General features: G+C 42.7%; 1 protein-coding gene, 1 non-coding gene and 1 pseudogene across 3 annotated transcripts; 2 read left to right on the plus strand and 1 right to left on the minus strand.

Moving 5' to 3' along the window:
• Nucleotides 1–132,281: 132,281 nt before the first annotated feature.
• LOC124563196 (ras-related protein Rab-37-like) lies at nt 132,282–466,630 on the plus strand. 2 transcript variants are annotated; one of them, XM_047130964.1, is made up of 7 exons: nt 132,282–132,342; nt 377,050–377,196; nt 394,654–394,764; nt 417,648–417,756; nt 436,782–436,892; nt 454,261–454,402; nt 466,293–466,630. In XM_047130964.1, the coding sequence occupies exons 2-7, from the start codon at nt 377,074–377,076 to the stop codon at nt 466,399–466,401; spliced, it is 705 nt and encodes a 234-aa protein (XP_046986920.1). In that variant the 5' UTR covers nt 132,282–132,342; nt 377,050–377,073; the 3' UTR covers nt 466,402–466,630. The 2 variants fall into 2 exon arrangements, with proteins under 2 accessions (XP_046986920.1, XP_046986921.1); XM_047130965.1 differs by lacking the exon at nt 394,654–394,764.
• On the minus strand, nt 347,241–347,358 carry LOC124555124 (annotated as a pseudogene).
• On the plus strand, nt 391,828–391,902 carry Trnat-ugu. The gene has a single exon. It is a non-coding gene; the product is annotated as a tRNA-Thr (tRNA).
• Nucleotides 466,631–509,584: the final 42,954 nt, after the last annotated feature.

Below are 509,584 nucleotides of genomic sequence, written 5' to 3' on the forward strand. Positions count from 1 at the left end.
TGATGTTTTGGTGGTGTTTTTTGTACCATGAATCGGGCCCACTCATTCATGTTACCATGAACATGAACCAGAACATTTATTTCAACATTCTCGGTGACACAGTGTTGGCCTTTCTTGTACATCTTCATGATGAGTTTGCTGAGGACTCCCGAGTCTTCCAAGACGACAACAACGGTGTTCAGAGGGCTGCATGCAGGCGTTCCTCGTTTGACAAACTCGGGCGCCTTTTCGCACTTCGTCTGGCCCGTTAAATTATCCGTACTTAATCCTCTGGAAAATGTCTGTTACTACGAGAAACAGCGGATGAAGCATAGCAATCAGCATCCGCGCAATTCAGTAGCTGTACAGGCTCTAGTCATCAGTGAGCGGCTTCAGCTGGAAACAGAACGTCCTCAGTTTAACATATGAATTGTGTGCTTATAAGGCAGGGAAGACTAATATCTTTCTTATAGAGCGGTTTCACTGTTGACGGTGTTCTACAAAGAACGCCGCATCTTTGATACACAAAATCTGTTGAAGATAACGAAACGGTTAAAATGTCAAACTGAAGAAAAAAGAGTTTTTTTCATACCTTAATAAGTTTCGATGGGAGCTTCATTTGTTACCGTGCAGTCACCAAAACGATACTCTATTTCACGCCATGCTTTGCCCAGCGTCTCTGGTGCTACAGTTGTGATGGCTGTCGAAATTCGTTTCCGCTGATGCCCCAGATTTCGAATACTCTTCTTGAGAGACAGCGTTCTTTACATAGCCCCACAAAAATCAGTTCGGTAAGATCAGGACTTCTGGGACGTCAGGGAATAGGCGCCTCCCTGGATATCCAGACACTGGAATTCTGGTGTTTAGTGTGTTCGCATTTCGAAGTGATAATGAGACAAGGCGCCATCTTGCGTGAAAAAGACACGTTGACCAGATTGTTGTTTAGTTTCTGCTGTCCATAAATCAGTAAGAGTACGAGAGGGTGGAGGTCTCTTCTGAACAGCACGTTGCAAGACATCCCAGATATGATCAATAATATTGGTGTCTAGGGAGTTCGGCGGCCAACGGAAGCATTTAAACTCAAAAGAGTGTTCCTGGAGCCACTCTGTAGTAATTGTAGACCTGTGGGTTGTTGCATTGTCCTGCTGCAATTGTCCAAGTCCGTTGGAATGCACAATGGAAATAAATGGATGCAGGTGATCAGACAGGATGCCAACGTACGTGTCACCTGTCAGAGTCGTATCTAGACGTGTCAGGCGTCCAATATCACTCCAACCACACCATTACAGAGCGTCCACCAGCTTGAACAGTCCCCTGATGGCATGCAGGGACCATGGATTCATGAGGTTGTCTTCATACCCGTACACATTCATCCACTCGATACAATTTGAAACGAGACTCATCCGAACAAGTAACATGCTTCCAGTCATCAACAGTCCAATGTCGGTGTTGACGGGCACAGGTGAAGCGGAACGCTATGTGTCGTGCAGTCATCAATGGCATACGACTGGGCCTTCGTTGAATGGTTCACACGCTGACACTTGTTGATGGCCCAGCATTGAAATCTGCGGCAGTCTGCGGAACGGTTGCACTTCCGCCATGCTGAACAATTATCTTCAGTCGTCGTTGGTTCCGTCCTTGCAGAATCTCTTTCCAGCCGCAGCGATGTCTGAGATTTGATGTTTTACCAGATTCCTGGTTTTCACGATAGAATCGTGGAATGGTCATACGGGAAATTCCCCGCTTCATCGCTACCTCGGAGATTCTGTGTCCAATCGCTCGTGCGCCTACAATAACATCACGTTCAAACTCCCTAAATCTTGATAACATGACATTGTAGAGCAGTAACCGATCTAACAACTGCAGCAAACACTTGTTGTCTTATATAGGCGTTACCAACTGCAGCGCCATATTGTGCCTGTTTACATATCTCTTTGTTTGAATACGCTTGCCTATACCAGTTTTTTTGGCGCTTCAGTGTATATGGAATGGTACTTTGTCTGAAAATAGCATTTAATTAAGGAAATTTGGAATATCATTAATTTCATTTAGCGCTTAACTGACAAATTTTGTGCGCTTGTGCGCTCGGGCGATTTTATCTCTTGTCTAATCATCATTTTGTAGGCATGAAGTCGTAATCTTTTATGCAAGTCATTGCAGAGTGTTGTCTTAAGCATCTTTAGCTAACGACTTTATCGAACAAGAGATTTTTTCGGGCTTGTGATGCAAGATTGCTGGATTTCTGCGACTTCGCTTAGTCTTAACTGGCCTGGTCAATGTCTTTCAGCACGCTTCCTGTATCTCTAATCTGGTTGAACCAGTGACGAATAGGTCTGTCCAGAATAAGTGTTTTCTCACGGATAAGTTTTTCGAAAGCGACGCTGCACACTAACTACTGATTTAAACGCAGCGTATCAAAGAATGCAATGTGCCTTCTGTTGCACCGTCAACACACTACTGACATGTGAGTCAAAGTGGCGGCACGTCAGGGTTCAGGTTTTTGCGCGTCTCAGGGTTTGGCTCCATAAGACAAGATATAGAAAACCTTGTTACTTTATTGTCAGTTGGATAGTATTTCAGTATGGCTTGTTCCAAATCCTGGCTTACTTTTTTGGAATACCGTGTATATGATTATCATGAAAATGAAAAGAGAATTTGAAACGTGACGTAAGCACATTGGCGCCTCCTCTCTAACAGAACAGAGGGGGCAACGATAGTAACGTCCGACAGATGATGTATCTTCGACAACTGTGTCGCATATTGCCATTCCACGAGACACTGATAGCGAGTGTGGAATTTAACCCATGATGTTTATCGCACACTGTTGTGATTAAAAAGTGTATATCATTTCTCCTGTATCACTCGCCTCCCAAATTCGGTGGATATTAATTTCTTCCTTTACCAGGAATAAAATCAGTTATTATTCTATGTGCAACCACTTTTGAGTGCCCTAACGACCTTCACTTCTGTAGCGAGGTCGGCGATAAATGAGAGATGGAGATTAGATTAGTTCTGATTAGTACTTGTTCCATAGGTCATGAATACGACACTTCGTAATGATGTGGCACGTGTCAGGTTAATAAAAGGTGTCTATAGAAGATATTACATTACACAAAATATTACATGACACTTAATATTTTTAATCTTTTTTTTCGGGGGGTTGGGGAAATTACCCACTAGCTATATCCAAAAATTCATCTAATGACTAGAAGGAGTTGCCATTAAGAAATTCTTTTAATTTCCTTTTAAGTGCTATATAGCTATCTGTCAGACTTTTGATGCTATTAGGTAAGTGACCAAAGACTTTTGTGTCAGCATAATTTACCCCCTTCTGAGCCAAAGTTAGATTTAACCTTGAGTAGTGAAGAGCATCCTTTCTCCTAGTGTTGTAGACATGTACACCGCTATTACTTTTGAATTTGTTCGGATTGTTAATAACAAACTTCATAAGTGAATATATACCGGGTGATCAAAATGTCAGTATAAATTTGAAAACTGAATAAATCATGGAATAATGTAGATAGAGAGGTACAAATTGACACACATGCTTGGAATGACATGGGGTTTTATTAGAACCAAAAAAATACAAAAGTTCAAAAAATGTCTGACAGATGGCGCTTCATCTGATCAGAATAGCAATAATTAGCATAACAAAGTAAGACAAAGCAAAGATGATGTTCTTTACAGGAAATGCTCAATATGTCCACCATCATTCCTCAACAATAGCTGTAGTCGAGGGATAATGTTGTGAACAGCACTGTAAAGCATGTCCGGAGTTATGGTGAGGCATTGGAGTCGGATGTTGTCTTTCAGCATCCCTGGAGATGTCGGTCGATCACGATACACTTGCGACTTCCGGTAACCCCAAAGCCAATAATCGCACGGACTGAGGTCTGGGGACCTGGGAGGCCAAGCATGACAAAAGTGACGGCTGAGCACACGATCATCACCAAACGACGCGCGCAAGAGATCTTTCACGCATCTAGTAATACCTTTTTTGGTTCTAATAAACTCCATCTCATTCCAAGCATATGTGTCAATTTTTACCTCTCTATCTACATTATTCCGTGGTTTATTAAGTTTTCAAATTTATGCTGACTTTTTGATCACCCGGTATATTGTGAGGCTACAGTGAAGATCTCTAGCTCTTTAAGTAAGTGTCTGCAGGATAATCTTGGATGAGCTCCAGCAATTATTCTGATTACACGCTTTTGTGCAATGAACACTCTTTTGTTCAATGATGAGTTACCACAGAATATGATGCCATATGAAAGCAGAGAATGAAAATAGGCGTGGTAAGCTAATTTACTGAGATGTATATCGCCAAAATTTGCAAGGACCCTAACAGTATAAGTAGCTGAACTCAACCGTTTCAGCAGATCTTCAGTGTGTTTTTTCCAGTTCAACCCCTCATCAATGCATACACCAAGAAATTTTGAATATTGTACCTTAGCTACCGATTTCTGATCGAAGTCTATATTTGTTCATGGTGTCATTCCATTTACTGTGTGGAACTGTATGTACTGTGTTTTGTCAAAGTTTAATGAGAGCCCATTTGCAGAGAACCACTTAATGATTTTCTGAAAAACATCGTTTACAATTTCACCAGTTAATTCTTGTCTGTTAGGTGTGATAGCTATACTTGTATCATCGGCATCGGAGAACATGTACTGAGTTGTGTCTGGCATCACGAGAGATATAACAGAGTTACTGAAAGCGCCGTCGTTGCGGCTGCCTCCCAGTAACTGACTGTTGTGTTCTGCCACAGACGATCCTGCTGGGTGACAGCGGCGTGGGCAAGACGTCGCTGCTGGTGCAGTTCGACACGGGCCGCTTCCAGAGCGGGTCCTTCTCGGCCACCGTCGGTATCGGCTTCACGGTGAGTCTATGCGCTCTGCACCACCAGTGCAGCCACGCTGCGTTGTCTGGCAGCTCACACGTAAGTACTCAGAGGAGGGGAGCTTCACACACTGGGGGACTCAAGGTAGGTATAGGAAGCCAAGGCAACGCAACAGCTTTCAGGCCTCGTATCTTCGGCAGCTGTAAGCTTTGCCAACGGACTGAGATGTTTTTGCTCTCCAGAAACTCTCTTCCATTTTTGTGTGGTTTCTGACTTGTGTGTCGACTTTGCATGAACTCTCACAAGCAGGCAGTAACTACCAACGTTTTTTCAACTGGAACATCTGAACGGCAGGACATAGCTTTGCTAGATACAGCAAGTAGTCTACTTTTGAAGCGTTTTTTTATTTGTTGTTTATGTGCGCAGTGTTGTAACTTAGTTTTAAAGGCGTCTGAAGGAACGTCAAGGTTTTGAAAGAATGCAGGTCTATTGGTGTTCACTCCCGAGGGGTAGTGACTCCGAATTGCTGAGCAGCGGCGTCTGCGCCTCTGTTGCCGTCTCGCAGTCTGCACACTCCAACACGTCTGGTCTCTGCTGACAACACAGCAGACTTTCCTGTCCAACGGTCCAGTGTGGAGCTTCAGTGTTCTTACTCGAAAACAGGTATGTAAATAACTTCCCCATTGGTAACACGTACATAGATGCTCTTTCATAACATGACCAACGTGATTACCTGACTGTGAAAATTAACCACTACTGAGTATTGTATCAACATGATGTTGTGCCAGAATTACACTACTGGACTACTGGCCATTAAAATTGCTACACCAAGAAGAAATGCAGATGATAAACGGGTATTCATTGGACAAATATATTATACTAGAACTGACATGTGATTACATTTTCACGCAATTTGGGTGCGTAGATCCTGACAAATCAGTACCCAGAACAACCACCTATAGCCGTAATAACGGCCTTGATACGCATGGGCATTGAGTCAAACAGAGCGTGGATGGCGTGTACAGGTACAGCTGCCTATGCAGCTTCGCACGATGCCACAATTCGTCAAGAGTAGTGACTGGCGTATTGTGACTAGCCAGCTGATCGGCCACCATTGACCAGACGTTTTCAACTGGTGAAAAATCTGGAGAATGTGCTGACCAGGGCAGCAGTCGAACATTTTCTGTATCCAGAAAGGCCCGTACAAGGACCTGCAACATACGGTCGTGCATTATCCTGCTGAAATGTAGGGCCCGCATCTCGTGGTCGTGCGGAAGCGTTCTCGCTTCCCACGCCCGGGTTCTCGGGTTCGATTCCCGGCGGGGTCAGGGATTTTCTCTGCCTCGTGATGGCTGGGTGTTGTGTGATGTGCTTAGGTTAGTTAGGTTTAAGTAGTTCTAAGTTCTAGGGGACTGATGACCATAGATGTTAAGTCCCGTAGTGCTCAGGGCCATTTGAACCATTTTTGAAATGTAGGGTTTCGCAGGAATCGAATGAAGGGTTGAGCCACCGGTCGTAACACATCTGAAATGTAACGTCCACTGTTCAAAGTGCCGTCAATGCCAACAAGAGGTCACAGAGACGTGTAACCAATGGCACCCCATGCCTTCACGCCGGGTGATACGCCAGTATGGCGATGACCAATACACGCTTCCAATGTGCGTTTACCGCGATGTCGCCAAACACGGATGCGACCATCATGATGTTGAGTACACCATCACAGGCACTCCTGTCTGTGATGCAGCGTCAAGAGTAACCGCAGCCATGGTCTCCGAGCTGATAGTTCATGCTGCTGCAAACGACGTTGAACTGTTCGTGCAGATGATTGTTGTCTTGCAAACGTCTCCATCTGTTGATTCAGGGATCGAGACGTGGCTGCACGATCCGTTACAGCCATGCGGATAAGATGCCTATCATCTCGACTGCTAGTGATACGAGTCCCTTGGGATCCATAACGGCGTTCCGTATTACCCTTCTGCTGCTAACAGTCATTGGATCTCGAACAACGCGAGCAGCAATGTCGCGATACGATAAACCGCAATCGCGATAGGCAACACTCCGACCTTTATCAAAGTCGGAAACATGATGGTACGCATTTCTCCTCCTTATACGAGGCATTACAACAATGTTTCACCCGGCAACGCCGGTAAACTGCTGTTTTTGTATGAGAAATCGGTTGGAAACTTTCCTCATGTCAGCACGATATAGGTGTCGCCACTAGCGCCAACCTTGTGTGAATGCTCTGAAAAGCTAATCATTTGCATATCACAGCATCTTCTTCCTGTCGGTTAAATTTCGGGTCTGTAGCACGTCATCTTCGTGGTGTAGCAATTTTAATGTCCCGTAGTGTATTACTTACCATTAATCGCAAATGTATTTTTAATATACGCCGTTCGCCCACGAAGCTCTGAGACGAGTTTGTTCTCGGCCTGTAGTCGATGTCACCGCAGTAACTACGGTCTGAGGTTGTACTAACAACTGTTAATACTAGGTGGGCTTACACCTTTCAGTTGTGAGCAGGGAGTTTTAAGCAGTAGGCATGCGGTGGTACTGTGTAATGAATGATGTTGCATCATAAATAGCAAAGGAGCAACATCTATGAATCTTTAGTGTAGCTAATAACGTTACCTTCAACAACTTTACATCTTTGGCGCCAAAGTTATCTGTACTCACGGGTACAACTTTCCCTCCGTCCCTTTCCTGTATGGGTACAATACTGCACTTCAGCAAACGACACGTTTATCTAAACCTTCACGACCGTACAATGTTTCTATTACACATATCACACCTGCTGGTAAGTTCGGTTCCACATTCACCCATAGTGATTTTCCGGTGCTTTTCAACACACAATCATGCAATCAAGCCTTAAAGCTAATGATCGTGGTTTAAGTAGACGTCTTGTATGCTAGACACTCCTCATGGCAGATCAAAATTGACACCATTTCGTCTAGTAGGACTGTCTTCCCGCTCAGTTCCACTATACGTTGTCGAAGGTCAGTCATAGAATGATGTTGATGCGGAAAATCTAACCCCAAAATCATGCTGTACCTCTCGCTTACATGAGATACCACTCCAACGGATTGCCTAAACTTCGTTGTACAACTGCAAAATTCATCACTATTGGCTCCAATGGTCGCACGTCATTATCCCCTACCCAAAGTTAATAATATCATGTTGGGTTCCACTGCCTTCTACGCACCAATTTTCTTGAGGCTAGGCCCTTCAGTCCGGAACCGCGCTGCTGCTACGGTCACAGGTTCGAATCCTTCCTCGGGCATTGATGAGTGTGATGTTCTTAGGTTAGTTAGGTTTAAGTAGTTATAAGTCTAGGCGACTGATGACCTCAGATGTTAAGTCCCATAGTGCTTGGAGCCATTTGAACCATCTTGAGGCTGCTGACATATATGCTCCTCTGTCCAACAATACTTAATACTCTCCTCCATCCAAAACACTCAATATGGCACATTCCACCTCTGCATTCGTTCTCACTTAACTTAATACTACCGGAAACTCCTGTCGGTGACCGTGTGGCTCCTCTTGTAAGTTTAACGGACGCTTCCTATTCCATGGACTACCTCTACCATAATCCCTGTAACCTTGCCGTTGACCAAAACCTCCTCTGGTGCCATTTCCACCAAATTGTTGGCGACCCCGGTTACTCCAGTTATTCTGTGGGTTCCATAATTGGTAACGTTCTCTTTGTACCCGTCCCGTTCGACCGCAACGAAAACACTTAATATTCGATGTAAATACCTGTTTCCCATCTCTTACTCTTGTCGATCTATCGCTTTCTTCATGTTCAAACGCTAAACTAACCCCTACATGAAAATACTTAGGCGCGTCCCTGTGTACTCCCCTAGACATTTTCGGTGTCAAACCCCTTAAACTATCGAACTCTCTTTGCTCAGTCTCTTGCAGCACCACTTTATTTACCTCCTCGTTTAATGAGAGATACTACCTGTTAACACACCATGCTCTACAGAGGTGGTCCATACAGAGCTGTGTCAAGAGGGCCGAAATTGCAGCAGTCAACAGCAGAGACTGTGTGTCTGGAGACAACTGTTCCAGTGGCTACGGTAAGATCCCGAGCAAGAGTACCTGCAGTACTCCGTGGACGTCTGCGGGCACTGATGGTGAGATATCGGTCTTCTTGTGGTGTTGTACACTGTGGACGTCGCGTACTGTACCGCCTGGACACGTTTCCTGTCTGATGGAATCGTTACCATAATCTTGAGATCACACTTTGTGGCACACGGAGGGCCCGTGCTGACCTGCTGTTTTTGACCAGCCTCCAGTCGCTCTAGTATTCTACCCCTCATATCGTCATCAATATGTATTCTTTGAGCCATTTTCAACACACAGTCACCATTAGCACGTCTGAAAACGTCTTCACAGTTCCTCGCTGCACCGTACTCTGACATGCACCAACACACCTTTGCGTATGTGGACTGCTGCCAGCGCCACGGTGCGACGACCGCAGGTCAAATGCACCACATGGTCGTACCCCGAGGTGATTTAAACCCGCAAACCGCTCACCAGAGCGTTGCTTCACCATGTATCAGCATTATCCTTAATTAATGAGCATGAGTGCACATCGTTCTTTGCTGCACATTACGGTTTACCACTGCGCCCAGTTATCCTTGCCTCACTAATGCATCTGTTATTGTGTCCGACACATCGACATAGCATCGCTGACGGCCACCACTGTTACTAAAATACACTGCGGCGTGCTACATGCTACGTTCAGTCACTTTCGCTAAAGATTTAATACTTTTGCCTAAAACTATGTGAGTGCCACTGCAATATACTGTTGGTGATTAATTTCTCTTTGAAGTTTACTGTTGTTTTCAATTCAATAACGGACAACGCTATTAACATATGCACTGTACTAATTCAAAAAATTTATATAATCATGATATGCTTGAAACGAAAGTCTGTTTTAATGAAACATAAGGCATCTGTAGCAGCAGCAGCAGCGTGGCTGTATCAGCACAGATCTGGAAGATATTACTAATTCTGGGCTTGAAACGGACTGTATTTACTTGTTGTCTTGTGCCACAATGAAGTACTATAGAAATTGATAAATAAATTCTCCATATTTATTTCGATCTGACTGCTCGTAACTCTGTCACGAAACGGTTAAAAATCTATGCATCCGGTAGATTGGAACCGGAAACAAAGCAGCCCTGACTTCACAGGCAAACATTTTACCTCACAGCTATAGGAATACTGCAACGTTGTGCTCTCCCTTATTATGCGCGTTGTCGTGTAGTTGAGTCTTACACAATGGAAGAGTGCTATGAGTGTTGAGGTCGAGTATCTGATTATCTATCCAATGCATACTATAGTGCATAGCATTTTCCGTTGAAAATGAGACCGTATTTGGTGGTAGTTGTTAATGCGAACTTTGTAGATCTTTTGTTAGATGCGCTATTAACCCAGAGTTACTATAGATATATCGTGGGGTCATTAGTGGCCCCAAAATTTATTAGTATCTCTATTTACTTTGGTTCAATTTTATGGTAATTGTTTTATACACTTTCATTTCAACTTGTTTACAACTGCTTTGGTTCAAATGGTTCAAATGGCTCTGAACACTATGGGACTTAACTTCTGACCGAGCGAGGTGGCGCAGTGGTTAGCACACTGGACTCGCATTCGGGAGGACGACGGTTCAATCCCGTCTCCGGCCACCCTGTTTTAGGTTTTCCGTGATTTCCCTAAATCGTTTCAGGCAAATGCCGGGATGGTTCCTTTGAAAGGGCACGGTCGATTTCCTTCCCCATCCTTCCCTAACCCGAGCTTGCGCTCCGTCTCTAATGACCTCGTTGTCGACGGGACGTTAAACACCACTAACCTAACCTAACTTAACTTCTGAGGTCATCAGTCCCCTAGAACTTAGAACTACTTAAACCTAACTGACCTAAGGACATCACACACATCCATGCCCGAGGCAGGATTCGAACCTGCGACCGTAGCGGTCGCGCGGCTCTAGACATTAGCACCTAGAACCGCTCGGCCACCCCGACCGGCTTCTTCCTACAGTTAACATAACCTGCTGCTTGTCCAACCCCGACTTCAGCTACTTCTACGTTTCTTGTGTCATTAATGCTTTAAATTATTATTTTTTGATTCATGTTGTTCTTTGCTACGATTAATGTTGTATAACGTTGGTACATAACAACATTTGTACGTAATAAACAGATTATTTTCCTTCTTCATTGCAAAAATTCTCTAATACCTACTTCTCCTGCATATTTAGATTTCAATCAGCGACTTTTCTGCCGTTTAATAGTTTCCGTGCATATTCAAAGAGGTTTTTAGTTTACAACACAGAATTGCGTTGAATAGAATTTTATTATAATTTCACGAGTATACTTCTGTTGAGGACGATGCCATTGTAAAGAGGCGGAGATGAAGGGACTGATACTAGAGAAAACAGTAGAAAGACTGATATATGTAAAATAAGGGGGCGTCAGATGCCTCGTCAGGCACCTACCAACTAAGTTATCCGCATCTTGAAGCGATGACAATGTTTCTGTCATTATATTCCGTTATTAACTCAAAAGTACTTCTGTCGATGCAGAGTAAACGTTAAAAAAGAGTGCACAGCAAGGAACAGAGAACTTCACCGACATATACGTGACATAGTCAGCATTGTTAGGACAACAAACGTTTGCTCCGCATTAATGACACTACTATTACAGTGTGTTGACATAACCTACGGTGCGCACGCAGTGTTGTTTTTTCGGTTTTAATGAGACACACCAAGCGAATAGCTTAATACCGTTTTCGTGACATGCTGACAATGATATAATGAGTCTGTGATGTTTTAACATGAAAACGCACGAGTATGAAGCTTGTGATATTTACTCTGTAAACTGAGACGCGGAATAATGCGCGACTACATTTAATGAAGCTGTGAGCAGCATGTGTCATTTAATAGTTTCTGCGCATATTCAGAGAGCTTTGTAGTTTAACACACAGAACTGCGTTGAATCGATATTTGCTGTGATTTTATTAACGAGTATTAAAGATCCAAAAAGTGTTCAGTGCTTGTATTACCTAGGTATGTGATGGTGAGCCAGCAAGTATTTATTTAATTCGTACATTGTCAGATCAGATAACCCGAGCTTTCGGATACATTCGTGGTGCAGCTAAAATGCCGCGAATTGGAGCTCCCCCTGCAATAAAAGTGTTGTTACAGCCGTTATTTCTGGGATTTCCTGTTCCGCCTGGGCGCAGGCCAAGAAAAACTGTTAGTTACACCCATGGAACTATTGTATTTCTTAAGATTTACTAAGCATGGAGTACACACAAAATTCTATGCACACATGAATAAGTAATACTCAAAATAATAATAATAACGGTAATAAATTAGCAGAGTTGGTGATGGACAGCCAGCCGCAGTGGCCGTGCGGTTCTGGCCGGGCGACCGCTACGGTCGCAGGTTTGAATCCTGCCTCGGGCATGGATGTGTGTGATGTCCTTAGGTTAGTTAGGTTTAAGTAGTTCTAAGTTCTAGGCGACTGATGACCTCAGAAGTTAAGTCGCATAGTGCTCAAAGCCATTTGGTGACGGACACACCGTTAAAGGTGGTTATCTGAATTTGTGGGCTCAGTGGGCGGTGCACGGAAATGATGTTCATTGAAGGTGCTGCAGTATTCTATTCCTGAAAAGCTGTCTTCATTAAGGACGTCGGTTTGAACAGCACTGTGCTTAACTAGGTCGTATTTGATGTGCCCTTGCCTTGCTCCAATCTTTGAACTTACTTACACAGGCACGAACAAACAGTTCAACGTGGTCTCTAAATGAAGATGCAGCTTCCATTTTCTTTTCACATCTACAAGTCAACGTCAGAGGTGGACGAAGCGAAAAATGACAGCAAAATACTAGGACCGATCAAGGATTGAATACCAGAAATTTGTAATCTAACCATTGGCCAATGAGGCACTCATTCAGTAAAAATATTGTCTGTACAACGAATGAAGACTAATAATCCTGTACACTACAAACATTACATACCGATGTCAGAATTTATAGATGGTGGAAATTAATAACCAGCTGGTGAGGTAGCATTAACACTGTCCACCTGGTTCCTTTTCTTTTCTTTTTTTTTTTTTTAACTTGATAGAGAGCAGGATTCCGCGCAAAATTTAGACAAATTTCTCCATTTCTCTTTAAAAGTTTACTTATTAATTTAATTTCAACTGCTTTTTTAATAACACTCTGGTAGCAGCTGGTAGCGCATGCCAGCATGTCGTTAAATTCCATAGGATGACCGGTCCAAGACAATGTTCTGCAATAGCAGATTTGCTGGGCTGTTATAAGCGTGTGTGACGCTTATGCTCAAAACGACCATGCTCCACACTCCTGACAGTCTGACCAACGTATGACTTGCCACAACTGCAAGGAGAAGCATGGACACCCGCCTTGCGCGAAACTAGATCCTCTACGGAATCTGAAAGCAGCTTAACCTTAGATGGATTTTGAAAAACGTAACTCTGATAACTATCGTATTCCTTGGAGCTGTGACATGTCATGTATTGGTCAGATTTTCAGGGCTATGGAGGACCGGTGTACTGAGCATAAGCACCACACACGATTACAATAGCCGAGCAAATCTGCTACTGCAGAACACTATGTTGGCACCAATAATGCTATGGAATATAACAATATGGAGATTCTGGGATGCACTTCCAGCTATTTGGATAGTGTAATTATGGAAGCGGCTGAAATTTAATTAACAAAATGGTTCAAATGGCTCTGGGCATTATGGGACTTAACATCTGAGATCATCAGTCTCCTAGAACTTAGAACTACTTTAACCTAACTAACCTAGGGACATCACACACACCCATGCCCGAGGCAGGATTCGAACCTGCTACCGTAGCGGTAGCGCGGTTCCAGACTAAAGCGCCTAGAACAACCGCTAGGCCACTCCGGCCGGCTTTTAATTAAGAAGAAACTTATAAGCAAGATGGTGGTTTTGCTTAAATTCTGCCCGGAATCCTGCTCCCTCCCTTGTCAAAAAGCAGAGGGACAGAGTTAATGCTACCTCACTCGTTGGTTATTAATTTTCACGGTCGATAAATTCTGACGTCAGTCATGTTTTGTTGTGTGATGGTCTCAGAGGTGACAGTATGAGTTTGTGTGTTTTTATCTCTCCTAAATTGCTCAGAAAATCGATGTTTTTAACTCCCTAGCAAAACACTTACCTGCTGCGGTTTTGCCTTAAATATGACAGAATGTGAACCTGTCGAAATATCGGCCGCTGTCAACGATGTCACCCGGCTGCATTCCCGTAAGTGATTTAAAATATTGTGCTTCACAAAATGAAAAAAAAAAAAAAAACGTAGTAACCTATGACTCAAATATTACAGTTGGAATCGAAGAACTAATACAAAAAAAAAAAAAAATGTTCAAATGTGTGTGAAATCTTATGGGACTTAACTGCTAAGATCATCAGTCCCTAAGCTTACACACTACTTAACCTAAATTATCCTAAGGACAAAGACACACACCCATGCCCGAAGGAGGACTCGAACCTCCGCCGGGACCAGCCGCACAGGCAATGGCTGCAGCGCCTAAGACCGCTTGGCTAATCCCCGGGCGGCGAACTATACAAATACGTGGGTATAACAGTTTTTAGGGTTATGAAATTGAACGATCACATAGGTTCACTAGTAAGTAAAGTCAGTGCCAGACTGCGGTTCATTGCTAGAATACTAGGGAAAAACTATCTGTCAGCAAATGAGATCACCTGCAAAACACTCGTCCTGGAATACTGCTCAAGTGTTTGGGACCTGTACCGAACAGGGCCAGCACGTAATATTTTACATATACAAAGAAGGCCAGCAAGAATGGTCACTGATTTGTTCGATCCATGAAAGAGTGTCACAGAGCATGTGAAGAAACGGCAGACTTTGAAGGAAGACGCGAACTCTCCCGTGGAAGACGACAGGGAAAATTCCTAGAAATGTAGGTGATGAATTTAGAAATATAGTAAAACTCCCTACGTACCGTGCCATAGGTAGCGCGAAAAAAGATTATACTAATTACAGCGCACACAGAGGTGTTTAAGCACTTATTCCTCCCGCGGACCATACGTGAACGGAACGGGATAAGCACTAATAACAGTTACAGTGAGAAGTACTCTCTGCCATGCACTTCACAGTGGTTTGCAGAGTAGTGGCTGGCGAATGGCGTGCCCGTCTCATGGCATACCAGTCTTTTAGCACTGATGACCAGATGTTTTCTTTGGGTGAGAGAACCGTATTGGCTAAGGCAACAGCAGAGGAAGATCACGACAGCACGGGTGACATGCAATCTTGTGTTGCCCTGTTGAAAGCTAACGTAGCGACACATCAAACATAGCATTAACGTATCAGAAATGGATTACATGCAGTTCAGATTAACCGCTATGAGAACGAGGAGTAATCACGTTGTGTACACAGTGACACCCCATACCATCACACCAAATGCTACGAGTATGTGGCTAAGACGAATGCCATACGGCAACATTCGATCTTCTCGGAACCTCCACACAGGGATACGTCCATCGTCATGGTGTGCACAGAGCCCAGAACTCGTTTAAGAAGTTGACACTGACGTGATACCATTTCTGTCCCCATTGTTGTTGGTTGCACCATTGTCAGCGAACTTCTTTCTCTCCAGCAATGCACCAATGGTCCCCGTGATGACAGTCTGTAGGTCTACACACGTTTTCACTCTGCTCAAGTGGATACTTGCGTTGCAACAAACGCACCTATTTCCAGACACAAGTTCTATAATTCTCGACGACGTAGATAATCACATGTCTGTCCTCTCTGGCGCTAGTCACGTGGGGCTGTTGAGATACAGCTTGGCGCGCACCTCAACCCGTCGATTCCACATGCGCTTGACAGTCGTGGGATCTTGACCAAAGCGATCAGTAACATCGTGGAGCGATAAACTCTAATCTCGAATGGCCTCGTTCCTACGATTAGTGAATTATGACACTTGCTATTATACATTTCTCCTTATTACCCGAAGCAGAACGCGAATTTTTCGCAAACGAAAAATATTCAAAGCGATTTCTGAATAAGAAGCCCGCTGCGTAATTTTTCCTTGTATAGAGAATTTGAAAGGCGTTATTCTCGCCTACTTATGACGTTACGCTGAAGTGTTAGTCATTTGGATATCCAAGCATGTGGTACACTTCACGCTAATTGCATCTTTGTTGCACTCAGTCTACATGATGTTACAATTTTAATGGCTAGAAGCGTACTAGTGATCATTGTCTGTCGTACTATAGAAATGACTCATACATATAATGGCATACTTAAGGAGGTGACGTTTTGTTCTCAGAGTCTCATAGTTTCTTTAAAACCATACATTTCCTACAAACAATGTGGCTTCGTTACGAAGTAATCCACGCATCCGTACATATGTATGTAGTATGTGTGAATGTACGAGTATGTATCTTCCATATCTCCTCCTAAACCACTGGACCGATTTGTACAAAACTTGGTATACATATCACTTACTTACTGGAAAGAATCGCTGTGGGGATAAGAACCACCTACCTTTCGGAACGATGGGGGTGGGAAATATTATTTCCGTTACATTACCAATCTTATCATCATCTTTCTGCAGTATTTTATGGTGGATGTTTCAGAAATGATAACTTTCAGAAAATGATAATTGTAGTTTCCAAGAACGTCAGGATATAAGGACCTGGAGGTTTCGTCTGACCAATAGATTTGTTTTACGGCAAATATAAACGTATGAGTGTTGCAGTGTATTTCATTTGATTATTAGATTTTGTACGTGAAAATTTACAATAATTACTTACTTTATGCTGAGGTGGTATGTAGGTGAGAATAACGAATTTTCTTGTATTTTCTTGCGACATTTCACTATCAGACTGTCTATACCTGAGGAAGAGAAGACAACAATAATCGTTATACTCGTACAATCTATAATATTTATACTTGAGAGTAACGATAAAATAATTTTAAAATTATAGGTAAGTATGCATGCGGTAAGCGGTGACGTAAGACATCTTTTGCGTTGTCAGCGTAAGTAAAGGGTCAGTAAATGAAACTGGCCCAGAAAATATTTCATGCCCTTCATGACAGGCGATCCTAACTTACTTCGTCTGCAGCCTCCTATCGGGAGGTGCATGAAGTATCTTCCGGACCAATTTTATTTGCCCACCCTGAACAGCCGACAGTAGCTAGTAGTCAAGGTTTAATAGGCCGAGAGCGCTGTTCTCTTTCTCTATTCGTACTTACACCACAGGGACAGCCACTTCGGGTAGATTTTATAATTAATTTACCTGATGTGTTGCCTATGTAGACAAGCATGAATAGGCCAAGAAAGGATTGCACTCCGATTATAAAAACAAAACGAGACCTCTCTTTGTGTTCTGTATTCAGTTAGATGATGCTCACTTGTTTGTCGAAACCGCATTTTGAAAGTTTCTGTTTGCGCTGCCTCCACAAAATTAAAGAAGATAATTATTCATTGCTTATTCTCCCGTGAAAATACGTCATTTTCTCAAAATCTACATCTACATCTACATCTATACTCCGCGAGCCACCTTACGGTGTGTGGCGGAGGGTACTTATTGTACCACTATCTGATCTCCCCTTCCCTGTAAAGCATATCTTTGCAAAGGCTCGCCACGAGCTGTGTGTGTGTGTGTGTGTGTGTGTGTGTGTGTGTGTGTGTGTGTGTGTGTAACAACATACAAATAATTAAGAGCTATTTTGCTATCGGAGTTCAGCAAAATATATCTAGGTATCGTGTTCGCCTCTCGGTGTGTAAGGAAACGGTCCGATGTGACGTCACGATTATCGTATTTTGCGTGAGAAGTCGAAGACTGAGATCTACAACCATGCAATAAATTTTATTATCCGCATAATGATTCCATGCTTTCGGTTCTGTGAACAGTAATTTTATCCCGCATCTGTGAAAATTAATTTGGAATGGACCCTAAGCTAACTATTAAGAGGGTCGACATTCCACAACGAGAATTCTGTGGAATCAACCAAAGTATGAGCCCCCCCGCTAAAACACAAAATAGGGAAAAAACAATTGATTAATTTTTGCCCGTGGAACTCATTAATCGCGATAGCTATAGCGGACTTATTTATTAGCTTTGTGAATATTTTCCTTCCCGAATGCTTTGTTAATATCGCTGTCGTTTCGTGTATTTCTAAGAGAGATTGTGGCAGTGAGCTGAACGTCTTATTGGAAATAGTCAAGCGGAAATGTTGGAACACTTCTTTCGAACTATGAAAACGTATTAAGATGTCATACCGCTACGGTCGCAGGTTCGAATCCTGCCTCGGGCATGGATGTGTGTGATGTCCTTAGGTTAGTTAGGTTTAAGTAGTTCTAAGTTCTAGGGGACTGATGACCACAGATGTTAAGTCCCATAGTGCTCAGAGCCATTTGAACCATAAGATGTCATAGCATTCGTTTACTTTTTAGCCAGTGGATTATGGTGCTCCACCCACTTGGAAATATGCTGATGAGCGTGACGAACCGTAAAAGAACGCTACTGCTACGTTCCAGATGGACCAGAACCGCTACACTTCGAGATCGTAAAACGGAAGATAAATGTAATAAGATGGTAACGTCCCAGCGAGATTCTGAGCTACTACTGTATTACACGGCTGGAATATTATAATTTTTTCTTTTCTTTCTTGTTTCTTCTTTTCAGATTCGCCAGGCAGTTTCATCGTGAATATATAAGACAGGTTTCTATCTCTAGCGTTAATGACATAGAGATCAAATACGTAGTTCACTGTCTCGTGATCACAGAGCAACAAAAACTGTTGTAACGCGACTTGCCGTTCCAAAAATCAAATGGCTCTGAGCACTATGGGACTTAACTTCTGTGCTCATGAGTCCCCTAGAACTTAGAACTACTTAAACCTAACTAACCTAAGGACATCACACACATGCATGCCCGAGGCAGGATTCGAACCTGCGACCGTAGCGGTCGCGCGGTTCCAGACTGTAGCGCCTAGAACCGCTCGGCCACTTCGGCCGGCTTTGCCGTTCCACTGTGGCACAGAACTACATTAAACTCCGATGAAGATATTTTGACAGGAATCAATGAGAAAACGATGCTCACAGTGACTATTAAAAACAAGTGGCCATGTGCGACAAGGACTAGCGCAATGAGGGTTCCGTACAAACTAAATGTATACAAGCAGTTCATCCACTCCACGAACTAAGGATATTGACGACTTTTGCCTGTTACCGACATTGATACTGGTAAGATATCAATTCCAGTCGTTAAAAGACTTTCAAGAACATTTTATTCTCGGATTTTTACTTTTACTTGAGCAGTGAAACCTTGTTTCTTGTCTCTACACCAATGGGAAGTACCGCTTAGGTTTTGATGAGAGTTCGTGAGTATCAATATATATGACATAAATGGCCATATCATTTGATTGCATTGACTTAGAAGCTTCACTTTTTTATATCGCCAAGGGAGCGCAGACCCTAAGATGTGACATAAATTTCAAGTAGATACGTTTACTCGTTTCTTCCAACGGTTCCTGAGAAAAAGGGTTTTCAATAGTCGGACAGACAGAGAGAGAGAGAGAGAGAGAGAGAGAGAGAGAGAGAGAGAGAGAGACAGACAGACAGACAGACAGACAACAAAGAGATCGTATGAGTTTCGTTTTTATCGGTTCAGTTATAGAACCCCAAAAAAGACTAAAAATTTTAGATAGCACAAAATAGGGAAGGGTAGTTGCAGCAACAAGCTGTAGAATGTCGACCAGTGATGAGAATGGAACATGGCTTGTCTTACACTTCTGCAACCGGAAACGTAATAGATGCTTTTGCGAATAGGTACTACAGCAAAACAGTAATCACCCCTCCTAGCAGTAATTTATCATACGTACTGGAGCAACAAAGGGTTATCTCCCGATTGTAGAAAAGCGCAGATCATTCCAGTTTACAAGAAAGGTCGTCGGAAAGACGCGCATAATGATAGGCCTATGTAGCTGATTCCATCTGTTGTAGAAAATTGTGGAAGATGTTTTATGTTCACGCATTATGACGTTCTTAGAGTGGAAATCGCCTCTATAAAAATCAGCATAGATTTCGCAAACAGAGCTCCTGTAAAACTCAGCTTGCTCTGTTCCTTCACGAGATCCATAACCCCGTAGACAAAGTCGCTCTGGCTGATGCTGTGTTCCTTGTGTTCCAGAAGGCATTCGACACGTTTCCACCATGTTGCTTATTGGACAGAATACGAGTTTACCGACTATCAGACCGTATTTGTCGAACAGAGTCGAAAAATCTATGAGTAATTTCGGAAGTATCCCAAGCAAGTGTTACATAGCTGTTACTATCCACAATTTACGTTAAGGATTTAGTGGGTAATGTTGGATGCTCTGTTAGTCTATTCGCGGAAGATTCCGTTCTCTTCGCAGGTTCGAATCCTGCCTCGGGCATGGGTGTGTGTGGTGTCCTTAGGTTAGTTAGGTTTAAGTAGTTCTAAGTTCTAGGGGACTTATGACCACAGACGTTGAGTCCTATAGTGCTCAGAGCCAGTCATTCCGTTCTATGTTGGAAGACAGAAGGCTGTAGCGATGTGCAGGAAGACGCTCAGAGGACTGACAGATGGTGCAGGGCTCGGCAGTTGACACTGATCGCAAACATACGAAAAGTATTACTCATAAATAGGCGAAGAGATCGACCACTGTGCGATTACGCTATTGGCGTCTAATCGCTGGAAACAGTAACTGCCGTAAAATATCTAGGGGCAACCATCCACGACTATCTAAAGTTGAATGATCACACAAAACAAATAGTACGAGAAGTAGATTCGAGATTGAGATTCATTGGGAGTATCTTAAGGAAGTGTAACTCATCCACGAAACCAGTGCCTTACAAAACACTCGTTCGACCGATTCTTAAAAACTATTCATTGATATGAGACCCTTAACAAGTAGGGTTAAAAGAAGGAACAGCGAAATTCCGTCCAAGAGCGGGACGGGATTGTTTAGTCGGCTCGACGACGTTGTAGAGATACTCAAGAAACTCCAGTGACAGACTCTATAATAAACAAACTGTGCACAAAGGTGAGATTTACTGTTGAAATTCCGAGAGCGTACGTTCCAAGAACAGTTACGTCGTCGCACATATGCCTCGCGAAATAATCCCAGGTGAGATGGCTGGAAGAGTATACATTTAAATGTAGGTGTAAAACATGTATCGGTTCACATTCATCGACTCTTGTGCACCATCCTTGTAAAACAAATCGTATGCGGATATGCAAATGACTGTTTTATGTGGCTTGAACGATGGAGTTCTCGCACTGCTAACTAAATTAGATATCAAACAGTTAAAGGAAAGTTCACTACAAACTTATTTAGATCCTATAGAAAAGGGAAGGAAATGTGTACGCAGTCGAAAGAAAGACGTTCGCTCTGGCCGTTTAATTTTATAGCTTACAACAGAAACTAGTTTATAAGATTGTTGACGGCGTATAATGTCACACGTCTAACGAGCGTTACTCGCTGTTCACAGAAAGACGATCGAAAACTGTAACGTACGCTTTATTTAAAAAAGTATCTTATTGTACGAAGACGTAATTCATTGTCGTCATATAGTGCTTATGCTTGACAGTTGACTATAATCGCCCATACTGATGATAATGGTATTCAGTGACGTTATAAGTGAAATCAGATCACACCTACTTTGACTTAAAAATACTATTACCACCAGTATTGGTGTTTATACAGTACTCTCGACTTGCATGTTTTCGCCTAATTTTTTCCCCTTCGGTCTGGAATCTCACTGATTCGAAGAGACTTCTCTTCAGTGATGAGACCCGCTTCGAATTGTGCCCCTATACCTCCAAAGACGTTTCTGGAGACGCGCTGGACCACGCTGGAATACCACCATACGGCCTGACAACCAGGAGTAGCACGGTCTCTATGGTTGTCATCCGCGGTGCCCTTACATCACGGCATTACACCTACGATATTCTATGGCTCATTTTGGTTCCCTTCATGGCAAGCCATGCTGGGCTTACATTTTCTCTAGATATTGCTCGCACGTACACGGCGAGAATTTCTACTCCTTGTCTTGGTGCTTGCTAAATCCTACCTTGGTCAAGATGATCGCCGGATCTCTCGCCAACAGAGAACTTTTGGTGCATTATGGGTAGGGCCTTAAACCATCTCGGGATTTTTAAGATTAATTGGACAGAATTTTGCACGATATCCCTTAAGAGGACATCCAATAGCTCTATAAATGAATGGTAAGCCAAATGAGCGCTTGCATAAGGACCAGAGTTGAACCAACGCGTTTAGGGGAGTTGGAATGCCCTATCCCGACAATGTTAAATTTAGTGAATTGGATTCCCTGTATTTCAGGAAGCACTGTAGCCATTGACATGAAACTTTTGCAGGACATTTAACTGTATGTTCTGAGTCTGCTGAACTACAATAACTGCATTTCAGCCACTGCTTTCGGAAATACAATTTTTTAACTACGCGTTTAAATTATGTGTACCTTTTTGTACATTATCCTAAATAATTTTAATTGTACGTAATATTACGTTCTTCTTTTAGTTAGTAGACTCGGGATGTGTATGTTTTTACTCCCTGAAAATTTGAATACTCTACTCGAAGTGGTTTCTGAGATTTAGGAAAAGATGTAAGCGAAAATGTAAATTTTCACGAACGGCTTCTAAGCTTTCTAAACACTGTAACTCACTTAATATATGCTTATTTTTTTATTTTTACTCACATAGAAGCACCCTGCACTATACTGTATATCATCTTCTTGATCTTTTTCTAATTTTTTTCTTCTTTTCTTCTTCCTGGACTCCTCAGTGGGCAACCGTGCTGCGTACTCAGCTTTATCAATGCGAACCTTATCCATCCGTTCAGGTTCTCTGATACAGTTTGCTCCAGGATTAATTCCCATATGCTGTAGTACTTTCACGCTATCAATGCTGCCATCATAAAAGCAATTACAGCGTCACTGACCCCCACTTTAGTGTCTTAATTCCAACAAAAACATTTTATGGTAACCCATATAAGATTATTGAACGACTCATTGGGATTTTGAGTCTGACCATGCAGACACTTCATCAGTAATTCGGGATTTGCCAGTTCTTTGTAAAAAGGTTTTATGATGTCAATGGCTGCTGCTGGGATGGAATGTTTGTGGCTGTATGAACTGTTTGAGTACTGGACATTGCGGTAATTGCACTATGAATCAGGTTCAGGAGGGCAAAGATGGTGTACTGGTTTTTCAGCAGTTGACAGTCTGTGGAAGAAGGTAGCCCATACTGCCTACTTCATTTTCAACAGATCCTCAGTATTATTTCTAATGGCCATTCCATAATACTGCTTTAGTTCATCAATCATTTTGTCTGTCAGCCTGCCTCTTATGTTTTTACCATCAGAAAGTTTCTTGTCTCTCAAACTTTGTTTCAACTTCCTCAACTTGCTGCCCATCCTCTTCTGGACATGAACTTTATGACACACCAAACCTCAGCCTTCTATATAAAAAATGCCGATTTTATTAGATGTTGAAGTAATGCACATAAAATTTTAACATTTTCTACCGGTGTAGATTATATTTAAAAAATCAAATAAAATACTTCCCATGTGAGTTTCGGAAAATTGCAAATTTTATGAGAAAAATCCGAAAATGTGAAAACAAATTTTTACCGTTCTAACTCCCCTTAATGATTTGCTCAGATTGTGAAGCTCTTTCACTTGAATACATCATCCAGTTTTTCTGGAACTGTAATCATTTGCTTGTCTTTACATGCACATTAAATCTACCGATTTTCGTCTCGTTCGGATAATTCCTTGTTGATGCGTCTTTTTTTGTCTTGGAGTGTATTTAAGAACGAAATTCTATCCCATCAAATAGAACTTTAACTCCCTTTGTGCCTCTTTGTTATGGAGACGACTGGAGTGGAAGAGACTTTCAGGCTGTATTTTGTAGATCACATTTGGTTATCCAATATGGCAGGACTGGCGAAGGAATCAAAGGGCAAACATGATGGACTTAACGTCCTGGAGGCTTATTCTGAAGGCCTCAGAACAGGAACATGCTGCGTGATTTCCCTGCCAGGACACCCCGTGGGCACTATGAAGACAACCTGTGCCCCGCAATATTGCCATCTATTTATCACAGTACGATAGCATGGAAGGTTACATTTTTCTTTGCTGCTAAACATAGTCTCCCGCTAGTAAAAAGCCTTGAACACTATATTAGAGGTCAAACAATACACACAAAAAAAATGTGAGCGTGACAAAGGAGCAGGGCGGCTACGTAAGCTCCCACCCAGACAGAGGGTAGAGAACGATTCTGAGGGTCGTCGAAAAGATGGCCAGTGTCACGTCCCCAATAACCGCCATCTCAGGCACTCCTGCTGCAGATTGGGCGAGCACTGCAAACAATCGGAACTAGTCCCGGATATGAGTTTCTCAACGAAAGGAGAAAAACTGCAGTTTGCGTTCGCCCTCCGTAACGATTACTGTGTCACTGATATCCGAGTGTTGTGTGACTGAGCACTCCAAGCGAGCTTACATTTTCTACGTTTCCTGATGAAATTAATAGAGTCCACATGGTAACAAATACAAGCAACGATTTATGTCCTAACAATGGTGCCACGAGCTTTCATTTCGTTAACGTGTGTATCGGGATTTGACAGCCCACAACCCACTGTGGTGGTAGCCACTAGAAGAACATACTTAAAATGTAAAAGTACTTTATAGTGACTTCTCTATTTGTTGTTGTTGTGGTCTTCAGTCCAGAGACTGGTTTGATGCAGCTCTCCATGCTACTCTGTCCTGTGCAAGCTTCTTCATCTCCCAGTACCTACTGCAACCTACATCCTTCTGAATCTGCTTAGTGTATTCATCTCTTGGTCTCCCTCTACGATTTTTACCGTCCACGGTGCCTTCCAATGCTAAATTTGTGATCCCTTGATGCCTCAAAACATGTCCTACAAACTGATCCCTTCTTCTAGTCAAGTTGTGCCACAAACTTCTCTTCTCCCCAATCCTATTCAATACCTCCTCATTAGTTACGTGATCTACCCACCTTATCTTCAGCATTCTTCTGTAGCACCACATTTCGAAAGCTTCTATTCTCTTCTTGTCCAAACAAGTTATCGTCCATGTTTCACTTCCATACATGGCTACACTCCATACAAATACTTTCAGAAACGACTTCCTGACACTTAAACCTATACTCGATGTTAACAAATTTCTCTTCTTTAGAAACGCTTTCCTTGCCATTGCCAGTCTACGTTTTATATCTTCTCTACTTCGACCATCATCAGTTATTTTGCTCCCCAAATAGCAAAACTCCTTTACTACTTTAAGTGTCTCATTTCCTAATCTAATTCCCTCAGCATCACCCGACTTAATTTGACTACATTCCATTATCCTCGTTTTGCTTTTGTTGATGTTCATCTTATATCCTCCTTTCAAGACACTGTCCATTCCGTTCAACTGCTCTTCCAAGTCCTTTGCTGTCTCTGACAGAATTACAATGTCATCGGCGAACCTCAAAGTTTTTACTTCTTCTCCATGAATTTTAATACCTACTCCGAATTTTTCTTTTGTTTCCTTTACTGCTTGCTCAATATACAGATTGAATAACATCGGGGAGAGGCTACAACCCTGTCTCACTCCTTTCCCAACCACTACTTCCCTTTCATGCCCCTCGACTCTTATAACTGCCGTCTGGTTTCTGTACAAATTGTAAATAGCCTTTCGCTCCCTGTATTTTACCCCTGCCACCTTCAGAATTTGAAACAGAGTATTCCACTTAACATTGTCAAAAGCTTTCTCTAAATCTACAAATGTTAGAAACGTAGGTTTGCCTTTTCTTAATCTCTCTTCTAAGATAAGTCGTAGGGTTAGTATTGCCTCACGTGTTCCAACATTTCTACGGAATCCAAACTGATCTTCCCCGAGGTCAGCTTCTACCAGTTTCTCCATTCGTCTGTAAAGAATTCGCGTTAGTATTTTGCAGCTGTGACTTATTAAACTGATGGTTCGGTAATTTTCACATCTGTCAACACCTGCTTTCTTTGGAATTGGAATTATTATATTCTTCTTGAAGTCTGAGGGTATTTCGCCTGTCTCATACATCTTGCTCACCAGATGGTAGAGTTTTGTCAGGACTGGCTCTCCCAAGGCCGTCAGTAGTTCCAATGGAATGTTGTCTACTCCCGGGGCCTTGTTTCGACTCAGGTGTTTCAGTGCTCTGTGAAACTCTTCACGCAGTATCTTATCTCCAATTTCGGCTTCGTCTACATCCGCTTCCATTTCCATAATATAGTCCTCAAGTACATCGCCCTTGTATAAACCCTCTATATACTCCGTCCACCTTTCTGCCTTCCCTTCTTTGCTTAGAACTGGGTTGCCATCTGAGCTCTTGATACTCATAAAATTGGTTCTCTTCTCTCCAAAGGTCTCTTTAATTTTCCTGTAGGCAGTATCTATCTTACCCCTAGTGAGACAAGCCCCTACATCCTTACATTTGTCCTCTAGCCATCCCTGCTTAGCCATTTTGCACTTCCTGTCGATATCATTTTTGAGACGTTTGTATTCCTTTTTGCCTACTTCATTTACTGCATTTTTATATTTTCTCCTTTCATCAATTAAATTCAATATTTCTTCTGTTACCCAAGGATTTCTATTAGCCCTCGTCTTTTTACCTACTTTATCGTCTGCTTCCTTCACTACTTCATCCCACAGAGCTACCCATTCTTCTTCTACTGTATTTCTTTCCCCCATTCCTGTCAATTGTTCCCATACGATCTCCCTAAAACTCTCTACAACCTATGGTTCTTTCAGTTTATCCAGGTCCCATCTCCTTAAATTCCCACCTTTTTGCAGTTTCTTCAGTTTCAATCTGCAGTTCATAACCGATAGATTGTGGTCAGAATCCACATCTGCCCCAGGAAATGTCTTACAATTTAAAACCTGGTTCCTAAATCTCTGTCTTACCATCATATTATCTATCTGATACCTTTTAGTATCTCCAGGATTCTTCCAGGTATACAACCTTCTTTTATGATTCTTGAACCAAGTGTCAGCTATGATTAAGTTTTGCTCTGTGCAAAATTCTACAAGGTGGCTTCCTCTTTCATTCCTTCCCCCCAATCCATATTCACCTACTATGTTTCCTTCCCTCCCTTTTCCTACAGACGAATTCCAGTCACCCATGACTATTAAATTTTCGTCTCCCTTCACTACCTGAATAATTTCTTTTATCTCGTCATACATTTCATTTATTTCTTCATCATTTGCAGAGCTAGTTGGCATATAAACTTCTACTACTGTAGTAGGGCTGGGCTTTGTGTCTATCTTGGCCACAATAATGCGTTCACTATGCTGTTTGTAGTAGCTAACCCGCACTCCTATTTTTTTTTATTCATTATTAAACCTACTCCTGCATTACCCCTATTTGATTTTGTATTTATAGCCCTGTAATCACCTGACCAAAAGTCTTGTTCCTCCTGCCACCGAACTTCACTAATTCCCACTGTATCTAACTTTAACCTATCCATTTCCCTTTTTAAATTTTCTAACCTACCTGCCCGATTAAGGGATCTGATATTCAACGCTCCGATCCGTAGAGCACCAGTTTTCTTTCTCCTGATAACGACGTCCTCCTGAGTAGCCCCGCCCGGAGATCCGAATGGGGGACTATTTTACCTCCGGAATATTTTACCCAAGAGGACGCCATCATCATTTAATCATACAGTAAAGCTGCATGTCCTCGGTAAAAATTACAGCTGTAGTTTCCCCTTGCTTTCAGCCGTTCGCAGTACCAGCACAGCAAGGCCGTTTTGGTTAATGTTACAAGGCCAGATCAGTCAATCATCCAGACTGTTGCCCCTGCAACTACTGAAAAGGCTTCAGGAACCACATGTTTGTCTGGTCTCTCAACAGATACCCCTCCGTTGTGGTTGCACCTACGGTACGGCCACCTGTATCGCTGAGGCACGCGAGCCTCCCCACCAACGGCAAGGTCCATGGTTCATGGGGGGGACTTCTCTATTTAATGTACTCAAATAAACGAATATTCACCTGGTACTGCTAGAACGCTTCTTTTCTCATTGAACTGTCTCCGTTGAACAGTATGAAGTATTAGCAGTCTATTGTAAATATTCAACTGTTTCAACGGAAAATTATGCTACATTTCAAAAAACGTAAATTATGATATCATTAAGATTATGCTTTCATTAAGCTGGTGATTTTATTGGTACATCATCTCAAGAAGAATTACCATATACCATCAGTTAATCGTACATCGTAGAACAAAAGTAACTCGAATACTTATTTTCTTCGAACTTAAAGAGATACAATGTTCTTGTTCGTAAAATAATAACTTAAAAGTATTTGTGCATATATTCCAGTTTCATTCAGAAGTTTTCGCCATACTCGATTTTATTTCGCTGATAAATTTAAATCCAGCCTTCGTTATTACTATTCGGTGTGGAAAACAACAAGTATCTGAGTCATAGCTGTAGTGAGACTGCGCTCCCTCCTGACAGTCGCAACCTTGGTCACTGGCATAACTTCTCGGCAATGCAAGTTACAGTATTACTACAAACAATACTTTCTATATTTTACATTGGAGAAAAACTTGTACAAAGTTATTTATGCGTGGCAGCACGTTCGGCGAAAAACAAACGTATTCTTCGTGTATACAGAATGAGATTTTCACTCTGCAGCGGAGTGGGCGCTGATATGGAACTTCCTGGCAGATTAAAACTGTGTGCCCGACCGAGACTCGAACTCGGGACCTTTGCCTTTCGCGGGCAAGTGCCCTACCATCTGAGCTACCGAAGCACGACTCACGCCCGGTACTCACAGCTTTACTTCTGCCAGTATCTCGTCTCCTTTCTTCCAAACTTTACAGACGCTCTCCTGCGAACCTTGCAGAACTAGCACTCCTGAAAGAAAGGATATAGCGGAGATATGGCTTAGCCACAGCCTGGTGGATGTTTCCAGAATGAGATTTTCACTCTGCAGTGGAGTGTGCGCTGATATGAAACTTCCTGGCAGATTAAAACTGTGTGCCCGACCGAGACTCGAACTCGGGACCTTTGCCTTTCGCGGGCAAGTGCTCTACCATCTGAGCCACCGAAGCACGACTCACGCCCGGTACTCGCAGCTTTACTTCTGCCAGTATCTCGTCTCCTACCTTCCAAACTTTACAGAAGCTCTCCTGCGAACCTTGCAGAACTAGCACTTGCCCGCGAAAGGCAAAGGTGCCGAGTTCGAGTCTCGGTCGGGCACACAGTTTTAATCTGCCAGGAAGTTTCATATCAGCGCACACTCCGCTGCAGAGTGAAAATCTCATTCTGGAAACATCCGCCAGGCTGTGGCTAAGCCATGTCTCCCATTTCTTCGTGTATAATTTGGTAAAATAAAGAGTTCTCCAAACTTAAATTCCTTAAAATGTGAACTGTAAACAATGATTTCCAACGAAATCTGATTTACTGCTAAATAACATAATTATTTCGATTACAAAGATTTACACATGTTATCGCTCAAAGATAACTTTTTTAGTTCAACAGGAAACTTTGTACGTTATCTTATACATTACTATACACTCTTGATACTTCCGTGCCTATCTTCTGGAACTTTAAAAACAATAATGCTATGTGAAAATAACTGCACTACAAGATCGAGCTTTCTTTCCTTTCAATTTGACAGGTTCTTTTTTATCCAGTTACAGACTTATAACTATGTTATTACAAATTATTCATCAGTTGGGATAGCATCTACAGTTCTACCAAACAAATTAGAAAAAGGAATAATAATTGTGAATATGTTCAGTGATGGTAAAATAATTGATATGTTGCGTAGAATAATACTTTAAAGGCTGTGTGTCGTATGCTTCAATATGAGATTCAGGGCAGTTGCATTACAGGAGGTGCTACCACCGAAAAATTTTGTTCCTGTGATTGATAAGCCCGAAAAAGTAAACAGAGAACAGCGTCGTTGAGTGGGTGGGGAGAGCGTTAAGTAAGTATTGCATTTCTTCTAGCACGTGACAGTCTTACAGGAACAAGATGACGAGTACGTCACATATGCGTAATTGGAGAGTTTGACGAACTGATTCAGCTACTTTTCTTCCTACCTGTGAAAAGTGCGTTACAGAAGGAAAGAATAACTTACCACCATCGAGGCGCCATGTTGCAGGTAATTCCATCGTGATCAGCAGTAACCTCAAAAATTCAGCTGAAGCATTCATGTCGGTCGCTGCGGCTGATGGCAATTTTATTGCACACACACACACACACACACACACACAGATGTATGTCCAGCATTTGATCTGCCGTTATTGCGGTGTTGCTTATTGTTTTTACTAGCCTTTTACCCGCAGTTTCGCACGCGTACGGCACGTATATAGAACACGTCACCTCCACCCCCTCTCTCTGTCCATCTTATTCTCCTCTCTCTCTGTCTTTACCTTCCCTGCCCTCCATCTCTCTGTCCACCTCCTGTTCCACTACCACTGTCCATTTCATCCTCCTAATGCCTCTATCCATCTCTACCTCATTTCCCTCTCTCTGACCATATCCTTCTAAGCTCTCCTCCTTTCCCTCTCTCTGTCCACGTCCTCCCCTGCCCTCGCTACTAAATTCTCTCCTCCTCGTCCCTTTTCCTCTCCATCTCCTCTTCCTTCATTTCTGTTTCATTTCTATTTCTATCCTCTGTCTCACAAGCTGCGACGTGGTAGCGAATTGAACAGTGATCCGAACACAGAATAAATTTCCTTTACTTCACGTCTATGGTCACAAATTTTTAGTCGTCAGGCTACCGGTTTCAGTCTATAATGACCATCTTCAGATCTGTTTTACGAAGACATGTCATAATATACTGGAGCCATAGTAGCGTCCTCTGTCTATCCATCTTTTTCTCCCCCCCTCATCTCCTTCTGCCCCTCTCTCTCTCTCTCTCTCTCTCTGTCTACCTCTTACTCCCACCTCTATCTGCGTATATCCTCTTCACCCCTTTCTGTGTCCATCTCATCCTCCCCCTCCCACTAGCCATCTCCTTCTCCCACTTTGTGCTCAGCATGCCCATCTGCACATATAACTCCTGGGATGCATTCGAAGCGAATTAATTTAACTCGCTACAGTAATAAAGTGAAAAATAATGTCACTTGATAGAGGTAGGACACAAAAACAGTACGTAAAATTTGATCTTACGTGCAAGTCTTTTGCTGTCTCAGTTTTAGGCCTACAACCTTGTGTTCACGTGCTCTTAAGAAAATACACAAACGAAATGTAGTAGGAACATAATTTTGCTGTGGCAGAATTTTAGATACTGCATTATATTAGGGGCTGCACTTATCTAGAAACGACGTAAAAAATTTGGCTGTTTCCAGTAAAAAAATTTGGCTGCTTCAACTTTCACGTCATCAGATCGGTACACATCAGAGTGACCATGCCACTTAGTGTCTTGTCACTTTTAAAACACCTTCATCTCCTTTCCGCGATTAATTGATTTTTTTTTCAGTTTGAATCCCGTGTATAGTAGAAAAAGAAGCAAAATGGCGAAACGACAATCTCTAGCGTCAGACGTCATCGTATCATGAAACTCATTGAAGGTGTGTTACGTGAATGGTAAAAAGCGAATGGAACAACCGAGAGTCGGATATACGGCGAGGGTTACGATTGCGGATTGCGCAAGTGCCGTGTGTCTTAGAGGGTCAGCTTCATGAAGGGAAGAGCCAAGACAGTAAGGTGGGGGTGGGCGGGGAGCATGGCTGATTGTGACGATGTGAGAGGGCGTGAGGGATGCGTGCGTGAGGGTGGGGTGTCTTCTGTATGAGACAACGACATTGTATAGCGCCGGAATTCGAAGCAAATTAATTTAAGCACTCTTTTTATATTAAAAAATTCGTGATCAAACAGAACGGAGCGAAGTGCTAGAACAGTCGTTATTTATTCACCAAGCGGGAACGAAGTTTGCAGGCAGGTCCAATTTAATATCACCAGATTCTTCTTTCGTAATATGATTATTACGTTTGACGACTAAAATTGCTGCGAAATCCTGCGAAGACAAAGCTGCTGCGCTTCTGTCTGCCTGGAGTTATGAAGCACAGCAGCAGCAGCAGCAGCATTTGGCGCTCGCATTGTGTGCTGAATTGAAATTGCTCAAAATACAGGGACTCCGCCGTTCCTACTGAACGGCTGTCAAATAGCTTCTCCCATAGTACAAAATGAGAAATATAGCTTAAACAGTAGCAATGAAGTACATCAAACTGCGAGTACTAGCAATTGCTAAGTGTTTTAAACGAATGCTGAGGCGCTGAACAGGGGTATGCGGACACTGTTTCACAGGTCCTTCTGAAACCAATCAACAGCGATTGTTACATGAACGCATGTCCGACGAAACTTTGAATTGTACTTCTGAATAACACAGGCACTGCAGTATTTTCTGTATCCCGCCGACATTAGGCAAGAGAGTTTTAATTAAAATGTCTCCCCTGTACCAGAATATACATAATAAATGTACGGGTCCTGGTTGTACACACAGGGTGACGACATTTGGAAATTTGCGCATGTGCATTAGTCTAGCTCGCACAGCCTAATAGTAAGACTACCACTCGCGATACGCGGTGAATCCATATTCGAGTCCCGGTCGGGCACAAATTTTCGTTGTCGTCATTCCTTTATACAGTTGATGGTTGCCCGTATTCTCAACAGCGAATATATTTCATGCACTAGTGATGGCTCTGAAGCTATCCAGATAAGACACAGCCTTCTTCTGCAAACTGCTGTCCATTAAAATTACAAGGAATGTCAAATTGGCGTTGAAGGCTGCATGTCTGGATATAAAAATAGTTAGTGCTTTAGTGCAGCCACAGAAAGTCGATAGGAAAGATAACACAACAGATTTCTCATTCCAAAATCGCTTTTGAATGTTTTTTTTTTTTTTTATGAGAAAGTCCTGTTACGCTTCGGATAAGAAAAGAGAAACATGTACCAGGATGACTTGGAAATCGTTTGTGGCTGGATTAAGACTGTCTTTATCGTTTCACAGTATCACCGCTCACGTTGCCAGTGTTCCCACGACTGTTAACGCAAATATAGAATCTATGGGTTGAGGGCGGCCTTACTCAGCGCCATGCAGAATCACAGCGGTCCCATGAGACTAGCGCCCGAGATGGTAGATAAGAGGGCAAGCTGAAAAGTAATGCCTTCGTATATTTTATGTGAAAACTCTTGAAGCTTTTAAATAAAACAAACATTATTAACATTGTAAATCTTTTTTCTCCGTGTCTACATATTTATTCATCAACATAGTCAGCCTGGCGACAAACACGTTTCACTCAACGAGAGAACAGTCTGTTGATATCGTCACTGTAGAATGTTTAACTTCGATGACAGAGCTACAACTTCACCTCGGCTTACACCAAGTCATCGCTATCAAAGTGAAGTCCTCGAAGGTGTCCTTTAAGTGCTGGAGCTTAAAGACTAAAAAACTGCTGGGAGTCGGGACTGTACCGAAGATGCCCCCAGCTATAAGTCCCAAGTGACTGGAAGAAAGCACGGGTGACTACTGTCAATAAGAAGGGTAAAGGAATTGACTTTCGAAATTGCAAACAAATATCCTTAACATCGGTTTCCTCCAGAATTCTTGAACATGTTCTCAGTTTGCATATAATAAATTTCCTTGAGAGCGAAAAACTTATGTCCACGAATCACCACGGTTTTACAAAGCATCACTCGAGCCAATCTCTGCTTGCCCTTTCCTCACATGATATACTGCAAACTGTGGATGAAGGGCACCAGGCAGATTCCATATTCCTAGATATCGACTGGTGCCTCGCTACGACAGTTAAGGAATGTAAGGGCCTACGGAATAGGTTCCCAGACACGTGAGTGTCTCGAGGATTTCTTAATTAGAATTCAGTATGTTGTCCTCGACGGCCAGTGTTCATCACAGTTTGCTGATGATGCTGCGGTGTACGGGAAGATTTCGAAGTTGAGTAACTGTAGGAGGATACAAGATGACTTAGACAAAATTTGTAGTTGGTGCGATAAATGACAGCTAACTCTAAATGGAAAAAAATTAATACAAATGAGTAGCAAAAACACACGTACTGTTCGGAAATATCATTAGCAGTGTACGGATTGACACAGTCATCTCTCTTAAATATCTGGGATTTATGTTGGAAAGCGGTAAGAAGTGGCACGAGCATACTAGGGTTGTGGTAAGGAAGGCGAATGGCCGACTTCGTTTATTGGGAAATTTGGATTAGGGTGGTTCATCTAAAAAACGAGACAGCATATGGGACGCTCCTGTGACTTATTCTTGAGTACTACTCGAATGTTTGGGATCCACACCCTGTCGGATTGGAGGAAAACGTCGAAGCAATTCAGATGCGGTCTGCTAGGTTTGTTGCCAATAGGTTCGAAGAACACGCAAGTGTTGCGGTGATGCTTCGGGAACTCAAATGGGAAACCCTGGAGGGGACGCGACGTTCTTTTCCTGGAACACTGTTGAAAAAATTTAAAGATTCAGCACCTGAATCTGACTGCAGACCGATTTCTACCGTTTACTGTCACCAACAAATATTTCTCTTAAGAACTACGAAGATAAGAAACGAGGAATTGGCGCTCGTACGTAGGCGTATAGTCGTTTCCCCTCGCTCTATTTGCGAGTGGAACAGAAAAGGAAATAATGAGTAGTGGTACAACTAATGCTCCGCCACGCACAGTACGGTGGATTGCCGAGTATGTACGTAGATGTAGACTTAGATGCAGATGTAGATGATTAATGACAATGAAGCCAAGGCGTCGGATTGTTCCAGTTGTCGCAGCGCTCGTGTGTGGTCTGGTATTGTCATGCTGAAGGAGAGAGTGCTCCATGTGTGGGCAAACTCTTTGGATTCGAAACTCGGTTACAGCACGCTGTTTCTCAGGCAGCGACGTAGTTACGTTTCACACCGCAACGTTACACATTACAATTTGTAACCCTCTAGCGGTAGAGGGCTGCACATATGGTAGACGTGAGGAATGAAGACGTAGAATATTGAGAATATTTTATTTAAAAAGCTTTAAGAGTTTTCACATACAAAATTCAGGGGCATTAGTTTTAGCAAACCTTCGTACATTGTTCGCACGACCGTAAGAATGGTATGGAAATGGGATTGTTTGTAGGAATACAAGCACCACACAGGTCGTGCGACCATGTCTGGATCTTCACGAACTGTCAGCACAGCGATCACTGCTACAGAGAGACAGTCCTGTGTACAGCATCACGATGAACGAATCCATGTGTCGACGTCCCGAGGAGAACGAATGTTACAAAACTGCACACGTCATCACCATATTGCCGACTTGCGGATCAATCACACCAACGCACCTGGTGTGTTGGTATGGGGTACTATTGGCTACACAACACGATTACCTCTGGTTCGCAAAGCCGCTAATTTTCACAGCTGTCATGACATTTTTGACACGTGATGCCCAGAGGTTGTGTCCAATCTTTGATGTCTCCGTGACAGTATCTAGTCGTAGACAGCATCTACCGAATTCTGGCCAGCATGTTCTCCAGATTTCTTCTCCGTTGGAAACATTTGAATGCCGTGAGAATGCTACGCAACCACTCACTAGCCAGTGCTAATGAAACAACAAGGTATGACGTTTCTATCATCGAAGCTCAATTGTCCAGCCGGCCTAGACCCATGGTTGCAGCCAGATGTGGTTTCCCTGTGCACTGAATTTCGCAGCCTGTGCGTCCATAAGTCAGCGCCGGCCGGAGTGGCCAAGCGGCTCTAGGCGCTACAGTCTGGAACCGCGCGACCGCTACGGTCGCAGGTTCGAATCCTGCCTCGGGCATGGATGTGTGTGATGTCCTTAGGTTAGTTAGGTTTAAGTAGTTCTAAGTTCTAGGGGACTGATGACCACAGCAGTTAAGTCCCATAGTGCTCAGAGCCATTTGAGCCATAAATCAGCCTCAGATTTAATTATGTATTCTTCCTCGTTTATTGTACATGTACATTAACTAAAATTTCGTTATCAGCTATTATTTCCGACGTTGGGTTTTTATTAGTCAGCAGTGTATAGATTAACAATCTATGAAAAATGATAGTAAATAGCAGGAAACTTGATAACGGCAAGATGATAGGTGGCTGTACTCTCTCGTGTTGATGACAGAGAATTTACGTCTTTCGGCATTGGTTCCTTTTGAAGACCAATGTAATATAAGGTATCCATCCTCAAGTACAGCGTTCTCGTCGCAATACATAATACTGAGTGCGTTTGTGCCTTTCCCTCCCACGTAGTTTCGCTTCCCTCGAGATCAGACACTAGTCATGTCAAAACCTCTCACAGGAATCTGACATGGTAAATAAGCTGAAATTTCCCTTACGAGGATATACTATCCAGTTTAATCGATCACATAAACGCTACACAGAGGGAAATTACAAAGCTAAGTGTGAAATGAGATGCGTCTTTTTTGTCAACAATGAGGCGTGCCGTATCGTTTCCTGTCGTTCCACACAGCTCTGTCGACCAATAAGGGCCTTCGATTCCTTCACAAGCCATCTCTGTCACTAGCTTTCTATCTCCAGCCAACCACATTCATTACTTCGAGACTTTTTGTAACATAATCTAAACTTATGTTTTTCAGAAAATTTTCTGCGTAGTATATTTTTAGGAAACTGTTATACGTTCTCTTTTTGTATATAAGTAGTTCGTGGTCTTGAGATTGGCGTTGCTGACTCTCTACCACGCGTCTGCGGATTCGATTCCTGGCTGGTGCGGGGGTCTTCCTCCACTCACAAGGGAACCTCCCCATCGCACCCCCCTCAGATTGAGTTATAAGTTGGCACAGTGGATAGGCCTTGAAAAACTGAACACAGATCATTCAAGAAAACAGGAAGAAGTTGTGTGGAACTACGAAAAAAATAAGCAAAATATACAAACTGAGTAGTCCATGGGCAAGATAGGCAACATCAAGGACAGTGTGAGCTCCGGAGCACCGTGGTCCCGTGGTTAGCGTGAGCAGCTTCAAAACGGAAGGTCCTTGGTTCAAGTCTTCCCTCAAGTGAAAAGTTTACGTTCTTTATTTTCGCAAAGTTATCATGTGTCCGTTCGTTCATTGACGTCTCTGTTAACTGTAATAAGTTTAGTGTCTGTGTTTTGCGACCGCACCGCAAAACCATGCGTGCCTCTCCAATGGGAACCGAAAACATTTGATCGCAAGGTCATAAGTCAACCGATTACTCCACAGGAAAACACGTCTGATATATTCTATACGACACTGTGACGGCATGTGCGACACATGACAGGAATATGTTGTCGACCCACCTAACTTGTACACTTGGCGAATGGATAAAAAGACTCTTCTACCTTGCCCGATTAAGGTTTTCTTGTGGATGTGCTAATCACGTCTTGTGTTTCGATTTTTGTTTAGATGTAGCGTCCCCATACTACGGCGCAGTTACCTCGTATCGAACGGACGGACGGACGGACAGATAACAATTGTCTGAAAATAAAGAAAGTAAACTTTTCACTCGAGGGAAGACGTGAACCAAGGACCTCTTGTTCCGCAGCTGCTCACACTAACCACGGCACCACGGCGCTCCGCAGCTGACACTATCCTTGATGTTACCTATCATGCGCATGGACTACTCAGTTTGCATATTTTGCTTATTTTTTTCCTAGTTCCACACAACTTCTTCCTGTTTTCTCGAATGATCTGTGTTCAGTTTTTCAAGGCCTATCCACTGTGCCAACTTATAACTAAATCTAAGGGGGGTGCGATGGGGAGGTTCCCTTGTCAGACTTTGTGTGTGTTTTGTTCTAATCATCATTTCCTCCTCATTCACCAACAAGTTTCCAAAGTAGCATCAAATAAAAATACTTGCATCAGGCGATGGAGCTCCCCAGAATGGGACACCCAGCTAAAATGCCAGACGTACATTTCGTTTCTGTCTTTCTATAAATTTACTGTTGTCTCCATTTTCTGAAATGTTATTTACATCACCATTTCCGTCATGACAGTACTTATTGTGTATATATTGTACTTTAGAACACTCGAAAACTGAATTCATTAGCTTTTGTTAGTGGAGAAACTGCTGCCCATAATACAACATGTCTAATTAGAGTTTAGCAGATACTTAATCTCGCTGTTATATTAATAATTTTGCTCATGTAAAGTTGAAAACTTTGGTGGTATACTCTGTTTCCATCTTTGATTATTTCTGTAATTATATTAGCCATTGTTATTCTCATTGTCTATTACTTTCACTTGATGTTTAAATGTTTTGCACGTTAAAGTGCTTTGCTGTCAGTTAATTGGGTAGTTGTATTCCTATTTCGAGATCTTAGAGTAATTTTATTGACTGCTCGTCCACAATGGTAAGGTGAGGTGGGCTACAGGTTTCTTCGTACGGAATCTGACCAGAAGCAGAAATGATTTGCGAACACACAAGTACGGTAACCAGAGTTTTACTTAACTTGTAGCTGTGAAGAAACTTTACAAAAGAACAAGCGGCAATAATGTCTGGCTACATACCATCTGACTTTCGGAAAAGCATCATCCACACAATTCCGAAGACGGCAAGAGCTGACAAGTGCGAGAATTATCGCACAATCAGCTTAACAGCTCATGCATCGAAGCTGCTTACAAGAATAATATACAGAAGAATGGAAAAGTAAATTGAGAATGCGCTAGGTGACGATCAGTTTGGCTTTAGGAAAAGTAAAGGGACGAGAGAGGCAATTCTGACGTTACGGCTAATAATGGAAGCAAGGCTAAAGAAAAATCAAGACACTTTCATAGGATTTGTCGACCTGGAAAAAGCGTTCGGCAATATAAAATGGTGCAAGCTGTTCGAGATTCTGAAAAAAGTAGGGGTAAGCTATAAGGAGAGACGGGTCATATACAATATGTACTACAACCAAGAGGGAATAATAAGAGTGGACGATCAAGAACGAAGTGCTCGTATTAAGAAGGGTGTAAGACAAGGCTGTAGCCTTTCGCCCCTACTCTTCAATCTGTACATCGAGGAAGCAATGATGGAAATAAAAGAAAGGTTCAGGAGTGGAATTAAGATACAAGGTGAAAGGATATCAATGATACGATTCGCTGATGACATTGCTATCCTGAGTGAAAGTGAAGAAGAATTAAATGATCTGCTGAACGGAATGAACAGTCTAATGAGTACACAGTATGGTTTGAGAGTAAATCGGAGAAAGACGAAGGTAATGAGAAGTAGTAGAAATGAGAACAGCGAGAAACTTAACATCAGGATTGATGGTCACGAAGTGAATGAAGTTAAGGAATTCTGCTACCTAGGCAGTAAAATAACCAATGACGGACGGAGCAAGGAGGACATCAAAAGCAGACTCGCTATGGCAAAAATACATTTCTGGCCAAGAGAAGTCTACTAATATCAAATACCGGCCTTAATTTGAGGAAGAAATTTGTGAGGATGTACGTCTGGAGTACAGCATTGTATGGTAGTGAAACATGGACTGTGGGAAAACCGGAACAGAAGAGAATCGAAGCATTTGAGATGTGGTGCTATATACGAATGTTGAAAATTAGGTGGACTGATAAGGTAAGGAATGAGGAGGTTCTACGCAGAATCGGAGAGGAAAGGAATATGTGGAAAACACTGATAAGGAGAAGGGACAGGATGGTAGGACATCTGCTAAGACATGAAGGAATGACTTCCATGGTACTAGAGGGAGCTGTAGAGGGCAAAAACTGTAGAGGAAGACATAGATTGGAATACGTCAAGCAAATAATTGAGGACGTAGGTTGCAAGTGCTACTCTGAGATGAAGAGGTTAGCACAGGAAAGGAATTCGGGACGGGCCGCATCAAACCAGTCAGTAGACTGATGACAAAAAATTACCAGATGCAGACTAAAGAGCGTCGCGCAGTGTGAGATTCCCCCTACTAACGCACGACTGACAACGCCTGCGATTGAGACTCAGCCGTGCAGCCGCCGCTGGCCATCCCGTGTCGCGGCAGTAGAGGGCGCTCCAAGACGGAACCGCTTAGAGAGCCTGTATAGGGAGAGAGTGGCCAGCCGGACGATACGGCGGCCATTTTTCTGCCAAACTGCGGGCGGGACTTTTGAATGGCCAGTAGTGGAGTACACACCCACCGAATCAAAAGCACAAGACAGTATGGCGAAATCATTCGTTAAATGCCTTTCTTTACAGCTATAATATACTCATAGTAGCCTACTACGTACAGCACAGGAAAATTTGATACAGTGGCCGTAAAAATTATTCGTTACTTGCATTTATCTCCTTTAAAGTTCGTTTACTAGACGTATTGCAATGAAAGTAACGTAAATAAAAAAATATAGTGTATAGCATTTGTTTTGTATCGGAAGTGCGTAACGCTAAAGGTTTAACGTACCTGTATTACGTCAGATGAATGAAAGTCGTAAGCAATTGTATACTTGTGACATGCAAAAAGTGTGAGATGTATTATTACTTCTTGTCACGTCTTCAAACTTTTTGCATCTCAGAAGTAAACAACTGCTTACGACTTTCTTATATACTAAACTAGCTGACCCGGCGAACTCTGTTCAGCCTTAAAGCCAATAAATAATCAGATTTAGGATGTTAAGTTCAATTTTTTATTAGGACAAATAAAAATTAAGTATTTTAATGATTCTTTATGTTTTTTGGTGCATAGCTTCCACTCTTCAATTCAGTACCTTGTGATACACGACATTTTTTGTTTTATTATCAGGTGCAAGAACAAACAACGCATATGGTCTTCCGACCCGTGAACATGCCACATATAATTGACCATTTGAAAAATATGGATATTCCAGATATAAACCACAAACTTTCAAGGATTGGCTTTGTGATTTGTTAATGGTCATGGCGAATGCAAGACGGATCGGAAATTGAAGTCTTTTAAACTCAAACGGCACATCGGTTGGGACCATCGGGATCCTCTGAATGAGAACTTCCTCACCCTCGAATTTTCCTTTGAGTATCGTCGCGTAAATAACATTGGTCATCAATTTACTTACCTCAAAACGTTTACCGTTGCACAGTTTTGGTTGGTTTATGTTTCGAAGCATGATTACTACCGAGCCAACTTTTAGGCGTAAATTGTGCGGTGGTATGTCAGGCACATCCTAAGATTTTAAAAATTCAATTGGATAGTTGGTGGCTTCATCTTCATTTGTTACACAGTCAATAGATTTGAATGAATGCATTTTACCAATGATCTCACTCTGAATTATGTAGTTTAGGTCATCTACATCTTTATTCTTAGCTGCTAAAATTGCTCGCTCACTCAACCATTCATTACTTTTGTAGTTAGTAATGATGTTTGGGAATACTTTGTTGATAAGTTCGTCTTTCGATGAGACAAAGTTACAGAAATTATGAGGAAATGAAATCAATCCGCTCGATTCTTCGACAGGTACTCGACCATTACCGATAGTCAGCAATTGCTCAAAGAAATCTTCAGCAGATGTATCATTAAGCAATGCAACTCTCATGTTTGTTGTCAGTTAAAGTTTCTTCACAAAGCGCCATAGATTCGATGATTTGAGGCAAGCATTTATTTCATCTGCAGCCATTGATCTTGGAACTACTGGCAGTGTTTGGCGGAATTCGCCAGACAGTAAAATCATTGCTCCTCCAAAACATCTCGAGTCATTGCGTAGATCTTTCAGTGTTCGGTTAAGTGCCTCTAATGCACGTTTATGAGCCGTTGTGCATTCGTCCGAGATCTTGGATGCTGATAAAACTTCGGCCACTGCTGAGTTTTTTGTAATATTACATGTTGGTTATTCAATAGCTTGAAGATTTAACGGTAATTTTAATGCTGACTGAGCCGTACGGCATCTTTCTAACAATGTGTCTGCTATTCCGGAAGAACCAACTGCAACCGCAATGTTGGATCTCGCACGAACAGTGGCTAAAACTACTGACATGAGGAATGTCTTGCCAGTTCCACCAGGGGCATCCAGGAAATATAAACCACTATTTCCATCATCAATTGCCTTCATTAATGTATCATAAACTTCCTTTTGTTGGGGGTTCAACAGGGGTACATTCGTTTGAACTACTAAATCTAATTTGCGTTTTGTTATTCCACGCCAGATGCGTTTCTGTTATACTACGTTTTATAGCGGTCGAACGGGATAAAAAGTATCCTATGCCCGTCTCTAAGCTACCTCTCCACCAATTTTCAGCCAAATCGGTCCAGCCGTTCTTCAATTATAAATAGTGTAACTAACACGACTTTCTTTTATATATATAGATTAAGTATTCATTACACATTTCTGAACGCACGCGTAATATTTTTCAATCTTTTTTTAAAAAAAAATACACATAATAGTTTATTCATCCATTTTAAATAGTTTATGAACGCATGCATAAATGTCAATCATTACTTACAGATTTTGACAAAAAAATTTGACAGCTCCGAAACTAAAGAACTTTTAGGGAAAATAACGCATTTTTCAAGTATTCGTCAATTTTTCATTATTTTTAAGATGTATTCTGCTATTCGGGGCGGAGACAAATCTAACAAATCAAAAACCATGAAAATTGGTCCAGCAGATCTCGAGTTATAAGTGTTGTAACAATCCCGACTTTGTTTTATATATATAGATACCTCTCGTAGATAACAAACGAAAATGATTACAAAAATCAGGTAATGTTAAATGTAGGCTACTGTAATGACGACCTAATATAACAAGAAAACTACGGATCCCTTCTATCCCACAGTAAGAGGGCCTATTAAAAACTGTCTTCAAGACTACCTACATTTATTTACTACGAATAATGTTTCAGCAACCACGACAACTGCGCAAAATGTGCTTGCAACTTGCCTGCGTCAACAGTCAGGCAATAATACTGAAACCAAAATAATGCCTAGTGTTCTGATTCGGAACGAAATAAACTTTGACACTATAAAGTCGAATGAGCATGGCGCAACAACTACAGGAACTTTCCGTTTCCAGCAAGGACTGTCAGATATTGGCTTCAGAAAAGCTTGTGATGCTACCAGTATGCACTAACTGTTAAAGAAGTAAGAGCTTAAAAATGCCCACTGCTTTCGTATTTCATCATTGCGTGGAAATGCTAACATGTGAAATCCACCTTCGCCTTTATTGGAATAACCAAATGCAGCACAACCTGGCATCGTTTACGAACGTGTGCAGAACGAATCACAGATGTCAAAAACAATACTGTACAATTACTAACGTGTTTACTTCAAGCTTGTAGCCCTACCGACTTCATCACAAAACGCTTCACTGTTTCAACTCGTATTTAAGATCGCAAACGCTAATTACGTCTAAAAACGATATACAACTAAATCGAACATGCATGCACAACACATAACAAGTCTCTGAATAATTCAAATATCTTTTAATCGTTTCCAAAAGTCCTCTGAACTTCAATTCAACTCAAAAGTACGGCGAACATAGGAAGCGCGAGAGAGGTTTGGCACAAAAATGGCGCCAGAGCTAATCAACGAACCACGGGCAACTTCACCTGTGACCACTTTCTCTGTATACAAGCTCTCTAAAAACCGCTGACGATGTGGCCCAGTAGGCACGTATCATCGGATCCACCGGGTCCCTGCGCGGTCGCTATCGACGTCTGTCAGAAACGTATATTTCCTTTGCCAACTGTAGGTCGCCACTCAGGGTAGTATCGATCTATAATACCACAAATTATTGGCATTTTCTCTATACGTTTTATTTTTCTTTGAGAGAACGAGTTTTTAGTACACTGGAGTCGCATTCAAGGGGACGACAGTTCAAATCCATGGCCGCGCACCCAGATTAAGGTTTTTCGTGATTTTCATAAATCGCTTAAGGGAAATGTGGGAAGAGTTCATTTGAAAAGGTCACGGCCGATTTCCATCTCCATCCCTCACTCTTCCGAGCTGGTGCTCCATCTGTAATGATCTCTTTGTCTAGTGGATGTTGAATACTGATCTGTTGATTTTCTTTCTTTCTTCTTTCTCTTGCTGTGGCTGTGTTGGGGCATGCTCAGATATTCCGGAGAACATATTAAATATGGTACTCCTTCTACATATCTCTTGAATAGCCACATGTAATGAAACTTCCTGGCAGATTAAAACTGTGTGCCGAACCGAGACTCGAACTCGGGACCTCTGTCTTTCGCGGGTAAAGGTAGAGCACTTGCCCACGGGCAAAGGTAGAGCTCATGCCCGCGAAAGGCAAAGGTCCCGAGATCGAGTCTCGGTCCGGAACACAGGAAGTTTCATATCAGCGCACACTCCGCTGCAGAGTGAAAATCTGATTCTAGCCACATGTAATGCTAAAATGGTTCTATCAGTATTTTGTCCTCCTGCTTTACTTTTTTGCCGAAGTGGAACTCATCCACTATCTGTTCGTCTTGCTACAACGCCAGGGAAGAATTTTAACTATGAATTGCACACTATCAGGCTGACAGTATTCAACATTGGTTACTACTACGCCTGCATTGGCTTCATCCTCTGAGGGAAAACAACAAAAGGAAGGAAGCAAGCTACATCGAGTAAAATCGTCCGGGAAGTTCCGTAGGAATGATCTATTCTGCTACTGTTGGAAAATTGTTTTCGCGCTTGCCACACAACGAAGACAGTTTTAAAAAGCTGTCCCGGTAAACACAAACAGTCCTCCATGAAACAGGAAGTACCTGGTTGTTCAAGAACTATTTCTTTAAATATTTTATTGCATGTCAGTTTAAAGTGAAAGAATAGGCATTCGGTATACAACACAAACATAAATATTTTCTTAACATTCCGTCTAGTAAAGATGGTTCAAATGGCTCTGAGCACCATGGAACTTAACTGCTGAGGTCATCAGTCCTCTAGAACTTAGAACTACTTAAACCTGACTAACCTAAGGACATCACACACATCCATGCCCGAGGCAGGATTCGAACCCGCAACCGTAGCGGTCGCATGGTTCCAGACTGTAACGCCTAGAACCGCTCGGCCACTCCGGCCGGCGTCTAGTAAAGCCCTGAATTTTAAGCACGTGATTGTTGGGTTATGTCCCGAAAATTTAGCATCACCTCTTGCAGCATTCTGACAGGTATTACGTCAACTCTTCCATAATAAGTTGTCTTAGGTCTCAGACTGTTGTGGGTACATCTTCTTAAAAATTTTTGCTTTTAGGCCGCCCCATAACGAGAACATCAGGTAGTTAAATCGGACGAGCAAGCAGACCGACAAATGACACGACCTAGGAAAAACAGTTCTCTGCCTTTATTGAGATCCCTGCAGCTTCATAATGCCACGCTGTTGTAAACGTGTGTGATAATTCACTAGAAATAGGAGAAGTTTTGATGTGAGAGAGTTACGAATATTTCAGGTATAGCTCAGAATTTTACCGTTCCTGCATCATTAGTCTCATTCCGAGAAAAAATTCCAGTTTGACATTCACCGAAATAGCGCACTGATTGTGACTTTCGAGGCGTTAAGAGGCTTCTTATGAAGAAGAAGAGTAGAACCTGAAGTTTTGTTTATTGGCGAGACGTAAAGAGATAGAAGAGCGCCTCGTCACTCATCCATATGTTGTTCACTTGGGCGTCGTCCTCTCCGCGAATTCCGACAGTATTCCCACAGTTCGTTGATAACGCTCGGCCAGATTAACAAATAACAAAATCTGAAGTCCTTACATGTGACAACTAACGTCGTCATGGGAAACACTTCTCACCGATGACTAACGTATTCCAGACGTAGGAACATTGTCTGTCAGACCAGCATGCATTTCAACCCATCGGCTGTTAAAGAGGTGCGACGTTTTCAGCGGTCAGAACAACTCTTACACTCCAGGCACTTACGTTAGATGTCGATCCAGTTCGCTCGATCTGTTTATCCATGTTCGAATCGTATTATTTGATGGAACAGGCTGGTTCCAAGGTACCGGAACGTTAAAATGACGACGGAAGCCCGCTTGTATTTTCACTAAATTCTAAACATGCTGTCTTTCTATGTCCATCCTTGAAATCAGTGATTAGAAAACTTTGCATTTAATTTTCTTACACACTCAGTTTCGGTACACCATCTTCAGGCCCCTTGACCAACGTCAATTGGGAGGAATCCAATGAACGGACAGTTGTCAGGATAAAATTGTCCTGAGTGTCACACCTCTGTAAACAAGACATCTCTGCTGTATTATACACAAATTATCCAAAACATTATGACCACTGCTCATGGTGACAATGAATGCCGCCTGATGTTGGACGTCGATGTAGTGCTGTTGCATGGCCAAGTGTTTCGGAGCACACCGTTCTGCGCATATTGCTCAACAAGGGCTCTGTAGCAGGGCGCAGCCCCTAATCCCCCCCCCCCCCCCCCCCCCCCTAAACCAGGTAGGTAAGCAGGTAACAGGACCGATTCCTCCCAAACTGACACATTGTATGTTGTATTATAGACAATAATATAATTATCTCTGTCATGTTCCTTATCTCCTTCCCCTACCCCTCCAATGTTTTAAACAAAAAATATTGATTCACTTATGCACGCTTTGCGCGTGACCTTGAGCGGGACTTGGTCGCTGACGCTGTGCTGGCCGGACTTTATCTCAATAAGATAAAAGATGAAACTTTTAAACATACTCACAATACACGCGAAATTTTTTTAAATCTTCTACTGTATCTACATATGCTTTCCTTTGCCTACTTGGAATATTCATAACGTTTAGAACTGCTACCTGATTCAAGCGGGAGGATTCGGTCTCGTCGTTTTGCAGACCATTGCGGGCTTGGGAGGATTCGGTACCACTTTCTGACAGCGGGAGGATTCGGGGCTGCGACCCTACAGCAGACGACGCCTGCTTGTTACTATGTCGACCCAATCACATCGTCAATTATGATTGCGGTGAGCACGGATTGTTGAGGTTGGAGAGTATATCAATGTAAAGGTTTTACATGAGCGGATAAATCAAGTTTCTTGTTTCCCCAGGTCCATGGTCGTGCCCAGGTATGCCGTCATCTAGGCGAGCAATGCTCTAGGCGTGTCCCGCCTTTCTTTAGGGCGCCAAGAATGTGGAAGTCACATGGGGAGAGATAGGCGCTGTATGGATACTGTGTAAGGGATTTCCAGCAAACCGTCTGTAGCGTGTCGAAACAACCTTGACACATCCTTTGAAATCTTGGAATGCCTCATATTACTAATCTCCGCAAATTTCAACATCATTCTGTAATACCTAATATCATTTGGTTCGATTTTCATCAAGTATATTCCAAATCGTGCATTGGCAATGGTTCTTCACTGGAACACCTTACTGTAGGCTATAGAAACCTCGAAAAGAACGAATAAGACAGAGTCTTTTTACCATACATGATTATGGTAGAGAGACCTAATGTGACGTATTCATAAGGAAATACAGTCTTCTGATGCCGTCCTCGTCAAACTAGAAAATGTAATTTTCTAACTGAAAGGGCTTTCTGTTTACTCTTCTGCGATGGTGCAAGGACTAAGGGCTAAGGAAGAGATTCGGTATGCACGAGAGACTGGTGTAATTAGGGCGGCTGGGGGGTCTCGAGCAAACAGCCTCTGTCAGAGAAGAGCGAAAGCTCAACCGCTATTTGAATAGCGGGCGCTGCCGTTTATCCAGCTGCTGGAGGGATCACCCGCTCCTGACGAATCACACCGGAAGCTCCATTGTTCACAGCTTCATCAACAGAAGCGCCTCATAGGATTTTGCGACAACATTGCGGAGGATGAGTCTGCAGCCTGAGAGCTACTGAATATTGGAGCAGGTCAAGAGTGGTCCTACTCCGAAAAATATTTCTCTGTCATCAGACGGAATATATAACTTCGCTACTAGGTTGCTCGCTATAGAAAATTACAAAGCTATGTTATTGAGATTTCGCTGTAGAAACATAGGAAAGGAGACCGGCTGTGTCCCTTGCAAGGGTAAGACAAGATATTTTGCCCAAAGAAGTACAGGAAAACCACCGAAAATCTAAACTAGATGGTCGAATAATGATCTGAAGACTGGTCCTTTCGAATGCTATTTCAGTGTCTCAAATACAGCGCCATCTCGCTCAGTTTCACAAACTCGACAGCATTCTGTTTTCAAAAGCCATAAGTACTTTAATCTATAAAACACAGATAAGTTGGAAGCGATTTGTGCGTGCCATAAAATGGAGTTGAATCACTGCCGGATTTGCCATGTAGCTAGAGTTAGCAAATGCTACGGAGCTCGCTCATTAGGGGGCCTTGCGCCTGCGAGTAAAGATATCTGTCAAGTTAGAAGTGAATCGTATTCTACCTACAGTCCAATGGAAAGACAGTAATGTCCAAATATACAATAAGCATATATTAAGTGTTTAAAGTTGACAGCACCACAAAGTTTACAGAGGAATTCCCTAATGTTGTCCGAGGTAGTGGTAATAAACCGATCAAATCGAATAGGGTTCTATTGATTACCAATAAGAAAGAAATTCTTGGACACCGCCTTTATTTTTGCAAGTTTCCTATTACAGTAGTGCATTCCTTCTACAATGTATTTACTTTTCTTGTAGAACTTTTATAGGAGCCGTCTACAGTGAAGGTTACCTTATTGTTGAACTATCGTTGTGTAAAATGTTTTAAATTTGTGCCGGCCGGGATGGCCGAGCGGTTCTAGGCGCTACAGTCTGGAACCACGCGACCGCTACGGTCGCAGGTTCGAATCCTGCCTCGGTTATGGGTGTGTGTGATGTCCTTAGGTTAGTTAGGTTTAAGTAGTTCTAAGTTCCAGGGGACTGATGACCTCAGAAGTTAAGTCCCATAGTACTCAGAGCCATTTGAAACATTTTTTGTTGTTGTAAATTTGCGATTTCTATATTTCTTTTGTGTCATTTCTTTTATGGTCGCTGTGGACTAATAGGATACAATTGTGGTATTCAACAACAGTAGAAGATAATAAGAGAGTGAAATATAATTTTATCTAGTGACTGCGAAATTTTGCGACAGTAAAACAAGAAGCACTGAAGAATAGCGTAAGCATTCTTTTTTGTTTTTATACTCTACGAAGTTTTAAAAAACCAGGTAGGTTTTATATGCTACGTATACAAAAATGTACGTATCAGTTACCGAAATTTCGGCTGACAGTAAAATATTATCGCGTTAATTCCTTTAATTCCGAATGAAGTAAAGATTTATTTGCCACAGAGACACTAATGGTGGGATTGACTTCTTGAAACCATCCATACAGTGGTGAAGACTCGGGTGCCAGGATTCGCTCCGTGCAGCCATCCACCAAGGTGGACCCTCATTTCTGAAAATATGAGAAAATAATTTATTGTGAGACATTAAACTATTAAAAATAAAATTAGTTTACTCAGTAGGTCCATAGCATTATAGCTAGGCTCTATGCTCATAAGCTAAATGTCACGTGTTGAATACTTACAGAGCGGTAACTTTTTTTAAATACTTATGAAAATGATTGTAGTGTTTTGGAGATACGTCGATGATACTTTCATAGTGTGGCCCCACGGAGAAGAAAAGTTAATGGAGTTTTTCCATCACCTTAGCTCCACCCATGAGAATATTCCATTTACTATGGAACTAGAGAAAGATGGTTGCTTTCCATTCCTGGATGTTTTGGTTAAACGGAAGAATGACAGATCGGTGGGACAATCTGTTTATCGTAAGCCCACTCACACTGATTTTTACTTGCATTCTTCAAGTTGCCATCACTATCCCAACTATGAGTGTACTTAAAACCATTGTGCACAGGGCAGATAGGGTGTCGGATGCAGAGAATTTGTCTAAGGAACTTGCACATTTAAGAACGGTGTTCAGAGACAATGGATACTCGACCCGGCAAATTAACAGGGCCTTCTCAACTAGACCCGGGAACCGGGAAGTGGATAAAGAGGAGAACGCGCCAGCCAAGTCCCTAGCTTTTCTTCCCTTCGTTGGGGATATCTCCTTCAAAATACCGAGGATTCTTAATAATTTTCATGTGAAAGTGGTTTTTCGTCCACCTTATAAGATTTCGGATTTGCTGGGATCGGTCAAGGATGATTTGTTACCGCGGAAGCCGGGAATTTACAAAATACCGTGTCAATGTGGTATGGTCTATATAGGACAGACAACGCGTATAGTGCAAGAGCGATGTAAGGAACATCAACGTTGCACTCGTCTACTGGAACCCAGTAAGTCTGCAGTTGCGGAACATTGTATTTCCAACGGACATTCAGTGGAGTACGACAAAACTTCGATTTCGACCACAGCAACAACTTTTTGGGACTCCATTATCAAAGAATCCGTTGAAATACGCATCGCGGGAAATCTGATGAACCGTGACAGTGGTTACCAACTGATCAACGTGTGGAATCCCGTCATCTCCGAAATTTGCTCGAGACGAAGACGCCAGAAGACTTCGATAGCTGCGGCCAGCTACAATACCGACGGCAGCTGAGTCTTGCAGTTCCACCAGCGAGGGCGCTGCCACTGGGCGGTGTGGTCCTTCTGTCTCCGCGACTGCAACGCACGCACGGCAGTACCATCAGCGGACTGTATAAGACGGAGCGGAGAACGTCTTCGTCAGTCCTCGTTCGGCTTACCTCAAGATGGCTGGCAGCTGTCCAGCAGAAATATCGTGCAATGAAGTTTACGACGACCGGCTGCAAGTCTGAAATCTTTTTGAACCATTGCAGAAATCTATTTGCATAAAAAAAGGTGATTGCAGTAAGGCAGCGTTTATATTTTGTCATGGTAAGAAAAAAATGGTTCAAATGGCTCTGAGCACTATGGGACTCAACTTCTGAGGTCATCAGTCCCCTAGAACTTAGAACTAGTTAAACCTAATTAACCTAAGGACATCACAAATATCCATGCCCGAGGCAGGATTCGAACCTGCGACCGTAGCGGTCGCGCGGCTCTAGACATTAGCGCCTAGAACCGCTCGGCCACCCCGACCTGCTTCTTCCTACAGTTAACATAACCTGCTGCTTGACGTCCGAAGAAATTTCTGACTTTGGAATGTTGCTGAAAATTTCACCTTATCGCGGCTGTATTATCGAAGAGACCGTCCCGTCTTCTACTTCATGGGGAGTAGGAAGATGATGATGATGTTTGCTTTGTGGGGCGCCCAACTGCGCGGTTTTCAGCTCCCGTACAAATTCCCAACCTTTGCTCAGTTCAATCTTGCCACTTTCATGAATGATGATGACATGATGAGGACAAGACAAACACCCAGTCATCTCGAGGTAGGTGAAATTCCCTGACCCCGCCGGGAATCGAAGACGGGGGACCCCGTGCTAGGGGAGCGAGAACGCGACCGCGAGACCACAAGCTGCGAACTGGGGGTAGGAAGAGTGGAACGGTGAGAGTGTACGACCAGGAGAGATGGTGCACAACCAAGCTCCCACATTACTGGTTTTCTTACTTGTTATAGATAGACGTACCTCATCGTGTCGACGATGTACATGGTACAGTCGTCGAAGATGCACAAGTTGAGATGATCCTACCATCCATCGAGCTTCCCTGGTGTCTCACTTGTAGCCACAATCCACGCACTCTTTGAGTTTGCGGCGTATTGCTCCGTAGATTTACTTGGAAACGTTAGATTCTCTGCTCTCCTAGTCTATTAAATCAATTCATTTAAGCTTCGATGACCTCGCTTCGACTCAAGAGTCAGGGGTAACACTGCAACTACTCACACACTAATAATAAATTCTTTGCAGTAACCTAACCACCCTCAGAAAGACTGCCAGATACGGTCACTAGATTGGTTTTGCATCTCACACCGCTCAATGAGCCGCAGCACTCGCTTAGAAAACTGAAATATTACGCTGAATTCCACAACCGTAAGCAGGAACAGGATTACGGATTCATTCAAAGCCTTCCGTACTGGCAGAACAATATCATTCCTTCCGAATCCTCGGGTGCCCACGTAAGTCAAGTCGTAAGTTCCTCACTCTGCTTCTGTCGCTATTCCCTGCAGCCACCGTGGTGGTGGGGGTGACGACCCCTGCCGCGAACTGTGGTCTCTAGAGTCCACGTTACCGCTGTCGGGTGCCGACCTCACTGCGCGTACGCGTTTTGATTTTTATCAACTCCGTACAGGACTGCCTGACTCAGTCTTTGTTAACTACAACTTCTTGGCCTCTTTCATTACCCAATCGCCAAAGAAGGAAAATTGCTAAAGTAAGGTATTGTTGTAATCTATAGTGTCGCCAGTTTTTATACTGCGATCATCCACTGGTTGTCTGGCGTAATTCATTGTGACGGCTATATTCACCGCGTCTCGGCACCACTCTACTACTACTCGTACAGTATCCTCAGTGTATAACTTGCCACACTTGCAGGGACTTTGTCATTTCGGTACAGAATGACCTGGGCCTTCACAAACAAGGGTTCTACCCAATCCTCTGCCAATACAGTGAGTCATACGTTGAGGAAACTGAACACATGGTAGAAGACAGGTGGCGTGCCCGATCATAGAATAAAAACTGGCCATACTATAGATTACGATAAAACCAAGGTCCTTAGACAATCTCCCGCCTTATGGGATTGGGTAATGAACGAGTCCATTGAAATTAGCATCCAAGACGGTCTAATTAACAAACGCAGTGATCTACGACTGAGTCAGGCGTGGAACCTTTCACTGAACTGAGAGAAAACAAAACGTCTCTTTACGGTGAGGTCCACACACGACGGCGACAAGCGGATACTGGAGACACCAGTTTGTAGCTGGGCGTCACCATCCCCACCACTGTAACTACCCACCATGGTGGCTGCACGGACAGCAACAGGATCGCAGGGATTGAGGGAGGTGCGGTTAACATACACCCTAAGAGAAAAAGAAAAAATAACGACGCACCATGAAGGAATTATCCGAATGGGACGGAAATCTGTATATGCTATGTACGTGCACAGAGAAACAGATATTACAATTTCCAGTTCCAGAAAAATTCGACGATTTATTCAAGAGAATAAGCTCCTTAAATTGCGAAAGTCAATAACCCGTTGCTCAATACTCCTCCACTTACGCAAGCAGTTATTCGACTGGGCATACATTGATAGAGCTATTGGATATCGTACCAAATTCTGTCCAACTGGTGCGTTAGATCGACAAAATCCCGAGATAGTCCGACGTCCCTGCCCGTAATGCTCCAAACGTTGTATACTGGCGAACCTTCTGGCCGGGATAGGGTTTGGCAAGCATGAAGACAAGCTGTAGAAACTCTCGCGATGTGCAAGCGGATATTTCCTTGCGAAATGTAAGCCCAGGATGGCTTGCCACGACGGGGAACAAAACAGGACGTAGAATATCGGCGATGTACTACTGTGCTGTAAGGATGCTACGGATGGCAACCGTAGGGGTCCTGCTATCAAACGAGACGGCGCCCCACACTGTCTGGGGCATGTTCAGACAGGTTTCCGGCCTGGAATCTGTATGTCTGGAGTAGAATTGTCTTCAGTGCTGAGTCCGGCTTCCAACTGAGCCTCAATGGCTATCGAAGACGTGGCTGGATATATCCCGAAGAGCTGTGGCAGACCAACCTGACTGTACCTCGCCACACGGTTCGACAACCAGAAGTGATGTTCTGGCGCTCCATTTCATTTCATAGAAGGACCCCTTTGCTTGTTATCTGAGGCAACCTTACAGCACAGCAATATGTCGACGACATTTTACATCCTGCCTGCCTTGGCAAGCCATTCTGGTTTTACATTTCAGCAAGATAATACCCGCACCACAAGGCGAAATTTACTACTGCTTGTCTTCGAGCTTGCCAAGCCCTTCCTTGGCCAGTAAGGTCGCCGGATCTCTCCCCGACTGAGAACGTTTGGAGTATTAGGGGCAAGGCCTTCCAACCAGCTCAGGATTTTGGCAATCAAACGCACCAATTGTATAGAATTTGGCACGATGGCACTCAGGAGGACATACAACAACTCTGTCAATCAACGACAATCCGAATAACTGGTTGCATAACGGCCAGAGATGGGCCAACGCATTATTGATTTACTCAGTACAGGACGCCGAACCGAACAGAGCAACAGTCATCAGGAATCACCTGAAGACGATAAGTTTGTTTGTCGAAATATCGTGGAGAACTTACGACGTAAAACAGACAGACGCTCGAAGACTCTACAAGTTAGAAGTGTATCAGAAAAAACAAGATCAGATAATACTATCGATCGCTCGGATCTCTTACTCCCAACTTGATAGACTCAACACACTTTACATCATCATCTCCACACTACGGTGCCCATCACTCACCACCCTGCGAGCTTCCAGCCGTGCGACAGAGTTGTTCGAACCTTTCAGGTGTTTCAGCCAGTCAACATCAGGAGCAAAATTGAGGCACTTCCGTTGAAAGTATGCTGTTCCCACTAATAAACCTTCTCAACAAAGTGCTGTTTCCTGTCAAGGTTTTCCAAGAATTTATTTACAACAAGTACTGGCAGACACCTGCAACTACGGGAAACTCACTACTTTTCAGGCATAACAGTACGCCACAGACGCCACCTCTAACATTCTGCGTAGTCTCTGTTTGTTCTAAGTCGTGTCTCCCTACCACTTTCGCGCAACGACGCTCTGAGCGTGTTTTTTAGGGAATTGACTAGTTTGAGCCTGGGACCTGTTGCTAGTAAGGAGACGCCAGACCACACATGACGTGTATAGTTCAGAAGAGTTCAGTGAGACTAGCGATGATATAATCAAATACTTAATGATTTCAGCGTCAGCTCCACTGCACTCCCTGTAAAAGAATCTTAATACTAACTAAATTTAGTGGAAGGGGTTCAAGGCTTTCCTATTTTTAGTCGTTATTTTTAACGTCGAAAAAGCAGTTAAGTTTACCACTGGAATTTTTATTCTATTCACAAAACATTATTTATAAATTGTGCTTTGAGGAAAGGAAATATTTTAATACAGGATGATAAAAACCAACTACGTTCAACAAAAATGTGAACGAATATTCCCTGAATGGGTTTCCAAGTTCTATAATGGATCGAAGGATGACCTATGCTTCTGTTCTCGTTTCTCCCCTCGGAACTGCGTCTGTTTCACGGTGGGAAGGTATGACATGCATTTAGGAGTTCTTGTGTGAGTCTGTGGTATTCCATTTGCTCACTCGTTGATCGTATTACTTTGGTTAATTTAATGTCAGGATTTATTCGGAGCTATGCCGGATTTGCTATCATGTCATGGTTTTCATGGAAGATGTTGGATTTGCCTGACACCTTACACACCCATCATTTGCCTGACACCTTACACACCCATCATCTTCAGACTGGTCAAGAATACACGTATCTCAGATACTGGAATTCGGCACTGGCGGCCGCAGTAGCCAAGAGTACGAAACAGTAGGCCAGCAGTAAATTACAGCCTCAGCTATTAGCTATAAATGTAACATGTTGTGGTCATACTCAAAGTCGTAATACTTGCACTCGATGTTTATATTTCACGCCTTAAAAAATGTCATGTAAACGAACTTTTTTACATGGTGTTGTCATGTTATCTTAGAAGACAGGTTGAAAATAGTCAAACCTTCGCAGCGGTTGTAAATTTATAGAAAGCCTTTGACAATGTTGACTGGACTAGATTCTTTCAAACTTTGAAAGTAGCAGAGATAAAATGCAGGGAGAGAAAGGTCTTTTGTAACATGTGCATAACCAGAGTTCAATTACAGAAGTCGAACGACATGAAACAGAAAGAATAATTGAGAAGGAACTGAGACAGCGTTGTGGCCTATCCCCAACAGTATACAGTCTGTACATTGAGAAAGCAGTAAGGAAATCAAAGAAAAATTTGGAAAGCGGATTAAACCTAAGGAAGAAGGAATAAAAACTTTGAGATTTGGCGATGACACTGTGATTCTACCAGAGGCAATAAAGGACTAAGAATAGCAGTTGAAAGGAATGGCTAGTATCCTGAAAGGAGATAACAAGACGGATATCAACAAAAATAAAACAAGAGTTATGGCAGTTAGTAGAATAACTCAGCCGATTCTGAAGGAATTAAATTAGGAAATGAGACACTAAAAGTGGGAAATGAGTTTTGCTACTTGGGCAACAAAATAACTGATGATGGGTGTAGTAGGGAGGATATATAAAGCGAACTGCTAATAATAACAAGGAAAGAATGTCTGAAAAATAGGAATTTGTAACCATTTTATAAAAATTCAAGTGTTAGAAAGATATGTCTATTGTGTAGTCTTGTGCGTAAGAAGAGAATAGAAGCGTTCGAAATGTGCTACTACAGAAGAATGCTGAAGTTTATATGGGAGAGTATGATAACTAATGATGAGGTAGTGAATAAAATTGGGGAGAAAAGAAATTTACGCCACAACTTGAAGAAGAAAATAAGTGTAGAACACATCCCGGGTCATCTAGGAATAGTCTATTAGGTAATGGAGGAAGTTATGGGAGGTAAAAATTGTAGAAGAAGACCTATAATGAAAACAATAAGCAGATTCGGAGGTATGCAGGTTGCAGTAGTTACTCAGAGATCAAAAGGCTTGCACAGAATAGACTAGCGCAGAGAGACACATCAAAACAGTCTTTGGACTGAAGACTACAACTGCAGTAACCCGGTTTTGCCAAGTCCCAATTAGTCGTTCATTTTCTAAATGCATCTTTTTAAATGCAATAGCAGTAATGTTTGTCAGAAATAGCTGATCTTGTTTATGAGCTACCTCAAGACGAGACAGCACTGACATTTAAATCATCACTTACAGATTTTTTGTGGTTTTCCTTTACAGCGAAAATACCTGTACACAAAAATTTAAAAAAATTGTCCATGCAACATAAATCTCGCACTTGTCTGATCATAGTTCATTTTAGTTAATACTAAGATTGGATAATATGGACCATTTTGGAATGAAGGTATGAGTTGTTCCTCATGAAAGGAATGAAAGAATCGTCACACTTGGATCGGGATTTTATAGAGAAATCCTCTTGATTACAAGACTATTAGCTGAACCTACGCATTCTTTCCTCAGAACACTGATGTTGTTCCCTATACAGATAAATAAACATAACGTACACTTGTAGCACGCCAGAAAGCGCTAGGGAATTACAGCTCCTCATACCACGGGGGAGGGAAAGAATGAGGAACTTCAGGTATTTTTGAGAACTAACCTCATGTTTTGTAATTTCGATAGACAGGTCTCAGTATAGAGGTTGTAGATAGAGGTGTTTGTATTATGGCTCTGACCTGGCAAACTGTTGTGTACATAGTTCCGCGTAGTTAGCGCGTACACAACTTTCCCAATAGAGCGCGCCCCGCTAAGCACAACAGCGCAGGTGCAGTGCTCGACCATCTCCGCACTACGAGATGGCGCTGTCTTGGAGACGGACCAAATTCTGCTTCCGCCGATCAGCGTTTAATATGTCACGCAGCCAATGAGATTGCTGCTAACGTAGAACCTTTTCTCATCACGGATCACACTCGCGCAGTGATACCTGAACGCTCGAGGTATTTTAACGAGTGTACAGACCTCTGATGAGTCAGTCTGCTTTTGTCTGCACCAGTCCGTACCAGTCTGCATTAGTCTGCATCAGTCTATAGTCAAGTTTCAGCCTGCGCCTAATAAGATTATCATATTCCTATACATAGCCATGAAGAGAAATGTATAGACACTTTGTCAAGTATCAGAGATATGTGAGAATAAGATTAACGTACCAAGACCAAAAGAACGTCGGAATGTCAATTGTAAACAGCATCCAGAATCAAGTTAAGTAATTTCTATGATTTTTACTATTTTAATAAATGTGTGTGAAAATTAATCAAGTTCTGTTTAAAGTTGGTCACCGTCAATCTGCTACTCTAAGCGTGCAAGTGGCATTTCTATCGTCTGACCTAACGGCAGAAGATCAGAAGATAAACACGCCACGATAAGACCACGAGACATATTGCTGACGCTCGCCTACTTCGCTAGAGCGACAAGTCAAATATTCTGACGGTGTGTGTACCGAAGGTCTTACAGTATGCACCCCACACAAACGTAATTTGGGATTTTCATGGTCCATATACACTTTAAAGAGAAGAAAGAAAACAACGCACCACTAGGGAATTATACGAATTGGACGGAAGTGATGTACATGTACAGACAAACAAATGATTACAATTTCAGGAAAAAATGGATTGTTTATTCAAGAGACAGAGCTTCAAAAATTGAACAAGCCAATCAAATTCTGTCCAATTGGCGCTTTTGATTGTCGAAATCCCGAGCTAGTTCTCATTTGGGGAGAGACGCGGCTACCTTGCTGGCTGAAGTAGGGTTTGGCAAGCACGGAAAGAAGAAGTAGAAAGTCTCGTCGATTGCAGGTGGGCATTATCTTGCTGAAATGTAAGCGCAGGATGGCTTGGCATGAAGCGCAAAAAAAAAAAAAAAAAAAAAAAAAAAAAAAAAAAAAAAAAAAAAAAAAAAAAAAAAAAAAAAAAACGGGGCGTAGAATATCGTCTGAGTACCGCTGTGCTGTAAGGAAGCCGCTGATGACAACCAGAAAGGTTTTGCTATGAATTGAAATGGTACCCCAATCCTGGTTGCGGCAGTTAGGATGGTACTCAACCGCTCTCTAGGGTTTCTCCGGACGCTTCTTCGCTGACTGTCAGGGTTCAGTTCGAAGCGGGACTTATGACTGGAGACAGTTATACTCCAATTCATGAGATTGCAGGCCAAACAATTGTCTAGAGGTGCTCCGGACGGAGGTGAGATACCAACTTGACTGTCACCCGGCGTACTGCCTGACATTCAGCAGTAATGGTCTTGGGTGGCATTTCCTTTCGCAGCACAATCCCTCTGTCTAAGTCTGCAGGCTTTCGTGGCCGTTGTCACTGAAGTTAAAATCTTGTGTGTTATTAGGCCGCGTCATTCTTCCTCTAAAATGATCGATGTTTCGACCCCTCTGCTGGGATCTTCCTTAGGATCTTCTTGTGTCCACTACTGCTAGTAGTTCTAGCAGTAGTGGGCACAGAAGATCCTGAGGAAGATCCTAGCAGAGGGGTCGAAACGTCGATCATTTTAGAAGACACATGACGAGGCCTAATAACCCAAAAGATTTTAACTTCAGAACCCCTTTGGTTGGTCATCCGCGGAATCTTCACAGCACAACGGTACGTCAACGATATTCTGCCCCCGATTTTTTTGCCCCTCATGCCAAGCCATCCTGAGCTTACATTTAAGCAAGATAATGCCCTTCCTTACAAGGCGAGCGTTTCTACTGATTGTCTTCATACTTCTCAAACCCTACCCTGGCCAGCAAAGTCGCCGGATCTCTTCCCAATTGAGAACGTTTGGAGCATTATGGACAGAGCCGTCCAACCATCTCGGAATTTTGACGATTAACGCGCCAGCCGGACAATATTTGGCACGATATCCAACAGAACTATCAGTCAGTGCCAAGTCGAATAACTGACTGCATAAGGACCGAAGGTGGACCGACGTGTTATTGACCTTTTCAATTTGTGAAGCTCTTTCTCTAGAAAAAAATCATCCAATTTTTGTGAAACTGTAATCATTTGTTTATCTGCACATATACATCACATCTGCCGATTTCCACCCCATTCGCATAATTCCATCGTAGTGCGTAGTTTTTTTAATAATATGTCTAATTATATTGGTTACCTATGTGAAGTGACCGGTAATAACAAGAAATCCGACAGCATACGCGATCTTTTGCATGCTCGACTTTCTGCAGCGTCTCACAGCTGAAAACTGGAAATCTGTTTTAGAGAAGCTACGAAACACATTGTTGTTCGACTTTATGGCCATTGCTAGAGGTCTCAGAAAATTGCACGAGACTTAAAGAAGGCATGCACTGGGCCAAAAGGCTCCAATTTTTGGCTGCGTGTTTTGCTGGAAATTCACGACAATTCGAGAAAGTGGTAATATAATATTACACAAAGTCGACTGCATGGTAAAACAATGTTAACGCCTGAAGCTATCAGAGTATCTATACAGGTTAGCCAGCACCTGCTTGTGAAATCTCTGAATAGGTTCTGTGGCTCTCACAGAAGACACGCCGCCGGTGGAACTGGCAGGTAATTAGCGATGACTAAGCGGTTTCTCGGCATACGGCAAGAGGCCTCGCAGAGAGTGGTTGGCGCAGCTGCAGGCTGTTAGGGGCCCACAGGCCACCTACGATCAAAAGAGGCACGCTGCAGGCCGCGAAAGGATCCTGTATTGCAAAACTTAGTTTAATTTTGTATTCTTACGTGTTCTTTGGATTATATTCTCGACAACTCGCCGTGATGTGGAGCGTATTAGTCGGTCTACAAATAAGATACATTATTTCTATGATGAAATTGCTACATGCTGGCAATTTACATACAAGAGACTGACAAACATATGGAAACACGAGAACACGATACATTACCATGTCTAATATGGTGTAGAAAACCCGTTGGCATTCAGAACAGTTTCTAGTCGTCTCGGAATGGATAAATACAGGTCCTGTGCAGTCTTCAAGAATATGATGAGAATGAATAGCAATCAGGCACATTTCTCTTTAAAGTAGACCGCAGTGGGTCAATAATATTGAGAACTGGTGAGTGTGGTGGGTAGGGGAGGTGCGACAATTCACCGCCGTACTCACTAAACCAGTCCTGGATGATGCGAGTTGTGTTAACAGGGCCCTGCCATCTTGGAACACGGCATCACCATTGGGGAACAAACACTGTATCATTGGATGGACCTGATGAGACAAATGGTAACATAATCTTTGGCAGTAACGCGATCGTACAATGTAACCATGGGATGGCTGCCCAAATCGTCACCGAACCCCCATCTTGTTTGACTCTTGGGATATTAACACGGCCAAAACTTGGAATTGGTGTGAAACAAGACTAATCCGACAAAATAACATTCTTCCATTGGTCCACAGTCCAGGTCTTATGGCTTCGGGATCAAATTTTTATGTTACGGGCATTTGAATAGCTGATGTGTGGTTTTGGAATTTCATCTCGTCCTGCAATCCCAGCTTCTCATGGTACCTTTGTATAGTTTCGGTGCTGACAGGACTTGCGAGAGAGACATTGAGTTGCAATGACTTTTGGAGCTGTTGGAAATTTGTGGTAAAGTCTTATGGGACCAAACTGCTGAGGTGATCGGTCCCTACGCTTACGCACTACTTAATCTAACTTAAACTAACTTACGCTAAGGACAACACACACACGCGCATGCCCGAAGGAGGACTCGAATCTTCGACGGAGGGAGTTTCGCGGACCTCGACAAGACGCCCTAGACCGCACGGATACCCCGCGCGGCTTTGCAACTGATGTTCTCTTATTTGTCGTTAAAATGGTCTTCAATGACCGGTTGTCACGATCACACTTTCGTCCACGTTGTGAGTTAGCGGATGATGATTTTCCGCTTTCCCTGTATCCGGTATGAATCTTCGATACGGTGCCTCTTGAATCAGCGAACACTTCTGCTACCCTGGATAGAGAAGCGCCCACTTGCGAATACCAACAATTTTCCCTCAGACGAATTCACCTAGCTCCGACATAATGCGCTCACAGCCACATAGAACACTGTTCTGACCACGAATGACACAAAGAACAAATGGAGGACATTGCGTATATGCCATTCACGGTCAAACACAGCAGCGCCATCGGCAGGCTTGGCTGCCATCTGCATTCATGTTCAAGCATGAATTTCTAGCGCTGTTTATATATTTTTGTCCAACCCCTGTATTTGTACTTTCATTTTAATGTTAATTTACAAGCAAAAATATTTATAAATGTAACCTACCTACATACACACTACCTACTCAGAATTCATGTATGTATTAGAAGAAGATGTCAAATATGAATCATTTCAATTTGTTTTTAATCTTTGATTACCTACCAGCACTATTAATTCACAAGATAAGTGGTCAAACATTTTTATGTCCGCGTACTTTGCTGCTTTCTGTGCAAGATTAAGGTTACGTCTTGTTACATCACACTGGATCAGGAATGGAACTCAGATATTGTGTGTGCTAAATTAAAGTGTGATATTCTTATAGGAGATAATGTTGGTTAAAATGGGAAGTGAGTACTGGAATGTCCAAAAATAAGTCCACATATCTGAATCGAGAATGTTCAGTAAAGAAAGAAAGAGAAGCATAGGATTGGTGATTGGGGTACCTTCTCTCGCCTTTTCAAAAAGAGTTTTCTTGATTCTTGGACAATGCTCACTTTCGTCACGGTGTGCGAGACATACACCTTAAGTCTATCTGTTGTGTGTGGGTGACTGTACTGGACGTGTGGGCAGTGTGGTGTCATGTTTGTGTTCTGTCATGACAAGAGAGGGGAGAAGGTGAAATCCGGTGCCACCATATGGCCTACTCCTGTCGAGTAACACGCAGGGGCCCGCCGATCTCGATGTTCGCCGTAAACATACGAAGCACAATCGACAGTCTCGCAAGCTCTCACTCCATGGGACCCCATGGAAAGGACTGGAATTTAAAGAGCGGCATCGGCTTAGTCTTGTGATTAGGATCATTACGCCCCCTCCTTATCCAATAACACACTTTCCAGTCACTTTAATGTGATCACCCGTCAAAAGCCTGAATATCTGCCTTCTTCAGCTCGGACCGCTGTAAGACGTGCAGGTAGAGTATCACTGAGCTTTCTACATGGACGCGGAGCCACTGCTATTGCTGCACTAAGTTTCTAGGTTGAGGATCCGTGGTGCAAACAGGCCAATCGAGATGGTACGACAGATTCTCCCCTGTGTTTAAATCCGGAGAGTTTGGTCGGCCGCGCGGGGTAGCCGTGAGGTCCGAGGCGCCTTGCCATGGGTTCGCGCGGCTCCCTCGTCGGAGGTTCGAGTCCTTCCTTGGGCACGGGTGTGTGTTTTGTCGTTAGCGTAAGTTAATTTAAGTTACATTAAGTAGTGTGTAAGCATTGCGGCCGATGACCTCAGCAGTTTGGTCCTAAAGGAACTTACCACAAATTTCGATTTCAAGTTTGGTGGCAAGGGAGTATGTGAGTATGGTAAACTCATCTTGGTGCCCTTGGAATCACGCACATGCACTGCAAGCTGTGTGACATGTTACATTATACGGCTAGTAGGTGCCATCGTGGTGAGAAAACAAAGTGTATGTATGGATGGTCATGGTCCCCAAGGAGAAAGACATACTTGTGTTGATCCACTTTGCTTTCCAGGATGACGGGATGCCCGCTGACCTTTCGATGATTGTTCCAGGGTTTTTGCTTTCAGACGTTTCATGCCGTATACGCCAACCGACATCTATCAAGGGCCATATGTCGCCAGTCAGTGGACGTTCGTTTGCAGTTCTGGTGTGCAAATTGCAGCCTTCGTTGTCTATGAACAACAATCACCATTGGTGGATGAACCAGGCCCATATGCAGCAAAGTTTCGCTGAAGTGTCGTTAAGGAGACACTGTTGCTAGCCCCTTGGTTTACGTGGGTGGACAGCTGTTTAACAGCTGAACGTCTATTCGCCCGTACACAACATATCTATAGCCGTCTTTCACTTCTATCATCTATGACCCGTGGCGCACCACAGTTGCCGCGGTGCAGGTTTCGGATAGCGCCATCTTGCCATCCACGATATACTTTGACCACGGCGCCACACGAACAATTCACAAACGTAGCCGTTTCTTCGGAAATGCTTCCACACTTGGCGCGAAAGCCAGTGTAATACCCTTTTGGACGTCAGATAAATCGCTTCGTTTCCGCATTACGTCAGCAACTGCAGTGCGCTCCGAGTCCCCTAACAAGCTTCATATGCCCTGTTAGTGCTGTCATCTGGCGCCAGTGAGTCGAACACTGGCAGTGGCAGCATTTACAGGGTGTTTCAAAAATGACCGGTATATTTGAAACGGCAATAAAAACTAAACGAGCAGCGATAGAAATACACCGTTTGTTGCAATATCCTTGGGACAACAGTACATTTTCAGGCAGACAAACTTTCGAAATTACAGTAGTTACAATTTTCAACAACAGATGCCGCTGCGGTCTGGGAAACTCTATAGTACGATATTTTCCACATATCCACCATGCGTAGTAATAATATGGCGTAGTCTCTGAATGAAATTAACCGAAACCTTTGACAACGTGTCTCTCGGAATGGCTTCACATGCAGATGAGATGTACTGCTTCAGCTGTTCAATTGTTTCTGGATTCTGGCGGTACACCTGGTCTTTCAAGTGTCCCCACAGAAAGAAGTCACAGGGGTTCATGTGTGGCGAATAGGGAGGCCAATCCACGCCGCCTCCTTTATGTTTCGGATAGCCCAAAGCAATCACACGATCATCGAAATATTCATTCAGGAAATTAAAGACGTCGGCCGTGCGATGTGGCCGGGCACCATCTTGCATAAACCACGAGGTGTTCGCAGTGTCTAAGGCAGTTTGTACCGCCACAAATTCACGAAGAATGTCCAGATAGCGTGATGCAGTAATCGTTTCGGATCTGAAAAATGGGCCAATGATTCCTTTGGAAGAAATGGCGGCCCAGACCAGTACTTTTTGAGGATGCAGGGGCGTTGGGACTGCAACATGGGGCTTTTCGGTTCCCCATATGCGCCAGTTCTGTTTATTGACGAAGCCGTCCAGGTAAAAATAAGCTTCGTCAGTAAACCAAATGCTGCCCACATGCATATCGCCGTCATCAATCCTGTGCACTATATCGTTAGCGAATGTCTCTCGTGCAGCAATGATAGCGGCGCTGAGCGGTTGCCGCGTTTGAATTTTGTATGGATAGAGGTGTAAACTCTGGCGCATGAGACGATACGTGGACGTTGGCGTCATTTGGACCGCAGCTGCAACACGGCGAACGGAAACCCGAGGCCGCTGTTGGATCACTTCACTAGCTGCGCGTTGCCCTCTGTGGTTGCCGTACGCGGTCGCCCTACCTTTCCAGCACGTTCATCCGTCACGTTACCAGTCCGTTGAAATTTTTCAAACAGATCCTTTATTGTATCGCTTTTCGGTCCTTTGGTTACATTAAACCTCTGTTGAAAACTTCGTCTTGTTGCAACAACACTGTGTTCTAGGCGGTGGAATTCCAACACCAGAAAAATCCTCTGTTCTAAGGAATAAACCATGTTGTCTACAGCACACTTGCACGTTGTGAACAGCACACGCTTACAGCAGAAAGACGACGTACAGAATGGCGCACCCACAGACTGCGTTGTCTTCTATATCTTTCACATCACTTGCAGCGCCATCTGTTGTTGAAAATTGTAACTACTGTAATTTCGAAAGTTTGTCGCCTGAAAATGTACTGTTGTCCCAAGCATATTGCAACAAACGGTGTATTTCTATCGCTGCTCGTTTAGTTTTTATTGCCGTTTCAAATATACCGGTCATTTTTGAAACATCCTGTACGTGACTGGGGCCGAGCGGAGTAGCCGCGCGGTTAGAGGCGCTATGTCACTTCGCGGCCTCTCCCGCCGGAGATTCGAATCCTCCCTCGGGCATGGGTATGTGTCAGTGTTGTTCTTCATAAGTTGATTTAAGTAGTGTGTATGTCTAGGGACCGATGTCAGCATTTTTGTCCCTGAGGAATTCATACACGTTTGAACATATGCACAAAGTGACTGGGCCGTGCAATATATACCAACGCACCAAAACATTATGACCATCTGCTTGACAGCGTATTGTAAACGTGGCGATGGGGTTGGTAGAAATAAAACTGCTGCCTGACTTCCGATTCCCAGTTAACAGTTACATTTGACCTCACCTGCTAATCTTGTGTTGTCTTGACCTTAGCCAACATCGGAGCTCATCTCGTCTAGCATGGGTTGTAACAGGCAACAGACCGGAAGTCGGACAGATCTGTTGAAATCTTGCATATATTTCCGTAGACAAACATATGGAAATGGGGGGTAGACTGTTACAATTAAAATGTCGGATACTACACATACAGGAACAGCACAAACCTGACACAGAAAACGTCTTGCTGCAGGATAAGAAAAAGGGAACAATTTGTTACACAATCGAGCGCTGCGTTAACTTGCTCAGCTCTTAATCAGAGCCGGCCGCGGTGGCTGAGCGGTTCTAGGCGCTTCAGTCCGGAACCGCGCGACTGCTACTGTCGCAGGTTCGAATCCTGCCTCGGGCATGGGTGTGTGTGATGTCCTTAGGTTAGTTAGGTCTAAGTAGTCCTAAGTTCTAGGGGACTGATGACCTTAGATATTAAGTCCCATAGTGTTCAGAGCCGAGCCTTAATCAGAGAGAAAAAACGGAAATGCCGTGTGGCTGAGGCCTCACGGTGGGTAGTTGTTCTATATCAGTTGTTCTATATCAGCACTGTCTGTGACGCGGCAAATGCGTGAAGTTCATTGAAGTCACTGCTGCTACTGGCTGGGAAAGGCGTGGCGACAGCAGCACGCTTTTGAAATCTGTTCATTCGTTTGGAAGTCTGTAGACACGAACTAATTCGACGTGAAAATACAGAGTGGACGATCTGCGTATTCGTTGTGATATGCCTGCCTCCTGCTGGCCTGGTCTGCAGCTATGGCACGGTACGTGTTACGAATCATAACTTGGAGAGGTGCTGTATCCGTTGATATGTGTCATTTTTTTCTATGTCTTGTAGCTTTCTCGCAGTCGTCTTCTGAAACTGCAGAAGTGTTATGCATAACCCTATAAGTAATAACCCTGCAATGCCAGGCAGTATTGAGCGGATTGCCTTTAAAAGGTGGAAATATCCATCAAAATTTCGAAGACAGCACGTCCTTATCAAATCCTTGAACACAGAAACATTTCCATACCATAGACCCATGATAAAAAAGGATAAGGAAGTGAGCAAGTTCTTTCGCAGAATCTTTGTAGAATCCCATGGGTATCTTATACGCTCTTGACGCCCTTCCAGAACTAAGCGATTCTAGTTGCTTTTCTATACCGCTATGGACACTGAGTGAATCTTGACCCGTTTCTAAAAGGTGGAAATATGCACCTAAAATTTCGAAGACCGCAGGTCCTTATCAGAAGCCATGAGTACAGAAACATTTCCCTTCCATAGACCAGTTGTAATGTCTCTTTCTGACATAAGTTATATGAGGATTCTATTAAGTTCGTGAAGTTAAATTTCGTAAAGGTATCTTTCATAAAACCTCGTAAGAAACAATTACAAATAAGCAATATAATATTTGCGGGTTGCCAAATTAAACTTCAACTCTGATTGAAAACGACCGCCAGGCTCCCTGCAAATAATATCACATGCGTTAGCGTAATAAAATTTGTGCAAAGAGGCACCTGACCTATAATAAATTTTATCACTGAAAATAGTCATTTTGTGATAAAAATAAATCTTGTGATTTGATGCTAATTAATTTTGATAGTATTTTTAAATAAGTTCTTCTGCTCCGGCTTCGTCGTATTTCTTGTGGAAATAAAAAGTTTAAATGCGCCGCGTAATGGCGGCCAACTTTCTCAGTCAAAGATGATCGCAGCAAGCTCCACAGCAGCTGCAAAAAATGCAACACGTACTCTTGCGTTAAAACAAATGTGGCGTGGGTTCCTTAAATGATTACTCTGCACTCCAGATTAGCTAATATGTTTTCGTAGCTCTCTTACACATCAATTATGTTCCAGTAATTGAACGAGAGCAAGACAAAAGCTATCTCAATATAGTCGTACCTTCTGCACTCAAACAATAGCTAAGACACAAGAAAACACCAAAAGACGACTAAGTTCATTGTCTTCCAGTCCTTTTATAATACAACAAAGATTATAGTGTTCACTTCTTTAGTTTACACGTATGATCTTATATCACGGAGAAAAATGTCTTTTTCTATTAGCAGAATCGATAAATTGTCTTTAAAGTTATTTCGTCACTTTGTCCGTATCACAGTTAGGCATTAAAGTTCACATAACATTACGCATGTGTAGTTCCTTTGCCATTATTTATATTGTTCATGTCAAATAAATGGAAAGGGACACTACACCGTGATAAAAAAGGATAAGGAAGTTAAAATGAAGAAACTTATCTAAAGGTAATAGTCTTACCAGACGTATATGTTTACGTTCTTCCTTCACAGATTATGTCAGCACTTCTTTAGATCGCGCAAAAAACTTCTACAGATAGCTCAATATCCTACCAATTCTACGTCCCCTTGGTCGTAAGCTAACAATAAAATCCCATATCAGTACCTCCTCATACTCGGTGCGAGCTAATTTAAAAAAAAGAAAATTGAACGATAGCAGTTCCGGAGATACAATAGGCCCTCTTTGATTTGCGCTTTTTACTCTATCAGCGGATAAACATACACACTCACTAAGCCAAACAGATGATTAATATAAATATATATTATAAGGTCACACAGCTTAAACTTATCACTTACAACCACAGCAGCAAATACTCAGCATCGAGTAAAGGGAATGAATTTCCCTTCTCTTTACAGTGCTGCCATATTCACCAAGAGGGGTTTCAGTTAAAAGAAAGTAAAAAATCGTAAACATCGCGCCCTTTTCCTTGGATCTGTGAAGAGGTGTTCAAACGGAAGAAAGGACGAAAGCTCTACTCCCCACGCAGCCTAATTCTGGTGAGCGGTGTTGCGCTGCGATAGAAGTGATATCAATCTCTGTCAGGTAGTATAGCCGCCAGATGTTCCCACAACTTTTCTGCTCGCGCTGCGGATTGTGTGCCAAGACCGAGATGGAGTCGTAAGTGCTGCAGGTGGAGGATCCATTACTCTATCCAGTGCAAACAACTCGGACACAGCACAATGAAACGAAAAGAATTTCAGCGTCTTCGATATGTACTGCTGCACTCCAGTGTTGTTTGATCGCAAATGTTGGCAGTGACCGAGAGAAAAAAATCTCCTCGAGTTCGTCTGAATTTCGCAGACTGTGTGTCAGCGAGACAAAGGCGCCAATAAAAGTGCGCGCACTCTACATTTACCCACGCAGAAGTTGCCATAATATAGAATGCAGTAGCATTAACAGTGCTACCGTTCATAAACGAAAATTTTTCTCTCTTATTTAATCTCGCAGTACCTACTTCGCTCGATGTTCTTGAAGGGGTGATGACGTATTCAATTTCAGTGTTTGGTTCTGCATCAGTTTATGAAATAGTACTGTATTTTTTTTAAGGGGTTAGGACGTGCTTTCTAATGTTGTAGCTGTTTCCAAACAGGAAGCAAAAGAATAGAGTTAACCAACACTTCTCGTTTGGTGTACGTTATAAATTAATCGGCAGGCGTGTTTCTAAACAAAAAGGTGTGTGTATAACGCCATTATTGTGGCATTAAAGAGTGGTTCTTTTAATATGTCAAACTTTACACTCACTTTTGTGAAAGATGTGCACGACTCTAGAGCTGACTTTCACTCTTTGCCGTTAAAGACGATAATTCAAACACACTAACTCCTCAGCAGCAGTCTGACGTTGCACAGCCCTTTTACAGTGGATGATTCCCTTGATGTGCTAATCAGAACTTTCAGCTTCAGCCACTGGACACGTGAAACGTAAATTAGGAAGTACCCTCATAGATATCTGCAAAGTTGCGAAACGAGTAACGTTCAACGATGCGCCACCAGTACAAAGCGACTTCTCGAAGTGAAATGAAGTCGCACCCAGCCTCCTCGAAAATGTATTTGTACCGATGCAGCATCCACGTACTTAGTGATAGTGTTGGTACCATTCAGACTCTTTTACATACACACGTCAAAAAAGTTTTGCATCACTCCGGTTCCCAGAACTCCTGAAGATAGTCGTTGATTGTGGGTATTGTATCACAGGCATAGTCCCTTTGACTGCTCAGAGATGTCACTAAACCCGCCCAAAGATTAAACCAACCGTGCATGAGTAGCGCCTATTAGGCGGAGGGGGTACGACAACCGATCAGTTCTAGTCATTCCACCAGGAAGGGGGTACAAGGTTCGTGTTGTCTGTTCTTCAACCACGCGTAGACGGTCAATACCGAGGTTCAAACGCGTCCGCATTGTTACTTCGTACCAGGCAGGGCTCTCAACAAGGGAAGTGTCTACGCGTCTCTGAGTGAACCAAAGCGATGTTTTTCAGACATGGAGGAGATACAGAGAGACAGAAACTGTCGATGACATGCCTCTCTCAGGCCGCCCAAGGGCTACTACTGCAGTGGATGACCGCTACCTACGGATTATGGCTCGGAGGAATCCTAACAGCAACGCCACCATGTTGAATAATGTATGAATGCATAGTCTCGCGGCGATAACATTGAATAAAATGTTCTCGGGTTTCCAATCGCGTCAATTGCTTAAAACTACAAGTGTAGTTTTAAGCAATTGACGCGGTTGGAAACCCGATAACATTTCATTCAGTGTTGAATAATGCTTTTCGTGCAGCCACAGAACGTCGTATTACGACTCAAACTGTGCGCAGTAGGCTGCATGATGCGCAGCTTCACTCCCGACGTCCGTGGCGACGTCCATCTTTGTAACCACGACGCCATGCAGCGCGGTACAGATGGACCCAACAACATGCCGAATGGACTGCTCAGGCTTGGCACCACGTTCTCTTCACCGATGAGTGTGGCATATGCCTTCAACCAGACAATCGTCAGAGACATGTCTGGCGGCAACCCGGTCAGGCTGAAGGCCTTAGACACACTATCCAGCGAGCGCGGGAAAGTGGAGGTTCCCTGCTGTTTTGGGGTGCCATTATGTGGGGTCGAGGTCGCCGCTGGTGATCATGGAAGGCGCCCTAATTACTATACGATACGTGAATGCCATCCTCTGACCGATAGTGCGACCATATCGGCAGCATATTGGTGAGACTATTGTTTTCATGGACGACAATTCGCGCCCCCTCGTGCACGTATTCTGAACGACTTCCTTCAAGACGACGACATCGGTCGACTAGAATGGCCAGAATGATCTCCAGACATGAACCCTATTGAACATGCCTCGGATACATTGAAAAGGGCTGCCGGCCGAAGTGGCCGTGCGGTTAAGGGCGCTGCAGTCTGGAACCGCAAGACCGCTACGGTCGTAGGTTCGAATCCTGCCTCGAGCATGGATGTTTGTGATGTCTTTAGGTTAGTTAGGTTTAACTAGTTCTAAGTTCTAGGGGACTAATGACCTCAGAAGTTGAGTCCCATAGTGCTCAGAGCCATTTGAACCATTTTTTTGAAAAGGGCTGTTTATGGACGACGTGACCCACCAACCACTCTGAGGGACCTAGGCCGAATCGCCGTTGAGGAGTGGGGCTAACAGTGGCTTGATGAACTTGTGGATAGTATGCCACGACGAATACAGGCTTGAATCATTGCAACAGGACGTGCTAGAGGTACCGGTGTATACAGCAATCTGGACCACCACCTCTGAATGTCTTGCTGGATGGTGGTACAACAGGCAATGTGTGGTTTTCGTGGGCAATAAAAAGGGCGGAAATGATGGTTATGATGATCTCTAATCCAATTTTCTGTACAGGTTCCGGAACCCTCTGAATTGAGGTGTTGCAAAACTGTTTTTGATGTGTGTATTAGGTCTGAGGAACAATTTTCATTAGCATGTAAGTTTGCTCGAGCTGCCTATTTAAGGTAAAGCTGTCCTATAAAGTCAGTGTTCCTTTTTTTCAATTGATTGGCTACTTTCTAACCTAAAAACTTGGAAACGTATATAATACTGCACAAATTGAGCTTTGTTTTGTATGAAGGAGCTAAAATATTAATCATGTTTGGTTTACTAATATATTTTAGGGTCGAAAATAAATACATCTGGAACATTTCACACAATCTTTCTTGAAGAACGCGAACAAGATGAGCTAGTAATCTCTCAAATACAGGGTTTGTAAACGAATTTTGACACGCTTCGTCGTTGAATAGCACTGGAAGTAACACTGACACATGGCGCAATTTAAAAAAGTACCCTCCGCTGTGATCTTTATATCAATTTAAAGACAAATGTAGATTCGGAAAGCGTCAGTTTAAAAAGTTTCTTTGCCGGTAGTGTCTTGAAATACTAGAATTCTCATTATTCTTACGACTTTTTCTACACTTCATTTGAGTCATCTATCTGCTCCAATAAATCTTCCTTTCAACTGTCTCGACAAAATAACTACTATTTCTTCCCTTTTTTCATAAATTATTTTATCTCGAGATTGACTAACGTCTCATACAACCCACATCTGGCAGATGGTTAATAATTGGCAGAGTATAGACCCTGAATTGCACTTAAATTTGCGAGTCGATTTGAAGTAAAACGTTTGAAAAATACAGAAGATAAAGCTGGAAGAGCTTAAGGTACGATACCACAGAAGAACTTAGAGAGTACAAAGGCAGGAGAAAGTACGAAAAAATTGATGAATGAAATGTATTAAAAACGCATTTTGCTACCAGAATTTAGTTCTTTGGCCCAAGAATGCTTGTGCATTAATACATGCCGCAACGCATACTGTGGTACGTACCAAATAGCAACCCCATTGAAACAAGCCCTACACACAAAGTGTATCAGTCGTCGATACATGTTTTCCTTGTTATCTGGGCTCATAGGATGCAAGTCTACGGTGTTCTCCATGTGCCTCTAAGAACGGTCGCCTATTAATATCGCCCCATCTGGGAGACAGTGCGCAGAAGCTTTTGGATGGTAGCACCATACAGCAGAGGGAAAAAGGTGGCACGACTAGCCATGGGGTAAAAAATCTGAGTTTCGGTGTGGACGAATCGTAGGGCTACTGGTGGATTGTGCTGTCACTAGCGTCGGTTCATGCAAGGCTGCAAGGACTCGTCATTGGTGCGGACGTTACCGTTGTTAATGAACGCCGGCGTATTCTCGTACGCCAACTGCAGTAGTTTCAATTCTATAACATGCTACAGTCAAAACCAGAGAGGAAAATTTTATTACAAAATCGATCATTTAGTGTATGTTATTGCGTAGGTTTTGTTGGTAATTTATGCGTTGTCTCATACCCTGTGGCAGCGTAATTTTAAACTCCTTAAGTGTAAGATATGAAACGTCCTGGTATAATAAAACTGTGTGCCGGACTGAGACTCGAACTCGGGACCAATGGCGGTACAGTGCTTGTCCGCGATAGGTGAAGCTTCCGAGTGCGAATGTCGGTCCGCCGCACAGTTTTAATCTGTCAAGGAATTTTTATATTAGCGCACTCTGCGCTGCAGGGTGAAAATTTCATTCTATTTGAGTGTTTTTTTATGAAGTGCAGGGGTTATCCGACCTTTTATGTCTGAGGTTTTATCAGTATTTCTGAACTTTCGTAAGGCTCTCGGTTTTCCTTAAGAAAGAGTGTTTTGGTCTGTTACGTTTCCACATATGGTTGGGAGCGTAGTTCCCCCGACTCACGATGAAGGGTTATTCGAGTTCGCGTAGAGACGTGTGGCGAGTATCTTGAATACCTCTAAGTCAGTCTGGAGACGGAATTCATCGTGTTATGTCCATGGCGTAAGTGTGTCATTGAGCGTTGCGTACGATTTGTGGTACCTTGACATATATGACCTGTAGGCGACGCTGATTGAAGTAGCAATCCTGTGTTAGTCACCAACCGAGATCAATCAGTTAGTCGTAGCATCGACTGTACCTGTATCGATGGCTGAAATATCTAAAAGAAACACAGTGGCCAGATTAATGATACTCAGTGATTCCTCTCAAAAACTAACCGCGTGCATTAAGCGAAACAGAAATGCGCTGGATCAAAGGTCGTCGGTTCGAACCTACCTTCAGCGCTGGATAGCAGTACTGCAACTGCGAATTGATTCTAGAGTAGCAAGCCGAATGGGGATTCCTTATAAAAATGCAAGAGCTATATTGAAAAGAACGTACTGAGGTATAACGAGCGTGGGAGAAATCAGAGGAAGATTTTGCAGCGCACAGAGAGTACAGCTGCGTAACGCAACGTAGTTTACTGTGGCATCGGGGTCTCAGAGACGCGCGGACTCGGGATCGGAGCAGATACTCACCCATCACTTTCTCAGCGTCCGGTGCCAGAAATTTTCCTGTACCGGCTCCTCCTAGGTTAACTCAGACGTTCTTGTAAGTACGTTTCCTCTCATGGAAATAACAGAATACCTTTTGTCTGTTAAGTTTTCTAGTAAGGAGAACTAAGACTGACATCTTTGTCTTCTTCATCTAGTTCGAATTCCCTGCTTCGGTCTTACTTCCAGTCCCAATAATCGGTCAGTGTACTAAGTTCCTTCACCAAATGTGCGTCACGCTCACCCTCCGTCATATTCCCCACTCAAGTCAGTGATAGTTTAAAGTTATATATAGGATGTTCGTTTAACTTGAGACAACTAAAATCTCAAACACGAAGCATCGTACTAAAAAAATGTTATAGGTGAAAAGCTAATATTAGTAATTGTGATATCTGTCTGTGCTGCAGCTGGCCACATCTTAACCGCCCCTCCTGCGTGGGCGGTGTCAACTTTGTAATTTCAAGCAGGAAACCCCATTTTATTGCATATTCTGATTCTGCACCAAATAAATACATATGGTTTTCTAAAATCATGGTTTTCCATTCGTAATAGATGGCGTTGTAATCGGCATATGTGAAGTGTGTTGTTTTTTCAATTAAGAACCGACGCCTTTGATTCTACATTTCATTTACGATGTATATGTAAATCTTTGTGTTCTAATGGGTGATATATGTGTTCGAAATTTATTTTTTAGCATGATCCAGGAACAATGACGTTGGCATAATAGTTTTCTGTTACCATCGGGATGCTTGATATCAGCGAGTCCCCTTTCCTCGCACCATTGGGCACTTGATTTCAGCACGTGCCCTTTCCTCTCACCATTGGGGTGCTTGATTTTGGTGAGTCCCCTTTCCTCTCACCATTGGGGTGCTTGATTTCGGTGAGTCCCCTTTCCCCTCACCATTGGGGTGCTTGATTTTGGTGAGTCTCCTCTCACCATTGGGGTGCTTGATTTTGGTGAGTCTCCTCTCACCATTGGGGTGCTTGATTTTGGTGAGTCCCCTTTCCCCTCACCATTGGGGTGCTTGATTTTGGTTAGTCTCCTCTCACCATTGGGGTGCTTGATTTTGGTGAGTCCCCTTTCCCCTCACCATTGGGGTGCTTGATTTTGGTGAGTCTCCTCTCACCATTGGGGTGCTTGATTTTGGTGAGTCCCCTTTCCCTTCACCATTGGGGTGCTTGATTTTGGTGAGTCCCCTTCCCTCTCACCATTGGGTTGCTTGATTTCGGTGAGATCCTTTTCTTGTCATCATTGGGGTACTTGATTTTGGTGAGTCTCCTTGTCTTTCACCATAATTGCAATACATAATAAATTCTCAAACATAAAGTTTACATTTACTTCGTGAACGAAATGTAGCAGCAAATGCGTCTGTTCTTAATTGCCAAAACAGGCACACTTTGTGTTATAATAAAAAAAGGCATTTCGTTATGACAGAATTGGCTGATGGATTCTAATCTCTGGTAAATCATTTGAAACCACAGGGAATTGTAAAATCTATTCTAAGGACTTAAGTTAACGTCGAAATGAGAAATTTTGCTGTTAAATATTTCATAAAAGAAAGCCAGTCCCCGAAATGTATAACTACGATATTGGTATCTGTTAGTGGAGAGTGATTAGGTGTTTCCTAGGCTGTAGCTTCACTTATAATCTGCGTGTACATCTACATCTATACCCTGCAAACCACCGTGAGGTGCATGGCAGAGGGTACGTCCCATTGTACGAGTTATTAGTGTTTCTTCTTGTTCCATGCTGAATGGATTGTGGGAAGAATGATTGTTTGAATGCCTCAGTGCATGCTGTAATGATTCTAATCTTATCCTCACGATTCCGATGTGAGCGATGTGTAGCAGGTTGAAGTAAATCTCTAGAGTAATCATTTGAAACCGGTTCTTGAAACTTTGTTGATAGACTTTCTCGGAATTGTTTATGTCTGTCTTCAAGAGTCTACCATTTCAGTTCCTTCAGTATCTCTGTGACAGTCGCCCATCGATTAAACAAACCTGTGCCCATTCACGCTGCCCTTCTCTGTATAGTTCAATATCCCCTGTTAGTCCAGTCTGGTACATGTCCAACACACTTGAGAAATATTCTAAAGTTGGTCGGACGAGTGATTTGTAAGCAATCTCTTTAGTAGACTCACTGCACTTCCGCAGTATTAACCCAATAAACCAAAGCCTACCATCTGATTTACCCACGACTGAATCTATGTTACCATTCCATTTAATATCCCTAAAAAACTTTTACACTCAGGCATTTGTATGAGTTGGCCTATTCCAACAACGACTCATTGATATTATAGTCAGAGGATACTACGCTTTTGGCAGTGTGGTTTCAGTTGCCTGAGACTGCAGTCGTGTGTGTGAGTTGCGTTTGCGTGAGTGTCTGTATGTGTGTGTATGTGTTTCTATTGTTGGCAGAGGCCATTTGCAGAAAGGTTAAGGTGTGAAAATCTTTTTGTTGTGCCTATCTACGACCCAGCATCTCCGTTATGTGGTGAGTAGCAACTTTCCTTCTCATATTATTGATACTACGTTTTTACGTTGTGTGAAGTGTACAATTTTACATTTCTGAACATTTAGAGCAAGTTGTCAATCCCTGCACAATGTTGAAATCTTATCAAGATCTGACTGAATATTTATACAGCTTCTCTCACACAGTATTTCATTACAGATAACAGCACCATCTACAAAAAGCCTAATTTTGCTACTAATATTGTCTGAAAGGTCCTTAATATGCAACATGTAAAGCAAGGGTCCCAACACATTTCGCTGGGGCACACCCGAAGCTTCTTCTACATCTCACGATTACTCTCCATCCACGATAACATGCTGAGTCCTCCCTACCGAAAAGTCCTCAATCCACTCACATATTTCACTTGGTACTTCTGACAATAAGCATAGGTGCGGTACTGTGTCAAATGCTTTTCGGAAATCAAGAAGCACTGCATCTACTTGGTTGCCTTGATCCAAAGCTTTCAGTATGTCATGTGAGAAAAGTGCGAATTTGATTTCACATGATCGATGTTTTTGAAAACATGTTGGCTGGCATTGAGGAGGTCATTCTGTCCAAGATATCTCATTATGTTTAAGCTCAGAATATGTTCTAAGATTCTATAACAAATCGGTGTCAAGGATATTGACCGGTATTTTGTGGATCACTTCTACTACCCTTCTTGTAGACGGGTGTGACCTGCGCCTTTTTCCAAGAACTGGTCACGGTTACAGCATTCTCCGTCTATAGCCCCACGCTTTGTTTTACACCTGTTAGCACTAATCTCTGTTTCTTTGCAAGTCTCTTTATAGTGACTGTATATAATGGAGGTTCCCTCCCATTATGAACTGTTGTACTGGGTACATATCTATTCAGTGCGTGCTCAACTATTGTTCTAAACTTAAGTCATAGTTCCTCTACATGCCCCTGACCCGTGCTGAAAGCTAAACGTCCTTCACTCTGATGTGACACCACTGATTTTCTGTCTAGTTTACTGAACACTTGTATCTTTCTGATTGTTTTAGTTATCCTTTGTACTTTGGTTATCATTGTTAAAACAGCCGCATCATGGTCACGGATACCAGTTTCGAACAGGACATCGTCAAAGGGGTCAGCTCTATTTATTGCCATTAGATCCAATATACTTCCATCATGAATAGGGTTCCTAACTATCTGATGTAGGTAGTTTTCAGTGGAGGCCTTTTGTAGAGTTTCACAGGATATCTTATCACCCCCCCCCCCCCCGCCCCCCCAATAACGAAACTGTAACTGTCTCAGTTAATTGTTGCATGATTACAACATGATTGGGGAACTTATGTACGAGTGAACTGAGGTGTTTTCTCAAGTTTTGCGTTACGTTAGGAGATAAGTCAGGTGGGCGATAGAAGGACCCAATTATCACTTTACGTCCACCCCTGATACTGAGTCTTGCCCAAACAATCTCACATGCAGCTCCAATTTCTATCTCGGTAGATGTGAGTTTTATTTCTACGACGACAAATACACCACCTCCATTTCCCATCTGCCTATTCTTTCGTTATACATTTAAATTTTCCCGAAAAGCTTCACTGCTATCAATTTCAGGTTTCAACCAGATTTCTGTAATCAGTATTCGTGAGATTCACTGCTTTTCTTGAGCACTTCAAACTCTGGCAATTTGTTACAAATGCTTCGGCATTTTACAATTAGGATTTTAATTCAGATGCGGGAGGCATTTCTCTCGATCCGACTCTGAAACTTCCGGGTTTCCTACAGCCATCGTTACCTGGATTGGATGGAGAGTCACCAAATCTAAAAACCCCTTGTATGCAGCTCTCAGATAATCAGCTACCTGAGTAGCAGCCTCTGATGTCTAGTGCACACCTGACATATTTAGGGACACCCTACTATTCTAAACCCTATGGAGCAACTCCCGGAAGTCGCAGCCTAGCTTGTCACAGAACTTTCGAAGTCTCTGGTTCAGTCCTTCCACTCGACTCAGAACCTAAGAGCTACGATCAGTTCTCACGACAATGCTGCAAGCGGTCAACTTCGTTGAAACTCCACGCGCAAGCCTGGTCTTCTCAGCCTTCTCTACCAGTCGCTAGAATGACCCAAGAATGACTTCCAAGCCTAGAAGGCAGGCATCATTTGTGTGGTGAATAACAATCAGGTGAGAGTGGGGTCAAACGCGGCTTTAGCATTTCGAATGAAGATAGGAAATTAAAATAATTCCTTTAAGTATTCGGTTTGAACTGTATAGGTAAATGATGACTCAGAAAAGAATGAATAATAGCACGTTGTACATCAAAGTTGTAACAAACTTTGTCTATGATGAAAGCAATGTAAGTTCTAATGGGGAAAAGATATTTCTTGTGTGATATAATTACTATTTTCCCATTTTAGGATTTTTTCTATTTTTACTGTGAAACGTTACTTCTTCCAAAACTTCATGATTCTATGTCAACGGGAAGTACCCTGTAGGCTCTAATGAGTGAGTTTGCGAGTGTCGAAATATGTGACGCAATCGGCCGTATCTTTTAACTGCATTAACTTACATTGTTTTCAACTGCCAAGGGATCAGAGATCTTAGTATGTGACATCCATTGCAACTTGATACGTTCACCTGTTTCTGAGAAAAAGGAGTCTTAATGGTCGGACAACAAAGTGATCCTATAAGGGTTCTGTATTTACCAATTAAGATACGAAACCTTAAAAACAATGCGTATGATGCTGTAAGATCTGAAGTTGATTCCAGACCGTGACACGTGCATGGGAATGGCGTAGTATTTATTTTCATACAGCCATGATACAAAAGTCACAATCATCATCAGGATTTTATTCCAGCGAACCGATTAAAATCCAGTATGCCTCCATTGATTGCCATCCTGGTACAGCTTTTATTTATGTTACGCCTCTCTTCGTGAGATCTTCATAACCTAGTCTACCCATATCTTCCTAGACGGCCCGATAGCTCTCTTTTCTGGTACCACCATCTGAAAATGCTTACATGGAGTTCGAGTTGGGTGCATTCGCTACACACGACATCTCGCAGCACTCATTCTTCCTTCCGTGATCAAGGTTACCTGCGGGTATCTCCTTATATATTCTCTTTTGTTTATAACACTAGTATCCAGACCATACATCATGATTGGCAGAAGATAGATTTTATACATGATCTATTTATGTCTTAAAGGGTGTCTCAGCAGCACTCTGCCTGCAGGCCACAAGTGGCCCATCGGGACCGTCCGACCGCCGTGTCGTCCTCAGATGAGGATGCGGATAGGAGGGGCGTGTGGTCAGTACACCGCTTTCCTGGTCGTTATGATGGTTTTCTGTGACCGGAGCCGCTACTAAATGGTCGAGTAGCTCCTCAATTGGCATCACGAGGCTAAGTGCACCCCGAATAACGGCAGCAGCGCATGTCGGCCCGGATGGTCACCCATTCAAGTGCTGGCCACACCCGACAGTGCTTAACTTCAGTGATCTGACGGGAACCGATGTATCCAATGCGGCAAGGCCATTTTCCCTTAAAGGGACTCCTTTCCCTCATATTAGTTTCGTACTTGGTGGTAGAACCTGAATCCCTTTGCTACTCTGTTTAAATCTCCTAGTTTGGCGCTTCCATCATTTGATATGACACTACCCAAATAACTGAAACTTTTCACACATTCACCTCAAAACTCACACTATATCTTGCAAATGATATTTCCAGCTGACTAAACACTCAATAATGAGCAAATCTGTACAGCCACATGCTAAATCTCTTGTTGGTCCGTCTTTAAAATGCAATACAGCTGCAATTCTGTGTGACATGGATTCCACAAGACTTAAGTAGATTTACGAAGGTATATGGATTCAGATATCTACGCAATTCCTACAAAACGCGGGCCTGTGGTTTGTGAAGGCGAGGCTGGCGCCCGATAGCGTTCCACATGTGGTCCACCAGGTTCGAATCAAGCTAATTTGTGGCGAAGGCCTCAACGTGATTTCACTATCATGCTCGTCAAACCATTGTAGCGCTCGCCAAGTGACACGTATACGTATACTGCTGGGAAAGACCCATTTCCGCTGGGGGTGACATCAAGTATGAAGGGTGAAGGTGGTCCACAATAATTCTCACGTAGTCCACAGCTGTCATGCTGTCTTCAATTACTAGAAAGCCTGAGTGAATGTCACCCGTATCACGGTACTTTCCCGCCATCCTGCGTCCATGGCGCGGTGTATGTTTCGAGTAGTCATTGGCCCAGATGACAGTATCTGGACCTGACAGTCGGCTTGGAGTCATAAGAACCACGATACATCTGACCGTGCTACACGTTTGCATTGATGCACGGTCCAATGTCGAAGATCCCGTGCCCACGGCAATCGCAGTTGACGATCTCGTTGGGCCAATGGGGAACACATTTGGTGTGTAGCCCCATGTTCAACAATGGGTGGTGAACGATATGCCCCAAAGGACTGAGGTCTGCCCCAGACATTGTGTTCTGCCATCAGATCTGACACAGATCGCCACCTATCCTGGAGCGGACAAGTTTCCGGCTTCCTCGTTCTATAATGAGCATATGCATCCAGCGCCATGTTGACTTCTCGTGGTTTCACATTCCTTCAGTCTATTTCCTTAGATGCTCTAGACAACAGCACACCAAAAGCTAATCAGTTTCGCTTTTTCCAGGATGTAAGTTCCCCATCACCCCGTCATCTGCCCTTTCCAGTGTCGCTTATGTCGTTTGATTTCCCCATTTTCGAACATTATCGTGGCTACAATGATTTCTCATGCGTGTCTGCTCAGCTTAAACTCAAATAATTTCCTTACTGCTCCATATTCCTGTAACACCGCCAGGTAGTACACAGTCTCACGACGAGCAGGCGTCATAATGTTTTTGCCCTTGAAGGTACTCTGTTTTCTTGGGTAAATTAACTTTAAAGCAGTAGCACACAATTGGAAGTAGTACCACATAAAACCAAAAATCAGTAGAACTGAAGATTGTAGTTGGCTTCTGAAAACTTCTGGGCGCACACAAATGATACACTCCCTTCAACCACTGGAATCTAAAAAACAATGTTAATCTATTCAGTCTGTTTAATATGACAGTATTTATTATAGTCTACCACGCCTAGAAGAAAACATTTCTTAGTAACACGCGTGCATGGTCGCTTACAAGCAGATATTGTAGTTCAGAACCCAGATTTTCTTGTGAATATTCCGATTAATAATAGTCGCTCCAAAGATGGAAACTTACCTGCTCGTTCTCAAAGTTAGTGCCAGGCTTAACTTTAGTTGAGCTGCAGTTTTCAGTTGTGGATTGCAACACTAATTGAACTGCAAATAAATAAATGACAATAAACTGCACATTTATTTTCGGTATCTGAGTAATACATAACACATCCTTTCTGTGTCGATCCAGTTCTCTGTGATCCTACCAGCGACGCGGATAATGACGAAAGAAAACTTTTTGATACAGCTCTTTTCAACATAGATTATTCACTGACTTCACAGGCTGTATGATATTAGTTAGCTACCACCGTATCTTACTTTGATCTGACTCTCATTAAAAATGCTTATTCACCAAATTACATAATAATTTACTACCACCAAAACACGTATCTTTATTAAACAGTCAAAATAGTTCCCCTCTCAGCTTTTTCATTAATGAATACACCGGCAAAAGCTTTGGTATTACAAATTACGTGGAGAAGCTCTTAATTATTTAACCATCGCTTGCTTTTTAAAATTCATTGATTTAATACGTTGTTAATTATATAAAAAGTAATAATCCTGACACGTAACGATAGTAACAAGTAAAAGGGAGCAGCTGTATTTTTATGTCCTTTTTATTTAGCAAAAATCAAAGATTAACTTCAATTGACATGGCCCTCTTTAGCGCAAAGGTAGTGCAGTGAGACTGTGCTGAGGCTGAATTTCGCGTAATTTTGCATGAAAGTGGGCGTATCAGTAGCTTGATCTCAAAATTTAATTAAGAATTTAAAAAATAAAAATCAGTAATTCACACTACTAATATTCATTTACGATGAATGCATCTGCAGGTAAGACTGCAGACAAAGGCAAAAGGAGAAAGGGAGGTCTATAGTGACTCACCGAGTCCAATATAGAAAAATGCTTCACAAGCAGCAACTTCTAGAAAACGGAGATGCAGTGTGAGGCGGAAATAGCAAGGAAGCCTTCTGCTAATTTTCAAACTTGTTTGTTAGAACTGAGCGTACCGTTCAATACGTTTTTCTATGCCAGGCAATCTGGACAAAACACTGGAGACAACTTCCAGAAGACAGTTTGCGTCTGTTTTCCAAAGAGACGAGAAGACTCAGTTAATTGTTTTTCTTCTCAGTGGACCGGTTAGACTTTATTATTGACATGTACGAGGTGTAAGACAGAGACTGAGAGACGGACTTTGATAGGGACCGTTCGCAGCAATTTAATTACACTAATAACGCGCGCGCGCACGTGTGTGTGTATGTGTGTTGTGTGTGTGTGAGGGCGCTCGCGAGTGAATTACTTTGCGTATAAACTCTTTTCAGTACTTTTGTTCTTTGGAGCCCGCAGTGCAAAATATGTCTTTTAATGACTTGATTATTTATGAATAATAGCCAGATACACTGCTGTGTAAGATGTTTTTCTATCTCATGCCACTCTGTCCAACTGTCAGAGAAGTGACAGATATGGAAAACAAGTAACATGCTATATACATCTCCGCTCTAAACCTAGAAGAAAGTAATAATTCCAAAACAGACAGGACATGACAGCAACGATGCTACGTGTAAGAGCACCTGATGATGGCAGTTTGCAAAATGGGCTCATTGTGAATGCGATAAAATATAAATACCTTACACAGCAGTAAAGCTGGCTATTATTCATAAATAATCTTTCCACTACCTGTCTGCATTGAATTCATTGAGTTGTCACAGCGCTAGTTAAGTATAAAGCTTTTTGTAGCAACGTTGCAAAACTTCCAACTCAGCGTAGAATTTGAAATTTTCTGGACAAAGGCTTTACACCGCCATATGCCCTCATACGCAGGTAATAGCGAGACTAAGAACCCATAATTAAGTAGTTTCAGAACTACGTCGCCGTCTGGTAAAAGAGGTGAAGCGTGTGTAAAGTTATTAGCAAAGAAATGTCTTTACGAGAGGAAAATTCCACGCTTTTGAAGCGCAGCTGTTAGCTTTCGGTTAAGCAGAAGCCTCGAAATTTCCTTCTCTCGGGTATATTCATAAGATTAATAACTATGCTGAGTAAGATACAAATACTTTTGATGAGGACGAGAAAGGTGTTATGAAACGGTTCAGAAAGATTATTCATTCATCTTACTACACCAACTTACTGTAGAGGCACGTGCATGTATCACTGAAAACAGGAATTACAATTAATACTGCAGTACTGTGTTTTTTTACTGCGTAAATTCTATCAAGCAGTCACAAAATCTCTCTACAAGAATTTAGTCGATTCTGTGGATGGATACGATCAGCATGTTTCAGTTGTGAGAATCAATCTACCGCGCCCCCCCCCCCCCCCCCAAAAAAAAGGATGTAGAGGAGTTTGTAGTGGTTGGTTGCCTCAAGGAATCAGCTCCAGATAAGACTTCATCATATGCTCGGTGGTTGCCAGATTCAAAACTACGCTCCCTATTTTCTTCTTCTTCTCTCTCTTTTTTTTTTTTTTTTTTTTTTTTTTTTTTTTTGAGGTAACTAATCGCTTGAAAGCGGATATTACTGTATAAGGCATCAGCCTACTCTCTACGTCATCGTGTTCACTTTGAGTTCCGTTTCCACACTTGGACGTATATTTGATTTTTCGTCATCATTAATGAAATTTACGGGGTTCATTTCATCAATAATGCTCAGGTTTGGCAATACTGAGTACCTTACAATGAAACAACACTCAAAAAGACGCAAATCTTGTAGTACACGCTATGACAATATACATCATAAAGAGTTAGATCTATATCCCACTGCCGTGGGGGGTCACACAAAATTACTTCTGAACTTTCGGATGACACTCTATCCACGATATCGTACTGTTTTCTCCACTGGAGTAGGGTGTGACTTAGGGTACTTACATACTTAAATATGTCCCGAGATGACAGTGAAGTGTAATGCCAGAAAACTATTCTAGTGGCAACCGTGCATCGATGCCGGAATACTGTAATAACTGTTGCGAAACTCAACGTCTACATTAACATTTAAACCCATACTCCACAAAGCAATTTACGGTATCTGGCGAAGGGTACTTCTGGCAGCACTATCTTTGTCGCCTTCTGTGTTCCATTCTAAAATGGCGCTTCGGAAGAATGACTGTCGGCAAAGACTCGTGTAATATCTAATTTTTCTGATTTTTTCCTCGTGATCGTTCCGCGAGACGTACTTGGGAGGAAGAATATGCTGCCCGACACTTCTCGGAATGCCCGAAACCAAAATTTTCAGCCATCATCTTCAATCAAAAAGCTTTAAAACCTGTGCAGTCTTGTCTTAGTTGGAAAAGTATGGGAAGGTTATGAATACAGCCCTTTCATCAATTGTACTGCGTAAGTTTTCAGTTCTCTCGTATATTATAATATAATAGCAATTAAAGTAATAACAACTTTTGTTCTTTGGGGCCCACAGTGCAAAATATGTTCTGTAATGACGTCATTTTTATGAATATCAGCCAGGTACACTGCTCATTAAACGTTTTTCTTTTATAAATCACTCACGATGAGTCAATTTCGGCAATTGCCATCACCAGCTGCTCTATAAATAAATATTTACGTGTTGGTCTTAATATAATAGTTTGTAACCACGATCAGAGAAGTTACAATACATTCACCGGATGTGTTTTTACATTTCATGTAATAACGTTGCTGCCATGTCCTGCATTTTTTTAGAGTTATTAGTTTCTCCTTATATGTACTTTAGAGACGTATATATGACTTCAGACGTTTGTCTGCATGCTGTTTTTCTCTTGACAACTTGGATGATAGAGAATTAGCAATATTACATGTTTACATAGCTACCATTATAAGTGAGTGATGTGTGGAAATTGTTTTTTTTAATTTTTTATATGTTTGATTCTAATTATTTTTTGCCTGGAATTTGTTTCAGTTGAGATTTTTATGTTATATTTTTCTTTTTCATAATAATTTTGTTACTATCTACGATTTGTCATATCTTTGTTGTATACTCTTCATGTTTTTATCGCTCTTACTATGGATATCTATTATCCAGTGTCTCTGATTTATTACTTTACCCGTTTTCTTGCCTTATAATGAGAATAAAGTTTTCTAAGTAGTTTTTGTGCCTTAGGTCGGTTTGTTCATTCAGTAAATTTGTAGGGCTGCTGTATGCAGGTGAATATATCTCTATTTCCTCAAATATAGAACATATGTCTATTTTCTCAAACAAAATTAATAAATTATTCAACAAAACCCACAACTCCTTTGTATATACAAACTCAAACAACTTCAAACACAAAATCCACAATGGCAGCTCGAAAATTCCTAATAGAACAACCCCGGCATGTAACACGCCTCACAAATTCTACATAGGACAAACCGTTAGAAATTTCAAAATTAGATATAAAGAGCATACCAGACAAAGTGAAAACAACCCATCCACATTTTTCAACATTTAAAAACAGATAAACCAGACGTAAAACCTATAAACGAGGCGCTAGAAATCCTCCACATTACCCAAAAGGGAGCAATCATGAACATTCTCAGGAAACAGAGGCATACAGAAAGCCTATAAATTTACTGAATGAAGAACTCGACCTAAAGCACAAGAACTACTCAGAAAACTTTATTCACATTGTAAAGCAAGAAAACGGGTAAAGTAATAAATCAGATCCACTAGAAAATACATACCCACACTAACAGAGATTACCACATGAAGAGTATAAAACAAGCACATAACATCAAGAAAACATCACAAATCGTAGACATAAAATAATTATTACGAAAAAAGAAATAAAGAAAAAATAAAAATATAACACGAAAATGTCAAGTAAAACAAATTCCAGGCAAAATAATTAGAACCAAACATACAAAAACTTAAAAAAAAAACCGAATTTCCACACATCACTTATTTATGATGGTAACCATAGTCCACAGATAACATAGACTGCGCATGACGTCATTTTACTGAAACCAACATCTGTCATGTGACTCGGACCACGAAGCCGCGCATGCCATTACGCATTTATGGTGCACAATCTATGACATTTTTGTTACAGATCAAATATTGTGCTTTTTCTCAACGCAGAAATAAAAACCTACACATACCCTCAGATTAGTCTTGTTTTGTATACTACAGATTAGGTAAAGTGATGAAAATCTTAGTTGTGTAAGTGAATTATTTTTAAAATATTTCCATAAGTTGAAAGTTAGGACGGATGTTGGTCTTTGGATGTAAAACTTGGTGAATGACTAAGATTCCGAGACGACATATCGTTAATACCCGGCTCACTACACCAGTATAACCAACGTCCTGTAATATTTTACGCTTCCTATCTTGATATTGTTTCGATATCTGTGCTGGATTAAGCAAAAGTTAGAAAACCTTCGTACTTGTTTCGTGTAACTACCTGACATTATATACATAAATGAATTTCCTTTCTTACTAAAGCATTTCACACATATTCTTTTGGAATCGTTAGAAAACTAATGTTGCAGTCAAAATTTTTGTTATTGTGTCTTCCACTCCTGTGGAAGTGGCGAACTACAAGAATTCACAATGCAAAAAGAAAAAAAGAAAAGAAAAAGAAAAAAAGTACTTAATAAAGAACAGTCATGTCGCATGTTAAAAGAACTGTCAATACATTTCAACTTGACCACATGTAAAAACGATAACCATTACTTTATTATCAGGAATTTCAAAGAAACTAGGTTAACTGCACTACTACATGTGTAAGAGTTGTACTACATTTCATTGAATTCGCAAAATCAACGTTTGATTTCAACTATGAATGAGAGAAACTGTAGCTATCATCTCCACACAGCACGTAATGACTGGAACTCGACATTCTTTATAAGTTTATAAATTATAGAGCACAGCAATCAGTCGTCCTTTTTTTGTAGTTTCTTTTTGGCAAATCCAGGTTTCGACTAGTGCCAAGCCATTATCAATGTACTATTTTCTAGTCTCGATACATGTCAGCTCCCTGTTGTTCGGGCGTCAGTCACAGTTTTTTCAATACTGTTTAAAGAACTGTGACAGGCGCCCGATCAACAGTTAGCTGACATGTATCGAGAGTAGAAAATAGTGCATTGATAATGGCTTGGCGCTAGTCGAAACCTGGATTTGCCAAATAAAACCTGCAAATTAAGGACGACTGATTGCTGCGCTCTATAATTTATAAATAATGTCACTGTCACTGTTACTGAGTGCACCAACTTTACTAATGGAATGTAACCTGAACTCGATTTTCTGCCCCGAGTCACGTGACTTAGATGTTGGTTTCAAGCCTTAACACGGCAGAGATAGGGACATGCGCGGTCAGTGTTGGTTGGTTTGGGGGAAGAGACCAAACAGTGAGGTCATCTGTCTCATCGGATTAGGGATGGAGGGGGAAGGAAGTTCGCCGTGCCCTGTCAAAAGAACCATCCCGGTGTTTGCCTGTAGCGATTTAAGGGAAATCACGGAAAACCTAAATCAGGATGGCCGGACACTGTATTGAACCATCGTCCTCCAGAATGCGAGTCCAGTGTGCTAACCATTGCACCACCTCGCTCGGTGCGCGGTCTATGTTATACAGGGTGTTTCAAAAATGAAAACGGTAATAAAAATTAAACGAGCAACGATAGAAATACACCGTTTGTTGCAATATGCTTGGGACAACAGTACATTTTCAGGCAGACAAACTTTCGAAATTACAGTAGTTACAATTGTCAACAACAGATGGCGCTGCGGTCTGGGAAACTCTATAGTACAATATTTTCCACATATCCACCATGCGTAGCAATAATATGGCGTAGTCTCTGAATGAAATTACCCGAATACTTTGACAACGTGTCTGGCGGAATGGCTTCACATGCAGATGAGATGTACTGTTTCAGCTGTTCAATTGTTTCTGGATTCTGGCGGTACACCTGGTCTTTCAAGTGTCCCTACAGAAAGAAGTCACAGGGGTTCATGTCTGGCGAATAGGGACGCCAATCCACGCCGCCTCCTGTATGTTTCGGATAGCCCAAAGCAATCACACGATCATCGAAATATTCATTCAGGAAATTAAAGACGTCGGCCGTGCGATGTGACCGGGCACCATCTTGCATAAACCACGAGGTGTTCGCAGTGTCGTCTAAGGCAGTTTGTACCGCCACAAATTCACGAAGAATGTCCAGATGATGATGCAGTAATCGTTTCGGATCTGAAAAATGGGCCAATGATTCCTTTGGAAGAAATGGCGGCCCAGACCAGTACTTTTTGAGGATGCAGGGACGATGGGACTGCAACATGGGGCTTTTCGGTTCCCCATATGCGCCAGTTCTGTTTATTGACGAAGCCGTCCAGGTAAAAATAAGCTTCGTCAGTAAACCAAATGCTGCCCACATGCATATCGCCGTCATCAATCCTGTGCACTATATCGTTAGCGAATGTCTCTCGTGCAGCAATGGTAGCGGCGCTGAGGGGTTGCCGCGTTTGAATTTTGTATGGATAGAGGTGTAAACTCTGGCGCATGAGACGATACGTGGACGTTGTCGTCATTTGGACCGCAGCTGCAACACGGCGAACGGAAACCCGAGGCCGCTGTTGGATCACCTGCTGCACTAGCTGCGCGTTGCCCTCTGTGGTTGCCGTACGTGGTCGCCCTACCTTTCCAGCACGTTCATCCGTCACGTTCCCAGTCCGTTGAAATTTTTCAAACAGATCCTTTATTGTATCGCTTTTCGGTCCTTTGGTTACATTAAACCTCCGTTGAAAACTTCGTCTTGTTGCAACAACACTGTGTTCTAGGCGGTGGAATTCCAACACCAGAAAAATCCTTTGTTCTAAGGAATAAACCATGTTGTCCACAGCACACTTGCACGTTGTGAACAGCACACGCTTACAGCAGAAAGACGACGTACAGAATGGCGCACCCACAGACTGCGTTGTCTTCTATATCTTTCACATCACTTGCAGCGCCATCTGTTGTTGAAAATTGTAACTACTGTAATTTCGAAAGTTTTGTCCGCCTGAAAATGTACTGTTGTCCCAAGCATATTGCAACAAACGGTGTATTTCTATCGCTGCTCGTTTAGTTTTTATTGCCGTTTCAAATATACCGGTCATTTTTGAAACACCCTGTATATGGACAATGTAAGCATGTAACATCGCTGATCCTTTGACATCCAAGAGAAAAATAGCATACGTGAAAACCAACTTAAGTCAGATGTACGTCTTCAACGTACATCTAAGGAGGAGAGAAAAAAGGTGGACATGGCAACAAGGATATTACATGCAAGGCAAAAATACCAAACGAATGTATTATAGGTTTTCTGATCACGGTTACAAACCATTATATTAAGACCACCACATGCTTATTTATTTACAGAGCACCTGATGCCGGCATTATGCCAGAATGATCTCATCTTGAGTGATTTATAAAATGAAAACCACTTAAACAGCAGTGTAGCTGGCTGATATTCACAATAACAATACAACGGCCTGCTGCCAGTCTTCCAATTGCACGCCACTACATCTACCTCTGCATCTTCATGACTGCTCTGCAATTTACAGTTAAACGCATGGAAGGTGGTTCCTCGAAAACACCTTCAGACTATTTCTCTATGATTCCACTGGCAAACAGCGCGAGGGAAAATCGAACAGTTAAATCTTTCAGAGGGTGCTCTGCTTTCTCTTATTTTATCACCACGATCTTTTCTCCCTATGTAGTTGGCGCCAACAAAATATCTTAGATTCGTACGAGAAAGTTGGTGATTGAAATTTCGTGAATAGATATCGCCGAAACCAAAAATTCCTTTGTTTAAACGGTTGCCATGCCAGCTCGCGTGTCACATCCGTTGCACTCTCTCCCCTACTTAGCGATAATAGAAAACGAGCTGCTCTTCTTTGGACTTTTTCGATGTCCTCCATCAGTCGTGTCTGATACAGTTCCAATATCACGCTGCAGTACTCCAGAAGAGGACGGACAACCTTAGGGTAGGCAGTCTAGTAAGGTTGTTGCATTTTTTAAGTGTTCTGCCTATAAATCGCAGCCTTTGCTTCACTTTGTACACAACGTTATCGATGTGATTGTTCCAGTTTAAGTTATTCGTAATTGTACTCCTAAGTATTTAGTTCAAGTGACACTCATTAGAACCGTGTGATATATGGTGCAACTAAACAACTCCTGTTGTTAACCTCACACTTCTCATTATTTAGAGACATTTGACACGTTGCACTTCATACGGATACCTCGTCTAAATCATATTCCAACTGGTTTTGATCTTCTGATGACTTTACGTCGAATTATGTATCCCTAGCCTAAACGAGTAATCTTACCGGGGAAATGGGACAGACAGTTTAAGGGGGAATGCGAACCACGTGTCGTTCCTGGAGAGGCTTCACATCACTGAGTGTTGAAGCTAAGGTTAAAGGCAGTCTGAAATTTTCCGGGGTTCAACAAGGACACGAAACCACTACCTTTCAAATCACAGGGACGCTCTTTACCACTAGATCACCAGATCCAACGTCCTATATATTAACGTCGTTATTTATTTTGAAAGAGTATGTTGTTACTGATAATTACTTCTTCGCAAAGTTGTCGCTACACGCCTTGTGGTTCCAGTGCAGCAGGCTGTGCTTCCCTCCCTGCAGTGGGATCGTAGATACGCTTAATGCGCCTTCAGAATTAGCTAGGGAGATCTACACTCGACACAGTGTCCCGTGTAAAGCATAGGCCTATAAATTTCCTGCTTGCAACGAAATATAATTTCTGGTACATTAGCTTCAGCAAATAAACATAGTTTATTCGTAATCTTGGCAGAACGAAAAACACGAATCGTTTCTGGGCTAACTCTTGTCTCTCGCTGTAGCAGTGCAAGGCCACGAATGGCAAAGTTGTTCTCCATTTGCTCACCAGCAACGCCCTGTCCATTACAACATGCAGCGTTCACTCAGTTTTTGAGAAATAAGTACACCAAATTTTGTGGAACTGAAGTATACCTAGTTTAAAATAATGTGCTTGAGCTCCACAACTAGGTAGCCTATAACAACTTCCAAAATTTTCATGTCAATATGTGCGTCGTACTAAACTATATGAGGATAATCACAGCATGCTACTGTTGCCGTGCTATGAGAAAACGTTCACTAAGTCAGTTACCTAAATGTAAAATGAGATCTGAATTCTACAATAAAATAATTTAATTTCACTCTCACAACGACGAGTGGAATATATAAATATTTTATGTAATATTGTACAGCCTGAACGACACAGTATCCATTCAACTCCAAGTAACAGTGAGTAAAAAAATACAGTATATTGAGGCATATAGAAGGTGAATATACCGGGTGTTTCCGTCAGAGAGTGCAAACATGTAGCACGATATAGAAAATGCTCCACTGAACAATTTGAACATGGGGTCTGGGAAGCCAGCTTAAGGAGATGTGGAAGTTAGCTTGTCTACCGCTTTGTCTAGCATCCCTGTTTTCCAGCTTATTTGCAACTAACAAGCGTACAAGTTTATACGTACTGCGCAGTTTATTTACATGTACGTTCTTTATTTCCTGCAAGAAAACAAGGAGGACGAGCCTCATTACTTGGAAGTCATGACGCAGGTTTTATTTACTTTACTTGTCCTTAAGTTGGCTCTGCTGTATCATATTTACAATGTGTGCAAATGGTACTTTCATTGTATCAGTGATGGTATACGCAGTTAACAGTAAATAATGTAAATAAAAAAGTACACGGCAATATGATTTTATTCCTGTTATATCATTAAACTGGCTTCTCCGACGCGAGGTTCCCTACATCAAATTGTTCAGTGGAGCATCCACTATGCCCTGTTACATTTTTGCACGCTCTTATGGAGACACATTGCAGGACAGGTTAAAACTTTCGATGTGGTATAAATTGACTAATGAAAATTCATGCGATGGAATGTTTCATTTGAAGATGTATAATGAACAAATAATGCTGCTACATGACGCTTGTGGCGTGAGAGTAGACACGATATATGAGCAGTCTACACAGTTGTAATTCTCGCTGAGGCGATGCGATACGTAGTGCGACTTGCAATACGACGAAGAAGCAAGCCGTACTGGTGAATCGCGTAGAAACGTACAGTAGTAGAAGCGAGTTAACTGTTTCGATCCGGGACGACAGCGATACAACACCGATACGTTTCTCTGCCGTATCGCCAGGCGCAACAAGGAGTGCTGGTTGTTCTACACAACTGGTCGTACCATACACGGGGAGGGAAATTTCATGTCATCTGATATGCCTAAAAAGGTTGTTTTATGCAGACTAAGATACGCTACATCCCATTCTGTAGTTTCTCAGTAAACCTTTTACTTTTGGCGTAAAAAAATTAAAAACCACTGTTTTAGTATTCGTATGTATTCTTCGCTACGTAACCTTTGTCGTTTGGGTCTGTGGACACTACTCGGTTAAAAAAGAGATTTTTTTGCAACTGATAGCCTCATATCGGAGCTTGATAATGAACTGGTTTTCTTTTTGCTATTGCACATACACGTATTTTAACGACCTGCAGTAAAAAATGAAGTAGCTTGTCAGTTTACTTATGGTGGATTTTAGGCCATACTATGCGGTGTACCAACTGCAGCGATCACATCGCACAGTGACGCAACACAGGCACTTTACACCTAGGGTCAGTATCGGAGCAGCATGCGTGGGTCTTAGCATAAAGGAGATTAGACAAAATTTTGATTTTTCTAGGCCGGCAATGTTCACGGCGGATCTTTAATATCGCAGAGTCAATGTTTCCACAAGCCTAGATCACCACATTAGACGACTATACGTGTTTGATGAATGGACGTGACGTCGCCTCCGCAGAGCCAAATGGGATGATCGACGGTCTAGTGTGAGTCATAATGCGGCCGATTTGAATGTGGGGCGTCAGGGATATGCTCCCACCAGGTCTGTACATAGAGAAATGCATCACGTAGGATTCAGCGGCTGACGACTGACTCGTCTCCCTTTTCTGAGACTTGGACACAGACCTCTACGACCTGCATGAACCCTCGAATATCGAAAGTAGACCACGGAACAGTGGTAGCGTGTAGCAGGGTCGAGTTCTTGGGTGCGTGCAAGTGAAGCTGTCCTTCTTAGCTACTAACAGGCAGGAGATGGCTCAGTTCTGATAAGGGCTGTATTCACATAGTCACAATGTGGGCCCCGTTATTCGCTTACTAATGACAGCTGTACATAATGTGGACATTCTTGCAGGCCATATGCATCCTTAATGGGAGTGTGCGCTGATATGTAACTTCCTGGCAGATTAAAACTGTGTGCCGGACCGAGACTCGTACTCGGGACCTTTGCCTTTCGCGGGAAAGTGCTCTACCACTGAGCTACCCAAGCACGACTCACGACCCATCCCCACAGCTTCAATTCTGCCAGTACCTTGTCTCCTACTTTCCAGACTTCACAGAAGCTCTTTTGCGAACCTTGCAGAACTAGCACTCCTGGAAGAAAAGATATTGCGGAGATATGGTTTGTAGTGTGGGCAAGCCTACAATCTCCACGTTTTGCGGCGCGCGGAGTAGCCGCGGGGTTTTAGGGGACATGTCACGAATTGCGCGGCCCCTCCCGCTGAAGGTTCGAGTATTCCCTCGGGGATGGGGGTATGTATTGTTCTTAGCATAAGTTAGTTTAGTAGTGTGTAAGTACTGGGACCGGTGACTTCGGCAGTTTGGTCCCTTGGAAACGGACACACATTTGAACATTTTCCACGTTCTGCGACGAAGTGTTGACGTCCAACACCTAATCGTCTATTCGTTGTATCACCGTCGTTCAACTACTTCTAGTAGATGCTCGCGGTATTACGCTACTGGCCATTAAAATTGCTACACCACGAAGAAATGCAGATGAGAAACGGGTATTCATTGGACAAATATATTATACTAGAACTGACATGTGATAACATTTTCACGCAGTTTGGGTGCATAAATCTTGAGAAATCAATACCCAGAACATCCACCTCTGGCCGTAATAACGGCCTAGATACGCCTGGGCATTGAGTCGAACAGAGCTTGGATGGTGTGTACAGGTACAGCTGCCCATGCAGCTTCAATACGATACCACAGTTCATCAAGAGTAGTGACTGGCGTATTGTGACGAGCCATTTGCTCGGCAACCATTGACCAGACGTTTTGATTGGTGAGAGATCTGGAGAATGTGCTGGCCAGGCCAGCAGTCGAACATTTTCTGTATCCACAAAGGCCCGTACAGGACCTGCAACATGCGGTCGTGCATCATCCTGCTGAAATGTAGGGTTTCGCAGGGATCGAATGAGGGGTAGAGCCACGGGTCATAACACATCTGAAATGTAACGTCCACTGTCCGAAGGGCTCTCAATGCGAACAAGAGGTGACCGAGATGTGAAACCAATGGCACCCCATACCACCATGCCGGGTGATAGCCAGTATGGCGATGACGAATACACGCTTCCAATATGCGTTCACCGCGATGTCGCCATGCACGGATGCGACCATCATGATGCTGTAAACAGAACCTGGATTCATCCGAAAAAATGACGTTTTGCCATTCGTGCACCCAGGTTCGTCGTTGAGTACACCATCGCAGGCGCTCCTGTCTGTGGTGCAGCGTCAAGGGTAACCGCAGCCATGGTCTCCGAGCTGATAGTCCATGCTGCTGCAAACGTCGTGGAACTGTTCGTGCAGATGGTTGTAGTCTTGCAAACGTCCCCATCTGTTGACTCAGGGATCGAGATGTGGCTGCACGATCCGTTACACCCATGCTAATAAGATGCCTGTCATCTCGACTGCTAGTGATACGAGGCTGTTGGGATCCAGCACGGCGTTCCGTATTACCCTCTTGAACCCACCGATTCCATATTCTGTTAACAGTCATTGGATCTCGATCAACGCGAGCAGCAATGTCGCGATACGATAAACCGCAATCGCGATAGGCTACAATCCGACCTTTATCAAAGTGGGAAACGGGATGGTACGCATTTCTCCTTCTTACACGAGGCGTCGCAACAACGTTTCACCAGGCAACGGCGTCCAACTGCTGTTTGTGTATGAGAAATCGGTTGGAAGTTTCCTCATGTCAGCACGTTGTAGGTGTCACCACCGGTGCCAACTTTGTGTGAATGCTCTGAAAAGCATCTTCTTCCTGTCGGTTAAATTTCGCGTCTGTAGCACGTCATCTTCATGGGGTAGCAATTTTAACGGCGAGTAGTGTAGAAGGGGAACAGTCTAACAGCTTCGTCGTTTCCGTGATGCTCGAACTCAGGACAAGGGGCATAACAACTATCATCAAAGTCGCCTATCTCAGTGGATTTCCCCCGTTGTGTGTGTAGAGGCGTATTGCGTAATTCCCCATTCCTCTCTGCTGCTCTTATAGAGGGTGCTTCACAATTCCTATTATCAGATTCCAGGGGTTATACAGAGGACTCGTAGATAATATTCTCATAAGGAACCCATATCCAGAAATGTACAGACTCTATGTAAAATAAGTTTGAAGATCGAGTGAGTTCTAATTTTCCCGTTTCACCGTACGCACGGATCGGAGACTTTGAGCTCTGACTTGTGTGCCCTATAAGAGCCTATGGCAAGGGCAATGTTTATAGTAGTCGTCGTCGGGTTACCTTCTGTGACGAAGGACGACCTCTTCAAAGCTGAGAGGGCGGCACGTCCGTGGAGCAGCGCGTTCAATCCATCTAGTTGCGGACGTACCAATATGAGTAGCAGTTGTTGTAGTCGGACGAAAATGGTGTGTGACGTCTCTTCAAGTAGGTATTAAGTGACTGGCGGATGAATATGACGCGCAGCGCATCGTAAACTGCAATAAAATTTGCGTGTTGATCCCCAAAGATAGCTCCTCAGGGATTACTTATCAGACTGCATAGTTTCCCCGTAATATACTCATACGTTATGTGAGCCAACGTTTAGAAAGAAGAGTTTTTTAATTAATCGTGTAAAGTTGATGGTTTTGTCCACAGTTATAAACACTCGTTGAAACGCAAAATTGAAAAAGGAAGAGCTTCTGACAATATTTGATTTCTGCTTGCATTATTTAAGGTTCACAGCTACTCTGTAAAGTCAAGCAATATTTGCTGTAATCCTATGGCATTATAAAAATTAAAATTTGTAGAAAAATATACATGACACTGAGTTCACCTCTACGACCTTTTTGTCGGTTGTACAGATATGTTGCCAGTCTCTGAACAAACGCGGAAACATTTTGACACGAATTCATGCTATAGCAGTGAAAATCATCACACAGAATACATAACTTTCAAATTTTTAAATTTTGCCTAATACTGGTGCTTGTGAGTCAGAATAATCAAATTTCAAATTATTTGAAGCTATAAATATTACAGATTTCGCAGTAGGTGCCGTGCGTGCGTTGCCTGGAGAGCGGGATCCGAGGCCGGAAAATAATCTCACGGTGAACGTTCGATAAGCTTTCACAAGCGCCGGAAGTGACACATGTCAGATCTACGTTCGGCTGAGCAGCACAAGGCGCTGCTTCTGTAATTGGCCCTTTAAAAAGTTGCCCTTTTGACGGCAGTCCACGTGCGTTGATTTGTTTATTTAACTGGTGGATACGTGCGGCATTCGGCCCAGCGCTCGACACGGTCTGGTCTCGTATTTCGGCCTGTCACTGGTGGCGCGGGTCACCACTGTGCCACTTCAAAGTACGGTGTTTCGTTTCCAGTCGCCCTCTGTAATTTTCATGCCGACATCGCCCTGTGTGCGTGACCCCGCTGTACTGCTGTCTTTCCGAGGTGGCCCGCGTTGCCTCTATGCAGCCACTTGGTACGAAATTCGTTCCGTTACGGTACCACCCGTAAATGAATTTTCGCTTGCGTGACTCACGGTGGACTTGAACAAAAATAAAGAGCAACTAGATTGGAGAAGTCTGTGCCGTACACAGTAACATATCACTGATTACAGTTGCGCAACATAATGTGAAAACCACGATCTACATAAGAAAAAGTCGAAATATCTCACTACTTGGCACTTCGAGGAATAACATTCGCTTGACAGGAGAAAAAATATCTTTTCTTAATAAAAGGTCTGAAGTAAAGAAGATAAATCTGTTGCCCGTATTGCTAAGCAAATACAGCGGGTAAGAAATTAGTCATTCCCAGGACTCATTCGCGACCGCTACGGTCACAGGTTCGAATCCTGCCTCGGGCGTGGATGTGTGTGATGTCCTTAGGTTAGTTAGGTTTAAGTAGTTCTAAGTTCTAGGGGACTTATGACCTCAGCAGTTGAGTCCCATAGTGCTCAGAGCCATTTGAATCATTTGAACCAATTCAACACTGTGAAAGAAGTTGCCCGTTTTGTTGGTGTACCAACGGGGACCGTGGAACGTGTCAACAAGAATTCTGTACGACTTGCAGCCAGATAACAGTAGTCATGAACAGAGACAGTGAAATGGAAACGATTGTCGTATCTTATCACTGTCTATCCGTTTCAAATTTGACAGAAATTACTGCTGTCAGTGAATTCAAGCCCCTCTCATCAAGTTTCTAAGGGAATATTGCGAATGCAACTGCATGAAATGGAGATTTGGAGTTGGGCACTTGGCAAAACACCGTTGCTCACAGCCATCTGGAATGGACCACGTTACTGGCTCCACTACTTCACCTCTTTGCGGATGATGAAAGGCAACGAATGCACCGACGGCTAAATGAGGCGTATAAAGCATTAATTGCGGAACAGGCTTGGCGACGACATGCCAGACTAGCGCCTAGAGCCGCTCGGCCACTCCGGCCGGCTGTGTTGAATTGGGTACACCCAGACACGCTAACTACTTTCTGTCATTCTTCCACGTCTCCACATCTGACTCCACCGATCCTTCACTTCCATGAATTGCATGCATCAACGGCGAAGGGGCACGTGGTTGCCTGTTACCAGTTCTGTACCACCTTCAGCATAGCAATAACGCTGTATTAAATGGGCATCTAATACTTTGTCTGGTGAGCTTATCTGACGGGCTGTATCAGTGCGTCTTAACTGTATCTTATTCGTGACAAATATCGTTCCAGCAAGTAGCAGTGGACGAGCAGCTTACGACTCCTAGCGCTCTGCCAGTAAATCTTTGTGCGATGTCTGAAGCAAGAGAAGCGCGAGCTATGATCAAAGTTTGTGTATTTATCATATTCTTTCAATTAATGGTGGCCGCTAAGAAATTAGGACACGTTTCACTCCCCAAAATTATGCAATAAACCATTCGGTCTCTTCAGTTATGTCTGTATCTCGCTTTCCGTGAAGCTACGTATGAGTGTCTCCGATTTTGCCTTCAGGCGGAGTATGAGAAAAGTATGTATTATTTTACACACATGCATGTTTGGTACGCTCTTCCGTGAATGTTTGTTTAAAAAGTAAATAAAACCGCAAGGCGACCACTAAAAAAACAGTATGTTTTATCAAATAAAACTAAAAGTTTACTGTATGAAGTGAATTTACGTCAATAAATAAGACATGTATATGTTTTACGTACTACATTTTGGTAACTTGTGTACGCAATTCAGTGTGTGTGAAGTGTATGTGATGTAAACCCGACAGGAAAATTACGAGTAGCCTGCGGTCACTGGAAACATGTTATCCCATGTCGTATTAATTAAAATAAATCCACCTGATGATGGAGGTTTAAACCCCACAAACGCGTGATGGTAATAAATAAATAAATAAATAAATTGTGACTCGTTACAGTAAAGATGTGGTTTTCTATTGACATTCACAAAAGTCACAGTACAGCCTAACTTTAAACGTTCACATTTAAATTTCGTTGAAGAAAGATTAGGATGCTTTTCGTAAGCTTAGTTGCATCATCAGGTGACAAATCAAGTGTATAGTTCAGATGAATTGCTCCCAAAAAACCAATGATATCGAAATATTTTCAGTCTTGTCTACTTTCCCAAACTGCACTGCATTTGAACTCAAGACATGTACCGTTTTTCAAAAATATTGATTTGACGCAATAACTGTATGTCTATTAAAACTACCAGTTGTGGTCAAGCAGCTACCATACTCCGATGTGAAAAACCGTAATTAATTACAACACATGCGTCCAGTCATGAATATTTCTATCTCGATCAACCTGCTAAATTAACTGCATTAAATTCTGAGAAAGCAGCTGGAAGTCCATTTGAGTCTATTCCCGTGATTTTATGCCCTGAAGCGTGATCCCTTTCAGTAATAAATGTGATTCGCTTCTAAATAAGTGTAGTCTGACTGAAATCATTTAAGTTTCGTTCTGGGAAGGACTTACGGAATGTGAAACAGAATAAAAACGAAGGGAGTTAAATAGAGTTAACCATGGCAAAACTGAAATGAGAATCCTCACTGCAGGTCCCATGCTTGTACAATTTCTGCATTGTAAATGCTTTTGTCATACCTATCCTACATCACCTAATCATTTAAAAATCCTCAGTTGGTGTCAGGAATTATTTCCGTATCTATGTCTCTGCTGGCACGTGTCTCGAAGTTCAACAGCCACACACATTTTTCCTGCATAGCTGACATTTTTATGTAATGAAAGTGCAATTTCTGCTTAGGTCTGGCTACTGCAGCCCAGCTTTGAATACAATTAAAATGAGCGTGGGATGTTTCGCGAACGTGGTTCTTAAGTCAACAGATGTGGAGGTATAGAACACGTGGAAAAATAAATTAAATATAGATTACAGGGAGTAAATACTAAGTTCGCAAATATCCCAACCACGTTCAAACATTACGCAGTGATCAATATTCATTCCTGTCAGATACTGTAGACAAAATAGAATCTCAGGACATCACTATTAATTACTGGAACATTGCTTTACGGGTGGTCGAGTACGGAGACAGTTCATTTGAATGACCGGATGACTAACTAAAAATTAGATATTGTTTCCTACAGGTTTTAAGGAAGTTGAATGTGCGCACAAAGACCTAACATTCCCCAAGTTAAATAAGACTGGACAATGTATCACACATTCGGATGATTGTGCTATCACAAGACAAAGCGTCTATACTACGAGGTAAATCAGTAGGTCCAGCCTGCACAGAAATAGGAAGATCAGAGTCTTGTGTGTGAACATGAGGCCTCCTGTAACGGAATTCTGCCGCCTCCCATTCGTATTGGGCGGCTCAAGTCAGACTTTGCACGACCCGTCAACACAAACCATACTGTTTCTACTCAGAGATGCACTGCTCTAGGAGACAGACAGATGACTACAGAGCTCTGAGGCAGGCAGCTGAATATCACCGTGTGCAGAAATACGCCGCCTGAAAAGTGTTTCCCGCCAAAGCAGACGCCTTTCATGGTAAAGTGCCCAATTTATCCATAAGGCAATACGTTAACAGGGCGAAGCCTACTGAAAAGGCATTTTCAGTCACTGTTTGCAAATGTGACAAACTGCCTTACGTATTTGTCACTAAGCTGATCGAGGAGACTGAAACGTAATATAGAATGACCAATAATAATAATTTTTTTAATAGGCATGTCTAAAGCCCTGTTTTTCTGAACTGTTAGCAAACTGAGGGACAGGGCTGTTGAATAACCCGTGAGGTGTGCTGATAACTCGTGTTGCTGATGAGTAATCAGTTCCAGTCCTTACAACAGTTTAACTGTGTCAGTGCCCATCAAACCTTTTGTTGTCACAGCGGTTACTGAATCACTCTGAAGTACTAATTACTATACGTAATTGACACAGAATTAAAATGTAGACGGGACGTACGAGGTTTACGAGGAATACAGCCAAATACATGGTGAGTCACCTTAGTCTTCAGTTCCAAATAACTTTTGACTTGTTGACGATATCTGCAGCGCCTTTCCACTTCGACGGATAGTGACTGGGTATTCATGAAACAATATATATTTGATCAAAACGGAATGGCATGGGACTAAAATAAATTCAAAACTGAACAAGTTTCTGGATTACACAAAGCTCACTAGGCTACATAAAATTTGTCACGTATCATGGGAGTATTTACGTATTTTCACTCCTGCATAGTAGATGTTCATTTACTGTATGTTGTAGAATAGGTCACTAAACTATTACACTGGCTGATAAATAATATGTTATTTCTGTATTTTTAGTCTCACTTTAATTTCGTTTATTGTTGTATGTACATACATATTATTACCGTATTTATTTGCTTTACACTGAACTTTTTTTTCACATTTTAAGGAGGGAAACTTGTTTGAATATCTTGTTCAAAATCGTGTTTTCTGCTCAATTTTTGCACTACACAATAGTTCCAACTGCTTGGCAGAGTTTGCGATGCTGAAAATTGTATAACATGGTTTATGTATGCATTAGCTTCTTAAGCGGTGTTAATTTTTCTAGAGGCATTATTTTGCTTCTCTTCTTCTTCCTTTTTTTCCTTGCTGATCATCTCCTTTCTTGCAGATTTCTATTACATCTATTGCTAGACTAAAAGTGGAGTGAGTTGACAGAAAGTCATCGCTTCAAATGTAGTCACCTGCACTAAATGAAATGTTTCGCATTTTAATTAATTTAGCAACTGCTGCTGCATTCTGTTGAGCATCGATGGCCATAGAAGGGTCTTGTACCTGACCTCCTAGCACTTCGTAACAGATTCGCGCTTTATTTCCCTTACTGCCATGCCAATCGAGAAAATCGAGGAGAGAAGCTGTCTGTGCAAGAGCAAATACGCCCTCCACTTCCTCAACACTAAGAATAAGAGACTGCGTCGGTAATTCACTTCCGCTTGCGCAACATTGAAACGGTCACAATACTAGCACAAAAATTGTCGTCGTCGACTAAGTGCTTAAATGCGGAGCACAAGCTCTGATTGAGAAGATAAGAAATAAAATAGGCCGTGCCCTGACAAAAGAACTGATGCGTCGCTCACAATGACACAGAGAACACGGTGATCAAAGTAAAAAAGTTTATTGACCAAGAAAAGAAATGTCGGCTTCACCAATAACAAGAAAATCACAATTACACTGTCTCACAGGCATGAGGGCTTAGCAGCATGCTGATTCCAGAGCCTGACAAAGTAACAACTAGGATCTTGATAGACAAATACACTTATATGGAAAATAATCTATGTCCGATGAAACTGTTGCGATTATCACCGGAAAAGGAACAGAAAAGTCTATCCTGGATACAGTCTGATTGGACCCAGGAAATGACGACGAATGCTGAATACAGCGGTGTCGGTCCCTACGTGGACATCCAGAGCGTCGTAAGACGATGGCGTGAGTCGCGCCCGGCCGAAGCTAGGAGAGGCTCTCGAAGCCGGAAGAACTGATTTTGCAGCTCTGGCGTCGACCTTTATAGCGGCCGTCGGCGGAATAGTCTCGGCACTCTTTTATGGTCACTTGAGCGCCGGACGCGAATAGATCCCTTGGAAGTGGCTGCCTGTGCTAGCGTTTATACCGCCGCCTGGTGTCCATTCGTTACTGCGACAGGGCGAGCTTGCGACGCCGAGGCGTGCAGGGGCAAAGCAGGCTACACGCGTGTCCGAGGTGCACGAAGGGTTGCCAATCGCTTTTGTGAAGATCTCCGATATAATGGGAACTATACCGCCTTCGCATTAAGGCATTTAGGCAAATCACGGAAAACCTAAATCCCGATGATGCTCCAAGGATATTTACTCCCATCTCACCCAATGCCAGTCTGGTGTCTTACCACGGCACAGCCTCGCTCGGTATTCAACCTGCTTTTACGCCATCATTTCTTGTCAGACCTACAAAAGAGTTATATCACCGAATTTGTCTCTTTCATATCTGTTAGCGTAACGCTGAAACTTTCCCAATGAAGCGTTATAGACCCTTTAATGTGCTGAAACGATGTAGGAGACAAACTGAGCGTACCTATTAGACTATTTTTAGACTATGCCATCGATAACAGTGATCAGAATATAAAAATTAACTACGAAATACGTGTTACCTTTTAGGCCTCTCTTCGACAGTCGCAGAGTTCCCAGCACACTGTCTGCTCAAAAGTATCTGGACATCTGTTAGTGGATATTAATATGAGATGAGTCAAACCGTAGCCTTTATGATGGCTTTAACTTTGCTGGGAACATTTTCAGTAAGATGTCTGAATGTCTTTTTCGAGAGCCGAAAACAAAGAAGGTAGTGATGTTGGGCACTGGAGTCGGAGTCTGGAGTGAAGTCGACGTTCTAGCTCGTCCCAAACGTGTTCCATTCTGTTCAGGTCGGGACTCGGTGTAGGCGAATCTATTTTAGGAATCTTACTATCGACAAACCATCGCCTCGCAGGTACTGCATTGTGACAGAGTGCATTACCATGTGGATACAAGCAGTCATCGTCTCTGAACTGCTCCTATAGTGTACACAGTACACAATGCTGTAAAATATGTTCATATTCTTGGGCGTTTAGCGTTTTCTGAAACTGATCACACCCTGCCCAAGGAAACCTTCCCAATACCGCAACACTGGGACTTGCTCAGTACTTCACTGTTTGCACTACCCACGATGGCAGGTAATTCTCCAGGAATTCGCCAAACCAAGGCTTATCCATCGGATTGCCACAGGATATAGCATAATTCACTCGTTTCCAGTCATCCACTGCCCAGGCGTTACTCTGTACACCACCTCAGTCGTCACTTAACCTCCTTTTGTACTGACGGAACCGACTCTCGTGAAATCTAGCGGCGATTTCCGCATTACACAGAACTGTCCACATACTTTAAATCAGTGTAATATTTTACACAGACTATCTTTTATTGCTGTCATAAAAGCACGGTTTATTCCATGTTCTTGATTAGACTTATCAGCCTTCTATATCCCATATTATCTCAACTAAAAAATCGGTTGAACGTAATACCTGCATGGCATTTGGCCCTGACCAATAAAAGCTGGAGTCCTCCAAATTTTTCTTTAATTTCGATAGGTGCTAAATCAAACAAATTTAGTGGTCGTCGATTCCAGTGAATACCTAGGAAGTACGATTACGAATAATTTGAACCATCACATAGAAAATTTTGTGGGGAAGTTGAAGAAAGAGCTTTTAGACAGAATACTTAGAATGTGCAGCGACTTTCCTCTTCTGGAACGCTGCTACGCCGAATAGGGAGGATATTGAAGAAGTTCAAGGAAGGACGATGTCGCTAGTTTGATAAGTGATTTGCAACTGCGATCATTGAGAAGCGTTTTTCGTTGTAGTGCGATCTTTATATCAAATTTCAATCACTAACTTTATCCTCCGAATCCCGAAATATTACGTTGACTACTAGCCCCACCACGAAAAGAAAAGGATAAATCAGGGTTCGAAAGGAAAGATTCAGTTTGAAGTGTCTTCGAGACTAGAACGATAGAGAGTCTGAAAGTGGTTCTACGCACCACCAAACACGGTAGTTCCAATTGTAGAGTAATCGTGTAGATGTAGAAAATGAACTCCTCGGCAGGCTGCGAAAGTCCAAGGCATGTCTACCGTTTTCCCTGTCGTCCTCTGCTTTGCGGTGTGATGTGTGTGCGATATAGAGGGGCGTGGTCAGCACACCGCTGTCCCGCCGTTTTGCAGACTTCGCAGACGGTCTGGAGCCGTAGATCAGCTCCTCGATTGGAATCGTCTCGAGGCTGAATGAACCCCGTGCCAGTCCTCTCAACAAGGAAAAAATCCTTCGTAGTACCGGGAATCGAATGTGGATCCTACGCATGGCAACCTTCTACGCTTACCACTTAGCTACGGAGGCGAACATGCAGATGTAGAGGCAGACTTAAAAAAGAGGGAGAAAGGAAAAGAAATTGATAGTGAGAAGGAGAATGGCAATGTTAGAATGAGAAAAGCAGTTGATGAGAAAGACTTAGCTTATAAATATCAAGTTATTGCAGAATTTCGTCTGATAATAATTTTCAGGGAATGCTAATTAATTCTATGATGAGCGTTAAAATCGAGAAAAAGAATCAATATAACTTTAGGCCGTCAAAGACAATTGTATTTTGAAACATACGTGTCGGTAACAGATAGAGTACATATACTTCTTGACAGATAACCTAAACAGACAAACGAAGCAAATGGTTGAGGAAGAACAGAACTGCTCTCCAGTGGGCCTATCATACCGTGTGGTGCAACAAACGCGGAGTGATAATTTATGCATGTCATTAGTTCCAAGGACGACGCGAAAGGAACTTCTGCAGTATAACTTAGCCTGTTTCGTATGTTTCAGTTATGCATGACTCGTAGTGTACGAATTTATTAGAATTTGAATTCGCTTTAATCTCTGTAAGCGGCTATTGTTCGCTAGGGACGGGAGCCGCTGTTAGCAAGGGATTATTAGCCATTATCGGCTTTGTGACCCGTTGCTCACTGAAGCGGCACGAGTGCTTTTGCAGCGTATCCGTACCCTGGGCCCCTATAATCCTCCCTTCACTCTTACATGTGCTAATTGACCTGCAATTCTCATTTAATAACATCTTCCTGCTTGTTTCTTATTCAGATGCGAAGCTTACTGTTTGTCGAAATTTTGCGTTTACGAATTGTTGAATATCGTTCTCATTAATCTTTTTCTGCTACAGTTATTTCTAACGTGCCTCAAACGTTTCATTGAGCTGCTTGTTGAAATAATTAATGTACAGCCTTTCTCTAACCAGTCATCACTGTTGCTCACCCATCCCTAGACCCAGTCTTAGTTCTGTAACTCTTATCCATTCTGCAGGTGAGTAGCGGAAAGTCGGATAATATCAGACACGTAAGTTTTTTTGAAATGACGATATTTCTGAAGGTTGTATTTTTCGAACTGGATAATACCATGATACGATATTTGATAGAATGATGTAACTGAACGATTGTTGACTTTTTTCTATTTTTTCCACACTTTGCATCTTGGTCGTTTACATTTTTGAAGTGTTGAAACGGATATGAAGCTGTAAGGTGTAAAAAAAGTTATTTCTGTCTCAAATGTTTTAATTAAACCAAAATTGGCTATAAACATTAAACTGAAGCAATTACAAGTACAAATGAGTAGAAACTCATAGTGCAGCTACTAACTTAAAATCCTAAAAAGACTAGGCCTAAATCAAAATGTTGGTTTAATCTCATGTCAGACATTTAGCACACACATATTACAGAACGTTCAGTTCCATATGGACACAATTATCGTGGCGCCACCCATCACAAATGTGATATTGATTCCAGGCATCTTCGAACACTGATCGTACAATATTATTTCCTTAGTCATGTTTCATAGACACCTCTTTGTTTTCCCGTAAATTCTTTGTTTTTCCATTAAATTTTTAAGGGGGGATGTAGCAGAAAATGTAAACACTTATTCAAAAAATCATTACCGCCATATTTCTTAATGTAGAAATGTGTAAAGGAAAAGAGCTGTGTTTTAACGGAAAAATATAATAAAATATACAGGATTAATATTTTGCCAGAAATTTGAATTTTTAATTTTTTACTGTCTTTTTTTTTTAAAGCCATAACTCAAATTCTAACCATGCAATTAATCTGAAAATTTTATTGTAGTGTCCTGATAAGTTTATAAGACCATAGAACTACAGTTATTAAATTATGGTACAAATTTCTATCATTAACAGAGTTTTTAATTTAGCACATCCAAAACTAACTTTTTTCTACAGACAGTCATCTAAAAATCAGAATTTAATTGCAGGATCTCGTATTTTTTAGTTCCAGGGAGACAGCAAGACGTTGCGAAAAGTCCCTGAAAATTTCATAGCATTTGCGTAAATACTGTTTGAGAAAATGCTTCTAATAACAAAAAAATATAAAACAGAGAAAATGAGGTTCAAAGATTTTCTACTCATAATTCTACATGTAATAAGCTTACCTCAATTTTAAAGTCCTCAATACCGATACTCCGTATCTTCCAGGTTTCTCATCTCTTCGAATCTGCCTGGACTGTATTTGCAGGTAAGACACTGATCTCTTAGCTTTCTTGACACTGCCCTTGTCGATGATGTAAAATACTTTTGTTGTAAACACTCCAGGATCTATGACGACTCACTTCAATTCTGCCATTATTATTTCCGTTATTGTAACATAAAACTGCATCATAGACACCTATTTTGAGTTCTTCAAGTCCACAGAATGTCCTTTTTGAGCATCTAATCCAAATTAAATTATTGGGACTTTCATTTGCATTTTCTGTCTTTCCTTGGAGACACTTCCTCAGTAAATCAGGGTTTGCAAGAAACCTGCATGTGGGCTTAATTGCATTCATAACAGGTTCTGGCAATGAGTGTTTACGTGTATACGTCACTTTTCTGTTGTTGAACTTACACCAATCGTCTTTCGGACACAGATTGTGCATTGGTGTTCGGTCAATGGATAGTTTGTGGAAAAAAATTGTCCACACAGCACGCCTCATTGCCTCTAAATTAAGTGTGTTTTTCCTGATAGCTCTCCCATAAAGTAACTGAAGAGGATCAATTTCTTTCAGAGTTATCCTGCCTTTTCCTCGTAGTGGTTTTCCATCCTCAAGTACTTCACCTTTCTTCTCTTTTAGCAAGCGACAAAGCGTACCACCAAGCCTCGTCTGGATGTGGTCAACACATACAAACTTTTGTATTGTTGTATTGTACGGATTTTTATCTGTTACAGCTTTTAACGAAGAGGAGTCCCCATCACCAACGTATTTAGTATATCTAACACAATACTGGTTCTCATATCTCTCATATCTGGAGAACATCCTCACAACTGAAACAGCTTCTATGCTCCCACTTGAGCCACTATAATTTTAGAGCATACTACTGCATGCTTTTATTGCCACAGCTTCTCATTGTCTTCATTGTTGGACATTTTCCTTGTTGCCAACTAGTGGCAGTATTTAGACATAATTTCTACACCTGAGTCAATACCAATAACAGATGCAACTCCATACAAAGATGTGTGACCCCTTTTCATCCAGGTCCCATCTACAGACACACACAGGTAAGCACCTTTTCTAGGAGATTCACTGTCATGAATATCTACCCCAGGATCAATTTGTTTTCGGTTTATTTCCACCAATTCCTTCACTGTTTTCTCCATAGAAACTTTGGCAGTATCGCATACAGCATCAGTCACTTCTTATTTTTTCGAACCTTGCAGAAGGTGGAGACATCATGCATTCGGTATTTTTACAGCCAGCACATGAACATGAATACTTTTTAGCCTGGCAAAGCAGCTCTAAATGAATAAATCTGAATCCAGTGGACCCCATATCAACATCATTCGGGCACCTGTAGAATTCTCCTATCCCAAATTTCAATGCTGAAGCTGAGAGCTTATGTTCATTTCCAGCTGCTTCCTCTTTTTTGTTGATATTCCGGTTTCCATGAAACCTCCGTTTCCTAAACACAGTCTTTTCACCACCCATTATACGTAAATCTTCGCTTCCACGTAAAGGTTTGCGAATTCAACCTTCCACCTACTAATATGTGTCTGTATTGTCAAAACATAAATAAACCAAATGCAAGAACGTTTTCAGGCAAAGATATAAATCCTCAGCCGGAGATATTGATGTCAGCCAAAGATATCGAAAGAAAATAGCGTTCACATTGACAAAAATTTCGCTGAAGCAAGCAGTTTTCCAAGGTGGGAGTGGCCGCCAGTTGAGAGTTAATCAGTTTAACAATTTAAAGGCATTTCTAAAGCTGCTATCACGATAAAATTCACACACAATGCAAATTACACTGTGTAGATCAAGAAAATACTATTTTTGAAAAATCGATTTTTTGGACCAAAATCGATTACACCCCCGTTAAGTCTGTCAGCAGTTTTACTCCGTGGCACTAAATGTTGCTCAGTTACTTACCTTACTTTATTTCAAGAAGTCTGATTTTCTCTAGGGCTCCCTTCAGGTTATTTTAGTGATGTCGTTTTTGACTTATGCATATTTTCTGTTAAAGAAAAAAACTGAAGAAATTTAGGTTTCACAGTATCTGCTTTGGTTGCTCTTGGTGTATGGAAGAACTTTGTAGAGTTTTTATACGCCCTCACATGCCGTTTGGTTAAATAACAATAATTGGGGAGTAAGGCAATTCATCTCTAAACACAGCCGACACGACAAGGGGAAATATATATCTACTGTGGAAAATGACTTTATCCTCTCCTACCAAAGTAAGACGATGTGTACTATTTGTCTGAATCGGTAGAATGCTCATAATTTCCCAAAAACGAAAAAAGGGCTATCTGTTACAAACCAATGTGATCGACAGTCCATTGTGGACGATTCCACTGCATACGGTTCAAATGGTTCTAAGCACTATGGGACTTAACATCTGAGGTCATCAGTCCCCTACACTTAGAACTACTTCGTCTAACTAACCTAAGGACATCACACACATCCATGCCCGAAGCAGGATTCGAACCTGCGACCGTAGCAGGAGCGCGGTTCCGGACTGAACTGCCAAGAACCGCCCGGTCACAGCGGCCGGCGATTCCGCTGCACAATTAATTAGTTACCCCTTAGCGCTTCTCTTAACTTAGATTGTTGCATAAATGTGTCATGAATACAAGGGAAAAATTGCTCTGTCTGACTCAAAAATAAGGTAGATTTATTCAAAGAAACATCAGTCCTGCCGGATTTTGGAAAAAAATCTGGTGTTCTGCCGCGCGGAGTGGCCGCGCGGTTAGAGGCGCCATGTCACTGACTATGCGGCCACTCCTGCCGGAGGTTCGAGTCCTCCCTCGGGTATGGGTGTGTGTGTGTTGCTCTTAGCATATGTTAGTTTAAGTTAATTTACGTAGTGTGTAAGTCTAGGGACCGATGACCTCTGCAGTTTGGTCCATTAAGATCTCAAACACATTTTAACATTATGGTGTTCTAATTTGTTCTGCAATTACTGTGGTTCAGATAACACATACACAACAACGCTAATGTGTTGCGACACAATATTGTTTACCGATATGGGTCTACATTTTTTAATTTGGTCAAAACTGTTAACATAACTTTGCTGAATAACAGTTGAATTGACTTTGGACACAAAAGAATAATTCACTTGACGAATAATGAATTCCAATAAAAGCAAAGACACATGAAATACGAAGTCCCTTCAATAAAAAATCCGTTAAGTTGTGCATTTTTGGTATTTTTCTTTGATGTCCTACAATTATTATCAGATGCGTCTGGAACACCTGCCCCGTGACAGGATGCTGGGCATCAGTGAAACGAGATGGCGGCATCCTCGCAGATTTGCACCAACGTGAAGCGGCGAAATGTCGTTAGATTTTTTTAGCCAAAAGGTTGAAACCAATCGAAATTCGCCACCAGCTGGCAGCTGAAAGAGTTGACAGTTATTTGAGTCGAACACAAGTGTACGACTGAGGCGATATGTTGGAACAGTGTATTGAAGATCCGCCACATCTAAAAAGCTCGGCCTGTGCAGTCAAAAAGAATAACATTGCCAGAATTGATACGGGAAAAAGGCATCTTACACTTACTGGTACTGCAGCAACGATGAACGTGTGTGTTGGATCAGCCCACCATGTTTTTAATATCGTACTTATATTCAAAATGTGTATTCAAGGTGGGTTCCAAAACATTTGACATCAGAAATGAAAGAAAAGGCTTCGGCATATGCAGGCAGCTTTTGCGACATTATGAGGCTGGAAGGGAGGCATTCCTTCACCGTATTACCGTATTATACGGGAGATGAAAGCTGGGTGCATTTTAACCCACTGAAAGGAACTCTTTGTGGCTCAAAATTCGCTGATGATGGGGAAGTCCAGGCAGCAGTGCATAACTGGTTACGCACGTTCCCACTGTAATTGATTGCACGTGGAGTAGAGAAGCTTGCCCACCGTTGTCGTAAGTGCACGGAACTTGAGGGGGGTAGTGCTGAAAAATACACAGAAGCGCCAGAGAAACTGGTTTAGGCATGCGTATTACAATTTCGATATCGGTATTCTAAAGGTGCCAGGGGTAAAATACAGGGAGCGAAAGGCTATTTACAATTTCTACAGAAACCAGATGGCAGTTATAAGAGTCGAGGGGCATGAAAGGGAAGCAGTGGTTGGGAAAGGAGTGAGACAGGGTTGTAGCCTCTCCCCGATGTTATTCAATCTGTATATTGAGCAAGCAGTAAAGGAAACAAAAGAAAAATTCGGAGTAGGTATTAAAATCCATGGAGAAGAAATAAAAACTTTGAGATTCGCCGATGACATTGTAATTCTATCAGAGACAGCAAAGGATTTGGAAGAGCAGTTGAACGGAATGGACAGTGTCTTGAAAGGAGGATATAAAATGAACATCAACAAAAGCACAACGAGGATAATGGAATGTGGTCGAATTAAGTCGGGTAATGCTGAGGGAATTAGATTTGGAAATGAGACACTTACAGTAGTAAAGGAGTTTTGCTATTTGGGGAGCAAAATAACTGGTGATGGTCGAAGTAGAGAAGATATAAAATGTAGACTGGCAATGGCAAGGAAAGCGTTTCTGAAGAAGAGAAATTTGTTAACATCGAGTATAGATTTAAGTGTCAGGAAGTCGTTTCTGAAAGTATTTGTATGGAGTGTAGCCATGTATGGAAGTGAAACAGGGACGATAAATAGTTTGGACAAGAAGAGAATAGAAGCTTTCGAAATGTGGTGCTTCAGAAGAATGCTGAAGGTTAGATGGGTAGATCACATAACTAATGATGAAGTATGGTATAGAAGTGGGGAGAAGAGGAGTATGTGGCACAACTTGACAAAAAGAAGGATCTGGTTAGTAGGACATGTTCTGAGGCATCAAGGGATCACATATTTAGCATTGGAGGGCAGCGTGGAGAGTAAAAATCGTAGAGGGAGACCAAGAGATGAATACACTAAGCAGATTCAGAAGGATGTGGATTGCAGTAACTACTGGGAGATGAAGAAGCTTGCACAGAGTAGGGTAGCATGAGAGAGCTGCATCAAACCAGTCTCAGGACTGAAGACAACAACAACATATCGGTGAAAATAGTATCGCCTGTATACATCGATATACATAATACTAAAAAGTGTCGGTTTATCGATATTTGCGAAGGCTATTCGGAAAGTAAGGAACGATAGGTCGCGAAATGGGAATCACAGTGAAAATTTAAACTGTTTTATTTGCAACAGTTTGCTACAACTTCCAGCTATTTATCTCCATAGTCGCCGATCCGACTTAGACGTTTGTCGTAGCGTTGTACCAACTTTCCAATACCCTCGTTACAGAAGGCAGCCGCCAGTGCTTTCCGCGAATTCTCTGCGCTGGCCTACAGCTCGTTGTCTGTGCCAAAATGTTGTCTTCATAGCAAGCAGTTCATGTGAGCAGAGATGAAACTCAGAGGGAGACAATTACGGGCTGTACTGTGGGTGATCAAACATTTCCAATTGAAAATGATGCAGGAGCATCTTCATTGCCCCTGCAGAATACGGCTGAGAATTGTCTTGAAGAAAACGCACGACAGTTATGTAATGCTGGCTGCATAGTTTCAGGCGAAATTGCTTACCAGGCCCTCTTACTTGGCGGGAGAAGCTATTGTTCCAGGTATCTTTATGTGCTCCATGTGTGCTCAGAACTAAAAAGAACGACGTAACGCGATCGTCGGGCTTACTGGAGACACTGCCCAACACACCTGTGCAAAGTTCATCAGATTTTCACCATGGTTTTCATTTCACGACCGATCGTTCCTACCTTTCCGAATAGCCCTTGTATTTTATCAATAGCCCTGTAATAGTGCGTAATACGACCACACGTATTGCTCTGGTCTGCAGGGTGGAACCACTAGGGACCGTTCAAAACGATTCGACGAAATTTGAACGTGGCCCGAAGCAGCAAACGGTATTGATTCTTTCTCATCCCTCCTATTTCCCGCCCTCATGATGCGTGATCGCGGTGGGATGCGTCATTGATACGTGAATAAAACATCGACGGGTTCCTATAAGACCCCACCCTCTACCCCGTCCTAGTTCGGCAAGACATTCGGCGCCACCTGTGCACTTTCGTTGAGCATTTTAGAAATGGTCCTGTACAGGAACAGCCATTCATTGATTCCTAGGCGCTGACGTGACACGCGACCATTTAGATACAGCTCAGCTGAATGGCGCTACTTCGGTGATCTAACGTCTGCTGACCGCTTGCGAAATCCAGGGAGCGTCAAATGGTATGCCTAGGGTCTTTGGGAGGGAATATTTTTGTTATTAACTTCATCTATATTAGAAGATAGGTTAAGGAAAGGCAAATCTACGTTTACAGCGCTTGTAGACTTAGAGAAAGCTTTCGACAATGTTGACTGCAACACCCTCTTTCAAATTCTGAAGATGGCACAGTTAAAATACAGGGAGCGAAAACTATTTACAATTTGCACAGAAACCAGATGACAGTTATAAGGGTCGAGAGACACGAAAGGAAAGCAGTGATTGAGAAGGGAGTGAGGCGGGGCTGTAGCCAACCCCCGATTTTATTCAGCATGAGTATTGAGCAAGCAGTAAAGGAAACAAAATAAAAATTTGGAGTAGGAACTGAATTCGAAGGAGAAGAAATTAAAACATCGAGGTTTGCCGGAAACATTGTAAACAGAACTTGAAACAGCAGTTGAATGGAATCGACAGTGTGTTGAAAGGAGGATACAAGATCAACATCAACAAGCAAAACGAGAATAATGGAATTTAGGCAAATTTCAAGTAGTAGATGAGTTTTGCTATCTAGGCAGCAAAATAAATGACGATGGTTGAAGTAGAGAGGATATAAAATGTAGACTGGGGATGGCAAGGAAAGCGTTTCTGAAGAAGAGAAATTTTTTAACATCGAGTATAGATTTGAGTGTTAGGAAGTCTTTTGTGAAAGTATTTGCATGGAGTGTAGCCATGTATGGAAGTGAAACATGGACGATAAACAGTTTAGACAAGAAGAGAATAAAAGCTTTCGAAATGTGGTCTACAGAAGAATGCTGAAGGTTAGATGGGTAGATAAAGTAGCTAATGAGGAGGTACTGAACAGAATTGGGGAGGAGAAGAATTTGTGACACACTCAATTGGAAGAAGTAATCGGTTGGTAGGACACTTTCTAAGGCACCGGTTTAGTATTGGAGTGAAGCGCAGAGCGTAAAAATCATACAGAGAGACGAAGAGATGAATACACTAAGCAGATTCAGAAGGATGTAGGTTGCAGTAGTTACTCGGAGATAAGAGGCTTTCAAAGGATATAGCAGCATGGAGAGTTGCATCAAAAAAGTCTTTGGACTGAAGACCACGACAGCAACAACAACTTCTTCAAACACATTAAAAACTGGAAAATATCAGATTACAGAGTTGCTTACATTGGGGATTCGAATGTAACTGTTGATGCGCAATGTATTAAAAACCTTCTTACCTAGACCTCGAACTACACTAGTGATGAGTCTGTGAGCACAACCTCCATCAAAACATACAAAAAAGTACCGCAGACGCCTGAATGCAATGTATATGGCAATGTCCTACTTCAACGAACATACCTGTGCCTACGTTGCTCACTAGGCCGAAGAAAGGACATATATTTACAGTAAGGAAAGTTGGAGATGTTTCCATCTAATTCTACTCAACGTTGCAAATGTTACGCAATAAAGATACTGTTGTGGCTGAAGAAGGCAGTGTAAATAGCAACCATCTCCCGGACAACGAGACACTGTAAAATTATCACAAAAGAATCGAAGAAGGCATTCGAGCGTCGCGTACACGGTGCGTTGCCAACCACAGCACACCTCCGAAGTCTAGGTCGTTAACACCTCCTGATGCGATGGTGCTCGTCTCTGTGGGTGGAAGGAAAAGTAGTGTTTAATACCCACCGACAACGAATTCACTAGAGACGGAACACAAACATGGACTAGGGAAGAACAGGGAAGGCAATTGACCGTGCCCTTTTAAGGTAAACATCCCAGCAGTTGTCTTAAGCCATTCACGAAAAATCATGGAAACCCGAAATGTGGATGTCAGGACTATTCGTTTCATAAATATTGTTTTCTTTACTAGTAATCAGGAACTCTTTGCAGTGCGCTCTGTACTGTAGAGTTAATATCATCCTGAATGATCCCTCGAAATTAGACTAGTATATCAGATCGTCTCCGAATACTGATTTTGTAAGATTGGCCATGGATCACCAATAATGACCAAAATCGATTAAAGGCGATGTACAGATGCTTAAAATAAAGCTCGGATGACTGAGATCACCTTTAACTGTCTCACTCGGTACGAGATAAACGTATTTATTATTTTTGATTCTGTCACTCATCAGTTATGAACTCGGACAACAAGTAAAAGAAAAGATTGAATCCCTGATCAAGTAACGCACAAGATTGTTACTGCATTGATTATGTACTTTCTGGCGTGTGAAAGTTCCAGAACTTATTTCACGACATACTTTAAGACCAACAGCTGCTCCTCAGCGCCTCCAGTTTGTGTGTGGCTCTTCACTCAGATAACAATGGATGGTTTGGACATGGATCTATTCTTTATATCAGATGAGGCCTGGTTTCACCTGTGTGGTTATGTCAACTCACAGAATCACACGTTCCAGCGGCGGGGAATCCGTGTATCTTCCACGAAACGCCATAGCATTATCGGAACATTGAGGTTTGTTCTGCACGCCGCATGATTGGTCCCATCTTCTCTCGTCAGATGCTGTCTTTGGTACGTTACATTGACAACATTTTGAAACCTGTTGTGGCAGCATTAACGGAGGATGAGAAGACCTATAGCTACATCCAATGCGATGGTTCAACTTCCCACACAACCGGCCGAACCTTGGAGAACATTTACACAGTCTTCACGTCTGACAGCGTTGTTAGCAGTTGTCAGTCTGGTCGCGGCTCTAGCTGGCCACACAGGACACCTGACCTGCCAGTGTGCGATTATTTTGTGTACGGATCCCTCAAGTCCAAGGTGTATCGCAGCAACCTTCATAGTCTTCAAGAATTGCAGCAAAACGTTGCGGCTGGGACTGCAGCAATGCAAGCGGTCCGGCCTCGATGCGCAGTTAGCATCTTGCTGACCAGGGACCAAAAGTACCAAGAGATGAAAGATAGTGACTTCCAACATCTACTGTAGCCAGTTTAGTACTGTATTTCCTTTCCTCTGCTGCGTTTCTTTGTACCCTGGAACTCTGTTCTCCGGGCTACTTTTATTTGAACACAACATGTCATTCTTAACGGTTCAAAATCTGCAGATGTAGAGGTAATTTCGGGAGTACCGCAGGGAAGCGTGATAGGACCTTTATTGTTTACAATATACATAAATGACTTAGTTGACAACATCGGTAGCTCCGTGAGGCTATTTGCAGATGACACGGTTGTCTACAAGAAAGTAGCAACATCAGAAGACTCGTACGTACTCCAGGAGGACCTGCAGAGGATTAATGCATGGTGCGACAGCTGGCAGCTTTCCCTAAACGTAGATAAATGCAATATAATGCGCATACATAGGGGCAGAAATCCATTCCAGTACGATTATGCCATAGGTGGTAAATCATTGGAAGCGGTAACGACCGTAAAATACTTAGGAGTTACTATCCGGAGCGATCTGAAGTGGAATGATCACATAAAACAAATAGTGGGAAAAGCAGGCGCCAGGTTGAGATTCATAGGAAGAATTCTAAGAAAATGTGACTCATCGACGAAAGAAGTAGCTTACAAAACGCTTGTTCGTCCGATTCTTGAGTATTGCTCATCAGTATGGGACCCTTACCAGGTTGGATTAATAGAAGAGATAGACATGATCCAGCGAAAAGCAGCGCGATTCGTCATGGGGACATTTAGTCAGCGCGAGAGCGTTACGGAGATGCTGAACAAGCTCCAGTGGCGGACACTTCAAGAAAGGCGTTACGCAATACGGAGAGGTTTATTATCGAAATTACGAGAGAGCACATTCCGGGAAGAGATGGGCAACATATTACTACCGCCCACATATATCTCGCGTAATGATCACAACGAAAAGATCCAAGAAATTAGAGCAAATACGGAGACTTACAAGCAGTCGTTCTTCCCACGCACAATTCGTGAATGGAACAGGGAAGGGGGGATCAGATAGTGGTACAATAAGTACCCTCCGCCACACACCGTAAGGTGGCTCGCGGAGTATAGATGTAGACGTAGACCCTATATACATTTCTGTGCTCATTTCATCTAACAATAACAGGCGTTCCAATTCTGACACTGCTGATACGTAGACTTTTATTTTACTGTAAACTATCAGCGAAGGAACAAAGAATGGGTCTGAAAGAGTATGATATCAATCTTTTCAATAATATCATTGACAGAAGCTAGAAGCCAACCTTATTTCTTTAAAAAATAATAATAATTTTCTTAATACAAGTTGGTGTTCAGCGCTACGCAGATGTTTTCTCTTTGTCACTTTCATCGTTTGCTTCCACAGAAGAAGCAGTTTATCTGGTTATTGTAAACAGATTTCTAAAATGTCACTTCTTCTCGACTTGCCAAATTTTTCCTTCAAATGACACGAACAATTCAACCACTCAAGCAAATTTTCTTACCTGCAACCTGCGTGTTCTGTCCTGACTCACAGTAGCTACGCTGGAGTGCCATCACCTGCCCTTCTCCTATTAATCACACTGGAAATACTCCGTGCTACATTTTACACTCGGGACCGCACCTTACTTAGGGATTTTTCTTCCAGGTAGGTCTGCTTGCATACCGCGAACGTAGTAACGGAGCGTGAAATGTAACGAACACATGATGGGTGTTGAAACACTGAAGCAAACTTTTTAGTGAAATTTTATAATCCAGACTTTCCGCAGCTGAATATTCTCGGCAATGAACGCAGAATTATACCCCTCATCTGTACTTCTCCTAATGAACTAAAGACAACGCATACTGGCACAGTCATGCATTTTGCTTCAAAACGTTAACAGAACAGAAGAATTACAAAACAACCTTCTCATACACCTCCATTCAACTGGTGATGTTACGAGCATCACGACAAATTGTTGAGCAACCTGCCCTACCCTTTGTAGTCCTGGTTTTCTAATAATTCCGAACATCATTTCTCAATTCTGCGATGAGCAACCATTAGTTTCTGAGTGGTCTTTGTATGGAAACCCCACGTTCAATTGCCATAAGCCAGAATGCAATGGGAAACTTTCCATTTCAGAATGTTCTATTTAGATTACCAGAAGCAATTTACGCCACCTATAGTCTTCAGTTTATATTTCTTCTCCTGTCTATCCAGTTACTATCATCAACTGCTGTAAATACAGAAAAATTATCGACTGGTTTTGGCTACATAGTTAATTTGCGCTAATTTATTTTTGATTGTTCTTGATAAGATTAGTTAACACAAAGACTAATTAATACCACCATTTTGCTGTATTTCTGTCATATCTTACCATACCTCTCTATGAATGGCATGCTCGTTGCGTATACCGTGTTGCTCTATTAGTTCAAATAAATGGTTCAAATGGCTCTGAGCACTATGGGACTTAACATCTATGGTCATCAGTCCCCTACAACTTAGAACTACTTAAACCCAACTAACATAAGGACATCACACACATCCATGCCCGAGGCAGGATTCGAACCTGCTACCGTAGCGGTAGCGCGGTTCCAGACTGAAGCGCCTAGAACCGCTCGGCCACGCCGGCCGGAGAAAAGCTGTGAAGACGGGGCGTGGGTTGTGTTTGTGTAGCTCCGATGGTCGCCGGCACAGTAGCTCAGCGTGTTCGGTCAGAGAGGCGGTGGCCCTCTATAACAAAAAAACTTAGTAAAGGACTCAAAGATCAACTTGAACGTATGTCATGTGACGACCGCCCATAGCAAACGCAACGAACAACACCGAAAAAAAAGGAGATGGTAGAGAACTTGCCCACGAAAGGCAAAGGTCCGCAGTTCGAGTCTCGGTCCGGCACACAGTTTTAACCTGTCAGGAAGTTTAAGGTCCGTACCACTTCAATGACTTTCTTTCAGTCTTATCTATGATTATTTCATTTGTCCATATTCTATTTTTTCTTCATCATTAGTGTTTTTCTCGACCTATGATATTCTGCCACTCCTTCGTAAATAATGAGTTTCCACGGTTATTAGTCTTCTTTTGAGATTAGCGTTTAAAAGTCCGTAGTTCTGATCCATACATAGGGCGGAGTCAAATATTTTCTTACTCATTCTTTTTCTATTGTTGTTGGAAATGATCTTGCCACATCAAAAGAATTCATAAATGCTATTACTTTTCTGCATTCTTGTATTCCGCATTTTTCTTCTGTATTACCCGATCCAATTTTGTCGATATATGCCCCTAGACATTTAAATTTTTCTACCTGTTTCGTAACTGCTCCGTCAGTGATGTGTCTTCAAATCTAGTGACACTACAGATAATAGATTTTGGTTAGACTCATCTGTAGTCCTCACTTCTCATATACTTGAAATAAACGTCGTATGATAAACACAGGATCTTATTCATCTTGTGCTAGTATGGCTTGTTTATCATGAAAATTTAATGAAAACACCTGTACATCATTAAAAATGATTTCCATTCCTCCACAGCTATTCTTCCGTCTTCGGAAAACCATTTCCAAATATCAATTTAAGAAAATGGATGACATACTGCAATCTCGATTCAAGTTTTTTGTGACATCAATAGGTTCAGGTAACGTTGAATCTCTTTTAATCTACACGTTATTATTTGTGTACGTTTCAGTAATAATCTGGAAAAGATCGTAATCCGTATCTGTATCTTTCAGAGCCTCCCACATTTTTGTTCAAAGAACCGTGTGATAGGCTTTTTCTGAATCTACAGAAACAGTGTGTAACTCCTCCCCTACCAGTATAAATTTTTCCACTATATATTGTAAAATAAATTCCGCGGGGTTGAGCCGTGCGGTCTTAGGCGTCCTGTGTTTCGCGGCTCCTCCCGTCGGAGGTTCGAGTCCTCCCTCGGGCATGGGTGTGAGTTGTCCTTAGCGTAAATTAGTTAAAGTTAGATTAAGTAGCGCGTAAGCCTAGGGACGATGACCACAGCAGTTTGATCCCATAAGACTATACCACAAATTTCCAATTGTAAAATAAAGAGGTTATCAGTACATAATGTGTTCTGCCTAAACCCGCTCTAAACTTCCCCAATATGGTGGCCAACATTCTACCTTATTTTCTCACTCATAATTTTGTCAAATAAGTGGATTATCCTGCAGTTCACACTAAAGCCTCTGCAGAAGTTAGTGTGTCTTCTATTCGCGCTCCTGAAAATAGAAAACACCCTGATGCAATTTCAGTTCTTTGACAACAATTGTTCGATTGTAGCATTGCTATTTTCTTTAAAAGGTGTCCTCCAGCTTTCAATAATTCCACATAATTATTCCGAGGGTCAGGTGACCGGCCACTCTCCATTCTTCATTACCCACTTCCTCTATCGAAAAGGCGAGATTTCGAACAGATTCTTGAATCTTACCTCCTTCCTCTTTTGGCTACTGGGGATCCGTCGTCAATTGGAAGACATGTGGCTTCACCCTGGGTCTTCATTTCGTCGGTTGGTCGAATGGTCCAAAATAAAAATTTATGGAGCGTTCAGATGTAACAATGGTCCGATGTTGGACTGCGTGGGGAACGTGAAGGAGCCATACTCGTTCTCGTCAAGGTTCCAGTCGATCACGTCTGACCGGGACAAGGAAGGAACGCCGTATTGGGCAACAAGCATATCGTAACCCATTCACGTCTGCGCCTGCCATCCGAGAACAAGTAATGGACTCCGTGCAACTTTCACTGTCATTGTTCGGAGACTAGCAGCGGCCGGACTGGGGAATTACTGTCCCATTCTTAGGCTGCTGTTAACACCACAATCAAACGGCTGCGTCTATTGTGATGGCATGACAGGGAATTTCGGACTACGAGATGAATGAGTTGCGTTTTGTTCTACGGTGAATCGCTGTTCTACTCTACCTAGGATGACCATCGCCAGCGAATATTGCGGCAACCTCAGGGTGGGGAGGGGGAGGGGGGCTGGGGAATTGGTGGTTGGGGGGCGGAGGGTGGAGGGGGGGGGGGGGGGAAGGACAGGGAGAGATCCTATTTATCCAACTTTTTGAAGCGGCATAGCGATGTTACTCTTGGTGTCATGGTGTAGGGAGCCATCAGGGATGACAAGAAGTTACGGCTATGGTGTCTCTAAGAGAAGTGTGACGGCACCCATGCGACCTCTCATGCGACGGTGTCCTGGTAGCACTCTTTAAGACCATGATTCTCATCTACTCATGGCGAGTGTTCTGTGAATTTTCACCGAGATACTGAGGTAGTCCCGTGGACAGCAGCGTTATAAGATCCGACCCCAGCAGAACATGTGTGGGATCAGCTCGGATGTCTACTCTGACCTAGAGCCAGTATCCAGAATATCAAAGAATAATTACAGCAGTTGTGTGCCAGCTTGCCTCCGGATGGGATACAATTGCTCTGACACCCTAACCCGCCGAAGTCAGTGCATGCATCCAGATAGGAGCTGGTGCAGCATATTACTGATAAATGGACTCATGCTGCCAAGTTATTTGCACATTTGACTAGATTTTGTAATCACCGAAATAGCATGACATACCCACTCAAAACTTGAAGTTTCATTTCGTGGCCTCATTCCCTTCTGGGTACTTCAGTTTTTGTCAAGCAGTGTAGTGTTACAAGTTACTCTTGATTAACTGTGCCTCCAAATGTAATTTGCTATTGAAGTTCAATCCTCTTCAGGCTTCTTGCATTTTCTCACATCTCGAATGATGCTACAGTGACGCTCCAAAGAAACTGGTATAGGCATGGTATTCAAATACGATGATACGTAAACAGGCAGAATACGGCGGTGCTGTTTGCAACACCTGTATAAGGAGCAGTTGTTAGATCGGTTACTGCTGATGCAATAGCAGGTTATCAAATTTTAAATGAGTTTGAACGTGATGTTATGGTCAGCGCACGAATGATGGGACACAGCATCTCCGAAGTAGCGATGAAGTGGGGATTTTCCCATACGACCATTTCATGAGTCTACCGTCAATATCAGGAATCCAGCACAACATCAAATTTCTGACATCGCTGCAGCTGGGAAAAAATGCTGCTATAGTAGGACCAACGACGACTGAAAAGAATCGTTCAACGGGACAGAAGTGCAACCCTTCCAGAAATTGCTGGGAGATTTCAATGCTGGGCATCAAAAAGTGTCAGCGTGCGAACCATTCAACGAAACTTCATTGATATAGGCTTTAGGAGCCGAAGGTCCACTCATGTAGCCTTGATGACTGCACGACACAAAGCTTTACGCCTCGCCTGCGCCCGTCAACACCGACACTAGACTGCTGATGACTGGAAACATGTTGCCTGGTCGGACGAGTCTAGTTTCAAAGTGTATCGAGAGGATGGACGTGTACGGGTATGGAGACAACCCTAGAATCCATAGAACCAGCACGTTAGCAGGGGACTGTTCAAGCTGGTGGAGTCTCTGCCCTGATGTGGGGCGTGTGGAGCTGGAGTGATATGGATCCCCTGATACGTCTAGATACGACTCTGACAGGTGAATCGTACGAAAGCATCCCGTCTGATAACCTTCATCCATCCATCTCCATTGTGCATTCCGACGGACTTCAGCAATTCCAGCAGGACAATGCGACTCTCCAGAAATTCAGAATTGCTACAGAATGGCTCCAGAAACAGTCTTCTGAGTTTAAACACTTCCGCTGGCTACCAAACTTCCCAGACATGAATAGTATTGCGGATACCTGGAATGCCTTTCAACATACTGTTCACCCCGTCGTACTCTGACCAATTCATGATGTCAATTCCCTCCAGCATTACGTGAGACTTTAGTCCGATGCCACGTCGTGTTGCGGCACTTCTGCGTGCTTGCGGGGGCCCTACCAACTTCTTTGGCTCTTCAGTGGGTTACCGGAATGGGTTTTCTTCATTCTTACTTACTTGTGACTGTAATTCATCTCTTGTATTACAAGTTCAACGTTTTCTTCGAGTCTATGTAAAACTTTCTCTCCATTGTTAGTTCCTGTGCCATTGATCACTATAAGTGATATAAATAATAAGAGCAATAATACTAGTAATTCCCTGTGGGTCATCGGCCTACAGCAAAATCGTCGGCGACTTGCATCTTCCTATGTTACCTTAGTAACACTACCTGGGAAAAGCGTCCTACACTTTAACGTTGACTCCGTACCACGTGTCGTTCCTACCGAATCTTCGCATCATTGAGGAGTGGAGATTAGTGATCAAATACATTATATGGTTTCTTGAATAAACGTCTGTATAATTTAATCTGGCGCACTTTCGTATTCTTAATGAAATTCTCACAATCTACACTCACGATTTTCTGTATAATGAGTATTCTTTTTTTTCAGGCTTGCATCCATTTTATTGTGCGCCGTACTAGTCTGTTGTCATTTGCAATTCTTGCGTGGCTTACGACTGTCACATCCTGTACAGTTTACTTATTGTTTGCAAAAATAAACCAAGAGTCACTTTCATTTTAGTTTTAGTGGAATTTGGTAAGCCATTTGCTGTTGCCGGCCGCGGTGGTCTCGTGGTTCTAGGCGCGCAGTCCGGAACCGCGCGACTGCTACGATCGCAGGTTCGAACCCTGCCTCGGGCATGGATGTGTGTGATGTCCTTAGGTTAGTTAGGTTTAAGTAGTTCTAAGTTCCAGGGCACTGATGACCACAGCTGTTAAGTCCCATAGTGCTCAGAGCCATTTGAACCATTTGCTGTTCTGTTTATCCCAAAAGATTGTGTTGCCGATCAAACATGTTCTTCTTTGCCATCAGTTCCAATTTATAAGCCCTATAGTTTTCGGTATTGTACCAAACGTTTGCCACTGAAAAATAGTCCTTTGATTTCTAGGTTGTTTTTAGATCGAAATCTCCTATTGTTAATTTCTTTCATATGCCGTGTTTAAGAATCTTTCTCTTGAAGGGATCATGATGCTGTATGGTGCATAGACTTAAATGATTCCCATGGATTTTTTTCTTTCTTTTTTATTTAAGGCGCTTCTGTCTGGAACCGCGCTGCTGCTACGGTCGCAGGTTCGAATCCTGCCTCGGGCATGGATGTGTGTGGTGTCTTTAGTTTAGTTAGGTTTAAGTAGTTCTAAGTCTAGGGGACTGATGACCACAGATGTTAAGTCCCATAGTGCTTAGAGCCATTTGAACCATTTTTTTTTATTTAAGTAAGGCGTGTTATTTTATCTGAGATTCCTACAACATCTGGTAATACTGTTTTTAATGACCTTCGTACCACTATATCACTGTCGAAAAACATATGTCCTGATTTTAATTTGTGTTTGTTTGTCGTCGAGCATCTGATAAGCCTACCATATTTCATTTGATGTTATGCGACTGTTCCCGCAACCCCATAACCTACCTTCTGATTGTAAAGTTCTGCTGTTTGTTGTCGCTAAACCAAAGTAACAGAGGCAACTGGAATTTAGAGGCCCATGTTTCTCAATCAATCTTCGTGTAACGAATTGCACGCTCAGAAGCATCTGGGTGTGCCTCTTGGCCTGAGGCTGTTGCCCACGTTCTTTCAGCCCACTGCTCCTCAATGCTCTTCCACTCGAGCAGCAACACTCCGACGTACGAGGAACCCGCACGTTGCAATATTGCCTCCGCAAATCCAATCCATGGAGCAGAAGTGCACCATGACTAAAGAGTTTTAGTAAGATACCAGAACAGGACTGAACCTCTGCAACGCTATATCACAGCATTCTTCACCCAGGCGTAAGTACCTGTGAGAACCTGAGATCAGCAATGTTGATTAATGGCCTATTTCGTTGCAAAACGATCTGTGGACGAAGAAACAACTAACTTATTAATTAATTAAATTTTTGCTTATAACTGACCCCACAAAATGTATTTGCAAGTAAGTGGTCAAACTTCAAGCCAAAGCCAATGATACTAACTTCCGTTGGAGGAAAATATGGCCCGTTGATTACCAAACTAGGCTGCAGTCATCTATTTCCAAGAATAGACATTTTATCGATTTGTATGATGCAATAAAAATTTTGTAGACACATATTGCTCTAGGTGGTCTTTGGTTCGACGTTTACCCACAGCCACTTATGTTTTCTGCTGTTTCGCAAATTTACTGTAGACAAAGACTGGGCTGGTCAGCCAGCAACAAGGCATGCGAAGTCCCTTTCCTACGCCGCAGAGCCCATACATCGTATCTAATTAACTCCTAATCGACGAGATGTTGACGGGATTCCTCGTACCCTTGCAGTGAAGAAGCCCAGTTTTGTGCTGCATTCACGGCAGTGCACTTTGTCTTCTGGAAGATTCTTGTCTCTAAGTATTGCGATTAGCATCGAAACTAGATTCTTGTTTCCTGTAGAGTCGAAAAATACGTTACATACACATACATCTTTTAAGTGTCTGCTGGCGTCTTGATCATCGTATATGGGCTTCACTTTTTCGTCCTAAATGTAGGAAGAGGTTTCTTTTAACGACCAATATTACCCCATTGGAAGGTAATATGCAGTGCTGTTAAATGTTTATATATTCCATCCTACTGTATCAGTCATGACATGCGTATAACAAATGACAGGTTATATAACACGTCTATTGCGTGATAATAGTGCTAGGGGAATTGATGAAATAAGTAAAATATCAATGTAATAAAGTTTTCGTTTCAAACAGACATTCAGCTGAGTACAGGAAAAATGACTTCATACGAGAAATTTAATGCATCTGAAGGCGTGAGCATAAAACAGACAACAGTTTGTTGTTAGCCGTACATATCGCTACTCTCATACTGTTCACGATTTTCCTTGCACGTTGCTAGTAAAATACGCCGTAATAGGAAGCTTTAACAATGTATCGTTCGAGAGACTACGGTCACTGTAAATAATGTTATCAAAAGTACCCGGATACGCCTATGTAACGCGGTATCAGCCACCAGAGGTCACGAGAGGCGGTCCCCCTGCATAGAAGCAGGTGGGGATTTTTGTGTGGTCGGTAGAGAAGCAGAAACAGCAGACGGGTTTGTCAGGAGAGTTCAGTGACCTCGAACGTGGACTAGTCACTGGGTGTGACCTCAGGTAACAAATCCATCAAGGACATTTCAATCCTTCTGAAGCTATCCAAGTCGACTGCTGTGATGTGACCGCCAAGTGAAAACGCAAAGAGGCAACCATAGCTAAACTGAGTTGAGGCAGAGCTCATATATTGACGGACAGACACCCTTAAGCGTTACGGAGGGTCGTTATAAAACACCGTATTACACCTCGTGGCAAACCGATGGCAGGACTTGGTTTTGGCGAAGGCCTGTCGAACTTGACCTGCCATTATGTGTTGTACCGACAGTGAAGTACGCAGGAGATGGTATTTCTCGTAGTTGGTGTTTCTCGTAGTTAGGGTGTAGTCATCTTACTGAAATTAAGAACAGCTAAAAGGTGAAGGTTATAAACAAATTTTACAGCACTGTGTACTGCGTACAGCAGAGTAACAGATCAGAGACGATAACTGTATAAGCAAGAGAATAATAGACGCTACCATAAAGCACGTCTGTGAAGCGATGTTTTGTTGGCAACATTATTCCTGAAATGTATCGTCTGCCCAGAGTCTCGACCACAACGGAATGGAACACGTTTGGAATGAGTTACAACGTCGACTTCCCTCCAGATTCTAATGTCCAACGTCGCTATGTGATCTGGTCACGGCGCCGGAGGAATAATGGACTGCCATTCCTCCACACGCATTCACACACCTCATTTAAAGTGTCCCCAGCGGAGTTCAAGCCTTTATAAAGGCGAAAGATGGAAATACCACATATTAATGTTCACCAATCAGTGCCGGTATACTTTCGATCAGATAGTTTCGTCAAAGGCGTTGATGTCGTTGTCTTCAGTCCCAAAAGGTGTATAGTGTGTCGTGTGCCAGTCTATTCATCTCTGAATAACTACTGAAACACCAATTAGAACCGTCTTACTGTGCCAACCCTTGGCTCCCTTCTACAATTTTTACCCACCGCACTTACTTCTATTGTAAAATATAGCCATTATTTACATCATATTCTACAACCTTCGCCTTGACGCTCTAAACGTAGTGAAGTCGGGAATACAGCATACTCACAAAAAAATAGTACAGAGCCTATTAACTTATTATCAACATATTTAACTGGCTGACGCGAATAGCAATGCTGAGAAGTGTAACACCTTGAAAACTCCAAAACCTGATGTGGTAGTCTATGGTATGTTGACACACAGTTTACTGTCTCGTTGAATCGGATATTTAGAAAGATTTTTAGAGTAAAATTGTAGTGGATTAGATGGCGTTATCGTAAAAAATGGATTCTTAATTCGGTTCAAAGAGGATGGGGAACGCAATCGACACGGACGTTTTCAAAAACCAAACTGCCAAGATATTCGTTTCAAGTGACGTAGGGAAACTACAGAAATCCTAAATGTGGTTGTGTGGATCGTTCTGAGAGTTTCAAGGAATCTAAAAGCTATTGTGAAGAAAGTGTGACTTTTATGCGAGGGAACACAGAAAAATTCACGATAACAAGAAGGCAGAGCAACTAAAAAAAAAAAAAAAAAAAAAAAGAAAAGGAGAAAAGAAAAGAAAAAAAAGAAAAGGAAAAACTTAGAAGAACTGATACATGATGATAAAATCGCGACACTAAACGTTGCCAGACTTAACTCACAGAAAAGTGGTCACCAAGAGCACGCTATATACATACAATCAGACATTCGGAAACATCAGTAGTATTCGACGTCTAAATGTTGCGGGAAGTTTTCCACTACTATTTTGAGACTGGATTTCAATCATGGATGCTGTAAGAAACAATTGTTCCGAATAGGCATAGTGGACCCAGTAACTCGCTCCTGCTGTGAGGAAGAAACTGTAAATCACTTTCGTTCTTGGTATAAAAATTGTCAAATGGTCATAAGTACGCTCGTTAGCTCTAATTATGAAACAAAAACTTGCCTGAGGACAATATTCATTTGCAAAAATTTTACAGAGCAATAAGTAGCATTGAAATTGACGTATGTTGCAGAACATTCTGTGCTACATGTTATACGGACGAAAGAAACTTCGTAACGTGGCAGAAAACCCACAACAATATAATATGTAGTGGAATTTAAGGTACAAATGAACATCAGAACATCAGAAAGAGTGCGAGAAGTTTTAAGAAGTAATAATTGTGAAAAGTATAAACAATCTGAGTTGCTTTCTGAACTTGGTGTCTAATGATAAACTAATACGTAAAAAAAAAAAAAAGCGACTGTGCCATCCCACTCAATAACAATTTTTCAAAAAGGTCTATCATTTGAACCATAGAGCAAAAGCAATTTCGAATTTTGTATTAAGACTATTTAACCCTTATATCTAATGCATAGCGTTTGTAATTTCTATGAACTGAGATCCACAGCCTGTATAAAATTGTCAAGTGACGTAATTTTTCCTTTTTGTAGACTTTTTGTCAGACAAAAGTTTACACGTCTAGCACTATGATTTGATTTAAGCTGTTAGGGTAATTATCAGATGATTCACACACACACACACACACACACACACACACACACACACACACACACACACACACACCACAGATGAACCGTTAAGACAAACTGTTTCATACAGTGTTAGTCCAGTTTTGGAACGCGATGCGGCAGGGATCCTACATGGAATGGATACGACAAGTCCTTGATAAGTTTCCGGAAGTGTGTGGCAGCTCCCACAAATCACAGGCCGGCGGTCCGTGGGGGCGGAACGGATGCTCCAGATGTATTCCAACGTGTTCATATTAGGCAAATTTGATGGCGTAGAAATCAAAATGACTGCACTAAAATGATCCTAAAACTGCTGGCCTTGAACACGGAGTCTTATCCTGCTGGAAGATGCCATTGTCATCGGAGAAGACCTAATGCATGGTGGCCGAGCGGTTCTAGGCACTACAGTCTGGAGCCGCGCGACCGCTACGGTCGCATGTTCGATTCCTGCCTCGGGCATGGATTTGTGTGATATCCTTAGATTAGTTAGATTTAAGTAGTTCTAAGTTCTAGGGGACTGATGACCTCAGATGTTAAGTCCCATAGTGCTCAGAGCCATTTGAACCACAATGCATGAAGGGGTCCGCAACGATGTGTTTGTAGCCCACAGGAGTCATTGTGCCTTCGATTAGTACCACAGGTGCCATGGAAAGCCAGGTACAGCATAATACCGTACCGACCCTGCGTACATGGGGCAGTGCTTGTTTCGAGCAACTGTTCGACCGGTTGACGCCGTATACCGACGCGAACGTTTACAAAAGCACGCTAATCTGATAATAAATGAAATAATATGTCACTTACTACTTGCCATTTGTCAGAGTCGCTTATTCCAGTGAATTTCCCCGTTTGTAGCCAGAATCACGATCCTCTCGTCTCGTCTCTGCCCTGCTAATATGCTTTCCTTGCCGAGTCTCGTATCCGCGGGGTCACCAGCCTGCTTCCAATCTCGGGATGGGCAATGGTCACACTTTATAGAGTCATTAGTGTATATATTAACCACTTGATATATTTTATTTGTAATCTGACGTCCGCGTATGTAGATTAATACAACAACGAAGTGAGGCCTGGGTTCAAAGAGCATATGCGATTTTGGCCTTCATTTCCATGGTAAGTATAATGGTAAGACACTGGACTGATATTCACTAGGACACCTGTTAAAATTCTCATCCGGTTATTCAAAATTAAGTTTTCCATATTTTCCCTAAATCATTTGAGACAAATGCCAGAATCGTCCCCTTGAGAGGACAGTGCCGCTTTCCTTCCCCTTTATTTCCCTCTCCAAGAGTATAGTTCGTCCCTATGGTATAGCTATCTAGAGGAGGTTAAACATAAACTCCACTCTTCTTTACTTTTTTTACTGGCTTTCGAGACTTGTCCATACCATCTAAGTCGTCTCATGTCAATACGGATGTGAGGACAACGCAACACCCAGTCCCCGAGAGGGGAAAATCTCGAATCTGGTCCTGAATCGAACCCGGCCCCCTTTGGTTAACAATCCGCCTCCCTGTCAGAACAGCTGCCGAGGCGGACAATCTTCCGTCCTTCTTCATTACATTTTGCGGCTTCTTGACAATTCCTATGGTTGTACGGTGAGGAGTATTTGATAATGAGGCTTCGGCTTCGAAATAGGATACAATTGAATATGCAAGTAGAGTGTTCAGATATAACTGCGAAATATTTATCCTTTGGACGACAGGGTGTTTCAAAAAGACTGTACGCATTACAAAGTATTATGTTGTCTAAACTATAGATCCCTGTGCCACGGCTCTGTTATTGGAGCAACGAATACATTGTCTAGTTAATATTTATTGCCACTAGATGTCGGTTGTCTACAGCTTGCTTGGTTACTGTCACATGTTCTAGAATGGCTACGCTGTAGCAGTAATCATTTTGTGTTGTTGAGCTTGCAACGTGTAATTTCGCGATTACAGTGCAAAAATGTTTTAGTTGAGGAACCAAATTGATCCTTCAAATGGATGAAATATTCGCAGATGGTATCGACAGTTCATAGGCACAAAATGTACACGCAAAGGAAAGAGTCTTGGGTGCCCTCGTATTTCCGACAAAAATTTAGCACGAAATGAAACCGCTTTCCGTCTTAGTCGTACAAAATCAACATATCGTGGCAGCCGGGCTGTCATAAACAGAAATTTGGCGTATTTTGAGACGCCTGTTGGTAATGATGTTCTGCAAGTTACAGCTGTTACTGGCTCTACATCGTGACGACAAACTTAAATGTGCGGCATTTTCTGACGAACATCTGAAGCTGCTGAGAATGATAATACTTTTAAACAACTCATCATTTTCACTTATGAAGCGATTTTACACCTTAGTGGGAGAGCAAACAAACACATTGTTTGAATTTGGGTCAGACAGAACCCACATGCACACACTGAACATGTACGGGATTCACCTAAAGTCAATGTATTATGTACGATATCCCACTCATCTGTTTACGGCCCATTCTTCTTTGCCAGAAACACGGTTAACGGTGTAGCAGCATCTTGTTATGTTACAAAACTGGTTGTTTCCGATACTGTATGAGCACTTCTTCATTTTTCAACAAGACGAGGCACCCCCTCGCTGGAGGCCCCAAATGCGTAAACATCTGAATGAAACTCTACCGAGTCGTTGGCCTGATCGTCAAACTGCCGGATAATTAACACTTCTCAGCTGTCATCCACAATCACTGTATTTGACGCCTTGTGACTTCTTCCTGTGGGATTTCATGCACCTATACTATCACAGAACCTTCAAGAGTTGAAGAACAGGTTCATAGTGGAACATCAATGACAAAGGACATGCTTACCCCAGTATGGGAGAAACTAGAGTATCGATGTGATATTGTTCGTGTCGCTGGTGGAAGATATATTGAACATCTATAAACTAAAATCGACGTTCGTAAATATGTGTCCCAACTTTCAAAGTTGTATGTTTTACGGTTTAATAAATACGTGAGTTTGAAATACGTATATTATTTTTGAAACACACTATACCAACATCTGCTGCGGGCTCATAATGTTTTAATCTGAGAAATTGGAGTAGATCATGAATATTTCGCACCAGCTTCAGGCTACTGTTTTATTATAGACTATACTAGTATCTCAGTATGTGCTGAGGGAGATAGTATTTGATTTCTTTGTATTCTGTTTAACTGCACAAGCTACGACTCAAGTGACGTAAGAGACAGTAACGAAAAGGTACTTGGTAACAGGATATCGTACAAAGCGATTCATTAAGCCGAGAAATTTTGTTCACATCCTCGAAAGATTTTTAACAGTAGTTAGTTTCCATTTCTGTAGTCTAAGCAGCTGCCGCTCGCAGTGATTGTGGCTTGCATTATGAAAATCTTAATCAACTTACGTCGCTTCTGCCTCCTAATGACGAGCAGTAACCCGATGCATATATCAGGTGCTTACGGTATCCAGAAGCGAAAAAGAATCCTGAGGTACGGCCGCTTAAATGAGCCGGCTCACACGTTAATTGAACGAGGCGTGGCGCCGCTCCCGCTGCTTAGGGATGCCGTCTACCAAACGCGAAATGCGGTGCACGGCAGGGGCGAGCCGTTTCCACGGCGACGGATGGCGGATGGCGGCGTGGTGCGGGCTGCGGCCGCACGGCGCGCTGGCGTCTGTGGCGGCGCTCTGCCCACCCCAGAGACCGTGGCAGCGGCACAGTCGCAGTCTCGTCCGCTGGCGTCGCGCTGCTTGTCCGGAAGCACCAGCAGGTGAGTCCGAGGCTGCCACGCCGACACGTACGCCGTATGACCAAATGTGAGAGAGAGTTCTTTGCTGATGCATTTAACTCCACATCCACATCTATATTCCCCCAGCCACATTATCAAGCGTGGAGCAGAATGTTTTTGGTATCAGTTCCACTTGCCCGCTTTCCTGCACCATTCACCAACGTGCAGGAGAAGAACAACCGCAGATAAACCCCCGTACGAACGCAAATTTGTCTGATTTTCTCGTCTTGGTTAATTCGTGATACATAATTGGGGGTGGGAGAGGGCTAATATGTTAGCAGAATGCCCTCAGGCGTACTCATTCGTAATTTCAACAGTAAATCTTTCCGTGTTGCGTAACACCCTAAAATACTTCCTGTATACAGGCTGTACAGCCTCTGTCTACTTAAGGAACAACTAATGTGACTTGTATTTCTTCAAAGTGATCAAGTGACCAAGGATTAGCATTACATAGCGTATTTGGCGCTAAGGAAGCTTCCTTTACTTAAATCTGTCAGTTGCTGCCTGCGTTGTTGCCTTGATTGTGCTACTTTCGTAAAAGGGAAAACGAACTGCCTTCAGTTACAAATCGTGACTTATATTTCAATATATGATACATTTCGAGCCATGGCTGCTCATCTTCAGATGCTTGACCAATTCGTCAGCGTCTGCTTCTACATGATTACTCTTCAATTCACAATTAAGTGCCTGAGAGAGGGTTCATCAAACGACATTCAATCTCTTTCTCTAGTGTTCCAACCTCCGATGGTGTGCGGGAAAAAAGAACGTCAATCTTTCCTTGCAAACTCTTATTTCTCCTGTTTTATTATGCTACCTTCTCCCTAAGTACGTGGGCTGTCAACGAAATATTCTCTCCCTCTAAGGAGAAAGTTGGTGACTGAAAGTTAATGATAAAATCCTGCGCAACGAAAAACGTCTTTGTTTTAGTGATTGCCACCTCTGTTCGCGTATATTACCCGTAGCATTATCTCCCCTGTTTCACGTCAATATAAAACGAGCTGCTCTTTTTGAATTTTCTCCATTTCCTCCGTCAATCCTGCCTGATGCGGATCCCACACCCCACAACAATACTGCAGAAGAGGGCGGACAAGCGTTGCGTTGCGCTATCTTCAGCGAATTTCTTACATCTTCTAAGTGTTCTGCCAGTAAAACTCAGTCTTCAATTTGATTCTCTCACGACATTATCTACGTAATCGTTACAAGTTATTCTTAGTTGTAATCTCTAAGTATTTAGTTGAATTTATAGCCTTTAGATTGGTATGATTTATCGTGTAACCGAAATTTAGGGTATCCCCTTAAGTACTCATGTGGATGAATTCACACTTTTAATTATTTATAGTCAATTTCCACTTTTCGTACCATATAGGTTTACAAATTTTTTGAGAATTTAGATTACTAGCAGTCTGTTTCCAGCAGTGGTTATATAGTTTTTAAGTACAGTATGAGTGGACATATTTACATACATACACAGTCTCAATGCATATTTGTAAACGCTTGCCTGAAATTTAAGAATTTCAGACAAGCGTTTAAAAATCCGCTGTGGCACGAAATGAGTGTATATTTACGTAAATGTCTACTCATATCGTGCTTAAAAACTATCCAACTGCTGAAAACAGACCACTAGTAATGTAATTTTTTTTAGAAAGTTCTGTAGACACATATAGCTGCCTGAGGGAGTGCTAGTTCTGCAAGGCCTGCAGGAGAGTTTCTGTGAAGTTTGGAAGATAGGAGACGAGGTACTGACTGAAATGGAGCTGTGAGGACGGGTCGTGAGTCTTGTTTGGGTAGCTCAGGTGGTAGAGCACTTACTCGCGAAAGGCAAAGGTCCCGAGTTCGAATCTCGGTCCGGCACACAGTTTTAATCTGCCAGGAAGTTTCATTTCAGCGCACACTCCGATCTTGAATGAAAAATTGAGTGAATCCATTCTGATAAAATATGAATTACACACATGAAGTCTGAATCACATTTCAGCGAGTTCATAGCACACAAGAAGGCAAATTAGATTTGTAGCCTTTAACAGAATCACTTACTGCGTAGCCTTTAACAGACACACTTACTGCGACTGAATATCAACAAAATTTCTAAGCAGCCATAGTTCTGTGAAAATTTATAACTCCGTAACAGCAAAACTAATGACTTTAACTGAACTGAACTGAACAGGTAGCAAATCTATATAGAAAGAAGACTAACACGAGTTCTTTCGCCTTTAAACTGAAGGAATTCATGCTAATATATTTATGTTGATGTATCTTTAGTGGTTGTACAGAATCGAAGCAAAGGGTTGTATCAGGGGCGATTGAAAGATTTCCGTTTGAGGGCACTGCAGCAGCGTATGTGCAATGTAACGCGATTCCGATGCTGATGTATAAGCATCGACATGTAGGCGAGAGATTAGTTTAGCATTCATGTCTTTCCGAAGTGCATACGGTAACCGCACAAACGTTAGCTATAGCGACCGTCCAATCAGGACCAAAGTGCTGTTACTCTGTTCTCGGCTACCGAAGGACAAACACTGGTAGACATCAATCGCAGAATGAATAATGTGTAGGGGGCAGCATGTCTGTCGAAAACCGCCATTGTAGGAAGGTGCACGACAAGAGGTGCTGCCCATATTGCAAATCTTGGAACGCAGGAGTCACACCCATTCAAGTGGGAGACACTCGATCACCCGACCTATAGTTCTGATTTCTCCCCATGCGATTGTGACGCCTTCGGACCCTTAAAAAGGCCTTGATGGGTCGACGATTCTTGTCGACGAGGTTGTGCACCAGAAGTTACGCACTCCTTCACATAGCAGGAAGCGGTGTTTTACCAAAGGAGTATCTTCAGCAAGGTGCGTCGGTGAAATGATTGCCTAAATGCTCACGGCGATTTTACATGATTGGTATACCAATTCTGGACTGTGCGGTCTTCGAACGAAAACTTCCTGATCGACCCCTTGTATGTTCGGACACTGTGTTGATATCGCTTTAAAATCCGTAACAGCATAGAATAAAGGGATATTTTATCGATGCTTTTCCGAGAATCTCTTTTAAGCAGAATTAATACAAATGTCATCGAAGACACTTTTAATGCTGTGAGCTGTAGTTCGTAAAGGAATATGTTTTCTGACGTGTATACATATCTCAAACCTGTTACGAAAATTATGGTTCAAATGGTTCAAATGGCTCTGAGCACTATGGGACTTAACAGCTGTGGTCATCAGTCCCCTAGAACTTAGAACTACTTAAACCTAACTAACCTAAGGACATCACACACATACATGCCCGAGGCAGGTTTCGAACATGCGACCGTAGCAGTCGCACGGTTCCGGACTGCGCGCCTAGAACCGCGAGACCACCGCTGCCGGCCGAAAATTATGGTTTGAACACTTATCTACAACGAAAACCAAACACACTGTAACTGTTTGAGGCCAGTATTAAATCACTAACAGGTGCACAGTGAAAGGCAGAAGTGGACAACGTGTGTGTCCATGGTGTAATATGTAGAGTACAGATCAAAATGTAGGATTGTCTCAGAAAAAATTATATCTTGCATATAAGTATCGTACAACGTGTACAGACTGTACCCTTATTTTCGGAAGAGTTATAAGTTCTTGGGTATGCTGAACCCTTTGCGTATCACACGCTCAGAATCAATTTACGTTACAAGTTCGTGGCTTGATAAATTCCAGCTACCATTATTCCTTGGATTTTTATGTCATAAAACCTGCTTGCCGTGTAATAGTTCGCGACCTCGAAGACTGCCAAGTAATACTGTGCTTTCGATGCAGAGTTTAGTGACTAATCTCCCATTGCTGGCAAGGGTGTTGGTTGGGAAGAATGCAACGTCAGTAAATGTGTTGGCTACTACGACGGGGATATCTAGATATACTAGAATTTATTCATTTGGGTCAACGCTGAAGACACTAAAGCGATCATAGTGAATGCGTTTAAAGTGCGACTCGACGTACAGATGTGCGATCAGAAATTTGTGCCTTTGAAAATTGTTCCAGAAACGGGGGTTCAAAAAATGGCCCTAAACACTATGGGACTTAACATCTGATGCCATCAGTCCTATAGACTTAGAACTACTTAAACCTAACTAATCTAAGGACATCACACACATCCATGCCCGAGGCAGGATTCGAACCTGCGACCGTAGCAGCAGCGCGGTTCCGGACTGAAACGCCTAGAACTGATCGGCCACAGCGGCCGGCACGCGGGGTTCGATGATCATATATCTGTGCCTTTGAAAATTGTTTCAGAAACGCGGGGTTCGCTGTGAGTGCGGCTCCGAAGCCAAACTACAATACGAAAATTAAGAGCTCCGAAATTTCTTTATACTTTCGCAGCCGAGCGAGGTGACGTAATGTTTAAGACACTGAACTGGCGTTCGAGATAAAGGCGGTACACATTTCAAGCCCGCCACACTAAATTAGTCTTTCCTTGATTGTCACAAGTCACTTAAAAATGCCAGAATGGTTTTATGTCAAAGGACTAGATGCTTTCCTTCCCCATCTCCGCCCAATCCGGACTTTTGTTTCGTCTCTAATGGTTTTGTTATCGGAATCTTGGAATCTTGCTTTTTTTTTGGTATTTCTATTTTGATTTAGACACAACCATACCCAGCCAGCCTCTTTCGAATGGCTACTTTATCCGTCACGTTCTAAATTCCTTCTGATGATAACACTGACATGGCATATTTCGTGCACAGAATGCTGTACACTGCTAACAAAACGGAAATAGCTCCATTGCTGTGCTATACGGGAGCGTCTGCTGACATTCTCATCAGAATAACAGAATTTAAACAGGTACATTACTGCCGTAGAAGATGCGGTTCTAAATCGTTTTGCATTTTGCGCTAGTGTGATACATTTTACGACTCTCTAGCAGCGCTCTCCAGGGAGGCAGTCTTAGTCCGTACCAACACAGCGGGGTCGAAATATCGTCCATGAGAGCATCATTTCTTGTTTTAAATTTTCGTTTAATGCACATTTGAAATATATCTAAGCATAAGGAAAACCAGTGGCAATCTGTTCTATTATTTCTTGTTTATGTATAACGCGATTTCAAAAAGTTACATATTATTATGGCAGGCCAAGTAACTTATTCAGTGCTGCACTGCACTTGAAAGTGACACAGCTAGACTACTTTCCAACAGCCACCAAATCTCTATAAGCCCCACTCCACTACAGCTGGAGGTGACATAGCGTTTGATCCGTATAGCGCCAGAACTTCACGGTGAGTCTGTGTGTGATGTAGACGTTTAGCCCATAGAAATCGTACTTTCCCGCGTATTTCAGCATCGGAGTAAGTTTCCAGCTGTCGTGTCTCTATATTCCCACATTGTAATGCACCTGTTAACTGCACCATAGCAGAACTGTTTCTGCAGAATACGCGGAACATGTACTCTCTTTTTACAAAGCGCCACTTTTTTTGATGAATGGTATTAGCTTGGGACGACATGTGGGACGTTGATTTTGAAGTATCTTTTTTGCTTCAGATTCTCAGATGGGATGACTCGACGTTAGAGGAGGAGACTATATCCTAAGTACCGTGAATATCTTGTGAAGAGAGCTGCACCGTTTTCGAAAAAAAGACTCGAACACGAGACTGATTCCACCATTTAAAACGTTTATCATTTCAAAGATTACAGAGCAAATTATGATTCGTTGCTTTCTCTCCCTCTTTTAATTTTTTACGTGACAGTAACAGTGTTAAACGTTATCTACGCCTGACAAGATAAAATAAAATACAGTTGCCTAATTCAGTCTAAAATATGCAGTAGAGAGTAATATAACTACTGCGGAACTGCCTCCTGGCAAAACTTGACGCTGTAGTGCTTGACAGAAGCCTGAAGTTATTTACACTCACGGGCAAAAGTGTTACGAAAATTTCATGCTTCTTAACAGAACTGATAATAGGTACACCATCTGAGCTCCGAGTTCAGAGATAACTTTAGTTTGATATTTGAAAACGTGTACACTACTGCCCATTAAAATTGCTGCACCAAGAAGAAATGCAGATGATAGACGGGTATTCATTGGACAAATATATTATGCTGGAACTGACATGTGATTACATTTTCACACAATTTGGGAGCATAGATCCTGAGAAATTAGTATCCAGAACAACCCCCTCTGGCCGTAATAACGGCATTGATACGCCTGGGCATTGAGTCATACAGAGCTGCCCATGCAGCTTCAACGCGATACCGCAGTTCATCAGGAGTAGTGACTGGCGTATTGTGACGAGCCAGTTGCTCGGCCACCATTGACCAGAAGTTTCCAATTGGTGAGAGATCTGGAGATTGTGCTGGCCAGGGCAGCAGTCGAACATTTTCTGTATCCAGAAAGGCCCATACAGGACCTGCAACATGCGGTCGTGCATTATCCTGCTGAAATGTAGGGTTTCGCAGGGATCGAGTGAAGGGTAGAAGAGCCACGGGTCGTAACACATCTGAAATGTAACGTCCACTGTTCAAAGTGCCGTCAGTGCGAACACGAGGTGACAGAGACGTGTAACCAATGGTACCCCATACCATCAAGCCGGGTGAAACGCCAGTATGGCGGAAATTCGGACATAAGCACTCTTATGAACGTAGTGTTAATTAAACCTAAGAGGCACAATTTTGAAGAAATAGTCGCCTGCAGGATGCCGTAAAGCAAGGAACGGAAGCACACGATCGGACATTGGGCACCCGTATGGACAAAATCGATCTGTGAATATCCGCCGTACGACGATACCTCCTCCGACTGCTTGAACAATGCTCTGTGAACCAAATGCGTCGCCTCGAGTCGCTTCAGAGGACCCGTAGCCTTACTTTGACGTATACCAATCGAATCGTCAATACAAATCTTTTTTCAAAGTGCGGATGTGGCCAAACAAAAACGATACAGAAATGAAAAGCTACTATACTTCACTTAATTTAATCCTATAATTTCATTCGGGACCATTTTTTAACTTAAGTCATAAAATCCGGTAGCGTGTAACACGAATTACGTCCGGAAGTATATTTATTTGTTACTGAAATTTGTCATAAACAATATTTCAAACCAACTGCTCGGTTCAACGAATCAGAAATAAGAACACTCTCATAAAGAAGTAAAGTCATTCGCTTCAGAAAGGTGTCTAATGTTCAAAAACACACATCTTTAGCTACTTGCTAGCAGCCACAAACAGTGCCAAAACTCGACAGCGGTGCGCTTCTGACATCGCGAATGTGGTTCATCGTTCGTAAGTACACGATCTGATTAAAATTATCCGGACACCTATTACTGGATATTATTTTGGAGTACGTTCACCCTTCGCCTTTATGACGGCTTAAATCTGCTGCAGATACTGTCAGTGAGGCGCTTGAATGTTTGCGGAGGAATGGTAACACGTTATTCCTCAAGAGCCAAAACCACAGAAGGTAATGATACTGGACTCTGGGGTCTGGAGTGAAGTCGTAGTTCTAATTCACCGCAAAGGTGTTCCATTGTTGAATCGGATTCAAGTTGGGACTCCGAGCATGTCAGTCCATTTCAAGGATATTGTTGTCCACAAAGCATTGCCTCATAGATGCTCAATTAAAAGAGGTCGCATTATCATGCTGGCCGGCCGCTGTGGCCGAGCGGTTCCAGGCGCTCCAGTCCGGAACCGCGCTGCTCCTATGGTCGCAGGTTCGAATCCTGCCTCGGGCATGGATGTGTGTGATATCCTTAGGTTAGTTAGGTTTAAGTAGTTCTAAGTCTAGGGGACTCATGACCTCAGACATTACGTCCCATAGTGCTTAGAGCCATTTGAACCATTTATCATGCTGATACAGTCAGTCACTCTCCGAATTGTTCTTGTAGTGCACACATTGCACGATGATGTTAAAAGTCTTCATATTATCCGCATTTATGGTTTTCTTAATCGCAGTAACATGACCACACCCTAACCACGAAGAACATCCCCATAGCGAAACACCACCTGCTCTGTACTTCACTGCTTGCATCATACATTATGGCGCGCAACATTGTCCATGCATTTGCTAAACCCAAATACGTCATCGGAATGCCTCTGGGTATAGCGTGATTCGGCACCCAAAATCATCCTTTCCAGCCATCCATTGTACCACCTCAGGCGTCGCTTAGCATTGATTTCATAAATGTGTCGCTTATGACGAACTGCTCGACCGTTGTAGCCCATTCTTTTAATTTCCTGCCCAGTCATTGTGTTAGTCGGACAGCTGGTAGCACTTTGGACCTGTCTGATGGTTCCTTCCGCTGATTTCCTGCTATTTCTTACAACCACCCTCAGCAATGCTGGATTGTCCCTGTCCGTCAGTATACGAGGCGTTTCTAATCTTGGTACAGCTGTGCTTGTTCCTTCGTGTTTCTACTTGAGAATCACATCACCAACAGTCGACTTCGGCGGCTTTAGGAGGGCCGAAATGTCTCTCATGGATTGCGACAGCCAGTGGCTAATCCACTGGGCTCTCCAGACACCTATTCTGCCGTTACTGCTTGTCAGCTGACAACACAACATCATCTAGGCTTCTTTATGTCTAACTTGGGCTCTCACCACACGGTCATCCAGTGTAATTGCAACAGATACTATAGTGACCTACCGGTAATGCAACACCTTGTCTCTTATTGTGAGTTCTGTCTTGTTCTTTAAGAAACGCATTTCGTGGTTATCAGCCGTTCTGTCAGAATCATGCCAGCCCCAGGATAGTATCTGTTGTGGTCTCCACTTTAGTTCGCTCCTATGTCAATAGTTACTGGATCACCTTACGTACCAACTTGGAAGCGATAGTGTTTCGAGTGCAAGCGACTCTGGCAATCACTATTTTCAATGTCTACCTCCCTCTGGGTAGGCCACTTCCTTACGCTGAACTGTCTACCTTAATCTAGCAACTCCTACCCCCGTTGCTCGTCCTTTGGGACATTAATGCCCACCACCCACTGTGGGGGAGTGTCACTTCAACAGATAGGAATCTCTTAATTGACCAACTTACCACGGGCCTTGATTTGTCTCTCCTCAATGATGGTTCCCCTACCCACTTCGGTGCCACTCATGGCACCTTCTCTGCTATCGATCTCACGATCTCCTCCCCTGCCCTTGTGGCTTCCCTACATTCGTCATCCCATGACCTTTGTGGCAGTAACCACTTTCCTGTGGTTCTATCGTTCCCCTGCTGGCGCCAGGCAGACAGGCCCCTACGTTGGACATTCTGCAGGGCCAATTGGCCTTTATATACATCTACCATGCACTTCGACAACTCCCTCTCGAATTCCATTCATGTAGTCGTACAAGGCGTCTCTGCCACTATTCTTCATGCTGCTGGCACTGCTGTCTCCCTACCCACAGGTCCCCTCGTCGTCGACCAGTACTGTGGTGACCAAGGATGTCGCCATTGCTGTCCAGAAGTGCTGATGGGCGCTGCAGCAATGCAACTACACCCTTCACAGACCAACCTCCTCGTTTTTTAAGCATCTCTGCGCTAAGGCTCGTTTCCTTACTGAGCGGAGTAAAAAGGGGAATGCTGGGAGCACTATGTTTCCTCCCTGTCGACATATGCCTCTTCATCACAGGTTTGGTCCAAGCTCTGTAGCCTCGTGGGCCACCAGCGACAGTTACTGCCCAGGGTCTTAACCTCCGAGGTGCACAGATCCATTCGTCCTAGTGGAACACCTCAAGACACACTTTATGGTGGCATCAGCGTCCTTTTCCTATCCTACTACCTTTCTCTGGCAGAGACGCAGAGTTGAACGGACCCACATCTGTTTCATCTCGCACCACACTGAGCCCTATAATGCATCCTTCACCGAATGGGAATTGTTGCACGCTCTTACCTCTTCCCCAGACACCGCCCCAGCCCCAGATTCCATCGACCGGATGATCCAGCAATTGGAAGTTCCCCAGAGGCAACCTCTCCTCAGGGTCTTCAACTGCATTTGGCTAGTGGGTGCTTTTCTGTCACAATGGCGAGACAATATAGTTATCCCTATCCTTAAGCCCAGGAGGAACCCAAGTCTCTCGTCAGCTCCTGCTTAGTTAGCCTGATCAATGTACTTTATAAACTACTCAAGAGGTTGGTAAGCTTCAGATTATGTTGGGTACTCGAATGTCGGGGTCTTTTGTCACTGTATCAGTGTGACTTCGGGGCAAGATGTTTTCTAACTGACCATTTACTAAGAGTGGAATCAGCCATCCGACAGGCCTTTAGTCACTGCTGGCACCCTGTTGCGGCCTTCTTTGACGTATATAAGGCGTGTGACATGGCTTGCCGCCATCACATTTGTTACCTTCGATGACTGGGGTTTCTGTGGTGGCTTTCAGATTTTTATCTGCATGTTTTCGTCACTGGGTTTTCTGGGTTCGAGGTGGCACTTCACTCAGCTCCTCTTGGATTCTGGAGAATGGTATCCCACAGGGTTCTGTGATACGTGTCACACTCTCCCTCATTGCCATCAACGGGCTTCTTACCTCTGTTGGGTTGTACATCGACGATTTTTGCATCTGGTGCAACTTCTACTCGGTAGCATCTCCTGAGCGTCGGCTCCAAGGTGGTGCCATCGGAAGGGCCTCTGTATGGACCACTTCCTATGACTTCCAGTTTTCTCCTTCCAAAACACGGTTTATGCAATTTTGTCGTCGACCTACAGTACACCATGATCCAGAACTTTATTTAGGCGACCATCTCCTCGATGTTGTAGCACAGTCCCGTTTCTTGAGCTTTACGTTTGATAACCAGCTGACATGACTGCCCCACATTCTTCACCTTAAGACTACGTGTATGCAGAAGCTTGATGCTCTCCATCTGCTGGCCCACACTTCTCGGGGTGCTGACCATTCCACTCTTCATCTTCACCGTGCTCTGGTCTTGTCCAGGCTTCATTATGGTGGTCAGGTTTATGGTTCAGCAGCTCCTTCCACTTTTAAACTGCTTGACTCTGTTCATCATTGTGGAGTGCGTCTGGCTGTTGGTACCTTTCGCTCTAGTCCCATTGATAGTCTCCTCACAGAAGCGGGGACTCCCCTCTAAGATACATTGCAGCCAACTTCTTGTTACTTACGCAATCGCCATTAGCGAGTTCCCTGACCATCCTGTGTACCCTGTGCCCTTTGCCAACGAGGGATGTCTCCCACCTAACACCTGCCCATTAGTAGGATTGCGGGTTGGCATGCGTCTCATTCCCTCCATAGGGATATCCATCTGCACTCAATGGATTGCTGCATCCTGTATCTTTCCTCTCATAAACCCCCCCCCCCCCCCTTAGATGGTGCCTCGACCACGGATTAGGACCGATCTATTCCAATGTCCTGAAATTTCTGTCGCGCCTGTGGTTTTCTGACGTCTTGTATGTGCTATCCTTGCCGAGTTCCAGGGTGCCACCATGTGTTGCACTGATGACAATCGACAAGGTGGGATATGCTTTCACGTCAGCTGCTGGCTTCGCACACCATTTATTGCAGGGATCTTGTAGTGAGTTTACAGTACAGCTTCTAACCATTCACAGATCCCTCCTTTTTGTGTCTCACACCTCCCTCCACAGCGTTTCAATTTGTTCAGATTCTATGAGCAGCCTGCCCATGACCTTCCGTGCCCTTGAGCGTGCCGCCTGCTCAGTCGTCTTCCTCTGCGTCCGAAGTCATGTGGGCATCTCATGGAATGAACTGGCTGACCGTCTGGCTAGAGAAGCAAATACTTCCTCTCCCTCCGCCCACTTCCTTTTATGATTCCAGCTGTGGATGTGCGGATCTACGTCAAATCTCTTTTTGCCCAAAAAATGGAATGACATCCGGTGCACTACTCCTCACAGTAATAAACTCCGCACAATCAAGGAGTCTACTGCAGTTTGGCGCTCTTCCTTCCACTCCTCTCGGAAGGAGTGCCCCATTTAATGCCGTTTACGCATTGGTCATACCGGCTCACCCATTAACCTCCTACGTAACGACCCACGCCCACAATGTGGTTGTGAAGCCAGACTGTCGATATCTTACATATTGGTGGATGGTCCCCTTCTTTCGGCCCTTTGTGTTAAGTAAGGTCTTCCCAATTGCTTACATTTATTAGTAGCGGACGATCCAAATATGGTTGAAGGGGTCCTCAGTTTCCTCCGTGGAAGTCGTTTATATTTCCAAATATAAGGTTTTACTTTAGTCTTGGAGTAGGGCCAAGTTAGTTAGGGTTGGGACTTCTTGTACAGTGTTCTCGGTCTGTGACCCCATGACCGCCCCTTTTTTCCAGTTTTTAGATTTGGTCTCACCTTTTATGGCTTTAGTTTGTGTGTTTAATGTTCATTATTTTATAACTTGACTCCCCTGACTTGATCTGTCCACTTTTAGCGGATCCTCTTTCTTCTGTGACCGACTTAGGAATCGGGAATCGCGGGACTGATGACCTCGCCGTTTGTTCCCTTCAGTCCCCCCCCCCCCCCCCCCCCCTCCCCACGGCCCACCATTAAGCAATCAATAATCCGAGCCCCAGAAGACTGTCACCATGAATTTACAGGCTGAGAGCACAGCTTTGAACTTTTTCTTCGGAGGAGAGATGGTGTGGAGCCGTTTTGTTTCCCGTTCGAAGTGATGAAGTCATGTTTCATCGCTTGTGACTATGTTCGACAAAAAATTGCCGCGATTATCCTCGTAACGCTCAAGCAAATCCTTCGTTGCCCTTTACGGTTTTTGTTAGGTCCCCACCGGAGACACAGCTTTGAATACTCCAACTGATGGACGATTGTCAGCGGTACACGGGAGATGTGAGATACCTCGCCCAATGACTGACAGCGCGTTTGTTCACTACTGGGTCTCTGTAGATATCGTACAAGCGTCTATGACGCTCTGGTTTCCCGCCCAAAGAAAGTCAATGACATTTCTCTACTTGGAACGCACCTCCTTTTGAGACGTCACTGACCATGCTACCGTATAATAGCGTCATCTATCGGAACGTCATACACTACAGGGACTTAAGCGGGAATATTGCACGAAGTCTCTCAATAAATTACACATATTTTCAACCGAAATTTGCCGAGAAAAACCTGTTACATTACTTACTGAAAGCTCCTTGTATTTATTCCACTGTGAGACAAGATTGGCAAAGCCTTTATGGAAAAATGTTTGCAACGCCCTACTGAGACAGGGTTGTACCCAAGCACGCACCTCTCCGTCCGAAGTAAATCAATGGCCCCTAACGTATTTCTTCAGGGCTGAAAAATATGGGCGGGCCCACATTTGCCGAGGTTTTACCAACTAAGCTGCAGGATTTTCGCTGGAAGCATTTATAGAGCCACACTATAGTCCCAATCTCTTCCTGTGCGTTTCCATACTTTTGGAACCCTGACGAAAGGTATACACCGCTATCGGTTTGCTTCGGACGAAGAGTTGCGCCCCTGGGTTTAATCATGATACCGTAAGCGACCGCAAACACTTTTACGCGAGAGCATCGACCGTCTTTCCTCACAGTGGGTTAAATGGATTAAGTTATGACTATTACTTTTGAAATAGTAAACAGTTTACTCTGTTTCCCCCGGTCTCGTTAACATTTGACTGCCAGCAATATACGCTATAGAAACAACACTATAGCGTCTTTTTTATCGCCCATGTTATGGCAATTCCTGTGCTGCTTCATAATCTTCCACTGGTTATTGCTAACCTGCAATGAAGAACTTGAATTTGTCTATCGGTTTTTCTTCGTATCAAGACTACATTTACATCAGGTACGTTATAAATTCTCGTTGCTATTCAGCTATTTCCGCAGATAATCAGTAATTGGGAACAAAGAGGTCAAATATTACAAAAACGGACGTATTTTTACTACTCATCGACGACAGGCTGTGCGCTACCAGGAATATCCAGATAAACGAAGTAATGGAAAATTATATAACGCTGAACTTCATTTTCCTCTGATTGTGCGTCCGCCTGTTAACTCTGTTACATAACCGCTGGACTTTTATGCAGTATCTCTCTTGCTGCTACGAATCAGATTGTGGGTTCAGAGCTTATTTTGAAACAAAATATTCTATTCATTTTAGTTGCGACAGATACACGAATCGGAGCAGCTTTGTCATCAGGCCCGTCGGTATTTAAGCACCGATGAGCAACTGTAAAATGAAAGCGGTATCCAGCAGAGGTATGCTAATTCGTTTTGTCATGACGGAGTCGTCTCTCTCATATTTATTTTTGAATCTACACGTAAACTGCATCGCGAATTGATTCTCATATCTAGGAAAAAACTAACATAGATTAGATGCACACGTAATACCGCTCACCCCGCATTTACGTCTTGCGCAGCACATTTAAAATACACTGCCTGTCGAAAAAGTGAAGCACTCAGGAGACATAGTCAATGAAGGTTCGTAAATGTATACACTATCGGTGGGTATGTAAATGATAAGAGCTGCAATTATCTATGGCAGGTAGAACGCCTGCTAGAGAATATTAGTGTTCTTCATGTTTGCAGTTGTAGCTTGCATAAATGGTCGTGAACGTCATAACTTGAATGATGACTGCAAAGGACAGAGTTTGAAGAGGGCCTCATTGTGGGTTTCCATTTGACCGGGGGGACGAATGGTTCAGCAACCACTTTGGTAGGGCATTCTGATGCGGCAGTCACTCGACGGACTGGATGGGAACATGAGGGCAGGCAAACCCGATACCAAGATTCCAGCTGACCACGTCTGACCACCACAAGCGAGAATCGCTGTACTGTGCACTAAACACATGGTGACCTCTTCACATCTGCGTCTGCCGTCCGAGGACAAGTGGCGGACCCCCACCAACATTCTGTGTCATTTCGTACTACTGGTCGGAGACGAGCAGCAGCCGAGCTATGGCACCAGCGTCTAATGCATACGCTGCCGCTAATACCACAGCACAGATGGCTGCGTTTGGATTGTTGGAATGACCAAGAAGCGTAGTGACGTATCGCACTCCTGCAGTAATCCGGACGGACATCGTCGGTTAACTATGGCGACGACCTGGAGAGAGGTCTGTTTCATCCAATGTTTTGGAGAGGCACACCGGTGTTACTCCTGACCTCATGGTATGGGGAGCCATAGTGTATGGAAGTGACTGAGGGAACTCTTGATGGCTCAGCAAAATGTCACGGACATTCTACGCCCTCATGTGTTACCTCTCGTGGCACATTATCGTGCAACATTTTTTCTATAGGAGAGTACTCATCCACAAATGTAAGATCTCTGTATGAACTGTCTACGACCTACGTGATGTTGAAGTACTCCAGCGGCCAACAAGATCCTCACACTGTCCGTGATAGAACATGTGTGGGACCAGCCCGGACAATTCGATCTGTGCAAGTATCCGGGATATCGAGGAGCAGTTGCGAGAGTTGTGGGCCAGCTTGCCTCAGGGGAAGACAGTAAGGTTGTCAAAGATTTTTGTAACTGGATCAGTACAGGAATGCAGGCCACAGGGATGCAACGCCATACTGAAAAGTAGGTTCACACTGCTTAGTTCTTTCTAAATTTCACATAACATCACTTGGCCTCTTAGGCAGTGTAGTTCCTTTTTCCTCTCCCCTTCAGAGTGCACCACTTTTACTGTCGGGCAGTGCACGTTTTACCGTCATTCAGCGAAGCTAATGTCACAGTATCATCAGATCTCATTAGGCCCAGAGGTCTTTTCTTCATTTAATTGTCTCCACTCCTATCTTGGCTAATATCTTCTTCTTGCCTTCATTCTCATCAGCTGTCTCGTACCACTGATATCAGAACAAAAGTCATGATGTATGCTAGCAAAAAGAAAAGAAATAAGATTACCGTCCCGTCGCTGACGTACCGATTAAAGATGGACTCTCAAGTTCGTACTGTACAAGGAAAGCACCTTTGATTCCCCTTAATCCATCTAGGCCGAAAAACCCAAAACGGCAGGACATTTCTGATGACGACAATGCCGACATCGATTAACCAGAAATTTAGTCACTTAGTCCACTATCTTAGACACTATAGTACTTCCTTCAGTAATATACAATTTGATCAAAAGTATTCGGACACCCCCAAAAACATACGTGCGAGAGCATAATTGGGTGCTCCGCGGAACTCACGGTACTTCAAACACGGTCAAGTGATTGGGTGTTAATTGTGTCATATGTCTGTACGGGATATTTCCACACTTCTAAACATCCCTAGGTCCACTGTTTTCAATGTGATAGTGAAGCGGAAACTTGAAGGGGCACGCACAGCACAAAAGAGTACAGGCCGACCTCGTCTGTTGAGTGACAGAGACCTCCGACAGTTGAAGAGGGTCGTAATGTGTAATAGGCAGACATCTATCGAGACCGTCACACAAGGATTCCAAACTGCATCAGGATCCACTACAAGTGTTATGACAGTTAGGCGCGAGGTGAGAGAACTTGGATTTCATGGTCGAGCGGCTGCTCATAAGCCACACATCACGCCGGTAAATGCCAAATGACGCCTCGCTTGGCATAAGGAGCGTAAACATTGGACGATTGAACCGTGGCAAAACGTTGTGTGGAGTGACGAATTACGGTACAGAATGTGGCTATCCGATGGCAGGGTGTGGGTATGGCGAATGCCCAATGAACGTCTTCTGCCAGCGTGTGTAGTGCCAACAGTAAAATTCGGAGGCGGTTGTTTTATGGTGAGGTCGTGTTTTTCGTGGAGGGTGCTTGCACCCCTTGTTGCTATTCGTGACACTATCACAGCACAGGCGTACATCGATGTTTTAAGCAGCTTCTTGCTTCCCACTGGTGAAGAGCAATTCGGTATGGCGGTTGTATCTTTCAACACGATCAAGTACCTGTTCGTAATGCACAGCCTGTGGCGGAGTGGTTACACGACAATAATATGCCTGCAATGGACTGGTCCGCACGGTCCTGACCTGTATCTTTTAGAACACCTTCGTGCCAGGCCTCACCGAGCGACATCAATACCTCTCCTCAGTGCAGCACTCCGTGAAGTGCCATTCCCCAAGAAACATTCCAGCACCTGATTGAACGTTTGCCCGCGTGAGTGGAAGCGGTCATCAGTGCTAAGGATGGGCCAAAACGATGTTGAATTACAGCATTACCGATGGAGGGCGCCACGAACTTTTCATTTTCAGACAGGTGTCCGGATACTTTTGATCACATAGTGTATATAAAAGCACGATGGCTCCTTCAGGTTTGCTTCAGTGTGGATGCACTAATATCATCCAAACTCCAATGGGAATCAAAAAATTTACAAGTACTGGGTTAATGGACGATGTTTGCTGTATTGCAGCGTGCGATAAGTTGGAAATTTGAGTAGGTCAGGGACCGCGTCCTGATGGCCGAAGCAGTCAGCCGGCACGGTAGCTCAGCGTGGTTGCCCTCCATAATTTAAAAAAATGAAGTTTAATCTCTGAACTTCCAGGGGTGTCATGTGACGTCCGCTCAGACCATACGATGAAAACAATGATGAACAAAATTAAGGGAAAGAAAGTGGTTAAGGAAACTGCTCATGGGGTTAAGTCCTCGTTCGCCACAAATTTTCAACTTTTCGCTATTGCATTACCGCAATGCTCTGTGCGACTAGAAGTCACGAGTTTCCCATCCATCCTTTCCCTTTCTTTCCCATCCTGTATTTCATATAAACCTCGTTCGGTATCATTCAGCGGGTTTTTCGGAATATTCCTAACTTAAGCTCTGGCGTTGGTGTTGACTTAGTACTCATGTACCGCATTTTTAAAATGTGACTACGCCTATTCAGGCTGTTTTAGTTTTATTTCTAGACCATACTCTCTTAGACAAATTATAGATTCGTGTATATCTTCTGAACAAGACTCAATTATTTGGGCTGAAACCTAGGTAAAGGTTGGTTTCATTACAGCAGTCGAGGCTGATAGTTCCTTATATATTAGATTATCACGATTGCTGACTGTGCTGCAATGTTGAAAGTACAAAAATGCAATGTCGTTCCTGAACTGTGCTTGGTGTACGGCAGCGAATAAAACAAACTTAAAATGGCATTGTGTTAACATGTCCTTCTGTTTAAAGACAACATAAACGATCACAAGGAAAATAAATTTTCTTTTAAGGCCTAAAAATTCAGCAGAGCGTGTAGGAGACAACAGATTTTTGTTATGCATTCACTTTTAATATGTTCTTTTACATGAAACCGTTGACAATGAAAATAAAAAAGTTGTGTTAAGATCTAGAAATTGAAGCGAACGTGCCATACATTAGAAATAATTACGTACTTTTACAGAAATGCGTTCAAAATTAAGATTAAGCTGTCGTTGTACGATCTAATAACTTGAATGTGTATAGATTAAAAAAACACGTTCGGTATTAATACGTGAAACTATAGGAAAGCTTAAGAAATGAAAATGAAACAGAGATTTCGGATTCCGGTGCACGAACTAATAACAAAATACAGACGAACACACACAGAACTGCATTTGCTGTTAAATAATTTTACAGACTAGTGTGGAAAAATCAAATTTGTTTTATAATCTAATTGTTAGCGTGTAAAGCATTAGGGTCTGTGTAGCTAGATGCTGCATAATTAGTGGACACGGTACCTTTAATCCACGTAAGGGCTGAAGAGTTTTGTACTGCAGCTACTGCTCTCACCATAGCTCTTTCTAACGGTATTAGCACGTAACGGTCTGCACGTAAACGAGGTTTAGTTCTGTGTTCTGCCATTGGCAATTGTAAAATAAGCAGGTAATGCGGAGTTCGTAAATCCAAAGATGTGCTCAAAGTTAGAATAAAAATCACATTACAATATTAAATTTTTTAAAAAATAATATGAATAAATAAACAAGCTACCAGTCAGCAAAATTCGTGTCTTGCTTTGAAGGCAGAAAACTCGTTGATCATATCTTCATAGTTCAGACCGTTATCAGTTAGGAGGTCGGCTTCGATGTGAAGAATGGACAAGGCGTTCAATCTCTCCTCAGACAACGTAGAACGTAGGTACGTTTTCAGTCTTTTAAGAGCCGAAAACGAGCGTTCTGCTGAACAATTTGTAAGTGACAGACATAGAATATTCTAAGACCAATGTCAACGTTCGGGGACACGGACTGTAACCTCCCTTTTCGAAAAAATTTACTCATTTCGACTGGTATATCACTGATCTCAAAAGATTTCAAAAGTTCCGCGAAATGTAAACATTCACTGGGGAAGGAAGTGTTTAAATTTGTCATATGACGATTGGGGTTTTGCTACACGTTCAGCAGTATCATCAGGTGACCTGCTCTTAAGGTTACTGAGAACTGTGAAGGAGTCCAACAGTGTTCTATAGCTTTCCTTCCTCCTCACTGATTCGGCGTACAAGTTGTCGATTACTGAGAGAAATGTTTCGACTCTAAATTTTTGCCTCCCCGTCAGAAAGACTTCTTCAGAGTCCGCTTCTTCGTCATCGTGAAGTTTGTGTTTTCGTGATCTTTTATAGGTGCATTCATAGCCTATTTCAGTCACAATCTCCATGGATTTATTTTCATAATAGTCGAACATGCCACGAATGGATGCAATAAATTCTACAAGTGATTCATATAATTTATGCACTTCTTTATTATCAATGTTTACACTTTGCAACTTCAAATTTACACTATTAAATCTCTGGAGTTTGTCCTTCCAAACTGTCATCATGAATACTGTTTCTAGTCTGCTGAGTTGATTCAATAAAGCTAAAGCATCATTTCGCATAAGTGGTTTTTCAAACGTATTATCGGCAATATGTGCGGAGGCATTGATAACGCCCTCCCAGTTTTCATATAGAATTACACATGCTTCCTATCTTGCTGACCAACGTGTTTTTGATAAACATCTTACCGTTTTGCTTCATGGTTACATGAAAGACAGAAACTTATCCTAGCACTGTGTACAAGCAGAGAAAAAATTATAAAGGTTTTGCACTACATTGAAAAATGAGCATGTTTCCGACAACAGCTTGCAGCACTAGTGCCGACTAAATTCAAAGAATATGCTACACAAGGCAAATAATGCGCTTTCGGATTTTGTTCTTTAATGCGTGCTTGCAGATCAGTGTAGGTTCCTGACATATTGGTTGGGTTGTCATATTACTGGCCTCTACAGTCAGTAATATCAATGGAATTTGTAGACAGGACTTTTAGTACGGCCTCAGCTCAGTTTTCGGACTTGTGTCCCGGATTTGGTAAAAACAAAAGGAAACGTTTAACAGGTTCACCATTGTCGTTCAAATGTCGTAATATGAAAGATAACTGATCAATACGTGAAATTTTCACAGTAGAATCTACTGTTATAGAGAAATATTTGGCCTGTTTTACTTCACTTACGATAATTCTTTTTATTCGTTCAGAAAGAAGCTCTATTATTTCATCACAGATTGTTCAAGAAAGATAACTTGTATGTTCCTGCCCTGGATTTCCATATCGTTCGATGTGGTCTGCGAGAAAAGGATCAGACTCGGCTATAAGTGTAAGAGACATCATAAATTGACTATTATGTAATCATTGGAATCTTTCAACGTGTCCACTTAGGGGAAGTTAACGACTTGTTAGCTTCTTGACTACTGCAAACGCCATTTTCAACATACTGCGCCAGTACATTTTTTCTGTCACAACATACAGGAGTATACTAGAAAATCACGCAAAGTTGTTTCGCCATTTAAATGTTTACACTAAAATACATTTTTGTTCAAATATATGGTTTTATCACCTATAGATCTTCATAAATTAGAAAAATCAACAGTCGCAGGTTCGAATCCTGCCTCGGGCATGGATGTGTGTGATGTCCTTAGGTTAGTTAGGTTTAATTAGTTCTAAGTTCTAGGCGACTGATGACCTCAGAAGTTAAGTCGCATAGTGCTCAGAGCCATTTGAGCCATTTGAACCATTTTTTAGAAAAATCACAGTTACAATTTTCATTAATGCCACGTTGTAAGAGAATGTCGATTGTTGATTCATTGACACAACATTCTGCAGGATCATCACTAGCGAATTTATTTCTTTTTGTAATATCTGACTCGACACTTAGTTTTTCGTGAAACTCGAAATCAGGAACGATTTGCTTTTCTTCATTTTTAAGTTTTGTTTCGTCTGAATTTACTTCTTTTGCAACAGCTGCAGTGCCAGAAATATCATCCGTACTACTTGGACTCTTAAGTCGAACAAGAAACATTTTTGCGAACAATTTATCTACGCTTTCAAGCGTTTTTAGAACATTAGCTTCTCGTTCTCGCCTTTCCTTCGCTAACTTTCGAAATGCTGCCCCACTTAATTTTGCACGTTTGCTCTTTTTCACTGTTATTCATGTTACGGCAGTTACAAAATTGTCAACCAACAGTCAAAACAAAAGAAAAAAAATTCGAAAGGAAAGAAAGAAAGACTGTATCCAGTTACAATCGTACTACACCACACATGAACACAAAGCTTTCTACTTTAAACATGGCACACGAGCACGGAGATTTTTCCTTTAAACACGGAGTGATGAACTGATCAACTTAGATTACTCGATGTAACTGTGCTATGAAAGAACGACAATGCAGAATAATTTAATTTAATTGTCGTCTGTTTCTCTGTTGTCAGTGAACAGTAGAAGCATACCTGCCTGGTGGAATTCATCTCGTAAAGGAAACGGATCATTCCCTTTTTGGGCTTCTGTTTCCCGCATCGCCGGAATTTTAGCTCGGACGCAAACATGTTCTGAATGCTCTTGACACTGTCTTTCTAATTTAAAAAGCAAATAATTTTTGCAATTTCTTGCAGTCTGGTGAGCTGGCTCGACTCTTGTCGCATTTATTCTTATAACGTTTTAGCGGTTTCTGTGGGCAGAGACCACAGACTACAAAGTTTAAGTAGTCTTGTTGACAGCTCATGTGGTGTGTTGTCATTTGTGTGAACACTGCTGTTATGTCTTCACACAAATGCACCTTTTGTTCCAACGTAAAATAAAAATACCCTTTCCTCGAAGAAGAAAAGCGTAGTTACGAAGTATAACATAAAATTTGCAATGCCACCTACTACTCGATTGCACAGATAGCGTGCAGGCTAAATGAGCCAAACTAAACTCGGTTTCTTCTTCTTTTGTCGCCAAAAAAAGTAACTAAGTAAATAAATAAAATTTTTAAACTGTTGTAAAGTGTATTTCATACATTGTTAGATATTCTGCTTATGGTCTTTTCGTATAAACACGTGTTTAAAAATGTAAGACATTCCCAGTATGAACATGTTTTGTTGAACGGGTGTCATGAAATCAACGCTCAGATATTGAAGACCACAGAGCTTTCACATTAGTTATCATAATGGAGGGTTCCCCGTAATTTCTACACGAAATTTAAGTAGAGTCGGGTTTTACATACTGAGACCCACACATGTTACAGTATTTAAGAAACTACTGATTAGTTTATCACAGCTCTTCAGGTGTCCGGTATTTTCACGGAGAAAAGACGGCAGGGTTAAGTAGAAGCCGACAACATTCTTGGAATAATAACATTTCAAACATTGTAGTGTAGGTGGCCGTCCTCACAGCTTTCTTCAGAATATTTTGAACAATCATGAAGATGATACCAGATAGAAACCCAATGTCAAATTTCCATTCAGTCACCATGTAAACTAGATATATTTCTATGCTTGTACTGTCGAATTTCGTTCTTAATGCTTATTTAAACTAGCGAGCTATTTAACGAATTAAAAACTTCGTCGTTTGTAAGTGCAGTTATTTTGAAATATAAAATGTTAAAATGAGCACAGAGCAAAAAATTCCGCCCCCCCCCCCCCTTAAGGTGCCGTCCATAGGCCTGTGCCTACACTGCCAGTGTAGAACTCCCCTGTTATTGTTATCCACATCCAGAATGAACTTACCAGCGTTAGACTGCTCTCTGCTGTCATCACCATATTTTCGTCTGTTTTAACTATAAGCAGGACATTTCTCACAATTCCACAACCAAGAAATTTCTCATTTATTCTACTAATCGGTAGTAACATACGGGGTAGTAGGTCTGCTTCTAATACAGATAATGTCAAGGAATTCATAGTCAGATAATTAATTTCGAAAATACAGTGGAACCTCCCTTAATGAGCACCTCCCATAACGCGCAATTCGTACAACGAGGAAAACACCTGAGAAAGAAGACTCGCTTAACTAGCGATGTTTCGAATAACGAGTGACGACGATTAAGTGTGGCGTCAGCTGCCGTTCACGCACGACGGGGGGAAACGTTCAACAATATGAACACTTTTCACTGTCGGCAGCGGCATATGAACAATGTCCTTAGTACGTACTGCAGACTGGATTTAGCGCTCTATCTGCTACCATATTGGCGCAGGTTGTGATCAAGCATTCTTCTAAACTTGTGTTCACATAGTGTTTTTTTCTGTGTGTGCAAATGTTAATAACCTTCACAAAAATGTACCCGAAACTAAAACCACAGGAAGATGACCATAAGAGAGAGTAAATGACCTGAGAAATCAAAAGTAAAATAATTGAAAAACGCGAACGTGATGTGAGTGTTCCTGACAATCTGTCAGCTTCAACCAATTGAAGTATCCTCAAGGAGGACAAGATTAAGAGATAGATTTTTCAAACGGAGTGACAAGAGTATCTAAACAACTGTTTCATATTCTGTACAATGTCGACAGGTTGCTCCTTATATGGGCACATGAAAAGAAATTACAAGGCGGCATTGTTAATGAGAACTTCACTTGTGAGAAGGCGAAAATAATTTCCGCCGACCTCGTTAAGAAGATGCCAGGATCATCAGCGGCCGAAGGAGTGTTTAAGGGAAGCCGTGGGCGGTTCGAGAAATGTAAGAGAAGAACCGGCATCCACAGCTTCATGAGACACGGCACAGCAGTCAGCTCAGACACAAAGGCAGAGGAAAACTTCATCAGCAACTTTAAGATTCTCGTAGACTCCGAGTGTCATCTGCCACAAAAGGTTTATAATTGTAAGGAGACGGGTCTAATCTCGAAAAAGATGCCGAAGCGTACCTATATAACAGCAGAGGAGAATGCATTGCTCAGTCATAACGCAATGAAAGACCTTCTCATGCTGCTATTCTGTGTCAATGCAAGCGGCGATATAAACAGCTGCTGGTTTACCATTCAGAAACTCCACGAGCGATCAAGAAGTATAAAGTACAGAAGAGCAGGTTAAAAGTGATGTGGAGGTCCAACAACAAGGCTTGGCTGAAATATGATCTTTTTTGTGGCTGGATGAATGAAGTGTTTGGTCCTTCAATAAAAAAAATATTTACTTGAAATGAATCTGCCGCGCCAAGTCTTGCCTGTTATGGACAACGCTCCTGCCCATTCTCCAGGCCTTACTCCTTGAAGAATTCTAATTCATCAAGATCCAACTTCTTCCTCGTAGCACAACTCCGTTTCTTCAGCTTATGGATTAGCAGATTATTTCTAACTTTAAGAATCGCTATACTAAAGCACTCTTCGAGCATTGCTTTTAGTTGATTTTGATTAAAGCTACCAATCTCACTCTGAGTTTCGAAGATATCACCCCAGCTCGCTACAGTAGAGAGCCAGGGTGTGAATCGGACATTCAACAAAGCTACGATCCCCCTTGAAAATGTCCTCCGCAGATGGGGACGAAATGTCGGATTTTAAGGTGAAATCCATTCGACGACGGTATGATAGCCCGAAATACTTTATTAATTGTGACATTTGCGGCCGTCAAAGTTTACGTTTTACAAATACTCTGCATAGCACCCTGAACGGCATGTCGGAGGGTACTTAGCATAGTAACACATGTTAGACTTTCTTCCCGTTCTAAACACGTACTGAGTGCGAGAAGTACGACTGCTTAAATGCCCTTGTACGTGTTGTAGTTAGTCTAATCCTATCTTCACGGTTCCTACTGGAGCGATTTGCTCACAAGGGAACCTCCCCATCGCACCCCCCTCAGATTTAGTCACAAGTTGGCACAGTGGATAGGCTTTGAAGAACTGAACACAGATCAATCGAGAAAACAGGAAGAAGTTGTGTGGAACTATGAAAAAATAAGCAAAATATACAAACTGAGTAGTCCACGTGCAAGACAGGTAACACCTAGGACAGTGTGAGCTCATGAGTGCCGTGGTCCTGTGGTTAGCGTGAGCAGCTGCGAAACGAGAGGTCCTTGGTTCAAGTCTTCCCTCGAGTGAAAAGTTTACTTTATTTATTTTCGCAAATTTATGATCTGTCCGGTCGTTCATTGATGTCTCTGCTCACTGCAATAAGTTTAGTGTCTGTGTTTTGCGACCGCACCGCAAAACCGTGTGATTAGTAGACGAAAGGACGTGCCTCTCCAATGGGAACCGAAAACATTTGATCGCAAGGTCATAGGTCAACCGATTCCTCCACAGGAAAACACGTCTGATATATTCTATACGACACTGGTGACGGAATGTGCGTCACATGACAGGAATATGTTGTCGACCCACCTAACTTGTACACTTGGCGAATGGGTAAAAAGATTCTTCTACCTTGCCCGATTTAGTTTTTCTTGTGGATGTGATAATCACTCCCAGAAAAGTGATCGCATCGGACTGACGGACGGACAGATAAAAATTGTCTGAAAAGAAAAAATTAAACTTTTCACTCGAGGGAAGACTTGAATCAAGGACCTCTCGTTCCGTAGCTACTCACGCTAACCACGGGACCACGGCGCTCCTGAGCTCACACTCTCCTTAATGTTGCCTATATTGGACTACTCAGTTTGTATATTTTGCTTATTTTTTCCGTAGTTCCACACAACTTCTTCCTGTTTCCTCGATTGGTCTGTGTTCAGTTTTTCAAGGCCTATCCACTGTGCCAACTTATAACTAAGTCTGAAGGGGGTGCGATGGGGAGGTTCCCTTGTCAGCAGAACATGTTGGGTTAGAACAACGGTATGTGGGCGAGCGTTATCCTTTTGGAACACACTCCCTGGAACACTGTTCTTGAATGGCAGCACAACAGGTCCAACCAACAGATCGACGTAGAAATTTGCAGTCAGGTTGCGAGGGATAACTAAGAGGGCGCTCCTTCCGTCATAGGAAATCGCACCCCAGACCTTAATTTCAGGTGTAGGTCCAGAGTGTCCAGCACAGAGACAGGATGGTTCCAGGCCCTCAACCGGCCTCCTTCTAACAAACACACAGCTATCACTAGCTCCGAGGCAGAACCAGCTTTCATCGGAAATCACAACAGACCTCCACCCTGCCCTCCAATCAACTCTCGCTTGACAGCACTGAAATAGCAAATGGCCGTGGTTTGGGGTTACTGGAATGCACGCAACAGGGTGTCTGGCTTGAAGCCGTCCTTGACGTAACCGGTTTGTAATAGTTCATTGCGTCACCGTGGTGACAACTGCTGCTCAAATTGTTGTGCAGACGCAGCACAATCCAGCAGAGACATACGCCGGACACGATGGTCTTTCCTCTTGATATCGCCACGTGGCCGTCCAGAACCCGGTCTTCTTACGACCGTACATTCTCTTGACTACTGGTGCCAGCAGCGATGTACATTATTTGATCAAAAATATCCGGACACCCCCAAAACATACGCTTTTCGTATCAGGAGCGTTGTGCTGTTACCTACTGCCAGGTACTCCATATCAGCGACCTCAGTAGTCATTAGACAACGTGAGAGAGCAGAATGGGGCGCTCCGCAAAACTCACGGACTTCAAACGTGGTCAGATGATTGGGTGTCACTTGTGTCATACGGCTGTACGTGAGATTTCCACACCCACACTCCTAAACATCCCTAGGTCCACTGTTTCATGTGATAGTAAGTGGAGATGTACAGCGCAAAAGCGTACAGGCCGACCTCGTATGTGTAATAGGTAGACATCTATACCATCACACTGGAATTCCAAACTGCATCAGGATCCACTGCAAGTATTATCACAGTTACACGGGAGGAGAGAAAACTTGGATTTCATGGTCGAGGTGCTGCTCATGAGCCACACATCACACTGGTAAATGCCAAACGACGCCTCTCTTGGTGTAAGGAGCGTAAACAATGGACGATTGAACAGTGGCAAAACGTTGTGTGGAGCGACGAATGACTGTACACAATGTGGCGATCCGATGCCAGGGTGTGGGCATGGTAAATGCCCAGTGAACGTCATCTGCCAGCGTGTGTAGTGCCAACAGTAAAATTCGGAGACGTTGGTGTTGTGGTACGGTCGTGTTTTTCGTGGAGGGGCTTGCACCCTTGTTGTTTTGCGTGGTACTATCACAGCACACGCCTACATTGATATTTTAAGCACCTTCTCGCTCGCCACTATTGAAGAACAATTCGGGCTGGCGATTGCATCTTTCAACACGATCGAGCACCTGTTCATAATGCATGCCCTATGGCGGTGTGGTTACACGACAATAAGATCCCTATAATGGACTGGCCTCAACAAAGTCCTGACCTGAGTGCTACAGGAAAGCTTTCGGATGTTTTGGAACGCAGACTTCGTGTCAGGGCTTACCGACCGACAATCAGTACCTCTCCTCAGTGCAGCACTCCGTGAAGAATGGGCTGCCATTCCCCAAGAAACCTTCCAGCACCTGATTGAACGTATACCTGCGAGAGTGGAAGCTGTCATCAATTCTAAGGGTGGGTCAACACCATACTGAAGTCCAGCATTACCGATGGAGGGCACCACGAACTTGAAAGTCATTTTTAGCCAGGTGTCCGGGTACTTTTGATCACATATTGTATAGCCATCCTGCTATATCGCAGAAGGAAAATGCAGCCCTGATAGACGACCTCGTACAAACTGTTACTCAGCGAGGTGCTGATAATGGAATCTTTGGCGCCTTAAAGGCGTTTTTGACTAACGTAAACCACCATGTCCAATCTCGAAGGTAACTAAAGCTCACGAACGTTACAACGTATATTTAAGGCAAATCTGATTTGCATCCTCATGGTGGCGCTACCGGGGATAGCGACTGATTAACAAGCGGTGCCAGGCAACATGGTATATGCGTCCAGTTTTATCTCCATGGCAAGCTCTTCCAGAAAAGGCCTTCAGACTTCTTAATCACGGATTATGATGAATCTTAGGTAGATTGCAGAGGGACGTGTCCTGAGTACCTGGTTAGCGGCTTTTCATGCGACGGTTCCTACTTGCCGAGGAAATCGAAGTTTAATTTTTACGAACATCTCCTGTTCCCGTCTTTAGATCAAGCCAGCTTAGGACAATGGCTAAGGTTCACCGCTATCACAGTGGCAGTGCGAGTTTAGATCCACTGGTGTTGTTTCTTTTTCTTATGCGGGACAAGGACCAAAAACTATCCCCGTGCAGGTAAAAACATAGGAACAATATTAGTTATTCCTTCACAGACAAGTATAGTATAACTGCTTCATGAAAGCTATTCCTTTAAGTTTTCTTATGTATGAAACATTCACGAAATTTGGTAGGATTCTACAAAAAAAGTTGACAAACTGCCTCATTAAAAACGAAATTGTGACATGCACGAAATCAGTGAAGCTAACGAAAAGCTGTACGAAGAGTTTTTAGAATTTGTAGTTCTTCTCAAAGTGGAACAAAAAAAATTTCTTTAAAGATTCGTGGGGAGGGCAGACTGATCAGATACTCTACGATCGAATCCTTGTGGATGAAAGAAAACCATATACCTGGAGCGTAAAAATTATCCCACCTGAATGTACTCTATTTTTCCAACCATATGGTGTTTATTTTTACATGCAAATTAAAATTTTCACCAAAGAATTGAAAATGCCACCGACCTGCCAAGGACCAGAGATAGCTTCGAAGGACGATTCCACAAAAATTCATTCTTTATTTCTGCATCAATTTAATGCACCTGTTTTCACAGAAATAATCAAGTACGCGTGGTTCGCATCGAATTTGATCGAAGAAAGAACAATATTTTTTAATAAGGAATTGTTTTTTCTGGTATCACTTCTCAAAACTCTCTAGTAACTTTCGTTATACGGGAGTGATGCTCTACGAATTTCCGTTTCGGTTGCTTCTACGACGAATACTACGCGGAATTTTGTTCGAACACAGGAATCGATGCAAGTGACAGTGAATAAGAAGAGTCTGTAATCTATTTTGTGACAAACGGAATACACAATTGAAGAACGTTTGCTGTAACGATAGGTTTATTGATGAAATAACTGTGACTAAAATGACTATTTTTGGATAGTTTAGCATGACGTGTGGCATATGACAGTGGCAGATATGAGTATATATGCGAGAAAGGCAAACAGTGGTTGAGAAGGAAGTGAGACGGGAATGTAGCCAATCCCCGTTGTCCTTCAACCTGTAAATTGAACAAGCAGTAAAACAAATAAATAAATAAATAAAAGAAATTTGGATTAGAAATTAAAGTCCAGAGAGAAGAAATAAAAGCTTTGAGCTTTGATGATGACATTGTAGTTCTGTCAGAGACAGCAAAGGACTTGGAAGGACAGTTGAACGGAATGGACAACGTCTTGGAAAGAGGATATAAGATGAGCATCAAGATAATCAAAACAAGGATGATGGAATGTAATCGAATGAAATCAGGCGTTGCTGAGGGAATTAGATTAGGAAATGAGAAACTAAAACTAGTGAACGAGATTTGCTATTTGAGCAGCGAAATAACTAATGATTGCGGAAGTAGAAAGGATATAAATTGTAGACTGTTAATGGTAAGAAAAACATTTGTTAACATCGAATGTAGATTTAAGTGTTAGAAAGTCTTTACTGGAGATATTTGCCTGGAGGGTGGCCAAATATGAAAGTGAAATATGGACGTTAAGCAGTTTAAATAAAAAGAGAATAGAAGCTTTTGAAATGTGGTCTACGGAAGCGTGCTGAAGATTAGCTGGGTAAATCACGTAGCTACTGGAGAGGTACTGAATAGAACTGGGAAGAAAAGAAATTTATGACGCAACCTGACAAGAAGGAGTAGAAAACATTGAAATATCAAGTGATAATAAAGTTAGTACTGGAGATAGGTGTGGGGGGTAAAAATAGTGGATGGAGTCAGAGATGAATACAGTAAGCAGATTCAAAGCATGTAGGTTGTAGTATTTACACGGAGTCTCGTAAGGATAGATTAGCGTGAAGAACTGCATCTAACCAGTCTTCGGACTGAAGACCAGAACAATATTCTATTTAATGATATTCTGTACGACGAAAGTGAAAAAAAAAGTATACGAGCAGATGTGAACTGCTACCGCCAGTGTGGTAGACATGCCTTAGTCGCTGCACTACGCTTGCTCTGTCGAAACATGATTAGCATTACGCGCATGGTAGGTAAAAAGCATGAAACTTCAGTATAGATTTTTTCAGAAGCTGGAGTTCGTCACATGAAAAGCCACTAGCCAGGTACTGATGACACGCCCCTGTGCAACTGCCTGAAACTCATCGAAATACGTGATTAATATGTCTGGTGGTCCGCTTGCCAGTATCTCGCCGGCTGCTTTGCCTTGCCACAAGCGACAGTCACAATGCCACTGCGCTAAATAGCCGTGTCGCACGCCGGGGCTGCTTCGTGCGTGGATTACGGAGAGAATCGCCAACCGCTAGCGAGGCTGCGCCTGGAACACCTGGCACGTCATCCAGACAGGGAACCATGAGCGCCAATACACCCCAGCAAAGGCGATGACACGATCCTGAACCACTCCGAGAACATCTCAAAGGCCGGGACGACCTTTTGCGTCTGCTGTCCAGAGCTTCTGGGGAGAGGGACGTGAAGCTTGATGCGCCCTGGTACACATGTAGGTGCCCACTCACCGGTAGTAGCTCGCAGCAAATACTTTATTCATAACAGTCACAGCACGAACACTTAACCACTATGGCCACAGTCGATTATTCTGAGCCATTCGCAGTGCACGCAACACCTAAATGGCCTGGAATTGGCGCTGCAAGACCTTCACAGGTATCTACAACCAGTTTCACAGCGGAAGTGGAATCGTATGGAGAACTTCAGGATAATGGTACTTGCACAGATGATGAACTGCGACGCGGCTCTGAGAATCTGCGACGCAGGTAAATCATGTGAGATCTAGATCGTGCAGTCCCTGTGAATAATGAGTCCATACGCGTGCACGAGCGTAACAAATTGCTGAAGATCTCATTCTCACGTGCGTGATCTGTAGTACCTTTACTACTGCTGTTGCTGATATTGCTACTACTAATACTGTCCGTCGCTGTGGCCGAGCGGTTCTAGGCGCTTCAGTCTGGAACCGCCCGACCACTACGGTCGCAGGTTCGTATCCTGCCTCGGGCATGGATGTGTGTGACGTCCTTAGGTTAGTTAGGTTTAAGTAGTTCTAAGTTCTATGGGACTGATGACCTCCGATGTTGAGTCCCATAGTGCTCAGAGCCATTTGAACCATTTTTACTACTAATACTAATAATAATAATAGTGGGAAATATAAAAAGAATTTATAGGTATACAAAATAGATGTTTCTGTTACAATGGGTTCTGGGGAAAGTAAATTTAAGAACACCGCACAAGCTAAAAATACAAGGAAATTAGGAATATCTGGTTGTAAACAAGGATGTATAGGAATAAAGAGTACCTAGAGACATTTTTTCTTCATTATGTATGTCACGAACTGTCTTCTGAACTTGTGAATGTTATTCAGTTCTCTAACGTAATGCTGGACGCTGTTCAAGTCTGGTTCTTGCTGCAGAGGAGGACTTGCAGTAAGTGCCTGAACGCTGATAAGACAGTAGGGAAGATAGAGGGATGGAAACTTCTGCGCTTGTCTGCACACACTGAGGAAAGCTGTGCGTACGATGACTAAATTGGATAAAAGAGGTGAACTTCAGATAACGAACACAGGCATTCATAATCAGTTGTAGGCACCGTGAGCTTTTCTGAGCAAGAACTTGCAGGATAACATCGTCAGAATCAATAATTGGAAGCATAAGTGTTTTGTATAAGTTTCTTTTTCAGATCAAGAGGGAAGAGATTTTTATATTTTTGTAGGACATGGAGAGAGGCTGTTGCATTCTTACACACTGCATTTACGTGCTCAGTACAGTTCAAAAGTAAGATTCCATCTATTATTACTGTTAGTCTTTGTTGGGGAGCAAAGTTTATAACCGTTCAATTTAAGATCAAAGATGGTAGAGATTAGCGATACTTGGGGCTAATGAGCCAAGTATTACTAAGCAGTAACGTTTGGGTTTTGGATAAATTGAAATTCTGATAGTGCACACAGGCCATCGTCTTAAAGTTTATTGGTTTTAGATTTACACTGCTGGTCATTAAAATTGTTACACCACGAAGATGACGTGCTACAGACGCGAAATTTAACCGACAGGAAGAAGATGCTGTGATATGCAAATGATTAGCTTTTCAGAGCATTCACACAAGGTCGGCGCAGTGGCGACACCTATAACGTGCTGACATCAGGAAAGTTTCCAACCGATTTCTCATACACAAACAGCAAAAAAATGGCTCTGAGCACTATGTGACTTAACAGCTATGGTCATCAGTCCCCTAGAACTTAGAACTACTTAAACCGAACTAACCTAAGGACATCACACAACACCCAGCCATCACGAGGCAGAGAAAATCCCTGACCCCGCCGGGAATCGAACCCGGGAACCCGGGCGTGGGAAGCGCGAACGCTACCGCACGACCGCTCTGTTTGACTCAGTGCCCAGGCGTATCGAGGCCGTTATTACCGACAGAGGTGGCTGTTATGGGTACTGATTTCTCAGGATCTATGCACCCAAACTGCGTGAAAATGTAATCACATGTCAGTTCTAGTGTAACATAGTTTTCCAATGAATACCCATTTGTCATCTGCATTTCTTCTTGGTGTAGCAATTTTAATGGCCAGTAGCGTAGATACACCTCGAGGTCATCAGCGCACGTGTGGTACTTGCAGTAGGACAAAATTTATGGCACACCTCTAACATAGAATTAAAATAATGTAGGACTTCATACTTAACCCTGCGGGAAGTCTGATACTCTATGGCTCCATTCGGACTTTGTGGTGCCAGATATGATGCATTGCAAGCGAGACGTCAGGAGTGGACGAAACCATTACATAGCACTTGTTAAGTTTGGCAAGTAAAATGGCGAAGTCGACTGTGCCAGAGGTTTTGCTGCAGTCAAAGAAGCACGTGATATACGTCTTTTGTGCATCCATGGCAAGGCTACGACCATATTTTACCTTTATTAACGCACTTGTTGTACTGCGGTGTGTACGGAAACCTGACTGGTATTGGTCTAGTATGTACACTCCTGGAAATTGAAATAAGAACACCGTGAATTCATTGTCCCAGGAAGGGGAAACTTTATTGACACATTCCTGGGGTCAGATACATCACATGATCACACTGACAGAACCACAGGCACATAGACACAGGCAACAGAGCATGCACAATGTCGGCATTAGTACAGTGTATATCCACTTTTCGCAGCAATGCAGGCTGCTATTCTCCCATGGAGACGATCGTAGAGATGCTGGATGTAGTCCTGTGGAACGGCTTGCCATGCCATTGCCACCTGGCGCCTCAGTTGGACCAGCGTTCGTGCTGGACGTGCAGACCGCGTGAGACGACGCTTCATCCAGTCCCAAACATGCTCAATGGGGGACAGATCCGGAGATCTTGCTGGCCAGGGTAGTTGACTTACACCTTCTAGAGCACGTTGGGTGGCACGGGATACATGCGGACGTGCATTGTCCTGTTGGAACAGCAAGTTCCCTTGCCGGTCTAGGAATGGTAGAACGATGGGTTCGATGACGGTTTGGATGTACCGTGCACTACTCAGTGTCCCCTCGACGATCACCAGTGGTGTACTGCCAGTGTAGGAGATCGCTCCCCACACCATGATGCCGGGTGTTGGCCCTGTGTGCCTCGGTCGTATGCAGTCCTGATTGTGGCGCTCACCTGCACGGCGCCAAACACGCATACGACCATCATTGGCACCAAGGCAGAAGCGACTCTCATCGCTGAAGACGACACGTCTCCATTCGTCCCTCCATTCACGCCTGTCGCGACACCACTGGAGGCGGGCTGCACGATGTTGGGGCGTGAGCGGAAGACGGCCTAACGGTGTGCGGGACCGTTGCCCAGCTTCATGGAGACGGTTGTGAATGGTCCTCGCCGATACCCCAGGAGCAACAGTGTCCCTAATTTGCTGGGAAGTGGCGGTGCGGTCCCCTACGGCACTGCGTAGGATCCTACGGTCTTGGCGTGCATCCGTGCGTCGCTGCGGTCCGGTCCCAGGTCGACGGGCACGTGCACCTTCCGCCGACCACTGGCGACAACATCGATGTACTGTGGAGACCTCACGCCCCACGTGTTGAGCAATTCGGCGGTACGTCCACCCGGCCTCCCGCATGCCCACTATACGCCCTCGCTCAAAGTCCGTCAACTGCACATACGGTTCACGTCCACGCTGTCGCGGCATGCTACCAGTGTTAAAGACTGCGATGGAGCTCCGTATGCCACGGCAAAGTGGCTGACACTGACGGCGGCGGTGCACAAATGCTGCGCAGCTAGCGCCATTCGACGGCCAACACCGCGGTTCCTGGTGTGTCCGCTGTGCCGTGCGTGTGATCATTGCTTGTACAGCCCTCTCGCAGTGTCCGGAGCAAGTATGGTGGGTCTGACACACCGGTGTCAATGTGTTCTTTTTTCCATTTCCAGGAGTGTAATTTGTATTTAGGTACTACGCTAGCTGGTCGTGATTTACATATTCTAAGGCTTTGGACAGTGCAGGAAGAATGCAAAAAAGTGATTTTGCAAGATTATTTAGATACACATTGTTACCGTAACGTAATCTTGTGGTGTGGTGTTCACCTTGAACGTAGATCTCCTATAGACGATTTGATAAGTCAGTTCAAACGGCAGAGGAAATTAAGGGCATACCAACTCCAATAGAACCATACATAATAAAGCTGTGCGGTGTTCAAACCAACTTCCGGGTTGACAGTTTTACCTTTCTTTACCTAATGTCACGTAAAACTGTCGTGCAGATTCCCTTTTCGAGATGTTTTTATGTGACATTCCAAAGTGTGGGGAGGGAGGGAGGAGGGGAGCCGCAGCACCCTCCAGGAGGTGGCTAAGTTCTTTCAGAAGCCTTGTTTCGTTTGGAGTGCCAGATAGTGATAACAATTGCTCTGTAATGGGTTCTACAGGCTGAAAAAACTTTGTAGGTCTGTTTTCAAACAAGCGTTGTAGGTCGATGGAAACAACGTTATTCACGAGAAGCTATCGTCAAAAGCGATGTCTGTCTTGTTATTGAGAGATGTATTTTGAAACATCAGCTGTGCCAGGTTTGGACACGAAACATAAAGACGTCAAAGATCCGGGTTGGAGAACTGGTCTGGCACGTAGCTTTAATCAACCAGCATTTTTTATCCTCCTTATGTTTTTGAATGATATTTTAGTACTCAGTTGTCGTCTGTCGAAAGGCAACGATGAGGTCAACAAATCTCACGGTGATTTCACGTTGCATTATGCTGTTTTTGCACCTGTTCTCCGACTTGTTTTATCTGCCACACACCAAAACACAAATGCAATACACGTTACTTTCCAGGATCACTTCCTTATTACAGCATACACTACCCCCAGGTCGGCGGAATGAACTGCTAACAAGCCCTTATTACGATCTTACCCGGCAAGTAACGACAGCATATCTCATTGGTACCAAGTCTCATTAGTGGCTCCGGAGCTTTACTTTCGATATTTTATGTGAGAGGTACGCCCCTGACAGTCCTCATCTCAGGGGCTGTTCCCTGAAGGGTCTTGGTGAATGGCTTCGTTAAGGGGCACCTTCTATTACGCCTCCTGTGTAGGATCCCGGATAACGTTTACGAGACGGGGTCATATTAGTCATTCAACGCAGGAGAAATCACAAATTCGAGATTTGTGTTAAATGAAGATGTAGTCAGTTACGACAGAACTAGGATTTGTTTTATTTCCTAAATACATTTTGATTTTTTGTTAAGCCTCTCCCTGTTACAGAATAACAAACAGAAAAAAAAATCAAGCGATCAGAAATATTTAATTGATACGTGATGCGTTAGAGGTTTTACCCCAACCTCCACCCCTCACCACACCCTTTATATTCGCTGGACAGTCACTTTACACCATTGTCATCTGGATGGTGTGCGTTACATGGCGCTTTTGTGACCGTGCAGAGAACGATTCTCATATATCAAACCAGTCGAATAAACAACAGCAAACTAAAGTTTCTGAATAACTGAAGCACTGTTTCTCAACTTGGTGCTAATCGTCCCACTGAGGTGCACAATGGAATTCTCTGAGAGGTAAAAACAAAAGTGTACGATTGCGCTTCGGTTACGAAAGTAAAATGCTTTTAAAAGGTCACCGCTCTTAACACTATTTTCTAAGATTGTCATATTGATTGCATGGGTTACCAATAATATTTTTTCTTTCCTTAAATGCTGACATTTACACGTGACAATGAGGTGCAGGACAGAAACGAATATAAGGATAACGTCTTCCTTGTTCCTCACATAATCCACCCAGGACGCACGTACTTCACAATCTGCACCATGCATCTATGACAGTAAGCTTAAATGAAAATTCCTTTTCCAAGTTGTAGATACTCCGGTAACGGACTAGAAACTGCTCAATCATTCACTTTGCGGCAGGTGAACGAACTAGTGGGCAACACATCAGAACAGGAACTATGTAATGACTGCTAGATTGCTGTAGAGGCTACATTGCACTACTGTTATTAGTAGTAGTAGAGCAGTAGTAGTAGTAGTAGTAGTAGTAGTAGCAGCAGTAGCAGTAGCAGTAGTCATACACTAAATATTGGCAGCATGCAGCGTTGAAATTTCTGCCAGTTCTGAAGTAACGAGTTCTGCAGTCGCGTGATTTACAAAGTGTGGTGTACGTGTATTAGGCTGCTCGATTTTAAATCGGTAATGCAGGGTAAGGGTGAAGGAAGTGTCAGTACCGAGAAGATTGCTGCAGTGGAAGTATGTGTTCGCAAGAAGTGTCTACCCTCTACGTGGACTGTTAGCTTTCACCTCTGAGAAAGAGTTGTAAGTAGTACTTACGATAAACAATACCAGTCGTCTCATTGCTCTTTAGTTCGTGATTTAATAGAACACCAACATAAACTTAGCATCATTTCTTTTCTTATTTTTAAAAAAAAAACACAAGAGTTCAAAGATAATTCTTTGTAATTCTCAAGCTTAGTTAGACGCTAATGTTGATGATGGTGGTGGAAAGGAGGGGTTTGTGGGGGAGAAAGTACGAGGTAATGTCTTATTGCGCTCATCAGTATTGGTCTCAGAAAGGTTGGGAACGGTCGAGCTAGACACTCAAGTAAAAAATTAAAAAAAAAAAAAAATCTCAAACGACTAGAAATGGTACGTTCCCATTCACAGGACATGTACATTGGTATGGTCTGCTGTAATGGTTAGCATCTGAAACACATCGGCTCGCGGATTCAAGGTCAACATGGATATCGCAATGCAACACCACCTACTGGTAAATTGCCCCTGCGGCTCTCGTTGTCGCTATAAACCGAACGTAATGGATCAGTGTGACTTGAGCATACGTGCAGGACACCTCTCAGACGTATTCGCGAACCGTACCATCATACCAGAGAGTCTGAAAGAGGGCGCATTATTGGCATGAGAAAATGTGATGTATCCATTTGGGAAATGGCTGCTCTTTTGGGACAAAGTGTTTCGGCATTGTAACGGGTGTGTGCAGTTCCGTTCACGAAAGGACATAGAACGCGACGAGATCGGTCAGGTCGCACCACCAAGACCACCCTCCCGAGAAGATCGACACCTCATCCGAACGGCACTGCAGGACAGATCTGCGTCCTTCTCGCCTCTGGCGTAACTCTGCAACACATCTTACACTATCAGGGGTGATAGTCCATCACCGTTTATTACGGCATTTGTTACGTGCGTGTAATCCACTTCTCCGCCTTTCTTCGACGAATGTGCAGAAGCATGCTAGACGGAATGGTGCATGGATCGTCGTCACTGGGGACAGGAATGCCATCAGATAGTGTTTTCGGACGAATGCAGGTCCTGTTTTGTTTGAAAATAGCCGAATTTTGGTTCGCCGTAGACAGGGGGAGCGACATCACAGTGGCTGCCTTCGCACAAGACATACAGTGCCACCTTAAGGCCTTACAGTGTGAGGTGCTGTTGGGTGCAACCACAAATAACAGTTGGTGGGTGTCTAGGGACTTGGGACCAGTGTGACCTACGTGAATGACACCCTGCGACCCGTAGCCACATCCTTTCTGCACAACACCCTAATGTCATTTATCAGCACTTTTCAGCAAGAGAATGCACGACCACATGTTGCTGCACGAATATGTGCCTTCTTGGTGTCACAGAATGTCATCCTTTCTTTCCTGGCCCGCCAGATCACCAGAGTTGTCGCCAGTCTGAAATGTGTGGCGCGTTGTGAAACGGCAGGGGCAGCGCCATGACCCAGTACCAGCCACCAGACTGACTTTGGAATCAGGTGAATGCAGCATGGATGGCTATACCGCGGGACACCATTAGCGCTTTACACGCGTTGATGCCGTCACGCGCGGAACAAGTCGTCAGGATCCATGGCAAACCCTCTGCCTACTGGACAACAGGACACACGCTGAACCGAGGTGACTGAAATGCTAATCATTTCTGCAGAACATACTAATAAACCGGGTGATCAAAAAGTCAGTATAAATTTGAAAACTGATTAAATCACGGAATAATGTAGATAGAGAAGTACAAATTGACACACGTGCTTGGAATGACATGAGGTTTTATTAGAACCAAAAAAATACAAACGTTCCAAAAATGTCCGACAGATGGCTCTTCATCTGATCAGAATAGCAATAATTAGCATAACAAAGTAAGACAAAGCAAAGATGATTTTCTTTACAGGAAATGCTTAATATGTCCACCATCATTCCTCAACAATAGCTGTAGTCGAGGAATAATGTTGTGAACAGCACTGTAAAGCATGTCGGGAGTTATGGTGAGGCATTGGCGTCGGATGTTGTCTTTCAGCAACCCTAGAGATGTCGTTCGATCATGATACACTTGAGACTTCAGGTAACCCCAAAGCCAATAATCGCACGGACTGAGGTTTGGGGACCTGGGAGGCCAAGCACGAGATGCTTCACGCGTCTAACAATATGGGGTGGAGCGCATCCTGGATAAACATCGTACGTTCCAGCAGGTGTTTATCAGCCAGGCTGGGGATGATGCGATTCTGTAACACGATTGCCATGCGTAGTCACTGACGTTTTCCTGTCCAGCGCCATCTGTCGGACATTTTGTGAACTTTTTTTTTTGTTCTAATAAAACCTCATGTCATTCCAAGCATGTGTGTCAATTTTTACCTCTCTATCTACATTATTCAGTGGTTTATTAAGTTTTCGAATTTATACTGACTTTTTGATCACCCGGTATGTGTATGAACGTCCTATCTGTAGTCATTCAGGGTGTACTGTTTTTTTGTGAATATATGTGCAGAATAGGCCAACCAACCCAAACGCTGGCAATGTGTTGAGCAGTATGCCAGCAATGAGCTATTGAAACCGAAGAAAGGGGGCGGAATTTCTGCGTTATCACGAAGTCAAAAAATTAATTCATCGAACGAAGTGGAAGTGAGATAGTTAGCACCATTGTATAGCAGACGTCTTAGACGCTTTTCTCTTGATGGTACGATAGTTACAGTATTTACAGCATTTCGATTCGTGAAGTACACCTAACAGTTACCTAAGGATGTAAATCTTGTCTCTAAATCGCTGGTCGGAGTGGCCGAGCGGTTCTAGGCGCTACAGTCTGGAACTGCGCGAGAGCTACGGTCGCATGTTCGAATCCTACCTCGGGAATGGATGTGTGTGATGTTCTTAGGTTAGTTAGGTTTAGGTAGTTCTAAGTTCTAGGGGACTGATGACCGCAGAAGTTAAGTCCCATAGTGCTCAGAGCCATTTGAACCATTTTTTCCCCCTCGAAATCGAGTATACGAGGGGCGTTCGTTAGTTTTTTCTCGGCCAATTTCGGTCGAAAAAATGCGGAATTTTCTGTTGGACCTCGATGGAATATTTCCGCTTCAGGCCCTATAATTTCATCAAGTTCCGGTAGGTGCGCTATACGTTGCCTTGAAAATGGACTCTGTTACGGAGGTGCGTTCCTAGCAGCGGGCTGTCATTGAATTTATTTTGGCGGAAACCCATAGCACTACAGATATTCATAAGCGCTTGGAGAATGTCTATAGAGAGCTGTTAATGAACAAAAGCGCGGTGAGTCTTTCGGGCGAGGCGACTGTCATGATCGCAACAAGATCGCACGAATCTGTCAGATCGCCCACTTGCCGGCCGGCTGTCTTCAGGAAATTGGAGAAACGAGTTCAGTGTGTTCGTAGCAATAAAAAGGCGAATGAACTTGTTCTTCTTCATGACACTGCAAAGCCTGACACAAGTCTACGCCTCCGAGAAGAGCTCACAAAACTGAACTGTACTGTTCTTGCTCATCCACCCTACACCCCTGGTCCTGCATCTTCCGACTACCACCTGTTTGGCCCAATGAAGGATGCAGTATGTGGACGACGGGGAGGTTACTGATGCAGCAAACCGTGGGCTCCGTCGTCGGCTACTGGCGTGGTACCATGCGACCATACAGGCCCTCTCATGAAGGTGGCGTAAGGCCGTAGCACTGAACGGAGATTGTGTTGAAAAATAGAATTGTGTAGCCAAAAGAACGGGAAATGATATGGTGTTGGAATCACGAAAAAAACCAATCTCCTGTCAGAAAAAATGTTTCATTAATTATTGAACGTCTCTCGTATAGACAAAAGGTAAATATCAAAGCAAAGTAAGAAATGTAGCTCTAAGGAAAATGACTTTTATTGAAGTACATGAAGTATAATGAATTAAATAACAGATTTTTTATGTAATGTAAGTCCAGTTTCATTGTTGTCAGTAATAGCTCCAATAATAGAGATGTACTTCATAGAGAAGCTGCAGTGGAGCAACGAATAAATGTGTGAAAAATATACATATTTCTTCATTAAATTTGAGACCACCACCATGCATCAGCACAGGTGAAAGGCATCTGCTGGTGCGCGGAACTCCTGTTATTTAGCGTATTCGTGTGCACAACCACAGTCACCTGTCTCCTTCAAAGATCGAGTCACTTGCCTCTCAGCTTGGATAGTGCAACTCTGGATGAAAACTCTGAGTTTCGTTTTGATGCGTCGTACGAGCTTTGATGGCAGTCTTTCAGTAGGAACTCTTCGCGGCAGAACTGGACCGCGAGGCCTTACTTAAATAAAAAGATGGTTCAAATGGCTCTGAGCACTATGGGACGTAACTGCTGAGGTCATCAGTCCCCTAGAACTTAGAACTACTTAAACCTAACTAACGTAAGGACATCGCACACATCCATGCCCGAGGCAGGATTCGAACCTGCGACCGTAGCGGTCGCGCGATTCCAGATGCCGGCAGGTAATATGACTCACTTACCTTCTGCCTGCTGCCATGGTGACTGATCTGCACACTCACCTGCCTTCATTCTCGATTATGGTGACACTGTTGATGGCTTACATATTTGCGCTGCAATTGCGTGATTCTTTGTGACTTTTCAGATTATGTAGCATGAGATATCTTTCCATCATAAATTTTGCGGTCGTGTTTAACGTAGGAAATGTTAGGGCTTTGCGCTTCTTTAGAATAAGTGCGATCAGTATCCATTTTTTCCAGGAATCCCGAGTTTGAACTGATTTGTCTCGCACATCATCCATCCGTGTAATAACATTTGAGGTTTAATGACATGTGATTTACCTTTGCCTATTGTACCCTGTGGTAATGTGAAGACACATGCTCCGCTAAATAACATTTACACGTGTCTCATATTCAAAAACTGGACATTTTAGTACGATTGAGCATAATTTGTGCTTCTACAAGTTTACTATCGCACTCCTGGTTTTTCTTCAGTTTAACCTTCCACTTGTTCTATACCTCCAGATGAGTTCACCGAAGGACCATGTTTTCCAAACGCACAACATTCATTTTAATTGCATTTAAAATCGGCGAATAAGTACCTTGCCTCAAGCAGAGATAGAAGATTCAGTAAATAATTTTGTGAGCTACGCTTTGTGTTGGTATAGAACTTTGAAGTGCAGGACACAAGAGACGGAGGCATAGAGATAAATTCTGCTCTAACACCAGCTCAGGATTTTCATATAACTATTGGCTCATATACGACGCGAAATGCAAATTGCAGAAAAGCTTCGTTAGGTCTACAGGAGAGATTCTACTTTCAGTTCTGTCTTGGTTAGCTCTAGTTATTATTCCGTCGCATTTTGTTAAATATCTTGCCTCGCCGAAACTTAAAATAATTTCAGTCAGATTGCCTTTATGCAGTAAGGGCCATATTTAATATGAAGTGGTAATATTTCGGGACATAATAAACTGGTGTCATATTCTCTTACGAATTTCCAGGCGAAAGTAAGCAAAAGGCATTCAAAGTTTCACACGTTCCTTTAATTTCTTATAGTGAAAATTATACAGTGTAAGCTATGGCTCCATCTTACGCGTTCTCGATGTACAGTTATTCGACTTGACATCCCTCACACTTTCCACTAAGACCTTTCCCAGAACCTCTTTCTTCCATACATAATTTAGGAAGAGGAAAAGCACTGAAGGTAGAGATTTGCTGTAAGCCACGAACTAGGGATCGTCCTCAAAATACAAATTCTATTCTGAGACTTTTAATTTGTAAGAAGCATTCAGTATGGACTAGGTTAGAGGAAAAGCGGTTAAAGTGCACTTTCAGTGCCAAGTTTCTGTGAAATACTTTATTCTTGACATGGAGAGAGAGGAGAGGAGAGCCGCCAGAGGCTTAGCGGGGCAGCTGGGAGTGAGGGAGGGAGGGAGGTTCTGGGAGCCGGCCTGGGAGTACGGTGCCCGTCCAGGCCAAGCAGAGCGCGGCTAACAGGATCGGCCGCGTGGGCAGCAGACCACCGGTGGTAGGGGGCCGGGGCGGAGTTAAGAGCGCCCAGGGCAGCCAAGAACACAAGGCCGGGCATTAAGTATCCATAGAGGAGAGGGGGGGCCGCTGTGGCGTACCACAAAGAGCTCCCGAAGGAAAAAGCGGCGTGCGCCTTCACCTGCAGGGCACGAGGCTTCAGTTAGGAAGAGCTCACTGTTTATGCAACGCAATGAAGATACTGGTTTAGCAAGATTAGCGTCCCAGAAAAAATTGTCTGTCACATATCATTGGATAGACATCTAAGAAGAAAAAAAATACAGCATCCCTAACACAAAACCACTAAGTATACAGGATGGTTTTAATTAAGCTTTCCATACTTGTGGGACACCACGGAAAAAGAGTGATTGTAGGATAATGAAACCCTGTGAAACATTTTTAAGGACATGCTGAAGAGAGATCCTGTAATATATATGTACCCAAGTCTGTGTGTACACTACTGGCCATTAAAATTGCTACACCAAGAAGAAATGCAGATGATAAACGGGTATTCATTAGACAAATATATTATACTGGAACTGACATGTGATTACATTTTCACTCAGTTTTGGTGCATAGATCCTGAGAAAACAGTACCCAGAACAACCACCACTGGCTGTAATAGCCGGCCGCGGTAGCCGAGCGGTCGTAGGCGCTTCGGTCTGGAACCGCGCGGCTGCTCCGGTCGCAGATTCGAATCCTGCCTCGGGCATGGATGTGTGAGATGTCCTTAGGTTTAAGTAGTTCTATGTCTAGGGGACTGATGACCTCCGATGTTAAGTCCCAAAGTGCCTAGGGCCATTTGAAACATTTGCCGTAATAACGGCCTTGACACGCCTGGGCATTGAGTCAAACAGAGCTTGGATGGCGTGTACAGTTACAGCTGCTCATTCACCTTCAGCAAGATACCACAGTTCATCAAGAGTAGTGACTGACGTATTGTGACGAGCCAGTTGCTCGGCCACTATTCACCAGACGTTTTCAGTTGGTGAGAGATGTGGAGCATGTGCTGAACAGGGCAGCAGGCGGACATTTTCTGTATCGAGAAAGGCCCGTAAAGGACCTGCAACATGTGATCGTACATTATCCTCCTGAAATGTAGGGTTTAGCAGGGATCGAATGAAGGGTACAGCCACGGGTCGTAAAACATCTGAAATGTAACGTCTACCGTTCAAAGTCGTGTAACCAATGGCACCCCATGTCATCAAGCCGGGTGATACGCCAGTATGACGATGACGAATACACGCTTCCGATCTGCGTTCACTGCGATGTCGCCAAACACGAATGCGACCATCATGATGCTGTAAACAGAACCTGGATTGATCCGAAAATATGACGTTTTGCCATTCGTGCACCCAGGTTGGTCGTTGAGTACACCATCGCAGGCGCTCCTATCTGTGATGATGCAGCGTCAAGGGTAACCGCAGCCATGGTCTCGGAGCTGATTGTCCACGCTGCTGCAAACGTCGTCGAACAGTTCGTGCAGATGGTTGTTGTCTTGCAAACGTCCCCATCTGTTGACTTTGGGATCGAGACGTGGCTGCACGATCCGTTACAGCCATGCGGATAACATACCTGACATTTCGACCGCTAGTGATACGAGGCCGTTGGGATCCAGCACGCCGTTTCGTATTACCCTCCCGAATCCACCGATTCCATATTCTGCTAACAGTCATTGGATCTCGACCGACGCGAGCAGCAATGTCGCGATACGATAAACCACAATCGCGATGGGCTACAATCCGACCATCATCAAAGTCGGAAACGTGATGGTACGCTTTTCTCCTCCTTACAAGAGGCATCACAACGACGTTTCACCAGGCAACGCCGGTCAACTGCTGTTTGTGTATTAGAAATCGGTTGGAAACTTTGCTCATGTCAGCAATTTGTACGTGTCACCACCAGCGTCAACCTTGTGTGAATGATCTGAAAATCTAATCATTTGCATATCATAGCATCTTCATCCTGTCGGTTGAATTTCGCGTCTGTAGCACGTCATCTTCGTGGTGTAGCAATTTTAATGGCCAGTAGTGTATATTTCACCTCTCCTCCTAAACCTCTTGACCGATTTCATACTAACTTCGTACACACATCACTTACTGTCTGGAAATCATCGTTGTGGGGTAAGGACCACTTACCCATCAAAGGGGTGGAGGTAGGCGCGAAAAAGCAGTGTAGCCCACAATGCCTGAATAGCCATACTCAAGTCATCCAGCATTTGACAATCAAGTCACTTGTAAGAAATTTCACATATAATTTCAAACCTCTTCTAGCTGAAACCCCCACAAAATGACGAAAGGAAATAATTTGATTGGTTGCTACATTTTCGCTTTCCATGCAGTAAAACTGCTGCGTGAAGCCTGACGTTTTATTTTATCACTTCCTTACTACTAACTCTATTCACAACAGATTTCGTAGAGCGTAATCACATATACCGCTGGATGCACCTGCAAAATTATAGCGCTGTATAGCACACCGCTCAGGAGACACTACATTATAAACATTGAGCTGGCTGGAAATAAAACTGCAAGACGAAATTCGATAGAGATGCAGATGAAATATGTTTATAAATACGTGTGAAATGTGTCAAACATACTTCACATGTCCGTTCACAGGGAAAGCTAAGGATAAAGCTCTTGTTAAACCGCTACAAGGATTTCAACCAAATTTGGTAGACGTATCAACTATAACCTGCAAAGAAATACTGCAGAGATGAATACCGCCAGCTTTCTATTGAGGTGAGCGTGATAATGCGGTGGTGTAAGGGGTGAGGAGGAGATGGACCGACAGTGAGACGAAAGAAGGATATGGACTCAGTTTGGGGAGGGGCGAGGAGGAGGAGGAGGAGGAGGAGGAGGAGGAGTTGAGCAGATAGCGGGGAAGGGCAAATAGACTGAGAGAGGAGGAGACAGACTGAGAAAGGAAAGAGGATGCGATGAACAGGGGAAGGGCAAGGTTTACAGTGAGAAGGGAGTGAAGATGAGATGGACAGATGGTCCAAATGGCTCTAAGCACTATGGGACTTAACATATGAGGACATCAGTCCCCTAGACTTAGAACTACTTAAACCTAACTAATTTAAGGACATCATACATATCCATGCCCGAAGCAGGATTCAATCCTTCGACGATAGCAGCAGCGGCTGGCTGAGATGGACAGAGAGAGAGGGTGAAGGGTGAGATGGACAGAGAGAGAGAGGGTGAAGTGTGAGATGGACAGAGAGAGAGAGGGTGAAGAGAGAGAGAGAGAGAGAGAGAGGGTGAAGGGTGAGATGGACAGAGAGAGAGGGCGAAGGGTGAGATGGACAGAGAGGGGATGAAGGATGAGATGGACAGAGAGAGAGGACGATGGGTGAGATGGACAGAGTGGGGATGAAGGATGAAATGGACAGAGAGAGGGGGAATGAAGAGATGGACAGAGAGAGGGGGAATGAAGAGATGGACAGAGAGAGGGGGAATGAAGAGATGGACGGAGAGAGGGGGAATGAAGAGATGGACGGAGAGAGGGGGAATGAAGAGATGGACAGAGAGAGGGAGAATCAAGAGATGGACAGAGAGAGGGGGAATGAAGAGATGGACAGAGAGAGGGGGAACGAAGAGATGGACTAATAGAAGGTTGGAATGAATATATACTCCAACAACGCTGGGTACTCAACTAGTAATGAATAATCCGTTCAAAGAAATACGTTTTAATATCCACATGACACGTTCAAATCTGTTTGTTTGGTGGTTACCCCGTTTGGAATGATCGGCCAGTGATTCGGTTTTCTCTAAACGAGTTAAGGAGTTACCGAATGACCTCACTACCAATGTGAGGTGGATCTTCATTGTACATCAAAATAATTGAGTCTAAATGATCTCTCTCCCTTAGAGCGGGGATCATATATTGGCAAAGCAGATCAGATGTCGGCAAAGCGGATCACAGTTCACACTGGGTTTCATTGCTCCTTGGGATCCAAGTTACTCAAAGACAAATGGACCAATCATGGACTGTGCATGAAACCACACCGCACATTACGCGTTCACTGTGCAGAGGAACTTCATGAACGCTCGTTGGCGGTGACGTTCCCCAAGTACTGCAATTGTGTGTTCACTGCCCCAGTGAGCGTAAGGTGTGATTCACTACTCCACAAAATGTTCCATGGCCATATGTCGTCAACCTGAACCTCTGCAAGAAACGTAAAAGCAAAGTCTACCCGAATATATGCCTCACGCATCAAAAGTTGATGAGAAATGTGAAGTTCGTACGAATAGCAATTCATAATTGTTCTCAATACTTGTCGAAAGATGAACCGTAAAATGTTCAGTTGTAACATACCTCGTGCACTGCTTGAAGATCGTAGATTGTTTCCAGCATTCTCAGCAGTGATAACTGTATTTCTTCAAGAGTGGCGCAATTGGCCGTCGGCCTCTCCCAGAGCAAACGGAATCATTGACGATCTTACCAAACTGCGTAACCACTAATATCACAAGACTTGAACCCCCTCATGTGAAAATTAAAATGTGTTTGTATCAATGGTTCATTCGTTATTGGTCTTCCGCGTGTCCTTACAAATGTTTCCACCAAGTTTTATTACCCTAAGATCACTTGTTTTTCGTGGGAGTCCTCTCAAGTAGCGAAAGTTTAAACCATCTCGTAATTTAGTCCATAACGTCTGTTGTTGTAACCGTGACAAACATTTCGTAAAATTTAAAAAGAAAAAAGTTCAGTGTTCAGTCGCAAACATGGATGTTATTTCAAATAAAGAACATACTAAGCTCTGAGCACCGTACTGGTGGTCTTCAGTGTGTAGACTGATTTGATGAACCTCCTCACGCTAGTCTCATCTTTGCAAGCCTCTTCTCTGCACGATTACATCCATCTGAGCTGCTTGCTGTATTCGATCCTTGGCTCCATTTAAAATTTTTGCCCGCCCCCCTCCTATAAAACCATTGCCCTCCATCATTTGATCCCTTGATTTATTGAACTTATGTCATAAATTTCTTCTTCCCTCGATTTGATGCTGTAACTCCTCATTAGTCATTATATCTACCCATCTAATCTTTACGATTCTTAGGGTGCTTAGTGCGTTGAGTCGTTATTATTTGTACATGGCAGCAGCCGTTGCCCATATTAAATGCAGCTCATTTAGATGGAGCTCGCAGTCGTAATTTTGATACAAATAATATGGGATCATGCCGTTTTTTGGAACGCCTATAAAATTTATCTAGTCGAGCAGGTGGCATAAACTCCATATTATGTGTACCAAAATTACTTACAGCTTCTATTATTTTAACTGTAGTGACATCTTGGAATAGACAAGTCCACTACATTTATACATGGTTTCTATCTGACATGTTTGTTTCCTGTGTGCCTCTAAAGTGCTTAAGACGAATTGCAGATTCGTCCCATTTAAAAAGTAGACGGTCCGCAAATTTCCCTATCTATATTACTCGGTTAACAGCGCGCACAGGGCTCGCTACCAGTTGCAGATCGCCTATCTAACGGCTTCCAGGGGTAACAGATATTTGATTTTCAATCTTTCAGCTGATTTTTGATGGAATGTAAAATTTTAAAGGGTGCCTCAATTTAATAATTAAGAGGTTAAATCTTACAGTAAAGATTTAACATAGCATGTCACTTACTACAGTTACAAACTGTGTATAGTAAGTTTTTAGACAGCACAAATCAGGGCGCTCAGATTACCCGTACCATGTTCATCCAGTATCTGAGAAATAGAGCGTTTAGCGACTTCCAATAACCTTTACACGTTACCTGAAACCTTTTCGAAACTTTCTCTCGCTGACACTCTTTATGAAACAATAAAAGTAAACAGTTTGTCGGTTACTGTATTTTCACCGTTCATGCAGAAAAACTGCAGCATTTACCAAGACGTTTTCATTTATTGCATTTTTACTACTAACTGTATTTGTAGCACATTTTGCAGACAGTATCAACATATACCACTGAAAGTACCTGAAAAATTATTGTATGTCACATAGTTTAGAAGATATTACGTCGTAACCACTGTGATGCATGAGAAACTATCTTTTGATTAAATACAGCTTAATAGTCTGAGTGCTTAGCGACTTCCAATTTTAAACACAATTTAATCTCTTAATTTTATCACTTACACGGTAAAGGAAACGTAACGTTCCGCATACTGGCCCTAGACGGGCCAACCCGGCCAGATCGACTGCCGTGTCCTCCTCTGCCAATGGCATCATTGGATATGATATGGAGGGGCATGTCGTCAGCATACCGCTCTCCCGGCCGTTGTCGGCTTTCTCGACCTCCCAACTGCTGCTAATCGGCCGAGCAGCTTCTCAGTCGGTTTCAAAAAGGTGAGTGCACCCCTACCAGCCCTTCTAGCAAGGAAAGCTCCCTGACAGTACCGGCCGGGAATCGAACACGGGTTCCCCGCACTACAGTCAGCCATTCAGTTTCAGAGGCAGACAGTCGCTTACTGCTTAACGTCAATTATTTAACATACTGAATCGTTAGTAAAGTAATAGGACGCGTGAAGTTGCGTTATAAATGGGTTTTCGATTCTTCCAAAAATTTTAAGACTGTGGGGCGTGCGGTGTGGAGGAGTTAGTGACTGTTGCCTAACCCAAGTTTGTGTTCTCTCTCTAATGACCATCATCGTCAACTGGACATCAAACCCCAATCTTCCTACCTTCTTTCAAATACTTACATCTTCAGCTGTTTTATCTGTATGTCCATTCCTTCGAAACTGCATGTCCTGTGGCATCCAGAGATGAGAAACACAAGGAGAGATGGAACATTATTTAGGCAAGCCAACGAAACTCATCATTCATAGAACAGGAATATTTTGGCACTTGTAGATGTATGTTTTATAATTGACTTTAGACTTGAATGGATAAAACTAACACGGAATCATTTAAATCTTCTGATAAAATGTACGCGTCTTGCGGCCACAGTACATCCTCCTTGTAGGTGGATGTCTACTGCTCGTCTCTCGTTTTCAGGTTTTATCAGTGTGGTCCATTTCTCACGCCACCAGTTATCATCTTTTTCAGCCACTTTAACAGTTAATTGTAGCAGAGCGGCTTTCTTTCCATGACACAAGTTGTAAAACGTAGAACATTTCCCGTGTTCCATTCAGCAAGGCACCATCATACTGATGACAGTGCCACGATAGCAAAACTACAGTCTGAGTTGTCTCAGTGGTAATACATTGGACTCGTTGGTTCAAATCTCAGACCAGACTTCCAGATTTTAGGTGAGGCAATTTGGAGGTGACTGTCGGACTTGACTTCTTTTCGATCAACAACATTAAAATACGTCAATGTTGGGGTTATGGAACTATGTCTACACTGCGGAGGGGCTAAGTTCGAATAGTGGAGCGTCCATTACAACTTGTGATTACCGTAGTTCCCTTGAATCACTACACGGTCGAATAGTTTCAGAAACAGGCCGTTCTATCTTTCTTCGTCTGTAAGAGATAGAGATGAAAATTTACCGGCGTTCGGAGCAAGTCTACGTTTTACCAAAAAATCTATTCAATTTTCCAAGTAGACCTGTTCTACGATATGGCAATATGTCAAAGGCTTTTCCGATGAATAAATTCTGTTAATGAGGTGCGACTCTAGATGGATCCGTAAAATACCCAACAATGATTGCCATAATTTCTGCACGGAAAGAGGTGGAAGCGAGATAGTGCCAAATATGGAGAACAATACAGTAAGTGATTCATAAATTCGTACTTAAAATCATTTAATGTGGCTAAGTGCAACATCCTAATGAAAGATAACTGTTTTAAATCCAGGACTCTTCTTATTTTGATTTATATATGCAGATTAAAGTGGCTTTTCACAGCTGCACGGACCACCGTAGCACGCCTTCCTTCTTCAGTCTAATTTCCCGTTCACGCCTCGGCTCACATGGCATTCTCCATAAAGTCGAAGAGCATTGTAGAGTCTCTCCAACTGTGTTGAATAGCACTTTAGCCTCGAACGAAACGGGGAGACCTGGGTTCGAATCCTGGACTTGGTACAAATTCTTGTTAGTCGCTTTAGTCTGCATATATACACTCCTGGAAATTGAAATAAGAACACCGTGAATTCATTGTCCCAGGAAGGGGAAACTTTATTGACACATTTCTGGGGTCAGATACATCACATGATCACACTGACAGAACCACAGGCACATAGACACAGGCAACAGAGCATGCACAATGTCGGCACTAGTACAGTGTATATCCACCTTTCGCAGCAATGCAGGCTGCTATTCTCCCATGGAGACGATCGTAGAGATGCTGGATGTAGTCCTGTGGAACGGCTTGCCATGCCATTTCCACCTGGCACCTCAGTTGGACCAGCGTTCGTGCTGGACGTGCAGACCGCGTGAGACGACGCTTCATCCAGTCCCAAAAATGCTCAATGGGGGACAGATCCGGAGATCTTGCTGGCCAGGGTAGTTGACTTACACCTTCTAGAGCACGTTGGGTGGCACGGGATACATGCGGACGTGCATTGTCCTGTTGGAACAGCAAGTTCCCTTGCCGGTCTAGGAATGGTAGAACGATGGGTTCGATGACGGTTTGGATGTACCGTGCACTATTCAGTGTCCCCTCGAGGATCACCAGTGGTGTACGGCCAGTGTAGGAGATCGCTCCCCACACCATGATGCCGGGTGTTGGCCCTGTGTGCCTCGGTCGTATGCAGTCCTGATTGTGGCGCTCACCTGCACGGCGCCAAACACGCATACGACCATCATTGACACCAAGGCAGAAGCGACTCTCATCGCTGAAGACGACACGTCTCCATTCGTCCCTCCATTCACGCCTGTCGCGACACCACTGGAGGCGGGCTGCACGATGTTGGGGCGTGAGCGGAAGACGGCCTAACGGTGTGCGGGACCGTAGCCCAGCTTCATGGAGACGGTTGCGAATGGTCCTCGCCGATACCCCAAGAGCAACAGTGTCCCTAATTTGCTGGGAAGTGGCGGTGCGGTCCCCTACGGCACTGCGTAGGATCCTACGGTCTTGGCGTGCATCCGTGCGTCGCTGCGGTCCGGTCCCAGGTCGACGGGCACGTGCACCTTCCGCCGACCACTGGCGACAACATCGATGTACTGTGGAGACCTCACGCCCCACGTGTTGAGCAATTCGGCGGTACGTCCACCCAGCCTCTCTCGTGCCCACTATACGCCCTCGCTCAAAGTCCGTCAACTGCACTTACGGTTCACGTCTACGCTGTCGCGGCATGCTACTAGTGTTAAAGACTGCGATGGAGCTCCGTATGCCACGGCAAACTGGCTGACACTGACGGCGACGGTGCACAAATGCTGCGCAGCTAGCGCCATTCGACGGCCAGCACCGCGGTTCCTGGTGTGTCCGCTGTGCCGTGCATGTGATCATTGCTTGTACAGCCCTCTCGCAGTGTCCGGAGCAAGTATGGTGGGTCTGACACACAGGTGTCAATGTGTTCTTTTTTCCATTTCCAGGAGTGTACATCACAGATATTTGACACTGGATAAAGGCTCTGGAGCCATATAGTTTCATTTGATTAAAGCACCTATGCCAGAATTTCAGGGAAGACACCCCCCCCCCCCTCTCCGTTCGATGCTGGGGTGCTATTGCAAGTGGCCGTGCGGTTAAAGGCGCTGCAGTCTGGAACCGCAAGACCGCTACGGTCGCAGGTTCGAATCCTGCCTCGGGCATGGATGTTTGTGATGTCCTTAGGTTAGTTAGGTTTAACTAGTTCTAAGTTCTAGGGGACTAATGACCTCAGCAGTTGAGTCCCATAGTGCTCAGAGCCATTTGAACCATTTTTTTGCTATTGCAATGCTGTTGGAAGTCTCTGCAATGCTGTTCCAGCTGAGGGGGAGCACCAAGTGGGCTGAGAGGTGAATGGGAATTTGGACTGAGGAGGGAGGCGGGAGGCGGGCTAGGGTAGTCCGTGCCTTGTGCAAAACTACAGTGCGAGGGTGGGGTAGGAGTCAACGCGTCTCCCTATTGAGCGGGAGAGCCAGGTTCGAATCCCAGCCTTGGTATAAATTCATTTGTTGCTTCAGTGGGCAGATATACATTGTAGTTATTTGAAACATGGAAAGGTATCTGGAACCATATAGCTCCATTAACTCTCCTTACTTTGGTTTCATGCATCCGGTGCAAAAGACTTGGGTTGGTTGGGCTGGGTTGTTTGTGGGAAGAGACCAAACTGCGAGGTCATCGGTCTCGTCGGATCAGGAAAGGACGGCGAAGGAAGTCGGCCGTGCCCTTTCAGAGGAACCATCCCGGCATTTGTCCGGAGCGATTTAGGGAAATCACAGAAAAACTAAATCAGGATGGTCGGACGCGGGACTGAACCGTCGTCCTCCCGAAAAAGACTTGGGTAGTTGCTGGTTTGCACCTTTTAAGGTAAACAATAAACGAATTGATTCTGCATCGGTGAAAATAATGGGCATAACCTTTTCGGCAGATAACTGGACTTTACATCTTTTAGTGTTGAGCCACCAGACACATTCCGACACTGAGCGCTGTTTCATTATGCTGCACAAATTATTTTGATTCTTTTTAAAACTATCCAAAATTGTTGTGTAATCCGTTCCTCATTTAGAGTTAGCCAGCATTTAACAAGTGCACCTGATAGCGTGCACAAAAACTTTTTGAAATTAATTTATCATCTAATATTTTATCTACTCATTCCTCTGAAAAGGCAAGAGTATCTTACACAATTATTTCAGAATTTCCAGTACCTTAGTATACACTCGATGAGTCTCTTCACCTGTTGTTTCAGTTCTGAGACGTCCTTCAGATGAATCATGTACAAGGTATTGCACTGTTTTGTATGGAACTGGGGACCTAGAAACGACAGAGAGGCTTCGCCTCCGCCGTAGCCCTCAGTGGTTCACAACCCCACAACAGGCTACAGCAGTCCACTCACCCCACCACCGCCCCACATCGAACCCAGGGTTATTGTGCGGTTCGGCTCCCAGTGGATCCCCCCAGGAACGTCTTACACCAGAAGAGTGTAACCCCAAATTTTTGCGTGGTAGAGTGTAACTGAGGCGGAATAAGGGTAACCAGCCCGTATTCGCCGAGGCAGATGGAAAACCGTCTTAAAAACCATCCACAGACTGGCCGGAACACCGGACCTTGACACTAATCCGCCGGGCGGGTTCGTGCCTGGGATCGGCGCGCCTTCCTGCCCGGAATGCAGTGCGTAGACCGAACGGTTAACCGGGCGAGCATCTACGAGGTAAGTCTACGTTAGAATAATTCAGCTGTCAACTTATCAACTGTTGAAAATGACAGAGGGCTCCTTTCCAACCCCACCAGCTTTTTATGAGCTGCGCTCGGAAATAAACGGTGCGAAAGAAAATATTTTATGACGGCATGGTGTTACAGCTCATCCATTCAAATAAAACACACACAGTCCAAGTAATTTAAAAGCCGAATAAATGAAACTGTAGTGCAGCTTGAGTGGAAACTAGACTTCGGTTATAGCGCACTATATACAAACGTAAAAAATGGGTTTTCATGGATATTAACGCCATCCGTTTGCCAGGGCGACAACTTTTCACGTTTCCTCCATAGTTCTCTAACTATTCTTTGCCTTCGCACGTACTGTGAACTAAGAGTGTGTCACTACAGAAAAATATCCTTATTTTGATTCGATCGTTGAAGTAATCAGATGAAAGACAGCTATACTTAATGTAGTGAGCTTAATGCCGGCAGGATATCATAAATACTTTTTTTTTTGAAAACAATACCGTAAACTGCAAGGGAACTTTTACATTGTATCACGACGATTGCGGATTTTGGATTGCAGTGGGAAAAACAGAACGGTAGAAATTGACCATAAAGGGTATCTCAGGAGGAATGGTCATTATTCAGGGATATGATAGGCACAATCATCCGAAGCTTTTTTCAATACATGTTCCACAGCAGCGTAGATGAACAAGTGCTCATAGCTCGCACATCAGAGACCGTGTTTACTGGTCATTTTTATTCTTTTGCAGTAGAAGAAATTTTTCCCATAGCACCAGTGATGAATTAGCGGTTATATTAGTAGCTTCTAAGGTGTCAACTTTAGAGCCCATGTTTACAAGACCTTTTTGCCTCGAATGATCGTTCCTGTCATATCCCTGAATAATAACGATTCTTTCTGAGACAACCTGTACATGGAACTTGTTCTGCCATTATCGTCAGGCAGGGCTACACGGGTGGAAAATAAATGGGTACCGCAGCCATGAAGTGGGGTGCGGCTTCAATGTCGGCTGATTGGCCAGGGGATGCCGGCCCCCTGGATGAGTGACAGCTGTCAGCGTGTCAGATAACGGTGGTGTGGCGCGCCGCCAAGCTGACGTAGCTGACAGCCGGCGTGGAGTGACGGCGCCGCAGAGAGCTGCTAGACCAAAGAAACCACCCGCGCACGTCCGTAATCAGTACCCTACATACGTCTTTTAACGTCCACTTCTGCAGTTTCGGCAACACGGTATGTGACCAGTACGGTATTTTGTAATTAGCAGTGCGGCCGCTAATACAGGGTGATTCAAAAAGAATACCACAACTTTAGGAATTTAAAATTCTGCAACGACAAAAGGCAGAGCTAAGCACTATCTGTCGGCGAATTAAGGGAGCTATAAAGTTTTATTTAGTTGTACATTTGTTCGCTTGAGGCGCTGTTGACTAGGCGTCAGCGTCAGTTGATGCTAAGATGGCGACCGCTCAACAGAAAGCTTTTTGTGTTATTGAGTACGGCAGAAGTGAATCGACGACAGTTGTTCGGCGTGCATTTCGAACGAAGTATGGTGTTAAACCTCCTGATAGGCGGTTTATTAAACGTTGGTATAAACAGTTTACAGAGAATGGGTGTTTGTGCAAAGGGAAAAGTTCTGGATGGCCGAGAACGACTGATGAAAATGTAGCACGCATCCAGCAAGCATTTGTTCGCAGCCCAGGAAAATCGACTCGCAGAGCTAGCAGAGAACTGCAAATTCCACAATCAACTGTATGGAGAGTCCTACGAAAAAGGCAGCCCGTGACAGAGCACTTCATCACTGGCCTCCAAGAAGCCCTGATCTTACCCCCTGCGATTTTTTCTTATGGGGGTATGTTAAGGATATGGTGTTTCGGCCACCTCTCCCAGCCACCATTGATGATTTGAAGCGAGAAATAACAGCAGCTATCCAAACTGTTACGCCTGATATGCTACAGAGAGTGTGGAACGAGTTGGAGTATCGGGTTGATATTGCTCGAGTGTCTGGAGGGGGCCATATTGAACATCTCTGAACTTGTTTTTGAGTGAAAAAAAAACCTTTTTAAATACTCTCTGTAATGATGTATAACAGAAGGTTATATTATGTTTCTTTCATGAAATACACATTTTTAAAGTTGTGGTATTCTTTTTGAATCACCCTGTATTTCAATCACAGTGTGACAAAACAGTAACACCAGCGCACTCACTGGTTTGACTAAACAGACTGTGATAAACACAACGAGTCGGAGATCACAGAACTATGAAGGAGCACAACCGAAACAAAATAAGTCACCGCCGTGCGAAGTGGCTGTAACTACCCAAGACGACAGAGAACAAAATGGACACAGACAATGTAGTGTTTGCATGTACCGAATTTTGTAAATGAATTTAAATTTCCTGTTCTTATGTAAAGAGGGTGCTATGTAAAGAGGATAACGCTGTTATTAGCGTGTGTATAATCACTGTAGACAAATAATGCAAGAAACTGATTATTGTTAACGTATTTTAGAACTCTTATGCTGTTTTTTTTTGTCATCAGTCTACTGACTGGTTTGATGCGGCTCGCCACGAATTCCTCTCCTGTGCTAACCTCTTCATCTCAGAGTAGCACTTGCAACCTAAGTCCTCAATTATTTGCTAGCTGTATTCCAATCTCTGCCTTCCTCTACAGTTTTGCCCTCTACAGCTCTCTAGTACCATGGAAGTCATTCCCTCATGTCTTGACGGATGTCCTGTCATCCTGTCCCTTCTCCTTGTCAGTGTTTTCCACTTATTCCTTTCCTCTCCGATTCTGCGCAGGACTCCTCATTCCTTCCCTTACCAGTCCAGCTAATTTTCAACATTCCTCTGTAGCACCACATCTCAAATGCTTCGATTCTCTCCTGTTCAGGTTTTCCCACATACAATGGAGTACTCCAGACGTACATTCTCAGAAATTTCTTCCTCAATTTAAGGCCGATATTTGATATTGGTAGACTTCTCTTGCCCAGGAATGCCATTTTTTCCAGTGCTAGTCTGCTTTTGATGTCCTCCGTGCCCCATCCGTCGTCGGTCATTTTACTGCCTAGGTTGCAGAATTCCTTAATCTCATCTACTTCGTGACCATCAATCCTGATAAGTTTCTCACTGTTCTCATTTCTGTTACTTCTCATTACCTTCGTCTTTCTTCGATTTACTCTCAACCCATACTCTGCTCTCATTAGACTGTTCATTCTGTTCAGCAGATCATGTAATTCTTCTTCACTTTCACTCAGGATAGGAATGTCATCAGCGAATCGTATCGTTGATATCCTTTCGCCTTGAATTTTAATTCCACTCCTGAACCTTTCTTTTATTTCCATCATTGCTTCCTCGATGTACAGATTGAACAGTAGGGGCGAAAGGCTACATCCTTGTCTTACACCCATTTTATAACGAGCACTTCGTTCTTGGTCCTCCACATTTATCATTCCCTCTTGGCTCTTGTATGTATTTCATATGACCCGTCTCTCCCTAGAGCTTATCTCTACTTTTTCTGAATTTCTAACATCTTGCACCATTTTACAATGTCGAACGCTTGTTCCAGGTCGACAAATACTATGAATGTGTCTTGATTTTTCTTTAGTCTTGCTTCCATTACTAACCGCAGCGTCAGAATTGCTTCTCTAGTGCCTTTACCTTTCCTAACGCCAGACTGATCATCATCTAGTGCATCCTCAATTTTCTTTTCTGTTCCTTTGTATATTATTCTTCTAAGCAGCTTGGATGCATGAACTGTTATGCTGATTGTGCTATAATTCTCGCACTTGTCAGCTCTTGCCGTCTTCGGAATTGTGTGGATGACGCTTTTCCGAAAGTCAGATGGTATGTCGCCAGACTCATACATTCTACACACCAACGTGAATAGTCGTTTTGTTGCCACTTCCCCCAATGATTTTAGAAATTCTGACGGAATGCTATCCATCCCCTCTGCCATATTCGGGTTCTAATACTGGATCCCCTATCTCTTCTAAATCGACTCCTGTTTCTTTTTCTATCACATTAAATTTTCCCCCTCATGGAGGCTTTGAATGTATTCTTTCCACCTATCCACACTGTCGTCTGCATTTAACAGTGGAATTCCCGTTGCACTCTTAATGTCGTCACCCTTGCTTTTAATGTCACCGAAGGTTGTTTTGACTTTCCTGTATGCCAAGTCTGTCCTTCCGACAATCATTTCTTTTTCAATGTTTTCACATTTTTCCTGCAGCCATTTCGTCTTGCCGACTGGGGTGGCCGAGTGGTTCTAGGCGCTACACTCTGGAACCGCGCGACCGCTACGGTCGCAGGTTTGAGTTCTGCCTCGGGCATGGAAGTGTGTGATGTCCTTAGGTTAGTTAGGTTTAAGTAGTTCTAAGTTCTAGGGGCCTGATGACCTCTGAAGTTAAGTCCCATAGTGCTCAGAGCCATTTGAACTATTTCGTCTTAGCTTCCCTGCACTTCCTATTTATTTCATTCACCGGTGACTTGTATTACTGTATTCCTGAGTTTCCCGTAACACTTTTGTACTTCCTCATTTATATGCAGTACCTCGAACAAAACCATCTATTGACATTTAGGCAGCCCGGATTCAGAAAATGACGGTTTCGTGAAACACAATCGGCTCTTTATTCACACGACGTATAGAGTGCTGTCGACAGGGGCTGACACGTTGATTCCATATTTCTGGACTTCAAGAAGCATTTGACACAGTTTGTCACAAGCGGCTTGAGATCAGATTGGTTGGTTGCCCATGGAATATCATCTAAGCCGCGCGACTGTATTCTGATTTGCTATTAGAAAGTTTAGGGTTTGTAGAAACTGACGGGACGTCATATAATGAAACTGATGTGATATATAGATTTCCTCAACGAAGTGTCATACGCCGTCAGCTGTTCTTGAACTACATAAACGATTTAGGAGACACTCTGAGAAATCCTCCCAGACTGTTTAGAGTTTCCCGTCTAGTTAAGTCATTAGAGGATGGAAAGTGGTCTGTATAGCCGATGTCGCTAACGAACGCCTGTGCAGTGTCTCTCGACTCGGAGTGAAGTCGGTTCGAATCCTGGTGCCGGATTTTACTACCAGTACTTAGCGGTCAAGGAGAGCAGAGGTGCTAGCGAAAAGTTCCTGGCCACCAGTTTTACCACTCTCATGGATTAAATTTCTAACCTCTCCGTGGTGTCTCTTTAAAGTGACACTGTTGTGGTTGTCCGTCCGCAAGTATTTCTGGAAGCGTTTAAAATACAGTAATTCCCTCTTCACGTAAATGGTTTGTGAGAAAGTCACTACTAAATGAAGTATAAAATTGTTCTATAGCTATATTAATTACAGAGTAATCACTGTAACTCTTTTTTTTTCAAATGGAACTGTAGTCTTTTCTGTTGCTAGTTTCGTAATTATAAAAGAGTCAAATTTATCGGTGTTTCAGTCTTCAAAATCAGAATACTAGTTTTGGAGAAATTATAAACACTTTAATTTAGGAATTACCTGTTTTGAACGTGATACCGATTGTTGGCTTATGTGGAAGTTCGTGATTTCACACCCAAATATTGAAATTGGCGCTATGACTCCTCATATAAGGAGGAAAATCAGTGTTTCATCGCCGCATTACCGGATAAATGAGGCACAGAGGAAATGTAGCTTTCATGCTATCTGTGGCGTTTACGTGAGTCGACTGCTGGTTAGTATTAAAAAATAAGTGTCTTTCATAAACCAAGTGAAACCAGATAAGCTCTTTCTTTACGGAGAATGCAGAATGAACGTGAAGAGAACCGTTGAGTTTTACGCACAAAAGTACAACAGACGATGTCCAGTAGGAATAACAAATCAGCGAGTGTTAAAAAAATTGTTACTGGAAGGGCGCTGGGGTACCACGCAGACGCTAAGGACCAAACCTGCCACGAGTAGAGCGAACGAAACAGATGTTTCGGCAGCCGTTGCACATAACCCACATGTTAGCTCCAGAGAAATTGCGAGTGCCTCTGGATTAATTTAGCTCAGCACTGTTCGCATTTTGCGCGAAATACCTTCCAGCCGTATTATATGTCACTCAAGCAGTAGATTAACCAGAGGGATAGGAGAAGATGCATGGAATTCTGTCGATCGATTCTGATGCGACATCAGGATAATAGGTTCCTTCTTCAAAGAATTCTCTTTATCAGTGAAGCTATCTTCACAAATAATGGGATGATAAACGTTAGAAATATGCAGAGTTGTGCCGCAGGTAATCTGAACTAGCTGAGGCACGTTGAACTTCGGGGCAGTGGAGTGCACAGGTAGGGTGCGGAACTATAGTAGACCACTGATAGGCCCCTACTTTATTGAAAAACATTAACAGGTGAAAGATACCCACATTTTTTAACCGAATAGCTACTGGCTGTCCTAGCTGAAGTACCACTTGAACTACGTATCTTCTGACACCAGCTGCCGATTGTAGCTAGGAAGCACTCACCCAGCTCTTTCCTGATCGCTGTGTAGGACGTAAAGGCGTTATCAGTTACCTTGCATGTTCACCTGTTTTGACGCCGCTGGACTCCTTTCTCTGGGGGTCTATTGTCAGAGATGAGGTCTGTGCACACGTTACAACAGCCCGAAAGGGCTTGAAAGATCGCACTGTTGAAGCACGTAAAGTGATACCTAACTACTGACTTCAGTCTATTCAGAAGATCATGCGTCAGCAACTACAAACACCTACTGCAGTAGGTGGTGGGCATTTAAGACACTTCACGGTTTAAATTAGATTTTAGGAAGTGTTTGTGACCATACTCTTCCAAGACTTCATGAAAAATTTACATTTCAAATATTGTGGAAATCGAGAGCTATAGATATACGGTTTTCTGAGAATGGATTCGTAGTCAGGGGCTTGTATTGTAAGTCAATAAACAGATTGTAATAATCCTTATAAAGTGTATTGTTTGTATAATCATACCATTTTTTAAATGAAACAATGCCTATTGACTTTAACAAATTACACTGATCAGCCAGAACATTATGACCACCGACCTACTATCGATATAATGGCTTCGAAAAAGACGATCGTGTGAAACCCAGCTCGCGCTATTCGTCCACGAGACTCAGAGGGCCATCGACACGGGTTCCCAGGTATATGACGCGTTTCTTGATTTCCGCAAGGCGTTTAATACAGTTCCCCACAGTCGTTTACTGAACAAAGTAAGAGCATATGGACTATCAGATCAATTGTGTGATTGGATTGAAGAGTTCCTAGATAACAGAACGCAGTATGTCATTCTAAATGGAGAGAAGTTTTCCGAAGTAAGAGTGATTTCAGATGTGCCGCAGGGGAGTGTCGTAGGACCGTTGCTATTCACAATATACATAAATGACCTTGTGAATAACATCGGAAGTTCACTGAGGCTTTTTGCGGATGATGCTATAGTATATCGAGAGGTTGTAACAATGGAAAATTGTGCTGAAATGGAAGAGGATCTACAACGAATTGACTCATAGTGCAGGGAATGGCAATTGAATCTCAATGTAGACAAGTGAAATGTGCTGCGAATACTTAGAAAGAAAGATCCTTTATCATTTAGCTACAATATAGCAGGTCAGCAACTGGACGCAGCTAATTCCATAAATTATCTGCGAGTAGGCATTAGGAGTGATTTAAAATGGAATGATCATATAAAGTTGATCGTCGGTAAAGCAGATGCCAAACTGAGATTCATTGGAAGAATCCTAAGGAAATGCAATCCGAAAACAAATGAAGTAAGTTACAGTAGACTTGTTCGCCCACTGCTTGAATATTGCTCACCGGTGTGGGATCCGTAGCAGATAGTTTTGACAGAAGAGATAGAGAAGATCCAATGGAGACCAGTGCGCTTCGTTACAGGATCATTTAGTAATCGCTAAAGCGTTACGGAGATGGTAGATAAACTCCAGTGGAAGACCCTGCAGGAGAGACGCTCAGTAGCTCGGTAGCGGCTTTTGTTGAAGTTTCGAGAACATACCTTCACCGAGGAGTCAAGTAGTATATTGCACCCTCCTACGTATATCTCGCGAAGAGTCCAAGCAGAGGCATACCGACAATCTTTCTTTCCACGAACACTAAGAGCCTGGAATAGAAGGGAGAACCGATAGAGGTACTCAAAGTACCCTCCGCCACATACCGTCAGGTGGCTTGCGGAGTATGGATGTAGATGTAGATGTAGATGTGGATGTAGATAAATCCGTCCAGGCGATAGTAGCGTCACCCGGCGAGGAACGACTGCTAGTCAGACACACGCACGGTGCATGTAGTATCAGTGAGCCTACTGTACGTGTGTAGAATGGTGAAGGGGTGCACGATCTGCGTTTTATTGAGGGAAGATTGTGATGGCCCAGAGGCAGGAACATTTCGAGAACTGCACGACTTACCGGGTGTTCAAAGTGTGCTGCGGTGAGTGTCTTCAACATGTGGCAAAACCAAGCTCAAACCATGTCCACACGTCGTGGGGTTGGATGGTCACCCCCTCATTACAGAAGTCGGCCATCGTAGGCCGGGCAGACTGGCAAAACGGTGCATCCAACACTCCTAATAATGGGCCTCCGCAGCCGACGATCCATGCATGTGCCAATGTTAACACTACATCGGCAACTACGGTTGAAATGGGCACGTGACTATCGGCACTGGACGTTGGCGCAATGGCAGAGCGTTGCGTGGTCCGATGAACCCCCGATACCTTCCTTATCATCCCGATGTGAGGGCGCGGGTTTTTCGTCTTCCAGGGCAAAAGCTCCTTGATACCTGTACGGTGGGGCACAGACAAGCTGGCGGTGCCTCCATTATGCTCCGAGGAACATTCGCGTGGGCATCCACGGATCCAGTGGAGCTCGTACAAGGCACCTCGACGGCCGAGGAGTGTAGTACACTGATTGTAGATAACGTACAGCTCTTCACGACGATCACGAATCCCGACGGCAGTGGCATTTCTCGACAAGATAATGAGCCATGTCACAAGGCCAGGAGTGTGATGGAGTGCTGGCCTCCAAACTAGCCACATCTGAGCCCTATCGAACACATCTGGGATGTGATAAAATGTACCATCAGAACTTGTCACACCCCTCTCCGGAATTCACTGGAACTAGATGACTTGTGTGTGTGTGTGTGTGTGTGTGTGTGTGCGCAGATATGGTGCCATCTCCCTCCAGCGACCTACCAAGGTCTCTTTGTCTCCATGTCACGACGCGTCACTGCTGTTATCCGTGCCAAAAGTGGGCATACCAGCTATTAGGTAGGTGGTCATAATGTTCTGCTTGACCATTGTAAAAGTTTATCAAATGTCGTATTTTGAAGAGTTTCCAACCGACATTTGTTTGTGCCATTCAACCTGCGTAGTTGCTAGGTACAATATTATTAAGGTTCCTACAGTGTGCTTGTGTGTTCCTTCAGTGATAAACGACTTGGTAGTCAATGTGTGACAGAGCAACCAGTAGGTAGTCAGTGGACTATGGTATTCACCAATGCAGAAAAAGCCGACATTCTCGTCGTGTGTGGAGAGAATACGAAGAATGCACTTTGTTCTTGTACGGTCTATAGGCAAGATGTCCCAATAGACGTCATCCAACTAGGCAGTTACTTGTCAACCTCTTCAACCACTTTCGTGAAAGCGGTAGTGGAAGCCAGTGACGAAAGAAGAGGGGGAAATTAATGTTCTTGCTGCTGTTGCAGTGGATCCGTACGTTAGCTCCCGTGCAATCGCCCGAGGAAGTGCCGTGAGGCAGGCAAGTGTCCTCCGCATTCTCCATCGATGTATGTTCCATCAGTATCAAATGTCTTTCCATCATGAGCTGCGTAGAAACGATTATGAGTATCGAGTTAACATCTGTACATAGGCACTAAGACAGGGTACTCCAGATGTATCACGTATCTTGTTTAAGGATGAAGTCAAATTTACCAATCATGGTCAGCTAAGCCGGCGAGACATGCACTGTTGAACTGTTGACACTCCCTGTTGGCTTCGTCAGCTGAAGCGGCAGCGTCCATGGAGTGTAAACGTGTGGTGTGGGATATTGAACCATCAGCTCATAGACCCGTTTTTCATAGACGGATCACTGAATGCACACAAGTATTGCAGCTTCCTAACAGACCATATTGCGCGGATGCTAGCAGACGTTCCTTTGCAGACTAGGAGGAACCTGTGGTAACAACACCATGGCTGTCCAACCCATAGTGCACGAAGCACTACAGCACGTCTTCGCTAAATGTTTCCTATTCGTTAGGTTGGACGCAGAGGACCTGTGTCTTGGCCGACCCGTTTCCCGAATTTGACGCCTGTAGACTTTTATCTGCGGGGGAAGCTGAAAGACACTGTCTACAAGGACATACTGACTGCACCCGATGACATACAAAGACGCAATACTCCAGGCTCCTCGGACATCTCCTCTGAAATTATAGTACGTGTACAGCAGTCATTCCACACCAAACAACGTGCCCGAATTGCCACTGCCGGTGGTCTTTTTGAACAAAACCCTAAGTCTATTGTCTCGTTACTGGTCAGAATCCACATAACTGGTATATGCACTTGTGTTGTTCTTTAGTGTGTGCTACCACAAATATTTACAAGTGTCTATGTGGAAATTTTCCAAAATACGATATCTCGTAAACGACTCGCACTAGAATTCCGCAACAATCACCACTGACATTCTCATTTACCCTACGTTTAGTTTGTTAGTACCAATAGGCATTGTTCTATTTAAAACTTGTTTGCCAAAAAAAAAAAAAGCTTTCAAAGTAACATTTCGAGCCCCTTGATTGCAAATCCATTCTGCGAAAACCGCATATTATGAGCACTTCAAAGCGTGTCTGAAAAATGATCATAAGCACTTCCTTAAAATTTTATTGTTGGCGTGAAGTGCTCGAAAAGCGATAGGCGTTTGTAGTCGCTGGCGCTTATAGTGGGTTGTGTGTGTGTGTGTCTTAACATTAAAGTACTGACACAAAGTTATTATTCAACATTCTTTACACCTAAATTCTGTAGTTCTGTAGTTCCGTCAGAAGCAAGAGCAGAACAGTGACTGTAGTTAGGTGATGGGCATCTTCCTCTTTAATTCCGCTTTTGTTAGAAGACACTTACTGTCTTAAAGCTGGATCGCCGCATGAGACGGACGCGAGAATGCCATTTAATGACTTCCGCACGATACACCAGTCGGCTTCATGTTAAAAAAAGATAAATTCTAAGTTTTAAAATCTTAATTACCCCAGAACTAGTAATCTGATTTTGAAGAGTGTAACGTCGTTGAATTTATCTCGTGCAGAACGAAGATACTGACAACAGAAACGGGTGATAACACCGTTGCAGAAACAAAAAAACAAACAAGCCAAATTTAAACAGACGCAAAATCCCCCAGAAGCTCGAAATTTAGAGCGGACTTCGAAGCCAGGTGTTTATAACAGTTTCCACAACGAAACTTTGTCTCGAAACCTAGCAGAAAATCCACAGAGATTCTAGTCGTATGTGTGTATGTTAGCGGCAAGAAACCATCAATGCCTTCTCAGAGCGATAACAATGGAGATACTATCGAAGACAGTGCTGCCAAAGCAGAGTTACTAAACACAGCCTTCTAAATGCATTCACAAAAGGAGACGAAGTTAATATTCCAGAATTCGCATCAAGAACAGCTGCCAACATGAGTAACGTGGAAGTAAATATCCTCCGAGTAGTGAAGACACTTAAATCACTTAATAAACGCAAGTCTTCTGGTCCACACTGTATACCCATTAGGTTCCTTGCAGAGTATGTTGATGCATTAGCTCCATACTTAAATCATATACAACCGTTCGCCTAACGAAAGATCTCACAGACTGGAAAGTTGCACAGATCACGCCAATATTCAAGGAAGGCAGTAGGAGTAATTTACTTAATTACAGGCCTTTATCACTAACATCGATATGCAGCAGGATTTTGGAACATATATTGAGTTCAAACGTTATGAATTACCTCGAAGAAAACGGTCTATTGACACACAGTCAACATCCTTTTGGAAAACATCGTTCTCGTGAGACACAACTGGCTCTTTATTCGCCTGAAGTGTTGAGTGCTATTGACAAGGGATTTCAGATCTATTCCGTATTTCTGAATTTATGGAAGGCTTTTGACACTGTACCACACAGGCGGCTTGCAGTGAAATTGCGTGTTTGTGAAATATCGTTTGAGTTATGTGACTGGATTTGTGATTTCCTGTCAGAGAGGTTCGTAGTAATTGACGGAAAGTCATTGAGTAAAACCAATGTGACTTCTGGCGTTCCCCAAGGTAGTTTTATAGGCCCTTTGCTGTTCCTTATCTATATAAACGATTTTGGAGACAATCTGAGCAACCGTCTTAGGTCGTTTGCAGATGATGCTGTCGTTTATCGACTAATAAAGTCATCAGAAGATCAAAACAAATGGCAAAACGATTTGGAAAAGATGTCTGTAGGATGCGAAACCTAGCAGTTGACCCTAAATAATGAAAAGTGTGAGGTCATCCACATGATTGCTAAAAGGAATTCGTTAAACTTCTGTTACACTTTAAATCAGTCAAACCTAAAGGCCGTAAATTCAACTAAATACCTAGGAATTACAGTTACGAAAATTTTAAATTGGAAGGAACACACAGAAAATGTGGGGAAGGCTAACAAAAGACTGCTATTTATTGGCAGGACACTTAGAAAATGTAACAGACCTACTAAGGAGACTGCGTACACTACGCTTGCCCGTCCTCTTTAGAATACTGCTGTGTGGTGTGGGATCCTTACCAGATAGGACTGACGGAGTACATCGAAAAAGTTTAAAGAAGGGCGGAATGTTTTGTATTATCGCAAAATATGGGAGAGAGTGTCACAGAAACGATACAGCACTTGGACTGGATATCATTAAATCAAAGGCGGTTTTCGTTGCGACGGAATCTTCTCACGAAATTCCAATCACGAACTTTCTCCTCCGGATGCGAAAATATTTTGTTGACACCGACCTAGATAGGGAGAAACGATCACCACGATAAAATAAGGGAAATCAGACTCTACGGAAAGACATAGGTGTTCGTTCTTTCCTCGCTGTACGAGATTGGAATAATAGAGAATTGTGAAGATGGTTCGATGAACTCTCTGCCAGGCACTTAAATGTGATTTGCAGAGTATCGATGTAGATGTATAGTTCCATCTGAAAAAGCAAAGTGCTTACCGATCTCTCTAATTAACATAGCCGTGAAAGGAGACACTGCATAATTCAGTTAGGCCTTTTCCATAATTCATGTGGGAGGAAACGGGTGTACAATATGTTATACGGTTCAGACAATGTGTGCGCTGAACCGATTGACCGTATACTGACAGCACGCAAGTTATAATTTAAAGAAAAACACGAAATGTAGGCGTCACCTGCAAGCGACGTAATCCAATATGTCATCTTGTAAATTCTGTTTGTGACATACAAAACGATCTTGTATCTCATTTCGACGTTTATCTCCACGCTGCAAATATCTGACGCGTCTGATTCTCCCTTTCACGGTTGGGAATGCTCCGCAGCGTGAAATTCCGCTTTCCGACGTCACAGAAATCTTCTGGCTCCACGTCAACAAACTCTTTCACGCCCCGCATGAGCGTAGTTTAAAGATTAGCGTCTCTCATGCACCGACGATGCATTAAAATCTAGATTAATTTTCTATCTTATGGGCCTTTAGGTTTGAGACAGAAGTTCTATGTAATTACATTACACTGGTTTTAATTTGTGACAATTTACGGCATACGAAGATAAATTGTATAACATAAACATCTATGAGAACTATTTGCTAATGTAAGACATAATTGAAAGTAATACTCTAATGAAATACCTCAGGGACAGTTATGTAAATAAAAATAAAAGGTAGCTGTTCCGATGTAAGTGCTGTACTCTATAACGTTGCTACGCTAATGGAACTTGAGCGATCACAACCATTTTTTCGTAAAGAGGCAGATGAATTTTGGCTAGAAACCACAGTAAGGAGAATCTGTAAGTCACTTGCATGAGCTACTACTACTACTACTTTCCTTATTTGCAACATCCTTAAAGAAATAAATTGTGTTTCAAAACGCTGCGAACTGAAGTACTGTCTGTTTGGAAACTCAGTAGCCTATACGATGGTGCCTTATTTAAGTTTAATATAGTTGTGCGACCAAACTTCTCCTGCTAGTCTCGGCTGCGGAAAGCGAGCGACCTTTCGCCGAAGTGTCGCTCGCAACTTCAGCGAAACGGCGTCCGCCCCACGATTCCTGCAGGGCTTCCCGTTGTGTAACTTTCTTGTTCTCTTTTTTTTATTGTGTTCTCTTCTGGAGAGGAAGGAAGGGGGGAAGCTGTCTTAACCGCTTTTCAACTGCAGAAATTAGGACATTGTCACTGAGTTGCGAGTAGGCCAGCAGAATCGAACTACCACTTAATCAAATACGTCCTTGTTTGAGACACCCTGAGGAACCAGTTTATTCTTCCCATTCCCGTAATATTCAACACCACTCTTCTCAACATCACAGTTCGTGTGACGTTCCATACAAAGGCAGTCGCGAATGAAAAATATTGTGTGCTGGGTGTTTCCTGGCTTGTGTTTATTTGATGGTGAACTTCCTGTTGTAGCCCATGAGCTGTACTTGTTTTCCAGGCCTGTATTCGGACCTACAGTTCATCATTAGTGGTGTCTGACACGCAACAGAAAACTGATGTATGTATTCGTATGTCGATACTACAAGAACATTTCGTTTATACTAAAATTGAAAAGACTAACATTACATACTCTGCTCTCTTACAAAATGCTGAAAGTTACAGTAGGGTAGTAGAGGAATACAAAAGAGGACGTCAGTTCACTGCGTGGGGAGAAATTACAACGGCAGCCTCACGGGATTCAATCGCTGGCCCATTACTGTCCGTGCCTTATGTTAGTGATCTGCCATGTTGTTCAGCCGTTGTGCGCACCAGCGTTCGTAACTATTTTCGATAAGTGGACCCCTCATTAATTTCCACTTCTGTCGTGGAACCCATGATCTCTTTCTACAGTATCTATAGTTTGGACCAAGAAATCGCAACGGACCAACTACTCTAAGGTTTGAGAGAGAAATTACAACGGTTCTGTAAATAAACACTTTGCAAGAACAAAACAGTTATTTTAAATAATATTTATTTTCCTCGAAAAGATAGTTCAAAATTGGCTTTAAACTTCTCATAAGAACATAAATTTAAAATAACATAATCAAATAGGACTTTCAAAATTTAATCTGATGAGTGGTGAGGTTTGTATGTTCCAAACTTATTTAATTTTATGGTTTATGCGTGAAAGTTGAATCTCAAGACGTGTTCGGGATCAAGTCTGCTGCGGTACTTAGTTTTTGTCAATACGTAAGCGTAGAAGCCTGTTTCCCGCATATATGAAGTTATAAATGCAGAAGTACCAACACGGACTTTTTCAACAGCTGAGAACGGTCATTTTTTAAACTGCACCAGAAATCTACTGCCGGCGTTAGTTTTTATTGTGGCAGTAGTTTTTGTTGTAGAGATCTATCACGTGTCAGATCAATTACAGTTTCGTACTCTTCCGCTGCCATGATTGAAGGTCGTGCATTGCCAATATAAATGTATACACCGAGGTGACAAAAGTTATGGCATAGTTATACGCATATACGCAGATGACGATAGTATCGCTTACATTGAATATAAAAGGGCAGTGCATTGGCTTAACTGTCATTTGCACTCAGGTCATTCATGTGGAAAGATTTTCGACGTTATTACGGCCGCACAACGGGAATTAAGACTTTGAACGGGGAATGTTAGTTGGGACTAGGCGCATGGGACATTCCAATTCGGAAATCATTAGGTAATTCAAATTTCCCAGATCCATAGCGTTAAGAGTGTGCCGGAAATGCCAAATTTCAGGCATTATCTCTCACCACTGAGAACGCAGTTGCAGACAGCCTCCACTTAATGACAGAGAGCAGCGGAGTTTGCATAGAGTGGTCAGTACTAAGAACCAAGCAACACTGCTTGAATCGATGAGGGACGTACGACGAACGTATCCTTTAGGACAGTGCGGCGAAATTAAGCGTTAACGTGTTATAGCGTCAGACGACAGATGCGAATGCCTTCGTTAGCAGCACGACATCGCCTGCAGCACCTCTCTAGGGCTCGTGACCATATCGGTTGGAAAACCGTGGCCTCAGATGAGACCCGGCTTCAGCTGGTAACAGCTGTTGGCGAGGATAGTGTATGGCACAGACCCCACGAGGCCATGGACCTAAGGCCTCAACAAGGCACTTTGCAAGCTGGTAGTTGCTCCATAATGGTGTGGCTGTGTTTACATGGAATGGACTGGGTCCTCTGGTCCAACTGAAGCGATCATTAACTGCAAATGGTTATGTTCGGCTACTTGGCGACCATTTGCAGCCATTCATGGACTTCATGTTCCCATACTACGTTGGATGACAGTACGCCATGTAATCAGGCCACAGTTGTTCGCGATTGATTTGAAGAACATTCTGGACAGTTTCAGCGAATGGTCTGGTCACACAGATCGTTTGACATGAATGACATCGAACATTTATGGGACATAATGGAGAGATCAGTTCGTGCACAAAATCCTACACCATCCACACTATCGCATTTGTGGACGGCTAAGGAGGCAGCCGTGGCTTAGTGTTTCTGCAAAGGACTTCCAGCGACTTGTTGAGTCCATGCCACGTCGAATTGCTGCACTACGTACTGGAGGTCAGAGACGGTATTAGGAGGTATCCCATGACTTTTTTCACCTCAGTGCAAGTCTCAAATCGACAGTTCATTGTGTTATTTAATGATCCGTTCATTTGCAAAAAAAAAGTTTAAAGGCTTCATTTAAGCTTTCAAGTTTTAGTAGATGCGTTAATTTCTATTGTTTAAGTTTTCTTCTTGAATATTATGAAATAAAGGCACACAAGTTGTTGTGTCCACGGTTGTTCGGAATCCAGCTTAAGTAATGCTGACCGAGAATGATGAGTTCCCCAACTTTTTGTCTAGTTAGGAAACTTCCTCTCGTAGGAGCTTTTAAGTTAACTATCTCATAATCAAGAAGCTCCAATGGTTGTTCGTAATGATAGCTTTGAAAGCGGTAAAGATATGATATGTGCAACCGGCTGTTGACAGATGTCCAGCTCGTGCGCACTTGTTTGGCTCCCAAATGGAAAGGCCAGTGGATGTGACCGGTTTACTACAGCCATCCTCTTTACGCCCAGTTGCAGATTTTCGCTCTCATTTATGTTATTCAGGATACGCTGCGTGCAGAAGAGCCAATTTTGCGATTCACTGGTCCGCTTCGTATTACATTTTCATCTGAAATTTAATTAATTACTGGACCCGCGTTGTTACAGCAGAGTTCGTCGACCGGAGGCGGGGTGCACTCTATCCGGCGCGACAGTGTCCGCGCTATTCTGAGCTCACTGTAGCCGCACCGCCACTCAGTAGCGTAAAAGCCAATCAGTCTGGCCGCCTGTCCACGCGGTTCCAACGGCAGCTGCCAGGGGCTTGTTGAGAGCAGGACCAAGGTGCCCCTTTCTCTAAAGCTTTTCGTGTAGAACTATAGTGACCGTAGAAATAGGCCTACAGTTCGTACCTCACTGCATACTGCCGGGGCTTCGTGTAACTGACTACATACCGAGCACTCATTTCTGAACATCGACGAAAGTGCTGGTGACCAGGAGCGAAAATAATGTGCAAGGTGCCAGTGGAAATGTTTTACCATTACCTTTTTTTCTTCCAAACAGTGCACAGGTTACAGGGTGTAATGTGTACCGGGTGAAATTGAACTCCAGCAACAAAACTTCGGAGACTGTTCAGGAATGTATTCAGAGACTTTCGGCACAAGGGATCCATGGTCTTCGGAGACTCGTTACAGAGCAATGTAATTACGATGTTTCTTTTCCTTCAATATCCGTCATAGATGCGATAATAACCATTTCTTTGTGGTGGCCAGTTTCGGACAATTACATCCCTTTTCAATGCATGATCTTAAACTTATGTGTAATCGTACAATTCCCACCAGTGTAAATCTCAGAATATCATTAACAATGACACAGATAAAACAAGATAAACCGTGTATGAGCATACAATGCGAATTCTTTCCAATCGAAGGAAAATACAGATTTGAATAACCCAAGTCGCTGGCCCTATCCTCCATCAGTAGACTGGACTTTCATAGATGTATGCCCCTGTCAGGCATTTCAGGACGCTCCTGTCCAAATGATAAAAAAGAACGCCCATATCCAAATGAGTCAACATCTACATCTCGCAAAAATCTGTACTCGCTCATGTCTACATGAGCAAACATCTACATCTCGCAAGAAGCTGTGCTAAAATCAAATTCAGCTGTAAGTGTTTACAATACGAAGCGAAAACAGTGTATACAGGCTAATATTCGGAACAAGTCCAAGAGTGCAGTTGACGTAAAAAATTGTGGCTGAAGGGCAGTAGCTGCGTTACATTGAAAAGAATTCATCATGGATGTTCATACGAGGTTTACTATGTTGCAACTATGTAATACTCAATAGTGAGAAGTGATGTATATTTGGTTTCTGACATGTACGTTAAGGTGAAGTGTATAATTACACTTACGTCCAAGGTTGTTCTTTGAAACTAGTCACCACAAAAAATCACTCTTAGCACAACTGTGACGGATTTTGAAGTAAAATAAAGATCTTAATAACCCAAGTTTGGTCCTGTGTTCCATCAGTATGTGGAGGTTCATAAATAACAGTTGTTTTGTTTGGTGTCACAGTTATCTTTTCTTGTAAAAGTACCTCCACAACAGTGCAATAGTTTTTAATATGCTTTTGCCAAAACACTCAAGGATTTTTGTATAAATTCGATTTCATACTTATATTGGCATGTGATTTGTACTCGTAAGTGATTTGTAATGGTTTAACGTGAGCTTGTCGATTGGATAACCAATTTTAAGGGATTAACCTTCAACGGTTGGCATTTGAAATGCTATATGTGCAAAGGGTGGGTGTGGTGAAGATGTGGAAGACAGGATGCGGTTGTGATCTTATTTTTTAGCAAAGACAGCTTATAAAACATATAAATTCAGTCAAAACAAAATTTTTTAGCACGTTACAAATTTAATAGAGGGGAAAAACACGTTGTCATAGGATGAACCTGAAATCCACCGACAAAATTTGGCAAGTTGTTCAGAAATATTTTTTGAATATTTGGTGTAGAAGACCAGTGAATTTCTAGCATACAGAGCACAGCATGTCATGGTAAATATAGAGAAGTCGTCAGACAGGAAAGGAAATGCATGCATATCGCAAGGCAGTAAATGACGCAGTAGACAAAATAGGAAGTTCTATGAGGCTTTTCGCGAACAAAGCTGATCTATAAAGAGAAGTTACAACGCTGTGAAACGAACTGCAGGAAGACTTGCGCAGGATCGGCGCTTGGTACAGGAAGTGGCGATTGACCCATCATAAATAAATGCAACGTAATGCGAATACACAGACAGGAAAACTCTTTACTGTATGATTACAGTTTCTTCCATAAAATGTCTAGGAGTATGCGTACGGAGCTATTTTAAGTGGAACGACTGCCTAAACGTAATCGCAGGAAAGGCAGAAGCCAGAGTTAGATTTACTGGAATAATTCTCAGGAAGTGTAGTCTGTCAACAAAAGAAATAACTTACAAAACCGTCGTTCGACCAATACTTAAATATTGCTAGTCAGTCTGCGACCCGTACAAGATAGAACTGATAGAGGAAACAGAGAAGCTACAAAGAAGAGCGCTGCCTTTCGTTACTGGTTCATTTAATAAGCAAGAAAGCGTCAGAGGCAGATGATCAAGGAAAACTCCAGTTGCAGACACCGCAAGAGAGGCGTTTTGCACCGCTTGGTGGTTTACTGTTTAAATTTCGAGAGCAAACTTTCCTAGAAGAAAGAACAAACATACTGCTTCCTCCTGGATACATCTCGCGAAAAGGACGTGGACGTAAAATTAGAGAGAAACGAGCGCACACAGAGACTTACCGGCAGTCGTTCTTCCCGCAAACGATTCGCGACTGGAACGGGAAACGGTGGAAGTGAGAATGGTACATAAAATATCCTACGCCACACACCGCAACGTGCCTTGCGGAGTTTATAAATAGGTGTAGATGTCTTCTATGGTTCGTTATAGAGCAATAATTTATGTTACTGTCGGTACTTTTGTGAAAACACTTACCTTCAAAACAGTGAAACAGCTAGTAATGTGCAATAACCGTAACACCGAAGGCTCAGTTTCTCTTAGGCGCCTACGTACAGACGCAGAAGTACTGTGATAGGGTTGCCGCCGCTGCGGGAACGACAGTCATACTGTCTTCTATGGCATTCAGTTAACCCACATGCGAGGTGCATATCGACCAACTTTTTATCATCAAACCTATTCATAGTGCTGTCTATCGCCGTTAACGGACAACCAACACTGTGCGAAAAAAAAAAGACATGACACAGAACCAAGTAGTTCAAATGGTTCAAATGGCTCTGAGCACTATGGGACTTAACATCTGTGGTCATCAGTCCCCTAGAACCTAGAACTACTTAAACCTAACTAACCTAAGGACTTCACACACACCCGTGCCCGAGGCAGGATTCGAACCTGCGACCGTAGCGATCGCGCGGTTCCAAACTTTTTTAATCTCATTTTGTTCTATATTGTTCGTTGAATTTTTGCATTTGTTCGTGGCGGACGTCCGATGACACTCGTTCAGGTTGTTCGTTGATCCGTTCACTCAGTTTTTTTTTTTTTATTTTTTTATTTTTTTTTATTACAGAGGGTAGCTAAACCCTCTGACCGAACACGCTGAGTTACCGTACCGGCGTAGACTGAAATGCCTAGAACCGCTCGGCCACAACGGCCGGCGTCCGAGTAGTACTGAACGCATGCTTGAGGGCCGGAAAGCCGGCCGCTGTCGCCGAGCGGATCTAGGCGCTACTGTCTGGAACCGCGCGACCGCTACGGTCGCAGGTTCGAATCCTGCTTCGGGCATCGATGTGTGTGACGTCCTTAGGTTTGTTAGGGTTAAGTAGTTCTACTTTCAAGGGGACTGATGACCTCAGATGTTAAGTCCCATAGTGCTCAGAGCTATTTAAACCATTTTTTTTTTTTTTTAGGGCCGGAAACAAACGGGGCATTGCCGTTGTCAACGGAAAGTGGCGTGAGAGAACGACACGTTCCTTTCCAAACAAGATACACCGCGTATACATCTCATACATTTGTATTGTTGTCCATATATTTTCAGTGATATACGGGTACAAAAACAAAATACCCTGAGAAAGCAAACTAAACGCAATTACTCTGTAACGACCCACGAGAGACCATGGGTCCCTTGCACCAAAATACTCATAAAATATCTGAAAACCTCCAAAACCTTGTCGGTGTTCAGGTTAAAGCTGTAAAATTTTACCATGTCTGTAGCTTTCATGAGTGCTGGTGCACTACGTTTTGTAATACTGTGAATGATTGTGGAAAACACAGGAAATAATGAAACCCATTATCGAGACATAACCCTATAACACCAATAGGGTTGAGTCTCCTCATTTGACATGTAGAAGTTTGGACTTTAAACGAGGATATGACAAACAGTTTGATGTGCCCAGCTAGTAGGTAATTATTACTGGGAACCTACAGTTCACCAACGCCTATTTCGGGTGTTTCATAGTTCGGCCGATCCTAGTTGACCGTGATGTTACCTGGTAACATTGTGCAATAATAGGTTGTAATCGAGAGAATGTATTTTATCAAGGTGCTTGTAATCTGCATGAAGACTGATGACTCAGAGAAAGGTCACATAAATCATATAACAACGGGTGTAGTTCGTTATTAGTTATGCTGCTTCGTATATAAGATACCAGAGAAATATTAATAACAGAAATCTGCAGGCACCCTTTCAGACATTCTGAAAGGGCCAGACTAAACAATGAAAAGGGAAAAACTTGCTGGTTGAAGGCGTGCAGACCGGCAGATGTGCAGCGGTCGAGAGGAGCTAGCTGCTGACCGAGAGTGGTGCAGATCCGTGATAGAACAGCTTCGAGCTGCTTCCCATGGTCCAAGCGAAATCCGCCGACGGTGGGCTCGTAACCACACCCAAGGACAAAAATCCTCTCAGTGCTGCTCACTCGTTTCCATTCGTGCAGCTATAGTTAATTGACTCCATCGAATGAAGAAACAGAAGCTTTTGTCTGTAAAGACTATTGATTATTGGAAATTAACAAACTAGAAGTTAGGGGTTTGAAATACACTTTGTCCATTGAAGGTCAATTATTAGAAAATAACTGTCTTGTGGAGCTGTAATAGACAGGAGTGTTAGAAACAGCCTGAAAAGCGTGTAAGGATGTAGAAGGGTAGGTCGTGCTGAGAAATGATTCTTAAGAAAAAAATTCGTTGCGTTGCGCCGTTTGAGTAGTTAGCGTTAAAGTTAGCCACTCATGCCGCTGCTCGAACTAATTGAAGCGGCCCTGCAGAGACAGTGCCGCCAAACGTGTTTTTCGTTTTCGTTTTAGTTTCTGAAAACCAAACAAGAGAGCGATATAAAAATTGGAGATGGGCTGGTAGTAAGGATCGAACCCGAGCCAAAGGCTGAGCAATCTCGTGCTCTACCATTTAGGCTGTGAGAACAACTGACACTGATTTTATTTGGCCGGTCGCTTGAATTTCAGCCCGCAACGGCCTGGTTGGCTAACTTCAATGGTAATTAACACTGAAACGGCGCGACGCATCGAATTTTTTGCTTGACAATTATTTCTCAGCACGGTCTAGCCTGAAACATTCTTACAAGCTTTTCAGACTGCTTCTGTTCACACTGCTTAACTTATGGTGTGATAAAGATGACAGAAAAGAGTTGCAGCTGAAAGTGATTTGCACTCGTAGAGGCTGTTAGCATCTGCTACCCGTGTAGAAAAAATATTAGGATGTGTAAAGTGCGTAAAACACAATTTTTCTAAACAACGTGCGCAGGTTACCTTCAGTCACGTGTTTTTCAGATACGTTCGTTGTTTCATGTACCTGCAGGGATTGTATTTTGCACTGGATCAAGAAAACAGTGTGTAGCGTCAGAATCCAGGCACCTGTCTTAGTATTCCTGAAGGTTCCTGTATGGTGAAATCTTGAGTATGGTGAAATTTTGAAGTATCTATCACGTGATGAAAGACAGGACAGACACGTCCTACAACGGATCAAGCAGGAAGGATAGCTATCCAAAACATAAACCCTGTACTTCGGTTCTCAAAAATGAGTTTAAAGCTAAAAATGCGATCGTGCAAGTCCATCATGGAACCAATAACAAGTCATGGGAGTGTTCTGAACTCAAAGAAAGAAATGGAGAGAGACTTAGAGCTTTACAAATGGACCATTTGAGAAGAGCGCGTAAAATTTCCCTTCATGACCGCGTATGAAATGAGCAAGACAGGGAAAGGAGGCACATCCATTGTTGTATTCCGGATATAATAGAAGAAAAATAACTTGACTGGAAAAAGACAGATGGCTAAAGAGAGCACATCCATGGCAACCTCGTGGAAGGACAAGAAGAGGATGACAACAAAAGGGTATTCAAGAAACAATGGAGAGAAGAGGAATAGAACAGGATTAAGAACAATGGCGAGATAGTGTGTTTGGTGACAGGGATGCGGAATCAAGCCACAACTACAGACCCCCCCCTCCCCCCCCCCCCCCCACGACAAGAAGAAAAATCTTCAGTGCGCTGAATTAATACTTAATTCTTTTAATTCTTTATTCGAACGTTGTTGCTTGTTTTGATTCGTCATGCTATAAGTTCCATCAGTCCCATTGCAGCTTTTTCTGTCACTTCTTCCTACAAGCTATTTTTCTCATTTTGGTAAGGATCTACGAGGCAGCGTCGGTTAATGGTGAGACTCCTCATTTCCTTCTACAGTCGATTACCGTGCACGGTACATTAACCGGCATCCCGTCCGACGTACAACCCTTTGTGTGCCTCATCTACTTACAGCCACATACATACTCTGGAAAAACACTGTCAAGTGCACGGTAGAGGGTATCTAGCATGGTACCACATGTTAGAGTTTCCGTCCTCTCCAGTCGTATATGGAGCGCGGGAAGAATGATTGTTTAAATGAGTGAGTGCGCTCTCTGCTTAGTCTAATCTTCTCTTTTCGGTTCTTACGGGAACGACACTTCGGGCACTAAAATATATTCCTATGATTCTTCACTTAGAACTGGTTCCTCAAATTTGTCAACAGGCTTTAGTGGGGTAGTTGACATCTGTTTCCAAGCGTCTTCCAGTTCAGGATTCCGTGACGCTCTTCACTGAATCAAACCAACCAGCGACCTTCCCTGACACCCGTCTTTGTATACGTACGCTATCTCCTATTAGTGCTGTCTGCTATGGATCCCACACAGTTGAGCAGTATTTTGAAATGTGTCACACATACGTGACCAATAATGTAGGATGCGTCCCACGACTGTTTCGTAAATAGTCTTCTTTATAAGCGGACTGCATTATCTTGGCGTCCTATCAATACATCGAAGTCTGCTCTCTGACTTACCTGTGACAGAGCCTCTGTGATGTTTCGCTCTTATATCGATACAGTGTGCTACACCCGGGTGTTTGTGAGTGAAATGTTTTCAGTTGACACTCAGTGATATCGCAGTTACAAACTGCCACTTTTCTACGTTTTTTAAAGTGCACGGTTTTACGTTTCTGTACATTTAAACCAAGTTGTCTGTCTTTCACCTTCTTTGAAATATTATCAACATGTGATTGTGTATTTGTGCAGCTTTTCTTTAGACAATACTACATTATAGGTAACTACATCATCTGCAAAAACCTTTCGGGTCATTCATACAGAACTTGAAAGCAATGGTCACAATACATTTTTATAGAGAACAATTGTTGGGGCGAAGTGTAAATTGCGATACTAGCTTTGAACACCATCATAATGAATAGTACAGACATGGTAAACAGTATGGTGACTAGAATATTACATCCTTAGCCATATTTTGAGACGTAATTAAATGTTTTGAATTACAAGTAATTTAGGGGAAAATATTTTTAGAGTTACAACTGCGATATCAAACACACCTTAATGAGAGAAATAATTATAGGAAATAAAATGGAGTATCATCAAAGAACCGTTACTGGTGTAATGAATAACATGAAATATAGTACGGGCTTATCACAAGAGCCTTATCCATTTTACGGTAACGACATGATTAGAGTACTGTAAAAATGCTATGCAGTAATAGAGAAACCCACGAAACACAATATGAAAAAAATGTAAAGTAGTCCAAGCTCAAGATGAGATTTTGACACGCGGTTACGAATATGTGTATGAAATAGTAGTAATCTGAAACAACTCCTACAAGTAGAACTTGAACTATTAACAGAAAAGCTTTACAGGCTTATTGGAGATCACGAGACGCATGTCGTTTGATGCTGTTTTTCAGTACTTAGGCCGCTGATTGACTGAGACAGAAATGAAAGACCAGTCAGGAGGTGAAAAAGCGATTTCACAGCACACAGCTTGTTCGGTATGGTAGTCACTGGTCACCAATGCGGGGAGACTCGGGAGGGGGGAGGGGGATTCAATAAGTAAAAAATGCAATAAGAGGGCAGAATACGATGCTGCGGGTCCGTTGCGCCTTTTTATGAGCTTGCCTCTGGATACATTGAAATAGGGACTCGAGAAGAGATACAAAGCTGAACGGTGAAGATGTATTAAAAAAGTTGTCTGCAGTGAATGCATCGAAGTCGATAGTACTAGCGGAATTAATTTTGCATGTGTTTCTAAAGAAATTTCCAGATTTATGACTGATGCTGATCAATAGGGAGCGGTGGAGAACAGAGCCAATAAGAAATTCCAAGTCGAATTTCGACTAATGTATAACTGTATTATCCACAACAGAATTTACTGACGAATGACAGCAGCTACACGCGTACTAAATGAATAGCAGTGAAATAGCGGTAAAAAGTTCACACGTAGCTGGAAGCATCTTAAACGTAATAAATAGACATAACATCGATAGTTGCATTGTATACAATCTCTACAAGTCACACAACTACCTACTCGTTTGTCTAAAATTAATTATTTATGAAGAAAAGTTGCTTCGCCGTGCGTTGCTGGCATTGAAATTGCAACATCGTGAAGGTGACATGCAACAAGCGTCAATTGGTATCGATATGCAAATGATAATTATTTCAGCGGAACAAAAATATGTTGGCAAAAGGAACGTCATCTACGTTATGTATATAAGGAAAAATTACACAGCGGGTTTCTCATCGAGGAATCGCCGTTGAACGTTAGTTGTTCGTGAGAAAATCCTGTTGCACCTCGTGTAAGGAGGAGAAATGACTTACAGCACCTCTTGTAATTCCGACAACAAACGTGATAGTGGCTCATCTAGACTGTGGTTTGTCTTTCCGAGATATTACTGGTCTAGTTGGTCATGATCCCACTGCTGTTGTATGAATATGCAATCAATGGGTTCAGGAGTGTCATACTCAACACGATCCATGACCACATCGGCCACACGCGACTAGCGCGAGAGGGGGACACACATTGTTCTCTGGCATGCCGCCACTCGCTAGCCACTGCAACTGAAGAGATCTGGCACGGAATGACGTACACGTATGTCATCCATGTTCAGTTTGACTCGATGCCCAAATCGGTTAGTCATTGTTGTTTCCAGAAGTGGTAGCTCAGAATACTAAATTTCGCAATTAGATCACCCACAGATTTAATCATGTATGCTTCCTACTACTTTATTAACACACAATAAGTCTCTTGGTATCCTTTATAGTATTATAGTTTTAATGTCTAACAGTGTAAAAAAATAGATTTATAATCGGACAGGGAGGGAGAATAATATTTATAAAAGAGGCAAAGGTCTACAACAGTCAGCAAGTTTCGTTCCAGAACATTTTATGTTCTCGTTGTGTCGGCAGTCTGTTCATTATGATAATTCTCCGGTTGCCGTGATTGAGATATTTACAGCGACTTTGAAATACAACTCTGCCTGACAGAAAAACTGAAGCTCACAGAAGACATGGTCGGAGTCAGTGTAGCTTTGTATACGTACACACTATTAGCTAATATGTAAATCATTGGAGTTGTAGTTCTCTGTAACACGATGATTGACCACCAGAGTGCATTAGCGGTGGTGGTTTTTAGTGTTGTTTCTATAAGAGTATTGGACTGCGTGAGATGACTAGAGGACACGGAGAAGCCACATACTCGTGTTGGATAATATCATCAGGACCTAACTGAGTTAAAAAGAGGCCTCATTGTGGGTCACCATTTGGCCGTTTGGTCAAATCGTTCGGTATCCAAATTTGCGGGGCATTCGAAAGTAAAAGCAATTAGCTTATTATACTGATGAAGAAATGAGTGCTATCGACAGGGGATGTCTAGTGGATTCCATATTTTTAGATTTCCAGAAGGCTTCCGACACCGTTCCTCACAAGCGTCTTCTAACCATACTGCTTGCCTACGAATATCGCCTCAGTCTTGTGACTGGATTCGTGATTTCCTGTCAGAAAGGACACAGTTCGTAGTAATAGACGGATAGTCATCAAGTAAAACAGAAGTAATATCCGACGTTCCCCAAGGAAGTGTTATAGTCCCTATATTGTTCCTGATCTATATTAACAACATAGGAGACAATCTGAGAAGCCGTCTTAGATTGTTTGCAGATGATGCTGTCATTTACCGTCTTTTAAAGTCATCAGATGACCAAAACGACTTGCAAAATGATTTAGATAAGATATCTGTATGGTGCGAAAAGTGGCAATTGTCCCTGAATAAAGGAAAGTGTGAAATTATTCACGTGAGTACTAAAAGACATCCGCTAAATTACGATTACGCGATAAGTCACACAAATCTGAAGGCTGTAAAGTCAACTAAATACTCAAGGATTACAATTACAAATAACCTAAATTGGAACGATCACATAGATAATGTTGTGTGTAGAGCAAACCAAAGACTGCGATTCATTGGCAGGACACTTTGATGGTGCAACAGATGTACTAAAGATACTGCTTACACTACACTAGTCCACCCTATTCTGGAGTATTGCTGTGCGGTGTGGGGTCCGTATCAGGTGGGACTGACGGATGACATCGAAAAAGTTCAAAGGAGGACGGCTCGTTCTGTCTTATCGCGAAATAGGGAGATAGTGTCACAGACATGATACGTGGATTGAAGTGGCAATCGTTAAAACAAAGGCCTTTTTCGTTGGACGCGATCTTCTCACGAAATTTCAATCACCAGTTTTCTCCTCCGATTGCGAAAACATTGTGTTGGCCCTCACCTGCATAGGGAGAAATGATCATCAGGACAAAATAAGAGAAATCAGGGCTCGCACAGGAAAAATTAATTGTTCGTTTTGCTCGCGCGCCGTTCGAGAGTGGAGCGGTAGACACAGCTTGAAGGTGGTGGATTGAACCCTTTGCCAGGCAATTAATTGTGAATAACGGAGTAATCAATTAGATGTAGACAGTGGCCTGATGTTTGGCTGCATGGGAACGTGATGGCAGGCATAGACCTACTCGTCGTCAGCGTTCTGCTCGGCCACATCTGACCGTCACTGTGTCTGGAGTCATGGCGTGACCGAGAAGCATAGACTACTCACGAATAGTGGCACTTTGTAATCATCAATGAATCAAGGTTATGCAGTACCCGGATGACTATCGTCGGCGAATTAGTGGCGGCCTAAGGAGAGGTCCCGCTTTTCCAATGTTTGGGAGAGACACGGTGGTATTACTCCTGACGTCATGGTGTGCGTAGTCATCAGGTATGACTTCAGGTCATGGCTTGTAGTGGCTGAGGGAACTATGAAGGCACAACCTGACGTATCGGGTAACGTTCGTCCTCATGGTGAGGGGACTTCGGCTAGTGCGTACTTCTCAATTCAATAAACTTTACCAACAGCCGTACACTTTAGGTTATTTTATTTCGAACGCAACCAGTTTCGGCAAGTCATTTTGCTGTCTCAGTCCCCATAAGCTGTTTTCGAATCAACGAGCTTATCGTATAGCGCCACAAAACTGGATATCGTGAATCCCTTCGTACGAATGAGTCGCACTTGGGAGGGCGACGGTTCAATCCCGCGTCCGGCCATCCTGATTTAGGTTTTCCGTGATTTCCCTAAATCGCTCCAGGCAAATGCCGGGATGGTTCCTTCGAAAGGGCACGGCCGACTTCCATCCCCGTCCTTCCCTAATCCGATGTGACCGATGACCTCGCTGTCTAGTCTCCTCCTCCAAAACAACCCAACCCAACCTTCGTACCAATCAGTTGCACAACGATTGGGATTCACGATATACAGTTTTATGGCGCTATATGATGAGTTCGTTGATTCGAAAAAAAGCGTATGGGGCCTGGAGATAGCAAAATGAATTGCCTAAACTGGATGCGTTCGAAATAAAATAAAATATAGTACATAGCTGTTGGTGTAGTTTATTGAATTGAGAAGTTCGTACCCATGTGTTGTTTCTCCTGCAACGGTATCATAATGCCGTTTTTCAACAGGACAGTGCTCGCCCACACATGACGTGTGTATCTACAAAGTGCCTTCGTGATGTTGAGCTATTTCCGTGGCCAGCATGGTCGCCAGATCTGTCTCCGATAGAGCAAGTGTGGGACCAGACCGAACGTCAACTCTATCCCAGTGGAGGTATCAAGGACCATATACAGTAGTGGCCCAGATTTACTGAGGAGAGAATACAACGGTTTCATAACACCCTGCCCAACCGAATCATTGCATGGATCCAGGCCAGGTGGAGTGAAATGTCATACTGTTAACCGAGCTGATACTATCACGCTCTGGGTAAATTTGACTCAGTTTTTGGAATCACTGAAACAACACCACATACCTCCTCATCCCCAGCACACAGTATATATTTGATGGTATTTAAGTCATATAAATGGTTCAAATGGCTCTGAGCTCTATGGGACTTAACATCTATGGTCATCAGTCCCCTAGAACGTAGAACTACTTAAACCTAACTAACTAAGGACAGCACACAACACCCAGCCATCACAAGGCAGAGAAAATCCCTGACCCCGCCGGGAATCGAACCCGGGAGCCCGGGCGTGGGAAGCGAGAACGCTACCGCACGACCACGAGATGCGGGCAAGTTAGACAAACTGATTGATTTAGATTAGTCAATGTCTGGATCACTCATTTTTGTTGTAATCGCCGGCTTTGGCCGCATTTTGCCACATTAAGATAAGAAGTACCCTCCGACAGATACAGTATAGTTGCTTGTAGAGTATAAATGTATATGTAGAGAAACAAAGCTGCCACTGGCATCATCTGGTGTGCCTCGTCAAAACAATGATGCCAGTCGTAACAAGAAAAAAATGTGTGTGAAATCTTATGGGACTTAACTGCTAAGGTCATCAGTCCCAAAGATTACACACCACGTAACCTAAATTATCCTGAGGACAAACACACACACCCATCCCCGAGGGAGGACTCGAACCTCCGCCGGAACCAGCCGCACAGTCCATGACTGCAGCGCCCTAGACCGCTCGGCTAATCCCACGCGTCTCCAGTTTTTAGATTTGAAAGTTGGCCGAAACGGGTTATAATAAACGTTGTCCTGCCCGCGCGTCGTCAGGGTGCCTAGGAGACCTGCTTTCTCGGATTTATAGACAACAGTTCGAGCAAACCGTATGAATGAAGTTTATTACAAAAGGAAATGAATTATAATACTTAACCTCGTGAGATACAGACGTGTCGCGAGCAAAGAGCAACAGACAAACATATGCAAGCTCCTCGGTATCGAGGTGCGACAATAAAGTAGTGAAACTGATGTGAAAAAGAATGTTGGTTACCGTTTTAGTGAAGTTTAGTGTTGTCTCCTTCAAAGTAGTTCCCTTCTGACTGCACACACTTTTTCCAGCGCTTCTGCCATTGATGGTAACATTTGTGGAATCACCTTCTGTGATATCCTCAAAGACCCTCGTCACAGACTTTTTGGACATCTTCTGTTGTTTGAAAATGGTGTCCCTTGACCGCCGTTTTGACTCTTGGAGATAGAAAAAAGTCGCACGGAGCGATATCTGGTGAATAAGGTGACTGTGGTAGTACTGAAATTTGTTTTGAGGTTAAAAATTGCTGTGCTGACAGAGCAGTATGGGATGGAGCATTATCGTGATGCAGAATCCAATTATCAGCAATGTTGGCACGGACTCAAAGAACTCTTTCACGAAGTCTTTCTAAAATTTCTTTGTAGTAATACTGGTTAACTGTTTGTGCAGGAGGCACCCACTCTTTATGAACAATTCCCTTGGAATCAAAGAAGCACACAAGCATGCGTTTCACTTTCGACTTTGACATGCGAGTTTTTTTTTGGTCTGGGTGATCCCTCTAAGCACCATGGCGAACTTTGGCGATTTGTCTCTGGGTCGTACTGAAAAAACCAACTTTCATCACGGCTCAACAATTCTGGATTGATTTCCGTTTTCCCTAACAGATCGGCTGCCACATTTTTCCGTGTTTCACGCTGTTGTGGTGTGAGATTTTTGGGGACCATTTTTGCACAAATCTTTCTCATACCAAGATCTTCAGTTATTATTAGACGAACAGTTTCTCGATTGGTGTTCAGTTCTTCTGCAATCATTTTCACGGATAATCTTGGATCAGATCGTACGAGTTCACGCACCATGACCACGTTGACATCCGTCGGTGAGGTTGATGATCGTCCACTGCGGTCTTCATCTTCAACATTCGTTCTGCCTTCACTAAACATTTTATGCCAACGGAAAACTTGAGCTCTTGACATAACCTCCTCTCCAAAAGACTTCTGAAACTTACCGTAGGTTGTCGTCTCGTTTTCACCCAATTTAACGCAAAAAGAAATGGCATACCGTTGCTCAATATTACGCGGCTCCATTTCCGTGACGAGAGACACAAACATGTGTTAACTTATTACAGCACAACTCACGACTGAGCAGTTGCATCGATGTGACGCTTGGACTACAAGCAGCTCATAGACCAAAGTCAAAGATATTGTGCCACATCTTGCAAAGAAAATCAGTCTCATTACTTTATTGTCGCACCTCGCACATAATTCGCAATACAAGTGAAATAAAACAGTTCCTAAGTCGTTACCGTAGAGCTCTTAAAACGGCGGGTCTTCAACTCTGTGTGTCCAGGCAGAGCGGCGCTTATGTTCTCTACGCCTAGAGACGGCTGCTGTCTCGGTGTCGTCCTAGAGACGGGTAGGCCAGCGTACTATTGACTGACGTCTCACAGCCCTCTCTACTCAAACGTTCTTGACCGTCGTGCCGTCGCTTGGCTTTACGCCCGAACAATAAAAACGCTTGATCTACGCTGTGCATTAATCATAAAATTATTATTAAACGAGGTTACTCCTCTCTCCTGGCGACATCGTGCCGTCTTCCAGTGAGTTGTTTCCTCTTAACTGTCTGAGAGTTCAAGCTGATGACTGAAATCTGCGTATGGCAATGCTGATTTAAATTTTACCTGATTGCCGCAAATCTATTTAGGCAAATGCTGTAGAGGTGCCTTTGAGTGGAGTACCCCAGACATGAAGAATTCGATTAAAATGCGGTCTAGTAAGCAAGAAATTTTGGAGTCCCATCTTCGCTCATAATCTGTAGAAAATTTAGCGTGTCCGAATTCTTTTCTGTTTGATGATTGATCGAAGTGGTGCAGTAGATAAGAGACTGTGTAATACCTATTTTCGGCTTATTTTGTAGCTATATCGATATGTCTATGTCAGGTCGTAGTGCTGCTTATGTAGAATGCTGTATCTGTCATGGAAATTTTTTGACTATGTGTACATGTTTCAGTTATGTGAACTTTCGAACGATTTTGTTTAAATTGTGCTTGTGGATTTAAGTAACTACTGAAATGATTGTTACATAATGTACTGTAAATGACTTGGTCCATAGTTAGGGAACGTAGAGATGAATGTAAAAGATGTGGGGGAAGCCCCGCATCCACTGAAGTAGCCTGGCGGAGTGGGAAAAGTGTAGCTGGCGCGCAATTGGCTACTCTTCCTTTGTGGCGGGTAAGGAGTCTGGGCTGAGCAGTGCAGTGGTTAACATCTCGTTAGCGGTAGCGAAGCATTGTGGCTCATATTCTCGGAGTTTTGAGGCCAGAAGAGCTTAATAGCAGTATTTAAGGGCCTCGGATGCTGCATTTGGTGATTCTATTATCGTGTCGGTTTTTGGGCGCTACAAACATATAATTCCGACGCCAAGGTGATCTGTAACAGGGAGAGGCCAACAGTACTGTCATGACTGCATCGCCGCCATGTTAACAGCCACTGCAAATTACGCCACCAGTACCACAAGCCATCCACTAAACTTTTTTGTATTTGTCACCCTATAAATCGAACAGTATTTGTGAAATCTGGCTGATTTTTAATAATAATCGTGGTGTTGCTGAAAAGTCTTCCATTTGTGATTACCCGAAATCGCAAACCTGGATAGGAATCCTATCCTAGTGAACTTAATTCCGACTGTCCTAATTTATCAGTGCATTTATGCACTTATGTACCAATTACGAAGTTTTATCAGTTTTCGTTTCGTGAGAAAGTGCTTGAACTTGAATTTAATGTTTTATTGGTATCTGAACAGCCAACTATTTTTTGAGTAGGTTAAAAGACTGCTTATCAAAGCTAATTTGTTATTTAAACAGTTATAGTTTGTTGTACTTAATTAATAATTACTGATAAGAATAATTACCATTTCTCATGCATACTGGTGTAATTTTGTTAATGAGCATGGTTATTCCAACCACGAAAGTTTAAAGGCCCTCATGTACTAGGATAGTTAGTTAATGAAGCAATGCAAAAGGTCCTTCAGAGCCAATGTAGCTAGATTTGCATTATGTTTAATTGCTTCAAACCGAGTTTAAGAAAGAATTATTCATTGTGGTAGCTATTCTAATGCAAACTGGTTAATGCACAGGCAGAGAGACCATGCACTAAGGAATGAAGTCATAGAGTATGATCATTAAGAGACCACCTGATTTAAATCACAATCATTTCATGTTCTTCCCTGTTTAGTATTGCTACTAGTTTAATGTGTGTTGGTGATTGGTTCTATAAACTGCTGCATCTAGTTCAATTAAAGTTCGTGTTGTTGAGAGGCATATGTTACTGTTATTACAATGAAATGAACACCCGTAGCTGCTTACAGGCGTTGACATACGTCAACGGGGACAGATGAAAATGTGTGCGCCGACCGGGACCCGAACTCGGGATCTCCTGCTTACATGGCAGACGCTCTATCCATCTGAGCCACCGAGGACACAGAGGATAGCGCGACTGAAGGGATTTATCTCTGGCACGCCTCCCACGAAGCAGGAGATCCCGGGTTCGGGTCCCGGTCGGGGCACACATTTTCATCTGTCCCCGTTGACGTATGTCAACGCCTGTAAGCAGCTACGGGTGTTCATTTCATTGTAATTTCATTCTACGATGGTATCTGTTCTTTCGGACATGTCCGAAAGAACAGATACCATCTTAGTATATATATATATATATATATATATATATATATATATATATATATATATATATATATATATAGTACTGTTTCCTATATGTCAAGAAAGGTTAGGTTAGCCTTAGCACTACCTTCTGCTTTATTATGTTGCTTGACACAAGAATGCCTCATTAGGCTGGTGACCGAAATTAATATGTAATGTTATAACTTACGTTTGTGCTGGGAGAACATCTGTTCTCTGACCCATTTGTCTACTCTCCAGGAGTGTTTCGGAAACGAATCACAGTTTGAGTGTTCTGTTTCCATAAGGTTATATCACGGTCACAACTTTTAAAAAATTCTCGCAGAGGATTAACCAGACCATCGATTGTCGTTCAACTAGATTCACTTCAGTAGAAACAGGATTAAAATCTTCGGCAGTTCGTTCTGAATTAAGTTCGGTAAAGCCTCTTTAAGTCACTTCATGCGAATCTGTGGATGGCTCCTGTGAATAGTTCTGCAGCAATTTCTTTCTGCATTCTTTGTACTTAACCGCTCCGTCTATAATAATATCGAACTGTAGCCGCATTTTCCTCCTTTTCTTCCTTTTTCTCTAAGTGTCAGTTACGCAGCTGCATCATTCGAGGCATATATTGCGTGCAGCTGTCGTGGACATGTTTGTTGCTGCCAGTTAGAATGGAAAAAAAGGAGCGGTGAGCGTGAAAGATGCGATACAGCCACATAATCTTCTTCCAAGAAACAGTCATTTGCGCATGATTTAGACATGGCTACCACCACGTTAGAGTGCTCCTGCGTCAGGACGATATACAGTGACGGCTCTGAAAGCAGTTAGCGCGGATGGCAGCGGCTTAAGCAAACGAAACCACAACATTGTTGAGTTCAAGTCTTCTAAACATCAAACTGTTAGTTTGGCAGGGGTCTTCCTGAAGAGTACTATTGAGTAAAAATGTGGAATACCTATGATAGTCAGGACTCTTGTGCAGCGCGCTAGCTTTTTGGGCAGGGAAGTGAGCCAGACCTCGATCAACTGCGTGCAGTGGATTGACAACTGCTGGTCTGGTACACCGGCAGGCCTCATTCTTTTATTTAGTCGGTTTTCCACGCTCGTTTAGGCGAATACTGGGCTGGTACCCAATCTCTAGCCGGCCGAAGTGGCCGCGCTGTTCTGGCGCTGCAGTCTGGAACCGCGAGACCGCTACGGTCGCAGGTTCGAATCCTGCCTCGGGCATGGATGTGTGTGATGTCCTTAGGTTAGTTAGGTTTAACTAGTTCTAAGTTCTAGGGGACTAATGACCTTAGCGGTTGAGTCCAATAGTGCTCAGAGCCCAATCTCTATCTCAGAAAATACGATACGGGAACAATCAAAATACGATCACACACAGAACAAAGTTTACACTACTCAAAGCCAGATGACGTAGCTGACTTCCATCTCTTAGCCTAACTTTAGACTTTTGCGACAGGAAATGTATCCCATCATTACGTTAAAATGAAACAAATCTGACATATCATGAGTATAGCGGACCACAGCCTGCCAGATACGAGCTAGGAAAGAGAGAGTGTTAGCTGTCAGACCTTATTCTTTACGTTAATCTCCAAACTGGACAGTCTTCTTCCCTCTCTCACTACGGCTACCATATCTCACAAGGTATAACTGCTGCATTTTTGGTAAATGTGTTTGATGCTGGTAACAATTGTTACGTGGCAGTTTATGCCAAAATAACCTCTTTTGTAATTTAATTCGTCGATCCCAACAGTCATTAAAGTCAAATTAATAACGCTGCATCAAAACTGCAAGCAATGTTCATTACTGCCGATGATTGCATTGCTAATTATTTCGTGTGTGTGTGTGGGGGGGGGGGGGGGGGGGGGGAGCTTTTAGCTGGCTCGCAGAAGGAAAGTGACCAGAAGAGTCATCCAGTTGTTTGATGCTGAAAGCTATTCTTCGTGGAAGTTTAGAACAGGAAAAAACAGCCTGCTGTGTCCATGCGGCTGGAGCATCCAGAAGGCCCCGGGTCGCTTGCTATAAAAATTGCATTGTGCAAGGAGTGAAAACGAGTCCTTTTTGGCTTAATAAGAATCTGAAGGCTAGGTGAAAACACGAGACTTCATAGTGTGGTATCAACCGTTGATCTCTAACACCCTTCTGGAATGTTTGTTGAAATCGTAGTAAAGGATTTTCTAATTGCTTGATAGTAATTATTTCGGCAGAAGGAATGAGTTCCCACGCATGCGGGTGTGCAGGGCATTTGCTTGGCCATCACTGAAAATTTGTCGTATATTGGGAGAGATTTTCTTTCTTCTTCTTCTCCATACCATACGTTCTTGGTTAACCGCGACAAAATTCCGAAGATTAGGACACTGTTAAACTTGTTTATAAAATTAACATAGGATGGAATTCGCAAGGCCTACTGCAATTGGCCAGCGAGATTGCGACACTGGTAGAACCAGCTAAGTTTCGGAGAGTCCTCTGAGGGCTTTGCGGAAGAGACACTTCGTTCAGGGATACCACTTGTTTCAAGCCCTAAGGCAGAACTGTAGAGAGAGGTATCTCCAACTTAGACGAGAGCGCAGAGGTCGAGCTGAACTTAGGATTTTCAGCCACTACTGCAGCTGTCATGCGTAATTGCACAACTTAAGCCTGGTAAGCACGCGCCATCGATGTAGCCAACGAGACAAGGGGAACACGAAGTTAGTTAATTTGCATCATGGTTTCATTACGCATATCTAAGTGTCACAGCTAGCTACTTGGACACGTCCTGCGGTTCAGCGAGCTCACGCAGCTGTGCCAAGGTTATAGTTCGTATTTGCGGTCCCTAATCCACTTATTAAATGTTCATATACTTGATTCAGTGAGTAAATAATCCTGTTTGATGTCTTATGGTAATAAACCAAACTGTTATAGTGACAACTAGTTTCCTTTCGTGGTTTGATGGCTGTCTTCAATAACGTCAGTGTGAGGTGTGGTACCCATAATTCCGTGCTTAATTTGGCCATCCCCTTGTAAACCCTACTACTTCTTTTCCCTGTAAAGCACGTGGGATCGAATCCCTAGCACCTTAGCGGTGTGTTAAACAGGTCAACCGCCATCTCACAAACTGATATCTTCTGTTTGTGTTGTTGATGACGACGACGACGACGACGACGACGACGACGACGATGATGATGATGATTATGAAGATGATGATTGACAAATCAGGAATGTGGTGACATCGGCGCTTATTCCTCCTGTGTAACTTCAAGAGGCTAGCCGAGCTTAACATGAATACTTCTGTGAGGCTGGGGGTTTCATCTAGGACACCGTTGCACAATGCAGGTGTCACGAACAGTACACCACCATACCCTTAAGTACACGAGTGCAGTTCTGCGGATGAAAATGTACTTTATCTTTCGGCAGATGAACGTGTCACATCTAGGGTTAAGCGCCACCGCACTAAAGAACATCAGAGCTGAGACATAAACTTGAACGGGACAAGAATAGCAAAGGAAATGTTGTTGTTCTTCATTCTCCTCAGTCAGCCTATAACATAAGTGAATTTTACTGTTTTGCTTTCAGAACACTGATGAAGCAATCAATGTCAATCTTTGACATTCTTGATTCTTGGATAACATTTTATGATTCTTAAGAAAGTAATTCATCATTAAGCACCCTGTACGAGGAGTTATAGTTGCTCTGTGCAAAACGAGGAGTGCCCGTGCAGAACTCCTGTAGTCTTCAAACCTTACGTAAAAAAAAAAAAAGCAATTTTCTTAATCCATAGGATATTGTACACGAAGCAATATAGTTTTTTGGAATTTGGCAAAATAATAAAATTGTGAACGTTTTAAACAAATATGTAATTTTCTCGTGTGTTTTTCGTCACGTTTTTTGCAGTAACTAATGAGTAAATTAAAACAAAGAAGTTAGGTTATGGGCTCTTGCGGACATACCCGAGGAGTAATTTAGCCAAATTTCAAGAAGATATCTTTATTAGGGAGCCCACAATCCATTCCGTCAGTCTGAAATGTACTGTATATTACATTTCAGTAGCCCTCTGGGGCGGACGCAAGTTGCAGCTAGAAGGCTCCGAATTTTAGCATATAACGTGGCGGTGTGTCAAGTTACTAGGTCGGTACATGAGAAACAGCGCGTGTAGTAGAGCTCCAAGAGTTCCTCGACAGGTGGAGCACCTTGTGCTTCAGCATGACAATGCCAAACGACACACGACCGCTGCGACATGTGAAACAATCCGATGTCTTGGGTTCTCTGTGATCGATCGTTCTCCGTAGAGTCCCGATTTCGCCCCATCCGATTTTCATCTCTTTCCAAACCTTAAAGAAGACCTTCGAGGACATAGCCTTGATAGTGACGAAGAGGTGCAAACAAAGCTGAGGTAGTGGCTCCACCACGAAAGTCAAACACAGTACAGTGACGGTGTCAACGAACTGGTCTGTCGTTGGGTGGAATGTGTTCTTCGCCAGGATGACTGTATCGAGAAAAACTATGTAGACATGAAAAATAAAGGGGTCGAATGTTAATAACGTTTATTTTATTAAAATAGCTTAAGAATTTCCACATAAAATATTCGGAGGCATTACTTTTTAGTACTGTTGTCTTCTAACGCGAGAACTGCTTTACCGTCTTTTTCTCCAGATTTATGTTATGTACAATAAGTCGTCTACTCATACGAGGCAGCATTCCGTGTTTCGTTTTGAGAGATTCCTGCCTTCTAAATAGTTGAATACATTCGTAGTCCTGAATTACTTAAGCATTTTAAAAATCTGAAATCAGTGCACGTGAAACAACGTCAACTTTTCTTACCTTCCAGTTAATGTTTACGTCTAATATTTACGAGAATTAGTTTTTTCATTACGATAAAACGTTTTAATCTCGTTTTTTATGATTTAGCTTCTAAAAAAGTCCTAGATAATGACATCCCCACAAAGTGATTTCCGAGCGAGGTGGCGCGGTGGTTGGCACACTGGACTCGCATTCGGGAGGACAACGGTTCAATCCCGCGTCCGGCCATCCTGATTTAGGTTTTCCGTGATTTCCCTAAATCGCTCCAGGCAAATGATGGGATGCTTCCTTTGAAAGGGCACGGCCGACTTCCTTCCTCGTCCTTCCCTAATCCTATGAGACCGATGACCTCGCTGTTTGTTCTCTTCCCCCAAACAACCCAATCCAACAAACTGATTAAGAACGTGAAGCATACTGGAATCTTAGACATTACGTATTAATTCCCTTTTCGAACTACTTTTGCACAAATAGATAAATTATCGCTTTTACAAGAATTACCAAACGTGCCAATAGTTTGTGGTTGGTCTTTTTCTGTGTTTTGCCTTTCAAAATTCATATCCTCTTTATTATGTAAACTTTAAGCTTGGACATGAACCATAACAGTTCGCTTTCTTCGCTGCCTACTGCATCTAACGTGAATTCTATCTAATGGCTGTGGAATAATCGAGAAAACAAACCGCACTACAACATTTTTTAAAATATTAGTTTCACCTTCGAACCCAGTCTCTGAGTCAGCAAAATTATTCTGGGTTTATGTCCGCATTAGAGTATAAACTAAATATATAAGGCTGATACATCACTTTTAAGTTATGGAAATTTGTATGCTCATAATCAACTGCAGTTAAATGACAGAACGAAAATGTAGAAAATGCAAGAGAGCTTACTTTATACAACATTGACCTTTCTTTTATATCATCAATGATTTTTTTATAATTGATTAATTGTATGTGCTTTCTGAAAATTTTCTTGAATAGAGTTAGAAATTAAATAGTTTGATAAACATTCTATTCATTATAATAATAGTTGAGTCACTTCCAATAGCTGTTCCTATTTTAGATCTATGTTTTGAAAGACTGTAAAACCTGTATCACCACTTGCTTTCATCATCAACGTGTAAAAGTATCAACTTTTCGTTGAGGGAACAGAATACATACCGAGCTCTCACTGAGGCTATCCGCTATTGAGAGTTCTCTCCAATTAAGAAGTCGGGGTCTCACGCTTTGTGCGCCGAGGGTGGAAGAAAATACTTGACAGCGTAAGCAGTTCGCTCTCTGCCTCTACCCTACAGCAAATACCCCACTCGTTGCACGCTCCTGCTATCTGGCAACGCTGTGGCATTCTCCATCTGGCGGCTCCGTTTCTGGTCTGACAACATTACGAGGAACGCTAAAGCTCTCGACTGTTTCTGTCATTTCGTTACGTTTCCATTATGTCACTCAAAATAAAAGCTATAATGCCAAAATAACCGTCACTATACAAGCACTAATGAGAAAATAAACATGTATCATCCAACGCACTCGCTGTGACAGACAGAATTGGCAGCGAGTCGCTACTGGCTGCTGCGTCACGTGATACGCTGTATCTTGCTACTCTGCATCTATTCTCCAGTCGCTTTAGTGTTAGCTGCAGTTTACTCAAATCACATATGTTTCACAACAACGGCACGCGGTGTTTAGATTAACCATAAGTTTATGCTTTTCGTAGAATACGATTGGTCTCTTGTTACAAATAAAGTGCAAGATTTAAGCATTTGGCTCGAGTCAAGAATGAGTCGGGATTAATTTATGCTCTCTGAGAATTTCACCAACTATAAGAGGATTGCAAAATGTACGATAATTAATCATCTGTTGGAGTGGGTTAATTCGGCAAGCCGAAGAGGTACACAAATTTACTAAGTCACTGGCATACAAGGTTAATCAGAAGTACCTCCGGGATTTCACAAGATTACTGCGTGATAACTGAAGGACACCAAGAAAATGTCACAGATAAGTAGGAAGATAATCTCTACAAGTTTCAATCCATAAACTTCTGCTTACTGTTGTCGCATTCAATTAGTTCGAGTGTACAGATACGCAACCCTGTGAACAGATGTTCTCATGGGGATGCGTTGTGCCTTCCTGCAGCATTGATTTCTATTCATGGCATGCACATTTTGACGTTTTGGAAGCTCGTAAACGGTCTCCCGTTGAGCATCTGTAATATGAGTTAAAATTTGGAGAGGTGCTCTACCAGGTAATATGCATGTGTTTCCTGTCATCTGAAAGCCTTATGGTACTACGTGGTTACAATTAAAGTTCAGCTATCACTGAAGCGAAATGTGAGCTGTAATTATCGTACGGCGGCGAAACTTGGTAGATATTCTAATGCGTTAATGCGGAAGCGATTTACGCTGGAAAAAATTTGTTTCAATTAGGTCCACCAGGTGCAATTCTGGCGCTGCGAATGCAAGAAAGACATACAGAAATATTTTCATGTGTAATGTATTAGGAACGGAACGTGGACAGAACAGGTCAAACAAGTGAGAAAGTAATAATGCTGTTTCTATTATTAACCGCCTCTTCCACAGTTTGTTAAATATGAGCACCGGAGACGTTCACGAGATGCTTCATCTGTTAAACGATGTGATAAAAACTTGCTCGCAGCAGTTCCGGTGGAGTCTGAGCAACGTTTCCCATTATACTCGCCTACAGATCAGGTAGAGACGGAACGTGTCCTTGGTAAATACGTTCATTTGGTTATCCCCAGAACCTAAAATCACGCGGATTAAGACAGGTGGTCCTGCAGGTCATGCGTCTGAAAAATCTCTGAAGGTAAAACTTCCGTGGAAGGTTTCATTAAGCATATCTTTCACTGGGTGAGTGACTTGAGGTGCTGTGAACAGTGGATTCAACACAGTTCTGTTCTTCCAAAGCAGGAATCACATGCTGTACAAGGAGATCTTGATAGTGTGCAGAGGCCTGAAGATGGCGTACTAGAGCACCGAAACTGGTAGCCATATAATAAATATACGGGTGTATTCACCTCAAAGAAGAAAGGACGCACAATAAAGGCGCTTCTGTACCCTCATCTCACAGTGATTATACGGCAAGTGAAATGGCTCTTTGTGCACAACACGCTGTTAAACATTACGCCAAATTCTGTAGTTCTGTGTATTCGTTGCACCCTGTAGTGTAAAATGTGCTTCGTCACTCCATAGAATATTGCCCGGCCACATGTCATCAACTTCGATCCGTGCCAGAAACCGAAGAGTAAATTCGGTACGTAGCTACAAATCATGAGGATACAGTTCCTTCACCTTCTGGATCTTGCACTGGTACCAGTGCAAAACTTTCGGCGCTGTTGGTCATGGGAAGGAAAATTCTTGTAATCTGCACGAGACCTAGTCCTACCCGGTGTGGTGTCAACGTTAGACACCACGCTAGAGGTTGCGATAATCGATAGCAGTCCAGCACTTGCAACCTCTCTGGACTCGCTGGCGCTTGCAGCGCCGCCGTATGGCACGGACAGAGACTTGCAAATCGCACCGGAGAGTCAGCTACAGGTCGTGAGCGAAGTCAGATCAGAATAGCCATCAGCTCGCTAGGTTCGCAGCCACTAGTTTGCGCGTGTATTACGCACGTAATACCAGAATTGTGTTATCTTGCTTGTTGTATAATCCAGTTAATGTTTGTTAATGAGTCATTTGTATTCAAGAAAGATAATTGTTATTAGTTATGTTCCCGGAGTGCAGTAGCAGGACAAAGTTAAGTAAAAGTTATTTACTAAACTAATTGTTATAGAATGTTTCAGATTCCTACAACCACCCCACTCGTGCTAGCCTCAATCATCTCACTGCAAATTCCAGGGGTACCGATCGACAAGCATCCTGCATTTGTGTGAGGTCATCACATGCTGCCATCGAACTTCACATCACCCGGGACTTGTGCTTTTCGGTCACTTACAGCAACAGCAACCTCGCGAGTAACTTCCACCAGGATATATAAACGTAGGCTTCCGCGCCCATTGTCACAGTCAATAGAATTTTTCTGGGTTTGCGGCCGCATTGTCAATGTGTAAAACTCCCACGTTTCGGTCACTGTTGCAAGTTACCCATAAGCACTCGGAGATCTGAACGCGAAAGATATATCCGACTAAGACACAACACCAAATCAGCGGTGGCAGAACACCAGGATGAGTGCGGCAAACAGATTGATTTTGGTTTAGCTCGTACACTCGCGAAACAACGTCTTACTTTAAGGGAGGGAGATTAGAGAGGCAACAGAAATATCAAGCGACCCGGCAACGTGAACAGGGAAGACGGGTACCGACTTCCGACGTCTTGGTTGCCAGCGACATCAGCGTTACGGGACGACAGCTCACGTGAAGCAACAGACACAGACAGGCGCGCGGGAGACCACAGCGGCCAGAGGTACGTAGAGTAGCCGGCCGGGGTGGCCGAGCGGTTCTAGGCGCTGCAGTCTGGAACCACGCGACCGCTACGGTCGCAGGTTCGAATCCTGCCTCCGGCATGGATGTGTGTGATGTCCTTAGGTTAGTTAGGTTTAAGTAGTTCTAAGTTCTGGGGGACTGATGACCTCAGCAGTTAAGTCCCGTAGTGCTCAGAGCCATTTGAACCATTTGAACCACGTAGAGTATTGGCGCGCCTCAGCCGGCGCTCGAAAGCAGGAAAACGCCACGTCACAACTGCCGCCTGCTTTTCCATTCGCCGATTTCCACCTATCACAAGCAGGAAACCTACGGCGTAGTTCCCCTTGGCCTTGTATCGTGAAAACTGGCAAGAAGCAAGGTTTCACAGTGCAAGTAAAGGAAAAAAATACGAAAACTGCTAATTCGTAATTATCACACTAAAATTTTTCCGTCATTTGTTACCAGACTTTCCGTCATTCTGTTAACACACATTTTTGTAAGGAACAGGTAAGTGATGCATTAACTTAGTTCATGAGTCCACGAGAATAGTAAACGGTTGTGAACACTCACTTGAAAACTTAGCAAAAAATAATCCTGAGTTAATAAAGAGCATCAAAACGGACACAGGGATTAGTGACCACAGGGTTGTCTTAGTGAGACTGAATATTGCAACTCCCAAATCCTACAAAAGTAGACGACATTTATACCAATTCAAAAACACAGATAAAAAATCGCTTTACGCCAACCTGGGAGACAATCTCCGCTCCTTCCAAATTAATAATGTAAGTGTAGACCAGATGTCACTTGAATTCAAAGAAATAGTAACGGTAGCAATTGAGAAATTTATACCAAATAAATTAACAAACGATGGAGCTGATCCTTCTTGGTTCACAAAAAGGTCAGAACACTGTTGCAGAAGCAAAGAAAAAAAACATGACGAATTTAAGTAGACGCAAAATTTCCAGGATTGGCGATCATTTACAGAAGCTTAAAATTTAGCGCGGACCACAATGAGAGATGCTTATAATAGTTTCCACAACGAAACTTCGTCCCAAAACCTTGCATAAAATCCAAAGAAATTCTGGTCATATGTGAAGTACGCTAGTGGCTAGACGCATTCAATGCCTTCATGCCGGATAGCAAAGGAGAAACTATCAAAGACAGTGCTGCAAAAGCAGAGTTACTAAACACGGCCTTTCGAAATACCTTCACAAAAGAAGACAAAGTAAATATTCCAGAATTCGAATCAAGAACAGCTGCCAACATGAGTAACGAAGAAGCAGATGTCCTCCGAGAAGTGCAGATTCTTAAATCACTTAATAAAAGTAAGTCTTCTGGTCCAGACTGTATACCAGATAGGTTCCTTTCAGAGTATGCAGATGCAATAGCTCCATACTTAACAATCATATACAACCGTTCGCTCGATGAAATATCCGAACCCAAAGACTGGAAAGCTGCATAGGTCACATCAATATTCAAGGAAGGTAGTAGGAGTAAGCCACTAAATTACAGGCCCACATCATTAACTTCGATATGCATCAGTATTTTGGAACATATATTGTGTTCGAACATTATTAATTACCTCGAAGAAAACGTCCTATTGACGCACAGTCAACACGGATTTAGAAAACATCGTTCTTGTGAAACATAACTAGCTCTTTGCTCGCACGAAGTATTGGAGGCAATCCTTAGGTTGTTTGCAGATGACGTCGTCGTTATTGATTAGTAAAGTCATCACAAGCTCAAAATATTTAGAAAACGTATCTATGGTGCTAAAATTGGTAATTCGTCATAAATAAAGAAGTGAAGTCATTCATATGAGTGCTAAATGGAATCTGTTAAACCTCGGTTACACGAGAAATCAGTCAAATCTAAAGGCCGGAAATTCAACTAAATACCTAGGAATTACAATTACGAAAAATTTAATTTGGAAGGAATACGCAGAAAATGTTGTGTGGAAGGCTAACCAAAAACTGCGTTTTATTGGCAGGACACTTATAAAATGTAACATGTACTGAGGAGACTGCCTACACTACAATTGTCCGTCCTCTTTTGGAATACTGCTGCGCGGTGTGGGATCCTTACCAGATGGGACTGACTAGGTACATCGAAAAAGTTCAAAGAAGGGCAGCATGTTTTGTATTATCACAAAGTAGGTGAGATAGTATCACTGAAATGATACAGGATTTGGGATGGACATCGTTAAAGCAAAGGCGTTGTTCGTTGCGGAGGAATCTTCTCACGAAATTGCAATAACCAAAGTTCTTCTCCCTACATAGGGAGAAACGATCACTATGATAAAACAAGGGAAATCAGAGCTCGTACGGAAAGATACAGGTCTTCGTTCTTTGCGGGCGCTATACGAGACTGGAATAATAGAAAATTGTGAAGGTGGTTCGATGAACCCTCCGCCAGGCACTTAAATGTGATTTTAAGAGTATCGATGTATATGTAGCAGTTGATTTGTCACATACTAAGGTGTACGGTCTCTTGACTAATCTACGAATGTTTCACACACAGCTTGAAATACCATATCTACGCGCAGTAATCGCTCCTGGATATCTGATTCCGAAACGCGTCATATGAACAATTAAGTCATTCCTTGGCTGATGTTTGACTTTTACCATTGCGACCCAGTCAACATGAATGGAGAACTTATTATTATTATTATTATAGTCGCATGCATCCTGCATGACTTTACCCCTCATTTATATTACTGAAATTAAAACATTTCAGAGAATTTTTGAATCACTGGATTCGATTTATTGCCAGTATCAAAGTCGGTGATAGGCAAAATGTTCAAAATTGTCGATTTCAGGAATAGATGAACTATCTACATACACAATTAAACTTGTACTAAATCCTCAGTGAACGAGTCCGACTCACAACTTGCCAATATAAAATATTTTTCATCTTATCGACTTTTATTTGTCTTACCCTTGCAGATATTGATAGAGCGACGGCGCCTCAATTCTCCCTCTCGCAATTGCCTTACATCCACTAAGTGACATGTCTTTAACACTGCCAGAAAGAAAACCATTTCTGTTCCAGTAAATCACTGTTGCTTTAACGATATGGAGCCTTGTCAGAGTAGCAATACCAATAAAATAATTACTTATTTTTCGTACCAAGAGTAATGCGTGTATACAGCGATCGAGATGTCATGGTCGCTATATACACTGAAGCACCAAAGAAACTGGTATAGGCATGTGTATTCAATCATGGAGATATGCAAACAGGCAGAATACGGCGCTGCGGTCGGTAACGCCTATACAGGGTGGTCCATTGATCGTGACCGGGCCAAATATCTCACGAAATAAGCAACAAACGAAAAAACTACAAAGAACGAAACTTGTCTAGCTTGAAGTGGGAAACCAGATGGCGCTATAGTTGGCCCACTAGATGGCGCTGCCATAGGTCAGACGGATATCAACTGCGGTTTTTTTTTTTAAATAGGAACCCCCATTTTTTATTCCATATTCTTGTCGTACGTAAAGAAATATGAATATTTTAGTTGGACCACTTTTTTCGCTTTGTGATAGATGACGCTGTAATAGTCACAAACGTATAAGTACGTAACATTCCGGCAGTGCGGACGGTATTTGCTTCGTGATACATTACCCGTGTTAAAACGGACCGTTTACCAATTGCGGAAAAGGTCGTTATCGTGTTGATGTATGGCTATTGTGATCAGAATGCCCAACGGACGTGTGCTATGTATGCTGCTCGGTATCCTGGACGACATCATCCAAGTGTCCGGACCGTTCGCCTGATAGTTACGTTATTTAAGGAAACAGGAAGTGTTCAGCCACATGTGAAACGTCAACCACAACCTGCACCAAACGATGATGCTCAAGTAGGTGTTTTAGCTGCTGTCACGGCTAATCCGCACATCAGTAGCAGACAAATTGCGCCAGAATCCGGAGTCTCAAAAACGTCGGTGTTGAGAATGCTACATCAACATCGATTGCACGCGTACCATATTTCTATGCACCAGGAATTGCATGGCGACGACTTTGAACGCCGTGCACAGTTCTGCCACTGGGCACAAGAGGAATTACGGGACGATGACAGATTTTTTACACGCGTTGTATTTAGCGACGAAGCGTCATTCACCAACAGCGGTAACGTAAACCGGCATAATATGCACTATTGGGCAACGGAAAATCCACGATGGCTACGACAAGTGGAACATCAGCGACCTTGGCGGGTTAACGTATGGTGCGGCATTATGGGAGCAAGGGTAATTGGCCCCCATTTTATCGAAGGCAATCGAAATGGTGTAATGTATGCTGATTTCCTACGTAATGATGTTACTACAAGATGTTTCACTGCATCACAGAATGGCGAAGTACTTCCAACATGATGTATGTCCGGCACATAGCTCGTGTGCGGTTGAAGCGGTACTGAATGACAAATTTCATGACAGGTGGATTGGTCGTCGAAGCACGTTCACCGGATCTGACGTCCCCGGATTTCTTTCTGTGGGGAAAGTTGAAGAATATTTGCTATCGTGATCCACCGACAACGCCTGACAACATGCGTCAGAGCATTGTCAATGCATGTGCGAACGTTACGGTAGGCGAACTACTCGCTGTTGAGAGGAATGTCGTTACACGTACTGCCAAATGCATTGAGGTTGACGGACATCATTTTGAGCATTTATTGCATTAATGTGGTATTTACAGGTAATCACGCTGTAACAGCATGCGTTCTCAGAAATGATAAGTTCACAATGGTACATGTATCACATTGGAACAACCGAAATAAAATGTTCAAACGTACCTATGTTCTGTATTTTAATTTAAAAAACCTACCTTACCAACTGTTCGTCTAAAATTATGAGCCATGCGTTTGTGACTATTACAGCGCCATCTATCACAAAGCGAAAAAAGTGGTCCAACTAAAACATTCATATTTCTTTACGTACTACACGAATATGTAATAAAAATGGGGATTCCTATTTTTAAAAAAAACGCAGTTGATATCCGTTTGACCTATGGCAGCGCCATCTAGCGGGCAAACGATAGCGTCTTCTGGTTTCCCCCTTCAAGCTGGACGAGTTTCCTTCTTTGTAGTTTTTCCGTTTGACGCGTATTTCGTGAGAGATTTGGCCCGGTCACGATCAATGGACCAACCTGTATAAGACAAGCGTCTGGCGCAGATCTTAAATCGGGTACTACTGCTACAGTGGCAGGTTATCAGGATTGAAGTGAATTTGAACGTGGTGTTGTCGGCGCACGAGCGATGGGACACAGCAACTGAGTTAGAGAGGAAGTGGGAATTTCCTCGTACAACCATTTGACAAGTGTACCGTGAGTATCAGGAATCCGGTAAAGCATCAGATCTCAGACATCTCTGCAGCCGGAGAAAGGTCCTTCGAGAACGGAGCCAACGACAACTGAAGAGAATCGTTCAGAGTGAGAGAAGTGCCGCAATTTGCTGCAGATTTCAATGCTGGGTGACCAGTAAGTGTCATCGTGGGAACTATTCAACGAAACATCATTGATATGGGCTTTCGGAGCTGTAGGTCCACTCGTGTACCCCTGATCACTGCACGACACAAACCTTTACGTCTCGCCTGAGTCCGCCAACATCGACATTGGACTGTTGATGACTGGAAACGTGTTGCCTGGTTGGGCGTGTCTCCTTTCAAACTGTATCAAGCTGATGGAAGTGTACGGGTATGGAGACAACCTCATGAGTCCATGGCAGGTTATCAGGATTGAAGTGAATTTGAACGTGGTGTTGTCGGCGCACGAGCGATGGGACACAGCAACTGAGTTAGAGAGGAAGTGGGAATTTCCTCGTACAACCATTTGACAAGTGTGCCGTGAGTATCAGGAATCCGGTAAAGCATCAGATCTCAGACATCTCTGCAGCCGGAGAAAGGTCCTTCGAGAGCGGAGCCAACGACGACTGAAGAGAATCGTTCAGAGTGAGAGAAGTGCCGCAATTTGCTGTTGGAGTGATATAGGACCCTTGTACGTCTAGATACGACTGACAGGTGACACGTCCGTAAGCCTCCTGTCTGATCCCCTGCGTCTATTCATATACATTGAGCATTCCTACGTACTTAGGCACTTCCAGCAGGACAATGCGATATCCCACACAGTCAGAATTGCTACAGAGTGGCTCCAGGAACTCTCTTCTGATTTTAAACACTTCCGCTGGCCACCGAACCCCCTAGACATGAACAGTATTGAGCATATCTTGGATTCCTTGCAACGTGGTGTTCAGAAGAGGTCTTTAACCTCTCGTACTCTTACGGATTTATGGACAGCCCCGCAGAATTTATGGAGTCAGTATCCTCCAGCACTACCAGAGACGTTAGTCGATTCTATACCACGTCGTGTTGCAGCACTTCTGCGTGCTCGCGGGGCCCTACACTATATTTGGCAGGTGTACCAGTTTCTTTGGCTCTTCAATGTAAAAGAGCGGCTGTCAATCAGGGATTTATGTTCCGTTCAGTAGTGAGAAGACATTGCTCAGTAAATATCCATCGGCATAAGTGGAAGGAGTCAGCGCCTCTCCTAGTGCTAGTTTGTTGTTCAGTCGAGTAAAGCCTGGGCCTCACGACAACCACAGGTGTTTCCCACTGACTGAGAACCTTGGACATGAAGCCTACGAATTTATCTGTACCAGTCTTTTACGTGATAGTTTTTAAAGGTTACTGTAATATTTTGTATATTTAATATACGATAAACGTTTAAAAAATGTTATATCCATAATTCGTTTGTTTTCTACTGTATCTGTATACGTTGGAGTATCTGGTTGTTGCTTATAACTTCCTCTTTACTAGACGTTATCACACCTTTAGTCTTTTTCTCTCACGAGTTTCAGCTACCATCGAATAAACGTCTCCAGCCTGCTTAAGTCTTCTTGAATACTCCTTTGTTTCAGTTCAGGCAGCACATTCGTTTATTACCACAAGTAGATTTTTCTCTCGAAAGTTAATTTCTGTTAAGACACTTCGTTTCATATCGTTCGTCGTTCATTCTACATGCAAATTAAGCAGTAGTGGAGATAATTTATATCCTTGATTTACACCCTTCATATTACTCTCCTGCTGTACTTTATTCGCAGACACTGTTAACCACGCTTTGCAGTCTGTGTATAATTCATAATCAAAGAGGCGAACACACTGACCCAGTTTAGATGACGATATGAACATAAAAGTACAAACCCGTATCACAGGGTGAACACACTTGCTACGGTTTGCAGACAAACTTTTCTTTCTACTTGCCGGCTGACGCAACTTTCCTCAGTGTGCTCTCATGTACCACCTCATTGTGTCTTATGGTAAGAACAATGGTGTTATCATGAAGAGAAGACATCTGCAAGTTGACCTCGCGGCATACGACGCTGGAGGCGAAGAGGATGACAACCGAACTTTTCCCATCACGAGTTTGCTTAGAGAAATGAGTGATATTTCCTTTCTTCGCTCGCTGTGTGGCGAGAGTGATGAGATGGAAAAAGTTCAGGTGCTATGGAAACCTTTCCCGCATGCTGCGTACGAGTGAAACGCGCGCATTAAAACGTGCGTGCTTTCCGAGCTCCCGAAGCAAAGTGCAGAAGGGATTACTCGCACAAGCGAATTCCCCTGCCATCCGTTCTGTGCGTCCATTGTCGTAGTCTGCTTAGCATCGACGCGATGCTTCGATGTTTTACGTCGGTAAGGTGTTAGAAATTTATTTTTGTAGATATGAGTGAGAAGTAATTAGAAAATCATGGTAAAGCACGAGGCTTGTCCACAAAATAATGCACCGCATTTTTGTCTCAGCTGTAAACAATGCTACTCATGCGAAACGTTACGTATGTATTATTTGAAGTCTCCTGAGTGAGCGCGCGAAGTTTTTGTCACTTCCGACAGGTAACGTAGCTGCAAGACAGTTTCAAAATGGCGTCGGTGCGTGATGTACGTTACAACCAACGTGCCGTCATTGAATTTCTCACTGCAGAGAAAGAAACTGTGGGGAATGTTCACAAAGGCTTGTGCAAAGTCTACTGTCGACAGAAGTACAGTTAGTCGATGAGCACGGAGGATGAGACCATCAGAAGACGATACGGCGGAGCTCAGGTGCTATGGAAACCTTTCCCGCATGCAGCGTACGAGTGAAACGCGCGTATTAAAACGTGCGTGCTTTCCGAGCTCCCGAAGCAAAGTGCAGATGAGTCCGGGAGACCATCCACGGCTGTCACACCTGACATGTTGCAGCGAGATGATGACGTCACTCATGAGGACGAACGCATTACGACCCGGCAGTTGGCGCTGCATCTGTCAATCAGCAAAGGAAGTGTGGATGCAATTATCCGCGCTCTTGGATATTCCTAGTTGTGTGCAAGACGGATCCCGCGGTGTTTAACGGTGGATCACAAATCGCACAGAAAAGAAGAATTGTCTTTATTTGTTGCAACGTTTTGAAGCTGATGGGGAGGCCTTCTTAGCCCGGATTGTGATAGGTGATGAAACCTGGGTTCACCATTTTGAGTCCGAAACAAAACGACGGTCAGTGGAATGGCGCCGTTCGCACTCCCCACAGAAGAAAAAATTCGAAGCAGTTCTGGGGCAGTGAAGGTGTGATTCTTATTGATACGATGCCGAGAAATGGTACCATTAATTCAGAAGTAGTGTAAACCCATTAAAAAACTCTAGACGTGTTTCCGGCGACTTCGGTGCCAGAGCAACCCACAAGATGTATTGCTGCAACATGATATCACTCAGCTCTACGCAAGTCTGAGGGCTCCTGAGCACCTTGCAGAACAGTTTTGGACAGTGTTACCCCATCCTCCCTACAGCCATGACCTAGCCCCCTCGGTCTTCCACCTGTATGGGCTATTAAAGGATACCATTCATGGAAGATATTTTTAGGACGATGAGGTGATTCACGGAACAAAGCACTGGCTCCGCCACCAGGAGAAAGATTGGTACCGACAGGGCATACACGCCCGTGTTTCGCATTGGTGGAAAACCATAGAACGGGATGGATATTACATGGAAAAATTGGGTGTGTCGATAAACCACCATTTTTTCGTGAGTGTAATTCTCATTGTGTTCAATAAAGAATTGTTGAAGAAAACTGCGTTGCATACTTTCTGGGCAACCCTCGTTGTCTTCAGTCCTAAAACTGGTTTTATGTAGATCCCCACGCTAGTTCATCCTTTGCATACTTTTCTTCATTCCTGTTAATCTACTGCAGCTTACACGTTTTTGAACCTCTTTCCTGTTCTCAAATCTTGCTACTTCTACAATTGTTACAACTCTCTCTCCCACTTTCCACTTCACCTAATTAACTGTTCTTTTGTGCCTCGGGATGTATCCAATTAATCTACCCCGTCATTTAGTATTTAGAAAAAATTTTGCTATAAAGCTTTCTTCTCGCCGATTTGATCCAGCGCTTCTTCATTAGATATTTATTCTTCACATATGGAAAGCTTCTGTTCTCTTCTTGTCTGTATTTTTTTACAACCACCTCTCACTTCCATTCAACGCCACAGCTGAGTCATATGCTCTCAGAAAGTAGCACCTAGCACTTAAATTTATTTTGAAGATAACACATTTCCATTTTTCAGGAGACATTTTCCTGCTGCTGCCAACGGCTTACCTCAGTAGTAACACCAGTTACCGTCAGATTACCGAAGATAAGTGCTGCCGTGCTTGGCTAACACTTGGATGGGTGACCGTCCGGGACTTCCGAGCACTGTTGGCAAGTGGTGTGCACTCAGCCATTGTGATGCCAATTGAGAAGCTATTTCATGGAGAAGTAGTTGCTCCGGTCATGAAAGTAGAGAGTGATCGGGAGAGCGATGTGCTGACCACATGCCCTCCATATCCGCAACCATTGACACCTATCCGCTGAGGATGACACGGCGGTCCGTTGGTACCGTTGGGCCTTTCGAGACCTGTTCGGACGAAGTTTAGTTTCTTAATTTCTTGCAACTGCCAATCTACCTTTTATATCCTCTTTATTTGTGGTGCGGTCAGTTCCACTACTAGCCATTAACATTGATACACCAAGAAGAAATGCAGATGATAAAAGGGTATTCATTGGACAAATATATTATACTAGAACTGCCATGTGAGTATATCTTCACGCAATTTGAGTGCATAGATCCTGAGAAATCAGTACCCAGAACAACCACCTCTGGCCGTAATAACGGCCTTGATACGCCTGGGCATTGAGTCAGAACTTGGATGGCGTGTGCAGGTACAGCTGCCCATGCAGCTTCAGCACGATACCACAGTTCATCAAGAGTAGTGACTGACGTATTGTGACGAGCCAGTTGCTCGGCCACCATTGACCAGACGTTTTCAATTGGTGAGAGATCTGGAGAATGCGCTGGCCAGGGCAGCAGTCGAACATTTTCTGTATCCAGAAAGGCCCGTACAGGACCTGCAACATGCGGTCGTGCATTATTCTGCTGAAATGTAGGGTTTCGAAAGGATCGAATGAAGAGTAGAGCCACGGGTCGTAACACATCTGAAATGTAACGTCCACTGTTCAAAGTGCCGTCAATGCGAACAAGAGGTGACCGAGACGTGTAACCAATGGCACCCCATACCATCACGCCGGGTGATACGCCAGTATGATGATGACGAATACAAGCTTCCAATGCGCGTTCACCGCGATGTCGCCAAACACGGATGCGACCATCATGATACTGTAAACAGAACCTGGATTCATCCGAAAAAATGACGTTTTGCCATTCGTGCACCCAGGTTCGTCGTTGAGTGCACCATCGCAGGCACTCCTGTCTGTGATGCAGCGTCACGGGTAACCGCAGCCATGGTCTCCGAGCTGATAGTCCATGCTGCTGCAAACGTTGTCGAACTGTTCGTGCAATTGGTTGTTGTCCTGCAAACGTCCCCATCTGTTGACTCAGGGATCGAGATGTGGCTGTACGATCCGTTACAGCCATGCGTGTAAGATGCCTGTCATGTCGACTGCTAGTGATACGAGGCTGTTGGGATCCAGCACGGCGTTCCGTATTACCCTCCTGAACCTACCGATTCCATATTCTGCCAACAGTCATTGGATCTCGACCAACGCGAGCAGCAGTGTCGCGATATGATAAACCGCAATGGCGATAGGCTACAATCCGACCTTTTTCAAAGTCGGAAACGTGATGGTACCCATTTCTCCTCCTTACACGAGGCATCACAACAACGTTTCACCAAGCAACGCCGTTCAACTGCTGTTTGTGTAAGAGAAATCGGTTGGAAACTTTCCTCATGTCAGCACGTTGTAGGTGTCACGACCGGCGCCAACCTTGTGTGAATGCTCTGAATAGCTAATCATTTGCATATTACAGCATCTTCTTCCTGTCGGTTAAATTTCGCGTCTGTAGCACATCATCTTAATGGTGTAGCAATTTTAATGGCCAGTAGTGTACTTTGCTATCCAAATAGAAAAACCTGTCAACTACGGTACTTTTACTCTTTGATTCCTTAAACTAATGCCACTAGCGTGGCGTGTTTAAGCCACCTTCGCTCCATTACAGTTGATTTTTTTTTTTTTAGTCACCTTCCAATTCCTTTGCAAGACATTAGTTGCTCTGTTGAACTGGTGTTCCAAGTCACCTGTTGTCTGACAGTCTTACAGTGTCATCGACGAAGTTTTTATCCTACCTCCCTGAACATTAATTGGTTTTTTAATTTCGTTTACTACATATATAGTAACATGGGGAACATTTTGAAAGCCAGTCTAACTTCCCAATGAGATTGTTTCCTTCTCATGTCCTTCGACGCTTTACACAACATTTTCAATTACCTTCGAAACAACACAAAAATCGTGTAGCGAGGAGTAATGAAAGTTCATTTATTGGATTGATTAACGAGGTTATGGCTGGGAAGAAAGGAAGAATGCTTTTTGAATGAATCAGTACCACAGGTGTTCCGAAATGAGAAATTTTTCCCTATAATTAACCGAAAAGGTAAATAAAAAACTTCATGTGCGTGCGAACTTTATGCCCCAAACTGCGCCTTCTGTCTATCCAGATTTCCGAAATATACTAGATCAAAGTTGTAAATATCACTTTGGAACACCCTGCATAAAAAGTGAGACAAATATACGAAGCATAAAACAAGTGTTTGGAGTTATCGTCGTATCATCGTTAAATCCTCGTTGTAAAAGAACATGAAAATGTAGTGTTCCGAATGAATGAACGAAGAAAAGGCTTAGTTGATCCTCGATGACATGTTCTGTTCAGAGTTAGTTTGCTATTTTTTGTTTTTAAGGATCACAACATTCGCCTGAAGTTACGTATAGAAACCGCTGGAGAGCTAAATCGAAATGGACAGACAGGAATCTGAGGCCACCTGCTGTAAATATGAGTCCAATATCGTAAGCACTTTGCCGAGCAGCAGTGTTACAGGGACACACACCTGTCTTCCGGTCGTTAATATCGGCTTTCAACACTGCAGCGTCTACTTCTTCTTCAGTTAACTTATACCTCTTACGTTAAGTGGATCCGTAATACCATCTAAAATTCTATCGTATTGGAGATCGAAACTGGGACTTCCGTGTGACAAATAAGACACTAATCCATCTGATATGGAGTCGAAATATATGGAGATTACGCAACCGATGATTGTAGATATAGCTGAAACTTCATTCTTTTAAATAATGTTAATTTTCTGAAAACAGTTTACAAAAGGTAAATGTGTCGAAATACAAAGATTTCAGAAAAAGTCTCTTGTGAGCTTCCCACTATGCAGCTTCAGAACTCCTGGCGCTTAGGCATCCTGCCTCGTCGTCTGCTGGAGAACCGACGCAGGAGAAAAGCTTTTTCTACGCCTTACATTTTTAATGGAAAGGCTGGGTTACACGACGCCACGAGGTTAACAAACCAAGTTTCGAAACTGCGCCACCAGCTACTATCAATGCGCGTCATGCGTCTGCGCAAGTCGCTATGGAAACTATAGAGTTGACTTGTCCTGACATCGACGACACGAATCTACGAATAGTCTGTAGTGAGAGGTTAGTTGTATCGATGGCGTGTCAACAAAGCTAACCATGAAGTAGGAAACGGTGCAAATTGTTAGCTTCTTGGTTATCCACTGCTATGTGTAAGTGTTCATGGGAATAGCGTTGACTGCAAAAATAAAGCAGCGACGTATTGACTTATTGCTCCATTGGAGCCGGTTATGCCACTTGAACATGGATTGACTGACGACGTCTGAGCAGTAGACCAGAATTCATTCCACTAGGAACACGTACGAATTACGAAAAACACAAGCAAGTAAAACACCTGGCTACGGAACAGACCACATCTGCAAGACAAAGATCACGTGGTTTGAGTTTTCGGAGTGCACAGGACGAAAACTACACGTATTTGGTAATATGAGTTCTTTATTAATATTCGCTTATCTGACGCCACAGCAGTGCATAACAGTTATAAATTGTAGCAGTGGCATCACAAACAGTAGGAGCAAACTTGGCTGTCGTTGATTTGGGTACACTGAATAGAAATTGTTGAGCCGCGTATGAATCGCTACTTACCCAAAAACTCAATGCGATATCTAGTTTCAGTTCGTTCGAAAGTGTTTCACGCAGTATAGTATATCTGTTCCTTATCATATAATAAACTCCATTTTCTGGTGATATTCTGAGATGGTTGAAATAACTTCTCAGCTCTTCCTCAATAAATTCCTTCAGCAACGTCGTTGAGCAAGCAAATTGCCCTTTTATTTCCTCAAACAGCGATTTAATGCAGACGAGCATTACCTCCGTCAGTAACCTTCAATTGCCAAAACTTTCATTTCAGGCACTCGTCCAAAGAACACAAAACAACGAAACTTAAGTGTAAACTGGTATAGTGCCTACAGTCGTAATTATTTCGTGAAAATGATTCCACAGAAAGTATTTCGCAGCTCAAAGTCGACGGATAACTACCCTTTAGTTTCGAATGGTGTGTAAGTAATTGAGCCTAATCTAAAAGGGAAAACTGGGCTCCTTTACTTTCAGAAAAATTATCGAGATTGTCGATAACTGCTAAACTTCCACTGGAAAACGCGCGATTACATAAAAAGGGCCAACTATTTTCGTTTAGATATGTTAATGATATTAAAAGGGTTTAAATCAAAACATACAATAAATAACAACAATTAATAGTGAACCCCTAATTAAACGAAACAGCTATTCATCCTAGAGCCAGCTTTCTTATAGTTGAAGTATTTAACATCTACATATACATCGGCATCTGTAATCTATACTCCACTAGGCACCTTACGGTGTGTGTCGAAGAGTGCATGCTGTACCACTTTCACCCCTCGGTATGTGGGAACTGTCGATCAATCAACAACATAAAATAAAATTAGACGTCTCCCTCTGCGGTTGGAGTTTTAGGACGTCTTCCATGTTGTCTTTCTTGAGGATGTGGCGCCGCGTTTAAAATCATTTTTTTTTTATGTTTCAGAACGAATGACTGGCATATTAACGACCCAGAACATTGATGTTTATGATGCACTTCTTCATCGTAGCCACACATTTGTTAAATGACGGTGACTTTTGCTACTTGGGCTATGTATTTATTGAGACCTCTTCGTAGCTACATGACTAATGTCGGCTTAAAAATCCATTTTAAAGCGTTTACCCAGATGACAGTGCCACAGATACGAAAATGTCAGCGAACTCACACAAGGGACCACTGATAGTGATGGTTTATGGTTCACAAATTACAGAAGCAATACTTCTGGTAGTGATGGTCTAACACTCAATGCACTCAAGGCGGGAAATAACTGTGAAAAAAAGAACGCTGACGAAATAGTTGGCATATCGTATGAGCTCGCTGCCATTCTGACTTCTATTGCACATTGCTCTGGATAAACACTCGGGAATGGCTTTCTGAACCGAAACCATCCATGTAACTAAGGAGAAATCTCATTAAAGATTGCTACCTAAATTTTATAACAAACAGCATTGCATTTTACCCATTTCATCAAAAAACTACTGATTTAAACTGTACTGACAAATCTGTTCCGCAAACCAGCGCTCAACATTTACCAACATAACAAAAATAAACTTCATTGGGATCAGTGCCACCTCTGTGCCACGCCACTCAGTTTTCTGTTGGTATTACCATAACCCGAGACATACTCTGTTAAATAATGTAACACGCTCATCTCAAAACAAGGGGAACTTTAAAAGTTATTGAAGATTCAAACAGTGATTCGTTTGCCCTTCTAGGACGTACTGCCACAATATAGAAGACAGAATACTGATAGAGTCTAGATCAGGAAGAATGCCACGTATGATACATCTGTACTACGGCCCATATATCGGCAACCTATTGGTTTCACTTATCCAGTTAGGACATTTTTAGATCACCACTGAGACGCAGGAGAAAGGTGATGATTCCATAAGTACACAACTGAAATTATTCGATGCTTTACGTAGATTATTCGTGGGTCTCTTAAATTTTCGGTTCCACATTTACGAAATTTCTTACAACTGGATTGCAATTAAGATTGTGGCGGAAAGATTGGTTTGTGGAATAGTCCAAGTTATAGGTTGGGGTGGAATCTGATACATTACTTGAGTTATCGAGGCCAACGAATGCGATATAACAAGAAGCTACTCATTCGAACGAAGTCGTGTTAGCTTTTTTGATACTCCGGACCAGATTAAAACCGTGTGCTGGGGCGCGACTCGAACCCGTTTCCTTTGTGATTCGCAGTCAATGCTCTTACTGACTGAGATATACAGCTACGACTCAATATCTGCCTTCGCAGCTTTAAAGCTGCCGGTAAGTGTATCCTATTTTCCAAAATTCACAGAGTTTACCTTATGAAGCTAGTACCCAGGGAAGAAATGATATAGCGAAAAAGGCTTGCCGAGAACTTTGGAGGTTAGTAGAGCTTTGAGTGCGGATTGTGAATCGTGACTGATCTCTCAGTCGGTAAGAGTATTGTCAGGAAAAAGCAAGGTTTCGGGTTCGAGTCCCGGTGTGGCGCACAGTTCTACTCTTCCAGAATATTTCACTTAAAGTAGTTATTCGGAAGGCAGTTTACATGCCTCTCACGCTGCTTAAAATTGTCATGTCCTCTATATCGTTTACCACAAATTTGTTATTACGGCAGCTACTATTCTATTATCTACTGTGTTCACACTTCATTTTAATGCATGCCTATAGAATTCAACTTAATCGCTTCTATTCGTGACTGGCTAAATGGCTCTTAGCACTATGGGACTTAACTTCTGAGGTCATCAGTCCCCTAGAACTTAGTACTACTTAAACCAAACTAACCTAAGGACATCACACACATCCATGCCCGAGGCAGGATTCGAACCTGCGAACGTAGCGGTCGCGCGGTTCCAGACTGTAGCGCCTAGAACCGCTCGGCCACCTTGGCCGGCTATTCGTGGCTGCGAGGAAGTCGCCTACGGGGGCTCCTGGAGTTTAATAACTTCCATTAAAGTAACTTCGTGATTGACGTTTTCAGCGAGTCGCGCGGTTGGGACCAGCCGCAAGCCAATCTTTGTTCCTTCTCAGTTGCCACGTGCTCGCTGCGTTCCTTGTTTTGTAGGAACACGCAGAGGCTTGCCAGGAGAAGTAGATTACACGAGACGGCGGCGGAAGAACCGAAAACAGAGTGATTTATTCTGATCGCATGAGCAAGAGGCGTGCTGCGTACTAGCTGGCTACGACCCTCCCCAACCTGGCTCTGTCAATCGTGATGTCATGTTATTCGACACTTCCTATCACCAGGTGACATTCCCCCCACCCCTTGAGTTTCCTTCGCACCTCACGCTGGCGCTGCCAACATAGCTTTGTTAAAAATTGAACTAGTGGCATTGCCCTTAATGTAGAATCTTACCGAGAGAATGAACGCAAAGACGACGTCACAATGGGAAGATGGTTCTACGCATTCTCTGTCGCCAAAACGCTCGGTGTTTCTCGCTGCACGTTAGGGCGGGAGGCGACATCGGCCTCGGCATCGTAATCCCTCGGTGACTCCCAAATCCTTAAGGAACGACGTAGTCCACAACGATTTGTCTCCTGTCAAGAAACTGCCAGGCCTATCAAAAGACTCGCGTATCGACTTCACCTGTTTTCACATGGAATGTGAACTCCAGTATGGGCGTGGTTTCCAGCGTGGTTGGCGATCGCCCAGGAACGATTATGCAGTACGCGCTTACCGCTTCATCTACAACCGCAGTGCTCTCTAGTGGTAGTTGTCTAATCTTTCACCAAAAATTGACACACGTGAAATACTCAGTGAACGTTTCTACCGACCATAGGAGAAGGAAGAACTGGACAAGGACAGAACATGAGGTCATTAGAGATGGAGCATAAGCTCGGACTGGGGAAGTTTGGGGAAAGAGGTTGACTGTGCACTATCGAAGGAACCGTGCCAGCATTCGCCTTAAGCAGATAATGCATATCATGGTAAAACTAAATCTGTGTGGAGATTTGAACTGCCACCCTCCCGAATACGATCTCAGTGTCTAACTTGTGCATCATCTCGCTCGGTGAAAATGGGTGACGCAAACCCCAAAGAGCAAAGTGGACACGTCAATCAGTGCGGGGATGTCTTTAAATTTCAACGGAAATTTACATTTTTTTCTGCATCTATTTCTACATACGTACTCCCTACGCCATCATACGGTACATGGCGGAGGGTTTCTTACACAACTGACAGTCATTCCCTTTCCTACACATCTCGAGATGGGTGCGAGGCTAAAACAACTGTCTGTATGCTTCCACACAAGCTCTGATTCATTTTATCTTTTCATTGAGTCGTCAGTATTCTGACTGGTCTTCTGGTTTGATGCGGCCCGTCACGAATTCCCCCCTGTGCCAACCTTTTCGTCTCAGAGTAGCAACTGCAACCTTCGGCCTCAATTATTTGTTGTATGTACTCCAACCTCTGCTTTCCTCTGCAGTTTTTACCCTCTACATCTCGTTCTAGTACCAAGAAAGCTATGCCCTGATGTTTTAAAAGATGTCCTGCCATCTAGTCCCTTCTTCTTATTGTTGATTTCCATAGATCCCTTTCCTCGCTGATTCTGCGCAGAACCCTGCTAATTCCTTACATTATCAGTCGATCTAATTTTCAAAATTCTCCTGCAGTACCACATCTAAAACGTTTGACTCTCTTCTGTTCTGGTTCCCCACAGTCCATGTTACGCTATCTTACAATGCTGTGCTCCAAACGCAATTCTCAAAAATGTTTGCCTCAAATTTAGGCCTGTGTTTATTATTAGTAAACATCTCTTGGCCAGGACTGCCGTTCTCGCCAGTGCTAGTCCGCTTTTTATATCATCCTTGCTCCGTCCATCATGGGTAATTTTGTTGCCAAGGTAGCAAAATCCCTTAACGTCATTTACTTCGTGGTCCCCAATCCTGATGTTCAGTTTCTCGCTATTCTCTTTTCTGCCTCTTCTCATTAGTTTCATCTTTCTTCAGTTTGCTCTCAGTCAAAATTCTGTACTCATTAGACTCCTCATTCCATTCAACAGATCTCGTAATTCCTGTTCACTTTCATTGAAGATAGCAATGTCATCAGCGGATCTTATCATTGATATACTTTCACCTTGAATTTTAATCCCACTCTTAAACCTTTCTCTTATTTTTGTCATCGCTTCTTCGATGCATAGATTGAACAGTAGGGGCGAAAGACTACATCCCTGTCTCGTGCCCTTTTTAATCCGAACACTTTGTTCTTGGTTTTCCAGTCTTATTGTTGCCTCTTGTCTTTTTACGTATTGTATATTACGCTTTTCTCAGAATTTCGAAGATCTTGCACCATTTTACATTGTCCAACGCTTTTTAAAGGTCGACAGATCCTACGAACGTCTCTTGATTTTTCTTCAGCCTTGCTTCTATTATCAACCGCAACGTCAGAATTGCCTCTCTGATGCTCTTACCTTTCCTAAGGCTAATCTGATCGTCATCTGACATCCCCAGTTTTATTTTTCATTCTTCTCTATAACATTGTTGTCAGCAACTTGGATACATGAGCCGGCCACGGTGGCCGAGCCGTTCTAGGCGCTTCAGTCCGGAACCGCGCGACTGCTGCGGTCGCAGGTTCGAATCCTGCCTCGGGCATGGATGTGTGTGATGTCCTTAAGTTAGTTAGGTTTAAGTAGTTCTAAGATCTAGGGGACTGATGACCTCAGATGTTAAGTTCCGTAGTGCTCAGAGCCATTTGAACAATTTTTTGGATGCATGAGCTTGTAAGCTGATTGCGCGATAAATCTGGCACATGTCGGCTCTTGCAGTCTTCGGAATTGTGTGGATGATGTTTATACGAGAGTCTGATGGTACATCGCCAATCTCATATTCTGCACGCCAACGTTAACAGTGGTTATGTGGCAACTTCCCATAAATGATTTCATAACCGTAACAAATGTAGCAACACGCGTATGAACTGCTTCGATGTCTTTCTTGAATATGACCTGATGAGGACCCCAAACAGTCGAGCAGCACTCAGAAACGCGTCGTACTAGCGCTCTGACCACTGTCTCCTTCATAGATCTAAATTTTCCTAGAATTCTCCCAATAAGAGGAAGTCGCAACCCCTACAACCGCCCTTACGTCGTCGTCCGATTTCATGTTGCTTTCCAACATTACGCTTGAATCATTAATCGACGTGGCTGTACCAGGCAGCATACTTTTAATGGTACATATAGATTAGTAAAAACAATCGTCTGCATTAACTTACATTTTTCCACTTTATGTGTAAGTTGCCATTCATAATACCAAATATAAATTCTTTCAGAGTCATTCTGTTTCGTCCTACAGTCATTCAACGAGGATACTAAAACGCATCTTAGAGCGACATCTGCAAACAGTCGCAGATTGCTTCTCACACTTCGTACGAAGAGACAATACCTTTCAAGTTCATCTAATAACGTTTCCTTTTCTGCATAATCAGTATGAACCAATGCAACAACGATAAGAGTAAATTATCTCGACAGAAATTGATATTCCCATTCGCACCTGCGCCTGAGTGATGGTTGTCACTTTTAACCATCGAAAAATCATTTCACAACATATTACACCAAACTCTACCAAAACATACATGTTTTTGATATACCTTTATTCCTCCACTGACTTAAAACGGTATATATTCACAGCACATGAATTATGTTAGTGAAACTACAAAATACAGCAATTAATCATCAGAGTCCTGCGTCTGCATGATTTGGCTTCTGCTATGAAAGGTGATCTTGCATCACATAATTTCCGCCTCAAAGCCTATTGAGAAGCTCCGACGTGTTTGTCTCTCATGTTCCGAAACTTTCTACAACTTGCAATTCCACATTCTGGAGTCATAAAACTTCGGTCTGCACTAATGTTCCCTTTCCGTTTGAGAACGTTAACGCGTATGTTTGTAAATAAACTGAAATATGGCTCGCAGTCATCGTTCGATAACATTGGCAAACATTTAATTCTACTTTAGCCATTAAGGTCTCGACTAACTTGTGCTGTTAACATAGCCATAGTCTATGGAGGACTACTAGGAGGATTCTAAAATATCACACTCACGCCTAATTTAGTTCTTCATTTGGGGTATGGATAGACAAATCAATACACAAGTTTTGCAGTAATCTTCATGAATCACGACAGATGACCAACTCTGTTGTTAATACTTTCGAGATATATGAGTTTATCTAATGATCCTTTCTGCAAATTTATCTTTTTGATCCCTCTACCCACATACTATGCCACTTTAGTATACAAAATTTTTTATTTCCCATAGAGCATTCTAACGTACAGTTCCAAATTTTCATTTGGAATATGCATATGTATCTTTATCCTTTTCTGCATGTGGAGTAGCACAGCCGTATATTCGTTACACGACTTATTGAAGTATTCTACTTTGGTTTTGAAATGCGTTCACTTTATTACATCTTGCACGATTTGCCAATTTTGGTCTTATAGGATAATTGTACAACTGATGGACACCTAATGCGCTTGAAAATGGCCTGTAAGGCCTAAATTGGCCAATCGTGCAAGATAAAATAAACTGAATACTTTTCAACAGCAGCTTAGATGCAGTACTTCAGTATGTGTTGTAATATGTGTCTTTAGTTTATACTTTTTAAAACTGGTAACAAAAAAGGACAAGTACAAATTTTTACAATAAGTTTTAATATTTCTGCTAGAACTGTCTGCGGAAAAGTTTCGAACGTTGATTGCAGTCAACAAATGTAACTTCATTTCAACAGGGTGTCCCAGGAGGGTTGGTCAGTATTCAGGTTCAAACGGTTCAAATGGCTCTGAGCACTATGGGACTTAACATCTGTGGTCATCAGTGCCCTAGAACTTAGAACTACTTAAACCTAACTAACCTAAGGACATCACACACATCCATGCCCGAGGCAGGATTCGAACCTGCGACCGTAGCGTTCCCGCGGTTCCAGACTGTAGCGCCTAGAACCGCTCGGCCACACCGGTCGGCCAGTATTCAGGTATACGACAAGAACGCTCACTTGAAGAAAAAAAAAAAATCTTCATATGAACATATGCTCCATTCCGAATGGATTCACAGGGAGAAAACATTAAACGTACATTTTGTTACGACTTCCCTTCCACGTTGTGTGGTTGTTTAGTGGTTACAGGAGTGAGAACAGATGATGTTCATTAGTAGAAAATTCACATAGTAGTTTATTCTACATCTAATGTCAAACAATGGAAGTAATACGTAACTATGTTGCTGAAGTTGCAGCGTCAGTAGCTAACAGCGGATCTAAAAGTAGAAATACACACGGGTACAAAAAGTTTTAGTTTCTCATTCTTCAATACGGTGTGTATTCAGGAGATGCTGAGCCCTGGCCAAAATGAAAGTCTGCAAATGTTATTCGCCTGGCAGACACAGAAAATGGGTCAGTGCACGTATGTTCGAACTTAAGTGGAGCTCCGGAAAGGGTGTACTTTATTCTTTATTCATCAAAAACCCAATATTATACAATATAACCCACCACCTAAATGGTGGTATCGCTCTTTTCCCGAACCGGCAAAGATATGCCGGGTATGGGCCGTGCCCAGTGAGGAAGTGCAGCAGTCCCTTACTTGGCTGGAAGTGCTTCATCCTTAATCTTTCGTGTGCTTGCACTTCATTGGCAGTGGCGTAATCGTTCGTAGCTGCGGCCTCGTGTCGCAGTGGCGGCTGTAGGAGACGGGTCGGCATAACTCGCGGCGTGCTATTTGAAAGTGTGACCGACCAGATAGCGGCCGACACCGCACATTTATTTTGGGGCTGGTGGTACTCGCACGTGTCCTACCCACCCAAACTCTTTGAAAGCAATGAGTTAGGCTGGAGCAGAATAAAGTGTCAATCCCTACGTTTGGGTAATCTTAGGCATTAAAGTAGCTCTTTGGAAGCGATCTGGTCCTTGGTGTGTTATAAGTGAATTAGTGGGAGGGACAGGAAGGACCAAAGGTTAACTGTGTTTGTATATGCGCTGACTAAACTGCCACATATCTAAACTAACGAAAAGTATGCAGATATGGAGTATGTTGACAGCTTCTGCGATAGTAGTGCTCCTGCTGCCGTCGAAGAGTAGTGTCGGTGCATCCCGACAAGTAGAATTCCTGATCGTAGAGTCTTTAACAGAGTTTCCAGCACACTGTGAAAGGTGGCTACACTGAGCCACTGCGCCAGAGATTGCGCCAAAGAGTACTATTAAGCCGCCTCCACAGTGCCTGCTAAGAACTCGTGGAAGTCAGTGCTTGTTGAGAGCTCGTAGAGTCAGTGCTTGTCGAGAGCTCGTAGAAGTCAGTGCGTGGGCAGAGCTCGTAGAAGACAGTTCGTGTTGAGATGTGCTAGTGGGCAAGGCTTGTCGAGATGTTGTAGTAAGGAGTGTTTGTTCCATGTTTTATCCAGTTATTTGATGGGAGAGATAGCAGATGTTATTGTAATGATCAGAGTGCATTTCGTCAATATATATGAAGGTAAAAACCACTATGTTCTTTTATTATTTGTGTGTCTCAAATAATGCATCATTACAGGTTCAGTCAACAAAGCATCTGGCTTGTGTTCTTCTATTAGAGTGTAATTCTGGTTTTCTTGCGTAATTATAGTTTTTCTAATTTTCTTTTATCACGTCAGTATAATTGGTATTTAAATATCTTGTCTTATTGAAGAAGAACCGTGCCAGATGTGTACGTTGAGTCACACTCCCACATACAGAACAGTTACTCTTGTGCTTATTGGTTTTGTAGGTTTTATAGTTGCTGGGGACTTAATTAATTAACTGTGTTTACGAAAATTTTCTTTCATTGTTTGTTGCAGTCAGATTGCGTAATAATTCTAGTCAGGGCCAACCGTTTAGGAGACTAGCGTAATCCGACATAACAGCTACTAAAAAAAAACTAAAAAGTATTTTCAATCATATTTAATTAAGCCCCCGTGCACGTGGTTTTTTTAATTTTTTTTATTTTTATTTTTTTTATTTTTTGTTTTTTTTTTTTTTGTTTTTACCTTCATGTATATTGACGAAATGCACTCTGATCATTACAATAACATCTGCTATCTCTCCCATCAAATAACTGGATAAAACATGGAACAAACACTCCTTACTACAACATCTCGACAAGCCTTGCCCACTAGCACATCTCAACACGAACTGTCTTCTACGAGCTCTGCCCACGCACTGACTTCTACGAGCTCTCGACAAGCACTGACTCTACGAGCTCTCAACAAGCACTGACTTCCACGAGTTCTTAGCAGGCACTGTGGAGGCGGCTTAATAGTACTCTTTGGCGCAATCTCTGGCGCAGTGGCTCAGTGTAGCCACCTTTCAACTGGATGAAAGATGTATTCTTCTAAGTTCTCATTTTCCTTCTGAAGATGCAGTTAAACAACCTGTGTAGGAACAGCAACACATCGCAGTGCAGCGTAATCCTCCTACCACCACTCGGCGACTTCCTGCACGTATGAATATCCTCCGAACACGTGTAAGGCCAACATCACGTTACCTGCGCAAATCTTGAACCCAGCTCACATACAGTGATCGACGATCTTCACACTGGCAACAATACCACAATACCTGAATTTTGTCACTGGTTAAATGGCAATCATAATTTGCTTCCATTAATACCACTCATCGATAAACGCACGTTTACACGGAGTGGAATGAACACACGTAATAATCAACTATGGTCGTAGGGAAAGTCCACATGCTACAGTGGATACCAATTCCCAAGTTCGTTTTTAGATAATGTTTGGTGCGGCATGATCAGTAACATCTTGTTAAGTCATTTTAGAAGAACGAAGGACGGTATTGAATTACTCGGATAATTTTAGAAAATTTGTTTTTTAAACACCTTGGAAACGTTCCTTTTGCCATGCGGACTGCAAAGTACTTTCAATACGGCGTAAGTCCTTCACATTTTAGCAGAGTGGTAGTTCAATAAACTTACCGCCAAGATCATCAGACCTTACGCCATTAGATTATTGTTTATATAGTTGGATTTAGTCTGAATTGTACAAACGAAAGGCGAGTACGCGAGATGAACTGCTTGGTCGCGTCATGGACGCTGCTGCCCTCACTAGGGAACGTACAGGGGCCACACATCTCACTATGAGATACGAATATTTGTTGTGAACTGTATAATAGTTGTAATACCACTTGTACGATACGCTGAGAGGTGAATGTGTTAAAAATACGCATTTCCAATTGCTACTTAATGAAACGCATGTAGTAATGTTTACTGACTGTTGTATACGTGTAATCCTGACAATATATTGAATAATACAGAAAATAAATAACTATATACTTTAAATATATCCTATCGCGGAAACAATTAAGAATAGAGCTTACGTCCATATGCAGTTTCATTTACTTCAAATAATCGTTCCTGTCATATCCCTGAATGTTTACTATTCCTCCTGACACACCCCGTATAGATTGTGAAAGAATTGAGGAAGTATGTGCGTGGTATCCTCTATTTTCTTTGAGCAGGTCTCAAAATCGTTCAAATGGCTCTGAGCACTATGGGACTTAACTGCTAAGGTCATCAGTCCCCTAGAACTTAGCACTACTTAAACCTAACTAACCTAAGGACATCACAAACATACATGCCCGATGCAGGATTTGAACCTGCGACTGTAGTGGTCGCGCGGTTCCAGACTGAAGCGCCTAGAGCCGCTCGGCCACTCCGGACGGCGAGCAGGTCTCACTTTAAACGTTAGTGTCTGATTGGCCTTCCTGCCAGCGGACGTCTGCACATCATATCGACCCAGGACATGGCTGGTCCACCTCTCTGCATTGAGTACGCTAGCTGCATTGTTCCGTACACGTTTGGCGCCACAGTTCACGCTTAGCTGTACTGAAAGAGCTGCTTTAATTTTGTCTCCACCATACACACAGATGTTCGCAGGAATTTTATGCGGTCGGAAGAGTTTTCCAATGTGACTAATTGCGCAAATCCTGAGAGTGCTGCAAAACTTCGTGTATTTAGCACTATTTCAGCTTTTCTTCGCACTCATGTTGCGTTGATTAAGCAGTAAAACTCTGCATAATGTATCATCCTAGCTGCACTTATCTAAATAAGTTTATATTTGTTTTTCATTAAGGACAAATAAGGTTAATCATAATTACTAGCTTTACCGTGCTTGCAGTAAACAAATAAATATGACAAACGATGCACAGATTGTGAACTTCTGTGGCACTTTCACTTGAGAAGAGATTATTCTTTCTCGAACATTTACAATTAAGCACTATTGTAACAAGAGCTGCTATGAATCTTTCCAGACTGGTTCATGAGGTCGACACACACATTCAGCACGATTATTCGGAAGTCGTCGCGGCGGCGGGGATGCACGTTCTGCACCGTAAAATATATCTCAGCTCGGAAAGTCGTAACTATGCGGTTTTTACGATGCGCTTCAGAGTCCCAGCCACATTGTTTGAACGAGAGTTTCTATAGTGGCATACTACAACATAAAATGTCAATAAGACCTACACTGATGTTGAGGCTGTAGAAATGCAAAGAAAAAAAAGCAATGGTCTGATTCAACGTCTCGTCGGCGGAGCGTTAGTAGGCAAAGGAGTGTGAGAAGAAGCGTTCTTAGACTGTTCGAGAAGCAGCCCTGCCATCATCCTTAAAGTGCGCCTACACCAGACGTGATCGTTAACGAGGTGCACACGTGGTCGAAAGTAGTGCAAGCCAAAGTTGCATGTGCTGGTTTTACTATGATGTACCATCATTTAAAAGAGGAGAAAGAAAAAAACTGGCGAGAGCAGATAACCTCGGTATTAGAAAGCAGGGCAATGTACAACGAAATTAATCTTTCCTGTGAACTGCTCGCAGGAAATAAGGGAAAACTGGAAAACTTTATCCAATGTCGTTCAAGGACTTCAAACATCTGTTACTCAGAAATGGATCTGCAGTCTGTAAGGGCACAAATTAAAGGATGGCCATATATTGGAAAGAGACGTCTAGAATAGCTCTGAGCTTTATTGCAACTCAAGATTTCTTTGCGAGCTGTTCTGTTCAAAACATCCAAGCAAAACGTATCAACAGTTATTAGCAAGCATGTTCGTTTGTGGGGCCCTTTTGTGCAGCAAGTACATAAATATTAGTTTTATAGCACCAGTACGGCTTGTTACTTCTGTAACATAAAATTTATTTGCGTTCTACATATGTAAAGCTTTTAGTTACTCTTCTACCTTTCCAAAATCTATGACCAGTGAGAGGACTCGCATATTTTGGAAAGACGAGTAAGTGAAAACTGCATGGTAGGTGCCTTTAATAGAAAAGATAATGAAGCCCACATCAGACGTGACTGTCAACGTGCAAGGGAGACGAACGGCATGGTCATTAGCGCCCGATAAAGTAGCTGCTACAGCTCAGAAATAATGAAGAGCGCAGCTCACGGCTGCTGCTGTTATCGTTACGAAAAGAATTGTCTGTCAGACAGCGGTGGCAACGTACACGGTGTTACAAAACGACCTTTACAACGTCGATGAAGTATATTTCAGAAATGGGGATAGGAAGAAAGTTGCGGTTTCCGACATTGATGTTCACACACACCTAAAGTTTTAGTAACCGTTTAACATAGTTCAATCTGTGTGCTATCTGTCGCCTGCAGGATATATAACCAACGTTCCAGTTCTTCCCGTATCTGATCTACCATGTGTGTAATTGCTGTTCTGATACGAGCTAGCAGTTTCTGAGGATACCGCACCGGGTTTGGTAGAGAACATCCTTCACAAATCCGAAGCCCGAAAGAAAAAATTCTGGTGTGGTGATGTCTGGAGACTTTGGGGACCAGGAACTGGGTCTTTCTCTGCCGATCCAACGAACTGGGAATGTGTTGTCCAAAGCCATTCTAACAATCGAGGCCCAATGAGGAGGGTCATCAGCTTGCTGCATGTCAGGTTGCAGTGATTCGATCTGCGGAAATGCAAATTGTTTCATATATATATATATATATATATATATATATATATATATATATATATATATATATATGTGTGTGTGTGTGTGTGTGTGTGTGTAGATAAACAATGAGGTTATTGACGCTTTTAATAAAATATTCAGTTTTTATGTACTGAATTCGAAAATATCGTGGTCATTGATTAACCTCATTCTCTTTACTCTCTGGCCTGTCTGTCACATTCCGAAAGTGCAGCCAACAGACACGCCAAAACTGGTCGGTATAGATGGATCCCTCTTTTCTGGAGGGTTGAAATCTGATAGAAATATCTTCGCGTTCGTCCTGAACTTCACGGAGATTTGTTGAGAAAATTGAAATTGAGGATGGAGAAAATGCATTTTAGTTCTTTATATACCATTCTTTATTAATCCTTCAGCATCACTTTTTGTTTAGAGCTCTGTTGTTACCAAGGAAAAATTCCTACGGTGACTAGAACGAAGTCTCTAGTTCTCCCTCCAAAATTGTCTCAAAACGCTCGTCTTCTGTCTCTGGTGATTTGCAAAGAAGCCCTCCTTGCCTTTTACATCACCGACTCTAGGAAACGTATGGAAACGCCTACCTAATCTGAGCTATTTTATTATTCTTTGTTAGGGCTGTCTTGACATTAACGGTGACAACAGCATTTTGGTTGGTTGTACTAACGATTCAGACGAAACCAAGCTTTTTCACGCTGTTGCTCGTTATTCTGACTGTCCAGCTCACAACGAATTTAGCAGCGTCTCGTATTACCTTGCTGAAGACAAGGTAATACAATGACAGCCTTCAGTTCATCGTACATGCACAGTTTGCACGAATTTACTCACTAAATTAGTTACATTTACACGGGTCCTACATGTGGTCAACATTTCCAACCGTAACAGCAATCTTTCCAGTTTTGTTGTCTTAAACCTTAACTCTGGCATCAATAAACAAACCTTGTTGTTTACCTTCGTGTGGTGTTCAAAATGGCTCTGAGCACTATGGGACTTAACATCTGAGGTCATCAGTCCCCTAGAACTGAGAACTACTTAAACCTAACTAACCTAAGGACATCACACACACCCATGCCCGAGGCAGGATTCGAACCTGTGACCGTAGCGGCCGCGCGGTTCCGGACTGAAGCGCCTAGAACCGCTCGGCCACAACGGCCGGCTCGTGTGGTGTGTTTAGTGTATTAAACCCGTAACATCTGTACACACGAAGAAGCCGTTGTTTTCTCTTAAGAAAGTGTCCAGTGTGGATCGTCTCCAGTGGTACACGGATTTGATGTATGTTGTTAAATAAACGTGATGAAAACGCTATGTGGAAGGCATGACGCAAGTAATTCAAAGAAAACTCCAGATGAGTGGTTAGGTTATTCAGCTCGTTTTACAGAATCCCATATTCTCATGGAATGGTAAGGTCGTCCATTTTTCGTTTACCTGAAACACGTTTAAAATTACAAAGCAGATAGTGTATCATTGCTGCTGGGAGTGAAATGCATTTAAGCTCGTCTTACCATAAGGATCCACTGATTCTTGCAGAGATCAAGTCAGCGTATGGCACATAACAGGCCATTATTTTTTCCGGTGTCCATCTCTTTCACAAGCGTTATTGATCTCGGTCGGCAACGTCGCTAGCTCTGTGCATCTGACTACCCATAAGATAGGAACGATATACTCAAGTACAGTAGCTCTTTCGGCGATTCTCTTCTTGTTGGAAATGTGCTAGCTTTGTCGATCAGAGTAAACAGCACGGAATTTCTTTAGGATCATGAAGTGGGAGCGGAGACTTAGATTGAACTACATACAATTTGTACACACATCGTGACCAAGAGATTAGCCCACTGTTATTGTAACATATGCGCCAAGGGAAGCTCTTTTTGAAGTTGCGTTGTGAATTTTGTAGTAGGACGGATAGGGTTTAGATGTTACAGTTTATTGTGAAGTATAAATTAAGTGAAATCCCAAGCTTTGCTAAAAAGTGGAGTGTTTTCTGTCAATAAATCACCTCAGAGACCACAACCTGAAGATTTTAGAGAAGTTAATTAACATGATTCCGTGAAAGAGTTTATTTCCCTCTGATTTACCGACTGAATTGGTGCAGAGGTTCCGAAAAAATGTCGTCCGCCCCGTAGGTGGAAAACCTGACTTACGTTCGACGTGTTCCCCCCACCCTTCTAGATCTTTCAGGCGAATGTTGAAGTTGCTTTACTTCACCGGAACAATATTTTGATTGTAATGGCCGCCTTGTCAACGAAACATTACTCCAACCATCTTCCATTTTCCGAAGTAAAAGCCGGCTCACCTAGCCCATTTATTGGTAGATTCACCGCTTATGGCGCAAACCGAAATACAGTAGAACTTGCTATTCTCTAGAAAGAATAATTTGCCAGAGGTAGAACTCATGGGCAGATGAAAAAGATTGGATTAATCAAGGAATGAGGCTCCGACTTTTGAAATCATCAAGATGCTAATACTACAGATATGTAAAGCATAACACAGCGAAAAAAAAGTATGATAATTCGGTTCCCTATCTAACGTTAGATTATTTCAACTGTTGACAATGGGTAAATATATGATAGAGACTAACAGGACTATCTGTCTACAAAATCCTAAACCTGTCTACCGAGCAGGTGAAGTAGTTGATAAACATGTTAGCTGTACGAGACAATGTGAGTAAAAGAATAGGCGAATAACATAGAAAAATTAAAGTTTCAGGATTTTGCTGTATTTTAGCCTCGCCCTTAACAAAGACCAAGTACCCAAAGTGTGAGTTAGAGAACAACGATATATCGAATTCTCACCCTTCAGGGATTGTGCAAAATAAATTGTAATTCTTCTATCAGTGACCAGAATATTTTGAACACGGTAGCTCAAGTAATACTTGCCGTCGGGAGATACTTAGGCAAACACTGATACTAATATGGAGGAAGTGGCGTTTCTTAATATCACTGAGATTTCAAGACGACTGCAGACAATTTCTTACTCCAGTTACGATCAATTTGAGCTACAGTTCCTTCTCTGCCGCTTTCACTGCCTATGAGACTGTAGTTTTTTTTAAAAAAAGACTGTGCTTCCTTTGAATTAACTTGTTCTTATCCTCCTCGTACTGACATCCTTTGACGACCCAAAACGCTACTACCTCTGCCCACAGTCGAAGTGAATGCCGTCTGACGGAGAGGCAGTCATATGAATGTGACCACTTGTCAGAAGCCTAAATAACCATCTTTTGCAGCGCGGGCAGCTGCTAGACGTGCAGAAGAGTATTCTGGAAGGTACCGGTAGGGATATAAGGCCAGTGTCATGGTCAGCTGCACTCGGTTGAGGATCCATGCTGCGAAAGCCGGATCGCAATGGTCCCACAAATCCTCGTTTGGGTCTACATCTGGCAAGTTTAGTGGCCAGGGGAGTACGGTAAATCCACCCTGCTGCTCTTGGAAAGTCATACACTGCTAGCTGCGTGAGACGCGATTGGGTTTACCTCTGGAGGGTTTGGTAGCTAGGATAATACAGTAAAACCATCGTAGCGCACGACACTGCGAGCTGTGTGACAAGTTACATTGTCCTGCTGGTTGATGCCATTGTGCCCAGAAGAAACAAACCGCTTGTAGAAGTGGCAAGGTTCTCAAGAATATATACATACTTGCATTGATCCATTGTACCTTTCAGATTTCCAGATCACCCAGGGAATGGTACGAAAACTTCAAAGACCATAATGCTCCCTCCTCCGTCCTGGAGCTTTCCGACGATTGTCGTAGGACGTACACTCCAACGGCCATCTGTCCAAACGAGCATAAAACGTGATTCATCTGAAAAGGTACCTGTCGTTAGTCGCTGGACGTCCATTTGTGGTACTGGTGTGCAAATTTCAGCCTTCGTGGCCGATGAAGAACAATCAGCACGGATGCGTGAACCAGGCATCTGCTGCGGGGTTCAAACCCGCGTCTGGCCATCCTCATTTAGGTTTTCTATGATTTCCCTTAATCGCTTAAGGCAAATGCCGGGATGGTTTCTTTTAAAGGGCGCGGCCGACTTCCTTTCCCATACTTCCCTAATCCGATGGGACCGATGCCCTACTGTCCAAATCAACAAACCGACCAACAAACCTATACACAGCAATGTTCGTTGAGGGGACACTACTACTAGCCCCTTGGTTCATCTGGTCGCTCAGTTTCTCAGTACTAGCACGTCTATTCGCTCGTACACATCTTGGCATCTGTTGTTCATCCTTGTTGTCTATTACCTGTGTCTATTACCGCAATTGTCTCGGTGCCAGTGTTCGATTGCGCCATTTTGGCACGCACAGTGAGCCGTGCTGGCCCCGGCTTATGCGTTGGTTTAAACCTTGACTGTTACTCGGCGTTTGGTTTCCCGCGGTTATGCCGTGGTTCTTCCTCTTTCTACGTGTGGCAGCAGCGGTGTGTATCGACATTCGCACCTTGTATTATCTATGGTCTGGTGCTTATAGTTTCCGGCTACGCGGTATGCGGCAGTCGGTCGGTTGGTGTGCATCAGCCAGGAAATCTCCGCGCGGCGCAGTGGGCCGGGCCCGCTGGCGGTCTCTACGCAGTGTCGGAGTGTGTGGGAGCTGTTCCGATTTCAACGAGGTTCGTGGCTCACCTACCCAGGACATCAAAGTTGAGTGATGATTTAATTACGGAAGCGAGTCTGTTCACATTGTGTCGTTGGTTTTCATGGTTGGCTGTTGGGGGTGTTCCCGTGAGTAACAGCGAGTGTTCGAGTTGGCGAAAGTTTGGCCACCATCCGGTGGAGATTAAATGTATTTTGTTATTTGAAGTCAAAGTGCGCCAGCGGAATTTTCTGCCTTATGGCCGTTAGTGTTCCGGTTACCTACCATGCCCGCTGACGTAAAATTCAGGCAGTGTCCTTTCCTTACCGTATTGTCGCTGTCCAATACGTGTGTATAGTTTTGACAGCTTTTGCATACTTGGTTGTGGGTGGCTACGCCTTTTACATTTTGGCTTTGGAGTTCCTTGTGTACTGGTCGGATGGAAAGCAAGTCGTCTGGTCGGTGGGTCCGTTGACTGTCTCTTGGTTGGGTTGCCGGCGGATCGGATTTAGTTGGGCCGACTACCTGTCTCCCCTGAGCGAACGTTAATATTTCAGGTGCAGACCGACCCTCGGAAACTTCTGAGCGCCGCTGGCTGCACTGAATTTTCTTGTTGGTGTTTGATTGTGTATTTTAATGGCTCAGAGCCGATGGTTTGAATCTGTATGCTTTTAGATGAGTTTTAAATAATGGGTCTTCAGCCGTTTTAAAATTGAAAATTCCTTACTTGTCAAGTCTTCTATTGTTTTAGCCTAAAGCCTCATTTAAAATATTTTGTTTTTGTGGATAAAGCTTTGGGTCCAGTGCCTTTTGAAAATTCATTGTAGTTATGTTTTTAAATCATGGCCCTTCAGCCGTTTTAAAAATTAAAGAGGTTGTGCCCTTAAGCCATAAGATTGTGACATACTCAGTTCATAGTTAAGCTCGTAAATTTGCGCTGTAATGTTTGGGCAACCAAATAAAGTTACATGTGTTAGAGTATAGCCGACAGCCACTCATTTTTGGCCCCTTTCCACAATTCCAACTACCTGATCTGTCCTGCGGATTTAACCAGGCGTTTCACACAGTATACTTTAAGCATGGCGTCACGCGCAAAGTTTACAAACTTAACCGTCCTAGAAACGTTTCCACCCTTGGACCGAAAGCAGTTTATCAGATAAATCACTTTGTGCCACATGACAACAATGACTGCACTGTTTTCCGCGTCCCCTCGAGACGTTTTACGTGCTAGTGCGGCCACCTGTCGTCTGTGAGTGGTCATTTCACGTTGACGTGGGACGTAGGCAATGGTCTCATTACAGTGACAGGACAGTGTATAACCTGAGCACAAACGAATGGTGAACTATCTAGTGGCGGCACAGGGCGGAAATGGGTAAACTGAGTAAACTAACCGCCTTTAACAGAAGGCATACAGCTGTGGCCTGGCGCCTGGGAACAAGTATCCCGGAAACAGGGAAGCTGGACGACTGTTCCCTTGCTGCTGTCGGGAACATGCCTCGAAGAGGTTGAAGGGCGGCGAAACTATGTATGGGCGACAAGTTTTTGGACACCCACGCATCATCACACAATCTGGAGATTGGAGACTAATGCACTCTGTAACGCAGGATAGCCAGCAATCTATTGAGTGAAGTGAAGACGGCGTACAATGCTGTTGCAGGCACAGCTATTTCGAAGCACACCGTCCAACGCACATCCCTAAAAATGGGGCTGCGCAGCAGACGATCCGTAAGCTTCCCCTTGTTCACGCGACGACAACGTCAATAGCGATTCGAGAGGTTCTGTAGATTAAGGAGAACGTGTCACTTGATCGAGTGGATCATGTTCCTTGTTACACCAGGTTGAAGGTAGTGTCTAGATGCGCCGTCATCCAGGCAAACGACTGCTTGAAACATGCACCGTGCCACTGATGCAGATCGGTGGGAGCAGCGTTATGCTATAGGAGACATGCACCGAGGCTTTCATGGTACGTGTGGTAACAACCGAACGCACCTTGAAAGCTGTGGCCTGCGTGAATATTCAGAACCAGTTGCATCGCTTGACACTAATGTGACCTCGATGGTGAAGGTATTTTCCACTAGGACAATTGTTCATTTTACAAGGCAGGAATCGTGTTACAGTATCTTGAGGAGTATGATAGTGAACTCAAGTCGATGTCTTGGTCACCACATTTGCTTGATCTGAAATCGATCGAAGACATCTATTTCGCTATTGGGCGACGGCTACGCGCTCACAAATCACCGGCCAGTAATTCATGGGAAATGGGTGACCTGAACGTGGACATCTGATGCCACATACCTCTAAAAACCTATCAAGGAAGCGCTGAATTCATGTCATACAAAACCGCTGCTGCAATGTGTTCCTAACGTGGACTAACACGCTGTTAAGCTGGCACTCATAATGATTTGCTTGTCAGTGTGTTTTGAGTCCAAGGAAATTGTAGCCAAGAGTGTTAGAAACTGAATAGACTTGTCATTATTTCGTTTGTATAGCTTCAACGGCACCCTTATTTGCAGACCGATTTATGCGATTTCATATCCGCCTATTACGATCATACACAGAATTCACGTAATTTGAACAGATTTGACTATCAGATTTGCAATTCTACCACGCCCTAACACAAACACGAAAAGAAGAAATCACGAAGATTTGCATTTAGCCTCTCGTCGACATGCGCATCATTAGAAACAAAGCACGCCCGTTGGCCTTCGTACATAGTCGGCTCGTGCAGTGAGTCGCAGCGGCTCCGACCACGCAAAGGTATTCCGGGACGAGGCAAGTCCCTGTAGCGCACGTGATCGATCTGTGCAAATATTTTATGATCGACGAACGCAAAGTCGACCATACTGCTGCTCCCGCTTTCCCAGATATGTCCTCCTCACGGTGCTAGCGACTAACTGCGTCGTTCGCAGTACTCTGTTTTCTACCAAGTAAAGGAAATTATACATCCTGTACAGCTTTTCTCTCAGAATGACAATTTAAAGGGTAGCTGCGTCGCTGAAGATCGCTTACTTTCTGTAACTGCTGTGATTACAGAGGACTGCTGTCTATTGCCGAAACCGCCCGTAAAAATGTAGGTGGTTCTTCAACGAGTAGGCATTTTAACTTCGCCGTCACAGTACTTACATTCGTTACTGAAATTCGCATAAATAATCCATCACAATTTGAGAAGAGCTGTGATTTCCTTAACTATAACACTAGAGGAAAAAAATTATCATTGTTTCCCAAAATGGAAGCTGTCAGTGGCTCAGAAGGGAGATCAATATGGAATATAATCTTTTTTTATAATCTATCCAATCACGTAAAATACCTGTCGGGTAGGAAAGCAAGTTTTAAAAATAAACTCAAACTATTTTTCCTGGACAACTTTTTCTATTCCATGGACGAATTCCTATTTAAAAAACGGTTGCCTATAGAAAAAAACGTTGTTTTTTAAGTAATGTTAGTAATACTCATCATTCATACACACCCTGTAAACTTACTCGTTACACATCATTTCGGTAAAAGAATCGTTCATGCGATATGTGGATCAGGTAACCAACTAAAAAAATTGTTGGAAAATTATTTCTCTAGCAGACACGACCGAATTCGTGTTAGACCATTATAACACTTCCATAATCCCATCGTTTAACAATGCCTTGTTTAACTATCCTTAAGGGCAAGATCTCGTAGACGGCAAAATATTCTAAACTGAGCATTATAAAATAAGAAACCATTGGTGGGAAATTAATATTTTGGCCGGATTTATTGTAATGACACCCTTTATTCAATTTTTTATTAATATTTCTTTTTAACTGTTAGCCCCCGAGCATAAGGTCGTGTGTGCGAACTTCCGTTACCTTGCTGAATCTTAAATTGCTACAGACGCCTAAGGTATATAGTACAATATGAAACGTCCAGCGAAGTGTTACTGATTTAAGAATTACTGTAACTATTTTCATTTTGAGGAAGTTTAACGCGTCGTAACACCAATCCAGATTGTTACTAAAACTATCGCGATTTTCAGAAGCGAGCAATGGATGTTATTGAGGCCATTGTCAAAACTCTTTTGACCAGCATTTCACTGCCTATCTGAGTTGTCGTTCAGATGGTTTTGAATTATCTGTTAAACAACAGCCCCAGTATTGAAAACTGGAACTGGAACCAGTACAACCGTACCGTATGAAATTCTTTCTGTATAAGCAAAAATTATTGAAGAAAACGGTCGCCAGTCCTGAAGTAATAAATGAAAAATATTTTTATATCTCGACTAAAAAGTAGTTGGCCGAACTTGGTATGAGACTTCACACGTTACTTCAATGAAAAACAAAATGATTCAATCAAGTAAAACTTTAAAACCTTTTTCAGTCAGAAATTGTCGACTTTTTTTCGTAACACTGGTCTGCGGTATTTTTGAGGTCAAGGTTTTTTAATTGATTCTTAATATTTCGTACATACTACTTACGAAAATGTAACTTATTTTGTTGTGGAGGCAATAATGTAAAGGACACGACTTACTGCTGCAGTTAAACACATTTGAACACTCCGTTCAGCACTTTGGAGCACAGTTCGCTCCCACCTCACCACTGCTCGTCATGGACGTCTGCTTTCGAGCTCCTCGTCCAGGCCCTGAAAACCTAAGGGATGTCAACCGGCCGCTGTGTCACCCTCTGCCTTGCGGATGGTGTTTGGAGGGGCATGTTGTTCAGCACTCCGCTCTCCCGGCCGTTTTGCCGCTTTCAGGACCTTGGAGACGCTACTACTCAATCAAGTAGCTCCTCCATTGACATCACGAGGCTGAGTGCACCCCGTACCAGCCCTTCCAGCAAGTAAAAAATCTCCGGCAGTATTTAAAAACGAGTCTGGACCCTTTGCATGGCAGCCATCTACGCTGACCACCTTTCTTCCAATATTTTATTTAATATTTTCACATAATCACATGATAGAGGACAACATACAATAAAATCATTTTATAAATAATTGCATACTCTGTAACAAATTCATGTCTCCAATACCATTCATCTATGGGGACAGGCGTCTGCGTGCTACTTTAATTCACTAACTTCTGGCTACGACTGACTAACAAGTAACATAACGTATCTGAACACCGTCTACAGGTCTTGCCGGACTATCGATACCGATCGATCGACGTGTCATCCTCTACCAATGGCGTAACTGGACATGGTATTGAGGGGCGTGGGGTCAGCACACCACTCTCCGGATCGTTGTCAGTTTTCGTGACCCGGAGCCGCTATTACACGATGAAGTAGCTCCTCAATTGCCATGACGAGGTCAAGCGCACGGCGAACCAATCCTTCCTTCAAGGAAAACCCCTGGGAATCGGATCCGGGCCCGCGCATTGCAGTCAGCCTCGCTGACTACGCAGGTGCGGAGATGGACGACTCACAAGTGGCCTAGGCAGGAAAATGCGTTGTATTTTCGCTACTACTGTGGCATACGGCCACGATCAAGAATAGGTAAAGATTAGTTATTTACATTTACAACTTTTATCGAAGTTGACAAAATGTAATGACATAAACGTTAGCGTGACGAAAAAGATATTATACGCACTTTACAAATAAAACTCTGTTAAATACAGAAAACCGATACGTGGTACATAATCGATATACCAATACAACGACAAAAATACGAAGCAGCAGACAAAATATTGTGTTGTTACGTTACTCTAGGTCTTGAAAGAACAATGCATATGATGCACGTGTTTGTAAACTATTTAGGTTTCATAGCAAACAACTGCCTGTCGCATCGACGTTTATGGCACTCCATTGAAAAATAATACACAATCGTCTGTGATACGTAGACAGTGGAAATTACCGCCGTTTGTAGATGATGTAGAGTTACTCGTGGGTGGTAGCAGCGATCATCTTTCTGGGTTTGGAATAATATGTTATCGATTTTCCCTGTTCTAAAACTGAATTTTGACCTTAAAGTCTCAGTCTTCGACAGAAAACAGTGCTTTCCTTTCCCATTTTTTTGTTTACCCAAATATCTTTCAAAAATGGTTCAAATGGCTCTGAGCACTATGGGACTTAACTTCTGAGGACATCAGTCCCATAGAACTTAGAACTACTGAAACCTAACTATCGCCGGCCGAAGTGGCCGTGCGGTTAAAGGCGCTGCAGTCTGGAACCGCAAGACCGCTACGGTCGCAGGTTCGAATCCTGCCTCGGGCATGGATGTTTGTGATGTCCTTAGGTTAGTTAGGTTTAACTAGTTCTAAGTTCTAGGGGACTAATGACCTCAGCAGTTGAGTCCCATAGTGCTCAGAGCCATTTGAACCAACCTAACTATCCTAAGCACGTCACACACATCCATGCCCGAGGCAGGATTCGAACTTGAGACCGTAGCGGTCGCGCGGTTCCAGACTGTAGCGCCTAGAACCGCTCGGCCACTCCGGCTGTCAAAAATGTTTCAGTACGTCTGTCTCATTTCAACGGGTTTCGTTTTATATCTGTCAAGAAGTATAGAAAATTTATGGTTGGTTTTTTCTGTTGCAGGCCTAAAAACTGTAACATGATCAATTACATTTGTTGTGATTGCTCATCTGAAACTGTATTTTAGAGGACTTCTTCTACAAGTTAGCCAGCTTTTATGTATTTTGCAGTTCAGTAGCACACCGCCTACAAAGCAGTGTAATAATGTACAGAAATGAAACGAGACCTATTTAAGATGACACACAGGTGTCTCTCTCTGAGTAAAGAATAAAAACAAGAAAATCACTGTGTTTTGCAGGAAGAGTTTTAAAGAATCAAATAGTTAAGGAATTTGTGGACGTGCACTGAATTTATTGTGGAGCAGGATGTAGCGCCCGGAAAAGCGAACAAATGAACAGAGAAACACACACTACAGATATAATCGTAAGCGCGAGAAATTTGTTGCCGCGGCTAGAAATTGTAACAGATACTGCTGCAGACTATGTGTTTGTGACTTCACTAAAAAACGTATCGGGTGATAGAACTCGTACTGAGACATGAAGAAATCGACAATTTTATAATGGAGGGAAGAGTGGGAGGAAAAACCGCACACGGAGACCCAGACTAAAAAAACTCACTCAAAATGAATTTAGGTTAAACCAGCCATGCAGAGACGAAGATTCTTGCGCAGTATAGACTAGCAAGGAGAGCTACCTCAAATAAATCTTCGGACTGAAGATTATAACAAAAACATCTGGTTGGTATATGGCAATGTTAACAATGATGGAGACTCGTTGTCCTATACATGATGTTGGTGGTACAGATACATACCGGGTGATCAAAAAGTCAGTATAAATTTGAAAACTTAATAAACCATGGAATAATATAGATAGAGAGTAAAAATTGACACACATGCTTGGAAATAATGTTTTTTTTTTTTTTTAGAACCACCCTATATTGCTTGACGCGTGAAAGATCTCTTGCGCGCGTCGTTTGGTGATGATCGTGTGCTCAGCCGCCATATTCGTCATGCTTGGCCTCCCAGGTCCCCAGACCTTAGTCCGTGCGATTATGGGCTTTGGGGTTACCTGAAGTCGCAAGTGTATCGTGATCGACCAACATCTCTAGGGATGCTGAGAGACAACATCCGACGCCAATGCCTCACCATAACTCCGGACATGCTTTACAGTGCTGTTCACAACATTATTTCTCGACTTCAGCTATTGCTGAGGAGTGATGGTGGACATATTGAGCATTTCCTGTAAAGAACATCATCTTTGCTCTGTCTTACTTTGTTATGCTAATTATTGCTATTCTGATCAGATGAAGCGTCATCTGTCGGACATATTTTGAACGTTTCTATTTTTTGGTTCTAATAAAACCCCATGCCATTCCAAGCATATATGTAAATTTTTACGTCTCTATCTACATTATTCCGTGATTTATTCAGTTTTCAAATTTATACTGACTTTTTGATCACCCTGTATATTGTGATAATTGGTACCTTAGTATGTACCGGTTTCAGTGTGTAGTCTTCCCGGAAACACATCACATAATTTACTACATGAAGTTCTTTGCACGGTCGTAACTGGGCCACGAAGTGGACTATGCGTGTCGGTATGGACTATCCGTTCCACACGTCAGTATTTGACCTACTGCCCTGGGAAAAACAGACAATAGCTTCCTTGAGCCACCTTTACTTCGAGGTAGTAACCAACCTAAAAACTTACTGCTCGTAATAGCTACAATTATTAATCTGGAAATGAAGTAAATGCTGATGTGACGTTGTTCAGCACACTGTCATCAACAGAAAGATCTAGGCTTACAACATGCTGTATACTTATTTCATTCCATTAACACTGATACAGTTTAGAAAGGAAAAACGTTAAATCGAACGAGCAACGGCGACAAACGTATACACGATAAACACCTATACAGTTCACACTTTATCAACAGATCGGAGGAATGAAATGTATAATTACTTGTACTCGACACTCGCTCTATATATGTGATACATTTTCAATTTCGCGTTAATTGTTGTCAAGGTTATTTACTAACGCGAGGAAGGCAGTGCGGTGGTTAACACACAGGTCATGTGAGGGCGACATTCCTACCTCATTATCCAGGTACAATTTTTATGTGGTTTCACTACGTGAATAGTAAGATGGTTTTCTTGGATAACCCACGATCTGTTTCCTTCCCTAGATCTATCCAGTTTGCCATTTCCACTGTCTGCAATGACTAAACTGCCGAGTTAAGGTTAAACCTGAATATTTCCTTTCTGTTATATTCGGTGAGGTGTTAGCATGTCCGGCTATCCTTATTTAGGTCCTCCCATTATTTCAAATGAGTACCGAGTTGGCTTTTTAAACGGAACACACAGTATCCTTTCTTTTAGGAGTGGTAGTCCCACAAGCTCTGCACAAACGAGGTTCGTGGTTCGAGTTCCGGTCCCGTACCCAAATCTCATCTGCCAGGAAGTTTCAGGGTATACACACTCTGCTGCAGATTGGAAGACCCATTCTGAAATCCTAACCTGTCTTATACCCTTTACGAAAATCGCTCTCTGCTTCATTGAGGACTGTATGCGAACCTGCAGGGAAAACGTTGCACGAATTCCAGAGCGCCCGGAATTGTTGCTCGCAGCCGCTGCCATCGGCGCTAGAGGTGTGTGCCTCGCTCTTCTTTAGCAGGCTTGGCCCCCGGAGTGCGGGCGTAATGAGCGCCTCTACAAAGCTGGTAACACGGAAAGGGGCCAGGGTAACACGAGCTGTACAACCGAGCTCAAAGCCCACACACTAGTCTGCCATCGTGACCGCTACTATGCAAGAATACTATACCTGTATGCCCTTACCGTTATTGTGGAAGGTGATAGAGGCCTGAGAGAGATAACTATTCGCCTTTTTAAGAAGTACTATATTGCAGGGCCTTTGTTATTACGATTACGATGCGAAGTTCCTTTGGACATGCATGGATATCCAAAGGGACTTTGCATCGCAATCAAAATAACGCAGGCACTGCAATATAATATTTGAGGCTGTCAGCACTATAGTGACCAAACCCACAGCAGACTGGTTTGTGGGAATGGCCACTGAAAGATATTGACGTTTGCAGAATTGGGGTGTAAGGTAGTGATTGCTGCGTGTAGCAATGATTGTGGTATACATACCATGATATGGTGTCCGGTAATCGGCTATACGTGGAGTTAAGCGTAATAGTGCTTTTAGACCTTTTTATTTTTTAGATTTTTTTTGTGCGTTAGGCCACTATTGTTTCGGCGTACTTGGCCGTATTACACGAAACATGTGGGAGAGGCAGTTATTGCTTTACACACTGTAGCCATACGCTGGGCAAGATACACATGAGGAGTTAATGTTCATCATCCGTATAATCATTTCCAGGGATGGTGTCGCCACACGGCTGTGCAGATGTCTTCAAATTACGGTTTTAACCATGGTACACCGGGGGTACCAATTCCAGCAATGTCATTAAATCGGTCTTTTTCAACGCGCTAATAGCTTGCCCATTGGGATATAGTACGTCCAGTCTCAATTACTTTTGATCCTCGTTTAGCAAAATTGACGGGAGATCTGGCTCAATGGAGTACTTATAAAACATGATATGGGGAGAGGATGCTTTATACTGAAGCCACTGAGTATGAAACCAATGCACCCTTGTATTCTGTGTCGTCACTTTACGGTTGCATATATTTCTCTCTAAACGTACTGTGGACATGAAATCATTCCTTGTCATCGGTATAGCGGTGAAGGGTTGTTATTTTCGTGCAGTGATAATGATATTCATCCAGTCAGAGGCTGTGTATATGTTCGGGTGAAATTTCCTGTTCTTCGCGATGATACCGAAGTCCTGGTCACATGGTAGGTACGAATACCCATTGACTAGGAATTTATGGTGGATTACTTCCGGTGTTAAGTCTGCATGCAGAACCATGAATCGACACAGTAAGGCCGTTTTTATATTCCGATTCTGCCGGCCACATTGATCCGAGTACATTATCAGTCGCTTTGTTTGGACGTTATGTTTAATGTAAAGAATGAGACACGATCCAATTTCTTGCGGTCCTCGGGATGCTTCTCCCTCACTCCATACATACACACATGGTAGCTTTCTTGGTACTGCTTTCCAAGGCAGTCTGTCCACAATTGCCGCTTGTAGTAACAGATACCTGTCGTAAGTACCAGTGTCGGTAAAGTCCTCATCAAATCAAAGGCAATCACGGTCGTATCGTTGTCCTGATGCGTCCCTTCTGCTGCATCGCGATGCATTCCCGTCGGCGCGCTCTCGGCCTTTCGTTGATGTAACTCTCTTTCACGTTCTCATTTACCCTTCTCTTCCGCGGTGTCAGCTGCAGCATGTTTGATGTTATAGAGCTCATATTTACGGTAGGAATCATTTACAGGGGGATGAAAGGACAGATTAAATCTTGCATTGCCGGCCGCGGTGACCGAGCGGTTCTAGGCGCTTCAGTCCGGAACCGCGCGACTGCTACAGTCGCAGGTTCGAATCCTGCCTCGGGCATGGATGTGTGTGATGTCCTCAGGTTAGTTAGGTTTCAATAGTTCTACGTTCTAGGGGACTGATGACCTCCGATGTTAAGTTCCATAGTGCTCAGGGCCATGTGAACCATTTTTTTTTTATTACGGGAACATACATAATGGATGAACGGGTTCAGGTAGTATACGCATGGTTGACGACATATGGAAGATTGGGTATAGCCTTCAATCGTGCGCGGATAGCCAAATGGTAAGGCGATCGAGCGCGATGAGTGGGAAATCCGGGTTTGAGTCCGGTCCGGCACAGATTTCCATTGTCATTCCGTTCTACAGCTAATGGTAATCATTATTCGCAATTGCGAATTCACTTCATGTGTTTTTAAGAAGATCCTAGATAGTACGAGGAGAGTTCAATAAGTAACGCAACACATTTTTTTCGCGGTAGATTTTGATGGAAAAAATGCGATGTTTGGTGTGGGATATCGTGGAATATTCTCCCTTCAGCCCCTATAGTCCCGATAGTGGAGACACTACACGTAGCCTTCAAAATGGCGGCTGTAATGGAGGTGAGTTCCAAGCAGAGAGCTATTGAGTTTTTGGCGGAAAACCAAAGCATCGCAGATATTCGAGGTGCTAGCAGAATGTCTACGGAGACCTGGCAGTGAAGAAAAGCACGGTGAGTCATTGAACGAGGCATCTGACATCATCACAATAAGGTCGTGCGAACCTGTCAGACTTCCCGCCTCCCGGTCGTCCACTTACAGTTGGGACAGTTGCACTGTAGAATTGTGAGGACTTTCTCATTCGAAGTGATGGACGGTTCATAGTCAAACTCCTCGTTGCACAACTGGACCTCACGGTTGGTACTGACACCCTCGTCTACCAGTTTGCGTATTCAAAGATGTATGTCCGCTGGGTTCTTCGCCAACCTTACACAAGGCCATAAAGAACACTGAATGATCACCTGTGCGGAACTGCTTTCGCGTTACGAAACTGATCGTGATAATTTTTGTGAAGTATCGTCACAAGCGAAAAAACATGGTCTTATCACTTCTAACCGGAAACAAAATGGAAATCCAATGAGTGACGTGACACCACTTCTCTTCCGAAGAAAAAGATCAAAGCTGCACCCTCAGCCAGTAAAGTCATGTCTAGGGTTACTTAGAACTCACAAGGGGTTATTCTGTTTATGTTCTCCCTCATGGGTTCTAGGCGCTACAGTCTGGAACCGCGCGACCGCTACGATCGCAGGTTCGAATCCTGCCTCGGGCATGGGTGTGTGTGATGTCCTTAGGTTAGTTAGGTTTAAGTAGTTCTACGTTCTAGGGGACTGATGACCTCAGATGTTAAGTCTCATAGTGCTCAGAGCCATTTGAACCATCTCCCTCATGGTGCAACAGTCAACTCTGAAGTGTATCGTGATACCCTGAGGAAATTGAAGAATGTACTTGAGTGTGTTCGTCGCCACAAAAACGCAAACGAACTTCTCCATACCCATGACAACTCAAGACCTCACACAAGTCTGTGGACCCGAAAGGAGCTCACAAAAATTCATTGGACTGTTCTTCCTCACCCATCCTACAGCCTGGAAGTCGCTCCTTCCGATTTCCTTCTGTTTGGCTCAGTGGAGGATCGGGCAGTTGTTGGTGCAGCAAGACCTTGGCTCCGACATCGATCAGTAGAGTGGTATCATATGGGCATGCAGGCCTCCCAATAAAGCCATCACATTGAACGGAGATAGTGAAAAATAGAGTTTTGTGTCCAAAAGAATGAGGTATAATATGGTGTATTGGAATCATGAGAAAACCGACATGCTTTCAGAACAAAAAATGTATTGCATTTCTTATAGAATCCTCCTGGTACTTGCACAGCATCGGAAAATATCGTGTACGATAGCTGCCTTGTCCTAGATTCTCAACTAGACGGTTGTATGCGTTTCAGCACCAAAATGACGCTAGTTATAAATTTGTTATCATCAAATGTAAACGTAAGTGTTAAGAATTCGTTTCCAAAGGTAGTGTGATCCGGATTGTAGCCTTTTACAGCAGTCAGGTGCAGGCGATAAACAGTCTAGATAAGAAGCCAACAGAAGCAAATGTGGTGCCACAGAACAATGCTGAAGATTCGATGGGTAGATTTGATAGCTAAAGACAGTCCATAAATCCAGTTTTAGAAGAGAAGAGAAAAGAAAATTATAACATAATTTGGCCAAAAGAAATAATCTGATGCAAGGTACCATTCTGAAGAATGGAGGAATCGTCAGTTTGGCTACTAGACGGAAGAGTGGAGCTTAAAAATTGTAGAGGGGGACGACATCCAAAAGCGGTACGTTTCAGTCGATACAAAACATGTTCAATTGGGTTAATGTCCGAGTATCAGTCAGGTCACTCCATACTGGTGATCCTGGCATGCAAAGTGAACGTGTTCACGAGAAAAGCACAAGCTTTTATCCAGCAAGGTGAAAATGTCACCGAAATGTCAGCGCCCCCCCCCCCCCCCTATTGGTTGCAGAATCTCGTCCCTGTGCGGTGTAACAGTGAGATTGCCCTTAACGCCTGTGAGTACAGTGGCCGCATGTTGTGCCACCTCAGAACATCACTCCAGTACCACCTTGCGGCACATGTGTCACACAGTGTTGGAGTATTCGATAAGAGTTTCATCTCGAAAGAAGTTGTCTGCATTAACAGGGTAAAAGAAAATCCTAGTTTTTTCATAATCAACAACCGACTCCAATCCCGGGACATCCATTTTGCATGATTTCTTGCCCTTGTGCAACGGCGTCTATGGCAGTGTGGTGTACGACATGGTGCTCACCAAGGTCGTCATGAATGGAGATGCGCTTCATCATACGACCATCTCCTAGTAGTCTGATGCGATACAAGACGCCCTGTTGCCTTTTTGAACGGCGAATTCAGTACTGGAGCACTCAGCCCGCGCTTCCTTCCACTTAAAAGTCGTAGATGTCGGCCATCCTTTGCACCTATCGGACGTGCGCGACTTATGCGGCATAAATCCTCGAGGCTACGTGACAGTTTTAGCCGATTAAATGACCGGGACACAGCACATTGACTCCGGTGCACTTGCCGCGGAACTTCCCTGGATAACGAGCCTTATGCGCGTAACGCAATGATGTGGAGAACATCAGTCACCATAGTCTTTCGTGGCAAGATGGATACTCACTCTAGGGTTCTGCAGATGTCTATAATGCGTCCTTACAGGTGGCTTTCTTTCAATAGATATACAATAGAGTGCGGCATTCTACCTGTAGACATCACTTATGGCAACAGTGTGTGTGTGTGTGTTTGCAGAAATAACCTCAGCGGGGACCTTCAGATCGTTACAGGAGCAGTCACAATAGCAACACAGCTGAACGACATGTCTGGGTGTTGCAAGACTTTTTCGTAGTCTGCATAATGAGGTGTATGACGTCCCAGTTACCATGCCAGAAAGTGAATTGAGTCACTGTACGAACAGAATTTGGAGGGAACGATAGATAAGAAGCAAGTCTTAGAAGAAAAAAATTAAGGTTTAAAACAGGCATACGGGAGAAGTTGACACTAAATTGTATAAGCTGGATTTTGATCAACCACAGTGAAAGGCCTACGCTGCAGTCACCAAATGCTATTCCTTCTACGACTGCGGGCACACTGCGAAACACTGTAAGGAAAACAAATCGATATTCTCATCTAATGAAAGAAATGTAAAAATACCAAGCGTGCTCTAGAGTGCATTCCATGTAGGAAAAGGAAGAAATCATGCAGCTAACGCGGTAAAGGCTGTGTAATATACCAAATGTTATAGGAGTGGGAAATTCGAAGAACCGAATATGGGTGTTGAACCACTGTGTACGTCGCAGGCGATCATCGCAGCAAGCCACAGAGTAAATACAAAAACAGCAAATATCACGAAGATAGTCAAGTGATGAAACACTATCGAGGAACAAAACTATTAGACCCGAATCCACTGATCAAACAGATTATAAAACTGCCTCTCATCTTTGTAAGAAACGGAAACCTCCATCTAAAAGAAATAAAGAGCCAAAATATTCTGCTCCAGTGTGAAGGACAGAACGGGAAGAGACATGGCGACAGAACGTGACTGACCATATAGGCATGGGCGATTACGAGAGTGACAATAGAAAGGACAATAGGTTGAATAATGGAGAGTAGTGGGGTTTCTGGAAGTGGTTAAGAAGAAGGGATAAATATGAACGGAAAGCATCCTTACCTCCAGTAAAAGAAGATTTAAAAGAGGACATACTACCAAATTCGGAAAAAGTTGAAAGTACAGCAAACTGTGACAGTAGGCAACACGTTCCTCTAAAAGAGGAAGATTATGAAAATACACTGATCACAGAACCTACAGATGGCAACGGAATTTACGAAAAGGATACAAACATTGATGGACATAATCTGAAGAACGGAAGATGTTTATAGCCAGACCTGCGGCCTGTATAAGAAATGTGTGAAATTGCAATGAGACTGGCTAAATTAGAGGATATGCATGTGTTAGCCATGGCAGTAACACACGTGGTTAGTCACGGTCATTGAAAAAGGCTGTACCATAAACTATCCTGTCATGGAGGATGTTGATAATATTCAGTTCAGTTTCAACAATTTGCCTACAAATACGAAGGAGCTGCAGACTCTACCCAACATTGTCTTTAAGAAGAGACAGAACACACTTTATATTAAGCATCTGTACAGCCAGTTAGTGATGACATATGCCCGGATTGTATATGATTACAGGTTGCACTGGCCAAATAGCTATGTTCTCACTAGATTCCTGTATTATCAAATCACACTGCAAGGGAAACAGAACAGAGACAAATGATTAACATCGTCAGATAAAATACGATGTGCAGTGCCGTGGTGATGCAAGAACTCGAGAGAGTGTTAGAAAAGTTGGACCTACACATACTATACAGGGTGTTTGGGGGAGGAAACATCAATATTTTAAACAGTGATAGTGTAATTAATTCTGAAAAAAAAATGTTATCTGAACATAGGTCCGCAAATGCTTCATTAGGGAGCTATGGGCATTGAAAGGAACTTTAATTCTGCAAAATTGATATGGACAACGTGAATGTATTCACAATACAACTGGACTGTGACGTGATTTTCTTGCAAACAATGCACGGGTACATGCCATGTTTACGCTATTCAACCTACCACGTATTATTGTCATGTGACGTAAGTAGTACAATCACCCGTTGTTTGCGCAGGTGTGAGCCGTTTTGTGTAGTGTACCGGCGACGGATCGGTTAGCTGTGTAGTGTATAGTGTTAACTGTGTTCGTACAAGCGCTGCTAACAATGCCACACGTCTACAGTAATGAGGAATACGCAGATATGGTGTATCCTTATGGCTTTTGCGACGGTAGTGCTACCGCTGCAAGAGAAGAATACCACAGGCGCTTTCCGACTCGACGATTACCAGATCGCAAGGTGTTTACCAAAGTGTTTATCTCTTCCATGTAAACATTTTTCGTCTGAAAGTGCACGTCAACAAACTTTGCAAGAACAGAAAGAAATTATAGCAACTGTTGAGCGAAGTCGCGGTACGAGCATACGAAGAATGTCCCTGCGTATTAATGCGGAAAACATGTATCCATTTCACATACAGCTTATCCTAAATCTCCACTTTGGCGAGAACCCCAACGACTTCAATTCTGTCACTGGGTAATTGAGAATAGCTATTTGCTTCCATACATACTATTCACTGACGAAGCCCAGTTTTCACGACATGCAATAAACAACACACGCAATATTCATCGATGGTCAAGCTTCAGTGAAAAGCAATTTCCAAGTTCGTTTTGCCATAAATGTCTGGTGCACATGATCGGTAACCTTTTCGTAGGTCAATTTATTATCAATCAACAATTGACATGAGAGAGGTACCTGAGGGTTCGATTCCCGGCGGGGTCAGGGATTTTCTCTGCCTCGTGATGGCTGGGTGTTGTGTGATGTCCTTAGGTTAGTTAGGTTTAAGTAGTTCTAAGTTCTAGGGGACTGATGACCATAGATGATAAGTCCCATAGTGCTCAGAGCCATTTAAACCATTTAGAGAGTTATCTGAATCTTTTGGAAAATTCATTTGTGGAACTATTGGAGGACCTTCCTTTAGCGAAGCGAACTGGAATGTACTTTCAACATGACGGTGACCGTCCACATGTTATATTAGGTGTGAAGAGCCATCTCAATCGCACATACCCTAATCGCTGGATTGGCCGTGGCGGTGCTATTAACTGGCCTACAAGATCACCTGACCTTACACCTTTAGATTTCTGTTTATGGGGTTGGATGAAATCAGAGGTGCACAAAGAGAAGGTAAATAAACGAGATGAAATGCCTCGTCAAATCATGGACGCTGCTGAATTCAAAAATGGTTCAAATGGCTCTGAGCACTATGGGACTTAACTTCTGAGGTCATCAGTCCCTAGAAATTAGAACTACTTAAACGTAACTAACCTAAGGACATCACATACATCCATGCCCGAGGCAGTATTCGAACCTGCGACCGTAGCGGTCGCGCGGTTCCAGACTGTAGCGCCTAGAACCGCTCGGCCACCCCGACCGGCCGCTGCTGAATTGATTAGGAACCAACCACAGGCAATTGAACAAGCAAGACATGTTATCGCTAGAGCCCAAAAGTGCATTGACGTTCATGGTGGGATATTCGAACCTCTTCTGTGAACTGTACAATATCTGTACGATAAGTGTTAAAGCCGTTTGTAAAAGACGTGGTACGTCTTTTTCAATGGAATACATCTAACATGCGTGTTTTAACGCATTATGTACTAAATGCAAACTAAATAAACATTACGTAAAAATGTGTAGCATAACTGTACTTCTCTGTAACATTGTTTTCAAGAAAAGCACATTACGGTCCAGTTGTATTGCGTATACCTGTACGTTCACGTTATGCACATCAGTCCTGCAGAATTAAAATTCCTTTCAATACCCATACCTCCCTAATAAAACATTTGCGGATCAGTGTTCATACAACATTTTTTGTTCGGGATTACTTATACTATCACTGTGTAAAATATTGACCTTTCCTCCCCGAACACCCTGTATATACAAGAGCCATATTCGAGAAACGGGGAATTGCACCAAATGTCAGTTACAGGACAGATTATAAAACCAGGTCAACATCCAATGGCCGCGATTGTGGTGCCAGATGAAGACATAACAGTGACAAAGATGCATAAATTCTGTGACAGACACGCGGTGACAATAGAAATAATGACTGCCTTGGAAAATTTTACATAACTAATCAATATTTTCAATACACTAGGTAGATACAACCACAGATAGAAAACAGCAGGAATACTGGGTCGACACGACGGACCCGTGTTTAAGCAGACCGCTGCAAGAAACCCCTTCTCGGTTCATGCTACATTTACGCACAATACAACTTCCAGATGACGAAAATCGAATGTCTGAAATCAGGTTACACTGGCAAGTTTACGTGGGACGGCCTCAATCAATTTTAGTAGGCCGTCTAATATGGGTTTATGATCGCCAGTTTATTTGCAAAAATGGCCTCTTGAAATCAGGTTTTGTCAGCACACTGATTGTTTCTCTTGAATTAAATATACGATGTGGATAACTTTCTTGATAGTTTTATAGTTTTAACACGTCGTTCCCTCGCTGAACAGAAAATCACTCTTTCCAGATTAGCTGATATTTTCTTAGGCAAACTTGGAACCTGACCACTGCAATTACGTTTCACAAACAGTTGAGCTCTTTCATGAGAGTGAATATCGAGTGTGGAAGAAGAGATCCGACGGCTGGAATGGCATTTCCGAAATAGATAGTGGAGTGTTTGCATGAGCAAATAGAAACGGTACTGAGGAAGCGGCTTACGAAACCGGATTTGGAAGCTCCATGCAAACGTAATGTCAGAGGATGGCTGTGTCTCAGTCGCGAACCGCCATCGCACTGCCACGCCACACGCTCATCTGTATTCTGCTGGTCAGCAGACTTAATTATAAGGGAATGTGGGCCGGACTGTGGGTGGCGAGGAGATCCGCTGACGAATCGCGGCTGTGATTAAGCAGCTCCCATTTCTGCCTTGGGGAGAAAACTATTGTAGTTGGAAACGGGTTTTTGTTGACAACTTCTGGACTGCTGGCTGCCTCTTGCTGGAGCCCCGAGTAATACTGGAGAGTAATTTTCTCTTTTGCCCCGTCCTTTCCAGTAACCTCGAGAGCCCTCCCACGAAGTACTGGAAGACACAAACCTGACAAGTTACAAGGCTGAAGTACGCTTCCTGCTGCTGCGTCAAAATGGCTTATGTAGCGCACTGGAAACTTAATTTGGAATATTGTGAGAGTGTGAAAGTCTCACTGCGCGATAGATTTCTGGTATGGCAGTTGCCACACGCCGATGAACGACACGTCAATTCGCCGTCGTTACCGATAGGTAATACTACAGTTGACACTTCTAGTTGTGTTGCATGTTATGATTGATTCAATAAAGGAAAAAATTACTAAAGACACCATTTTGCCTTTATGATTTGCACAAGAAAGCAATAGCCTAAATTGAAAGTTACACACAGATGTTCTTCTTTTCTTTAGTTTTACGTACCTCTGTTTTTATTTCTCCATTTCTTTATCGGTTTTCGTGACTTTCGATTTCTATGGAAACTGGGAAATACCAACCTGTTGGCAGATAATTATAGCCACAGCTTTTATATGCTCCCGTCAATGTTGTTTGCTTCTCCGCTGTTCTAACGTCTCCCCACACAGTTTCCCGTTGGTGATAGACATTAACTCCATTGATGACAGAATTCATATCCAGAAACCCAGAAGTCAGTTCGGGTTAATATGTTAGATGTTGCTCTTTTTCATAAGAAATCCCTAATAGCGATTTGACATAAATATTTTATATATAGCCCTCTCAAACAGCCCCATAGTCTAGAAGTGAGCTCTTGGGAGAAAGCGTCTTTGTCGTCTTGGGGAAAGGTCGTAGTGTTGGTGGCTTCTCGTTGCCTTCATTCGACGTTCAACAGAATTTTCACCGTGCCGGTGGCTGTGAACAGTGCTTATAGAATGTAGAGTTTGTGTTATTATGCATGAAGAGAAGTGAGAATGTGCAGCTCACGCCGGCACATAGACTACCCCTACTGAATATCACCAAAGGGAACTCCGACCGTACTTCGCCCATGTTCGCCCATCCCACGAACGGATCACCATCAACAGTGTCACTGGGCCACACTCCATGAGAGACCGCAGATACGTATGGAGTCTATTCCAAGACTTTGTCACTAAGTCTGTTGCTCAGGCACCTTCCCCCACACTCCGCCGCTCCCCCGCTTCCCCAATTCTCCTCCCAAATTTCCGGCCAAATATTAACCATGAAAAGTTTTCTCCATCAGGAATCTAATCGGCTACAGCCGAATCGAGTGTCACCGCATAATCATGCGTTAGCAGACTCTGGTACTCGGCAGTTCTGTGGACATATCGGCTGTTTTCTATCTCATCTACGCTCTAAAATTAATATATACGTATAACATTATTAGTGAGATTCAAGGTCACTACACTAACTCATAGTGCTGCTTGCAAAATTGCTCCCCAAAGTACGTCCTAATTGCGGCATATACAGAAACTATGACGGATGTAGCGTTATTACATTAAACCTACCATCCTCTGATGACACTGTTGACAGGTACACTGAAAAGAGGCAGATGATTGATTACACCCTTGTCACACGAGGGGACTTCAAAAAATAAGTTACGCAACATAAAGGCAGGCCAAGTAAATTTAACTGAATGCTGCCCTACACTTTAGAGTGACACAGATACATGACACTACTTTTTAACATTGTCACCAACTCTCTGTGAAAAACACTCGGAGCGTTCTAACAGTCGTTCAATTACTCGATGACCGAAATCCGCTCCTCAGTCACGGAACCTTTCAAGAACCACTGTATGAATTTCCTAATCGTCAGAAAATCTCTCTATCACATTTTCTCTATGAGCTGCCGAAAAGATGGAAACTGAACGACGCAAGATCTTCGTTCATTCCCCATCAGAATCACCCATGTATGTGCGGCCTTATGTCAAACTGATAACAGTACTACCGGACGCGACATTGAATTTGGTCCTTATACCGCCAGAATTTCACGTGGAATCCGTGTGTAATTTAAAGACAGTTTGCCCGCAAGAATTGTACTGTGCTTCATACTTTAATTTGGGAATAAGTTTCTAATTGCCGCGCTATTTCACTAACACATTTTGAGTTTAACGCAGCTGAATTGTGTCTACAACAAACCTGGAAAGTATACTCTGTTCTGACGATGCACTGAGCAGTGGTTTTAGCGTCTGACGACATATGCAACTTACTTTCTCAATTTCCTACTTGCCTTGCCTTAAATTTCCCTGTTAACATTATACCTACAGGTTTAAAAGACATGTTCTTCACTTCCTTGGACTCCTTCAAAAGCCGGCCGGAGTGGCCGAGAGGTTCTAGGCGCTACAGTCTGGAACCGCGCGACCGCTACGGTCGCAGGTTCAAATCCTGCCTCGGGTATGGATGTGTGTGAAGTCCTTAGGTTAGTTAGGTTTAAGTAGTTCTAAGTTCTAGGGGACTGATGACCTCAGAAGTTAAGTCCTATAGTGCTCAGAGCCATTTGAAATCCTTCAAAATGGTTAATCTACATGGGTTGTTCGGAAAGTAAGGAACGACCGGTCGCGAAATGGAAACTACAGTGAAAATCAAAACTGTTTTCTTTGCACATTTAGCTACACCTTCCAGGTATTTCTCTACATAGTCGCCGTTCCGTCTCCGACATTTGTCGGAGCGTTATACCGAATTTCCAGCACCATCGTCATAGAAAGCAGCCTCTGGTCTATAGCGCGTAGCCTGCGCCCATGTGTTGTCTTCGTATCCAGCGTTTCATGTGAACAGAGATGATACTCTCAGGACGAGCCAATTAGGGTTGTCTTGTGTGTGATCGAACACTTCCCATCGAACAGACTGGAGGAGCGTCTTCACTGCCCCTGCAGAGTGTGGCTGAGAATTGCCATGAAGAAGGAAGCGCGTGGCAGTTGTGTTAGGTGGGCTGCATTCAATAAGGCGAAGCCTCTAAGCGGGCCCTTCTACTTGGCGGAGACATTGTTGTTCTAGGAACGTTTACTCGCTCAAAGTGCGCTCACAGCTGAAAAGAGCGTCTTGAGGCAATCGACGGGCATACCAGAGAGACTGCCCAAAATATCTGTAAAAAGCCTCGTCGGATTTTCACAGTGTTTTCCATTTCGCGACCGATCGTTCCTCACTTACCGAATAGCCCTAGTAACATAACGACGTGGGTATGTGGCCTCTTCGTATAGTATAACGCGCAGCCCGCTAGCTTCGAGACGGAAGCCAAACAAGGCCTAAATCGAATTCAAGCGGTATATTAAAGACAGACTGGTCCACCGACCTGCCTAGACGGTGGATTTATGCCGTTTCCCACACCCGTTTAGCCAAATGCTTGGCTGGGCTCCAGTTTCCACCTCAGAAAATGCGAAACGCAGCCAAATAAAAGACGGTCATACAAGAACAAAATTTACGCAATTCAAAGACACGTGTCGCACTCGACTTCTATTGTATCGTACGCCTTGCGTCTGTGATCCAACTGCTCCTCATACAGCCGTGTACCGCGAGTGGCCCTCTTCCTCTCCCGCTCGCTACACGGGCTGTCGCGTTTGCAGGCAAACAATCAGCCGCACACGCACAAATATGCTAGACTGTCGCCACGGTTAATGGCTGCGAGAGTCTCGCTACGTGTTGCGCTGCCAGTGCTGCCGCTACATTGCTGCGCCAGTTACGTGCCTCCAGGCGCTATTCCCTGTATCCATGCGCAACCCGGAAATAAACGTCGCTTCTCGACCGATCTACAGACTTCCTGACTACAGCCTCCAGATCACCAACAGCAATTAGCACAGTAAACGTTCACTAGTGAAGATCGAGGGACAGTGCTCTAGCCTCATATTTCTCACAGACGTCGTCCCTCAAGGTTCTGTGTTGTCTCCACTACTGTCATAGGTGTAAGTGATATTCTGCTACTGCCTCTGGTGGTATTCGCCCAGGTTGCGGTCGACAGTACCTTGCTCACCAGAAGCCGGAGTGTCAACTTGGTCATTGCTCGCATATAACGTCAACTCACCACGGTGGACGATTAGGCCAAGAAAAATACAATTATTATCAACGCAGACAAGACGAGAGCGGTGACGTTCATCCCTCGCCACACAGATTTGACAGATAGGCTGAGATTTCACCATCAGGAAATCCGACGGTGCAGTCAGGTCAATTACCTAGGAGTCACATTCGACAAAAAGTTACTTTTTAAACTGCGTGTACGGAATGAGAGGATTAAAAATTACAACTCATTTGCCAACTATACCCCTACTGGCATCTCGTATACGAACGTCAATACGAAACTTCACCTTTACAGAGAACAGTTTTCACGTTTACAGAGAACTGTCCTGCCAGTTATTTTATATGGTTATTATTACTGGGGCAAAACCAGACGCTTTAATTTGAAAATCATCCAAACTTTGTAAAACCGATGTCCTCGGCTCATTCTTGGGTAGCCCAGGTGGAAACGAATCAGCGACCTACATGAAGAGCTTAACCAACGAACCGTACGGGAAACCATCATCCAACACACATGCAAGTTCATGGACAAAATAAAGCGCTACACCCACGTCACGTCACCTAGAATATGTTGGATCACTATCTCCTCAGTGTCGTCACCGGGTCTGGGTGCCTGACGCGATTATCGAAGTCTCATAGTAACTACCCACCTCAGTTTTCACCTATGTGGTATAAAGGCCAAAAGACGCAAAGTTCAGTGCCCTTATCAAGATTGTAATAAGGGTACAGCTACAACTTGACTATCCGCAAAGGAAGTCCGGCCACTAAGTTGGTAGCAGTTCGTAACAACCACCTAACAAAAAAAACAAAAAAATGCATACAGGAAGCCAATTCCGTGAGTCACGCACTGGCCAAGCGCCGATCATCCACGTTCCCTCAATACGGAGCTCCCTTCTCCAAACGCGCCAGTCGCCTGTCACTATGGAATTAACCTCGGCCTCACCTCGCACTCTCTCCAATCTAAGTCCATTGCCAAAGACCGGAAAGCATTTCGCCGGCTGCGGGTCGAACCTCTGGGCCTTAGCCGAGTGCTTTGTCTGCACCGCTTTGCGGAACATCAACTCGAACATCGTGTCCGAGCTGTCGACTCCAGCACAGCATCTACTACGGACTTCTCCCACAATCGAAGTTCGAGGAACACTTCGAAAGTTGAGTGTCGAACAGTGAGGTGCTCGTCGAATTCCTCTTCCACACTGGTTCGTGGGGCGCCGCCTCCATAATCTTCACAACCTATCACCTTGCAGTCTATCGCTATGACATTTCAGTGTACAGTGATAGAAGCTATACCTGCACCAAGCTGCACATTTAAAAACTATTGCTGCAGATATGAGTGCTGTATGTTACGTCGGACATTTACGACAGAACAGACATCACTCATAATTCTATTCTATGCTCGCGACGGTTGTTTGATGAAAAAGTTTCAGTGAAGATGCACAACAACGTGCAAACTCCGACGTGAACCAGAAATCTACATGTGTGGGTTTAACGGTCGGGAATCGTTGCGATACGGCGGGCAGGAATCTGGAAAGTTGGGTCTGATGAAAAGCATGTCCGGATGACTGAGGATATTAAGGCAATCGTTGTAGAGTAACGGAGCATCTGGGTTCGAGTCCCGCTCTGTTACGAATTTTCAACTCTCACAGTTGCATTGTCGCAATGCCCTGTGCTTCTGGATGCCATTATTTCCTTCTCATGCCTTTCCCATCCCGTTTTCGTTCCATTCTTTCCGCCTCAAAATATGTGTGACTACTGCTGTCTTTGTCACTGACATTGACAAAGCTCTAGTTTTCTGTCTAACTTTGCTCATGTACTTTAGCATTTCGTTCCGTCTCGGTCACGAGCATAAAATCTCACTTAGGTAACTGACGACCATGGCAATAGGACGGGCATTGGACCGCGAAGTCAAAATAAATTGCCAAAACGTGAGTACAGCGGAGCCCGTAACCAAAGTGGGTAGACGCTAACGGAAAGAAACGAGAAAGATTGGGTTGGATATGTATTGTCGACAAAACGTATGTGTCCTCGCTGCACTCACGTCTCGTTGCCAAAAGCTCTCTTTACTAAAAACCTTATCCGTTCAGGATCACCTCGTCCTGAAACCGTACTGGTGTTTCCGAGTTACTTCGGTGCGAGCAGAATTTTATGTCTCGTCGACAGAGGGATCAGCGGAAACCAGGGTGCGGTACGGACGCTCTTCCGCGTCCTAATCCCCTTGCGGGAGCTCTGCTATTGGCGCAAACTGCTTTACAAGTTAGGAGTGCGAGTTCCGCTATTGGCCGCCGCCGATCGATGAACCGTCGAGGAACTATGTTCCTCGCACAGCGAGCTCTGTTGTGTTGGGGCCTCGTTAAGACTGCTCAGCAAAGCGTTCTGCCTCCTAGCATCTGTTGTATAGTGCAATTTTATTTTATACCAGCTGTTAGCCCGCTGCTTCGCCCGAGTATGTATGTATATATTCGCTGTAAAAGATATTGGCTCGCTGCAGCGCTCGTTCTCGCAAGCTGGTTGATGCACTGAGCCAAGCAAATGTCAGACAGATGGCACTTCATACTTTAAAAGTATTCCAAGTCAATTAAATTAAGGAAAGAAGTACCAACAGGTAGGTTTGCAACATTGCTTTTCATCCTCACCCCACACCTACTGGTATATTATTCCATGGCATTTTTATATAAGCAATCTTGTCATGCAGGTACCAAATGTGTTTGAAATTACACCAAACATTGCTTAGTTATGCTTTTCTATCACACCTTTTCGTCCCCACCTTCAGGTACAGGGAAGCTAGGGGTATCTTACCGTTAAAGTACACTACTGGCCATTAAAATTGCTACACCATGACGATGACGTGCTACAGACGCGAAATTTAACCGACATGAAGAAGAGGCTGTGATATGCAAATGATTAGCTCTTCAGAGCATTCACACAAGTTTGGCGCCGGTGGTGACACCTACAACGTGCTGACATGAGGAAGGTTTCCAACCGATTTCTCATACACGAACAGCAGTTGACCGACGTTGCCTGGTGAAACGATGTTGTGATGCCTCGTGTAAGGAGGAGAAATGCATACCATCACGTTTCCGACTTTGATAAAGGTTGGATTGTAGCCTATCGCGATTGCTGTTTATCGTATCGCGACATTGCTGCTCGCGTTGATCGAGATCCGATGACTGATAGCAGAATATGGAATCGGCGGGTTCAGGAGAGTAATACGTAACGCCGTGCTGGATCCCAACGGCCTCCTATCACTAGCAGTCGAGATGACAGGCATCTTATCCTCATGGCTGTAACGGATCGTGCTGCCACGTCTCAATCCCTGAGTCAACAGATGGGGACGTTTGCAAGGCAACAACCATCTGCACGAACAGTTCGACGACGTTTGCAGCAGCATGGACTATCAGCTCTTAGACCATGGCTGCGGTTACCCTTGACACTGGATCACAGACAGGAGCGCCTGCGATGGTGTACTCAACGACGAAGCTGGGTGCACGAATGGCAAAACTTCATTTTTTTCGGATGAATCCAGGGTCTGTTTACAGCATCATGATGGTCGCATCCGTGTTTGGCGACATCGCGGTGAACGCACATTGGAAGCGTGTACTCGTCATCGTCATACTGGCATATCACCCAGCGTGATGGTATGGAGTGCCATTGGTTACACGTCTCGGTCACCCCTTGTTCGCATTGATGGCACTTTGAACATTGGACGTTACATTTCAGATATGTTACGACCCGTGGCTCAACTCTTCATTCGATCCCTGCGAAACCCTACATTTCAGCAGGATAATGCACGACCGCATGTTGCAGGTACTGTATGGGCCTTTCTGGATACAGAAAATGTTCGATTGCTGCCCTGGCCATCACATTCTCCAGATCTCTCACCAATTGAAAAAGTCTGGTGGCCGAGCAACTGGCTGGCTCCATACGCCAGTCACTACTCGTGATGAACTGTGGTATCGTGTTGAAGCTGCATGGGCAGCCGTACCTGTACACGCCATCCAAGCTCTGTTTGACTCAATGTCCATGCGTATCAAGGCCGTTATTACGGCCAGAGGTGGTTGTTCTGGATACTGATTTCTCAGGATCTATGCACCCAAACTGCGTGAAAATGTAATCAAATGTCAGTTCTAGTATAATATATTTGTCCAATGAATACCCGTTTAGCATCTGCATTTCTTCTTTGCTGTAGCAATTTTAATGGCCAGTAGTGTAATATTGTGAACTGATACCAAGTTTGGTAGAAGTTGGCTCATTCATTATGAGAGACATGCTGATATGTCACTCTCTTTGCGCCCTACTCCTCACACCCCCTACTCCTGGGGCTACAAATTTATCGAGACTGTCACCAACGACCCTAGCGACCCCTGAAACTATGGCGCTACACTATGGATCTCAAGACTTCTCATATCAACCTCTAGGGGTTTTAGGAGTGTACTACAACACAGTTGTTTTATATAAATTAATAGCTGTCCTCGTCTCCGCAATCCTGTGGCTCATTGTAGTTAAAAGGAAAATAAAGAAAAGAGAGATCCCGACCTAACTCCTTCGATCCGCTGTCTCGTCCTTCCCCTCCTCCCCCCACTCTCTCTCCACCTTCTCCTTCTCCCATTCCCTCTTCATCTCCTCCTGCCCCTTCTGTCCATCTTCTCTTTTGCGCTCTCTGTAGTTTTCTCCTACTCTTCTGTCCATCTCCTCTTCGTCCCTCTATCTGACCTTTAGCGCTGTTTATTGTTGCGAATTTAGAGCCTGGAGTCTGAATGGTGAATGGAGTATTGCCCAAAATTTGAACTAAATCGGACAAGAACTTTGTGAGATTTTTGCTAACATTAGCTCGCTAATTTTATTAGGGTAACGTGTAAATAATTGAAGTAAATCGGTGAAGTACTGTTTCAGATTTTTGTCACAATTTTTCCGTCTGTAAAACGTCCGTACTTGAATGCAGCATGTGTCAAAATTTCAAGTCAATCGACCGATTAGTTTTGAGTTTTGCGAGCTCACACGTACGCAGGCTGATTTTTTTTTCATATATACCAAAATTATACATATAATGAATCACGTGCATACAAAAGTTCTTTGAAATTTCTCCAAACGTTGCTGAGTTATGCTGTTACGTCATCCATCTTTCACCCATAGTCCCACGCCTATGTGGAGTAGGTTGTTCTTACCCCTTAGAAATCATTCCAGGCGTGTGCATAAAAACTCAAGTTTCGTCGCCATAGGATAAATGTTATAGGAACGCATACGTGACGAACAAACAGACAAATATTCATTTTTATTTAGTAAATTAACCATCTGCACAATGTATTTTCAATATTTTACAAAGTATTTATTTCCTGGGACATGAAAATTAATCCATACAACGAAATCTACTGCTATTAAATCAATATTAAATCAAGTAAAGTAATTTCTTGATTTTCTCTGACACTGAATTCGCACTCTTCACAAGTATGTTCAAAAACCCGTTCGGTCACACAGATTAAGTTTCTCTACAATTTCTCTAAATCTTTTGAGGCGGATGCTGTATTACTGTTCCTTCGATCTTCGACCTTCAGGTTGGTTTTATGCTGTTCCCAAGTCCTATTACTTGACTGCTATCATCTTGTGCACCATGACGTAATACACTGCCTAGTTCGTGTGACGCAACAGAAAATGGCTCTGAATAGTATAGTAAATGTGGAAGATTTAGCTTGATTATCACTCTAAGTGTTTCGTTTCCAATTCCTGCACTCTACTGCAAATATATCGTCATTACGCAAGCAATAATGATTTAAGAACTGGGAATTCGCTTAATTTACTATGATCGTCTGCCGAAATCACGTTTTTAGTAACGCTGGAACAATGATTAAACCTAGCGAGACCATAGTGTCTAGATTTTGTGTCGATCACTAAAAACAATTTTAATTACCGCTTTTGATTTCTAAAAGTTATCTTGAGATGTAAAACCAATACCACATGAAAGCTGTGTAGTTTTACACACACAAAATACAGAGAATATAAAGGAATTAAGAACGAGCGTTTCATTATAATCTTAGTTATTTTATATTCTGTGTTTTATGTGTCTTTATGACAGCTAATGAATAGGTCTTATCTGCGTATTTCAAAGTTGAAGATGCTAGTTTATCTGTCGCAACCAGTAATCAATATTGTATTTTAGGCTGAAGACAAATAAAATGTATACTGAACGAACACATCATGTCAGGTGCATCCTAAGATCAATTTATCTGGTCCCTTCCTTATAACGAGTGATCTGACTGAAGTGTTGCTCCTGCGTGATCTTGAGATATTTTGACATTTCTGTTGATCTTAACACTGCCAAAGCTTATGTTCTGTGTTTTAGATATCGCAACAGAAATTAATCAATACAATATTTGGTGGTGTTCCGGCTATTAACTCCAATTCTAATTTTTACCTCGATTTTTCACCCAGTTACGTTCCAGTATGCCTGTACAGTTTGTAAACTTTTTCGTCGTTACATTTGTGATTTGTTTACCTTAACTACTAGTTTACACAGTTTAAAGCTCGTATAGTAGTTTTGGCGGGTATCCTTTCATCACTAACAACATGATTGTTTTGAAATATGTGCGAAACACCGTGTCTTGCTACTTGCTGAAGTTTACATATATACAGAGTGGTCAGAAACACTCTGAAAAGCTTCTAAGGGTGTTGCAAGGTAGGTTGTGCTGGAAATAAGTCTTAAGAAAAAATCCGATATGTCGCGCCGTTACCGAGTTACTTAACATTGAAGCTAGCCAATCAGAATTTTGCCCGCACAAATTCAAGCGACCCGCCACAGACGGTGTCACCAAACGTGTTCTTCATTTGGTGCCCTAAAACCGGACAAGAGAGGGATACAAAAATTTAACATGGGGCCGCAGTAAAGACCAAACCCGAGCCAAAGGCTGAGCATCTACATTATGAGATTAACTGACACCAATTGTATCTACAGACTGCTTGAATTTGCGAGCGCAACATCCTGATTGGCAAACTTCAGTGTTAATTAACTCGGAAACGGCGGAACGTATCGAAGTTTTTTCTTACCAATTTCGTCTCAGCACAGCCTGCCCTGCAACACCCTTATAAGCATTTCAGTCTGTTTCTGACCATTGAAATGTCATTTCGTCATTGTAATTTCTCGAAACTACCGATCTCGTATTACGCTGGAAGGCTGATCATTGGCACGCTTCCTCCACATAACGTAAAACCTGCTGTCACTAAGCTTTACACTTTCCTCTTTAAAACATATAAAGTTATAAGAAGTGTACGACCTACTGAACGAAGATGAAAAGACCACAAACATTACGTCCAAGTACAACTCAAGTTCTCAATAAAATCAGCTGCCTCCGAAGACTGCCTTTCCCCCTCTCCCCCCCCCCCCCCCCCCTCCTCTCTCTCTCTCTCTCTCTCTCTCTCTCTCTCTCTCTCTCTCTGTGTGTGTGTGTGTGTGTGTGTGTGTGTGTGTGTGTTTTTTTTTTCTCTTCTCATAGAGGATTTTTTTTAGAAGGGTTTTGTGTTATGCCCTTTCCTTCACTTAAACTTTCTTCTTTACGTGTTGGTATAGCACCTTTGTATTAGATGTGACTTTCTGTTGGCTGCCTTATTGTTTGACGGCACCAGAATACAATCGCTACGGCTGCGCGAAGCGTGTATCGTCCGTTGTTTGGCTTAAGCATGAACCGCAAACAACGAAATATTCGCTTGACACCCAACGAAGACAACTGGAGGACGTGTCGAAATGCCGTGAAACGGAAAATGACAATTCGTTTTCAAACCCAAAAGCTTGTAAAGCATCAATATCGCTGAGAAAGGCTCTATGATGCTGAAGCTTTTACTTATTCTTCCTGAACTTTCTGCATCTCCCATCTCCTTCTGCATGACAGTCCCGTAACTCACGCTAACATGTTTTACTAAGGGTTCATAAAACCACTTTTAGGCTATTTCTCGACCGTTTCACTCTTGAGCAGGACACGAGAGAAACGAACACTTGAATCTTTCCGTGCGAGCTTTGATTTCTTTTATTTTGTTATAATCGTCGTTTCCCTTACACAGGTGAGTCAGCAAAATGTATTCGCGTTCTGAGGAGACACCTCGTGATGGAAATATCGTGAAAAGACGCCGCTGCAACGAAAAACTCCTTCATCTTAATGATTTCCATCCGGACTCACGTATGATATTCGTGATACTGCCTCTCCTATTTCGCGATAATACAAAACGAGCTGTCTTCTTTTAACTTCTTTGAAGTCCTCCATCAATGGTATCTGGTAAGGATCTCACATCGCGCAGCAGTCCTCCAGACGAGGGCTGACAAGCGTAGTGTAGGCAGCCCCTGTAATAGATTTGTTTCGCGTTTTAAGTATTCTGTCAACAAAACGCAGTCTTTGGTTCGCCTTCCCTGTAATATTTTCTGTGCGGTGATTCCATCTCCAGTGGCTCAGAATTTAAATTTGTAGGTATTTAGTTAAATCTAAGCCTTTAAATTTGTGTGATACGTCGTGTGACCCAAATTTAACGGATTTCTTGTAGTACTCATGTGGAGGACCATACTTTCTGCAGTTTAGGGCCGAATGACACATTTCTCCCCGTGCGTATATCATCCTTAAAGATATTATTGTCGTGTTGATCTACTGGTAGTTTCACCAGACAGTAACCGACGGCGTCAAGTGCAAAATATCTGAGAGGGCTGCTCAGATTATCCCCTAAATCGTTTATATACATTAAGAACAGCACAGGACTAATAACAGTTCCTTGGTGCCAATTATGTTTCGCTCGATGGCTTTGTGTCAGTTACTAATAATTGTGATCTTTGTGACAGAAAATCACGAATCCACTCGCAGAATTGGGGTGATAATCTATAAGCACGGAATTTGACTACAAGCCGCTTTTAAGAAACAATGTTAAAGCCAGCTGGAAATCTAGAAATATTTGCTTTGATCTTCTAATGACTTTACTAGTCATTAGCTATATCAATATTTCTATACCTTTTTCTTGCATTTCCAGGGCCAGATTTGCACCTGGGGGGTCAAAATTGTAACTAATTCTGTTTCCGCCGTAAGTCGGTTCCGCATTATCGGATTAGAATATCTACCAAGTTTCGCTGCCATGCGATAATTACAGCCTACAATGTACCTTTCTCTTTAATTATAAACGCCCAGTCTGTATCAGTGACACTCTGACGTATAATACAAGATTCAATAAAAGTTCTTGGTCTGTCGTAATAGTGTCTAGCTTACTTCGTAATTCGAATCGGAATCTCACGACCATGACTTAGTAAACTGATGGTTCATGACCGATTAATATCACGTCGGCAGTCGTACCGGTGCAGCCCCGCACTCAGCTGTAGGAGCCATGAATTTCACAGCGTGCTGTCACATCATGCCCTGAGAGGTAAGCCGCGGTGGGTGGGTGGGCGGTGCGAGGGCAGCTACAGGCGGGCGTATAAATAGCGCCGCCCATATCGACTAGCCGGTCCACCCACGGCGCCAGCTCCTCTCAGAGATCTCGCCTCCGATACCGTCCGAGAGCGACATATCGCGTGGAAGAATGTGGCATTATCCGTCACATATGGCTCTTTAAACCAGAAACAAAGTAACGTTTCTTGCAATCAATAGAAAATCGACTACCATGAGTCAATAGTGGAAAGGTAACTGGATGTCACTGCATATACACTCATGCTCATAAATTAAGGATGGTCCTGATACATGGTGAAACAACGCTCTGGTGGGAGGTTTGCGGGTTTAAATCACCTCGGGCTATGACCATGCGGTGCATTTAACCTGCGGTCGTCGCACGGTGGCATTGGCAGCAGTCCACATACGCAGAGGTGTGTTGGTGCATGTCAGAGTACGGTGCAGCGAGTACGTGTGCAGACGTTTTCAGACGTGCTAATGGTGACTGTATGTTGAAAATGGCTCAAAGAACACACATTGATGACGTTATGAGGGGTAGAATACTAGGGCGACTGGAGGCTGGTCAAACACAGCAGGTCGTAGCACGGGCCCTCCGTGTGCCACAAAGTGTGATCCCACGATTATGGCAACGGTTCCAGCAGACAGGAAACGTATCCAGGCGCTACAGTACGGGACGTTCACAGTGTACAACAGCACAATAAGACCGATATCTCACCATCAGTGCCCGCAGACGGCCACGGATTACTGCTGGTGGCCTTGTTCGGGACCTTACCGCAGCCACTGGAACAGTTGTCTCCAGACACATAGTCTACAGACGACTGAACAGATATCGTTTATTCACCTGGAGACCTGCAAGGTCCATTCCACTGACTCCTGGTCTGAGGAGAGCCCGTAAAGCCTGGTGTCAAGAACATAGTACATGGTCATTGGAACAATGGGTCCAGGTTATGTTCACAGACGAGTCCAGGTATAGTCTGAACAGTGATTCTCGCCGGATTTTCATCTGGCGTGAGCCAGGAACCAGATACCAATCCCTTAATGTCGTTGAAAAGGATCTGTAGGGAGGTTGTGGTTTGATGGTGTGGGACGGGATTATGAGTGGTGGACGTACATCCCTGCATGTCTCTGACAGAGGAACTGTAACAGGTCAGGTGTATCGGGACGTCATTTTGCACCAGTATGTCCGCCTTTTCAGGGGTGCAGTGGGTTCCAACGTCCTCCTGATGGATGATAACGCACGGCCCCCACTGAGCTGCCATCGTGGAGGAATACCTCGAAACAGAAGATATCAGGCGAATGGAATGGCCTGCTTGTTCTCCAGACCTAAACCCCATCGAGCACGTATGGGATGCTCTCGGTCGACGTATTGCTACACGTCTTCAAGACCCCGCGACACTTCAGGAGCTCCGAAATGCACTGGTGCAAAAATGGGAGGCTATACCCCAGCAGCTGCTCGACCACCTGATCCAGAGAATGCCAACCGTTGTGCGGCCTGTGTACGTCTGCATGGTGATCATATCCCATATTGATGTCTGGGTACATGCGCAGGAAACAGTGTCGTTTTGTAGCATATGTGTTTCCGGACGGTTTTCTCAACTTATCACCAATACCGTGGACTTACAGATCTGTGTCGTGTGTGTTCCCTATGTGCCTATGCTACTAGCGCCAGTTTTGTGTGGTGCCACATTGTGTGGCACCACATTCTGCAATTATCCTTAATTTATGAGCAAGAGTGTATATTCCGCTTTATACAGAATAGGTGAGACAAAGTGCTCGTCTTCCAGGACCAGTCTACCGCTGTGTAGCGTCATGGGTTGCGGCGCTATGCGTCGCCTACGAAATGGGGTCTGTTACGGAGGTCCGTTCCAAGCAGAGAGCTGTCATTGAGTTTCTTTTGGCGGAAAAGCAGAGTGTAAGCGCTTGCAGAATGTCTACGGTGAACTCGCAAAGAACAAAAGCACGGTGAGTCGTCGGGCGAGGCGTCTGTCGTCACCGCAACAAAGTCGCGCAAACCCGCCTGATCTCACGTGTGCAGGCCGGTCGCACGCAGCTGTGACTCCTGCAGTGTTGTGAAGTACAGACACTCTCCTTCTAGTTGATCGATGATTCACAATCAAACACCTAGCTCCAAAATTGGACGTCTGTTAGTAGCACTGACACACTCATTCGCCTGTTGGGGTACTGAAAGGTGTCTGTCCACTGGGTTCCTCGCCTCCTAACAGGAGGACCAATTGTGCGGGATTACATGCTTTTCACGAGGCTGGGCGTGGCAATATTTTGTGGAACTTCGTCACAGGTGATAAAAAATGGGTTCGTTACTTCGAACCGGAAACGTAACAGGAATCCATCGTGTGGCGTTACACCATCTCTCCTCCGAATAAAAACTTCAGAGCTGCACACTCGTCATGGTGACGGTCTTCTGGGACTCTGAATAGGTTATTGCGTTTGATATCCTCAAGAAGGCCCAGGTCATAGCAATCAATAAAAAGGGTAGAAAATGGGATGCACAAAATTACCGACCAATTTCACTGACATGGATTTGTTGTAGAATCATGGAATATATTTTGTGTTCAGCCATAATGGCCTTTCTAGACTCTGAGAAGTTCATCTGCAGAAACCAGCACGGTTTTAGGAAACAGCGGTCATTCGAGACAGAGCTGGCCCTCTTTGTGCATGAATACAACAGGCTGTAGATACCGGCTCCCAGGTTGATGCCATATTTCTCGACTTTCGAAAGGCTTTCGACTCGGTTCCGCACTGTCGCTTGCTACAAACAGTGCGCGCTTACGGTCTGTCCAATGACATATGCGGTTGGATAGTAAGTTTCCTAACAGAAGATATCAGGCGAATGGAGTGGCCTGCTTGTTCTCCAGACCTAAACCCTAAACCCTGAACAGGGTAACTTCAACAAAAATAAGAGTAACTTCATGTGTGCCCCAGGGCAGCGTAATAAGTCCTCTGCTTTTTACGCTTTACATAAACGATCTGGTTGATGGTATTGACAGCGGCCTTAGACTGTTTGCCGATGACGCTTTAGTCCACAGGAAAGTAGTATCACACGAATCAAATCAATGAGGATTTGCAGAAAATAAATGTGTGGTGCAATGACTTGCGGTTATCTCTCAGTATTAGTAAGTGTAACCTACTGCGTATAACAAGGCGAAAATCCCCATTAATCTATGAGTACAAAATAAATGATCAGTCTTTGGAAGGGGTAACATCAGTCAAGTATCTGGGTGTGACCATTCGAAATGATCTCAAATGGAATGATCAGATTACACAAGTAACGGGTAAGACGAACTCTAGATTGCGGTTTATTGGTAGAATCCTGAAACGATGCAGTCCTTCGACAAAGGAAATAGCTTACAATACGTTAGTTCGTCCAGTCTTAGAGTATTGTTCATCTGTATGGGACCTAACCAGTTTGGTCTGATTGAAGAGATTTAGAAGGTCCAAAGAAGAGCGGCAAGATTCGTGACTGGTACATTTAGCCATCGTGAGAGCGTTACAAATCTCATAGAAAGTTTGAAGTGGGACGCACTTACAGATAGACGACCCGCTAAACAGAAGGGGCTGCTCACTAAATTCTGAAATCCAGTCTTCACCGAGGATGTAGAGCATATATTATTCAACTTTCAAATCGCGTAATGATCATCATTCAAAGATAAGGGAAATAAGAGTTCGTACTGAGGCGTTCAGACAGTCATTTTTTCCTCGCTCGATCCGCGAGTGGAACAGAGGGGGAAATATGACTTTGGCGCGAATTGTGCCCTCCGTCACACACCGCTTGGTGGCTAGCGGAGTATATATGTAGATGCAGATGGTGCAACGATCATCTCTGAAGTAGCCTCAGATAACTGAAGAAACGACTTCATTATATTCGTCGCCACAAAAATGAAAACGAACTTCTACTTCTCCATGACAACGTATAAGTTCACAGAAGTCTGCGCACCCGAGAGCAGCTCACAAAAATTCATCGGATTGTTCTTCCACAGCCACCCTACAACCGGGATCTCGCATCTTAGGATCAATCTGTTTGGCCCAATGAACGATACACAGCATGGAGAGCAGTGCGTGGATTGGGAGGTTGTTGACACAGCGAGGCGATGGTTCTGACGCCGACCAGTAGAGTGATATGTGGGCATACAGGCGCCCCGTGTAAGATGGCTTGAGGCCGTCCAATTGAACGGAGATTATGTTGAAAAATATGGTATTTTAGGCAAAAGAGTGGGGGAGTAGTATGGTGTCTTGGAGTTCTAAATAAAACCAACTTGCTATCAGAAAAAAATGTGTTGTATTACTTATTGGACGTCCCTCGTACATATCTTTAATAATGCTCTTTCTCGGACACACACACAAATGGTGCTAAATTACGTGCAACTTTCTTTCATTTCATAGTAGAGTGCCTTAGTGGCTTAGCCCGGACCTCGTCCTACGGATGTAGGATCTTTCTTCGGAGTGTTATTGTAGGCATAAAACATAAAATTTTCGACAGCATAATAGAAAGAGTAGTGGCAGTTCTAACAAACACTACATTAAGGATACGTAAAACAACTTATTACGTTCATTTTAATAAAAGTGGCTCGCCCACTTGGTTCAAATGGCTCTGAGCACTATGGGACTTAATATTTATGGTCATCAGTCCCCTAGATCTTAGAACTACTTAAACCTAACTAACCTAAGGACAGCCCACTTGTTCTGAATACAGTTACATAGGAGCAACTGACCAAGGCTCATGTAGAAAAATATTTAGCAAAATTATACTTTCAACTGACACAAACTACGGACGCCCTAGCGGGCATGTCTGATTACTTGAACAGCTGACATAGGAGACCGAGTGTACTCGTGATGTGCTGCCGAGAGAACGGATGAACGTCGTAAAAAAGTTGAAGGTGGGCAGCGATGAAAAGAAACTAAATCTGTGTCTCTGATTATTCGTTGCGGATTAATCACAGTCGCTGGCAACTATGACACACAGAATTCACTGATACTAATATTCAAGGCAGGGCGAATATTATAGTTGAACGCTGGAGAAACGAAGGGTTCCTAGTGAACGTCATGCCCGTTTTTGCGACGGGTCGTTGAATATAGACACACACAACTATAGGCCCATGTCACCGATTCTCAGACAGTTGTAGAATTTTAGAACGTGTTTTATGCTCGTACAGTTCTGGAGACTGAAAATCTCCTGTAGGGATTAACAGGGAATCCGGCAAAGTACGATCATGCGAAAACCAGCTCCAGCTCGCTCTGTTTATACATGAGACCCTGAAGGCAGAAGATAAAGTAATTCTGTTTGTACCACTGGAAACTACTATCTGCTAAATATGTTGTTTTGTCTTATTTATTTATGTTCTTTCTTTATTGTATCCAAACATATGACACGCAATATCCCAAAATGATGCTTTGTGGGTTAGCACCAAGTAGCCGGCCCCTACAATTGTACAAATATCTCTCCATATCTTTTTGGACAAGGTATATTCAAAAAATTTCGGAACATCCGTAATTTCCGCCAGTGGTGTGTTTCAGCGAAATGCGGTTGGCATCCCTGCACACGCCTGTGTTTAATGTGTACCTGCCGGAAGTTTCATAGTTGTATGTATGCTAGTTATTGTTCAGTGCCGTTAAGTAGAACGTTGTGTCACACAGGTCGCGAATTTCGAGAAGGCAGAGTTAGAGGAGCAAAGCGTCTACATTAAATTTTGCGAGAAACTAGAGATAACCTTTACAGGGCATACCAAATGATGCAGGAAGCCTACGATGATGAATTCTTAAGCAGGACTCGGTGTTACGAACGGTTTACACTGTTTAAGAATGGCCGGACGGAAGTTAAAGGTGGTCCTCGTTCAGGACGTCCTTCGACTTCTGCCGAAGACACATGTCTGGATCGTGAACGAAATTGTACATGCCAATCAAAGACTGACTGTCCGAGAGATTGCAGAAGAATGTGACGTTTCAGTTGTATCATGTCGTTAAAGCCTGACACATCACCTTCGAATGCGTCGTGTTGCCGTCAATTTCATCCTACGGCTCATGAGTGAAGACCAGAATGGCCTTCGCCTCGCAATCTGTGAAGAGCTTTTCGATCGCGCAAATGAGAATTAGATGTTCCTTGAGAGAATCATAACTGGTGATGTGACGTGGGATTACGGTTATGATGTTCAGAATGAGCATGCAAAGGTTCTCCAAGTACAAAAAAAGCTCGTCAGGTCAGGTCAAACGTCATAGCCATGCTGATAGCTTTCTTTGACTTCGAAGTATTAGTTCATCATGACTTCGAGCCATAGGGACAAACTGTTAATCGTTGGCACTGTCGGAACGTGTTGCAACGCTTGCAAGAAAATGTGAGAAGGAATTGGCCTGAAATGTGGAAAGACGATTCATGGCTTTTGCATCAGAATAACGCAACCGCACATTAACGAAATCACTGTGCTGCCTCGTCCTCTGTACTCTGCAGACCTGGCCCCTACGGACGTTTCTTTTTAATAGTGTGCTGTTTGGGCAGATTAACGAATTATACACGTACCGATTTGAGCAAGTTTTACTTTATTTCCAGAGTTGAAAACCCCGTTGAACGGACGATAATTTGCAACGACAGGTAAGATAAAACTCGCAGAAAGCGCTTCGCACGATCCAACAAGAGGCGTACCAAAAATGATTCAACTGGCTCTAAGCACTATGGGACTTAATATCTGAGGTCATCAGTCCCCTAGACTTAGAACTGCTTAAACCTAACTAACCTAATGACATCACACAAATCCATGCCCGAGGCAGGATTCGAACTTGCGACCGTAGCAATCGCGCGGTTCCGGACTGAAGCGCCTAGAACCGTTCGGCCAAGACTGCTTTCGGAAGTGGAAACGGAGTTGGGAGCATGTATCAGTTGTAGAGGAGAGTACTTCGAAGGAGACCATCCACGAGAAGTAAAAGATGAGCGTAGAAAAACTTTTGTGGACAAAGTTACGGAATTTCTTGTACATACACGGTATAGCGATATTTGAAACTGTGAACTGTCACCAGAGGAGTATTTGCGATCTAGTAAACGGTTAGATGTGGCGGTTCGATGTAACTGCGATACAAAATTGCCGATCGTCGGTGGCACGCTTTGAGTTCTGCAGCTGTCGCTACCGACTTCTAGGAAGTAAAATTAACCACTTTAGCGTTAGCGCTCGTGTATTGCGGTACACCTTTGAGCTGCTGTGCTGTGGGATGGGATTTCTACGAAAGAGTTTACATTGCAGCAGAATAGCACGTCTGCGTAAAATCACACGCAGCTGTGGTCTCTTCCCCGAAACAGCCCAGCTCACACGCAACTGCATTACGGACTGCTGTTATACTGGAAATACGGAGCATATGTGGTAGTGCTGTGCTAGTTTATGTAGTGTGGTAATTGATCCTTTACTCAGAAACACTGCATAGTTGCTCTACTAATAACTTACTTGCTGCATCGATTGTTGAAACAGTGGTAGTGGGTAGGAACTAACATATTTATCATACAAATCTTGTAAATAAACATGTAGAATTTTCACTTGTCATTACAACAGAACGTTTGCTAGCACATTTCTTACTTTCGTTCATGCCATTAGTTACTTGGAATGATAAATTATAAATAAGCCTATAATTTTTACCCCGCATATTTACCTCCAATACTAAATCGATGATTCCTTGCTGTCTCAGAATGTGTTCTATCAACCAAGCCCTTCTTTTTAGTTAAGTTATGCCAAAAATTTCTTTCCTGCGCAGTTCTGTTCAGTGCTTCCTCGTTACGCACTCTACCCATCTAATCTTCAGTACTCTTCTGTAATATCACAATTCAAAAGTGTTTATTCTCTTCTTGTCTGAAATGCTCAAGGACCACATTTCATTGCCACACAGGGTTACACTCCAGATAAATACCTTCAGAAAAGACTTCCTAACACTTAAATTTATATTCGCTATCAACAAAACTTTCTTATTCAGAATCACTTTCCTTGACATTGCTAGTCTACATTTTATGTCATCTCTACTTTGGCCATCATTAGTTATTTTGCTGCTCGTATAGCGAATTCTTCTATTATTTTCAGTAATTCTTTGTCGAATCTAATACCCTCTATCTATCTATCTATCTATCTATCTAACTAACTATCGCTTGCGCCTTGTCCCGCGGTTACGCAGGGTCGGCCATGGTTAACCGGATTTGGCATGTTAATTGTAAGGGGTAGCCGGATGCCCTTGCTGCCGCCACCCCGTACCCCCCAGGACGGAATTAGTGTACCCCAGCTATCTGCGTCTAGTGTAAATCGTGAAATAGTGTGAATGTGTTTCAAATGTCTGAGTTGTGTAACTGAGGCGGGACGTGGGGACCACCCCGGTATTCACCTAGTAGGATGTGGAAAACCGCCTAAAAGCACATCCAGGCTGGCCGGCACACCGGCCGTCGTCGTTAATCCGGGGCCGGCGCGCCTACCCGAATCCATGAAGCAGCGCGTTAGCATTCTCGGCTATCCTGGCGGGTAGTCGAATCTAATACCCTCATGTTACCAAATTTATTTGCACTGTATACCAATACCTTTCTTTTGTTTTTGTTGATTTTCATTTTATGTCTTCCTTTCAAAACATTGCCCATTTTACTGCTCTTCCAAGCACTTAGCTATGTGACAGAATTACAATTCCATCAGTGAACCTCAAAGTTTTAATTTCATCTCCCTGTACCTTAGTTTTTCTTCAATTCTTCTCCCTAAACTTTTAATTCTTTTTCTTTCCTTTGCTGTTTCCTCTTTGTACAGACTGAATAACAGCAGGGTAGTCTACAACCCTACCTTGCGCTGTTGCTACATTTTCTCAGAAACCAAAGTGGTCTTCCTCGAGGTCGATTTCTACCAGCTTTTCCATTCTTCTGTAAATAATGTTACGCAACAGTGCTTTTTCCAAAACTGTCCTGCAACTAACATAAAATCAGAACGTAAAGATCCAGTAGATCAGAATAATTAATCAGTGCTGACAAATGAGCTGCATATTGGTACCAGTGATTTTTGATAATTAACCATCCTATTCACATTTTTATTCAGATGTGCGTGGAGTATGTAAGTCTGAAGCCCTTTGGAAGCACACTGGGATGAGATACCATCACACGAGTGAGCAGCGAGGCTCTGTAGCAGGAGAGAGGGACCACCCGTGGGGCAGTCCTCAGATAGATGCGCCACAGGTCAAGCCACTGGTTTGGCCAATCTTTCCTTCTGAGTTGCCGCAACTTACACCATGCACTCCACAGACAACATAAATATGATGTCACACAGCGTAAGGCCTCTAGAAGCGACTATTTTATGACTCAGAGGCGGAAAGACGTAAAATGCTACTTCTAGCAAGGTCCAGGAGACGCACAGTTATGAACAGAACGTAGAAAGTTGTTTCTTTGTGATGCTCTGGACGCCAAAAATAACATATAGAAAATGGAGTGAAAACCCACAGATTTGAACCTCTTTGTAAGTGTGCGACACCGCCGAAAAATCGGATCCACAGAAACGAAATGTTTACACAATATAAGAACTGCCAGAATTGGATGACGTAAAGAAACAAAGTTAGAGAGAGAAACTCTATTGTGGTGCTAAGCTCCCACAACATTGGCCACAGAAAGACAAAGAGTAAGAGTGAGATGCCTTTTTTCAACACTAAACGGTAGGAAGTGCGTCTCTAGTTAATTGCCTGAAGAAAAATTCAGGCAATGGGACTAGCATCTTTTAAGAATCTTATTACTAATCTTTGCTCGGAATATCCGTATACCAGACAATCCGAGCAACGTAAAGGAAGCAAAACGCGGAAATACTCATTTCCATTTTAACGATCAGTCAGTACGAATTCATGCGAAATTCGGCTGTCGACATTTCGATTTCCTCTTCGCTTCACCACAGGGAGGCACATTCTCCGCTGGCGTTTATCGCCGCCAGGGTCCGTCCCCGAGCAGATGAGCCTAGAGACTTAGAAAGATTTCACGCTGACTCGAACTTAGCCGCAGATGTGGGTTGTTGCTGCGCTGCCAATGACAGATTCTGTAGCCGCTTCAGCGTCCACTTGTAGATGGATCTGGTGAGATGGAGCTGCGACAGCGAGATGATACGTAGCGTTAGTAAAGTTATTTTAAAGAATTTCAGTAGCCCCAAGCTTCACTCTGAAGACGCTTTGAGACTCGACTGACCAATCTGCTTCTAATTCCGGGAACAGTTACAACACATTTCCTTCTCTAGTATTACCTATCTTTTCTACTAACATCGACAACGATGGTACAATCTCGCAACTGGATTTTTTTCTTGTTTATACAAAACTAATAGAGTATTATCCCAGAACCTTCAGTCAGATGTGCCAAGGTCTTACTCTAGAATTACTGTCGTTTTCCAGGTGATTTATGACTCACTTTAATGTAATAAACCGAATTAATTGTTTCATTTAGTGCTCATTGAATTCCTAATTCATTATTTTGGTAGCTGTCAAATTAATTCATTCACATAACATAGCATATTAGAATACATTCATACTAGACAACGTAACGTCCTCTTACAACAATTTATATTAGTATTTTGCATCCATGACTTATTGAACCTATAGTCCGGTAATATTCACGCCTGTCAGTACCTGCATCCTTTGGAAGTGGAATTATTTCAGTCATCTCGAAATCTGAGGGTATTTCTACTGTCTCATGCATCTTGCACTCCAGATGGAGTAGTTTTTTCATCGCTGGCTCTCACAAGGATATCAGTAGTTCTGACAGAGTGTCATCTACTCCAGAGGCTTTGTTTCGACTTAGGTCTATCACTCCTCTGTCTGATTCTTCTCTCAGTATTATATCTCCCACTTCATCTTCGCGTTCTGCAATATTGCCTTGAAGTTGATTTCGCTTGTTAACACCTCCATATATTCCTTCCACCTTTGCGTTTTCACTTCTTTGCTTAGTACTGATTTTCCATCTAAACGCTTGCTACTAATAAGATACTTCTATTTTCTCGAAAGTCCTTTTTAATTTTTCTGTAGATATTTATCTTCCTGCTAGTTATATACACTCCTGGAAATTGAAATAAGAACACCGTGAATTCATTGTCCCAGGAAGGGGAAACTTTATTGACACATTCCTGGGGTCAGATACATCACATGATCACACTGACAGAATCACAGGCCCATAGACACAGGCAACAGAGCATGCACAATGTCGGCACTAGTACAGTGTATATCCACCTTTCGCAGCAATGCAGGCTGCTATTCTCCCATGGAGACGATCGTAGAGATGCTGGATGTAGTCCTGTGGAACGGCTTGCCATGCCATTTCCACCTGGCGCCTCAGTTGGACCAGCGTTCGTGCTGGACGTGCAGACCGCGTGAGACGACGCTTCATCCAGTCCAAAACATGCTCAATGGGGTACAGATCCGGAGATCTTGCTGGCCAGGGTAGTTGACTTACACCTTCTAGAGCACGTTGGGTGGCACGGGATACATGCGGACGTGCATTGTCCTGTTGGAACAGCAAGTTCCCTTGCCGGTCTAGGAATGGTAGAACGATGGGTTCGATGACGGTTTGGATGTACCGTGCACTATTCAGTGTCCCCTCGACGATCACCAGTGGTGTACGGCCAGTGTAGGAGATCGCTCCCCACACCATGATGCCGGGTGTTGGCCCTGTGTGCCTCGGTCGTATGCAGTCCTGATTGTGGCGCTCACCTGAATGGCGCCAAACACGCATACGACCATCATTGGCACCAAGGCAGAAGCGACTCTCATCGCTGAAGACGACACGTCTCCATTCGTCCCTCCATTCACGCCTGTCGCGACACCACTGGAGGCGGGCTGCACGATGTTGGGGCGTGAGCGGAAGACGGCCTAACGGTGTGCGGGACCGTAGCCCAGCTTCATGGAGACGGTTGCGAATGGTCCTCGCCGATACCCCAGGAGCAACAGTGTCCCTAATTTGCTGGGAAGTGGCGGTGCGGTCCCCTACGGCACTGCGTAGGATCCTACGGTCTTGGCGTGCATCCGTGCGTCGCTGCGGTCCGGCCCAGATCGACGGGCGCGTGCACCTTCCGCCGACCACTGGCGACAACATCGATGTACTGTGGAGACCTCACGCCCCACGTGTTGAGCAATTCGGCGGTACGTCCACCCGGCCTCCCGCATGCCCACTATACGCCCTCGCTCAAAGTCCGTCAACTGCACATACGGTTCACGTCCACGCTGTCGCGGCATGCTACCAGTGTTAAAGACTGCGATGGAGCTCCGTATGCCACGGCAAACTGGCTGACACTGACGGCGGCGGTGCACAAATGCTGCGCAGCTAGCGCCATTCGACGGCCAACACCGCGGTTCCTGGTGTGTCCGCTGTGCAGTGCGTGTGATCATTGCTTGTACAGCCCTCTCGCAGTGTCCGGAGCAAGTATGGTGGGTCTGACACACCGGTGTCAATGTGTTCTTTTTTCCATTTCCAGGAGTGTATAACCACTCGGCTGGCAACAATGCATTCTGGTATGACACATTGGCTAGGTAATGTAGACACTTCTATTGTGGTTAAGCGAGCCTGAATGAGGGAGAACGAATTGGTAAACCATCTCTCCATGAAGAACTGCGAAGCGCAAGTGAAGTGGAGGCACTGGTGCGGAAGACTGGCTATGACAATAACGACAATAGCGGAAAAAGTGAAAATTCATCAGGGATCAGCTTCCAGCATATTGAACATAACGAAGGTCTGTGTCCACTAGGTTCCACGTCTGCTCACAGCCAGTGAAATAACCACCGTACCGAGACAACAGCGAAAATGTTTCAGCTTTGTCAGACCAGTCCCTTTGACTTCTTTAGTCGTCTAACCATCCTGAATGAGTGCCGAAATTGGGAAGACCCACCACTGACGAGGTATTTTTTTTAGGGCCAGAACAATATAGTGCTAATAGATTATGGGCGTAAAGTGAAAACCGTTACAGGTGCGTACTAGCGAAATTTCCTGATGAGATTACAGAAAGCTGTCAACACAAATCATTAGTGGTGGAGGGAGAGAGGTTGGCGAGGAGACAGAGGGGTGCTTTAGCTGTCCAAGGAGGTGATTTTGCTCCTCATCAACGCCCAACAGCTCATTCTGAACAAGATACAATCAAACATGCTGCTGCTGCTTTGTGGTATCAAATATTGACTCACTAGCAGTATTCTACTGGCATGACGTCCTGCGATTTCTTGCTCTTTCCTCAGATGAAGAAACTGCTGCGTAGGAACCATGTCATGAATGACGACGAAGAGAATTTCTAGATGGAACTTTAACCGAACAGCAAACTTCTAACACTAAACTCTTCCCTAAATCATTACTGTGTTCAACAACAACATTTTTACCGGAATAATCTCCATTTGCAGCGCGGACCGCTACAAGACGTGCAGGAAAAGAGTCGGTGAGGTTCTGGCAGGTACCGACATTGTTGTGGAGCCATGCCGACTCAATTTCCGTGGCCAGCTGCGGTAGGTTTCCCAGTTGAGGATCCATCTCGCGAACAGCCAGATCGAGTTGGTTCCACAGTTTCTCGACTGGGTTTAAATCCGGGGATTCTGGTGGCTAGAGGAATACGATAAACTCATCCTGGCGCTCTTCGAGCCACAAATGCACACTGCAACTTGGGTGGTACGTTGCAATATCCTGCTGGTAGATGCCATCATGCTGAGGAGAAACAAACTGTACGTCGGGATGGACATGGCCCCAAGGTTACATGCGTATTTGTGTATATATATATTGTACCTTTCAGAATGACGAAATCACACAGGGAATGCCACGAAGACATTCCAAACCATAATGCTTCCTCCTTCGGCCTGGACAATTCCGATGATTGTCGCAGATCCATACACGCCAACAGCCGTGTGTCCGATGGAACATAAAAAGTGATTCATCTGAAGAGTCCACCTGTTGCCACTCAGTGGACGTCCAGTTGGGTGCAAGTTCCAGCCTTCGACGTCGATGAATATGGGTGCATGAACCAGACGCCTGCGTGGAGGCTCAAACGAAGCAGCGTTTGCTGAACAGTCGCTGAGGAGACACAGTTGCTCAGTAACCGCACGTCTGTACTCCCATACACATCATTGCACCCATTGTTCACTCTTGTAATTTATGGCCCGAGGTGCACCACAGTTGCCTTGGCGCCGGTTTTGGATAGCGCCATTTTGCCATGCTTGGTATACTGTAACCAAGGCGGTGCGTGAACAATTTACAATTTTAGCAATTGCGGTAAGTCTTCTCCCCTTGGCTCGAAAGCAATGAACATGCCCTTCTGGACATCAGATAAATAGCTCCGTTTCCGCATTAGGACGACGACTGTACCGTTTCCCCCGTCCCCCAGACGCTTTATGTACCCTCATTGCTAACGCTGCTACCTGCCGTCTTTGAGTTCGCATTGCACGTTGACGTCGAACATAGGCTGTGGTCACATTAATGTGACTGGACTGTGTAATTTAAGTCCATTTACCTCCCATTTTCGTGTTATGTGAAGTTTGTTACGTCCTTATTTCCGTTTTTTACCTCTCGTTTTCTTATTGTATCGGGATTTCTAAGTTCTGTGTTTCATACAGTTAGATATGCATGTTGTTCAGTCAGGGCGGTAGCTGTGGCCGAGCGGTTCTAGGCGCTTCAGTCCGGAACCGCGGTGCTGCTGCGGTCGCAGGTTCGAATCCTACCTCGGGCATGGATGTGTGTGATGTCCTTACGTTAGTTAGGTTTAAGTAGTTCTAAGTCTAGGGGACTGATGACCTCAGATATTAAGTCCTATAGTGCTTAGAGCCATTTTTTTTCAGTCAGGCGACGACCTTGACCACATCCTCACAGCCAAAATATTATGACCACCTAAATAATATCCGGTATGATAGTAGGTCGCTGGAGGGAGCGGTCAGCACATCTGGACACACAAGTCACGTAATTACCGTAAATTCCGGGGAAGGGATCGATGAACTCTGACGCCACATTCAATAACATTCCAGATGTGTTCGATCGGGTTCAGATTTGGCGAGCTGATGATGAGCATGATGATGATGTTTGGTTTGTGGGGCGCTCAACTCGGCGGTTATCAGCGCCCGTACAAATTCCCAACCATTGCTTAGTCCAATCTCGCCACTTTCATGAATGATGATGAAATGATGAGGACAACACAAACAGCCAGTCATCTCGAGGCAGGTGAAAATCCCAGACCTCGCCGGGAATCGAACCCGGGACCCCGTGCTCGGGAAGCGAGAACGCAACCGTGAGACCACGAGCTGCGGACCTGGGGAGTTGGGGGGCCCGCACATCAATTGGAGCTCAGTAGTGTGTTCCTCGAACCATTCTATCAGACTGCTGACCTTGTGACATGGCGCATTTTCTTGTAGAAAAATGCCACCACTGTCGAAAAACAACATCGTCATGAAGGGGTGTACGTAGTCTAAAACCTGTGTATGATATTCCTTGGCTGTCATGGTGCCGTGCACGAGCTCCACTGGACCCATGGATGCCAACGTGAATCTTCCCCGGAGCATAATGGAGCGCCCCCAGTTTGTCTCTGTCCCACAGTACCCACTGTTACCCTGGAAGACGACGGATTCGAGTCCTCCCATCGGCATTGTCAAGAAGGTTTCGGGATTCGTCAGACCACATAACTCTCAGCCACGGCTCCAACGTCCAGTGCCGAAGTCACGTGCCTATCTCAGCCGTAGTTGTCGATGTCATGGTGTTAACATTGGCACTTGTACGGGTCGTCGGCTGCAGAGCCCCATCGTTAGGAGTGTTCGGTGCACTACGGGTTCAGTCACACTTGTTCCTGTCCAGGATTACAGTCTGATGTTGGTTCCGCCATAGTTCGACGCCTGTCACGTTTTTCCAGTCCGCCCAACCTACGATGTTCTACATTTGTGTGGCTGCCCAACCCCACGATGCCTGTGAGCAGTTTCACCTTGCTTTCGCCCCGTGTTGAAGACACTCACCACAACACTCCTCAAACTCCCTACAAGTCGTGCAGTTTCCGAAATGCTCGTGCCAACCCTCCCGGCCATCACAATCTGGCCTCGGTCAAACTCATATAGTTCGCGCGCCTTCTACAAAAGGACAGCACGCTCACTGACACAACATGCACATTGCCTGTGTCTGACTAGCAGTGATTCCTCACCAGGCGATGCTGCTATCGTATGGACGTGTTTAGGTCGATAGTAGGTCGGTGGTCATAATGTTCTGGCTGACGAGTGCATAACGATGTGTGAACATTTTTGATATACTGTACAGATGTTGAAGGTTTGATGCAAGAATTCAACTTCATGTGTAAACAGGACGATTGGACACTTTTCATAGGTGGTTCTTAACTTGGTTCGAAAGCCGTGCTATTACATATTAGCAACATGCTACCTTCCTCCAGTTGCAAATGTAGGCCTAAGAAAGGAAAGTTACATCATGATGAGAGGTATTTTACACACCATCGCCTATGATAAGCATCAATAGCTCATATGGGCTGATTTGAGAGTCGTCCGTATGCTTATGCAACTACAAGACGTGTACACAAAGTACTTTTCCTGCATTTGTGAATAGGACAGCCGTATTAAGGATGTACATTATACGAGTACAAACAGGAGGACTGGATACGAAGAAAAGCTTTAGTTCATGCCAATGAAGGTGTCTCATGGAAGCCACATGTCAATCCCAGTACATTCATTTTACCATTGTGAAACTGGGATTGATGAAGTCATTTGGAAAAGCAACGAATAAGAGCAACGAACGAGTATTTGAACACTTTGTAAAATCCTCTGGAGTGAGTACTGAGAGCCAGCCCTTGTGGCCGAGCGGTTCTAGGCACTACAGTCTGGAACCGGGCGACCTCTACGGTCGCAGGTTCGAATCCTGCCGCGGGCATGGATGAGTGTGATACCCTTAGGTTAGTTAGGTTTAATTAGTTCTAAGTTCTAGGGGACTGATGACCTCAGAAGTTAAGTCTCATAGAGCTCAGTGCCATTTGAACCATTTTTGAGTACTGAGAAAATCAACTACGGAGTATTAATTCGGCTACAAATACGTAAGGTTCTTGGAGACGAGCAATTCGAGGGTTGACTCAGTCCTGATTAGCTAAACACGTGGAAGTGATGTCAAAAAGTTGCGTAGTTCTTCTTGGGCAGTAGGAGGGCTGAAAATTCTTTTGAACTTGTGAATGGCCTAATATGCGCCTATGAGAAACTGAAATGCAACATGTCACTCAAAATGCACTTCATCCGGTCACATATCGACGTTCTCCCTGACGATTATGGAGCGTTTAGTGATGAACGTGGTGAGAGGATTCACCAAAAAATCTCTGTAACGAAGCACCGAGACCAAGGATAGTTCCATGCTTCGGTGTTGGCAGATTTCTGTTGGGATTTGCAGAAAAACTCTTATCTTCCTCATAAGCGACACGCGAAGAGAAAACACGAATTATAAATAAGGTAGCTGTTGACAGTGTGTCTTTAATTGAACTGATTTCCCTGTATCTTTTCATGTTCTTAGTCTGAAACACACTTATTTATTTTTCCATGTGATTTGTGAATAGTTTATACTTTAGGAGTTCACGCTGCTCATATATTTCTGTGATAGAGCCTATCAAATATATAAAAAAAACTAGTCTATCTAACAAAAATGATTCCTTAAATTGTATAAATCAATTTTAATAGTCTTGTCATTATCAAAAATTTTGTTTATGACATGAAGATATATACGTTATCAGTATTTCGCTAACAATATAAACTTGAACACCCTGTATCAAATAACTAAAGTCATTAAAAAAATACGAAATTTATATTTATGATCAGTACAACGAATTTACTCCAAAACTATTGTTAAATCTTTGATAAGTTAATTTGTGCTGAGCAGTGCTACCCTTGTATGCTATGGACCATTCCGTACTAAGGTTGCATAAAAAGTAGTAGCAACATGTTGTAACATGAAAGATGTGAGTCAAACGGCATGCTCGCTGTCTGCATGATAGCAGAAGGTCAAATTAAGTAGTACACTGAGCGGCGAAAGCTGCGTTTGAATCAGTTGCCGTGTGTACTGTCTGCAAGTGCGGGAGGCCAGTTCAAGTGCGCTAACAGTAGCATACTGCTGCAATTTCTTGCGACATTACATTCGTCCCGCACTGATAACAAAGCGACAACACTTCCTGGCACTGCATCCCAGCATACGCCATGACAATGCAGGATTTCACACAGTGACCGCGTGGAGGAGCTCCTGCGTTGCGTACGTCGGAGTGGGAGATACTGGAACATCATCGTATTCACTCGATTTCAGTTCCTACGATTGTGACCCATCGGCCAAAATTATAGAACCTCTTCGTAGCACGCGCTACAACACAAGAGAAGACATAATCCGTGTCCTAGGGCGGTCATTACCAGACATTGACAGAGATGGACGCGTTCACAGCATACGACGATTCCATCTGTGTGAGGAAAGGTGGGGTGACTGTACTGAGGGCATGTAATATACCGTGAACGTCTCTCAAGAAAGTCTGGTATGGTTTATAACTATGTTACTTTTTATCCAATTCGTGTAATATGTGAAGAACATAGTGGTTTCAATAAGTTCAAAACTTAAGGTAATCTGGATTTTAAATTGCCGTTTGCATCTTCAGCACATTGAAATACGAATAAATCAACTACTTTGGCCTTTGCAAAACACAAAAGTTAAAATTTGTTGCCGGTGTTTTTCAGTAGTAAGGAACACTGTGTGAAAGTGAATAGTAAATGTGTAGGGAAGAAGTAATGCCTTCGCTAAGTTACATGATGGCAACTTGAATTTTTCGAGGTGATCATTAAAGCTATTCTGACTACTCCTAGTATAAAAGACTCACAGGTAAAAAGCCAGCACGACAGTGACAGTTATAAACACGCTTGCCAAAACTGTAAATGTGTCTTGCATACACGTCGCTATCTAACGGAATGATGAACTGTGGCCTGTGCGCGAAGCTCCCATCGCGCAAATAGGAGAGTTGTTTACGTTGTGTCGTAGCGCGCGCGAATGAACACATGGCGCCTCGCGCTGCCGTAGCGGCCTTCGCCCGCAGCACTGCTCTACATGTGTGTGTCGGTGGTGGTGAGCGAGTTTGCGGCTTGTTTGCGCAAGTGCTCCGTACTGGAAATGTTGTGTTAAGCAAATGCTGCTGCCTTCGCCGCGAGGCGTCGAATGTCCGTAAAGTAAGAGTAGCTGCATATGGGCTACGTTTCGACGACTTGTTACTTCTGCCACGATTAGTTACTGGAAATGGCTTACGGTATCAAAGAGTAGTCACCTAGTCCGCCTCCTTGTATGACTTCATTGAATCTGTGGCAAACTGATGATCCAACCGCTGGTTGTTCTTCTACCTCCAATAACCAAAGATATTGAAATATTCACAGTGAGAATAACAATTGGAGTGGTAATTCATTTGGGAGTAAATTGGTAAATCTTAAATAATTGCTTTCTTTTGTTGTTTAACATTCAACTAAGACTAAGTGTCTTTCTAGGATAGTTCTAAATTTTCCCAACAAAGTCAGAAAACAACGGCAGAACAATGCTACATTACAGGTTCCTTCTTACTGGAAAGTGACATAGTGTCCCACTACAGACTGTTGACGAGGACCCGGGTTTAAGTATTAGGTTCCCAGACATGTCTGTGGATCGATACTTTTTAAGTAAATCGGGTACTTATAATTAAAGTGCGGCTACTCACAGAGGTCCAGACTGGACCATAATTATTGTATGTCAGCGTAACTTGGTAGATAGTCTAATGCTTTAATATGGAACCGATTTAAGCTGGAAAAAATTAGTTCCAATTTTGGACGCCAGGTGCTAATCTGTCGCTGTGAATGCAAATAAGACGTATAGAAATGCTCCCGTGTGTAATGGATTAGGAACAGAACATGGGCAGCAAAAGGTTAAACAAGTGAGAAAAACATAAGCTAATTTTATTATTAACCGCTGCTTACACAATTTGTTCAACATGAGCACCGGACATATCGGTGAGATTCTGTGCAGAACAGAGTTACTTAATTTGGAACTAAATTTTTTTCAAGCTTAAATCGGTTTCGCATAACATATTAGCATATCTGCCAAGTTTCGCTGCCATACGATAATTACAACCTACACTGGACTTGCGTGACCACCTGCACTTTAATTGTAACCACCCGGTAGAACCTAGTACGTTGTCGTCGACGGCGAGTGTTCATCAGGGACAAGCATATCGGCTAGAGTTCCCCAGGGAAGTGTGACAGGACTGCTCTTATTCTCTCTATACGTACATGACCTGACATACACGGCAAACGGTAATTTACGTCTGTTTTGTTGATGTATGGTTTGTGGACGCTCAACTGCGCGGCCGGCCAGGGTGGCCGAGTGATTCTAAGCGCTTCAGTCTGGAACCGCGCGATCGCAACGGTCGCAGGTTCGAATCCTGCCTCGGGCATGAATGTGTGTGATGCCCTTAGGTTAGTCAGGTTTAAGTAGTTCTAAGTTCTAGGGTACTAATGATCTCAGAAGTTAAGTCCCATAGTGCTCAGAGCCATTTGAACCATTCAACTCCGCGGTCAAAAGCGCCCGTACACAGTCCCAATTTTACACAGTCCAGTCTAGCCACTGTCACTAACGATAATGATAATGGTCATGAAATGACAATGACAACACTAACACCCAGTCCCCACCCGGCCGGGAATCGAACCCGGGACCCCGTGATCCAGAGGCAGCAACGCTAGTCACTAGACCACGAGCTGAGGAGGCTGCTGTTTTGTGATGAAACTATGGTGTATGGGAAGGTGTCGTTGTTGGTTGAATGTAGCAGGAGACAAGATATTTCTAGTTGGTGTCATGAATGGCAGTTAGCTCTAAAAGTAGAAAAATTTATTTGGATGACTAGGAAAAACAATGCTGCAACGTTCGAATACAGCGTTAGTATTATAATGCTTGACACAGTCGTATCGACTAAGTATTTAGGCATAACGTTGCAAAGGGATATGAAATGGAATGAGCACATCAGCTGGTAGCAGTGAAGGCGATTACCCTACTTTGTTTTATTGGGAGAATTTTGGGGAAGTGTACCTCGTCTATAAACACGACGAATACAGAACCCTGGTGCAAACCAGTATTGCCAGCAGCAGAACGATTCTACTGCCGTTAACTTAAATTTCACGTAGGGAGCTCGAACGGAGCCCTAATTTCTCTTATGTTATCTGTTATCTTCGTGGCCCTTGTGGAGGCGTATAGACAGTCGTTTTCCATCGCTCTATTTGCAAGTGAAACAGGAAAGAAAATCAATAATAGTGGAACGTGGTACCCTACGCCATGCACTGTACAGTGGCTTGTGGAGTAAGTATGTAGATGTAGATACTGCCGATCGATCTTGAGAAGTAAAAAACTGAGCGCTGCACCAGGACTTGAACGCTAACAGCAGCCAACTGACTACAACGATCTACAGTTGCAGTTACAGAAGAGCGCCTCACAGACGTCCTCGAGCATTCATTATTGACTCGCTTTCATTTGTCTCATGCTGAAGTTTTAGAGGGGTCAAGCAAGAAAGAAATAAAGTTTTAAAGTCTCTTCGATGACGAGGTCGTTAGAGACGCATCTGTACCTAAAAGCGAATTGTGACGGCGCAGGAAAGCAACTATGTCCTATTTATAGCAAGCATCTTGCTAAAGGAGTTAAGCTTTTTAGGAAATCACCGACAGCCTTAATCTGTTTGCTTGAAATGCGATCTACGCCCTCTTAACATAGCCTAAACTGGTCACGGGCTGGCGCAGCACTTTCTCAAATAAATCAGTGTATGGTTGTTACAAATATGGTCTTAACTTGAAACTGAGGAAGTTGAAGTTATGTCACTTTTCGTCTCAGGTATGGACTTTGTGCCTCAGCTCCATATGGACTGAAAATGAATTGAACGATGAAACGTGCTTCCGTATTACGTAAGTGACTACTCCCAATAACATTTCTTTACGTTAGTAAAAGAACACTGCTGTAGTTTACAGGTGCTTATTTTATAAAATAGTATCACTTTTAAAAATTCTTCACAGCACCCAGGTTTATAAATTGTACATTCGATCGTTCTTCTACAAATTAGTCACAATAAAAGATTTATAAATGTAACGTGTGTGCCATAAAAATAATATAAAAGTGAAACCACATAGTTGCGTGAAAATTTCTATATTACACTCATTCACGGCTGTAAAATTACATGACAAAATTATGAATTGAAGCATTATTATCTACGGTCTGTAGATAAACTACCTTACATCGCGAAAGAAAGATGATCACTTGGATCTAACGCTTTGAAAAAACACCGCGAACTACAAAAAATGCAACGTCCGTGGAGGTACAGTGAGACTATCTGAAACCGAGATGTTTTCAAAGTTTCGTGCCAAGTGGACAAAAAATGTGAAAATGTTTGCGGTTGCTGCATGAAATTATTGGAGTGCACTCAGGTCACTAATTTAAAACTGGTTTCGCTTTAAAAAACACTTTAGATAAATAGTTAAAATTTAATTTGTGTTGGAGTAATTGTGAAGCAAATTGAGATAGGCATCTATCTCTCTTGAATAACCAAATCATTTAATGAGAAACAATGAACTACGTCTGACCACATATACGACGATGGTTGTCAAGTAAATCATTATAAATTCGTTTTAATTCAGTTGCTGATTAATTAATACAATACTCAATCAAACAAATTAATCATTTTTTATGTAACTCTGTATTGATACTCTAAAGAAATTAATACTTTTAACTGTAATGAATACACGTTGAAGTTGCACTCGATTTTAAAATAAAAAGGGCCATTTTAGAAGAACAACAGCGTCCTGCAGCCCTGTTTACTTTCTTCTTCTTCTTCTACTTCTTCTTCTTCTCTCTTTTAGGATATTCTCCTGGTGTTGCTCTTTCATTCCTTTTGATCAATAGCAACATTTTCCTATGTTTGTCGTCCTGAAAACTATCTAGTCATTTTTAATCTCCCTATTATCGACGTCCCAAACGCCCACTTCTTATTTAGCCTGTTCTGTCTTCATTGGCGAGATGGTAAGGACTTATTGGTTTAGGCACTACGCAAACATAAAATTGGCGGACTGTATTCCACATGACCTTTGTACCACGTATACATATTGTGCTGCAGAATGGAATCGCCTACTCGGTTGCACCAGGAAATATTTGAGAGGACCCCCATGAAAAACAAAGTGATCGTACGATAATGAAACTTTGTGAAAATAAAAAACTATTGAGAGAAACACATTTTAATTTTCACATGGCAGGGGAACATTTGTTAATTGTGTACCGTGTTTACAATCCAACTTAGAACGTTGCTCTGTGTGACGACCTACTGCATCAACGACAACATGGAACCACACAAGAGATTTAATTTCACAGTCGTTCGCAGCGCTCTTCGAACGGTGGGATATTCAGCTGTCGTGACACAAATCGTGCACCGTTTGGAGATCTACATCTAATAAACTACAACAAAAACTAGTACATAACATAAAGTGTAATCATGATTTACACTCAGCCTCTGAAATATGCAAAGTAACATTCCATGGATGCTCTGTGATCTACCTTGGACAAACAGACCGAGATTCCAACATCATGTTTGCAGAGCACTTCGAAGCCTGCACACACAACGGTCACAGAGCATCAGCAATATCCAGTCATATACACACCGTAGGACCCATTTGAAAAAGCAGAGCAAAATGTCAAAGCACTCCAGCTACTAAATAAATGATATAAAATGTCTCTGTTAGAAGAGCTGGAGACATTCACATTAAAGGAATAGGAAGATACCAAACTGAACAAAAAATTTGAAAGTGAATCGGTGAATTTGTTCAGATGCTTAGACAGTATACTTAAGTGAAAATAATAGCATATAAAAATCACTGTAAATAGATATAGGCAAATTATAATTCTGACCATACAAAAGTGCGAGGGGTATTCGGAGAGCAAGGAACGATCGGTCGTGAAATGGAAACCACAGTGAAAATCAAAACTGTTTTATTTGCAACAGGTATCTATACCTTCCAGCTACTTCTCGACATAGTCAGCTCTCCGACTTAGACATCTGTCTTAGCCTTGTACCAACTTCCCAATACCCTCGTCATAGAAGGGAACCTCCTGTGCTTTCCGACAATTTTTTACGCTGGACTTCAGTTCGGTGTCTGGGCCAAAATGCTGTCTTCGTAGCCAGTGGTTCATTTGTGCGGAGACGAAAATCAGATGCAGCCAAGTCCGGGTTGTGTGGTGGGTGATGAAACACTTCCCATCGAAAACGCTCCGCGAGTATCCTCTTTATTCCTGCACTGGGCGGCCGAGAACTGTCATAGAGAAGAAACTGCATGACCGTTACGTTATGTGGTGGCAGGGACCCGTATTTTGAGGGAGATACTATATTCTAGGCATCTTTACGCGCTCATAGTGCGCTCAGAACTGAGAAGAGCAACGCGGTGCTGTCTATGGGCATACTAGAGACACTGACAAACTCATCTGTGCAAAGTTTCATCTAATTTTCACTTTGGGTTCCATTTCGCGGCCGATCATTCCTTATTTTCCAAACAGCCCTCATATCTCGTAAAGTGTGGATAATGTGTGGCGTTATCTCTGTTGACTACATCTAAAAACATGTTTGTAATTGTTTGTTTACATAAATGTGTTGGTCTCGACGTATAGTGGGCACAGAAAATTGGTTGGGTTGTTTAATGTTTGTGAAACTCTGCACAAACAGACCACTAGAAAACTTTAAGTACAAGTTCTTCCAAATTTCGATATTAACGATTCAGAAAATATCGCTAATCAACTAAATATTGCGAGTTTTTATACATCGCTGTAAAGACAACAGGATAACGCAGAACCTCACACATCAAAAGCAGTACGAAAAACTGACGTAGTACACAGATAAAAACGCACTTGAAAATAGGACTCATATTCCGAAACGCATCATGTAACACACAGAGAAATAAAAATCGTTACTAGTAGATGAAAAGTTATTTATAAACAAAGCCATTTTTTTTACAGTCTCAGACTTTCACAAACCATTTCTAATGAATCAAATCATAAAACAGCTTTACGGCTGAAGCCCTGCTGACATTTCGACCTACAGCTGTCTAAAGCTGTAACGTACGATGATGCGAGGGTTGGAACTCTGACAGTGGCAGCTATTTATTTACAGTTCGTACAAAGCAGATACGTGTTACAAAGTTTTACTGACCTTCAAAGAATCTGGTGATTCATGGATAGAACCGTCTATCCGTGAATCACCAGGTTCTCTAGTCTGAATTCTCGTCTTATGTTGTACGAGGAGATCGTACTACATTACTTCATTTGAGTACGCTAGCGCTGTGTTATCAAGGACATTTAACGCTCCCCCCCCCCCCCCCGCCCCTACCTTTTTACTAGTTGGATATGTTGTGGACGCAACAATTGCAGACAGGGGTCACCGAAAAGAAACCAATTAATTTCCAATTTCATCACTAATAACCTCTTAATCAGAGAATGCTGCAGAACAATATAACCGTCTCTCTTCTTTCTTTTTTCTGGTGTTAACAGATATGGAGCTTGATGGTAACTGTTTTGTTGTTTTGCTACAAAGCAGTGGCATATTACGATGTTCCATACGCAAAGAACGCAGGAAGCAGACGAAAGTAACTGCCTGAAGTTGGTTAGAACTGCCCAAAACTGTAAATTTTTCTGTAAAATACTAAACGTTAGCAGCTTGTTCGGATATTATTTACAGTACTTTATGATCATGGGGCGGACGCCAAGAGGACGGTGTAGACTTACTGGTTCATACCGCAGATGTCTGAAGCTATCGGTTTGCGCAGCTCGTTGTTATACGGGTTTTGTACGTTCTAAGCCAACTATCATTACTTTTACAATAATATTTACTTTTACTGATTGCTAACAGTCTCCGAAAAACGAAAATGCGTAAAATTACACCGCCTCTGTACGCTGGCCAACAACAACCGGCCAGTAGCTACAAAAACTGGTACTCCGTTCCATATGTTGGCAACATTTCAGATAGCCTTCCAAAACATTTCAAGTCTTGCAACTACAGACTGGCGTTCTACAGTAACAACATGTTCTTATTTAACAGTAAATATACAATGATACCTTTGGAGCAGAGTCATGTGTCTGAAAGGACTTGCAAGCAGTATGGATAAGTTGGGTTGGGTTGGCTTTTGTGGGAGGAGACCAGACACGAGGTCATCGGTCTCATCGGATTGTGGAAGGACGGGGCAGGAAGTCGGCCGTGCCCTTTCAAAGGAACCATCCCGGCATTCGCCTGAAGCGATTTACAGAAATCACGGAAAACCTAAATCGTCCGCAGCTCGTGGTCGCGCGGTAGCGTTCTCGCTTCCCGCGCCCGGGTTCCCGGGTTCGATTCCCGGCGGGGTCAGGGATTTTGTCTGACTCGTGATGACTGGGTGTTGTGTGATGTCCTTAGGTTAGTTAGGTTTAAGTAGTTCTAAGTTCTAGGGGCTGATGACCATAGATGTTTAGTCCAATAGTGCTCAGAGCCATTTGAACCATAACCTAAATCAGGATAGCCGGACGCGGGATTGAACCATAGTCCTCCCGAATACGAGTCAAGTGTGCTAAACACTGCACCAACCAGCTCAGTTATGTACAAGTATTTGTTGTTCAGTCAGGCAGGGCTGTGGCAGTTAGGTTATCGAAAGACGAAAGGGAATGGAAAGTAGGAAAAATAGATTGAAAACATCTTCACCAATAAAAAAAAAACATATGACGCAGATTGTGACGTTTTAATAGTGTTAAAAACCGCAGAAAGCTGACACTGCTGGACTTACTAGCAGTCAATAAGCCTTAGACACTGAAAGCCAGTTTAGTTTTCGTTAACCAACGACAGTTTCCTTTTTCCCCTCTTCAATCGAGTTAGCGTAAGATTAAAACAGTAAATTGAACTATAGTTTACATTTTTTATTAAATAAAACGATTTTCATGTGGAATTAAAAAAGTAATAGTTTTCATTGTAAGGACTCTGAATCTCAAAATTTTATCTATCTTCGGTGCCTGTATGCAGGAGCATGGAGGTAGAAAAAGAGAGAAGGTGGGATTACGTCACAGAGTTGAAGCCGGTGTCTGCCATATTAGCTAGCGCAAAACATTAGGTTCACCGCATTCATACCACAATACTTTACCGCAGAGACAATTCGCTGTACCGTCACTCTAACTGCGTCGTATTACATGAGCAAATACGCATTCAAGAAGAGAACAACGTTCGAAATTGAATTCCTGGCACTGTTATTCACGTGAGCTCCATAAATTTTAATATCTAAAACAGTTATTGCGCGCTGACGATAGAAATAATGAACAAGAAGCAGTCGTAAAACGTAGTCTGCTGATGTTATGGGATACTTAAAATGGCGCTCACTCTGGCTTCAAAACGACGCACAGCGTAAGTCTTTAGTACCACCTCGCTTCCTTTTTTACCTTCATGGTGGAAGCACGTCATTCTATCTGTGGCTGCGACATTCAGTTGACACCTAATGATGACCTAAGAAACCGAAAGACGTTTTCTGATCGACTATATAATATTTGCAGCACATCAGGGAAGTATTTTCTTTTTAGTACTATGGTCAAGCATGAAGGAGAACTAAATTAACTGTTTCTGTGAAGATATGTTCGGAATGTCTTCTTTCAGCCCCTCAGTGAGCATTGTGGCGCCTATGGCAGACTTCGGCTCTGCCCGTACCACAGCCGCGGAAGGCTCACTCCGCACTACAAACATTCATCAAACATTTAATAGACGCAAGTCGTTAGCGTGACGGACGTATACAGATTGCCGGTTTCGCGTTTTACAAGCGCGGACACTCAAACAAACTGTGGCGGATGTGTACGTTGTCCACAAAGTTGGGAGTCATTCACGTCACACTACTCTACAACTATTATTCAATCACAACTGCAGAGAAGAAGACATTACTTATCACGCGAAATACTCAGTTTATCATTTGCCGAAGGTAGATTCCTTTGTTTCTGCAGAAATACCTGGCCGTCCGTTGTGGCTGAGCAGTTCTAGGCACTTCAGTCCGGAACCGCGCTGCTGCTGCGGTCGCAGGTTCGAATCCTGCCTCGGGCATGGACGTGTGTGATGTCCTTAGGTTAGTTAAGTTTAAGTAGTTCGATGTGTAGGGGCTGATGACCTCAGATGTTAAGTTCCATAGTGCTTAGAACCATTTGAACCAGTTTTTTTTTTTTTAAATACCTATAGTAGTAGTAATCGTCTACGTTATTATTATTATTATTTTCGATTATTCCCATTTAAGAGAGCGTTTGAACTTGAATTCCTTTATGATGATTCTTTGTGTTTTTTCTGAGCCCAAATTTTCTTCATGTGTTCACTGTGTTGTTTCTTTCGCTCCGCTGTCCATTTGCATCCTGGTCTCTTCTGTGTTGTGGTGTCAAATTTATGTTTTTTGATGATGTTCCTGAATTCAGTTCTGTTTTCTGCATCGTTTACTGTTATTTGTGCTTGTCTGAGGTCCTCTTCAACTTCTTTTATCCATTTTGTTTTTCCCCTGCCTGAGTTGATGACTTTAAGAATTCGCTTTGAAATTCTGTTTTCATTCATCCTGTGGATATGTCCGTAGAACTGCATTCTTCTTTTCCTTACTGTATCTGTAATCTTGTCTGTGTATTTATATAATTCTGATGTTGGTCTCTTCTTCCAGATTCCTTGCTCTTGTATCGGGCCAAAAATTTTCCTGAGAATTTTCCTTTCTTGTTTCTCTATTTCTTTGATTTTAGTTTGCCCACCTATTTGTGTTGTTTCAGATGCATACAGTGCCTCCGGAAGTACGACAGTGTTGTAGTGCCTCAATTTTGCGTTAGTGGATATGGACTTTTTGTTATAATAGTTCCACGTGAGTTTATATGCTTTCTGTAATTTTTTTATTCTTTCCTCATTGGCCTTTAGGTTGATTCCTGATGGCTGAATGATTTCTCCCAGGTATTTAAAATGTGGTACTTGTATGATTTTCCCATGGGTTGTCACAATAGGCAATTTGTCTTGTGGCACTCTTTCTATGTACTGGGTTATCTCATATGAGATTTGCAGGCCAGTTCTTTGTGCAATTTCGTGTAACTTCTCTACGGCGTTAGTGGCTTCTTTTCTATTATTTGTGAGGATTGCAAGGTCATCTGCAAAAGCTAAACACTTCACATTGAATCTATTATCTTTTCTAATGCCAATTTGGATTCCTTTGACTTCTTTTTCCCATGTCCTGATGATTTTTTCAAGAATGATATTAAAGAGTAATGGTGAAAGTCCGTCACCCTGTCGCACTCCAGTTTGGATTACAAATGGTTCCGAGATATCCCCCATAAATTTAACCTTGGAGACTGTGTCAGTTAATGTTTCCTGAATGATTGCTCTTGTCTTTCTGTCAATGCTGAATTCTTCCAGCGTCTTGCAGAGCACTACTCTGTCTATTGAGTCGTAGGCCTTTTTAAAATCTACAAAAGTAACCACTGTGTTTCGGGTGTTTCTCATCTGGAGAATCATTTTCAGATTCCAGATCTGCTCTATGCATGATCGTCCCTTGCGAAAACCAGCCTGGTATTCTCCTATTTGTGGGTCAGCTTGTTCTTCTAATCTATTCATGAGAACTTTTGATAGGATTTTATATGTGACCGGTACGAGTGAGATACCCCTGTAATTATTTGGTTCAGTTTTGTCCCCTTTTTTGTGGAGTGGATGGATGAGTGCGCATTTCCATTCAGAAGGGATCTGTTCTGTTTCCCAAATGTTTAATATGATTTTGTGAATTTTTCCTGTTAATCTTTCATCATTTAGTTTCCATAGATCTGCAATAATTCCATCTTCTCCTGGGGCTCTATTGTTTTTCAGTGTCTTGATAATTTCTACAATTTCGTTGATGGTTGGCAGTTTAGCGTCAGGATTTGGTGTAGACGTCTCGTAGTGAATGTCCTCTGTAGGTCTTTCACAGTTGAGAAGTTTGTTGAAATAGTCTGCGAGGATTTGGCAGTTATTCTTCGTGTTAGTTTCTATTGAACCATCCAGTTTCTTGAAGCAAAGATTGGGTGGCTGGTATCCTGCAATATGTTCTTTAAACGTCTTATAAAAATATAAAAGTAATCGTCTACGTTATTATTATTATTATTATTATTACAGTCCTCGTCGCTGTCGTCGTAGTTAACATTGTTATCATCAACGACATCGTCATCAGCAACAGCCTTTCTACAACCACTGTTGTACAATGTTCTTCTCTACACTTTTTCGTGTCTTAAAGCCTTCACAAATACGCATACATATTCCTCTTGTGTGTTTTCTAACGTCATGTACACGCCTTCTATTATGTGGTCATATATGTCTTTTATTGTCTCTTGGAATCTAAGAAATAACTTCCTTGGTCTTTTCATTCGTACCACCCTTTCACCTTGCTACATGTCTCGTCCACAGCTATTTCATTTTCATCGTAATCGTAATAACTTACTCTACTCACTCCAGTCAGTCCTCTGATTGAGTTGTCTTCTTGTCTCTTCTAGTATTTCCTAGATTCAAGTGTAGGCTCAAATGGCTCTGAGCACTATGGGAATTAACATCTGAGGTATTCAGTCCCCTAGAACTTAGAACTAATTAAACCCAACTAACCTAAGTACATCACACACATCCATGCCCGAGGCAGGATTCGAACCTGCGGACGTAGCGGTCGCGCGGTTCTAGACTGCAGCGGCTAGAACCGCTCGGCCACTCCGGCTGGCTCAAGTGTAGGTTATCGCTGAGACCACTCAGTTTTTCAACAGTTCGCACGTTAAAGACCTTGTCTAGCTGTAAAATATCGAGGCGGAAATAAATAGTATTATATTTTGACAACTTTCATTGTTATTTTTTATCATTTTCGCTGTCCTTTTTGCCAGTTGAGTGTTATTCTTTGCCATGTTCTGTGTAATGTTTTGTCAAATTAGGTGTTTTTTTGCCAATTCCATGTTTTTTCTGCGAATTTCGATGTTTTTCTTCCAGTTTCTGTGTTTTTTCCCGCCAGTTTTTTTTGCCAGTTTCTGTGCTTTTTTCTGGCAGGTTCTGTGATTTTTTTTGCCAATTTTTGTTATTTTGTAGCATTTTCTGTATTACTTTTTATCAATGTTTTTTTTGCCAATTTTGGTGCATGTCTTTGGCATGTTCTGGTGTTAATTCCTGATGGCTTGATTTTGAAGTTCCATGTTTCCTTAGTTTTGTCTTATTTCATTGCTTTACAGTGTTACGTTGAAAGTATAAACATACCTATCAATTACATTACATTTATTGACATCAATATCACATTTACTTATGTTATTTGAAAAAGGGAATTTTTATGCTAAACGTATTACATCTAATTATGTAAAGATAAAAAACTGCCCTGCAGCCAAAGATTTGAAAGTTTTTGAAAGGAAATCATTATGATATCTTTAGAGTTCTGCTGAGGAATTATTACGTCAAACTGATAGAAACAAACCAAACATAAGCCATGTCGATTTATGTGTTTGCGAAGCTGCAGTGTTGTATTTTATGCTTTTCACATTATATTTCCGTACTATGCAATTATGTAGAGTAATTGATGCGTCAGATTAAGCATCTCCGAAGAACAGTTCATTTTTGGTTCGATCTGTTGTGCAAAAGCGTCCTGACGTGTGACCTCTACGACTAAAAGTGTTTCGGGAATGGAGTTGGAAGTAGGATACTTTTCTTTGACGTTCCTTATACATCCACAGTTTTCATACATAAATGAATTGTCATTTAAAGATTACACCCAAACTTGAGCCATTAGAGCAAAGACAAAAGCCAATGTCAATATTAAAGAACTATTAGTAAATCACTGCATTCAGATTTGAATTTTTACACGTAATACGGCTAAATGGTAAATATCGTGACATTTTATAAAAACCGACGAGTTCATGCTACGTTACTGAAATCCGCCGATGTTATTTTCGCGTTATCATAAACGCGAAAGTTTCCTGTCCTTAGCCATAATACAAATTTGGAAATACTTGCTGCGAACTTTACGTTCCAGACATATCGGAAGTTTAGTCTTGAAAATCCTATTAAGGTAAACGAGCACTGCAGGTCGTTTTAACACTACTGTATGTTTCTATTACAGTCAGTCAATGCATTCAACTTGCCTGAACTGAAAAAATTCAACTTATTCTACTGCTTGATTGCTAGTTTGAACTATTTTTTTCTCTAAGTTGGCCATATGTTAAACATGCTTCAACATATCTACCTCATCTGCAAAATGAGACAAGTATGTTAACAGGGTAAATTATCGTACTGGATACCATGTTCTGTATGGCTTTAGATGAAGAATGACAGTTCTTTAAATTACGAAACACTACGGTCTTCACTAGAATACTATAGTTGCTTATGGGATCTGTATGGGCTTGAATTAATAGATCGTCACTGGTATATCTGACTGACAGACGATAGTAACAGAAACACTGCAAAATGAGAACTGATAGATATTTCAAGGAAGACGGCCAGACAAGTTTTGATCTCGGAGTATCTGAAGATTTTACAGACCACATCGTTCTACTATCAAAGCGCAAAAACAAAATCTTATTAATAGCTCGTTGAGAAAAAAAAATGGTTCAAATGGCTTTGAGTACTATGGGACTTAACTTCTGAGGTCATCAGTCCCCTAGAACTTAGAACTACTGAAACCTAACTAAACTAAGGACATCACACACATCCATGCCCGAGGCAGGATTCGAACCTGCGACCGTAGCGGTCGCGCGGTTACAGACTGTAGCGCCTTGAACCGCTCGACCAGTTCGTTGAGAAACGTGTAAGCAATCAGTCTCTCATGTTCCCTTTGTCAACAAAGGTACTTCTACCTTGAAATTCACAGTGACTTGTGAGAGGTAGATGTGAAGCATACGTGGAATCAAGCATTAACTTGTACAGATGTAGTAAGCAAATCAAAACTCTCTCCCATACAGTGGTACTTGGTACAGTGCTGGCCAGATAGTAGCGAGTCTTAACAGTCTGATATTCTTTACGCGTGTGAACAGAACTGCAGTAATGTCATGCAGTATGCGCTCCTGAAACCAATATCGCTTCTTTGTACCTGTGAGGCTTCATTGTTAAATCGAAATGCTAATAAAGCTATGTTGTGCTCATTTACTGCCCCCATTTTCTTCCCTACTTGGTGTACGACTCACACATTATGCATACGCTGCTGACACATCGGTATAAAAAGCCAGTTGGTTAAACAACTTCACTGAACTTCTTTGGAAAGCCGATCCTAATTAGTAAAGTCTATTTTCTCAGCTAAAATCGGTGCGCCGAATGCCATACTATCTGAGCAACGCATCTGGGTGTCATCTGGTCATCGGGGCTAATCGGAACTTACCATCGGGCCAAGGGTCCCCGCCCAACGCCGGAAACAGTGATTAGTCCCACGCGAAACAGCCTGTATAGTTTAACTCTCATGATTACAAAAACTAAGTTATGCTCATTTGCAGAAAGCAATCTTCAGATTTAAACCACGAGGTTAAGTAAACACAGGCAACCACGAGTTTAGGTGCTGGATACGCGCTTTGTAGGACATGAAATTTCCCTCCGCCAGGCGACGACCTACGAAGCCAACGGCTTGCTCTTCGCAGCTGGATTAAACATGGCGCAGCAGTAATTTGGTTGGTGCGCAATTTTCAAGGCGGTGGGAGACCAGAGAACTTGCAGGAGAGATTTCCACTCCGTCTCAGGATGTTGGCCGCAGTGGAAGTCATTTCGCACCAACTTAATGCGTGACAAACCCAGTGACAAAGTGTTTCGAAAGAATACGGAGAAATTTACATTGTTACTACTTACTCAAATATGAAGGAGTCACCTCCCAGGCAAACTCAAGACCGAGTGTTAGTAGACAAGCTCTGACTATGACTCGGAGACAGTACACATTTTTTCAGCCAAAGCATCTAAGATATCCTGTAGTTAAAAGGTTTATCCAGGACGGTAAATGAAAACTTTACTGCTTTGCTGGTAACGAACGCGCAGTCTTCTGCAACGGAAGTGAACTTATCACATAAACCATTGACATGGCCGGCACTCGCTAGTTAACAGTCAATCATTCTGCGGGTATTGCCAGAACCCAATGCAGTTTTTGTATGAATCCACAGAAAACACGAAACAAATTTTTGATAATGGAAACGTTTTTTGAAAATAGAGGTAGGAATTTCATAGGTAAGTTACTGTATCTACAACAGAGGTAACAGTCAAACGTATGTTATGGATGGTACAAATGAAAATTAATACAAAAGAACTGTAATAAAATGTAATATATTCAGTGATGAGACAAAGCATTATTGCCAATGTCCACTGCGAGCTAATGCAGCCCGATGACGTTGCAGGCACGTTACGCGATAGGGAAAGTACACAGGGTGTTCGGAAACTCCCGTTACAAACTTCTATGACTCGGAGAGGGCAGTGACTATATAATATTATAAATAGGAATCAATGTCCAGAAACGTACCATTTACGTGCTGCAGCCGTTTGAAAATATGTTTGTAGTCAAGGTGGAGAGGGAAAGGGATGCTTATGTCGGATTGGTTGGTATGATTTGACGTCTATCATACCCCTCTGATCTGGTTCCAGACTCATTCACTTGTCTGTGAGTGTTAGAGCAACATGGTTGAGCACACATTTGCAGATTCACCGACATAATCCCTATGTATGGCGAAGCTGACGGTAATTGAAGAGCTGCTAGTCGCCTTTATCAAGATCGTTATGCACAGCGTCCGACACCATCGCGTACCGTTTTCGTCACAATTACTCACCGGCTTCGAGAAAGGGGTACCTTTACCGCCAGCAGGCGTGATTGTGGTGCTCCAAGGAGACGACGCACACCCGAATTGGAAGAGGCCGCACTGCATCACGTTGAAGAGAACCCGTGAACGAGCACACGAGCAATTGCGCATGCAATGGATGTTGCTCCCAACGCCGTCTACTATATTGCAGATGACCAACTACTGCACCCGTACCATCTCTAATACTAACAGACACATGAATGAATCTCGAACCAGATCAGAGAGATAGGATAGACGTCAAACGACGATAACCACACCGACTGCAGGGACGATATGGGCCGCAAACGGGAAATCCACTGACATAGCGACTTTGACAAAGCGCAGATTGTTTAAGACATGGCATCACAGAAGCGGCAAAACCTGGTCGGCCGTATGCATGCTACTGTCGTGAGCATGTACGGAAAGTGGTTGAAGGATGGGAAAACGGCGAGCAGGTGATTTGCGCTGGACGTCCACGCCTCACTACAGATGATACAGGTAGGAGGCTTTCTGTCTCTAAAAAGAGGGATAGACGGATAAATGTGGCAGGGTTGATGAGAGTACAACGCTGGTGCGGAAACAAGACTTTCAGAGCACACAGTTCACGCAAAATATTGAACAGTGGCTTGCAGCAAACCACCTCGATGAGCTCCTGTGTTGGCCCAACGACATCACGATCGCAGTGAGCACAGGATAATCGAGACTGGATCGTGGATCAGTGTCAGTGTGTCGGCTGGTCGGATACATCACGCTTCTTGCCACACCATGTCGGTGTTGATGTCCGTATACGCCGCTATCTAGAGGAACGGTTGCTAGAAATACTCATTGTGCCACGGACACAGGCCTATGGAGGCCTATGAGGGGGTTCCCTATAGCGATGGGAACTTACAGCACACTAACTGTCCATGGAGAAGGCCAGAATCTGCTACAGTAGTTCAAGGGGCATAATAGCGAACTAGCGTTGATGTCTTGGCCACCAAATTCGCTCGATCTACAGTCGATAGAAAACAACTGCGAAGACATCGGGAGAGTGTTCCGTGCCCAAAAACCACCGACGCGCAATTTAAGGGAACTGCGTGATTTGTTCGTAGGGATATGGTGCCGCACTCGTCTGTAAACGTACCAAGGACTTATTGAATCTACGTCACTTTGAAACGCTGAGTTTTTCTTTCCAAAGGTGAATCAACACGCTGTTAAGATTAATCGGAAGAATCTTAAGGAAAAGTAACTCATCCACGAAAGAAGTGGCTTATACGGCGCTTGTTTGCCCGATTCTTGAGTATTGTTCATCTATCTGGGATCCCTATCAGATAGGACTGATAGAGGGAGAAGCTCCAACGAAGAGCTGCGCATGGGGTCGTTTAGCTGGTGAGAGAGCGTTACGGAGGTTCTAAACAAACTGCACTGGCAGACGTTACAAGAGAGGCGTTGTGCATCACGGAGAGATCTGCTACTGAAATTACGGAATAGAACTTTTCAGGAGGAGTCGGACAGCATATTACTTCCCACCACATACATCTCACGTATTGACCACTAGGAGAAAATTTGTGAAATTAGAGCCAATACAGAGTAGCCTATTGCCGACAATCATTCTTTCCACGCACTTTACGCGAGTGGACCAGGGTAGGAGGGTTGGTTGGTTGTTTCGGGGAAGGAGACCAGATAGCGAGGTCATCGGTCTCAGGGTAGGAGGGTTCAGACAATGGTACCGAAAGTATCCTCCACCACACACCATTAGGTGGCTTGCAAAGTATGATGTAGATTTAGATGCTAAGCAGATGGTCATAATGTTTTGGCTCTTCGGTGTATTTTCTTTGATTACAGCTACAGGTAACTCTGAAATGAACTCCGGCACTGTACGGATTAGTGGCTTAAATCAAACGCTACAGAAATTAGGCTGATGCCTGTTTCTTCTATGTGGTTCCCCTGCCTTGCATCATGTTGTAATATTTTAGGCAGGAAGATCTGGTTTTGACATGTTGGGTACGAAACTCATTGAAACGTTGCGACAAGACGACGCCACCACTCGCCTGAACCCGAGAAGAATTCATCAGCCTGACAGTTATCCACTTGTCTACATGCCTGTTCTTTATTGTTCAGTCACATGCCAGTCTAACACTGAACTATCTCACACTTCTCACAGAACTTCATTTCTCACAGAACTTCATTTCTCACAGAACTTCATTTCTCAAAGAACTTAATTTCTCTCAGAAATTCATTTCTCACAGAACTTCATTTCTCACATAACTTCAATTCTCACTAGTGTACACGTTACCGTTGGCTTAAGAATTTTAGTCCTATTTGCTTTCTGGCCTCATTCTTTACTGATCGACGCCGTGTGTCGTGAAGAGGTATCAGGCGATTAATTTTAGAAAAACAAACTACATTATGATAATAAGGTTTTTTACTTCCAGTACTTTCAGTAGCACTCAAAACGAAACTTCATTTCAGTCATTGTTGTTGCACTGTCATCTGCGCGAGAAGCGTGTAACTTATGCGGCCTTCGTCAGCAGTTTAGGCAAAGTGCAGGATCTTTCAGCGGGGTGAGCTGCGGGCAACGATACTCTAAGATTGCCAGTTTTTTTACATAAATGAGATGGTCAGTTTCGAGACGTGCCATGCTTCAGTAACTAAATTTTATATACGTGATACAAAAAAAAAATTATATCCCAAGGAATTGACTACTATTGCAATGTTACGTTTATTTAATTATTTAACTGGCTGTCCTTTGCAACCCACTTGAAAATAATCTCCGTCAACCAGGGAAGCTTAAAACTTTTATTATAAAATGTGGCCCAGGAGGAATGGTCAATATTCGGGGATATGACAGGAACGATCATTCGAAGCAAAAAGGTCTCGTAAACATAGGCTCCAAATACACATCTTATGAGCTATGAGCACTTGTTCGTCTCCGCTAATGGGAAACACATCGCTTCAACTGAACAAGAGCTCACAGTAATTTTTGAGAGCATTTCTCGTAGAGAAACAGCGGTCAGGCTAAAAGTACTTTCAATATGGACATAACCAGTATCGACAGCAAAAACATTTATTTCGGTGATAAGCGGTTTCGATAAGTTCTTGACGATCCTTTAAAACTCTCATACCATCATGTGAGGCGGCGGTGGTGAATGGAGCGGGTGTTGCAACTCCACGAACGTCTTAATACTGTTTTGTAATCGTGGCGTAATAAACTGATAGTTCGGTAATCCCCATAACATTACTCCATAGGACATTATTGAATAAACTACTCAAAATATGTCGATTGAGTTGTCTCTCCTCAGGATTGGAATGAGTAAACGTGCAAATGTGACTTGATTTTCTTTCCGTCTTCATTAATATGGGCTCTTAAAATATTGAAAGTTTCCACGACAGTTATTATTCCCTCACCACAGTTATTATTGATATGGCAGCTATACATGTGCAAGCTGTTGGTCTTTCATTCAGTGGAAAAGACGGGAACTGATTTTAAAATTGATGCTAACTATGAGGGTAAGTTAATTATTATCCGCAAAATTGTTATAAAATTTTATTGTAATCAAATAAAAAAACTTACAGGATCATCATTTTTCGACAGTCTCCTTGCGTTTCAATGCATTTGGTCCATCAGTGTACAAGCTTCCTGATGACCTCATAAAAGAAGGTTCTCGGTTGAGCTGCACGCCAGAAATGCACCGCCGGCCGGTGTGGCCGTGCGGTTAAAGGCGCTTCAGTCTGGAACCGCGTGACCGCTACGGTCGCAGGTTCGAATCCTGCCTCGGGCATGGATGTGTGTGATGTCCTTAGGTTAGTTAGGTTTAGTTAGTTCTAAGTTCTAGGCGACTGATGACCTCAGAAGTTAAGTCGCATAGTGCTCAGAGCCATTTTTTGAACCAGAAATGCACCGTTTCTTTCACTGCTTCGTCCGAGGCAAATCGATGGCACCTTAATGCCTGTTTGAGTGGGCCAAACAAGTGATAGTCAGAAGTGGCAAGATCGAGACTATATGGAGGATGATACAGTACTTCAAATTTGAGTTTCTGGAGCGTTTTAGCAGTGTGGACAGCAGTATGCGGACGGGCACTGTCGTGCAACAACACAACACCTTTTGACAGCAATCCTCGGCGTTTGCTTCGAATTGCAGGCTTTAGCTTGGCAGTAAGCATCTCACTGTAACGTACACTGTTTATTGTTGTGCCCCTTTCTCCATAATGTTCCAGTACTGGACCTTGTGCGTCCCAAAAAAACCGTAAGCATCAGTTTGCCTGTGGACGGTTGGGTCTTGAACTTTTTCCTGCACGGCGAATTTGGTTGTTTCCATTCCATACGCTGCCGTTTGCTCTCCGGCTCTTGATGATGGATCCATGTTTCGTAACCGGTAATGATCTTGTCTAAGAAGTTGTGCCCTTCGTTACCATAGCTATCCAAATGTTTTTTGCAGATGTGCAAGCGTGTTTGTTTATGCAACTGTGTGAGTTGTTTAGGGATCCATCTTGCACAAACTTTATGAAACCCAAGTCGGTTGTGGATGATTTCATAGGCAGAACTGTGACTAATTTGCAGACAATGTGCCACTTCGTGAATAGTTAATCGTCTCTCTAAGAGAATCATTTCACGTGAACGCTCAATGGCTTCTTCATTTGTGGCGGTACACGGTCGACCATCTCCTTCATCGTGCGTAACACTTGTGCGACCATTTCGGAATTTGTCAGTCCATTCATAGACACTACGTTGTGGTAAAACACTGTCCCCATACTGAACCGAACGTCTTCGATGAATTTCGGCCCCTGATACGCCTTCAGACCACAAAAAATGGATCTCTGAATGTTGCTCTTCTTTGGTGCAAATAGACAGCGGAGGAGCCACGATTAACAGCACGGCAGCGATAACAAAACTAGCCTAGCAGCTTCAAAGTTGCAAAGATATAACTACAAATAAACAAAGCATGCGTCATCAACGTAAAACGACAGTACTACCAAAATAAAGAAAAATATAACTAAATTGTGGATAATAATTGACTTACCCCCGTAATTACCTATACCTGCACGCTATAAATGGCTTTCCCTCCGTTGGAAAGAGACGCTTGAGTTGGGAGAATACGAACGCGCGCCTCCCTCGCAGGTGGGCAGCGTGCTGAGCAGACCGCTGCGGTGTGTCAGTTGTCTGGCGGTGCCTTCGGCAGTGAGATGAGCTGCCACACAACGCCGACGGGCCGTGCCAGGCGGGGCTGCCTGCGCCACTTGTGATGCCGGAGCTGCCCGGATATTGCATTAAGGACGGAAATTACCGAGGCAGGCCTGTTCCCAGGCGCCGTTCCACGGCGGCAGCCAAACAGATTTCTCCTCGAAAAATCAGCAGCAGCGATCGACCGAGAGTCCGCGCAGCGCTGTCCCCAGAAGGGGGCGGCGCCAGCCTGTTGCTATGGCGACGGCACCGTGCCGGCTCACGTCTTACAGTCACCGATTTTTGGAACCTGCGCTGCACAACAGTACCTTGTCAGCTTTAATTCTTTCCAAGCCTTTTTGGCAAAAAAAAAAAAATGGCTCTGAGCACTATGGGACTTTACTTCTGAGGTCATCAGTCCCCCAGAACTTAGAACTACGTAAACCTAACTAACCTAAGGACATCACACACATCCATGCCCGCCTTTTTGGCACTAGTAAATTTAACTGAAGTCAGTCGCGTATCATTTCGCTTGGGGCTGAAGAAATCACGAAAAATTGAACATGGGAACATTTAAAATGTAGGTCGTCGGCACTTCACAGCCTCCATGTAACAAAATCCTTCATATGTTAGGATTATATTTAATAGTTTGTAAGCCAATGGCTGTAATATCTCTTTATATTCGATGAATTATTCTGATACAATTCTACCCTTGAATGACGTTTACTAATTCTCTATCTTCATACTCGCAGAATCCATGCGCAAGGTAGTTTCATACAATAGCTATGCCATCAGCGCATAATTATTCTTTGTAGTACTCTCTCTGGTGGTTGTCAGAAAAAAAGCTTCCGAGATTGTCTTCGTGCCGATTAGCCTGAGCATTGTTTGAAGAATTGTAATCTGAATATTGAGATTTATGACAAAAGATAACTGATACGAAATTGTACGATTGTATGATCATATATAAATTGCTCCTTCATACAAAAGGTGTGTAACAATTTACATTATTTGACATTTGAGAATTAATGATATTCATCGATATATTGCGTAGTTGTTAATCAGAAGGGAACTTCCGAAAGACTGGATACGAACCTGCATTTAATAATCCAAGAGCTCCATTACTTCTTCGGAAGGTTAAACTTCATCAAAGCCAAACATCCGCTTGATCTGAGGTTTCCCGACTGATTATACAACGCTCCCAAAAATACGAGGCATTTTATTTGTACAGATTAGCAGGCTGGCGCAAAGCACGAGCCTGCAGAGAAGAAGAGTCATCGCCTGACTTCATTTTAACAAGTAAAATTTCTGAATCATTTTGAGTGACTGAGTTATGACTGTGTTTCCTATTATGAATGATTGATTGCTCGGACGAATTGACAACTACATAACTACACAGATAGGAGGAAAAACTACACGGCCTTGCTGCACTGGTAACATAGGTTCCTGTCAGATCACCGAAGTTAAAAGCTGGCGGGCTGGGCTAGTACTTGGATGGGTGACCATCCTGTATCCCGAACGCTGTTGCAGGAGCTACTAGACTGAAGTAGCGGCTCTGGTCTCGGTAACTGACACAGGGCCGGGAGAGCGGTGTGCTAACCACATGCCCCTCCATATTCGCATCTGGTGACACCTGTGGGCTGAGAATGACACGGCGGCCATCGGTACCGTTGCGCCTTAATGGCCTGTTCGGGTGGAGTCTAGTCTAGTTTTTATTTAATATCCTGTGGTTAAATCCCATTTTACACACGCTTGAAAAATAAAATATCAACAACTGCATTCCGTTACGGTCAATCTTTCACTTTCACAAACAAAAAAATTTTTAAGTTGAACGGATTACAACATCAGTGAGGTAGAAGACATGTAAGAAGCTCATTCCAAAAAGGCACCAAATCCGAAAAATTAATAATGAGTTAACATCTGGCACCACTTACCTACGTAATAAGAACGGAAGTTTCCAAATGATTGGAAAAGAGCACAGGTAGTTCCAATTTTCAAGAAAGGTCGTCGTGCAGATGCGCAAAACTGTAGGCCTATATCTCTGACATCGATCTGTTGTAGAATTTTAGAACATGTTTTTTGCCCTCGTATTATGTCATTTCGGGAAACCCAGAATCTACTCTGTAGGAATCAACATGGATCCCGGAAACAGCGATCGTGTGAGACCCAACTCGCTTTACTTGTTCATGAGACCCAGAAAATATTAGATACAGGCTCCCAGGTAGATGCCATTTTTCTTGATTTCCGGAAGGAGTTCGATACAGTTCCGCAATGTCACCTGATAAACAAAGTAAGAGCCTACGGAATATCAGACCAGCTGTGTGGCTGGATTGAAGAGTTTTTAGCAAACAGAACACAGTATGTTGTTCTCAATGGAGAGACGTCTATAGACGTTAAAAAACCTCTGGCGTGCCACAGGGGAGTGTTATGGGACCATTGCTTTTCACAATATATGTAAATGACCTAGTAGATAGTGTCGGAAGTTCCATGCGGCTTTTCGCGGACTATGCTGTAGTATACAGAGAAGTTGCAGCATTAGGAAATTCCAGCGAAATGCAGGAAGATCGGCAGCGGATAGGCACTAGGTACAGGGAGTGGCAACTAATCCTTAACATAGACAAATGTAATGTATTGCGAATACATAGAAAGAAGGATCCTTTATTGTATGATTATATGATAGCAGAACAAACACTGGTAGCAGTTACTTCTGTAAAATATCTGGGAGTATGCGTAAGGAACGATTTGAAGTGGAATGATCATATAAAATTAATTGTTGGTAAGGCGGGTGCCAGGTTGAGATTCATTTGGAGAGTCCTTAGAAAATGTAGTCCATCAACAAAGGAGATGGCTTACAAAACACTCGTTCGACCTACACTTGAATATTGCTCATTAGTGTGGGATCCGTACCAGGTCGGGTTGACAGAGGAGATAGAGAAGATCCAAAGAAAAGCGGTGCGTTTCGTCACAGGGTTATTTGGTAAGCATGATAGCGTTACGGAGATGTTTAGCAAACTCAAGTGGCAGACTCTGCAGGAGAGGCGCTCTGCATCGCGGTGTAGCTTGCTGTCCAGGTTTCGAGAGGGTGCGTTTCTAGATGAGGCATCCAATATATTGCTTCCCCCTACTTATACCTCCCGAGGAGTTCATGAATGTAAAATTAGAGAGATTCGAGCGCGCACGGATTCTTTTCGGCAGTCGTTCTTCCCGCGAACCATACGCGACTGGAACAGGACAGAGAGGTAATGACAGTTTCACGTAAAGTGCCCTCCGCCACACATCGTTGGGTGGCTTGCGGAGTGTAAATGTAGATGTAGATGTAGAATTGTTACGTAAGCCAAAACGTAGCGTGTCGTTTATACATTTCCCTTAAGACTTTCTGTTCATGGCGGAGAGTACCAAATTCAGTCTTATATCGTTTCCAAGAAGTGCCAAACCCCTGTAGCCAATCTTTGCTGCTCTTACTAATGACGTCACACACATGACATTGTACGTTGTAAGGACGTGTCTGGCGATTTATATGTTCATAGCGAGTTTTTAATTAAGTTCTGGACTCTGATATATCAGATGAATACTGTGAATCACCAACAGAAACTCCAGAACAATTCTTAACAAACTTACCGCAATTTTCTACCGAAAGGTTCCCAACCCATTTTTATTTATGCATTAACAACTGAACAAATAAACATTTAAAAAGCATTTCCCGTGCTATGTCTCAACATCTGTCTAAATATAACAACAAAGCTACAAAACATATTCTAATGCTACTGTGGCTATAAAACTTTTTTGTCTGTCCCGTTAAATTACGTTTTATGGATTTGGTACCCTTTGTAAATGAGCTTCTCATGTGTCCTAAGAATGTTTTTCATGCGAGCTCAGGATTTTCGGCAAGTCGTACGACATTATCAGGATGGTAAATGTGGAAAAACTATTAAACTCTACTAAAACACATTTATTCTCGTAACAACGAAAGCCATGAAATATCGCATCAAATTTTGAACATAAAGTTTCAAGATGGCACTGACGTGCCACATAGCATTATTTTTTTAATGTGCTGTATAATTTCGTGGAGCACATACGTCCGATTCACTGCTAAAAATGATACACGAACAAACTGAATGTTTCTAACCATGTCTAGAGTGTATAAATAAATACAGTCCCTCACTTGTGAGGTTCCTGGAAAGGAGGAGATGGTGATTTGATTTTCCTAAAATACATCCACTGTGTCATCTTTTAAGCGCACTTGGTTGCTCACAGCCACCTATGTATCCAGCCCATAGTTCGTAATAATTTTTTCCAAGTAACAAATCTTCTCCCTAAATGCTAGTTGGGGACAGATGTGTGACACAAACGTCACAATGCTCGAAAGTGTGTTACGTAAGTGGGACACCGACACCGCACATGTTAAATAGCTACCTTTCATTCTCTAGCCTGATACACAAAGATGGAAATACACTTTGGAGGTATAAAGTTTCTTCTTTAATCTAATTACAAACTACAAAGGTGGCACATGAACTTTAAATTTCAATTCATTTTTAGTGGAAAATGTTCTTCGTTGACAATTATTTCTATATTTAACAATAATAGAATAGGACAGCTGCTGCCATCCACCTCTGCAATACACCTAGTTTCTTCTTTGATTTGAGGCAATAACGGTTTCTCGTTTAAACAGCTTCATGTAACTTCCATATATCTTGTAACAAAACGAAGGCGATGGCCGCTTATGGGGAAAAACTAAACTACGTCGAAAATTGAACCGTTTACTACTGACTGTAAGGCGAACCTTAATTTTTAAGCATTTTTTTAAAAAAAATAACAAATTACCGTTCTTTTATTACTAAAGTGAAAAGCCAGACTAAAAAAATTTTATTTTATAAAACCGAAATGACCTTTAAAATACCTGAATATTGTCATCTGAACTTTCTTCTTCTTGTTCTTCGTCCTCATAGTTGTACTTTTTAATCATAAGACGGCCTTCACTGCCATCGGGAGCGTCACTTATGCCGCACTTCTTGAAAGATTTAACAATAATATCTTCTCTCACTCTAGACCACGACTGTTTAATCCAGTGACACACTTGTTTGATTTATAGCCCGCATCATATGAACACCTTTTATTCAAGTTCACTGGCACCGTAGACTGCAATGACGCTTCTTAGGCTAGATGGCGGGGTGGGAGCGAGACATTCTTAGCAAGCTTGTGCATCCCCGCAACACATGTTTGTCCCATCGGTGCACTGCTGTCACCAGTTGATCCCATGGTGCCAGACAGAGAGTTTTCCCTCGTCATCGCAAATATATACATTTTAAAGACTGGCGGGAATTTTAAATCAAACACTGGACATTTTTATATTAATTTCGAGTATAAGACGCACCTGAATTGAAGAAAAAAATAAGAAGTTTAAATGATGGGGATGATTTCGCAAGCAAAATAAAGTAAGCGATGGAATGGTAATATATAAATAATGTCGTTTTCGTACCGGAGTGTGATTAAGAAGCATAAAAAAAAATCCTTTGTCGGAAACAGGGACACCTTCTCGATCCAAACAATCAGTGACAGTCAAGATTTCCCACATATTTATGAGAAAACGCATCCACGTACAACATAAACCTCTTGCCACGGTGTCGATGCAGTAGTGTCGAACAAGTGAGTGTTGTCCTGTAATAATATCGGCACGGTTTCAGAAATATTTGCACACAGACAGAGCGTAGGCGGAACGCCTCGCAATGTTGTTTGATATTCAGTGATCGCAACAGTTTGCCACGATCGCCAGTGGACAGGATGGAGATAGCTGCTGCGTATAAAGGCCTGGTATCCTACGAATGTGATTCTCTATTGCCTCGGTGGACGACGGTTTCGAACATAGATTTCCATCCACAGTTTATTTTTCCCCTTGAATCCGCTAAAATGGAAGACTTGAACGAATCGGTTCCATAATCGCTTGACAGTCGTGGCTTGCTGACCAACGCTATGAATAACATCCTTTAATGACCCAAATAAGTGGAAGTCCGAGGGGGCTAGGTCAGGTGTGACAGCCGTGGATGGTCTCCCCGACCGCTGCAAATCGTGGAGCTCCGCCGAACCGCCCTCTGATCACCTCACCCTCCGTTCCCTGAGACTAACTGTACTTCTATCAACAGGAGATGCTCCATAGACTTTGCACAAACCTTTGTGAATGCTCCTCACAGTTTCTTTCTCTGCAGTGAGAAATTCAATAACAGCATGTTGCTTGTAACGTGCATCACGTACAGACGCCATTTTGAAACTGTCCTGCAGCTACGCTATCTGTCGGAAGTGACGGAAACTTGGCCCGCTCACTCTCGCCGGAGAGTGGGCAACCCTCGTGCAATGTAGAGCAACTCCGATGTAGGTATATAAGCAGTGATATGTAGGCAAGTGATTAGTGTAGCGTTCGTGTATTTCCGACGTGCGTTCAGTAAATGCGGAAACGTGAACTACGGCGACGTTATTATTTCTTGGCTGTCGAAGGATAAACACGGGTAGACATCCATTGGAGAATGAAGTATGTATATGCGGGAGTGCTGTCATCCAACGTCACCTCGTCCCAAGAAGTTCAAGAGTCAGCTATCTGTTGATAAGGTGATGCTCATCCTGCTCTTTGATTACAGGTGCCCATTGCTTATTGATTTCAAGGACCTGGTCTCTCCATCACTGGGTAAGGGTACGCTCGCGGCCATCACAGCTACGGTCTCTTAAAAAATACCTAGAAGGGTACACGATTCCTGTCGGACGAAGGTGTGCAGCAGGCAGTTACGAACTTCTTCACACAGTAGGATATAGTGATTTAGCAACCGAGTGTCACCATCCTGATGCGCCGGCGGAATGATTGCCTCGATGCTCACGGCGTTTCTTGACTGTACAATTTCTGCAAGGGAGCTTTTTGATCGTCCCTTATATCCTTATATACAGAATGTACACATGCTTCTTGCTACCTAAATTTTTTTGGTTGCGCTGAAAAGCTAATCATCCGAGTAGACGTGGAGGTAGTACAACTTGACGTGTGTTGGATGCGGTCTCCGCAGTGTTGCAACTTCAGTGATCAGCAGTGCACATCTCTGTATTCTCATACTTCAGCAGGTTTCTAGTATTAAGCCATGATATAGTTTATGTTTACCACATCAGTAATTACTACAGAGGCTGGCTGAATTGTTTGACTGACTAAAGCCAATAAATAAGTAAAATTTTTAAGAAGTACGTATGCATACGTGAACTGGGGTGACTGGTGGTACATCGGCTTTCGTATATTTCTCGAAAAGAGTACGATGCTAAAATTACAAAGACTTACTTCACGCAGAGGCTTAACAACAATTGTTCTTTCCGCGCCACATCTGTAAGTGGAAGAGAAAAGGGAGGAAGGGATAGTTGTACACTAGGTACCCTCCAGTACGCAACATAAATTGGCAGAGTGGAGGAAAATTGTATCGCGAAATTTTAACCCTGGATAGCTGAGGCCAGTAGGAACCAAAAGTTGTGTAGGTCAACAAAGCGCCATTTTTAAACTACAGAAACTTGGCGCCACGCGCTTCGATTGGCCGTGGAATTGCCCTGTTGGCGTTCACCGGGTGACGGGCAGCGCTGTGGTTGTCAGTTCACACATACAAACGTCCATCGCCCCGTCACTGCCCCAACGTGATACGCACACGTGTCGGTTAGGTCTTCCTCTTTGTCTCCACCTCACGTCAGAGGCATTCGCAAGTAAGTATCGCTTCGGAGCACACACACGTCAGCTACGATTTAGTCATACAGTAAGCATGGCGGCACAATATTCTTTTGAAGAACAATGACATATTGTTTTTGTTTATGAGCTAGCCGACGGTAATGCGCATGAACCTCGACGCTTGTATGACGAACGGTACCCAGCAAGAGGCCACCCACACCCGCAAACGCTTATAGCAATTCACCGGCGTCTTGGCGAAACAGGGTAGTTAGCGGGATATCATGGTGACGCTGGAAGACCTCGAACACGACGGAATGTTGCATTTTCAGAGACTGTTCTCGAGCTCTTTGAGGAAGCACCTACGACAAGTACTCGACATGGGGGTTACTCATCGGTTAGTCTGTGAGATTTCGAGGGATGACGGCCAGCATCCATTTAGTTTCCGCTCTTTTCAAGACCTAAATCCTGTGGTGAACTATGAAGACAGGATAGGGTTTTGCCGGTGGTTTGTATTACGTGTTGCATGACATGCCGACTTCCCCGCCATTGTGTTGTTTACCGATGAGTGCAGCTTCCATCGGGATGGCCTTCACAGCACACGAAAGGTTAATTACTGGACAAGGGAAAATCCTCACGTCACGTACGTCCCCGGACACCAGGAACGATTTTCTCTCAATATTTGGGCAGGTATTGTGGCTGACCATCTGATTGTGCCGGTCCATCTACCTCCTCGACTTACCAGGGCAAAGTACCTTCACTTTTTGCAATAAATTCTACACGGACCCTGGACATACGGCTACGCATGTGGTCGCAGCATGATGGCATGCGCGGATATTTAAATGAACACTTCGACTACCGGGTAGTTTGCAGAGGTGCTCGTAGGACATGGCCCCCGCCATCACCATACCTCACGCCACTGGACTGTTTCCCGTGGGGATTCTTAAAAGTTCTAGTTCACCCACCAGGACGCGATTCACCTAGAAACGAAGAGGAATTATTGGATCGCATTCAACATGCCGCCAGTCACATCAGGGGAATGCCAGGAATCTCTTAAAGAGTTCGGTAAAACACCGGTTGATGTTACCAAGCCTGTATAGCGTCAGAGCGTCACCATATTGAGCACCTTCTTTAAGTAAATAGTGTCTCAGCTACAAAAAAGGCCCTTTTTAGGGCCAACGCAATTTGTAAAAGACTTTCTGTACGCGAAATAACAGCTATTTGCGGGTTTGTTCCCGGTACGTCTTCTCATCAAACTACAATGAATGTGTCGGGATCCCGGCCAATTCGCCCCCAGGCCCCCAAAGTGGAAGGCTGGTGCGCTACCACCGAGCGTTCGGGACGCGATCTGCGGCAGGCAAAGCATTCGAGATCATGTGTTGTCCAGAGCATCTGGCAACAGGGCAATCCCGCGGCCAATCGGAGCGCGTAGTTTAAAAATTGTGCGTTGTCGACCCGCACAACGTTAGTAATTTTGGTTTCTACTGGCATCAGCTATCCAGGGTTAAAATTTCGTGACACATTTTTTCTCCACCCTGTGTATGAACGTAAATTTGTCGAATTTCTGTGCTAGGCAGACCATGGCCGAAATTACGGAAAAACAACTCATTTATTCCCTGCAGTGCCACTCGCACTGAGCCAGAGAGCTACCGAAGCAGGAATCAGATGCAACGTTGTCGGGTTGTGGAAACCATTATGTTAGGGGCGATCAGAAAGTTCCATTCTGAGGTGGTTGCTACAGAATATATGCAGTGTAGGCCGACTCTGGTGCTGGTGTATAAACACCGACATGTAGGAAGGGATCAGTGCAGCATTCGTGTCTTTCTGACGTGCATACGGTGAATGTAGAAACGTTAACTATTGCGAGATTGGCCCGCAGCTCGTGGTCGTGCGGTAGCGTTCTCGCTTCCCGCGCCCGGGTTCCCGGGTTCGATTCCCGGCGGGGGTCAGGGATTTTCTCTGCCTCGTGATGGCTGGGTGTTGTGTGATGTCCTTAGGTTAGTTAGGTTTAAGTAGTTCTAAGTTCTAGGGGACTGATGACCATAGATGTTAAGTCCCATAGTGCTCAGAGCCATTTGAACCATTTATTGCGAGATTATTATCAAACCCTTCTAGACAGGACCAAAGTACTGTTATTCTCTTCTTGGATGCCGAAGGACAAACCCCAGTAGACATCTATCGGTGAATGAACAATGTCTAGCAGGCAGCAAACTTGTCGTCAGTCGCTTGCACCACCAGTCTGTGAATTGTGTAAATCTTGTTCTGTGTGTGATGGTATTCACCTGTTCGTATATCGTATTTCCTGAAGCGGAAATTGGGAACCATCCGAGCATTTGCCAGTTTGAGCGTGAGAAACAGCTTAAAAACCAGAACACAAGCCCCGGTCGGTATTTCGCTGCTCGGTTTCAATCCTGGTGTCTCTCACGTTCCAGCCTCGAAAGCTAGCGCTCTATGCGTTACGCTATGCGAACAACTTCTCACTCACACACGATGACTCGTTTATTCTGTCAGTTGTTTAAACTAGATCCGATATACACAACCATATCTCTCGAAGAAGACCAGTTCTGTGCGATAAAACCTGCTCTGTTTCCAAAAACTTGACCAATTTTATCGCGATATTATCAATAATATAAGGAAATACCAAGTGCTAGTAGGATTCGCGGTTTGAGCGTTCTGTAGAAACTTAATTATGTGTACAGACAGTTCATCCATCCCGAGAATAGAAGATCTCGACGATTTTTGCCCATTATCGATACGGTTTGGCAACTGACGATTAGACGGAGTGTCGGATAACAGATCACGAAAAAAATGTCTTTTTTCGTGTCATCAAATCAACAATTTTTAGATTTTTTTTCTTTACATATACTGTGAACCTGTGATTCTTGCCAGATTTCATGATTCTAGGTCAAAGGCAAATACGCCACAGCTTTTGATGAGTGACTTTCCGAGTATCAAAATATATGACATACATGATTGTATCTTTAGATTTTATTGACTGAGAGGCTTAAAGTTTTTACACCGCCAACATACTCTAGAACTTAGTACGTGGTACAAAGTTCGACTCGATACGTCTATCCGTTCCTGACGAAAAGAGGTCTTAACAGACGGACTGACGGACGAAAAATACAAAAAACTATTTTTTGTCATATAATTATAAATTAACCCTTTTACGATTTTTTAAAATTTACGTGTACTGTGAAACCTTACTTCTTGCCAAATAACGTGACTTTATGCCAACGGGAAGGTTTCGTGAGTGACGGTGCGACTATCAAAATACACTCCTGGAAATGGAAAAAAGAACACATTGACACCGGTGTGTCAGACCCACCATACTTGCTCCGGACACTGCGAGAGGGCTGTACAAGCAATGATCACACGCACGGCACAGCGGACACACCAGGAACCGCGGTGCTGGCCGTCGAATGGCGCTAGCTGCGCAGCATTTGTGCACCGCCGCCGTCAGTGTCAGCCAGTTTGCCGTGGCATACGGAGCTCCATCGCAGTCTTTAACATCGGTAGCATGCCGCGACAGCGTGGACGTGAACCGTATGTGCAGTTGACGGACTTTGAGCGAGGGCGTATAGTGGGCATGCGGGAGGCCGGGTGGACGTACCGCCGAATTGCTCAACACGTGGGGCGTGAGCTCTCCACAGTACATCGATGTTGTCGCCAGTGGTCGGCGGAAGGTGCACGTGCCCGTCGACCTGGGACCGGACCGCAGCGACGCACGGATGCACGCCAAGACCGTAGGATCCTACGCAGTGCCGTAGGGAACCGCACCGCCACTTCCCAGCAAATTAGGGACACTGTTGCTCCTGGGGTATCGGCGAGGACCATTCGCAACCGTCTCCATGAAGCTGGGCTACGGTCCCGCACACCGTTAGGCCGTCTTCCGCTCACGCCCCAACATCGTGCAGCCCGCCTCCAGTGGTGTCGCGACAGGCGTGAATGGAGGGACGAATGGAGACGTGTCGTCTTCAGCGATGAGAGTCGCTTCTGCCTTGGTGCCAATGATGGTCGTATGCGTGTTTGGCGCCGTGCAGGTGAGCGCCACAATCAGGACTGCATACGACCGAGGCACACAGGGCCAACACCCGGCATCATGGTGTGGGGAGCGATCTCCTACACTGGCCGTACACCACTGGTGATCGTCGAGGGGACACTGAATAGTGCACGGTACATCCAAACCGTCATCGAACCCATCGTTCTACCATACCTAGACCGGCAAGGGAACTTGCTGTTCCAACAGGACAATGCACGTCCGCATGTATCTCGTGCCACCCAACGTGCTCTAGAAGGTGTAAGTCAACTACCCTGTCCAGCAAGATCTCCGGATCTGTCCCCCGTTGAGCATGATTGGGACTGGATGAAGCGTCGTCTCACGCGGTCTGCACGTCCAGCACGAACGCTGGTCCAACTGAGGCGCCAGGTGGAAATGGCATGGCAAGCCGTTCCACAGGACTACATCCAGCATCTCTACGATCGTCTCCATGGGAGAATAGCAGCCTGCATTGCTGCGAAAAGTGGATATACACTGTACTAGTGCCGACATTGTGCATGCTCTGTTGCCTGTGTCTATGTGCCTGTGGTTCTGTCAGTGTGATCATGTGATGTATCTGACCCCAGGAATGTGTCAATAAAGTTTCCCCTTCCTGGGACAATGAATTCACGGTGTTCTTATTTCAATTTCCAGGAGTGTACTTTACACAAACGACTGTATCTTTTGAGTGATTGAATTGACTTACAAGCCTAAGTTTGTTACACCATCAAGGGACGGTAGACCTTAGTATGTGGCATAAATTTCAAGTTGACACCTCTACCCATTCCCGAAAAAAGGAAGTATTATAGTCAGACGGACAAACGGACGGACAGGCAGACAGACAACTAACAAATTGATCCAATATTGGTTCCGTTTCTATCGACTGAGGCATGGAGGCTAAAAATGGTGCCTATTAACGCTTTTATCTGTAATTTCAATGAGATAATTATTGTGTGTACTTCGTTCATAGAGACTTCAAACCCAGTCCACTCAGCATCGCTCGCTTCTGCTGTAATTTGCAAACAATTGCACTCCGTCTTCAGGCCACGAGTTGCCTAGCGGGACCATCCGACCGCCGTGTATTCTCAGTGGAGGATGCGGATAGGAGGGGCGTGGGGTCAGCACACCGCTTTCCCGGTCGTTATGATGGTATTCTTGACCGATGCCCGTACTATTCGGTCGAGTAGCTCCTCAATTGGCATCACGAGGCTGAGTACACCCCGAAAAATGGCAACAGCGCATGGCGGCGTGGATGGTCACCCATCCAAGTGCTGACCACGCCCGACAACGTTTAACTTCGGTGATCTCACGGGAACCGGTGTATCCACTGCGGCAAGACCATTGCCCTGCAAACAATTGATGAAGCTTTAACATTTGGCTTCTTCCTTCTCTCACCTTTTCCGTAACCATTGTCATCCCTTTCTCCTTCTCATAGTCTTATTCTTTTTCCTGGCCTCTGTCCCGTAATGGAGTTGGCATGTTTATTTTTGGATTTAACAACGTAAGTGGTAGAGGCTGGTTGACGCCCTTCCTATTCGCAACTCTTCTCCCCTCCCTTCCCCTACCGTACCTTCCCCTTCCCTTCCCGGCCATAATGCCCCCCCCCCCAACCCTCCCTCCCTCGTGATGGAATTTGTGTACCCATTTTGTCTGCGCCTAGTGCTATCTTAAGTGAGGACGTGCGAAAGTTTTTTCTAAATGTTTGCAAATCGTCTAAATGAGGCAGAACGTGGGTAGTACTTTCCTAGGTTGAATTGGGAAACTGCGTAAAAGCCACATCTAGTCTGACAGGCACACCGGCCTCGCCGTTAACCCTCGGATTTGATCAGAGACCAGCGCGCAACTGCCGGCAACGGCGTGCTAACGCGCGTTGCTCTCCGGACAGGTTTCTCCTTCTCACCGCATCACATTTAACTACGTTCAAGAGCCCGCCATTGCAGCTGCTAGGGAAGGCCTTTTTCCACGATCTGTCTGCGATGTATCAGCACGCTCTGCTTTGATTTGAAGCGTGGCTGTTCGTACGGTCGTCAAGTGACAAAGTTAGTTTCCGGCTACGGCCGGGTGTACAGTTCGCTTTGTCGATTAATAGGGGCGCAAGGCCAAATATAGTGTTGCTGTTGTTTTAACTCACTCGACATGGATGTGACCCGTGCCCCTGCGTTGCCACGCCGGGCTGCGGCACGCAGTACAGCAACGCTGGACAACGGCAGATCCACCGTCAATTACGTCAAATATGCGTCCGCAGCCGCACCGCCAATCAGCCCCCAATTGAGTTGGTGGTTTCCGCCTTAATCCCGCTTTCACCGTTCCTGCCGTCCCACGAAACGCAGCCAACACAGACCCCTGCGTCACTAGCGTTTATGCAAACGGCGCTGCATTTACCACTCGTACGATAATGTGATCCCTTGCGCGGTCGCGTGAATTCGCGACTCTGCCACACAGAGACTTGTGCATCTGCTGCAGGTTCCTAGAGCATATTCTAAGCTAGCCCGCCCAGCTAACCGTACGGTATAACGCGCTGCTTCCCGAGCGCGCAGGTGTGCCGGTCCCCGGCACGAATCCACCCGGCGGATTAGTGTCGAAATGATAATTAAATCAAGACCCTAAGCTGTCGACAGGCGTTGATGTACATCAACGGGGACAGTTGAAAATGTGTGCCCCGACCGGGACTCGAACCCGGGATCTCCTGCTTGCATGGCAGACTCCATATCCATCAGAGCCACCGAGGGCACAGAGGATAGTGCGACTGCAGGTATTTATCCCTTGCACGCCCCTCCGTGAAACCCACATTCCCAACTTAATGTCCACACCCTACATTCGTAGTGTCCCTGCCCATTACACTCATTACTCACGGCAGACAATCTTACCGAGTCCCGTAAGAGTTCGTGCACTGCCTGTGCATCCAGCACAGAAGAAGGTCAAAGGCCGGTTAGCCTTAACTACACTACTGGTCATTAAATTTGCTACACCAAGAAGAAATGCAGATGATAAACGGGTATTCATTGGACAAATATATTATACTAGAACTGACATGTGATTACATTTTCGCACAATTTGGGTGCATAGATTCTGAGAAATCACTACCCAGAACAACCACCTCTGGCCGTAATAACGGCCCCCCTCCCCGCAATTCGTTTTTTCCTCAACTTCCCCCCCCTTTCGTTTCCCGTCGTCCGTCCAGGTCCCCCCCCCCTCCCAATCTGACCTCCACTGTGGTATATCATATTTGTGAAAAATTTTTAGTGCAGTGTTCAAGTGAATGTTCAGTGTTGTTCGTCTTTCCAAAGTATTGCGAACAGAAACAATGCTGTCGCTGCGTGTAAATTTTATATCTCTTGCGAACAGAAACCAGACTGTCGCCGTGTTTTTTAAATTGTACGTCTATTCTTTTACCTGTCTGCTTCTTATGTATTTTATTAGCATCATCAACCCTTTGTTTTATGTTTTAAGTTCCACGATTTTCCGCCATTTTACCATTTAAGTCACCGATTTTATCGCCTGTTTTCATTATTTATTATCTTCGTCTTTTTAAAACAAATTCTGTAGGCTGAAGAGCGGCATACTCAGCTGCTGCCAGCCCGCCCCCTTCAGGGGGAATCGAAACTCAATAAAGGGAAAAAAAGGTCAGTCTGGCCACTCACGGTAACAGGTGAAAAGTGTTCTGCTCACATGTTGGATGCACAAATGCACTCACCACAAAAATCAACATACAATGATCACTTGAAACATGCGTGACTAGGGCAAGCGAAAGTCGTATTTCGGACAGCGTAAAAGGTAAAGTTTACGTTCCGTAATTGTTACACGCATTGAATGAGAACGAGCACTACAAAAGAAGTCAGTGTAGTGAATGCTCCTCACGCAGGCTGAGGATGAAACTAACTGTTTCCAAAGTAATGTAGTTTGATTAGGTATAGTTTAAATTTAACAAACATAATTTTATGTACTGTACTCCGCGAAATCCACATGTTTATGTCGAGCGCGTCATTGCTCTTGGATTTCATGTCTGACACGAGTTATCACCAAGAGGACTGACTGGACCTTCCTTTTTCAATGTTTAGATTACTGGCAGGGGTTACCTTGAGATTTTACTTTCCATTCGCGCTTTGTTTTGTGATCAACCTTTCTTCTTCATACAAGATGGCGCTCCACCTCGCTTTCAAAGGGATCTCCGCACATATCTGTGCACTGGGTCGTTGGTTTGGACAAAGGGGTCCAATTGAGTTCCCCGCTAATTCTCCAGATATGACCCCACTTGATTTTTACTTTTAACGTACGTGCAAGAACGTTGTGCACAGCAGAAAGCCACGCACACTAGCAGAATTGCATCATGAAATTGAAACAAATTGGCAAGCAGTTCCTACAGCTGCTCTGTAAGATGTGTCCTTGGATGTATCGCATCGTCTAATTTTTGGAGGCAGGTGGGTTTGCAGTTTGAACACACATTGTAACTATTTCGCTTTGAGTCATTGTAATACTGATGATACTATATAATCTCATCTTTATCAAAGTTTGTGTAAAATTTTTCAGCTACTATGTACAATAGTTTACATTAGAACTACATTTGCGGTATCTGGATTACTATTTCAAACTGAAGCCAATGGCATCTCGTACATGCATTCGCAGTTATCTCACAAGCGGATTTCTTGCGCACGCATCTTTACTGGAATGATCTTTCTTTTGCTATCGTATATTTCCACACTTGTAAGTTTTAGCTGTTAATTGTATTCACCGCGTACTGAATGTTTATAATTAAAGTGAAGCTACTCACAGCGGTCCAGTATGGTCTATAATTATCGTATGACAACGAAACTTGTTACGACATTCTAATACGTTAATGCGAAACCGATCTACGCTGGGAAAAAATTAGTCGCAATTTTGGCCACAGGATGCAAATCTGGTGCTGTCAGTGCAAAAAGACGTATAGAAACGTTTCCATATGTAATGGGTTAGGAACGGGACGTGGGCAGAAAAGGTCAAACAAGCGAGAAAAGCATAATGTCGAAATTATTATTACTAACTGCTACTTACACAATTTGTTTAATATGAACGCAGGAGACGCCGACGAGATGCTGTACAGCGCCAGATTTGCACACGGTGGCCAATATTCGAACTAATTAATTTTCAGCGTAAATTAGTCCCACATTAACGCATTCACATATCAATTTCGCAGCCTTAAAATAATTACAGCCCACATTGCAACTCCATGAGTAGCTGCACTTTAATTATAACCACACGGTGTAATATAACAACAACAATTTCATTGTAGTCATAGACAACTAATATAATAAACCACGTCTTGGTAAGGACTGGTGTAAATATTTTCACCTGACGCCATCCCAGTGTCGACGGCTGTATCAGTTTAAATTAGTTCTGTTAGCAATAGTCAAATTTAGGTCCACCATGTGATTTTTCTTTCGTATCATAAAGAAATTCCTGAAATTTTTCATCTGAGTATATGACATTTTGACCACGTTTATCAATTTTCATCTACTTTCACGGAAAATTTTCTGAAATTTATCTATGAGAGGCATTCAAAAGTAAAGCAACAATTTTTATTCTCGGCCAATTTCGATTGAAAAATTTCGGAATTTGTTGTAGAACATCGTGGAATATTCCCACTTCAATCCCCCACAGGCCTAGTTTATGAATTTCCGAAAGGCGGCGGCGCTATGCGTAGACTGCAAGGTGCATTCCAAGGAGAGAGCTGTCATTGATTTTTTTTTATTTTATTTTGCGGAAAATCAGAGCATTGCAGATATTCATCAGAGCAGCTTGTCTCCGGAGATCTGTCAGTTAACGAAAGTGCGATGAGTCACTGGGTAAGATGTCTATCATCATCGCACCGAGCTCGCGCAAACCTGTCCTTTCTCCCGCGTTCCGGCCGGCCGCATACACCTGTGCTGCCCTTAGGAAATTCAAAAAACGGCGTCAGTGTGTGCGTCGCTTCAAAAATGCAAATGAGCTGCTTCTTCACGACAACGCAAGGCCTCACCCAAGTCCGCGCATCCGAGAAGAGCTCACAAAACTTCACTTAACTGTTCTCTCTCCATTCACCATACAGCCCGGATCTCGCACCTTCCGACTTCCGTCTATATGGTCCAATAAAGGATGCACTCCCCAGGCAGCAATACGTGGACGAGCGCGAGGTTATTAATGTAGCAAGACTTTGGCTGCGATGTCGACCAATAGAGTGGTACAATGCGGGAATACGGGCCCTCCCAATAAGGTGGTGTAAGCCCGTCGCATTGAACGGTGGTTATGCTGAAAAAATGGACTTTGTACCAAAAGAATGGGGAATAATGTGGTGTATTGTAATCCTGAATAAAATCAAACTCCTTACAGAAAAAAAAATGTGTCGCATTACTTAGGGAACACCTTCCTAGTTACTGCTGAGTTTCCGTAAGGTGTAACATGGCCTTTAGCATAAGCAGTTAAAGCATCATATATTGAACAGCGCAGTATAAAACTAGACGATATTTTGTGTATTTCTGTCCCTGTTTTCAGGTATAAATTATAAATCATAGGATCAGAAAGTTCCATTATTGAAGTTAAAAATTAACAGGAATATCATATTTTCGTTCCTATGGAAGCTGGAACATTACAGTACGGCCATATATTTCTGCTTTCAGTAAAACCATTTGAAGATCTCAGCAATTATGTAAAATGGAAACGAATTGTTTCTTCTTTTATTATTTAACACTTGAATAAAAATCAGGAATTTATTTCTGCTAGAGAGATGTCTACATAAAGCTGCTTTTCAAAGAAAAACCAACCATTTCCACAACCTGGAAACTTAGATTTATTTTTATAGGCCCCATTAAAAGCCCTTTTTTAAGTTAAACAGAATATCTGCAATAATTTTTTTTATTTCAAACTCTTAAGTATACAATGCGGTTACATGTGGAAAACAGTATCATAGGAAATCCACTAAACCTTTGTTGACAAACTCTTACTCAATTTCCAAACTTTTTTAATAGCCCACATTTATGAATAGATTTCTGCAATTAAGCGCTCAGTTTGGTCATTTAGTTCAGGAAACATTCTCCGTTTATTTGCTTGAACACGTGACTGTTCGTAACCTGATTGGAGACCATCATACTGCGTCCTATCGGAAGATGTTAGTTCCCAAGCCTGGTCTTCGTGGTGTGAGCTAAAACGACCCTGATATTTCTCCGGCGGCTCAAAATCCCCACATAACACTGGTCCGTTGTGAGTGTATCTGGTGGTGAAGTGTTTCGTCAAAACTCTCGTCACTCCAGATCCGACAGGTGGAAATGCGCGTTGTCGCGTAACATGACAGTCCTCGCAAAATTGTCATCCACAATTTGGCTCTCCAGTACGCAATCGTCGACTTCGTGTCATTGTAAATAGTTTTTTGGCAGCATTTGTCGCGTCATTTGAACATTGTAAGGATATACATAACTTCCTTCGTCAGAATTCGGTGCACGGTGCTCTTAGAAATTTTCACTTCTTGTCATCTACAGGGAATCAAGGTTCGTGAACTTAATGTCACTCTCGTTTACTAAGGTAGTATTTTCAGCAGACCGCCCAGAACGACGATTCTTTGGTGTCTTGACACAAGCAACTGAACCACTTTCGTCATAAACTGTGTTTTCTTGAGGAATTGTCAGTGAACAGAACACGTTGTAAGAAATTTGTGAAGTGTCTCTAATGGACTTCCCCCTGCTTATAATAAATTTTGACGATGACAGCGCGTTATTCGATCTAAAACCGATTTACAATGTTTCCAGACGACAGCTGAACAGCACCAGGTGTCGCCAACCAAAAATGGTTCAAATGGCTCTGAGCACTATGCGACTTTACTTCTGAGGTCATCAGTCGCCTAGAACTTAGAACTAATTAAACCTAACTAACCTAAGGACATCACATACATCCATGCCCGAGGCAGGATTCGAACCTGCGACCGTAGTGGTCGCTCGGTTCCAGACTGCAACGCCTAGAACCGCAAGGGCACTCCGGCCGGCATTGCCAACTGATGGGAACGAAAATGGAGCACAATTTCAATTGTTCATTCTTCCTGGGACAACCAATACTTACTGAAAAATATTCTCGTTTAAAACAGAACAGAAAGTTTTTCGCGTTGACTGCGTCATATCTATCCAATATTTCCACCGACTTTACGTTCTATTGGATAGCCGTAACTTTTAATGCGGCACTCATTACACACTTTTGGTGCGTCCAGTTTTCGCAGCAGAATAATTGACACGCTGGCTTTGATGTTTGTTTTAATGGGAGAAATCCCAGGGCCGTTAACGAACCTAAAAATTGGAGTCGGTAATTGGTAGCGCTGTTTTGCTGCACACCTCTATTTATCGAGCTATTTTCTACTTTTTTCCCAAAGACGTGCGCCAGTATATCTGCGTTAACGGTTGCTACAGCTGAATGGTTAATGTTTGCCTCTGTCAGAGCTGAGATTTAGTATGATTTGTTATTTGCTTCGGGTCACTGTACGAAGGAAAAATAAGGTCTTTAGTGGAAGCGATTGTTTCATGAAAATTGTCCGAGAAGTTATTTATTCCTTCCACTTACAGGCACGTGTACTTGCTAAATGTATGTATATTCATTTAAACCCATGTGAATGGTAGTCCATTAAATTTAATGGAGTATTCATCACGTCGCAAGAAGTGGAAAATGCACATGTGCATAATATTCCATCAGCGGTCTGTTTCAAGCGCGCGTCTGATGTACAGCGGCTCTTTCTGTGTGACATTACATATTTTTCAGAAGTCACTGTTTAACAGATGTGTGGTTCGTACATTAATTCGATCATTTTGTCTGGTGTTGACTGACTCTATTACATCGGGCAGAGGATTCCTCCTCACGCAAAAAAGGGTTTTCTTTTTCTATGTTGTTATTTGAACGTATTTCGAGACTTTTGGTCGGTTTTTCATAAAATTTGCTGACTGAAAATTGTAAAGGAGGTAATGTCAAATAAAATAATTGTGTATGTGTATCAGTGAATTTATAAAATTACGTTAAATTGGAAATTACCTCTGTATAAGGTTAACTGCATTTGAAGTAAGTGTGGCGTTTTTTCTTTTCTCTCTTTTCAATCAATTTGTCAGGCTGTACAAGTACTGGCAGTTTTTTTCCTCACAGTGGCGTGAAAATGAACCTGTCACACAGCATGTGAGTTTTTCAGCAAATATTCGTGTAACTTAAGATATTTTACACTATTTTCTGCAGTCCATAATTGTTGTTGAATGTAGAGCGACGTAACGTATTCACAACACAATTTTCAGATTATTAATAAAGGAAATGAATTTCGTATATGATTCCTCTATCATTGTGAAATGCCTCTTTTATTTACAAAACGTTTTTCAGATTTTAAATCGGTGAGCCAGCATGGTGGACACTGTAAAGAGATGCCAAAATAACTTTTGTGACACGCTAAACCTGTGTGAAACTTGCCTATCGTAGGCAATTCATCACCAATTGTCGTGCAGAGAGAAATATGCAATCGTTCCGTAGAAGATACTCTTTGCAAACAGTAAAAAGCAAAACCTTTATCGATAACATTTGGCACCAGATTCTAATTGAGAAGGAAAAATTTAGGGAAATCAGTAATTCAGTAGTAAGGCTAGTCATATTCAACCAAAATTTCTTACAGAAAAGGGATTCATACTCTCAAACCCCCTGTGTGTAAACCAAATCAATTAATTAATATGCTAAACTAGTAACCGACAAACTAGATTACAAAGCAAAATTTTTGTATATATGTCAAGCCGTAAAAACACTCACAAAGCAAGCTTTTTCCTTTAATCACATTAGATACCACTTTGAGCATTCCATTCTGATGTGCACATTACAATGACAAGTTTTAAATCTAAATCTTGTAAGATTATTATGAGGGTATGAACATCAAAAGTAGATACTGCATCCATCCAAAACTCATTAGAGATCTAACATGATTTCCGTGATTTTACACACACGTATCAGATTCTGCCGTGACGATAGTAGTGGAGTTTTCTCATTCTTCTTAAAAATATATTAGCCTTTGACTCTGTTTGCATTACCGTATCTCCTCTATAAAATGCACTGAAGCGCCAAATAAACTGGTATAGGGATGCGTATTCAAATGCAGAGATATGTAAACAGGCAAAATATGGCGCTGCGGTCGACAAAGCCTATATAAGACAGTAAGTATCTGGCGCAGTTGTTAGATCGGTTATTCCTGCTGCAATGGTGCTATAGTCGGCGGACGAGCGATGAGACACAGCATATCTGAGAAAGCGATGAAGTGGAAATTTTCCGATACGACCATGAATATCAGGAATCCAGTAAAACATCAAATCTCCGACATCACTGCGAGCCGGAAAAGATCCTACAAGAACGGGATCAAAGACGACCGAAGAGAATCGTTCAACGTGACAGAAGTGCAACCCTCCCGCAAATTACTGCAGATTTCAATAATAGGCCATCAACGAGTATCAGCGTGCGAAACATTCAATGAAACATCATCGATATCGGCTTTCGGAGTCGAAGGCCCACTCGTATAGCCTTGATGACTGCACGACACAAAACTTAAGCCTCGCATGAGTCCATCAACACCGGCATTCGGCTATTGATGACTGGAAACATGTTGCCTAGTCGGACGAGTCTCATTTCAAATTTTATCGAGCGGGTGGACGTGTACGAATATGGAAACAACCTCATGAATCTGTGGACCATGCGTGTCAGAAGGGGACTGTTCAAGCTGATAGAGGCTCTGTAATGGAGTGGGGCGCGTACAGTTGGAGTGATATGGGACCCCTGATACGTCTAGATAACACTCTGAGAGGTGACACGTACGTGAGCATCCTGTCTGATCACCTGTATCCATTCATATCCTTTGTGCATTCCGACGGAGTTGGGCAATTCCAGCAGGACAATGCGACGTCACACACGTCCAGAATTGCTACAGAGCGGCCCCAAGAACACCCTTCTGACTTTAAACACTTCAGATGCTCATCAAACTCCCCAGACATGAACATTATTGAGCATATATGCCAGGTGCTGTTCAGAAGAGTTCTCCACATCCTCGTACTCTTACGGATTTGTGGACAGCCCTGCAAGATTCATGATGTCAATTTCCTCCAGCACTACTACAGATACTACTTCCGTACCACGTCGTACACCCATTACTTCTGTATAAATGGAAATTTGTGGTAAGTACCTATGGGACCAAACTGCTAAGGCCATCCGTCCCTAGGCTTACACACCACTTAAACTAACTTACGCTAAGGACAACACACACACCCGTGCTCCAGGGAGGACTCGAACCTCCGACGGGGGGAGCCGCTCGAACCGTGGCAAGGCGCCCTAGACCGCACGGCTGGCATTTCTGCGCACTCGCGGGGGCCCTACACGGTATTAGGCATGTGTACCAGTTTCTTTGGCTCTTCAGTGTATAATGAGCAGGTTACAAGGAAGGGCCTTACGACACAGACGTCCTATTCGAGTAACCTATTCGACACGACATCATCCTGTAGCTCGCCTTCAGTCCTGCCGTTCCTTTGTCACCTGGCAACTTCGTCACTGGCGAAACGTGTTGTTCATAGACAGGTCAAGATATCCTATGACGCTTGGTCCTGTCTGGGTGCGGAGGGAGTACCTGCCAAATGTTGTCCAAGAAACAAGTCTATCAGTGTTTGCAGCCATACAGATCTTGTCGTTGTACGTGGTTGCCTTACCGCCAGCCGGCCGAAGTGGCCGTGCGGTTAAAGGCGCTGCAGTCTGGAATCGCAAGACCGCTACGGTCGCAGGTTGGAATCCTGCCTCGGGCATGGATGTTTGTGATGTCCTTAGGTTAGTTAGGTTTAACTAGTTCTAAGTTCTAGGGGACTAATGACCTCAGCAGTTGAGTCCCATAGTGCTCAGAGCCATTTGAACCAACCTTACCGCCAGGCGGTACATCGAACAGATCCTGTTGGAGCGTGTGGTGGCTGCTGCACAGGTGTCGGCCCTGAATTCCTTTGACGTCTTGCGAAGCCAGGACATTGAAGTGAATCCCGACCTAAATCCCATCGTACGTATGTGGGACATGCTTGACAGAAGTAGTCTTGGTCGTGGTCGTGCTTTTCCACCACAGACTCTCCAGGAGCGCTCATGTGCTCACATTGAAGAATCGGAACGGCTATTACCAGGTGACATTCATAGACTTATACGGATAAACACTCACGAAGGGCATACACATTATTGGAGCTTTCAAAGACCAATGAAAACCAGGCTGAAGGGATGAATGAGTGTTTTCACATTGTTTTCAACACCCGTCGGACATTTCAGTTCTTCCTACGTAAACGATCCAGGATGTAATGATGGTCTGTTGAGAAGTTAATTTGTGAAATTATTGCTAGTTGGAATACGCAAGACACCCAAAGTCATTGTTAGTCAATAGTTTTTTTCTTCACATATTTATCTTTTCTGTACAAAGGAGGAAAACCTTTTTTAGATATATATTCTGTTGTTTCTTAGCACCAGCAGTCTCCGTATAGATACTATTGTGCGGAACTTTGTGCTATCTGGTGCTGGCTAAATATTGTGGCCTGTCGTATCTGATTACACCATTAAGAAAAATATGTGGTCTATGTCCTACCCGTTTCTAGAGTCACAAACCGAAGCTCGGCAGCGTTTATTCTAGAGATGGGCAAACTCGTTCATCCTTGGGAACTAGTTCACTGGCGATCGCTCTTCTTTGGGAACCGTTCATTTTTACTCGTACACCATTCATTTGTGCATGGTATATGGTTCTTATGAAAAATTGAAAATAGTAGCGTAGGTGAATGAAGATGAAAGGCGCCAAGAGGGGGCACTTGCCTCCCGTCTGGAGTACAGAGTTTTTATTCGTTACAGAATTCTCACACACTTGTAGAAGTAATTTTCGTAATTCTGCAAAGCCTCTCGTTTAGCTAACTGTAGCGTTATGTGGCTGATCGCAGTGAAATAATGGTCCAAATGACTCTGAGCACTATGTGACTTAACATCTGAGGTCAGCAGTCCCCTAGAACTTAGAACTACTTAAACCTAACTAAGCTAAGGACATCACACACACCCATTACCGAAGTAGGATTCGAACCTGCGACCGTAGCAGTCGCGCGGTTCCAGAGAAGTGCCTAGAACCCGCTCGGCCGCATCGGCCGGCTCGCAGAGAAATAATATAAGGTGGCGCACAAAAGAAACAGCCCCGAATACAGGCTGCTCGCCAGTTACGCACGATTTGTTGACCGCTACAAGTAATAATTAGGCAGTAAAGAAATAACAAAAAAGCTAATAGAAACAACAACCTTGAAACAATAGATGACGGTTGGTGGGCGACAAAGAGCAGTCTAGTACTCGGTGTCGATTTTTCGCACGCCACCCTGTAGCACTGAAATATTATCGTAGAAGTTACCGTATTCTCTTCACAAAATGTGGCCCCGGACACTCGATCATGGAGCGCGGGCTTTATTCGGTTGTAAGTTGTTCTGCCTTCCAAAACAATGAATATGCTGTTTAACCTCGGGTCAAAAAAAGACGGAAAATGGCCACTAGTGTGTGTCGTGCCAACTTCTTTTGCATGTATAATAGCAATTATTTTTCCTTTTTATAAGTATGTCTTCTGCTGTTTATCGAAATAGTGAAGTAATCTGATATGCTCTTTTGTTACCTGAAAAGATGTATGCATTACATACCACGTAGTTTTTATTCATTTACGCAATTATAAAATACATATTAATTACCGGTCGAGGACGCTGAATAGGATTCGTAAAGAACGAATGTCTAGAGTTCAAAAAAGATTTGAAACAGATCTAGAACGGGCGTGCGCAGCTAACAAAACGAACAACAACTCGGCTACTGAACTAACTAGGAACAGTCGGCAGTGGAACTGCGACGGGTGGTCACGCGGAGAAGGAAGAGACCGACCGAGAGAGACAAAGACTCAGACAGAGACGGGAACGGGAACGAGGCTGTAACGAGACAGGCCGACGCGCCTTCGCGAGAACGAGATCGACCGATTCCCGTTCCTGGGAACTATAAGTAGACAGCCACGACCGAAGTGAACTATCAAAGACCGTTCCTTACAATTCATTCCTGGCTCCTTCCGTTCGTCTTGGTGAACTATTCCTTTGGACCCATTAATTCGCGAACGACCCGTCTCTAGTTTATTGTGTGTAAGTTATCTTTGAAACATGATTAAAATTTAGTTTTGTTATAATCGTAGCATATGTTCTGCCATAACTATTTTGTGCATACCAAGTCATGCCGCAAAGTCTTACTCTTGTTTTCGATAAGACAGGCCCACTCTTTGTAATACTCAGTCCTCATTAATCGCCCACAGTTTTGCGGATAATATGCAGGCACTTTGTCAATCATACATTATTTGTTTGTCTATATTGCCTGTGATTTTGCTCTCTTTTTTTGTCCTGAAGTGATATGCCATCACTTCCCATTCACTGCTATTTTTTCCCTCTCAAAATATCTATTAATCTGGGTATAACTGGGTGATTCATTTTCTGAGCGAACAGAGTGCTGATTTCGAATCCATTAAAACAATATTTATTTTATCCGTGCTATTTTGAATAAAACGTAGCGTTTACAGTTCTACAATTGATTCAGCTGTCTTAATCGAACAATAATCACAGATTTGTTAAAGGAAGGCAAATTCCCTGCGTAGGTTGTTTTATTTTGAAATAATCGCTTTATTCATTATGTCTGATTATTGTTTTCATTATGAAAGATCGTTATCATTATGAAATAATGTGACTGGTTCAGAACAAAAAAAGGATTCGCAGAAAAATGACTGCAGCTGTGGAACCAAGTTTACAAACGACAAAATCAAAGATTGGAATCACACAATTACCGGTTTCAAATGTAATTTACAGTCATTATCAGGTCTATAAATAATAAAATAAAACTGGATAGGCTAGAAAGTAAAACTGAGCGATAGAGGCCTCATACCCATTGTTGCAGGACACAGCCTTGTAACACGGGGGCACGTAACGTATAAGGGCCCCTACACACGAGCGATGGAGCGCAGCAATCCGTTGCGAGGTTGGCCAATTTGTCGATACTTCACACGGGTGTGGCCAAATCAGAGATAGCAGCGATGAAACTAGACGCATTATTAAAGTTTTTAGCTTCCAAGCAGAATGAGGAAATATGAAGTGGACGTTTTAATTTAAATATTAAGGACATGTTGTACTTAAATACCTCTCAATTTCATGTAATCTAACTCTGCCTCATATAAGTTACCGAGGGTTTAGTAAACTAGCGGATGCCTTTGATAACATTTCTGTTGACACTTTGAGATTTGAAAAGCATTGCGTAACTACTTGCAGTTAAAGTAAGACGTTAGTAAGTGAAAAAGCAATTGACGACTTGAAGAAGTATATGCAAAATACAGAGGAAATATGTACACAGAAAAATTGTCATGAATGAAAATATAATGTGGACAATTCTTAAGAGAGGCGCTTCATAAGAAGTTGAATGAATTGCAGTTCCCGTTTGTTACGTAGTTGTTGCAAGCGATAGGGGGCAAATGAAGATGACTGCCACTGCTAACAAACACAGCAGTTCATTTTCCACTGCGACATTGGCTTTCGAATTACTGGATGAAATTGCTTGATTATTCGATCATGTTTGGATGGATCGAAACGAACCCACGAATGCAGGCGCTTTCTTGTTTACAGACCCGAAGATGGCTATAGATTACAGGTGAAACAGTTAATTGTCCAAGTTAAATCTGTGATTTTCACCTGGTTAAATAAAAGAAGAAATAAGTGGCACATAAGTCACGGCACTTCCAAAAATTACAACCATTCATTTTCTAAAAAGCCCGTTACCAACTATTGTTTGCTTACCATTTCTTGCTTACCCCTTGTTTAATTCCTTTTTTTTTATTTACTGCGTATCAGGGCTATCACGTGCTGCCCATGAAATTATGTGACTGTGACCCAAAACATGTGTGTTTAAAGTGTTAAACACTGAAAGTGCTCTTTTTATTCTAGTGTCTATAACCAGATGAGTCATCAACTTCCTCTAGGCGTGACACTAAGAGCACATACGTTTCATATAGTTCCTCACATGCATGTAGGTGCAAAAAAATTTAGATGAAAATCTGTTTGCGCCCTAGTTATGTACGTTAGAAGGGCCTTCTATGCTGCGTTGGTATAACCATGCGCAACATTGCTGAAGCCTCCGTGAAAATATCAAAAGACACTTCTTTACTTAGTTAAATAACTCTTAATGGACGCAGACTGTAACATGATATGATACACTGAATTCGTGGTTGAGAGAATCATACCGGAAGAAATTTTCTGTAATCATCAGAGCCACTCCTGCAAGACTGGCAGTGTCGATTTTAAAGATTCATGTCCATTATGCTCCTCGTCCTTGAATAACACTGAGCTCTTGTGGTGGTATTAATGGTGGCCTAGTAGACGAGACGTAAAAGCCCAACGAAAAAGGTACATTAATTGTTACCTAACGACTTGACCCTTGAGGGCTGTGGTAGCCTTTCTTCTTCATTTATTTACAGGCCGCAGATAAACATCTCGCACAAAGAAGTTTGAGAGAGTTTCCTATTCGCCAAATTTTATTTTCTTCTCATGGTAAAGTCGTAATTCAATGAACGGATAGCAACAGCTTCTTACCAGACATTCCTCGGGCATGGGTGTGTGTGATGTCCTTAGGTTAGTTAGATTTAAGTAGTTCTAACTTCTAGGGGACTGATGACCTCAGACGTTAAGGCCCATAGTGCTCAGAGCCATTTGAACCAAATCGATTTCTGTCAAAATTCGAGCAGGTACCTGAAATTTTTCCCATCATAACTCGCTTTGTAGCAGGTTAGGAAATGAATGGGTAAAGAAGTTTGTTTTAGTCACGGAGGCGATGGTCGTAGAATTCATGCTATCGATTTTAATCAAAAGAAACCAAAATGCACTGAAAGCAGGACCTTGCATGTTTTCTTAAACTTTTTATGTGTTACTTGCTGTTTTTACGTAATTGTTCCTGGAAGCTACTGTACGCTGCGTTCATATTTTTAACAGCAATAAATGAACGTCCACACAGCAAAGTACACAGATCTAAATCCCACAACCAGAATACGTTCTAATTCGGACATTTCCAAAAGCACAGACACCATTTTGATTCTGCAGCCATTATGAATCAGAACACAAAAGAATTAAGAACAAAAGCTGGTAGTGGGGCAGCTTGAAAATTTGTGCCAGACTGGAATTCGAATTCGCACACATTACTCTACATGCTGACCACTACACCACCCACGTGCGTTCGTGGTGACCACTGCGTCCAGATAGTGTAGTGGTCAGTGTGTAAGGCAGTGTTTGCGGTAGTGGTGACCAATGTATCCACATGGTGTAGTGGTGTAGGGCAGTCTGTGCTGTTCTGCTGGCCACTGTGTCCAGAAGGCGTAGTGGTATACACACCTGCCTAGTAAACAGGAGACCTGCGAATCCTGGTCTGGCACAAATTTTCAACTTGCCCCACTGACAGCTGTTGTCTTAACTCATTTACGTCTTGCAAATAATCTAGTTAACAGCGGAGAAGGTAATATCAGCATGTGGCTTTCAGAGAACAGATTAACGCTCAACTGCTCGAAGGAAAGACGCAATGCTTACAGTCTCTGACACCGAACTTCTGTAAAAGCATAGTTTTATTGTCCATGTGTTCTCAAATAGTCTGTTAAGTGGAACATTTTAAATTATTATGACTAAAGGTAGATTAAAAGTTTGTCCTTGGAAGCAAAAAGTTCAGTATCTCGTGCAGAAGTTGAATGCTGCTGTCTTCACTACAAGAACGGTCTCTATTGCCTCTGACTTTCTGACCTCCGCTTTACTATCACGTATGGTGCAATTCTGCGCAATCACCAAGAATATTCTTGGCCCAGAAAGGGGCAGTCAGACAGTCAGTTTACAAGCTTCACGTAGGTTCAAATGTTCAACTGTGTGTGAGTTCTTAAGGGACCAAACTGCAGAGGTCATCGGTCCCTAGACTTACATACTACTGAAGCTAACTTAAACTAAACTATGCTAAGAACAACACACACACAGCCATATCCGAGGGAGGTCTCGAACCTCCGGCGGGAGGGGCCGCATAGATAGTGACATGACACCTCTAACCGCGCGGCCACTCCACGCAGTTTCACGTAGGTTGTTGTTTATGTTTACTACAACTCTAACTGTGCCATCCTACACACATACTCTACTATGGGTGTTGCGTAGTCAGCCCGTACACAACTCTCCCACTAGAGCGCGTCCCGCTAAGCACAACAGCGCAGGCACAGCGCTCGTCCGTCTCCGCACTACGAGATGGCGCTGTCTTAGAGACGGACCAAATTCTGCTTCCGCCGATCCGCGTATTAATATGTAATGCAGCTAATGAGATTGCTGTTAACGTAGAAACTTTTCGCTCGCGGATCACACTCGCACAGTGATACCTGAATGCGCGAGGTATTATAACGAGTGTACAGATCTCCGATTACTCAGTCTGCATTTGTCTGCAACAGTCTGCACCAGTCTGCACCAGTCTGTACCAGTCTGCATTAGTCTGTACCAGCCTATAGTCAAGTTTCAGTCTACGCCTAATAAGATTATCATATTCCTGTACATAGCCAAGAAGAGAAATGTATAGACACTTTGTCAAGTATCAGAGATATGTGGGAATAAGATTAACGTGCCAAGACCAAAGGAACTTCAGATTGTCAGTTGTAAACAGCATCCAGAATCAAGTTACGTAATATCTATGATTTTTATTATTTTAATAAACGTGTGCGAAAATTAATCAAGTTCTGTTTAAAGTTGGTCACCGTCAATCTGCTACTCTAAGCGTGCAAGAGGCATTTTTATCGTCTGACCTAACGGCAGAAGAAAAACACGTCACGATAAGACCACGAGACATATTGCTGACACTCGCCTACTTCGTTAGAGCGACTAGTCAAATAATCTGATGGTGTGTGTACCGAAGGTCTTACAGTACGCACACCACAATGGGATTAAATGTTGTCAATACTGACTCATTCAGAAGAGTATGCGACATTAATTCAGTGAACACTGGACGGAAACGCGATTTGCCCTTGGATAAAACTTCGTTAAGCATGGTACAGAAAGGTTTTCAATACATTCGAGCAGTATTGAAAAAAAAGCTCCGTAATAAGCCACACGTTTCATACCTAAGTTGAAATTTGACGTACTGCTATTCTGTGGCAAATTTTGGAAATTTGTGGTAAGGACTTATGGGACTAAACTGCTGAGATCATCGGTCCCTAAGCTTACGCATTACTTAATCTAACTTAAACTAAACCTAACTTACGCTAAGGACAACACACACACCCATGCTCATAGGAGGACTCGAACCTCCGACTGGGGAATCCGCGCGGACCGTGACAAGGCGCCTCAGACCGCTACCCCGCGCTGCTCTTGTTCTGTGTGGGGGTTTCTCGCAGTAGTTGAAAACTTTTCTATGTAATGTTTGTATATTTCCTACAAACTTTTTTCATGTTTCATTATTTTTTTAAATATTTTCTAATCCACGCTGTGTAAACTATGTGCTTATTCGTCCCATGACCAAGTGGCTTTTTCCCTTATATTCCCACTGAAACTAAAAGATAAACAAAAAATAAAGAGAGAGAGAGAGAGAGAGACAGAGAGAGAGAGAGAGAGAGAGAGAGAGAGAGAGAGAGAGTGTGTGTGTGTGTGTGTGTGTGTGTGTGTGTGTGTAAGTAAGGCCGAGTGCGATTGGAGAGAGAAGCAAAAGATTATATATTTACTGGAGATGTATTAAAAACTGCCAGTAACAACTAAAGTGACAGTAATTCATACAACAGTGCTAGACGCAGTTTCTCATGGCTTTGTAATAAAAATATGTGAATACGACGAAGGGCAATCTGCCAATAACATTCCGGAATACTGCAGCGCTCCTAGCAGACCAAGTTGGAAAACATCTTTGGTAGAACTCCTATGTATCTTCTCAGTTATAACAAAAAATGAACCAGTTAGAGAGTTCCTTGGCAGTGGACAGTGCACCCGTCTTTAGAGCCATCTCATATACACCGTAGGAGACCAACTGTACACTTCCGAAATCCACCGACACACTCTAGCATCTTCTGAGACGCGAAGCTAATGCTTTTGAATAAACATTGAACAACAATAACAACGACGTCGTAAGAGATTGATCACTAGCTCATTACTGAGATACGTTAGGTAAAGAATAACTAATCTCTTGATGATATTGAGTTACGTACGTTACCAAATCTAGTGGCTGTCCAATTTAAGTCGGCCGTATTGAGATTAGTAGCTATTCCCTCATCATTCGGTGTATAGCATCCGCCATTTGTTACAGTCGCCCTAGCAAACGTGGCTAACACGAAGTGTAATGCAGGAAACATAAGAGGATAATCTGTGAGACTTGCGGCCTGTCCTGTTCATCTGTTCGTGAGCTGTTGTGTCGGGCTATTTCGTAACAGCGTTTGAACAGTGTTACCTTACGGCGCTGTTATGTAACAACGACAATTCATGTGCAACAGTAAATGCAGCAGAAATTTTACGGGATTAACAGTGCGTGCAGCGGACTACGTTCCCACAAGTTTTATTATATAATCTGTCTGTTATATTATATAATCTGTCATTTGATAATATAATCACAAATCTGATCATACATCGTGGTTGATCTTCACGTCTTACTGGATGCAACTCGTTCTGAATATGAAATGTGCTATCGACGCATCGTAATACCGTTATCTTCGATTAATGTACCAGTAGTTTTAAAAATTTTAGGTCAGTGCAGGAAGCCAGTAAATGACTTGAAATCAAACCGGCGATATGCGATGTAAATGAGAAAAACTATATTGCGATTGCATGTGTGGTCTGAACAGTGTTCTCTGGAGGGTATCGATAAATATGTAAATGTTTTGCTGTAGAGAAACGTTTACTACATGCGCCCTTCAGTCTGGAACCGCGCGACCACTACGGTCGCAGGTTCGAATCCTGCCTCGAGCATGGATGTGTGTAGCCGGCCGAAGTGGCCGTGCGGTTAAAGGCGCTGCAGTCTGAAACCGCAAGACCGCTACGGTCGCAGGTTCGAATCCTGCCTCGGGCATGGATGTTTGTGATGTCCTTAGGTTAGTTAGGTTTAACTGGTTGTAAGTTCTAGGGGACTAATGACCTCAGCAGTTGAGTCCCATAGTGCTCAGAGCCATTTGAACCATGGATGTGTGTGGTGTCCTTAGGTTAGTTAGGTTTAAGTGGTTCTAAGTTCTAGGGGACTGATGACCTCAGATGTTAAGTTCCATATTGCTCAGAGCCATTTTTGAACATCCGCCCTTTATTTCCTTTCTTTCTTCTTTATGGCCATGATTCAGCCTCTATGTAGCGCTATTTCATAAGTGCCTCTTTGCTTCCAGAAGACGACTGCGCGAAAACCACAATATATGCTGAAAATACACAAATGTCAGTGGATAGAGCATCTCTCCAAGTTTTTAACCTACATCACAGGTGCTGAATACGGGCACCATTTTTAACGCGCCAAACGGCAATGCGATTGTCGAACTCTTGCCATATACGCCTTAAAACGCTGTGGTCGGTATCAAGAGCCGTATTAATAAGGCTTCCTTGCAACTCTTCGAAATGAAGAAGCATTGGAGGCAGGAAAATAATCCCATAAGAAGACATCTTATGGAATCAACTCATTTGTCTGTGGAGGGTCGCTGAAGAAGGGAAACTCATCCAATCCAACGGTAAGGCGGTTGAGCACTGAGGCAATCTGGAACGCCTGTAAGGAAGGGTGGTGGAGTACCGTCTTCAAAATGAAGTCCTTGCATAAGCCATTCCGGCAGTATGTCCACTTACGCGAAAGTAGTCAGTCTCCTCTGCGGAGAAAAACTGTCCATAAAGTTTCGAAGAGGACGTGTCAAAAAGGACGCTAACTTTAGATGAATCGCACACACATGTTCCACAATCTCATGTGGATGTTCTGTGCTCTTTCAAGACGCGTGAAACGTGACTTCTTCACTGATGCTAACTGCTGTGAAAAATCATCTTCCTCTAGTAGCTGCCGCAGTTCATTGTAATAATGAGAACGAAGCTCACATTCGCTTGTAGTTAGCGCACGTAACAACTGCAGCCGGTGTGGTTTTACACGCAGACGTTCGCATAGAATGCGCCAGAGAGTTGAGTGCGGCATCTGCAGTTCTCTGCTCGCACGTGCCGTTGAATTCTTCGGGCTCCTGACGAATGATTCCCACACACACCACATCTTCGCTGCTGACGGTTCCGAAAGCGGCCAATCTCCCGAACTGCGTTGTACCACCCATGGATTGGTTTGTCTACTGAATGTTTTACGTGATATCTTATACGAAATCGCTGCTAAACCACCACAACTGACTCACATGTGGCGAATTCAAGGACTCAACATGCACGCATCACTCAATAATATTCTGACACACTTGCCACCTAGTGGTGCACTCTGGAACTATGTGGCAGGGTAAATTACGAAAGGAAACTTGGAAATATGTGTACAATTTCTTGTAATTATCAGGCAGTCGTATTTTGAAAACCTGTAGGTACTTATGAACAAACATACATTTACATCTAAATATATTCTACCACCAGTATCAGCAACAACGTGTCACATTCAGTTCACATATAAGAGTATTTACTGAGGATAAAATTTTGGCTGTATACTTCAATACACATCCAAATCACTCTTACCTTATTCTCATGAACTCAGCTCGAGATTTACAGTGTGATTTTGCTAAATGGGGATAAAAAGCAGGAAACGATCCCTGACAGGACACTGAGCACAAATATTGCATGAACATATGGGCGGAAATGCGTTCCAAAGGAAGTACACGTCCTTGTGTATGGGGAAAAAGGATCACTTTCAGTGACAGCGATATCAAAAGCAGGCATGTGCGCCGCCAGAGTGCGGTAAGCCGTCAGTCGTGTGGAACATTCTCCACTCTGCCACCACTATCTGTATCACTTACAACGCGTGCACGCCTTGTTACCATCAACAGACCTGCCTCTGCAGCGACAGTTTTACCGCAGGTTCATCGCACTGGACACCACACTGCCGAAATTTCACAGATATGGCTACCATTTCCGGGGATGGCGTCGACGGGGTGGGTGGGCCAGGAATAGAGAGAGGGAGGGGGTAATGATGGTGATGTTTGGTTTGTGGGGCGCTCAACTGCGCGGTTATCAGCGCCCGTACAAATTCCGAACCTTTGTTCATTTCAATCTCGCCACTTTCATGAATGAAGATGAAATGATGAGGACTGCACAAACATTCAGTCATCTCGAGGCAGGTGAAAATTCCTGACCCCGCCGGGAATCCAACCCGTGACCCTTGGGGCGGGGGGTGGGGGTCACTAACGTCAACCTTCATAATACCCACGTGCTGCCCACAGAGAATCCCCATGGTATGGTGGCAACGAACCATCAGCGCCGGTTCAACCCCAGTGTTAGGCGGGGAGTATTGGCGACCGCCAAGTGTGATCCAGTCTTTCGCCCCAACTCCTCACAGGCGGGTGGCACAGCCTCCCCTGTTGTAGGACACTCTTTTGGTGGTGCTTGCTACATAACGGTGCTCCAGCTCTCTGTCGTCTTGAGTGTGGAGCTAAAACACTAGTGCAGACCGAACAATCATTGAAACTTACACTGTCAAAGATCTTCTATCTCTTCAAGTGAGAGTGGGAACGTTTTTCCGGTCACAACCCCATGCGATCTTTTTTGCTCCTTACCCTCTCAGAGATAGTTTCCTGAAATTTGGCTACATTTATCGAGTTCTCCCCGTATAATAGAGGCAACAGGATTGGTGCTCAGTACTCCTCGAATAACTGTTCTCTAAATTTACCCAACAGAGTGTAATGAGTACGAAGTTACTGTTCTCACAAAGATGCCCACTTAAGTTCCTTGCGTATATCCGTTACGGTTTCTTTTGGGTACTGACCGACTACGATCCCAGCAGCGCGTCTCCGGATTCATTCGCTGTCTCCCGTTATTCCAACTTGATAAGGTCTGCACAACGCCCGAGAAATATTTCAGAGTTTTTGAACTAGCTTCTTGTACGTGGTTTCCTTTACAAATACACTGCACTTCGAAAACCTCCCAAGAAACAGAACTCTTTCTTTAATATTTCCTAACACTGATTTTACTTCTTCGTCCCACTTCATTTTTCTTACTGGTGTTACCACTAGACAAATATGGCGGCGCGAAAAGAACACGTAAATTTCAAATTACTGTGATTAGATTTATGTTGATGACATATAAAATGTATTTACAACAACACAACTTCTAAGTTACCCAGTTTAAGAAATGCAGATTATTTTTTAAAGATGACGTCGGAAAGGTGGCTTCCGTCTTCGTACACACACATTAAGAGTCTTTCTTTAAAGTTCTACACAACATCTGTCGAAGTGTCCTGTGAAACACCAGCAATTTCTCCGCGTATTGCAGCCTGCAGATGGTTGAATAGCGAGGTTAGCGGCAATAAACTTTGCATTTCAAATGACCCCATAAGAAAAAGTTGCAAACCGACAGATCTGGCGAGCGTGTGGGCCAGTGGAGATCGCCGAAATATGACGTGCAGTGCTGAGGAAACATTTCTCGAATAACTGCCATGAATGCATTAGGCGTGTCGACTGTGGCTCCACCTTGTTGGAACCATATTTCTGCAGTGATGGTTCCCAAAGCCTCAAGTTGTGATCCCAACATAAGGTTCAGAAATTATTGTTAGACTAGCGCCACATTCTTACAAAAAAAATTACAATAAATAGCCTAGAAATCAAATATCATGTAGTGAGTCTGGTAAGACAAGAAAGAATCGCAGTTAAAGCATGATACTTACATTTACATCTACATCATAATCCGCAAGTCACCTAATGGTGTGTGGCGGAGGGTACTTTCGGTACCACTATCTGATCCCTACAACCCTGTTCCACTCGTGAATAGTGCTTGGGAACAATGATTGTCGGTAAGCCTCTGCTTTGGCTCTAATTTTTCATATTTTCTCCTCGTGGTCAAAACACGAATTGTATGTGGGGGGGAAGTAATATGTTGTCCGACTCCTCCTGTAAAGTGCTGTCCCGAGATTTCAATAGTAAATCTCTTCGTGATGCACAACGCCTCTCTTTGTAAAGTGTGCCAGTGGAGTTTGTTTAGCATCTCCGTAACGCTCTCTCGCCAGCTAAACCATCCCGTGACGAAACGCGCCACCTCTTCGTTGGATCCTCTCTATCTCCTCTATCAGTCCTACCTCGTAGGATTCGGGAGGACGACGGTTCAATCCCGCGTCCGGCCATCCTGATTTAGGTTTTCCGTGATTTCCCTAAATCACTCCAGGCAAATGCCGGGATGGTTCCTCTGAAAGGGCACGGCCAACTTCCTTCCCAATCCTTCCCTAATCCGATGAGACCGATGACCACGCTGTCTGGTCTCCTTCCCCAAACCAACCAACCAACCTACCTCGTAGGGACGCCAGATGGATAAACAATACTCAAGAATCGGGCGAACAAGCGCCTTATAAGCCACTTCTTTCGTAGATGAGTTACATTTCCTTAAGATTCTTCCGCTGAATCTGAGTCTGGTGTCTGTTTTACCCACTATCTGTTTTACGTGGTCATTCCACCAAAGGTCGCTCTGGATAGTTACTCCTAGATATTTTACTGCAGACGCTGTCCCCAGCTGTTTGTCATCCATAGTGTAGCTGTACAGTAGTGGATTTCTTTTCCTATGTATGCGAAATACGTTACATTTATTTACGTTCAGGATCAACTGCCAGAGCCTCCACCATTCATCAATTCTCTGCAGGTCGTCCTGCAATTTCTTACTATCTTCTGGCGTTGCTACTTTGGTGGCCGGCGGCTGTGGCCGAGCGGTTCTAGGCGCTTCAGTCCGGAACCGCGCTGGTGCTACGGTACCAGGTTCGAACCCTGCTTCTAGCATGGATGTGTGTGATGTCCTTAGGTTAGTTAGGTTTAAGTAGTTCCAGGTCTAGGGGACTGTTGACCTCAGATGTTTAGTCCCATTGCTCTTAGAGCCATTTGAACAATTTTCTGCTACTTTGGTATAGACAACTGGATTATTTGCGAAAAGCCTGAAAGACCATTCGACGTTTTATACTAGATCATTCATATATATTGTAAACAGCAACGGTCCTATCGCACTTCCCTGTTGTACTCCGGATATTACCTTTACATCTGTCGATTTACTTTCGTTAAGAGCAACGTGTTGAGTTCTATCTGCAAGAAAGTCTTGAATCCAATCGCAAGTCTGCTCAGATACTCCGTAAGTTCGTATGTTTTCAATTAAACGGCAATTCGGGACGGTGTCTAACGCCTTACTGAAATCAAAGAACACGGCATCAACCTGAGCGCCATTGTCCACTGCGCTACGCATCTCATGGAGGAACAGAGCGAGCTGAGTTTCGCAGGATCTCTCTTTGTGGAATCCATGTTGCCTTTTATAGAGGAGATACTCATTTTCCAAAAAACCTCACAATTCTTGAGCATGAAACATATTCCATAATTCTACAAAGATCGAAGTCAACGATATAGGTCTATAATTGTGTGGATCCGTCTTACGGCCCTTCTTAAAAACGGGAATGACCTGCAGTAGCTAGGTACCTTTCGTTGCTCAAGCGATCTATGATAAATTACTGCTAGAAGGGGAGCAAGTTCTTTCGCATAATCTTTATAGAATCTTTTAGGTATCTCATCTGGTCCTGACGCCTTTCCACTACTAAGCGATTGTAGCTGCTTTTCATTTCCGCAATCGGTTATCTCAGTATCTGCCATTTCGACGTTCGTACGGCGAATGAAAGGAGGGGCAATGTTACCATCTTCCGCGGTGAAACAGCTTCGGAAGACCGAATTCAGTATTTCGGCCTTCTCTGTTATCTTCCGTTTCGGCGCCGGTGTAGTCAAAAATGGTTCAAATGGCTCTGAGCACTGTGGCACTTAACTTCTGTGGTCATCAGTCCCCTAGAACTTAGAACTACTTAAACCTAACTAACCTAAGGACATCACACACATCCATGCCCGAAGCAGAATTCGAACCTGCGACGTAGCGGTCGCGCGGCTCCAGACTGTAGCACCTAGAACCGCTCGGCCACTCCGGCCGGCCCGGTGTAGTCGCTGAGAGAATGAATAGATGATTTGAAACGTCCCCTTTTGACAAATTATACAAGACTGTGCTTATCCTGATATGAAACGTCCCCTTTGAACAATTATACAATATTTTTAGCGCAACGCAATCTGACTTTCAAAAATCCCTGCAAAAGAATGGCCCTGAGTAACATTAAACTATACCTCTCAGAAATCACTTACCTCACAAAAATCTTCATTACTCGAACTACTGCAGTACAGCGAGCGCCACTACTGCCAGCTAAATAAAAGATTCAAACTACGGAAGGCACTAACTACTGATAGGGATAGTTAGCAAATGAAAGATATTAATAGAGAACAAACAATGTATTTACCTTGATAGTCATAATATATATAGCAGTTCATGACAAATTACAAAACTCCGCCATCTCTCTCCCCACATCCACCACTGCTGGCGGCTCACCTCCAACTGCGCAACGCTACGCGCTGTTCACATCCAGCTGCCGCTGCCCAACACTACAATGGCAGACAACAATGCAAACTACCCACAGACTGCACACAGCACAGCCAGTGATTTTTCATATAGAGCGCTACGTGGCGTTACTAATAAGAAAACATAAACAGCCTACTTACATAAGATTTTGACCCACTTACTGATTTTACATATGACCAAAATCTCTTAGTGTTTTTACTCAGGTCGGTTGACAATGTGTTACTTTCAAAATCACTGAACGCTTCTCTCATTGCTCTCCTTACGCTCATTTTCGCTTCGTTCGACTTTTGTTGGTCAGCTATGTTCTTCATGCTCTTGAATCTCAGACGAAGTGCTCTTTGTTTACCTAGCGCTTTTCAAACAGGGCTATCAAACCATGGTGGATCTTGTCCATCCCTCAAAACCTTACTCTGAACATACTTGTCTAGAGTATACTGAACGATGCCTGAGAATTTCTTTCATTTGTTCTCCACGGCTTCGTCCTCATCACCGAATATTTGATGCTGACTTCTGAGATATTCTGAAATTTGTATCCCGTCACCCTTTCTGGGCAAATTTATCTTCCTACCATTGTTAATATACCTTGTAGGACCCGTTTCATAGATGCTGTCACAGCCTTATGATCACTGGTACCTTCCTCTACGTTAGCTATTTCGATAAGTTCAGGTGTGTTTGTTGCCAGGAGGCCCAAGACGTTACCGTGACGAGATGGTTCTCTATCTATCTGCTCAAGGTAATTTTCGGACAAGACATCCAGAACAATTCCACACGAATCCCTGTCTCTGGCACCAGCTTTGATGGCATAAGACTCCCACTCTGTACCTGGCAAATTGAATTCACCCACTGTTACAACGGCATGAACAGGAAAATTACTAATGATATTCTGCAGGCTCTGTCTGAAGCGCTCTACAACTACAGATCCTGACCCAGGTGGTCTATAGAAGCATCCGATCACCATTTTTGACCGTTCTTTGATACTCAATTTCACCCAGATTAATTCACATTCAGAATCCGCGGTAACATCACTAGATTTTATCGAATTTTTTACTGCAATAAACACGCCGCCACCATTGGCGACTAACCTATCCTTACGATAAACGTTCCAATCTTAACTTAGGCATTCATTGTCATTTACCTCTGGTTTCCACCAACTTTCTGTTCCCAATACTATCTGTGCTTTATAACCTTCAGTAAGCGATACTAATTATGGGAACTTTCCTTGATGCTCCTGCAGTTTAATAAAATCATATTAATCTTTTCTGTCTCTACTCTGCGAGGACCAAGATTCTCTGAGGTCAGTGTGGCTTATTTATCAGACAAGTCGTCTTTGATCCCAAGGGAGGGGTTCTCTAACGTAAAAAAGCGCCCATTCGCACGCCACTTGTGCTCCGTTACCGTAGTAGCCGCTTCCTGCGTGCAGCGCACGCCCGACCAATTAAGGGGAACCCTAAAATTCTGCCCCGACTGCGGAGGTCGAGAAATCCGCATCCGATACCGTCGCAGAGTCGTCTGAGCCTTTGGTTTAGACCTTCCACTCTGCTCCAAACCAGAGGACCACGATCAACCCTGGGTACGATGCTACAAACAGACAGCTTTGCCTGCATCCCGCGTGCGTTGCTATTTGCCTTCACCAAATCAACCAGCCCCCGAAAGGAGCCGAGGATGGCCTCAGAATCCAAGCGGCAGGAGCAATTCGTACCGACATGTGCCACTACATGCAGCCGATGGCACCCAGTGCACTCGATAGCCGCCGGTAGGGCCTCCTCCACATCACGGATGAGACCTTCCGGCAAACATACCGAATGCACACGGGAATTGTTTCTGGCCTTATCTTCTATCTCCCTGAGGGATTCCGTCACCCGCCTAACAATGGAGCTCCCAATGACAAGCATCCACCCTATCGACTGCTGCCCCAACAGGAGATGCAACCCGTGCTGGCTCAGAGTTATCATCAACAGTGGGTAGCACTTCGTACCTGTTGCTAAGGCGCAGGGAGCTGTCATTTACTTGGACGGAGTTTTGCCTCAAAACCTTGCTATAAATAGGTGCAAGTCATACTGTACTATGTTCGACTGAGCGTATGTAAGTATTGCGGTGCAACATAAAAAAATATATGGATATGTAAGACACGTCAGTTTTCACATAAAGAAGAGTACTTGATAAGAGTACGTGACCAAACACAACAAAAACCTGTAGTAGCTGTTAATGAAGGACAGCCACTCGTCAATGATTTGGAGCCGGCCGCAGTGGTCTCGCGGTTCTAGGCGCTCAGTCCGGAACAGCGCGACCGCTACGGTCGCAGGTTCGAATCCTGCCTCGGGCATGGATGTGTGTGATGTCCTTAGGTTAGTTAGGTTTAAGTAGTTCTAAGTTCTAGGGGACTGATGACCACAGATGTTAAGTCCCATAGTGCTCAGAGCCATTTGAACCATTTTTTGAATGATTTGGAATTTTTATTTTTTATTTTTGAATTCAGATGCTCTTCTTGTCATTACTAATCGCCAGATACTAACTGTGGAATCATGAAAAATCTTTCTACGTGTCATGGTAATTTCACTGTATGTTTAACATGCAACTGTGGTGTACTTGATGAACCAGTCCATCATTTGTTTAGATGAGTGCGTAAAATTGCCTAGGAATTGCATGTGAACGATCCACTCTCAGACCATTGGCCATTACTCTAGTGTTTTTACTTCTGGCTCATTTCTATTTTTTGCAGTCTAGTAACCTGTACATTAAGTTACTTGGACAGATCCTCAGTCTGGCGCGGTTCCTCACTTTTCATCCAGCTGATCATCTGGTATTTAGGAAGGTTAGTTGATTTGGGGGAGGGGACCAAATAGCGAGGTCATGGGTCCCATCGGACTGGGGAAGGATTGGGAAGGATGTCGATCGTGTCCTTTCAAAGAAACCATCCTGGCACTTGTCTGGAGTGATTCAAGGAAGTCACAGAAAACCTAAATCAGGATGGCCGGATGCGGGTTTGAATGGTCGTCCTCCCGAATGAGAGTCCAGTCTGATAACCACTGTGCCACCTCGCTCGGTATTTAGGAAGGTGGTGGAGTCCCCAATAATATCAAATGGTTCAAATGGCTCTGAGCACTATGGGAATTAACTTCTGAGGTCATCAGTCCCCTAGAACTTAGAACTACTTAAACCTAACTAACCTAAGGACATCACACACATCCATGCCCGAGGCAGGATTCGAACCTGCGACCCTAGCGGCCATGCGGTTCCAAACTGAAGCGCCTAGAACCACACGGTCACAGCAGCCAGCCCCAATAATATCTTTCTGTCCCAATCTACAACTTCAGGTGTCGTGAAACTGTAGTATTGGACTGATATTTGATTAAAATGTGGGCTGTTGTGGTAAGTATTCGTCTTACTCGAGCAGTTTTCCTTCCACGCTCTTATACATTGTTGATCTGAGGGTGCCGGCCTTTCCAGACCGCCATGCCGCCTTAGGCCACCATGTCAGAGCGACAAGTGCGTCACGTGGTGGTGACTCGCCGCAACTCGTCCAGCGGCCCGCCGTCAGCGCTGCCGCGCCCGCCACGGCCGGTTGAGGAACCACAGTTCGATCTTGTCTGCAAGGTAAGCTACCGTCAGTCTTTCTTCTCTGTCTTTATTTTGATTCCCATTCGCCATTCCTCCCGTGTGTCGACTTGGCTCTTTATTTATCATACATAAAAAATATTGCTTTTTCTTGATATAGAAAGCATAAGCTGTCAAACTCTATAAATTCATCTCTCTTGTTGTATCTGCAGTCACATCTTGGTCTGTAAAGTCAACATTTTCTGACCCCTTTATCCTCATTAAACGATTTAAAAACTGTTCGAAAATTATTTTTAATGTCAACTGGATTCAGAAAATGTACAGCTATGTTAAGAAAGAATCTGAAAGGGAGTGGGACAATTAATTGTCTTAAGTTTAGCAAAAGTTGGTCAACTTAACTTGTTTATCGACGATAACTGTAGATTCTTCTCACTCCTGTTTGGGAAACGTACTCTTAGTGGACGATTCCTCGCTGCAATGGGTATAAGAGAAATGTCCGAGTTTTCTATTTCCATACATTAAGAAAATAACAAGTCGCAAGGATTGTATGTTGTCTTCAAAATACATTTATTCCATATCTGATTATTATCGTAATGCACTTCCAACATGCCGGTCCCTCAACATTTTAATACAGTCTTTCCAGTTCAGTCCACAACTAACGACTTGCAACCAACAGGAGCAACTGACTCACGCCTAAACATTACACATAATGCAAGTTGACAAGCGCAGAGATACAATAATTTTAGTCCAACCATATGTGTGTACGATCGACATAATCGAAGAGTTACATTTCATTAATATTTGATGTAGAAAAACATATCTATTAACGAATCTTTCAGATGTTCAAATGTGTGTGAATTCCGAAAGGACCAAACTGCTGATGTCATCGGTCCCTAGACTTACACACTACTTAAACTAACTTACACACACATCCTTGCCCGAGGGAGGTCTCAAACCTGCGGCGGGAGGGGCCGCGCAATCCGTGACATGACGCCTTAAACGGTGCGACCACTCCGCGCGGCAACGAATCTTTCAGAATAATTGTAAAAACAATAAATATGATCATACATCGAATTTTAAGTAGTCATGACTTAAAATATACATCGAAAATACAAAAATCACAATGTTTTGCCCAGAATAATTAATCTTATGTAAGTTTCTTGCTTTATTTATGTTTGTAAAATGGATGATCATTTTGGCTGTAACATTAAAATTATTGGAAACGCAGTATTACAATTTCGATCTCATTGGAATGTGTTGAGAACTAATTTGTATCGGCTTCTCCAATACGCGAGGAAAAAACGGATGTACACTGACTAGTTCCATTAAGATCTCTACTACTTGTTGTGGCTCAATTCCGCCTATAATATTCGACACATATAACCCCTTGATCCACATCAAACATCATTATCCTCCCTCTCAATCACTCCTATTATTAGATAAGGAAGTATTTTCCCCTTTTTTTCACAGATTGTTGATTCCTACCTTCCAACCCAGGTACTACATTTACTGTGTCGACTGATTTCTGCCACAAATTTGGCCTGGAGGTAACTTGGCTGGAAGACATTCACTGGTGTCCAAAATTAAAGCAACGAACTGCAATTTCCCCGTCCTGTGTCTAATTCCAGAGGTAGTCATACAGACTGTCACCAGATGTCCGTACCATAGCGTTCTGCACGGAAGATGGTGCTCCAGTCAATGGACAACCACGCTAGCGATGACGTCAGGACACCTATCAGACGAGGTAGTGTTTGCCAGGTAGTCCCACATCCACCATCGCTGTAGATACAGTCACAGACGGTGCAGTATCGTGCAGAGAAGACGCCTACAAGGCTCTCTGCGGTGGAGAGCCATAGAAGGAATGGAAGCAGAACAGTCGCGAACTGATGTTGTGCGATGGCTTAATGTGAATCGCTCTGTTCCAGAATGAGATTTTCTCTCTGCAGCGGAGTGTGCGCTGATATGAAACTTCCTGGCAGATTAAAACTGTGTGCCGCACCGAGACTCAAACACGTGACCTTTGCCTTTCGCGGGCAAGTGCTCTTCCAACTGAGCTACCCAAGCACGACTCACGCCCCATCCTCACAGCCCTACTTCTGCCAGTACCTCGTGTCCTACCTTCCAATCCCAGCGAAAGGCAAAGGTCCCGAGTTCGAGTCTCGATCGGGCACACAGTTTTAATCTGCCAGGAAGTTTCAATCGTTCTGTTGTTTCTCGGACGTGGCGACAGCTATTAGAGACAGAAACTGTATCCCGAAGACCAGGTCAGGGCCCGACACCCATGACACCAGAAAGGGAGGACCGTAATTTGGCTGTAGGGGCACCACGGTACCGCCTTGGTACTGCACGGCACCTGGCATCTCACCTCGCGGCATGCACTGGATGTGTTTTATCGAGGCAGAGGTTGTACAGAAGGCTTCAGCAGAGTGGCCTTTATTGTCGGAGACTATGTGTATGTCTACCTCTGACGTGTCTTCCCAGAAGGAAACGTCTAGAGAGGAATCATCAACATGCCAGTTGGACTGTCGAACAATAGGCCAATGTTATTTTCACGGGTGAGTCCCAGTACGATCTGGAGAGTGATTCCCGAGAGATTTGCGTGTGGAGGGAACGTGGAACACGACTTCTGGACCAAAACACTGTGGAAAGAGACCGATATCGAGGAGCATCCCTAATTGTGTGGGCAGGGAGTATGTTGACCACTCTCATACCTGTTCATGAAATTGTACGGGTGAACCTGGAAGGTTCAACTGCTGTCAGGTTTTGTGATGAGATATTGGGACCTCATGTACGGTTGTTGCGAGATGCTGTGAGCCTAGACTTGATGGACGATAATGCTCGGCCTCATAGAGTTCGGATGATTGACGTTTTCTTGGAAACAGAAGATACTGCACGCATGGCGTGGCCTGCTCGCTCTCACAATTTGAATACCATAGAGCATGTGGGGGATGCACTAGGGAGACGTGCTGCATCACATAAGCATTGACCAACCACTTTCCAAGACTTCGGAGCAGCTGTGCAGGAAGAATGGGTGTTATTGCCTCAACCATGAGATTGATGGCATCATTCGCTGCATGCCCCATCGTTGTCTGGCTTGTATTGCAGCCAGAGGCGGTAACATCCTATACTGAGCTCATTAGCAAGTTGGCAGAATGTGTGTGCAAATCTGTTAAGTTGAAAAAACGAAGAAAGTTTTTGTCTACCTTTATGCACATTGCAACTGTTTGCGTTCTGTATTCTTTACATTGTTTCTATTTTACTACATGTGTTTGTACTGTTCTGCGGCAAAAGAAACGCAGGCTTGCAAAATTTCCGTTTGTTGCTTTAATTTCGGACACCAGTGCAGTTAATACTATTCTTGTTCCTCCGCCAAAGAAATATAACACTAAAGAATGTGAAGATTAAAGGGAGTAATTTCGTTTTCCATATTTTAAAGTTCATGTGCAATCTTCCACTCAGAATATTACGAAGAAAAGTTGAAGAAAACATGGCAGAGGATCAGGAAAGGAATAGGTACTCGTGATACTAACGAATCTAACTGGGAATAGGCGTTTGACAGTGTGTACTAGAGTGTCCTCGAGTAGACGTTGAAAAATGTGGTTCTTCAGCTTCTCCTGGCGTAATTCATGACGAAAAAGTTCACTTGTGAACGGCCTGATGTCGCATTCCAGTGGGAATAATATTTCGGCAAGTGACCCAATTGCCGTCATTAGGTATACTGGTGAACTGCGGCACTTTCATCTATTCCCTCCCTCCGACCTCCGCTGCGTGCGTGGGCCGCGACTGGGAGTGGACGAGCGACCAGCATTTCATCCCCACCCCTCCCCCCTCCTTCCTATCCTTCTTACCATTCAGTCCATCACGCCGACCCGCCGAGCTGTCTGCGGTTCACGCCGAGGTCTCGTGCTGGCGGTGTTTCCGCTGTCGCTACGCCTGCCTCCGACGTCAGTTTGTTGTGGGAGCAACTGCGGAGATGACACCACCACGCGTATCGCACAACAAATTGATGCCGAGGACAGACGGTGCAACAGCAGAGACGCAGCCAGCATGTGTCCCATGGCACTAACCGTGGACCGAGTGACGAGTCGGCAGCAGGAGGGAGGGAGGAGATGATGGACGTGCGTCCGCTCCTGTCTGCGGATCGAGCACGATGGGGCAGGTCGGAGGGAGGGGGACGAGATACAAGTGCCGAGCTAGCTCCTAGGCATTCAGTTCATAAGCGCCTGGTCGCTTGCCGAAATATTGTGCCCGTTGGACACTGAAATTCGACCATTTACCTGCGAATTTCTTAATGTCCATGAAAGATGGTTGGTTAAAATGGCTCTGAGCACTATGGGACTTAACATCTATGGTCATCAGTCCCCTAGAACTTAGAACTACTTAAACCTAACTAACCTAAGGACATCACACAACACCCAGTCATCACGAGGCAGAGAAAATCCCTGACCCCGCCGGGAATCGAACGCGGGAACCCGGGCGCGGGAAGCGAGAACGCTACGGCACGACCACGAGCTGCGGACTAAAAGATGGTAATGTGGACTGAGCGAACAGAAAATCTTAGAGAAACTCCACACAAGACAGAAACTTGTATCTAGGATTGGCAGTGAGGAAACGGATGAGGCAGATATTGTGAGAATTATTAAACAAGGGTTTTCTTTACCAACAGCACTTTTCAGAATTTATCCTTAGAAACTGACATACAAAGCGTCAGTAAAAGCAAGAGGAATAATAATCGGAGAAAAGAGGATAACGACAATGAAGTATGGTGATGATTAGGCAGTTTTGGCTGAATCGGGGAAAAAACTACAATTTAGGATGGAGAGGATTTTAGAAGTGAGAAAAGAGCACAGACTAAGGATAAATGTAGGAAAGACCAAAGTGGTGTAAATCAACAGACCGTCCGTCAAAATATCACTTTGAAACGAGCCGTCAAAAATATTACTGGAAGAAAAGACTTTGAAACAAGTAAGATCTTTTAGGTACTGGAAGTTTGGTGACATTAACTGGAAGACGTCTGGAGTAAGTGAGAAGTAGAATATCTATGAATAAAAAAGAGTTTTTCGGGAGATGAAACATCTGTTTACATTATAAAGAATTCCGTTCGAATTGAGAGAGAGGTACGCCAAGAGTTTTGTTTAGAGTGTAGTGCATGGCAGCGAATCGTGCACAGTCAGAAGGAAAAAAGGAATTTATACGGATAGTTTTGTAACGGAATTGTGCAGTAAAATACTAAAAGTGAAATAGACTGACAGAATGATGGATGAAGAGGTCCTTCTTAGATCAGATGAGGAAAAAGAGCTAATAGAAACCATCTTGACAGGGACACATGTGGGATCTAATTGTCTGCTATTCCCGGAAATATTCCTGGGAAGAGAGTTAGAAAAGGACTTGGGTGACATTACAAATGGACGAAGTTACCTGCAGAAGAGGCACAGGACAAAGGAAAATGTAGAGCATCCAGCAGACAGCTATATCAAAGACGAATAACAAATGGCATGTACAATACCTTCATTTCTACTTTGATCATCGATACACAGCGTCAGTCTCATCATTATATTATGTTCTTCACAAAGTTAACACATGGCAGCACCCACATCATATTTTTTTATTCTCACAACATTAAGGTTGATTCCTTCCGTATTTACCAATGACTTTTTATTTAAAACCTTATATTACGCTTTATCTTGATTTTAATAGCTAGTGATTATCTCTGACAAGCTGGACATTTCTCTAGAATTGAAATAAAAACGGTAAAAATCATTGAAATGTCTGTGGCAGGTTATGTTTGTAATATACCTGCAGAAATTTATTTTGAATTAAGTAGATTAATACAAGAACGTAATACAAAATTATGGTTAACTAGATTTGGAGAGTTATAGCCGATGATTCGATTTTAACGGTCCGATAAAGCATATCTGTAAATTCTTCTGATTCTATATTTCGTTACATACTTGTCTCAACCGCAATATAAAAAAGCAGTTAATGAGCAGTTTCACTGCTTCAGTTCTTCAAAGACAATCTTCAGATCTATGAAGAGTAGACATACACAGTTAACAGTAAAGGATATTACGCTGGTGAAAGCCCCAGGGGAAAAATTGAAAACATTTAAAAATTAAGACAGAATAACGGACAATCACATGAAGTAACATTTAGATATTATTTTACAATAATAAGTGAGCATCACAGTTTTGAAAGACGAAACCAAATTAATACATTGCTTTTGCTGAGGCTGACAATGATAAGTGGGTGGTTGACTGCGTTACTTTTCATTATTCTAGACAGTGTACGACAGTGTACGTCTAGACAGTGTACGTCTATAAACAAAATCAGAAATCTTTCGAAGAGAATCCCTGCTGTTTTTTTCCGATTCTTGCTCAGATTGTTTAGGAGTAAAATTTCGCTCCTCCGTTCAGTAAGATTATCCCGCGATAGTTGTTTTGATCTGTCCTGTTTCCTTTTTTCATCTGATCCATTCTCCTTGTCACTGTTTTCCATAAGCTCCTTCCTTTGCCGATTCTGTGAACTTCCTCATTCAGTCCAACTAATTTTCAACATTCTTCTGCAGCATCAGATCTCAAACGCTTCTATTCTCTTCTGTTCTGGCTTTCCAACTATCCATGATTCACTACCGTACAATACTGTACATCCTCAAAATTTTCGTTCTCAAATTAAGGTCAATTTTTTTTTACTAGTAGACTTCTTTTGACTAGGAATGCCTTGTTTGCCTGTGTTAGTTTGCTTTTTATGCTCTCCTAGTCACATCCGTCACGGGTTATTTTGCTTCCAACGTAGCAGAATTCATTAATTTGATCTGCAGCGTGAGCATCATCTTTCATGTTAAGTTTCTCGCTATTCTCATTTCCTCTGCTTCTCATTACTTTGATCTTTTTCGGTATACTCGCAATTCATTTTCTTTGCTCGTTAGAATGTTCGTTCTATCCTGCAGATCTAGTAATTCTTCTTCACTTTCACTGAGAACAGCAATATTATTAATGAATCATATCGTCGATATCCTCTCACGCAGAATTTTTATCCCACTCCTGAACTTTTCTTTTGTTTCCTGCATTGCTTCTTCGATGTGCAGACCGAACAGTAGGGGCGACAGACTGCATCCCCCTCTTACCCCCTTGATGTACAGACCGAACAGTAGGGGCGAAAGCCTGCATCCCGTCTTACCCCCTTTTTAATCCGAGTACTTCGTTCTTGGGTTTTCACTCTTATTGTTCATTTTCGGTTCTTGTACATATTTTATATTGCTCGTCTTTTCCCACAGTCTACGCCTTCGAACATCTTATATCATCTTACTGTTTCCAATTATTTTTTCAGGTCGACAAATCCTATGAAAGTGTCTCGATTTTTCTTGGGTCTTGCTTGCATCGCCAAGCGCAAAGTCAGAACTGCCTCTATCGTGCTCTTACCCCTTCTCTAAAGCCAAACGGACCGTCTTCTAACAGTTCCTCAATTTTTTTTCCAATTTTCTGTATATTATTGTTGTCACCAATGTGAGCGCACGAGTTGCTAAGCGAATGTACGATAGATCTCGCAGTTATCTGCCCTTTCTATCTTCAGAATTGCATGGAAGATACTTTTCTGAAAGTCTTATGGTATGTCGCCAGTCTCGTACATTCTGCACACCAGCGTGAACAGTCATTCGGTTGCCGCTTCCAGCAATTATTTTAGAAATTCCGACGAAATCTTATCTACCCCTTTTGCCTCATTAAATCTGAAGTCTCCCAAAGCTCTTATAAATTCTTACTCTAGTGCTGGATCCCTATTTCTTCCTTATCGACACCAACGCCTTCTTCTATCACATTGTCAGACAAGCTCTCCCCATCATAGAAATCTTCTGTGTACTCTTTCCAACTATCCGCTCTCTCCTCTGAGTTTAACAGTCGAATCCTCATTGCACTCTTAATGTTGCCGCTCTTGATTTTAATTTCACCGAAGATGGTTTTCCCTTTCATATGTGCTGAATCAGGCCTACCGACGATCATTTCTTACTCTATACCTTCACAATTTTCTTCAACTGCACTGCGTACTGTCATATTCCTTATGGAGCATCCACATATATAGCGAACTTCAAACACATCTCGTCGTTAGTCAGTAATTCAGTGTCCCTTGTCCTTTTACAGTGATTCTGCGTACGAGTCTGTTAAATTTCAGTCTACTCTTCTTCATTACTAAATTGTGATCAGAGTATATATGTTCCTGGGTACACCTTACAATCCAGTTTCTGTATTCGGAATCTCCGTCTGATCATGATGTAATACAGTTGGAATCTTCCAGTATGTCCAGGCCTTTTCCAAGTGTAACTCAACCTCTTGTGGTTCTCGAACAGTGTATTTGCTATCATTAACTGAAATCTGTTGCAGAATTCAAATATTCTCCCTTTCGTCTCCTTCGTACTACCGAGCCTATATTCTCCCTTAACCTTTTCTTCTATTCCTTTCTTTATAACCGCATTTCAGTTCTTCGTGATTATTAGATTTTCATCTCCCTTTATGTACTGAATTACCCGTTCAATATCCTCGTATACTTTATCTCTCTCTTCACGTTCTTCTTGCGATGTTGGCATGTATACCTGAACTACTGTTGTCGGCGTTTATTTGCTGAATCTGTTAAGAACAACACTGTCACTGAACTGTTCATAGTAACTCACTCTCTGCCCTACCACACTAATCGTAACGGATCCTACTCACGTTACACCATTTTCTACTACTGTTGATATTACCCTATATTCGTCTGGCCGAAAATCCTTATCTTCTCTCCGATTCAGGTCATTGATGGCCACTGCATCTAGACTAAGTGTAATGTGCGTACTGTAAGACCTTCGATACACACACCATCAGATTATTTGACTTGTCGCTCTAACGAAGTAGGCGAGTGTCAGCAATATGTCTCGTGGTCTTATCGTGGCGTGTTTATCTTCTGCCGTTAGGTCAGACGATAGAAATGCCACTTGCACGCTTAGAGTAGCGGATTGACGGTGACCAACTTTAAACAGAACTTGATTAATTTTCTCACACATTTATTAAAATAATAAAAAATATAGAAATTACGTAACTTGATTCTGGATGCTGTTTACAATAGACAGTCTGAAGTTCCTTTGGTCTTGGTACGTAATCTTATTCTCACATATCTCTGATACTTGACAAAGTGTCTATTCATTTATCTTCATGGCTATGTACAGGAATATGGTAATCTTATTAGGCGCAGACTGAAACTTGACTATAGACTAATGCAGACTGATGCAGACTGAGTAATCGGAGGTCTGTACACTCGTTATAATACCTCGAACGTTCAGGTATCACTGCGCGAGTGTGATCCGCGAGGAGAAAAGGTTCTACGTTAGCAGCAATCTCGTAGTGTGGAGACAGACGAGCGCTGCGCCTGCGCTGTTGTGCTTAGCGGGGCGCGCTCTAGTTGGCAAGTTGTGTACGCTCTGACTACGCGGAACTATGTACACAACACTAAGTTTTTGCATTTCCCTTTTCAGATTTTCTAGCTGTCCTACGTCGTTCAAACTTCTCTGGTTCGACGGGACGTTAGACACTAGTCTTCGTTCCTTCCCTTTCTACTGAGCGCGATGTGTATGGACATGTAAACTTTCCTAACTCTCGTAGTATGCTCAATATTGATTGTTGCCAATTTAGAGTTGTCAGTTGCTTACATTCTTAGCTCACAATCTGCCATTTGATAGAACATGCACATAGTGCTCGAATTTTTTGTTATTGAGATCATCGCCCCCTCGGAATAGTTTCATGCAGTTATTCATTCATGTTACTCGACACCTATCCTCTTCATATCTAAGTCAGATCAGTTTAGGCTCTGGAGAAATGTAGGAACTCGCGAGGCAATACTGACGCCACAACTTACCTTAGAATAAACGTCGAAGAATGTTTATAACATTTGTAGACTTAGAATAAGATTTGGCTTCGTTGACTTCAATACACTCTTTGAAATCCTGAAGATACTGAGGATAAAATACACGGAGCAAAAGTTTATCCATATCTCGTATACATGAGAGACTTCAATTACGAGTCGGAAAACATGAGAGGGAAGCAGAAGCTGAGGACGGCTGAGACAGTGTAGTAGCCAGTATCGGCTATAATTCAATCTGCACAATGATCAAGTAATAAAAGCAGCTAAGGAGAACGATAATAAGCCAATTAGAGTTCAAGAGAACAAATAAAATCTTTGACCTTTGCCGATGACGTTGTAACTCCGTGCAAGACAGTAAAGCACTTGGAATATCAGTTGAACAGAACGGACACTGTCTTGAAATGAGGCTATAAGATGAATATAAATAAAAGTAAAACAAGTCTATGGAATATAGCCAAATTGAATCAGGCGACGCTGAGGAAATCAAATTAGAAAATGAGACGAATTTTGCAACTTAGGCAGCAAAATACACTACTGACCATTAAAATTGCTACACCACGAAGATGATGTGCTACAGACGCGAAATTTAACCGACAGGAAGAAGATGCTGTAATATGCAAATGATTAGCTTTTCAGAGCATTCACACAAGGTTGGCGCCGGTGGCGACACCTACAACGTGAAGACATGAGGAAAGTTTCCAACCGATTTCTCATACATAAACAGCAGTTGACCGGCGTTGCCAGGTAAACGTTGTTGTGATGCCTCGTGTAAGGAGGAGAAATGCGTACCATCACGTTTCTGACTTTGATAAAGGTCGGATTGTAGCCTATCGCGATTGCGGTTTATCGTATCGCGACATTGCTTCTCGCGTAGGTCGAGATCCAATGACTGTTAGCAGAATATGGAATCGGTGGGTTCAGGAGGGTAATACGGAACGCCGTGCTGGATCCAAACGGCCTCGTATCACTAGCAATCGAGATGACAGGCATCTTACCCGCATGGCTGTAACGGTTCGTGCAGCCACATCTCGATCCCTGAGTCAACAGATGGGGACGTTTGCAAGACAACAACCATCCTCATGAACAGTTCGAGGACGTTTGCAGCAGCTTGGACTATCAGCTCGGAGACCATGGCTGTGGTTACCCCTGACGCTGCATCACAGACAGGAGCGTCTGCGACGGTGTACTCAACGATGAACCTGGGTGCGCGAATGGCAAAGCGTCATTTTTTGGATGAATCCAGGTACAGTTTACAGCATCATGATGGTCGCATCCGCGTTTGGCGACATCGCGGTGAACGCACATTCGAAGCGGGCATTCGTCATCGCCATACTTGCGTATCACCCGGCCTGATGCTATGGGGTGCCATTGGTTACACGTCTCGGTCTCCTCTTGTTCCCTTTGACGGCACTTTGAACAGTGGACATTACATTTCAGATGTGTTACGACCCGTGGCTCTTCCCTTCATTCGATCCCTGCGAAACCCTACTTTTCAGCAGGATAATGCACGACCGCAAGTTGCGGGTCCTGTACGGGCCTTTCTGGATACAGAAAATGTTCGACTGCTGCCCTGGCCATCACATTCTCCAGATCTCTCACCAATTGAAAACGTCTGGTCAATTGTGGCCGAGCAACTGGCTCGTCACAATACGCCAGTCACTACTCTTGATGAACTGTGGTATCGTGTTGAAGCTGCATGGGCAGCTGTACCTGTACACGCCATCCAAGCTCTGTTTGACTCAATGCCCTTTATTACGGCCAGAGGTGGTTGTTCTGGGTACTGATCTATGCACCCAAATTGCGTGAAAATGTAATCACATGTCAATTCTAGTATAATATATATTTCTCCAATGAATACCCGTTTATCATCTGCATTTCTTCTTGATGGAGCAAGTTTAATGGCCAGTAGTGTAACTGATTTGGCCGTACTAAAGAAGACATAAAATGCAGACTGGGACTGCAAGAAAAGTATTTCTGAAATATAGAGACGTGTTAACATCGAATATAAATTTAAAGATTTGGACGTATGTTCTTTTGTGATTATGTTTTTCTAGGGTATAGACTTGTAAGTAAGTGGAACGTGGACAGCAAACATTTCAGGTAGAAAAAGAACAGAAGCGTCTGAAGACTACAGTAAGCAGGTTCAAGTAGATGTGGAATCCATCACATCAGTCCTCTGACAAGATCGCAACAACGGACCACATCTCTCCTTTTCTCCTTTCACCACCCGTTCAATCACAATTTGGATTTTCGTATTCTGTTCTTTTTACAGAAAACTCTTTTACTTTTGTGCAGTATTTCCTGCTATTTCTTTTCTCCATCTTTCTTCTTTATACATCTTACTTACGATGTATAAAAAATTTCAACTCTTGAAGAATTTTCAGATTTGGAAGACACCTGAAATTTCAGGACCAGGCGGAAACAAACCGCTACGGAGTAGTGTGGTTGAGGCAGCGCTGTAATTACCAGGTGGTACACGTCGCTAGCTCGTGGCTATAATAAACGGGTGGCCACTAACCTTACCTTCGGGAGCTACAAACTTATGGAACTGATTCTAAGACAACTGCATTGTTTAAAGACTAATCAAACTAATGTCGTACAGCATTGTGGGTGGGATATCCCACGGGTAGGGTTCAGCCGCCTTAATGGCTCTAATGAACATTAATAAAAAAGCGTTTATTTTGTGCCAAAGCTTACATCATTCAACTACCTTTCTTTACACAACAAAAATGAAGAAGCTGGTTTCGTTATGTTCTTTTTCGAGTGTTCATTTTAGTTGTTAGCTTTTTGAACTCCGTTGGTAACTGTTTCCCAGTAGCTTCAAATCTACAGTTGGAGAGAGCAAAACGCACAAGTTCTCTTGGAAGTTCTCCCCGTTACTTAAAATCCTCTTTAAGTTTTGCTCCATAGATTTTATAAAAGATATTTTGCTGTCAATCCTCCACAAGCTGCTAAAATGTTTATTATTCACAAATTAGTTTCGGCATTAGAGTCTGCCAGAGGATGGCTTAAATGTCGAAGTAGTTGAATAATACAAAAATTTTCGCTGCTTGTGGTGGATGTACAACAAAATGTTCTTCAGTTATTACAGATCTATATTTAGATTGAAATAGATTAAACATCAAGTACAGTGATTCACACGCAGAAGTGGTCCCAAAATTCAGATCAGTCTCTTGTCACGGTCTTTTGTTGGTTGGCACTTTCGTTTTGGACACTTCTTTGCAAATTCAACAGTTGAAGAACTGTTTCTCTCCAGTGCTTTGTCATTCGTCCTCATGCATTCGAATACCTCTAAATCTAGCCACACGGTCTGGGGATCCTTGTCACAGTTTGCGCGGTTCCCCTCGTCGGAGGTTCGAGTCCTCCGCGGGCATGGGTGTGTGTGTTGTCCTTAGCGTAAGTTAGTTTAAGTTATATTAAGTAATGACCTCAGCAGTTTGCTCCCACAGAACTTACCACAAATTTCCAAATTTTTTTTCTAAATCTATAGTTAATGAAACCATTATAATGGTAGTGAACTTCGTAAGCCATTCAGCACAAAAAGATAAAATCATTATAATTAGTAGTGAACTCTGAAAATCATCCACCACAAAATGAATATCCAGGAGTGAATATGAACATTTAAGTGTCTTCAGATTACTAAGTTGGTCACCAAATTCTTTGGTGAAGTCAGACATTTGACATATATCATCACCTGTTTCTTCCTGAACTCTAGAATGGGTTTCAGTAATGTTCTTGAGACATTTGAAATGAGCGAATGTTTTAGACTGAAGGAATATGACATAGACTCCATTTTGTTATGAAAGCTAAACACACTGTACTATGTCAGAAATTACTTTTCCACGCCCTTGTAATGATACACTGATGCGCTAAACATGATGACCACTGCTCACGACAGACCGAAAGCCGTCTGGTGGCGTTGCATCCACCTGTCACTGCAAGGAAAGTATATCGGCGCAGCAGAGACGTATGAGGAAAGATTCTAGCGACGACACGGGCCGCAAATGCGGAATACCCTGATATTAGCAACTTTAAGGCAGATTCTCATGGCCCCGTCGCCCATCAATGACCACCCCAGAAACGGCAAAGCAGATCTGCTGTTCGCATCCTACAGACGTGCTCACCTATGGAAAATGATTGACGGACGGTGAAACAAGAAGTACGCGACAAGGTGTTGAAACATCCGCGTCTCTCACACAACGTGGAGATATGAAGATGGCATCTGTTCTTTCGGACATGTCCGAAAGAACAGATGCCATTGGTGACCGTGCAGCTCTCTAGAATGAAATTACAATTACATCAATACCATTAGCTTCTGACAGGCGTTGATATTCACCAACGGGGACAGTTGAAAATGTGCGCCCAGACCGGGGCTCGAACCCGGATCTCCTGTTGACATGGCAGACGCTCTATCCATCTGAGCCACCGAGGGCATAGAGGATAGTGCGACTGCAGGGATTTATCTCAGGCACGCTCCCCGTGAGACCCACATTCTCAACTTATAGTCCATACACTACATTCGTAGTGCCCCTGCCATTATACCCATTACTCGCTCCAGACAGTCCACCGAGTCCCATAGGTGTTCAGTGCATCCGCACTGAAGGAGGTCATCAGCCGGTTAGCCTTAACGATATGAAGACGGCATCTGTTCTCGGTGGATTGTCTGCCACGAGTAGTAGGTATAATGGCAGGGGCACTACGAATGTAGTGTGTGGACTAGAAGCTGAGAATGTGCGTCTCACGGGGAGCGTGCCAGAGATAAATCCCTGCGGTCGCACTATCCTCTGTGCCCTCGGTGGCTCAGATGGAAAGAGCGTCTGCCTTGTAAGCAGGAGATCCCGGGTTCGGATCCCGGTCGGGGCACACATTTTCAACTGTCCCCGTTGGTGTATATCAGCGCCTGTGAGAAACTAATGGTATTGATTTAATTGTAATTTCAACGTGGAAATGGAAGGCTTGTCCGCTTTGTAAAGCGGGATAGGCGACGTACTATGCTGTTACAGGCGTAAGTGTTTCGGCGCACATTGTTCAGGGCTCATTGTTGAATATTAGGCCGCGCAGCAGACGACGAGATCGTTAATTAAGACTGCAATACAATGCAGTGCAGTCCTCAAAACGGGACAGAGGATCAATGAAAAAACGTCACATGGTCGTTTCTTGGTACATCTGGTCGATAGTCGTGTTCTGGTACGCCGTCATCCAGACGAACAGCTCCTCGAACATGAACCGGGTCTGGAGGCAGATCACTGGCGGAAATTTTGTACTATGGGGAACATCCACCTTGGCTTTCATGCGACCTATGGTAGAAATCGAAGGTACTATGGCAGCTGTGGACTACACGAATATAATTGCGGACCAGTTGCATCCTTACATACGTGACATCTTCCAGACGACGAGTCTTCCAGAGGGATAACTGTCCGTGCCCCAAGGCCAGAACTGTGCAGTGGTGGTTCGAGGAGCGTGATAGTAATGTCTTACACATCAGTTTAACGAAAGTACGAGCACACTAAATAGGTTCCCAGATATATGGGTGGCTCGAAGACTTCTTAAGTAATAGAACCTAGACCTCGACGGCGAGTGGTCGTCAGAGATAAGGATGTCGTCAGGAGTGTCCCAGAGAAGCGCGATAGGTCCGGTGTTATTTTCTGTATCATGAATGATCTGGTGGACAGGGTGGGCAGCAATCTGCGGTTGCTTGTTCATGATGCTGTGATGTACAATATACAAAAATGCAAGTTCATGCGGATGAGTAGTAAAAACAAACCCGTACTGTTCGGGTACAGCATTTTTAGTGCCCCGCTTGACACAGCCACTCCGTTAAAATATCAGGGCGTAACGTAGCAAAGCGATGTGAAATGGAACGAGCGTGTGAGAACTGTAGCAGGGTTGGCGAATGGTCAACATCGGTTTACTGGGAGAATTTTTGGAAAGTGTGGTTAATTTGTAAACAACACCACGTACAGGACGTTAGTTCTACGTATTCTTCCGTGCTGCTCGAGTGTTTGGGATCCGCACCATGTCCAATTAAGTGAGTTCGAGCAACGTGTAAGTATTACGGAGATGCTTCGGGAACTCAAATGGGTATCACCGGAGGGAAGGTGACGTTCTTTCCGAGGGACATTATTGCGTAAATTAAGAGAACAGGCGTTTGGGCCGGCCAGGGTGGCCGAGCGGTTCTAGGCGCTACAGTCTGGAACCGCGCGATCGCTACGGTCGTAGGTTCGAATCCTGCCTCGGGCGTGGATGTGTGTAATGTCCTTAGGTTAGTTAGGTTTACGTAGTTCTAAGTTCTAGGGGACTGAGGACCTCAGAAGTTAAGTCCCATAGTGCTAAGAGCCATTTCAACCATTTGAACAGCCGTTTGAAGCCGACTGCAGAATAATGCTACAAGCGCCAACATACATCTCGCATAACGAGCACGAAGCTCAGATACTAGAAATTACCGCTCATACGGAGGAATACAGACCGTCGTTTTCCCCTCGCTCTGTCTGCGAGTGGTTCAAATGGCTCTGAGCACTATGGGACTTAACTTCTAAGGTCATCAGTCCCCTATAACTTAGAACTACTTAAACCTAACTAACCTAAGGACATCACACACATCCATGCCCGAGGCAGGATTCGAAACCTGCGACCGTAGGGCCGCGCGGTTCCAGACTGTAGCGCCTTTAACCGCTTGGCCACCACGACCGGCTGTCTGCGAGTGGAACAGGAAAGAAAACGACTAGCGGTGGTACAGCGCGTGACGTCCGCCAAACACCGTACGGTAGCTTGACGAGTATGTATGCAGACGTAGACGCAGATGTAGGTCTGAACGCAGGCCAGTGTGGCCGAACGGTTCTAGGCGCTTCAGTCTGGAACCGCGCGACCGCTACGGTCTCGGGTTCGAATCCTGGATGTGTGTGATGTCCTTAGGTTAGTTAGGTTTAGGTAGTTCTAAGTTCTAGATGACCTCAGATGTTGAGTCCCGTAGTGCTCAGAATCATTTTTAGGCCTGAACCCCATGGAACAGATCCTGGGCTCTACGGGGCAAGTGCTCATCACCTACAAACCACTGGCCGGTAATTTACGAGAATTGTGTGACCTGGGCGTAGATATCTGTGTCAGATACCTCTTAAAAACTACGAACAGCTTGTCTGTTCAGCGTCATGCACTATCGTTGCTGTAGTGCTTTCCAAACATGGAGCAAAACACTGTCAAGCAGGAGGTCATAATGTTTTGTCTCCTCAGTGTCTGTCTGGTGTTTCGAGGTGCTGAAGAACATCTGACTACTGACTGTCGTGTATAGCATTATCAAGGCAACAAGAAAGTTGTACGTGTGCAGCATTACAAAGTCAGCAAGAAATATATTAGATTGAAGTGGAAGTTGCATGCTGCTAGCTATCACATTGTAGCCATGCCTCGTGCATTTCCGACTATTTTTTATCTAAATAAAAAAAGTTGCGTGGACCCCGGCAGTAGCCAAGTAGTGTTACAGGATGCACCCGACTCATCAGATTTCTTACTGCGGTGCTGCGTGATTTTCTTCATGTACTTGTTATGCAGATCGGCACTTTGCAGGGCCTTAGTGACAGGAGCGCAGCCGCCTGCGTGAGGCCGCACGTGTTGACGTTGCAGGTGATGCTGCTGGGCGACTCCGGCGTGGGTAAGACGTGCCTGCTGGTGCGCTTCCGCGACGGCCGCTTCCTCAGCGGCAGCTTCATCTCCACCGTGGGCATCGACTTCCGGGTGAGCAGCCGCAGCAGCTGCCACCCCCGCAAGCCACCACCGCCTCGCCGCAGACGCCCCCAGGGGGTCGCTGCGGTCACTGCTGCCGCCGCTACATCAGCGACGCCCCGCTGCTTCCGTTCGCCTGCGGCGTTCCCTGCTATTGACAGTTCAGGATGTGCTGTTCATTCATCCTTAACTACATTCGTCAGCAAAACTATGTTCTAACTATGGAGAAAGTAGGAACGTCCACATGGGGAGGAGGGAAGGGGGGGGGGAGGATGGGAACAGAATATGTAACACGACGCTTGAGTCCTGGCTATTATTTAGTCTAACAGGTGGCTCCAGCTTTCACGTTTACAGAAATTCCTTACCTTCTTCTTCTTTATCATCGCCCTGTCCCACGTCACGTAGGGTCGGCGTTGCTCTTCTGGATACTTCTACATCTACATTTATACGCCGCAAGCCACCCAACGGTGTGTAGCGGAGAGCACTTTACGTGCCACTGTCATTACCTCCCTTTTCTGTTCCAGTCGCGTATGGTTCGCGGGAAGAACGACTGTCGGAAAGCCTCCGTGCGCGCTCGAATCTCTCTAATTTTACATTCGTGATCTCCTCGGGGCGTATAAGTAGGGGTAAGCAATATATTCGATACCTCATCCAGAAACGCACCCTCTCGAAACCTGGGGAGCAAGCTACACCGCGATGCAGAGCGCCTCTCTTGCAGAATCTGCCACTTGCGTTTGCTAAACATCTCCGTAACGCTGTCACTCTTGCCAAATAACCCTGTGACGAATGTCAGCCATTTTTTCGTTTGCGCGAGGATTTAGAGAAGGAACTGCAGTGCGGTCTTCCTCTGTGAAACAGCTTTGGAAAAAGGTATTTAGTATTTCAGCTTGACGCGTGTCATCCTCTGTTTCAATGCCATCATCATCCCGGAGTGTCTGGATATGCTGTTTCGAGCCACTTACTGATTTAACGTAAGACCAGAACTTCCTAGGATTTTCTATCACGTCGGTACATATAATTTTACTTTCGAATTCACTGAACGCTTCACGCATAGCCCTCTAGCATAGTACTCTATCCATTGCCTCTTCCTTCTTCCATCCCTTTACCCTTAGGTCCCCGGATATCTTATCCTTCCACCGGTCTTCCTCTCCTTCTCGCTCCTTCAATCTTTTTATCTCCAACTCTGTTTCCGATATACTCTTCCCCTTTTCTCTGTAAGTGTCCGTACCACCTTAGTCCGCTCTCTTGTATCTTTTTCCCCATGGGTCTCGCCTTCACAGCTCCTCTAACAAATTCATTTCTAATCCTGTCCTTCCTTGTTACCCCACACATCCACCTCAGTATCCTCATTTCCGCCACTTCCATATTCCTTTCCTGGGCTACTGTGATTGGCCATGTCTCTGCCCCGTATATCATAGCAGGCTTTACCACCGACTTGTACACTTTCCCTTTCAATGCTCACCTTCTTGTCACACAACACTCCTCTAATTTTCCTCCAGGTGTTCCAACCGCAATTTATTCGGTGTTGTATCTCGCTTTCCAGTCCTCCGTCCCTCTGTGTGTACGACCCCAGCTATTTAAATTTGCAGACCGACTTCAGCTCATCACCCTGGATCTTGCAGGGCCTCATCTGCACATCCTTCAGTGCTAAATATTCTGACTGTGTCCTGCTAATTTTCATCCCTCTTTCTGCTAGTGCCTTCCTCCAATAACTCCAGCTTTTCCTCAAGTCTGTCGATGCTCTGCTCACAAAGAACCACATCATCCGCAAACATCATATTCCACGGCGCTTCCTTCTTCACCTCTTTCACCAGCACATCCACAATCAGGTCAAAGAGGTAGGGACTAAGCGCAGACGCTTGATGTAACCCTACTTTTACTGGAAACTCCTTTGTCATGCCCACACTACTTCTCGCCTGTGTGATTGCTCCTCTGCACATTTCCTTCACTAACCTCACATACTTCTCTGGCACGCACTGCTCTCTCATGCTTCTCCATATTTCGTCCCTTGGGACTCTGTCATATGCTTTCTCCAAATCAATGAAAGCCATATGTAGATCGGCTTGTAGCTCCCCGTGTCTCTCCACTATCCGCCTTAAAGCATGTATTGCATCAGTCGTTCCTCTTCCAGGCATGAACCCAAACTGTTCTTCACACACCACAGTCTCCTTGCGTAATCTTGCCTCTATAATTCTTTCCCAAATTTTCGTTGTGTGTGCCATCAGTTTAATAACTCTATAGTTACTGCAGTCTTGCACATCACCTCTCGCCTTAAATATTGGGATCAGTACACTAGTTCCCCACTCGTCTGGCATCTCCTCAGTCGCCAAATCTTCTTCATTAAGTCCTTACCTGAGGCTGTTTAATATGAAAATCTGCCCCCAGTGAAACTCTACTTGTTGGATATTTAATAGATAAGATATTTACAGCACAGGGTGATTCCAAAAGAAAGAACAGATTTCAGTTGTTTGTTACAGACAAACTACGAAGATAGAAAAATATTGCGCACGTCAAGGAATAGAGAAAGGTTCAAAGTTTTATGTTCGCACAGACACTATACCATAAACTCACCACGAGCACCATGCGTCGACCGAGAAACATCGAAACGGTAGTCCACTTCACTCCACACACGAATCAACAGCTCCCTGTTTATTGAATCGACAGCTTCAACAATTCGATTTCTCACCTATTAAAGACTAGCAGTCATGGGTGGTGCAAAGTCAATGCCTTTTGTGCACCCTCACAGAAAAAAAAATCCCAAGGTGGGAGGTCTGGCGACCCGGGAGGCCAAAAACAATGTACAAGATCTTATAATTCACCTCTTCCAATCCAATGTTGTCGGATGGTGGTGTTAAGATAACGCTGCATCTAAAGATGAAAAATGAAATTATTGGAATCTTCGTAAAGTTGAGGACCCAGTTTTGCAGAGTGTCCAGGTAGCACATCCCCGTCACACTTTTCCCCGCAAAAAGGAAAGGTACATAAATTTTGTGAACAGAAACGGCGCAAAGCATATTCAGTTTCGATGAGACTGTTTCATGTTGGAACACGACGCCAGGAGTTTGTGACCCCCAAATTCTTACGTTATGGCGGTTTACTTTACCCGATAGATGAAACGTCCATTCGTCCGAAAAGATGAGGCGTTCGGAAAAAGTGTCCTCTGCCATATCCTGCAGAACTGAAATGCAAAATTGGTACCTTCTGCTACGGAGGCTGGGACGCAATTACTGCAGTAAATGATACTTGTAGGACTTCATATGCAAGCGTGTTTTCAGAAGTTGAGGTTCTTGGGATCAGCCGTACTGTAGACTTAGGCGGCTCTGTGTGAACGCGTGTGGGATACGCTCGACATTTTCATCAGGCGTGCTTGACCGACGAGTGTTCTTCTCTGTGCATATGCAACCATCTTCCAAGAATTTTGGATGCCAGTCACAAATCATAAATGTGACTGTACAGAGGCGGCTTCTTGCTGAATCGACGGTGGGATGCTTGTTGCAAAAAATGGTTCAAATGGCTCTGAGCACTATGCGACTTAACTTCTGAGGTCATCAGTCGCCTAGAACTTAGAGCTAATTAAACCTAACTAACCTAAGGACATCACACACATCCATGCCCGAGGCAGGATTCGAACCTGCGACCGTAGCGGTCGCTCGGCTCCAGACTGTAGTGCCCAGAACCGCTTGGCCACTCCGGCCGGCGCTTGTTGCACTTGGACCATGAATTGACTTCGGTCAAATTCTAACACACTAAATGCTTTCTCTTGGAATTAGTTACCATGTTGCTAAAAACAAACAACGGCACAGCTGTGTCAAAACTTCGAACCTTCCTCTGTTCAATGATATGTGCAGTTTATAGTTTGTGTGTATAAAACAACTTGAACCTGTTCTTTATTTTTGAATCACCGCTGGCAGCCGTAGTTATTCCAGAAGAATAATTTAACGCTCACGGACAGTAAGGTTCATCTAGCCACAAATAAACGTTGATGTTGTTCCGCTCTTCAGTCTGAAGACAGATTGATGAATATCTCTTTGCTAGTGTATCCTGTGCCCGCCCCTTGATCCTTACCCAGCGAGGTACGGATGGAGATTTCAGAGTTTTCTACCGTATCTTCCCCTTGACCCTTCCTCCCCTGCCGAACCGTCCCTAATATAACTTCGCTTCAATCCTTTCGGACAACTAGATACCATGAAAAACAAAACTAACCACCTCGGGTAACTACTATATCCCTGGTTTGACCTACTCACAGGAGACCTGTGCTCTGGCAGAGAGCGAGAATAAACGAATCCTACCTTTTGAAATGAAATCTTTTAGATTTATGCCGAAGCGAACGAAAAAGGATGAGATAACCAGTGAAACAAACTGAGTGGCTGCAACTACAAAACTTAGAATACCGGAAATTCCACCATTTTAGATTAAGAGGGCATGGCCATGTGAAACGGGTGGAGGAAAGCAGGATAACCAAGAAATTTTCTTGAAATGACTGTAAACGGGAAATGACATGTTGGATTGCCAAGGACAAGATGGGAAAACATCGCTAAGTAGATAGATAAAAGTGGCCTCCTTTGAGATAGGAGTATCTCATCAATACACAAAACAGAACCTTAACCGCAAGATATTGTGAACGGAGGATTCGAACCTGCGACCGTAGCGGTAGCGCCTAGAACCGCTCGGTCACTCCGGCCGGCTATTTTCCTAAATCACTTCAGGAAGATGCCGGGATGGTTACTTTGAAAGGGCACGGCCGATTTCCTTCCCCATCCTTTCCCAATCCGAGCTTGTACCCCGTCGCTAATGATCTCGATGTCGACGGGACGTTTAACACTGATGTCCTCCTCCTCGCCCTTGAAGACTGGCTTGATGCTATGTCTCTTCAGGAGTTGGCTTGTCTTATCTGTCTCTGAATTACAGAATGGCATTACACAGACTTTTTACTCTCCTTCGCAGCGCTGTTCTGCTTGCTGATACCTCCTGAAATTCTTTGTTATATTTATTTTTATTTTATTGTTTATTTTACACGTCTAGTTCCGTAGGACTGAATTAAAGAACCGATCGGCATACTCGCGGAACGCGTCAGTATATGAAATTACAACAGAAAAGTACGAGTTATTGTAGGTAAAATTTATGTTAATCAGTCCTAAAGGGATGACAAGCTGTAAGTTTATATAAACGCAGTCAACAATGTAACATAGGAATAAGCTTTATTCGACGGAATAAAAGGAGTGATCCGTAAGGAAACCCTTCAGGTTCTATTTGAAGCCACGTGGATCAATGTTAAGGTTTTTGAATTCTCGTAGTAGCTTATTGAAAATGAATGCAGCAGAATGCTGCACACCTTTCTGCAAAAGAGTCAAGGTGGTCTATCCAAATGCAGATTGGATTTCTGTCTAGTTTTAAATTGAGTGAAACCTGCTAATTCGTGAGAATAAGATGAGAATGTTAACAATAAACGAAGTAAAGGAATATATGTATATACATATACTAAGAGGCCAATGTCAGAATACCCAGGCTAATGAACAGAGGTCTACGAGAGGTTTGCGAACTTACACCACTTATTGCTAGAGCCGCCAGTTTCTGAGCCAGAAATATGGGAAGAGTTTCTCCAAAACGAATACTACACGTCATGAGCGAATGAAAGTTAGCAAAGTAGATTGCTTTTCGTGAAGAAGTACTAGCAACTTCAGATACTGTTAAAATATTAAAAAGGTCCTTAACAAGATTCCATGACAGTTTACTATCTGTCTAAACAAGTAGAAATCTGAACTGTTCAGCGTCACTAATCATATGCCTATTCTGTGTAATTAGAACGTAAGGTTTCCATAAACTGTGTGTTGTAAACTGTAAAAACTGAGTCCTACGGTGATTTAGCGTCAGTTTATTTTTACAAGCCATGAACTTATGTCTTCAACTGCACTATTTGAAACAGTGCCAGTGTTGCGTACAACATAATTTTCTACCCAGCTAGTGTCATCAGCAAATACAATTATTTTGGAATCACTTGTAATACTAGAAAGCATTCTCGCAAAGGATATCCCGCGGGTGGTTCAGTTTTAACGACAAGTTTTTAACATCAGAGACGGCTTCGGCTCAGTGACTCCAGGTCCTCAGAACAGCACTATTTAGGACTGGTGGTAATATCAGAAAGCGTGCAGGTACCGGCCCGCATAAGAGGGTATTCTGTGTACACCATGGTTTCGAAACCTGACGAGGACGTCTTGAAAGGGAAAGCCACGGTTTTCTTCAATCTCCGCCAAGAACTTGATGCTGTCGTTAGCGTTATGGTGCATTCCAGTAACCCTCCCAGTTTCTCATGTCTCTGTGACCAGACGATGAGTGTCGCATCACTGTAGCGGTTACTCTATCAAACTTTATTAGTGGTAGGATAGAGAAAACCTAAAGAAAAGCTACCGGCCTCGCGACGAGTGACTCAGAAATGCTAAGGATTTTGCAATCAGAGACATTACCAGAAAGACGCCCTGCATTTCGTAGACCATTTTATAGCACCGGGCACGTAAGAAGTAACGTACACTACTGGCCATTAAAATTGCTACACCAAGAAGAAATGCAGATTATAAACGGGTATTCATTGGACACATATATTATACTATAACTGACATGTGATTACATTTTCACGCAGTTTGGATGCATAGATCCTGAGAAATCAGTACCCAGAACAACCACCTCTGGCCGTAATAACGGCCTTGATACGCCTAGGTATTGAGCCAAACAGAGCTTGGATGGCGTGTACAGGTACAGCTGCCCATGCAGCTTCAACATGATACCACAGTTCATCAAGAGTAGTGACTGGCGTATTGTGACGAGGCAGTTGCTCGGCCTCCATTGACCAGACGTTTTCAATTGGTGAGAAATCTGGAGAATGTGCTGGCCAGGGCAGCAGTCGAACATTTTCTGTATCCAGAAAGGCCCGTACAGGACCTGCAACATGCAGTCGTGCATTATCCTGCTGAAATGTAGGGGTTCGCAGGGTTCGAATGAAGGGTAGAGCCACGGGTCGCAACACATCTGAAATGTAATGTCCACTGTTCAAAGTGCCGTGAATGCGAACAAGAGGCGACCGAGACGTGTAACCAATGGCACCCCATACCATCACGCCGGGTGAAACTCCAGAATGGCGATGACGAATACACGCTTGCAATGTTCGTTCACCGCGATGTCGCCAAACACGGATGCGACCGTCATGATACTGTAAACAGAACCTGGATTCATCCAAAAAATGACGTTTTGCCATTCGTGCACCCAGGTTCGTTGTCGAGTACACCATCGCAGGTGCTCCTGTCTGTGATGCAGAGTCAAGGGTAACTGCAGCCATGGTCTCCGAGCTGATAGTCCATGCTGCTGCAAACGTGGTCGAACTGTTCGTGCAGATGGTTGTTGTCTTGAAAATGTCCCCATCTGTAGACTCAGGGATCGAGACGTTTCTATACGATCCGTTACAGCCGTGCGGATAAGATGCCTGTCATCTCGACTGCTAGTGATACGAGGCCGTTGGGATCCAGCACGGCGTTCCGTATTACCCTCCTGAACCCACCGATTCCATATTCTGCTAACAGTCATTGCATCTCGACCAACGCGAGCAGCAAAGTCGCGATACGATAAACCGCAATCGCGATAGACTACAATCCGACCTTTATGAAAGTCATGAACGTGATGGTACGCATTTCTACTCCTTACGCGAGGCATCAGAACAACGTTTCACCAGACAACGCCGGTCAACTACTGTTTGTGTATGAGAAATCGGTTGGAAACTTTGCTCATGTCAGCACGTTGTAGGTGTCGCCACCGGCGGCAACCTTGAGAGAATGCTCTGTAAAGCTAATCGTTTGCATATCACAGCATCTTCTTCCTGTCGGTTAAATTTCGCGTCTGTAGCACGTCATCTTCGTGGTGTAGCAATTTTAATGGCCAGTAGTGTATTACTTTCTTCAACATACTCGTATAGTGAGGTGACAATTCGTGGGATAGCGATACTGACATACACAGATGGCGGTAGTAACGCGTACACAAGCTAGGGCAGTGCATTGGCAGAGTTGCCATTTATGATTCATGTGAAAAGATTTCCAACGTAGTTACGCCCGCACGACCGAAATTAACAGACTTTGAATTCGGTATAGCTGTTGGAGCTAGATGCATGGGGCATTCCATTTCGGAAATCATTAAGGAATTCAGTACTGCGAGTTCCACAGTGTCTAGAATGTGCCGCTCTCTCTCACCACGGACGACGCAGTGACCGAAGGCCTTCAATTCACGACCGAAAGCTGCGGCGTTTGGTTAGAGCTGCCAGTACTAACAGACAAGCAAAACTGCTCTAAATAGCCGGCCAGTGTGGCCGAGCGGTTCTAGGCGCTTCAGTCCGGAACCGCGCGACCGCTACGGTCGCAGGTTCGAATCCTGCCTCGGGCATGGATGTGTGTGATGTCCTTAGGTTACTTACGTTTAGGTAGTTCTAAGTTCGAGGGGACTGATGACCTAAGATGTTAAGTCCCATAGTGCTCAGAGCCATTTGAACCATTTTTATTGCTCTAAATAACCACAGAAATAAATCTGGGGTCGTACGACGAAGGTATCCGTTAGGGCAGTGTGGCGAAATCTGGCGTTAATGGGCTGTGGCAGCAGACGACCGGCACCGGTCCCTTTGCTAACGGCACAGCATGCCTGCAGCACCTCTCCTGGGCCCATGACCGTATCAGCTAGACCTTAGACTACTGGAAAACCGTGGCCTGGTCAGATGAACCCCGATTTCAGTCGGTAACAGCTGATGGTAGCGTCCGGGTGTGGCGCAGACCCCACGAAACCATGGACCGAAGTCGTTAACAAGGCACTACGCAAGTGATCCAAGGGAACCGATCATTGACAGGAAATGGTTATGTTCGGCTTCTTGGAGACCATTTGTAGCCATTCACGGACATCATGTTCCCAAACAAAGACGGAATTTTTATGGATGACAATGCGCCATGTCACTGGGCCACAATTGTCCACGGTTTATTTGAAGAATATTCTGGACAATGATTTGACCACCCAGATCACCTGACATGAATCCCATTTAATATTCATGGCACGTAATCTAGAGGTTAGTTTTTGCACAAAATCCTGCACCGGTAACACTTTCGCAGTCACGGACTGCTGTAGAGGCAGCGTGGCCCAATAAATCTGCAAGGGACTTCCAACGACTTGTTGAATCCATGTCACATCCAGTTGCTGCACTGCGCCGAGAAAAGGGATGTGCGACGCGATATTCGGAGGTACCCTATAACTTTTGTCGTCTCGGTGTATATCTGGCGTAATGACCATAACAAAGACCGTTAGAAAAAATTGAGTACATAGAAAGCTACGGTGGCAGTTTTCTTTCCTAACGCACTATTCAAGATTGGAGACTGAAGAGGGAAATCGATTCTGATACAGATGTACACTCCCTACACACAATATGGTGGCTTTCGGAGTACGGATGTTGATGACTAGAAAACTTATTTGACGGCGGCCTTGTGGGACTGTGCGTCCAGAGCTTATTCACGGGGCAGTCTGTGGTCACCTCTGCTGTGTCAACAGTGTCGGATTTACGCCAGCGATAAAGGGACAGATAAACAATGCACGCTTCGTTATTGTTTCAAGAGGAACGCTGTCACGCCCTGCTCGTGTTTATCATCATCGACGTCGCTAAGAGATTACATCCATAAATTGTTGTTTTTTTCCCTCTGGAGCTCTGTACGTTAGGTTGCCGTATGCAAGCATCCATTTTCCATGGCGATGTGACGATTTTCGTCAAGTTCGAGTGATTTAATAGCGGGCAACGATAATTACTCTTCACTTTCGTATTTTTCGTGTATACCGTCCACAAGTCTTCACATTTTTTTTCCCGAGATGAATATCTCTTTTCACTACTCATCTAACGTAACAACAGAACAACATAAACTATTTTCCTAGAATTAAAAGGAAAACAGAGCATTTAACTTCAGATACCACGTTTCTTGACAGCAGTTACGTAATTTTCTGAACACTTTTTATTGAAAGCAGTTCAAAAACACGATGAAGCATTGCTCCAAACAACAAAAAGGTAGAAAAGTAATTCGAAAAGATGAAATCAGTGCAAACATTGCCTCATTTCTGAATCTAAGGATTCTGCATTACTCTAATGAGTGCTCTTTACACAACAAAGTTCCAGGTAAATGTAGGAGCGCCGTTTCTATAACTATTTTCAGATAAAGAAGTCGAAATGAATGCGAAAATTGCTCTGGCAGATACGTCATGTAAGATACAAACTAGAATAATCTGTAAGGGAGTGCAGATAATGAATGAAGTACTTCTTTCAAAGGAGTAAAATGGTTCTAAGAAGCGCAGATCTTGCATCGAGTATGTGTTCATTATGAAACGGGTGACAGAGTGAAGAATAGAGTATAGTAATGAAGTTCACATAGCATTTATGGATGACATGAAGGCTTTTGACCAAACACACAGAGAAATTTTCTGGAGCACAATAGAACGAGCGAGCGGTCGTCAATTTAAAAGCTTTACAACTGAAGCAGTGATTTCCAGACAATTTCCAGAAAAAGTGCATATCACACTCATATTGGAATACGTATACATAAATACAACAATGAAGACCAAAATTGATTCAAAAATTTCTGATAAAATCCTCGTAAATCTGGATATTAGACAAGGGTGTACTCTGTCATCCGCTCTTTCTGATGAATGTGCTGATGATCTCTTGAGAGTGTAAACTCTGGTTTAGAAAAATCATACGAAACCACCATCCACAAATTGATCTTCTTGCGCGAAGAATATAATATGGCGATCTCTATTGGAAAGACAAAAGTGGTTACATTTAGGTAAATCGACTACATAAAACCAACAATTGTCGTTTCTGCAAAGTAAAAATTTTTAATTATGTTGGAAATCAAGTAAGATATCTAGGATATCAGGATGCAGATAAAGGTCTTGGAAAATTATATGTGTCGCTATAAACAAAATTTAAAAAAACAGGTGAATAAAGGAAATGAAATTAAATGTTATTAAACCAGGGCAGTGCCTGTACTTCTCTACCGCAGTCGTACCTGCACCGAGTAATAAACGATAGGTTATTAAGATTGAAGCGTCTGAAATGTGTTTTCTGAGAGGTGTGAATGGATATACAAAATGTGGTAAAATGAATAATGAAAATGTAAGAAATAGTTAAAAGTTGAACCAATAAAAGTTATAATAGATTAATAGAGAAATAAATGGAGTGGGTATGTGGAAAGAACGTCAGATCGCTGACTAGCACTACACGCAATAAAATATGTTTCACATGGAAAAAGAAGGCTGGGAAAATACAAGTAGAGATGGCATGAATCATGCTGACACACGAAAACGGAGCAGGCATCACGTTTAATTCCTGAAAGTGAAAATGATGATGATGATGATGATGATGATGATGATGATGATACCAAAGTTCTTCCACCCGCATTGAAACTTCTCTCCTTCAGGTCGACAGTAAAGAACGTTAACAAAGCATCGATGCACCGCATCATGGAGACATTTTCTGTGATATTACTTTAGACGTACTGTCGCACACACCACTTTAGATATGAACACGACTGTATCTTGTCACATGTCCAAGATTAGTTCCGGTAATCAATAGCTGGTACCACACTTGACTTTGCTGGGTGGTAGATAAGTGCGAAGAGCAATATCTCTCTATCAATACCTCGCAGCCTCAATCTTCCTCTCTCTCTCCCACCATCCCCCCTCCCTTCTCTCTCTCTCTCTCTCTCTCTCTCTCTCTCTCTCTCTCTCTCTCGCTCTCTCTCTCTCTCACACACACACACACACACACCCACACACACACACACACACACACACACACAATCACAATCTTTGAAACAATTCGAGCAAAATCAAATCACTGATTGAATCCCGTGCTCTTTTTAGTCATTGAATTTGAATATCCGTTGCTGCAAAGCTGAATGTCAAACGGGATGACCGGATACATCGTTTTTAGAATGCAAGTACATGGCATTTTAAACATGTCTATTCATGCTGGCACATAATGGTTGTTGTTATATTGTCTTTTCAGTCGAGAGCACAAAATTTCATACAGTCTCCCAGATTTTATGAAATCTGCACTGCTTTAACGAGATATTTACATGTTTGACAAAATAGTGTTCCAGTAACTTCCGGCCGTTTTCTGATGATAGGTCTGCAGTGACTTGGAGAGAACTCTGTAGAGAATAAGTTTTCTGCACACCAGATCGCGACTAGTTGCTGTTGTGCCTGAATCATTTTCTGTTTACAGCGCACTACCGATGTTTCGTAACTTATAGATTAGACAATATAAGCAGTGCGTGTATGGCTGTCATTGCTGTTGCTCTAGTTTGATTTCCGCTTCAGAAAATAAAACTTGTCAAACTTCATACGGTAGGTCTTATACGAACTGACGATGCACCACGAGTACTGGTAAGTACTGCATGTCACTGGATTCACTATCTCACACCATAAGCCTTCCGAAGGAAGAACACATCCTTCGACCATCAGGTAAGCGCAGTTTTATGTCTCTTAATAATGCATTTACAATTTTGTATTCACTACTAACTCTCTTGGAGGTATTAAGAAGGTTACTGTTGCAGCGTATCGTGCTCAGTAGACACGTAACCTGAAAAGATATATTTGGGATTTAATCCTGCAAATGGATGATCTGACTAAAATATAAATACAGACAGTCACAGATCAGAGCTTCGTTCTTTGTAAAGTAAGGCCTTGGCATCTAGCACCTATCATTATCAGACCTAGTATTATGAAGGCTTCAAAATTTTGTGATGCTCTCGGAGATTATTAAGTTTCACGTAGTTTTCTCCAGAGATATGGCGAACAGTTCGGACGGTAGGGGCAGACATACGGAGAAAGTAGCGAGATACAGCTATTCTTCAGTTCCGTTGACGGAGGCAATAGTGAATGTTCTCCCTTGTTATATGTTTTCCAGCATGTAAAAAGTCTAAGAACTGTCCAGTGAGAGGATACGAACGAGAAAGATGTAATGAAGTTGTGTCCTGAAATTTATGGTTTCCATGGTAGAGACCATTTATTCAATCATACATTGTTACAGAGACAGCGGTCTAATACACGCTGTACCATGTTACAGTGTGAATGGTTTCCTCCTAGAGGTTGGTACTGTTCCTCGTACATCATGCCTTAGCGCCCTCACCTGCCATAGTGATTCGTAATGTTGTGTCCGATTCACTTCTCTTGCTGATTCACCTTGTACTGGATGTGATACAGCATTCTACACAACTGTTCCGCATTCGAATCGAGAGCTTACCGACATGGTGTTTACTTGTGGAAAGCAAATGGCGACGGGTAACAAGAGTGTATCAGGAGACCTATCCACACAGACAACCACCACACCATTCAATGTTTGCAACAGCATTTCGCCGTTTGTCTGGGACAGGGTCGTATCAGGAAGCAGAAAATCATGTACCCCTAATGTTCGGACACCAGACTTGGAGAAAAACGTCGTTAACATTGGGAAATGCGTCCGCCCTGTCAGTACCAGGAAGTTGGCCCTCCAGTACAGGGTAAACCAGACGACCGTATGCAACATTCTCTATGAGAATTGTTACTATCCTTATCACTTACAGCGTGCGCAGGGCTTATTAGCGACAGACTTTCTACATCGGGAGCAGTTTTGTCACTGATTTCTTCACCAGGCAAACACGATTCCTGGATTTGTGTCATTCATCCTAGTCACAGACGAGGCCACCTTAACATGGAGTGGTATCTTCAACTTTCATAACAGTCATCTGTGGGATAGTATGCAGAACCCCCTGCATACCAACTTGGGAGAAATAGTGGTTCGAGTGAAAATTACTCTGGCAATCACCATTTGCAATGTCTACCTCCCTCCAGGTAGGCCACTTCCTTACATTGCACTGTCTACCTTAATCCAGCAAATCTCGTCCCTTTTCTCCTCCTTGGGAACTTCAATACCCACCACCCACTGTGGGGTAGCGTCACTTTAAAGGTAGGTGCATCCTATTCGACCAACTTATCACGGACCCCGATTTGTGTCTCCTCAGTGATTGTTCCCTTACCCACTTCAGTGCCGCTCATGGCACCTTCTCTGCTATCGGTCTCACGATCTCCTCCCCTGCCCTCAAGGTTTTCCTACATTGGTCATCCCATGATGACCTTCGTGTAGGTGACCACTTTCCGGAGATTCTATCGTTCCCCTGCTGCAGCCAGGCAGACAGGCCATTGTCTGCTGTGCATTTCAGCACCTCCCTCTCGAATTCCATTGATGTAGTCCTGCAGGGCGTCTCTGCCACTAATCTTTATGCTGCTGGCACTGCTGTCCCCCTGTCCATAGGTCCTCCTCATCGTCAACCGGTACCGTGGTTGATCAAGGACGTCGCAGTCGCCGTCCAGCACCGCTGACGGACGTTGTAACGATTTAAGCGTCACCCTTCACACACCAACCTCCTCGCTTTTAAGCGTCTCTGCGCAAAGGTTCGTTATCTTACCAAGTGGAGTAAAAAGGAGTGTTGGGAGCGCTATGTTTCCTCCCTGGGGACGTATGCCTCTTAATTGCAGGTTTGGTCAAAGCTCCGTAGCCTTCTGAACCGCCAGCGACAGTCAACTGTCCAGGGTCCTAGCCCACAACGTGCTCTGGGCACTGATCCATTGGTCCTAGCAGAACACCTCGCGACAGTATTTGCAACGGCATTGGCGTCCTCTTCCTACCCTACTGCCTTTCTCTGGCACAAACACAGAGGTGAACAGACCCACCTCTGTTTCATCCTGCACCACGCTGAACCTTATAATGAATGGGAATTGTTGCAGGCTCTTAGCTCTTCACAAGACACGTCCCCAGACCCGGATTCCATCCACAATCAGATGATTCAACACTTGGACGTTCCCCAGAGGCAACATCTCCTCAGAGACTTAAACCACATTTGGCTCACGGGTCACAATGGCGATACAGTATAATTAGCCCTGTACTTCAGCCTGGGGAGAACCCAACCTCTTTAGACATCTACCGCCCAATTAGCCTGACGAATGTACTTTGTAAACTGCATGAAAGGATGGTCAGCTTCAGATTATGTTGGGTACTCAAACCTAGGGGCTTTCTGTCCCTGTATCAGTGTGGCTTCCAGGCAGGACGATCTCCAACTAACCATTTACTCTGATTGGAATCAGCCTTCTGACAGGCTTTTACTCACCGCTGGCAGTTTGTCGCGGTCTTCTTTGACCTACATAAGGCGTACAACATGGCTTGGTGCCATCACAATTTAGTTGCCCTCCATGACTGGGGCTTCTGCGATCCCCTTCCAATTTTTATCCGCGAGTTTTTATCTCACTGGCTCTTCCGGGTTCGAGTTGGCACTTCACTCTGCGCTCCTAAGATTCAGGAGAATGGTATCCCATAGGGTTCTGTGCTAAGTGTCACACTCTTCCTCATTGCCATCAATGGGCTTGTGAACTCTGTTGGGCCTCTGGTTACCCCAGCTTTGTATGTCAATGATTTTTGCATCTGTTTCAGCTCCCACTCAGTAGCAACTGCTGAGCACCAGCTCCAAGGTGCCATCTGAGGGGCCTCTGCGTGGGCCACCTCCCATGACTTCCAGTTTTCTCCGTCCAAAACGAGGTTTATGCATTTTGGTCGTCGACCCACCACACACCCCGATCCAGAACTCTATTTAGGCTACAAGCTCCTTGATGTTGCAGCACAGTCCCGTATCTTGAGCCTCATTTTTGATAACAAGCTGTCATGGCTGCCCCACATTTTCCACCTAAAGACTATATGTATGCAGAAGCTTAATGCTCTCCACCTCCTGGTCCACACATCTTGGGATGCAGACTGTTCCACTCGTCTCCATCTTTGCCGTGCTATGGTTTTATCCAGACTAGATTATGGTATTCAGGTTTATGGCTCAGCAGCTCCTTCCACTTTGAAACTGCTTGGCCCTGTTCACTATTGTGGAGAGCATCTGGCTATTGGTGCCTTTCGCACTAATTCCATTGATAGTCTCCTCACAGAAGCGGGGATTCCCCATCTACACATACGACAGAGCCAACTCCTCGTTTCTTACGCAATCACCGTTCGCCAATTCCCTGACCATCCCTTGTACACTATGATCTTTGCCGACGAGGGATGTCTCCCTCCTGACACCCACCCCCAGATGGGATTGCCGCTTGGCAAGCGTCTAACTTCCTTCTGTCGGGATCTCCAACTCCACTCACTGGAATGTACCCCATGGGATGGTGCCCAGACCACGGATTAGGACTAATCTATTCTGGGGTCCTAAGATCTCTGTCACTCCTATGGTTTTCTGGTACCTTGTATATGCCATCCATGCAGAGTTTCAGGGTGCCACCATCTTCTACACTGATGGTTATAAGACAATCGTTAAGGTGGGATATGCTTTCACGTCTCCTACAGGCTTAGAACACCATTTATTGTCAGGATCATGTAGTGTGTTCATAGTGGAGCTTCTAGCCATTCACAGAGCTCTCCTTTTTGTTTCTCAGGCTTGCCTCCACAGTGTTTTAATTTGTTCAGACTCAGTGAGCAGCCTGCAGGCTATCGATCGATGCTACTCTCATACCCCATTGGTCTCTGCTATCCATGACCTTCTCTCTGCCCTTGGCCGTGCCACCTGCTCCGTTGCCTTTCTCTGGGTCCCAAGTCATGTGGGCACCCCAGGGAACGAACTGGCTGGCCGTTTGGCTAGGGAAGCAGATACTTACTCCTCATTTCCTCTCATGATTCCAGCTGTGGATATACGAATCTACGTCAAATCTCTCTTTGCCCACAAATGGAATGACATCTGGTGCACTACTCATCACAGTAATAAACTCCGCACAATCAAGGAGTCCACTGCACTTAGACGTTCTTCCTTCCACTCCTCTCCAAAGGAGTCCACTGTTTTATGCCGTCAACGCATTGTTCATACCAGGCTCACCCATTGTTTCCTCCTAAATAACGACCCATTCCCAAAATGTGGTTGTGGAGCCAGACTGAAGGTATCCCACATATTGGCTGAATGCCCCCTTCTTTCGGTCCTTCATGCTAAATATAGCCCTCCCGATTCCTTAAATTTAATATTAGCAGACTATTCACGGACGGTTGAATTGGTCTTCAGTTTTTTCCCATGACAGTGGTTTTTATTTCCAGGTATAAGGTTCTACTTTAGTCTTGGAGCAGGGGCAAGTTTGTTGTGGTTGTGACCTCTTTTCCAGTTTTCACGGTCTGTGACTCCATGACCGCCCCTTTCTTCCAGTTTTTAAAGTTGGTTCACCTTATTTGCCTTTTACTCTGTTTGCTTAATGTTTGTTATTTTATAACTTGACTCCCCTGACTGGATTCGTCCACATTTAGCGGATCCCCTTTCTTCTGTGACTAACTTCGGAATTGCAGGACTGATGACCTCGCCGTTTGGTCCCATAACCCTCTCAATTAATCAATCAATCAATCATTGATCAACACAAATATGCACCTACCCTTAGGATAATGCCCAACCCTACAAGTGGTTTGTTTTTCCTCGACTCGATGGCATCTACCAACAGGACAATGCAACATGTCACACAGCTCGAGGTGGATGTGCGTCTCCCAGAGAATATCAGGATAAGTTTATGGTACTCGACTGCCACCTAATTCTCCAGATTTAAACCCAATCGAGAATCTATGGGACCACATCGATCGGACTTTACGCGCCATGGATCTTCAATCGAGAAAGATAGCGCATCTGACCATGGTACTGGAGTCGGCACATCTTCCAGAACATCATTGACTCTTTTTCCTCGACGTCTCTCAACCGTCTACCCTGTCAAAGGTAGTTGCTGAGACTTTTCAGAGGTGGTCACATTAATGTGACTGGACAGTGTACAATTATTCCATTGATTTACCGCTTTTCTGTTGTGTGCTTGTGGCCTTCCCCTGTCCCTTTTTTCTTTGATTTCTTGTGGCTGAAACACTTGCTACGTTTTATGTTCGATGATACCACGGTCAGGAGACAAGAAATCCTCAGGTAAGACAGCTTTTATCTGGAGAGAGGGAAACGATAACAGAAAGGCAGTTTCAGTTAATTCTTCTATTTGATGTGACTGAGATACACCGCGCTAAACGTTCAATATTCTCATTCCACAACAGGCGCATAGCGCTTTTTCTGCGCCGACTTGAATTACAGTCGCCTCGGTATCACTGCTTTGCAAATGCTTCGCATAAAATTCCAGATACGGAAGATGCGGCGAGCATTTGCCTGTAATCGCCGAAACGGAAATAAAAACGTATGCGCGTTAATACTGGAATTAAAACAGAGTCTTATGGCAGTGCTTTAATTCATTCAGAGATTAAATAAGAAAATGGCTGTGTGTTTTCGCAGAGCGAGTTTGCAAACAGACCTAAATAAACACTGCAAGACGCAGATGCGATAAAAAGAACATCGGGTGTTGCAAACGAGAGGGAGTGAGCTACAGGGGAGTTCGACGGACGGCCGACAGAACGGCCTCGACACCGCCTGCGAGATGCGACTGCTTGCTTTCTGACCTTCTGACACCACAGGCGACGTGGACAGCGAGTGGACAGTGAATACGACGGACAGGGAAGAGGTGCCTGTGTATTCACAGTGTTCTCCCAATCTTCCAGCCTACAACTATCTATTACGATTTTGACTCACTTGTATCTTTCTTCAGTCCGACGTCAAGCGCTTTTAGACTATCTCATCAAAAGAACCAGAACACCTTTTAGTGGGCATTAACATGGAATGTGTCCATGACAGCTTGAACGCTGCTGGTAACTCTTTCAATAACACATCTTAATGTCTGTGGAGGAATAGCAATCTGCTCTTCTTCTAAGCCAAAAACAGAGAAGAAAGTGATGTTCACCGCAGGAGACTGTAGCGAAGTCGATGTCAAATCTCATTCCGAAGGTCTTCCGTTGCGTTCGGGTCGGTATTCTTGGCAGGCCAATTCAGTTCAGGAGTCTTACTGTACACGAACCATTGCATCACAGAGGCTGTTTTGTGACAGGGTGCATTGTCACAATCGTCGTCTCGAAACTGTTTCCTCTACTGCAAGAGGTACACAATGCTATGAAATTTGTTCGTATCCTTCCTCATATAGCGTTTACTTGAGAAAACTCACACCCATGCCGTAACACCATCTCCTCCCTACTTCACGAACGAGGGCAGTGAAGTTCCCTAGGCGTTCTCCAGACCAGCCTTTCCATCGGATTGCAGCAGTATACAGGGTGATTTTATTCACAGTGCAAAAGCTCTTGGGATTGATCGATGACAGGATGGGGAACAAAAATGGTCTAATGAACGTATGTCCGGAAATGCATGGTTTCCATGCTAGAGACCATTTATTCAATCATACTTTGCTACAGAGACCGCAGTCACAGTTACTGTATGCATGGTTTCCTTCCAGAAGGTGGTACTGTTCCTCATACGTCATGCCCTAGCACTCTCTCATGCCATTGTAATTGGTAATGTTGTGTCCAATTCACTTCTCTTGCTGACTCATCATGTAGTGGGTGTGATATAGCTTTGTGCACAATGGTTTCGCATTGGAATCGAAAGCTTGCCGACGTGGTGTTTACTTATGGTAAGGCAAATGGCGACGGGCGGCGGACAACAAAATCATATCAGGAGACCTATCCCTTCTGACAACAACCGCAGCATTCAATGTTTGCAACAGTATTTCGCCGTTTGTCTGAGACAGGACCGTATCAGGAAGCAGAAAGGAGTACCCCAAATATTCGGGCACAGACTTGGAGGAAAATGTGATTAACACCGTGGAAGGCGACCGCCGTGTCAGTATCTGGCAGTTGGCCCGCCAGTACAGCGCAAGCCAGAGACGACCTTGTGGAACATTCTCCATGACAGTTGTTGCTAATCTTGACACTTACAGTGTGTGTAGTGCTTATTAGCGACAGACTCTTCACTTCGGTAGCAGTTTCCTCACTTACTTCTTCACCAAGCAACTACGATTCCGGGATTTTTGTCATCCACCCTATTCAAAGAACAGGCCACCTTTACGTGGAGAGGTAGCTTCAACTTTCATAACAATAATCTCTGGGATAGTACGCAAAAGCCCCATGGTATGGTGACAGTTAATCATTAACATCGGTGGAGCCAAAATATGTGGGCCAGGATAATTTGCGACCAGATTTTGGGACCAGTCTTCCTTCTACGTCGCCTAACAGGACGGAACTATCGACGTTTCTTGCGGGTAACTTTGCTCTCCTGCTGGAAAAAGTGCCATTGATGATTCAAATGGTTATATGGCTGCTACATGATGGTGCTCCAACTCACTTCGCCGTCAACGTCCGGATCCATCTCAATCGTGCCTTCCCTGATAGATGGATCGGACGAGGGGATCCAATAGCATGGCCTGATCGTTCACCGTATCTCAGTCACTACGATTTCTGGTTGTGGGCACGTCTCAAAAGTATCGTATATGCAGAGCCCATTCCAGATATGAAGACGCCGGAGCAGCATGTTCATGCTGCCTTTGACGTTGCTCGGATGCAGCCTGGCCGGTGTGAACGTTTGAGACAGAACATGCTACGGTGCGTACACGCACGTGTTGAGGCACGTGAAAGCCATTTTCAACGCATACTGTAACTGCGGCTGCATTGTACAGCGCGTATTAGACCGCAGTCTCTGTAAAAATGTATGTTTGAGTAAATGGTACCTAGCATGGAAACCGTGCTTTCCCGGCCATAAGTTCATTAGACCCTTTTCTGTTCCGTATTCTCTCATTGATCAAACCCTAGAGTTTGTACACGGTGGAAAAAAATCACCTCATAGAACTATCTCCGGCCTGAAGGTCACCCGCCACTTGTAGCACGCTAAACGCCTGATTAAGCCGTTGGCGCAGTCGACGCCTTACATCATCTGATAACAGGCAAAATCGCGACCTGTCGGACAATACTTCTGTCCAATCTGTGTTCTTTGGTCCATCGAAGACATGCAGCATCTTGTGCCTATGACGGTAATAGCTTTTCACGAGATACCCAACTACAAATGGCTATTGTACGCAGTTCCCTTCGCAATGTTTCCTCGAAAATTGGTTGAGGAGCAGCATTCAGCCACAACAGACATTCCCCCCTGTCGGTTAGGATCCTTTTGCAACCACTGTTCTTACATCGCTTTAGATGGCTGCGAGTGGTACACCAACAAACCAGGCATCTTCATTCACCGTGTGGTCAGAGGCACATCCAGACACGATTGCTTCCCTCTGCCTTCTGTCATGTCTCCATGTCGACCCAGTTTACTGTGCTGGATCCGTACAACGGACTGATGAATATATACCACTTCACTGCCATGCCTTACGTGAACGTTGCTGGATCAGTTCTGTAGCTCTCCAAAGCGACCAGTGTGCACTGTTTATAAGATGACTAATACATTACTGGCCATTAAAATTGCTACACCACGAAGATGACGTGCTACAGACGCGAAATTTAACCGACAGGAAGAAGGTGCTGTGATATGCAAATGATCAGCTTTTCAGAGCATTCATACAAGTGTGGCGCCGGTGGCGTCACCTACAACGTGCTGACATCAGGAAAGTTTCCAACCGATTTCTCATACATAAACAGCAGTTGACCGGCGTTGCCTGGTGAAACGTTGTTGTGATGCCTCGTGTAAGGAGGAGAAATGCGTATAATCACGTTTCCGACTTTGATAAAGGTCGGATTGTAGCCTATCGCCATTGCGGTTTATCGTATCGCGACATTGCTGCTCGCATTGGTCGAGATCCATTGACTGTTAGCAGAATATGGAATCGGTGGGTTCAGGAGGATAATACGGAACGCCGTGCTGGATCCCAACGGCCTCGTATCACTAGCGGTCGAGATGACAGGCATCTTATCCGCATGGCTGTAGCGGATCGTGCAGCGACATCTCGATCTCTGAGTCAGCAGATGAGGCCGTTTGCAAGAAAACAACCATCTGCACGGACAGTACGACGAAGTTTGCAGCAGCATGGACTATCAGCTCGGAGACCATGGCTGCGGTTACCCTTGACGCTGCATCACAGACAGGAGCGCCTGCGATGGTGTAGTCAACGAAGAAACTTGGTGCACGAATGGCAAAACTTCATTTTTTCAGATGAATCCAGGTTCTGTTTACAGCATCATGATGAACGCATCCGCGTTTGGCGACATCGAGGTGAACGCACATTGGAAGCGTGTATTCGTCATCGCCATACTGGCGTTTCACCGGGCGTGATGGTATGGGGTGCCATTGGTTACACATCTCGGTCACATCTTGTTCGCATTGACGGCACTTTGAACAGTGGACGTTACATTTCAGATGTGTTACGACCCGTGGCTCTACCCTTCATTCTATCCCTGCGAAACCCTACATGTCAGCAGCATAATGCACGACCGCATGTTGCAGGTCCTGTACGGGCCTTTCTGGATACAGAAAATGTTCGACTTCTGCCCTGTCCAGCACATTCTCCAGATCTCTCAACAACTGAAAACGTCTGGTGAGTGGTGGCCGAGCAGGTCACAATACGCCAGTCACTACACTTGATGAACTGTGGTATCCTGTTGAAGTTGCATGGGCAGCTGTTCCTGTACACGCCATCCGAGCTCTGTTTGACTCAATGCCCAGGCGTATCAAGGCCGTTATTACGGCCAGAGGTGGTTGCTCTGGGTACTGATTTCTCAGGATCTATGCACACAAACTGCGTGAAAATGCAATCCCATGTCAATTCTAGTATAATATATTCGTCCAATGAATACCCGTTTGTCATCCGCATTTCTTCTTGGTGTAGCAATTTTAATGGCCAGTAGTGTGCTTTGGGTGGTGAGTGGATAAAAAGGAGAGATGTAGGAGCTAGGTTAGACGAATTTCGACCTGCTGTGTCCTGACGGCAGCATTTTCTCTGCTCTGTTCCAGAACAAAGTGGTGACGGTGGACGGCAGCCGCGTGAAGCTGCAGATCTGGGACACGGCGGGCCAGGAGCGCTTTCGCAGCGTCACGCATGCCTACTACCGCGATGCACACGGTAGGTCACACGTACTTACTCTTAACCACGGCTGCCTTTCTGCTTAGGCTACGTTCAGCAGCCTTGCCAGGAGATGATGCACATCTCCTTCATAACCTTCCAATCAGTGTACATAGTAGCGTTACTAGAATATGATGCACATGCCCTCACTAACTTTCCAATTAGTGTACACAGTGGCCTTACCAGAAGATAAGGCACAGGTCCTCACTAATTTTCCAATCAGTGTACAAAGATGCCTTACCAGACGATGATGCACATATTCTAGCTAACCTTCCGCACTTACCAGAAGACGATGCAAATGTCCTTGCAAACATGCCAATTGGTTTACACAGTGGCCTTACCAGAAGGTTTAGCACATGTCCTCACTAGCCTTACAATCAGTGTGCATAGTAGCCTTTACCAGAAGATGTAGCACATGTCCTTGCTAACCTTGCAATCAGTGTACGACGTATTCGAATGAGGTGACAATAAAGTCACTCTTTATCCCAGAACGACAACCATTTATGAGAGTCATTTTGCACGTAATGATTTATCAGTTGCGACTATTATTAATTTATTTTTATTTTCATTTTATTTTTCTTTTGTACACATTACCACATCGTTCTGTAAGATTGAGACGTTCCTTGCACTGGCAGTGCATTCCGGCTGTCAGAAGACGCCGAAATATAACTTTCTGAGTGTCATGCATGTAAGCTTCCCCTCTTACTCAGTAATTTTCGATAGTTATTAGATTTAATTAAAAAATTTGGGAATTACGTCGCTAGGTTGAAGCATTCATATGGAGGTAAACAAGAAAAGGCTAAAAGTGATGACCATCAGGGGTGCAGGAACTGCTAGCAGCTTTAATCGCATAACAAAGAGAATAAAGGTGGACGAAAATATTCATACAATTACTTCTGAAAACTTCAGTACTTCGGAAAGGAGGAGAAGAAAATTTTCATTTAGGTAATACAGACAAACAGTTTGTCAAGGAACTGACTCATAATAAATGCTTAACATATGTTGTATATTTTACATACTCGGTATAGTAGTAAACGATGATACCTGCTATGCTACATTTCTTATTAGATTTCCTTCTGGCAGACCATGGTCCGACGTATTTTTGCTTTCGTTAACCCTTTATGTGGCTATTTCTTTTGTCTCTAATCACTGACACATTATAGACATTGAATGAGTTGAATTATTACTCGTATTTGCGTAACCTGCGAACACGATCGTTTGCAGACATGCTAATTGCAGTTTACATGTCAGTTCTACGCATGGCCGATAAAGGCTAATATAACTGGGGAACTAGAAATTTTTACTCGCATGAAAAAAATCCGAGTGGTATTCTAAACGAACATATCGCCCTAAAAAACATTTATCGAAAATCTTACAAACGTCCTCGGTCAAAAATGAAGCAACTTTTTAAACGAAACATAACTTACATAATACTATGTAAATGTACACATTTTGCTTTTATATTAACTATATCTTTATGTATTATTTTCAAACATCCTCTAAAGGATCGCTGATGGTGAGTACGTGCTCGATACCAGACCGGTATATTAAAGAATTATAAAAAACAAGCAGCTTTGTCTTTCTGCACAAGCAAAAACGTCGTTTATCAATTATATGAATGCAGCAAGATGCTTTGAACACAAAAGCTCTACAGCCGGCCGCCGTGGCCGAGCGGTTCTAAGCGCTTCAGTCCGGAACCGCGCTGGTGCTACGGTCGTAGGATCGAATCCTACCTCGGGCATGGACGTGTGTGATGTTCTTAGGTTAGTTAAGTTTAAGTAGTTCTCAGTCTAGAGGACTGATGACCTCAGATGTTAAGTCCCATAGTGCTTAGAGCCATAAAAGTTCTACAGTTCATCGTGAAACTTGGCCTCTTCAACGATCCGTCAGTTATCACGAATCAACGGTCGATCTTTCCATTCCTTGCTGCCAATTATCTGCAGGTCCTCTATGACTCCATCTTTCCATCTGGTTCTTGGTCAGCCCAGTCCTATTTGGCACCCTGGGTTTCCATCTAATATTCTTTTAGCTACTTCTGTATCACTTCTGTGCCACATGCTTCTCCTATGAGAGCTCCTGGTTGAGCTCACTGTTCTTCTAATAGGCGGATCTTTGTATATAGTGGACAACTCATGATTGTACCCCCTCCTTCATTTTTCTCTTTCACAGACTGGGCAAAAGATTCTTCGAAGTACCTTCATCTCAAAGACATCTAGCAGTCCAATATCTTTGTGTCTTAATAACCCAGATTTGGAGTCATATGCAAGCACTAGTCGTACAATACAAGTGTTTTAGAAATCGGTAATTTGGTGATATGTGTTAAGAAGCTCGAAAAAAACAGTTTTTTTAGGCAGAATAGGCTCTGTTGAATTATGTTAATCTCTGTTTAATTTTAAAAGACCTGTCATCTGAGAGGTTGACTATCTATCCTAGGTACTTAAACTCCTCAGCTGTCTCAAAAGTATAATCTCGCAATGTTACTGAGGGTTGCATGTTGTTCTTGCTTGTTCTTCCGGCAGCCAGTTGTTTGATATTCAGTCCCATACCGGCCTGCTCAAGTGCGATGAATCTTTCCTCCGTTGTCTTCCTAGTTCTTGTGACTATATCTGTGTCATCAGCATAACGTAGTATAAAAGATCGTTTCCCTACGCAGCCGTTCCTGCTGACCTTCTCTAAGGCTACATTTTAAAGAAGATACGCTAGCGGATCTCCTTACCTTACACCATCTGGTATATCAATTGAATCGAACGCCAATCCTTCTGTTCTTATAGTACTCTGTATGTCATTCATTTTCATTCTCAGAAGCCTTAACAATTTTGCAGGAATGCCTAAATCAGTCAAGGAACGTTATAGTTGCTCTCTGTCTATACTCTCATATGCTGATTTTTGGTTAATGGAAAGGTGATGCATGCCAATACCGTATTCAACTGTCCTATCTAAAATCTGATCCAATGTTGATTTATCTGGGCGAAATCCACATTGGTATGAGCCAATCTCTCTCTGAGCTGTTGGAAGGAGACGGTCAAACAGTATCTTGCAGATCACTTTTAATATAAAGTTTTGCAGCATAATTCCTCGATAGGCGTCACATTCCAACATACCTCCTTTCTTCTATACAGAGCGTGTAATTCATTCTCTCCACTGACGGGTCATTTTCACCACGTTTCATAGCGAAATGGTCAGCTTATGGAGAAACTGTTTTGAATGCCGCTTTGTTCGAACATTTCCACTGGAATATCATTTGTTCCTGGTGACCAATTGTTCTTCAATTCCTTCAAAGCAATTCTCTTCCAGAATTGGTTGCTCAGTATTTTTGTCAAAGTCATTTAAACATGTTTCAAATCTAAATGTCACTTACTACTTTCCTGATCTCAGTCCCTCAACGTCGTCTGATTTAATTCGACTGCATTCCATACATCAGCAGTTTGAATTGTTGGATGTGAGGTCCGCCAGTTATGCAGAACACCGTTTTTTCTCAGTACCCAAACATGTTTCGGCACCACTGTGAAATCATGTAGTTTTTCGTTTTTATTTATTCTACAATGTGAACATTTTTGTTAAATGATTATAAAATTATGTGCATCTGTAGTCCAAACAACAGATCGTTTCATTTTGTAAATATCATTACATTTGGTGTGCATGAATTTTCTGGATCACTTGTGTGTTAATTACTACAGGTAGTTTGTCATCTGCAACCAAACGATGTTGATGAGAGAGTTTTTGCTGGGAGTTAACCCATCTTCTAGAATTTTATTTAGTTTGTCGCGATGTTTTCGCGCCTATATTCGTTTTTACTTACGTTTTCGTGTGTCAAGCATTTCCATTCTCCGCATCATGCTGAGGTGTTGTGATGCACACGTAACTACAACAAGTATTTTCCACAAATAATGTAGTAAAAACACTTTTCACCTCACCAAATACAGTGTGATTCTGGTTTGTTATATGTCCCAGCCCAGTCAGTGTTCATTTGTTCACCAGAGAATTCGGCGCCAAATTTGAATTTTGTTTGCATTTTATCTGTGTGTGTGTGTGTGTGTGTGTGTGTGTGCGCGCGCGTGTGTTTTCTGTGCTCTTCTTAGCTGTGTGTGTTCTCTTTTCTATGGCATTCCTTTTGTGTGTAAATGGTGCGTCTTTGCAGATTTTAGTGTATCTTTTTTTTTTCTTCTGTGTGTGTGTGTGTGTGTGTGTGTGTGTGTGTGTGTGTGTGTGCGTGTGTATTTATTTCGTCGTGTAGCTGTTTTAAGTGTGTATCTGGTTCATTAATCAGGCATATTATGTCATCGACATAACGGTACCAGTATATAACATTGTAGTTTTTTGGTTTTTTATAACTACAGAGTTATATACTGGTACCGTTATGTCGATGACGTAATATGCCTGATTGATGAACCACATACACACATAGAATATTTACACAATGGAATAAACAACATACACCCAATAAATTAACTTCACATTAGAAAGAGAAACTAACAACACACTACACTTTCTAGATCTCAGCGTACATAAAACAAACAACACACACAACTTCACAATATTCAGGAAACGGAGAACCAGAAGCACCACCATTCACAACCTATCACACCACCCACTGACACATAAGCAAGGAAATTTCAGATTCATGCTCCACAGATTAAACAGAACACTCATGAACAAACAGAACTACACACTAGAACTAAACACAATAAAACAAATAGCAGGAAAATGTTATACTACCCATATGGTAGACAAGTTAAATAAAAAAATATGCAAGCACTACAAAAATGAACATACCACACATACACACAAATCCTCACCCATCACAGAACAACAGAAAACACAAACGATGGCCACACGCAAGACACAACAGAGCAACAACACACACACACAAAACGAAATGACACATACCTACAATAACAAGATTGTTCACAGAATAGGCAACATATTAAAGGAAAAGGGACTCCAAATAGGATACAGGACAGAGAACACAACACAGAAAAAGATCAGAACACAAGAAACACCCATGGATAAATTTAACAGATCAGGAATATATTAACTCACATGCAACACTTGAAAGTCAGTGTACATAGGAAAAACATGCAGGCACTTTAAAACAAGATGTTCAGAACATCTCAGAGCTTTAAAAAGCAACAGCTCCCGCAGCACATATGCTGACCACCTTGTAGCCAACAATTATCATCCAACCACAATAGAAACAGACTTAAGAATACTAAAACCCAGCTACAGACTATACAGCAAACTGACCATTGAGGAAAACTTCCATATACAGAAGGCAATAGCAGAAGGTAAACCGGTCTTAAACGAATACATTACACTCTACAAGGGCACACTCTTTAACACATTAAAGGAACTTTACAAATAAGAACAGCACAAACAGGTAAAGTCTACAGACACACACACACACACACAAGAAAGAAAAGATACACTAAAATCGGCAAAGATGCACCATTTACACACAAAGGAATGGTAATAGAAAGGACAACACACACAGCTAAGAAGAGCACAGAAAACACACACACACACACACACACACACACACACATACAAGCACGCGCGCATCCACACACACACACACACACACACACACACACAGATAAAATGCAAACAAAATTCAAATTTGGCGCCGAACTCTCTTGTGAACAAATGAACACTTACTAGTCTGGGACACACAACAAACCACAATCACACTGTGTTTTGGTGAGGTGAAAGGTGTTTTTACTACGTTATTTTTGGAAAATACTTGTTATAGTTACGTGTGCATCACAACACCTCAGCATGATGCGGAGAATGGAAGTGCTTGACACACGAAAACGTAAGTAAAAACGAATATAACATCGCGACAAACTAAATTAAATGCTAGAAGATAGGTTAACTCCCAGCTAAAAACTTTCTCATCAACATCGTTTGGTTGCAGATGACAAGGTACCTGTAGTAATCAACACACAAGTGATCCAGAAAATTCATGCACACCAAATGTAAAAGTATTTACAAAATGAAACGATCAGTTGTTTGAACTAAAGATGCACATAATTTTATAATCAAATATCAAAAGCGTTTACATTGCAGAATAAATAAAAACGAAAAACCCACTGATGATGACACAGTGGTGCCGAAACATGTTTGGGTATTGAGAAAAAACGGTGTTTTGTATAACTGGCGGACCTCACATTCAACAATTTTAACTGCAAACACGGCCAATACAAGGAGCTGGAAAACAAAATGATCAATACTCAGCAGTTTGGTACCATAAGACCTTACCACAAATTTCCAAAAAATTTGCTCAAAGCTCACAGTTTTTATTTCTTCTCTCTGAATTTTAATTTTCGTTATATATTTCTTGCTGACTTCCTTCAGCGCTTGCTCAGTGTACAGACTGAATAACTTCAGGGATAAGCTACAACCCTGTTTCACTCCCACCTGAACTAACGTGTCCCTTTCATGTCACTCGACTCTGGTTTCGGTACAGTTTGTGAATAAGCTTCCCTCCTTGTATTTTATACCTTTTATCCACAGATTGTGAAACAGTGAATGCCAGTCAACATTATTAAACACTTTCTCCATAAATGCTAAAAATGTGCATTTACTTTTCTTTTGTCTCCCATGTTCCTACATTTCCCCGGAACCTAAAGTGATATTTCCTGAGTTTTACATTCTTCTGCAAATAATTCGTGGTAGTATTTTGCAATTATGATTTATTAAATTGGTGGTTCGGTATTTTTCACACCTATCGGCACTTGCCTTCTTTTGTCATGACTGGCTTTGCCAAGGATGTTAGTAAGTCTGAGGGCATGTCGTCTACTACAAGGATCTTCTTTCGACTTAGTGTTCTGTAAAATTCTTCTTGCAGTATCATATCACTCATTTCATCATCTACTTTTTCTTTCCTTTTTATTGCGATGTCTTCAAGTTCATTACCTTTCAGATTTTCCTTTTCTGCTTCATACTGGCTTTCTACCTGAGCTCTTACTATTCATCTAGCTGCTATTGCTTTCATTTACATTGCATTTATCTTAACTATGGCTTTTATTTTGTAGCCATTCCTGCTTTGCCATTTTGTAGCTTTCCATCAATTACATTGTTTAGACGTTTGTATTATCTGTTGCCCGCTTTACATATAGCATCTTTAAATATTCTCCTTCCATCAGTTAAAGTCTATATGTTGCGTGTTGTCCAAGGGTTTCGTCTGGCCATTGTTTTTTTTTTTATTTTTTTATTACGTATTTGCCTCTCTGCCGCCTTTACTATTTTACCTCTCCTTTTCCGTGCTTCAGCCAATCATTGCCTAATACTCCCTTTGAAGCTATAAAGAACCTCTGGTTCTTTCAACTTATCCAGCTCCCACATTCTTAGATTCTTGTCCTTATACAGTTTTTCACTTTTAACCTGCAGTTCATAATCAATAAATTATAGTCAACATTCATATTTACCTCTGAAATGCTTCTTCAGATTAAATCTGGATTCGAATTCTGTCTTACCATTATCAAAGCCATCTAAAGCCTTCCGATGCCTCCGCGTCTCTTCCACGTAAATAATCGACTTTCATGATTCTTCTGTCCCCTCCACAAGGCCGTATTCTCCTGCTATTTTTCCTTCTCTTCATCTTCCTTCTTTAGAATTCCAACTATCCTTAAGCATTAACTTTTCGTCTCTCTTAACGACCTGAATAATTTGTTTCATCTCAGAATAGTTTCTTTGAATCTCTTTAATCGTATGATCAGTTAGTACGTACATAAACTTGTATTACTGTGATTGGTGTTGGCTTTGTATATTGTCTTGGCTACAAAAATGCGTCACTACGTTATGCAGAGAAGCTTACCCGCATTTTTATTTTCTTATTCATTATTCGTCCTACTACGGTTACCTACATTTCTATTCTTCCTCTCCACACCTCACTAGTACGAACTACTATATTTAACTTTAAAGTATCCATATCACATGGTTCATATTAGTCTGACCTCTCCACAAATACCAGTCTGATTGTACCTACGGAATGAGTGTCTGAACCGTTGACGCACAAATACCACTCCTCCGCGACAAGGCACATTTTTCGTCGGGGACAGTCAAATTATACACCACTGGCCATTAAAATTGCTACACCACGAAGATGAGGTGTTAAAGACACGAAATTTAACCGACAGGAAGAAGATGCTGTGATATACAAATGATTAGCTTTTCAGAGCATTCTCTCAAGGTTGGCACCGGAGGCGACACCTACAACGTGAAGACATGAGGAAAGTTTCCAACCGATTTCTCATACACAAACAGCAGTTGACCGGCGTTGCATGGTGGAACGTTGTTGTGAAGCCTCATGTAGGGAGGAGAAATGCGTACCGTCACGTTTCCGACTTTGATAAAGGTCAGATTGTAGCCTATCGCCATTGCGGTTTGTCGTATGAAGACATTGCTGCTCGCGTTGGTCGAAATCCAATGACTGTTAGCAGAATATGGAATCGGTGGGTTCAGGAGGGTAATACGGAACGCCGTGCTGGATCCCAACGGCCTCGTATCACTAGCAGTCGACATGACAGACATCTTATCCGCATGGCTGTAACAGATCGTGCAGCTACGTCTCGATCCCTAAGTCAACAGATGGGGGCGTTTGCAAGACAACAACCATCTGCACGAACAGTTCGACGACGTTTGCAGCAGCATGGACTATCAGCTCTGAGACCATTGCTGCGGTTACCCTTGACCTTGCATCACAGACAGGAGCGCCTGCGATGGTGTACTCAACGACGAACCTGGGTGCACGAATGGCAAAATATCTTTTTTTCGGATGAATCCAGGTTCTGTTTACAGCATCATGATGGTCGCATCCTTGTTTGGCGACATCGCGGTGAACGCACATTGGAAGCGTATATTCGTCATCGCCATATTGGTGTATCACCTGGCGTGATGATATGGGGTGCCATTGTTTACACGTCTCGGTCGCCTCTTGTTCGCATTGACGGCACTTTGAACAGTGGATGTTACATTTCAGATGTGTTACAACCCATCATTCGATACCTGTGAAACCCTACATTTCTGCAGGATAATGCCACGACCGCATGTTGCAGGGCCTTTCTGGGTACAGAAAATGTTCGACTGCTGCCTTGGCCCACCCATTCTCCAGATCTCTCACCAATTGAAAACGTCTGGTCAATGTTGGCTGAGCAACTGACTCGCCACAATATGCCAGTCACTACTTTTGATGAACTGTGGTATCGTGTTGAAGCTGCATGTACAGCTGTACCTGTACACACCATCCAAGCTCTGTTTAACTCAATGCCCAGGCGTATCGAGGCCGTTATTGCGGCCAGAGGTGGTTATTCTGGGTACTGATTTCTGAGGATCCATGCACCCAAATTGCGTGAAAATGTAATCCCATGTCAGTTCTAGCATAATATATTTGTCCAATGAATACCCGTTTATCATCTGCATTTATTCTTGGTGTAGAAAATTTAATGGCCAGTAGTGTACTTCTTTTCTTTCACTTCGAGATTGGACTCAGCCGTATCCTCGATATCGACGTCTTTAGAAACAACAAGTCATGGCGGACGGGAGAAATGCCGACACTGAACTTATTAGAGGAACCATCGGTGCATTCATTTGAAGTACTTCATGGAAACCATTATTAGGAAACATAAATCAGTATGTCCGCTTTGGAGTGTGGTCTCCGCTCTCCAGATTGTAAATCGAATTGCTTAAGCATTATGCTATCACGCTTAGTTTCCTATCTTCTTGCCTGTAATGCTCAATATTGACTACGCGCTTCTTCTCTAATACCTCTAAAGATATGGTAGCATCTCACTTTGAATACAGTCTGCCGCTCCTGTGTCGACCTGCCATCGTCTTCGGAAGCTCCGTACCTCTCCATCGCCGCAGTTGTCGGAAGCGAATGTTGAGATTTGGGGCAGCTCTTGATGCAGGACCATTGTACCAACCCACGTCGAATCCGACGCTCATACACTATTCAGAGCCATTAGTGCAATCTCGACGTGCCGGCGGAGTAGTTGCACAGTGTACACACCGAGATAGACGTGCGCAGCAAGTGTACTCGGCAGCTTTACAAGATATACAAGAGTCGCTCTATCGACTCTTCAGCTGATGGGGTCAGCGAGCCCTACGGCAACTTGGAGAAGGATCCTTGTGACAACACACTCAGTCATTCATGCAGTCTGGCACCTAGCTCCTCCACGAGTCGGCTCGATGTGCAGTTAACATTGCCTACGTTACGACATCTTACGGATAACTGTTGAAAGTGTCTTTTAGGCGTGATCCAGAGCTATCATGGCTCACAAACGAACATTCCCAACCCTAAATGAACGACCTTGACGAAACTTTGAGGGTGTACACAGCTGGCAAAATAATGGAATATGTATTTTTTTTGTTTTTACCCAATTTAATTTTTAAGGAGTAAAACACGCGCCGAAAGGTAATCTGAAAACTTTTGTTACAAAATAAATTGATGAAACTTTCAAGCTACATGCATCTATGTGCATTAAAGCTGGTTTCTGAAATGCCATTTTTGGAAAAATATGCTGTACACAATGTGCTGTCACAGTATTTTCAACATCCCGAAGTAAAATATTGAAACAATCATTATTAAGCTGGTTATTTATTTTACTAATATTTATTTTATGTTTTAAATTCTTAATTTACTATTTACATTAGTTTTTTTGTTTTTTATTTTACCATTTCACGTATGTTTTTTGTTAATTGAAGGTAATAAGTAACTCATTATTACGAGACAAAATCATTACACTAAAGATAATCTGTAAATATGAGCTTAAAACATAACGTTTTCTTACACCATGCACATAAAATGAGCGTAATTTCTTCACTTAGCATACATGACGGAGAACACAATATAAAACAAAATTCACCAGGATGTGACTTTCCAAGGTCTTGCATTGTAAAGCGCTATACTCGCTCGTGCTGAAGTCTAACTCAACGATAGTGGAACGGGAAGCAGGGCCCCCATAGCCGGTGCGAAGGGCGGGCCACACCCTCTGCCTCTGCCATCCGAGCTCTCAGGGTAAGGAAAAGAAACATAAAAGTATAGTTCAGTCAGCTGCTTTTCTTTCAAGAAAATTATTTTAAAGTCCTGCATTACTCCAGCGTGCAGGGTACCGTTTTTTGCGAACTATAAGACGCACCTTAGTTTTTAAGCAATATTTATTAAAAAAAAACATTTTTACCATTAGATTGCAAAGCCAGACTAAAAAATGTTAGTTTATAAAACCGAGCTGCCTTTAAAATCTCTGAAAATTGTCATCTGAACTTTCTTCTTCTTCTTCATCTACTTCGTCATCTTTTTGTCCTCTTGATGTATAAGGTGGTCTTCACTGCCATCAAGAGCATTACTTATGCCGCACTTCTTGAAGGAGTTAACAATAATCTCTTCACTCACTGTAGAAAAAAGCTGTTTTGTCAGCTGAAGTACTTGTTTGATTGTAGGCTTTTTTTAAAGATCGCTTCGGCGTGAATTCATATTGGGTTTCATTCATTACCATTTGCTCCATTCCTCTCTCATATAGGCTTTAAATGGTTTATTTATCGAGACATCAAGAGGTCACAATTGTGAAGTAAGTTATCCCGGAATAAAAGCAAGCTCTGCATTTCCCTGTCCCAATTTCTCTTGCACAGAATTTTTCAAGCGAGAAGCTCTCCTGCGAAGTGAGCTTCTGTAAAGTTTGGAAGGTAGGAGACGAGATACTGGCAGAAATAAAGCAGTGAGGACGGGGCGTGAGTCGTGCTTGGGTAGCTCAGTTGGTAGAGCAGTTGCCCGCGAAAGGCAAAGGTCCCAAGTTCGAGTCTCGGTCCGGCACGCAGCTTTATTTTATTTGAACTTTAAGGTGTGTACTGTTTCAGTGATCATAGCTTCCCATGATACTACAGTCAGTGTCGCAGCGACGTTAAACACAGTGGTTTGCATTATTATATAGTGCTAACTTATAAAGAAGAAAGTTTCGTGATTTTGAGATAAAAAAATTTGCGTATGAAAATTAAGTGAATGTGTTTGCTTAAGGAGTACGTCGTGAAATTGACCGAAATTATCAATTTCCAATTTATTTTTTATTTATTAGTACAAGTCATGGACAATAAGTTTCCGAAGCCTCAATACGAAACTACATACGAAGTGCTGAAAAATAATTAAATGTATGACACTATCTTCCTGCTATGCCCACTTTTTGGAACAACCCTTCAACATTAGCTTGGCGAACAACGATTCCGTGGATTAAACTCGCACGGGATGTGTCTGGAAGGTTGTCATATACACCCTTAGGTTTTATACATCATTTGTGACTCTGTTCCATATCTTAGAAACAGTAATAAACCAGCTGATTTGTTTATCAAGGTACAGCAGACTCACAAAGATGATGACAGACACTCCTCAGGTGTACTATAGCTAGGCTATCGGGCAGAATCTATCCGATGCAAGTGGCATGAAAAGTGCAGTATGGGCTACATATTTTCACATAGTGTCAACAGACGGACATCCCATTCATCATCTGTGCCACATTAACTGGTGTAAATTTCAGTAGGCTCAAAGGGGTAACAGTCCTTCCAAATTGTATCCTATATGTTGTCAAGCGCACGTACAGGTTTCTGGCCGCTGCATTCACTAGCATATTACTTCGCCTGTAGTAGAACTCGCAGGGACCAGCGGAACGCAGCATCAGCTAGAGAAAACAGTCGTTGGAGTTCACCTCTGATCGAGAGTGATGCTAACACTTAAGATAATTCTGTCAAAGATGCATAGGATTGTTGCAGCCTCATTAATAGTAGAGCTGTATAAACACTTTGATGAAATTACACTGAGGAGACAAAATTAGTACGTACATCCTTTTAGAGGTTTCCAGTTCATTAAGGATTTATTGTTGTCTCCAAAAGGACCATCCCGCCACTCGCAAGGTCACAATTTGACCTCTTTCAGACTCACTTAGTTGGCTGCAGAATGCACGAGTGTGTCTCCGTGGCATGCTTGCCTAGTTGCTTCACCCGTTTGCACCACGTTGATCTTTCTGGCTGTGAACATCCCCTATTAAAAAGCAGATGTGTATGGCGCCCGGGTAGCTGTGCCAGTACGTTATCTGTTGACAGATGACACTGAAACATTATCACTACGTCTCCTATACCCCAGGTGCCATATGCTGCCATCGGATCAAAATCGATGTCGTCTTTCCAGGTGACCTTTTCTTTATTTTACGGCAGTGTATTTATGAAACAATGTTTAACCGGAGTCGCACAAATTTCGGAGGACCGGAGTTGATATCTCAGTCTGGACATCCAGACATAGATTTTCCATGGTTCCTTTAATCGCCGGAAGCAAAAGGAAGCATGGTTCTTTGAAAAGGGCATGTCTTATCAGTCGCAGTTTCTAAGTTAAATTCGTGGGTGAGGACATCTCAATTTCATACTGTCTTCTCTTCGTCAGCAAATATAATCCCCAGTCTATAGATATGATGTAACTTATTGCCACCACCAAATTTAGGATGTAGTAGATGCCTACTGGGAGATGCCATCACCATTGTAGAAGACATCAAGCATGAAGGGATACAGGTAGTCAGCAATATGTTCACTTAGTCCACAACTGTCTTCGATTACTACCACAGGTCCCATAGCCACCCTTGCCTGCATCAGTGACGCTGCGCATGTTCGAGCAGCTTCTCATCTGGATGGATGTATCTGGACAAGACAGTGACCTGGTGTGACAAAACAACACGTGTCTCATCCAGTCAGAGGACATGATGCCATTGGTCCACGGTCAGATCTGCTACAGATCGCCGCTTACCTTTCTTGACAGAGTTGGAAAGCCTTTGATTTCCACGTTCTGTGATGAGGCGCGGACGGACAACAACACAGTAACACGTGAATAACCGACCAGCTTAGCCTTCCGAGATGCCCGTTCTCAGGTTGCCCTATTTAAGTCGTTGATGTCAGTGGATTTCCCCATTTGAAGCCCACATTCGCCTCTGCTCCACTTATATTCTTTCGTTACCACGTCACGTGCTCGCAACGCCTCCAGGCAGCATTCAGTCTCATGGTGGGCAGTGATCGTAATGTTTTGACTTTTCAGTGTATGTAAAACTATAAACGCCTTTGCCTAAAGGTTACTTGGGGGGGGGGGGGGGAGCTTGTGTTCTGTCTCCAGTCACTAAGCCATCCGAGAGTCGTTAAACTATCATGTTAACATAACAGTCCACGTGCCGTTTCTTACAATAGCGATTAGTATCCAGCGCTGATAATACTCCCATTGTCGGCGGATGTTACACTCTTTCTTTCGGCAATGGTATTACATTGATAGTCCTGAGGCGCCCCATATATTTTGGTTGGGATTATTTCCCACATGATCGAAGAATTGTGTTAAGTGGCAGATGCGATGGCTAACTTAAATTCAAGCGTTCGTCTCTGTTTATCAAAATATGTGGCACTCTATATTTCTATTGGACTGTCTGAGTAGTTCGGCGCCTGGATTACAATGCTGATGAGGACAGAATTTTTTTCAGCTGTGTATAGGGTACCATGCACCTCTCTGCCTTGCCTTCACAGATTTTGGAAAGGCATTCGATTCGATCAGTCACCCATCAGTCCTGAGGCTCTGACAGAACAAAGAATGGAACGGGCCAATATTAGTATCGTGTACAATACACAAAAAACTTCCACAGCGTTTTTGAATGCAGTTGAAGAAACCAATGAAGGGGGTAAAACAAGGTGATTCTATATCTCCAAAATTTATTCCAGGAGTCGTCGAAAAAGCTATGTCAAAATTAGATTGGAAAACAAAAGGAATCCAAGTTCTGGGATAGAGACTAAATAACCTTTCGCTGATAATTTCGTTCTATTTGCAAACAGTATAGAAGAACTTCAAATACTGGTTAGTGAACTTGAGTTAGTGTGCTCTGAAGTTGGTCTAAAAATTAACTATGATAAATCAAAGATCATGATGAATGAATGGACACTGGAGGGAAATATGTCTGTTGGAAGTACGCAACTGCGAAGGATCGCAGAATATGCGCCGGTCGGAGTGGCCAAGCGGTTCTAGGCGCTATAGTCTGGAACCGCGCGACCGCTACGGTCGCAGGTTCGAATCCTGCCTCAGGCATGGATGTGTGTGATGTCCTTAGGTTAGTTAGGTTTAATTAGTTCTAAGTTCTAGGGGACTGATTACTTCAGCAGTTAAGTCCCATAGTGCTCAGAGTCATTTGAACCATTTTGAACAGAATGTGCCTATTTACGTCAAGTGCTAGATATGAAAGGAGCCTAAAACCAAACATATTTCGATGTTTTAAATTAGACTGACAAGCCTATGGAAGATATTCTTCAGTTTTGAAGTCTAAGATGTCAGCCGAGCTGAAGAAAACAGTTTTTAACCAATGTGTACTGCCAGTGATAATTTATGACTGTGGGACGTGGACATCAAATTAGTCATTATTAGAAAACTAATAGTAGCCGAAGGAGGAATGGAAAGATTAGTGTTGGGCTATACAAAGAAAGACAGAAAAGAAGCAGTTGATATCAGACAGATAACAAAGATCTATAGCGTAATGGAAAGAGTGAATAACTTGAAATGTCAGTGGGTTAGTCATGTTGCGCGAAGAAATGATGACAGGTGGTCAAAACAAGTACTAGATTGGAGCCCTATTCACCATAAAAGGCCAATGAGAAGATCTCCAAACAGATGGGACAGTGTCTTGAGAAAGGCCACCATATTGAATTGGCAACGAGAAACTCAAGATCGGCAGAAAAGGAAGAACCTGCAAGGATCCTATGTAGCACACCGATTCAGAGGCAACATTACCAAGTGATTAAATTTCAGTTGCCGCTGGCGATGATGATAATACACAGGGTGTCCCAGAAACTTTGCAACGAACTTTGAGGGGTCGTAGAGAGTGTCTTGAGGAACTAATCGAGGATAGGCACCCATGTCCGAATACGTCATCCAATGAGCATTGAAGTTAGAGACAACAGCGCCTACCGCTGGCCCACCCCTTCGGCAACAAACGTGACTTTGTACGCTGGTGGACCATAGGCGGAACTCCTGCAGTGTTGTTTGTTATTCAGTGATCACGACTGGTTGCCGCAATCGCCAGTGGAGAAGGTTGATCTAGCTGCTGAGTAGACAGACCTTGTCTCCTATGAAAGTGATGCTCTGTTGTGTCAGTGGATGGCAGTTTCGGACGCGGTTTTCCAGCTGTAATTTATTTTTATCCTCCATACCGAAAATCAGTGGGGGTTTTAGAGGGTCCTAGTATGTCTCTAGTATGCCCGTCGATCGCGTTTTGTTGCTGTTTTCAGTTCTGAGCGCACAGTGAGCACATAAAGCAGCCTAAAAAAAAGTCTCCCTAGCCAGGTATGAGGACCTGTTGAGAGATTTCGCCTGATGTAATGCCGCCCATGTAACATATCTGTCAAGCGTTTCCTTCTTCGGTGGAAAGTACAGGTGGCTGACGAGAAGTATCTGGAAGGTACAGATAACTGTTGCAAATGAAACGGTTTTCAATTTCACAGTGGTCTTCATTTCACGACCGATCGGACCTTACTTCTCGAATACCCCTCACATATTATTGTTCTGTGACGAGGGTATTGGAAAGGAAGTACAATACTACGAGAAGCGTCCAAGTCGGAGCGCCGACTGTAGAGAAGTAGCTGGAAGGAGCAGCTAACTGTTGCAAATAAAACGGTTTTCATTTTCACAGCGGACTCAGTTTCACTACCGACCGGACTTTACCTCTCGAACAACTCTCATACATTATTGTCGCCAACCTGCTTAGGGAGAAATGATCATTGTTACAAAATAAGAGAAACTGGAGCTCGTACAAAAACATATAAGTGTTCATTTTTCCCACACGCTGTTACAGAGTGGAACGGTAGAGAAATAGTCTGAAGGTTGTTCGGCGAACCCTCTGCCAGGCACTTTAGTGTGAATTGCAGAGAATTCATATAGATGTAGATGTAAATGCACTACCAACCATGTAATTTGCTAATATTATGTCTTGATTTTTTTAAAAGCATTTAGAAATGCTTCTTGATTTAATAAAAGCTGTTATAAATGCGATTTAATTTTATTTGTTTAAACGCTGATTAAAAATTATTTATTTTAATTCTTTTTAAAACAAGGATGTTCATTTTGAATACAAAATTTTGTTAGTTGTTATACGTTGTTGGGGTTATTGGTTGCTATGTGAGTTCTGAGAAAATTTGGGAAACAGCTGTGTGGGCGGTAGTCATGAAGTCTTAATTATCAGCACAACTTCTTCAGCTACTTCGATTTGCCTAATGCAGCTGTAATGTTTCTGCTAATGCTGGAAACGACATACTGGTTGATACACTTTATCAGGACGTGCACCATTTTGTTTTAGCTACTCTAGTGGCACGCTATGGTACTGTGATGTCTGGATTTCAATATGTATCAGGACTTCAGCTACTTCGATTTGCCTAATGCAGCTGTAATGTTTCTGCTAATGCTGGAAACGACATACTGGTTGATACACTTTATCAGGACGTGCACCATTTTGTTTTAGCTACTCTAGTGGCACGCTATGGTACTGTGATGTCGGGATTTCAATATGTATCAGGACTTCAGCTACTTCGATTTGCCTAATGCAGCTGTAACGTTTCTGCTAATGCTGGAAACGACACACTGGTTGATACACTTTATCAGGACGAGCACCATTTTGTTTTAGCTACTCTAGTGGCACGCTATGGTACTGTGATGTCGGGATTTCAATATGTATCAGGACTTCAGCTACTTCGATTTGCCTAATGCAGCTGTAATGTTTCTGCTAATGCTGGAAACGACATACTGGTTGATACACTTTATCAGGACGTGCACCATTTTGTTTTAGCTACTCTAGTGGCACGCTATGGTACTGTGATGTCGGGATTTCAATATGTATCAGGACTTCAGGCCGAAACTTGCAAATAAACACAAAGTTAATTAGCCTATGTATCTATATTTTTTTCGAGGCGATAATAAGATTTGGAAAAAGCATATTTGTGCCATCATTTGTACAACTGTATGTTTATTTTCTGCTAGTTTCGATTGTTACAATCATCTTCGTAGAAGAAAACTGTAAGGTACAATAAATAAATAAATAAATAAAATAAATGACCATAGAATTCACACAATCATCTTCGAATGTAAAGGAACTAGAGAAGGTCATTTTTAAAACAATAGTACCTATACAATTTATTTCAATAGATTAAACACACATTCCCATCACATATGGGCCAACCAAATGTAAAACTATATAATTGTCAGAATAGTGTATATTAACACAGTCCACATTATTAAACACATCGTACTTTGACATAATTACGGTAGTGCGCACTTGCTGATAACTCCACATTTAATGATTTACATAATTATCAACGGTACAGATACAATGTGATCATCAAAGAGATCAGGCTTAAACAAATACGTAATATAAACGTGCCTAAAAGATTACAAATGTTCTTTGGTCTAGTCAAAGTTTACAGTAACAGAAACCCAGAAATCATATGGCGTCCATTCTCTGAACAACATAAATATGTAACCCGTTATATTGTGATATATCGGCTTCAGTGATACAAAAATTAAAAGGAAGGTAGCCTACGGTATTTATCTGAACTAAATATTGCGAAAAAGGTCGATTTAAAGAACTACAATGGATTGTAACATTATGAACTTCATCTGCAATTATCAGACAGTATAATAGTTTTTAACAGTATGCTCGTTTCTTTTCTTTTTTTTACCTTACAGTTTTTTTCCTGTGAAGATCATTATAATAATCGAGACTGGCAGATAACAAATATACAACTACACAGCTGATGGTACAAATAGGCTTTTCCAAATTATTTAACAGCTGTAGGCAATTATCCACAAAAACTTCTGATAAATAAGATTTTACGACTAGCGCCATAGATGAATTGATTTTTTCATACAGTTGGAGTTGCCAACCCTCCCAGTTCCACCAAATTTATTTTCTGACAAGATAAGATAGAAAAAAAGCAATATAAAGATAGGGTGGTGTCTGATTTGATCTTTTGGTATGTTGCAGCACTCCTGCTGCTGTACGATGTGACGAACAAGACGAGCTTCGACAACATTCGGGCGTGGCTGGGCGAGATCCGCGAGTACGCCCAGGATGACGTCGTCATCATGCTGCTGGGTGAGTGAGTGCCCGCTTGCTATCCACATCGTCTCGGACACTTTGCATACAATGAGGATACACTCACAATGTTCCTTACCACACACCTCAATCTGTTTCAAAGTAGGCCCTACTTGTCACATAATGTATATATGAAGACTGAAGTGATAGATGAAGATTTGTAAAAAGGCCGGAATGCGTCACTTCAGTTTGCGCTTATATACATCATACATGTTTGAGACTTGAAATGTCTTTGGAACCATATAGTTTCAATTGACTTATTGTATAAGTTGCCAGCTGTTGTTACAGAAATACAGACAGGTTTTACCAAATTAAGCCACATTTGTTATCTAAGTAATGTATCCATATTCAACAACTACGAGTACGGTCCCCGTTCCTTACTGGTTTATAGTGAAATTACCTGAATATCCAGCATTACCTGGCTATGTCTTTACTCCAGTTTCATTGGTCCATCTTCTTGTTCTCCCTCTCCCTCTCCCTGTCCATCTTCTCCCTCTCTCTGTCGATCTCCTCCTTCCACTCTCTCTGACCATCTCTTCCTTCCATCTCTCTATATCCATCTCTCTCTCCCCGATATGTGGGGCCATTCTCACCTTCTCCCTCTCTCCCTGCCCATCCTTTTCTCGCCCCTTCTCTCTCTACGTGTTCACACCCTTATACGAGGTTACTTGTTCTTACATCCACAGTATTTCTTTCCAGATAGTAAGTAATATTTGTACCAAGTCTGGCTGAAATCGGCCCAGACGTTTAGGACGTCGCCCGCTGATGCACATGCCACATATATTAACGTAATTCACCCTCATGTATTTAATCTGTACCGTATATCTAAAGAATATCACCTTGCAGTTTCATCTTCATACTGCTCAATGGTCATGACGTAATATCTTCTGATCCATAAGTTGTACAATTCTATAATTTTGTAAGATACATCCAGTGATACACATTACTGGCCATTAAAATTGCTACACCACGAAGATGACGTGCTACAGACGCGAAATTTAACCGACGGGAAGAAGATGCTGTGATATACAAATGATTAGCTTTTCAGAGCATTCACACAAGGTTGGCGCCGGTAGCGACCCCTACAACGTGCTGACATGAGGAGAGTTTCCAACCGAATTCTCATACACAAACAGCAGTTGACCGGCGTTGCCTGGTGAAAAGTTGTCGTGATACCTCGTGTAAGGAGGAGAAATGCGTACCATCACGTTTCCGACTTTGATAAAGGTCGGATTGTAGCTTATCGCGATTGCTGTTTATCGTATCGCGACTTTGCTGCTCGCGTTGGTCGAGATCCAATGATTGTTAGCAGAATATGGAATCGCTGGGTTCAGGAGAGTAATACGGAACGCCGTGATGGATCCCAACGGCCTCGTATCACTAGCAGTCGAGATGACAGGCATCTTATCCGCATGGCTGTAACGGATCGTGCAGCGACGTCTCGATCTCTGAGTCAACAGATGGTGACGTTTGCAAGACAACAACCATCTGCACGAACAGTTCGACGACGTTTCCAGCAGGCTGGACTATCAGCTCGGAGACCATGGCTGCTGTTACCCTTGACGCTGCATCACAGACAGGAGCGCCTGCGATGGTGTACTCAACGACTGGGTGCACGAAGGGCCAAAGTCATTTTTTCGGATGAATCCAGGTTCTGTTTACAGCATCATGATGGTCGCATCCTTGTTTGGCGACATCGCGGTGAACGCACATTGGATTCGTGTATTCGTCATCGCCATACTGGCGTTTCATCCGGCGTGATGGTATGGGGTGCCATTGGTCACACGTCTCAGTCACCTCTTGTTCGCGTTGACGGCACTTTTAGCAGTGGACGTTATATTTCAGATGTGTTACGGCCCGTTACTCTACCCTTCTTTCGATCCCTGCGAAACACTACATTTCAGCAGGATAATGCGCGACCGCATGTTGCAGGTTCCTTACGGGCCTTTCTGAATCAAAAAAATGTTCGACTGCTGCCCTGGCCAGCGTATTCTCCAGATCTCTCATTAACTGAAAACGTCTGGTCAATGGTGGCCAAGCAACTGGTTCGTCACAATACGTCAGTCACTACTCTTGATGAACTGTGGTATCGTGTTGAAGTTGCATGGGCAGCTGTACCTGCACACGCCATCCAAGCTCTGACTCAATGCCCAGGCACATCAAGGCCGTTATTACGGCCAGAGGTGGCTGTTCTGGATACTGATTTCTCAGGATCTATGCACCCAAATTGCGTGAAAATGTACCCACATGTCAGTTCTAGTATAATATATCTGTCCAATGAATACCCGTTTATCATCTGCATTTCTTCTTGGTGTAGCAATTTTAATAACCAGTAATGAATGTGCATACTGCCCGCGAAATGTGTTGTGACTGTTGTTGGTAGTAATGAGGTAACAAATTAAAACTTCGCGCATAATCCAGCAGTTTTTCATGTACCTCAGTATTTATGATGTCATATCTCCTGAACTATGTGTCGTAAAATAGTATAGTTTTGTAGGTGCTGCCTGAAAAAAGTGTTATGGATATAATTGTTGGTAAAGAAGTAATGAATTAAAAGGTTATGCTAAAACAGTTGTGTTTCTCCATGAACAGCGAAAAAGTAGTATGCAATAAATATTTTTTTTTTCCTTTCTTCATTTTGTAGAGGGTGTGAGTGAGAAGAATTTTCGCAAAGGTTCGAAATTATCTGTAAAGTTTCTTGCAGGGCACTAAGTGTTTTCATTCTCAAACAGTGAATGAACACAGTCTGGCTATTTGTGCATCATCAACTACGCTCGTTTTTCACCCCCACCTTCGATTTTTGTAGGAGTAGGTGGTTTTTGGATCTATAGCGGTGCTTTCCAGAGAGAAAGTGAAATGTTTATCAAGTCTGATTGACATCGATCCAGTGGTTTAGGCGGAGTTGCGGAACATACAAACACTGATGAGCCAAAACATTATGACCACCTGCTTAATAGCTTGTTTGTCCATCTTTGAAATGAAATGGATCACTGATTCCAAGTGTCAGGGCTCTGACAGTTTGTAGGTAGGTTTTTGGAGGTATGTGGAATAAGATGTCTTTGCACATGTTTGTAATTTGCGTAAATATCGGGCTGCTGATTTGTGTATGCGGTGATTGTGCCCAAAAGCGATCCAGATGGGTTTCCATAGGATTTATATAAGACGAATTTGGTCTCTAAGACATCAACGTGAGTTAACTACAATGCTGCTCAAAACACTGTAGCATGGTACTGACTCCGAGACACAGACAGTTATACTGCTGGAAGATGATACTGCTGTCGGTAAAGACATCAAGCATGAAGGGATGCAGGTAATTTGCAGCTGTCAGCCCGTCTTTGAATACTACTACAGGTCCCGCACAAGCGCAGGAGAATGTCTCCCATAGCATAATACTGCTCCCACCAGCCTGCATCTGTGGCACGCTGCACGTTTCGACACACTGTTCTCCTCAATGACAGCATTTGTGCAGATGACCAGCGACCTAACGTAGCAAAAATGTGATTCACTTGAAGAGCCAACATGTTTCCATTGATAGACACTTGAATTCCTATGGTCCCCTGCAGACTGCAATTGTAACAGAATGTTATTGGATCAACACGTGAACACGTAGAGGTGGCGTGCTGCAGAGCTCCACGTTCAACAATGTACGATGTGCTCCAAAACACTTGTGCAAGCACCAGCATTGTGCTGTTTCAGCAGAGATGCCACAAATCACCATCTATCCAGACAAGCCTCCGAACCACATATTCTGTGAGGAGTCGTTGGCATCCAACAATTTAGTGCCCAGTGGTAGTTTCACTGTCCTTTATCTCCTTCTGTCGGTGCTAATGCCAATAGCACATGAAAATTCGACCAGCTTCAGCACTTTTGAGATACTCTTTCACAGGCTCTGCGTAGTAATAGGGCCTAGTCCACCCTTCGTAAAAGTTGCTTGTCTCAATGGATTTCCCCATTTGCAGTCAATATCTTCGCTAGAGCTACTCCCTGCCCATGTCTGCTCTACTTACGTACTCTTGTTACATCATGCCCGCAACACCACCAAGTGGTATCCAAAGTCGCGATGGGCAGCCATCATAATGTTTTCGCTTATTGGTGCATGTATGTGCATACATACACGTTTATAATGTGTATGGGTAAACATTATTCTTAGTTTTGATACAAAGACTGTGAAGTTTGCTTACAGATTAATCAGTGCAAACAGAAAGTAAATATGCCACTTCATCAAAAACTAATAAATGTGAATTACAAGGCAAGACAAAAATTATGACTGCACTCATTCTCATCATACAATGCTTGACAGTTGCTGAGGAACAGAGACAATGTTGGACAGAAATAATTACAGGCAATGATGAACGACACAAAACACAGTACATATGTAGTAGAGGTGGAGTGGTATATTTGTAATGAAAAATGGTACAAGTATACAGAGGACAGAATGGAGACACCTCTGTGTGAATTCAGGATAGCTGCTAGCAGCCTGAGAAGCATCTACAAAGTAAAACATTATAAAAGTTCAGGCATGATTTCTCAATATTTACAAGCTGTCATTCTTCCACAGTAGCCTTGGCTGCCACTCATTCAGCTGCGTGTTGGATTCTAGCTGCTGTCTGTCAAGTCAGCTCAGTGGTTACATACCAGGAGAAGATATCATGACTGTGCACTGCAGTGGGTTGCTCACGAGCAGAGGCAGCCATTGTCCAGCTGTTGGAGTGTCCTTGTTCCTACTCCAAATTCTACAATGACTCTTGATGACCCAGCCATGATGTACCTGGTGTCTTCAGTCATGTGGTAGGTTTCAGAACACAACGGCACCTGAGTATTGAACAGGAATGTGAACCCCAAGAGGCCCTGTTGCTGGCTTCCATGTTGGACCCCAATGCTGGCAGCACCCTGTAATGTGGTATTGTCAGAAGGCAATCAATTCTTCCACCAGTAGATGGTAGCTGGCGGGTCGCATAAAGTTCATCAGGTGAAGGAGATCATCTCACATGTTTGGAAAGTTCTTAGATTGTGCTGGAGAATCTAGGACATAGATTTTCTGGAGCATCGTAATCGTGGAATTGAGTGCTATTACTGTGAGTCCCACCGATTCCAGTGATCAGCTCATGACAAGAGCTGGAGAGCTGGGGTATTTAAAGCTAGGATGAGGCTATGACTCAAGACTTGGTTTGTAATGACTGCATGTGTCCTTATTCTGCTGTCCTCACTTAACAGGCTGTTAACTGTTGTGTAGGTTCCTTGCGATGTGCTCTTGTGAAAGAGATAGAGTTTCTTGCAACATGTCTTACAAGCTAATGATTATGCCTATCTTGCTTCCTTCGGTTTTTTGTCACAGTCTCATTTCTGCTGAATGCTTATCCTTAATCGACAGATGGCGTCATAATGTGTCAACGTATTGGTCTGCTTCCTGCTTCTGCCTTTGTCTCTGGCATTATTTGAGTTTGTCTGTGGCAATGTAAACGAGTTTTAACCCTCAAACAGGTGTGCCTATGTATAAAATTCGCCAACCACAGATAAAATTGTCTTGTTACTTTACAACTGCAAGCCCATACATATTCATTCATTATTGCTTTAGCTAACCCAGTGATACGTTGTGTTGTCATACATCCAAGTGAGCAGCTGAAATATAAAGTACACTGTATGCTACATGAGGAAAATATACAATCTCTGTGAGATAATGGCCCAGATTTCAAGTCGGTAGCACAACCCCTCATCAAGCTAGTTGTATACAAGATAATTATCAATCTAATAAGTGAATGCAACTGCACTGTTTAGTGCTTCAGTCTGACATTAGTGTTGGGTAAGACTCATACACAGCCTCAGAGTGATATAATAAAAAGTTTATTTCATTATTTTTTAAGTAAACAGTGATTTATCTCATATAATGTAAGTTTATTTTATCATTGTTTAATGAAACTAAGATTAATCTGTGATTTTGCTCATTCATGTTTACCTTGGTAACATGACAACAGTTATTCTTTAAATGACTACAAAGTGTGCCACGCAGCTGCTCATGTTACAAAAGTAGGCATGCTCACTAAAGGGTTAGTAAAAATTTTCTCATTTCTACCTCTTACTATTCTGTACTGTAACACATTCCCTCCTCTCAAAAAAATTTGTTCCAAATTTTCCCTTTCTTTCACTTATTACTAATTTTTCTATATCTGTCTTGTACTTAAAAGAAAAAAGTTACTCTACAATTGTTTTCTGGGTTGCTTCTCAGCCTAACCCTTGAATCTTTGTTACCTAACTAATCTACTTTATCATTATGTCCTGTTTGCATACACTATTTACACTTTCTACTTATACTACCTATTACTAGTTCATATCCATTTCACAGATATGTGATGGATAGTTGACTCCACTGAGTGAGATATCTTATGCTTTGTACAAAAGTAACATGCACAAATGAACATTAGAACCATGATTATTCTTGTCATTGAAACACGAAAATAATTATAGTTTGTCTACATTTCTGATGATATTATATCAAGTGTTGCATTATTTTATTGACTAAAATTTGTCCTTTTTCTGAAGTTAATTATTCATCTACTGATTGTAGTAAATTGTAATCTAAGGTATCATGAATAAAAGTTATGTTTTGTTTAGATAGGTAATATGTGTGGTGGTTCATCTGCCCAATACTATATGCATTGACCATGTACACGTTGTTGTGCCCGAGTTGGTAGCTGTAAGATGAAAATTGTCCTCCTGCTGTTTAGCATCTAGTTCAATTATGAGATTTTCACTCTGCCAGGAAGTTTCATCTAGTTCAATTAATCGACAATCTATTGTCCTGCACTCAAAGTTTCAGTATCCTATTTGGTTTACCATTTTTATATCAAGTGGTAATTAGCATTTCAGGTGTAAATATCAAGTAAATCCAGGGATCTCCAGTTTAGTGGTATTTTGGGCAAATAACAATATTTTCCCTAACACAATCTTTTGAATCTGCTTCAGACAGAATGACATGAATGTCTCTCCATCTAGAAACTAATAATCCTTCATGAGTTTGTGTCTGTATCCATTTCCCATGTATATTCCATTTAATCAGATCAGGAAGACAATGGCCTTGCCATGTTAGTAACACCAGTTCCCACCCAATCACCAAAGTTAAGCAACATTGGGTTCAAATGGTTCAAATGGCTCTAAGCACTATGGGACTTAACATCTGAGGTCATCAGTCCCCTACACTTAGAACTACTTAAACCTAACTAACCTAGGGACATCACAAACATCCATGCCTGAGGCAAGATTCGAACCTGCGACTGTAGCAGCAGTGTGGTTGAAGACTGAAGTGCATAGAGCTGCTTGACTACAGCAGCCAGCTCAACTTTGGGCCTGGGTAGTACTTTAATGGGTGACAGTTTGGCAAAACCAGATGCTGTTGTGTTTAATAACATGCAAGTCACTGAAGTGGCAAGAAGTAGAAAGACTTGCACCAAACCATGGTGCCACATGACATATTTATTTGTTGGATATGGATGTACTATGTAACACTGCCATTGCGCGTTTCTGCCTACTACTGAAAACTGAATTTTTATATACAATCCAACTTGATCAGTACTCACCCTTACATCAGATATGTGATATAATAAAGCTATATTCTTACTGGTTATCTTCATTATATGTTGTGTGCCAGGTACAAGCTACCAAATGGAAAGTCAGAATTAATTACAACTCAGAAGATTTATTCTGAAAACAAAGTGAAACAAAAAGTGCAATCATTCATGTCCAGGTCCATAGCTAAAGATCATCTTCTGTAAACACTATCACAGTAACAGTTTTGGGACTGAGAGGATACCCACTCCATACTACAGGAGGCCCACCAGATGACTCCCCTTCCAGGTTGCGATGATGCGACTTAAGCACATGGGGCTGCAACCTAATTAGCCCCCTCGACTCCAGCAGTATGACTGCTGCATTCTTGTGGTGCCCCCATTGTGACCACTTTGAAGTATGCCATGCTGCTGCCTTTGGAGCATTGCCACATAGAGCTCGAGAAGGTGGTGATCGCATCTTATGTGCACTGACCACACTGTATGAATGCATGGCACAACATTATCCAATGTATTAGCATTCATGGTACTTTTTCTGTTAACTGTTGCAACTGGAGGAACACATAGAAAATGTTGTGGGGAAGGCTGACCAAAGACTGCATTTTATTGGCAGGACACTTAGAAAATGTAACAGATCTACTAAGGAGACTGCCTACACTACACTTGCTCATCCTCTCTTAAAATACTGCTGCACGGTGTGGGATACTTACCGGAAAGGACTGACAGAGTACGTTGAAAAAGTTCAGAGAAGGGAAGCATGCCTTGTATTATCACAAAATATGGGAGAGAGTGTCACAGAAATGATACAGGATTTGGACCTTTTAAGAAAGGCATTTTTCTTTGCGACAGAATCTTCTCACGAAATTCCAATCACCAACTTTCTCCTCCAAATGCAAAAATATTTTGTTGACATTGATCTGCAGAGGGAGAAACAATCACCACAACAAAATAAGGGAAATCAGAGCTCGAACAAAAAGATATAGGTGTTCATTCTTTACGAGTGCTTTACAAGATTGGAATGATAGAGAATTGTGAAGGTGGTTCAATGAACCCTCTGCCAGGCATTTAAATGTGATTTGCAGAGTATCCATGTAGATGTAGATGTAGATGAGTCTTCATTCCTCATATGAGAGTTTTAATTCCCAAGAGAAATGGAATGATCATCAATCCTCTCCCCAATAAGAACAGAACACGAGAAGTGAACAAAATTAAGACTAACCCCCCCTGCCCCCTACCCAATGTTGAAGGAATCTGTGGCAATGCATCAGTCTGACCTGCAGAAAGTTTGACTCCACTTACATGCACTATGGAATCTGAGTCAGTAACTGTAATTATACATTGACTGATTAAGTCATTACAATAGCTTGATGATATTTCATTTAAAACTTTTTTGTTTTGCACTTTGGAGCGTATGGATAAGCTAGTAATACCCATTGTCTTATTTTCTATTCTAGCAGTTTACTTGTCTGTTGTGCAATATGTTCTTGCTTCTGTAAAGCTTTTGTGCTGGCCAACTGTATTCTTTGCCAAATTTCTCTCAATTTTTTTCGCAAAATTTTTCACTAGTTAACCCTGGTGTCCCAGTTTAGGTTGAACTAAATCACATGGTGGCAGCATTTTTTGCTCATATATTACCTCATATGGCTTAGAACTACGTGCGCTGATGACAAAATGTAAATGTATTCCCCAATTGGAATGCTGTGTATTTAAATAATGGCTTAATATTCCTGAAAAAGGGTGATGAACACTTCTGTCCATCCATTTGTTTGAGGATGGAATGACCTGGTACGTAACTTCTTAATTTTCAATAAGTGACATAAACATGATAAGATGTGGTTATGTGCTTGACATATTACTTCCATTCTCAGCACTGCAGGGACTGCAATATGAGATCTACAGTTTGTAGATCTGCATAGCAAGCCTTCTTGCTTTTCTATTGAGGTTGTATTCAAGACAACTGACACTCACTATCAGCTGACTGTCCCTTTATTGAATCTGCCTGAATTCCGTCTGCTACTTGTAAAACTGCTATCTTCCTAGTGAAAACTTACACCTTTTCATAGCAACTTAATTAATGGCTGTGCACAGAATCTGTTCATGAACTTTTGATAATAATTGCATAATCCAATAATGGCTGCTTTTGTTTAGTAGTTTGTGGCACCAGAAAATCACATGCAGCAGAATTACACTGAGACTCTGTCCTCACTCTCTCTTGAGTGATATGTCCAAGATAACTTAGTTGTGTCTGAGCAAAATGGCTTTTCTTCACGCTAAGTGTACAGAAGTGTACAGTGTGCTGCTCTTAATCTCTAAATAGTTCATCCAACCATTTGACATTATCTTCCATAGTTCTCAAATACATAATAATATTGTCAAGATATATCATACAGATTCTTGGTTTTAATTCATGAAGTATCCCATCGAATAGGTGTTTGAATGTAGCTGGAGCATTTTACAGTCCAAATGGCATTCTTCAGTATCGGTAATAACCTTAAGATGTTGTGAAAGCTGTTCCAGGTGTATCTTTGGAAAACACTTCCAGCTGGTGATAACAACTTTTAAGATCAATTGTTGAAGAATATTTACATCTTTCTAAGTTGTCTAATGTAGCTGTGTTGTTTGGGATTGTATATGCATCTGTTGTGGTTCATGTGTTCAAGTAATGGTAGTCATAAAGAAGTTGAAATTTTCAAGTGCTGTCAGGTGACTTCTTGAGTAGAATAACAGTATTTACTGAGCACAGGCTCATGGAATTGTTGATCTATAAATCCATTTACTAGTGTCTGTAGGTGTTTCACTAATCTGTATGGTTTCCTCTATGCTGGTGGAGTATCGCATGTTCGTGTGAAGTGCTGTGTGATAAAAGCTGCTGGTAGTGGACCATCTGAACTGTTGTTGTTGTTCTGGTCTTCAGTCCTGAGACTGGTTTGATGCAGCTCTCCATGCTACTCTATCCTGTGCAAGCTTCTTCATCTCCCAGTACTTACTGCATCCTACATCCTTCTGAATCTGCTTAGTCTATTCATCTTTTGGTCTCCCTCTAAGATTTTTACCCTCCACGCTGCCCTCCAATGCTAAATTTGTGGTCCCTTGATGCCCCAGAACATGTCCTACCAACCAGTCCCTTTGTCTTGTCAATTTGTGCCACAAACCCCTCTTCTCCCCAATTCTATTCAATACCTCCTCATGAGTGATGTGATCTACCCATCTAATCTTCAACATTCTTCTGTAGCACTGCATTTTGAAAGCTTCTATTCTCTTCTTGTCCAAACTATTTATCGTCCATGTTTCACTTCCATACATGGCTACACTCCATACAAATACTTTCAGAAATGACTTCCTGACACTTAAATCTATACTCGATGTTAACAAATTTCTCTTCTTCAGAACCGCTTTCCTTGCCATTGCCAATCTACATTTTATATCCTCTCTACTTCAAATCAGTTATTTTGCTCCCCAAATAGCAAAACTCCTTTACTACTTTAAGTGTCTCATTTCCTAATTTAATTCCCTCAGCATCACCCGGCTTAATTCGACTACATTCCATTATCCTCGTTTTGCTTTTGTTGATGTTCATCTTATATCTTCCTTTCGAGACACTGTCCATTCCGTTCAACTGCTCTTCCAAGTCCTTTGCTGCCTCTGACAGAATTACAATGTTATCAGCAAACCTCAAAGTTTTTATTTCTTCTCAATGGATTTTAATTCCTACTCTGAATGTTTCTTTTGTTTCCTTTACTGCTTGTTCAATATACAGATTGAATAACATCGGGGAGAGGCTATAACCCTGCCCCACTCCCTTCCCAACTGCTGCTTCCCTTTCATGCCCCTCGACTCTTATAACTGTCATCTGGTTTCTGTACAAATTGTAAATAGCCTTTCACTCCCTGTATTTTACCCCTGCCACCTTTAGAATTTGAAAGAGGGTATTCCAGTCAACATTGTCAAAAGCTTTCTCTAAGTCTACAAATGCTAGAAACGTAGGTTTGCCTTTCCTTAATCTTTCTTCTAAGATAAGTCGTAAGGTCGGTATTGCCTAATGGGTTCCATCATTTCTACGGAATCCAAACTAATCATCCCCGAGGTCAGCTTCTACCAGTTTTTCCATTCGTCTGTAAAGAATTCGCATTAATATTTTGCAGCTGTGACTTATTAAACTGATAGTTCGGTAGTTTTCACATTTTTCAACATCTGCTTTCTTTGGGGTTGGAATTATTAAATTCTTCTTGAAGTCTGAGGGTATTTCACCTGTCTCGTACATCTTGCTCACCAGATGGTAGAGTTTTGTCAGAACTGGCTCTCCCAAGGCCATCAGTAGTTCTAATGAAATGTTGTCTACTCCCAGGGCCTTGTTTCGACTCAGGTCTTTCAGTGCTCTGTCAAAATCTTCATGCAGTATCCTATCTCCCATTTCATCTTCATCTACATCCTCTTCCATTTCTGTAATATTGTCCTCAAGTACATCGCCCTTGTATAGACGCTCCTTATACTCCATCCACCTTCCTGCTTTCCCTTCTTTGCTTAAAAGTGGGTTTCCATCTGAGCTCTTGATATTCATACAAGTGGCTCTCTTTTCTCCAAAGGTCTCTTTCATTTTCCTGTAGGCAGTATCTATCTTACCCCTAGTGAGATAAGCCTCTACATCGTTACATTTGTCCTCTAGCCATCCGTGTTTAACCAATTTGTACTTCCTGTCGATCTCATTTTTGAGACGTTTGCATTCCTTTTTGCTTGCTTCATTTACTGCATTTTTACATTTTCTCCTTTCATCAATTAAATTCAATATTTCTTCTGTTACCCAAGGATTTCTACTAGCCCTCGTCTATTTACCTACTTGATCCTCTGCTGCCTTCACTACTCCATCCCTCAAAGCTACCCATTTTTCTTCTACTGTATTTCTTTCCCCCATTCCTATCAATTGTTCCTGTATGCTCTCCCTGAAACTCTGTACAACCTCTGGTTTAGTAAGTTTATCCAGGTCCCATCTCCTTAAATTTCCACCTTTTGCAGTTTCTTCAGCTTTAATGTACAGTTCATAACCAATAGCATGTGGTCAGAGTCCACATCTGCCCCTGGAAATGTCTTACAATTTCAAACCTGGTTCCTAAATCTCTGTCTTACCATTATATAATCTATCTGATACCTTCTAGTATATCCAGGATTCTTCCATGTATACAGCCTTCTTTTATGATTCTTGAACCAAGTGTTAGCTGTGATTAAGTTATGCTCTGTGCAAAGTTCTACCAGACGGCTTCCTCTTTCATTCCTTATCCCCAATTCATATTCACCTATTATGTTTCCTTCTCTCCCTTTTCCTACTCTCAAATTCCTGTCACCCATGGCTATTAAATTTTCGTCTCCCTTCACTACCTGAATAATTTCGTTTATCTCATCATACATTTATAGCTGTTGGGCTCACTGGAAACAAGTTCCCACTAAATTCAGCTGTGTACTGTGCAAAATTAATTTTTGCATACCTATCCAGAAAGTCAAGTCTGAGAATCACAGAATGCCCTTTTCCCACAGTTTGCAACACTTACATATGCTCATTCCTAGGAATGCAACTAGATAAAAATCTATCATGGGATCACATATACAGTGCATTGGAAATAAGTTAAATAGCCTAGCATTTGCAATGAGAATATTGTACAATGCTACCAGTATGAGCATAAGAAAAGTAGTATTTAACAGCTACTTTGAGTCAGTAATGAGGTATGGAATTGTATTTTGGGGTAACTCAAATCACATGTGTTGAATACGAAAACTTCAGAAAACCACCACTAGAAATATGCACAATGTAGGGAAAAGAAAATTGTGTTGCCCACCAGCCTCGCACGCTGGGGGTCAAAGGTCAAATTGATAAGAACTTTAACGTGGAACATGCTGTTCTCGCTCTATGCCTACAGCTTCTAGATGTACTCTTGTCCGTTTTTAAGCTACGCTACAGATCACTTTATTTATGAAAATACAAAGTACAGTCTCCAACAAATTTTACATATTCACATACACCTTTGCCTTTAATCCAAATGAATACAGACTCATTTACAGATATTTTACGTCTACTACGGGTGTAGAGGGATAGTGGGGAAGGTGACATATACACAGATTTTCCAAAGTCTTTATTTGCCAGTTCACCAATATGATAGGTACGGTAGGCAATAATGTCTCTGTCTACAAAACTTTCCAGGCCAGGCATGTTGGGAACTCCTGTACCACCTCGTACAATAGCTACAGTCAACCATCCGTTGCCATGGGTAAAGGAATCATTGATGTCAATGCTGAAGTTCAGTCTGCAACCATGATTTATGAACTCATATAGTGTCCCCCCCTCCCAATGGAGTATCATATTACATGGGATAAAATGAATTCATAAATCAGTGAATATACACTCCTGGAAATTGAAATAAGAACACCGTGAATTCCTGGGGTCAAATACATCACATGATCACACTGACAGAACCACAGACACATAGACACAGGCAACAGAGCTTGCACAATGTCGGCACTAGTTCAGTGTATATCCACCTATCGCAGCAATGCAGGCTGCTATTCTCCCATGGAGACAATCGTAGAGATGCTGGATGTAGTCCTGTGGAACGGCTTGCCATGCCATTTCCACCTGGCGCCTCAGTTGGACCAGCGTTCGTGCTGGACATGCAGACCGCGTGAGGCGACGCTTCATCCAGTCCCAAACATGCTCAATGGGGGACAGATCCGGAGATCTTGCTGGCCAGGGTAGTTGACTTACACCTTCTAGAGCACGTTGGGTGGCACGGGATACATGCGGACGTGCATTGTCCTGTTGGAACAGCAAGTTCCCTTGATGGTCTAGGAATGGTAGAACGATGGGTTCGATGACGGTTTGGATGTACCGTGCACTATTCAGTGTCCCCTCGGCGATCACCAGTGGTTTATGGCCGGTGTAGGAGATCGCTCCCCACACCATGATTCCGGGTGTTGGCCCTGTGTGCCTTGGTCGTATGCAGTCCTGATTGTGGCGCTCACCTGCACGGCGCCAAACACGCATACGACCATCATTGGCACCAAGGCAGAAGCGACTCTCATCGCTGAAGACGACATGTCTCCATTCGTCCCTCCATTCACGCCTGTCGCGACACCACTGGAGGCGGGCTGCACGTTGTTGGGGCGTGAGCGGAAGACGGCCTAACGGTGTGCGGGACCGTAGCCCAGCTTCATGGAGACGGTTGTGAATGGTTCTCGCCGATACCCCAGGAGCAACAGTGTCCCTAATTTGCTGGGAAGTGGCGGTGCGGTCCCCTACGGCACTGCGTAGGATCCTACGGTCTTGGCGTGCATCCGTGCGTCGCTGCGGTCCGGTCCCAGGTTGACGGGCACGTGCACTTTCTGCCGACGACTGGCGACAACATCGATGTACTGTGGAGACCTCACGCCCCACGTGTTGAGCAATTCGGCGGTACGTCCACCCGGCCTCCCGCGTGCCCACTATACGCCCTCGCTCAAAGTCCGTCAACTGCACATACGGTTCACGTCCACGCTGTCGCGGCATGCTACCAGTGTTAAAGACTGCGATGGAGCTCCGTATGCCACGGCAAACTGGCTGACACTGACGGCGGCGGTGCACAAATGCTGCGCAGCTAGCGCCATTCGACGGCCAACACCGCGGTTCCTGGTGTGTCCGCTGTGCCGTGCGTGTGATCATTGCTTGTACAGCCCTCTCGCAGTGTCCGGAGCAAGTATGGTGGGTCTGACACACCGGTGTCAATGTGTTCTTTTTTCCATTTCCAGGAGTGTAGTACTCCAACAGATTCAATCTTTTTTTAAATTATTAAGTAGCAATATAGGTTGTAATGTATTTCAAACACATTTTAACAAAAGAATAAGAGCAGCAAATAGCTTACTATCTAAACCAATAAATATCATTTAACTTAAAATGGGCATCTTATTATTTAATAATATGCATATTTTTACCCTGAACTCCAAAACAGTTATCAAAAACTACTTTAAGCAACACCACGTTTTACCAGTTTGTCAGTGGAGGACACCAACTCTCCTTTTGTTAAGCGATATTCCATTCCCCCAAAGCCCTTCCCCCCATTAGACCCCTGCTTGACCGACTTCTAGAATTGCCTCTGTCACCCACTCCTAAAAAATCTAAGTATATTAAGTGTTCCCTCACTATGCATATATGAGCTGATTATCTTTGTACACAGTAACCCTAATTTATTTGTAGCAAATCATTTTCAACATGAGTATAACACCAGAAATCAAAATAATTTTATGTTGCCCACCCATTGCTTAAAACTTTATGCTCAAACTCCACATTATATGGGTATGAAAATTTATAACAAAGTGAAAGGAAGAGAATTGCTCATCATAAATTTAGAAACACTTAAAAATCCTTGTATGATAAATTAGTGCAGAAATGTTACTACTCAGTAGAAGAATTCATAAACGACAACCTGAAAATTTGAGCAGGAGAGAGCAAGTACTTAGGACTGTTAATCTTTAAAAGTTTGTTACTTCAAATAAAAATTATTAATTGCTTAATTAAGTAATTATTCAGTACTGTATATTATATTACTGGTATTATCTGGAATATTGTAAACCAGTTTTTGTGTTTTGACGAGTCTCCTGCACTTTAAGTCAATGGCTTGAAATTTTGTGTTATGAGACAATAAACTTCTATTCTGTTTTGTTCTATTCTATTCTATTCTATTTATGGTGAAGCACAAACAGCTTCAGAAGAAAACGTTAGTCGTATATAGAACTGCAACATTGAGGTGTTGCCTAAAGTTATGTATAAAATCGTGTTATGTTATTGATCAAGACAGGTGTGCAGAGCAGCTGTGCCAAGTGCTGGCTGGCTACACGAAATATATTGCAAACAGAACAGATACCAGGTTGAGATTCATTGGAAAAATCTTCAGAAAAAGCAATTTATTCAAAAAATAAGTGGCTTACAAAATGCCCATTGAACTGATTCTTGTCTATTTCTCATCAGTCTCAAGCTTTTACTGGGTATGATTAATAGGAGAGGGAGTGGGGGAGGGGGGGGGGGGAGAGAGAGAGAGAGAGAGAGAGAGAGAGAGAGAGAGAGAGAGAGAGAGAGAGAGAGAGAGAGAGAGAGAGAGAGGGGGGGGGGGGGGGGGGGGGGGGAGAGAGCTGATTAGCTTCACCATCAGCCTACTGACCTTTGAGATCCTACAACACTGTAGCGAAGTAGCAACAAACAATATTAGTAAACATGAGTGAGTTGTGTGAATCAAATAATGCACTGTTATTACGTAAACAATGTCAGTGAGAGATGTCTACTTAGTAGCCTCAGTCCTTTCGTTGTGGTGTTACTTGAGTAAAATGACACTGTGACAACAATGTATCTTTACAGTTGTGGGCTGAGAGAAAGCTTTGTCCTTGTAAGTATAAGTTAGTAACACAAGGGATAGGTGAACTCATATACCCCTACCAGTTAATTCTTAAACCAATTTTTTTTTTAGCCCACATCCTCTGTGATGGTCAATTCTGTCACCTTCTACATATGGCCCTAAGTATCAAAGAGATTTACTGTTGAAATTTTGAGAGCCTATGTTCTCTTTACATTAGATCTCACCAACCCCCCCCCCCCCCCATCCCTGGCTCCCCCACCCCCTCCCCCACCCCATCGCTCACCACTAAACTACCTTTCACTAACAACCTCATCTTCAGTAACAGATCCACTCTAAGACTCTAAATGCTCTTGAAACTTATACTGTAAATGAATTTTTGTATACTCTGTGCGAATTTTGGTAGAATACTATCCTAATTCTGTACTCCTTGGTGTCCACTTTCAGGCAACAAGGCAGATTGCGGCTCAGATCGGTTGGTGAGGAAGGAGGATGGTGAGCGGCTAGCACGAGAGTACAATGTTGCCTTCATGGAAACCTCCGCTAAGACTGGCCTCAATGTAGAACTCAGCTTCCTGGCTGTTGCCAGGTAGGTTGTTCCATATTTGTATGTAGTGGCTGAAAGAGTGCTGAACTTACCAATAACAGTTTCCAAGAGTTTTCTTTAAACATAACAATCTTGTTGAATGTAAGTCGTATCTGTGACATGATTGGGGTGGAAGGAGGAACCATAAACTGTACTTGCTTCTTACTCTGTTACTGCACTGCATTCACCTGCCTCACTTTCTACCCATATAATGTATCAGCTTTCTGTAAGATACTTTGTTCCAGGTTTTACACATGTATTACTTTTTACATCATGGTTACTCAAAGAATGGTGATAATTTTGATGTTGTGCAGAGAAATGAAATATTGGAAAAGAATTAAAATGATTTGAAGCAAGATTTAAATTTATCTTTTTCCATTTGGGATAATTTTTTCTGGCTTAAGAGCTAACAGCAAAAATGATAACAACAGACAGTGGAAGAAACAAAATGTATTTATGGATGTATGGAAGTGAGATTTTATGAGACAGCAAGCTCTGGAGAAAAGGGAGGGATGGAGAAATCCAGGTAGACTGTACCAATTAGGGGCTTTGTGGAATGAGATGGTCCTAGTTGTTATGGCATAAGGGGTGCATTAAGAACAAAGCCAGACGTTACTGTTGTTTTCATAAATATGAAACTAGCTAGCTTTTGAAACTTGAGGTGTAATTCAGTTCTCTGAAATAGTGACAGAAAATTTGGTTGACAGGGCATCTGCAACTGAGCATCATGGAATCAGATAAAAAAACTGCTTCAGATACAATTTTTTTTGTTCAATTATGGCTGATTTCGAGTGATTAGAAACCCATCTTCAAGTGAAACAAGACTTCATTGGGAAGTTGGAGAAACTATGATAAAAGATCGTAAACCACTTAACACTTGAAACTTCCTGGCAGATTAAAACTGTGTGCTGGACAGAGACTCGAACTTGGGACCTTTGCCTTTCGTAGGCAAGTGCTCTACCAACTGAGCTACCGAAGCACGACTCACGCCCTGTACTCATAGCTTTAATTCTGCCAGTACCTCGTCTCCTACCTTCCAAACTTTACAGAAGCTCTCCTGCGAACCTTGCAGAACTAGCACTCCTGAAAGAAAGGATATTGCAAAGACATGGTTTAGCCACAGCCTGGGGGATGTTTCCAGAATGAGATTTTCACTCTGCAGCGGAGTGTGCGCTGTTATGAAACTTCCTGGCAGATTAAAACTGTGTGCCCGACCGAGACTCGAACTCGGGACCTTTGCCTTTCGCGGGCAAGTGCTCTACCAACTGAGCTACCGAAGCACGACTCACGCCCAGTACTCACAGCTTTAATTCTGCCAGTACCTCGTCTCCTACCTTCCAAACTTTACAGAAGCTCTCCTGCGAACCTTGCAGAACTAGCACTTGTGAAAGAAAGGATATTGCGGAGACATGGTTTAGCCACAGCCTTGGGGGATGTTTCCAGGATGAGATTTTCACTCTTCAGTGGAGTGTGCGCTAATATGAAACTTCCTGGCAGATTAAAAGTATGTGCCGGACCAAGACTTGAACTCGGGACCTTTGACTTTCGCGGGCAAGTGCTCTACCAACTGAGCTACCCAAGCACGACTCACACTGCAGAGTGACAATCTCATTCTGCAAACATACCCCAAGGCTGTGGCTACGATTGTGGCAAAGATTGCATCAGCATTGAAGCATATTAGTGTTGAGTCTGTATCTGTTCTTGGGCGCCATGACCGATCTCATTTGAACTCTTCTGTTAGGAGAGTTGATTTGGATTTGGAATGGCTGCTTATGTTGGGTGCAGGGTCACACATTGGTGTGGTTCCTGTTGATTCTCTCAATAGTTGGGATTATACCAGGCATGGCCTTCACCTCAACAGGAAAGGGCAGGGTAAAATGGCTGGAAAAATAGCAGGAAAGTTAAAGGGCGGAGGCACTGTAATGAGTGATAAAATACCAGTGGTTATAGGGTTTAGAAAAGACCCTTTTTTAGGGTAGGGAGGATAGAAAGAAAACAAGTTTTAAGAGGGATTAGGACTGAGACAAACCTTCAGTTTGAGAAAGAAACCAAAAAACGTAATTCTAGCTTATTACATCAGCATAAACAACTGCTGCTTAAGAATTTTCATCAATCAGCAGAAATTTCAACTCTACCCATTTTTAACTCACCTTTATTGCATTAAAATATTCAAGGACTTAGAAATAAAGTTAATGAATTAATTATGTGAATAGGTGTATCAGAGTCCTCAAATCCAGCTAACATAATCTGCCTCTCTGAACATCATGTGGCCACTGGTATAGAACTTCTAAGTGTTACAGGATTTAGGTTAGCATCTCACTTTTATATACCAGTAATGGAGAAAGGAGGAGCTGCCATATTCATCAGGAACTGTCATAAATTTAAGAACATAGACATCCATAATTTTGCCTACAACAGCATATGGATGTATGAGCAACAGAAGTAGAATTCCACAAAAAATTCTTCATAATATTAAGTGTACTTTAATCTGTTCGTAAACCACCTTGAAGCTGTACTGGCCCACTTAATAACCAAAAACAAAGAAATAGTGGTTGCTGGTAACTTCAGTGTTGATTTCCTTAAAGTATTCTCCCAATATGAACTTATTTGAGTTAGTAACGCTATCATTCAACTTAATTCCCACTGTAAAGTTCCCAACTAGGGTAGCCAATTGCTCACAAATGGCCATTTATAATATATTTATAGTAAAGTTCAATGAACAAAATTATATTACAAAACCAGTAGTCTATGGCCTCTTAGACCATGACATGCAATTCCTTTGGTTAAATGTTAATACTGAACAGGATATAAAACCTGTTAAATCTGAACTCAAGAGGGTAATCAATAAGGTAAAAATTGATTATTTTAGGACACTCCTCAGGGACATTCACTGGAGTGATGTTTACAGTGCTCATGGCATGAGTGAAAAATATAACACATTTGCTAATAAAGTGCTTACCTTATTTGAACACTGTTTTCCCCCAAAACTAACCAAAGTTAGAGCAAAGGCTAAAAAGCAGCTATGAATTACTCAAGGAATAGAGGTATCTCGTAAAACAAACAGAAAACTATCTGTCAATCCGAAACAGTTCTGATGTTGATGCTATAGCAGATTACAAGAAATACTGCAAAATATTAAAGACTGTAATACATACATCAAAGCAAAATCGTTTAACAAAAAAAAAAAAAGGGATATAGTGAAGGAGGAGACAAGCAGAACCAGACATGAAGATGGGCAAATAGCATTAAGAGTAAATGATACATTGGTGACAGATGTGTTTAGTGTTGCAGAACTTTTTGACAAACATTTTATAACTGTTACTGAAAAGTGGGGTTGCTAGGTTCTGTAGATACTATGATGGGGTACTTCAGACCAGACATTCCTAGTAACTTCCATATTATGAATTCGACCCCAGCAGAAGTAACGTCCATCATAAAATCTTTAAAATCAAAAACATCTAGTGGGTATCACAAAAAATCAACAAAGGTAATTACAGAATGTGATTCTGAGTTAAGTAGCATATTAAACTATCTGTGTAACCAGTTGTTTATCAGTGGAATATTTCCTGACTGGTTGAAATATGTTGAAGTTAAGCCACTGTTTAAGAAGAAATAGCATCAAATTTCCATCCAATTTCACTTTTGCCAACATTCTCAAAAATTTTAGAAAAAGTAACATACAACTGGCTTTATAATCATCTTATCACAAATAACATACAGTCAAAGTTGCAGTTCTGATATTGAGAAGGCCATCTACACTTAAAGTGAAAACATACTTAATTCATTAGACAAAAAATTGCAGGAAACTGGTATATTTTGTGATCTGTCAAAGGCATTTGACTGTGTAAATCACAATATCCTTTTAAGTAAATTACAGTGTTGTCCTGTAACAGGAAATGCTGCAAATTGGTTCAAATCTTATATCTCTGGCAGGAAACAAAGAGTGTTATTAGGAAAGAGACATGTATTAAGTTTCAGGCATCATCCATATGGGAATAATTATATGTGGGGTCCCATAAGGTTCCATCTTAGGGCTTTTACTTTTTCTTGTATATATCAATGACCTTTCATCAGTAACATTACCAGATGCAAAGTTTCTTTTGTTTGCTGATGATACAAACATTGTGCAATAAACAGCAAATCAAGAGTAGTTTTAGAAAGATTGGCTAATAAAATATTTGTGGACATTAATCACTGGTTCCTAGCCAATTCGTTGTCACTAAACTTTGAAAAAATGAACTACATGCAGTTCAGAACTTGTAAGGGGTGTCCCATGAGTATATGCCTAACATATGATGACAAGCAGATAGAGGAAGTAGACAGTGTTAAATTTTTGGATTACAGCTTTAATAAATTCAGCTGGGAGGTGCATACCACAGAACTGCTGAAGCACCTAAACAAATCTCTATTTGCAATGCAAATTCTGTCAGACATAGGGGATATGAAAATGAAAAAGCTGGAATACTATGCTTACTTTCACTTCATAATGTCATATGGAATTATTTTCTGGGTAATTCATCAAGTCAAGCTGAAGTTTTCCAGGCATAAAAAAAATTCAATAAGAGTTATATGTAGTGTGTACTCAAGAACATCCTGCAGTGGCCTGTTTAGGGAATGAGGGATACTAATTACTGCTTCCCAATATACATTACTGGCCATTAAAATTGCTACACCATGAAGATGATGTTCTACAGACACGAAATTTAACTGACAGGAAGAGGATGCTATGATATGCAAATGATTAGCTTTTCAGAGCATTCACACAAGGTTGGCACCAGTGGCAACACCTACAACGTGCTGACACGAGAAAAGTTTCCAACTGATTTCTCATATGCAGACAGCAGCTGACCAGTGTTGCCTGGTGAAACGTTGTCGTGATGCCTCGGGAAAGAGCAGAAATGAATACAATCACGTTTCCGACTTTGATAAAGGTCGGATTGTACCCTATTGTGATTGCAGTTTATCGTATCATGACATTGCTGCTTGCATTGCTCGATATCCAATGACTGTTAGCAGAATATGGAATCAGTGGGTTCAGGAGGGTAATACGGAATGCCGTGCTGGATCCCAATGGCCTCGTATCACTAACAGTCGAGGTGACAGGCATCTTATCCACATGGCTGTAACAGATCGTGCAGCCACGTCTCGATCCTTGAGTCAACAGATGGGGACGTTTGCAAGACAACAACCATCTTCACAAACAGTTCAACTATGTTTGCAGCAGCATGGACTATCAGCTCTGAGACCATGGCTGCGGTTACCCTTGACGCTGCATCACAGACAGGAGCGCCTGTGATGGTGTACTCAGCGACGAACCTGGGTGCACAAATGGCAAAACGTCTTTTTTTCGGATGAATCCAGGTTCTGGTTACAGCACCATGATGGTCGCATCCATATTTGGTGACATCGCGGTGAACGCTCATTGGAAGTGTGTATTCATCAACACCATACTGGCGTATCACGCGGCACGATGGTATGGGGTGCCATTGGTTACACGTCTCGGTCACCTATTGTTCGCATTGATGGCACTTTGAACAGTGGATGGCACATTTCAGATGTGTTATGACCTGTGGCTCTAACCTTCATTTGATCCCTGTGAAACCGTCCATTTCAGCAGGATAATGCAGTCGTGCATGTTGCAGGTCCTGTAAGGGCCTTTCTGGATACAGAAAATGTTTGACTGCTGCTCTTGCCAGCACATTCTGCAGATCTCTCACTAATTGAAAATGTCTGGTCAATGGTGGCCAACCAACTGGCTCATCACAATACGCCAATCACTACTCTTGATGAACTGTGGTATCTTGTTGAAGCTGCATGGGCAGCTGTACCTGTGCACGCCATCCAAGCTCTGTTTGACTCAGTGCCCAGGTGTATCAAAGCTGTTATTACGGCCAAAGGTGGTTGTTTTGGGTACTGATTTCTCAGGATCTATGCACCCAGATTGCGTGAAAATGTAATCACATGTCAGTTCTAGTATAATATATTTGTCCAATGAATACCTGTTTATCATCTGCATTTCTTCTTGGTATACCAAATTTAATGGCCAGCAGTGTATTCATTCCCTAATGAAATTTGTCATTAAATATATATCACTTTTTCAGACCAACAGCTCAGTTCATGGAATCAATACTAGAAATAAGAATAATCTTCACAAGGTTTTAAAGTCTCTTACTCTTTTACAGAAAGGTGTGCATTATTCAGGAACACACGTTTTCAATAACTTGCCAGCAGCCATAAAAAGCTTAACAACCAATGAAATTCAGTTTAAGAGAAGCTTATAGGATATATTTGTGGTCAACTCCATTGATGAATTTCTCAGTAGAGCCATCTCTCTCTCTCTCTCTCTCTCTCTCTCTCTCTCTCTCTCTCTCTCTCTCTCTCTCTCTCTGTGTGTGTGTGTGTGTGTGTGTGTGTGTGTGTGTGTGTGTGTGTGTGTGTGTGTGTGTTTACAATCTAACATCTGCACCATTTCAGTGCAGTAATATGTTCACTGTAAAAAAGTGTTGTAGTAGTTCTATTATAGGTTTATTACCTTATAAATAAAAAAAAAAACATTTTTTTTTAAATTCGGTGCATTAATGTGATCTTATTAAATAAGTATTGTAAAGTGATCCTTTCATATAATGTCCATTAAAAAAAATTGACTATCATTCCACTTGGGACCTGTGGAAGGTACATTAGCTTAGTTGTTTTAGTTGCAAATATTTGTCATGTATTATTGTTTTTCTGACACGTTCTACATCTTGGATGATCTCCTCACTATGGATCAATTGGAATGAAAGTAAATCTAATCTAATCTAATCTAAACCGGAAATGTCTCTCACACAAATGTAAGACTGTTTCACTCTTTGAATAATTTGATTAAGCCTGGAGTGACATTTGCATTGAATGTTAAAATGCAGAGCTTCATCAGTCACTCAACAAAGCGGGGGCAATCACACATAGTTGTGACTGATGTGTCACCCTTCACACAACTGCACTACACATGGTCATTTCTGGTGAGATGTTACTTGCACAACTGATTTTGGACAGCATTCAATATAACCAGAACAACTGCATACCTAATCCCTTTTATTTCCAATATTTTCACTAGGCCTTTGCCAGGGTAAATGTTTCAAAAAGTAAGAGCTGCCAAATAACCTGAAGGTGCAAGAATAAATGGAAAAACAGAAAACAGCAGCTTGGACAGTATAATAGTTAACAACCATAATAATTTGGAGTTTTCATTCAAAGCAAGAGAAGCTTTTACAATAAGACATATTAGTTTCTCATATAAAAACAAGACTTTGTAAAATCTGAAGATATTTCCACATACATTTTATAAATAACAGCACATCATTTGAAAGCCACAGTAACAGAACAGATACACCTAGAAGAATGTAAGTTAGTATCGCATTACTGTAGTGTAATATGTTTATATATACTAAAAGTGGAATAAAATCTCCAGCCACAGACCTATGCTGAGCAGCTATTTGAGTGAAGAACTTCAGCAATGCACTTGCAAACATACAAGACAGCAGTTCTAATAATATAGGCCACCAACAGGAATTAATCAAATAGAGGGTACTGATAAGACTTATTAGAAGTAACTGGCAAATGATTGTATGTGGAGATTTCAATATAGATATCTTCTCAGTTAGCTGATTAAGAGCACATAAGGTTACAAATATCCAACTTTTGTTTGATCCTCAAAGTAAGATTCAAAACAAGAATAAAATGTCATAATGAAACATCAGTTTATAATTTATTTTTGAATCGTACTGTCTTTAATCAAATTGGTGAGTGCACCACAATAAATGGTTTTTGTCTGTACTGGTCAAATGGCAGCAGAAAGCATTCCCAACAATCCATGTTCAATTAAGAAAGGCAAATGAAGATTCCACATGATGAATGATTAGTCAGTTACACAGTTTACAGGGTGAACATTGGGAAGAAGTTTACCAAGGACTCATAATAGAAGTGAAATTTATTTCTTTGTTACAAATATTCTTAGAGCTCCTAGAATCAAGTTTCATTTTACAATGGACTTCGGACATTTACACTTGAGGCTCCAAAAAAGAATGGCTAACATTTAGAATAAAAATACGTTGTGCTAGCAGGAGAGAGTTTTTTTAATGCAAAGGACTATCTGTAATCAATATGTAATAATGAACAACGAGCAGTTCCACAAAATTCCTTAGCACCTCATCAAAAAGGCAAAAAACTATGTACTATGCACAAAAAAATCAAAATTTTGAGAACAAATGAAGGACAATTTGAAGGATTATTAGGCATGACACAAAGAAACTTGGAAAGGCAAATGAATTCAACTCCCATATGACAGCAGCAGTGTGACAGGTGATATGAAATTGAAATCATTGGCTACCAAATACAATGAATTTCTTTCTGACAGTAGCTTCAAACACAGGAAAAAAAAGATCCACCAAAAGATGAAAGAATAAACTTGCTTAGATGGACATGCTGTGTACATGACGTATTAATACTGCAAAAAAAAAGCTATTAGGATAATTACTGGTTCTGCATATAAGGCACACTGTAAACCATTGTTCTGTGAACAGAAAATCATGACTGTTATAAACTTGTACATATACTATGTTCTAATTTATACGAAGAAGAAATTACCAGAAACAAAAACCAGAGAAAATGTACACAGCCACAATACAAGAAGGAATAGGTGCCTCTATGTTCCTTACCACAGGTTGTCAAAGTCACTCAACAGCTACGAAATCATGGGGTACAAATTATTTAATAAACTTCCTCAATCTGTTCAAGAATTACCTGAACAATTATTCAAACAAACAATTCACGACTGGCTAGTCCTCCACCCATTCTATGACATAAGAGAATTTATCAACTGTAATATAATACTATAATGTTAACAAGAAACCTGTTGTTTCTTTCAAACTATTAATTGTATTTTAGTATGTATATGACGTTGTCTATTGCTGTAATGGCCGAATGACAATAAAATTATTATTATTATTATTATTATGGCATACGCACTGACTATACATCAATCTTGCTAACTCATCTGTTAGAGATATCTAACCCTTCTGGATGTTATGGCATCTCAGTCAGAGTACTTAATTCGTGTGCTGACTGCAGTGACACCCTTCAGTTACATTTGTTAACAGTTGATGTGTCAATGTGTTTTTCCCAAAAGAGTTATGTATGCAGTGGTAACACCAATAAACAAAAGTAGACATAAGCAACTGACTTCTGGCTATAGAATGATCTCCTTCCTTCCTGTGATCCCAAAACTTTGTGAGAAAGTAACTCAGAACAGAACACTGAATCATATTTCTGAGAATAACCTTTTAACAGCTTTGTTTGACTTCTGTAGAAGCTTCTCTAGTGAAAAGGCAATATATAATCTTCTATTCTCAATTCCAATTCAATCAAATAACAAAAACTGCCCTGTTGGCCTTTCACTTAGGTCTTTGATTGTACATATACTAAAATTCTGATAGAACAACTAAACTTTTATTGCATAAAAGGCCTCTCCCTTGCATACCATGTAAACATACACCAATGAGCCAAAATGTTATGATCCTGCTCAATAAAGTATTGGTTCACCTTTTGAATGTTGGAATGGCAACAATTTTTTCCACCCACTGCACATAGCTTTCTACCCAAGGCAATTGCTATAAATTGTGGTTCATAGCAGAGGTAATTCAACTGAAAATTCTGTGTATGATCTTAAATGTAAGATTTACATCATTATCTTGGGAAAAAAATCTGACTGCACAATATTTTTTCTTTTCCCTGAGAGCTCGAGATGGAGGGGTCGAAGGCCGCCCGCCCCCCCCCCCCCCCCCCCCCCCCGCCCCATTACTCATGGGTATGAGTGCCCTTGGCAGGATTTATATGTTTTGTACAATGCTTACATACAAGTTATCTGGTAAGGCCAAAACTAATATTAAAATAAAGTATTCATTCATATGTCAGCCTCTTGATCCATGTCTCATAAAGCACAGTTCATAATCCCTACATGTGCAATACGTCAAATGAATAAGGAAAAATGTAATCAGATTTACTGAGCTGATACTTTAAAACTAGCTTCCAACAATAATATGCCAATGACAAGCTTGTAAACTATGTACACTCTAAGCCTTCTTTGATCCATTCTTTGGAACTAGTTTCACACCTCCTTGAAGGTGTTCTGAAGGAATTTAAAGAAACTTTTAATCTGCCATTCAGTAGACAGTTGGAGATTTTACTTGAAGTGGTAAATTTATACTTACATTGATGTCATGTCTGTTGTCAGCCAAACTAGACATGTTTTATTTCTATGTGTCACACAAATATATCTAATTCAGTTTGGTATTTGTGTTGAATGGTATTCATAAACTCATGGTTTCATTGTAAGATTTGTGTGTGGGAGAGGAGGGAGGGGGGGGGGGAGGACAGGGGAAGAGGTCAAGATCCAGGATCCAGGGATATGAAGCCCTAGCACCATTCCTCCTGTATCAGCTTGACTTTTTTTATTAAGATAATGCACCTTGAGCCATAATCTTTCCTTAAATGAAATAATTAACTCTGAGCACTACAGACATAATCCCAAATATTCATCTTTATTTTCTGCATTAAGTCTTTATCTCTGACTCTCATCCGTAACTGATATCACATCATCATCTATCTTCTATGAGTCACAATGCAGTATGCTTGGTAGCAGTGACCATTTCTGATCATGAAGCTGTTATTTCATACTTAGGTAATATACAGGGTATCCATCCTAAGAGTGATCAGACAAAATTTACCTGGTGTTTCAGAGTGTAATTACAATTTCATTTTAGCAATGTGTAGAGTGCATCAGCCCAAACAAATGCTACTCATTCTACCTCTCATGTGATGCCCAATGTCATTAGAAACCATCAATTTGTTTCCCATTACAAAAAAATCATTTTTAGAGTGGAATTTTATGTATCCATTCAATAGAGCAGTCCCAAATTATTCTAGAGTGATATGCATTTATTGATATGTATTAACAGGGACATTTAAATGTGAAGAATAACCACCACTTCAGGAGTGACTAAGCAGCACTGCTGCATGTTGGGGTAGCAGTCAGTACGGGCCATTCCTGCACTCTCGCCGCTGGAGTATAGGGTATACTTGTTTTACTGTTCCTGTTAACAAATCCTGAAAAAAAAGAAACATCACACTAGGCTAATTTGGGACCACTCTATCAAATGGACACATAAAATTCTGCTTTACAAATCAATTCTGTTATAATGGGAAACAAACTAACACTTTCTGCATGAAAGATATGATGAGTAGCATTTGTTTGGAATGACTCAAGCTATACAATGCAAAAATGAAATCACAAATATCTGCTGCAACACCAGAGAAAAGGTACCTGACAACTTTTAGGAGAGGCACATGGCAGATGAGTTATTGAATAGTGTCAGTGACTGTGATAAGTACTAGTCAGTGAAATGTTGTGTTGAGGATCTCGATGATAGAGATGGAAGGAGGGGTGTAAAATGCAGTGCCTTAACTTTAACCTCCTTCTGCTAAAATTCAACAAGAACACCAATAATTTGTGTGAAAATGCTAAAAATTTCGCACATGGCTTTGAAGCACATTCTGATGAGCCACCTCTCATTATCTTATCTCAATTCTGTTCATGAAAATGTATCCATTAACAAAACTGAACATTGCTGCATTGTATAAATGTTGTATAGGTACTTAACTTTCTTCTTGAAACCTAACTGATCTGTAAGTTTAGGAAATAACTGCATTTTTACAGATGAACTGATAACTCAGAAATCCCATAAGTTTCCATATTCTTATTCATCAGTGTTAAACCTGTGAACTGCAGCTGCATAAATAAAGATTTTATACACAGCAATATCATTTTGAAATACCTGTCAACTGAAATTACTGTTTTCAGGGAGCTGAAGTCACGCAAGACTGGGAATTCAGATGCCAACAAGTTCAACGTACAAGAGTATGTGCGTGAGCAGGCACAGCGTGGCTCATGTCCACCTTGCAACACGTGAGCTTTCAGGATTGTCGTCTCTGCTGTGTTAAGAATGTTTTGTACCTGCTAGCGTGTTGCACATGGACTGCTGTGTCATCTACAACAGATCTGAATACTTAAGACACAATGATATATTATGAATAGCCTTCATTCAGTTGATTTTATTAGTTCGTTGCAACATTGTAAGTTACCAAGCCACAAAAACACTAGTGTACTCTATGCAAATATAATGTCACTGACATTGATAATTGGGTACATTTTCCATGGAAGAAATTAAAACTAAAATCTTGAACACTGGCAATGGATGCCTCCAGTTACATTTTGTCAAGGTAATGCTGCTACACTCCAGCACATTCTTTTGTGCAGAACTATTGATATGAAAATAAAAGATACAGAGATTGGAACAATCTGTTTAACATATCAGTAACATTTGTTTTCATCATAGAATGTAATGCTTAGTTACAGAAAATAGTCTCATTCCGTTTAATAAAACTATTTTTATGCCTATAATCCTTCATTCACATCACTAAAATTGGACCAATTATGTCCCACTATAATAATGTTTGAAATTCTGCAGAGTCATTTAACTAAAACAACTTTCAAATGAGTACTTCTTCTTTCATAGTGAATAACTGTACTGAGTATTTTTGATAAGCTATTTAGCTTAGTGGGAAACACATCCAAGCAACTAAGCTTATTTCAACATTAATGAGTTTTTTAAATACAAGCCCTCGACACAATTCAGTTTTTAATTCATTTCAGTTCAGATGAATCTTTTATTTGTAACTATACTCCTATTTATCCTCATTTTGTTAAAGACAATAGGAGTACTACTTTGGGGTGTTATTTAAACTACTGATTTCATGCATTATTTTAAAAATAAAACTTCTGAAGGCTCAGTGGGTGATAGCTATACATGTTCTATTTTTCGTATTTCCAGAGAGAGTATATTTCAAATTTATCCACAAATACATTACATTTTATCTTTCAGATACTAAACCCAAAGAGCTCTTCTCCCGCCCCCCCCCCCCTCCCCACCCCACAACTGCCCCCCCCCCCCCCCCCCCGCGCCGCCACCCCAAATCACCATTTCTGATACTTTGTGAATTCAAATATAGTATTCTCAAGCAGAGATAATTTCTCTGTCCACCATCCTCCTCCTCCCACCGCTTGATTAAAAACTAGTCTCAGCTGTTGCAATATACACACTGCATTTTATTACATCCTTTTAATACTGACATTACCAAATAGTACACACAGTTATTATTTAATTCTGCTCGAAAAATATTTTAGCTAAACTATGGCAGCTTATACTCATATGAAGCTCTTACCTTTGCGCCTGAATTATTATTTCTCATAGTTAATTTCAGTTATGAGGTTTTATGACTACCGTCTTCCACCACTCTTTATGTTTCTTATCCTGACATTCAAATGTAAATAACCTTAAAATTCTCTGTATTATTCACAATAATTATGGACATGCAATGTTACTCATTATTTTCATGTACACAGTGAGATTTGGTCTCACTTGACAATAATGTTACCTTTGAGATTCATGGTACTTGCTTACTGTCTAATTCTTTGAAACCATGCAGCAGTTTCTGTCTTTGTTAAAACTGTGTGTTGTTTTCCCAGTAGGGGCTCTGAAAAATACTGACTACTGAAGCCACTTTCTTATGAAAGAAATCTGTCATACAATCCACTATCAAAATTGGTAATTATGTCTGCACTTCCATATTAACAATTTATTTCCCTGTACTTAAAACCTATTTTTCTTTATTACATCTTTTGCCTGTGTTACACTTTTAACTTATTCCATTGTAACAGGAATACCTTTTCCCTTAGAGCCATTGCTAGATGTACTAAATCAAATGAAAAAGTGTAAAATGAGGAGCTAGAAAAGTCCATTAATATTGCCACAGGAATGAAGCAGCTCATACCAAATTGAAGACAGTGCTCAGTGCATAGTCCCAAGTCAAAATGGTATTCTCTGTGGGCATAAACTAGTGATAACTGCCAGTTTGAGAAACTTCCAGCAAATATATGAACAAAATAGCCATGTGACACAAGTCCTTAGGGTACATGGCTACTCTCTTAATATATTTTCTTTATTTATAACAAAAATAGACCATATCATTAGTGAGGGTCAAGTGTAAAATTAACTGACAATTTCAACTGTAAAAATTTAAAAGAGTTCTACACAAACCATTAATCACACAGAAACAATTGAAACAGTGGCTGGAAAAGGGATATAGACAGAAATCATGTTTTGAGACACACAGCTTTAAAATTTTGTTTTCTGTTTATAAAATTATTTCATTTATACCCCACTATAATTCTTGTGTTCTGAGTTAAATATAAGCTTCCTTATTAGAATATGTTCAGTTTCTTGACATTTATATACTTATTTCATTAGAGCATGAGTCTTTAAAAAGCTTTCTCTGCCCAGCAAATACTATAATAATTGATTACGTAATAAAGAACCTGTCAACAGAAAATTATTTGTGCAGATAATGCAATTTATTACTGAAGTTGAAAATGAACACTAATTTTATGAATAATACTATTGCTAACAATATCCAAATGTAATCAGTTAATACCTACAAGACATGCAAATCACCTTCATTATCAGATATACTTGCTTCTGGAGTAGCTCGGTACCTTTACACTACAAAACTTTCAGTTCAATCTTGCCTGGTCAGTGAACTGGCATAAGTCTTGAACATCCTTTATCTCTGTTGCATTTACCAACACTGGGGAACAATCATTACACTGAACTGATTGGAGGGTTTGTATGTTAGATAAAAAAAAAACAGAAATGAACGTAACTTAGTGTGTAAGTTCCTGAAGCACATAATGTTCCATCTGTTTTGTATTGTAGCCATACTCTGAATTCATCTAGAAAAAGGAGGCCTGTAGAAAGAACTTGCTCATTAATCCATTCCAGGCTCTGATTATATCAGCATCAAATCAAGCATTGAGTGGTGGAGATTAGCATAAACTGATTGCTTCAAGGTATGGCTTAGCTGTAGGAATAATGGTTTCCTTCTTTAGAGCCTATGATAAAATTTCTAATGCACAAGGAGAAAAAGTGTCCACACATTGGGAAGAGAAGAAGTATAATGACATTCCATATGAACAACAAGTAATGATGGCCAAATTCTTATTTTGCCCACATGCAGCACTAGTAAGAAATATTATGTACATTTACAGCAGTCTTTTGTACAAGTGCCTGATAACATTCAGCTTTGATGCCAGAAAAGTTTTGGGCATCATTGAATTCTATGGCAATACATCTCTCACTGTCTTTAGCTTCCTCTAAAATTTCTCTTTTAATTTCAAAGTATTTTTCAATCTTTTTCTTGTGAAGTAAGCGTTCAACTCTGTAGCTGTCATTAGGACTATGTGTAAGTTTTCTCTCACACTGTGAACAATAGTCACACACATCATTTTTAGATTCTTAGAATGACAATCTACATTTCTGTGTAAAGAATTTGAAGTATGCACTTTATTTCATAGTAATAGCTTTCCCATTTTGATCCTTAAAATATTTCCTGAACATTTTGTAAAGTACTTTAACATTTAAATCTGGATCATCGAAATAATAATAGATTTATATATAAAAACAAAGATGAGGTGACTTACCGAACGAAAGCGCTGACAGGTCGATAGACACACAAACAAACACAAACATACACACAAAATTCAAGCTTTCGCAACAAACTGTTGCCTCATCAGGAAAGAGGGAAGGAGAGGGGAAGACGAAAGGAAGTGGGTTTTAAGGGAGAGGGTAAGGAGTCATTCCAATCCCGGGAGCGGAAAGACTTACCTTAGGGGGAAAAAAGGACAGGTATACACTCGCACACACGCACATATCCATCCACACATACAGACACAAGCAGTTTGTTGCGAAAGCTTGAATTTTGTGTGTATGTTTGTGTTTATTTGTGTGTCTATCAACCTGCCAGCGCTTTCGTTCGGTAAGTCACCTCATCTTTGTTTTTATATATAATTTTTCCCACGTGGAATGTTTCCTTCTATTATAATAATAATAGATTTACTTTGACAGTAATGACTTCTTTCTTTGTACAGGTGCTTTGTTATCAACTGCCATATATTTTGACCAAACTCAATGGCCTGTTAGCATGAGCACCTTTTGCTTTCTCAAAAGATTTACTTAGCACAACTTTCTCCTGAATGCAGGACACTCTCTTAACACTGACCTTAAGTAAAGTTAATAAAAATTGGTGACAAATTTTGACTTCTGTTCCTTGCAGATTTAGCCTATATCCCAAGACATGTGATCAATTCTTTGCAGTACTTAGAGGTATAGTTTCTGGTTCATTACTTATGATAAAATTAGCTTGTATCATATGTTATATTTATATAGACCCACTTAACTAAAACCTTTTGAATAATTATTCTTGATATTCTCCATTTAAATGTTTCTTCTTGCAATGTTCATCTGGCAACAGCCCTTTATACATGCAAATATGTTTGCCAGTGTTACCTTATTCAAAGCAGTAATACATTGTTTGGCTATATTTCTTGCTGCAATTGCATATTCATTAATCCAAAATTCTCCCCTTGTCGATTTTCTTCAACCATAATGGACAGACTTGTGCTGTAGGCCATTTGTTTATTCAGAATGTATGTCCTAGAAAGTCACATGAGTGAACATAACATACTCCCATACTTCTTTTATGATGACAAAGCATCAAATTTTAAATTAAAAGCTACTGTACAGTATCTATCATCATTATGCAGCAGTAATCAGCTGTGCAATCATTCAGTCAAACTGCTCTCCTGGCCTCTAGAGTCAGCTGGTTGAATCATAAATTGCAGAGATTAAGGTGAAAGTATAGTGGATTATTTAAACATGTGGGTGGAAAAAAGGTTCATAAGCCAATGTACCTTTTTTCCAGTTGCTGTCTCAGTTATCCTACAGTATATACCAACCAATTAAAGTGAATAACAAGACAACAGTTAGAAATGAATTACTGTTTCTCATACTCTTCATTCTCTGTGCTGAAAGATCATACAGTCTGTTTCAGTTTGGACTCAATGTAGAGTGAGGGTCCTATCTCTTAATTAAGACGTAATAGTGGAAAGGTAGTCCCAATTGAGAATATTTTTGGAGTGGATTTCCACTTGTGATGTTTGTGTTACAGCTAAGGGAAACTGCCTGTAAACTTTAGTCAGAGCAGAGGGATCAATTTTTCATACAATTTTAGGAATATATTTTCCATATAATTTTGGGGCAGTGTGTCCCACACAAAAAAATTCAATGTCTAATGTTTACATAAATGACTAGTTTATGTGTATACAGAGTAAAGTTGATGACTTTCTTGATAACTGAATTGTACTTACATCACTGCTGACTGTGACTTTGCTTTTATTTCTTTTTTTTAATATTATTACAAGAAAGACCAAATATTTACATTAGCAGATATCATAAAATTGAGCAACCTATATCCATACCTCAGATTTATATGATTTAAAGTGAAAACTGTTTAACTGCAATCAAACCCAACTAGTAGATTTTATTGATGAAAATGAGTGTTACACTACAGGCATTAAAGCAACATTTATTTAAATTTAAGAGCAGCCAATAAAAGTGTAGGAAGTTTGAACACTTGCTGGACAGTCAGCAGCAGACACAGGCAAGTGCAGAGAACATGAAGTACATCATCATTTTGATAAGGAGCCTTGTAGCATTCATAGTTCCTAAAAAATCATTAGAGCTGAACTCTGTCCATTCATTGAGGAGTATATTTGAATGTGTTCTTTTATGAGCAAATCTTTTTACCTTCAAGCACATTTCAAATACAGCCCTTAAGTATTCTGTGCAAATTTTTCAGCTTATTTTCTATGTGGTCCACACCACATCTCCAGTGTTGCAGATGACTATGCAGGTTGCATTTACATAGTTATTGTTGGTTGTTTTATCAATCTGTTATCAGTTTTTTGTTATGGGAATGGTGCCATCTTGACATGAGACTATACTTGCAGCACTGTCTTCAGTGTGGTCTGACTTGCTTTGTTTATATTGTAATGTCATTCAGTTTCTTCCTTCTTGATTTTACACTTTCACATTTCATGTACAATATCTGAAGAAGGCCGTAAGCCAAAAAATGTAATGTAACTATAAATTAAATAAATTAAAGGTTTTATATAGACAGAAATTGGAATAAAGTGCAGAAATGGACCATATTTCCTCCATTGACAATAAGCTGTTAGTTACAAATGAACATCAAATGTTGAAACTGTTCATGAGTTTTTTGTTCTTTAAAGATGACAGTTTTGACCTTTCATAAGAATATTTTGTCATGTAATTGCAGTGAAAAATCAACTGCAACCCTGTATATTTGTGTAACACTGGCACAAAAATAAAAGAAATGGAAACAAATTTGTTTAAGTTTTCTGCTAAAAGTAGCTGCCCACTTATCTGGTTACAGATAATAAATAATATATATCCACATTCCCTGTAGCAGAAAATTAATCAGTGGTAAGAATTTGCATTGTGCTGGTGAAGAGATTTTGCATAAAATTCAAACAAACATGTTGTGCTTTGTGTACCTTATGCCATTTCATAATTGACCTACAAATGAAATGAAATCAAAATCATGTGAAGCTCATTTAAGACAAAAGTATTCCCAAGGTAAACTGACTTAAAAGAACTCAAAATGTTTATATGTTTGTAAAAATATTGTCTAAAAATGTTGTAATGTCTCTTTCAACCTTTTTTTATATTGTTATAAACTGCTTCATGTCACAAACTTTTTAAATATATTTTGATAAAGATAATAACACATTCAGAAGTACATACAACTTTAATTTGTCCTTCAAGTTGTTCAAGTCTAACTGAAAAGGAAAGAAAGAAAAAATAATCACAGAAATAAATTTGATCCTATTGCCAAACTTTCTCAGCTTGTCAGACATAGTCTTGTCATTCAGAACCAAATGCGGTCTTTGTTTTTAGCCAATTTTCATGTATCTTGCTATTGGAAAAGAATATGTAATTGTATAATATCTGCAGGATCCCAGCCAGTCTTAGAATTTCCAAACTGAAGGAAGACTAACAGTGATAGCAGAAAAAATAATATAGGTGGAGGTTAATTTACATGCTCCAGTTTTCAATAATTTCACAGCAGTGCTGAGATGCTTATCTTTACTCAATTGAAACGAATGTAAGTCATTTGAATGAAGGCAATGGATACTGCGTGAGGTATATATTGCAGAAAATGTGTTAAGTATGTTGTTACTGTCTTGTTGTCTATACCAAATGTACTTGCATTTTATGTGTGAATAACTCTTTTATATGTAAGTTTGATGTGGAAAAAAGTATAAGATAATTGTTAAACCTGAAGGAATAAAGATGTGTATTTATAATAGAGAAAATTGCTACAGAATTATTTATGTGGAGTTTGAGTCACAACTGCAGTAAGTATTAGATTACTTTAATTGAATTTTTTTACAATTCTTGTTCTTGTGTAACCAGTTTTTTTCGGATAAGTTTGCACATCTCCTTCTGTTGTAGTGAACACAAAGGTGATGGAAAAATCAAAGAACAGAAAAAATAAGTTCAAAAATTTTATTTGATTATGTCCAGCATTATAACTGTTTTTTCATTCTTCTCCGTTATTTATTTGTAATCTATGGAATCTTTTCTGTTTTTACAGATCACAGGAATTCCAGTAAGAAAGATGATGTTAATATATATAGAAGTGTAGAGTCTATTGAGCATATTATAAAATGTTTGTTGTTGGCAAAATTGTATCTTTATAAAATATGTTATGAAACCATTAAATATTCTTAAGATAATGTTGCTGGTGATGCTTTATGTACAAGTGTATATACATGAAAATGGTTCACATAAAAATGCAAACTATTGTCTACATGCAAAAGACAATAGTTGTATTTTCTTTCATAGTTAGTGATTAGGCAAGAGATATTGCAGACAAATGTTGGAATGACCAGTGCAAAACCAAGCAAGTAATCTTGAGTGACTTGAAATACTCCATGAGTGTATTTGAATTACCAAAAGAACTAAGCAGCTAAAAATCATGAAAAACAATAAATGAGTAGCATTATTTGCAGGAAATAAAACATTTCTGTTGGACTTGTTTCTTTTCTTATTTTATTATTTTTTAAGTATTTGTAAGTGCATGTAACAGGTGTAATTTAAATAAAATGCATTCAACTGGTTGTAAGTTTTGCAAAGCCACATGTCTGAAAGTGGTTACCATCTGGTAACAAAATGCATTATTTGCAGTACAAATAGAGCTCCTTTTTACGTACTTAAGTCATGTGCACTTTTTTCGGAACAGGTTGCTGCAGTAGTTTCGCTCATACAACAATGAGATACCTCATCGCACATGGGCAGTAGTTCCAACCAACATTTCTGTTTGTACTAAGATGTCTTATACTGTGCCTGTAATACTTGTTCATAAAGGAATCTCCGTATGTTGACCGTTGATGTAGTTATCAGTGAAAGTTGTACTGATTTTACTGATATATATATGTATGAAAAATATGATTGTAAGGTACTTGTGTGTATGAGTGTGATCTTTCAAGCTTACTCAGTAAAACATAATCTGCAGGTTTTTGGTTTGCAGCTTAATGTAATGATAATGTTAACTTGGCTGAAAACTTGCACATCTGGAGTTTATACATTAGAATGTCTATGTGCAGAAATACTTAAAAAAAAGTCAATTATAAGCACAGCTGACTGAAGACACTGTATTAATATTTTTAATTTCTATTTCAACCCTATGATATAATGTAAAATTAATATATAATTGCTCATTATTTGGTTACCAGACTAACAGTTGAGCTGTTTAGATTCTTTGAATGCACTATTTTGAAATGTGTATGCCTGCAAGAACATTGATGTGTTTTACTTTGCTGTATATATGGTAATTCTGGCCATACGTGTGCATCATTATTAGTTGAAGAATAAAAACCTGTTTGAGAATGACTGTGAAAGATATTTGTTGTTTCCTACTGATGAAAAGTACAGCACATTTTACAGCTGAATTTATCATAACATGGACGTTGTTATGATTTATGTAAATTTGTCCATATGAAAATATAGATACGAAGTCACAAAGATTTTACATTCCTTCCAGAGATTTTTTTTTAATGGCATTTGAACAACACCCACACAGCCTGCCTCAAAATGATTTTTTAACACATGTGTAACAGACTGAACCTTTAAAAAAGCAATTAACCATTAAGTTCATTTACCATAAAATTAAGTCAGTGATCTCAGAAAATTAAAATATGTTCATTATTATGAAGGAGGTTTGATAACACAAATCATACCTAACCATTTATTATATTTGCCACCCTCTGCCACCACACCCACCCATCTTTCCCCACTCTTCTCTTTTTCGCTCCTTTTTTCCCCACCTTCCTCCCCTACAACCTCCTAATGTTGTACCTGTTGGCATTCTAGTCCCTGCACACTCCACCAGACAGCATTCCTCTGCCCCTTCACCCATACGGTACTCATCCCCGCACCCTCCAGATGGTTGCTGCTGTCCTACATGATAGTTGCATTCTGGCCTGAGATGCTGGAGTTTGTGGTTAAGTATGCATGAGTCGCACTTGCCTGTGTGTACAAATGATGTGTGTGTGTCTCTCTCTCTCTTTTTCTAATGAAAGCTGTGTCTGAAAGTTTTGTGTAAGTGTCTTTTAATTGTACCTGTCTGCAACTTAATGTGTCTTCTTGATGGTAAGTAGCAATCTATCTTTTCTTACATTCTTCATTTACTATAGTATAATGTAAAAAATTATAGAAAACGTGTTTTATATATTCTGATTTCTCCTGTAATAAAATTGTACAGAAGGTTATACACTTTTGTTTTCTGTTGCTAAAACTTTTGAATACTCATTGGTAAAGCATTACCAGAGGACATCAGATGCTGCAGTGTTTCTTTATATTTTCTGTTACAGCAAAAGAAAATATGGTTGACATGTTCCTCACTGCTGAATTCACATGAAGAAGCTGTAGTAGAGATGTTCCCAGAATCTCACATGACTGAAGAAAAGCCATGTCATTGCCGCTATAAAGTTTACACTATATCTGTAATTTTGCTACCAAGGATGTAATCAGAGATTAGGTACCACTATGGCATAGCATCTTGCTTTATTTTCACAAGCCCAATCATTCCAATGACACCTGATTCAAGTCATTATAGTATGTGGGAGATTGTCAGATGGTACTTCATCATATTTCGCTGAATCAGTGCACACAGCTCTCTCGGCCAGAATATCTTCTTCATATCCCTTTATTCCACCATGTCCTTTCATGCAAAACATGATGGTAGTCTTATTTAGGCTAGAAAGCTCTTGAAATGCATCTATAATGCAGTATAGTACATAATTTTTTATGTTTTTGTCATTATAGTATTTTAACAGCACCAATAATGAGTATTAATCTGGAAAAGTAATGATTATTTCTTGTTAAACTTCTTCTGTGTGCTTAAATTCCTTTATAATTACTATGATTTCTTCAGTTAGTATGGACATTACTTCAGGGAGCTCAAATTTTCCCCCTTGATTAGTCTTGCCATCTACAAATGAACTTCCTGCTCTGTCTTTTTGTTTAGTCTCATCTGTGTAATTATTTCTTGAGAATGGCCACACTGCTAAACTGTCAGCAAAATTTCTCTCTTTCAGTGCACCTTACAGGGATGGAAGATACATTGTAGTGCTCAGCTTCAGTAAGGCATTAGTGTAGGGTTGGCTGAAGCAGCAAAAATTTGGGAAGTGGTGACATATTCACAAGTAGGGAAAGCATTGAAGTCAATCTGCTATGGGCAGTAGTTTCTTCTTAAGCCAGTATTTGTCTGCATAGCACTTACTAATGAATTCTCTAATCTAACTGACATGTAAGGATGTATCAACAGGAATATAGTGGTGATTTACTTCCTGTGCAGTTCTAATGGTATTTCATTTGTTTTCACCAGTAAAACATTAGTTGGAGTTGATTTAGGAGCTCTAATACAGACTCTCTTGGTTTCATACTGTCACTTATCTAGCTTCTCAAGGCTATTTCGTGTTGCTGAACCATAGCATATGCATCTGAAGTCCATATAAAGTCTTATTAGAGTGCTATTGTGATGATGCAGTTTCTTGGGTCTGCACCTAATGTACACCTGTCACAACATGAAGGATATTTGTGTTACCTTCACATTTTTTAATTACATGCTTAATCTGTTGTGACCACATTAGGTTATTATCGATGTAAATCCTAAGTACTTGACCACTCTTTCGAATGGCAAAATGGAAGGTTCTAATTTTATGCTTCTTTTTTATTAAGCCTATGTATGGCATATACCCACACACAACTGATATATGAACCATAGACCATGCCGTTGGTGAGGAGCCTTGCATGCCTAAGCGATACAGATAGCTGTACTGTAGGTGCAACCACAATGGTGGGGTATCTGTTGAGAGGCCAGACAAACATGTGGTTCCTGAAGAGGGGCAGCAGCCTTTTCAGTAGATGAGGGGCCAACAGTCTGGATGATTGATTGAACAGGCCTCACAACATGAATCAAAAGAGCATTGCTGTGCTGGTTCTGTGAACAGCTGAAAACAAGGGGAAAGTACAGCTGTAATCTTTTTCCAAGTGCGTAGAGCTTTACTGTATGGTTAAATGATGATGGCATCCTGTTGGGTAAAATATTCTGGAGGTAAAACAGTCACCCACTTGGATCTCTGGGTGGGGACTACTCAGGAGGACATTGTTATCAGGAGAAAGAGAAATGGCATTCTACAGGACGGAGCACAGAATGTCAGATCTCTAAATTGGGCAGGTAAATTAGAAAATTTAAAAAGGGAAATGGATAGGTTAGTCAGATATAGTGGGAATTAGTGAAGTTTGGTGGCAGGAGGAACAAGACTTTTGGTCAGGGGAATAGAGGGTTATAAATACAAAATCAGATATGGGTAACACAGGAGTGGTTTAATAATGAACAAAAAGTTGGAATGCGGATAAGCTACTATGAACAGCATAGTGAATGCATTATTGTAGCCAACAGAGATATGAGGCCCATGCCTACCACAGCAGTACAAGTTTACATACCAACTAGCTCCACAGATGAAGAAATGTATGATGTGATAAAATAAATTATTCAGATAGGTGAGAGAGATGATAATTTAATAGTCATGGGGGACTGGAACTTGACAGTAGGAAAAGGAAGAGAAGGAAAAGTAGTAGCTGAATATGGACTGGGGGTAAGTAATGAAAGAAGAAGCCACCTGTTAGAATATTGCATAAAACATAACTTAATCATAGCTAAAACTTGGTTCAATAAACGTGAAAGAAGGTTGTATACTTGGAGTGTTTCAGATAGATTTTATAATGGTAAGACACAGTGTTAGGAACCATGTTTTAAATTGTCAACTTTCTTAATCTGTTGTCCATTACATTCTATATTTGTAACCCCCAGTTCTTTATGTGCCATGTGAAACAATGCATAATGAGTTTTTTGATATTCATATAGAGTCTATTACAATTAAACCATTTGAGAATGTCATCAACAGCATTGTTTGCAGATGTTTCCCAGTTGTTCCCTGTTGCTTTTTCAACTAGAAGAGAAGTATTGTTAGTGAATAGGGTGAACTTGCTCACTGACATGGTGCAGTGTAGGAGGTCAGTTATACATATAAGAAACAGTAAGGGTCCTAGTACCGAACCTTGAGGCACTTCAGCATTGAATGTGTTCCACTTGGCTAAAGTTGAGATTCCACTACTTTCAATAATTCTTAAACTTTGTGTCCCATCTGTAAGGTAGGATTTAATCCAAGTCCCCATTATTCTACTTAACCCATAGTAGTCTGCTTTATTTAGCAGAATTTCATGGTTGACACAGTCAAAAGCTATGGATAGGTCACATAGGACTCCAATTGGTGCCAGTTTTCTGTTAATAGATTTGAGAATTTGATAGGTGAATGAGAAAATAACAGCATCAATTGACTGAGAATGTTATGGCTGTTCAGGTGATTAACATTTCTCCTGTATACTAGTTTCTCAAGGACCTTTGAAAAACTTGTTAGCAGGGACATTGGGCAACAGTGTGGTGCATCAGTTTTTTCACCTTTCTTGAAAAGTGGTTTCACACAGGCATATTTTAATCTAAGTGGAATAATACCTTGTTTTAGGGATCCGTTAAAAATGTGACCAAGATTGCATTTATATAACCATGACAGGGCTTGAGTATCTTAGTTGAGATACTAGGTCTTTGCTTCTGCCATTTTTTTCTCAAAGTTTGGGGCTTAATTGGGAAAAACTTACAAAAAATTATGATTCATAGTATTGCCCATTGTTAGCCACTAAATTCCCCATCTTTCAGATAGCATACAAATCTCATGGCGGAAGAGCTGGCATCTTTTGTGGGGATCTATGAATCGATTCAATTTTGCACTTGCTCATGTGATCAGAAGTGCTGGTCAGGCAGACTGTATGCCACTGATCAAAAAAGGTGGTAGTCAGAGAGAGCAACATATGGCGGGAGGGATAGGACTTCTCGTTTCAACATTTCCATGTATATTTTAGTGGGTTTTGTGACATGGGTTGAGCACTGACCTGCTGGAATATTACCTTAACATGTCTATCACTGTATTGTTGCCATTTGTGTTTCAGTGCTGGGCTTGAATGCATCAATTGCTCTTGATAATGTTGTCCTGTGACTGTCTTCGTCTGTTTCAGTAGCTACGAAAACGTTCTGTCTTCCACCGCCATGCCAGTCTTCAACTTCAAAATCACTGTTCTTAAGGCATTGAAAACATTCTCTGAACGTTCTTCCACTAATAGTTCACTCACCATTGGTCTTACCAGGATTTAAAGAGCTACAGCCACAGATTTCTTCATGTTAAAGCAGAAAATTAAAACTTCCTGCAAATGGTGAGAAATGGGTACATAAGTTGACGTACTTAATCGAGAATAACCTTATGATGCAATTACAAATTGACTAATATTTTTATGGCATTATGTGTAAATATACCTAAGCTTATTGTATTACACCTATGACCAACCACCTGAACCCCATTTGCCACTACTGCCGTCTATTGCGAAACAGGGGAAGGAAAATTGTAGACCTAATATTATCAACCCCAGGAGAGTTTTTTGACTTCATGTGTCTGATTGTCTTATTGATCTCATTAAATGTTGGGCAGGTTATCTGCATCTGGCAAACTCTGGCATTGTTAGCTTTATGCAGAAGGGCTATCACATTATCCACTGAGCCTTCACAGCCAATTTTTTCTGCAGCTGTTAAAAAAAATGTTTATTGAAGATATTAGCAACTTCCTCAGTATTTTTTACAATATTTCCCTCCTGAATTAACTCTGTCAGTCATGTACTCTACTTTTTTACCACTCACCCTTTTTATAACTTGCCATATGGTTTTTTGATTTGTTGTTAGAGTTATCAATTTCAGATGTTATTTACATAGTTTTGGAGTTTTTATTATTCTTTTTAAATATTACACTACAATCTACAGTCCTCCTTTTTGATGGGATCATTAGATACCCTTGGGGATTCATATAAGTATCTTTTTATTATACAGGAAATTCTGACCCCTTTAGTAATCCAGAGTTTCCATTTTGTGGCCTGAGGATTGTTTCTCAAGATTATTTTTGGAAATACAGTTTCAAACAATGACACAAACTCATTAGAAAACAGATTAAAGTTTTCATTAATATTCCTCTCCATAAATATAGGGGTCCACTTGATCTGCTGTAAGAGATGGTTGAAGATTTCTAAATTATCATTATTGACTGGCCTGATAGTTTTAAAGGAGTATTTCAGTTCATCACACAGTTTCATATCATTTACTGCAAGCAGCTGACCATCACGATTTGACAGACCATTGAGAATTTGACTTACAATAATACTGCTACTTCTGTATCCGTCCAGGAATATATTGTCAATTAGGCTCTTACAAGTACTAATTACTCTAGTGGGAAAGTTAACTATTGAAATTAGGTAACATAAATGCATAAATAAATAAATAAAATAAAATAAATAAATGATTTGATCAGGTGCTCTAGTTCTCTTCTGCTGTTATTTGTAGTTAAGAAGTTAATATTTAAATCGCGCATGATAATTAAATCCTTGTGTTCAAATAAATTACGGGTTTGCTGCCGGGTGACATCGTTGAACACCGACGACGTTACCCCGCAGCAAACCCGTAAGTTATTTGAACATTCGATTTGCTGGGAAAAGTTAAGGTCTTAAATCCTTGTGTTTTGAATGTATTTGGTTCTAAAGTTGTTCCATATGGTTTAGAAAGATAAATATTTTCCCTGCAGGGAGTCTGTAAACTACCATAATTATAATTGACTTATTTTTGTAGTAATTTTTGTTCCACAGGCTTCAAAGTGAGAATATACACTGTAAGAAATTATGTCTAGGGATTTATACTTTACTCTAGTTTTAACATAGATTGCAGTCCCTCCTTTCTCCTTTGTGGACTTACAATAGTTGGCTGTTAATGAGTATGCATCAGTTTGAGGCATTTCAGTTCCACTTGTCACATGGTGTTCTGTAAGACATATTACTTGTGCATAGTTTACAGATTCAGCAGCAATAATGTCAAGATTTAGAAGCTCCAGTTTGTTTCTGAGACCATTGATGTTTTGGCGGAACACACAGAGTTTGGTATTTCTTGGTTCATAGCTACACTTAGACAACTTAGCATTTCCCCATAAACTTGGACTGTCAAAATGAGCCATATGAAGGACTCCAGAGATATGTTGTTACTTATGTTCCCCATTTTTCCCTCTTTTTTTTGTGTAGTTTCTTCATCCTTGCCTGACTGTGTTTTAAATTTAAGAAACTCCCTTTAGTGGTTTATTGCTTATAGATTTGAAAGCTTCTTTCCAACTTGACTGGTGTCTATTAATCTAAATATTAGATAGTTATGTTGTACTTTCAATGGTGGGCATTGCCCAGGTATGTATTTATTTATTAATCTGTCTCCTTCTTCCCCCTCTCTCTGTCCATCTCCTCTTGCCCCCTCTTGTCCATCCTACCTTCATCCACTCTCTGTCCCACCCCCCACTCTCTGTCCATCTGCCACTCCCCCATCCGTCCATCTGCTCCTGCCCTAATCCATCCCCTCCTCCCCTCTCTCAATTCATGTTCCTTCTGTCTACTCCTCACCACCTCTAACTCCATCTCCTCCACCCCCTCCCCTCCCCCCACTCTGTTCATCTCATCTTCTGCCTCCTTGTCCAAATTTTCTTACCCCTTTCTCTCTCTCTCCATCTCCTCCTCACCACCTCTCTCTCTGTCCATCTATTCCTTCTCCCCTCTCTCATTACATCTCCTGCTCTTTCCTTTTTCTGACCATCTCCTCATCCCCCCCCCCCCCCCCCCCCCCACAGTATTTGTTTCGAGATAGTAAGTCATATCTGAACCAACTTCCGCTGAAATTGATCCAGGGGTTTAGGTGGAGCACACATCACATATATTTCATATATTTCACTTGTATCTCTAGTGATTTTTGCTATGCAGTTTCATTTTCGTGCAGTTCAATGTTTATGACACCATATCTCCTGAACTACATGTTGTACAATAATATAATTTTGCAGCTATATCCAGTAGCATGTGCCGGTACTGTCTGTAAAATGTGTTGCAGCTATTGTTAGTAGTAAACAAGTAACACACTAAGACATCATGCATGAGGCAGCAGTTTTTGACACACATCAGTGTTTGTGGTATTGTATGAACTTGTGTCATACAATGATATATTTTTGCAGGAACATTCAGTGGTATATTTGAATACCATCTGCAGTGTGTTGCAAATAGAGTTATTAGTAAAGAAGTAAAAAATTAAAAGATCATGCCTGATGTGACAATTTTGCTGCATGAATATAAAAAATGTAGTAAGGTATAAATATTTTTCCTTTTATCATTTTTTGTGGGGGTGGGGGTGGTGAGAAAAAGTCTTATAAGGGTTTGAAAATATGTGTTAAGTTTGTTACAAGTCACTAGGTGCTCTCTTTCTCAAATACTGGATGAACATAGTCTCACTATTTGCATGTCATGACCCATGCTTCTTTGAGAGGTAGGTGGTTCTTACTCCCACAGCAGTTCTTTCCAGAGAGTTAGTGATATGTGTATCAAATTTGGTTGAAATCTACCCAATGGTTTAGGAGGAGATGTGGAACAAACATACATAATTGTATCTTGAACTTCTTCCATTGGTTCATGTTTCCATAAAAACAACACAAAACTTAAGCAGACCCACAATCCCATATTGTTGTATATACATATATACATCCAATTTTATAATATGTGTAGATTCTTCATTTTTGAAAAGTAAAATATGGTAAATCTTTAAAGTCTTATAATTTTGTTCATTTTTTTAATATTCATTTACCCCTTGATTGTATCGCCTATATCCCATGAAGATGGAAAACCTTCAGGCGTATGGAACCAGTGACGTTCATACTAAAAAAAGACAAACTTGGTTAGAAACATAATCTGTATAGTGTATTAACAATTAACTATCACTATGTTGATACTTTTTCCATTTAAATTGAGTCAAGTAAATTAGAAATAGAACCTTTACTGGTATTCTGAAATATGCTGTCACCCTTTCAGTTATAAAATATAGTTACAGTTTATCTGCTATTGGTAACTTCATATTATTTATAATTGATACTTTCATAAATACAGATGTTTCTCTCCAACATAACACTACACTCAGAACTTATTACAATGAATAGTACACAACTACTCAAACACGATGCACCTCCACATACTTTGATCGTGTGTATCCTTTTCTGCTACAAGATATCTTCTCAGTGTCATCTGAGTGTTTTGGAGCCAGACAGTCACCTGTCATCCCCTTCTTGTTGTTGTTGTTCCCTCAGCTTGCCACCTCAGTATCCATTATGGTATTCTTGTTTCCTCCATTCTTCTTACACGTTGTACAATTGTAATTTCTTTCAGTGTGTCACATTACATATTCCTTCTTCCATTTTGACTGTCTTTATGACTTCAGTGTTCTTACGCGGTCTTTCTTTGAAATTCTTGTTGATTATCTTCAAAAATCCACTTTCAACTTGTATATACGTCTCTGCTTACTTGTCTGTATTCTGGTCCATACAGGTCTATGCTCTCCAATATTGGCTTGAATAAGAGTCTTTTTGATCTATCTCTGCTTCAGATTGAACTGAGTGGCCAAATGACCTTGCTTCCATCGCTAATTCATTTATTAATTACTGTATCTGAATTTCCCCCTCCCCATCCAGGCAGCAAAAATGGTTAGCTTTTTCATTTTCTTCCCTCTGTGTATAGTTCATCCAGACCATTAGTAAAATATTATTTCTTTTTGTAATTAATCTGCAAACTTCAGTTTTTATAATTCATTGTTAGGTGGTTCCATATGTAATGCCCATCCTCTCCATCCTCTGCTATGATGAATTGCTCATCACCAAACAGTAAATGGTGCAGATATGTTCCATCTGCCATCTCTAACACCCTCTCTTACATTTACGAGGATCGCCTAGAAAATTTCTCAGACAACAACAATGGTATACATGCAAAACTTTAAGTAAGCGTTAATTGTATTTTCCAGAGTGTGAGCATAAATTTTCCATTTCCTCCAACAGACAGCACTACTGTTTCAAAATGGCATCAGTAAGTGAAGAAAGTTACAAGCAACATGTTGTCATTGAACTTCTCATTGCAAAGAATGAAAGTGTTGGGAAAATTCACAAACATTTGTATGCAGTTCATACAGCATCTGCAGCAAAGAGGGTGCAGCCATTACGAGAAGGCAGTTTAACAGAGCTACAAGATTTGCAGCATTTGGGGAGGCCATCCACAGCTGCCACATCTAACAAAATGCAGTTTTTGGCATGCCCATTCATGACACCAAGCAGCAGCACCAGTAATTCTGAAGAATATGTGAACACCAAACTCATGAAGTGCTTCTGGAGACTTCAGCATCATAACAACCTAGATGATGATGATTGGCATCACCAAGTTTAAGGGCCTTTGGAATATACAGTACCACTGCATGGGGTTGGACAGTATTATCTCATCTACCCTACTGACCTGACCTAGCTCCCTCAGACTTTAATTTGATGGGAAATTAAAGGATTCCATTCAAGGAAGAAATTTTGAGGATGATTAAGATGCAATTCACACAGTGAATAAATGGCTTCATAACCAGAACAATGAGAGGTAACAACAGGGCTCACACTGAGGCGACAAAAGTCATGGGATAGCTCCTAATATCATATTGGACCTCATTTTGCCCAGCGTAGTGCAGCAGCTCAACTTAGCGTGGACTCAATAACTAATAGGAAATCCCCTGCAGAAATATTGAGCCATGCTGCTTCTATAGATGTCCATAATTGCAAAACTGTTACCAGTTACACTGGTATAATCTACCAGCTGTGAAACTATATCACTCTTCCTGGGTCCTAAAATAAGTTCCCACTCAGCTTTTCATTACTTTCCTTAAAATTCTCATTAATGCATTTCTAACACAAATTCCTCAATAATTTGAAAAAAAAATTGCAGTCTCCTTTCTTAAATATGCTAGTAACATAACCTAGCTTCATTTCCTTAGGTATTACATCTCTATATTTTATTTTGTTAAATAACTGTGTTACTACTATTACAACTTTTTTGCCACTCTATTTTAAAAATTTGGATCTATCCTTATTTAATGTTTTTTGAAATATTTAGTCTTCCCATTACTCCTGTGTTATCAACTGGAGTTTGGCTTTGGCTTTCATTTGTTGTTGGAGTTCTTTTAATACTGATATCAGTTCTTCCACTGCCCAAATCCCAGCTTACTACTGACATTGGCACATGTTGTTTCTCATGTTTCATTCTTTGCTATCCTTTTTTTTCAGTATGTTTTCTTCTTCATTATAGTTTGATATTATTTCCCCTGATTTATCATTCAGCCACTGAATGAATGCATCCCTTTTTTCCTTTTTTTGCTATCTCCATTTCTTCTAACCATCTTTCTGTTTCCTACTGGTGGTTGTTTCCCTATGCACCCAACACCTCCAGTGCTATGTTTTTAACATTGGTCTTTAAGTATTCATACATCTCTTGTGTGCTTCATTGAAATGATTCCTCCTGTATCCTGCCCATTTTGGTTGCAAATACTATTCTTATAAGTTATACTCATAAACTGTTGATATTATAATGTATGTTTTCAACCTTCTCAGTAAGATTCATTTTTATAGCAGTAAAATTATTTTTCCTTATTGTTTTACACAGCCATAAACATTTCACTTTTACTAAATAGTGGCTTGATTCACAATGGGACCTCTAAGTTTTTACATCAACCACCTTGAAAATACTTGTCTGTGTAGGTAGATATTAAATACTGTAGAGTGTAATTCTCCATTATTCTACTACCAAATATATCTGTGACTGTCTATTTCTTCAAAAAATATGTAGGTAATTTTGAGATAAAACATTTCATGAATTTCAGCTACTCATTCTGTGTTGACGTTATATATTGCTTCTCTGTGTTTTCCCAATATTCTACATGATTCCCTAATTCTTAATCTGAATATGTCCTCCATAATAATTAGTTCCTTCTTTCCTGGAATTATATCCTATAGTCTCTTGGAGAGTTGTCCAGAAACTTTTTTTTATTTTTGTGTCATTCACAGCTGCATAATTTCCAATCTGTATTTTTTTCCATATTTTCTTTATTATGATGGAAACTTCTGCTTTGGCCCTTATAGCTTTGGATACCTTACTCCAGATGTTTATGTAATAACCAAGCTCTTCTTATCCTTCACATTTCTGCTTGGTTTTGGAAGGCAAAGTAACACCCATTTTGAGTGTGTCAGGTTCTGTGAATAACACTTTCCCTGTGTAGAAATACCTTGCACATTTCAGCAACCAAATGATATTTTACTTTTTCATTGCCCATCTGTTGTCCATTTTTTCAGTTTTTCTGAGGCATATTATTAGCTTTATATAGCATTTCATTTTCTTATGTTATTGAGTAGCTCATCCACACTGCACAGCACCCAGCCTGGAGAACTGCATTATTTATTTGCAATACTTTCTTCCTTTAGTCTTTGATAAGTCAATATCATGATGCTGTGGTGAGAATCAACACTACTGTCGAATTTTGTTAGTAGCCGTAACATGAAAAATGTTTCAGAGAAATAGTAAAACTTTTACCAAGTTTTCTGTTGTCAAAATAGATATCTCATTTTTCGCTGTAAATAATTTTAGTTCCAAAAAACTTGTAGTGTATCAGACTAATAAATTAAAAGAGAATCAGCAAGCTCAGTATAAAATCATACATGAAATAAGAAAAAGAAAACAACTCACCTATGGCAGATTGATCCATGGAGCACAGAAACACATAACAGAAGACTCTTGTTCTTATTATGGCCTCAAGGTTGTATATGTGGGTGTCTTTGTGAGTGAATTTGCCAGAAAAAGAGGTAGGACTATAAAGCTAGTGTGAACACTATATTCTGCTTTGTGTTTCCTTGTTCCATATACTGATGTGCTACAGGAGAGTGGTCACCTTTTCCTTATGTTACATATTGTTGCATCTAGGAATTTTGATTATTGTTAGTACAAATTCATATGTTTACTATTCTGTAAAATATTGCATCGGGCATAATGAAGCCCCACTGTGCTTGACAGTATCTGGCAGGAGATGAGTTGGTGGAAACCAGTAAATAGCAGAAAATCACCATGACTGTTGTGAAGTGATTAGGTGCTGCTGTGAATAGGCGTGTTGGAAGGACTACTGGGAGCTGTTTACTAGAAATAACAAAGGTACCTCTAATGTAAGCCCTCTCTTGTGGATACTGTCTCCTGCAGGAAATAAAGGACCCATCATTACTTTTCCACTTCACTGTGAGTGACATGTGTTGGTAAATCTAGATGTACTGTTCAGAGGAGACAGAGATCTCAGAGAACTCAGTATGTTGCACTCATCCACCTAACCAACTGGTTCAAGTTGCTGTTTTCCACTGAAACTGAAACTGAGCCAGTGAGACTTGCTTCACCTGTTGGTAAACCTCTTGTGTCCTGTGTCAAGGGGTAGCAAACACAATCATTGGCACTTCAAACAAATGGCAAATAATACTTTTCAGTAAGGAAATGGCTGGAAGGGTTGGGAAGGAACACCAGGAGCACTCAGTGTATATGCCTGGGGACTTCATTGAGCATGTTGAAGAGGCTATTCCAGCTGCAATTGAAGGAAGAGGATGCAACCAACTTCTGAATGTGGCACATGTTGGAACAAGTGATGCCTGTCTTCTATGATTCAAGCTCATATTTGGATCATGCCAGTGACTAGCAGAGAAGGCTGAGAATACCAGCCTTGCTCACAGTGTTTCAATGAAGCTCACAATATGCAGCTTTCTTCCCACAATAGATCGAAGCCCCCTGATTCTGAATCAAGTGGAAGACTTGAACCAGAGACAGTGAAAGTTCAGTGACAAGCTAGGGTGTGACTTGCTAGACTTGCACTGTAGGGTTGAAAGTTGTGACACTAAATGGGTCAGGTGTGCACTACACATTGGAGGCACCTACACAGGTAGTTCACTGTGTGTGGGGGGCACACAAGGTTTTTTTAAATTAAGTGATTCTCCATCAAGTGCAGGTCATGACAGCTGTAGGAAACTCAAAAATATCAGTGTAAGATTCAAACAAATGCCCCCAAGGCGAGACTATTAAAGTCCTAGTGGTGAAGTGCTGAAGCATTCATAACACAGTGGCAAAGTGTGAAGCATTCCTAAAAAGCAGTGAAGCCCACATAATAAGGCATGGAAAGCTGGTTAAAGCCTGATGTTGACTGTAGTGAGATCTCTGGATAGCAAAAGGATAGGGAAATGGAAAATGGAGGTGGTGCATTTGTCTCAGTAGACAGGAAACTCAGATCCACCAACACTGAAGCAGCAAGTGAGATTGTTTGGGCAAGATTTAGTATCAGTGTGGGCATATAATTATAATATGATCCTTCTATTCAGTACCAGATTCACCACCTAATGTAACTGAAAACTTTAATCACACTGTAATCATTGGAGGAGTGTCTTATCATCCAACAATCAATTGGGATAATATAGATTTTTGTTAGTGTTGGGTATCACAAGACATCCTGTGAAACATTACTATATGCCTTTCAGAAAACTACCTAGAACAGTCAGTTCCTAACCCCACTCATGGTGGAAAATCAGGGTTTTGTTTTAAGCTGGGTCAGACAGGCCACGTAGTTAGAGTTACCAATTTTAATGCTAAACAATTTGTGGAATTGAGATAATGTGATTTATTTCACATATTTTTAATTTCTTTGACTTCTTTTAGGAAATATTTTTTACAGATAATTCTGTCATAATGCTGAATGCATGTTACATTTTTTCATGTTGTAGGCAAAAAAAGGTATAGAACAGTACTGTACAACTTTCAGCAATTCAATGCAATCAACACCACTACTCATGTAAGTCACAGAGTTCATGAAGACAAGTATGTTTTTAAAGCAACATCATCAATAAAAATATTAACACCTTATAAATTAACAGTTTTTCCATTGCTTCCCTCTCTGGCTCTTAAACTTCTCTTCTTCACTGTGTCTTCACAAAAGTGAAATTGAAACAAGGAGAAAAGAGATGCAATGTTGTAGCTTTTAAGTAGAGTTCAGCAAACACATGCTAAAGAGTGAACTGATCATAGAAAAATACATTTACATAACAACGGCAAAGAATGCAGATAATTCCGTAGATGAGTGTTGCCAGAGCCAGGATTCAACATAAACTGCAGTGATAAATAATATATTTTTATTGTATTCTACAAAAAAATCCAGGAAAATGTAAGGAGGACTTATCCACCAAGGATTCCATACAAATTTAATTATGTATATAGATAGTTCATCCATTGCAGGAATCTAGACTCTTAACAATGTTTGCCTGCTATTGATTCTGATACAGGTAAGATATACGTCTACCCATTCTTGAGAAAAAGGAGTATTTAACAGTTGGATCAACAGACAATCAATTAAAAAATGACAAAAAATATTTTTTTGTGTGATATAATTTCAAATTAACAATTTTAGGATTTTTGTCCTTACATGTACTGTGAAACCTTACTTCTCGTCAGATTTCATGATTCTAGGTTTTGATGACTGAGTTTGCAAGTATCACAAGTGTGATATAAATGACTGTATCTTTTGACTACAATGACATAGTAGCTTACATTTATCAACAACCATGGGACTTTAGACCTTAGTTCATGACATAAATTTCAAACTGATGTCTAAAAGTTCCTGAGAAAGAGGAATATTAACAGTAACAATTTTAGAATTATTTCATTTAGTTTTACTGAGACATCTCACTTTTTGCCAGGGTTCCAGGTTCGATTCTGGTGGGGTCAAGGATTTTCACCTGCCTCTCGAGATGACTGGGTGTTTGTATTGGCCTCATCACTTCATCATCACTCCTGAAAGTGGTGAGATTGGACTAAGTAAAGAGTGGGAATTTGTACGGGCACTGATAACCACGTAGTTGGGTGCTCTACAATCCAAACATCATCATCACCACTTCTTGCCAAATTTAATGATTCTTGGTCAATGAGAAATACCCGGTAGTTTCTGATGAATGAGTTTTTGAGTGTCAAAATGTGGCATAATTGGCAGTATCTTTTATTGCATTCACTTAGAAGCTTCAATTTTTCTACAATGCTAAGGCACCATAAACCTTAGTATGTGGCATTAATTTCAACTTGATATGTCTGCCAGTTCCTGCAAAAAAGTGTTTTCAAGAGTTGAGCAGACAGATAGGCATACATCACAGCGATCCTACAAGGATGCCATTTTTACTGACTGTTGGACAGAACCCTAAAGATGGGTAGTTTTGCAAAAAAATTCAAAAGTGAGTGGGGGTTCAGGAAGTGTCTCAAAAATGGATGAGCCCTGGTTAAAAATGAGTAATATGGTAACCCTATGCTTAGCTGATGTGATAATGTGTAAGAGATAACGTGTGCTCATTCAGCTGAGCAGTCTCCAATGGAATCTGCTTGGGAAGGAGGTGATGAACTTCTGATACAGCCACTAACATTGCATAAAGGCACCAGCAACTCATTATGGGGAACAGTCAAGTCCCATTTGTTTCAATGCCAGTACAAGATGAAAAACTCCAATGTACAATACAGAGTAATATAGATTATGTAACACCTTTTGTGACTCTAATATGTATAATCTACATTACTAGTGCAATTGTGAGTGCGGAAAACAGCCAAAAGACAAGGCAACATATGCAGCACAGTGAGTTTGAAAAAAGTGTCACACATTCCTACAGGAGGTAGTATGGATATTTTTGCAAGTCCATCTATCTTTAGGGTTGGTAAAAATGGTACCCTTACAGGATCACTTTGATGTATGGCTATTTGTCTTTTCAGCTTTTGAAAACACTTTTTCACAACGACTGGTAGACGTATTAAGTTGAAATTAATGCCGCATTCTGAGGTCTATGGTGCCTTAGTAGTGTAAAAAAATTGAATCCTTTTAAGCCAATGCAATAAAAGATACTGCCATTTACGCCACATTTTGATACTCGAAAACTCAGTCATCAGAACCTACACTGTATTTCTCACTGACCACGAATCATGAAATTTGGCAAGAAGTGAGTTGTCACAGTGAAACTAAATGAAATAACGCGAAAATTGTTAATTTGCAACAACATTTTTTTTCTCATTTGTTATCCTTCTCAAAACTGGAAGAAAAGTGCCTATAATAATGTGTCCTGCGGCCAGTGTCTGTTGAGATATGGGCCATTTTACTTGTGACACATAATCTGTAGATAATCTTGCTGTTGCAATAAATTATGCAATGAATGACGAATGCTACTGAACAACAACTGTGGTTTATTCACGAAGGGGGACCACCTCATATTTCATGGACTGAGCAACAGTATCTCACCACAACATTTCTTGCACAATGAACTGGTCATGGTGGTCTGGTAGCATGGTCTTCAAGTTCACTGGACCTGAATCCATTGTATTTCTTGCTCTGGGGACATTTAAAGACATTGGGGTATGCCCAACCCATCTATAACGTGCAGACGTTATAGGAAATGTGACCAATCCATGTGATGTAATCTGAATGGAGCTAAGTGTATTTGTAAAGAGTATGTGATTCACTGTAAACAAGTGTTGAAGGATGTGTGAGGCTGCATAGTAACCACAAGCAGCACTGCCTGTAGTGTCTACTTCTACATAGCCAACAGATGGAATGAGATGACAGACTGGCCCATATCTCAACAAGTATTGGTAGGAACTTTCCTCCTACTTTCCGCCAATAACATGTCCTGCAGAAACAAGAGACTCTATTCCTGTGTACTTTTTTGACTTAGGCATATGGGCACTTCTTAAACACACCATGCATATTGTTGTTCACTCCTCCTGGAAGTTGTGTCATTGAGGCCACTACCTGTAGTCATTATGACCTTCTCTCTCCTGAACACAGTTTCTAACTAAGCTGTAAAATTGAAGCATTCTGGAGTGTAAGTGCAATGAGGGATCAGCGAGGCACACATGTGAGCTTAGAATATGCCCCCACCTGGTGAAGCAAGCACACAACAACAAAGCTTCTCGAGAAACTCGTTCCTACGTGCAAATCCAAGGACCCCGCACCAGTCAGCTCACAGCATAGCCATACACCAGAGCTTTGAGTGGAGTTGCTGCATCACCATTTGCTTGCACAATGATAGAATCAGCCTGCAATAATGTGTGAAAAATGTGAGGAAATTGCACAGTTCACATCTCTATCCTATTTGTGTTTTACTACTCAGCTTTAAAAGAACATCATTCGCTGTTTCATGCAGTAAACCCTCTTACACTATGTCATGCTATGGAACTAATGACTTCATACACAGCTAGTTTGTATTGTTCTTAAGAAACAGAAAGCAAAGAGTTGTGCCGAATAATTCAGACAATGTTGGAAAGGTAGAAAGTTTTAGTGACTTCAGAAAAATTACACTGCCTGTAGTGTCTACTTCTACATAGCCAACTCACAGGGTTCAATTTTGGGTTCACTGCTATTCCTTATGTATGTGAGTGACCTTACACCTTAATATTGAACAAGTATTTCAATAAATTTCATTGGTAAATGATATTTTGTAAAAACAGAAGTGATTTTCTGAAAATGAACTCTCCCTAAACTTTGAAGAAACACACTACATTCATCTCTGTACAACAAATAGAGCTATACCAATAACTGATGGAGCACATAGGTCTCAGTAAAGAGCAGAATGCTCCAAATGTTTGACAGTACATGTTGATGAAAACTTTAACTGGAAGAAGTTTACTATGGTACTGATCTTCTCAAACAATATGAAGTTCAGCTACTGTTGATCTTCATACAATTGCTAATCTTGGGAACGAATGTATAACCCTCTGGATATATTTTTCAAATTTTCAAAAAATGGCTCTGAGCACTATGGGACTTAACTGCTGAGGTCATCAATCCCCTAGAAGTTAGAACTACTTAAACCTAACTAACCTAAGGACATCACCACACATCCATGCCCGAGGCAGGATTCAAACCTGCACCGTAGTGATCGCGCGTTTCCAGACTGTAGCACCTAGAACTGCTTGGCCACTCTGGCCGGCTCAAATTTTCAGTCAGTAGAGTCATACAGAGTAATTTTCTAGGGTACCTCATAATTTAGAAACAAAGTACAGATTGCACAAAAGTGAGCAATAAGAATAAGCCTACACAACTTCAGAGGTAAATACTGTATGATATTTATTACCATTATTAAAAGCTGTCAGTGGCTCAGAAAGGAGTTCAATATTCCATAACAAACTTTTTATCATTTTCCCCAAAAACATAAAATATCTGTCAGTTAGCAAAGCCAGTTTTAAATCTAACCTAAAATCATTTCTCCCAGACAGCTTCTTCTGTTCCATGGACGAAATTTTATTTAAAAACCAGTAGCTTCTAAAGAAACTAGTTTTTAAGTGTAACTGCATAAACAGGACTAAAAATAATATGTTGAGTAATGTTAAGACTAATGGCGTACACATATTCTGTAAACAGAGCCATTCCACAACATTTCAATAATGATCTATGGAATGTATAACTAACTAACTACAGAGGTGGGAGGGGGCAATGATAAATAGACAGGAAAGACAATGAAAGATGTAGAATACTAAAATGGAATGAAGCAAAGAGTAGTTACAGTGAAGAAATGCTGAGACGGAAGAAATTAATGTAAATTAAGGCCAGGTTTGTGGTGAGAATTAAGGAGATGTTGTAGTTTGGCGGCAGGTGGGTGGTGATGGTTTCAGAAGTGGCCACTACACTTTGCACAGAAATAGAGCCATCATGCCGTTTCACTGTCAGCTGTGAGTGAGATGGTGATGTGGAGCACAAGGTTTTCTGGATTCTTGAGTTTGCAAAAGGTGAGTCACAAATTGCAGTGCAGCAGGCATTTCATACCAAATTTAGTATTCTATGACCAACTTGCAAAGCATTAGTCATTGGTTTAAGCAATATAAACAGAATGGGAGAGTGTGCAAAGGAAAAAGCACAGGTCAACTGCATGTCTCAGAGGATGACATCCGACGGATTCAAGAAAGTTCTGTGGACAGTCACAGTAAGTATACTAATAGAGCCAATCAAGTACTGGGAATACCCCAACCAATTCTGTGGAAAGTTCTGAGATGGCGTTTGCTGTAAGAGCCCTACTGATTAAAAGTTATGCAGTCTCTCAACCCCAATGACAAGGAGAAGCTTCTCGCATTTTGTAGTTATGCGGTAGAAAAATGGAGGATGATTCATTTCTACAGTGTGTAATTTTTAGTGATGAAGCAACATTCCACCTTAGTGGGAAAGTCAAGAGAGACAGTGTTCATATATTGGGTTTGCAAAATCCACATTCACCATTGAAACATGAAAGAGACTGTCCGAGGATCAGTGTGTTCTGTGCCGTATCCGGTACAAAGGATTATGGAACATTTTTCTTTGCAGAAAGAACTGTAACAGGAATCATGTACCTGGAAGTGTTGGTATGATGGCTGTTCCTTCAAGTTATGGAAGATTCCTGTGACTTCATTTTCCAACAGGATGGATCTCCACCCTATTGGCACCATGATGTAATAAGCTTTTTGGATGACTCCCTGCCTCAGCACTGGATCGATCCCAGGGGACTTGAGGACCTGGCTCTGCACTTCAGGTCACCAAGATCTCCTGATCTCACACCCTGTGACTACTTATTATGGGGTTATGTGAGGGAAGCTGTTTGCAACCTGTCTCCAACCACTCTGAATGATCTGCAGAACCGAATCACTGCTGCTGTGCACCCAATAACAACAGATATGTTTTCAAGTATGTGGGAGAAGTTTGGCTACTGTGTAGATTAGATTAGATTAGTACTTATTCCATAGATCATGAATACGACACTTCGTAATGATGTGGAATGTGTCAGGTTAATAAAAGGTGTCTATACAAGATATTACATTGCACAAAATATTACATGACACTCAATATTTTTAATTTCTTTTTTTTTTTTTTGTGTGTGGGTTGGGAAATTACCCACTTACTATATCAAAAAATTCATCTAATGAGTAGAAGGAGTTGGCATTAAGAAATTCTTTTAATTTCCTTTTAAATGCTATATGGCTATCTGTCAGACTTTTGATGCTATTAGGTAAGTGACCAAAGACTTTTGTGGCAACATAATTTACCCCCTTCTGAGCCAAAGTTAGATTTAACCTTTAAGTAGTGAAGATCACCCTTTCTCCTAGTGTTGTAACCATGTACACTGCTATTACTTTTGAATTCGTTCAGATTGTTAATAACAAATTTCATAAGTGAATATATATATATTGTGATGCTACAGTGAAGATCTCTAGCTCTTTAAATAAGTGTCTGCAGGATGATCTTGGATGAGCTCCAGCAATTATTCTGATTACACGCTTTTGTGCAATGAACACTCTTTTACTCAATGATGAGTTACCTCAGAATATGATTCCATACGAAAGCAGAGAATGAAAATAGGCATGGTAAGCTAATTTACTCAAATGTATATTGCCAAAATTTTCAATGACCCTAATAGCATAAGTAGCTGAACTCAAACGTTTCAGCAGATCCTCAGTGGGTTTTTTCCAGTTCAACCCCTCATGAATGCACACACCTAGAAATTTTGAATGTTCTACCTTAGCTACCGATTTCTGATCGAAGTCTATATTTTTTAATGGCGTCATTCCATTTACTCTGTGGAACTATATATGCTGTGTTTTGTCAAAGTTTAATGAGAGCCCATTTGCAGAGAACCACTTAATGATTTTCTGAAAAACATCGTTTACAATTTCACCAGTTAATTGTTGTCTGTTGGGTGTGATAGCTATACTTGTATCATCAGCAAAAAGTACTAGCTTTGCATCTCCGTTAATATAGAATGGCAAGTCATTAATATATATGAAGAACAGCAGAGGACACAACACCGAACCTTGTGGCCTTCCATTCTTGATTGTTCCTCAGTTTGAGAAATCGCCAGTTTTTTGTACATTATATGAACTGTTTATTTCAACTTTCTGCACTCTTCCAGTTAGGTATGATTTAAACCATTTGAGCACTGTCCCATTCATACCACAGTACTTGAGCTTATCTAGAAGTATTCCATGATTTACACAATCAAAAGCCTTTCAGCAGTCAGTGGTGGTCACACTGAACATTTATAACATTTATCACATTTCTAATTATTAAGACAACAGAAACAGCGTTCGCTGAAGAGAGGAAAGAAGCAACGACTGTCTTCTGCTGACGATAGCCGTAGTCCCGAGGGGCCAGTGGACGACAACGACACTATCGACCTGTGACCATTTGATTCAACAGATACCGAGATGACAGGGCAGGAATTGCACAGCACGAAAAGTTGAATTCCCCTTCTGGTGACCGGAAGGCAGAAGTGGAAATTACGATTGTCCAACATCAGAGCGGTGACACCGCTGTCTGCCACCCTTCGGCCGGCTCTGGAAATATGGTGGGGGACTGGGCGCAGGAAATGGACCAACAGGAGCAGGATGAAGATACGGACACGGCGATTGAGGATAGTCCTGGCCATGTGCCGGGAGGGGCTGGGGAATGTTGAACAACTTGGTGTGGTGAGGAGCAACGGGGGGTGCCGATAACCGACAGCAGTTTTGTTTCAACATCCAACTGATGAACACATGCTAGGCGTACTGCATTGAGATGATCAACATTAATGGCATTCGGACACCACTTAAAATTCAAATGCTGAAAGATATGTTCCACGCCGCAGACGTGGATATTTTACTCCCACAAGAAGAGCGTTTCACATCACCGCCGGAGTTCTACGCTACGTCGAACATCATTCAGTGCACGATGAGAGTGTATGCGGTATGGCGATCCTCACCAGGGAAGGCATAGGAGTGGAGGAAGTCACGTCCCTCCCTTTGGCACGTGGAATAGCGATCACTGTCGACGGAGTTCGTTTCATCAATGTTTACTCGCCGTCTGGCTCCACAAAAAGAGGAAAAAGAGCGACCTTTTACACCGAAGAGATAGCACCGTTGTTCACCGGCCGATAAGAAAATTATGTAGTGGGTGGCGACTTTAATTGTGTCGTCGCCAAAACGACCAAGTACCTCATTATGTGGAATTGCGCGCTTTGATTACCGAAATGGCCCTTCTTGATACCTGGGAACGGGACACTCGGCGAGTATGCTCGATAGAGTGTACGTTACGCGCGCTCTACGGACGGCGATACTGGATGCCGAAATCTGGTCGGCGGCTTTTAGGGATCATATGGCGTACTTCTGTACGCATTCACTAACGCGGCAGAAGACATGGTGGAGTAAGGGTCACCGGAAAATGAACAGAGCACTTTTACATGACGCTGCGTGTCGCCGGTCGATAGAGGTGGTCTGGGAGACCTGCGTTCGCTGCCAACGGGCATACACCTCGGTTGTCCTGTGGTGGAACGTTGATACGATACGGGCAGGACAAACCGCAGTGGAACCGCGCGACGGTGGATTTTTATTTTACAGCTCTGAGTGCTGATGACCCAATAACCATCGCCAGAAAGGCACACGGTCATGCGCAGGATAAAAGGCAAGTTATAACAGCTGACGAGACTAAGAATGGAAGGGATAATGGTCCGGGCGAGATATACGGACACAGTTGCTGCCGAAGCCCCCTCAATACACCACGTAGTTTGTGAACGTCAACGACGACGAAGGACATTGATCAGAGAAATAATCTCACGAACTGGGCAGCAACTTGTGCACCAACGTGACATTGTGCAGGTGTTTACCTACTAATTCCTCCAGTTATATGGACCTGAACTAGTGAACAACGAGAGACTAAATGATGTCATCTTCGAAATGCCAGAAAGGGGACCACCACTGGATGCGGAGACTTTCATCACAGCGATAACGGAGGACGAGCTGACAGATGCAGTTGCCAAGGGAGCTCCGAACATGTCCCCAGGGCAGGACGGCTTCCCGATTTAATTTTACCGCGCCTTTGCATACCTCGTGGGACAGACGAGGATTCAGATGTATTATGAACTCCTCTTACCGTAGACTGAGATACTTGTCGAATTCACGAAGGGTATCATTATCCTAGTACCCAAACCACGAGGTGGCAGAAGGCCAGGAGATTATAGACCACTAACCCTCCTGAACTGCGACTACAAGATTTTCGCGCGCATCTTTGGGGCTCGCCTGAAGTCTTTAATTTCTGATAAACTCCTCACAGATCAAACATGCCTCGGCGGTAAGAGTAATGTCCATAAGGCGCTTGGTGATTACCGAGATATCGTCGCATTGGCAGCGGCGTGCCGACTGCGCGGGGCACTAGTCTCTATTGACTTCGATCATGCGTTGGACAGGGTGGATCGTATCTTTTTGCACTCCGTGATGGGCAATTTGGGAATACCACAGGCCTTCATTCTCGTGATCATGCGACTGTTACACGGCGTGCGATCCAACGTCTCAGTGAATGGGCGGGGCACTGACTACATTGTCATTTCACGGTCAGTTCGTGAAGGTTGCCGCCTTTCGATATTTTTGTATGCGATGGCGTCGGAACCCTGCCTATATGGTCTCCTAAGACGGCTGGAGGGAATGCCGTTGCCACAGCTGACCTTTCATTGCCGCGCTTATGCTGACGATGTGACGCTGCTGGCACGGGCAGGCGACGAAGTACGTACGGCGTTGGCATGGATACGGGGTGACGGCGGGAAACGTGCTTAATCTACAGAAGTTACGCTGCATGAATGTCGGTCGAGGGTTACGACCGGATGAGGAAGGCCCGCTGATGTCAGTTAACACCATAAAATGTTTAGGTGTCACGTTCCACTCAGATGTGCAGCAGGCAGCAGCAGATAACTACCGACGCATATTGAAGCTCATGCCGACAGTGGTGCTGTTACAGAAATTAAGAGCGTTGGATATAATTGAGAGGGTGGCCTATGTTAACGAGTAGCTACTAGCACCAAGACTCACTCACGTAGCACATGTCCTGCCTTTAACACGCATAATGGCACCGCGGATACAAGCAACTTTCGGAACTTACGTGAGTGTGGGACACCTGTTTAAGATCCAATACACAACGCTTATGCTGCCACATGGAGAGGGTGGACTTGGTCTGGTGAACGTACATGAAAAGGCACGGGCGTTATTCTTCAGTACGGTTTTTCGACAGTGGCGCGGTCAATTTCGCAGTATCTCGGGTGCGATGGCCGATGCTCTGGCGCCCACTTCAATGGTGCTCCCTGTCAATGTGCGCCATATTTCACCGAAGATGTCACATTTCAAGTCTTTCTTGTCAGAGAAGCCTTCCCAACAACACGACTACCGACGACGCGAGATGTGTACCAAATATTACTGAGCCGGTGCCCCAGGAATACCACGGAAAAGAAATACCCAGACATGAACTGGTGAGCCGGCCGGAGTGGTCGTGCGGTTCTAGGCGCTACAGTCTGGAGCCGAGTGACCGCTACGGTCACAGGTTCGAATCCTGCCTCGGGCATGGATGTGTGTGTTGTCCTTAGGTTAGTTAGGTTTAATTAGTTCTACGTTCTAGCTTTACTGTATGATTAAATGATGATGGCGTCCTCTTGGGTAAAATATTCCGGAGGTAAAATAGTCCCCCATTCGAATCTCCGGGCGGGGACTACTCAAGAGGACGTCGTTATCAGGAGAAAGAAAACTGGCATTCTACGGATCGGAGCGTGGAATGTCAGATCCCTTAATCGGGCAGGTAGGTTAGAAAATTTAAAAAGGGAAATGGATAGGTTAAAGTTAGATATAGTGGGAATTAGTGAAGTTCGGTGGCAGGAGGAACAAGACTTTTGGTCAGGTGATTACAGATTTATAAATACAAAATCAAATAGGGGTAATGCAGGAGTAGGTTTAATAATGAATAAAAAAATAGGAGTGCGGGTTAGCTACTACAAACAGCATAGTGAACGCATTATTGTGGCCAAGATAGACACAAAGCCAATGCCTACCACAGTAGTACAAGTTTGTATGCCAACTAGCTCTGCAGATGATGAAGAAATTGATGAAATGTACGACGAGATAAAAGAAATTATTCAGGTAGTGAAGGGAGACGAAAATTTAATAGTCATGGGTGACTGGAATTCGTCAGTAGGAAAAGGGAGAGAAGGAAACATAGTAGGTGAATATGGATTGGGGGGAAGAAATGAAAGAGGAAGCCGCCTTGTAGAATTTTGCACAGAGCATAACTTAATCATAGCTAACACTTGGTTCAAGAATCATAAAAGAAGGTTGTATACCTGGAAGAATCCTGGAGATACTAAAATGTATCAGATAGCTGATATAATGGTAAGACAGAGATTTAGGAACCAGGTTTTAAATTGTAAGACATTTCCAGGGGCAGATGTGGATTCTGACCACAATCTATTGGTTATGAACTGCAGATTGAAACTGAAGAAACTGCAAAAAGGTGGGAATTTAAGGATATGGGACCTGGATAAACTGAAAGAACCAGAGGTTGTACAGAGTTTCAGGGAGAGCATAAGGGAACAACTGACAGGAATGGGGGAAAGAAATACAGTAGAAGAAGAATGGGTAGCTCTGAGAGATGAAGTAGTGAAGGCAGCAGAGGATCAAGTAGGTAAAACGACGAGGGCCAATAGAAATCCTTGGGTAACAGAAGAAATATTGAATTTAATTGATGAAAGGAGAAAATATAAAAATGCAGTAAATGAAGCAGGCAAAAAGGAATACAAACGTCTCAAAAATGAGATCGACAGGAAGTGCAAAATGGCTAAGCAGGGATGGCTAGAGGACAAATGTAAGGATGTGGAGGCTTGTCTCACTAGGGGTGATAGATACTGCCTACAGGAAAATTAAAGAGACCTTTGGAGAGAAGAGAACCACTTGTATGAATATCAAGAGCTCAGATGGCAACTCAGTTCTAAGCAAAGAAGGGAAGGCAGAAAGGTGGAAGGAGTATATAGAGGGTTTATACAAGGGCGGTGTACTTGAGGACAATATTATGGAAATGGAAGAGGATGTAGATGAAGATGAAATGGGAGATAAGATACTGCGTGAAGAGTTTGACAGAGCACTGAAAGACCTGAGTCGAAACAAGGCCCCGGGAGTAGACAACATTCCATTAGAACTACTGATGGCCTTGGGAGAGCCAGTCATGACAAAACTCTACCATCTGGTGAGCAAGATGTATGAGACAGGCGAAATACCCACAGACTTCAAGAAGAATATAATAATTCCAATCCCAAAGAAAGCAGGTGTTGACAGATGTGAAAATTACCGAACTATCAGTTTAATAAGTCACAGCTGCAAAATACTAACGCGAATTCTTTACAGACGAATGGAAAAACTGGTAGAAGCGGACCTCGGGGAAGATCAGTTTGGATTCCGTAGAAATGTTGGAACACGTGAGGCAATACTAACCTTACGACTTATCTTAGAAGAAAGATTAAGAAAAGGCAAACATACGTTTCTAGGATTTGTAGACTTAGAGAAAGCTTTTGACAACGTTAACTGGAATACTCTCTTTCAAATTCTGAAGGTGGCAGGGGTAAAATACAAGGGGCGAAAGGCTATTTACAATTTGTACAGAAACCAGATGGCAGTTATAAGAGTCGAGGGGCATGAAAGGGAAGTAGTGGTTGGGAAAGGAGTGAGGCAGGGTTATAGCCTCTCCCCGATGTTATTCAATCTGTATATTGAGCAAGCAGTAAAGGAAACAAAAGAAAAATTCGGAGTAGGTATTAAAATCCATGGAGAAGAAGTAAAAACTTTGAGGTTCGCCGATGACATTGTAATTCTGTCAGAGACAGCAAAGGACTTGGAAGAGCAGTTGAACGGAATGGACAGTGTCTTGAAAGGAGGATATAAGATGAACATCAACAAAAGCAAAACGAGGATAATGGAATGTAGTCAAATTACGAGGGTTATTCCAAAAGTAAGGTCCAGTTATAAAAAAAAATCAAAACTAAAATGTTTTTTCAAAACAATTGTTTTATTTACATTCCTTACATCTTTATCTATTTTTCTACATAACTTCCATACTAATTTAAACATTTGTCACATCGTTCAACAAGCTTTTGAATGCCCATGTTATAGAAATCGGCCGCCTGTGACGATAACCAGTCCTTAACAGCTTCTTTCACTTCATCATCTGTGTCGAAGCGCTTGCCGCCGAGAAACTCCTTTAAGTAACGGAACAGGTGGAAATCACTTGGCGCCAGGTCCGGACTGTAAGGAGGATGGTCCATCTGTTCCCATCCAAATTTCTTGATCAGAGCTTGCGTTTCATTTGCATTGTGGGGTCTGGCATTGTCATGCAACAACAAGATTCCAGACGACAAAAGACCACGTCGCTTATTCTGGATTGCACGTCGAAGTTTAGTCAGGGTAGCGCAGTAGGCGGCTTTATTGATCGTTGTTCCTCTCTCCATAAAGTCGACTAACAATACTCCACGTCTATCCCAGAACACAGTCGCCATAACCTTACGTGTTGAGATTGTCTGCTTTGCCTTGACCTTGACTGGCGATGACGTGTGACGCCATTGCATTGACTGACGTTTAGACTCTGGAGTGATGTGAGAAACCCATGTCTCATCCCCTGTGACAACATTGTCTAAAAGACTGTCACCTTCCTTATGATATCGCTCCAAAAAATCAAGAGCAAAAGCCATTCTTTTCATTCGTTGGGGCTCAGTAAGCAGCCTGGGAACCCAACGGGCACACAATTTGTGAAACTTCAAATGTTCAGACACAATTCTGTACAAAGTTGTTCTACTTACATTCGGAAAATGCATGTCTACGTCTGTAATAGTGAATCGGCGATCTTCACGAATTTTTTTGTCAACCGCATTGACCAAATCGTCTGAAATCACTGATGGTCGGCCACACCGTGGTTCATCGTGCACATTATCCCGTCCTTCATTAAAAGCTCGCACCCACTTGCGCACTTTACTGTCGCTCATTATGTTAGGACCGTACATTTCAGTAATCTGCCGATGGATTTCCGCCGCTGAATTGTTTCTTGCAGACAAAAACCGTATCACTGCCCTTACTTCACAATCGGCGGGCTGATCAATTGTCTTAAACATTGTAAAGTGACACTGTGAACTACACTCAGCAACAGTAACAAAGCGAATGGCGGCGTTTGACGCGCAAGGCTTGCCGGGAGTCGGCGCGCATGCGTGTTTTGTCATTGGCGCCAAATTTCATTAGTTACGGCGAATCGGACCTTACTTTTGGAATAACCCTCGTAAATCGGGTGATGCTGAGGGGATTAGATTAGGAAATGAGACACTTAAAGTAGTAAAGGAGTTTTGCTATTTAGGGAGTAAAATAACTGATGATGGTCGAAGTAGAGAGGATATAAAATGTAGACTGGCAATGACAAGGAAATCGTTTCTGAAGAAGAGAAATTTGTTAACATCGAGTATAGATTTAAGTGTCAGGAAGTCGTTTCTGAAAGTATTTGTATGGAGTGTAGCCATGTATGGAAGTGAAACATGGTCGATAACCAGTTTGGACAAGAAGAGAATAGAAGCTTTCGAAATGTGGTGCTACAGAAGAATGCTGAAGATAAGGTGGGTAGATCACGTAACTAATGAGGAGCTATTGAATAGGATTGGGGAGAAGAGAAGTTTGTGGCACAACTTGACTAGAAGAAGGGATCGGTTGGTAGGACATGTTTTGAGGCATCAAGGGATCACAAATTTAGCATTGGAGGGCAGCGTGGAGGGTAAAAATCGTAGAGGGAGACCAAGAGATGAATACACTAAGCAGATTCAGAAGGATGTAGGTTGCAGTAGGTACTGGGAGATGAAGAAACTTGCACAGGATAGAGTAGCATGGAGAGCTGCATCAAACCAGTCTCAGGACTGAAGACCACAACAACAACAACAACGTTCTAGGCGACTGATGACCTCAGAAGTTAAGTCGCATAGTGCTCAGAGCCATTTGAACTATTTGAACCATGAACTGGTGACAGACAAGGCGCATTATACGGGACGTTTACCTCCCAACGTCGGTACGCTCAAAATAGTATGTGGTGGCAGATAGGAAGTTCGCAACGAACCAACGGCGGCATGCGATTTATTTGTCAGACACTCCATTATGTTTAAGCTGTGCAACACTGACGAACATCGTTTAGCATGTAGTGGGGCGGCTCCGGTGTGGCACTTGCCGCGACAGGTATTGGCGTTTCTGTTACGCACCGCCCCTCACACAATTTCATCGGACACACTCCTTTTCCCCCAAGAATCTTATTTTCCGGTCCATAAAACAAATGCAGTGACATGGGTACGGGGAATGGTTGTGGGCTACGTCTACAACAAATCGGGAAAGGACAAAATGGATTTTTTTGGCATTTTCTCCTAGATGGACACGCGGAGCTGCAACAGTATAAGAAATATAGGCAAGACTTGCGGCGGACATTTACCGACCCGCCGGCCAGATGGGGTGTGACGGGTGAGATAGACAAAATAAGCCGAGACAGTCATGGATCACACTTAACGGAACCTTAGTTATCTTCGAGAAGACGACATAGTCTTACGTCAACGTCTGGAGAACGGCTCGATAGATGGATCTATTGCTCTATCGACCGTCGGGTGGTGATAAGGTGTCGCCCCCGACTTGAATTTAATTTCATTGCTAGAGGAGCATGTATATTTTGTATTTGTACTATCAACGATGTCTTTCTGTCATTTTCATTTGGACATTTTCAATTTTATTCATTTCCTTTACTTAATTAATTTCTAATTAGCCACTATTTGTCAAAATTTGCACATTGTAGAAAAAAAATAAAAAAAGTGGTCAGCGCAAAAGAAGTGGTCAGCGTGACAAAATGTCAATCCTAAGGGGCCGGGTTCGATTACCGGCTGGGTCGCAGATTTTCTACGCTCAGGGACTGGGTGTTGTGTTGTCCTAATCATCATCATTTCATCCCCATCGACGCACAAGTCGCCGAAGTGGCGTAAAATCGAAAGAATTGCACCCGGCGAACGATCTACCCAACGGGAGGCCCTAGTCACACAACATTTACATTTTTTTACTGCGTGAAATAACAGCGGAAATGAATGTGGGGCGTACGACGAACGCATCCGTTAGGAATTTAGGGTTAATGGGTTATGGCAGCAGGCAACCGAGCGAGTACCATTGTTAAAAGCATGACATCGCCTGCAGCGCCTCTCCTGGGCTCGTGACCCTACCGGTTGGAAAACTGTGACCTGGTCAGATGAGTCTCGATTTTAGTTGGCAAGAGCTGACAGTAGGGTTCGAGTGTGGCACTTACCTGACGAAGCCATGGACCCAAGTTGTCAACAAGGCATTGTGCAAACTGACTGTGCAACCTGATGGTAGCTCCATAATGGTGTCAGCTGTATGTGGAAAGGATTGGGTTCTCTGGATGTTCGCCTACTTGGAGACCATTTGCAGCCATTCATGTACTTCACGTTCTTAAACAACGATGAAACTTTTATGGATGAAAATGCGCAAGGTCACTGGGCCACAACTTTTTGCTATTCGTTTGAAGAACGGTCTGGACAGTTCGAGCGAATGATTTGGTCATCCAGATCACCCGGTGTGACTTCCATCGAACATTTATGGGACATAATCGAGAGATCAGTTCGGGCACAGAATCGTACATCGGCAACACATTTGCAATTATGGACGGCTAAAGAGGCTTCGTGGTTCAGTATTTAATCAGGGGACTTCCAACGACTTGTTGGGTCCATGCCAGTCAAGTTACTGCACTACGCCGTGCGAAATGAGGTCCGACACGATATAGCCTGACTTTTGCCACCTCAGTATGCATCCCAGCAACTCTCTCGTTTCAGTAGGGCCTCTAACAATCTGACTGATGATACACTTATCTGCCGTGTTCCTCAGAGTTTGCCGTGAAAGCAGAGCTGTGCTCAAAGCAGTTTTATCCCTGATGTGACTGCTTCTAAAGCTTAGAAATTAAGATCTACATTACCATTTCGCATATCGATTTTTTGCCAGCACAGTCAATATTGTCGTTTCACACGCAGTTTCACTTTCTTTCGTGGATAGATATGACAGGATAGCAGACTTCGACTCACCATAGTGTCTGCAAAGTAGTTTGATGAGTTGTCCATTCCTATTTCTTCGCCATCCATGGACATAGTTACCGTAGGGTTACTAAGAGCTGCTCGACACGAAAGTTTGGACGAAATTGGTATCTACCTTGAGTGTTTTCCTTTGCCCTCGTTGTTATTTTTTAGTCCAAAGACTAGTTTGATCCAGGTCTGCACCCTAGCCTATCCAGTGCTGGGCTCTTCATCTCTATGTAGCTACTGCTACATCCGCTTGAACCTGCTTACTGCAGTCAAGACTTGGTCTCCACACTTGCCTCCACAACAAAGATGACTAAACCTTGATGCCTCAGGATGTGTTCTCTTAACTGATTCCTGATTTTATTCAGGTTGTGCCTTGATGTTCTCGTCTATTCTAGTCGATCCAGTGCCTCCACTTTAGTCAGTACACTTACGCGTCCATTTATCAGCATTCTTCTGTGACACCACATTTCAAAAGCTTCTGTTCACTTTCTACCTGAGCTTTTTATGGCATATGTTTCACTTCCACACAAAGCTACACCGTTGTCAAATACTTTCGGAACACCCTTCCCAAAAAAAAAATTGTTACATTTTACCAGATTTCTCATTTTCAGAAGAGTGATTTCGCTGCACTGCAAACCCTTCCCCACGTATCGTATGGTGACTTACGGTGTACAGATATAGGTGGGAAACTATATCTTTATTTCATTTCAACTAGATTGGTGTAGAATATTACAGCAAATTTTGATTTCCCCAGTATAATGAGTTCTCGTATGTGTATGCAGTTCCCATGTAGGAGTAAAATGTTTATCGAAAACAATAGTCGTTTGCAATACCGAACCCTAGTCTGAATAGCGTACGTACGAAAAAATCTCATAGACCCTTCGCTTTTCCGAATCTTAGCTCTCGTGTAAAGACTCCTTTACGTGCTTGCTGATCCGATGTCTCAACGTATCAATTACCCAGGCTCATCCACAACTAATCTCACATGAGACAGTTTCTTTCGTTATCTTCGCTTTATGGAAATGAGATGGAGCATCCTTCGCCCGTAGAATACTCTGTCAGTCTGGCACCAAATTCGGGTGGGAAGTTGTTAGCAGTTAACTTTCTCATATGGAGGCTTTGAAAGTCTCAGACCGATTCAAGTGTCCTTCTGAAGAAGACAGTTTTTATTTAATATAATGATATCAATTTATATAAGCGATCTCTGTCACGATCGTTACCTCTCTACCTCATCCAGTAGAAGTGCTCTTAATGAATGTCACCTTCTATGATATTTCATTATAATTTCTTGATAACAACGATTCATTGAAGTAGTTGTTTTCTGATTGAATGTTCTCACGACTAGGCCTTGTGCAGAGACAATTCCAACTATCGGATCTTTATCTTTCACAGTGAACATGTCATAGGTTTCAAGTGTTCCTGCAAGTGATTTAAAAGTAGTACCAACCATTATCTGGAAAAAACATAAGAAAGTTGCTTCTCAAACCTCTGCATAACTCTGCACTTGTCTAGTCCTTCCGCGAAGGAATCCTTAGAGGGTTCCTGCTAAAGCCTGCACCTGTAGTACTTCACTTTCAACGTAGAAATGTTTTTTAGATGATCGATCGTTCGATTGCTTTTATGCTGGATTCCAATATTTACTGCCTTGTTTCAACCTTTCCATACCTATGCACCACGGCAGCCAAAATCGCCTGCAATTTGTTTCTCATACTCTAGTCTTCGACCTTGCTATTTTTCCCCTCTTCTGCTCCTGCCAGTTCCAAGCCAACTATTCCTTGATGCTGCAGCAGCATGTCCCACTAACCCATACCTTCTTCTGCTAAGGGTCTTGTTCCCTCATCTGTTCTTTTCAATACTTCTTCATTTCTTACTTTACCTGTTCATTTTTACATTTCTTGGATAACTCTGTATTGCAATTGCTTCAGGTGTCTTCCCCTGTAGATTTTCGATGATCCACGTTTCACACTTACAATACACTTCGAAGAACTTGTTCCTCATTTGTTCATCAACATCTGATGGTAGTAGAGCTCTTTCATTGAACAAAATGTTTTTGGTTTGCACCAGTCACTTCTAATATATTTCCCGTTCTGGCTATCTAATGTAAAACTTCTCCATACACAGAGTCCTAACATATCTTCCACTATAATGTCGTTTATAACTATAATGTGAAGCACGTCGTCCCATAGAGTGTGCTAGTACGCTGTCTGTTACTTTCAACAGTTCTTATAAGCCGTCCTTCCACACAGCCTGCAGGGCTATGTCGTCTGCAGATTTTGCCATTGGAACCTCTTCCTCTTGCACTTTTTTTTTATTTCTCATATTGTCTTTGCTTGCAAACTAGTCCACAGTGTTTGTTTTAAGTTATAAACCTTGTTCACTTACAGTTTATATAAGAATGTTGCACTGCACACAGATTTTTCTGGAATTAAAGTTAGCTGGCAGCCCTTAGTCTAGTATCACTTACAACAATCTCATACCTTTCGCGGATGGCTAATCCTTTCTCTGATGAGCGTGCTAGAGGTTCTTACTACATTATATAGCACCACCGACTCAAGTTCCAAGCAGTAACGTTGTGTTCAACAGCCACTGTCTCGAAACACCGAAATATTCTA

The sequence above is a fragment of the Schistocerca americana genome, chromosome 1, assembly GCF_021461395.2.
Source record: "Schistocerca americana isolate TAMUIC-IGC-003095 chromosome 1, iqSchAmer2.1, whole genome shotgun sequence".
NCBI lineage: Eukaryota > Metazoa > Arthropoda > Insecta > Orthoptera > Acrididae > Schistocerca > Schistocerca americana.

What these genes read in the sequence shown, in the direction of transcription:
- LOC124563196 (XM_047130964.1), top strand. Translation starts at nt 377,074, where the DNA reads ATGTCAGAGCGACAAGTGCGTCACGTGGTGGTGACTCGCCGCAACTCG. An exon ending in AGTTCGATCTTGTCTGCAAG is followed by an intron (nt 377,197 to 394,653) that starts GTAAGCTACCGT and finishes TTGACGTTGCAG; the next exon opens with GTGATGCTGCTGGGCGACTC. An exon ending in CGTCGTCATCATGCTGCTGG is followed by an intron (nt 436,893 to 454,260) that starts GTGAGTGAGTGC and finishes GTCCACTTTCAG; the next exon opens with GCAACAAGGCAGATTGCGGC.